Source organism: Narcine bancroftii, chromosome 1, assembly GCF_036971445.1.
Source record: "Narcine bancroftii isolate sNarBan1 chromosome 1, sNarBan1.hap1, whole genome shotgun sequence".
NCBI lineage: Eukaryota > Metazoa > Chordata > Chondrichthyes > Torpediniformes > Narcinidae > Narcine > Narcine bancroftii.
This window is the reverse complement of record NC_091469.1, coordinates 11,919,787-12,496,502: the sequence shown is the minus strand read 5'-3', so window position 1 is coordinate 12,496,502 and position 576,716 is coordinate 11,919,787. Positions and strand designations below refer to the sequence as shown.

The 576,716-nt window shown below is 41.1% G+C and overlaps 4 protein-coding genes across 11 annotated transcripts; 2 read left to right on the top strand and 2 right to left on the bottom strand.

Annotated features, from left to right (window-relative positions):
- Positions 1 to 8,108: 8,108 nt before the first annotated feature.
- LOC138755217 (uncharacterized bromodomain-containing protein 10) lies at positions 8,109 to 96,668 on the top strand. The gene is made up of 8 exons (XM_069920807.1): positions 8,109 to 9,181; positions 30,175 to 30,363; positions 35,200 to 36,638; positions 66,369 to 66,451; positions 71,460 to 71,549; positions 75,552 to 75,667; positions 78,396 to 78,580; positions 92,205 to 96,668. The coding sequence occupies exons 1-8, from the start codon at positions 8,355 to 8,357 to the stop codon at positions 95,786 to 95,788; spliced, it is 6,513 nt and encodes a 2,170-aa protein (XP_069776908.1). The 5' UTR covers positions 8,109 to 8,354; the 3' UTR covers positions 95,789 to 96,668.
- Positions 96,669 to 107,885: 11,217 nt separating this feature from the next.
- Positions 107,886 to 114,798, bottom strand: mlana (melan-A). Its single transcript, XM_069937274.1, has 4 exons — positions 114,725 to 114,798; positions 111,430 to 111,526; positions 109,952 to 110,065; positions 107,886 to 108,606 (listed from the first exon to the last, which is right to left on the bottom strand). Exons 1-4 carry the CDS (start codon positions 114,796 to 114,798, stop codon positions 108,538 to 108,540), a joined length of 354 nt encoding a protein of 117 aa, XP_069793375.1. The 3' UTR covers positions 107,886 to 108,537.
- A 27,231-nt stretch (positions 114,799 to 142,029) lies between these two features.
- On the top strand, positions 142,030 to 237,091 carry LOC138755216 (endoplasmic reticulum metallopeptidase 1). The gene is made up of 15 exons (XM_069920805.1): positions 142,030 to 142,399; positions 168,657 to 168,958; positions 170,174 to 170,301; positions 170,418 to 170,523; positions 171,531 to 171,677; positions 171,856 to 171,948; positions 183,881 to 184,093; positions 195,185 to 195,405; positions 197,136 to 197,310; positions 207,264 to 207,454; positions 209,738 to 209,890; positions 212,677 to 212,876; positions 213,269 to 213,384; positions 219,064 to 219,227; positions 234,080 to 237,091. Exons 1-15 carry the CDS (start codon positions 142,101 to 142,103, stop codon positions 234,242 to 234,244), a joined length of 2,673 nt encoding a protein of 890 aa, XP_069776906.1. The 5' UTR covers positions 142,030 to 142,100; the 3' UTR covers positions 234,245 to 237,091.
- ric1 (RIC1 homolog, RAB6A GEF complex partner 1) lies at positions 237,019 to 434,342 on the bottom strand. 8 transcript variants are annotated; one of them, XM_069920771.1, is made up of 29 exons: positions 417,484 to 417,618; positions 407,682 to 407,789; positions 367,506 to 367,599; positions 354,710 to 354,789; positions 328,075 to 328,235; positions 315,362 to 315,469; positions 311,625 to 311,767; positions 309,688 to 309,821; positions 303,205 to 303,296; positions 301,169 to 301,257; positions 299,851 to 299,995; positions 298,922 to 298,970; positions 298,379 to 298,531; positions 295,996 to 296,199; positions 295,212 to 295,250; positions 295,023 to 295,133; positions 294,450 to 294,539; positions 279,319 to 279,479; positions 270,298 to 270,436; positions 266,965 to 267,081; positions 266,064 to 266,792; positions 260,145 to 260,303; positions 258,375 to 258,511; positions 256,184 to 256,461; positions 251,395 to 251,583; positions 245,648 to 245,825; positions 245,178 to 245,231; positions 243,619 to 243,807; positions 237,019 to 240,210 (listed from the first exon to the last, which is right to left on the bottom strand). In XM_069920771.1, the coding sequence occupies exons 5-29, from the start codon at positions 328,131 to 328,133 to the stop codon at positions 239,916 to 239,918; spliced, it is 4,041 nt and encodes a 1,346-aa protein (XP_069776872.1). In that variant the 5' UTR covers positions 328,134 to 328,235; positions 354,710 to 354,789; positions 367,506 to 367,599; positions 407,682 to 407,789; positions 417,484 to 417,618; the 3' UTR covers positions 237,019 to 239,915. The 8 variants fall into 8 exon arrangements, with proteins under 8 accessions (XP_069776872.1, XP_069776883.1, XP_069776838.1 ...); XM_069920782.1 differs by having other exon boundaries at positions 367,513 to 367,599; XM_069920737.1 differs by lacking the exons at positions 328,075 to 328,235; positions 367,506 to 367,599; positions 417,484 to 417,618 and adding an exon at positions 433,966 to 434,342.
- Positions 434,343 to 576,716: the final 142,374 nt, after the last annotated feature.

Sequence of the window (576,716 nt, the reverse complement as noted above, 5' to 3'; positions counted from 1 at the left end):
ATATCCAGGAAGCCATTATATTTCTGTTTTGAATAAATTCAATGACTGAGGATCCACAACCTTCTGAGATAGAGAATTCCAAATATTCACTCATCTTTGAGTGAAGAATTTTCTCATCACAGTCCTAAATGTCTTACATCAGATCTAAACTTCTTTGACATATATACATAGGGGAATTAGACATCACCAGATTTTCTATTCTGAAATCAGCAGTCAATGACTAAATTTTCTTTCTTTCTTTCTTTTTTTCTTCTTTGGCTTGGCTTCGCGGACGAAGATTTATGGAGGGGGTAAAAAGTCCTAAATAATGTCTGAGGAAATGCCTTAATCAACAATATCATTAGACTGTGGAACTTGCTCCCATTAATTGTTGTTGAGATGACTTAACACAGACAGATTCAAGGGAAAGCAGTTTAATGTGTTAAAATGTTTGATGATGTTGGATGGAAAAGGATTTCCATACTATCTTTCATAGTATCTAGATTAATGACTGAGATTCAAACAAGTGATTCACAGTAAAACTGCTGCCTGGCAGTCTAGTTTACACCAGATTACATTTCTTCTGAGAATGAGAAGTGGGGTTGACACTGAGGAAGAAAGTGGTCAGCTGTAAGAAGACATCAATGGACTTGCCAGGTTGGCAGGAATTTGCCAAGTGGCACTCAGAAATGTAAAGGGTGGGATACAATTGTATGTGCAGGAATGAAGGTATCTTAGAAGTACATATCCACAAATCACTAAATGTTACAGGTGAGGTATTTAAGGAGGTTCAGGGATGATTCCCAGTGCATAAGATAGAGGAATGGGGAAATAATACTCGAACAATATAACAACTTTAGAACTTATCTTGCCATAGGTACACTCTCACAAACCAGGTTACAAGAAATTGCCCTTGAGAGGGCTCAGGGCAAATTTGAGAATGCTTCAGGAGCTGTAAAAATATTCCTTTTTTGGTTAGAATGAAGAGAAATGTAATCAAATAACAAATGACTATTCATGGTGAAGAGAAAAGGTGTTATTAGGACATATTTAAGGGGATTAACAGAAGGATTGGAGGGAAGGTGAATAAGATATGTCAGCTTTTAAGAGTGAGTAGAGGCGGCAGAAAGCTTCATCACATTTCATAAATTTTTGAACAGCACACACTTTTTTTTTTAACCCATAAAGCTATGAAGAGAACTGTCGTAGAATTAGTCTAAATACTTCATTCTTTGGTTGACATAGAAGCAATGATTTGTATTCCTATATTTGATTTGGAAAGAGCTGGATGTACATATCCTTGTCGTCGTTCCCCCCCCACCCCCTCATCCCCCATTTACCTGAAATGTTTACCTTTCACATACAATTCCCTGTAGAAAAAATTCTGCTGAATCTGCTTCCAACATCCTTTTGAGCACAGAAAGTTGGTAGAGGTGATAGTGAGGAGACCATAGACCACAGAAATGATTTTGATTGGCTGGTAAATTATGCAATGACAGTTGCTATTTAATCTTGATTAGTGTGACCGGATACATTTTGGAAGGTGGAGATTCAAATAGGTGCAAGGGAGGGCCCTTGGGAACTTTGAGCAACAAGAACGGATCAAGAGATTCCTGAAGGTGGCAGCACAAATAGACAGTGTGGTGCAAATAAGCCAATGGGATCCTGACCTTTAACTGTGGCTATAGGGAGGTCTTGCTTCAACTTTATAAAATCTTGTTTAAACCACAGCTGTTGTATTGTTTGCAATTTTTCTTACTGAATTATTAGAAGAACCTAAAGGGATGATATAATATACAAATGTGATTCATCAGTAAGTGTTTAATTTATCTTTTACAAAAACTTTAATACAGTACAATCGAAGACCTTTCCGGCCCATTAAATCCGTGCCAACCTTGTACGTTTTGGCAGTTACCTGGAACAAAATATTTTAGTTATGAGGAATGATTAGTTAGGTTCAGATTGTTTTCCTTGGAGTACAGAGGGCGGAGGAGGAGACCTGATAGAGGTATACAAATTCAGAGAGTAAGAAACTATTCTCCAAGGCAGGAGTCATTAGAAGATTAGACAGTATGTTTAGGAGGTTTAAAACAGATGGTACCCGCTCGTTTTAATATTGATTTCGCAGTGAACTGTTGTTAATTCGATCCTGTGGCACTAGATGGAAATTAATTCAATGGGAAATTACAATATATTTAGACAAAGAAATCTTTTAAATGACATGGAGATAACTACTCTTTTGCTAAAGTGTTTGTTCAGACTGTAAATTGGATGATTATTGTGGAATCCCATTTTACATTCCAGCATTTCCTTTCCTTAACTTTAAAATCGCCGCTAGACGGAACCGAGTTCAGAGTCGTGTTTCGGGGAGTCAGTTCACAGTGACAAATCTCAACTGATGTTTCTTGGACAAGTTGTGTAGCCATTCCATATGACACTAGTTCTATGGAAATGACAACAGAAACTAACATTCTTTCCTTGTGGCGCAAAAACGTGTTCCGATAATTCCGAATTGTTAATAATTTGAATGAGTAGGGAGATCTTCCACAAATGACAAGGAGAATAAATAATTAGAGGTCAAAGAAGTGAAAAGAGGAGAGTGAAAAGAATCTTAGTTGATTTTAAAGAGAAAATAAACGTAGAGATAGGAGTGTCAGATAAAACGGGCAACTCCTTCAAAACACCAGGAAAGTCAGGATGGGCTGAATAGTCTCCAGCATTGATTGGAGGACTCGTGGAATAATTACATTTTTCTTTAATCGTATTTGTGCGATAACATCCATCTTTCTGCAAGTTCAATAGATTTTGCAATACAAGTAGCAGAGACCTCCAATTGACTGGAATCATAATTCACTAAATAAACGACAAACCAGGCTGCATATAAATCCCGATTTCAACAGATCAAGATTAAAGAAGACGTGAATATAAGCCTGGCACATCGACGAGAAAATGAGACTGACTTACTACTAGCAAGGGCAGACCCTGCTCGAGGCACAGGGCAGACCCTGCTCGAGGCACAGGGCAGACCCTGCTCGAGGCACAGGGCAGACCCTGCTCGAGGCACAGGGCAGACCCTGCTCGAGGCACAGGGCAGACCCTGCTCGAGGCACAGGGCAGACCCTGCTCGAGGCACAGGGCAGACCCTGCTCGAGGCACAGGGCAGACCCTGCTCGAGGCACAGGGCAGACCCTGCTCGAGGCACAGGGCAGACCCTGCTCGAGGCACAGGGCAGACCCTGCTCGAGGCACAGGGCAGACCCTGCTCGAGGCACAGGGCAGACCCTGCTCGAGGCACAGGGCAGACCCTGCTCGAGGCACAGGGCAGACCCTGCTCGAGGCACAGGGCAGACCCTGCTCGAGGCACAGGGCAGACCCTGCTCGAGGCACAGGGCAGACCCTGCTCGAGGCACAGGGCAGACCCTGCTCGAGGCACAGGGCAGACCCTGCTCGAGGCACAGGGCAGACCCTGCTCGAGGCACAGGGCAGACCCTGCTCGAGGCACAGGGCAGACCCTGCTCGAGGCACAGGGCAGACCCTGCTCGAGGCACAGGGCAGACCCTGCTCGAGGCACAGGGCAGACCCTGCTCGAGGCACAGGGCAGACCCTGCTCGAGGCACAGGGCAGACCCTGCTCGAGGCACAGGGCAGACCCTGCTCGAGGCACAGGGCAGACCCTGCTCGAGGCACAGGGCAGACCCTGCTCGAGGCACAGGGCAGACCCTGCTCGAGGCACAGGGCAGACCCTGCTCGAGGCACAGGGCAGACCCTGCTCGAGGCACAGGGCAGACCCTGCTCGAGGCACAGGGCAGACCCTGCTCGAGGCACAGGGCAGACCCTGCTCGAGGCACAGGGCAGACCCTGCTCGAGGCACAGGGCAGACCCTGCTCGAGGCACAGGGCAGACCCTGCTCGAGGCACAGGGCAGACCCTGCTCGAGGCACAGGGCAGACCCTGCTCGAGGCACAGGGCAGACCCTGCTCGAGGCACAGGGCAGACCCTGCTCGAGGCACAGGGCAGACCCTGCTCGAGGCACAGGGCAGACCCTGCTCGAGGCACAGGGCAGACCCTGCTCGAGGCACAGGGCAGACCCTGCTCGAGGCACAGGGCAGACCCTGCTCGAGGCACAGGGCAGACCCTGCTCGAGGCACAGGGCAGACCCTGCTCGAGGCACAGGGCAGACCCTGCTCGAGGCACAGGGCAGACCCTGCTCGAGGCACAGGGCAGACCCTGCTCGAGGCACAGGGCAGACCCTGCTCGAGGCACAGGGCAGACCCTGCTCGAGGCACAGGGCAGACCCTGCTCGAGGCACAGGGCAGACCCTGCTCGAGGCACAGGGCAGACCCTGCTCGAGGCACAGGGCAGACCCTGCTCGAGGCACAGGGCAGACCCTGCTCGAGGCACAGGGCAGACCCTGCTCGAGGCACAGGGCAGACCCTGCTCGAGGCACAGGGCAGACCCTGCTCGAGGCACAGGGCAGACCCTGCTCGAGGCACAGGGCAGACCCTGCTCGAGGCACAGGGCAGACCCTGCTCGAGGCACAGGGCAGACCCTGCTCGAGGCACAGGGCAGACCCTGCTCGAGGCACAGGGCAGACCCTGCTCGAGGCACAGGGCAGACCCTGCTCGAGGCACAGGGCAGACCCTGCTCGAGGCACAGGGCAGACCCTGCTCGAGGCACAGGGCAGACCCTGCTCGAGGCACAGGGCAGACCCTGCTCGAGGCACAGGGCAGACCCTGCTCGAGGCACAGGGCAGACCCTGCTCGAGGCACAGGGCAGACCCTGCTCGAGGCACAGGGCAGACCCTGCTCGAGGCACAGGGCAGACCCTGCTCGAGGCACAGGGCAGACCCTGCTCGAGGCACAGGGCAGACCCTGCTCGAGGCACAGGGCAGACCCTGCTCGAGGCACAGGGCAGACCCTGCTCGAGGCACAGGGCAGACCCTGCTCGAGGCACAGGGCAGACCCTGCTCGAGGCACAGGGCAGACCCTGCTCGAGGCACAGGGCAGACCCTGCTCGAGGCACAGGGCAGACCCTGCTCGAGGCACAGGGCAGACCCTGCTCGAGGCACAGGGCAGACCCTGCTCGAGGCACAGGGCAGACCCTGCTCGAGGCACAGGGCAGACCCTGCTCGAGGCACAGGGCAGACCCTGCTCGAGGCACAGGGCAGACCCTGCTCGAGGCACAGGGCAGACCCTGCTCGAGGCACAGGGCAGACCCTGCTCGAGGCACAGGGCAGACCCTGCTCGAGGCACAGGGCAGACCCTGCTCGAGGCACAGGGCAGACCCTGCTCGAGGCACAGGGCAGACCCTGCTCGAGGCACAGGGCAGACCCTGCTCGAGGCACAGGGCAGACCCTGCTCGAGGCACAGGGCAGACCCTGCTCGAGGCACAGGGCAGACCCTGCTCGAGGCACAGGGCAGACCCTGCTCGAGGCACAGGGCAGACCCTGCTCGAGGCACAGGGCAGACCCTGCTCGAGGCACAGGGCAGACCCTGCTCGAGGCACAGGGCAGACCCTGCTCGAGGCACAGGGCAGACCCTGCTCGAGGCACAGGGCAGACCCTGCTCGAGGCACAGGGCAGACCCTGCTCGAGGCACAGGGCAGACCCTGCTCGAGGCACAGGGCAGACCCTGCTCGAGGCACAGGGCAGACCCTGCTCGAGGCACAGGGCAGACCCTGCTCGAGGCACAGGGCAGACCCTGCTCGAGGCACAGGGCAGACCCTGCTCGAGGCACAGGGCAGACCCTGCTCGAGGCACAGGGCAGACCCTGCTCGAGGCACAGGGCAGACCCTGCTCGAGGCACAGGGCAGACCCTGCTCGAGGCACAGGGCAGACCCTGCTCGAGGCACAGGGCAGACCCTGCTCGAGGCACAGGGCAGACCCTGCTCGAGGCACAGGGCAGACCCTGCTCGAGGCACAGGGCAGACCCTGCTCGAGGCACAGGGCAGACCCTGCTCGAGGCACAGGGCAGACCCTGCTCGAGGCACAGGGCAGACCCTGCTCGAGGCACAGGGCAGACCCTGCTCGAGGCACAGGGCAGACCCTGCTCGAGGCACAGGGCAGACCCTGCTCGAGGCACAGGGCAGACCCTGCTCGAGGCACAGGGCAGACCCTGCTCGAGGCACAGGGCAGACCCTGCTCGAGGCACAGGGCAGACCCTGCTCGAGGCACAGGGCAGACCCTGCTCGAGGCACAGGGCAGACCCTGCTCGAGGCACAGGGCAGACCCTGCTCGAGGCACAGGGCAGACCCTGCTCGAGGCACAGGGCAGACCCTGCTCGAGGCACAGGGCAGACCCTGCTCGAGGCACAGGGCAGACCCTGCTCGAGGCACAGGGCAGACCCTGCTCGAGGCACAGGGCAGACCCTGCTCGAGGCACAGGGCAGACCCTGCTCGAGGCACAGGGCAGACCCTGCTCGAGGCACAGGGCAGACCCTGCTCGAGGCACAGGGCAGACCCTGCTCGAGGCACAGGGCAGACCCTGCTCGAGGCACAGGGCAGACCCTGCTCGAGGCACAGGGCAGACCCTGCTCGAGGCACAGGGCAGACCCTGCTCGAGGCACAGGGCAGACCCTGCTCGAGGCACAGGGCAGACCCTGCTCGAGGCACAGGGCAGACCCTGCTCGAGGCACAGGGCAGACCCTGCTCGAGGCACAGGGCAGACCCTGCTCGAGGCACAGGGCAGACCCTGCTCGAGGCACAGGGCAGACCCTGCTCGAGGCACAGGGCAGACCCTGCTCGAGGCACAGGGCAGACCCTGCTCGAGGCACAGGGCAGACCCTGCTCGAGGCACAGGGCAGACCCTGCTCGAGGCACAGGGCAGACCCTGCTCGAGGCACAGGGCAGACCCTGCTCGAGGCACAGGGCAGACCCTGCTCGAGGCACAGGGCAGACCCTGCTCGAGGCACAGGGCAGACCCTGCTCGAGGCACAGGGCAGACCCTGCTCGAGGCACAGGGCAGACCCTGCTCGAGGCACAGGGCAGACCCTGCTCGAGGCACAGGGCAGACCCTGCTCGAGGCACAGGGCAGACCCTGCTCGAGGCACAGGGCAGACCCTGCTCGAGGCACAGGGCAGACCCTCCTCGAGGCACAGGGCAGACCCTCCTCGAGGCACAGGGCAGATTTAGGCAGCAGTTTGACTGTGAAATACAAGAAATGCAGATGCAAGTATCTGAACAAACAAAGAGAGGCTGGAGTGACTCACGGGTCAACGGAGAGAAATGGGACATTCAACGTTTCGGGCGGAACCCTTTTTGAAGAATCGCGAGTTCTTCCAACTTTTCCTCATTTGCTCAGAACCCATTCAGAAACAGTTAACATTTCCAGTTAATTCAGAGAGGTCATCGACTCGGTGCCTATCCCGTATCTCAATAAATCTGCAGATGCTGGGGTTTAGAGCAGGAGAAACTCAGCAGGTCGGCATCCAGTAGAAAGCAAAAGACAAAATAGAAAGTGCTGGCCCGAAACGTTTTAGTTTCCATTGACGCTGACTTTGTCTCGTATTTCTGTGTCCTGCTTTTCCAGTATTTTTATTTCAGATTTCCAGCATCTGCAGGTTTTTTTTTGTTTTCTGAACACAGCAGCAACCTCAATTATAATTGAAAACTGGTGCACGTTGCATTGGTCTCCGAAATCCCTCAATGGAACTTCACTATTGACAGTACAGGACGCCCCAGGTAATAAACTGGCTCAACGATTGCGGTACATACCCTGCAACTACAGTAGTTAAATACAACACGTCGCAAAACAAACCAAAAATGGGCGAGTACACTATCAGCCTGTAAAATACTCAGGTAAATGCGAGTTGCAGTGATTAAAAATTTTCTTACAGAACAGTCTAGCAGGTAATCGCAGCACTTTGCAAGACCATGCAATTGCCCCAAAAAACATTTCTTTATCCCTTGATTTGGCGACGGACCTTTCATGAATGCAACTCATATTTGCTGGTACATTGCAATCAAGTCCTACACCTTAATTTATTCTGCAACCCTTGGATTAATTCTTGGACCAAGCATCCTTGCCTTGCTCCGCCCCGTCCAACGCCGGACTTCCTATCGCGAGGGCCGCCTCGGCCAATGGCGCATGGATTGGCCCCCGATGCCCCCCGTCAATCAGGCGAGCTGATCCAATCGGAGCAGGGGTGGGAGGGAAAGAACGAAGCCAGCGCTGGAGGGAGCCTGAGAACGGAGCCGAGGCCGTAGGCCGAGCCGGCGAAGGTAGCGGCTCCAGGTGCCGACTTCCCCAGTGCGGAGACCTGGGCAGGATCGAAAGCTCGGCTTCCCGGCCTGAGGCTTGGGCTTGAAACACCTGCCCAGCCCCCCCTTCCTCCCCGGCCCGGCTTCTCGGCAAGTCCGCGGGGCCTACGGCCTGGCGCAGGATGGAAGAGGCAGGGGCAGGTGAAGGAGGAGGAGGAAGCGGCGGCGGAGACTCGGTCGCCACTGAGCTCCGGCGGCGGAAAAACGACAGCTCGGCCGAGGAGAATGAGCCGATTGCGGCGGCTCGAAGGCGAAGCAAGAGGCCGAGGCCTGCAGCGGATGAACGGACCGGTGACGGGGAAGCGACGGGCTCGAGTTCAGGGGAACAAGCCTCAGCCTCCGAAGATGGAGGCCCGGCCAATGGTGACCATCGCCAGGCAGTGGAGGGAGAAGCGCACGGCGGCGCCGCCACCCAGCTGGTCCCCGAGATGCTGCAGGAAAGAGCCGAGGTGACCGGGCCTAGGACTCGTTCCGCCAGCAATAGGATGTGCAGAGCCATTGCGGGCAACGGGCGCCCGACCCTGGACGGCAGTGGCCGAGGCCGAACGGCGGCCGGCAGCAGGTGCAAGGCCGCGGATCAGTCGCCGGCGACCGGCTCGCCCGAGAGCGAGAGCGATGGAGAAGAAGAATGGGAGGATCCCAACTACGAGGTGCAACAGGGCCGCAGGATCCTCGGCGAGTTCCTGCTGGACAAGCACAAGACCCTGACGGCGCCCTTCGTGCAGCCAGGGGAGGCGGACGACAGCGGCCAGCAGCAGCAGCCCGTCTGCTTCCGCAAGATGGAAGAGAAGTTCGAGCACAACCAGTACGGCGGCATCACGGAGTTCGTGGCCGACTTTCGGCTGATGCTGGAGAATTGCTACAGGTTGCACGGCGTCGATCACTGGCTCTCCAGACAGGCTCACAAGGTGGAGATGATGCTCGAGCAGAAGTTGACGTTGTTGTCAAGGTGAGCTCTCCAGAGGGAACACGTGAAATGGGGTCCAATTATGAATCAAACCATTCCGTTGCTTTCTTTTAAATCAATGACCTTTTTACCGCCCCCCCCCCAACCTGCCTCCAATTCCACTTTCTCCGCCTCCTTCCAGGCATTAAAATGATTTTATTCTTGGTGACGCAAACGGAGCGTCGGTCATTCTTCCCAAGGCGCCGTACCTATTTGTGCCAATTGGCTTTTGCCTCTGCCCGCCTCACATGAGGCCCTTCCATGACCGCAACGTGCCCCCTCCACATTTTAACTTGCGTCCGAGCACTTTTAAACGAAAATAATACAAGTTGGAGCATTCAAAAGTGCCATAGTTCAGCGCAGAGCAATGGTGTGTTCCCCCCCCCCCCAAATGATGTCAGGATGTTTTCCATTTCTAAACCTTGGCTCACTCGTGCTAGACACAGGGCAGACCCTGCTCGAGACACAGGGCAGACCCTGCTCGAGACACAGGGCAGACCCTCCTCGAGGCACAGGGCAGACCCTCCTCGAGGCACAGGGCAGACCCTCCTCGAGGCACAGGGCAGACCCTCCTCGAGACACAGGGCAGACCCTCCTCGAGACACAGGGCAGACCCTCCTCGAGACACAGGGCAGACCCTCCTCGAGACACAGGGCAGACCCTCCTCGAGGCACAGGGCAGACCCTCCTCGAGGCACAGGGCAGACCCTGCTCGAGACACAGGGCAGACTCTGCTCGAGACACAGGGCAGACCCTCCTCGAGACACAGGGCAGACCCTCCTCGAGACACAGGGAATACCCTCCTCGAGGCACAGGGCAGACCCTCCTCAAGACACAGGGCAGACCCTCCTCGAGACACAGGGCAGACCCTCCTCGAGACACAGGGCAGACCCTCCTCGAGACACAGGGCAGACCCTCCTCGAGACACAGGGCAGACCCTCCTCGAGACACAGGGCAGACCCTCCTCGAGACACAGGGCAGACCCTCCTCGAGACACAGGGCAGACCCTCCTCGAGACACAGGGCAGACCCTCCTCGAGACACAGGGCAGACCCTCCTCGAGACACAGGGCAGACCCTCCTCGAGGCACAGGGCAGACCCTCCTCGAGGCACAGGGCAGACCCTCCTCGAGGCACAGGGCAGACCCTCCTCGAGGCACAGGGCAGACCCTCCTCGAGGCACAGGGCAGACCCTCCTCGAGGCACAGGGCAGACCCTCCTCGAGGCACAGGGCAGACCCTCCTCGAGGCACAGGGCAGACCCTCCTCGAGGCACAGGGCAGACCCTCCTCGAGGCACAGGGCAGACCCTGCTCGAGGCACAGGGCAGACCCTGCTCGAGACACAGGGCAGACCCTGCTCGAGACACAGGGCAGACCCTGCTCGAGACACAGGGCAGACCCTGCTCGAGACACAGGGCAGACCCTGCTCGAGACACAGGGCAGACCCTGCTCGAGGCACAGGGCAGACCCTGCTCGAGGCACAGGGCAGACCCTCCTCGAGGCACAGGGCAGACCCTCCTCGAGACACAGGGCAGACCCTCCTCGAGACACAGGGCAGACCCTCCTCGAGAACAAGGCCTCCTTCGGGGCCTTTTTCATTTTTCTCCCCTTGAGTGAACTTCAAGAGGTTTGACTGTTTTCAACTTAGCTTCTAGTGAAAATACTAATTTTATTTTGGGCTTTCCTTGCACATTCAGTGTAACTTGTTTTAATGCCATCATTAGGTAGTTTGTCATTTTGATTTCATTAGTATATAAAGGTTCCGTTGTAATACTACATTTAGAATATAATAAACATGAAATTCTTTAACGTTTTGCCTACCTTAAGGCAGACCCAGAGTCACCACTTTGTCCAGTGCTCCTCACAGAACACCTGGTGTTCCTAGCCTTCTCCCCTCCAAGTACTGGCCTGCTTAACTTCTGAGATCAGACAATCCGAAGCATATTCAGGCTGTCCTATTAAGTTCATTCAATTAATTTAACTTTTTTTTTCCTGACTGTTACTGCATTCATTGGTCAAATAGCCATAATCTAAAGTGGATTATGGTCTTCGATCAGAAGCTTTTTTTTTTAAGAGCAATTGGTTGAATTCCTTCCTAAATATGCAAGTGTTAAGAGGCACTGCAAAATAGTCCACTGCCCAGTCTGTACTTGCCTGCTAAAAAAACTTGTCCCCACATCTCCCTGCAGTATAAAAGTGCTGGAACGATGAGCAGATCATGTGTTATCTCCGGGAAGTGAATTTTTCGGGCCTGAGTCCTTTGTCAATGTATGAGCAAAAAGCAGGAGGTGCCTGAATCAAAAGGTGGGGGGAGAGGAAGGGGCAGGAGCACAGGCTAATAGGTAAGAGGTCATAGGTGGGAAGGTAGAAAACAAAAAGGCTGAGAAGTGATGGGGGAGGGGAATGGAGAGGGAGGAAAGCATTTGGTAGGCAAATGGGGTGATAGACAGGAGTTACAGGGACATGATCACACCTTGGAGGCAGGAGGAGGGTAGATAAATGAGAGTCAGGAGAGGGAAAGGGAACAGGCAAGTTCCTCTCAATAACATGTATTCTATTTTGGATACTTTTCGGAGGAAGACCTTCTATCGACAGGCCACAGCAATCAGGTCTCTCGCACGGAGTCTGGTCCTGTGGTCAAGAAGGGAAGGGAGAAGAAGATGTGAGCTGTTGTGATGAGGGATTCCATAGTTAGGGGGACAGAGAAGAGGTTTTGTGGAAGAGATCAAGTATTCGGATGGTACGTTGCCTCCCTGGTGCCAGGGTCTGAGATATCTCATATTGAGCTCACAGCATTTTCAGGAGGGACGGGTGAGCAGTCAGATATCGTGGTCTATTTAGGGAGCAATGACATGGATAGGAAGGGTGAGAAGGTCCTTCAAGGAGAGTTTGGGGAATTAGATGGAAGATTGAAGGACAGGACTTCCAGGGGTGTGATCTCAGGATTGCTATCCATGCCACGCACTAATAAGGTTAGAAATAGGAGGATAATGCAGCTTAACACATGGGCTTCAGGTTTCTGGATCATTGGGCTCTCTTTAAGGGAAGCTGGGACCTGTTCCGATGGGATGGTTTGCATCTGAACTGGAGAGGGACTATTATCCTTGTGGGAAAGTTTGCTAGTGCTGCTCCAGTAGGTTTAAACTAGGCTTGCAGGGGGATGGAATCAGAATGCCTGAGCAGATATAGGAGGGAAAAGATGGTGTGAAAATTATATGCACCATTAGAAGTCAACAGGTTGTACGTGGTGGAAATGTTCTCAGTTCTCAGGTGCATCTATTTCAATGCATGGACTATTGCAGGAAAGACAGACGAGTTTAGAACATGGGTTGGTATGTGGAATTATGACATTGTGGCCGTCGGTGAAACTTGGTTACAGAAGGGGCAGGACTGGCTGTTCTGAGCTTCCATTGCTTTAGATGTGATAGAAGTGGGGGGGTGGGGGGGGATTGCTTGTCAGGGAAAATATCACAGCTATGCCCAGGCAGAACAGACCAGTGGGCTTGTCTACTGACGATATATGCCTGGAGCTGTGGAACGAGAAAAGGTATGACCACACTCATGGGGTTGTATTATATTCTGCCCAATGGTCAACGAGAATTGGAGGAGCAAATCTGAAGAGAGATAGCAGAGAGCTGCAGGAAACAAGATTGGGGTAGTAACTTTTCACATATTGACTGGGACTCCCATATGGTAAAAGGGCTGGGTGTCTTGGAGTTTAACAGATGTATTCAGAAAAGTTTACTAAATAAATATATAGAGGTACTAACTAGAGACGGTGCAATACTGGATCTCCTATTGGGGAATGAGACAGGTCAGGTAACAGAAGTATATGTAGGAGAACATTTTTGGTCCAGTGGTCATAATGCCATTAGTTTCAAGATAATTATGGCAAGTGATAGATCTGGGCCTGGGGTTGAGATTCTAAACTGGAAAAAGACCAATTTTGAGAAAATTAGAAAGTATCTAGAATGCATGGAATGGTACAAGTTGTTTAGATGGCAAGGATGTGTGAGGTAAGTAGAGCATCTTCAAAGATGAAATTTTGAGAGTACAGAGTTTGTATGTTCCTGTCAGGATTAAAGGCAAGGTTAGCAGGCATAGGATATCTTGGTTTTTGAGGGATATTGGGGGATTGGTTCAGAAGAAGAGGGGTGAATAGCAGGTATAGGCAACGTAGTGCAAATGAGATACTTTAGTGTAAAAAAAAAATGCAAGAAAAACTTCAAGAAAGACATTAGGAAGGCTAAAAGAAGACATGAGATTGCTTTGGCAGACAATGAGAATGAAAATACAAGGGTTTCTACAGGTATATTAAGAGCAAAAGAATGGTAAGGGACAAAAATGGTCCCCTTGAAGAAGAGAGTGGTCAGCTTTGAAGCCAAAAGAGATAGGGGAGATCTTGTGTTTATTTTTAAATCAGTATTCACTCAGGAAACAAACAGAATTATGGGAAGTAAGAAAAATAACAATGAGGTCATGGAACCTATACAGATTAAAGAGGACAAAGTGCTTGCTGTCTTAAAGCAAATAAGGGTGGATAAATCTCCAGAGCCTGACAAGATGATCCCTTGGACCTTGAGGGAGACTAGTGTAGAAATTACAGGGGCTCTGGCAGGAATATTTTAAAAAGTCCTTAGTCATGGATGTGGTGCTGGACGATTGGAAGGTAGTTTATGTTGTGTTTATAAAATAAATAAATAAAACAAATTAAAACAAAAGCTCCAAAAGTGACCCTGGAAATTATAGACTCATGTCAGTCGAAGGTAAATTATTGGAGGGTGTTCTAAGAGATCGGATATACAATTATTTGGATAGTCAGAAGCTGATTAGGGATAGTCAACATAGTTTTGTGCAAGATAGATGTTTAATCAATCTTAGAATTTTTGAGGAGGTTACCAGGAAAGTTGGCAAAGGGAAGCTGTCAATGTTGTCTACGTGGGCTTTAGTGAGGTCTTTGACAAGGTCCCGCATAGGAGGTTAGTCAGGAAGATTCAGTCGTTAGATATTCATGGTGAGGTAGTGAACTGGATTTGACAATGGCTAGACAGGAGAAGCCAGAGAGTAGTGATGGATGATTGCTTCTCAGACTGGAGACCTGTGACTCATGGTGTGCCTCAAGTATTGGTGCTGGGACCATTGTTGATTGTCACCTGTTCAATGATCTGGACAATAATGTGGTAAATTGGATCAGCAAGTTTGTAGATGACACGAAGATTGGAGGCATTGTGGACAGCGAAGAAGGTTTTCAGAGCTTGCAGAGGGATCTGGATGAGCTGGTAAAATGGGCTGAAAAATGGCTGATGGAATTTAATGCAGACAAGTGTGAGGTGTGGCATTTTGGAAGGACAAACCAAGAAAGGACCTACTCGGTAAATAGTAGGGCACTGAGCAGAGAGGTAGAATGGGTATCTGGGAATACAGATACATAATTCCATGAAGATGGCGTCACAGATGGATAGGGTTGTAAAGAGACCTTTTGGAATATTGACCTTCGTAAATCAAGGTATTGAGTATAGGAGTTGGAATGTTATGGTAAATTTGTTGAAGATATTGGTAAGGCCAAATTTGGATATTGTGTGCAGTTTGGTCACCTAATATAGAAATAGTGCAGAGATTTGCTGGGATGTGGCTTGGACTGAGTTACAGGGAAAGGTTAAACAAGATAGGACTTTATTCCCTGGAGCATAGAAGAATGTGGGAGATTTGATAGAGGTATTTAAAATTATGATTGGGATAGGTAGAATAAATGTCAGTAGGCTTTTTCCACGGAGGGTAGGTAAAATCCAAACCAGAGGACATGGGTTAAGAGTGAAAGGGGAAAAGTTTAGGGGGAGGTTCTTAACACAGAGGGTGGTTATATTGTGGAATGAGCTGCCAGCTGAAATGGTGGATGTGGGGATCATTTTTAACGTTTAAGAAGAATTGGGACAGGTACATGGCAGCAGAGGTATGGAGGGCTATGGACTGGGTGCAGATCAGTGGGTCTAGATGGTTTGGCACATGTCTTGGGTAAACTTATCCCTCTCATTTTGTTCGTTTTAGATTGGTCACCCTGTTTGAGCTACCGAAAGAAAATAGACACACACACACCGAGAGCAGTTCAGTTTATACAAGGCTTTATTACTAAATCTAAAGCTGAATTCACACTACAATATGCAAGCCCTTCCCAATTATACTTATCAACGCCTGGACTGGTCCCAACTGCCGAAGCAAGGCAACGACTGCACACTTGTAGTAGGTTGTCAGGGCGCCGGTAGCAGCTTCTCTACCTCCAGTTAGCTGGACTCTTGAAGTTCTTCTTCTTGCTGAGAGATGTTGCCACCTCTTGGAGAGTCTCAAACTTCAGCAGTGGGACCATGGCTTATATTACCCAAAAGTTGTTTACTTCAGATCTTATCTCTTTAAAGAAATGATTTAATTATCTTCAAGGTCTCCTGACTGTCTGCGACCAACAAAAGACAACTGCATCTCTGGGCCTCATAGTGGAATTTAGATTATGTCTTCTGATGCAACTCCATCCCTTCTTGCATAAGCTGGTCTAAATCCTCCATTACAGCACAGACTAGAAGAGCTGAGCTGTTGATGCCTTCTGGTTGGAGAGTGCCCAGATAGAATATTAGGTGTTGTTCCTCCAATTTGGGGGTTGCCTCAGTTTGCCAGTGTATGAGGCCATGGATCGATATATTGGCATGGGAAACAGCATCTGCAGACTTTCCTGTATAGCTACATTGAATGCCACAAACAGCTTTACGTGCACATTGTCGAACCTAATCCATTACAGTCAGTGTACTCAGAGTGGTCTCCTTCACATTAGTGAAATCAAATATCTGGGCTTGGTCAGTTAATTGGGTGTAATCAAGCAGCTTGGGTTTCAGTGGCTGGAATGACTTTCTACTGTGCTGTAACATTAAAACTATAACTTAACATCAAATGTAAAGTGGGTAACCACTTCACTGAACACCTTTGTGGGTCTGAACTTGAGCTCCCTGTAACCAACCTTTTGAACTCCTCGGCTATCCTGCCATGTCATGTCTGTCCTTGGCCTCTTCCATTGTCAGGATAGGTCAAACATAAACCTGAGGAACAAATTATAGTGCATAAGTCTACTGTGGATAAAATAATTTCTGCAATATTGCTCTATCTTGAGAAAGCTGAGGCAGAAGGCAAAATAATAGTTTTGTTGGCCGAATGCAGACTTGAAATTTGGTTTAATTACAAGGATAGGTCTGCCTTATTTACAACAAATTCCCAGGTTTCTGATGAGACGGTATATTAAAATCATCCAATTTTAACCTTTTGAAGTAAGGTGTTTTCTCGAAGATCTGTGAAACATTAATTTTATTTTGAACTATTTTATTGAAGAGTGCCCTAGGCAGAGAAATAGGTGTGTATTAATTCAAGTCCTCTTTTTAGCAGCTAGTTATCATTTGTTTAGCTGTCTATTGGTCATGAAAAATGCTTGCATTAGATTGATGATTGGATTGTGAATGACAATATGATCCGCAACAGCAGATTCATCCCATAGGTTTAAAATATTTTTGTTTAAAAAGTTATCATTCCTCTTATGCTAAAGTCAGGGGAGTTTCAATTTTAAATAACCAGAATATTTTTGTACATTATAATACTATAAACAGATAAATATGGTTGTCATATTATTCTTACAGGTTAACTCTATAATAAAATGGTAGCTTTTGCTAATGTATACGCTCTTAACACTAATGATACTGAATTTAAAAAAAATTTTCACAGGCCTATCAGATTTAAGTCACTACTCACTAGTGTTTAGGAAGATTTTAATTGTTGGCTAAATACTGTTCTGGATCGTTCATCCTCTCAACCTGCCACTGAGTAAATCTGCTGCTGTAATACATTCTTTTTCATTAAATTTTGATGTTTTTGCATCTTTTTCATCTTAATAGTAGAGAGAACTCATTTTTTCTAAGTGCTCATCATTCTTACTCTCGGATTGATTTATTTTTTTTTAATAGATAATCAATTGATTTCATCAACCAAATCATGTGACTATCAAGGAAAAGTGATATCTGAACATGCTCCTATTATTTTTGTCTTTGAAATTTCCTGACTTTCCTTCTATAAAGAGGCACTGGCGTTTTAATTCTACTTTACTTTCAATGTTTTTTTATTCATTTTTTCCTTAATACAAATTATTCTTCAACATTTTTTAGCTTGATTGTCTGGGACACTATGAAAGCATATCTAAGTTATTTCTTATATAACTAATATAAAGAAGACTGATAAGGAAAGATTAGATTTAATTAATCAGATTAGATTTAATCAATCAGATTAAACAAATTGATTTACATTATGAACAAGTTTAAAAAAAACCCCACTGAATTATATAAAAAGAGTTGAACTTGAGACTAAATTTGATCTTCTTTCTACTTATCCCATTGAACAGGAACTTCTGAGAGTAAAAGTCAATTTTACATTCATGCTGAAAAATCTGATGAGCTTTTGGCCAACAAATTGAAAGGAATGGCTGCTAAGAGACAAATTGCTAATATTCAGATGGATGATGGTATGGACACTACAGATCATTCTAAAATTAATGATACCTTTTAGAGAATTTTACTCCAGACTGTATGCTTCTGAATCTAATAATGATGGACTTTTTAGACCACCTAAATTTTCCTACACTTTCTCAGAATAAACATACGAGTCTGGAGGCACCTATTTCCCAAAAGGAAATACTTATTGCAATTTCTTCTTTAGAGTCAGGTAAATCTCCATGACCTAATGGGTACCCTATTGAATTTTAAAAATCTTTCTTTAAATTTCCCATGCCCCAACTAAACTCTGTGCTTAATGACTCATTTAAACAAGGGAATCTTCCATCATCTTTTAATGAAGCTTGTATTTCTCTTATTCTAGAAAAAAGGGGAAGGATCCTTTTGAATATGTTTCTTTATAGGCCTATTTCTTAAGTTAATGTTGATATGAAGATTTTGGCTAAAGTATTGGCCCACAGATTGGAGAATATTTTACCATCAATAATTTCTGAAGATCAAACTGAATTTATTAAAAATTGTTATTCTTATTTTAATGTATGCCTTTTATTGAGTATTTTATATTTATCCCCCACTCCTATCTCTGAATCTTTCTTTAGATGCAGAGAAAGCTTTTGATTGGGTGGAGTGCTGTTATTTATTTGCGACCCTGGAAAAAAATTAATTTTGGACCATGTTTTATTAAATGGATTAAATTATTATATTTATGTCCTACTGCTTCAATTATTACTAAGCCTAGAATCAAAACCTTTTAATCTTCAATGGGGTATTCATCAAGGCTATCCTTCAAGTCCATTACTCTTTGATTTGGAACCAGAACCATTAGCAATGGCCCTTTGGAAATGTTGAGATTTTACAGGGATTTGCAGGAAGGACATGGAACATAAGGTTTCCTTGTATGCAAATGATCTTTTGCTTTTTATCTAATCCAAATGTTTTTTTGCCAAAATTATTGTCTTTGTTATCTCACTTTAGCCAATTTTCAGGATATAAGTTGAATCTGCACAAGCGTGAACTTTTACCTCTAAGTAGTCCTTTACCAAGGTATTTTAATTTTCCTTTTAAAATTGTGAAGGATCAATTTACTTGGTATTACAATTACTAGGAGTTGTAAACATTTTTTAAGGAAAATTTTTCTATTTTATTTAATCATGTTAAATTATTCCTATTGAGATGGTCACCTTTATCTATTTCCATGATTCGCTGCATCAATTCTATTAAAATGAACATTTTACCTAAATTTTTGTATCTTTTCCAATTGATACTAATTTTAATTCCTAAATCTTTTTGATTCACTTGATTTGCTCATATTTTGTATATGACAAGGAAAACACCCCCGCTTAAATAAAAATCATCTTCAAAAAACTAAAAAGGATCCAAGGTTTGGCATTTTCTAATTTTAGATTTTATTACTGGGGGGTTCATCTACATAAATCGATCCCTTTGCTGCGATTTGATGTTTGTGTTGACTGCTCCACTTGTGTGGTCCCCTGGATCTGCAAACTCTCAAGGCTGCTGCCAAGCACAGATGCTGCCATCTTAGTAGCACATGCCCTGGTTGCAGGATTTAAAAAAAAAACATCAGCACTTTTAACAGGCCATTTAAAGTTTGTACGGAGCTGCCAACATTAGGACAGGTCCAAGGAACCCTTCAAAGCAATGCTGTGTCTCCACTTCCTGCTCTCCCTGGTCCACACCAGCAGCAGTGCTGCCATTTTTTTCACTTTTTTTTTTCTTTAACTCTATAATCTTTAGTATCTTTAATGTAGACTGCATTCCTACCAAGGCTCGTATTATTTTCCTAAAGTTTGGGTCTCTGGAATGCTCCACATCTGTGCAATCAAAGCAATTTCCCAACTTTTTTTTTGTTGTTTCACCTGATTTGAGTATTAACTTGAATCAGAAGCTTTGCATCTTCAGGCATTATTAGAATATTCCAGTTGAGCTTTCTCAGATCTAACATTGCCAACCTCACAGAGCCTCGATCTGTCTTGATTTCATCCACTCACTTCATCTTTCTCCTTTATAACTTGTCACAACAATTCAAACAACTTTCCATGCCACCTAATTTCCTGTTCACTTTACTCTACCTTTCTCTTTTTTTGGAGAAACATTGCATTTTAATTTTGCTTCTGTTTTACATAAGACAAAATATTTTGAAGCTGAATCATATGATATGTTACTGACTTTCCATGCTCATTGCTTGTATACATGTTCTTCATAGTTTCCACAAATTCAGTCAGTTTAAACAGCTATGTTGAACACCAGGCATAGGGTAATAATTTGCAAGTAAACATTTGTATCACAAAGGCACTAGGCAACAATCTTGAGCAAGGAGGACCCCAACTACCTATCCTTGACATTTAATAGCATTAGCATATAGTAGTCCCTCACCATTGATGACTTGGGAATCACTATTGATCACAAAGTTAACTACTAACTGCAGAATGGTTAGAAAAGAGGTCACATGCTTGTATCCCGCTGTGGGTGAGTCACCTCCTGGAAGCCTTGCTTCACAAGTCAGGAGAGTGATGTATTATTCTTTACTTGACTAGATCATTGAAGTTGCAGTGACACTTGGGGAAACAGGACACCATTCAGCGTGCTTAATTCCAATCTCATCCATCAAGTTAATGTTAAATCTACCACAGGTGGATAGTCACTTCACTGGTACCATGTATAAAATACTGCGGTTAGTTGCATTAATTGCTCCAAATGTACAGGTGGAAATATTTTGCCATTCCTTCAATGTCACTTGGTCTAAGTTGTGTGTTATGAGTCCAGAGGACCCCAAAACCCAGAAACAATAGATATTCACCATGACAAAGGGTTACTTAAACAAAAGTTACTTAACTTTGAACATGAAAACAGAGTCAAATTTTAACTTATCTCTATTGACTTACTTAACCTACTTAACCCACTCCCCTCTAATTCTAAGCACAGGTGTGTGTAATGTGTGTGTAAATTTAACAAAGTTCTTTGGTTCACAGTCCAATCTTACTGGTTGCAGGCATTCTTGAATTGTGCACAGAAGTTAACCTTAATAAAGTTCACCAGGCTTTGGTGCTTAACAGGAGGGTTCTTGTTGGTTTTCAGAGAGAGAGTTTTCTCGTTCCAGGACAGCCACTCCATTGTCTTGCTGACGAAACTTGCCCCCTTCAAGGTTCTCCAGATGATAACCTCTTTTTTTCAGGTCACCACAGAGTTCCTTTCTGTTTCTCCTATTCCAAGGGAAACACCAAATAGCCAGTCCTCTCCTTTGACCAGGCCGACTTCCAAAGCTTGCCAGCTTGTCCCTCTGGAACCGAAGTCTATGTCTCTCCTCTCTCTCACTCCCTCCCACTCTGAGAGCAAAGCTGTTCTGCCTTTGCCTGGACGTAACTAGTCAATTAGGTATGATTAAAACAGTGGTTTTCAACCATTTTCTTTTGACGTACCACCTTAAGTAATCCCTTACTAATCTTAGAGCACCGATGGCATAGGGAATACTTAAAGTGATATGTGAGTGGAAAGAAAAAGTTTGAGAAACACTGTGCTGAAGTCTTGCTGAAGCTGGCCTTACATTTGTCTTGAAAGCTTTTTAAACATGCACAGGCAATGTATAAAAAGAAATTGGCAACTGTCATAAAATTCTAAGGAAGTTTTGTGATTTTAAAATTTCCTATCACATGGACAAATATTACAGTTTCACCACCCGGCTCACAAAATAGCTGGCGATTGCGAGGACACCACAGGGACCAATGGCCGTTGTCCCACATGACTTCCTTCATGGTGGGAAACTGGGCAACGGCAGAAACGCTGGCCAGTTGGAGGCCAGTGCTGTGATGATGCCTCTCCTGTCATCAGAGGCAGGGAGTGAATATAAACAGAGCTGGCAGAGCAATAAATCAGACTTTGACCTCGACTTGACTCTGTGTGTGGGGGTGTGTGTGTGTGATTCTTACTCCACACTTCGTGTAGTGTGCACACTACATTGGTGACCCCGGCCGGTCCAACCAGCAGTTTGACCCGAAGATGACGAACCAAGCAGCTCTGCATGCGGTCTTGCTAAAGCTGCCAACATTCTGGGCGTCGCAGCCACACGTGCTTTGAACAGGGTGAGGCTCAGTTCCACCTTCGACAGTTCGCTGCCGCTGACACCCGCTGCTATTATATCATGAGCTTGCTTGACCAGGACACAGCAACAAGGGTTGTTGAATTCCTACAGCAACTCTGGAGCAAGGCAAATGTGATGCCCTCAAAGAATTAGTAACCCGCACTTTCGTGCTATCAGAGTGTGAGCATGCCACTGTTTGCTGCACGTGTATGGTTTGAGGGATAGAGTCCCATCGAGCCTCTTGAGCAAGATGCTAGCACTCACTGAGGGGCACAAGCTTTGCCTGCTCTTTGAGCAGACTTTCCTGAAGCAGTTGCTTGAGGATATCCAACTCTTGCTTACCGAAGAGGACTTCAACAACCCAAGGAAAGTCGCAGCCCGGGTGGACGTGCTCTGGAGAGCCTTGGTGGAACAGATTGCCAAGCCCCAAACCCAGTCAGCAACAAGGCCACAGCAGACCGAGGCAGGTGGACCCCCCCCCCCCCCCCCCCCACAACCCAGCCATATCGCTATTATCAATGATGGGGTGCAGGGGCCTGTCGTTGCAGCCCACCCTTCATGCTTCCGGGAAACACTATGGCCAACTGCCATTAATGGCTGTAGCAGTTGGCCAATGCAACAGCTTCCTCACATGTAGGTCTCTAGTCTAGAAGGCAGTTCCTCGTGGACACTAGTGCTGAATTAAGTGTCCTTCCCCGTCCCTCACGGCCTACGAAACTCGTAACACCAAGCCAGACCCAGCACTGAGGGCAGTGAACAGCACCTCTAAGAACTCGCGGCACCCACACAGTCTCCGAACGATTTGCTGGCCACCAATTTAAGTGGACTTTACTGTTGTGGGAGTGGCGCAACCACTCCTGGGAGCCGATTTCCTGTGCACCCACTGCCTGCTGGTAGACTTAAATAGGGTGGTGTTTGGTGCATGCCAGAACTTTTCAAACTATGCCCCTGGGGGAAGCCAAACTACCAGCCCCCCACCTCAACTCCGACACGCTGTCCGACGACACCTGCACACTCATCCTGGCAGAGTTCCCTGCAATCGTGGGGCCTACAATTCTCCACCACGGGACCAAAGCATGGGGTAAGGCGGTGCATCTTCGCTGAGGGCCCCCGCACTCCATGTCAGGGTGCACAACCTTCCCCCACCCCCCCAGGAAAACTTGTCCTTGCCAAAGAGGAATTTAAGAAAATGGAGGAGATGGGGATAGTGCAGTGATCAGACAGCCCCTGGGCCTCCCCCCTGCACGTGGTCCCTAATGTAGCAGAAGGATGTAGGCTATGTGGTGATTACTGACGTCATATGAGGCCACCACATCGCACAGATACCCTGTGCCCCATATCTGACTTTACTGACAACTTACAAGGGACACAAGTGTTTTCCAAAGTCGATTTAATCAGGGGTTATCATCAAATCCCAGTGCACCCCAAGGACCCAAAAATGCCATAATCAGCTCTTTTAGCCTGTTCGAATTCATGAGGAGGCCCTTTGGGCTTAAGAACACTGCTCAGACTTTTCAGTGGCTGATGGATGTGGTGGGTTGGGACCTCTCATTTGTGTTCATCTACCTGGATGATATTCTTATGGTCAGCTGCAAACATTCAGAGCATATGGCCCTCGGATAACTATTTACCCGCTTGCAGGAGTTCGGGCCGACCATCAACCCCGCAAAGTGCCAATTTGTGCGGGACACAATTGACTTCCTGGGCCATTTGATTGAGTGGTATGGGGAGAAACCACTGCCCGAGAAAGTGGAGGCAGTTTAGCAGTTTATGAAACCTCGCACTGCAAAGGGGCTGCAGGAGTTTGCCAGTATGATTAACTTCTACCATTGATTCATACTGGCAGCAGCTTGGATTGTGCACCCACTTTTCGCGCTCTTGGCGGGGAAAAATAAAGACATTGCCTGAGATGGGGAAGCCTCAGAGGCTTTCCAGAAGATGAAGGATGCTTTGGCCAACGCCACTCTTACGGTTCACTTCAGGCTGGAGGTGTCGACTGCCTTCATGGTGGATGCCTCCAGCACAGTGGTCGGACGGGTCCTCAAACAGTTAATTGACGGGCAATGGTAACCCAAGGGCTTTTTTTTTTAGCAGGCACCTCCAGCCACCTGAACTTAAATTGGCACTGTACCTGGCGGTCAGGCACTTCTGATACTTTCTGGAAGGCAGACCATTCAAAATCTTCAGACCACAAACCACTGACTTTTGCCTTCTACAAAATGACTGACCCATGGTTGGCTATCAGCAGAGGCACCTTTCCTATGTGTCTGAATTTACCACTGACATCCAACATGGTGGCCAATGCACACTCCTGTCCCGCCATTGAATTCATCCGCGCCCTTTCCTAGGGCATAGACTATTCAGACCTAGCAAAGGTACAACATGATAATCCTGAGATCCTAACGTACAGGATGACTCTTTCCGGGCTGTGACTGGAGGATGTTGTCATCGCTCCTGGAAACCAGATGGTCATCTGATGTCTCCACTGGCAAACCCCGCCCCATCGTCCCAGCAGCATGGAGACGGCAGGTTTTTGACACAGTGCACAACTTGGTACATTTGGCTATCAGAACTACAATAAAGCTGGTGGCCAGCAGGTTCATCTGGCACGGGCTCCGCAAACCGGTCAGTCAGTAGGCCAGGCGTCCAAGGTGCAAACTCACACTAAAACACCTTACCAGACTTTTGAGCCAGCGTGGTGTAGGTTCAGTCACATCCGCGTCAACATTGTAGGGCCGCTACCAGTTTCCCGTGGGGCAAGATATCTCCTCACTATGGTTGACCACTTCACGAGGTGACCGGAGGCGATCCCAATGGCTAACATGTCTTTGGAGATGTGTGCCTGGGCACTAATTAACGCCTGGGTGTCCAGGTTTGGAGTCCCAAAACATCTAATCTCTGACAGGGGAGTACAGTTTACCTTGGGGCTCTGAGCAGCATTAACAAAACTGTTGGAAATCCATCTCCACCATACCACAGCATATCACCTGCAGGCCAACAGATTGGTGGAGCAGTTCCAAGACACTTAAAAGCAGTCAGATGGCCTGGCTCAAGGGGCCCAATTGGACAGATGAACTGCCTTGGGCCCTTCTGGAGATATGTACTGCACTGAAAGAGGACTTTAATGCCTCTGCAGCAGAAATAGTCTACGGCACACCCTTGACAATCCTGGGGGATTTCTTGGCCACTATCAAGGATCCCCATGGTTGCACTGAAACAGCTGAGGGAAAGACTGGGTAGCCTAGTCCCTCCACAGCCCCTGCCATAGGGCCAGCCCAAATCTTTCGTCCCCAAGGACTTGCACACCTGTGAGTATGTTTTTGTACGAGGGGCGCACACGAGCCATACGAGGGGCCATTCAGAGTCGTCAGGCATATGGGTTGACGTGTATTAGACATTGCCAGCAGGGAGGAAACCTTCACCCTCAACTGCCTGAAACCAACCCATGTAGACATTAGCTAGCCAGTCAAGATTCAGCCACTGTGATGAATAGGTAGGCTGTCCAAAGCACCAACGGACATTCCAATTGCCAGTTCTGGAGGGGGGGGGGGAGAGCGCGGGTCATGTAACAGCCTGTGAACAGTTGAAACAGGCTCACGAAATGGCCAGCGAATGTGGCGATCGCGAGGACCCTGCAGGGACCAATGGCCGTTGTCCCACATGACTTCCTTCATGGTGGGAAACTGGGCAACGGCAGAAACTCTGGCCAGTTGGAGGCCAGTGCTGTGATGATGTCACTCCTGTCATCAGAGGCAGGAGTGAATATAAACAGAGCTGTGTGTGTGTGTGTGTGTGTGTGTGTGTGTTCTTGCTCCACACTTCACGTAGTGCACATGCTACAACAGTACGAATTAGAATTTTTTCCCCCTTGTGTTGAACCTGATAATACTTGTGTGCAATTTGATCATCGTATCAGCATAATTTCATTTGTAGTTTTTTTTAATCATTTCTATCTCACTTTTATGCAGTGCTTTCAAAGGTGCATATTTTCACCATTAAAATGTAGACAAGGGGGGGAGTAGCAATAAGACACCTTCAATATATTCTTGACCCAATAACTCGATGTGATATTCCTGCTCTTTACTTGCATCCGTATATCTTTCGTGTTCATTATTTAACTGTATCCTATTCAGTGATTTGGCCTCCAGAGCCTTTTAAGGGAGAGAATCTTATTCTTCCATCACCCTCTGAAGGAAGAAACTTCTTATCCAAACCTAAAATACCTCACCCAGTTTCTTGAGACTAACTTCTGATTCCACCCCTTCTAGCCAGACTAGAACTCTGGGACACAGATTCAGTGAGTAGATTTTAGGAACTGTTTTTCCCAAAGGTAAATGAATTTGTGGAAAGTCTTGGCCCAAGGCAGCAGTTGAGGCTGCTTCATTAAATATATTTTGGACACAGATTTTTTGCATTGTCAGAGAATTTGGGTTATGAGGAAAAGGCATATAGGTAGGGTTGAATTCGTGGTCAGATCAGCCATTATCTTATTAAATGGCAAAGCAAGCTTGATGGGCCAGATGGTCTGTTCCTGCACCTTTTTCTCATGTTCTTCTAACTTCTCCATTCATTTATAAATTCCTCCTTTCCTGTTTACTATGTTGACATTCAGTATTAAAGTGTTCTATTCCAACATGTGGAATTCACAATGGTTATCTTTGTTTAATTTCTCCAGGACCTCAAGGTCACCTATCATAGCAGTACTGTCCAGCTTCATGCAACTTCTCATTTCAGTAATATATCAATTCTTAGTCTCAGTTCTTCCCCCTATACAATTGGTGGCTGTCAGTTTAGACATTTGTTGAATTTGTGGAGCATGCTTTGCTATCTTGCTTTCCATCTCTGTCGTATGTAGATAGGGGTATGGCTTTCAGCCAACGGTTGATTGTTGTGAACAGATACTGCATACCCTGGCTCACGGGGAGTGGGCCGACACTGTCTACGTGCACATGCTCAAACTGGCACTGTTCCTGTTCGAAAGTCTGGAGTGGTGTGTCTGTGCACCATGGCGCTTTGACACTGCAAATAGGTTTTAGCCCATAGGGTCCCATCTCGGCGGAGTCCGTGCCACATGAACTTGTTGGACAACAGGCGGACCGTGGATTTGGTTGAAAACTGCCATCGCCAGGTGGCGGGTAGGATAGGTCTGGGGAGCCCTGTGGATATGTCGCACAGTAGGGATGGGCCTCCTGGTGAGGGGCAGAAGTCGCTGACCTTCAGGTTGGTGATGTCCGCGTCCTCCGCCTGGTCCTTGGCCGGCTGGGCGACGTTGAGCCCCACTGAGGTTGTGGCAATCATGGGTCTGGATAACGTGTCGGCCACTGCTTTGGACTTGCCTGCGACATGGCGAATGCAGTGTGTACTCAGATGTGGGAGAGGTGACGCTGCTGCCTTTCCGATCACGGGTCTGAGACCTTGCTGAATGTGTAGGCAGTGAAAACCCTTCCTTCTAACATGTATTGGAAGTGTCGTATTGCCAGGTATAGGGCCAACTGCTCGAAGTTGAACACACTATATTTGAGCTCTGGTGTCCGGAGGTGTTTGCTGAAGAAGGCAAGGGGACACCAGTGCTTGTTGACCCATTGCTCCAACACTACACCCACCACTCTGACCGACACATCTGTTGTAAGGGCCAGGGGGGAGTTTGAGTCTGGATGTGCCAGGACTGTACCCATGCCAGTGCCACTTCTGTGGTGTCTGGAGTTCATTAGAGTGTCTTGTCACTAAGCTTGATGAGCTGCATGATGGTGGCCACTCCCAGCAGGAAGTGGTGATAGAAATTTACCATCCCCAGGAACTCCTGCAGGCTTTTGGACGTGCTCGGCTTGGGAAAGTCCTGGATGGCCTCTACCTTGTCCGGCAGTGGTGTGGTCCCTCTGGGGTGATGCAGTGTCCCAGGAAGTCTATTGTCTCTAAGCCGAACTGGCACTTGGCTGGGTTCACTGTGAGTCCGAACTGCTGCAACCTGTTGAAAAGGCTGGTCAGGTGCATCCTGTGTGTACTGGTGTTGGGGTTGTCGGATCGTTAAGCCGCCTGTAGTTGCCGCACAGGTGCCAACCGGTGGAGCTCTTCTGTACCATGTGGAGTGGGAAGGCCCTGGGGCTGTTTGAATGGTGGACATTCCAAAGCAATAAACTCGGCCTTGGCTTGTTGGAGTTTGTCTTGTGGGAGGTGCTGACCCCGTGCGTGCACTGGAGGCTTGGTGGTCTCGTTCTGGTGCTCCATGCCAAGTGGTGGCTTGGTCTCATGGAAATTGGGTGCTAGTAGGGCTGGGTACTTGGCTAGTAGGCTGCCATACTCATTTGTGTCCAGGGCATCGATTTCTAAATGGCAGAAAAGGGTGCTGACGCAGGGTGAGGACGAATGACTGAAAAGTGGTTCACCAACTGGCATCTCGTCTCATTCACCAAAAGTTCATGCACGTGCCTAGAGGAAATCTGCTCCGAGTAGGGCCTATCCCACGGCCACAATTGTGCAATTCAGCTGGAAAACAACGTCTGCTGTGTGGATTACGACCAGGCGGGTTCCGTAGCTTGGGATGGAGAAGCCATTGGCGTCTTGCAGTGAGAGGCTCTTGGGGTTGTGTTTGGTTTCAAAATACGTCAGTGGGACGAGGCTTATCTCTGCACCCATGTTGACTAGGAAGTCTCTCTTCGATCGTTAGTCCCTGAGAGCTTTAAGAGCACCAACCACTGAGGCCACTATCAGCGGCCGATCTTTCCATTTCCCGTCGCTGTGTTTGATTTGGCAGTGGGGTAGGAGCACAAGGGGGATGCACCACCAGGGGTTTCGGCCCCATATGTGCTGATATAAGCAGTATTCGTTTTGTTTCCCTGGGTGCCCATCTTGTTGTGGTTGTGCCATGGCCACTGCTGGGGGCGACCCGGCGGGGTTGTTGAGGTGGTGGCACCGATGGCGTAGATGGGCTGCACGTGGATGGAACTTTGCTGTGGCGTGCGGAAAAGTCTGGATGCTTCCTTGGCTACCAGGTGCAGGGTGCTGAAATCCATGTCTGAAACCGCTGAGGAAACGTGTACCAGCAGCTTGAAAAGGAATAGGGCCTCGAAAAGGGCCACCAGGGCCACCATTTCATGCATTTATTTTCCAGTATGTCCCCCAGGTCCTCCCAGAAGGATCTTACCTTTGTATACAGCCATGTTGAATGGATAAAGGTTCCAATCTACCCTCCATACCTAAAGCACATTTCTGAGACTTCTGATTTAGATCTATGTAATTTTTGTAGTGTGAGTTATAGTTGATGAAGGAAATTGTATTGCATTAATCTGTACCTGGCATTAATAACTGCTGTCATGTTGTCCAGACATAGATCTGACCAGCACCACTCATGGATTGTTGTGACCAAGTCCGACTCCCACCTTTCCCTCAACCTGTGAAAGCCAGTTTTTGGGCCCTCACTTTATAATATGAAATTACATTATAGAGATAAATTTGCGCACATTCCCCCTTTGAGTTAGAATTGTCATGTCACTACACATGGGCAGGGTCATAGATTTGCCCCTTAAAAAAGATCTTGTTTGCAGACAGCAGAATGAATGTTCTATTAGACAAATCATATTTAGACAAATCATATTTATTCCTCAACTGCTCAATTAACATGAGCTGCCCTCACTTGTAACAATCCTTGATACGCCTGATCCCTTTCTGGCACCAGGTATCCAGGATCTTATTGTCCAGACTCATGGGTATTGTTGTTCTGGGTCAAGGGTGTTTTGGGAGATATCCCCACCTTCACTCCAATACATTGATTTATTTGCCATTTTTGAAATACATCCTTTTGTATTGGGTTAAATTAGTCTCCCGTTTATATATAAACTCTCTTTTCACCTACCACATGTGCCCACGAGGGGGGCCCCTCCCTCAAAGAGTGAGGCGATAAACCTTGCCTGGGCCACCCAATTATATTTTTTTGAAATCTGGCAATTTTAACCCTCCCCCCCCCCCCCCCCACCCCTCTGTTTGTAATCCCAACTCAACTTTTCCATGAGATTTTAGCCACTTTACCATTCCACAGGAACTTTCAGACATATCAGTTGAGCATCTTAAAGAAGCCATCGGACAATGGAATGGACAAGGACTAAAAAAGATATTGCAGTCTTAGCATCACCTTCATTTTAACACCATTAACTCCACCAACCAAAGTTATGGGTAGAGTTTTCCATCTATCCAATTAATATTTCAATATTAAAATATTTTGGAATGTAATTTCTTCCCTGCCCCCAACACTTTCTGTATTTGGTGCCAGTACATTAAATTATCCTTGTTGGGTAACTTTGACCATTGTTTTACTTTTTCAGTCAACCTTCCATTATTGTTTTTATATCATTAATTATTGTTTCTCTTGTACATTCAAGACCACTGAGAGAAAAGACAACCATTGCAGTTACATCAAAAGGACGTTATGGTTTGGAAGAGGAAAGGGGAGCCACTCGTCGGCGATCCATGCCACGCAGTTTAGGAGGCATGTCTACAGGTGTTACCGAGTCTATAATGATTCAGGCTTTGAGACAAGAAGAACAGCAGCGAGCAAGAGAAGAAAAGAGGTGAGATGTTATTCATGACGATACAAACTTTTCTAATTGAAGTAAAAGGTCTATAAATCCGAGAAATAGCATTTCAGAAAAAGGCCATTCAATCCCTCTGCCTGTGCTAATTGGTGTTACCCAGAGTTAACTGTGTTAAAATAAGTAATCGGTGCTTTGCATTTTCATTTCTTTTGTCCTCTTTACATTCTTTATTGTATATTCATCATTATCTTTTGTAAAATAGAGTGATCTTAATCACAACAAATTCTGGCTTTATTTTCCTTTCATTCAGTTGTACTTCTTTGTCTTGTCATTCTATGTTTATCTTTTTTCAATTACTCTACATTTAATGTTAATCATTCCCATTTGACATTCTTTGCTGATTGGGAAAAGGCCAACAAATTGATATCCTTTTTGTAAAATCTTATAATGTAATATTCTACTTTTTGAATAAAGTACTTATAATTGGTCAAATGTTTTAGTTAACTATGTATTTCATGAAATTGAAATCTCAGGATGGGTACAACAAGGATAGCTGGATTCCGTGTGGACTGTAAGTGAGATCATTTTATCTAGCTCCAAATCAATACCCTTTTCCTATAGCATTTAATTCTTCCTTCTAAGTATTACAATTGAGCACCTCTACTAATACACCTGATGGTATTTTTTTAGACCCATTAAATCTAGATATTTTATTTCTTTGTCCCTCTGCCAATGGAAACTTTGTCTATTTCTTCTGTATACACCCTTCATAATTTTTAATATTTCTATTGGATGTCCCTACAATCTTTTTTGGAGAACAACTCCAGTTTGTGTTCCTCATCCCTATCCAAAATTTTTATCTTTTCTGAAGTTCCAATAACTAAAGGGATAAAGAGTTGCTCTGTCAGTTCATGTTCATGGACAACATTTATAATTTGTATGCCCACTTGTAATTGGATCGTAACTTCATTTTAGTTTTAAACAAATGGAGCAAGCAAAAGACTAAGATTATATGTTGTGCATTTTTTAAATGAAATTTATTGCTCATGATGTTTCGTATTGAAGTCATAAATTTTAATAAATAAATCTTGTTTATTCCAGTTACCGTTGGACTTGTTTTAGTTCAGGTGCTGTGACTATTGGTTTCTAATGCTATCATAATTGAGGGTCAGATAGAGGTTGTGCAATTGATTCTTTTTTGTTTATTTTTAGCTCTGTTATTTAGCCTACCAAAAAGCACACAAACTTGGTATTTTAAAGCATTTTTTTTTCCCCAGCTGCCACGACCATGGTTCTGCCCTCTTTTGAGAGAACCAAAGTGCTCAAATAATCTCATTTGGCTCTGTAAACTTTAGCTATGTCATCATCTTGGTTTGATCTTTGAGATTAAGAATAACTTGCATCCAATCCAGTGTTATAGATTCTGAGATGGTTAATGGGGCAATTGTAGGAACTGTAGTATTCTGTTGATAGGTTACAAGTGGCTGATGAGTTGGATCGGTGGGTATTTTGGAGTGGTGCTTAAGTAGGGCTTCTGTGTGCTCCGAATGAGGTTTACAATACTAACCCTGAATGCCATTTCATGTTGAGTAATTGAAAGCCAGAAGTTCCTAGGAGTTGGTGGGGATGTTGCCCTTGAGGGAGCTTTGAGCATTTCCTTGAATTATCCCTGTCCACTTGGCCACCGAGTAATCTCCCTTGACAAAATTTATTGATTGAATAGTTCTGTAACTAACTAATGCTGAATTTAATATGGTTTTCTGAAATGAATCTGTCACCGACGTTAGAGCAGCAGCATTGTGTCTATGACTTCCATTTAATCACCTTGGATGCATGTTTTCAAAGTTGATTCTGATATTTAAAATTTAGAAAATGCTAATCCAAGACACCAGAAACCTGGATTTTTTTGCATCAAATTTAAAATTAATTCTACCCAAAAGTACTCTTCTATTTATCTTTTAAACCTCAAATTACTCACAAATCTACCATCTGGCAACAAAATAACTGGGCAAGGTAAATCAGATGTTGTTGTAGCAGGCATTGTTTTGTGTAATTGTTAGATCTTTGTCAGCCAAAGGATTAAGACATGTGATACTCTCCCTTTCATTTAGTCCATATCTCACGCTTCCCTTTTTTGAATTGTGAATCTCCATCTTGGGATAGAAACTAATATCCATTTGTGTCCACAGAGTATCTAGGCACTCTTCCATGCAAGGACTCCATTGTACCAGTTTCTCTATACAAGCTGCATCACTTCTGTTGATGAAACTTACCATACCAATGCTTCTGAGATGTTTTTCTTTCTCCTTCACTGTAGTTTCCCCTTTTTCTTTCACATGTGTTCTCCTCCCCTCTCCCTTGTCAGAATAAGGGTAGGATACCCTTTGTCCCTTCTATCCACCTCCATCAAATTTGCAACTGATCATCCTCCATAAGTTTTGTCAATTTCAATGTGATTTCACCAGGTACGTCCTTCCTTCTCCTTTCATCATTTCAAAGGGGCCATTCACTTCATGGCGTTCTCCTTGACTCCTCCATCTCTACTAATCTCTTTCTTGTGGCACTTTCTCAAGCAACAATTCTCCAGGTGATGCCCACAGTTAAATTGAGGAAATGCAATACAGTTTGGCTGGCTGCTTTGCAGACCACTTTTGTTCAGTCCACGACTATGGCTCTGAGCTTTTGGTCAGTGTCACTTTTTAATTATCCATCTCAGTCCCACTTTGATTTCTTTTTGTCTTTCTCTACTGTTCCAAGAGAATTCAAATTTGTTTATTATCATCTGACTGTACATATACAACCAGACAAAACAGTGATCCTCTGGACCATGGTATATACACACACAGCATATTTCTCACAAATTCAGCACACATAAAATAAATATGCATAAATAATTTACTTAGTTTCATTTGTAAGAGACCCAAGGTTGCAGTGTAGGATTCATTCATTCATCAGTCTAACAGCCTGTGGGAAGAAACTATTTCCCAGCCTGGGAATCCTGATTTTTTTTTGATTATTTAATTTTGATATTCATAGAATTGTTTGTTGAATTTTTTAGGAGTCTATCTTTCCAATACTCCTATGTATTTAAGTGTCTGTATTTATCCCCCCCCCCCTCCTCCCCATTCCCACCTTCCACATACAGCTGAAAATACAATCAATTAATTTATACTGATACAAATGCCAGTGGGGCCAATGACCATTGCAGAAACCTAGTTAGAAGAAAAACCTAGGAATGATGACTAAATAACAAAATAAAAAAACTGAAAAGAAATATGCTCATAATAAAATCAAAACCACTGAAAACACATGCCACCGCTAGTCGTGTTCATTTCCCTTCTGGGAACGGATTGTTACAGTATCCCTATTTTCGAGGGATTGGGGGGGGGGTTGGGTGAGGAACTAATTTATCTAAGTGCAATTATATTTCAATTAAGGTTGCCACACTCTAACGAATGTGTTGTGTTTTTTCCTTAGATTATATGTGATTTTTATCTGGGGTAATGTAGCTCTGCATTTTCATATTCCATCGTGTAGTACTTAGTTGCAAGTCAGACTTCCACAAAACCACTATACACCCCCTGGCTACTGCCAAGGCAACCTTCACAAACGGAATTTGGTATTTGATTGCCTAAACTGCTCTTCCTCCTAGAAAATGCAACTCCAGATCCTGTGGAAAATCCACTTTTGTAATTTGTTTCAGAATAACCCCTAGGTCTTACCAGGAGGATTGCACCTTTATGCATAGCCAGGTGGAATTGTCAAAAGTTCCAACCTCCACATCACACCTAAACTACATTTCTGAAATTTCAGGCTTTGATTTGTGTAATTTTTGTGGTGTGAGGTACAACTGGTGCAAGAAATAGTATTGCACCAATCTGTATCTAGCATTGATGACTCCAGTCACGATATCCAGACATGGGTCCTGACACCACTCTTCATTGATTGTTGTGCCTAAGTCCGACTCCCAACTTCCCCTCAACCTGTGTAAACCCAGCTTCGAATATGTAATACATCTTAGAGATAAATTTACACACATTCCCCAGTCAAATTAGAATCTTTTTTTTTTTTTTTTTTCACACCATAAATCACATTAGCCATGATATACACTATTTCTTTTCACACATATACAGTGACTTTTTCTCCCCCCCCCCCCTTTCCTCCCAAACCACCCCCCCACCCCACCCTCTCATCCATTTTAGGTATACAATCTAGGTTGCATTAAGCCAGTCAGACAATGTTGTCATTCAACAAAATTACACCAGAAATTCTACTGAGTCCATTCTTTTCTTTCCTTCTCCTTCCATCAACTTAGGTAATGTTTGTCCCCGGTCAAATTAGAATCTTCATGTTACTAGATTTAGGTAGGGTCCTGGCAATCCTGATATTGATACTTCTGTTCTTCCTTCCTGATGGTAATGGGTCACAGATCCTGTGTGATAAATGTTAGATTTTCTTTTTAGATTGTCAAATAGATTTGTCCTTCAAAGCCATATTACAATTTTCATAATCTATTTACAAGTGCTAGGATTGAGAGATGTCCATTGATGATCCTCAAGCCAGTTCCTTATTTCATTATTATGTTGTGCAAGATCTTTTAAATCGGGATACCACATTAATTATTAATGTAAATCTTTGTGCCGTATTCCTAAAATTCTGCAGACCAATAAAAATAAAACTCTATTTCTTCTACTTCACAATGAAGGATTTGAGTAGTTTTTTTTTTCACTGTAAGAATTCCTGATGAATAATTCCACATCAAGCATCAAAATGATTTCTGATACTAACTTGAGGTATTCCAGAATTTTATACATTTTATTGTATAATTGTAGGTCTCTTTATTAGATTAATGTTAAACTGTTCCATTTCCAGATTACGTGAACAGGAGAGGAAGGAGGCAGAAGAAGCAGTCCAAAAAGAGATTGAAGAATGGGAGAAAAATCTTCGAGCCCTGGCTGAACCTACTCGCATGGAGACTCTCTGGGAGATCCCTGCCATTGGCCATTTTCTGTGTTTGGCTCAGCAGATTCTTAATTTGCCTGAAATTGTCTATTTTGATCTTGAACGCTGTCTTCTAATGCCCAAATGCAGTAGTTTTCTGGCTAAGATAATGACTTCTTTACTAAGCCCTCATCATCGTCGTGCAACTTTGCAACGCAAACCACCTTTGCCATACAAAATGTGGGAAGCTGCTTTGAAAAGGAAAGTGCAGCATTGGTATGTCGTGGTAGGCCAGGCAGAAAATCCCAATCTTCAGGCTGAAAAACTGGGACTTTGTCCACAGTTTTTCCATGTTCTGGGAGAAACTAGCCCTTTGGAGGTAAAGGCTTTCCATCAGATAACATTCTATAAACGAGTTTGGTTGCTGAAGGGCTTAAGTGATTATGTATATGAAACCCAGAAAGAGGTTCAAGATGCAGTTTTGGGGCAGCCCATCCATGAATGTAGGGAAGTAGTATTGGGATACGATTCTCATGAGAATGCCTATGTCCATTTCCCACAGTTCTGTGGTGCAGACTTGCGGGTTTATAAACAGTGTCCTCTTCCACCTCCTGAGTTTCCCATTTCACCAATCAAAATCTTCAAGATATCTCAGCAGCGATCAGAGGAGGTAAAAAATAGGCTTTCTTTAGAAAGCCAGGACAAAGCAAAAAGTGACAAAAAGGAAACCACTAGCAAAGCAACTCACAATTCCAAAAAGTCCTCTGAAGAAAGTGATTTGGAAGGCTTTTGCGTTAAAATGGAATCAAGTTCCCAGTTTCTTTCTCAAGGTGAAGAAGAAATAAAATTCAATTGTGAATGTAAAAACCATAGAATTTCAGTAGTCAAGAAAGAAAGTGTTGGTTCGTGTAAAGAAAACTTAGTAAAGCCTGCTAGCCCTGGAGAAGTTGTGGGTTATGGGGAACCTCTAAGTCCAGGAGAAATTAGGATAACTGAAAATGGGGAGTTTTGTACTGATGACCCTGAGCTAAGAAAAGGTGTGAAGCCATTGACTGAGAAAGCCATCAAAAGCTGTAAAACACTCATTAATGGCAGTCATTCTGAAAATTTGGATGTAAGCTGTCTGGTTGGTAAAATAAATAATATTTCTGCAAAACATTTCCTGGGAAAAATTGAGGACCTTGAAATGGTTAAGCTCCATTCGAAGAAAAAGAAGAAGAAGAAGAAGAAGTTGAAGGATGCAATGAATAAAATTTCACAGTTAAGACCAGATATAGTATGTTCAAATCCACTAAAGATTTGGAAGCCAGGAATCCAGAAAAAGTCTCTGCTGATGAAGAAGAAAACTAAACACAAAAAGCACAAATCTGGTTAGTGATTTCTTTTGTTTTTTTATTTCATGTAAAACTATTAAGTGTACATTAATTTGTTTCTTCATGAAATATTCATATTTGAAAGGTGGCGCATCATGTTGCAGTGCTCTAATCTGTCTCTTTATTTCATGCATGTCACAAAACTGGAGGATAAGTCTTGGATTCCTGATTTGAATTTGCTTGATTAGCTGATAAGTTGACATACATTTTAATGCTGATATTGGTGCAAAACCACGTGAAACCAGTATTTGATTTCCAGCATCCTTGATATCTACACCTGTGTAAAGTGCATGCAGCTGCTTACTGACCAAGTAAGGGAATTGGAGCTGGAGTTGGATGAACTGCGGATCATAAAAGAAGCCACAAAGATCATGAATAACAGTAACCATTAGTAAAGGGGAGAGGCAGACAGTAGAGGGCTCTCCTGTGTCCATCTTCGCCAGCCACAAATATACCACTTTGGATACAATTGGAGGTGATTTTTCATGGGACAGCAGCTGGGTCAGTGGCACAATGTCAGATCAGGAGGGTGAAGTCGAGCAGAGCTGCAGTGATAGGTGACTGCATAGCTAGATAGATAGAATGTTCTGTGGCTACAGGGGAGACACCAAGATGGTGTGTTGTCACTTGGGTGCCTGGTCAAATATGTTTGGGTATAGAGCATTCTCAAAGGGGAGGGTGAACAGCCAGAGGTCATTGTGCACATGGGCATCAATGGTGTAGGTAGGAAAAGGGATGAATTTAGAGTGAATTTAGAGACCAGAAAAGAAACTTGAAAAGCAGTAATATCTGGGTTGCTCTTTTAGCCATGTGCTAGTGACTTTAGGAACAGAAAGGTAGGACTGATAAATGTATGGCTGAGGACCTGGAGCAAGGATTCAGGTTCTTGGACCATTGGGATCTCTTCTGAGGCAGAGTGATCTGTACAAAGGAGACTGGTTTCATCTCATCATGAGTGGGACCAATATTCTCCAAGGGAGATTTACTAGTACAAGTTGTATTTCTTCAATCCGGCAATGTTGGGACCTGCCCATTGCCGACCACAGAAGATGCCGGAAAACAGAAATTGACCCCTAAATGAACTCCCATGTAAGAATATCAAAGGTAGACAAAGTTTAAAACAGGAAATAATACTGTGGGGTGGCATCGTTAGTGCAACGCCTTTACAGTACCAACAATCAGGGGCAGTCCATGGGAGTTTCCAGACCACAGAACGCTGATTAAGAGAGGTATAACCTGTGCATGTTGAAAAGTTTAAACAGAAGGTTAGAGCTTAGGGCAGATATGAGGCAGATGAGAAGTTAGGGTCTAATACTGTACCCGAGAGCAAATGTACATGACCGGATAGGCAAGGGTACAGCAAGTGGATTTGTATCAATGCAAGAGATATAACAGGCAAGGCAGACACGCATGGCATGGATTGGTTTAGTACTCTGGGATATTATAACCAAAACAGAAACATGGCTCAGAGAAGGGCAAGACTGGCACTCATTGTTCCAGGTCAGAGAGGAGAGAAGGGGTTGAGTTTTTGTTTGGGAAAGACATACGAACAGTGCTTGGAGATTATAGTCCTGAAATATCATCTTAAAAACTGGAAGGGAATGATCAGCTCGATGGGGTTGTTTTATAGGACCCTTCTTTGCCCCCCCCCCCACAAATAGTCCACTGGAATTAGAATATCAGTTATATGGGAAAATTGCAGAAAGCTGTAAGAATAAGAGGGAATAAGACAGGGCAAGTGACTGAAATGACTTTGAGTCCAGTGACCCTAACTCCATTAGTTTTAAAATAGTCATAGAGGAAGATGGGACTGACCTTTACATTGGGGCAAGGCTGATTTTTGGTGCATTTAGGCAAGAGTTTGCAGATGTTGGTTGGAAGAGAATGTTGCAAGTAGGAGGATGGCTGAAAAAAAATTTAAGGTGACATTCCAAGAATTCAGGTACTGTATGTTCCTGCTTGTGTAAGAATAAGGCTGGTAAGTTTAAGGAAACCTGGTTGACGAGATGTTGAGACTCTTGTTCAGGAAAAAGGCAGATTTAAGTCAAGAAAGACAAAAAGTGTAGGAGTATGCTTAAAAGGGAAATCAGGAGGGCTAAAAGTAGACATTAGATGGATCTGGTGGGCAGGATAAAGGAAATTCTCAAAATATTCTACAGATATATTAAGAGTAAAAAAGTGGCTAGGGAGAGAATTGGTCCCATTATTGTTCAACAGGGCTGTCTGTGTGGAGCCAGAGATGAATGTGAATGTGACTGATAAGTCATCAGTCTTTACTGTGGAGGATATCCTGGAAACAAAGGAAATGAGTGGTGAGGTCCTGAACAGTATTAAAACTACCATGGAGGAGGTATAGCAGCCTTGGAATGTGTAAAGCATGAAAATCTGCAGATGCTGTGATTGTATTAAAAACACACTGAAATGTTGGAGAAACTCTGTCTTTCAGCATCCACAGAAGATTCTGCTTATTTCCTTGAAGGGCTCAGGCCTATAACATTGGCAATATATCTTTGTCTCCTTTGGATGCTGAAAGACAGGCTGAGTTCCTCCAGCATTTTGGTGTACTTTTTTTTTACTAGCCTTGGAGTGTATTAAGGTGGACAGATCCCCAGGATGATGCAAAGAAAATCCTCATACCTTGTTGGAAGCTTGAGAAGAAATTGCAGAGGCTCTTGCTTAGATATTTTTGGCCTTGGGTAAAATATCAGATGACTAGAAAGTGGCTAATGTTGTGCAGTTATTTCAAAAGAGCACCAAGGACAAGCCATGCATCTTCTAACCAGTGAGCTTGATGCTATTGTGTAGAAAATTGCTGGAGGGAATTCTAAAGGAAAGGATCTACGAGAATTTGGATAGTTGGAATGTATGGTTGATCATGTATCATGAATCCGATGGTTTTTAGAGGTGACCAAGAGGATTGGTGAAGACCGAGCAGTGGATGTTGTACACGTGGAGTTTAATGAGGCCTTTGACGGGGAATGTTAAATCATCAAATAGGATACAATCTGAGCTGCCCTATTGGATTCAAAATTGGCTTTGTAGAAAGAGCCAAAGAAGCGGTGGGAGAATGATTTTTCTGATTGGAGGCCTGTGCTCAGTGGTATGAGGCAGGGGTTGGTACTGAGTCCCCTATTGTTGGTCATTATTTTAATAATTTGGATGGTATTGTAGTTTCTTTTTCTTTTTAAAATATCTTTATTGAGTTTAATTTAAAAAGAACACATATTGATCCAGTACGTAGATTGAAAGATTTTTAAAAAAGACATTTTGTTCTTCTCCAACAATACTCAAATAATACATATGAAAATTGTGTGTACTCGTCTCAATTAAACCTCTTTTATAAAATATTTCAAAAGGAAAAAAGAAAACAAAGAAAGGAAAAGAAAAAAAGAACTCTCCCCACCCCACCCCCATTGATCAAGCCCCTCCATCTTAACAAAGTTTGCTAGTATATCTAAGACAATATTCAGAAGCCAGACACTGCGGAACATCGAACATAATTAATCCAAAGTAAATTATGGTAATACTCCATGAATGGCCCAGTATTGTAGTTTCTGATGCCAAAATTGATGGTGCAATGGACAGTGAGGGAAGAATCTTTAAGTTGACAACAGGATCCAGATTCTATGGGTAAATGGTTCATATGGAATTTAACAAGTGTGATGTGTTTCACTTCATTAAGTCAAACCAGGATAAAATTTGCACGGTGAATGGTGTAGCCCAGGAAAGTATTGTACAACTGGGAGTACAGATGAAAGCATTCCTTGAAAGTGCCAACTCGGGTAGATAAGGGAGTGAAGAAATATTATGGTATTCATTGGATGGGGTTTCAATTACAGAAATTGGGTCTTTGTGATTTAGCTGTAAAAGGCTTTGGTGAGACTACACTTAGAATATTGTGCACAGTTCTGATCACCCAGCTATAAATTGAGAGGAGTGCAGAGGAAATTCACCAGTTCACAGAGGGTCTTCGAGGGATATGGACCAAATGCAGATGAATGGGATTACCTGGGCTAAAGTGACTGTTTTATGTTGTATATCTGTTACAATGATATACTATTAAGAGAACTTACTTTTTTAAAATTCAAGGCTGTAGTGATATTTAAATAAAATATTACATAAAACTCCCAGTATCTAGCTCTTATGGGGATCAGTAGATGCCAGATAGGTGAATTTGTCGGTTGCTTGAGATGATGCGTTGTGTGGATTGGTGAACTAAATGCGAAGGAACGCCAATTTTAAACTTTTGTATTTTTTAACTACTATATTTGATGGTATACAAGATCCACTTTTTTCCCCCAAAACTGGCTCTAATATATCCCTGATTTTGTATGTGAAGTTTAAATTAGGCTGATAATGGTGAGTAATACTGACTTATCATTGTCACTGCATGGCACAGTAGCATCACTGCTGTCTATTGTTGGGGGCTGGTGGCAGGCTGTCAGGTGGGATCAGGGTGGGGGGCTGATGTTGTTGGGAGACTCTCCCAGCGGCCCATTGTCAATCCCCAGACTGGCCCTGCTCCCCCTGACACCCTGCCACCAGTCCCTACACTGATCCCACTGCCCGTCTCTCCCCCCCTGCCCCCCCCCCCGACAGCCCACCATCAGGCCCCACACTGATCCTACCTCTCTGCTCCCCCCCTCCACCCCCTGGGAGATAACAGGGCAGTGGGACCACAGCGGGGATACACAGTGGCAGTTTGTTTAGCTAAGCCGCTTTTATTTTCTCTTGAAAATTACAGCAGTATTTTTTTTAAATTTCCTGTTGTCCAAGTCGCATGTTTTGTCCGTTTTTTTCTGCTATACTGTATCTGCATTTTCAATAATATTAAATGCTTAATACACAAAAAAACCTGATGAAAAGGGTGGGGCGGGGGGGGTGTGGTGATCTTGTATGCCCATGGGACTTTGTATGCCATCAAATACGATATTTATTTTCCATGATTTTTTTTTACCGGCTGCTTGAATTCCGGATAATGGGGATTTTACTGTATTACTGTCAGTTTCAAAGTGTCAGAATTGAAGCATGAAAGATTTGCAAAAGTCCTATTTTAAGCTTTAATTTCTGTGCTAGTGGAAAGTATCATGTTTAGACATAGATAACTGTTGAGCATTCCTGGGATCTAGCTAGCACTAATTAAATTGCGCATGTTATTGCTTTGAGAATGTTTAGATAAGAGCAGGCTTGCACTGCCTCAGCTTGTCCAGGATAAGTGAATTAGTAGAATTTGGAAATAGTATTAAATATCGGATAGAATGCACATGACAAACCATGGAAGTTAATTCAACCATTTTGAGTACATACCTGCCAGAGATTTCCTAACATCTGCAGAATTGTGACCTATACCAATTGTCACCTTCAGGAAACAAATAAAAAGGGTTACATTTTGCAAAAAGAGCCACAGATACTTTTGGGTAATTCTATGCTGAGAAAGTTGAAATTCTGAACTAATCCCATTTGGCTGCATTTGGAGCATGTCCCTCATAACTATCATTATTTTCAACATCAATTACTTTGTGTTTGCTCCATCTCTTTATCCTTCTTGAATAAATATCTTGAGATTCCAACTTATTTGGCATCTATGGCTTTCTAGCATTTTCAGATTTTCAATTTAATGTCAATGTGGGAACACTTGGGTGATTGTTGGCTCAAGTCGCATAATAAATTTGATGGTTTAATGGATTGAAGTTGAGGTACAGTGCTGACAAGTGTAATTTTGTAGAATCTACCTTTTTTGTGTGAGCAGTTAACTTTTTTTTCTTGAAGCAGTCAACGTCTTCTCTTTATCAGATGAGTTTAATGTTTAAAATCCACAATCTGCAGTGAGGAGTGAAGGTACATTTCTCTCTCAAGAACTACTCAACATAAAAATCTGGTTATCCATTCATATGTACTTGTCACGGTAGATGAAATTTGGCTGTCATATTTATCTAGATAATTGTAACTACACCTGAAAGTTAATTCATAATCTGTAAAACCGAGCTAATCAAGGATTCAAAGCAAATGAGCATTTTCCCTTGTGCACATTATTTCACTTCCAAGGTTATTGGCTTGATCTAGATAAGTGGTTTGAAGAAGTCATTTCCTAGTTCCCCAACATATTTTCAAAGTTCAGTCAGACCAGCTATGAAGCCCCCTCACTACCAGATTTCACCTTCAGCTACCAATTTAATTCTTTTCATCCCAAATATGATTCTGACTTGTTGGACTTCTTCCAACCACTGGTTTATTTGCGCGTCTGCTCTATATATTTTTTCTTTGGAATTTTGGATTTCCATGGAATCTCAACCTCTGAGAAACTCATAATCCATGAATTTGTATATTTGCATGTTGAAATATGGTTTTTTATAGGTGTATGATATATATGGCGAATATATGAGACACAATATGACCCAATTCATGAATGCATCCTTTTATTTCCACCTGGCCTCCACCCATCCACATGGTTGCATTATCTTCACTGAACAGTTGCAGTTTAATTTTGTGCTTCAGTGGTCATATCTTTTGATCTCTAATCGCATGGTACAGGTTGCCAATCCACAGTTCGAAGGGCTATTGTTAGATGGGACTAAAGTGTTTTAAAAAATAATAGTACTTGATACACCAAGGAAGGCATTGAACAGCTCATGTTTAATTTTGCCTAAGAGAAAGGATATTGACATTAGTTTCAGAAAATTTAAAATTGGACTTGCTGACAAATTTGCATTGATTGTTAGGAATTTATTTAATGTATCAAGCCTATTGCAATTAATCAGAAACATAATCGGCTTATATCAACATATTTAATAATTGGTCTCTGGTGATTGAAGGGAGCCAGAGTTCTCTTGTCACCCATTTAAGTTTTGCACAAGCAACCAATAATTTTGTCTGGTTTCATCCCAAACAGGGATTATTTTTTCAAGCTTCATTCAAGACTACTCTAGAGATAAGTTGTGACAATTTCAGCATTAAACTTGTTTCATGCTATTAGCAGCAATATCCTGATTCAGTTTATGTGGGGAAAAAAAACCCCAATAAAAACCGAATAAAATGCTGTGTGACCTTCAGTGAAACTAAAATCAGCTGGTACTTTCCAAAGAATTGAAGCTATCTGTTCTCATTTGTTTTTATCTCATTAGGCCCTCTCATTTGTAATTAATTGACCTTTTTTTAAAAGGTCAATTAAATATATCTATTATTGCATTATTAAATTTTAATTTAGGCATACAGCACGGTTACAGGCCATTTTGGCACATGGGTCTGTGTTGCCCAATTTACACCCCATTAACCGTCATCCCAGATACAGTTCAAATAATGGGAGGAATCCGGGGCCCCTGGGGAAAACCTATGCGGACACGGGGAAAACTCCTTACAGACAGCACAGGATTTGAACCCCAGTCCCAATCACTGGTGCTGTAAAGGCGTTGCGCTAACTACTATGCCAACCGTGCTGCCCTGGAGGAAAAAATGTTGGTGACGGGTGCTTAGATTAAAAGTAACGATGTATTTTTTAAAAGGGTGGAAAGCTTTAACAATTTTGAAGAGAATGGCAAATACTAAAAACACTGATAACAAGAGAGTAGCTACTGATCTGAAGTTACAGGAATGACACTGGTTAATAATTGATTACTACCACAATTTGGGGAGCCCCTAAGTGTGTTATAGCCAATGAAGTACAGTTTCTGCTGTAATTTAGGGAACATCAGAGCAATATTACCAATCTGGAAGTGAATAACAAGATCTTGAAATTTTGGGGATTAGTTAATACTTCTGAAGATTTAAGTTGAAAGGAGAAGGATGCTGGGAGTCAACGATTGTCAGTCTTGGAGAGAGGTCTATGAAAGTTGCCATTGTTTTGGTGGGAAAGCATGAGACACTGGTGAACAGTGTTGGCAGATGGTGACTTTTGGTGCAAGGATGTAATCTGCTTTAATTTGTTGAAATAAACAAGGTAAGTGCTCAAGAAAGATATCTGTGAATGGGAAATAGTCAAGGACATTAGATGCCCTTGAAAATGGTCCTTCTATAAATGTGTAATCTTTATAGAAGTGCATGTAAAATGAACAAAACTTTCTTCCATTTTCCTTGCCTGATTCTGGAGCCTGACAGCAAGATCTGCTCTCAGTTCATTTTCAGACATTTGGCTTTCCTGATTTATTGTCAATTCAGAGTTCTTTTCCAACAAGTGTCTGGAAATTGATAGTTTGCACAAGCAAAGGAGACAGGTATATGTCAGAACTATCTCATACTACAGTAAAATCAATGGTGGGGAGAAGCTTTGCTGTCTTTTTTGATTTATTCATGGACCCCATCCCTCCATCGACCACAACTGCTTGTATTTTAAGAAGGGATGGGTTGCTTGCCTGTGTTGTGGATAGCATGATGTTCTGGTAACTTAGAAAATGTAGAGCCTGGGTCGCTGGCACTGTAACAGCGTGGCGTGGCACTAGCCACTATCCTAACTGTATATCTGCCATAAGTAGCGCCCCCCCCCCCCAACCTAGTTTCCAGATAAAACCTTACTAATATACTAAACAAACTAATAAAGGTAAAGACTCTTATTTGGCAAGAGCAGGGAGACACTTTGGGAGAGTCACCTCAGTGCCGAACGGCATTGTCCTGCTCTTCATACTGGGCAGTGCCATTTTATTCAAACACCACTTTATTGGAATTTTATTCTATAACAAGCTCCCGTTTTAGTAAAATGGGATTATCACTGAAAGGGACAGTATAGACAGGAGAGACTGAGTGATCATGGTTAACATTTAACATTTCACACATGCACAACACAAGTCACAGCCCAGCGATAATTTGATAAATTCTGGCTGCTGAAGAGAAAGCAGCTCTTGTGACCAGGCATTTTTGTGAAATTGAGAGTGAAACATGCTCTGTGAATGGGCCTTTACGGTGGATTGACCCGAGCCAGGAGGGTCTTTTGGGAAGCAAAGTGTTTCATCTTGATTGTGACCAACAGTGGAGGTCATTTGGAGAGACTGCTTAATTTTAAGTGTGACTAACAGTGAAGTTACTTGGAGAGACCGGTGCCAGGGTCTTGGAAACTTTGTGGAGACTGCTCAGTTTGAGTCTTGCCTACGAAAGGACCAGGAGTGTTGTGACCATAGCTTGTGTGGATGGACATTTCTCCAAAAGCAACACAAGAAGAATTCGTGAGTCTGTAGCAGCTACAACTCCAGTCTTCACATCAGTTCAACATTAATTCTGGGCATCAAATTTCAAAGGCCTACGCTTCAACATGGAATTTAAAAGAGTGAACTTTGAATTAACTCCCTAGATTTTGGCCTAGACTGTAATGGTTTGGGTATCAGTCACACAGCGACACCTGCACATAACTGGGGATAGATTTATTTTAAAAGATAAGACTATAGTTTAAGAGTTAGAAATAAAACTGGTGTTTTAAAATTAAACCCTTTGCTTCATTGTCTATTGCTGCTCATTACGCTTGGTTCTTAACAAAATTGCCCATTGTTCTTTCAACAACATTAAAGGTCCTCTAACTTGATGTCCAAACACCAGCTCAAAAGGTCTGAAGCCTAATAATTCCTGTACAGATTCTTACTGCAAACAGAAGCAAATGGACACCCTCATCCCAATCCACTTTATCACAGCAATAAGTCCTCATCATGGTCTTGAGTGTTGAATGAAATCTCTCTAAGGCTCCTTAAGTTTTAACTGTCCATTATTCATTATTCATTAGCAGGTATATCCCTTGGTATCTACTTTCTCATAAGCACACCATCTGGCACTTTCTCAATTTCTTCCTCAGATAAAATATTGGTTTTCCTATCAATTCCTTTCACGATAAAGAAAAATCAACATCAATATTCTGGTCTACAAGAAAAGTTTCTGACAAATCCACATAATCTAAAAACTGTTCTGCCTTATCAATAATTTTAACTTCCTTATCAAGTTTCTTTGCCATTGCCTGAGTCACTGCACAGGCCAGATAGATTTGAAAAGCTGTCTTTACCTCATCAATATCTAGATTCTCTATCAATTTCACCATAGGACCCACTTGACCAGCCAAGTCATTCCCCAAAAGTCAATGAAGCTCCATCTATTGGTAAACTGGAATCCCGACAGTAACCATCCCATTAATTATTTCTGACTTCAACAATGTCCTATACAAAGATACTGGCTCCATTTCGCCTCGCAAACCTCAGATTAAATTTATTTCACCTGTGGCAGTCTCATCTCCAAATTCCAAAACATGTTCAACAGAAGTGACTGGGCTCCCCCAGTATCTTGAAGTATGTTCACTGGCACTTGTAGTGCCCCCCTCCTTTACCAAAACCAAACTCTTTGACATGAAATATTTAAACTCCCTAATGTTGTCAGCAGATCTGAAACTTTCTTTGTTTCCAGGTCTCTCATCTTTTTGAATACAGGCATCTGGCGCTGCCTGTTTCTTTTTCTTCAGCTGATAACAATTTGCCATCACATGACCAGGTTTTCTACAATAATGACAATGGGGACCTGAAGGTTTTTTCCCTTTCCTGTTGAAGGTTTTTCCTTTCCTGTTGAAGGTTTTTCCTTTCCTGTTGAAGGTTTTTCCTTTCCTGTTGAAGGTTTTTCCCTTTCTTGTTACCCTTCATCTTTAATTCTCACGTTTCCTGATTAATCTTAAAATTTACTATGATGAACCACATTAACCTTTTGAAAGGTTTTATTGGATATAACCATAACCTTGTGGTCAGGGCATACTCATCAGCTTACTTAGCAGATTCTTGCCAGTTTCCTACTTCTCTTTATCCAAGTATGATTTTTCTCATCAGCTTACTTAGCAGATTCTTGCCAGTTTCCTACTTCTCTTTTATCCAAGTATGATTTTATATCATTAGGAACACATCTTTTGATTTCTTCATCTAATATCAGTTCTCTTAATCTGTTGTAATCATTCTTTATTTCTTTTGATGTGCACCATCTGTCCAAGCACACAGCTTTTTCATTGGCAAAATCCTTATAAGACCTCCTCAAAGACCTAAATGCTGTCTGTAAGATTCAGGAACCAATTCGTAAGCATGGCTTTCTTTACTATCTCATAATTACCAGTTTGTTCTGTATTTCTGAGTGAACCTGCTGTGCTTTCCCTTTAATTACACTTTGTAACGTGAGGGACCACTGATCTTGTGGTCATTTTAAACTTTCAGCTACCTTTTAAAAAAAAATGTGGAAAGAATTTATCAATTTCACTTTCATCAAATGGAGGAACTAACCTTGCCTCTCTATTGGCAATAAACCTCAATTGGACTGGAAGATAGAACTCTGCCTCTGCTCTGCCTTGAACCTCCTTTGTCTCTCTTTTTCCTCCAACTCCATTTGCATTCTGCTTTTCTCTGCCTCGTATCGCCTTTGCCTCTGCATCATCTTATTCCATTTTTTAAACACAAACTGTCTTTACCTTTCTTTTACCTCTAACATCCTGTTTTGCGGAAACTGCCAAAATGTTTGGCCTGGAAGTCAGCCTGAAGAAAACTGAGGTCCTCCATCAGCCAGCTCCCCACCATGACTACCAGCCCCCCCACATCTCCATCGGGCACACAAAACTCAAAACGGTCAACCAGTTTACCTATCTTGGCTGCACCATTTCATCAGATGCAAGGATCGACAACGAGATAGACAACAGACTCGCCAAGGAAAATAGCGCCTTTGGAAGACTACACAAAAGAGTCTGGAAAAACAACCAACTGAAAAACCTCACAAAGATAAGCGTATACAGAGCCGTTGTCATACCCACACTCCTATTCGGCTCCGAATCATGGGTCCTCTACCGGCATCACCTACGGCTCCTAGAACGCTTCCACCAGCGTTGTCTCCGCTCCATCCTCAACATTCATTGGAGCGCTTTCATCCCTAACGTCGAAGTACTCGAGATGGCAGAGGTCGACAGCATCGAGTCCACGATGCTGAAGATCCAGCTGCGCTGGGTGGGTCACGTCTCCAGAATGGAGGACCATCGCCTTCCCAAGATCGTGTTATATGGCGAGCTCTCCACTGGCCACCGTGACAGAGGTGCACCAAAGAAAAGGTACAAGGACTGCCTAAAGAAATCTCTTGGTGCCTGCCACATTGACCACCGCCAGTGGGCTGATATCGCCTCAAACCGTGCATCTTGGCGCCTCACAGTTCGGCAGGCAGCAACCTCCTTTGAAGAAGACCGCAGAGCCCACCTCACTGACAAAAGACAAAGGAGGAAAAACCCAACACCCAACCCCAACCAACCAATTTTCCGCTGCAACCGTGTCTGCCTGTCCCGCATCGGACTTGTCAGCCACAAACGAGCCTGCAGCTGACGTGGACATTTACCCCCTCCATAAATCTTCGTCCGCGAAGCTAAGCCACAGAACCTTTAACTTATAGATTCTCAAGGTGGGACATATGAATATTTTGGTTGGGCATGGGTCTTAAAGATATTTTAGTGGGGCATAGGAATATTTTGGGAAATAATTTAAAAATTGGTTTGAAAAAATAAACTCATTATGATGGTGTGAAAGATGTGACTTGGCAACACTCATTACAACACAATTGTGGTAACTTCCAAGTAAAATCACTTTATTCTATTTATTTTCATAACATGTTATCCTTGGTTAACGCTATAATTGTTTTTTCTGACCGGCTTATTATCATCCATTCCAAATTGCCTCATTGCCAATGAGGATTCCAAATTATTTCAACAATCATGTCTCTGCCCATACCCCTTTACTTTTTCATTTCGGTAGGTGAGTGACACCATATGTATATTTGTGAACTTGCTTATTGGTGGGGCAGGGTGCCAAAATCAGGGAAAAAAATATGGACTCCAGAAAGTAAAGCATGAGGCTAGCGCAGTTTTGATGCAGTCTATGAGAAAAAAAGGTCAGAAACCACGCTAGTGTTTTTTTTTAGGCTCAGTATTCTTCCTTTGATTCAATCATTACTTTTATTAAATTTTTAATTTCTAAGACATAAGATATTGATTAATCTGTTTCAGGGAGCTCGCTCTGTTGTATATTCAAAATGAGCAGACCAAGCAAGCAAAAGGTTCATCAGTATTCAGTGGAGTTCTCAAAGTTTGGGTTTATACCTGCTGTACATGATGAATGTGCACATTTTTGCCTATTATGCCAACAGACCTGACAAATGAATCAATGAAAGCAGGCTGTCTTTACCCTCATTGCAGGGTAAAACATCCTATCCATGTCAATTTGAAATTGGAATATTTTAAATCACTGAAAGAGAAGTTTGAAAGTAAATCAAAAATCACTTCATTATTCAATGCGCAAACTATAGCCCTGAATCATAACCTTGATGAAATTTCTTTGCTGATAGCAAAACATGGGAAGAATTATACGATTGGGGAGGAACTGATTAAACCCTCAATCTCATTGTTTCTCGAAACAGTTCTGCAAAAGGATGACAAAGATGTCCAAGCAATGCCATTGAGTAATAGTACTAACTGCCTCTGAATAGATGACACAGGTCAAGATGTTGAAAAACAGTTTATTGAGAAGTTTAAATCACGAAAGTTCTCGAAACAACTGGATGAATTTACCGTACAGGACCATGAAGTTCTGTTATTGGCATACATGAGATGTATTGACCAGGAAGAGTTTCAAGAAGAGATGTTTTGTGAATCATTGGGAACAACCACTATTGCAGTTGATATCTACAGCAAGCTCAAAATTATTTGGATGAAAATGAAATACTGAAAGGAAACATTGCATCTTGTGCTGCAGACGGTGCACCTGCTATGATGGGTAAAAAAATCATGATGTTTAAAATTAATGAAGGATGAAAATCCAAACATGTTGATTGTGCATTGTTATCCATTGAGAAAACTTAGTTGCCAAAGAAGTTTCCCGTTCTACATGAGATTCAGTGATCAAGTGTATCAGCGCCATCAAAGCTAATGCCAAACGTCTGTTTAAGCAGTTTTGTGTCAATTAAAAATGCAGAACATGTGAAATTATTGCTTCACACTGAGGTATAATGGTTGTCAAAGGAAAACTGCTTCAAAAGGTTTATGGAACTGTTTGATCTCCTCAGCAAGTTTTTTGAAGGACAAACCTGAATTACTAACAATAGATGGCAAAACTTATGTGAGTTACTTGACGGACATTTTTGAGAAACTAAGTACATTGAACAAGGAGCAAATGAGACACTTGTTGATGCAAAACAAAAATATTTGGATTCATGGCACTTTTAGAGTTATGCCAAAGGAATATTTCTGCAAGAAATTTTAGTCAATTCTATTGGTTGAATAAGTGTGAGGTAATTAATGGTGCTACAAACGTCATTGTGACCATTTGAAAATGTTGGTTACCAACTTCACTGATAGATTTTGTGATTTTAAAGACAGTGAGTTTTCCCTCTTGGTTAACTCAGCCATTGCTGTTGGACTTATCTGAAGTTCCAGTGCAATACCAAGAGGAGTTATCTGAGTTGCAACATGATGAATCTGTGAAAACTCTGTTCAAAGTGAAAGGAACCATGAAGTGGCTGTCTTAACAAGATCGAAAAGAAATACCCAAACTAGACTACTTTAAACAAGGGAACTATTGATACATTTTCAATCATCTTATTTAATAGAATGTGACTTCATTGCCGTTAGTGCTCTGTTACAAGAAACCAACTGGAAATTACAAAACGTAGAGATTTAAGGTTGAAACTAACAAAATTTGACTCTCAAATTAAAAAAATCTGCAGCCAGCGACAGGGGCATGGTTCGCACTGAAGTGACGACTATTGTTGAATGTGTGTTTCAGATGGTTGTCATATTGAAGTAGTAGTTGAATATGAAATATCTGTTCCAGTGTATTCCCCAGTTTAATTGCATTGAAATACACTTGCAGTAAATTATTTAATGAAAACTTATTTTGAATATAATACTTTTTCCCACTAATGGTAGGGCGTATGTTTTTTTACAAAAATTAAAGTGAGGGCCTAGGGCAGAAAAGGTTGAGAACCACTGGTCTAACTCCATATTTTTTTAAAAACTCAATCCTTTACAGCATCAGCTGCTGCTTAATGGATTTACTCTCAGGAAATTTCTCTAACTCCGCCTTTTCTACATATATCCTTACTATAATTTCCTTTATCTCTTCCTTTCTCCAGGATAATTTTACTTCAGCAAATCCCAACTGTCTAGCAATATTCACCAAATCATCCTTTCTTGCCTTCTGCAACTCTGCAGGAGATGGTGACTCCAAAAATCGTTCAATATCAATTGCTGCTTTTACACACACACCCAAACATCTGAATTAACTTGCAAAAAAGAATTTAACCGCCCAATTGAAATTTTATCGATTACAAAGCTCTAAATTCTGTGCTGAGTTCTGTAGCACATACAGTATAATCTTTCCAGTTTGGTGTAGCTTCAATTTAGCTCCAATTGTGGAAAAATCCCACAAGACGAACCCCCAGTTTTGTTATGAAATGTGTTTAACAAGCAGCAATAGACAATGAAGCAGACAGTGTTTAATTTAAAAAAAACTAATTTTATTTCTAACTCTTAAACTATGTTCTTAACTTTTATCCTTAACATTAAATATATCCCCAGCTATGCACAGGTGTGTGTGTGTGTGTGTGTGTGTGTGTGTGTGTGTGTGTGTGTGTGTGTGTGTGTGTGTGTGTGTGTGTGTGTGTGTGTGTGTGTGTGTGTGTGTGTGTGTGTGTGACTGATACCCAAACCATTACAGTCTAGGCCAAAATCTAGGGAGTTAATTCAAAGGTCACTCTTTTCAATTCCATGTTGAAGCGTAGGCCTTTGAAATTTGATGCCCAGAATTAATGTTGAACTGATGTGAAGACTGGAGTTGTAGCTGCTACAGACTCACGAATCCTTCTTGTGTTGCTTTTGGAGAAATGTGCATCCACACAAGCTATGGTCACAACACTCCTGGTCCTTTCGTAAGCAAGACTCAAACTGAGCAGTCTCCACAAAGTTTCCAAGACCCTGGCACCGGTCTCTCCAAGTAACTTCACTGTTAGTCACACTTAAAATTAAGCAGTCTCTCCAAGTGACCTCCACTGTTGGTCACAATCAAGATCAAGCACTTTGCTTCCTAAAAAAGACCCTCCAGCCACAGGTCAATGCACTGAAAAGCCCCAGTCATTCACAGAGCATGCTTTGCTCTGAATTTCATAAAAGTGGCTGGCCACGAGCTACTTTCAAAAGCTATTTTCTTTTCAGCAGCCAGAATGATTTTCCCTTTGCAAAATCACAATCTTTGCAAATGTATTGAATCTGAAACAGACTGTGACAAACCTTACCTTAGTTGTTCCAATGTATTGAATTATTGCTGGGCTGTGGCTTGTATGAAATGTTAAATGTTAACTGTGACCATTCAGTTACTCCTGTCTATACTATTTCTTGCAGTGATAATAGGAACTTGTAATAATTCAAACAGCCGCCGTAGGCAGGGCATGACTGGGGCACTCCTCTGGCTGAAATGTTTGCTCCCATCTTCACCAAGGGGTTGTGTGTTGCTTCGGAGAACATTTACAAATTTAAACTTTTATATATATTTTTTATTTATTCTTTTCAATTTAATTTTTAACTTATTTATTTCCCTTTTTTGCTTTTTGCCAGTTGCCAGGGTACCAAGGATTTTTTTACTGTATCTGAATATATTTTCTTTCACTTTCAAAAGTTTGAATTCTCTGTAGTTGAGAATCATTCCTGGATTTATGCCAGCATAAAAGTCCCTAGAATTAGGGAATCTTGTAATTGAGAGACATTAAATTTTATTCACAGTATGGTAGAAGCCAATTCCAGCCATTTACACCCGTGATGGCCAATTACACCCAAATTAACTTATAGCTCCGTAAGTTTTGAAGGATGGGAGGAAACTGGTGCACCCGAGGAAAACCCATGCAGACACTTGGAGAATGTACAAACTCTTAACAGACAACGCCAGATTCGAACCGAGGTTGCAGGCACTTGTAATAGCATTGCATTAACTGTGCCATTCATTTGCCAGCATTACTTGCATTTGCACACATGATTCTTGATCGCATTTTTTTTATTCTACTTTATTTTGGTCATCTCATGTTCAGAGCACTGATTAGCGATCAGAAAATGATGGAGAAATTCAGCTAGTCAGGCAGCATCCATGAAAACCAATAGATGGTCAAGGTTTCTGGCTGAAAACATTATTAGAATTACCAAAACCAGATAGATAACCAAATAAAAGTGTGGGGAGGAGGAGGAGGAGGATCACAGGCTGGCAGATGATGGGTGAAATCAGGGAGGAAGAAGAAATAAAAGGAGCAGGGATGATGCAGACAGGGCAGAGGGCTGAGAAAGGTGCCATCTGAGGAAGGAAGGGAAGGGGTGGGGGTTGATTTTTAAAAAAATATATCTTATTTATAAATTTAACCACAGTAATAATTAAATTACATTTAATTCCAGAAATTATTTCAAAAAATTATTCATGTGGTATACATTATCCCACCCTCCCATCTCCCTTCCCCCAACCCCTTAAAAAAAAAGAAAAACCGGGGAATGCCAAGAAAATAAAGCATTTATACTATAAATCTACTGGGCGTTACCAAAAAGTGAGGTCTTCAGAGAGCCTATTAAACATGCAAACCAAAATTTTGTAAATATGGGTGCCATGTTTTCCAAAAAAACGTGATATTTATTTAGCAGATTATAAGTAATTTTCTCTAATAATATACAACTGCAAAGTTCTGCATGCCATCTTTCCATACCTAAATCTATTTCTGACTTCCATGAGACAAATACATTTCCAAGAAACTGCTAAAGAATTATCGCAAATTCAATTTGATAGATATTTAATTTTAATTTTGACCTATGGCTGTAATACTACTCAATAAAAATAACATCAGATCCTGTAGGAATTTGACTCTTGTGATTTGTTCCAAAAATTACCTACCTCTTACCAAAAAATGTCACCTTTAGAACATTGCCAAGTTGAATGCAAAAAAGTTCCAATCTCATATCTACACCTAAAGCATAAATCTGATATGGCAGGATATAATCTTATTTAATTTTTGTGGAGCAGATATAATTGATGCAAAAAAATTATATTGGACGAACCTATATCTTACATTTATAATTTTATTTGTATGGTTATTACATAACTCCATTCAGTCCTTTTCATTTATTTGTGTGTGTAAATCTATTTTCCATCTTAATCTTGATTTATGCACCCCAATTTTTGGGGATTTGGTTTGAAGTAAATTAAACATTACTGAAATAAATTTATTTACAGTAGTATTACAAATCAATAATTCTAATTCACTTTGATTAGGTAATGTCAAAATAGGACCTATTTTGCCAGGTAAAAAAAAAGCTTTAACCTGATAAAAACGAAATAAAATATTGTTAGGTACATTTGTTAAAATGTTATAAATTTCCCATCCTTAAAACAATCTTCAATCTTCTTAATACCCTTCCGTCTCCAAATCATCAAAAATTGGTTATCAATTGAAAAAAGAATAAGCCTATTTTGACATTGAGGCCTTCTCTTCTCATACCAATTTCATTATCAATATTATTTCACATCTCTATGAAATGCTTCAAAATAGGTGATACCCTACTTCCAAGTAACAATATGTAATGTTAAACTTTTTCTTATTAAAATAAATGTTTAATAATAGTTTTGGTTAAACTCTTTCCATAAGAAGCATTAACAAATAAGAAATAAAATATTCAATAAATAATATTTCTCTCTAGCCTTTAAGCCAAGGATCGCACGTTGCCGAGAAGCATGCCAGGGAGCGGAGGTCTGCAGGGAGCCCTCCCCGGCCCAACCAGCAAACCCGAGCGGCATCCCCCCCCCCGCCCTCTCTCCCTCCTCCGCCCCTGCCTCCGCCTGCCGCAACCGCCGCCAACAACCCAAGGAGTCCCCGCTGGTCTCGCCATCTCACCGGGAATACCATGAGAGCGGTGGAACTCGTCCGTGACCTCCACCCCAGCGGAAAGTCCGATGCCCAGCAGCACCCGTCCACAGATGAAGCTCAAGGAGATGCGGAGGTGACCCACCACGTCCAGCCACATGGAGCTAGGCAGCGGGTCCGTTGTAGCTAGGCGGCGGGTCCGTTGTAGCTAGGCGGCGGGCCCGTTGTATCGGCGCCGCTGTGAATATCTAATTAACGTTCCCGTTAACTATATCGGTGACTACTGTGCCTGCTGTGGAAGTGCTAAAAACTACTAAGGTAGTGCTTGCTGCTGTGCATGTGCTATACTGGCGCGGCGGCCAGCGGGCCAACTCTAATATATATTTAATATGATCTTGCAGGCCAAATATAATTATATCGCGGGCCAAATTTGGCCCATGGGCAAGAGTTTGACATGTGTGCTCTATCACATTAAATTCTATAAAAACCTAAGATATAATATCTAATCTAAACAGTACATTTATAAATCTCAATTGAGCTGCTTTATAAAGGTTCTTAAAATGAGGAAGACGTAACCCCCCCCCCCAATTCATGCTTCCAAGTCTTTTTCCAAAGAAACCCTTGGCATTTTGTCTTTCTATAAAAATTTCCTAACCGCTGTATTTAAATCCTTAAAGAAAAATTGAAGGTACTGGAATTGGGATTGATTTGAAAAGATATTGAATTCTAGGGAAAACATTCATTTTAATACAATTTATTCTATTATCTAAAGTAATAAGTAAATTATTTCACTTTAAATGGGAGTTAATTATTGACCATCTCCACCCACCATGCCACTCCACTCTAAACTACAAGTTATTGTGTAATAGAAATCACTTAGCATGTTGGCAAAGAAACCCTTCCAATCCAGTGGTGCTGACAATCATTTGCAGAGAGAACCATAAGTAAAGTGTTCCATTACATACAAGGTATTTTTTAAAATCTTCCCATTGTAATTAAATTTTGTGTCCAGTATTTTAAATTGTATAGATACTTGGTACAATGGTTGTTCATAGTATGCAATTTTCCATTTTGTAAACATTTACAATGTGTATTATTTGAGTTTGTTGGGAAGCATACAGTGTATTTGTGTATATTTGAGGCCTGGCTGTGAACAAATTTTTGCATTAACAAATGTCCCAAAATATGAGGGGTGTATATTGAGGGTATCAGAGAATACATATTGTAATGTATAACGTGATACTTTTGAGTGTTCCCACTGGGCAATAAATAGTTTTTTAAAGCTTCATTTAAACTTTGAATTTGCATGGCAGGTCTGAAACTTAATACTAACTGTGACACTTGGTAAATTAGAAAATTTCCCTTCAGTTGAGCTCTTGTTTTGCATTAGCAGAATATGCAGTCTTTGTCCCTGTAACAGATTTAAAACCTATTTCTCAGGCATGTGAAAGCAAATGCTGGTCATAGGGTTTTTAAAAAAAAAAACATGCAAACAAGTTAAATCTTAACCTTACGATTCAAAAATGATCTTTGTATTGTTTTCAGTGGAAAGTGATAGATGAACTAGAGGATCAGTTGTGATAAATGAAGATTTATCTTCTTTCAATGAAATGTAGCTGCTCAATTCGTTCCTACTTTGAAGTTCATTGCTTTTTTGCAATTGTTTTTTGTAGATAATTGCATTGGCCTATTGTTATGGAAAAGCCACTGGGTTTTCAAACAGTGAGTTAGATGCTGCATCTGAAAGTAAATCTTTCACTCTATCTGCTAATTTTTGGACCACAGAATAATAGATAAACGAGACTTTAAGTGACCTCTTTCCTCTCTGTTGAGGGTGATTGATATGTATTTGGACTGCCTCATGGTGAACTTGGCACACACCAGGGATCAAACCTGGATCTGCCTTGACTTATTGATGCACATTGCTTGAAGCCCTCTGTGTTCACAACTCTTGCCCATGCATGTATTTAATATTGTGTTTATTATGTGGGCCTATAGCATCACAGATGTTGCTTGTAATGTTACATGAGCACAAGAGAGGCAATTGTGAGTTTGTTGTGGCCACCCACTTACATGGACCTTGTGCAGAGCTAGTCGCTGTTAGTGACTCATCGGTGGTGACGTTCGGGGAAATGTTAATGTCAGGTTAAAGCCCCACCAGGATTGCCACTCACCTGACTAGTCTCCAACCCAGTTCAGTGGTTATTCAAGCTGTTTCTTCACCTGGTATCCCCTTCATATCAGCACAGTGATATCAAACATGCATTAGCCCACCACATCCAAACCTGTGATCCTCCTGTTGCAGCGCATGCTTGAAGGCTACCCCAGATTGAATTAATATCGTGAAGACTGAGTTAGATCACATGTAGGAGCTGGGGACAGTCTGTTGATCTGACAGCTGCTGGGCATCGCCGCTACATATGGTCCTAAAAAAGACTCCATGAGATTGCCAGCCATGTGTAGATTACTGTGCACAAAATAATGCCACCATCCCCAACTAATACGGCACCCAAAATTTGCAGGATTTCTCAACGAACCTTCACTGCTAATGGGTGTTTAAGAAAATTGACCTTGTGTGCAAGCCTATTACCAAATTACAGTTGAGCTTGTGGATGTTCCCAAGATGTAGGTTTATTCATGACGTCCAAGGCTGTATTTGAATACTCATATAGTGTGCAACAGCTTGGACTGCCTTTCAGCTAAGTATTTATTCACCGAGTTTGGAGTCATAGAAAATTGGATATTAAACAATAAAAATATTTGAAAAGAAAATTACAGCACATATAACCATTTACGGAGCAGAAACAGGCCATGTTGGCCTTTCGAGTCCGCACCGGTTCACTGATTTTGTGCGCCCTCTTCAGGCATTGGTCCCGGTAGATCTTCATTCAATAACGATGGGCGAATTCAATGCGGGTGGAATCAGATAATAGCAAAACTATGAGCAAACAGATTGGCTGTCTGAGTACCAAAAATAGTAAAACTTGACGAAACTGGATTTATTAAGAAAAGACAAACAATGGACAATATCTCTGTTCATTAACTTAATCCATGCAGTACAAGGAAAGAAGACTCCAACAGTGGCAGTTGCTTTTGATGCAGAGAAAGCTGTTGACAGGGTAGAATGGAATTATTTATTTCTGACTATTATATCCATGATTATCATAAAAGCAGATCTTTCAGATCACACTCTTAAGCTTATGATTATGACCCAAAAGTCTCTTTTGGGGATACTTTGGAGTCTTTGCTCTTCCTTTTTTATGCAGTGAATTCTAGATCCTTGCCTCTTTTTGGGTGGAAAAACTGCCCTCAACCTTTTTGCATTTGTTGTAAATTACATCATGCTATCTGTTACAATAGCCTTTTTTTAACACTGAAAAGCCGCGTAATTGACATATACACAACCCGACTAGAAGCCAGCTTGCTTGTTCACACAGAACAGGAGAAAAGGTGGGTCAGTGAGTCCTTTTATACAGCAAGCCAGCTTTCTGAGGCTGGACATGTAGCACAGCACCATCAGCGTAAAATAGAGGTGTAAAACAGAGGTGGCACTCAGATAAAACCGCTGCCTCTCAGCTTCCATGATCTGGGTTCAATCCAGACATAATCGCTCTTTCTTTACATAGATTGTATATTTTCCCAGTGAACAACTTTGGTTCGGCTGTGTACCAAGCCAGTAAGTGGTAGAATCATGGGGATTGCATCTGTGGGACTGTGAACTTAGAGCCTTGAATAATACAGTACACGAACAGGCCTCTCGAACAATAATGTATGTGCCAAACTGGAAGCCAAATAAAATTGATCTCTCTGCTACATTAATTAAGATCTAAAACTCACAGCATTACAATCGATCATTGGTGGGTGGTGTGAGAGATTTTAGAATCTCATGGTGCACTGGCATGGGTCTGCTCTGTTCAGACATACTATGTTTCCTTTGCTCAGAGCACTCACTGTTTAAAAACAATATAGGTGTCTGTTATGTTCAACAAACTGGGCTATTTCACCAAAACCTATCGCACTCCCCAAAACCCTAACCCATGCACATACACGTTGTCATGTCCAATTTATCTTCTAACCAGAACAAAGACATGGGATGAAACTGGAGGACTGCAGGGGCTTGCAAATGCAGAGAAAATATTAATATTCAGTTCTTTGTGCACTGAATGGTAGTATTGACCTGGGTCACTGTGAGATTGCAGCTCTATGTAAATTAATAACTATAGCCTTTTAACTCAACCCTTAAAATTATGAGCTCTATGGAGTTTTCTGATCCATTGTTTTGCTGTTCTGTACACCCACTGAAATGGGCCCAATTCTGCATTTCCAAAATGAAACGTCATGACCAACAATTTTATTTGGCTGCTCATGCTTTTGTCTTTCTCGATTCCCATGAAGATGATGCTTTCCCTTAATGTGCCGTGACATTCAACCAAACTTCATAATTCAACTGAGAGGCAGCTTGTCCAGAAGCAGTGTGGTCTCTTTGCAGACGTGGATTCAGACAGCACTGCGCATAAATCTGCAGTGTCTATTCATAATGCTGAGTGAGCTGTTACGGAGTCCAGAGGACCCCCAAGCCCAGCAGCAATAGATATGCACCACAACACAGGATTATTTAAACAAAAGTAGTTTTTAATTATAATTGAACAAGAAAACAGAATTGAACTTTAACTTATTACTTAACCTACCTAACTACTTAATCCCCCCTCTAATACTAAGCGCAGGTGTGTGTAATGTATATTTAAGATTAGAAAAGTTCTTTGTATCACAGTCTCTCTGGTTGCAGGCAATTCTTGTACTGTGCACAGAAGTTAGTATTAACAAAGTTCACCAGTCTTTGGTGCTTAACAGGCAAATTGTTACCACTCAGGAGGGTTCTTGCTGGTTTTCAGAGAGAGATTCATTTTCCAGGACATCCACAACTGATTCCTTCTCAATCAGTCTTTAGGGTTCTCCAGATGATCTTTTTTTCAAGTCACCTTTCACACCACCGGTCTTCTCCTTCGACCAGGCAGCCTTCCAAAGTTTGCCAGCTTGTCCTTCTTGAATTGATTTCTGTCTCCTTTATCTCTGTTTCACACCCTTCTTCTCTGAGAGCAAAACTCTTCTCCTCTGCCTGCAAAGATCACATGCTCTCCCAGACAAACTGTATTCTGCAACTTTGTTGCTTTCTTGCAAAAAGCACTCCAAATATTCTGTTTTAAAATGTGTATGTGCAAGCTCTAAATACTCTGTCACAGAGTGAACATGCAAAATGCATTTGAGGCATTTCACCCCCCTCCTATCTCCTTGATAAAATATGATTTAAAATATCTCTCTGATAATTACCAGTCACTGACATCCTTATTATTTTGTTTCTCTTCTAATATTATTGCACCTTTTGCAACTTCCTTTTGGAATTCTTGCAATCCAACTCTCTGTAAAAATTGTGACTTAGTTAATTTACCACTTGGGCTTGATGAAACCATTGGTATGAGTTTATTGATGTTGTCCTATAAACTGAAATGATTATAGATCCTGATTAATGTCCAGTACAGTATTAGTCCTGTGTTGGTCCTTTTTTTTGTCTAATTTAAACACTCCTAATCTTTGTGTAAAAGGTTACTGCCTTCTGTGATTCTCAGTGTTTCTTTAGAGCAGTGGTTTTCAAACTGTCCACCTAAACTTACATTCTACCTTAAGCAATCACTATGCCACAGGTGCAGTGTGATTAGCTTAGGGTGGTATGTGAGTGGGAAGGTTGAGAATCACTGCTCTAGACCCAATTGTTACTGAAATATTTTGCTTGAGAAAAATGTCATTGGCCCATTTCCTTCGGAGTTATGAAACCTTGCACATAACGAGTCAATTAGGTACAATTAAAACAGTTGTTTTCAAACCTTTTTCTTTCCATTCACATACCACCTTAACCAATCCCTTACTAATCACAGAGCACTTATGGCATAGGGATTGCTTAAGGTGGAATATGAGGTAGGAGGCAATTTGAAAACCACTGCTTTAGAGGTATACTGTATAGGAAGTAAAAATAAAATAAATATTTGTGTGGTTAGGACAGCAATAGTGTGGCAATTACTCTATGGTACGAGAACAACAGCCACCCAGGTTCAAATCTTGTGCCATTTGAAAGGAGTTTGTATGTTCTACCCAATACCTGCATTTGCTTTCTCTAGGTGTTCTGGTTTCCTCCAAAATGTATAGTCGGATATTAATTATCGGTGTTCACCTTGCAAAGGGGCACTTGAGTGTTGATGCTCGTGGAAATCCCAGACCTGAAGTGGATAAGTGCAGTTTAAGTCACAATTGCAATCTTAAAGAGAAGGAAAGGTTCGGAAGTAGAATTACATTCTCTAGCACAGATACTTCTGATCATGGAAGCTAAGTAATATGCATTGCTAAACCATGTTTTGTTCCCATCTACACACCATCAACTTAGTCTTATTTTAAATTTCAGCTTACGTCCTTCAGTGCGCCGAACAAAAACAATACGATTTTAAAAACTGGAATTACATCTATATAATAGAAGCCACCTATTTATAAGTACAGAATATGTTTATAAAAACTTGCCAGAGTTGTGAATCAGTAAAAAGAACCAGAAGGGAAAAAGATGTCAGCTTCGAGTCTCTGTGATCCGCTAGAGTTCAGGTTATATTGGGAGCTCTCAAATGACCTTATTGCTGTGCTATGGTGTAGGGTGGGTAGAGTTGGTCAATTTATGTTGCGTCCACCGTAGCCAGAGTAATAAAATACCTTTTCAGATATACGTTGTATCGCTGCATTGAAAATAGACTTAACCAGTATTCAGATTACCAGCATATGCTGTCCAAAACAGCATTTGCTTCGCACACATATTCCCTTTCATGCCAGCAACATGGCTCGCCCTTTTAGACTGGCTTCGCTTCGTAACATTTCACCTCTGACACTACCTATCCTGGCAAATTAAAGCCTGGTAAGTTCAGATCCCCCCCCCCCCCCCCCCATTTCGCCTTTGATGGGTTCACGCAGCTAGGTGAAGTGTTCGAAAAGTGGATTATATCCAGCTTTAATCATCTGTGTAAAAGGGGTAAATTATTTTATCTTCCATGATGAACCTGTTTGAATTGGATACATATAATTTAGAAATATCAGTTTTCCATAGCAATGCAATGTTTTTGCGATGTTGGCATTCAGGTGACCAGCATGGAGTGACAGTATTGTTTAAATTTCCCTATTAAATAATTGATTTCAGTGTTTTAAAGCATGACCTGCTATTTGCCTATTTAAATTTTAGAATTGTCAAGCTGCGAGAAGGCAAGCAAGGTAGAATAGTTGTTTGGCAGTTTCGAAGTAGCAGTTATTATTCTGAGGGAGAACTGAATGACCAACAAATATGTGAGCATTCCTTGGTTAAAGTGTACATGAAAGAGACCAGGTGTATATCTTGGGAACTGATTGCAATGTTCATATCGAAGTGACCTGTGGTTAAGCAAGAAAGTTTGCAGATGAAGCCAAAATGTTGATTGCCCTTTACTTTCTATGAACCCTGCTGGGCACACGTTTGGGCATTATACTGGATCCCAGTGGTTGTGCAGATGTTGGTGGATCTCCACAAAGACTCATCTACTGATGATCTTCATGAAGATTAGTTCTTGTAAATTATGTAACTTGATAGTTTTACTGGAGAATTGATTTATCATACCACTGCTTATTTCCCTGCTTCTCACTGAATCTTCTTGCTCAAAAATGGTACTAATTTTTTTCCCCCTGAATGTTGCTCATGAGTCGCATCATTTGTCACTCTGCCAAAAAGCCCCAGTAATGTTAAAGTGAAAATATTCTGATGGAGCAAAACTGGAAATTGTTCTTGACTGGTGAGGATCAACTTTAAATACAATATTTGCTATGGGAGAAGAATTGTATTTTATTTCCACTCGAGTGTTATCCATCACCAAAGGTGCCACTAAATGCACCAATTAGCTTAGAGATGAAATTCCACTGAATTAAGCCAGAAGTTCCTGATCTGCTAACCACAAGTCTCTTTGCAATTTTATGACAAAATTAAGTTTTGTTTCCTCAGCTATAGGTATAGGAATCATTTAAAATTATAACAATGCCATTGCATATTAACTGGTAGTAAACTTTCTCAGAGAATTTCACTATTAGTTTTAGTTTAATTATCAGACTTCACATAAGCTTGAGAATCATTAACCAAAATTTTGCGGGAAGAGTGTTATGTGACATGTCAATTTAATTAAACTCTTACTGTTTGCATGCAATGAAAAAACAAGTTGGCATTGCAAGGTGAAAACAACTTAGGAAGTCTAATGGGTACCTAGGCCTTCAGTGAATGATAGCACTGCATTATATTTTTCATCAAGCTTCAAAAGTTGAGGTGGTGTGAATCAGGTGCCAAAAATTGGAGATGAGTTTTATTGATTTTTTTTTAAAAGTGTGAATACTTTTAAAAAAAAAAAATTGAAATGGTTTAGTATGAGTCTGGAACATGCAGGCTGATTAACATTGCAAGATGATAAATCTCACTGAGAAATAAGTGTCCAGACTGTTCAGCAGTTGTGCCAACTTTCTCCAATGAATTTAATTGGCAATTAGAAAGCAAATACAGCAGCATCAGCAAATTTAGAGGCTGGAGGTGAGCTGTTGTTTCCAAGACTAATAGTGATATAATGCAAATTATCTAGCTGCTTGTATAAATTCATGGTCTATGTCTGCCATGCTGCAGGTTTCGGAATGATTCACTCAAATTATGGTTGAATTGTATTAAATTTACTGTGTTCTTGCATACAAAATTGTGCCATTAGGTCTTCTCTGATAAATTGTATCTAGTAATGTTATATTCCTGTGTTTAAATATAACACCAGAATCTTACCAGTTTTTTTCCTGTTTAGATTTGTTTTCATTCTTTGAAGATCAGTAATCTGCACGATGTGGAACAAAATCTCAGCTTTGTTGCAAATCAGATCATAATTAGGTCCTTTATCAACTGTTTCTTCGTCTTGTGAAAATTGTTCTGTCTGGCATTGTTTCATTAGCCCCTTTCACACTTGCATCCCACTAAATTGGCCGTTCAGTGTCCAAGGATAGGAATGGGGGTTGAGCTTTTCAAATTTGACCACTCCTAACTGGGACACTGAATGCTTTCACACTTGCAAAGAGCCATCCCCGGGGTTAGGACTGTTCTACCTTCTACCGGTGACATCATGACGCATCGAGCGATGGTGAACCTGCCATAAATCCTGAACAATGTATTATGATCTTATATTTGAATAAAATGATCATGCCTAATTGTAACATAATTAAGCTTTATGTACAGCACAGTATGAGCCCTTCAGCCCCTGTTGTTGTTGTGTTGACCTATATAAACCTTTATAAGGGACAGTGGAAAATTGTTGGCAATAAATAGCAATAATTGGAAATTTTTAAATGGGGTAGGAAAGTTGGTAGCACTATCACATACAATTTATAAATACCATGGGAAAAAGTGATGACAGATCTGACCATCCAGAATTCCATGTGGCAGAGAAAGGACTGTATGCCTGGCTTCAGCAACGGAGCATTTATGGAGGGGTTTCTCTGCTGCAAGGCATTCTGGGAAGTGAGGTCTGCCATTGGTTTTTGATTCTTAACATCCTGCAATTTCTAAACATTGCCAGTCACTTCTTATCAATGCAATGGCAGTTACATTAATGAAACCCTATGTCAACATGTTAGGAATAGCACAGAACTGTGGCACTTTAATCAATATTTTCACATCGTGTTCATATGGGGCCAAGTATGCTTGACTGCCAGAATCCATAACACCTTGTGTTTTTTTTTACCATATGTGCTAATTTGACTTGCTGACTAAACAAGTACCTAATGCTGTGTGATACAAATCAAATGGGCAAGTTTTGATCCCTTGTACCACTTAATTGCTCCTACTAAAATGACAGTAACATGCTGTATGTACTCTGCTTTTAAACTAAAAAAAACATCAGCAAGGTTATTTGCTTGGTGTGCCAATGTTTTTTGTTTGCATTCATGTCTTCCAATTCAATTGTTTGAAAATATATTTGGGAGATTACAGCACTTTTTAAAATTTTTTAGTCATTTTTTAACTTTTAACAGAGGCAAATCTGTGGATGCCTGGTTTTTCTGAAGGGACTCCATTTTACTTTTCTCTCTCTATTGGGGGCAACATGGTACCTCTTTGTGTGCCTTTATGACAGGCAAAATTTGAAAAATTTGGTGTTTTATTAAATTTTTTTGTATTAGTAAATGGCAATAAAAGTGTCCTGATCATGAATGCATCTGCAATTTACATGTAGCAACATGAACACCACCAAATCTGAGGAGTCATGCTTTCAATGTTGCATCTCTAACTGTTGTGCTTGCAATGGACCTAAACTTTAAGCTGTTGGCTAAGAATTTGGGTTTAAATATAAGAATTGGCACTTTGGCAAGACGCACAATAGTGTTGGAAGAGATAGTGAAGACTATTAAAGGACAAGGTAATTAAAGTGAGAAAATTGAACGGTGTCCAGTAAATTGTATTAGTATGGTCATCAGGTTTACTCTTTGACTAAAATATGGAGATATTATTGTAAGAGTTCCTGTGGAGTAGCCTTATGCAAGACAACATTTTTCCATTGAGTTTCAGGATTAGATTAGCTTAATAAAAAGATAATTGAAAGTAAAAGCTACAATTTTGTTTTCTTCCATTTTTTTCCCTATTAAACATTGTTTCTGGTATAAAATGTCTTTGTTAGTTGATTTAGTTGGTAGATTTAACTCTGTTCGCGATTGAAGAATTAATTTAACTTCAGAAGTACATTTTGGTAAAATTGCTGCTTAATACTCCTCAGAACTCTAGTTACTTAAATGCACTTATTTCAAAAATGTTCCCAGCAAAGAAACCAGATTCAGAAAAGACTGAGGAGAAGAAGAAGAAATTGATACCACCACCATTGCCTACAACACCACAGTTCCAGGTGGGTTTACTGAAAAATTAACATTGTGCGGTGTGGTTGAAGGTGTGGATGGGGAGAGCAAAATAGTGCAGATGTGGTAAATCTGAAATGAAAACAGAAAATGCTAGAAATAATCAAGGTTAGTTAAAGGGGGAAAGCCTGCAGATATCAGGAAATTGCAGAGCAATACACGCAAGTGCTGGAGTGATCCAGCTGATCACACAGTATCTATAGGGAGTCAAGGGTAAGCAACATTTCGGACCGGACCCCTTCATCCTTATTGCTAAGTTTCTTCAGCACTTGTGTGTATTAATCGAGGTCAACATCCACAAAGAGAAAAATGAATTGAATGTTTCTGGTCAGTGATGCAAGATGATCATTTTAAATGTTAACATTTTCTCTCTCCAGATGATGCTTGGTGCTTCTGAATATTTCCACCATTTTCTGTTTTATCCTGGTTAAAATAAAACACAGCAATTTCAATCTGTAGTTAATAACGCCAGAATGTTGTTGATGCCAGACCCCTGTGGTTAATTTTATGAATTTTATAATAGTTGATTTAGTTCAATACAGGAGTCTCTAAAGTAGTTAGACGGTTTCCAGTGTGAGTTGTCATTGGCATTTGTCCATAATTACTGAGTTGTTTTAGTATATTGCATTATTGCTTTGTTTTTTCCAGTTATGGTACATACAGGCTGTTGTGCATATACTAGCTGAATACAGATAGTTTAATCTGCAAAATAACAGATATCTTGCTCTTGATTTCAGCTGTTGTAAAACAAGTTGTTGCACCAAATATGGTTTGTGGTTTTTGCACTGATATAGAGTTTTACTAGTGGAGGAATTGTCATTTTGAACTTTCGGCTTCCAATAGTCTCAGTGGGGGGAAAAGAAAATTCTGCACTAAACGTAGAATATGTGGTAGTTAATGAATTGAGTCCCCGATAAATATGAGCCATTATTCCCTTGACTGTAAGAAAGGAAGCTTTTATCTATTTGAAACTCATTGGAAGGTATATGAGCCATTATCCCCTTGACTGTGAGAAAGGAAGCTTTTATCCATTTGAAATTCATTGGAAGGTAATCATACAAGTATCTTTTATTTGTGACTACATATTTCCAATGTTAATATTTGTTTATTTAATATTTGGCAATGTTAATACATTTTCAATTCCCAGAACAAGCCAATGTGAAGATGTTGGCTGAACACTTCAAATTATAAACAGGGCATTGTTTTCATTTTCATTCCTGTCTTGTGTTCCCATTTGAACTTGTTCAATATCTAATTTAAGTTGTGTATGGGAATTCGGCTTAAGGAAATTTACCTCTATGGAATTCACAGATCACTTCCAAAAAAAAAATTTGAGATCCAAAATAAAAATTTGTTCTTACAGAATTTGTATGAAAAAGATAAACAAAATATACACAAGTACAGCAAGGACAATGACTGTAGACTAAAGGTTCATAATGGGAGGCCACATAAGTTATTTGCTTTGGAAAGTAACATGGCAGTCTCATCTATCGATACTTGTACAACGAACAATACTCTGTAAAACAATACAACTTCTTAATTAAACTGACAACAGCTTCTCTACAATGCAATCAAAATTCCCTTCCATACCAATAGGATCATTACATTTGGGGAAAAAATCATGTCGGAGTTCAACTCTTCTTAAAACATAGGATTCCATGGTGGGGGGGGGGGGGTGTGGAGGAAACAATTTGCATTATAGAAAATTATGATTTGGGCAGTTTTCTTAGGTCATGATCTCTCTGTAGCATGTGATGCACTGTGGTCATAAGAGTCAATGTGGCTGAACTGGGCAGTTTTGGTTTGCTTCTCTTATTAATCGGTTGTCTGCTTCCCTGGTGCCTCATGTTTAAAACTCTGAATGATCAGTCAAGCTATTGGCCCCAAACATCAGTTAATGCTCATTGTACTTCTATGAATTTTCAAAGAGAGGTACTTCAAATTTGGCAAAGTTATTTCAAAGTCAACATTGATCCCAATATAGAAACTAGGAAGTTAATAAGGCAATCAAGGGAAGGCAAAAATGTTGCATAATTTTTTTTGTCTTTACAGTGAAGGCAATAAATGCATTTCACAAATTGCAGGTAACCAAGAATTTAAAACAATGACTTTGGTGAAAAAGTGTCCAAACAAACTAATAGAAGTAAGGGCTCACAAGTCTTCTGGGGCTTGTGGCCCAAGAGGAAGATGGAATGATAGTGGATCCATTCTTTGGCTTCCAAAATTCTCTGAATTCTCAACCACATTGGAAATCACCAAATGTAGCAAGGATGTTCAAAAAAGGAATGAAGGGAATCCACTGGACTTTTATCTAACCTGATTTCAGCTATGGAGAAATTGCTGGGCAGTTCTATTAGCAAAATTATGACAGAGAATTTAGTCATTCTGATTGTTTAGAGGAGAAATTGTATTAAAGCTCTTTGAGAATTTAACTACTAACGTGGATGAAGGAAGTCAGTGGATATAATGTGTTTAGATTTCCAAATGACTAATGAAAAGGAGCAAGATAAAAAGTTTGAGGGATCGTGGGGATGTGTATTACCTTATATTAATTCCGACAGAAAATTGGTGTGGAATACAATGTGTGTAAAGTGAGAAAGGTAAGGAGAGCGGAGTCTGAAGAAAGATATGGGTACCTTAAATGAGGAGGCAAGAGTATGGCTGATGGTGTATTGTGTGAGTAGGTTTCTTATTTGTGTGAGTAGGTTTCTTATTTTCATAAGAATAGCAAAACTGTTTTATATACACACTAAGATGACTAAATGAATGGTGTTGGGGAGTGATCTGGGTATTCTTGTATAAGAAACATATTTAGCAGGTACACTAAGTAATGAAGGCAAATGGAGTCTTGCCCTTTATTGCCAAGGAAATTTTGCTGTGGCTAGAAACCCTGCATAGTTCTGGTTACCTTATGAGCAGGTATCCTTTCCTTGGAGAAGAAGTAATAAAGTGTCCTGGCTTGAGGGGTGGTAATTTGAGGAAAGGTAGAGCATAGGCCAGCTCTACTCAATCCTTTGGGGAAATAAAGCATGACCTCATTGAACCACAAAATTGTGAAACTGCATGGCAGTGTCAGTGTTAGGGTAGGTCCCTTCATAAGTCTAAAACGAATGGATAGTTTAAGCAGAAAGCATTGCCCATTTAAGATTGAGTTGATTTTTTTTTGTTTCTCAGAAAATTGGGAAGTTTTGCATATCTACCACAGAGCGCATTGGGTGCCAAATCATTCATTCAAGGCTGACTATTTTGAACTCTGGGAAAATTGAGATGGATAGATACAAGTCAAAAAGTGGAACTAGGGCCAATGAATAGATGAGCTATGATCTTATTCAATGGTATAGCAAGCTTTTAGGAATAGTTTTCAAGTTGTTCCACAAGTCAAAACAATGGAAAAGGGAAAATGAAAGTAGAGGCATATGCAAGAAGGAGAGGGAAGACATTAAATCAAAGGAATTGGAAAAACATTTGAAGGCAGATCTAAGTGTAATGCATTGAATAATACACAAACTGGTAAATAGCAGTGTGAGGGAAAGGGAGAAAGGAAAATTGGTGAAAAAATATTTTTTCGGGTATCATTATTTGTACATGAGAAAAATGTAAAGGCACAGTTTGTGCAAGGTTAATTTTACAACCTGCCTTGGATTGTAAAGTCAAATATATTGTTTAAAATATCCACTCTTCCAAGATGACCCATGAGTATACTGATAGATTTTCATTTATTTTGACAGCTGAGTTTATGGATATCAATGAATTATTTGCAGGATATTTTGATGCCTTTAATCTACATTACAAGTATTTTGCCAATTTATTTCTCCAAACATCTAATTATCTTACACAAATGAGTTTTTAGTTTAAGCATAACTGTTGATTCCGTCTCTTGAGAATGGAAAGGAAAGCATTGTAGGTAATCCAAATGGTGTGCATTGTGTAGTGTTTTGTATATTTAGTCTCTGAATTTGCTGTGCTCTATGGTCATTGGTAGTTTTTTGTGGGCATGTTTGGATGCTTGGATATGTGCCTCTATTTCCCCCCCACACCCCCACAAAGTGGCAAGACAATTTGGTTTTAAATTCCCATCACCCTACTGTGTCAAAATTGTATCTAATTTTTCTCTTTCCTGTTACTTTGGTCTTCCATTCGAGATTTTATTTTTTAATTGAGGTACATTGAGGGGAGGCTGGATGCCTTGGCTATATAAATACAAAGGATATTGTGTCTAATCTTGACCTCATCATGTTCTTTTTGGAATCTGACCGAAATAATATCACTGCAACTTGCTCATCTTCATGAGTAGTGAACTCAAAAGATGAAGAATCAAAATGAGGCTTTGCTTTATTAGTGAAATTGCAATTGGCCTAACTCAGGAGCTGATTTCTGATTTTTGTTTTCTTTTCTCCCCCAATGTATATTGTTATAGAGATTCTAATTTTTATTTTAATCATCTCTGACTTGAATCCATCCACATGATTGTGTCCAAGTGTTTTCATGTTTAAAATAAAGAAACAATAATTTCTTCCATGTTTTCTCGAGTTTAAGTCATTATACAAAGGCACACCCAGTGGAGCTGCTCCTTCACAGCTCTGTGTGTGTGGAGTTTGCATGTTATACTTGTGACTACATAATTTCCCCTCAGTGCTGCAGTTTTCATCCATATTACAAAAAGGTGAGTGGCCACTGTAAATTGCCCTAAATATGCAAGAGTAGTGCAATCTGGGGAGAGTTGATGGGATAGTGGTGAAAACAAAGTAGGATTGGAATAAATTAATGCTTTGTAGTTGGCATGGATTTGGTAGGCCAAAGCCCCCGTATCAGTGGTGTATGACTCTATTTTCCAATGGCAAGTTTTTGGTTATCCTTTTAGAAAAATTGTAAAATGTTAGAAATTTGGTGAAGCAATAAATTTACAATTGACTGTAATAAGTTTGCTTTGCGCATTTGTGGGTTTATTACAATTTCACAAGTCAGAATACCTTTGTTTTTTCATATTTCTTTAAATAGCTTGTTTGCACTAGTCTTGATGAACTCAGGGAACTTATTGCCAAAATGGAAGGAGAGTTAAAGGAACTGGAAAACAACAAGAAAAAATCTGTAAGTTACTGATCTCTTTATTCTATGATCCAGATTTGAAAGTCAAAAATGTTCAAATGGATTGTAAACACTGCTGCCAATTTGTTTTGGATTTGTTGACTCAGACTGGTTGATGCAGTTTATCTTCTGGGTTATTATCCTCGAAAAACACTTTAATGAGGTGCTAATCCTAATCTAATTGATAGTGGTATAATTTTTAACAATTGGAGCCAATAATTGCATTCGAGAATATCTTTGATTTAGATATTCAGAGTAATTATCAATGACTGTTTATTACCTATTTAATCATATATGTTAATGGTTTGGAATACAAGTCGGTAACAAACTGCTTGGCTTGGTGCTATCAAATTGGAGATGCTGTAACAATGTTAGAGCAAGCAAACTGCTTCCAAGGAGATCTGAATAGACAGTCCAAGAAGTGTCAAAAATATTGTCATGAAGCGAAAGAAGGGATCAAGCCAAAGGGTTATTTGCTTTCTTGTACATATGCCACCTATTGTAAATGTGGTGGAGTTACCCAATTAGTCCAACTCTGCTGCCCATTTCTCCCTCCTTCTCCAAAGGTTTATAAATAGACTGGACTTAAACTGCAAGAATGACAACAACCAACACGTGCACTGGAAAAACAGCTTATCGTTGACTCTAGTAAAGATTTTAAATTGAAAAAAGCTGTATCACCCAATAATATTCAATATTAAGGGAAACTATATGCATGTTTTCTTAAATAGTGGAGACTGGAAGATTTAAAAATGAAAGTGACAGTAGAAGTAAATCAACCTCTGAAAATTAATTGTGTGATATTGTGTTTTTTATATATATATATATATATATATATATATGTGTGTGTGTGTGTGTAAAGGAAGCTACAAAGAGTGCGGTTAATACTACCCTGATAGCTCTGTGCATCATTATTTCTTCTCTTAAGCAATCCTTTATTCCTAAAAAATTGAGACCCATGGGAGTGCAAAAAGTGACATTTATTGGAAATCTATCTACTAACATCATGATTATGTGGTCTATCGAATACTTATCAGATACGTGAGAGATTTGAGAAGAAATCCCTAATTTGCTGTCACTTCAGTTTTTTTCTGTACTTAACATTACAGGCTGTTGGAGAAAGTTGTGTATGAGGAAAAGGCCCATTGGGAAGTCCAAAATAATCATTTATCATCTCTATTTACTGTGGAGAAAGACATGGATACCAGGTTACTGGTAGAAGCAAATAACTATCGTTGAGGTTCCACATTACAGAAGTGGAAGTGCAGGAGGTCTTAAAATGCATAATGGTTCTAGAACATTGTTAGAATAGAGGGAAGAAATTGCAAGAGTCCTGGCAGAGCTGATGGTATCAGCATTAATTGTGGGTGAAATGCTGAAAGAATGAAGGGTGGCTAATGTTGTGCCTTTATTTTTTTTAAAAAAAGCTATAAAGCTCCTGCTGAACCTAACATCATGGTGGGAATTTACTGGGAAGGATTCTGAGGGACAAGATGTATCAACGTATGAAAAGTCAGGTCTGATTAGAGAATCAGCATGGCTTTGTGTGTGGAAAATGATGCTTCACAAATTTGAGTTTTTTGAAGAGGAAATCAAGAAGATTGAGGACAAGTCAATAGATATTGTCTATGTTACTCCAGCAAGGGGTTTGATAAAATGTTGCTTTGCAGGCTAATCCATGAAGTCAGATTACATTGGATCCAGGACAAGTTAGCTAATTGGAAATAAAATTTGCTTGGCAGTCTGGATGATTGAGGGTTACTTTCCAGACTGGAGGCCTGTGACAAGTGGTGTGCCCTAGCGATCATTGCTGGGCTGTTGTTCATCACTTGTATTAATAAACTGGATGAGAATGCATGGTTAGTAAGTTTGTGGATGGCACTAAAATTGGTAGAAATGAAGAAGGTTTTATATAAAATTACAATGGGATCTCGATCAATTGAGTTAATGGACTGGGAAATGCAGATTTAATTTGGAAAAGTATGAGATGTTGCATTTTGGTAAGTCAAAACAGGGCAGATATTGGATCGTGGATAGTGTTCTAGAACAGAACAATCAATCTGAAAATAGCCCAGGTACATATTTCCCTCAAAGACAGGGTGAAGGTGCTTGCCTTCAGTCGGGGCACTGAGTACAGGAGCTGGGATGTCATGCTACAATTGTACAAAGCATTGTTAAGATTGCATTTGGAATTCTGCTGTTGGAAAGATGCCATTATACTGGCTGCAAAAAAAAACAACAAAAATTGTAATAAGGACTTTATTGGGGCTGGAGGCTTGAGTTGTAACAAGAAGGCAGATAGGTAAAAAAATTTTCTTTTCCCCCTCCACCCCCACCCACCCCCCCCCCCCCCCCACACTGCCAGCTTGGATATGGTGAATAATGGGTCTTTTCCCCAGCATAAAAGAGCCTGCACTAGAGGGCATAGGATTAAGATGAGAGCTTAATTAAAAGGGACACGAGGGACAACTTCTGTTTTAGAGAATGGTGGGTGTATGGAACAAGCTGCCAAGTGAAATGGTTGAGGCAAGTAGAATTATAACATTTTCATGACATTTTTTCCAGTATGTCGACAGAAAAGACTTAGAGGGATCAACCAACCACAGACAATTGGTCTATCTTAAAGGAGCAACTTGTTGGCTTGGACAAGTTGGGCCAACAAACCTGTTTCCATGTTGTACAGTTTTGACTCCAACATCATGCTACTCAGTGAGCTATCATTGAACTTGATAGTCTATTTTCACTGAGCTCTTTGCAATGATTTTTGGTGCTGCACTGTGCTTGCTTTTTGAATCACTGTTTAAGTGATTGATGTTTTGCTATGTAGGATACATTAAAGGCTAGTTAAAACAGGCAAATCCAACTTGAATTAGACATGTAAAGTTGTACATTCTGACTTTGTCCTTTGTATAACACTTTTGTTTCTGTCCTCATCCATTCCCTTCCCTTCCAGAAACCCAACATCCCTTTCTTTGTTTTCCATCTGCCAGTCTCTACCTTTTATCCCCATCTTCATTTTGATACCATCACTATCCCATTTCAAGGTTGTGAAAGGACTGTCTCCTAAAATTTTGACTGTCTTAAATGGTAGAATTGCAGTGGATCAATCCCAGTTGTATTGTTTCTACTCCATTAAAGCCAGCTTTGCCATTTAATGATTAAAATTTTTTTTTAACAATACAGCAAAGTGTAAGGCCTTCCCAGTCCATACAATCAGTGTGCCAAATTAAGCGACCAAACCCAATGCATTTTTGAAGGGTTGGAAGAAACCAGAGCACCTCACAAAAGTCCACACAGGCTATGGGGAGAACATACAAAGTCCTTACAGATGGTGCAGGATTCAAACCCTGGTTGCTGGCGCTGCAATGGCATTGTGCTAATTGCTTTGCTAACAAATGCACCTCGTCTGCTTAAAGATCAACTGCAGTTTTTGGATTTGAAGAAACCGTGTCAAACGTAAGAAAGCTATATTTGTAAAGAAAAGCAACAGTTATGGAGTAATGTGGCTGAATTATTTTACTGCACAATGGTCAGGCAGAAGGTTCACCAGCAGAAATTGCACCTTTATTCCCCAACTGACTCCTCAACTAGGAAGAATTTATTTCAGTAAACATAGGTCATGGTTAGATCGTGACCATAGATTCTGGTCATGCTGGCATTTGCAGCCATTCCCAAACTCTAATGCAAATCCATGGGGAAAAATCTTGTGGAAGTGCATGTGCCTCAGTAAAAGATTGCAATAGAAAATTTCACATCTATTATAAATATTATCTGATTGGTTTGTGCTTATCTTTGAAATGTTGTTCTCATGCAGATTAATTTAGCTTGGCATACCAAACCATGTTCTAAAAAAAAATTACATACCTTGTGCAAAGTCCTGTAGGTCAGTGAAATCGGTCGCAACTTGATAACTCTAAAACATTGGAAATCAAAATGTGGCTTTGTAAAATCAAGTAACTCTGACATTATGGTCAAAATGTACAATAAGAATTTTTTTATTTACAGGAAAAATGGTTTTACAGGCGACAAGCTTTAAAAGATTTACATGGTACCCTAGGACGACTGTTGAATGAACTGTTACCATGGGAACAAAAGCTAATCAAGGCTTATCAGAGAAATAGGTAATTTTTTTGTTTTCTTGTCCTCTTTTCTGTGTTTTTTTGGAACTAAATTACGGTGGGGATGGTTTTGTACCATCATGGGTCCAAGTGAGTTTTTTTTTGAACGAAAGAGATTGCTAAAATAGATCATTGGGTCCCTTAAAGAGATTTTCTCCATAAGGTGCTTAGTCAAAGCCCATCACCTTTCCCACTTTTTTCTTTTTCAATTAATTATCAACCTTCTGAAAAATGCAGAGCATATATTCTAATAACATTGCATGTTGATGCATTGTTGCACATTCCAGGAAAAATAAAGGCAAACCCTGCTAAATGCTACTTCAATCAATGCGAAATTCATTTACCATGATTTGGAAAACTGTGACCTGTTTTACACGTGTAATTATTCAGTTACCGTGAGATCTTTCTGGAAGACTTGAGTTACAAGTAGATCATGTGACCAACCCTAAATCTTTGGCTTGGCTTCGCGGACGAAGATTTATGGAGGGGGTAAAAAGTCCACGTCAGCTGCAGGCTCGTTTGTGGCTGACCAGTCCGATGCGGGACAGGCAGACACGATTGCAGCGGTTGCAAGGGAAAATTGGTGGGTTGGGGTTGGGTGTTGGGTTTTTCCTCCTTTGCCTTTTGTCAGTGAGGTGGGCTCTGCGGTCTTCTTCAAAGGAGGCTGCTGCCCGCCAAACTGTGAGGCGCCAAGATGCACGGTTTGAGGCGTTATCAGCCCACTGGCGGTGGTCAATGGGGCAGGCACCAAGAGATTTCTTTAGGCAGTCCTTGTACCTTTTCTTTGGTGCACCTCTGTCACGGTGGCCAGTGGAGAGCTCGCCATATAATACGATCTTGGGAAGGCGATGGTCCTCCATTCTGGAGACGTGACCCATCCAGCGCAGCTGGATCTTCAGCAGCGTGGACTCGATGCTGTCGACCTCTGCCATCTCGAGTATCTCGACGTTAGGGGTGTGAGCGCTCCAATGGATGTTGAGGATGGAGCGGAGACAACGCTGGTGGAAGCGTTCTAATAAGATGTGCGCAAATGACCGTCTGATTCAATGTGTGTCCCCTTTTAAATATGGATAAAATAAAATGTGGAAAAGAATCTGACAATGATATTAAAAGGAAAAAAATTACTTTAGAAGAAAAACTTTAAATTATTAAACAAAACGTGCCAGCAATGTGAAAATCATATATGATCTGGGCTACAATGGTCCACACAATTTTAAGTAAGAAACATGAATATAAAGCACAAATTACTGAAAACAGAAGTCAGTCAATAATTGAAATGGAACAGCTACTTCAGTTTTGGATTGAAGATAGTAACCAAAAGCGAATGCCACTTTGTACAAAAAAACATTCAAACCAAAGCTTTTTGATTCTTAAAGAAAATAAATTTCAAAGGGATACAGAAACTTTTGGTGCAAATTTCGGTTGGTTTATTGCTTTAAACACTGAACAGAATTATGCAACTTAAGAATTACAGAGGAAGTTGCCAGCACTGAATATATTGCTGCAAAATATCCAGAAGTTTTTCAAAAAGGATTTGAACTTGTTGAAACCACCAAGGATTTTTATTTAAATGTCAATCCTAACATGGAAGGAAGCATGGAAGTCCGCAGCAATTTAGAAAAGGCAATTCCTAGCTATAGGAAATTGTATAATGAGAAAAAAAAATCAATATCTGTGCAGTCAACTTTGGACAAATATTTTTCTCAGAAATAGTTTAGTTATGATGTAATTATGAAATAAATGAAAAATATCACAATTGTTTTTATTAATTTTAACAGGCTTGACATTATATGCAGCTAAAAGTTGTTTTTAATACACATTTTTATGTCCTGATGGACAATCTGCAAGGATGGGGATTCATTGTAATATTCCCATTAATTGCTTAACATGAATTTGTCTTACGCAAGTAAAAATTGGGACAAATTAATTGCATAAAGCCGGGTTTGCCTGTGTATTCTAGTTTTTTTTATTGTCTTAAATTTTGGCAGTGTAGCTATTTCTATTTGGTCTTCAAAAAGTATCCAGAAACACAACATAGGAAATTCAAATCAGGACTGGCAGGCTGGGAATAGCTTCTTCCTGCAAGCTCTGAGATTGATCAACAGTATTCTATAATGGAGTAAATCATTCAAAAATACATATTTATTTTAAATTGTATCTTTATGTAATTATTCCATGCTATGTACGGTGTGTGAGTGCGCCGTGGTCCAGAGAAATGCTGTTCCGTCTGGTTGTATATGTACAGTCAGATGATAATAAACTTGAAATACCAGATCATAATCAGGATATGAGCCTTAGCTAATTCTGTCTTTTTTAAGTTAGCTGAAAAATGGTGTTTGTGCTGTGGATATAGTCCATTGTGTGTTGATCTGACCAATGTTTGGAAATTTATGAGAGATTCCCTGAGATATGGGTCTTCATAAATTTTTGTAATAATTGTATGAGAGGTCAAGTCCGAGTAGCCAGAAAAGGTAGATATTTAAGATCCCTAGTATTACTTGAAGAGTTGTGAGTTATGGTTTCTCATTATCATTAAACAACAAATAAAAATAAATATTTTCTCATCATAATTCTTTCTGTTGCCGTAACCAAACTCTCATGCCTGGATCTGCAACATTTGATGTGTAACATTAAGACTTATGGCAAAATATTTTTAAAAATTCTTCCATTTGCCAAAAGCCAGTAAGTATTATACTAGAAACTTGATCAATAAAAATGCTTGCTTTTATAGAGCTCGAATGAAGAAAGACTTTGATGACTTTAAAAAACAGCCTGATAATGATGCGTTTATTAGAGAAACCTTCCAGAATGAAGAAATGGATGGAGATCTCATAAAAGAGATGCCTCTAAATGAAGCAGGATCCTCGAACTCCAATGATCATCAAGAAATAGTTCAAAGGGAATGCTTGGAAATGGGTATTGTCACTTTTTAAAATTTAATTGTTCAGAGCATCATTGATTTTTTGATAGTTGTCCTTGGCTTCAATAATTTGTGTGTTTGATAATGTCTATTGTCCATTGTACATTTGACATGTGCACCAATATTTTCATTTGCTGCAGCTAAACAGGTATTTCATTCAAAAAAAAATCCAACCCCATACGCTAAACTACCACACGCAAAGAGATGATAACCCTAAAAGATAATAAATATTCACAATTACCATCATGCAAAAAAAGTGGCATTTCAGTACTGCAAATAAGCCTTGGGGTGGTAGAATAGTTAATGATTAGGGTAGTAGAGAAGTTTCAAGCATGGTGCTGCATTTCTAGTAATAATTGCATGGTTATTTAAAAGAAAGATTTGCACTAGCAAAGGCATTCTCCTTTGTGGCCAAATACAAAGACAAGAACAGTTTAGCTCAGATTTGTCCATAAGGTTTTGGAACCACTTTTCAGCTTGTATACAAGAATAAAATTCAGAGCAGGCAACTGTTTAGTACCAAGGACCTCTTGTTTTCCTCTTGGTGCTGCCTGAAGTGCTCTTCTTCTTTCTCTTCTTGTGTCTTTATATGGTGATGATTATAGGACCACAGTTCTAGGCCCTTCAGCCTAACTTGTCCATGCCAACCAAGCTAATCCTCTTTCCCTATATTTGACCTTTATCGCTGTGAACATTTTCTATCCATGCACTTGTCTAAACGTCTTAAACAATTGTCCCAGCTTCAACCACTTCGTAATAGTTCTCTCCATGTACCACCACCCTTTTCCCTCTAGTTTTAGGTTCCCCTATCCTGGACAAAAATATTATGTATTCACCTTATCTATCTTATCTATGCCCTTCATGCCTTTATCTTCCCCCCACCTCTTCTCCACCCCCTTAACCTTTTACATTCCAGGGAGAAATATCCAGCCTATCCAACCTCTCCTTATAAATCTTTTCTGCACCCCTTTCTACTTAATGATATCTTTCCTACAAGTTGGGTGACTAAAACTGCGCACAGTGCTCCAGGAATAGTGACACCAGTGTCTTATACAGTAATAACATGACATTCATCACCTGTACTCTGTCCTGACTGATGAAGGCATGCTTCCCAGACACTTTCTTAACCACCCTCTCTATCTGTGTCACCACTTTCATGGAGCAGCGTACCTTTACACCTTAGTCTCTTTATTCTATAACACTCCCTCAAGCCCTACTGTGTAAATCCTGCCCTGGTTTAACCTACCAAAGTGCAATACAGGTACACGATCCTTTATCCGGTCATCTAAAATCTGGAAAGCTCCAAAATACGGAAACTAGGGAGAGAGACGGCAGCGCGAGTTGGGCAGGGGGGGGGGGGGGGGGGGGGGGAGGAGGAGACTGGCAGCGCGAGATGGGCGGTCGAAGGGGGAGACTGGCAGCACGAGTCGGGGGGGGGAGACTGGCAGCACGAGTCGGGGGGGGGAGACTGGCAGCACGAGTCGGTGGGGGGGGAACGACCAGCAGTGCGAGACAGGCATGTGAGGGAGGGGGACTGGGATCACGAGGTGGGGGGGGAGGGGAGAGACTGGCAGCATGATTGGAAGGGGGTGGGGGTGTATAAGACAGCACAATTTGGGTGAGTTTAAATCTGGCTTTCTGAAATCTGGTACACACTGTCCCCCATGGGTTCCGGATAAAGGATTGTGTATCTATACTTGACACAATAATGTTCTGTCTGTCTTTACTTGTCTAACTTTCCCAGTTCATCAAAATTACTTTGTCATCATTAAGCCTGCTCTGCTATACCATCAACTCGTGTGCTCTCCATAATCCCATAATTCCTTTATTCTCTGAAATCTATCTATCGCTATCATAAATACATTTGATGAGGCAACCTTTATTGCTTCATTGGATAGAGAATTCCCACAGATTCACTGCTTCTCTGGGAGAACCAGTTCCTTGTCACCTGTCTCCAATCTAATCCCCTGAATTTTGAGGCAATTTCTGATTGTTTTCATCTCACCTGCCAGTGAAAACAGCCTCCATGTTCCTATCTTGTCTACTCCTTTCATAATTTTGTCTCTATAATATTCCCCCTCATCCTTCTATTCAATGATGAGCATAGTCCTAGTCTGCTCAATCACTCCTCATAAGATGACCCTTTCATTTCTGGAATCAACCTGGTGAAAACTTCTTCTGCATTCCTTCCAAACCTATAGACTTATTCACTCTCCATTGTATCACCAATCTACAGACTTACTGACCATGCTAGCTACATTGTGATCAAAGGAATTAATGAAGAAAACGTACAACAGTTGACCCAGCATTGATCTCTGTGCCACACCACTGATGACGAGCCTCCAGTTGATGAAGAACCTTCCAGCACTCTGTCTCTTACTATTAAATCAATCCTGCAACCAATGGTCAGCTCACCCTGGATCCCATGTGATCTGACCTTCTGACCAGTCTATTAAACTGAACTTTGTTGAAGGTCTTGCTGAAGTCCATGTAGATAATGTCTATCATCCTGCACCAAAATGTTGGAGAAACTTGAGAAGTCATGCAGCATTCATGGAAAACAACAGGCAGTTGACATTTTGAGTCAGAGCCCTTCTTCAGATGTATGAAAAACTGGGTAGATGCCTGAATAAGAAGGTGAAGGAAATGGGGGAGGGGTGTGGGCTCGCACATAATAAATGGGAGGGGGAAGAAGCAAAAGGAGCTATGTGGAGAAAGAAGCTCTCTGATAGGAGAAAGGAAGGGAAGGTACTGGAGATCTAGAGTAAGTCCATGCTGCCAGGTTGAAGCCACGTGTATAATGGAGCAATAACACTGTGTATTATTTCTTGGCAGTCTTCAACCAATGACATTAATGTCAACCTGCCTTCTGGTCAACCTCTTCCCCTCATCTCTTTAACTCCCATCCTCTGAATCCCAAACCCCTCCTTCCATTCTCCAATAAAAAAACCTTTCTCAGCCCTCTTCTCTCCCCATCACCTCTCAGCTTTCCCTTCCCTCTCTCTTTCCTGTATCCACCTATCAGCTGCTAACCTGTGCTCCTCCCTGCCAACCTTATTTGAACATCTGCCTAATTTTTAAGTGTACCTAAAGAAGTGCCCAATACCTATGCCTATGTTTTCCATTGATGCTGCATGACCTGAATTTCTCCAGCACTGTTGTAGATTGCCCTAGACCCCAGCATCTGCAGACTTCTTGTTTACCTCCATGTCTATTGCCCTGCTCTCAGTCTTTTTTTAAAAAAAAAACTCTATATATTTTTTTTTAAATGTGTGAGACTATTTTCTATCCACAAAGCCATGTGGACTATCCTTCATTAATCGTTGGCTTTCTGAGGTAGGTCCTATCTCTCAAAATTAACTCAAATAACTTTATTATGATTGACATTGTTCATTGGTTGGTAGTTTTCTTGCTTGTCCTTGTACCCTTTTTAAAATGCACATCATCCACCCTCTAGCTCTTAGCCATATTTTTTCCAGGGCTCCTGCAATTTCTTCCCTGGCTTCCAAAGTATTCTGGGATAAACTTGATCAAGACCTGTGGATGTATCTTCAATCAGTAATGACTGCAGATTTCCATATTTATTATTTGTGCTGTTCAAAAGCCCTCAAGAAATGTTTAGGAGTATCTGCACCATTAATCCTGCTTCTCAAAACCAGTCACTTGAGATTGTAGCCAAAGATTGTGCTATTCTGGTTTAAAACGCCACAGGTCTTTTCCTTGTTTCTTTTTTGCCCAGACTTGAATTCTTTTTTAAAGTCTCCTTAAACAAGAGTAGACCATATTTTCGAGCATTGTCCATATTGTTTCTGTTTGCTTATTTACCAAGGTTAGCCATTTAATTTGTTCTGCAGTTTGAGAAAGAGAAGCTAAAATCAGGTATTGACATTACAGCTGAGAAAAAAGGTCACGACAGAGGCACGAGAGAGGATCTGATCAAAGATGATTGGAAGGAGATACTAGCAGGGAAGATGTGGTTCCCAGAACAGTTTCAGTTGCATGGGGGATTATGGGTAGGGAAGATGGCCATTGCTCTGCCGCGTATTTATGACGGGAGGCGCTATGGCACCAGTCACCCCGCCTCTGGAGGGCCCTATGAGGCACCTCTCAATATGAATGGGACGCTGGAGCAGCCTTTTTGGGCTGCTGTCTGAAAGATAAGTTTTAAGTTTTAGATCCGCTCTTGTAGCCGGCCTCCAGGTGGAGGCCTGACATGAAATGGCCTATAGACAGCATAAAAGAAAAAGAAAAAGCAAAATTAGTGGGAAGCCAGAGGAATGGGTAGCTTTTTTAAAAATCAATAGAAGCCAACTAAAAAAGCAATAGGGGAGAAAAGATGTAATGTGGATGTTTTTTTCATGTGTAAAGTGTAAAAGAGGCGAGTGGAACTTCAGAGTGGAAGGTGATGCTGGAGAGGTGGTAATGCAAAACAAAGAAATAGCAGAGGGTATTTTGCATCAGTTATCATTCTGGTTCTATGTGGCAGAAATTCGTGGAAGTCAGGGTAGAAGTGAATGTTGTCACTGTTACCAAGGAGAATTGCTTGGGAAGCTGAAGGTGGATGTCAGATGGACTATACCCAGGATTGTGAAAGGCATAGCTAAATATTATTGTGCATGCATTAGCAGAGATCTGTTAGGAATGGCTCTGGAGGATTGGATAATTTCAAATATCATTCCATTCTTTGAGAGAGGCAAAAGACAAGAAATTATGGGCTTGTTATCCTAACTTCAGTGCTTGGCAAGATTCAAGAATTTGTTATTAAAGATGAGGTATCAGTACTCGAAGGCACAGTATAAGATAGGCTAGAGTCAGCACAGTTTCCTTCAGTGGAGATGCTGCCTGGCAAATCTGTTGGAATACTTTGAGAAAGTAACAAACAGGATTGACAACAGAGAGCCAGTGGCCTGCTGTTTATTTGGTTTCAGGTCTTCAACAAGGTGCCAGCACATATATATTAAAGCACATAATTCAAACGTGGTAAAAAACAAACCGGATCATTGGGTTAAAAGTAGGGCTGTTTTCCAAAATGCCCCTAACCCAGAATAAATTTATTCCTATGACCTTAGCTAATAAGACCCTGGACACCTGGTGCCAGAGAAGATCCAGCACTGTTCCCATTAGGAGATATTATAGACGTGAGTCTGAGGTGGTCCAAACACCAAATTCAATTTGTGAAATTTGCCTTGGCAGCGGCCATGAAATACATAACGGTCACTAGGAAATATGACTCTCAGCCAAGCATACATAACACAATGGAATGCAGAGGTGTGTTCCCCTGGAGAAAATTATAACTTAAGAGGGATACACAATACATTTGTTAAGGTGTGGCAGCCATACTTGGCAATGCATTCAGGTACAAGTGTGATTAACCCTCCCAATGTCTCTCTCACAAGGAAATAGTGGACAATATGTCAAGACAAGCCCAGGAAATAAATCAGGCCTGGCTGGCATCTCCCCCGCCCCTCCTTTTTTTAAAAAAAGTTTATTTACATCATCATCTTTAGTCATTGATATGTCTTTCTTTGTTAAGGTTGGGGTGGTGGGGGGGAAAATAAGGGCTTGATATAAACTGATCTGTACAAGGAGAGGAGTGATCCCCTGTGATGTGTGTAAAATTTGAGTCTGTAAAATTACAAATAAAATTTTCAAAAAAAAGGTGCAGCACATGAGACTGCTTTACATGGTATTACGAGAAAGGTCCTAGCATGGATAGAAGATTGGCTGACTGTCATAAATTAGAATAATTGGGGCATTTTCTAGCTGGCTGCCAGTGACTAGTGGTGTTCCACAGGGGTCAGTGTTGAAGAACATGAATAGAAAAGCAAAGAATGAATAGAAAAGCAAAGATATAAAGCTCTGGCTTTCTAAGGCATTGGTCAAACAGCTTTTGGAGAGCAATTTTGAGCCCCATGTCTAAGGAAGGATGTGTTTCTTGGAGAAGGCTCAGAGGAAGTTTACGAGAATTATCCCAGGGATGAGGCGACTATGTATGAGGAGGGTTTGATGGCTCTCAGCCTGTGCTTGCTGGAGTTTTGAAGGATGAAAGGGGATCTCATCAAAACATACTGAGTACTGAAAGGGTTGGATAGAGTTGATGTGGATAAAATGTTTCCAGTGGTGGGCACAACCCCAGAATAAAAGTGTACCCTTTTGAACAGCGATGAGGAGACATTTCTTCAGCCAGAGGATGGTGAAACTGGGATTATTTGCCACATATGGCTGTGGAGTTTGTTATTGGGTATATCTAAAGCAGAGGTTGATATGTTCTTGATTAGTAAGGGTGTCAAAGGTTATGGACAGAAAGGATGGTGAGGAAAAATGCATCAATTCCACAGGCCGAATACTCTAATTCTGCTCCTACATCTCATAATCTTAAGATTTTTTTTTCTCAGATAACAGTCATTGACTCTAATCAAGGACTGTTGTATTACACCAGGAAGCAATAGTCCATGTGCTTGCTTTTGGAATGAAGTGGAACTTGCCTGTATTAGTCTGCAAAATGGCAACTACTGGTTTCCTTTAGTCTGATAAATAGTTGAGTGCAATAGTAGAATGCAAATAATGTAAATGATGGAATCTTTTAAGAAAATGTAGCATAACAGACCTACTAAAGAGGAATTATTACGATGGATAAATCCTCCATTGAAAAAGACAAATATAATTATTGTCTTTCAGAGCACTTGCATGTATCTGCAAAAGAATGTACTGTAATTTGTTAAGAGTCATTTATAATTAAACTGGGGATAGCCTTTAAGACTATAGCCCCTTTTACACTTGCAAGTGGTCCCAGGAATTAACGCCCAATTGGCCTAAAAAAGGTCTAGTGTGAAAGGAAAATCTCTCAACGCCGGCATCAGATGATGTCATCTCACAGCTGGCATAGTCTGCCTCGATCCCTAGTACAATACCCAGCATCTGCAGATGCCGGCGTTGCAATCAAACAAGTATAGAATGGGCAATTGCATTCTGAGAAAGAAATGACCCAAGTTTTTGCATGAGTGTGAAGGAAGAAAAGATTAAAATGAAGGTATAAATTTTGCTGTGGGAGAGAGGGAGGAAATAAATAGCAATGGTGGACAATTTTTAAACAGCATGGGCGAGTTGGTAGTGCTATAGCGCACAATTTATAAAGACAATGGGGGGGGGGAGAAGCAATGGTGGACCTGAATTCCCAAAATGCTGTGCAGCAGAGAAACCCCTCCATGAGTGCTCTGTGCATGCAGCCATCCATACAGCCTTTTCTCTGCTGCATGGTATTCTGGGAGGGCAGGCCCACCATCGCTTTTTCCAATGGTATTTATATATTGTAAACGATAGCGCTACCAACTTTTCCACGCTGTTTAAATTATGCGCGATAGCGCTACCAACTTTCCCACAGTCTTTATAAATTGTATGCTATAGCGCCACCAACTTTCCCATGAACATGTGTTTAAAAATTGTCCACTATTGCTATTTATTGCAAGCACTTTACCATAGTCCCTTATAAGTGTTTATATAGGTCGGCACAACAGCAGGGGTTGAAGGGCTCATACTGTGCTGTATATAAAGCTTAATTATGTTATAATTAAGCATGATAAATCTTGTTTGAATATAAGATCGTAATACATTGGTCAGGATTTAGGGTAGGTCCATCATCATTCGATGCATCTTGACGTCACTGGTAGAAGGTAGAACAGTCCTAACCCTGGAGATGGCTCCTTGAACATGTGAACGTGTGCAGTGTCCCAGTTAAGAATGGTCAAGTGGGTCCAATTAAGTACGATGCAAATGTAAAAGGGGCTTGTATTACAAATATAGCTAATATGTCCATGGTTTGGCAGCAGTGCCATGACCTTCTATATGTTTCATCATACTACTTCTCTCAGTTGAGCACCATCACAGCATGCAACACAGTAGCGGATTACCTGTTTTACAATTCAAACAAACAAGTTAAATCACTCTGGATATTTTGAGGTTAAGAAATAGAAGGCAGCTTATAACTACCAGGTTCCTGCTGAAAGATCAGTCCTTTGGAACTGATCAGTTTTGAGATACCCCCTTTTCTTTAAACCCCCCCCCCCCCCAATTATCTCTTCTGATGGCTAATTGAAGATTTGCAAGAGAACCACACCCAATTATGCAACTGACTTACAATCTTAGCTGCTCGTACTGAATACTCAGAATGTTTGTACATTGCTTCAAAAGATGGTTAATTCCAGTAAACTGCAGGTTAACCTGTAGACATTAAATCACAATTTTTTGAGATCGTTGCATTCTGACCGTGTTGAGGCTGATAAGATTTTCGCTAAGCTAAAATTAGTCAGATGTTGTGATCTTTGTTATCGATGAAAATGAAATAAGAATCTCATTCAGTGAGTTTAAATGCAGCTATTTGTCTTCCTTGACCTATTTGAGGCATTGGGGAATCATTTAGAGTTGTGCTTTCAACAAAATATTTGGAGAATGCTGAATTAAGATCTCATTGATTTCCAACTGACAAGGTCTTTAATGCTCCCTCTGTGCAAACCTCTCATTTTGTTTCATGCATGGACAATTGCATTGCTGATGTTTTTTTTTGGTGAATAGAGTTAATGAATTGTATATCCTCATTGTGGACTAATCATACTTGATTTTTGTGTTTCTCTAAGTTTAATGTTTAGAATCTATTCACTTCTGTGAAAAAAGTCATTCAATTGTTTTAATGGTTGCAATACAGATCAACTCTAATCTTAGATGCTTGGTGTCCTAAGGAAACAGACGTAACTGCTTGATCTGGAGAAACCAAAGAAAGCATTATAAGCCATTTTAGTGGTGCAGGAACTTGTCATAAAGCAGCTGGTAACCAACCTGTCGCTGACTGTCTTGCAGGAAGTAGGCCTGGGAGAGGGTTCCAATTTTCCAATGATTTTTAGGTATCTCTCAAGAAGGCAAATGCATAGCTACCATTGGAATACAAGTGCCTAACCTTTTATCCAAACACTGGCAACCTCCAAAAACCAGCACTTTTTTCTCCCGGTGGGAGAGAAGCAGGTGGTGGCTAGCTCATTATGGGAGCAATGGCCCTCTTCCTTACTCATAATCCCCAATGCAGCTGGAACCGCTCTGGCACTGGCAGAGTGGTTTCAGCTGCATTGGGGATTATGGGTAATGAAGATGGCCATTGCTCCCACATTTGAGCCATCACTGCAATCCGGTCTGGTGCTCCATAAACTCCGGGCTCGGAAGCACCCCTGCTGCCGTGTGGGGAGTTAGATGGGGGGGGTGGGGGGGGGTGACAGATGGCACTACACTGCTGGGGTGCACCTGAGGGCCAGCCCGACAAGCTGGTGGAGCGCCTGAAAGCCACCACCCAGTGGCCCACTCCTCCTGCAGCTGTGCACCTCGTGTCCAGACTTCTGTCCCGCTTGGCCGCCTTTTTCGCTGAGCTTCCAGGCCGCCCTGTTTCCTCCAACCTCCACTTGACCAACATGCTGGTCGCAACCTTCCTGTATGCCGCACGTCGAACAACCGGTCATCACCCTCAAACCTCCTGCGCTCTGCCCTGCCTCGGGCACAAAATAGTCGGGGCATGCTGACTGACGGATGGGAGGGACAGAGGGTGAGGGCTAGGAACAAGGCATTTGCTTAAAGGACCAAAATCAAAATTATTCCAAAAGATTCCGAACAACATCAGGGGTCCGATCCCATATAAAATGTTAGGCACCTGTATAAACTATGTAAATTTAACTGCAGCACATAACTTTTGACTGCCCCTTTTGATGATTGATGCTTCGGCTGGCTATTCAGGAACATTTTCATTTCACTTCTAAGTATTATGCAGTGAAAATACAGACCCTTCAACCCATCACATCTATGCTGACTTCCATGACCATCGATTCTAATCTCACTTGTTTACATTAATTTCTTATCCCTCTATGCTGTGTTCTGTCGAGATGCATTGTGTACATTTTTACTGATCCTGTCTCCAATATTACCTCTGACAACTCATTCCAGATATCAGCTAATCTTTGTGTGGAAAGATTTGCTCCTCGGATTTTCTTAAAGCCTTCTTGTCACTTTAGCCTCTACCAAATTTTGGACATTTCTATCATGGTAAACACACATTGAATGTTTATCCTTTCAATACCTCTCACAATTATATATACCTCTATCATATCACCTCTCAACTAATAATTAAAAAATTCCAATCCAGGTAAGATCGTTGTGAATCTTTTCTGCTCTCTCTCTAACCACATCCCTCCTGAAAAGATCTGGTAAATAGTACTGCACAAATACTCTAAATTCAGCTTAACCAACATTTTATACAACTGTAACGTGATGTCCCAAATCTTGTATTTGCATTCTGAACAACTTACATTGGTTCTTGGGGGAAGAATAAAGTTTATTTAATACTGTTAGTCTTCAAATAGCACAACAATGTCTTTAAATAGCATCTATGATATGGTAAAATGTTCCAGGCTTATGTTAGGAATACAGGTATGCCCCTGCTTTTCAAAGTTCGCTTTACAACACTTTGCTTTTACGAAAGACCTACATTAATACCTTTATTGGCTAACTGAAAGAAATCCAAAGAGGATTTTTACTTTTATGGAAAAAGGCAAAGCGAAAATAGCATTCCGTGGTTGTGAGGAGACTGTGGGGCAGTGGGATCAGTGTTGGGACTGAGAATGGGCTTTTGGGAGGGGCCAGTAGGATTAGTGTGGGGACTGTGAGCAGGCTGTCAGGAGAGTGCAGGGCAGTGGGATCAGTGTGGAAGTGAGAGCAGGCTGTCAAAGAGCACATGGGTCTGGAAATGCTCGAAAAATGTTCCCATATAAATTAATGGTACATAATTGCTTCTTCGCTTTACGCCATTTTGGCTTACAAAAGGTTTCATAGGAACACTCTACTGTCAGACAGTGGGGCATACCTGTATTATCAAATAAACTTGGGCATCAATTCACATAAGGGGACATGCGGGTGGTGACCAACATTTTTATCAAAAAAGTTTCAAGACCTTCTCGGAGGAGGAAATGGGAGAAAATATGCATTGTTTTAGTGAAGGAACTCTAATCTTGGGCCTTGAAATTAAAGCCAAGCATTCTGAAACTCTAGAAATATCTAGTGAGCAGAAGTCAATAGAGTGCATATATTTGGAGAATTTAGGGTTGGAAGATTTTGAGTTGGGGATTTAAAATTGAAGTTGAGAATTTTGAAGGCTTTTCTGAAAAAATGAAGGATTTTCTGAAGGCCACACGTAAATTTGAAGGGCAGAACATCACATTCTCTCTGGGTAGGCTGCAACCTATGAGCATTGAATTTTCTCATTTCACTTAACCCCTACCCTGATCCATTTCCAGTCTTTCCTGGCCTGGTACTTGGTTTTCAGGCACCTCCTAATGCCTCCCCCCCCCCCGCCCGTATAAAATCTCCCACTTTAATCCTATTACCTTGGCCCCTCCCCTCCAATCATTGTTATGCTTGTTATATCCAATTCCCACCTAGCCTGAAAGGGACCCAGCCCAAAATATTGACTGATCATTTATCTCCATGGATGCTGCCTGACCTAGCGAGTTCCATCAAATTGCCACTTTTTGCTCAAGGTTATAGCACCTGCAGATTCTTGGATCCAAATGACTACACTGTTGATGATGGTGAATTTTTTTTGGATGATAAACGAAAATCCTGACTGCCCTTAATTTGACGGCATTCTAGTCAGTTATGACCTGATCATGATTTCCTCCCCAAATTGACATCCTTGCCATTATCACATTGCCATTTATATTGAGAAAATTGGCTGCCGTTTTTCCTACATTATATCAGTGGATAGGTTTTCAAAAAACCTTTTTTAGGAACACAATGCTTTGAGTGACTTGAAGCATGCAAGACATTTTATAAATATGTGTCTTTTAGCGTCAAGTTAACTTAAGTTTAGCTTCACTGAAGTTTGAAAACAAAAATGATACATTTCTCAGAGCTTTGTGCATTTAGGAAATCATCTGATCATATGCACAACTCCTGATGCTGGCTCTTCTCCACCTCCAACCTCTGCATTCTTGCAGTGCTGGAGCCAGCAGAATGAAGAGCTTTGTTTCCTATTGTACACAATATTTTGGGATGCTTGTGCAATAGACTCACAGAGTTTGGCAGCACAGAAACAAGCTTTGACTTAATTTGTCCACACAGTCACGTTTTCTGCCCAAGCTAGCCCCATTTGGCTGTATTTGACCCATATCTCTGAAAACGTTTCCCATTCATCTAGTTAATGGAAAGTGTTCTTAGAACATCACAGTGGCTGGAAGGGAGATGTCAGAGAGCTGTAGTCAATAACTGTTTGTCAGACTGGAGGCCTGTAACAAGCGGTGTGCCTCAGGATTCTGTATTGGGTCCCTTGCTGTTTGTCATATACATTAATGATCTGGATGATGGGGTGGTAAATTGGATTAGTAAATATGCAGATAATACTAAAATAGGTGGAATTGTCGATAATGAAAAAGGTTTTCAAAGATTGCAAAAGGATTTGGACTGCTTAGAAGAGTGGGCTGAAAGATGGCAGATGGAGTTTAATGCTGAGAAGTGTGAAGTGCTTTATTTTTCAAAACAGGACATGCATAGTAAATGAGAGGACATTGAAGTATGCAGTGGAGCAGAAAGATCTAGGAATAATGGTTCATCATTTCCTGAAAGTAGAATCTCATCTGGATAGGGTAGTGAAGAAGGCTTTTAGTATGCTGGTCTTTATAAATCAATGCAGAGAAAACAGGCGATGGGAGGTGATGTTGAGACAGTTCAAGGCATTGGTGAGGCCAAATTTGGAATACTGTGTGCAGTTCTGGTCACTGAATTATAGGAAGGATATCAACAAGGTAGAGAGAGTGCAGAGATTTATGAAAATGTTACCTGGGTTTCAGAATCTAGATTAGAAAGAAAGATTGAGCAGATTAGGTCTTTATTCTTTTGGAGTGTAGAAGGTTGAGGGGGGATTTGATTGAGATATTTAAGATTATGAGGGGGATAGATAGGGTTGATGTGGATGGGTTTTTTCCTTTGAGGTAGGAGAAATTGAAACAAGAGGTTAAAAGGCAAAAGTTTAGAAGTAACATAAGGGGGAACTTCTTCACTCAGAGTGGTGGCTGTGTGGAATGAGCTTCTTGGAGAAGTAGTGGCAGCAGGGTCCATTTTGTCATTGGATAGGTATATGGATGGGAGGGGAATGGAGGGTTATGGGCAAGGTGCAGGTAGGTGGGACTAGAGGAGAGTACTTGGTTCAGTGCAGACTAGAAAGGCCAAGATAGCCTGTTTCCGTGCTGTAATTGTTGTCTGGTTATATTATTGAAACCAAAGTGTCTTGCACAGAACTGCTGTAGCTCCCCACAAAACACCAATTTCACATGCCTTTTTACCCAAAAGAATTCTTGGCCATTGTTTTTTATTGTTTTTTTATTGTTTAGAACCAGATAAAGCAGTCAAAAAAAGCAGAGGATCTGACATGTATTCAGTATTTACATGAGCTAACATTGGTCACATAAACAACATCTGCAGTGTTTACGTTTAATGTGGCAGAAGTTTTGGGCATATTAGCTGCCACTTATGCATTGTTAGTTACAGGTTTGCCTGCAACTTTTTTTGCTTAAAAATTATCACTTTTATTTCTTTCAGATGATGTCTTTCAATCAGATGCGGAGATGCTTACGGCCAGATTGAAGCCTCCAAGAAGAGAATGTTCCAGTAAAGAAGCACAGAAACAGGCTTCCAAAAATCCAAAAAAGCAAATTAAATTGAATGATCTTGAAGGTTCAAAGGAATCTCCTCTTTGCAAAAAGACCAAAATAAGCACAAATGAAGCTGATGCAAATTTTGATACACTAGATGTATCATTTAACTCTGATGTGGGGAACCAAATGATTGAATCAAAACCTGCAACAATACAGCAGCCTGTTGAGTCACCCAGTATGAACAAATCATTTGAACAGTTAGTTAAATCAGACAACTCAAAAGGGGAGACAGCCGATGTGTCCCGATCAGGTGTGCAAAAAGGGACCAAACCTATTCAAGCCTTACTTGCAAAACATAATGGGAACAAAGTGACCTTAACCAGTCAGGCATCCTTCTCTGTAAATGAAGCAAGCAGCCCAGAAGAGATGACGACTCCAGCCATGTTACATCCTAGTCCAGTAAAATTCTCTGCACACTCTCCTGTGACTCCAAAAGCTCCTCTGCAAATGTTGTATAAAATGCCTGATGGATCTTGTGTTCCAATTGATCTAAGTAACAGCCAGATTAAGATTGCAGTCCAACCTGTTATTGACCCAAAATCTGGAGAGAAGATCATGCAGCAGGTGCTTATTTTACCCAAGAATTTCTTGTCTCAACAACAAGATGGTAAATGTGTTGAAAAGGTAAGTCCACCCAAGACAACAAGGGAACTGGAGAAACAAAGCTCGGTAGTCTCTCCAAATAGTAACTTGACACATTCTCCTTTGGTTGACCTTCAGTGTCTGTCACCTGTTAAAGTTCAGTCACAAATTTCTAGTTTAACGAAAGGTAGGAGCACGGCAGGGTTGGCAACGGTAACAATTTCTGCTAGTCAACCAACAAAAGTTGCATCATCTTCGTATAATTTCATGGCTTCATCAGCCATTGCAGCAGAAGGAAGGCCAGAAATGCCAGCTATCATGGCCCCTGCAGTTGCAGCATCAAACATTGGACATAGACAATCAGCATCTGTTCAGCCAATAACACAACCGAAACTACAGAGCCGTTCAATTAGTAACACCGGAACAACACAGAACTCTAACTCGCAGCAAACAAAGGAATCAAATGAAGCAAAGCAGGAGCTTAAAACTGTGTGCATAAGAGATTCTCAGTCTATCTTAGTCATGACACGTGGAGGAAACACAGGCGTTGTTAAGGTGCAAACCAACTCGGACCAAAAATCACCAAATGCTATTACTCCCAGGCCAATATTTACTTTTTTACCAGAGGTTCAAAACTTTGTTGTATCAAAAACACAGCCGTCATCACCATCAAGCTCTCTTGTTCCGACACAGGCTTCCCTTTCAAACCTTGGTCAGCTTCCTGTGACGAGTCCTGTTTCATCAGTTCCATTAGGCCAAAACCAGTTGGCTAGGGAAGCGATTAAACTGGGACCGAGGAAAACTGTGAATAATCCAGGAGTTGTACCTGTTCGTGTGCCTCGACCCACAATGTTAGCTGTTTCGGACAGTCCAACTGTGCACACCAGTACCCACAATGCCTTGAATAAAGTCAGTAGCTCTGTGGGTGGATTATCTAGTGCAGGTCCTGTCCAAAATAAATTAACAGTAACTCAAGCACCATCACTGCAACTCTCTCTTGATAATGCAACTTGCAAACAACTCTTTATTTCCCCAACTGAAAGCAATAAGGCAGGAGATGGTACATTTTTGGCTGGAACCACAGTGCCAAAACTTCTATTGGTTCCTGGTCCTTCTGCTGCACCTTGTGGAACAAGTCAAGTCAGCATGGCTCCTAATGCACAATCTCAAAAGTTGATCTTTATGAGTCCACCTGTGACATCAATGTCCTCGCCCTCCAACTTAATACTAACGAAACTTCCCCATCCTCAGCATGTTCCACTGCTAAATGCAGCACAGATGTCCATGAAGAATGCAGATCCTTGTCAGGTTGTACTGGTTCCATTTGCTGGAGAAGCACCAATTAAGACCAATCCATTGCCTGGCCCATTTCAAGTGAAAGAAATTAATAAGGGAAATCCAGCTCCTCTTGTTCGTAACAATATACAAAAAGTACCTGGAATTAATGTTTTGCCGAACATGTCTGCAAAGGTTGGTGAGGGATTATCTACCACAAGTGCAGTCTTAACAACAACTTGTATAAGCGCTTCAGCAATTCCTTCAGTTGTAGTTGGGAATCAAAACTCTGCATCCTTTAAGAATGCCACAGGAACTAAGATGTCTATAAGAAACACACACACAGCAACAGTTCCAACGTCAACCTTCAGAACTTTTGGTTCGCTTCCTACGACATTACTTCAAAGAAATGAGGATGCTTCCAGACCCAATCAAACAATGTTGACAGCTGGGCACACTGTTGCTATTCCAACAGTGAAAGCAGAGCATCTTTCTTCCTCAATGCTGCTGACATCCGTACAGCCAAAAGTGTCACAGCAACCGATTCCATCTCTCCCTTTGTCAATTACAACTGCTTTAGCAAACCCGATCACTGTCAATTCAAAGACAGTACCAGTAAGCTTACCAGTTACACCTCAAAATTCACATTTTTCTAAAGATACTTGTCAAACAGTTATTCGATTCCAGAATCCAAACACAGTAGCTTCACAAATCAGTTCAAGTGCTGCTTCCAGATTTGCATCTCTGCAATCATTCACTTGCTCAAATCCACCAGCTGTTAATGTGTCGTCTCCAAATGTTTTGGGTCTTAACTCAGCTCATCAAGCAACGGTACCCAGTTTAACAAAGCACCCTGTAAGTACTCACGCTGTTACTGCAGCTACTCCCTTAATGCAGCCTGCGGCTCCTGTGCCATCTCCTGTCAATAGAGTTTCTGGACTACTGGATGAGACTTGCATACGACAAAAAATAATCATCAACACAAGTACTCCTCTGGCACCAGGCACTCAGATAGTCGTTAACCACCATCGGTTTGTTGTTCCACCACAAGGCCTTGGATCTGGTAGCCATGTCCTGCTAATTTCCAATACACTGAAACAAAGTCGTCCAGGATTTTGTGCAGGAACTGACGTAACAACTGCCTGTCAGAAGGCCATGATGGTACCTGCTGTATCCCACTGTTCTCAAACCTCCGCGTCACCTTGTGTTCCTCCATCTGAAAAATTACTTCAAAACCTTTGTCCTCAGAGTGCTGCGCAAATGACGACTGCTGTTTCCAAATCTGCTCAGTTAACAACGGGGTCAACGTTGATGAATATTTCTGCGGCAAAATCGCGGCCTCAAACTGTAGTATGTAACTTCCAAGCCCCTGCATCCCAGAGTGCCACGGTTCTTCCTGTAGACACAGCATTCAATAAATTATTGGTTAGCCCAGAAGGAGCTGTTTTAAATGCTATTAATACTGTGGGTAATCCAATGGGAAAAGTGATACCGCCATCCTCTCTGACTTGTGTTCCGAGGAATGCGAGTGCTGCTGTAGTCTTCCCGGCATTAAAGACGCCTGACGTCATTGAACCCACCAGAACGATATCAGCATCTGCCAGTCTTTGAGCTACGACTGCCATAAATCTGAATCTTGGGGGAACTTGAGAGCTTTGGGCAGGACTGGGATCATTCTTGCATTTTGTTTTCAGTTTGGGGGATAAGGCACAATTTACTACATCATCCAAATTCTATAAAACAGTGACTGAGATGTCGAAGAGGCACAATATTTATTATTCTGCAGTTACTAAATTCCTGTTGCAAGGATGCTTTCCTAGTGTTGTCTCTGTGAAATTTGTGTATTTCAATGTACAAAGCAATGTTTAAAAATTCTAAGACAGCAAATTTTCAAGGTACTTGTAAAATTTCCCCTGGTTTTATAATTTTAACAAAATCATAGCAATTTTCTGGATTGCTTACCGTGCACTCAAATACTTCTTGCACACTTGCAGTATGACCTGTATTGATGTCCATATCTTTGGTATGCTGCAATGTTCTACTTTAAGTGGTTGACCTTTTGTATAAAAAAAAGAAAATGTTCGGTTGAATCATAAGACTTGTTTATATGCGATTGCCTTTTTAAAGTATTTAACGTGGAAACCTTCAGCAGTTGTACAGTTGTAAATACTTTTGAACCCAGGAAGTTGTACTAAAGTGAATGTACAAAAAGAATTTTGCTAATTTATTTGTTTGTTTATATAATGTATAGGTTTTTAAGCTGTTTAGTAGCTTTTAAGGACCAGTGTTTAGAGACATGCAGACAGATCTGCATGATTAAAAATGTGTGCAATTGTTATTTATATGCTGAAGTAGTTTTTTATTCAAATACAGGTTCCCTCCCCAACTATAATTCTATGTTGATTCAATTCCAAATTTGGAGTAATAATATGTCTTTGAATTTGACTGTGTACTTGGGTTACGAATCTCTTCCACTTGGCTAATAAAGGAAAGAAGAAAAGAAGCCTTTTAGATTATAGTACAGTTAGGATTTTTATTTTCCTGTTTAGTTTTAAAGATTTTTCTTGCAGAATTGTAATCGCAAGGAATGATCATCTTAGAATATAGACTGGAAAACTGCTGGTACCATGGATGCAAAGAATGTCATGAGGAGGGAGTTTTTCTTGTGAATCCAAGAGGATCTACTGCTGGTTTATTTTCTAATCATTCTTTTGGCAGATGCAGTCCTCTCAGAAATTTGAGGTGATGCTTCAGTTAAGGAAAGGCAACTTTAAATTAACCTTTTTTTTCTTCAGTGTCTCTGAAGTTTATTTCAAACATAGAAATGGTATTTGTGCAGACCACATTTCTAGTATGACGAGTATGTTTCATATAGCAAAAATAATTTAATTGTGTCCTTTTTGTTTGAACATTTCTTCATGTTTTCAGTGTCTCAGGAATTAGTGGTTCTAATATTCTAGAATCAGAAATGTGCTCTTCAAAAAACGTGCTTCCCCTCTACTGCCATCAATTCGGCCCTTAACCCACATCTCTCGACAGCTATCAATTCGGCCCTTAACCCACATCTCTCGACTGCCATCGATTCGACCCTTAACCCACATCTCTCGACTGCTATCAATTCGGCCCTTAACCCATATCTCTCTACTGCCATCAATTCGGTCCTTAACCCATATCTCTCTACTGCCATCAATTCGGCCCTTAACCCATATCTCTCGACTGCCATCAATTCGGCCCTTAACCCATATCTCTCGACTGCCATCAATTCGGCCCTTAACCCATATCTCTCGACTGCCATCAATTCGGCCCTTAACCTATACCTCTCGACTGCCATCAATTCGGCCCTTAACCCACATCTCTCGACTGCCATCAATTCGGCCCTTAACCCACATCTCCTCATTCTGGCCCCCTGGTCTTCACCTACCACAACACCTGCCTCTGTATCCAACATATAATCATCTGCAATTTCCACCACCTATAACGTGATTCTACCACCAGATACCTCTTCCCCTTTCTGCAAGGTCTGTTTCATCCGGGACTTCCTTGTGTACTCCTCCCTTCTCACTGATTGCCCCCTTGGTATCTACCATCGTTACAGCAGGAAATACTATACTTGCATCCATATCAACTGCCTCACCATCATTTGGGACCCCAAACATTCCTTTGAAGTGAAACAACACTTCACTTGTGAATCTGTAGGGGTCTTCCTGCAGGTGCTCCCGTTGTGGCCTCCTACGTCGGAGAATCAGGACACAGACTGCAACATAGTTTCATTGAGCACCTTCACTCTGTCTGCTTCAATAACTGGTTCCTCCCAGTGGCCAACCATTTCAATTCCACATCCAAATCCCACAGCGATATATCAGTCCATGACTTTGTGCACTGTCAAACTGAGGCCACCCGCAAATTGGAGAAACATCTGATATTCTGTCTGGTCATTCTCCAACCAGATGGCATGAACATTGACTTCTCCAGTTGCTGTTAGGCCCATCCTTTGTTTTTCTCTCTCCTTATCTCCTTTCCTCCAGCTTCCCACCACCTTCCCTCCCTTCAGAAATCTACCCCTCTCCCTATCACTTGAGCATTTTTTTCTCTTCTGCTCACCCACTGTAGTTGTCAGTCAATGAATGTCTAGTTCTTCAGCCTTAGCAGAGTGCTCAGCTGTTTTTGTCATTATGCCATGGATCTAATCAGTTGAAGGTTGGCTTCCATGATTGGTGTATGGGGAAAGAAGCCAAGTTGATCATCTACGGGGCTTTCTGGCTCGACATGGCTACACGTGTTTTTTTTAAACAGTCACATGCTGAATCCTGCTATCATTGAAAACGGATATTGGTGGGACTTCATCTCATTAGCTGTCCATTATCTTTCGCAAGTAAATATGGTTGGTGTCATGCTGTGGCAAAGTTGAGCAGTAAATTGACTTTCCCACTGAGATCTCCCTCTCCTGACAAAGTTAGAATTTTCTCCCCAGATTGAGATGCTGGCTCTGCAGCCCAGTTGAATCAGAATCAGGATTTATTGTCATGGACAAGTCACAAAATGTGTTTTGTGGCAGCGTCACGGGGCAAACCTTCATATAAACCACTTTACACTTTGCAACCATAGCACGGAGCAGTATTGCAAGAACTAAACTTTTAATTCATAATAGTATTATAAGATATTACTTTGATATTTTCAGTATCCTTGCTTATGTTAAATGGTGTACAAGACAAAATTGACATTGGTAATCTTATTTTTATGGTCATGTAAAGGAATGGATGCATAATTGACCTACTGTTTTTATGACCTAATTTTCAGTGCATAACTATCCTTATGAACCTCACAAGGATAATGCAAATAAGCATCTCTATACTTAATATTCTGAAGGAAGAGTAGCAGGTACTTCAGCCCTTGTAGTTCATTCAACTGTTCATTTACTTATTTTGTTGAACCCATAACATGGAATAAAGCAAAAATGAAGCTAGTCCTTGAGAAGCTGAGTCAGGGGAACCATTATGGAATAAATGATAAACATGTATTTTGTATCAATTTTAATAATAGAAAGTAAAATTTTTAAACAGTATATTTGGAGAAGAATGACTGGATGAAGGATTGTTAAATTCCCTGAACTTGATCATCTCCATCCTTGACCCGCCCCCCCCCACCCCCACCCCGAGGTGTGTGCGCCGGCTGTGAACGTCCCGATGGCATGAATTCCAAAAAAGTTCATTTGAATCGGAAATCACCAAATCCAACATTGTTAAGAGAAAACCAAGAATATTGGTAACAAAAGACCTGTAGACCTAATCTCCATGGCAGAGAGGGCACTGGAATCTGTTGTGGATATCTTTTTTAAAAAAAAGCAAAGAATAGTGTGATCAAGAGTGTAAAGATAATTTTGTTAAAGAGAAATCTCATTGAGCAAATTCAAGTTCTTTGAGCAAGTCATGAGCAGAAAGCTCAGTATATAATAATTGGACTTTCAAAAAGCATTCGGTCACATATAGCATAAAATCACGATCGGGCTCATGACAGTGTAATCTATTAGCAAGAATTGAAAACTGCAAAAAAAAAATCAGTGGACTGTGAATAATTATTAAATTGAAGAAAAAGATGGTGAGGGGTTCTGAATCATCCAAAACTCAGCAAGTGGTGGCAGAATGGAATGAGCTTCTGAATGAGGTAGTTGCGGCAGGGTCCCTTCTGTCATTTAAGAAAAGGTTGGATGTGTACATGGAGGTGAGGGGGTTGGAGGGTTATTGGCAGAGAGCGGGAGGTTTGAGCTAGTGGAGCTGTTCTCATGGCCTGTTTCCGCTCCATAAATGGTTATATGGTTATGTAGGCTGAAAATAGCAGATGGTGTCAGTGAAAAAGTTTTTTTCTCTTTATTGGGAAGAGTTTTAAAAGTTTACTTTAGATATGTTTGAGTCCTTTTTAAGTGTTTTGTTCATCAAGGTCTGGGTGTTCACATGGGCACAGCAATTAATGAAAATAGAATATTGACCATAGTTTCAAGAATAGTGTGTGCAAAATGAAATAATGAGTTTGTTGTCAAACACATTACACTGCATATGCTCCGAAATTATTGCAGCAGTGAACAGATGGTTGTAATGAAAAACAATAATAGTAAACTAATTGAATTAAGTTAAATGAGACAATAAATGCACAAGATAATAAATATTTATAGTTATAATGCAAGAAAAAAGTGACTCACAGTTGGGCCGGACAGTTCTTTTGTACTGTGGGAGCAGTCTGATTAATGTTCCAAGGGGAGATAGCTCTTGGAAAGAAACTGTTCTTGAACCCAGAGGAGCTGATTTTCAGGCTTCTCTACCTTCAGCCTGAAGGTAGCACTGAGAAGAGGTTGTGATCAGGGTTTTGGGCATTCTTTATCCTGACGGCTGCCATTTTGAGGCAGTGTCTCACATAGATGTCATTCCTGGGCACTTGAATTTCCAAACCAGACAATGATGCAACGAGGTACCTGCAGAAGTTTGATGGAGTATCTGGCAACATACTAAATTTCCTCAGACTCCTGAGAAAGTAGAGGCATTGCTGTGCCTCTGTGCTGTCTCCAGATAAGGTCTTCTTAAATGTGGATTCCCAGCAACTTAAAAGGTTCTGACTCTCTACTTCCTTCTCATCCATGTAGGTAGGTTCATATTCCCTTCGCCTCTCATTTCTAAAAATCCTGAACCAATTTGTCTTCCAGTCATACAGGTCTTTGACAAGCCGAGAGTATTTCTTACAATTATGACCACATTATTTAAGGGTTCATTCAAAATAGTGAGGTAAAGCTTTGCTGGATTGATTTGTGAGATGAGGGTTTTTGGCCAGTGAACAAATGTGTAGAATGTTCTTTGTGAAATAAGTGGATATCTCGGTGCAACAGTAGGAGAATGCTTTCCCTGGCTGGGAGGTTTGGCAACAAGTATGAAACTGAATTGCATCTCCAAGAGGCGGGGTCTTAAAAAAAGTGGCCTCTGTCCTCAAAGATCCCCCACCACCCAGGCCAGGCCCTCTTCCCTCTGCTACTGTTGGGGGAAAAAGGTACAGGAGCCTAAAGACAAGCACTCAGTGGCACAAGGACAGCTTCTTCCCACTGCCATCAGATTCCTGAATGATCAATGAACTAAAGACACTGCCTCACTTTTCCTGCACTATTATTTAAATTTATTGTGAGGTGGTTTTTATATGAATGTTTTCACTGTAATTCTGCTGTAAAAGACCAAATTTCAAGACTGGTTCATGACAATAAATTCTGATTCAGAGTATGTCCATTTAAAATTAAGATAAGGGTTTGTTTTTCTATTTTTTTTAATTGAGACATACAGCAGGGTAAAAGGCCATTTTGGCCCACAGTCTGCTGCTCAATTTACAGCCCATTAACTTACACCCCATTAACCCGGGTATGTTTTGAACAGTGGGAGGAGACCGGAACCCCCAGAGAAAACCCACACAGATACAGGGACAACGTAGAAACTCCTTACAGACAGCGTGGAATTCAAATCCTGGTCCGGTCTCAATCGCTGGTGCTGTAAAGGCATTGCGCTGACCACCACGTCAACAGTCCCGGCCTATGTCTGTTGCATGTCTGGAATGTTCAACGGTGGTGAAAGGTGGCTGCTTAGCTGTAACATAAAGTCAAGTTGAAGATGCATTTGAATTCAGGGGTTTATGGAATTGGAAAGCAAGAGGTTGAGGCCATAATTATGCTGAATAGAATCCACTTCTCTGAATGAGCAATCACAGACAAAACTACCTTCACCAATCTCCTTGCGTCACCTGACCTCCAAGTCCCATGCAAATAACAGCATGGAAAGGAATTAGTCTGCAGTTCTTGTCCAAACATTGCTGGTGGGGACAGTGTGTGTCATGTATGATGTCATGTATGACAACATCTATGGGGAAGTAAGTGACAGAACAAATTTAAATTTTGTGTTGATCAACTGCTGGGCAGTTTCGGTGTCAGAATTGAATCTCATGACAATGTGACCTTGTGATCCATCATATCACTTCATTTAGTGCTACCATCGAGTAAGGAGACCAACTGTAATTTAATAAGTGCAAAAGCAGTGTCAAGCATACTTCCATCAAGCTTTCATTTTGTTTTATGTGCAACACACAACTCTGTTAAATGACTAAGCTGTCTCACAACCAAAGGATCAAACCAAAGTTCTGCAGTATTGTTGCATGTCATGAATGGTTATGGACAATAAATAGAGTGAGGCATCATATATGCCATGTCTTCCACAAATGAATACAAAGCTTAAGAATTTCCAACCATCTCCATCCATCTGAGTGCCCATTGTTAAAGGTGTTTATTCTATTCACTTTTAACTTGAAACCACAACATCCACTGGAAATTCTAGTGCATGAAATTCTTTGGTCAGTCTGCCTATTTCTATCAACTACCCATTGACATTAATTTTACACTCTGCTTGTCACCCTGAAGACACTGCTCCCAGCATTAGTTGTGTCTCTTGCTGAACTCATCCCATGTCGTGTTAACTACTGCTTAACCATGGAACTACCCAAGACAAAAAAAGCATGGTAAATCTTTGGCAGTTTCTTGGGATCGGAGAGGAGTTGTTTTCATTCCAGTTCGTAGGAATGCAAGCTTTAATGCACAAATTCTTTAACACGTAGTGACTTAGATCTCAACTACCATGCAATTTTGATAGTTGGTTCAAGGACAAGGATAGCCAAGGCAATTAAAGACCAAGTTCTGATGGACTGACATAGAACATTACAGTAGAGTCAAGGCCCTTTAGTCCTTGATGTGCTGACCTACGTATTCCTACCAAAAGAAAAACTAAACCATTCCTACTCATAACCCTCCATTTTTCTTTAACCCATGTGCATGTTTAAGAGACTCAAATGCTGCTAATGTTTCAGCCTCCACCACCACCTCTGGCAAGGCATTGCAGTAACTCACAACTATTCTTAAAAAAAAAACCCATCCCAGATGTCTTCCTTAAACTTCCCTCCCTTCACTTTGTACAGATATCCTCTGGTGTTTGCTATTCCTGCCCTAGAAAAAAAAAGATGCAGGCTGTCCACCGTATCTATGCCTCTCAGAACCTTGTAGACCTATTAAGTCACCACTCATCCTTCTACTCTCCAAAAGAAAAGTCCCAGCTCTGCTAACCTTGCCTGATAAGACTTATTTTCCAATCGAGGCAACATCCTGGTAAATCTCTGCACCCTCTCCATTGCTTCTATATCCTTCTTGTAATGAGGTGACCAGAACTGAACACAAAGCTCATCAGAGATTTGTAGAGTTGCAACATGACCTCTCAACTCAATCACGCGATTGATGAAGCCCAGCATCCCATAGGAACTATCTTATCAAATTGTGCAGCAACCTTGGAAGATGTATGAATTTGGACCCCAAGATCCCTCTGTTCCTCCATACTGTTAAATATCTGTCCATTAAGCATTCAGGTTTGACCTTCCAAAATGAATCGCCCTCACTTATCCAGATTGAACTCCATCTGCCACATTTCTGCATCCTGTTGATATTTTTTTGTAATCCACAACAACCTTCAGCTCCATCTTCAACTCCTTCCAACCTTTGTATCATCTGCACTTTTCCACTTTTTATCTAGGTAATTTATAAAAAGCACAAAGAGCAGGGGTCCCAGAACAGATCCCTGCAGAACTCCACTAGCCACTGACCTCCCATCCACCACTACTACTGGACTTAGATAGGTGCACATGACAGACATGAAGTCACTCAAACCACATTCACACATGGGCACAGTATCTACCCCAGAGCCATTTTCTCATGTCCCCTCACTTGTACTTCTCCACCTCAACCTGTACAGTTAGCATCACAATGTACTTTAATTATGATACAATAATCATAATAGCCTGTTGTGGGCCTCTTGATGTGACAAATGTCTTCAGAATAGCTGTCACAGGAAAATAGGAATGGGTCATTTGCCCCACTATTCAATATGATTGTGATTGATCTATGTTGACCAAAATTCTTCTGTACCAGCTCCCCATAATCCTCAGTTCTTGATCTTTTCAATATTTATCTCTCACCATTTTAAATAGATCTAATGACATGGCTTCCACCACTCCTGCCCTCAGAGATTCACCACCCTCCTGAGATACATCTCAGTTTTAAATGGTTGGTCCTTTATTTTGTAGCAATATCTCCTGGTGACTCTTCCACTTGTGTAAAAACTCTCCCACCTGACATCGCTTTTCATAAAGCTAACCTAATTGATCCCTTGCCTGCAAGCTTCATTCAAGCACTGAGTTGAGTGGAGAGAGAAATAACTGGAATGTATTGGGCTAATCCACATTTAACCTCAAGGCACCCTTTGGCTGAATGGATTTGAGTAACTGGTGTTACTCAAGATAAAATCTTGACTCTAGTTATTGTCACCCTTAGCATAAATGAGAGGGATAGTGGATGGACGCCAGTCTTTTCCAGAAAATAAGAAATAGAAACAAAAGTAGAGCATTGTGGCTGATCTATTACTTCTACTGTTTCCTGTACTATTCCCATATATCCATTGGTTCCCTCAATATCTTTTAAAAAATCTTGTCCATCTCTATCATGCAATTCAGCCCTCCTTTCTTGGGTTGAAAATTCCAAGATTTGTTGTCTTCTGTGTGAATACATTTCTTCTCATCTGTTCTGATCAGCAAGTTGAGTGGTGTCACAACAACCTTGCATTCAACGTTAGCAAAACGGAGGAACTGATTGTAGACTTCAGGAGAGGGAAATCAGGAGAACATGAACCAATCCTCTTTGAGGGGTCAGCAATGGAAAGGCTTAGGAACTTCAAATTCCTGGCTGTCAACATCTCAGAAGATCTATCCTGGGGCCTCCATGTTGATGCAATCTCAAAGGCTTGTGAGTGGCGAAGCTTCATTTGGAGTTTGAGGAGATTTGATATGTCACCAAAGATTCTTGCAGGTGTACCAGGGAGAGCATTTTGACTGGTTGTGCCGCTGTCTGGTATAGAGGTGCTAATGCACAGGGCAGGAAAAGTCTACAGAGGGTTGTGAGCTCAGTCAATGCCATCGTGGGCATCAGTCTTCATTAAGGACATTTACAAGAGATGATGTCTCAAGAAAGCAGCCTCTATCCTCAAGGACCATCAACACCCAGACCATTCCCTCTTCACACTGCTACCATCAGGAAGAAGGAGCCTGAAGACAAACACTGCAGAAAAACTGGTTCTTCCACTCTGCCATCAGATTTCTGAATGGACAATGAACTGTAGACACAACTTCACTTTCTCTTCTTTATGCACTAATTTTTTTAAAAATTAATTTACAGCAACATTTGCACCTGACATGAATTTTGTAACCTGTTCATGACAAATAAATGTTGATCCTCCTTTGCTGATCCTTTATTCTGAGACTGATTCCTGGTCATCTGCCAGGGAAAAAGCATTCTGCATTTACCAGGCCAAGCCTTTAAGAAATTTGTGCAGTTTAACAAAATCCTCTTTCATTCATCAAAAGGGAAGTATATGCCCAGTCTGTTTAATCTCTCCAAGAAAAACAAACTTCTCATCCCTGAATTAATCTGATGATCTTTCTGTCCTTTCTCCAATTTAGTGCATTTCCTCTGGCATCAGCCAGCCCTTGCTGTGTGGATCAAAACCTTACTTATAGCTCTAATTATTTGATTCATGAAGATCCTGGTCCCAGCCAGTTCAAATGAAACCTATACTGAGAGAACAACTCCTTTGTCCAGTACTGGTACTTAAGATGTTGCTGCAGGACAGTGTCCTTGATCCAATCATCTTCAGCTGCTTCAATGAGCATGTACACTTCAAAAGGTCAGAGCTTGTGTTGTTAACTCCATGGTGTATATTCCCAACTCAAGATGATAAAGCAGTAATGCATAAATGCTGCCAAATGTGAGAAATATCTGATAGATGGCAGGTGATATTTATCCCACAAGTGCCAGTCAACTCTTGTTGTTCCAACAAAATAGTGTCTTACTATCACCTTGAGATGTTTAACGTAGACAGGCTCCAAGCAACATACTGAGACTCATCAGGGACTTGAACTGGATCTCTGGCATGAATACTGCTGTCACAAGAGTAGGTCAGAGGTTGAACATTCTGTCACTCACTTCCTGGCAACTCAAAGCCTTGAAACCAATTGTAAGGTACAATGCAGGAGTGCAAAGGAATACCATTTCATACCTTGATGAAGGGCTCAAGCCTGAAACGTTGGTTATTTATCTTTATTTTGATATATAGGACTGAGTTTCTCCAACACTTTTTTACTTCAACCATGATGACTACACATTTGTGTGTTTGACAAAGAAATGTATACCACTTCAATAGTACTTGAAGTTTGATGCCTTCCAAGACAAGGCTATTTGCTTAATGGGGAACCCATTATTACTACCACATGTCTGCACTGTATGCTCTCTACAAGGTGTGCTGCTGTGAAGGACAACATTATCTTCACTGGCCTCCACTCTGCAAGCTGCCAGCAGGATGCACAGAAAAATGAGCAACTACACATTACTTTCCAAGTTATTTTCTATTCTGACTTGGAACTGTATTGTCACAGTCAAAGTCCTGAATTACAATACTTTGGGAGAAACTTCCATACATTAACTAAGAGCTGAAGAAGGCAGCTCCCTAACATTTCTGATGGGCAATTGAAGATGCGCAATAAATGTTGACCTTCCACCCCTTCATGCATCTCATGAATAACAAAAGAAAATGTGATGCCATTTCTTATCTAAAACGTTTCCAATAGTTATTAAACCACCACAATCTATAAACAGGGCTAAGCATTACTTTCATTTAGGTCATAAGAATAGTGAATGCCAATGTCCTTGTACAGATTCCTAGGAGAAGCATTTGGTAAATGGAGCATGTATCATTTATCCCTACTATTTTCCTTGTATGTAGCAAGGTAGCCTCTAACTCCATGCATTTTCACTTTTGTTGATCTCTTGTGCACTAAATTCTCAGATGCCTTCCAAAAGGCTACAGAGATTTTTTTGTGAAATTGTTTATTTTGTTTTAAAATTAGGTTGATAAATCATGGCTTGTCCTTCATAAATCCATGCTGGCTCTGATCACTGTTATCCAAGCACCCAGGCAGTCTCCTCCTCCTGATAAATATTCTGTAATTCTAATTCTTTTACATTTGATTCTCTACTGGGTTAATAAAAGAGGGTAATAATACCTGCCATAAACTTGTCAACTTCCTTCTGTAATTCAAGAAAGTCAATGCACCTGCTCTTTGAAGATGTGAGGAAAGAGGGGAAAAAAACTCATTGATCCTCAAAAGTCTTCTTGATGTTACTTTTGGTAGTGTGTGTGGAACAGGCTATCTTTGCCCTTCTGTCCTAAAACACCTCGTGATCATTGAGTAAGTTTAATGATTGCTTCTTCTGATCTTTAATACAGGTATTTCACTTGCATCCTGTTTTATAGCATGACTGAACAGATTAATTCCAGACTCTTACTGATTGTTCATAGCAGGTAAAATTTTGGTTCTCTTCTTTTTTTAATTACCGTGGCAGGAGAGGCAATTGATCTGCTTAAATGGTTGTAAGAGAAAGCTAAATGTACTTCACACTTTTTAAATGTAAACTTACAAAAATGTACTGTAGAGCGCGTCGAAAGAATCAAAAGCTTTTTGATCCAAACCAAGGCTTTTATTAACTAGAAGACTGGAGCATATCACATGTAGGTCGACCAGTCCAGAATGACCTGGTCTGGCTAGGAGCAACCCTTTAAGACCTGCCAGTAGGCGTGGCTACGCTCTCAGCCAATCACAGTCATCCTACACTACAATCTGTACATATACACATTGGTAATAGAATCTGTACTATCACATGTACCTTTCACTTTGAACAGTGCAACTTTGATTGCAACCTGCTGCTGCCTTCTTGTGACTCTAGGAGCAGAAACTACTGTCAACGTTTTAATTTCAAGTCACTGCCAAGTGTAAAGATCTGTCAGAGACCAAAAGCAACTCCCAATAAATCTCAATGCCTAGGAAGTTGCAATAAACACCATGATTTATAACTGGAACCAGATGAGGTTTCAATTTGTGTATCAGGTAACCACGTTATAATGTTGCATGACAAGCATTTATTTCACCAGACTTGTGCAGTTTGAATCATTTACTAAAATTCAGAGATTTTCCTTAGTGTTCACTGTTGGATTATTCTGAAATGCCCTCGTTTCCTTTTATGTAAATTGAGATTTAACATTATAAAATGTATTAACTTTGATGTTTGCAGAAATTGAAACAGTGATGTTAATATTGAAAGCATGTAATTACAGCACATTAAAATATTACACTTCTAAATAAGCAAGAATAGATGAATAATGTTCATCGGAGGTGTTGAATTCCTGTGCACTGTCAGTTCAAGGAGAATATGCTGGTGGCATTTGCTCGGAAACAATTTTCCCATATGCAGGTGGAGCATTTGGAATCTGTTAAGTAATAAAGAAAGATTAATTGTTTTTAAGGTTAGTCATTCAAAAGGTTGGAGCAGATGGACTATTAGTGTTGGAATCAGTTGACAGCATTACAGATTTTAGTGCTTACTTTAACATTTCATACTGACAGGAGTAAGAAAGAAGTTGGACATTTTCAGGTATTGTAAGGTAAAAACATCATGAGATGGGACCGGAGAAGGAGTCACCCAGTACTAAGGAGTAACAGAATGCAGATGTGACCTTGTACACTCAAGATAAGCTTTGCACTAACAAGAATGATGTGCAGCAGACTAACAGAGAAGGATAGCAACAGTTTATTCATTGGACAATGTCATGGTATGATCATTTACTAAGTACGTATCCTGAGGTATAAAAAAAAAACACCACTTGCTGATAACGGCAGAATGCGCCTTCTCCAACTAACACTGTTAGTTGCAAGTGTTACAATCCGGCAATAAAGAACAAAGAACCTTGATTTCGACTCAGTCTGGTGTTTGACTCACTCATTCATGAACAAAGCAGACCTAACAGTATTTAAAAAGTACCTTGCTGACAAAGCTGTGCTCTGTAGCACTACCTCGGCTTTAAATCTAGGAAAGGAATAGTGCAAGTTTTTGTTGTTACTTTGAGGCATGATATAAAACAACCCAATAAAAACACAAAGCTGGAGAAACTCAGCAGGTCAAGCGGTGTCCTTTATATAACACAGGTTAAAATACAAAATGTCGGTTATGGTTCCTGATCTCTGTGCTATATAAAGGACACTGCTTGACCTGCTGAGTTTCTCCAGCTTTGTGTTTTACTTCAACCACGGTGTCTTCAGATCTTTGTGTTTTACTTCCCATAACACTACCCAAACTTAACAGGAGACTGTCAATAGTGGATAGAGTATCAACAAGCCCAATGACATATCAGATTTTAATAGAGCCTCTGCTGGGACATTCTTGGAATGTTTAACTACTTAGTCTGCAGTTATTCAAGAAAAGACACTCCTGATAAGTATTTGTGGTCACAAGTCAGAGTGAGGGACAGTTTGAGTCTACCTCTGGACTTACCAGCCACAAAGTATTTTTTGCTGCCAATCCTAACTTGTGTCATCAAGGTTATTTAATTATTTTACAAGTTTGAATATTCCTGTGGGTTTAAAACCTCAATATTCACTTGAGTGAACATCACTTTTGATTTATTGCCTTAAAGTCAAGGATATAAATTAATTTTCTAGATTATAGGCAATGAAACTTGCCAAAAAATCTATGATCTAAACAGTTATGCAAATTGCTGTGTCACAGAAATATAGATTTGTACCTAGAATATGTTTGTGGAAAAGGCAAGGACTTACCAGGTTTGAATGGGTATAATCATTCATCGGTATTTTGGTCTCCAATGTGGCTTCTTCACTTGGGTGAAGTGATGGCATGAAGGAGCTCGCTGCACAATTGGATTCATGTCGACTCTGAAAGAAGAAATTTATTAATAAATACATCTCTGGGCATAACTGCAAATTACCCATACTGATTATGCAATGATTAATACCATGTATGGAACATCCAAAATGTGGTTAGTAAATTTATAAACTTAAACTATTGCTGTAACTGAATATTCCCAAATGTGATGAAGAATTATCTGTTTCTTTCAAGACAGATTCTTACTTGCCTGCTGTGATGTCTGGTATTTCCTGTTTTTATTTCAGATTTCCAAAATCTGTAGCTTTTTTGCCTTTTTAAAGGTATTTTAATATATATTTTCACCAATCTCTTGTGTTTTTTTTGCAGCAAAAGTTTGAGGCTTCTCTTCAATACAATTGTTGGTACAAATACACACTGCAAAACTTGTACATTTGACTCCAAGAAACTAGCAGAAAGTGCTGGACTTAAATGATACACTTGGCTTTAGAAAATATTACATTTTCCGTGCCTGCAGATGCTGCCTGATCTGCTGGGTTTCACATTTTCAGTAACATTTGCTTTGTCTCTCACAGTTCCAGCATTGTATTTTCTCTTGTCCTTAATTTTCTATTTACACCTCCTCCAGACAGATCGGCTTCATATTTTCACTACCCTTTCTCAGCAAGAACTATCACCATCTGTGCCATACACTTTCTCTTGGTCTCCGCCTTAGCACAGAAATCCCCTTGTTCTTTTCACCCACTGCAATTGTCTGTAAGAAAAAACAATTTTGAGTTCTAGCTTTTCCTGGAATATTAACTGTTTCTCCTCAATAGGCACTCCTTAACCTATTGAGTATTTCCAACATTTCCTGTTTTTATTTCAGATTTGTGAGCATCTACAGTTTATTTCCTTGAGATTTTAATTGTTCCTTTTCATATTTTCTTTGACATTTTGATTCTTGTGATCAAACTTGAAACTGTAAGTTCAATTACATGAATAAAATATGCTGGAGTATCTTTCTTTTTAAAGTATTTTTATTGTGTTTAACAAAAACCCTTTACACAAGGTGAACTGATGATAACATAAATCAAATCCTATCATATACATATATCAATTGTAAATTAGAAGCAGAACCATTTTCATTACATTAACTTATCTAGTTCAGGACAACAAATTCTATAATTGTAATAATTAAACAATTAAATTTTAACTCTTACTATTTCCAATAATAACATCGAATGCAAAAATTATACAAGTAATACACATAAAATTCCCTAATATAAGATATTTAATATTTCTCTGATGTGATCATGAAAAGATTAGTAAGGATTTTTTTTAATCCTTTTTTTTTCCTTTTTATTATTAAGACAAACAAGTAAAGGGGGAGGGTTTAACTACAGATTATGGATCATATCACAGAACAACAGACCTGGAGTATCAAATATCCATTGCGTTTTCTACAGTACCAGCAGCCAATTATCAGTAGAATTACAAGGATTATAACCAGAACAGCAATGCCAATGGCCCTGATAAAAGAAAACAGAAATGTCAATTTATTACCAGTTTATAAGTTCATCTGTTCTACATTTGGAAAAAAAAATTCAATAATTATTAGGAAGTTTTTGCAGCCTAAGTCTTGATTAAATCTAACCTACCATGCTGGACAACAAATATTTTCAAAAGGTTGCTTCCTGAAAAAAACATTGGGGATTATGATAGAGAACATCAAGCTGAACACAAAGCTAATTTCAGATTTCTGTACCACGTAGGTAATTGGAGAAACATTAAATGTATCGAATTTCATATGTTTAATTGCATAATTTTGCTGACACATTATGTTAATTCAACTGACCTAATAATGACCTGCTGTTGATTTTCATTTGATCTCAGCATCTGATGCCTCTCCTTTCAGTGTCTAACAATAGATGGCCAGCATTGGTGGATTCCAGTTGCCTAATGCCGCTTTTCCATGGTTACAACATCCTGGTGAAACTTTTCACTATGTCCAACACTGACTGCACCAAGATCGGTAGGGAAGAAGTCCAAGGGCGAATGCAGAAAATGAATTTTCAACGACATGTTGCATTTCATGGATTTGTCTGCCTGAAGAATGTTTAAAATATGACAGGGAATCACAAAAATAGGGTATATCCTAAAAATGGTACATAAGAGGAAAATTTTATGGTGATTTTTGTGATAATCAGCCCAAAATCCATAAAATACTCCCAAAAATATTCAGGATGCAGATTTCTTGACACTGCTTTAGAAATAGAGCATTTAGTATCCTAAGCCCAAAGCACCATTTCATGAATTTGTCTTAATTCACTTACTTTTGTAATATCACTATCAGTTCCTTACAAAAAATTCAGTCTTACTTCGGAACTGTTCTGTTGTCCCTCATTTTGTCCCACAATATTTGGGTTGAGTTGTTCTGGATTGGATTAATTATCTCTAACATTAGGATTATTTCTTCTTGTTTTAAACTTCTGTCAGAGGATGTAGTTTAGCCATTAATAGTTCTATTAGTCTTATGCACTTATTCAAAAATCAAACTTTAATTTTTGATAAGCAAGGAAAAGCAGTTTATTCAAACTGCCCTCATAATTCAACCTTTGGAGCTCTGTTAATAAAAATAGTGAAAATATGCTGCATTCTTCTTAAGGCAAGTATATGAAAATGGGCAAACTTTCAGTGATGGAAATCTCTTCAACCTGACTTCATAACAACAGAGCAATCTCATTAGGTAAACAGCAATGGTGATACAATCTTTGGTTGTAATATCACTGGTAAAAAAAAAGCAAAAAAGATGGTTTATCTCAAAAGTAAAGCAATATTATTGCTTATTTATATATTCATCCATTTACATGTGCTGACAAATTACACAATAGAGTAAAAAAATTACATAGTACACTTGATCCTGTAGCTATCTTTTATAAAGAGGGTCATGGTAATTAGAGTCTGTCATGACAGATCTGTTTTTTATGGGTTCAAATTGAAAATGGATATTTTAAAGTTACTGAACTGCTTTATAAATTAACCCATTTTAAAAATAAATGCTTTTTATGCCTTTACCCAATTGGCTAATAATTGTATATTTGCACAAAATGCAGCGATTTTTCCACAAATACTTGGAGGAACATGTATTGGAAATTAATAACTGTAGACATTGACTTACAGATGTCTTGATAAATAATGGTGGTGTTTAAGCCGAGTTAACACTGGTGATTTTGTCATGAGTTTATGAGGTGTCTCTGGATAAATAGTATCATAAACCTTCAGGATATCACAATGAATTAAGTCATTCAATCCTGAAAGGCCAAAACTTTAATGTCAAATTGCAACTTTTCCAATTTTAAGGGTTATTATGTAGAAAGAAGAAGCAGATTAGAACATAAACATGACTTGATATATTGTGACAATTATTGTGGGGAGTGGAGGGGGGGGGAGTGAGAAACTACTAGTGCTTATTAGATTAACAGATTTTTAACACTCAAAAGTTATTTTTTTGTAAGTAAAATTCCTCTCTTTGGTATTTTGTCTAAAAATAAAATCCAATTTTCTTCTCAAGTTGCCAATTATTCTTGAGTTTTCAACACTGATTAGATAAGCACCCTATTAGCAGGCTGCAACATTTCCATTCCATTTTAAACAATTACAGACTGTCTTTCCATTTCTCAAGGACTGTGTGTTTTTTTTTCCTTTTTGCCAAACTCCAAGGACATGCTAAAAGTGGGTCTTCCTGTCAGAATTTTAGTGTACTTTTTGTTATGTGCCATTCTAAAACTAATCTGCATCTCGGGAAATGTTGAAAGTGACTTTACAAACCAAAGATATATTTGTTCTACAGTTAATACTCTGAATACTTCCTGATTTGTTCTTCAACTTCAATAAAAAAATTCAATCTTTCATATTTTTAATTTAATGGAAAATGTGTCAGAACATAATATTTATAGCACAAAATGGAGTCTTGCATCTTAACAGATGTATGTTCATACTCCGTATCTCTGTTCCTACATTATTTAATCTCAATCCATCAAGACTATTTCATTCTTCCTGATACACCCTACCTAGGTGATTCATCCCCAGCACGATTCCTCCCCCCCCCCCCCCCCGCCCCCTTTACTGGTTCAGGAGCATTTACACTGGCAGGTAAACCAGTAAATTGGCTGTTAATTACTGGGTACAAATGCCAGAGTGAAGGACCTTAAGATAGCTTTCCCTTAAATGCACCAGTTTTAATAAGGGAGACACTGTCAATACATGTTTTATTCATTAGTAAATAATGGTGCTACAGCAAACTATACTTCATTATAAAATCATATAAATAACAAACTTTCTATGCAAATTTACTCTTGCATTTTCCTGGAGGCGATTTACACCAAAAAGTTTTGTTTCTAGTCTCTAATCCATAAATATATTAGATATTCTAAGATGTTTCAACAAGTAAAGAAACTTGATGTATACTTTAGATGGAATTACAGTAAACATATTTGTTTTACAGCACAGAACTTTTAAAGTTCACTCACTATGTAATTTACAAATGAATGCCAAAATCAAAATTTGGTTTAGGTGCTTTGAACAAAGTACATTTTTAGCTGTGTTGAAAGACTGTCAGCAGTTTATACCAGTGGAACAGACCATAACATGAAGTTAGCTCACAAATGAGTAGAAGAGGTGATTTAAAAAAAAACTTGCATTCTCAACCAAAGGATGTTCAGACTTACTCTTCTAAGTTTAAGTAAAGACCATCTGCCCTGGATCCAAAACCACCTGGCACGTAGTAATCATTTTTCGGCATTTCTGCAATGCCAGTTAGTATGCGGAACAAAAAAGATATAAACGTGAATGTACACAGAGAATATATTAAATGTGAAACATTTGGACTGTTCAAAAGAAACAATTGGCAATGGCAGTGCGCAATGTCACTATTTACTCAGGGAAAAGCCCTTGAAATTAATTCTAATCATGTTATACAATATACAGTAAACAGTTGTAATCACATCATGAAATGTTGAACTAATCTTATAAATGTAAGGATTATTTGATTGAATTAAAACTGAATGAAACGTGTTATTTTAATTACACCAATGAGCATTCCAAAACTTACCCTTGTTAGAAGCCAGCACTGACGTCTGACAAGATCTTAATTCCAGGACTGAGTAATGATGGTATTAGCAAAGCTGCTCTTTTATTCCACGCAAACCCCCTGAATGGAGTTCTCATGACTATCATGAGATCAAGGCCTGACCAGCAGGATTTTTTTAAATTGGAATGAAATAAGAGCAAACTGCCATTTTTAAAAAAAAAACTATAAAATTCGACATTTTCCAGTTTAATCTGCCAACAGCATTAGGAGTGCAAGACTGAACTTAAACGCTGAGTCCAGATATCACCTTCTTTTGACACTTTCGGGCATGCAACTTTTAAAAAGAATTTAGACATACAGCACTGTAACAGGCCAATTTGGCCCTATGAGTCCGTGCCACCCAACCTACAGCCTTGTACTTTTTATTTGAATGATGGGAGGAAACCAAAACCCCCGGAGGAAAACCCGCGTAGACATGGGGAGAACGTACAAACTCTTTACAGACAGCGTGGATTTCGAAGTCAAGTCTGGCCCCAGTCGCTGGCGTTGCGCTAACCATTGCTAACTGCTACACCAACCGTGCCGCTGAAATGTTTCCAGCGCTACTAGTTACTCTAAAGAAGCGAGTGTGTTCCATTTAATAATTGAGACAAATTCAAAAGCTTTGGGCAAAAAAAAAGATTTTTATTATTTGTAATCATGTGTTTTTCTTTCTCTTTCCTTATTTCCACCTGCCACCTCATTTCAACTCCTTGGGTTAGCTACAAGTGGATGGTAAGAATCCAAAGTTCACACAAAAAATTGCATATGCAAACTGGAGTCCATAACGAGACTGTTTAGTATAAACAAGGACTAAATTTAAAAAAAATCACAAGCACTCATGGTATGGATAAATTGCCATGATTATGAAAATGAATTAAAGAGATTATGAAGCTACGAATTAGAGTCAAAACTGGAATATGTTTGGCTGGTTACGTGAAACTCCTGGTACTGATCCTGAAAGATTTTCCGTGTGTGATTGAATTATCATCTAATCAGATTCCAGAGGCCATTATATATATTGAAGGTTGTATTCTAATTTGTATGCACCGTTAGTTAATGAGTAATGAGTATTTACTGTTACGTATGCAAATATAATGTACGGATGGACTGCAATTTTTTCCACTACAGACAAACAAGTATGTAAATCTGCGTTATATTACTAAACATGCCAAGACAGAAAAAGAGATACATAATAATCATTCATGGTTGCAGTTAGTGTAAAAAAAAATTACTTTTCAATAGTTCGAACAGACCTTTTAGTGGTTCCAGACTAGTTTATGGTTAGGGTAGGATGGGAAATGTGAGAACCTGACAGCTGCTAGATTAAAAACTTCTTGAATTGAGAGGTGCTGAAATTTAGGCCTGAAAGTAGCAGTGAGAAGAAGTTGTGATGGGACCCTTTATGATGGCTGCCTTCTTAAGGCAGAGTTTCACATTGATGTCTGTAATGGATGGGAGGCCCTGTTCCCTCTAAGCTGTGCGCACGCCCGCGTTTTGCAACTAGCGCACAAAGGAAATTCATGGGCACACGCACGGAACAAAACATTTCAAAGTAGAGAATAAAATCTTAACTACATATGTTATTTTGTAGAATGCAATCATACTTGCATTATATTAAAACATGCCAATCCAGTTTTATTAGCCGTGAGAGATAGGCTGCACCAAAATGATCTTGAAACAATTTCAAATTTACATTGGCACAAGCATTCGGTGCGCACATACTTTGTCACAGGAAAATAAAATTTGCACCACGTAAGATTTTTGCGCAAACTGACTCCTAAAAATTAGAGGAAACCTTGATGGGAGCCTTCTGTGTTCTGGACCCTCAAGCTTCCAAACCAGTCAGTACGCTTTGTGTAATTTCCTCAAATCTAGGCAAAAGATTGTACTTGCAAGCCAATCCTTTAAGCTTTTTTCCCTAAAATTGTTATGAGGCTGTTATATACTGTATATTACTCAATCTCTGATTGGACTATAAGTATGGTTAACAGGTGCCTGGAGGACTGGAAAGACACTTGACTACTAAACATGTCAATTCCCCATGGGACAAGAACTGTGATCCATAGTTTGAATACAGGGATGTTGTGAATATTGGACCAGGAGATTCTGGTCCTGTCAAATTAGTTCTAGGACTCACCACAATATTTTAATTCCATGAGATGATTATTTAATATAAAATATTTGTTCATCAAAAATTCTTGTTTAAGTATATTACGAGCTAACTAAACTTCTTGTAGGGGTTCATTGAAAAAGCAGAGTATTAAATGTAATGTCTATAGCAAGCCTTAAGAAATTTTCTTGATACCTGGTAAGGAAATGTTTGTGAAATTAACAAATAGCAGTTCTTTGGAAAAAAAATGGATTCATAATTTTCATCCTTCTATTTTCTTTTGTGCTCATGTAACACTATCAGCGTATGGCCTGGCGTTAACACAGGCAAGTCTTGATATTCAGTCCATTGGACATTTTTCTGTGTATTGTATTGGTTGGGGCCACACATGAGCAGCAGTTTATCATTTCCTTTTTTTCTGCTGCGGACAAGATGCCCATCTATCATTCAGGGACAAATGATTCCTTATTTAGGATGATGCAGCATGTTTTCATTCTCCCCAAGGGGTCAGGAAATGGAATGTGTTATTTGTCAAGTTCAACGACTGATTTCTCTGCATTTTAAACTGCTGAACCAAGTGAGGTTATAGTAACAGGGTCAAACATAATTTGGCACATTGTCAAATATGTCAAATACATATACTGTACAAAAGACTTCTGTTATGTGAAATGAGCATTATGGCGGTAAAACCATAGTTAGTTTCCAACCCAGCAGAATAAAACCCCAACTCCGACACATCCTTTCGATAAAATACAACCATTATAAGAACAGCAGAGTGTAAAAGAATGTGGAGACATCAGAACATTAAAAGACATGTTACAACAACCTTTTACCACTGATCAGACTCAATTTACCCCATAATTTTGACAATCCTGATTATTCAAAGAACAAATCCAGTCCTATAGCAAAACAGAAATAATAAAATGAGTACACATTATGGTACCATGGTCATAACGATCTCCTCTATTTACCAATTCTGCTAAAACCACAGAAATGCTGGAGGAATTCACCAGGTTTTGCAGCATCCACAGTAGGTAAAGATGACAAACTTTCTGACTGAGGTGTCAGGCCTGTTCCCTTCTTCAAGGTATTTCTGTGTTTTTATGATAATTACAACATCTGCAGACATTCGTGTTTCACTCTGCAATTCCAAAAATTGCTTGAACTTCAGACTTGGAATGTACAATATCCAAATTTTCCATTACAAATTGCATTCCTAGAATATTCCTAGTTATTTTGTGTTGGCTAATAATGTAAAATGAAAATGTATTTGAATATAACAAAGAATAACAAATACCTTGTTTTTAAAGGACCCTGGGAGTGCAGTACAATTGAGATTTTCCTCTTATTGCTTAATGCACAATCAGTTATGCAAAGACTGGAGTTACTGGAACTGAAGGCTTTTATTAGCAAGAGATGGACAACATCCCTTATGTTGCTGGCTCACACTGACCTGGGCTCGAACTGGGGGCAGGGTTGTGGCATGACAGCCCTTATGGGGGAGAAAGGGAAGGACTTACGAACCAGACAGTGAGAGCAGGGTCAAACATAAAAGGTCATATAATTTACATACAATAATGGTTTCTCCACATTGCTGTCTAATGCCTGAAAAGCAGATTCATGATTAAGATAATTTGTTCATTCCATGCCTGCTATCATTTTTATTTTAGTTTTGTACTACTTGGGATTAATGCCACCACATTTTTATGTACTGTAGCCTTTATTTGAGAGTGTTATTTTCAATAAGAACTTTGAAGTTTAACTATCCAGCTATGAGGGGAATCAAAATTGGATGTACAGAACATATGGAAAATGGAGAACCACAGTCCATTTGATGCATTGCTGTATTCACAGACAAAAACAAATGGACTCATGCACTGTCATACTGAGACCAACAGCAAAATAGTCTCATAGACTGCCGTACTGAAACCAATGGCAAAATGGTCTCATGTACTGCCATACTGAGACCAACGGCAAAATGGTCTCACGCACTGCCGTACTGAGACCAACGGCAAAATGGTCTCACGCACTGCCGTACTGAGACCAACGGCAAAATGGTCTCATAAACTACCATACTGAAACCAACTATAAAATGATGTCATACACTGCCGTACTGACACCAAGGACAAATTGGAGGAACAACACCTTATGTTTTGCCTGGCACCATCCAATCATTTGGCATGGACATTGAATTTTCTGATTTCCATGAAGCCTGCCCCTACCCCATGTCTCTCTTTCCCCTAACCCTATGTCTTCTTTCCACTAGCTGTTTCTCTCTTTCCCTGTCTCTATATCATTTGCTCCAGGGCTGCATTCACAGAGCCACACCTCTCCCCTGATTGATTCTCATATTTTCTCTTCTGGCCTCCTAACCATGTCCAATGATGGAGTTTTGAACTGTGCTCCTCCCCTTGCCCTTTCTTTGCTAATTCTTTTGCTTTCTGCAGTGCTGCATTGAAGATGTGAGAACTTGGATATTTCATTCAGAGGTGTGATGACAGTCATGGGATTACGTTCTTGAATGATTGAGAGGAAGAGTCAACAATTCTAGCCTTGGCCTCACCAGCTAGCTCAGAACTGACAAAACTGGACCAAATAATTTTCCATCCCAAGGAGCCATTTAAGAAGTACAGCATGTTCTTGAATATCATTTTTTTTCATATAAGCCTATGAAATAATAGCAAATATTTTCAACACCCATCACAAAGAGAAGAATGTTCATTTTTTGACTATATTTCTCAACTATTTATCTTTGATATATTCAATGTACGTAGCGCTCCAAATGATTTATGATGTAAATTCCTGCACCCAGAATCATATTATCTTGCATTCTGCTATCTAATTAATAAACTAAGTGATACAGTAAAATCCCTGGTATCTGGATCTGTTATAGTACCAGTGACCAGGATTCGAATTTAAATTTTGTAGGTTACAGGAATTACCTGAATAAAGTGAGTTTACATAATTAATGACTACAATATTGATTTTGTTTTTCAAATTACATTACATTTTGCATTGATTTTTGTCTTTTAAATTGTTATTCTTAATGTATTAGTTAGACATTGCATGAGTGTGTCAACTGAAAAATTTGCATATCTGGCATTCACGATCCCTGTAGGACCGGATAATGGGGATTTTACTGCACTGCTAACATTAACTAATCATTCATCTTGTTATTTATGTAACATAGATTTGCTACTGTAAATTATCTCTTTAAAATATTAGCATTTGTTTAATAAGAAAATGTTGCATAACTTTTAAAAACTTTTTTTCACGTAATCCTGTTAGCTTCATTTATTCAATTTGATTACTGGTAATCTCTTTACTGCATCTTATGGGTATGCAATTTTGCAAATGTGGTTATTCGAGTCTACAAGAGGCAATGGTATTTTAGTGGCAGACAAACAACTGGGGTAAAAATCAGTTGAACAAATGTCCCAACATCACACCAGTCTTGTGAACAGTCTGGTCCAGTGAAAGGCAGTACAATGGACAGGGATAGAGTTAGTGATTAGGGAATGGACTTTGTGGCAGAAATGGCTTTGGTTTTTCTAACAGTTCAAATTATTCTGAGCAATCAGTGCTGGATGTTGGACAAATTGTTTGGATCGTGCAAGCAGTGTTGGTGGTGGAGTAGAATTAGTTGTTATCAGCATATTTCCATGGAAACGGAAACCAAATGATGCAGCCACGCCTGATGAATGGCCCCTTTAAGTCACTTACTAATTACCTGGAAAAACTCACAAATGCTGGAGAAACTCCCCAGGTCAAACAGTGCCCTTATGTAGCAAAGGAAAAGATACATCACCATTGTTTCAGGCTTGAGCCTTTCATCAAGGTGTGGGGGACAGAGATGTCTCAACAGAAGGGGGGAGGGGAGATGTCTGAACAAAAGGGGGGAAGGGGGACCCTGAACCGGACCGCCTCATTTTCAAGATGTATGTCCAATATCTTTACACCTCCATTCCCCACACAGAAGGCCTCAAAGAACTTTGCTTTATCCTGGACCTCAGACCTGAGCAGTCACCTCCCACCACCACCCTTAACCGCCTGGCAGAACTTGTCCTCACCCTTCACAATTTTTCCTTTAACTCATCCCACTACTTCCAGATTAAAGGAGTAGCCATGGGTAAATAAATAAAATAGTTTTACCTACTAGTTACCTGGGTTGGACTCCACAGCTTACTGCACTTTAAAAGCTGACCACGTGCAGTCAACCGGTCTCTTTGCTCCTTGGTCCTGTCTACGAACGCTGCTCTACTCCACGCAAGATCGCAAACTGTGGATGTCAGAGGAGGAGTCATTGTTAAGGTGTGCACCTCTCTTAGAGCAGGACCATATTATTTGTGGAATACTAAGCACTGAGCTGCACTCCATTGGTACAGGGAATTGGGAGTGTTTGTTGACGTCCTTGTCTTGTAAAAGTGTGCCAGTAACCGATTATTACTTCATGTGTGCAATAAAGAGAGAGAGCAAATAGGTGGCCACTGGTATTGGAGATCTCTGTATCTGATGTGAATGTCTATGAAGTTTTAATATCATGTTGTTTTGTGTACCTGTTACAATTTCCACGTGTGTACAAAAAAGATCATTCAGCTTGTGACTGGACTATCAAACCTGACTTAAATCTCACTTAACAGATGGCTGTCCATAAAGATTCTTGGCATTGCTTCACTTGTGGATTCATTGCTTCTGCTAGGGATTAGGCCGGGGAATTTATTAGTTTTACACTGTTATAGAGATTTGCATAGTAACCAGTTGGCATTGTTATAAAAGGGGGGATTTTGAATTAAAGTTTGAGGGTGATTTTTTGTTAATAAAATAATTGTTCGTCTTTACCCCTGTATGATATGCCTTCTTTGTGGTTGCTGGTTTGATCTTGTAATAGTGACCCATAATGTTTCTCAAACACTTTTGTGTATTGCATTCAACTGCAGCATCTAGATACATTGTTTAACAAGGTGAAAATCTTAATATGGTAGGCAATATCACAGCATGCAATCAGTAACTTTGTGTATGCATGGTGTACAATGGTAGGTGATGTGACATGCTAACACAAAGAGGTCACAGAGTTCACAATAGTGATGCCAAGCAACAAACATGCAGTGCAAGATTGATGGCATTAATGTGGACAACTGTGCTTAGCCCATTGCTCAACTCATTAGACACCCATGACTGTGTGGCCAGGCACAATTCCAATGCTATCTAGAAGTTTGCCGGTGACACCACAGTTGTTGACCGAATCACAAACAGCAATGAAGAAGTGTACAGGAGGGAGATAGATCAGCTCGTTAAATGGTGTAACAACTATAACATTGCACTTAACGTTAGCAAAACCAAGAAGATGATTGTGGACTTCAAAAGGAAGTCAGAAGAACGTGACCCAATCCTCATTGAGGGTTCAGTAGTGGAGAATGTCAAGAACTTTAAATTTCTGGGTGTCAACATCTCCGATGATCTGTCCTGAAGCCTCCATGTTAATGCAATCACAAAGAAGTCTCGCCAGCGGCTATACTTTGTGAGGTGTCTGAGGAGATTCAGAATGTCACCAAAAACTCTCAAACCTCTACAGGTGGAGAACATTCTGGCTGGTTGCATCACTACCTGGTATGGAAGTGCCGACTCTCAGGACAAGAATAAACTGCAGAGGGTTGTTAACTCAACCTGCGACATCACAAGCACCAGACTTCACTCCATTGAAGACACCTACATGAGGCGGTGTCTTAAAAAAAACAGCCTCTATTCTCAAAGACCCCCACTACTCAGGCCACGACCTCTTCACTCTGCCAGTTGATGAAGTAGACAAAGATGATGTGATCAATCAATAATCATGGCTTTTATTAGCAGAAACTCCTAGAACAATAATGAAAGACAATAGATGCATATACAGTTATATCCAAGGGGAGTATCCTTAACAGTAGAGATAATGCACAGCCAATGTTAGTATAGTAAGGCTCGCCAGAGGGGAGACAGGCAGCTTGGCAGACATTCACCACAGTCTCCCCCCACTGGCAGAAGAAGGGTTAAAATCAAAAGGACACCTGCTAGGAAAGACTGAAGCAAGTGATACATGGTACCATGTTTGGCCTTGAGATACTCTAACAGCCAAAATACGCCAGTATCTAGCAAGCAATCAAAATATAATGAGAAGTTTTATGAATATGTCAGCTTATCAGGTTGTTTACGAATTCTGGTGCTTCTTCTCAAATCAGGTGGCTCCTTTGCAACCTTGGGAACTGGTACAGTTCCTGGGTCTGTAGTGTGGGAAGGACTGACTTCTGGACCCGCTCCAGAATCGCCAGCGTGAGGCAGTGGAGCCTCAGCATGGCCATCTGAAAGCTTACTAGGGGTCACAGGCTTGTGGGGGGGGGGGTGAACCCAATCTCTCAGGCTCACTCTGAGTAGGCATGTGAGGAAGGGGCAAACCAGACTAAGCCAGATCTCTTAGGGGTACAGTGTCAGTACACGTGTCTGGGAATTTAGCATGAGCATAGTTGGGGTTGGTATGCAGTAGCTGAACTGGTTGGACTAGGGAGTCTGTTTTACGCGCCCAAGCGTGGCTCTTCAGCAGCATGATTCCAGGCTCAGATAAACAGGCTGGCTAGTCCATCACAGTTTTTGATTTCCTAGGAAAGGCAAACATACGTTCATGAGGTGTTTGATTTGTTGCAGGACACAATAATAACCGAATAGAATGTAGCGCCTCAGGCAACACCTGCCACCGGGTAACAGGGTAACCATGTGTTTTTAAAGCAAGATTAACACTCTTCCAGACTGTAGTATTAGCCCTTTCGACCTGCCCATTGCCCCACGTGTTGTAGCTCGTGGCAATCCCCTTTCGCAGCAGGGCTCGCCGCAGTTCAGCGCTAATGAATGCTGAGCCCCTATCGGTATGAATGTAATTGAGAAAACCAAAAATGCTGAAAATTCTGTCAAGTGACTTAATGACAGATGCTGACAAGACATCAGGGCAGGGTATCGCAAAGGGAAACCTGGAATATTCGTCAATTAAAATAAGGAAATATACATTTTTGTTGTTGGAAGGTAACGGCCCTTTAAAATCTAAGCTAATCCTCTCAAAAGGTCGGGTTGCCTTGATGAGAGTGGTCTCCAAAGCTTTGAAGTATTGCAGTTTACATTCTGCACAAACAGGACAGCTTTTAGTCAGTTTCCTGACTTCTTCCAGAGAGTAAGGAAGGTTGTTATCCCGTATGTAGTGGAAGAATCTCATGACCCCTGGGTGGCACAGTCTGCTATGGATCTCTTTTAGCCCAGAATGGGTAGCTCTGTCGCATTGAACACACATTTGCCCTCATTAAATGTAAGGTTGAGTTCTTTAGCTGTTGCTAAAAATTTCCTTAAGTTGTTGTCGTGCTCAGCTTGTGTTTTCCCACAGATAGTGATATTATCCAGATAGGGAAATGTACCCTGTAACTCATACGTCCTAACAATCTTATCCATTTCCCTCTGAAACACGGAAACACCGTTAGTGACCCCAAAAGGTACCCTTTTAAACTGGTATAACCCCCCATCAGCCTCGAAAGCCGTATGGGGTCGTTCCCTTTTCTTAATGGGGATTTGGTGATAAGCTGCTTTGAGGTCGATAGTGGAGTACTCTTTGTATTGCGCTATCTGATTAATCATTTCATTGTTGCGTGGCAGGGGGTAGGCATTCAGGTTAGTGTAACGGTTGATTGTTTGGCTATAGTTAATAGCCAGTCATCTCTTAGTGTGATATTTCACGACTACCACTTGGGCCCGCCACGGACTCTTACTAGGTTTAATTACTCCCTCTTTAAGCTGTCTCTGGGTCGGGTCTCTGTTTTGATAAACATGATCCTCTTTGCTGTAAGAACGGCTCTTAGTGGCAATCCGCTGACACTCAGGGGATAAATCACTGAAAACGGAAGGAGCTTTGATCTTTAATGCGGACAGATCACAGTAACTAGCGCAGGGGATGGTAAGTGTGGGTAGTGGCCCACCGAAATTTAACACTACACTGTTCATCTGAGATTGAATATCTAACCCCAGTAACACAGGGGTGCAGAACTCTGGCATAATACAGTTTTTGTAAGTTCACTACAAGCTATCGATATCTTTCGATTCGCTGGTTATCTCCGCAAATTTAAGGCTCTGGCAGCTTTCTTGTGGATGTACCTGTCAGTACTCCCCGAGTCTATTAGATAATTAAGAGTCTCACCATTCACCTCCCCTTCATAGTCGACCGTTCCAATCTGTAACATCCCCCAAGCTTTACAGTCAATTGAGCTATCATAGGGGACCTCACCTCGCCATCACTTGAAGTCGATTCAGCCTGCTCGTCTGACGATTCCCCCTTTTCACAGTTGTCTTCCATTCCTGCAGCTCCAGGACGCATTTTCTTGGTGCTTCTCTTCTTCTTATCAATGGGAATACTTTTCGCCTTACACGCTTCAGCAAAGTGGCTGAGTTTCCCACAATAGCTGCAGGTAGCAAATTGAGCCAGGCACTTCTGATTGGGGTGCCAGCTCTTATCACAGAAGTAGCATTTTTCAGGAGTTCACACTTTTCTTTCCTTCGGGGTTCCAGCTCTCCTGGACGTTTTCTTTTCAGTTTCTAGCATTTCACTGGACCACATGGCACTTCTCAGTGTTTTGGCTAGAGTGACTGCCCGTCGTAGGTTAAGGGCTCTGTCTCCAGCAGCCTCTGTCGGGTGTGACTGGAGTCAATCCAGTTGACAAAAGCATCCAGCTTCAAGGCATTGTGGTGTTGTTGCACATCGACTGCCCTGACATCACATTCGTTTGCCAACGAGTTGAGGGCCAGTGCATAGGCAGCATCACTTTCCCTGGGTTTCTGGTGTCTAGTCAGCAACTGGTTTTGAGCAAGCACCACATTCCGTGGCGCTGCACAGTAAGCAGTCAGACGTTCCCGGGCTATAGCCAGAGTGGTAGCTCCTTGCGTTACGGTGAAGGGGCCTCACCCAGCAGTGAGTTCAGGTGGCCCCACTGTATCGCCTCATCGACCACATTGTTTTGAGCCATGTAGTAATCGAAACATGCAATGATTGTCCCGTAAAGATTGAAAGAGCGCATCAAGCTCTTGGACCCAAACCATCTCCAACTCAAAATCTATGATCTATACTAATTAAATTTCTTTCGTTCCAAGACAAAGAGAAGATTTTATCTTTGGTAGCAGCAAAGGTGAGATTAATGGGAAGCCCTTTTGAGTATGAAGGTGCCAAAGTTTTATTTTGAAGTGCAAATTTATTAAAAAGAAGAGAATTCAATCCTTTTAAGAAGATTTTATTGGAGAAAGTATACAAGTATACAAGTTTGTCCTGCGTCATCCAGTGACTTTGAAGATCTTCATACTGGGAGAAGGAAACAAGTTCTTTTCAAGCTTTGTGAAAGCTGAGGAATTTGCACAAAATCTTCCAATTGTTCGGAGGGAGTGAAGAATGTGAATGTTTTAATTTTCCTTTTGGCCGTTTTTTTTACTATGAGATGTAAATTAAGAATTCTTATACTGACCATTTTTCTCTCTTTTTTTACTGCTTAAAGAAATCTCTTGGTGCCTGCTACATTGACCACCGCCAGTGGGCTAATATCGCCTCCAACCGTGCATCTTGGCGCCTCACAGTTCAGCGGGCAGAGCCCACCTCACTGACAAAAGACAAAGGAGGAAAAACCCAACACCCAACCCCAACCAACCAATTTTCCCTTGCAACCGCCGCAACCGTGCCTGCCTGTCCCGCATCGGACTTGTCAGTCACCAATGAGCCTGCAGCAGACGTGGACATTTACCCCCTCCATAAATCTTCGTCCGCGAAGCTAAGCCAAAGAACGTCTAACTTATAGATTCTCAAGGTGGGCCAAGCCAAAGAAGATTGTTTTCTTGGTGTATTATATGAGATTTTTTCTTTAATTAAATTTAGATTTAAGATTTAAAAGATTTAAAGAAAAAATACCAGAGAGTTTGGGGAGGGAAGGTGGTTCTAACTTCTATTGTATCATGTGGGTAGTGGTGACTCTGGTTACGGCCCAGAAAATAGAGGGAAGGTGGTGTTGGATTATATTATTACAACACCTATGGAGGGGGGATTTTCTTGGCTTATATATAGTTACATGCTTTGTTATAAATATATTTTGAAAATATTTTTCTTTCTTTTTAATCTGGATTGCCAGAAGAGATTTATTGGAGGAAGATTTACAGAGCAGGGAAATAGTGATTTACAGGAAGAAATAGTGAATTAGCAGGATGAGTAATACAGTTAAATTTGTAAATTATAATGTTAATGGATTAAATAGGCACGTGAAGAGAAAAAGACTATTAACATACCTTAAAAAGATGGGTGTAGATAGAGCTTTTTTTTTGCAAAAAAACTCATTTAACTGGAAAAGAACATTCAAAGTTAAAGTGAGATTGGATTAGCTGTGTAGTTGCTTCTTTTAATTCTAAGGCAAGAGGTGTGGCTATCTTGCTTAAAAAGAATATTTTAATTAAAATACAAAATACGATGAGATATCCTGCTGGAAGATATGTGATGGTACACTGTCAAATATTTTCAGAATTATAGATGTTTCTTAATCTGTATGCACCAAATATAGATGATGAGAGATTTATTCAAGATACTTTTTTTTAAAATCTAGCAGAAGCCCATGATAATATTTTAATAGGAGAAGATTTTAACTTTTGTTTGGACCCAATTTTAGATAAAACTAGAAGAGGAGCAGTAAGAACCAAAGCAGGAAAAGCAGCTCTGGTTTTAATGAGAGATTTGAATTTGATAGGTGCTTGGAGAAAAGTTCATCCCAGAGAAAGAGGCAACTCTTTTTATTTGAATAGATTTGACTCTTACTCTACATTTGACTCATTTTTAATATCTGCACAAATACAAGGGAGGATACTGAATGCTGAATATAAAACGAGGATGTTATCAGACCAGTCGCCTTTGTTAATGATTATAATACTGCCAGACAAGGAAAAATTGGTATCAAGATGGAGATTGAACTCAACATTATTAAAAAGGAAAGATTTTTTGATTTAATTAGAAAGTCAGTTATTTTGTGATACAAATCTGAACTTGGTGAATGATAAATTTGCAATATGGGATGCCTTGAAAGCTTATCTGAGAGGGAATATTATAAGTTTCACTACAAAATTTATGAAGGAATATATGAAAGAAGTTGATCAGTTGGAGCAAGAAATAAAATTATTGGGAAAAGATCTTCGGAAGCGAGGCTTGGAAGATAAACACAGGCAATTGATTAATAAAAAACTTCAATGCACAAGACTGCAGAGAGTTTTGAACTCAGCACTTGCCATCATGGGTATCAGTCTTCATTCCATGAAGGACATCAGGAAGAGATGGTGTCTCGAGAAAGCATGTTGATATGAGAATGGTGTGTTGATTTATAATGATTGGCCACTGGGAGGCCCTTGTTACTGCAGTGGACAGAGCAAATGTGCTCAATGAAGCGATCTCCAAGTCTGTGTCCAGTCTCACCGATGTACAGCAGGGCTCATTGGGAGCATAGATGAAGTAGATGGCTCCTGCAGATTCACAAGCGAAGCGTTGCTTCACTTGGAAGGGCTGTTTGGTGCCCTGAATGGTGGTGAGGGAGGAGGTGTGGCTGCAAGTGTAGCACTTCCTGCAGTCACATGGGGCAATTAGTGGGAATTGATGAGTAGACAAGTGAGTTCCAAAGGGAAACGGTCCCTGCAGAGAGTGAAAGATATGTCTGGTGGTGGGATCACATTGTTGATGGCAGAAATTGTGGCGGATAATATATTGGATTCAGTGGCTGGTAGCATGGTGGTAAGTACAAGGGGAATTCTGTCCTCGTTGCATCTTGGGGCTGAGGGGGCCAGGACAGATATACAGGAAATAGAGGAGATATGGGTAAGGGCTAAGTTGATGGTAGTGTAAGGGAAGCCACATATTTTGATAAAGGAGGACATCGCGAATATTCTGGAATGGAAGACTTCATCCTGGGAGAAGATTTTCATCTGTGTGTTATTTGGACCTGTGTTAATTTTATACCAGTATTTCCATTAATTTGTATAAAATGCAAGTTTTTTTTCAAGATTGCAGATTCCTTTAATGTCATGTACACAAAATTGATTTTCCTTTGTTTGTCCTGTAAAAGCACATAGAAGTGCCAATAGTCCTACCCTGCAATCAAGATGATAAATAGAAGCAAAAGAGAATCCCTTCAGAGACTTCGAGTGTCCAAGGATCCTGCAACTTCCAATGCCGCTGCCTCCTGTGCCTCCAACCTTTGTAGTCGCATGGCCTCCTGTCCATTCCAGCTTTGAACCTAAGCTCCAGGCATGAGTCTCTTTCCTCAGCCCTTGATTCCAAACACCCTGATACTATCAGGGAGATGTTCACCTTCTCCCCCCCACCCCCCCCCCACCCACCGAGGCCCTTCAGGAGCCCTGCTCTCCATCAGTATCCTCACAGATCCTGTCCTGGATCTTTGGTTCCCACCAACAGCTTGGCAGTTGAAGACTGAGCAAGTGTCTAGGACAGGGGTCTGCAACCCACTGCTCAAGAGCTGCATGCGGCTCTTTCATCCCTCTGCTGTGGCTCCCTGTGGCTTTGAAAAAATAACGTGAATACAGTAAATGGCTATTTCATTTAAATTATTTTTTTATTTAGTTCATTTTATCAATGTAATAATTATTATTTTGGAGATTAAGGTGATCTTACAACATTAAAATAAAACGTGCTGTAATATTTCGTCGATCAAAATTTGTGTTACAGCACCATAGTGGTTGATACTACGGTATGCGTCACCTGTCGCCACACAGCAAGTGACTTGTTTTGAACTTCTGACCCCCGGAAAGCTAACCATGGATAAATCCAAAAAAAGAAAAGTTTCTGATGAAAATACAACATTTAATGCTTGATGGACAGATTCATTTGGTTTACCTGGATGTTTAATATGTGGTGAGAAATTAGCAAACAACAAAAAATCAAATGTTGAAAGACATTTCCAGAATAAACACACAGCTTTTGCTGAAAAATACCCATCTGAAGATGAAATAAAAAGAGCAGTTTCAGAATTGCTGCAGAAAGCTGACCAGAGTAAAAATACTTTGAAGTGGATTAAATCTACAAATTCAAGTACTTCTGCTCATTTTATGGCAGCTCGGGAGATAGCCAGGCACGGGAAGCCATTCACAGATGGGGAATATATAAAAGAATCATTTATCAAGATATCTGAACATCTATTCTTGGACTTCAAATAGAAGAATGAAATTGTTCAGAAAATCAGAGATATGCCACTCTCTGCAAAGACTATCAAGGACAGGACCATAAAAATGGCAGTAAATATCACCAGTCAACTAATTAGGGACATTCATTTGATTCCAGCGTACTCAATCGCCTGTGACGAAACAAAAGATGTAAGTGATATTCAGCAAATAGCGCTATTATGCAGATATGTGAATTTTATTGGGCCACAGGAAGAAATCATTGAGTTGATACTACTTAAGGGCCAAACACGGGGGGGAGGACATTTGAGTGGTTGTGTTAGATTGTTGAAAGACCAAAGAAATAAACATCACCCACTTGGTGTCAGTGGCTGCCAATGGGGCATCGAGTATGACAGGAGCTTAGAAGGGGTTTGTGACTTTACTGCAGAAGTCGTAAGATAGAAAACTAGTGATGTTTCACTGCATTCTGCATCAAGAGGCATTGTGCACTCAAATGTTTCCTCCGGAATGCACAGAAGTGATGAATCTTGTCATACAGATAGTGAACAAAATAATGGCAAAAAGATTAAACCACCGCCAGTTCCGTTCATTATTGGAAAAAGTTGAAAGCACATACTCTGATCTCCTGCTCCACACAAAGTCTGGTGGCTGTCCAAAGGGGAGGTGCTGAAGTGGTTTGCTGTGTATCTGGAGCTTGTAAAAACTTTCCTGGAAAGCAAAGGGCTCACCTTTCCGGAGCTAAAACAGCCAGGTTGTCTGAAAAAGCTGCACTTCATGGTGGATATGACAGTGCACCTTAACATGCTGGACAGAAATCTTCAGGGGAAAGGAGGCACAGCCCTGCAGATGCTGGAGGAGGTTTTGGCGTTTGAGTGCAAGATGACAGCGTTTGCTAGAGATGTACAGAGAGGTACGCTGTCTCACTTCCCTCCTTGAGAGAGTTCAAAGAAACACACAATCAGATCAATTACAAGCATATACAGCATGCAATCATTGCAATGCAAACTGCATTTGGGGAAAGATTCAGTGAGTTCAGAGAGGTAAAAAACATTTTTTTCCTTCCCTGTCACTCCCCTAAACATCGAATTATCCCTGTTGAATATGACTGCATTTACAGATGTCAGTCAACCTGATCTTGAAATTGAACTGGCCGATATAGCTGTCAAAGACTTATGGGTGTCTAAGTTCAGAAGCTTGACACTTGATCTGAAAGATGTTGCTTGTCAGAAGGCCATTCTTGCTCAGAAGCACAAATGGAGTGAAATTGAAAATCTCCCCAAACTGGACAAACTTGTGTTCGAAAAATGGAATTCAATTCCCGACACTTATATGAACATGAAAAAATATGCATTCAGAGTCCTGTCGATCTTTGGATCCACATACTTATGCGAGCAGGTTTTATCCAGCATGAACTACAAAGAGCAAACATCGCTTGCACCTCACGGATGACAGCATGTAATCCTGCGTGAAGATCAAAATGATGTCTTACAGCCTTGATATTGATCAGCTGTGCAGTGAGGTTCAGGAGCAGAAGTCACATTAACCAGGTGAAAGAAATCATTTAATGAGTTACTACTTTGCAAATATATATTTTTATTTTGGACCCTGAACTGATGTAGTTTTGTTTTATATTTAGGTTGGCGGTTGACTGCTGTTGCTACGTGACTGAGGAAACCTTCAGAATAAAATACAAACTGGCATTTTTTTGTTTGCTCTTTTTAATTAAAGCAAATATTTCTTTTTTTTTAAATTTGCAAATAAGGGATGGACACAAACAGGCCTGCATTGTGTATTTTATTTAAAACTTATACGTGCCCGTGTCTTTTTTTAAGAGTTCAAAAGAATTTGTTGTTTTGCTTTGTTACAAATAGAAATAAAATGTCAGCCGTTTTCTGTTTGCAGTTCCTTTATTTCATAAATGTAACAAATTATAATCTTTATATGCATAGCATGTGTAATGAAACTATATATGTGGTGTTTTCTTCATTTTAGGGATCAAACTGGTTTTGCGGCTCCAGATGGGTTTTATTTGGTGGGAAACAGGCCCAGCTCTTTTAATGCTGAAGGTTGCTGACCCTTGGTCTCGGACAATTAATGCAGTCAGGAAAAACTCAACAGTTACATATAAACCCCAGGACATTAATGAAGAATTTTCTACATTTTATCAGGATTTTTATACTTCTGGTGGGCTGGGGGGACTCAGGATAATGAACGGATTGAATATTTTTTGGCTAATTTAAATTTACCTTCTTTAAATTAAAAAGGATGTTAAGGAATTAGATGGTCCATTTACTGATTTTGAGCTTAAGGAGGTATTGCAGTCTATGTCCAGTGGGAAATCTCCAGGAGAAGATGGAGTTTTATAAAGAATTTCATGATTTATTATTTCCAGTATTTACAGAAGTGCTTAAGCAAATGACAGAAATGGGTTTATTTCCAGAATAGTTTTCAAGGGCGTTAATAACAGGTATTCCAAAGAAGGACAGAGAACCATTAAAAGTGGCTTCATATAGACCAATATCTTTATTGAATGTTGATTACAAAATTGTGGCAAAGATATTAGCAAATAGATTGGATAATTTCTTACCACAATTAGTACATGTAGATCAAGCGGGTTTTATTAAGAATAGATCTTCAGCTGATAATATTACTAAATTATTACAATAATTAACGCATCAAGACCGAATGTTCATCTTCTGAAGCAGAATCCCTCTGTGGTGCACAATAAGGCATGCATCTACCCTCAAGAGAAGGTACAGGAACACCAACGTCAGAACTACCAGGCTGGGGAAATAGGCTCTGAGATTGATGCACAGTACCCTGTCACTCAGTAAATAATTCCATATATTTATTTATTTATAATTATATTTTTATACACATATGTGTGTGTGCATGTGTGTGTGATTAATATATGCTAGATATTCTAGATATTGTTTTTATATGCATATGTGTACATTGTGGTCTGGAGAAATGCTGTTTTGTCAGGTTGTATATGTACAGTTAAATGATAATAAACTTGAACTACTTCTCCCAAAATATTTATCGAGCTCTATAACCAGTAGCCTGGTGGGAGAGGATGGAACAGTAACATCCTTGGAGCCAAACATGTTCAGGATATGCTGATCCCTTTTCTGCTGGTCTCTGAAACCTAAAGGCCAAGGGCAACATGACTGCCCTGAACTTCCTATTTGTGGCTGAGGTTTCAGATGACACCAAGGAATGCTGATCTGGTCATATGGCCACATCTCATGTACCAATTGTAAAACATTTCAAAGGCCACAGCTTTTAACTTGAACAAGTTTCATTTATGATAGGATTGTGGACTTTAGCATAACTTTGGGTGATGGTAGTTTGAAGGTGCCCAGGACAATTGTTTATATTTTTTAAATAGAGAAGAACAATCAATTGCTTTCATGTTGCAGTGATTACCAGGAATTTAATAAACATATTGAATTCAAATCTGAGACCGGGTCTTGAATTTGTGACTGAAATATGCTTTCAAAACTGCTTTCAGACTTTTTTATGAAAAATAGTTTTATAACTATGGCCCTTCATACAGAAATATTTTTTAAATCTAATCTTAGTATGACTATGACTGAATTATACAATGCACATTCCATTGGCAAAAACATCAGATTTTATACAAGCAGGCATGAAATACAGAGCAGTGACTTATGAAGACACATTTTACTTTGACACCTTCTCTCGAACCATAGAAGAATGTGGAGGAGAGAGAGATCACACGGGCCTGTGTTCTAGTCTAATGTCTTCATTTGATGAAGATGAGGTGTGGAGTTATTTTTGCATGTCTTGGGCCACTTTTGACTTTGTTTTGGTACTCATTGAGCCTCACCTGAGGTGGAAGACAACAAACTGGCAACAGCCTCTGGAACATTGGCTTAGACTTGCCGTTGCTTTGTGGTGGAATGTTACCCCATGTGAATATCAATCCATAAATTGTATTTTTGGTGTTGGTCTCACTACAGCATTTGTATTGGTACGCCAGGTTACTGGAGTATTGAGGAGGGCCTTTTCTAAACGTTTTATCGAACTGCCAAGTGGTGCGCATCTCCAGGAGACAATGGACGGATTTGCAGAATAGGGTATCTGATGTGTATTCATTGATGGCGCAGATATTCCCATCATTGTCCCCCAATACGACGTGCAAGCCTACTACAATTGGAAAGGGTGGTACTTGATTATTCTTCAACCTGTGGTTGACCACAACTACTGGTAAGGATCTTGGCCTGAGTTACAATTATATGTCTTTATCAGTGAACGTGTTTCATATGTTGATCTATACACTCATTCCTTTGTTGTTCCAGCTTCACAGATGAGTATGTAGGTTGGCTTGGCCGCACGCATGATGCTTGAGTTTAGCCAATTTACCCATCTACAGAAAGGCTGAAGATCAAGGTGGGTACCTCTTCCCATGTGAAGTAAGTTTATATACCCCAGTACAAACCAATGCCAGTCTATGTTGCGCCCTAGGCAAGGCCAACTACTTGCACCCCACAATACCTCCCCAAAATTGCCAACGTCAATTTTCAAGAACAGATGTTTTGTAGAAAAAAATGAAAAGCACAAAACTTGAAACTGCTAAATTTATTTTAAATTGCAAGAATAAGTAATACATCAATCTTTGATTATCTTTCTCAAATACAAAATAAAATATTTTGGCACACAAATCATTTTGAACTAAGTTGAACTCGGTAAATGCATACCTCCACCAAGGGCCACACCACATTAAAACCTTTTATTTCACACAGCTTTAAGTGTATATAGTATACCTTTTAAGGTTACTTGTTGTAACCAACTCACCATGTTTGGACAATATTTTGCTTACAGTCAGACAGAGAAACAAACAAAGAACAGACAAACAGAGTTAAAAATGCAACCTCCTTGATGGAGGTAATAATCTTGTAAATTGTGCTGGTAAAATTTAAGTCTTATAAAAGATTCAATTTCAGTCACATCAGAATCTCACTTTGCCAGCCTTTTCCTTTGCAAATTTGTCACTAATTCAATCAGTTCAAGTGCTGATGCCTGGTCATGTTCAATTGATAGAGTTGCCAAGCCATCTATTCTCTGTTGCAACATTGTTGAGTGTATTTAAGTTTTTATAAATTCGTGCTTTAAGAAACTACGTTCACCATTTGCCGTTGATACTGAAAGGGTGAGAAGGATTCTTAGAGCAACGGAAACATTGGGCACATTATATCTGTGTTTCCATTGTTCATTAATGATATGACTCTCCCATCTTGTTTCACTCAGTGGCTTAACAGTTATGCCTAAGTTAGAATTTCCCAACACTGAGTCGATGCAGAGAAATAATTATAGATCTGTTGAACCAAACTGAAGAAACTAGTTGCTTCCTCCAACACCTAGTAGCATCATTAACTATCAAGTTTAAAGAGTGTGCATTGCAGGACACAAAAAAGGCATGTGGATTTTATGTCCAGGACTCTCTTTTGTACGCCATTTTCTTGTTACTCCCATTAACATAACCTTGATCACGTAGATTCTCAATTAGTAATCCCATTTGCTTCAGTTGTCCAAGAAGAGTTTCTGTCATAAAGGCACCTGTAGTCTTCTTAAATGTAGTAAATCCCCAAAAATGTTCTCATTTGATAACTTCAGGCTCATATATCTTATTATCTGATGGTTTGATTACATCAACAAAATGTACAATCATTGTCGTTTGCTCAATATAATTAACATTAGGTGTGCAATTCAGAATAATTGAATAGTATTTGGCTGAGTTTGTATGTGTTAAAATTTGCTGCTTTATAGCACCTGCTAGAAGCTGATATGCTCGTTTTGGATATCTTTTCTGAGGTAATGAACCATTATTTCTTGATCTTTAACTCTGCGCAAATATTCATTCATGATAGGATCAAAGAGGTCCAGATATTCTTGAAGCTTTAAAAAAAAATCCATTGTTAGCTTTGTACAACTTTCAATTTGTACCATGGAATGACAAGTTTTGCATACCAAGGACTCTGACCAAATCAATCAAGCATTGCAAGATTTGTCGCCAATATTATTCTTCTTAACTAACAAAAAAAAAAGAGCTTCACTCACCCTCACATTTCTATGCCATCGCCACGTTGTACAATGCTCTAATGATCCGAATTCAGGGCCTTAACTAGCACGCATGCACCAACTAAACTATCATATGCGAACCCACCATGTATGTGCCAATCAACCCCAGAATGCCAATCTACTGCATATGTGCCAGCTGGCACTCGATGTTCAAAAGTGTTAAGGCACAGATTGGAGTGGATTAATTTTACATTACTCCAGCAAATGGAGGTGGGACATGGACTAGATGACTCGTACGCTTCATCCAGATGAAGGTGATATTGTAATGTAGTGGGGAATAGTAATGATGACTCTGGGATGGAGGACTGCTGTAATGGGGTGCAAGAGTTTGGAGGTGTGGAAACGGAGAAGGGCACTGCTGTACAGGGGCAGCCATTAGTGAAATCAAGTCATGTAGATAGAAGTGAGGCATGATCCTCATCTCCTGCTGTGCCATATTCTCCGCCTCCTGAACTTCTCTCCGCATCCGCTCCTCAAGTTCTCTCCGCCCTTCTAGACAACGCCATTCCCTCTCTGCCTCCTCATTGTTCATTGAAAGCAGCAGATACCTTCTTTCCTTGGAGATGACCTGCGCCTTAGTTAGTTTCTGCTTTTATTTTGCTTCATAGAGAACAACAGCACAAGCGAAATGAGTGAGATGGGAACTTATGGGAAAATACATTCACAAAGACACATGAGTATGATGGTAATTACGAACCAAAATATATTTTTATCTGGCTGATCGTGAGACTCAGCTTGATCAATTCTAGTGGTGGCGTCTGTCTCCAGGCCGCTAAAATCTCCTGCTTGAACACTGCTTCTGGTTGTGGAAGATGCAGCAAGAATGGGTTGGGGGTGTTTCATCTTGTATTCGTATGTTTGAGTTCTTAGACAAGACATGGATGAAGGAAAAGGTTCTTTACTTTAAAGTTGATATGAACAGCACATGGCATTGTGAGAAGCAGAGGTGCCTTCACAGATTTCACTCGAGACAAAAATTGAGAACAGAGAACATTTATTTTACAACAATGCAAAGGTGGGTGCTTTCCCTTACCCTGGGAATACACACACATACTGGAGCTTACCCAACTTTTTATACATTCCATTTCAGTACAGAGGTACCTCCCCCCTTAACACTCTTCTGCCTCCTGGATTGGTTTAGCATTAGCTAATTCTGCCCTACCTGTCTTCTAACTTCTTATCAGTTTATGTGCCTTTCTGCAAACTTGTTTACCAGGAAGTGTCATGTCTTTGTTCTTATTCATTAATCAACCCCCAGGACTTGTTAAATCTATCTACTTGCTGTAAGACCCCTATTCTATTATACTTGCTTAACCCTTCCTCACATTCCATTCTTACTTCACCATTATTTAACCCATCATCTTCTTTGGCTTGGCTTCACGGACGAAGATTTATGGAGGGGGTAAATGTCCACGTCAGCTGCAGGTTCGTTTGTGGCTGACAAGTCCATGCAGGACAGGCAGACACGGTTGCAGCGGTTGCAGGGGAAAATTGGTTGGTTGGGTTTGGGTGTTGGGTTTTTCCTCCTTTGTCTTTTGTCAGTGAGGTGGGCTCTGCGGTCTTCTTCAAAGGCGGTTGCTGCCCGCCAAACTGTGAGGCGCCAAGATGCAAGGTTTGAGGCGATATCAGCCCACTGGCGGTGGTCAATGTGGCAGGCACCAAGAGATTTCTTTAGGCAGTCCTTGTACCTTTTCTTTGGTGCACCTCTGTCACGGTGGCCAGTGGAGAGCTCGCCATATAACACGATCTTGGGAAGGCGATGGTCCTCCATTCTGGAGACGTGACCCACCCAGCGCAGCTGGATCTTCAGCAGCGTGGACTCGATGCTGTCGACCACTGCCATCTCGAGTACTTCGCCGTTAGGGATGAAAGCGCTCCAATGAATGTTGAGGATGGAGCGGAGACAACACTGGTGGAAGCGTTCTAGGAGCTTTGTTGGGACCAAGGAAAACTGCCTCAGGACCTTCGTGATGCCACCATCATCACCCTGTACAAAAGCAAAGGCGAGAAATCAGACTGCTCAAACTACAGGGGAATCACGCTGCTCTCCATTGCAGGCAAAATCTTCGCTAGGATTCTCCTAAATAGAATAATACCTAGTGTCGCCGAGAATATTCTCCCAGAATCACAGTGCGGCTTTTGTGCAAACAGAGGAACTACTGACATGGTCTTTGCCCTCAGACAGCTCCAAGAAAAGTGTTAACCCATCATAATTCATTCCCAATTAGCACTTGCTTGACTCCCTCTATTCCATTTTCCCTTACAGCATGTTATGAGGCTGCAAGCCTCCATTACATATCTGCATACTGCAGTGCCCTGCTTGATGTCAGCCCCTGCTGGCAGCCAAGTATAATCAAACAGTCGTTTTCTTTGGCTTGGCTTCGCGGACAAAGATTTATGGAGGGGTAAAGTCCACGTCAGCTGCTGGCTCGTTTGTGGCTGATAAGTCCGATGCAGGACAGGCAGACACGGTTGCAGCGGTTGCAAGGGAAAATTGGTTGGTTGGGGTTGGGTGTTGGATTTTTCCTCCTTTGTCTTTTGACAGTGAGGTGGGCTCTGCGGTCTTCTTCAAAGGAGGTTGCTGCCCGCCGAACTGTGAGGCGCCAAGATGCACAGTTTGAGGCGATATCAGCCCACTGGCGGTGGTCAATGTGGCAGGCACCAAGAGCTTTCTTTAGGCAGTCCTTGTACCTCTTCTTTGGTGCACCTCTGTCTCGGTGGCCAGTGGAGAGCTCGCCATATAACACGATCTTGGGAAGGCGATGGTCCTCCATTCTGGAGACGTGACCTACCCAGCACAGTTGGATCTTCAGCAGCGTGGATTCGATGCTGTCGGCCTCTGCCATCTCGAGTACTTCGATGTTGGAGATGAAGTCGCTCCAATGAATGTTGAGGATGGAGCGGAGACAACGCTGGTGGAAGCGTTCTAGGAGCCGTAGGTGATGCCGGTAAAGGACCCATGATTCGGAGCCGAATAGGAGTGTGGGTATGACAATGGCTCTGTATGCGCTAATCTTTGTGAGGTTTTTCAGTTGGTTGTTTTTCCAGACTCTTTTGTGTAGTCTTCCAAAGGCGCTATTTGCCTTGGCGAGTCTGTTGTCTATCTCGTTGTCGATCCTTGCATCCGATGAAATGGTGCAGCTGAGATAGGTAAACTGGTTGACCGTTTTGAGTTTTGTGTGCCCGATGGAGATGTGGGGGGGCTGGTAGTCATGGTGGGGAGCTGGCTGATGGAGAACCTCAGTTTTCTTCAGGCTGACTTCCAGGCCAAACATTTTGGCAGTTTCCACAATACAGGACGTCAAGCGCTGAAGAGCTGGCTCTGAATGGGCAACTAAAGCGGCATCGTTTGCAAAGAGTAGTTCACGGACAAGTCGCTCTTGTGTCTTGGTGTGAGCTTGCAGGCGCCTCAGATTGAAGAGACTGCCATCCGTGTGGTACCGGATGTAAACAGCATCTTCATTGTTGAGGTCTTTCATGGCTTGTTTCAGCATCACGCTGAAGAAGATTGAAAAGAGGGTTGGTGCGAGAATGCAGTCTTGCTTCATGACATTGTTAATGGAGAAGGGTTCAGAGAGCTCATTGCTGTATCTGACCCGACCTTGTTGGTTTTCGTGCAGTTGGATAACCATGTTGAGGAACTTTGGGGGACATCTGAGGCACTCTAGTATTTGCCAAAGCCCTTTCCTACTCACGGTGTTGAAGGCTTTGGTGAGGTCAACAAAGGTGATATAGAGTCCTTTGTTTTGTTCTCTGCACTTTTCTTGAAGCTGTCTGAGGGCAAAGACCATGTCAGTAGTTCTTCTGTTTGTGCGAAAGCCGCACTGTGATTCTGGGAGAACAAACAGTAAGGCATTTCTAATTGTATGGCAATCACTATCATTATAGGGGTGGGGGGGGGAAGCTGGATCATCCATGATGCTCTGAAGTGTGATCAGGTTGGCAAAGTGGTTTGGGAGAGGCCAAATAGGACCAGTCCAGATGCGATCTGCCACACCTGCCATTGTGATCCACCACCTGATGAAATTTCTTGTGGAGGCTTTTCAATTTATTACAACCTGGGCTTTGCTCCATTCAAAGCCATGGTCCCTGAGTTGAGAGGCCAGGCTTTCAAAAATTGGACCATCCTTCACTGCGCTGATACCTGGTGATTTATTTTGTTCTGTGTCCTGAGTGTTAGGAACTCATGGACCTTGTTATCACTCCAGTTGGAAGACATGGTAAGAGCTGAATTAATCCTGAATGTATCCTGACTATTGCTGAGTTTGTTGCTGCCATTGATGTTAGGAGAAATTTCCCGCACCTGCGTTGCATGCAAAAAGACCCCATCAAGATGCCATTTTATCTTTCCACTTTGACCCAGCAACACGGGGTCACCGCTTTTAGACCGGCCTCGAATCAATAGCCTCTACCTCTGGCAGATTAAAGCCGGGTAATTCCTGACCCCCAAACCTGCCTACGATGAGTTCACACAGGTAGGTGAAGCGCTCAAAAGGCAGATAATACTCAGCTTTAATCGTCTGTATAAAAGGGGCATGTGAAAAGATCGATCTTGCGGAGTTTCAAGAGCTGCCGAACCTGCCTTTAGTTCAATTGCTGCAATGGATTCTCCATTGGGTTTTCCCAACAAAGAAAATTGCATTAACACAGAAGTTATTCGGATCCGAATCATGGGTCCTCTACCGGCACCACCTACGGCTCCTAGAACGCTTCCACCAGCGTTGTCTCCGCTCCATCCTCAACATCCATTGGAGCGCTCACACCCCTAACGTCGAGGTACTCGAGATGGCAGAAGTCGACAGCATCGAGTCCACGCTGCTGAAGATCCAGCTGCGCTGGATGGGTCACGTCTCCAGAATGGAGGACCATCGCCTTCCCAAGATCGTGTTATATGGCGAGCTCTCCACTGGCCACCGTGACAGAGGTGCACCAAAGAAAAGGTACAAGGACTGCCTAAAGAAATCTCTTGGTGCCTGCCACATTGACCACCGCCAGTGGGCTGATAACGCCTCAAACCGTGCATCTTGGCGCCTCACAGTTTGGTGGGCAGCAGCCTCCTTTGAAGAAGACCGCAGAGCCCACCTCACTGACAAAAGGCAAAGGAGGAAAAACCCAACACCCAATCCCAACCAACCAATTTTCCCTTGCAACCGCTGCAATCGTGTCTGCCTGTCCCGCATCGGACTGGTCAGCCACAAACGAGCCTGCAGCTGACGTGGACTTTTTACCCCCTCCATAAATCTTCGTCCGCGAAGCCAAGCCAAAGAAAGATTTGACTGTAAAATCTTAGCAACACTTTTTTGCCCTGAACCAAATAAAATTGCAATTTGCAAATAGTGTGGAATTCCAAGGAAGCAGAGCAATGACTTTCAGAAAGGGTAATTGTTTAATAGATTGGGTAATGTATACGTGCTTGTGCTTAAAAAATAAATCTTGATTTATTGGCCCAGAAGTGGGCGGGCGTTGAAGAGGCGGACGCCTTGACCGCGCATTAAGCTGCTGCTCTTCCTCCAAGCCGGGGTGAGGACAGGCCGCGCGGGCTCCGCTTCCAATGGCGGCGTTCGTCAGGGAGCGCGCAGAGCTCGAGCACGGCCTGGACCGAGACGTGCGGATCCGCGGGGCTCGCGACCGAGGGCTCGAGCCTTCGCCGGCGAAGCGGCAGAGCGGAGCGAGGAAGCAGCCGCAGTGGAGAGGCCTACACGGCGCGGCGGTGTCGGAGGCTGCCGCCTGGCTGCTGGTGGCCACCTACCTGCTGCTGCTCTGGGCTGCCGTCCACCTGTCGCTGAAACAGCTGGTGACCGGGTTGGGGTCCTCCACCGACGGGGACACGTTCATTGCACCCAGAGCAAGGTAACCCTCCCTCATGCACCCATTGTTCACTGTTTATGTTTGCACAGAGTGAGCCACAGCTGTGCTGTTGGTACCCGTTGCACATCGAGCCATGGATCTCATTGGGTCATAGGTAGCAGGTTGCTATTGAACGGTGAACCCCATTGGGTCATTGGTACCCGTTGGACATCGAGCCATGGATCTCATTGGGTCATAGGTAGCAGGTGGCTATTGAACGGTGAACCCCATTGGGTCATTGGTACCTGTTGGACATCGAGCCATGGATCTCATTGGGTCATAGGTAGCAGGTGGCTATTGAACGGTGAACCCCATTGGGTCATTGGTACCCGTTGGACATCGAGCCATGGATCTCATTGGGTCATAGGTAGCAGGTGGCTATTGAACGGTGAACCCCATTGGGTCATTGGTACCCGTTGGACATCGAGCCATGGATCTCATTGGGTCATAGGTAGCAGGTGGCTATTGAACGGTGAACCCCATTGGGTCATTGGTACCCGTTGGACATCGAGCCATGGATCTCATTGGGTCACAGGTAGCAGGTGGCTATTGAACGGTGAACCCCATTGGGTCATTGGTACCCGTTGGACATCGAGCCATGGATCTCATTGGGTCATAGGTAGCAGGTTGCTATTGAACGGTGAACCCCATTGGGTCATTGGTACCTGTTGGACATTGAGCCATGGATCTCATTGGGTCATAGGTAGCAGGTGGCTATTGAACGGTGAACCCCATTGGGTCATTGGTACCCGTTGGACATCGAGCCATGGATCTCATTGGGTCATAGGTAGCAGGTGGCTATTGAACGGTGAACCCCATTGGGTCATTGGTACCCGTTGGACATCGAGCCATGGATCTCATTGGGTCATAGGTAGCAGGTGGCTATTGAACGGTGAACCCCATTGGGTCATTGGTACCCGTTGGACATCGAGCCATGGATCTCATTGGGTCATAGGTAGCAGGTGGCTATTGAACGGTGAACCCCATTGGGTCATTGGTACCCGTTGGACATCGAGCCATGGATCTCATTGGGTCATAGGTAGCAGGTGGCTATTGAACGGTGAACCCCATTGGGTCATTGGTACCCGTTGGACATCGAGCCATGGATCTCATTGGGTCATAGGTAGCAGGTGGCTATTGAACGGTGAACCCCATTGGGTCATTGGTACCCGTTGGACATCGAGCCATGGATCTCATTGGGTCATAGGTAGCAGGTGGCTATTGAACGGTGAACCCCATTGGGTCATTGGTACCCGTTGGACATCGAGCCATGGATCTCATTGGGTCATAGGTAGCAGGTGGCTATTGAACGGTGAACCCCATTGGGTCATTGGTACCCGTTGGACATCGAGCCATGGATCTCATTGGGTCATAGGTAGCAGGTGGCTATTGAACGGTGAACCCCATTAGGTCATTGGTAGCCGTTGGACATCGAGCCATGGATCTCATTGGGTCATAGGTAGCAGGTGGCTATTGAACGGTGAACCCCATTGGGTCATTGGTACCCGTTGGACATCGAGCCATGGATCTCATTGGGTCACAGGTAGCAGGTGGCTATTGAACGGTGAACCCCATTGGGTCATTGGTACCCGTTGGACATCGAGCCATGGATCTCATTGGGTCACAGGTAGCAGGTGGCTATTGAACGGTGAACCCCATTGGGTCATTGGTACCCGTTGGACATCGAGCCATGGATCTCATTGGGTCATAGGTAGCAGGTGGCTATTGAACGGTGAACCCCATTGGGTCATTGGTACCCGTTGGACATCGAGCCATGGATCTCATTGGGTCATAGGTAGCAGGTGGCTATTGAACGGTGAACCCCATTGGGTCATTGGTACCCGTTGGACATCGAGCCATGGATCTCATTGGGTCATAGGTAGCAGGTGGCTATTGAACGGTGAACCCCATTGGGTCATTGGTACCCGTTGGACATCGAGCCATGGATCTCATTGGGTCACAGGTAGCAGGTTGCTATTGAACGGTGAACCCCATTGGGTCATTGGTACCTGTTGGACATTGAGCCATGGATCTCATTGGGTCATAGGTAGCAGGTGGCTATTGAACGGTGAACCCCATTGGGTCATTGGTACCCGTTGGACATCGAGCCATGGATCTCATTGGGTCATAGGTAGCAGGTGGCTATTGAACGGTGAACCCCATTGGGTCATTGGTACCCGTTGGACATCGAGCCATGGATCTCATTGGGTCATAGGTAGCTGGTGGCTATTGAACGGTGAACCCCATTGGGTCATTGGTACCCGTTGGACATCGAGCCATGGATCTCATTGGGTCATAGGTAGCAGGTGGCTATTGAACGGTGAACCCCATTGGGTCATTGGTACCCGTTGGACATCGAGCCATGGATCTCATTGGGTCATAGGTAGCAGGTGGCTATTGAACGGTGAACCCCATTGGGTCATTGGTACCCGTTGGACATCGAGCCATGGATCTCATTGGGTTATAGGTAGCAGGTGGCTATTGAACGGTGAACCCCATTGGGTCATTGGTACCCGTTGGACATCGAGCCATGGATCTCATTGGGTCATAGGTAGCAGGTGGCTATTGAACGGTGAACCCCATTGGGTCATTGGTACCCGTTGGACATCGAGCCATGGATCTCATTGGGTCATAGGTAGCAGGTGGCTATTGAACGGTGAACCCCATTGGGTCATTGGTACCCGTTGGACATCGAGCCATGGATCTCATTGGGTCATAGGTAGCAGGTGGCTATTGAACGGTGAACCCCATTGGGTCATTGGTACCCGTTGGACATCGAGCCATGGATCTCATTGGGTCACAGGTAGCAGGTGGCTGTTGAACGGTGAACCCCATTGGGTCATTGGTACCCGTTGGACATCGAGCCATGGATCTCATTGGGTCATAGGTAGCAGGTGGCGGCTATTGAACAGTGAACCCCATTGGGTCATTGGTACCCGTTGGACATCGAGCCATGGATCTCATTGGGTCATAGGTAGCAGGTGGCTATTGAACGGTGAACCCCATTGGGTCATTGGTACCCGTTGGACATCGAGCCATGGATCTCATTGGGTCATAGGTAGCAGGTGGCTATTGAACGGTGAACCCCATTGGGTCATTGGTACCCGTTGGACATCGAGCCATGGATCTCATTGGGTCACAGGTAGCAGGTGGCTATTGAACGGTGAACCCCATTGGGTCATTGGTACCCGTTGGACATCGAGCCATGGATCTCATTGGGTCATAGGTAGCAGGTTGCTATTGAACGGTGAACCCCATTGGGTCATTGGTACCTGTTGGACATTGAGCCATGGATCTCATTGGATCACAGGTAGCAGGTGGATATTGAACGGTGAACCCCATTGGGTCATTGGTACCCGTTGGACATCGTGCCATGGATCTCATTGGGTCATAGGTAGCAGGTGGCGGCTATTGAACGGTGAACCCCATTGGGTCATTGGTACCCGTTGGACATCGAGCCATGGATCTCATTGGGTCATAGGTAGCAGGTGGCTATTGAACGGTGAACCCCATTGGGTCATTGGTACCCGTTGGACATCGAGCCATGGATCTCATTGGGTCATAGGTAGCAGGTGGCTATTGAACGGTGAACCCCATTGGGTCATTGGTACCCGTTGGACATCGAGCCATGGATCTCATTGGGTCATAGGTAGCAGGTGGCTATTGAACGGTGAACCCCATTGGGTCATTGGTACCCGTTGGACATCGAGCCATGGATCTCATTGGGTCATAGGTAGGAGGTTGCTATTGAACGGTGAACCCCATTGGGTCATTGGTACCCGTTGGACATCGAGCCATGGATCTCATTGGGTCATAGGTAGCAGGTGGCTATTGAACGGTGAACCCCATTGGGTCATTGGTACCCGTTGGACATCGAGCCATGGATCTCATTGGGTCATAGGTAGCAGGTGGCTATTGAACGGTGAACCCCATTGGGTCATTGGTACCCGTTGGACATCGAGCCATGGATCTCATTGGGTCATAGGTAGCAGGTGGCTATTGAACGGTGAACCCCATTGGGTCATTAGTACCCGTTGGACATCGAGCCATGGATCTCATTGGGTCATAGGTAGCAGGTGGCTATTGAACGGTGAACCCCATTGGGTCATTGGTACCCGTTGGACATCGAGCCATGGATCTCATTGGGTCATAGGTAGCAGGTGGCTATTGAACGGTGAACCCCATTGGGTCATTGGTACCCGTTGGACATCGAGCCATGGATCTCATTGGGTCATAGGTAGCAGGTGGCTATTGAACGGTGAACCCCATTGGGTCATTGGTACCCGTTGGACATCGAGCCATGGATCTCATTGGGTCATAGGTAGCAGGTGGCTATTGAACGGTGAACCCCATTGGGTCATTGGTACCCGTTGGACATCGAGCCATGGATCTCATTGGGTCATAGGTAGCAGGTGGCTATTGAACGGTGAACCCCATTGGGTCATTGGTACCCGTTGGACATCGAGCCATGGATCTCATTGGGTCATAGGTAGCAGGTGGCTATTGAACGGTGAACCCCATTGGGTCATTGGTACCCGTTGGACATCGAGCCATGGATCTCATTGGGTCATAGGTAGCAGGTGGCTATTGAACGGTGAACCCCATTGGGTCATTGGTACCCGTTGGACATCGAGCCATGGATCTCATTGGGTCATAGGTAGCAGGTGGCTATTGAACGGTGAACCCCATTGGGTCATTGGTACCCGTTGGACATCGAGCCATGGATCTCATTGGGTCATAGGTAGGAGGTTGCTATTGAACGGTGAACCCCATTGGGTCATTGGTACCCGTTGGACATCGAGCCATGGATCTCATTGGGTCATAGGTAGCAGGTGGCTATTGAACGGTGAACCCCATTGGGTCATTGGTACCCGTTGGACATCGAGCCATGGATCTCATTGGGTCATAGGTAGCAGGTGGCTATTGAACGGTGAACCCCATTGGGTCATTGGTACCCGTTGGACATCGAGCCATGGATCTCATTGGGTCATAGGTAGCAGGTGGCTATTGAACGGTGAACCCCATTGGGTCATTAGTACCCATTGGACATCGAGCCATGGATCTCATTGGGTCATAGGTAGCAGGTGGCTATTGAACGGTGAACCCCATTGGGTCATTGGTACCCGTTGGACATCGAGCCATGGATCTCATTGGGTCATAGGTAGCAGGTGGCTATTGAACGGTGAACCCCATTGGGTCATTGGTACCCGTTGGACATCGAGCCATGGATCTCATTGGGTCATAGGTAGCAGGTGGCTATTGAACGGTGAACCCCATTGGGTCATTGGTACCCGTTGGACATCGAGCCATGGATCTCATTGGGTCACAGGTAGCAGGTGGCTATTGAACGGTGAACCCCATTGGGTCATTGGTACCCGTTGGACATCGAGCCATGGATCTCATTGGGTCATAGGTAGCAGGTGGCGGCTATTGAACGGTGAACCCCATTGGGTCATTGGTACCCGTTGGACATCGAGCCATGGATCTCATTGGGTCATAGGTAGCAGGTGGCTATTGAACGGTGAACCCCATTGGGTCATTGGTACCCGTTGGACATCGAGCCATGGATCTCATTGGGTCATAGGTAGCAGGTGGCTATTGAACGGTGAACCCCATTGGGTCATTGGTACCCGTTGGACATCGAGCCATGGATCTCATTGGGTCACAGGTAGCAGGTGGCTATTGAACGGTGAACCCCATTGGGTCATTGGTACCCGTTGGACATCGAGCCATGGATCTCATTGGGTCATAGGTAGCAGGTTGCTATTGAACGGTGAACCCCATTGGGTCATTGGTACCTGTTGGACATTGAGCCATGGATCTCATTGGATCACAGGTAGCAGGTGGATATTGAACGGTGAACCCCATTGGGTCATTGGTACCCGTTGGACATCGTGCCATGGATCTCATTGGGTCATAGGTAGCAGGTGGCGGCTATTGAACGGTGAACCCCATTGGGTCATTGGTACCCGTTGGACATCGAGCCATGGATCTCATTGGGTCATAGGTAGCAGGTGGCTATTGAACGGTGAACCCCATTGGGTCATTGGTACCCGTTGGACATCGAGCCATGGATCTCATTGGGTCATAGGTAGCAGGTGGCTATTGAACGGTGAACCCCATTGGGTCATTGGTACCCGTTGGACATCGAGCCATGGATCTCATTGGGTCATAGGTAGCAGGTGGCTATTGAACGGTGAACCCCATTGGGTCATTGGTACCCATTGGACATCGAGCCATGGATCTCATTGGGTCATAGGTAGGAGGTTGCTATTGAACGGTGAACCCCATTGGGTCATTGGTACCCGTTGGACATCGAGCCATGGATCTCATTGGGTCATAGGTAGCAGGTGGCTATTGAACGGTGAACCCCATTGGGTCATTGGTACCCGTTGGACATCGAGCCATGGATCTCATTGGGTCATAGGTAGCAGGTGGCTATTGAACGGTGAACCCCATTGGGTCATTGGTACCCGTTGGACATCGAGCCATGGATCTCATTGGGTCATAGGTAGCAGGTGGCTATTGAACGGTGAACCCCATTGGGTCATTGGTACCCGTTGGACATCGAGCCATGGATCTCATTGGGTCATAGGTAGCAGGTGGCTATTGAACGGTGAACCCCATTGGGTCATTGGTACCCGTTGGACATCGAGCCATGGATCTCATTGGGTCATAGGTAGCAGGTGGCTATTGAACGGTGAACCCCATTGGGTCATTGGTACCCGTTGGACATCGAGCCATGGATCTCATTGGGTCATAGGTAGCAGGTGGCTATTGAACGGTGAACCCCATTGGGTCATTGGTACCCGTTGGACATCGAGCCATGGATCTCATTGGGTCACAGGTAGCAGGTGGCTATTGAACGGTGAACCCCATTGGGTCATTGGTACCCGTTGGACATCGAGCCATGGATCTCATTGGGTCATAGGTAGCAGGTGGCGGCTATTGAACGGTGAACCCCATTGGGTCATTGGTACCCGTTGGACATCGAGCCATGGATCTCATTGGGTCATAGGTAGCAGGTGGCTATTGAACGGTGAACCCCATTGGGTCATTGGTACCCGTTGGACATCGAGCCATGGATCTCATTGGGTCATAGGTAGCAGGTGGCTATTGAACGGTGAACCCCATTGGGTCATTGGTACCCGTTGGACATCGAGCCATGGATCTCATTGGGTCACAGGTAGCAGGTGGCTATTGAACGGTGAACCCCATTGGGTCATTGGTACCCGTTGGACATCGAGCCATGGATCTCATTGGGTCATAGGTAGCAGGTTGCTATTGAACGGTGAACCCCATTGGGTCATTGGTACCTGTTGGACATTGAGCCATGGATCTCATTGGATCACAGGTAGCAGGTGGATATTGAACGGTGAACCCCATTGGGTCATTGGTACCCGTTGGACATCGAGCCATGGATCTCATTGGGTCATAGGTAGCAGGTGGCGGCTATTGAACGGTGAACCCCATTGGGTCATTGGTACCCGTTGGACATCGAGCCATGGATCTCATTGGGTCATAGGTAGCAGGTGGCTATTGAACGGTGAACCCCATTGGGTCATTGGTACCCGTTGGACATCGAGCCATGGATCTCATTGGGTCATAGGTAGCAGGTGGCTATTGAACGGTGAACCCCATTGGGTCATTGGTACCCGTTGGACATCGAGCCATGGATCTCATTGGGTCATAGGTGCAGGTGGCTATTGAACGGTGAACCCCATTGGGTCATTGGTACCCGTTGGACATCGAGCCATGGATCTCATTGGGTCATAGGTAGCAGGTTGCTATTGAACGGTGAACCCCATTGGGTCATTGGTACCTGTTGGACATTGAGCCATGGATCTCATTGGATCACAGGTAGCAGGTGGATATTGAACGGTGAACCCCATTGGGTCATTGGTACCCGTTGGACATCGAGCCATGGATCTCATTGGGTCATAGGTAGCAGGTGGCGGCTATTGAACGGTGAACCCCATTGGGTCATTGGTACCCGTTGGACATCGAGCCATGGATCTCATTGGGTCATAGGTAGCAGGTGGCTATTGAACGGTGAACCCCATTGGGTCATTGGTACCCGTTGGACATCGAGCCATGGATCTCATTGGGTCATAGGTAGCAGGTGGCTATTGAACGGTGAACCCCATTGGGTCATTGGTACCCGTTGGACATCGAGCCATGGATCTCATTGGGTCATAGGTAGCAGGTGGCTATTGAACGGTGAACCCCATTGGGTCATTGGTACCCGTTGGACATCGAGCCATGGATCTCATTGGGTCATAGGTAGCAGGTGGCTATTGAACGGTGAACCCCATTGGGTCATTGGTACCCGTTGGACATCGAGCCATGGATCTCATTGGGTCATAGGTAGCAGGTGGCTATTGAACGGTGAACCCCATTGGGTCATTGGTACCCGTTGGACATCAAGCCATGGATCTCATTGGGTCATAGGTAGCAGGTGGCTATTGAACGGTGAACCCCATTGGGTCATTGGTACCCGTTGGACATCGAGCCATGGATCTCATTGGGTTATAGGTAGCAGGTGGCTATTGAACGGTGAACCCCATTGGGTCATTGGTACCCGTTGGACATCGAGCCATGGATCTCATTGGGTCATAGGTAGCAGGTGGCTATTGTACGGTGAACCCCATTGGGTCATTGGTACCCGTTGGACATCGAGCCATGGATCTCATTGGGTCATAGGTAGCAGGTGGCTATTGAACGGTGAACCCCATTGGGTCATTGGTACCCGTTGGACATCGAGCCATGGATCTCATTGGGTCATAGGTAGCAGGTGGCTATTGAACGGTGAACCCCATTGGGTCATTGGTACCCGTTGGACATCGAGCCATGGATCTCATTGGGTCATAGGTAGCAGATGGCTATTGAACGGTGAACCCCATTGGGTCATTGGTACCCGTTGGACATCGAGCCATGGATCTCATTGGGTCATAGGTAGCAGGTGGCTATTGAACGGTGAACCCCATTGGGTCATTGGTACCCGTTGGACATCGAGCCATGGATCTCATTGGGTCATAGGTAGCAGGTGGCTATTGAACGGTGAACCCCATTGGGTCATTGGTACCCGTTGGACATCGAGCCATGGATCTCATTGGGTCATAGGTAGCAGGTGGCTATTGAACAGTGAACCCCATTGGGTCATTGGTACCCGTTGGACATCGAGCCATGGATCTCATTGGGTCATAGGTAGCAGGTGGCTATTGAACGGTGAACCCCATTGGGTCATTGGTACCCGTTGGACATCGAGCCATGGATCTCATTGGGTCACAGGTAGCAGGTGGCTATTGAACAGTGAACCCCATTGGGTCATTGGTACCCGTTGGACATCGAGCCATGGATCTCATTGGGTCATAGGTAGCAGGTGGCGGCTATTGAACGGTGAACCCCATTGGATCATTGGTACCCGTTGGACATCGAACCATGGATCTCATTGGGTCATAGGTAGCAGGTGGCTATTGAACGGTGAACCCCATTGGGTCATTGGTACCCGTTGGACATCGAGCCATGGATCTCATTGGGTCATAGGTAGCAGGTGGCTATTGAACGGTGAACCCCATTGGGTCATTGGTACCCGTTGGACATCGAGCCATGGATCTCTTTGGGTCACAGGTAGCAGGTGGCTATTGAACGGTGAACCCCATTGGGTCATTGGTACCCGTTGGACATCGAGCCATGGATCTCATTGGGTCATAGGTAGCAGGTTGCTATTGAACGGTGAACCCCATTGGGTCATTGGTACCTGTTGGACATTGAGCCATGGATCTCATTGGATCACAGGTAGCAGGTGGATATTGAACGGTGAACCCCATTGGGTCATTGGTACCCGTTGGACATCGAGCCATGGATCTCATTGGGTCATAGGTAGCAGGTGGCGGCTATTGAACGGTGAACCCCATTGGGTCATTGGTACCCGTTGGACATCGAGCCATGGATCTCATTGGGTCATAGGTAGCAGGTGGCTATTGAACGGTGAACCCCATTGGGTCATTGGTACCCGTTGGACATCGAGCCATGGATCTCATTGGGTCATAGGTAGCAGGTGGCTATTGAACGGTGAACCCCATTGGGTCATTGGTACCCGTTGGACATCGAGCCATGGATCTCATTGGGTCATAGGTAGCAGGTGGCTATTGAACGGTGAACCCCATTGGGTCATTGGTACCCGTTGGACATCGAGCCATGGATCTCATTGGGTCATAGGTAGCAGGTTGCTATTGAACGGTGAACCCCATTGGGTCATTGGTACCTGTTGGACATTGAGCCATGGATCTCATTGGATCACAGGTAGCAGGTGGATATTGAACGGTGAACCCCATTGGGTCATTGGTACCCGTTGGACATCGAGCCATGGATCTCATTGGGTCATAGGTAGCAGGTGGCGGCTATTGAACGGTGAACCCCATTGGGTCATTGGTACCCGTTGGACATCGAGCCATGGATCTCATTGGGTCATAGGTAGCAGGTGGCTATTGAACGGTGAACCCCATTGGGTCATTGGTACCCGTTGGACATCGAGCCATGGATCTCATTGGGTCATAGGTGGCTATTGAACGGTGAACCCCATTGGGTCATTGGTACCCGTTGGACATCGAGCCATGGATCTCATTGGGTCATAGGTAGCAGGTGGCTATTGAACGGTGAACCCCATTGGGTCATTGGTACCCGTTGGACATCGAGCCATGGATCTCATTGGGTCATAGGTAGCAGGTGGCTATTGAACGGTGAACCCCATTGGGTCATTGGTACCCGTTGGACATCGAGCCATGGATCTCATTGGGTCATAGGTAGCAGGTTGCTATTGAACGGTGAACCCCATTGGGTCATTGGTACCTGTTGGACATCGAGCCATGGATCTCATTGGATCACAGGTAGCAGGTGGATATTGAACGGTGAACCCCATTGGGTCATTGGTACCCGTTGGACATCGAGCCATGGATCTCATTGGGTCATAGGTAGCAGGTGGCGGCTATTGAACGGTGAACCCCATTGGGTCATTGGTACCCGTTGGACATCGAGCCATGGATCTCATTGGGTCATAGGTAGCAGGTGGCTATTGAACGGTGAACCCCATTGGGTCATTGGTACCCGTTGGACATCGAGCCATGGATCTCATTGGGTCATAGGTAGCAGGTGGCTATTGAACGGTGAACCCCATTGGGTCATTGGTACCCGTTGGACATCGAGCCATGGATCTCATTGGGTCATAGGTAGCAGGTGGCTATTGAACGGTGAACCCCATTGGGTCATTGGTACCCGTTGGACATCGAGCCATGGATCTCATTGGGTCATAGGTAGCAGGTGGCTATTGAACGGTGAACCCCATTGGGTCATTGGTACCCGTTGGACATCGAGCCATGGATCTCATTGGGTCATAGGTAGCAGGTGGCTATTGAACGGTGAACCCCATTGGGTCATTGGTACCCGTTGGACATCGAGCCATGGATCTCATTGGGTCATAGGTAGCAGGTGGCTATTGAACGGTGAACCCCATTGGGTCATTGGTACCCGTTGGACATCGAGCCATGGATCTCATTGGGTCATAGGTAGCAGGTGGCGGCTATTGAACGGTGAACCCCATTGGGTCATTGGTACCCGTTGGACATCGAGCCATGGATCTCATTGGGTCATAGGTAGCAGGTGGCTATTGAACGGTGAACCCCATTGGGTCATTGGTACCCGTTGGACATCGAGCCATGGATCTCATTGGGTCATAGGTAGCAGGTGGCTATTGAATGGTGAACCCCATTGGGTCATTGGTACCCGTTGGACATCGAGCCATGGATCTCATTGGGTCATAGGTAGCAGGTGGCTATTGAATGGTGAACCCCATTGGGTCATTGGTACCCGTTGGACATCGAGCCATGGATCTCATTGGGTCATAGGTAGCAGGTGGCTATTGAACGGTGAACCCCATTGGGTCATTGGTACCCGTTGGACATCGAGCCATGACCCCCATTGGTCAGTGATACAAAGAGATGTAGGATCAATTGGATCATTGGACCCTTTCGGATTATTGTTTTGAAATGGTTCCCATTGCCTTATCATTAATTTGTTCTGACCAAGGTTTGGGGAGATGCTGTATTGTTGTTGTGGCATACAGTTGAAGTTTTCACTTTTAAGGGGGGTCACAATTAATGAGGAACTTTTTAATTGGGTAAAATGAATATCTTGCACTTAGTGTTTTTTATGTGCAAGTTAATTCCTAACCCCTCAGGCAAGGGTGGACCCTTGTGAACTTTCTTTGGGCCACGCATGAAACGAACATGTAACGGCTGTCACTGACTTCATCAAGATGTGTGTAGACGAGTGTGTGCTCATGCACACATACCGGGAATCCCCAAAGGGAAGCTGCGAATGAATCAGAAAATTTGCAACCTGCTGAAGACAAGATCAAGGGTGTTTAAGGCCAGTGATCCAGATCTCAACTGTAAGTCCAGATATGACCTGCAGAAGGCTATCTCAGCAACAAAGAGGTAATTCCAAGGGAAGCTAGAGATTAAGATACTCGCCAGCTATGGCAGGGATTGCAGGCCATTACACTGAGTCTGATCACCATCAATGGCTGTAATGCTTCACTATGTGATGCGGTGAATACCTTTTATCTTCGCTTTGAGAAGGAGAACTCAACAGTGCCTACATGAATCTCTGCAGATCCTGACAACGCTGTGATATCTGTCTCTGAGGCTGACATCAGAACATCATTCAAGAGGGTTCACCCTCATAAGGCATACCTGATGGCATACCTGGCAGGATTCTGAAAATCTGTGCCAACCAACTAGGGGAGTGTTTATGGACATTTTCAATCTCATTGCTGCAGTTGGAGGTTTCTACCTGCTTCAAAAGGGTGTGAATCATCCTGCTGCCCAAGAAGAACAGTGTGAGGTGCCTCAATGACCATCACCCAGTAGTATTCACATCTACTGAGATGAAATGCTTTGAAACCCTGGAAATTGTAGACTGGTGAGCCTGAGATCAGTAGCAATAAAAACACAAAATGCTGGAGAAACTCAGCAGGTCAAACCGAGTCCTTTGCGTATCAAAGGCAAAGATGCATAACCGACATTTTGGGCTTGAACCCTTCAAAGTATGAGAAAATGCCAGCAAGCATCCGAACAAAAGAATTGGGGGGGGAAGGGGGGGTAGTTGGTGAGGCAGGAGATGATAGGTGGAGAAATGAGGGAGGGGACAGCAGCAGTGAGTGGGGGAAGGAGGTTGGCAGAGATGGGTGGGTGAAAGAACTGGGGAGGGGAAAGAAAATGCAAGCATGTTTAATGGAAAGCAGTAAAATCAATGTTCATGCCATCTGGCTGGAAGGTTCCCAGATAGAAAATAAGGTGTTGTTCCTCCAATCTGTGGGTGGTCAGGATGGGACATTGCATAAGGCCATGGACAGAAATATAAGCACGGGAGTGTGACCCAGAATTTAAATGGTTGGCCACTGGGATGTCACTGTGGTTGCGAATGAAGTGGAGGTGCTGAGTGAAGTGATCTCCCAGTCTGTGTCAGGTCTCTCCAATGTAAAGAATGCGTCAGTAGTAGCTAAATTATTGAAAGGTGATCTCAGAGATCGGATGTACAATTATTTGGCTTTGTGCGTGGTAGATGATGTTTAACCAATCTTGTAGAGTTTTTTGAGGAGGTTACCAGGAAAGTTGACAGAGGAAAGGTTGTGGATGTTGTCTACATGGACTTTAGTAAGGTCTTTGATAAGATCCCACATGGGAGGTTAGTCAGGAGGGTTCAGATGCTAGGTATTCATGGTGAAGTAATGAACTGGATTCGACAGTGGCTGGACAGGAGAAGCCAGAGAATAGTGGTGAATGATTGCTTCTCAGACTGGAGGCCTGTGACTAATGGTGTGCCTCAGAAATAAGTAGTTTGTCATCTATATCAGTGATCTGGATGATAATGTGGTAAATTGGATCAACAAGATTGCAGATAATGCCAAGATTGGAGGTGTTGGGAGGTTTTCAAAGCTTGCAGAGAGGGAGCTGGACCAGCTGGAAAAATGGGCTGAAAAATGGCAGATGGAATTTAATGCAGACAAGTATGGGGTGTTTCACTTTGGAAGGACAAACCAAGAAAGGATGTACATGATGAATGGTAGACACTGAGATGTGCAGTAGAAGAACCTGGGAATATAGATACATAATTCCCTGAAAGAGGTGTCACAGGTGGACATGGTTGTAAAGAGAGCTTTTGGCATATTGGCCATCATAAATCAAAGAATTGAGTGTAGGAGCTGGGATGTTATGGTAAAGTTGTATAAAGCATTGGTGAGGTCAAATTTGTGTTGAATATTGTGTGCAGTTTAGGACACCTAACCACAGGAAAGGTTCCCAGGTTCTTCTACTGTACATCTCAGTGTCTACCATTCTGTGTGTAACTGAGTGATTTGAATTAGCCAGTGGCAAAGTGAGCACTAATTAGTGACAGGAGTCCAATCTTGACTGGCAGGTGATGTGACTTCCGAATACATTCCAGATGGGGAGGACTCATGACCATCTGCAATAAGCACATTGCAGACAAGCGGGGTGGGGGGGAGGGAGGGTCTAATTTCCACCATACACACAACAGGACAGGGGGAAAAAAAACTCCAGAGTTGTTAACTCAGCCTGCGACAACACAGGCACCATTGTCTTTGCTCCATTGAGGACATCTACAAGAGGCAGAGTCTTAAGAAAGCAGCCTCAATTCTCAAGGACCCCACCATCTGGGCCATACCCTATTCACACTGCTACCATCAGGAAAAAGGTGTAGAAGCCCGAAGAAGAGTACAAGGACAGCTTCTTACCCTTTGCATCAGGTTTCTAAATGGACAATGATCCACAGACATAACCTCACTTTCTCCTATTTTCTTGCACTATGTATTTATTTTAGAAATGTAATTTATAGCAATATTTGCACTGTTAATACTGTCACAAAGCAACAAATTTTGTGACATATTCATGACATTAGATTCTGAAGAAGAGTGGAGCAATTAGAGTTGGACAAAATCGAACGGAGCAAGATTGAAACAGCTTTTTGAAATCTGCAAGCTTTGAGCTGCTTTTTACAAAATGTATTTTTAATTTCATTTAATTTTAACATAATACACTTGGAAGTAATGAAACACAAATTTGCTGATGACATCACAGTTATCGGGAGAATCACAAATAGCAATGAGGAAGCGTATAGGAAGGAGATGGATCAGCTCAACGTTAGCAAAACAAAGGAAATGATTGTGGACTTCACGAGGAAGTCAGGAGAACATGATCCAGTCTTTAACGAGGACTCAGTAGTGGAGAGGATCAAGAACTTCAAATTCCTGGGTGTCAACGTCTCCGAGGATCTGTCCTGGATCCTTCAATGCAATCACAAAGAAGGCTCTCCAGTGGCTATACTTTATAAGGTGTTTGAGGGGATTCGGAATGTCACAGAAGACTCTTGAAAACTACAGGTGTACAGTGGAGAGCATACTAGTTGAATCACTGTCTGGTACGTAGGTGCCAATGCTCAGGACAAGAATAAAATCTCCAGAGGATTGTTAACTCAGCCTGCGACATCATAGGCACCAGATTTCACTCCATCGAGGACGTCTACAAGAGGTGGTGTCTTAAGAAAGCAGCCTCTATCCTCGAGAACCTTACCACCGAGGTCAGCTTCTTCCCTTCTGCCATCAGATTCTTGAATGATCAATGAATCAAAGACACTGCCTTACTTTGACTTTTCGTGCACTATTTTTATTTATTGTTGGAAGCTGGTTCATAATGTGGACGTTTCCACTGTGATGCTGCAAAACAATGAATTTTGTGACTTGCTCACGATGATAAATTCTGATTCTGACATTTTTGTTTGGCACTCACAGGGAGTTTTTGTATCGGTATTAGTTGGTTCTTTGTTTAAAGTGGAACCACCAGGAGCTGCTCTACCATTTAGTTTCTTGTTTAATAAGGTTTGCTTTTGATTCAAAGGATTTTTCATTCAAGTTCCACAGTGAGGTTCAAGGATGCAATGTTAACCCCCTTCACAATGAAAAACCTACTAAGTATTTGAAGCTTCCTGCATAAAAAAAGACTTTGTCATCAAAAAGTCTTTCACTTTCTTAGGAGCATTTCATTTTGCCAGTGAAGCACTGTTGAACCTCTGAGCTGAAACAGGAATATAAAGTCGGCAGTTAATCATTTAGAAGACGTGCTTAATTAAAACTTGCCAATCTGCAATTCTGCTTGTCATGTTTCCCCTGCTTTAGCCTACTACCAGCATATTTGCAAAAGTGAAATGACTTAATAGTGTTTCTTAGAAAAGCAATATTGGAAAAAATCTGGACAAATTTAACATAAATTAATATAATTACTCACACTGCACCCCTTAAGTTCCTATGCGTGTTAGTCCTGGTGCTTTTACGTGGGGCAACGTGGCCCGAGTCATCAGCTGGACCTCAAATTCATGAGGTGAGTTTTGCAGTGTGATTTAGACTGCAGGTTTCCCCCGAAAAGTAGTAGGGGTCCTACAGGATCAATCTCGGTGGAGGAATTGACTTAAAATTCCTGCACTTTCCTTTTTAGACTGCTTGTGTAACGACAAATTTAGTTGATTGTGCCGTTACATGCCTGCATTCTTTAAAAACTCTAATTGACGTTTCAGAATTCTCTGTTGTCTATATATTTAGCTGCTCTTCAGCATTCTAACTGAGGCACCTGTAGAGGCTAACCCTTTTTAATCTAGTTCCTCATTTAAGGATTTGTTTTTAAGTTCACATACAATTTATCTGCTCCATTTGAGTAGAGAAGGACGAGCTTTTCAAGGTCAGGAAAATTTGTTGTGAGAATACTTTTATTTTCACCTCTGTCTGGATTGGAATTCGACTATAATTGAAGGAACATACAAAACCTTGGTCTCCATTCTTTAGGTTGTGGTTCTTGTGCCAATGACACCCTTGTACAGAACTGCTGAACATGGGCAATTATAAAATCATTGCTAGTGTAGTAATAGTTTCCAGTTAATGTCTGTTTTGGTTTGGTGTCAGGGTAACAGAAAATGGAAATAGTGGCACAAAGACTCTTCATGGTATTGGAACACCCAGGATCCTGGGGTCTGACCAGACGCAGGTACATATGATAATTTATGGTCATATATGTAAGTACACTGTATAGATGTACCACATGTCTTGTTAGTAAATATTACGGGCACATAGTAATACAAATTAAATTACCTCAAGACACCATGAAACAAAAGTAAGAGATGATAACAATAAAAGCATAGATAAATATTCACAGTTGCAATTAATGTGCTGCTTCAGTAGTGTAGTCGTATCTTTTGGTGATCATGGAGTTGTTTATAGTTAGGGTAGCTTGGGAAATATTAATAGCCTGAAAGCTGTTGGGAGGTTGGGGGGGGAAACAAAGTGACCTAAGGTACTGGACTTCAGGTAGCAGTATGAAGAGTGCATAGCCAGGGTAACGGGGGTCTTTTAATATGTTGGCTACCTTCTTAAGGCAGTGTCTCACACAGCTTTCTGCAATTGTCAGGGGATTTCTATCTGTTATGCACTTCCTGCATTATTCTGTACCTGAAAACTCCATTTCCAAACCAGGTGGTGATGCACAGGTCAGCATATTTTTCACAATACATTTTCTTTCTGAGATTTTATATTGCCCATGTTCAGCAGTTCTGTACAATGGTGTCATTGGCACAAGAACCACAACTAAAAGTTTGACAGAGAATTTTATGACATTCTGAATCTCCTTGGATTTCTTGGAAAGCAGAGGCATCCATCCCCATGTTTTATAAAGGACCTCCTGATGGATATGTGATGTGTGCTGGTAAATTGGCCGTGCAAAACCCTGCAGCTGTGAAATGGTGCCATCACACAGTTTGGAATGGACTGAGAACTGAAGCAGCATTTGTGATGCACGTGAGAGTTGATGCTGGGCGGCATTGCGGTGCTCTGCGCAGAGATGTAGGACATGGGTCTGAACTGTGGGTGAATGGTGGCCATTGCTGGGGACAAGCAGCGTCTGCTGCTCGGTGTGCTGAGAGACCCTCCAGGACAACCATGAGAGGCACAACACATGTAAGGGGGGCCCATGGGCTGAAATCATAAAATATTTTTTGTTTTTTATGTAGTCGGTAAGAGAGAAGTGCAGAACAAACTTGATTGCTTCACAGGGATGGGGCCAATAGCAAAAACAAGGTTGAGGATAGTTGCTCTAGGATTTACAGCCAGTGTGATGGAAGTTGCTGTTTCCATCCCCCTCTTTAGCTGAAGATCTCTGCAGCTCTGAGATTTCTTTTTGATAATACGTAGGTCATAAGAGAAACCACATGGTCTGCCAATAGGTGGTGTAACTGCTGCCTATTCTCAGCACTGACTGTCAGCCAGGGTGCAATCTTGAGCCTCACATCTTGGCAATGAAGCTGCATCACTCGTTCAAGCCACTCTCAACAGTGGTTTTCACAAGCAGCTTTGGCATATTCACCTGGCGACTCTCTCCATATGTCATATGGCAGTGGGCAATTTTAACCAATTCATTGCCAGTGGAGAACTTTGCGTAACAGTTGCACCAGTAATACATCACCCCAGATACTGAGCAACCTTTATAACCCTATCCACATGTAATGCCACTTAGAATGAATTATTTTAATTTTTTAGAGTTTATTTTATTTAGATATATAGCAGGGTAACAGGTCCATGCTGCCCAATTTTACTCCCAATATACCCGCAATTAACCTACACCCACTACGTTTTTGAGCAGTGGGAGGAATCCGAAGCCCGCAGAGAAAACCCACCCAAACATGGGGAAAACCTAACTCCTTACAAATGCACGGGATTCCAACCCAAGTCTGATGTTGATCGATAGTACTAACCACTATGGCAACTGTGCTGCCAATTTTAAATTTTATTATATATCTGTATTCCCTGATCCCTCTGTTCTGCCATACTCCTCAGTGCCCTATCATTTACCGCGCATGTCTTTTTTTAGTTTGTCCTTCCAAAATGCAATACCTCACACTTGTCTGCATTAAATTCGATCTGCATTTTTCAGCCCACTCAAACACCTGGTCCAGATCCCTTTGCAAGCTTTGAAAACCTCCTTCGCTGTCCACAATACCTCCAAACTTAGTGTCATCTGAAAAGTGGCTGATCCTATTTACCACATTATCATCCAGATCATTGATTATAGATGACAAACAACATTGATCCCTGAGGCAAGCTACTAGACGCAAGCCTCCAGTCTGAGAAGCAACCATCCAACGTTGTCCTCTGCCTTCTTCCATCCAGCCATTGTTGAATCCAGTTCTCTACTTCATGAATACCTAGCGTCTGAACCTTCCTGGCCAACCTCCCATGTGGGACCTTGACAAAGGTCTTACTAAAGTCCATGTAGACAACATCCACAACCTTTCCTCTTTAAACTCATCAGGATTGCAATGCAACTAGTAATGCCTTAAGGATTATAGCTCCTGTTTGATTTTACTTGGCTGCCAGCAGGGAGCTGACACAGAAGGAGAGACTGCTCTATGAAAGATCTGTAATGAAGGCTTGCAGCCTCATGGCATGGCTCATGGGCTGTTTACATCATCTTTAAAGTAAAGAACATTGATAACACATCCATGTGTTATCAAGAACTCACACATATGAAAACAAGATGAAACATGGCGTAAGAAGTGGGATGAAGGAAATGCTTTAAAAGGAAAATCTAAAGTCAGCAACTGATCAGTGAAGAGAAGATAAAGTGAAAAATGAAAGGATTACAGCCACTAGTGAAATTTCAGTGGACGGGTAATGTGTCTGAAAATTGGAACAGATTCAAACAACATTTTGGATTGTATTTAGTGCCAGTTAGAACTAACGAAAAAAGTGAAAGCATCAGTCTTATGTGGTGTGGGTGATGAAGCTCTGAAGGTGTATAATAGCTTCACGTTTGCTGCTGAAGGAGACAAAATGCAACTGGAAAAAATAATGGAACAGTTTGAGGCATATTGCATACCTAAACTTAGTGACATTTAAGAGGCACAGATTTTTCACATGCATGGAAAATGGAAGAAAGTATTGATCAGTATGTGACTGAATTGAGAAACAGAAGCAAAGCGTGTGAATTTGGTGGAGTGACCGACTCGCTGATAAAAGATGGACTTGTTTGTGGTATTCCAGATAATTGACTGTTAAGGGAGCAAAAACTAGACCTGGAAAAAGCCATAGCACTCTATAGGGCTACAGAAACTGTAAAATTGTAGACAAAAGAGCTCTTAAGTGAACCTAGCTGCAATATAGATGCAGTGAGCAAGAACAGGCATAAACCATTTAACAAAAAGCATGCCAAAGTGGAAAGAGAGGCGTGGCCAGCGAACAAAAATGAAAGGGACAATTGAAAGTCATGTTGTCGATGCGGTGCACAAATCCTTCCAAAAATGTGTCCAGCATATGGTAAAATGTGCAGCATGTGCAACAAAAGCAACCATTATGCTCGTTGCTGTAGGAACCAAGTGCAACAAGCAAGATTCATGCAACAGATGAAAGGGAAATAGAGGAACTCTGTAGATTTTGTGACTGAAAACAAGAAAGAAAACAGAGACTGGATGTTGAGATTAAAAGTGAATGATGTATACATTTCAGTTAAATTGGATACTGGAGCACAAATTAATGTAATATCAGAGACTGATTTTAAGAAGATTAGACCCAGGCCAAAAATGTATGGAACAAAAGTGAAGGTGACAAGATATTCAGGTTCCGATATACCAGTGCAAGGAGATTGCATGGTCAAAGTGAAACACAAGGACAAAGAGCATATGCTATCATTCATCGTGGTACCAAAGAATGTACAGGCCATACTAGGTTTAGCAGCCTGTGAGAAACTGAACCTGGTAAAAAAAGAGTCCTCGTTGTGGAAAGTGAAAGAGAGACAGTCTATGATGAACTTATGAAAGAGTACAATGACCTATTTCAGGGTCTAGATTGCCTTCCAGGAGAACACACGATCAGATAAATGTGTGCCACCGATAATCCATCCATGTAGAAAAGTTCCATTTGCGTTTCAAAAGCAACTAAAAGCATAGTTGGACAGGATAGAAAGTCTGAATGTGATTCAGAAGATAGATAAGCCACTTGTCATTGTGGACAAAAAAAAATGGAAAACTAAGAATTTTCCTGGATCCAAGAGATCTAAACAGAGCAATAAAGAGAGAACACTTTAAGCTTCCAATGTGTGAAAAAATCATGTCACAGTTTCCAAATGCAAAGTTTTTCAGCAAGTTCGATGCATCATCAGGATTTTGGCAGTTAAAATTGGATGAAGCAAGTTCAAGACTGTGCACATTCAATAGTCCATTTGGCAGATACAGAGTCCTAAGGTGACCATTCGGAATTGCCTCAGCTCCTGAAGTGTATCACAAAACTATCCATATGGTCTATGAGCACCTGGATGGAGCTGATACTTCAATGGATGACATCATAATATGGGGAACCATGAGAATGGAGCATGATGAGAGACTAAGGAAAGTGCTGGAAGCAACAAGGAAAGCAAACCTGAAGCTGAATAGAAAGAAATGCTAGATCAGGGTGACAGAATAAACATTTGTAGGAGATATTATAGGCAGTGAGGGCATCAGACCAGATGCCAGAATGATGTCCGCTATTGGGCATATGCCAAGGCCACAATGCAAAAAGGACTTGGAGGTTTAATGGAATGGTCAACTATATGGGTAAATTCATATCCAGCCTCTCAGAAAAAATGGCTCCATTGAGAAGACTAACAGAAAAGAACCTTGAATGAGCATGAAAAGTCATGGAGCAAACTAAAGAAACTGCTCACCGAGGAACCAGTTCTGAGGTTTTACAACTCAGCGAGACCATCAAGATATCATCAGATGCATCACATAGTGGACTCGGTGCAGTTCTTCTGCAAAAATGTGATGACTGGCAACCCATTACGTATGCATCACATTCAATGAAGTGGTAACACAATACACTCAAATTGAAAAGGAGCTGCTCAGCATCATATAAGCCTGTGAACAATTTCATCAGTGTGTGTCAGGTCAAGCAATCAGTGCAGAGACTGACCATAAGCCGTTGATTACATTGTTCCAAAAGCCATTAAATGAATGTCCACTTATAATACAAAGAATGATGATTAGACTGTAACACTATACACTGAATATAGCATACACTCTGGGTAAGCTAATATACACAGCAGACACGTTGTCTAGAGCTATTGACACGAGAGAGCCTGCAAACACCCAACTGGATGAAGATGTGAAGCCTTCGTGGACATGATGACAAGTGCACTGCCCATATCAGATGCAAAAATGTAGCTCATAAAGTCAGAGACAAACAAAGATGAAACACTGAGACAACTGAGAAAAATCCTCTTGGATGGATGGCCCAACATGAAGAAGGACTGCTCACCTGAAGTTTCAGAGTACTGGAACTGCAGGGCGGAACTATCAGTGGTTTAAGACATCATCTACCCAAAGAGTCTGAGAAAAGAGATGCTAAGAAGGATCGATGGAGGACATCTCGGAATCGAAGTGTAAGAAGAGAGCATGAGAGGTGTATCACAAAATTATCCACAATGATATTTCAAATGAAGTATCAAACTGTACAATATGCTGGAAATATCAAGCAAGCAATCCTGCAGAACCACTAAAGCCACACCCAGCACCTTACAGACCTTACCAGAAGATTGGCGCTGACCTATTGGAATGTCAAGGGAAGGACTATCTTGTAGTCACAGACTATTACTCCCTGTATCCAGAGATATGTAGACTGAACACCACCACTGCAGATGCTGTAATAACAGGTATGAAAGCTATATTCTCCAGACATGGTGTGGCAAGTGAGGTCTTCACAGATAATAGACCCCAGTTTTGTAATTCAAAGTTCTGACATTTTGCCAAAGAGTGGGACTTTGTACACACCATGTCAAATCCTCATTTTCCACAGTCCAATAGACTAGTGGAAAAATCAGTACAGATAGTGAAAAGACTGATGAACAAGGCAAAATACAATGGAACGAACTTCTACTAGAGCATGGTAGTATACTACACAATGCCACTCGAGTTTGGTATGTCACCAGCACAACTCCTTATGGGACGTAGGCTAAGATCAAACTTACCCATTCAGGAGAACCTCCTAAAAACAAAAGAGGGGGAGAAAGTGAAGAAATTCAAATAAAACAGAAAGAAAAGCAAAAGTATTACTTTGACAGAGGAACAAAAAACCTACCAGAACTCCACATTGGTGACCAAGTAAAGTTAAAAGACAAAACTAACTTATGGACCCAGAAGGGAACTGTCCTTAGTGAAGTCCAACCAAGATCATACGCCATTCAGACCGATGAAAGTGTTGTTCTGCGATGAAATCGTTGAGATCTTCAAATGAGACCAGCCATGGTAGATGAAAAGATGGATTCTATTGAACAACTTGAATATACAACTGAAGAAATTTTCTGAGGCAACCATTCAGATTCAGGGACAATCAATCAGGCGATTGTCAAGACACATAAATCCTCCGAAGAGACTCATTGAGCAAATTTAAAGACTTGTGTTATAGAATGAAGTAGTGCTATCTTATTCGCTCTTCAAGTTTTAGTGTATGTAAATGTGAACATACAAGTTTAAAAAATGTTAACAATGTTGATCATTTGAAAATGTAAGTTCCTACAAATGGTTAAAGTTAAAATTAAAATTGCAGAGTTATGCAAAGAAAACATGTTAGTTAAAAGTAAGTTACTTTTGTTTTAAGAAAGGAAGATGTAATGATAGTGATCAGGTTTGCAATGCAACTGGCAATTCCTTAAAGATTATAGCTCCTGTTTGATTATACTTGGTTGCCAGCAGGGGGCTGATACAGAGGGAGAGACTGCTGTATGAAAGATCTGTAATGGAAGCTTGGCACCTCATGGGCTGTTTGCATCAACTTTAAAGAATATTTTCTTTCACATATATGAATACAAGATGAAACAATAACCTCCTTGAAAAACTACAAGATTGGTTAAACATGACCTACCACGCACAAAGCCATGTTGACTATCCTTCATCAGTTTCTGGCTATACAATTGTATATCCAATCTCTTAGAACACCTTCCAATAATTTACCTTTTTACTGCTGACAGGGTCACCAGCCTATAATTTCCAGTGTTACCATTGGAGCTTTTTTGTTAAACAATGGAATAACATGAGTGACCTCCAATCCTCTGGCATCATACCCTTGGCTAAGGACATTTTAAATATTTCTGCCAGAGCCCCTGCAATTTCTACACTAGCCTCCTTCAAGGTCCAAGGGAATATCTTGCCAGGCCCTGGGAATTTATTCACTCTTATTTGCTTTAAGACAGCACGGACTTCCTCCTCTTTGATCTGTATTGGTTCCATGACCTCACGGCTTGTTTTCCTTTCCTTCTATGACTGTGCTTGTTTCCTGAGTGAATACTGATGGAAAAAAAAGTTAAGATCATTCCCCATCTCTTTTGGCTTCATAGAAAGTCGACCACTCTGATCTTCAAGAGGACTAATTTTGTCCCTTACTATCCTTTTGCTCTTAATATACCTGTAGAAACACTTAGGATTTTCCTTCACATTGTCTACTAAAGCAATCTCGTGTCTTTAGCCTTCCTGATTTCTTTCTTGAGGTTTCTTTTGCATTTTTAAAAATTCTCCTCAAGTACCTCATTTGCTCCATGTTGCCTATACCTGCTAGACACCTCTCTTCTTCCAATATCCCTCAAAAACCAAGGTTCTCTCTGCCTGCTAACTTTGCCTTTAATTCTGACAGGAACATATAAACTCTTCTCAAAATTTCATCTTTGAAGGGCCTCCACTTACCTTGCACATCCTAGCCCAAAAACATCCAAATCCATGCATTCTGGATCCTTTCTCATCCTATCCTTTTCCATAAAAATTTGAAACTAATGGCATTACAATTAGTGGATCAAAAATGTTCCCCTACATATACTTCTGTCGCCTGTCCTCTCTCATTCCCCAAAAGGAGATCCAGTATTGGTACCTTTCTTTATTGGTTTAGAAAACTTTCCTGAACACGCTTGACAAACTCCAAGCTATCTAGCCCTTTTACAGTATTGGAGTCCTAGTCAATATGTGGAAAGTTAAAACCCCCTACAATCACAACCTTGTGTTTCCTGCAGCTGTAGAAACATAGAACATTACAGCACAGAAACGGGACTCTTTGTCCATTCTCGTCCATGCCAAATCATTCTTTTTTTTTTGCCTAGTCCCATTGACCTGCACCCAGACCATGTACAGATCCAAAGTCCTCATACATGTACAAAATTGAGCCCACATTTACCACTTCAGCTGGAAGCTCGTTCCACTCTCTGAAGAGGTTCCCCCTAAATCTTTCCCCTTTCACTCTTTACCCATGTTTGTATCTTAGTGAAAAAGCCTATCTACATTTACTCTGTCTGTCTCCCTCATAATTTTAAATGCTGCTATCAAATCTCCCCTCATTCTATGCTCCAGGGAATAAAATTTTAACCTGTTTAACCTGTAACTCAGTTCCTGAAGTCTGGTCAACATTGTAGTAAATTTTTTTTTGCACTCTTTCTCTCTTATTGATTTCTTTCCTGTAGTCAGGTGACAAAACTGCACAAAATACTCCAAATTTGGTCTCACCAATGTCTTGTACAACTTCACTTGTCTGCTATCGCTCTACAGATTTCTCTTCCAGTTCTCATTGATTATTGGGCAGTCTATAATACAACCCCATGAGTATGGTCATACCTTTCCCTGTACCTCAGTTCCACCCACATAGCCTCAGTAGATAAGCACTCTGTCCTGCCTGAGTAATATTTTCCCTGATGAGCAATGCCACTCTTCCCCTTTCATCCGCCTATTCGATCGCATTTAAAGCAATGGAAGCCTGGGACATTGAGCTGCCAGTCTTGCCCCTCCTGCAACCAAGTTTCACTAATGGCCACAATGTCATAATTCCATGAGCCAATCCATGCTCTAAGCTTGTATGCCTTTACTGCATTACTCCTTGCATTGAAATAGATGCACTTTAGAAAATTTCCAGCATGTACAACCCATTGATATCTAACGATGCATGCAATTTTCATATCATCTTTTCCCTCCTTCACTCCTCTATCTGCTCTGGCATCTGGTTCCCATCGTGAAAATCTAGTTTAAACCACCGGAGCAGCACTAGCAAACCTTCCTGAAATCTTTTGCAATCAGTTAACAAAATCTTCTGTTGTTAGAATTTGGATGTCATCAGATAACAAAACCTTCTCTTGTTCAGGAAACATCTCCAGGTCATCACTGATTTTGGACCCAGGCCTGCTGGAAGCCCTGCAAATGAAATACTGACTGTGAACTATCTCCTGGACCAGATCCAAAAGATCAAAATGGGAAAGGCAGCTGTGCATAGCATTGCAGTGGATGTTCAGAGACCAACTGGCTTTTTCAGCATTGATTTTCTGAGTGGTTTCACCAGTTATTATGCTAAGATTGCTAATGTTGTTGTGAAGTTGGAACCAAACGATGGAGCAAAGCATGCTGTGCTTGCAAACTGCCATTTTGATTCTGTGCCCAACAGCCCAGGTAAAATTATTTTGCTCATTTCTCAAAATAACTTGGTGATCTGTGTTGTCTCTATATTCAGGCAATTGTATTGGAATTGGTATTTCATGTGTCAGTCTACAATACACAGACCACACGCGAGACATTGAAATGTGAGAAGAGCTGAAGTTTTGAGCTTCATTTTGGTAAATATGGAGAGATTAGATTCCAAAACATCAGCTGTCAGCAAACAAGCAAAGCTTCCTAGGTGATGTTGAAATGCCTAGACAGCCTTTAGGATGAGGCTGATGTGAATTGTAGTGTCTTCTTGCTCTTTTTATGGTCATCCAGGGATAAAATGTGCTTTTGGTCCTTTTGTTTGCAAATAATACTTTATTCTCTTCCATTCTCTCATAAACTGGTAAAATTATTTGTTGTTCCTGGACTCTTTTTCCAGGAGCTCATGTTATTAAATCAGTTCTCATCTTGAAACTGTGGTTCAATGAGCTGGAAGATCCTATTGTAATCTCGGTTTGATTTTTGTGTGGAACCTTCAAGTCTGGTGTTGTCAGTATCCCAAAAAATAAACCTTGTTGCTAAAAGGTAAGGGTAATGCTGGTTAGAAGGTGAAATCAGGGACGATACTGGTTGCTCACCCAGTCTGTCCACACAAACCTCTACAAACCTTCCTCCCTTCACCTGGCCATTTCTTCTCTCCTTGATGTCTGCTGTCCTCTTCCTCCCTGCTCTACCTATCACTCTGTTCTCTCTTCCCCCTCCACTGTCCAGTTCTCCTCCCTGCTTTCTCTCTCCCTTCACCTAGCCATCCTGCCTCTCCTTGATCTCTACGTCCCCTCCCTCTCTTCTCCACCTATCTCTTCCTCCCTTGCAACCACCTGCTCCTCCCCTTCTCTTTTGTTCAGACGCCTACTGGCATTTTCCCATACCTTGATGAAGGGCTCAAGCCCAAAACATCAGATATGTATTTTGACCTTTGCAATATAAAGGACACTGCTTGACCTGCTGAGTTTCTTCAGTTTTGTGTGTTTTTACTTCAACCACGGTGTCTGCATATTTTCGTGTTTTCCTTTTGGTAGTTGTCGTCAGATTGCATAACTCTATTGCATGTTGTTTAACACAGAAGTTGTTCCTTATTATTCTGGTTGACCTGACTATCTTCTTGGATTATTAGTATAAATACTGGCATGTCAGATCATTCCTCTGTCAAGAGTCACTTGGCGGTTTTGTTTTGGGCAGGTGCTAGTGATGATGCGGTCAGTTGTGCAGTTATGCTTGAAATTCTGAATGTGATGTCCAAGTCTTCATCTCCTCTGCAACATGCAGTCATATTTGTTTTCAATGGAGCAGAAGAAAATATTTTACAGGTAAGATGTAATGCTGACCAATAAATGCATATTTAACAATACAAAAATAAAAGAACATTTAAATCTTTCTGAATTTGAATGCACCAACCTGTGTTTATCTTTTTTTTTATTGGCAGGCAAGCCATGGATTTATTACACAGCACCCTTGGGCTAAGCTAATAAGAGCATTTATTAATCTAGAAGCTGCAGGTGTAGGAGGGAAGGAGCTTGTTTTTCAGACAGGTAATTATTTTATTCAGATCAGATGTTGGTTGGGTTTGAGTCTTGCCAGCAGACCCATACTGAATTAGGTCGGGGTGATGTTCAAGATTACTTTAGTTATCATCTAACTGTACATTTATATCCAGAAGAAATAGCATTTCACCAGACTACAGTGCACACACATATACTCATACAATAATCATAGACATAAAAATATAATATAAAATATGTCAAGAATTCTGTGTGATGGATGGTAGGGGTCCTCAATAATTCTTTAAGCCCTATTTAAGCAACCCTTCTGGTCAATGCCCTCAGTAGAGGAAAGAGAGACCCCAGTAATCTCTCCATCATTTTAATGATTCTCTACATTGATTTCCAGTTCGATGCTTTGTAGCTACCATACCACACAATGATGCAGTCAGTCAGGACACTCTCAATTGTTCTCCTGTAAAAAGGTTCAGATAGAGGCTGGTAGCCTTGTGCTTCTTAACCTCCTTAGCAAGTATAGTCTGACTGAATTGCTGGGTTGTGTCACTCTAATTGACTCTCTGCATTGTTCAGGTCAGTGATTTGCTCGATGTTACTGGCATGTCCATAGCATGTTTAAAGTTGTTATACTAACAATGATTGAATATAGGAAAAAAATCCAAGTTATTTGGGTATTGTATGGGTTGAAATTGGTTGTGGTTGGATTTAATGAACTAAGGATGCTGGAAAGATTTTAGAAAGAAATTTAGCAAAGATATTCCAGAACTTGGTGGTTTGGCAGTTGATATTACAGACTTCATTGATGAAGTGATTGTACTTGGAGCTGTGCAAGAAGGCAGATTGGAAGACTGATGGAGGGAGGGTGGTTAGTGAAGATATCATAGAGATCTGAAAGCAGTTGCTTGCACCTCTTTACATAAAACACAGCACGAAGAGTTGAACTCTGGAGTTATTGCATTGAACTCTGGAACATTTCACTCTTTGATTGATGGAATTTACTTTTTTTGGCATTACGCTATTCATTATTTTACCTCCTAAAGGTCCTGAAAATCCGTGGTTGGTTCAGGCTTATGCTCGAGCAGCAAAACATCCTTTTGCATCTGTTGTTGGTCAAGAAATATTTCAGAGTGGGATCATTCCTTCTGACACAGATTTTCGAATCTATCGGGACTATGGCAATATTCCAGGTATGGTGGTTCTTTCGTGATTTGTCAATAAATTAATTGGAATTCAGGTTAGGTTTTCCTGGATTTGAAATATCCTGTGTTTTGTGATTTTAAAAAAAAATCTTAATCCAAGAGATTTACTCTGGTACAAAAAATATTGTCAGTCATTTTTAAGTCAATTGTATGTTTTGTTTTTCAGGAATAGATTTGGCTTTCATTGAAAATGGATATATTTATCATACAAAATATGACACAGCAGATCGAATCCATTTGGACTCCATTCAGAGGGCAGGTCAGTATTATGTGATTTAGAGAATAAAAATAACTTTGTGTGATATTACCTTGATTCATTTATTGCCATGTGTACTAGGATGCTGAGAAGAGCTTCATTTTGCATGCTACCCAGGCAAGTCAACCCATACTTTCTAAAAAAAAATTATTTCTTTATTTCACTTATTTTGTAAATAAAGATGTTCAATAAAAAGTTTACGGATACACAATCCCACATAATATGAGCAGTAGATTAATGTATTTAACATGCAATAATTGTGGAATGTCTCACAATATTTAGACTGAACAGATATTTATTAAATAAAGGGATCTGGATACATAATTCCCTGAAAGTGATGTCACAGGAAGACAGGATGGTAAAGAAAGATTTTGGCCTTCATAAATCAAAGTATTGAGTCTAGGAGTTGCAATGTTATGGTGATGTTGTACAAGATATTGGTGAGGCCAAATATGGAGTTCTGGTCACTTAACTACAGGAAGGATATCAGTAAGATTGTAAGAGTGCAGAGAATAGTTATTAGGCTGCTACTGGGTCTACACTAGTTGAGTTACAAGGAAAGATTGAACAGGTTAGAACTCTATTTCTTAGAGTGTAGAAGAATGAGGGGAGATTTGATAGAGGCTTAAAACATTATGAGGGGTATAGTCAGAGTAAATGTAAGTAGATTTTTTCTACTTAAATTAGAAGAGATAAATACAAGAGGACATGGCTTTAGGGTGAAAGATTGGGAGGACTTCTTCACTCAGAGTGGCGGGAGTTTGGAACGAGCTAAATGCAGACTCACCCTTAAGTTTTAAGGTATAGAGGGTTATGGACATCATTGTGACGAGCGGAATAATGTTTAAGCACAGACTAGAAGGGCTAAATAGCCTGTTTCTGTGCTCTAGTTTGCTAAGGTTTTAAGTAGAGAATTTCCCTTCAATTTGTTTATTGCTATTCAGGCACTGTTCAGACTGTCCAGTCATTTTCCTATATCTGCTTTTTAAATTTTTTTAAATTTTTCACACTATGAACCATATCAATCAAAATACATACAAGTCAACCCATACTTGAGGATAACAGCAATACACTGCTGAGAAACTCAGCAGATCACGCAGCATCCATCGAAATTAAAGGGTCACCAATGTTGTGGGCCTGGATGAAGGAGAAATTTTCAAGTATGGGGAATTTCTCTAATCACATTTTGTTTTACCCATATTATCATCAACTCTCCTGCACCCAGATTCTACTGCTCATCCAAGTAATTTACAGTGGCCGTTTAACTCAAGAACCCATACATCTTTAGGGTTTGAGAGGGAGCTGGTGGACCTGGAGGAAATCAACACAGTCACAGAGAGAACGTGCAAAGTCCACCCAGACAGCACCTGAAGTTGGGAACTCTGATTCAGTTCCATAAGTTGCACTACTCTGCTGCTCTCTTTTATTCTTTTGTACCTTGTCTTTTTCTTCAGGTTCCCCTTGACCCTGTGCCCACCCCACCCATGTTTGATGTGACACCTCCCTCTGTAAGTCAGTATTTCCCACTATAGAGCCAATGGGTTCCTCTGACCAGTTTAATTAATAGTTGTCTTATCGTGATGTTAACTTATAATCTTCCCCTTGTGCAACCTCATTCATAATTTTAATTCCCCCTCAGAGGAGCCCTCAAATGATGAATGCTGCTCTGCTTCAAGAAAGACGTGTACTTTTTAACCAGATAAGAAGATGCTGCATTTTGAGCTATATCTGGAGGTGGTCATTGAGTGGGCTAAATAACAGCCCATCCCAGAATGTTGTTTGGATCTTGCTGCATGGAGCTGTGCTCTGGTTCATTTCCTGAGGATTTGAACATTGTGCAATTGTTTGTGAATGTCCTTATTCCTGACTGATGATGGAGGAAGGTCACTGATGAAATGGGTGTTAGTGGTGCTGCCCAGAAGAACTCCTGGGGCTGGGTGATACACCTTCAAGAATCACAACCAACTAAAGAGTCACGTGATGGAGTAGTGGCCGATTGGGTTGAACCAGCCCTCTCCAGAAAAAAAGAAAAAAAGTTTGGAAAAGACCAGGCTCAACAGATACAAAACTCAAGAAATAGAAGAGAAATTTACAGAGATGAACAAGAAGATGGCACCCAAGAAAGAGAAAGTAAGAACAGCGGGAAAAAAAGAAGAAAAATCACCGGAGAAGAAAGAAGGCCTTACCTGCATGAAGGAGCAGGGAGCTGCGGTGGTGAAGACCAGCTGATCTCTGAGGTTGGTGAGTGCCCTGCAAAGTTGAGACCTCCCGACAGGTGGACTCCAAAAATGGCTCTCGGAGCCAAACAAAAGTGCGCAATCAAAGGAAAAAGTGAACACCGGCAGGAGGGGGGCTCAGCCGAGGAGCGGGCAGGTACAACACGAACAGCTGAGCGATGCCCGGCATCAGGGTGCTCAGCTGGAGGATAAAAATAATGGACAGGAAAAGAGCGAAGAGCCGGAGAAGGAAGAATGACACCAGGGTGAACAACAACAACAGCAGCAGGAGGCCAGACAGACAGACAGACAGCCCACGAAAGGAAGACCAACAGGAAGAGGAGGCCAGGAAAAGACATAGAAGTAATTCATCAGGAAAAACAGAAGAGACACAGATATAAAGAAGAGAAGAAGAAGACACAAGCACAGGTACAGACACAGAAGAAGAGGAAGAAGAAGACCAAGATCTTCACAGGGAAATGAAAGGTAAAGCAGATGGACAGAATATAGATATTTGTTCTTTTGAAGAACAAATGAGATCATTAAAAGAATGGTTATCATTAGAATTTAGTGTGATTAAAAGAAAAATAAAAAGGGCAGAAGACAAAATACAAAGTTTAGAACTAGTCATGACAGAAAGGGAAAAGAATAGAAAACGTGGAGGAGTGGGAAATAGCTGTAGAATGGGAAGTAAATGATTTAAGTGAGAAATTGGAAGAAAGTGACAAAAAAAATTAGAGATACAAGAATTGTTAAATCAGAAAACTAAAGTAGGTGAAACAACATAAAAATAGTGGGCCTGTAAGAGGATGAAGGCGGTGCAGACATGAAGGAATTTATAAAAGGATGGATTCCGAAGGTTTTGGGAACGACAGAATTACATGCAGAAATGGAAATGGAAAGAGCACACAGAGCACTAGCTCCGAAACCGCAGACACATCAAAAACCAAGATCCATCTTAGTAAAATTTTTTAAGATATACGACAAGAGAAAATATATTGGAGCAGGCAAGGAATAAAGTTAGAAAAGATAATAAGCTGTTGGAATATAAGGGACAAAAAATATTCTTTTACCCAGACATAAGTTTTGAACTCTTAAAGAAGAGGAAGGAATTTAATACAGCAAAAACAATTTTATGGAAAGAAGGTTATAAATTTATGTTAAGACATCCAGCCGTACTTAAAATATTTATACCTGTGGAGCAAAACAGACTGTTCTTGGATCCGGAGGAAGCACAAGAATTCTCAGAGCATTTGCGGGACAGAAGAAGAGAAGAAGAAATGTAACAAGAAAGAAGACCGGCGATAAAGTATATATAAAGATGTAAAAATAATGTATATGTAAAGAACTAAAGGTGGAAAAGAGAAGGGAAGGAAAGAAGGAAGAAGGGGGGAGAAAAAAGAGAGAGCTTTGTTATATGTATACAAAAAAAAAGTTTTGGCTGGTGGGGGGCAGAGAATAACCGTCATTGCGAAATCCGTTGACACTTGCGAGCAAGATCGTAAACCAAATGGAAAGGGGAGTTGTGGTTGCCTGACAAGGGATAAGGGGCAACGATATAAGATGGCCACGTTGAACTATATGACTATAAACATTAATGGAATACATAACCAAATTAAATTTACTGAAAAAAGAAAAAAATAGATATAGCATTTGTGCAGGAAATGCACCTAACTGAAGTGGAACATAACAAATTGAAGAGAGCCTGGGTAGGATACCTAGCGGCAGCATCATATAATTCAAAAGCTAGAGGTGTAGTCATATTAATTAACAAAAATGTACCAATTAAGATAGAGGAGGAAATGACAGATCCAGCAGGGAGGTATGTAATGATAAAGTGTCAGATATACTTATACTCAGAATTTTGGAATTTGTTCAATATATATGCACCTAATGATGAGGATCAAAGGTTTATGCAGGATATTTTTTTGAAGATTGCAGACACACCAGGAAATATGTTGATTGGAGGGGATTTTAACCTTAATTTGGATCCATTGTTGGATAAAACTGGATAAAAGACAAGCAAAAAGAATAAAGTAGCCAAGCTTTTGGTTAAATCAATGCAGAAAATAAAACTTATGGATATATGGAGGAGACAGCATCCAAAAGAGAAGGAATCTTCATATTATTCGAGAAGGCATAAAACATACTCAAGGATTGTATGTTTTTGTGGTCGGCCCATATTCAAGGAAGAGTTAGGAAAACTGAGTATAAAGCTAGACTACTTTCAGATCATTCACACCTGTTATTAGCAATAGAACTGGAGGACATCCCACCAAGAACATATAGATGGAGGTTAAACTCCATGCTACTTAAAAGGCAGGAATTTAGAGAGTTTATTGAACGCCAAATTAAAACATATTTTGAAATAAACACAGAATCGGTGAAAGACAAATTTATTCTATGGGATGCAATGAAAGCTTACATTAGAAGACAGATAATAAGTTATGTAACTAAGATGAAAAAGCATTACAATTGGGAAATAGAGCAGCTGGAAAGGGAGATAGCATGTATAGAAAAGCGACTAGTGAAAAGGGACGATTTAAAGAAAAAAAGAGAATTGACGGACAAAAAAAATAAAATACGAAACATTACAAACGTACAAGGTGGAGAAGAACATAATGAAAACAAAGCAGAAGTATTACGAATTGGGAGAAAAAAAACATAAAATATTGGCCTGGCAACTTAAAACAGAACAAGCTAAAAGAACTGTATTGGCATCAAGGAAAAAGGACAAACAAATCACATATAAACCAACAGAGTTTAATGAAAATTTTAAGGAATTTTATGAACAATTATACCAAACTGAAAATGAGGGGAAAGATGATAAAATAGAAGAGTTTTTAGCTAAAATTGAACTGCCAAAATTGCAAGAAGAGGAACAAAACAAATTAATAAAACCATTTGAAATAGAGGAAGTACAGGATATTGTAAAAAAAAAGCTGCCGAACAATAAAACACCAGGAGAGGATGGATTTCCAATAGAATTTTATAAAACATTTAAAGAGTTATTAATTCCTCCTCTCCTGGAAGTAATGAATCGGGTAGAAGAAACACAAAACTTGCTAGACTCATGTAAGACAGCAATAATTACAGTTATACCAAAGAAGGGAAATGATCCATTAACACCAGCATCATATAGACCAATATCGCTTCTTAATTCAGATAATAAGATAATAGTGAAATTATTAGCAAACAGATTGGCTGACTGTGTACCAAAAATTGTTAAACAAGATCAAACTGGATTTATAAAGAAAAGACAAACAGCGGATAATGTCTGTAAACTTATTAATCTAATTCTTGCAGTTCAAGGAAATAAGAAACCAACAGTGGCTGTTGCCTTATACGCAGAAAAAGCCTTTGACAGGGTAGAGTGGAACTACTTATTTAAGGTATTACAGAAGTTTAGTCTGCCAGAAAAATGTATTAATTGGATTAAAGCATTATATAATGGACCATTGGCAAAACTAGTAGTAAATGGATATGTATCGAACCAATTCAAATTAAGTAGATCGACTAGGCAGGGATGTCCATTATAATCCCACATTGTTCGCCTTAGCAATAGAGCCATTGGCAGAGTTGAGAAATCAAAATAAAAGGGATAAAAATAAAGGAGGAGTATAAAATCAGTTTATTTGCAGATGACATCATAGTATACCTAACAGAACCAGAGATATCAATAAAAGGATTACATAAGTAATTGAAGGAATATGGAGAAATATCGGGTTATAAGATCAATGCAAATAAAAGTAAAGTGATGCCAATGAGTAATGCGGATTACACAGAACTTAAAAAAGAATCACCATTTAAATGGCAAGCACAAGCAATCTGATACCTAGGAATAAGGTTAGACAATAACTTAAGCCAATTATACAAACTAAATTATCAGCCACTAATAAAGAAAGTGCAGGAAGACTTAGAACATTGGAAAGAACTACTGCTAATGTTGATAGGGAGGGTGAACTGCATTAAAATGAATGTGTTCCCAAGAATACAATACTTATTTCAAACGTTACCAATTCGCTTAACAGAGAAATTCTTTGATGAACTAAAGAGAATAATAGGGAAATTCTTGTGGAAAGGGGGGGGGAACGAAGGGTAGCGTTAGATAAATTAACAGACAGGTATAACCAGGGTTGTTTGCAGTTACCAAACTTCAGAAATTATTATAGAGCTGCACAATTAAGGTATTTATCAGATTTTTATCAGACGAGAGAAAAACCAGACTGGACTAAGGTAGAACTAGATAAAATAGGGGAGACGGTACCAGAACATACATTTTATAAGTGGGATGATAAGCTGGTGCAATATAAAAGCTCACCAGAATTGCATCATTTACTTAATATATGGAAGAAGATCAACGTAGAAAGGAAAAAAACGAATGACCAAATAGCAAAATTGTTATTGACGCAAAATCCACTAATCCCTTTTACAATAGATAATCTTTCCTTTAGAGAATGGGAGAGAAAAGGAATCAAAAGAATAGAAAATTGTTTTTTTGGGAAATAAGTTATTGACATTGGAACAGTTGAAGGACAAATATGGAATAACTCAGTTTGTAAACTGAAAGCTTATTTGAAGGATAAATTGAGAAACAGACTGAGATTACCAGAAGAAAGCAGCTTTGAATATGTGATTACAGATATAATGATAATTAAAAGATTTATAATAAATATGTACATTAAGCTGCATGGTAAGGAAAATGGGGAAAAAAGCTATAAATCTAAACAAAAGTGGGAAAAGGATTTAAACATAAAGATAAAAAATGAAGCATGGGAAAAGTTATGTTCTGGAACTATGAAGAATACAATAAACACAAGGTTACGCATGATACAGTATAATTGGTTACACAGGTTATATATCATTCAAAAATTAAAAGAATGGGATCCAACATTATCAGATAGGTGTTTTCACTGTAAGAAGGAAATGGGAACAACAATACATGGAATTTGGGCATGTACAGAAGTGAATATGTTTTGGAAAGAACTAAATCAGATAATAAATAAAATCACAAAAAACAACATACCAAAAAATCCAGAGATCTTTCTTTTAAGTAACATAAGAAATAAAGAATTAGGCCTCAAATTGGATAAAGCACAAAAAATATTAATTATGATAGCCTTAGCAGTAGCAAAAAAATGTATAATGTCAACTTGGAAAATGGAAGAGAGCCTGAGAATACAACAATGGTACATGGAAATGAATAAATGTATTCCAATGGAAAAAATAACATATAATTTAAAAAATAAAGTCACATTGTTTGAACAAATTTGGGAGCCATACATGGAACATAACAGAGAGAGCTTGCCTCGGACCTCCATCCCCTAAAATGATAAGAAGACAAAACTACTTGTGAGTAACAAATAGATGATGCATTTTTCTTGTTTATTTTCATTTGTGTGAAGATATTGTTTTATAGTTTTACTGTATATGTTGAATATGGAGGAGGGTGGGAAGAGGGGAGAAAATTTCACTGTGTATATTTAATGAGAAACGTTTGTACATATTTTGGTTGATATGGTTCACAGTGTGAAAAATAAAAAAAATAATTAAAAAAAAGAGAATCACAACCAACTTTCCTTGTGCAAGGTGTTACTAACCATTGTATAACCATTGTATAACCATTTCCCATTGACTTCAGTTTTACCAGGATTTATTGTAGCACTGTGTCAACTGAAACCATAATGTCAGTTGTGATCACCATCTTCTTGACTCTAGAATTCAGCATATTTGGAGAAGGTTGTGGTAAGTTCTGGAGCTGAGTGGTCCGATCAGTGCCCAATCTCTGCAAGCTATTCGTCAACAGCATCACTTTGATAAATTGGTTTGTGTTTGTCTTGGTTTTTGTGACAGGACTTGCTGGATATTTTCCCACATTATTGGGCAGATGCCAGTGTTGTCACTTCTGATCAGCTTGTCCATGAATGGGGCACTCCCTGGTCTGTAGGTCCAGCTGGACCTGGTCCTACTCCACAGCTTTGAGCAATTTTTAAAGTGAGCAAAAGCAAATGATTGGAATTGGATTATCTACAAGAGACCATGCTCAAATATTTACTTTGGTTGATCTCTACTGACCAGTGGTGTAATACAACACAGTATAAATGGATATGTATACCCCGTTCTATAATGGAATAGTTAAATGTTCCTTTCATTGGACCACTTATTCTCACAACTATGTAATCTATGGGAAGAGGTTAGAATGAAACAGCAAGGTGAAAAAAAGATGAAAGACGATTCTCTTTAACCTACTCAAGTGATCCAATCTGAGAATACCTGCATAAGACGTGAAATTCTAATATGTAACTCAATCCTATTGGAAAACCAATTGGGATATTTACTGCATGGTTCCAAAACAATGTTAAATTATCTCTAGGTCTGTACTGCACACCTTGTGGAGGGGGATACTGCAGACATAAGAATTTGCAGCCCACATGTGATTGGTCTTCTGTCAAATTCAGTCACATGAACATGGCCTCCAATTTGGCTCACTTGCATGGATATAATGGTTGTGAAGTCTGAGGCTGTTGTGTACACAGAAGGTCACCCCAATTCACGTTCCATTAAATCGTTGAATAATTGCTGCTATAAACTTGCTCTTTTGAGGCCCTGATATTCATGCACCTTATTTGGTTTTTCCTCTTTCTGTTACTCTATATAATACCCAGGGTCCTTTTCTTTTCTTCAGATTGGTACATTATCTTTAATTCTGGATATAAATCTCTCTCTGAGCCCTTTTATTGCTATTTTTGGAATGAGTCGACCAATGAACTTAATTTTGACTCCACCTCAATTCCATGTTGTTGCTTTTGCTTCGCTGATTGCTAGATAGCTCACATGCTGCGGTGGAAAGATGTTGTTCCTCCCACGCATACACAATGATTATTGGTTTTGATGGCATTGCTCTCTTCAGAGAAAATTAGGTATTTAACTACTAAAACAAATAAAAATCTCTTTGGGGTTTTTTTCAATTATTTTCAAAATTTATCGATCAATTATTTTTGCTTTTTATCAAAAATATTTTTATTTTACTTCATTTTTTTGACCTTTTAGTATTGAAATTAGTAGTTGACACCTGGCTCTGATTGTAATTGCTCAGATAATAGGTTGGGGTTAGAAATTACATTAGTTATAGGTTTTTTTTCTTTTTTTTTAATTGACAACATGGATCGTATGTATTTTGTTTAATGCTGTTTACTATCTGTAATTTTAATTTACCTGATCTTTATGTCATATTCTTATGTATTTGATATTACTTTCTCAAAAACCAATAAAAAGATTGAAAAAGAAAATTTCTGCAGTGCCAGACTTCTGTATCTATGTCTCTAGTTTAATGCACCTTTCCTTGATCCTGTGCCCAATTGGGGAACCAATCTGTCTCTCTCTGAAAAGCATTCACTGCACACGGGGCATTGTGTTTTAGAGGCATCCAATTCCTTGAAAATTGAATGCCATCAATATCCATTTTGTTTCATTTGTAACACTGGCTAAATATCTCAGCCCAATCTGCTACATTAAAAAAAAATAAATTTAGTCAATTCGGCCCATGAGTCCATGCTTCCCAATTTAGACTCAATTAACCTACACCCCTGGTCCGCTCTGATCGATGGGAGGAAACCGGAGCTCCTGGGTAAAACCCATGCAGATATGGAGAGAATGTACAAACTCCTTAGAGGGTTGGTGCGAGAACACAGTCTTGCTTCACGCCATTGTTAATGGAGAAGGGTTCAGAGAGCTCATTGCTGTATCTGACCCGACCTTGTTGGTTTTCGTGGAGTTGGATAACCATGTTGAGGAACTTTGGGGGGCATCCGAGGCGCTCTAGTATTTGCCAAAGCCCTTTCCTGCTCATGGTGTCGAAGGCTTTGGTGAGGTCAACAAAGGTGATGTAGAGTCCTTTGTTTTGTTCTCTGCACTTTTCTTGGAGCTGTCTGAGGGCAAACACCATGTCAGTAGTTCTTCTGTTTGCACGAAAGCCGCACTGTGATTCTGGGAGAACATTCTCGGTGACACTAGGTATTATTCTATTTAGGAGAATCCTAGCGAAGGTTTTGCCTGTAATGGAGAGCAGCGTGATTCCCCTGTAGTTTGAGCAGTCTGATTTCTCGCCTTTGTTTTTGTACAGGGTGATGATGATGGCATCACGAAGGTCCTGAGGCAGCTTTCCTTGGTCCCAGCAGAGCTTGAAAAACTCATGCAGTTTGGCATGCAGAGTTTTGCCGCCAGCCTTCCAGACCTCTGGAGGGATTCAGCATGATGCTGAAACAAGCCATGAAAGACCTCAACAATGAAGACGCTGTTTACATCCAGTACCGCACGGATGGCGGTCTCTTCAATTTGAGGCACCTGCAAGCTCACACCAAGACACAAGAGCAACTTGTCCGTGAACTAATCTTTGCAGACGATGCCGCTTTAGTTGCCCATTCAGAGCCAGCTCTTCAGCGCTTGACGTCCTGTTTTGCGGAAACTGCCAAAATGTTTGGCCTGGAAGACAGCCTGAAGAAAACTGAGGTCCTCCATCAGCCAGCTCCCCACCATGACTACCAGCCCCCCCCATATCTCCATTGGGCACACAGAACTCAAAACAGTAAACCAGTTTACCTATCTCGGCTGCACCATTTCATCAGATACAAGGATCGACAACGAGATAGACAACAGACTCGCCAAGGCAAATAGCGCCTTTGGAAGACTACACAAAAGAGTCTGGAAAAACAACCAACTGAAAAACATCTCAAAGATTAGCGTATACAGAGCCGTTGTCATACCCACACTCCTACGGCTCCTAGAATGCTTCCACCAGCGTTGTCTCCGCTCCATCCTCAACATTCATTGGAGCGACTTCATCTCCAACATCGAAGTACTCGAGATGGCAGAGGCCGACAGCATCGAATCCACGCTGCTGAAGATCCAACTGCGCTGGGTAGGTCACATCTCCAGAATGGAGGACCTTCGCCTTCCCAAGATCGTGTTATATGGTGAGCTCTTCACTGGCCACCGAGGCAGAGATGCACCAAAGAAGAGGTACAAGGACTGCCTAAAGAAAGCTCTTGGTGCCTGCCACATTGACCACCGCCAGTGGGCTGATATCGCCTCAAACCATGCATCTTGGCGTCTCACAGTTCGGCGGGCAGCAACCTCCTTTGAAGAAGACTGCAGAACCCACCTCACTGTCAAAAGACAAAGGAGGAAAAACCCAACACCCAACTCCAACCAACCAATTATCCCCTGCAACCGCTGCAACCGTGTCTGCCTGTCCCGCATCGGACTTGTCAGCCTCATACGAGCCTGCAGCTGACGTGGACATTACCCTTCCATAAATCTTCGTCCCCGAAGCCAAGCCAAAGAGAAGAGACAAACTCCTTAGATCCTCTGTCCTGATCGCTGGGGCTGTAAGGGTGTTGCACTAACCGCTACGCCAACTATGCTACCCAAAATGGGAAACTTTTAAAAAATCGATGTTGAGTATCATTGGAGAGCTGCATTTAATAATTTGACTTTTGTCTTTTCTGATTAACTTTCTTCCCTTCCATTTTAATTTCAGCCTTATCTGCAAAATAAGGCCACTCAGTTAATCTTTTGATTTTTTGAGCCCTTATTTGCATGCAGTGCAGGTTTTCTGTCATGAAATGTGTGGTAAACTTTTTTATTAACCTAGGTAAATTAGAATGTGGAAATAAAGTTAATTGATGCCATTATTCTTTTCTACCTTGTGTTACTTGTAGGTGATAATATATTAGCTGTGCTGCAGTACTTGGCATCATCGGAGGAGTTGTCTGACTCTGCGCAATATCGTCATGGCTCCATGGTATTTTTTGATGTGCTTGGGTTGTTTGTTGTGGCCTATCCAAAACGAATTGGTACTATAATAAACTGTTTAGTTGCTTCAGCAACAATCCTCTACTTGGGAAGAAAGTTCTCTGTATCAAAAAATGATGGTAAGTCAAACTTCTAATTGTCAAATTTTCTTTTTAAATGTTTCTTGTTTTGGAATGTGGGTATCCTTGAAAAGGCTGCATTTATTGCTCAATTCTAATTGCTTGAGAGAAAGGTGTGATGAGCCATGATATTGAACTGCTATAATTTTTTTGGTGAAGGTGCTTTGACAGTACGTTTGAATACTGTTTGATTCAAACAATCTGCAATATATTTCCAAGTCAGAGTGGAGTGTGCATCTTGGAGGACCTGCAGAAACTGGTTTTCCTGTGTAACTGCTACTCTTACCTCTTTCAGTCATGTGGGTAGTGGGAGGGGGGATTCCTCTTGGAAAAACCAAAACGGATAAAATAATTTTTTCCTTAAAGTAACCTGTCAGTTTTTTTTTTAAAAAGAATGATTGGTTTGTCCCTCAGCTTGACTGTTCTACTTGCTGTAGAGCAGAAGGTTAAAGCCTCATTACATGAACATGTAATTTTTGTGGTTAACATCGTCCTTCATTTGCGATTATTAACTAGAGTCTTTGACTGTTTCACTTGAATTTACAAATTGTACATCACCTGTTACTGTTCTCTTTCCAAATGTTTCTTCTCCCACACCACTTAGTTTTTTTAAGATGGTGATATTGATCATCTTTACAAGATGGATGCTTTGTTTGGCATAATGTAGTTTGCTAAAGCACCTCAAATTTGCATCATTTTTGAAGGACATTGACACATTTCAAAACAATTGATGAAGCAATAAATATAATTAATAAATAATAATCTTGTCAGGTGACTTTAGGATTACAAAGGTAATATTACCAAGATATCATCAAAACAGACAGTCCTTTCAGTGCATCTCATAGAAATATTTTCTATCCTTGGAGTGAAGAAACAACATATAAAATGTATGGAATAATTCATTTTTCTGGGTAAAGACATTTGTGGCTCTTCCCAATGTTTTGTTATTGGTTGATTAGCAAAGAAGATTAGGGTCTTTATGATAAATACAAATTTCTATTTAATTTTTTTTAACAAAAGGACAACTATCTCAAATATCTGCATTCTACACAGCAAATTCAAGTTTATTTATCATCCGATTGTACCAGTACAATCTGATGAAACAGCTTACTTTGATCCAGAGTTCAAATACAGACAAATGCATATTTAAAATAAATATGACTAATAAATAGTGGCCCCTTGCAGAGTTGTTTTAGCCGTTCATCAGTTATTCATCAGTCTCAGTGCCCTTATGAAGCTATTCCTGAGCTTGGTGGTTCTGGTTTTAACTCTTTTGCTCTCTTTCCCGATGGGAGTAGTTGGAAGATGCTGTGCGTGGGATGGTAGGCTCCCTCATTCATTTTATGAGCCCTCTTTAAACAATGATCCAGGTAAATTACATCGAATGGGGGGGAAGGGAGTTCCCAGTGATCGTCTCCGCTGCTTTTATGGTTCTGTGGATTGATCTTCAATCCAATGCTCGTTCTCAATCTTTTTCTTTCCACTCACATACACTTTAAGTAATCCCTATGCCATAGATGGTCTGTGATAAGTAAGAGATTATTTAAGGTGGTATGTGAGTGGGAAGGGATAGTTGAGAATCATTGCTTTGGACCCAATTGTTACTGAAATATTATGCTTGAGAAAAATTGTCATTGGCTCATTTTTTTTTTTGGAGTTGTGAAATCGTGCACATAACGAGTCAATTGATTACGATTAAAACAGTGGCTTTCAAACTTTTTCCATTCACAGACCATAAGTAATCCCTTACTCATCACAGAACACCTTTGGAATAGGGATTATTTAAGGTGGTCTGTGAGTGGAAAGAAAAATTTGAAAACCACTGGTCTACAGCATCTGTATAACCATATTAACACTGTCTTCTAATTTATGAAATATTTTGATAAGATAGTAAGTTTAGGGGCACAGAACTAAAACATTCCCTGGCAAGCATTGAGTGATAACAGACCAGGGATTGCAAGGCATGTGCTTAATTAACCGATCTTTACCAATGTCAGTGTTAGGGCTTTTGGTTGATGTGAGAAGTTGTAGCAGCACTCTGGCGGCACTACAGCTCTCAGAAGGCATTGAACTGGCCATGTGATGTCAGTGCGTGATGACATCAGCACGTGCCAAGGGCGTGATTCTGGCCTTTAAAAGGTTGTGTGGGTGATGAAGAGTAAATCCGTTTGATTCACTCTAAAAACACCTTGTGCGGTTACCTCGTCGTGTTCACTGCAATTCTATTGGACGCAATTGGTGACCTTGATGTGTCCAAAAATGTACTTTTAGACAAACATGGACTCTGCAGCCATTGCTGTGAAGCTACCACCCTTTTTGGACAGCTGAGCCTGAACTGTGGTTCCAACAGCTGAAGCACAATTTCACCTTCACAAAGTTGAATTGGACACCGCTCATTATTATCATCTTATCAGTGCCCTGGACCAGGCCATCGCTAAGAGGGTTCGAGACTTCCTATGGGATCATGTACCAGCAAGTATGATGCTTTAAAAGCACTTTTATTACAGGTATATGATATGTCCCATAGCCAAGCTTCTACATCTCAATGGGTTGGGAGAATGCGCCCCTTCAAAACTAATGGATGAAATGCTGTCCCTGCCAGGTGGTGAAAGTCCCAGAATAGTTATTCGAGCAGCTCTTTTTAGAGAAAATTCCAGATGATATTAGGCTCTTGTTATCCAAGTGTTAATTTAAAGACCCAAAGGCTGTACCGGCAGAGGCAGACATTTTATGGCTGGCTAAAAAGCACAGCGAGGAAAGATGAGTCTGCACAGCCAACTCCTCAGATATTGACCCTGTGTCACACTCTAGTGCTCTTAGCACATCACTCCCAAGGCAAGCAGGCAAAGGCCCAAGGCAAGCAGGCAAAGGCCCAAGGCAAGCAGGCAACGGCCCAAGGCAAGCAGGCAACGGCCCAAGGCAAGCAGGCAACGGCCCAAGGCAAGCAGGCTACGGCCCAAGGCAAGCAGGCAACGGCCCAAGGCAAGCAGGCAACGGCCCAAGGCAAGCAGGCAACGGCCCAAGGCAAGCAGGCAACGGCCCAAGGCAAGCAGGCAACGGCCCAAGGCAAGCAGGCAACGGCCCAAGGCAAGCAGGCAACGGCCCAAGGCAAGCAGGCAACGGCCCAAGGCAAGCAGGCAACGGCCCAAGGCAAGCAGGCAACGGCCCAAGGCAAGCAGGCAACGGCCCAAGGCAAGCAGGCAACGGCCCAAGGCAAGCAGGCAACGGCCCAAGGCAAGCAGGCAACGGCCCAAGGCAAGCAGGCAACGGCCCAAGGCAAGCAGGCAACGGCCCAAGGCAAGCAGGCAACGGCCCAAGGCAAGCAGGCAACGGCCCAAGGCAAGCAGGCAACGGCCCAAGGCAAGCAGGCAACGGCCCAAGGCAAGCAGGCAACGGCCCAAGGCAAGCAGGCAACGGCCCAAGGCAAGCAGGCAACGGCCCAAGGCAAGCAGGCAACGGCCCAAGGCAAGCAGGCAACGGCCCAAGGCAAGCAGGCAACGGCCCAAGGCAAGCAGGCAACGGCCCAAGGCAAGCAGGCAACGGCCCAAGGCAAGCAGGCAACGGCCCAAGGCAAGCAGGCAACGGCCCAAGGCAAGCAGGCAACGGCCCAAGGCAAGCAGGCAACGGCCCAAGGCAAGCAGGCAACGGCCCAAGGCAAGCAGGCAACGGCCCAAGGCAAGCAGGCAACGGCCCAAGGCAAGCAGGCAACGGCCCAAGGCAAGCAGGCAACGGCCCAAGGCAAGCAGGCAGCCTGTGGACACCTTGTCTTGGTGTTATTACTATGGACGATGGGGAATAAATGCCTGCAAGTTCCTTCCACTCTGCTCATTTGTGGGAAACGCCCAGGCCAATTGCCAGTAAGGGCTTCAGCGGTTGGAGAGAAATTTGCAAGCTTACTGTATGTATGGGACCAGTTGTCCCAGCGAATTTCTGGTTCAGGTTAGTGTATTTCCACCCCCATCCTACCCTGGATCTGCAACTACGAGCAGTTAACACTTCCAACATTCCGACTTCTGGCACCAGAAAGATGAATGTCAAATTCGAGAATCATCTCTGCATTTGGCCATTTATTATCCCAATCTTTGTTTGGTGCAGATTTTCTTCAGGCTCATTCTTGCCTCAATGACTTAAAAGGGTGTTGGCTAATAGATGGAAATACTTTTCAGACTATTCCCTGCTCTGCACCTTCAAACATAAAGTAAACCAGTAGATGAATTCTCCAAGCTGTTGGAAGACTTCCCTGAGATTACTACTCTGCAATTTTCTTCCTCCACTGCAAAGCATGGTGTTACTCACTGCATTGTATTAAGGGCCCGCCTATCTATGCTAAAGTATACTGCTTGCCTCCAGAGAAGCTGTGTTTAGCTAAGGAAGAATTTATCAAAATGAGTAGGTCCGACAGTCCCTGGGCATCTCCATTACATATGGTCCCGAAACACAAGGGAGATTGGTGACCATGTGGAGATTACAAGTGGCTTAATGACGCCACCATTTTGGATTGTTATCCGATGGCTCGTATTCAGGATTTCTCAGCTAATTTGCATGGAGCAAAAATCACTAAAATAGACTTGGTTCATGGCTATCACCAAGTACCAGTAGAGCCAGAAGAAATTTCAAAAAAAGCAATAATTACTGTATTTGGGTTTTTTTGTTTTTTTTTTAACTTTATTTATTCGTTCAAAAAACAAATTAATATATGACGTATACAGCAAATGAACATGAACATTTTTTTTCTATCTATATATAGATAGAAAAAAAAAGAAAAAAAAAGAAAAAAAAAGAAAAGAACCCCCCCCCTTCAGCCAACTCTCCTAAGGAGAGCCATAAAAAAAGAAAAAAGAAAGAATATTAAAAAAAATTAAATATACATATTAAAATCTAATCAATATAAATATTCTGTAAATATTCTGAGTATAACAACGACTTATTAACAAAAAAATTATAATTATCATGCGAAACATATGTAATTTTTCTATTATTAAACAATATTTCATCTTATTATCCCATCTATTAATATCAATCATATTTGTATATTTCCACGTACTAGCAATACATTTTTTTGTTACGGATAAAGCTAAATATACAGAAGCAAGCTGGAACTTATCTAATCCCAAACCTTTCAAAGGTTGCAAACTACCCAATAAAAATACTGTTGGATCTAAAACTATTTTAATCTTATACAGATATTCTAAAAACAATTGAATTTTCTTCCAAAAAGATTGTATATGTATACATGACCAAACAGCATGAAGAAAAGTTCCAACCGTATCACCACATCTAAAACACTAATCTGATTCATTAAAACCATATTTTTTAATTTTTAAGGTGTCAAATATAATTGATGTAAAAAGTTGTAATTAATCATTGCATAATGTGCATTTATCAGTCTAGTTACACTATCATAACAAATATCTAACCAATCCTCTTCAGAAAAAGTAAAACCAATATCCATTATCCATTTAATTTTAGATCTATCGCAACCCTTTTTATCCATACCATCCTGTAATATTTGATACATAAATGAAATATACCCCTTCTCTAGTACCTTCATAAGAAAAGTCTCAAATTTAGTCATTTTAGGTAAAATCATATCTCTACCAAACATACATTTTACCAAAGACCGAATTTGATAATAAAGAAATAAAGAATTCTTATCAATACTAAAATCTTCCCTCATCTGATTAAAAGATAAAAACTTACCCTCTTTAAAACAATCTCCTAAATTTTTCACACCTTTAAATCTCCAATGCAATAAACTTTGATTATGTATTGAAAAAGAAGTTGATTATTATACAACGGAGTCAAAGCCAATAATTTACCCTTAGAACCTATCATTTTATTTTTATTTATCCATAACTTCATTAAATGTTTTAGTATAGGCACATTATAATGTTGTAACAAATTCATATTCCACCTCAACAAAAATTGATGTATTTCAAATTCAGAAATACTTGCCATCTCAATTTTAGCCCAACCAGGAGGCCATACGAAATCCATCAATGAGCTAATAAATTTAAGTTGGGCTGCCTCATAATAATTTTGAAAATGTGGTAAACGTAATCCCCCCCCAACTCATATTTCCAAGTTAATTTATTCAAAGCTACTCTTGAAAATTTACCCCTCCATAAAAACTCCCTAACCATTTTATTTAAATCTCGAAAACATTTTTTATCAAGTAAATACGGAATAGATTGAAACAGATATTGTATACATGGAAAGATATTGTATTTATCCTTCCCACTAAATTAATATGTAAATCTTTCCATTTTTGATTTTTTTCATTTTGATTTTTCAGTTTTGATTTTTTTCATTAATGGAGCATAATTTAATTTAAATAAAGATTGATAATTAACATTCAAAATAACATAACATAACAATTACAGCACGGAAACAGGCCATTAGGCCCTTCTAGTCCGCACCGAACCAAACACCCCTTTCTAATCCCACCTCCCTGCACAATGCCCATAACCCTCCATCTTCCTCTCATCCATATACCTGTCCAACCTTTTCTTAAATAATACAATTGACTCCGCCGCCACTATTTCTCCCGGAAGATCATTCCACACAGCTACCACTCTCTGAGTAAAGAAGTTCCCCCTCATGTTACCTCTAAACCTCTGCTCCTTAATTCTTAACTCATGTCCTCTTGTTTTAAACCTTCCTCCTCTTAACGGAAATAGTCTATCCACATCCATTCTGTCTATCCCTTTCATAATCTTAAATACTTCTATCAAATCCCCTCTCAACCTTCTACGCTCCAAAGAATAAAGACCCAATCTGTCCAATCTCTCCCCATACTCCAGATGCTTAAACCCAGGCAACATTCTGGTAAACTTAAACCCAGGCAACATTCTGGTAAAATGATACCCAAATATTTAATTCGGTCAGTCCACTTCAAATTAATAATATTCTTATAAACTGAATAATCTCCTTCACTTACCGGTAATATTTCACTTTTTTCCCAGTTAACTTTATATCCAGAAAGACATCCATATTGTATTAAACATTCCTTCAAATGCAAAAGTGACTGAGCTGGGTTTGTTAAAAGCACCAATACATCATCAGCAAATAAATTAATTTTATACTCCTCATCTAAAACTTTCATACCTTGTGTCTGTGTATTTTGTCTTATCAACTGCGCTTAAGGTTCAATCACTAACGCAAACAAAGCTGGCGATAAAGGACAACCTTGACGAGTTGATTGAGTGATCTTAAAAGATTCCAAAAACCATATTTGGGTTGTTCGAATTTTTACGCATGCCATTCGGATTAAAGAATGCTGCTTAATCATTTCAATGGGCGATGGATGCTTTAGGACATGTTATGACCAATTACTTCATTTATCTTGACGACATTTTAGTGGCCAGTGGGACTAAGGAAGAACATATGGAACATCTTCGTACACTTTTTATTCATCTTCAAAACTTTGGACTGACCATAAATCCAGATAATTGTGTTTTTGGACAAGAAATTATTGATTTCTTGGGGCATAAGATTACTCAGGAAGGTGTGACTCTGCTGCCATCCAAAGTTGAGGCCATTACCAAATACTCAAGTCCTGCTATGGTTAAATCCCTGCACAAATTCATGGAATGGTAAATTTTTACTGTCAGTTTCTTCCGGGAGCAGCTCTCATCATGAAGCCTCTTTTTGATTTACTGTCTGGAAATGCCAGAACCATCCCTTGGACTGAAGAGGGAAACAATTTCTTCTTGAAGACGAAAGATTTGCTGATTCATGCCACTATGGTCAGCTACCCAGTTTTAAATGCAGGCACCACCTTTTCTACAGATGTTTCCAGTGTGGTCATAGGAGGTGCACTTCATCAATATGTCAATGGGCAATGGAAACAGTTAGCATTCTTCAGCTGCCATCTTCGTGAAGCAGGGAAGAAATGTAGTGATTTTGATGAGCTTTTGGCCATTTACTTGTCTATTCGATACTTTCGTTATTTGTGTTTTCCAAGGTCTCAGAACCACGGTCAACGCGACAACAACGGCAATTATCATTCATTCAGAATTCTCCACAAAATACTACATATTTCCGGAAAAGACAAAGCAGTAGCTGATGCACTTTCTCGCTCTGCTCCACTTGAGGTCTCATCTGTAGATCAAGGTATTGACTACATAAGCTTTGGCCATGGCTCAAGAACATGACCATGAGATGAATGCTTATCGGACTGCAATCACGAACCTGCAATTGAAAGATGTCCAGTTTTGAGTTAATGGCAAACTACTCCTCTGTGATGTATGAACGGATCACATATGCCCTCTAGTTTCGGCATCATGGAAACGGCAAGTATTCGACTCTGTGCATGTATTTGACAGCCATCAATTAGATCGACAGATCGTATGGTTTCCGACAGGTTCATGTGGCACGGTCTTAAAAAAGACGTTATACAAATGGTAAGGTCCTGCACTGCCTGCCAGAAAGCAAAAGTTCAGCCATGTACTAAGGCACCACTGCAGTCCTTCCCAGCACTTGCTCATGTCCACATGGACATTGTTGGTCTGCTTTCTGTTTTAAGAGAATACTGTTATCTTTTTCCAGTAATAGGCAGGTTTATGCGGTGCCCCGAGGCCATGCCTATGGTAGATGCTACTGCAGACACTTGTGCTTGGACATTCCTCAGTTCCTGGGTGTCTCATTTTGGTTTACCGGCACATGTTACTTTGGATAGAGAACCACATTTTACTTCCTCGCTGTTCACTGCCTTGTCTCACTTGCTTGGTACAACAATTCATCATACGAATGCCTATCATCCCCAGGCCAATGGAATGGTGGAAAGATTCCATTGACATCTCAAGTCAGCCTTGATGGCTCAGTTAGAGGGCCCGAACTGGGCTGATGAGCTGCCCTGGGTATTACTGGGCATTTGAACAAATCCAAAGGAGGACCTCCAAGCTTCCTCTTCTGAACTTGTGTATGGTGCACTGTTGGTGTTTCCAGGGTAGTTCGTCCCCTACCATTCCAACTCCAGTGATGATTCTAAGGAACTGTTGAGCAGGCTAAGGGAGACTGTAGGAAAATTGACCCGTATACCACCATCTTCGCATGGAGAACTCTCTTCTTTTATGCCTGAAGACCTCAAAAACTGCAAATGTCTTCGTCCATAGGGGAACACTTGGTCAATCTTTGCAGACGCCCCACGAAGGACCTTGTAGGATACTCAAACTAGGTCAACCCGTATTTTGGACATTGGAGGGAAACTACAGTCTTTCACTATTGATAGACTTAAACCAGCTTACGTGGACAAGTCTTCCACACTGCAGCAGCCAACAGTCTGTTGCAGAGGTTGACCACCTAAAAGACAGACAAACCTTTCTGCCCATTCTGGGGTGGGGATGGGGGGGGGCCTTTGTGTAGCAGCGCTATCTACAACTCCCAGAAGGCATCGAACCTGCCATGTGACATCAGTGGGTGATGACGTCAGCACTTGCTGAGCACACGATCGTGCTTTTAAATGGTTGCGCAGGTTCTGAAGAGTAAATCCATTTGATTTACACTAAAAACGCCTTGTATGGTTATTTCATCGTGTCCACTGCGATTCCAGTGGCCACAAAGTGAACATTTCCCAGTGTCCCAACATCAGTAACAGATGATTAGCATTTAAAAAAAAGTTCACTTGGAGGACATTTGAGGCAAGGCCAAGAATGGACTTTGTTGAGGTCTTGTAGATTGTTGTGTCTTGCTATGTAAGGGTCTCCTCTGGAAGAAAGCAAGGAGAGGAAATGGATAGTAAACATTGACATCTAGCATTTTGCTCTCTGTATCATATGTGGACTGATCCTGATTGACCCAGAATTCTGGTCTGGCATCAACTTGATTTTTAAATTTCTCAACTTGCTCTAATTTCCCCCACAGCTAGGCTTATTCCTACTTCTGTAATCACCTCCTGCCCAACATCCCTCTTGTGAATCTTCAATTCTGCCCTTTCACATATCTCTGGTTTTCTGTTGTCTGGGTCCCAACTCCTAGAATTCTATCATCTGTCTTCACTTAAGTTGTACCTTGGAATGTACCCATTTGTCCTTTGCAGCTATGTCACATTTTGCAGATCCTTTCTGCACAGTGGTGCAGTTGGGAGAATGGCTGTCTCACCATACTGGGGACTAGGTTTAATCTCAACTTCTGGTGTGGGCTGTTTGGAGTTTGTACGTTCTTCCTGTGGCTGCCTGAGTTTCTTCTGCATGCTTTAGTTTCTTTCCACATCCCAAAGACAAGCAGGTTGTTGGCTTAATTAGTTACTGTAAATTTCCTTTAGTAGGTACTTGAGTGGTTGAATATTGATGATGTGAGAATAGAAATTGTGAATATTGAAGGATTAGTGTATCTTGAAAGTTGACATGGATTCGATGGGCCAAGAGGCCTCTCTCCCACCTGATATCTCTCTGATTTAATATTTCTTCAACATTAATGATGTGTGAATGTATATTGATAAAGGTACATAATCTTTTATCCAAAATCTTTGGGACCAGATACTTTTCAGAATTTGGATTTTTTCAGATAATAGAATAATAGTAATGGCGGTACAGTAAGTAAATGCACTGATTTCAGATTCACGCAAAACAAAGGCACTCCAATTAGAAAGGTCTCTGAATGGTTAGGGTGGGAGTTGCGTCACTGTAAAACTTCCACAACTTACCTTTCTGCTTTTTTAAGTCATATATGGTGGTAGTTCCCACACCATAATCTTCAGTAAGATGCCATACAGATGCACCACGATCAAGCTTCTGCAGTTACTCTACTTTCTGCACTATCGATAATGACAGTTGTTTTCTTTTCTACTTCTCTCTGTTACCAATAGGGGACTCTACAGTTCATTTTGACACTCACAGAAGCACGTCTGACTGGTAGGAGCATTGAGACACGGTGCTGGACGGGGAGGGTCGCGTCGGATCATGTTTGTCATCAAATGCAAGCTTTGGTGTGCAGATGACATCCATGGAAAAAATAGTTTGGTTTTTGGAGGTTTTGGTTTTCAGAATTTCGGATAAAAGATTATGTACCTGTATTATTAATGTCGGGTTTTGAATACCTTTGGTTATCGCTTGTGTTCCACAGCCTGTTAACTGGTGTGATTGTTTACAGGTTCTCACTATAGGAGTGATCTACTTTATGGAATTGGTATCACATTAATATGCTGGTTCATCATCTTTGTGACCATCCTCATTGTAGCAGTATTCGTGTCTCTAACTGGGCACTCCATGTTTTGGTATAGCCACTTCTATGTTTCCGTCGTCTTGTATGGCTCAATAGCCCTTGCTAAGCTGATGTTGATTCATACACTGGCCAAAAATCTTTACTATAGAGTAAGTATACAGTGGCTCTTCTTTTAGAAAAAGGTGAGTGTAGGGGCTGGTGTGGGTTATAGAGATGGGGAGGGATGCATGTATGGCTGTCTTATTTAATGGCTCTCTAATAATTTCCTTTCCCTCAACCTCTCCTCTTACAAGCCTCTAGCTGATAAAGCAGTAGATATTTTACAGAATGATTGTATATGGTGCACCTCTTGTGAAATTTTGCTATGGCTTCTGAATTTTTTGAGGCCAGATGAGGAAAGAGGAAGAGAAATTGGTGGCACTTTCTTTGATGTTCGTGATTTGTGAGTGAATTTATAACATTAGCAGAGTTTTCAATTCAGTGCTTGAGAGTGTCCAAAAAAATAAGTTGTAGCTTCCTAACTTTGTACATGAGCATGATCTGAACAGAATTATTTTCTGTAAACTGATTATAACAATGTATGATCGATGTATTCTGGCCAGTGTCCGTTTCTGTTATTAACATACAAGGACACAATTTATGTACACTTGCAACTATGAAGAACCTCAAGGATGATTCCCACTGTTAGAGATTTGGCTTATGATGAAGTTGGACTTGCTAGATGAGCTGCTTTCTCTTAGGAGTGATGTACTTTGACTATAATCATTTGGATTGTTCTCTTAGAATTTAGCTGGGACAAGTGTGACATGCTGCTTTGTGGTAAGTTAAACTTCGGCAGGATTTGCATAGTAAAAAGGCAGGGCCCTGGAGAGTGTTGGAGAAGAGAGACCTAAGGTTAGTATGTTGTTCCTTGAAAATGATGACACAGGCACAGTGATGATGAAAGTGGTTGGCACACTTGTCTTTGTCAGTCAGGGCATTTCCAAGAGTTGTGACATCATGTTACAATTGTACAAGATGTTGATGAAACCACATTTGGAGTATTGTGATAAATTATGGTCACCTAGCTTGGAAAGAATCCTTAAAAGTTTTAAGTTACTTTAACTACATTGGGTTTGCCCATGCTGTAGAATGTTTTTTTAAAAAAAACTTGCCCCTTGCAGAAATTATAGACAAAGGTTGTCTGTCCCCAGTCTACATGTCCACAGAGGGACGGAGCTCCATTTTTAAAAATTAACTTTGGAAGAGGAGCAATTAAGTTAATAGATTAGTAATACAGATCAGTTCAGAGCTTTTGAGTTCAGATCCCTTCTGGGCAGCTGTGTAATTAAAATTCACTGAATAATCAACAACAATTCATCTTAGAATGATGTCCATAAAACCTTACAGGACCATTGTAAAACTCCACCTGGTTCACTAACATCCCTCAAACAGGCAAACCTGTCCTTGCCTGGTCTGGCCTTTGACTCCTGACCTAATCTGTGTTGTTATCTCTAAAATGCCTTCTGAAATGGTTGAGTAAATCATTTGTCTATGGTTGGTTCACTGCCACTTTCTAGGGAGCAGTTAAAGGGTAGTTAATGTTTGCTTTGCTGACCACACCATTATCCTTAAAACTGAAAAAAAATACCCAATTTGTTCTGTTTGACACAGTATTGCAGTGATAACTCCATTTGTGGGAAAGAGGAAACTGGCAGGAGAATCTCCCTTCTGCTGTAGGGTTTATCAGTCTCTCATTGTCAGCTGCACTTTGCATAGGTAACAGTCCCTTGAATTTTATTATTATAAAGAATAGGTTGTAAAAACAAGTATTTGTGATTTTTTGTTTTTGTTTTTTTTGTTTATCTGACACACTAAACTGATTTTTTTCTGTGCACAGAACGTGAACAAGTTTTACCTATCAGAATTGTACTTTGATGTTGCACTAACAATTTGGTGCTGCATTTTGATTTACTTTACCCAACGAGACCTGTGTTCAGCTTACGTACCAGCATTGTGGGTGGCTTTTCCTTTGCTTCTCAAATTGTTGATTGGCAAAGAGCTGAAACAAAAAGGTAAACTCTATCATTTGTATTCTTGTTATCATATTTATGGGTTTTGCATAATTCTGCCAGACTGAGACCACCCACCAATTGAAGGAACCACATCTTGTATTCTGTCTAGGTATCATTCAACTGGATGGCATTAACGTCGACTTCCCTGGTTTTGGTTAGTGCCCCCCTCTCCCATCTATCCCTATATCTCCTTTCCTTTAACTATCTCTCCCATTTTCTTGTCTAATTTTCACCCAGCCCTCCATTCACAGAGCAAGCCCACCTCTTCCCTGATCAATTCTCACCTTTCTTCTGTCCTTGTATTCATTTAACAAGCTTTGTCTGTTGTCTGCACTCTTTCCCCTGCCCTCCTTTCCTTCTCTACAGCCTTTTAATTCAGGTACCTGGCTGCTGCTTACTTGTACTTGAAGAAGGGGGTCAGGTCTGAAAAATTGATTAAATATCTTTACCTCTGATAGTTTTTGTGAGACCTGCTGAGTTCCTCTAGCAGTTCTGTGGTTTTACTATAATCACAGTGTCTGTAGACTTTCGTGGTTCAATTTATTTTTCAGAATATTCTTTGTGATGATTTCCCCCCCCCATAGATATATGTAGGGTATGGCAGCCGGGGCATGTGCCACTTGAAAGGGGGCGCTATTATCCTCGCCTCACCTGCCCAATATCCAACTCATGAGTGCAACAAAGAATCTCCATCTGACAAAAGAACTTCGAGGTATGGGCAGCATAAGTTCTTTAATGACACATTTTGCTTTCTGATGGAAATCAAGCCAGTGTCAGACAAGTTGAACTAATTTGTAAACGGTGATTCAAAGAGACCCATGAAGTTTATCGACTTGTCCCATTGTAAAGCTAATTCTAGCCATGAATAGATCAACAAACACTAGATAAAACCGAGGTGTGTGGTGAGGATCCTCTATGATTGTGCAGCTCTTTACATGCTTTATGAAGCATTTATTTATACATATTTGTAAATATAATTGTCAAGTTCGTCTATTTCATAAAATAAAATGTTTCTTTACTTTGGCAAGGGAGCGGCTGAATATGTGAATATTCTTAAAAGGCTATTAGATTAATGGCAGACTGTCTCAAAAAGGCATTGCCTGGGGTTAAACTGCAAAGCTACTGCCTGTTAGTCTTGATTTATTGCTGCTACTCAAAAGCGAAATATTAAAGCAAAGGGAAGGTCAAGGCCTGTTTTGAACAGAATTTGCCTGACTTTAGTTAATTAAAGTTGTAAGTTAAGGATGCTGCGGCAATGTTTAATTCCTATTAACTTAATTTATCATGACATAGTTTAATTTTTTTGATAAATATAGTGTTTTACCTTCTCTCTCCCTCCCTACTACATTGAAAGCATGCTGACACTGCATTCCTGTGTGGTTTGCCAGCTGTACAGCAGCAGATAAGAGGGATCTTCAGAGCATTATCAAGAGTGCTCCTTGTCCCCTTTGGAGGATTTATTTCAATCTCGCTGATTGCCTTCTCAGGAAGGCAGCTAATATTCTACTCACCCGTGGGGCCGTGGCCGTGCTACGCTAAGGAGTTTACGTGCTTTGAAAGAGCTCGCCACAAAAAATTAAAAAGACAAAGCTTAAAACCAGAATTTTAGCATCAAAAATGGATAAAACTAGTGCCAAACAACCAAGGCAACCAAAAGCAAAAAAAAAAATCAAAAAGCAACAGCTCAGCCCGGAACATTGAGTGGAAGCATGATGAGGTGTGACTCAGGAAGGGCCTTGGGACCAGCTGAACCCAGCAGAGCTGGGGGGGTTGGCACAAGATATAACCAACAACCTCAAAAAGATGGAAATTTTATGCATTCGTTTCACAAGTATGGAATCAGCGATGAGAGACTCATCGGAAAAGGTAACAGAAATCAAAGAGGTCATGGAAGAATGAATGACTCGTTCGGAGGCTGAGATGGACAAAACAAAAGACAAGCTAAAGGCACTGGAAAAAAAAGCAAAAACATGGGACACAGAAAAAAGGATTGATGGACAATGTCAATCATATGGAAAATTTAGCAGACCAAACAATGTACGAATCATTGGACTGAGAGAAGGAATAGAGGAAAAATACATGGTGAGTTTCTTTGAAACATGGACCCCACAAATGCTGGGACAAGACCAGTTAAATGCAAAGCTACAACTTGAAAGGGCTCACTGGACCCTCGGACCCAGAAGAAATGACAAACAGCAACCATGACCAGTTCTGCTAAGACTTTTAAGTTACCAGAAGAGAAATGTGATCTTGGGAGCAGCATATGAATATTCAAAAAAAAATAATGGCCCATTAATGGTGGCAATGGAAATGTCATATTTTTCCAGGACTTTTGCCCTGCTTTGGTCAAACAAAGAAAGGAATATGATAAGGTTAAGAGAGAACTGTGATCTAAAAACTTTAAATATTCAATGATTTATCCAGCAACGTTGAGGGTGGTTGTCTCAGAATGTAATCGATAAATTTTCAAGAATAAAGAAGTGGAAGAATTTTTAAAAAAGTTATGAAAAGATTAAAATTGTCAGCTGAAAGGGTTGAAAAGGCAATTTCAAAAAAGCACTAACTGAAAGATGTATCTTTATTTATATAAGTAGTACTGAGCCATCTTGTTTTCACTGTTAAAAGAAAAACCATTGTGGTTTATATGGAGAGCTCTGAAAGGATAGAAAGGTGGTAAATAGCAAGGTGGGAATTCAGATTTTTGGGGGAAGATAGTGCCGGGAGAGGAGCAGTTTTAAAAGATGGCGCTAAAGGGAGGGTTTCTTCTTCAGAAGAATCTGCGGGCTTTTTGTTTTGCAGGCTTCCAGGCACTATTGTCAACGTCACTGTCAGCTAGGGATGTGTGTGTGTGTGTTTCTTAAAGGAGAAATATGTGTTGGAAATGTCTTAAAAGGGAATTGTTACGACAGTATTTTTAAAAAAAAAATTGGGAAGATTTTATTGTTGTACAATATCTGTTTGGAAAAGTGGTATGAATAAAACACTAAAGTTATTAGTCTTAATATTAATGGGTTAAACAGGACAGTGAAGAGGAAATGGGTCTTGGCATATTTAAAGAAATTAAAAGTGGATATTATCTTTTTGCAGGAAACACATCTTATGAAATTGGAACATGATAAATTAAAAAGAGGGTGGGTGAGAAATAATATCTTTGGTTCAAAGGCAAAAGAGGTTGAGATTCTAATTAATAAAAATATACCATTGTTAATAGACGATACTTTGATTGATCAAGCAGTAGGTATGTAATGAATGGCACATTATAAAATGTATGGAGAAGCATGGACATTTATGAATATTTATGCTTCAAATTATGACGAAGTCTTTATGAAGAATATCTTAAAAACAGTAGAGGGAAGACAAAATATATTGGTTGAAGGGGATTTCAAATTTTGCTTGGACCCAATATTGATAAATCAACAAGAACAATAACAAGGGTGAAAGCAGCAAAAACCATAATCTAAATCTTATCCATGTATGGAGACAATTAAATCCCACACAGAGAGACTACTCTTTTTACTCAAGGGTGCACGACTCGCATACAAGGATTGACTTAATTTTAATGTCTGCCCAGTTAAAAACAGAATACCTGGCGAAGCTTCTATCAGATATTAACTAAAGCAATAATGGAAAACCAAGAGAATGTATACAGATGGTGTTTCAATACTACATTGATTAAAAGAATGGACCTCTGTGAATTTGTAAAGAGACAAATAGAAATATTTTGTGAAACAAATCTTCCACCAAATAATAAGTTTTCTTGTATGCGACACGCTCAAAGCATATTTAAGGGGACAAATTATTTCCTATACAAAGAATCTTGAGGGTACATAACAGTTTGGAGAAAGATATTAAAGAATTAGAAAAAACAAACCAAAGAACAGGAGTACAAGAAGAATACAGATTACTGGAGAATAAAAAGATAAGATACAATACAATACAAACATATAGGTCAGAAAAAGCTATATTTAAAAATTAAACAACAATAATATGAGTTGAGTGAATGTTTTAGCTTGGAAGATTAAAACAGAGGTGTTATCAAGAATGATAAATGCTATGAAAACAGACAGATACCCTAGTATATAAGCATAAAAATTAATGACATTTTTAGACAATATTACACAAAATTATAGAAATCAGAATTACTATGAGATGAGAATGAAATGGAAGAATTTTTGTTGAATGTCGAACTTCCAAAACTAGAAGAGAGAGAAAAAAGATAGAATGAGATACTCCCTTCACAAGGGAAGAAATCGTAAAGGCCCTAAGCACCCTACAGGCCAATAAATCACCAGGGAAGGATGGATTTCCACCTGAATTTTGTAGACAATTCAAAGAATTATTAATTGATGTCCTGGACCAAGCAATAGGAACATGGTCCCTCCCAGAATCCTTCTCAACCGCGATTACTATAGTGATACCAAAAAAGAATAGGGATCCACTAAAAGCTTCGTCATATAGATCAATATCCCTTTTAAATACTGATTATAAGATACTAGTGAAAGCGTTGGCTAATAGGTTAGGACAATACTTGCTAAAACTGATGCATGCAGATCAAACAGGATTTATTAAAGGAAGGCATTCCTCAAATAGACTAGGAAGATTATTTAATATAATACACATGGCAAAATCTGTACAAAATCCAAGTATTGCAGTCTCCTTGATTGCGGAAAATGCTTTCAACCATTTGGAATGGCCCTTTTTATTTAAAACACAAAAATTTGGTATAAGCAGAAAATTTATAAATTGGATAAAAACTGCAAGCTAAAATAATAGCAAATAATCAGTAGATCAAGCAGACGGGGATGCCCCCATCCCCTGCGCTTTTTATTTTAGCAATTGAACTGCTGGCAGAGATAATAAGAAGGGATCCGGATATAAAGGGCTTCAAAGTTGGACAAGAAGAACACAAAATTGGTGTATTCACCAATGATGTGCTATTGTACCTATCAGCCCCAGTTGAATCGTTGGAAAAATTACAAATAACATTAGAAAAATATATGAACAAAAGCGAGATAATGCCATTAACAAATTTTGAATATAAAATATATCAAAAAGTAAGTAAATTTAAATGGAAGATGGATGGAATAAAGTAACTTGGAATAGCAACTGACAATAACTTGCAAAATCTGTGCAAACTAAATTATGTTCCTCTTCTTGGGAAGATAGAAAAAGACCTACAGAAATGGAGAGACTTACCGATTACTTTAGTGGGAAGGGTTAACTGCGTCAAAATGAAAGTGATGCCAAGACTGCAATAACTTTTTCAATCACTGCCTATTTCCATTACCTAAAAACTTTTTAAAGCTACTTCACAACCATATTATAAAGTTCCTATGGAATAATAATGTTCAGAGAATTACATTGGAAAAACTAACATGGAACTATGAACTGGGAGGACTTCGACTTCCAGATTTCAAAGAATATTACCTAGCTGCACAGGCTAGATTTCTCGCAGCCTTCACTGAAGACAACCCTATCTTTAGTTCAAAAGGGAATGTACTCAATGGAGGAGGGGAAGCAAAGGAATTTATTTATAAATGGGGTGTCAAATCACTAAAGAAAAATATGGATAACCTAATTTTAATACATATGATTAGAACGTGGTAAGAAATTAATGAATGTATAGGGAAAAAAAGTAGGGATATCAAAAAAAAGCACCATTATGTAAAAATAAACATAGGCAGTATAATTTTAAATTTATGGTTTGGCAAAGGTATAAGACATATTAAGGACTGTTACACGGAAGGAACTCATGTCCTTTGAACAATTAAAACACAAATGTGGAGTGGCCAATGGGATCTCTGTTTTCTCCAGCTTAGATCATTCTTAAGAGAATGATGGGGACCAACGTTGACCCCACCTGAAATTAGCGAAAGTGAATGAACAGTCTAGATGGGAGTCTGACTTGGGTATGGTGATTTCAGAAAGAAGCTGGTCACATTGGTGTTAGGACAGCATGACATCAATTATAAATGCAAGATATGGACTGGTTCAGTATGGTTTTTTTTACACTAATTATATCTTGCCCCAAAAAAAGTTACACAGATCAAAAGCCGAAATTTCAGAGATGTGTTTCAAATGTGGGACTGAGACAGGAACATTTCTACATGCCACGTGGTCATGTGTGAAGGTGAGGCCATTTTAGCAAGAAAAATTAACGAGGATAACAGGAGTGGCCTTCACGGGCAACCTGGAACTATATCTATTAGGTACTTTTATGGAAATAAGCAACAAATTAACCAAATTTCAAATCTCATTTATAAAAATAACATTGGCGGTAGTGAAAAAAATGTACCGCAATCACTTGGAAGTACAACTCTCCTCTACTTATAGCATGATGGACTGTGGAAATGAACAGTTGTATACCTATGGGGGAAAAAAAAATCACGTAATTTGAAGAGCAAATATGACACTTTTGTAAAGGTCTGGCAGCCATACCTGTGTCAGATAGGGTCCCAAATACAGTAATAAAAATGAAAAAAATTTATAAAAGTATCCATTATTCATACAAAAATGTAGTATTCCCCAGTTGTACCCTATATATTTAAAATATATGTAAGCTCTGAATGGATCTGTATGTATGTGGGAAGGGACTGCTTTTGTTTTGTTTTTGTTGTGTTTGTAAGAAAAAGTTTAATATATTGTATATTTAAAATGTTACTATGTATATTTTTGAAAAAAATCAAAAATAAAATATCAAAAAAAGGTTTCTACTCACCTGGGCTATCATTTGTTTGACCTATTGCCCTCAGGTAGATGATATAGGTCCATTAAATCTTGGATGAACAGATTCGAGAACAGTTTCCATCTCAGAGCCATTTGAGAATTAACCTCAGCTAATTAATTAGTGTATTTGTATTTTGTATTGTTTTAATGCTGCTTTTTTTTAATTGTTTTATATGTTCTTGTATGTTGTACTTATGAGTACCACGGTTGCATTTTTAATTTCGTTGCATTTTCTTACACATCGACAATGAAGTACTTACTTGTCCCCCTCACTTTACCCACTCCCATCTCTCCTCCATCCTCTCCCTCCTGTCTCCCTCTCTTATCCCTCTCCCATCCTTATCACTTTCCTGCTCCCTCTCACCTCTCCCCATCTCAACTCCTCTTCCCCTCTCTCCCCCCCCACCCCCCCCCCCCCCCAGCATGTGAGACCAGCAGGAATCCAATCCTTGCTACATCTGCTCAGCAGGACCCCAAGAGCCCCATGCCCAGAATGTGCTGCACCTTCAACTAGCCAGTGGCCCTGTGTTACCAAATACTCTGGTCAGGTCAGCTATGTAATTAATCAGTTGACACTGATCTATATTACTGTTCCCAGTGACTCAGAGCAAGATTCATCACCAACTGCACATTCTGCCATGAAAAGAAAATAATATGTATGGGGGGGGGGGGGGGGTGAGGAATAACCTAAAAAAAAGTCTGTCAGTTCGTTCAGCTCCAAAACTTGAAACGTAAACCTACTTTGAAGCATTTCTTCCCTTTGATCGGACTGGTCAGCCACAAACGAGCCTGCAGCTGACGTGGACTTTTTACCCCCTCCATAAATCTTCGTCCGCGAAGCCAAGCCAAAGAAATAGCTTTAAATAATGCAATATAAACACAATGCTGAGGAAATTCAGCAGGTAAAACTGTGTACTTTACATAACAAAGATAAAGATAGATGATCAACCTTTTCAGGCTTGAGGTGTTCATCAAGGTGACCATCAAATAACGTAGTTAGTGTGTACACATGCTTTTACCCAATGTTTTAAGTATAGTCGAGTTACCATACAGTGGCTCAGTGACAAACTTTGGCCATTACAAATGGATGGATGGCAACCATGGTATACGGTCAGCAAGAAGCATCTTGGGAAAAGTCAAACACCTGTGAAGTTCTCGTAATTAAATTTTTGCATATCTTAATATAAAAGCAGTTTTAAATGCCCGAGTCACTGAGGTTTTCAGATGGATTTTGGGATGAACTGGTTGGTATGGTTGTTCATACAGTCGGTGTCAAAACTCAAGTTTGATGTGGGAGTAGATGACACGGGATGCAGCAGCCTTCTAACGGGTGTGTTGCCAATGGAAAAAATAGATGTGACGATGCCTTGAGCAGAGTGAGAAGAACTTGGGCAGGCGCATGAATAATGACAAATATCTTCCATAAACTAAATGTAGATGTACAGCATGGTAACAGACCCTTCTGGACCATGAGCTCGTGCCCCCAAATACACCAATTCACCTATAACCCCCATATGTTTTGAAAGGTTGGAGTGAAGGTTTGAAATAAGTAAGTTTTAACGGGTGGGGGGGGGGGGGAGAGGGGTGACGAGGCAATTTTACTGCTTGCCTCAGGTGCTATTTTCCCTAGATATGCCACTGGATTCCCCTTTGCAGCTCTTCTCATAAATTCTTAAACCACAGAAAGAGGCCCTTCACCCCCCCCATGTCCATCTGACATTTTTTGCCCACTTAAACTATTCTCACTTGCTCAGACTAAGATGGTATTCTTCCATGACATCTTTCAAAATTTATCTTAAATCTCATGATTATATTTGACTTCACCACATCTTCTGTCATGATTTCCAGATAGCAACCACTGTGTGTATTTAAAAGAAAATTCTTTGCCCATGAAATTCCTCCCACCCACCTTAAGCCTCACCTATGCTCTCTTGCTTTTGATACTTCTAATGTGAGCAAAACATTTACTATATACTCAACGAAGGGCCCAGGTCTGAAATATTGGTTACCCTAACCTTCCTATTGTTGCTGTTTGACCTGCTGTGTTTTTCAAGCTTATTTGTGTATTGTATTTGAATATTTACCCTCTCTATCTAAATCTCATAATTTTATATCCCTCTGTCATGTTAACTCTCCATCCTCTTGGTGGTGATCAGAGTTCCATCAACTAATGTGGGTGAGATTGAGATGGGGGAAGTTTTTGAGCCCTACAGAGAAATTCCAAATGGAATATAATGAACAGATGCTTCATTGTTGCTGTTGATTTGCATTCAGTTTTTTTGTCTCGTAATGAATTTCAACATGAGGTAGAACTGCACAAGACAAATAGACCTTTTGATATTTCTTTTTGGATGCAGTTTTACTTTCTTGATATGAAGTGAGTCAGTATTATCATGATTTTTGGAATTCTGCACAAAATAATTTCTCAACAGAAATGATGTGGTTTCATATTGAATTTCTTCCATGTGATTCTCTCTACAGGAAGAGAGAAAATTGTTTCTCTTTTTCTTCAGGTGAGGCATTGACTGATGCAGCTACATTTCTGTCATTTGCATTGCCTTCTCCAATCAGGCTGAAGATGACCAATTGTACCAATTTCCTTGTTTATTTTTTCTGCCTTTCACTGAGCAGTTTTTCCTGGATTTTTGTTTCCCTTTTTTTGCTCTCAAGTTGTTTACACACTTTTCTTGCCAATATGCTTAGTAATTAGAATGCATCTGCCAATATAGATACAGGTACGTGTATTTCCTCACTGATGTGTAGCTGAATAATTTGAAATCTGCTTTTGGGAGTCACATGATGCAAAATAACACAGTGGTTCTCCTGTTAGGAAGTGCACAGTATATTTTAATGTAGAATAACATGCAATAAATTAAATGCATATTTCTATTAAAATTAAGGATTTCTCAAATGCCATTTGGTTTTCTGTGATTTTTGTTTTATCCTTTTCTCTTCCCCACCCTTACTATGTGGGAAGATATTTGTCTGGTTTGAATATTAGAAGGGGTGAAAACATTATTTTTGCCTTGGGTGTGATCTAATTCTGGAGTGAGTATATTTTTCCATCAGTTATAGGTTTTCCTTATTTTCTAGCTGTTCCTTGCAAGATTAAAGGAATTGGAAAAACTTCTGAAGTAAGAAGTGTTTATATGATAGTGTTTAGAAGTTGTAAGGGAGAAAATGTTTTTTTAAAATGTTTAGATTTTATTTATTTCTGTTTGACCTAGGTCCAACGCTGAAGATAACGGCAATTTATTTTTTGGGCCTGTGTATTCCTCATCTTTTGACCATCTATCTATTCTGGGCTGCATTTGAAATGTTCACACCCATCCTCGGTCGCAGTGGTACTGAGATTCCTCCAGATATTGTACTAGCTTCCATTATTGCAGCAAGCACAATTATTCTAACAACTTATTTTGTAAGTGATGACGTTTCATGGCCTTTGAGCTGTGGATATTTTTTAAAAAAACAAAGCTAAAAATATTCATTGTTTTGCTAAATGAAAATTTACTCAGTAATATTTTTAAAAGGTACAATTGTCTTACTTAAAGTTTTGGGTTGTGTCCCTTTACAGCCCCCAAAGTTCTTCTGGTGAGGCTTATTTCACAGGTTTAAGCTGGTCTCTTTCATAAGCTGTAAGCAGAGAAATAAAATGGCTCTTTACATGGCACTACATAGAATGCTACCAGGAGGAAGGAGGCTGTTCCTCCAAACAGGTTTACATTGTCTTTGTTTTACATGCGCCTCATCACGGTTTGTTTCATCTCCCCTTCCCTCATCTGAATGTTTTAATGAGAATTGTCGAAACTAACAACACAGAAGAGGGCCTTTGCACCCATATCATCCATAAACTCATCCTATTTGCCTATATTAGACTCTTATCCCTCTACTCCTTTCCTATCCAAGTACCTGTCCAAATGGCATTTAAACATTGTAATTTTATCTGCAATCCTAATGGTACTAACCTTGTTTATTAAATGCATTGGTGATACATTGGAGATGTTCGCAGTATCCTCAAAATAAATGTTTGCTGTTCCATTTGATTGAGATAGTGAAGTCTATATCACCATTAATTGTTCCTCCTTTCCAGTTTTCTCCCATCCTTCATTTTGAGTTGATGACTTTAATCACACACAAATAAATTATAAGGTCCAAAGATAACCAATATATACATTTTGTGAAGACATTAAATTGCAGTATTCCTATTTGGGTGTGGTGTGCCAATTTATTCTCTTCGCCCCCCCCCCCCCCCCCCCCAAGTGTTTCTGTGGAGGTTAAGAAATGAATTTGTGCAAAATATTTGCAGGTTAGAGCATCCCACTTAATTTTACAATGCAAAACCAAGCCCTTCTGCCCAACTTGTCCATGCTGATCAAATTGTCCATCCAAGCCAGTCCCTTTCGCCAACTTCTTAAGATGGTAAATGGGCAAGTTCACTGGAATGCAAAATATTCAACAGTTCCACAGCATTCAAAGCATCTCATGACTTAAATATCAGAGGAGGAACACTTCAAAGAAAAGCCAAAATATTTTCCGACTTGTTATGCCACATCCAAGTGTGCCAGTCCTTCAGATGAGGTCAGGGATTTGAGTTTGCAAGACACTGGCAGTAGTGTTGAGGAAAGAGGAAAATATTCCATTGGGAATGGCTTCACATGAGTTGGGCTGGGACCAGTGTAAATTGAACAATAGGCTGGAGAAGAGGACTGGATGGGAGAGTTGGGGTGCATCTGGTGAGGGAAAATTACTCAAGTCAAAGTGAGGACACAAGGTGTTTGTCCAGGCTAACCAATGTCTGCCCAGCTGTAGCTCTGCCCAATATCAATGTGCACTGGCAAGTCATCACAGTTGGGGAAAGATTGAGCTGCTGGTGGAACTCAGCAGGTCAGGCAACATCCATGGGGAGAAATGGCTGTTCTATATTTTGAAATGAGACCCCTTGTCAATCAAAGGTCCTGACTGATCAATTCCTCCAACTTCTCATAGTTTGCTCTATATTCCAGCATTTGTTTCTCATCATTATTGGGGAGATTGGGGAAGTTTTAAAACCTCAAACTATCCCTTTAATCTTTTATTATCAGACCTTATTTTCAGTTTGGATGAAAAATGGTCACAAAATCTATCAGATAAGGCCATTATTTTGTGTTTTGTAATGGAAAATACATATAATTAAAAATAAAAGTTTTGGGGCCTGTGGAGAAGTTTGACCTGCCGAACTTGTTCTGAGTGGGACATTCAAGTTTTTGTCAGTATTTCAATTTAAATTTAGACATATAGCATGGAAACAGCCCCTTTTGTCCCATGAGCCCACGCTACCCCCATAGACATGGGAGAGCATACAAACTCTTTACAGACTACGCCGGATTCAAACTCGGATTGCTTACGCTGTAACAGTGTTGCGCCAACTGCTACACTAACTGTGCTGCCCACTTGCTCCAGTAAAAGCTCTTCACTTCTGATGTCAAAGCATCTCCAAGTTCAAGTGACTTCAAACCCCTCCAGTTCCTCCCTCCATTTCCATCCAACCCCATTGCTACTGATTTCCTCCTGGGCTTTGTATGATAAGAGTATTGCTGTCAACAGCTTGGCACTAGTTTGGTGCAGTCCCAATGCCAGTGGTTTGACCTTGGCAATCCCTGAATCCTGAGGAAAGGTTTTGTCTTGTGTGATCAGCTGTTTACTTTCAAGATATTTTCTCCAGGTGAGCCTGATTTACCTGTGCCGCAGTACGAGACGGACTCTGCTGAGCTTGGCGATTGTGTTTTTTGTTTCTGCCACCCTGGTGTGTAGTGGAATGTTTTTCCCGTATTCGGGTGATCCTGCTGAACCACACCCCAAACGCATCTTCCTGCAGGTAAGTAGTTCTTGAATTATTGCAACATGGATTAATGTAAAAACATAAGGAATAGGAGCAGGAGTTGGCCATTTGGCCCCTGGAGCCTACTCTGCCATTCAATGAGATCAGAGATGATCTGGATGTGCCCATCTTAATAGGTAGTTCTAGTAAAAGCATCAAAAGGTGGGCAATGTGTATTTTGTCTGATCTTTTCCACTCTTAGGGAATTGTGAATCTTCATGGTCAGAGGTTTAGTGAATCTTGTATCACAACTAATTTAATTGCAACAAGGCCACAAACTGTATTGGGTTTTGTAAGAGTGCGAGAATATTCCTTTGGTTCTTCAAATAAAGACGACGTAGGATATTTTTGCCACTATCTGAAAGGGCAGATAGGGACTTGTCCAAGACACAGCACCTCTGACAGGGCAGCTCTTCCTCAGTGTTGGCTGGAATGTCGGGTTACGTTGGGAACTTGTGTGGGGATGGGATTTGAAGTCTTATCACTTCTTCTTGTGATCTGAAGGTTTGTTGAGACAGGACTGGTGCACAGACACTCAAATACTGGGCCAATTCTGAACGCTGCAGTGTAGTTATCAATGGATCTTGAATCTTGAATGTCTGATCATAGTTTATTGTGTATGATCTGTTAAACTATTTGTAAGCTCACATTTGTCAGCAAATGAGTGCCTAGAAACTTCCAGCAGCATCTCCCACTCTGAAACTTCATGTGCCAAGACAGCTGAGGGCAGCAGACTACAGTTCTGACCTGCAAATGTGTTGGTCTAAATACTGCAACTCCCTACCCAACTTCACCATGGAAGTGCCTTCATCAGAAGGTCTACAGTGCTTCTACACTGTGGCTCTCCTCAAGGGGAATTGATGCTGGGCAAAACATGTTGGTCTTCCCATTAATGACTGGATCCTGGAACTAAATTGATACAAGAGATTTAAGGTGGTAACCTCCAAGTGTTGAAGAGACTACATGGTAGTGAAATAAATCTGTTGGTATCAAGTCTTTTTTGGGTCACAGGCTTGACAGGTAGTTGTGACAAGTTGGTTTTAGGAAGTAGACAAGGAAGTCTGCAGACACTGGGGTCGAGTGCGATACACAGATGTGCTGGAGAAACTTGGTAGGTCATGCAGCATCCATGGGAAGCAAAGGATAACCATTGTTTCATTTGTTACCCTTTGTTTCCTATGGTGGGAGCTGTGTGACCTGTTGAGTTTCTCTAGCATATTTGTGTATTGATGTCAGGAAGTGGTGGGTTGTCTCAGGCAGGAGGTTGTCTATTTTTGTTTTTGAGCTTTCATGTCGACATGCTATTTGGGTTTAAGTCTTATTTTCAATTTAAGATACTTTAGTGGTTGGGTAGGGGGTGAAGCAGGAACTTGGGGTTTCATTAAGCCTCAACGGCTTACGGTGGCAGTACAGAATGAGTGAGTGGATAGAAGAGGATTTATGATGAGAGCTTCACTGGAATCTCCATGAAATCCTTGGAAAGGAAGTTAAAATCTACCTGATTTACTGTGGCAGTGGGCGCTACCAGATAAATTTTTATCTCTTACAGTTGGTAGCTTTGTTTGCCAGCCCTGAGTGGAATGAAGATTGACAATGACTGGATAATTTTCTTTAATAAATTATTGTCAAGCAAGGAAGACAAAACATGGCCACTCTTTTTCCTGATAGAATAAGTAACCAAGTGTTGAAACCGTTCTGAGGAAGGGTCTCCGACCGACAGGAACTCTTCCTCTGGGCACAGATGCTGTCTGATCTGCTCAGTGTCTCCATCATTTCCTGCTTTATTTTGGATCTTGATCATCAGCTGTTTTATTTGTATTTATCATTGACACTATTGAAGATTGAGCATTCTGCTTGAGGTAATGGGATATAACCTTTTAACACTGATAATTGGCCTTATTGATTAATTTACTGGTTTAATTTATTGAGGGAGTGAAGAGTTTTCTGAGAAAGGCATGCCTGGTTAGCAGAAGGCTTTACCTTTGCACCTTCTAGCTGTAAGTTTCTTTGAGAGTAAAAACAGCTGCACATCTGTAATATTGGTAAATGTTGAGACTTTTTTTGCATCACTATTAAGATTAGTTATTGACAATAAAAGGAAAGCAAGGCAGCACTGAAGTTTTTTTTATGTCCCCAGCAACAATTTACTACTGTAGAAAGGAGAGGGAATAAAATTTAAATATTCCTTTTTTGGCAAGGGAGTGTAGTTGACATTGGACTAATGCATGACGAACAGAGCGCCAGCTCTTCTAGTGAGTTTAGGGAGAATTAATGGATGATCTGATTATCGTCTCAGTGCTATTAGTGGGAGTTTGCAGTGTGCAAATGATGGCTCTCTCTCTCTCTCTCTCTCTCTCTCTCTCTCTCTCTCTCAATTTAAGATACTTTAGTGGTTGGGTAGGGGGTGAAGCAGGAACTTGGGGTTTCATTAAGCCTCAATGGCTTCTCTCTCTCTCTCTCTATATAGCAACATTGACTTCACTTCAAAAGGTAAATTATTGGCTTGGGACTTTGAAGAAAACATTGTAGATGCTATATAAATTTTAAGTAATGTGCAAAGTTGTTAAATAATTGGGGCACTAAAAGCAGGGTCATATTTGTGCAGATGAATCAGCTCGTTATCAAATCTTCATTTATTTTATCAACCTTCGTTTTCCCATTTTGGTTTGGACAACGAAATTTGGGAAAATGTACCTTTATCCAAGTTATGACACAATATGGTAATTGATTCTGAAATGGAAGAGATTTGTAGGGTGAAAAAGTGATTTCCTTTCTATTTCCAGCATACGACACGAACATTCCACGGTGTTGATGGAGAAATAGTCAAGAAAGATTCTGGCATATGGATTAATGGATTTGATTACACCCTCATGTCTCATGTTAGTCCATACATTCCTGAAATAAATGATGCAGTGAGGAGTTCATGTGAAAATGGCCCCTTTTGTGGATTTCCTTGGTATTTGCCTGTTCATGGTTTCATCAGGTGAGAAATTTGCTTTCCTTGCTTATTTCCACTTCTTGCTTTTAGACTTTGACTTTAGACAGGCAGCTGTCCAAACGTTAAATGATTCAGATTTACCATGTGTTGAGGCAGGAGCTGTGATGACGGGTGGGGGAAATGGACATCCCAGCCAACCCTTGCTTTGTAATGGGACGCCTGCCTTGATCTCTGCCCTTGGTCAGGGTGCAAGGGTCAAATGTATTTTATACAGTCAGCAGTGAGTCTATTTCTACAGAGCAGGCAAAAGTACCATTGCATTGGTAAGGAAGCACTATTATTTCTTGTAATACCATCAGTTAATATACCGTACTGTTTTATGTAAATATCTATGTTTTTAAAAAAAAATATTCACCATTTTTTTTACTGTTTTCCAGGAAAAATTGGTATCTACCTGCTCCAGAGCTTCCAATCAGGGGACCTGTTGCTTTCAGAATGATTTCCAAGTATAAGCTGCCTTTGCAGTCTATAAACATGACCTTTGAGGTGGATGGTATGATTAAATTTTAATTTCTCCATAACATACATTCTGACTCAATCTAAAAATAAAACCTGCTGTCTCTGGACTGCAGATTCTGTGCTCTTGCTAATTCTACATTGAACACAAATGCTTTTAGCAAATGTAAGAACAATGGTCTGAAATCTGAGAATTTGCGTTTCTTCCCCATTATCTCAAGTATTTTCTATTTTGGAGTATTCATTTATTTTTGCTTTGAATGTTAAAAACAATTTTGTTTTAGTGTTCACAATGATGCATGACCTTGAAGTTTTCTTTTTTTATTTTGTCGTGCCCATAGTCTTTCGGCCTTGTGAAAGGGTTTGAGATGAGAGATTGCGGATGCTGGAAATCTTGAGCAATGTATGAGAGTTTATTATTGTTAGATGCACAAATGCAATGTGCAGCTTCATTAAAATAACTGCTGCACCAGCCTTAGTATGAATTAAATTACCATAATATGCCAAGAGACCGACAAGAGATAACATCTCTCAAGATTGCCACGCAGGTTGATAGGGTACACAAGGCTTATGGTGGGTTGGCCTTCATCATTCAGGGGATTAAGATCAAGAACTGTAAGATAATGTTGCAGCTCTGTGAAACTCTTGGAATATTGTGTTCAATTCTGGTCACCTCATTACATGAGGGATGTGGGAGCGATGGAGAGGATGCAGAGGAGATTTACCAGGTTGTTGCCTGGATTGGGAAACGTCTCTTACTGTATGTGGCAAGTTTAATGGAGCTTGGAGTGAAGAGAAGAAGAATAGAAGGCGACTTAATAGAGGTTTATAAGATTTATGAAAGAGGAGGCCAACCAGCACCTTTTTCCCAGGGCGACAGTAGCAAACATCAGAGGACATCTATACAAGGTGAGGGAAGGAAAGTTTAGGGGGAGATGTCAGGTAGGTTTTTTTACTCAGAGAGCAGTGGGTGTCTGGAATGCATTGGCAGGTGTGGTGGTGGAGCCTGGTATAATAGGAACATTTAAAAGACTTGGGGACATGGATACAAGAAAAGCAGGGGGTTATGGGTATAATATAGGGAAGGTTTAGTTTGCTGACTGGGTTTGTATAGGTCGACACAACATTGTGAGCCAAAAGGCTGTAATGTTCCATCTTCTCAATACAGGTACTGTCTACCCTGCTTTACGAATGAATACCCGAATTACGATAGTTTGTGTTCGTTTTTACGAAAGGATTTGGATGGGTTTTTGCTTTTACGAAAATAGCCTACAATAGTCGTGAATAGATCTTTGCCTTATGCCATTTTGGCTTACGAAAGGTTTCATAGGAACGCTCTAGTTTTGTAAAGCGGGGTATACCGTATAAAAAAAGATAATCACTGTTTAGGTTCACATGTTTAGGTATTGCTGTATTCTGTAAAATTTGTAGTATAAACTATTTATTAAGGTTTGTATGATTTTTGAACAATGTTTTCCATGAAGCATTATTATATTTTAAAATGTCCATGATTGCCCTGTTAATGTGCTATTATGGCTCTTTCTTGCATTTCCATCAGTTTTGGCTTGCTCCACACTAACATCTAATGGGTATCCTCTGTATTGGATTTGGCATATTAGAATCCTTTTTGCTAACTAGAGCAAACAAAGAATGGTGGAGGAATTTGGCAGGTCAGTCAGCATCCATGGGTGGGAAATGGTTGGTCACAATTTCAGGACCAAGGAACAAAGGTGAAATACATATATAAGGGAGAAAGAAGCTGAGGGAGGCACCCAGAGGTGATAGGATACCTTTTTATCATTTATCATAATCTTGATAATGGGTCCCTACCTGTTACATTGGCTAACCATTTCTACCCATGGATGCTGTCTGATCTGGTGAGTTCCTCCAATAATTCTTGTTTGCTCAAAATTCCAGCACCTGTGACTTTTGTGTTTCTCAATGTGGTCCATGGGTTGGTTGTAGGTGGCCCATGGTCTCACAATAAGGATATAATGAAGAGGTTGTATGTAGAACAAGGTTGTAAATTTAATGAGGAAAAAGAAACAAAAAATCTCAAATTTCCCACCAAAACAAAAAAGTCTCATCTATGTTCCGGGCAAGGGCTTAAAACTTGTCAATCCCTCAGCTGCTCTGTGGTTGAGAACTACTCTTTAAGAACAATTATCTTTTTTTTTGAATATTTTATTTAAAGAATTAAACCATGATGTATATAATTAGAAAACAAATAATACATATGGTCAAGAAAAATACATGGTATATATAACACACCCCACCCCTCCTCCCCCCCCACCCTTTACCCAATCCCTCCTAACCAACTAACCTAAACCCCAAAGAAAGAAAAGAAAGAAAGAGAAAAAGGAGATATAAACCATAATAACATAATTATTTACCATTGATTAGAGTAACACCACTACAGCACGGCCGGAGAATTCAAAATTTTAAAACCATATATTCCAAATAAGGGCTCCAAATCTTCAGATTAAAAAAAAATTATCATTTAAATTATATGTTATTTTTTCCAAATCTCAATTCCACTTGTCATCTATGTCTGCTCAAATCGGTCTCATTTTTCCTAGTGATCGCTAAACATTTTCTGGCAACAGACAATGCTAATCTCAAAAATGCAATTTGAAATCTAGAGTCTCAATTCTAAACTCAACTTTTTAATATTACCTAACAAAAATACTGATGGATTCCATTAAAATTTAACATAAAAATAACTTCTAAAAATTTTTTTAAGTCGTATCGAAAAAGATTTTACCATCTTACATAACCAAGTAGAATGTGAAAAAGAACCTACATCCTTTTGACATCCAAAATATAAATCTGAAGAAATTAAATTATATCTCTTTAATTTTTCTGGAGTTAAATATAATTGATGTATAAAATTATAATGAGCTAATCTATATCTCACATGAACACTTTTAATCATGACTGTCTTTACATAAATTTCTCGAATCATCCTGATTAATTGCTATCCCTAAATCTTTTTTCCCCTTTTTAACCTCGATTTATGTAAATCTAACAGGCATTTTATTTTGTAATAATGAATACATTTCAGATTACAAATCCTTTCTTCCTATCTTCTGTAAGTAAAATTTCAAATTGAAATGGTCTTGGTAACCTTAAAGTATGTTCAAAATTATCCAATAATAAAGCTCTGACTTGATAATAACAAAAAAGAGTATTTGATGATTTCTTTGGAAATAAATAAAATAACAAGCTTCGTAACAATCTTTAATTCCCTTTTGGTCCCATAATTTCAAAAAATGATTATTAAGCATAAAAGGAAAAAGTTTATTCTGATATAAAAGTGTCTTACTTGAAATTTTCTATTGTGTATCGCTTCATTTATCATACTCCATAATTCCATTAAATGTATCAAAATAGGCAAATTATAATTATGCAATAACTTAGAATTCCATTTATAAATAAATTGATCCATCTTTTCACCAATTTGAGATAATTCAATATTTGCCCATACCAATGATTTTCCAAAATCAAACATTTTATTAATAAATTTTAATTGTGCCGCTTTATAACAATTTTGAATTTTCAGAAGCTGTAAACCTCCTAATTCATATTTCCAAGTTAATTTTTGCATAGATACCCGTACCATTTTATCTTTCCATAATAATTTCCTTACAATAGAATTCAAATCTTTAACATTTTTTTGATGCACATTTAAAGGAATGGATTAAAAAAGATATTGTATTCTAGAAAAAAATATTCATCTTAATACAATTAACTCTTCCTATTAATGTTATTGGTGAATCTTTCCATCAATTCAAATCATTTTTAATTTTATAAAACAAAGGTAAATAATTAATACAGATGATTAAAAAATAATATCTTAATATTATCTTTAATATCTAATTACTTAATTTGGTCCAACCATTTAAATTTAACAATATTTTTACAAGTATAATCCACTTCAACCAATGACATAATTTTACTTTTTCTCCAATTAATTTTATAACCAGATATTTCTCCATACTGTTCCAACTTCTGAAGTTCTATTAAGTATATCAAAACATCATCTGCAAATAAATTCATTTTATATTCATTAGATTTCACTTTAATAGCCTAATATTATGATCTTTGGCCTTATTAATTGATCCAAAAGTTCAATAACTAATGCAAAAAGAGCTGGTGACAAAGGGCATCTTGTTTAGTATATCTTTCCAATGTAAATGGCAAAGATGTCCACCCATTCATCACAACTCTAGCAATAGGATTTTTATATAAAGCCTTAATCCAACCAATAAATATTGGTCCAAACTTAAATTTTTCCAATACTTTAAATTAAAAAAAACCTCCATTCTACTCTATCAAATGCCTTTTCAGCATCTAATGATATGATCATTGGTAGGTTGGATTCCTCCCGAAAAATACGAATCAAAGAAATCAGGTTCACGATATTATCTGCAGAATAACGATTTTTAATAAATCCAGCTTGGTCTAAGTGGATCAAAGCTGGTAAATATTTTGCCAATCTATTTGCTAGAACCTTCGTTACAATTTTATAATCCACATTTAACAATGATCTATAAGATCCAGTTTTCAAAGGATCTCTATCTTTCTTAAGAATAACTGTAATATTTGATGAAAATAATCCAGAAAAGAATGAACCTCCGTCACTTGTTCCAATGCTTCCATTAATAAAGGTATTAATAAATCTTGAATTTTTAAAATAAAACTCAGATGTAAAACCATCTTTATCGGGAGACTTCCTGTTAAGCATAGATTGAAGTGCTTCTATAATCTCTCTAAGTAAAAGAGGCATCCATTTCATTAATATCCCAGTTACTTGAAGGAAAATGAAGGTTGGATAAAATTTTTTATCAATTTTAATTTCATTTTTATCTGATTCAGAAGTATAAAATTTCACAAAAAAATTCCCTGAACACATCATTTATCTCTTGAGGTTTATATGTAATCATTGAATCCTTTCTAATAGCATTTATTGTTCTTGATACCTGTTCCATCTTTAATTGCCAAGCTAAAACCTTGTAGAGACTTTCCCCTAATTCATAGTATCTTTGTTTAGTTCTCTGTAACAACTTCTCAAACTTATGTTTGTAATGAATTATAATGTAATTTCATATTAATCAAATGTACCTTTTTAGTCTCCATTGAATTCTGTTGTAAATTCTTTTCTAATATTTCTATCTCCCTTTCCAATTTATTAACTTCGAAAGAATGCTGTTTCTTAATATTTGATGTAAAACTAATAATTTCTCCTCTTAAATATGCTTTCAAAGCAGCTCATAAAACAAACTTACTATTAACTGAATCTGTATTTATTCAAAAAAATTGCTGTATTTGATCTCTTATAAAATTACAAAATTCAACATTTTTTTAACAATAAAGAGTTAAATCTTCATCGTTATGTAGATCTAAAGAACAATTATCAAACTATTTTAACATACCAAGCTTTAAATTATTCGCTTTTTCTATTATCATTGCTTTGCTTATGTGAGAAATCTGAGTCCTCTGCTTTCATTTTTGTTCATCTTTTGTCATGTACATACTTTCTTGTTCCTGTTAACCTGTGGGTTAAGTGTTGCACTGAGTGGTGCACAGCCTCTTATGTTCAAAAAGCAAGTTGCAAGAGGAGAGTTCTAAAGAGGGTATTTTGTGTTCAGTATATATTTTAAAATGAGTTATTTTTTTCTCTCCATACCTAATTATACCTTTCCTCTTTATGTAGGTCCCAGTCACATGACACTATACATTCACCCCTCTGAAGGTTCTTCTATTACCAGGTCTTCTGTTGGGGATTCCAGTTCTTTACACAGCAATAAAAGAGATTATTTTCTCTTCTATTCCCATGGACAACAGGCTCCTCCATGGCAGTTTTGGTTGGAGGTCCAGGTAAGAGTGAAAAACGATAGGCTGCAGACAATGTAATTGTAGTAAAAACCGAAATGCTGGAGGAACTCGGGTGGTCTTTTCAGTATCTATAGATGTATTGCCGATGTTTCGGCCTGAGCCCTACTTGAAGGAAAAATCAGAAAAGGCAGAAGCAGGAGAAATCAGAAAGTCTCAGAATCCAAACCATGGGGGAGGAATCCAGACCAACAAAAGGTGTTAATTGGATATGATAAGGGGCTAGGTAGAATTTATCATGTCTGTGCAAAAGGAGACAGGGAAAGGGGAGGGGAGGGGGTGTTAACGAAAGCTAGAGAAGTTGATATTAATGCCAACTTGTTGAAGGGTCTCCAGTGGAAAAGGAGGTTTTGTTCCTCCATTTTACAGGTGGTCTCAGTCTGGCAGTACATGAGACCATGGACTGACATGTCAGAAAGGAAATGTGATGGAGAATTGAAATGGGTGGCCACTAGTAGATCCACACTAATGCAGCAGACAGAGCCGAGGTACTCAACAAAGTGATCTCCTAGTCTGCGTCCAGTCTCTCTGATGTAGAGAAGACTACAGTGGGAGCACCAGATGCAGTAGATAACCTCTTCAGATTCACAAATGAAATGTTGCTTCACTTGGAAGGAATGTTTGGGGCCCCGAATGGTCGTGAGGGAAGAGGAAGTGCAAGTGAAGCATCTCCTGCGGTTATAGGAGTATGTCCCAAGGGGATGATTGGTGGGGAGGGAGGAGTGGACCATGGAGACATGGAGGGAGCGGTCCCTGTAGAAGGCAGAGAGGGAAGGAAAGGGGAATATGTGTCTAGTGGTGGGATCACATAGTAGGTGGCAGAAATGGTGGAGGAGGATGTGTTGGATGAGGAGGCTGGTGGGTTGGTAGGTGAGGACCAGGGGAATCCTGTCTTTGTTGAGCGTGAAGGCGGAGGGGGCCAGGGCAGATGTGTGGGTAATGGAGGATATGCAGGTGAGTGCCGAGTTGATGGTGGTACAGGGAGAACCCCATGTTCTTTGAAGGAAATCTCTGTTGACCTGGCATGGAAGTTCTCAGATGCGATGGAGACAGAGGATTTTAGAGAATGAAATGGATAGGGTGGTAAGGGGGGTAGTCAAGGTAGCTGTGGGAGTTGGTGGGTTTATAGATGTCTGTCAAGAGTTTGAGATCGAGGAAAGGGAGAGTGTTGCTAGAGATGGACCAAGTGAATTTGAGGTCGAGGTGGGAGATGGCAGCAAAGTGGATGAAGTCAATAAGCTCCTCGCGGATACATGAGGCAGCACCAAAATGGTTATTGATGTAGTAGAGGAAGAGTTGAGGTAACCCTGTTTATTCTAATAGCCACCTTACATTAAAAAGAAAAACTGGCAAAAACATAGAATCAAATGTCCTTTGACGACAGACACTGACACTAATCCAACAGCTTTGTTTGAGAAAAGTAATGAATTTGTCCTCAGATTAGAACTGTTTTAGATAGAGAATATTGAAGCCAGATCAGTGAGTTTTTATTTTATTGTTTAAAACTTTATAGTTTATTGAATGGAAGTAATCAAAATTTGTCTTTCTTCCTTGGTTACTTTTCTCTGCATCAAACTGTTTTAAAGTGTTGCCTTTTCCAGTGAGAGCTGATGGACTTGTTGATTACTTTCATTGTGAACATCCTCCGCAGCTTGCATCCCATCTCCTAATCCACTGGGCTGTACTTCTAAGCCTCTTCCCTCAATCCTGGTTGTGATTTTGCAATTTTTATTAGTCTCTTATTTTCCCTTCATGCCTCTCTGTGCTCACTTGTTCACGAAATCTACCTTGCATTTCTTGTCCTTCAAAATTTTCTCTTTCCACACAGAGACAAATTCTTTTGCTTGCCATGTTGATGCTGAACAAATACCACTTATACCTATGCCATTAACCAGCACTTGGTCTGTAGCCTTGTATGTATTAATAATTTAAATACATGTTCAGTTTTGTCATAAATGTGTCAATAAGCTCCTCGCGGATACATGAGGCAGCACCAAAATGGCCATTAGGCCCCTGGGGAAATGTGTTACAAACTATCTGTGGGTGGAAAATAAATAGTTCAGATCTTCTATAAATTCCATCCCTAATACATCATTTGTTGAGTAATTAAGTTTGTAAATTTTAATGTTAATGGATTAAATAGAAATATAAAGGGAGAATGTTAACACATATTAAAAAAATTGTGAGTAGATATAGCTTTTTTTTAACAAGAAAATCATTTAATTGATAAAGAACATTTGAAATTAAAAAGAGATTGGGTAGGATATGTTTTTTCGGAACTGAACTGAACAGGGACGTCGGGCTCCCACGGTGGCAGCAGCGGAACTTAGTCTCCTGATGGCAGCAGGGACCTCGAACTCCCGGATAGGAGCGAGACCTTAGGGCTCCCAGTATGAGCGGGGCCTCGGTGGGGAGGTGTCAGTGATCAGTTGTGACCAGCATTATTTTGATGAAAATTAAGCACTAATCTTACTGCTTAAAAAGCCTTACCTTGCTTTTTGTTGTTGTTTAAACCCTGTTACAAGTGATTTACTGTTGGTTCTGGGCTATTTTTTTTAAAAAAAAAGACCAGTTCTTTGAAAAAATGTTTATCTGAAATGGGCCCGGCCCAGACCATTTTGGATAATCAGAGTCGTACTGTAATACATTACAAACATACAGGACTGATAAAACTATTATTAGAATGAGGCAAAGATGTTATGAATTGGGTGAGAAATGGCATAAAGTTTTGGCTTGGCAATTAAAAGCAGACCAAGCTTTGAGAATAATTAATGGTATAGAAAAGGATTCTAATGTAATTACATATAAAGAAATAAATGAACCTTTTAGGAATTTTTATGTGAAATTATATACTTGAATCTTTAGGAGATGAAACTAAAATAAATGATCATCTATCACAGATAATATTGCCAAGGTTATATTTAGAAGAAAAACTGTACTTGATGTACCATTTACTGAGGTAGAAGTAAGAGAAACAATGAACTCTTTACATAGTAATAAATCTCAAGGAGAAGATGTTTTCCCATCTGAATTTTATAAAGAATGTAAGGATTTATTAATTCCCATATTTTTGCAAGTATTGGATCAAGCTTCATAATCTTCTACTCTTCCAGAATAATTTTCGATGGCAATAATTAATAATTCCTAAAAAATGTCAGTGACCCTTTGAAACCTTCATCATTTAGACTTATTTCATTATTAAATGTAGATTATAAAATAGTAGCAAAAGTTTTGCCAAATAGAACAAATAATTTGTTACCTAAATTAATTAATATGGATCAGACAGGGTTTTTAAAAAAATATAATTTTGAAAAATGTAGTAGATTACTTAGCATAATTCATTTAGTGCAAAAATGAGGTGATCTGAGTGTTGCAGTGGCTTTAGATGCAGAAAAAGTGTTTGATAGATTAGAATGGGATTTTTTGTTTAAGGTATTAGAAAAGTTTGAATTTGGATTGAATTTTAAAAATTGGGTTAAAGCATTATATAATAGTCTCAAAGCTAAAATAGTAACAAATGGACAGGTATCTATGCCATTTAATTTAACAAGGTCAAGTAGACAAGGATGCCTCTGGTCACCAGCTTTATTTGTTTTAGCTATAGAACCATTTGCCCAGATGATTTGTTCGGATTTACAAATTTTACAAGTAGGTCAAGAGGAATATATAATCAGTTTAGTTGCCCATGATGTTTTAATATATTTGACTGAACCCGAGTTATCTTTACAAAGATTGTATGGCCAACTGGAAGAATATGAAAAGTTTCGGGTTATAAAATAAATTGGGATAAAAGTGAAATTATGCCTTTGTAGTGGCCTATCTGATGGCACTACCTTATGCAAGTGGCAATAAATAACACTGGAGACAGTATAGTCAGGATTCAGTCCCTTTATTGTGCTTAACCACAGCTTTTATAGTTCCCTCTGCGCGTTTCACGCTGAGCCTTCTGGGATGCAGTAGTGACGTCACTTTCCAACCTCTGGAGTCAGGTGCCATAAAAAACGCGTGCTCTTATTCGCGCGCTTTTCCTAATTGCTGGTGCCTGGCTTGTAGTTGGAGGACTGGGACGTCATTGGAGGCGATGCACTCTGGTAATGCGCTTGCTAAACTGTTGTGGCTGCGCGCGTGGGGCTCCCGCTATACCACCCCCCCCCCCCCAGATTCGTGGCTGCCAGACGCAGGTTCCTGCTGGTGGTTCAGCCTGGGGCGTCCTCTGGGACGTTTCAGTGGTGACGAGATCGGTTTTGAAAGGTCAGTGTGTGCCGGTTTCAGTCATTCAATTGTGAACATACAGTCTTGGCCCCTACATCCAATGTAAATACTACACCTTCTCGCCTGATTACCCTACAGGGATCCTCATCTGGGCATTGAAATGCTGAGCCTTTCTGACCTTTCCTAACCATCACAAATTCCGCAGTCAGTAGGTCGTGTGGCACCTGATGTTTGGAGCTCCCGTGAAAAACCGTGGGATAGAGCTGTTTTGCCCTATTGCTATCTCTCACAAGACGTAAAATATCCAAGTCAGCTGTCTGATTTATGTCACTAGCGAATGTATGTCACCTGGAACGGATAGTGGAGTTCCATAGATCATCTCAGCAGTCGAAACTGGCAATCCTTCCTTTGGTGCTGTATGTATTCCCAATAGCACCCACGGTAATTCGTCCATCCAGTTCGGCCCCTGCAGTCTTGCCTTAAGTACCGACTTTAAATGCCTATGGAACTGTTTCACAAGTCCATTTGACTGAGGATGATAGGCGGTTGTGTGGTATAATTTACTTCCACAGAAGTTTGAAAGCTGTGTCCACAGGTGGGAAATAAACTGCGTACCTCTATCTGAAGTGATGTGACTAGGTGTACCAAATCGTGCAACCCATTGAAAAATAAAGGTCCGTGCACACATCTCCAGGTCTGCTGCCTGCATAGAGATTGCTTCTGGCCAACGATTAAAACAGTCAACAACAGTAAATAAATATCTCATCCCGTGACAGACCGGCAAAGGTCCAACTACATCCACGTGGATATGCTGAAATTTTGCATCCACCATGGACGCATGGTGGTACATGCGTATGTCTGTGAATTTTAGCCTTTTGGCACTGAAGGCAAGTTTTGGCCCAAAGGGTGTCGAGTCTCTTTAGACCGTGCCACACATAACGATTTGACACTAGTTTAACGGAAGATCTAATGGAAGGATGCGAAAGATTATGTATACCTTCGAAGGTCTTCCTGCGCCAGCTAAACGGTAGAATGGGTCTAGGGTGTCCGGTGGAAATGTCACAAAGGAGTGTGGGACCGCATGCCTCTGGTGATTTCCTCAACCTGGTGACTTGTAATGACGGTTTTGTAGGCTTGTACCTCCTCATCCCGCTGCTGTCTTCCGCCAACTGTGCCGTGTCGATTCCACCTTGGACTGCAGAGACAGTTGGTCTCGATAGGGCATCTGCCACCGGATTGGAAAAACCGGCAACATATGTCAGTAGTGAAGTCAGAGATAAATGACAATTGGCATTGCTGCCTCGCGGACCATGGGTCAGATATCATACTCATGGCCTGCACGAGGGGTTCATGATCAGTAAAGGTTGTAAACACTCGGTCGAATGTGCTATATCTCATGTTCTCAGATGTAACGTTCCGAAGCACAAATTGCGCTTTGGCCAACTGCAGCCAGCTATGTGGCTGAGCCAACCAGAATGGAGGCAGGCGAACTACTACTGCATTAATCACCACCGGTGCTGCAGCCAGCTGAGCCGCGTCGACCTCTACCTTCGAAGTTGTTGGTTGCTCGTTCATGTCAGACATGTGGGATTCAGTGTACCTGAGGCCCGTCGTGGTCACCAAATTATGTAGTGGCCAATCTGACGGCATTATCTTACGCAAGTGGCAATAAATGATACTTTATTATGCTTAACCACAGCGTTTATAGTTCCCTCTGCGCATTTCATGCTGAGCCTTCTGGGATGCGGTAGTGACATCACTTTCCAGCCTCTGGTGTCTGGTGCCATGAAAAGCGAGGGCTCTTATCCTAATTGCTTTTCCTAATTCCTGGTGCCTGGCTTGTAGGTGTTGGACTGGGACATCGTTGGAGGCTATGCGCTCTGGTAATGCGCTTGCTAAACTGTTGTGGCTGCGCATGATTCTGTTGTTTGCATGGGACTTCCACTACACCTTTGACAGCAGGTGACTAAAACCATTGTCAGAGAGATGCGCAGTTTAAATGGCCAAAGGAAGGTATCAAATATTTAGGAATACATATGGTTAACAATTTGAACGATTTGTATAAATTGAATTATTTATCTTAATAAGATTGAGAAAATTTTTAAAAATGGATAAATTTACTTATAACTTTAGTTGGGTGAATTGTATAAATATGAATGTATTTCCAAGGATACGGTATCTTTTAATACCTCAAAAAAATTTCAAAATTAAATAAACAAATAAGGAAATTTCTTTGGAAAGGTAAAATGGCAAGAAATTAATGTGGAAATATGAATTAGGAGGACTACAGCTTCCTAATTTAAAGAATTATTACCGAGCGGCACAAATGAGATTCTTTGCTTCTTTCTTTGAAAATGTAAAACCGGCATGGGTTAATATAGATCTGAACAAAATTGGAGAAAAGAAACCAAAAGAATTTTATATATGTGGGAATCAAAATTGATCGTTGCGGATAAAGCTACACCACCATTGAAGCATTTACTTAATGTTTGGAATAAAATGAATCAAGATATTGGTGAATATCACACCTAAAATGTCATTGATCAATCTTCTTTTGGTGTTTTCAAAAGATAATCAGTTCTTAAATACATGGTATCGAAAAGGGATTGTTAATGTGGAAGACTGCTCTGAAAGAGGACAATTAATGTTGTTTGAACAATTGAACAAATGTGATATACTACGTAATACTCTTTTTTGTTATTTTCAATTAAGGGCATATTTGAGAGATAAATTGGGGTCAGCAATGTTTTTGCCTAATTGTACTGAAGTAGAACTTCTTATTAGGAGTGGGAATGTCAAAAAAATTATTTCTTTGATATATTTGTCATTACAAGTCAGGGGACTTCTAAATGAGGATTGTATAGATCTAGGCAGATATGGGGAAACATTTGAATATTATAATCAACAAATTTAGGAAAATTTATATCGAGATTCTATGACTAATACTTATCAATGTAAGATTTTGATGAGTTCAATACAATTTTTGACATCAGTTTTATTTTACACCACAGAAGTTGAATGCATTGAAATCCTATTTATCAGGTCAATGTTTAAGATGTGGTGAGGATGTATTCAACATGGTCTTGGCCAGCCTTTGGCAGAATTAATTAGATTTGATAATGACATTAAAGGTTTTAAAGGAGATAGGAAAGAACATAAGATTAGTTTATTTGCAGATGATGCTATAATGTATTTGACTGAATCAGAAAGGTCGTTAAGTAAAATGTGTTTAAGATTAAAAGAATGTGGTGTAGTATCTGGCTATAAATTGTGATAAAAGTAAAATAATGCTTATAGTAAAGGCAGATTATGAGCAATGTGAAAAGGAAAGTCAGTTTAAATGGCAGAGAGATGCAATTAAATATTTAGGTATTAAAATTGACAATAACAAATACTTCATTTAAATTGAATTATCCCATTGCTTAAGAAAGTAGAAAAATATATCAGAAATGGAAGGAACTACCTATAACATTAATAGGAAGAGTTAATTGTATAAAAATTAATATATTTCCTAGGGTACTGTACTTAGTTCAAAAGTTATCATCAATTTTTTTTCCATAAACTAAACAAGTATGTTAGGAAATTTATTTTGAAAGGAAAAATGGCAAGAGTTGCATTAGAAAAATTAACATGGAAATTCAAATTAGGAGAACTGCAAAGACCAAAATTTAAAAATTATTATAGAGCAGCACATTTGAGGTTTCTCTCTACTTGTTTTCAAGAGGGAGAGCAGTCGGCATGGATTTATTTGGAAATGAATAAAATAGGAGAAGATAAATCAGAGAATTTTGTATATAAATTGAATGATTTTTTGGAGATCGAGATATTCCTTTGTTAAAACATCTTTTTAAAATGTGGAGTAAAATACATTTAGAAATGGGAATAAGAAATTTTTGGATACCAGGAATGATATTGAATTAGAATTAACAATCTTTTTACAATAAATAATAAACTTTTTGATATTTGGTTTAACAAAGGAATTAAGACAGTTGAAGATTCTTTTCAAGGTTCAACTTTAATGACATTGGAGCAATTGAAAAGTAAACATAGAATACAAAACAATACAATATTCTCTTATTATCAGTTAAAGGCATATTAAATAGAAAATTTAGGTCTCAATTTGTTATTACCTGAACAAAGTTATTTGGAACCATTCATTACAGATATAAATATTAAAAAGTTTATTTCAATTATGTATACAATTTTTCAAAAAGAAAAGTATAAACCAGGAGTTCATAAGTCAAGACAAAGATGGGAGAAAGACTTGAAAGTAAATATTCAACAAGAAACTTGGATAGAACTTTGTCAGGATAGTATGGCTAACACAGTTAATGTCCGGTATAGAATGATACAATATATTTTTTTACATCAACCATATTTTACCTCACAGAAATGAAATGGATTAAATTCTAATTCTTCAGATAAATGCTTTAGATGCAATAAAGAAATAGGTACTTTTCTACATTCTACGTGGTAATGTTCAAATTTAAGACCTTCTTGGATAGAAGAGTTACAAAAGGTAAGTTTCCTCAAAATCCAAATATTTTATTTACTTGAAAATATTTTTGACACAGAATTGAAATTGAAATTAAATAAATACAAAAAAGAATTTGTTAAAATAGCCCTAACGGTAGCTAGAAAATGTGTGGCAGTAACTTGGAAGTCAGATGTGTATTTGTGAATGGGTAGATGGCCATACTGAAATAAGTTGTTGTATGCCACTTGAAAAGATTACATATAATTGACGTAATAAATTTGAAATTTTTCAAAAGATTTGGGAATCATATTTACAATTTGTGGTAATCGCCCAACCTGAATCTTCCAACTTATAAAATTAAGTTACGTTGGACTTTATTTGATAGTTTTAGTAAGTTTTTATAAATATTATCCAGATGTTCTCTTTTTCTTCTTTTCTATTGGGCTGTTGGGGGGAGGGGATGGGGAATTTAAAAAAATCACCATTAATTCTTAATATTTTTGAATAAGATATTTATTTAATTTTTTTTATGCATATGTAAAATTTAAAATTAAAAAGAAACATGGTCTTGTCCGAATGTGAGACCCTTTTAGGTGTCCATAAGTATCCTTTTTACAACAAGTTATAGGAGCTGTTTTTCTGTTAAATCCCATCTGTTTTTATTAGGAAATATTTAAAGTACAACTAAATTAAAATGATCAATTTATCAATTGAAAATTGATAAATTAGCAGCTGTGAGAAAATGAATTGCAATTACTTGGAAATTGGATATATTTTTAACATTGCCAAGATGGCATGCTGAAAATCAAAGTTGTATCCTTTTGGGATACTTACAATTTAAAGAATAAATATTCTGTGTTTTTATAAATTTGTAGTGATATCCTTTTTACCCTTCTAGCCCTGCAGAATGTTTACTTTAGAACTGATGAATTGTGCTGCACGACATCGCTCTCTGCAATCCAAGATTCTTTGTTGCTTTTTCTTTATATTTTTTTCAATTTGTGTATTATTTTCCTTTTTGGGTGGGAGGTTGGGTAGGAGGGAGAGGTTTTGTGATGGGCTGAAAACCATCATGTATGCAATCAATTTGTTCTCTTTTTGATATAGGTATTATGTAGTTACTGGATGATTGGAATATTAAATAAAATATTCAAAACAATGGTTGCTACATTATCGTTACAGGCAAATTTTATAATAAAGTGGTAGTTTTTGCTAATGTATATGCCCCAAATGTTGATGATGCAGGATTTTTTTAGCCTCTTTTTGCAGCTCAACCAGATTTTAGTCTTTACTCATTGGTGCTGTGTGGAGACTTCAATTGTTGGTTAGACCCTTCTTTGGATCGTTCATCCTCTAAATTGGCTTCTTTGAGTAAATTTGCATCTGTAATTCATCCTATTTAATTTTGTGCCATGTTTTATTACATGGATTAAATTACTATAGTCATGTTCTATTGCTTTAATTCTCCAATGGGGGACCCATCAAGGGTGCCCTTTAAGTCCATTACTTTTTGATTTGGTTTTAGAGCCTCTAGCAATGGCATTTTGCGAGTGCAGAGATATTTCAGGAATCAATAGGAAGGGAATTGAACACAAAGTTTCCCTTTATGCAGATGACCTTTTGCTTTTTATATCAAACCCTGATACAGTACCTTCATACTATCCTTTTCAATTTAGTTTTCAGGATATAAGTTAAATCTGCATAAGAGTGAACTTTTCCCTTTAAATGCCTTTGAACCAACTTATTCTAATTTTCCTTTTAATATTGTGAAAGATCAATGTACTTGACATTACAGTTACGAAGAATCATCGTGTCTTTTTAGGGAAAATTTCTCTACTTAAGCAGGTGAAACTGTCTTGAACAAAATGTCTCCTTTATCTATCTCTTTGATTGGTTTGTATTAATTTTATCAAAATGAACAATTCTACCTAAATTTTTGTAACTTTTTCAGTCTATACCTATTTTCATTCCTAAATTGTTTTTTGACTCACTCAATTCACTTGTATCATCTTACATATGGCAAGGAAAGCACCCCCATTTAAATAAAATTAATCTTCCAAAGCCTAATTTTAGATTTTGTTATTGGGCGGTCAATATATGTAATCTAATGTTCTTGTTACAGTTTCATAATCAAATTCACTGTCCTGCTTGGGTAGAAATGGAATTAAATTTCACCAAAAATGTTTCTGTCTCGGCACTTCTTGGCTCCTCTCTTTCTCTCGCTTAGTATAAACTAACTGACAATCTGGTCAGTTTGAGAATATGGGTACAGTTTAGAAGGTATTTTGGATTTCAGGGTTTCTCTCTTGCAAGCCCCATTTTGTCCCATCACCTTTTCCAGCTCTTTGCAGATTCTTCTTTTAATGATTGGTATAGATTAGGTATTAAATATTTTAAAGATCTTTTTATTGATACAGCTTTTAATCTTTTGAATAATTGGTTGGAAAGTTCAATTTACCAAACCCTCAATTTTTTCAGATATGTACAAATCAGGCATTTTATTCAATCTCAGATCCCCGATTTTCCTAGAGCACCCGAGGTGAACATTTTTCGGATTACAACCTTCTGGTAAAGGGTTAATATTTATGACAAGTTGACTAGTTTAAGATGTGTCCTTTTAGTCCAAATTAAGAATGCCTGGGAGCAGGATTTGAATCTTTCGCTGTCCAACGAGGTTTGGGACTCTATTTTCAAACTTATTTACACATCTCTTTGTGTGCCACTGTCTTCAAAGCTGTACATGTCTAAAATCAAGTTATCTAGTTTTTAAACTCTGATATAATCCTTTGATAGATGTAAAATAGGTGATGCTTCTTTAATTCATATATTTAGGGCGTACCCAAGTTTGGAAAATATTGGAGAGAAGTTTTTAAACATTATTGGTGATTCTCAATTTAAAATTAGAACCAAATCCTTTAGTTGCTCTTCTTGGAATTTTTGGAGAAGACTACGTTTCATTAACCCCAATTAAATGTCGCATTTTATCCTTCACTGCTGGGCAGATGTAGAAAGCTAATACCCCAGCTATTCATGCACAATGGAAAAGGGACATAATGTTATTTAAATTTGGAAAAAATTAGATAGGCAATTAATGATTCAAACTTTAGATACCAAATGTTATGGGGCCAATTCATGGACTATATTCATAATCTCTAGGTTTAGTGTTATTACAGAACTTTGGCACAGTTTTATCCTACTTCAGAGTGAACTAATTTGTTTCACTAACATTATCTTTCAACCTTGTTTAGGGTTAGAGGTTTGGATGTATTTATGATTATTCTTGTAGTGTTTTTCTTTATATTCTTATGGAGCACATTCCATAATTGGACTGTACACTTATTAGTGAAAATCAATAAAAATATTTTAAAAAGAAAAAATTTGTTTTGTGGCAGAACAATAATTATCAATAAGGAAACAATAAAATGCTGATGTTGGAAGATTGACTGAATAATGAGCTGCTGGAGGAACTCTGCGGGTCAGTCAACATTTGGAGTCACGACCCTTTATTGAGACTAATTATTAATAGACTGGGTTGATGAGATAAGGTCACGTATCCAGATTTCCTAAGAGAGAGAGGCTGGAAGGTAAACAATGTAAAAATCCATTTGCATTGGTTAGTAAATTAAGAGGAAAGGATAACAATCTGGTAAATAGATTTCACTTGAAGATGTTTTAATCTAATCAGCGTGAACATCTAAATTGTGAAAATCTCATGGCAGATTTCCAGTTTGATTTTTTTTCTTTGTAATAGTATGGTGTTGCCAAATTTACTGACATGGCAAAGATGGCAAGTTATGTAGAGGTTTGATGAATGTGCTATTAATCTTCAATTATGATACGTATTTTGTTAAATTTTTTGGGGATTGGTTTTAGGGCACAGAGACAACATGTTTGCATTTTAAACACAATTACGCACAGAAACCAGTTTGAAAGCAGGAAAGTCTGCTGTTTGCATCTGAAGCAGATAGATGAAAAGATTTCATGAGGGTTCCGGAGATACTGAGAACGATGGACTGTTTCCTGGTCAATCCTAGACAGCTCAGAAGCAATGTCTTGGAAGAGAGAAACATCAAACAAAGATAATTACTTTGATTCTGTAGATAAGTGGATAAAGATTAAATTAAGATGTTAAGAGGTTCAGAAAAACTTCAAAGAATGTTATGATGTCATACCACGTGACATGAAAGATCTACATAGAATATATTATCAAACTAGACATTTTTGAAGAAGACTTGGTCATCCTGTAAGACACAGGATTGAGAAAGCAGCAATATTTCCTTTAAAGAAGGAAAGTTTCCTGAGCTCTCCTGAATAAAAGGATGAACATCAGAATGGCTATTTTAAAAGAAATAGCCACTTAACTGATCTAAGAAATGAGGGCAGACTTGTGTGTCCATGGGAAAAAATAAAGGTCACTCTTGATTAAGAAAGAAATCATCATGGAAAACAGCCTTTAACTCTTGGATAAGAATAAGAGGGACTTTGTGAAATCACTCATATGAAGAAACATTGCTCTGAAAACAACTCGACACGTTTTAAAGAGATCTGAAGATGTTTCAAACTGCTTCTGAACTGCAATTTAAAAATCTTCAAGTTCAACATGTTTAATGCTGAAATTTAAAATAGACTTTTCAGAATTTTCCCTAACTGTAATGGTTAGGATTTGGCCACATATACATATATTTTACATTTGCACATAGAGGGGGTGAAGTAAGAAATGTTATGCTATTAATAGTTTAATAAAAACTATTATTTTGAATTTAACATTGTCCGATGAATTTTACATTGCTGTTCCTTTGTTAGTTCATAACAAGAGGACACAGGATGGCAAAGATATAGGGATGTGAGTTGTCAAATAATTCTGGAAAATAGAGTACAATGTGGGGAAATGTGATATTGTCCAATCTGGGAGGAATATTAATTGCAGAGATGGAGAAGGATTTTGATTAAGGGCTCAACCCGAAATGTCAGTTATGTATCTCTACCTTTAAATGACACTGTTTGACTTGCTGAGTCTCTCCAGCATTGTGTGTTTTTACTTCAACCATGGTGTCTACAGAATTGTGTTTTACCCCTGGAAAAGGATCTAGATATCTGCTTGATTCACAAAGGGCAGGAACTCCAAGAGTCTGGGAAAGGTAATAGTTAACAGAAATTAAATACAGTAGTAAGAAGGATTACTTTGGTTTGAGGGTTCTGAAGTGCCTTGTAGTCTCACTGCTCCTAGTGCACAAAGTTCTCAATACCACACTGAATGTTCCTTCTCTTCTTTGAACAGTTGTGATCCAGTGGTTCCCAGGACTTGGTATATTGATGAATTTCTTCAACAGAGTAATGGTGAAACCGCTTCTGGACTATATACAGTATTTGTTGCCTTAATTAGGGATGGATGTTAATGCATTGGAAACAGTTCACATGTTTATTAGCCTAACTTCTGGAATGCCAGGTAGTTTTGTGGATAGGTTGTTTCTATTGGAGATCAGAAAACATGATAAAATGCACAGGGTAGGCGTGGAGAGGCGTGTCTTGTTCCAGAGTCTAGAACTTGAGGCCACCATTTATAAATAAGAGTAATGTGGATGATGAGTCTTTGGAAATCTTTGCTGAAGGGAAGTGGAAACAGCATCCTATTTATTTGATTAAATAGTGGATAAACATGAGCCGAGGGTGAAATGGTGGGGCAGTCTTGAGGACCTGTGGCTAACTCCTGCTCCTAATTTGTATTCTCTTAATTAGAATGCTGTGGGCAGATGCAGAGAACAATAAAAAGATGCTTTTGTGTCTGGGAGGCTAGTACGGCAGTGGTAATAGACTACGGTTATGCAAAGTCTGACTGGAACACCCAAAAACCATTGAGTATTTCTAGTCATCCCACCTTTGGAAGCTCATGTGGAGTGGGATAAGTCAAGCAAAGGTTTACTCCAAAGCTGTATTCCAGTTTTCAAATTGAGAGTGGGGGGGGGGGGGGGGGGGTGGAATGAGCTTCTCCCTCAGCTCTTTAGAGCTGGATGAATGACTGAACAAGGCTAAATGGTGCACTCTTCTCCCTACTGAATCGGAGTCTCTGGATGTAATGAATGTATTTTCATTTTGTTTTGGTCAACAGTTAATAATTTCATAACCTCTGCCCTTTTATTTTTTGTCCCAGACACTGGATCCTCCACCCAAAGAGATCATTGTTATTGCTGTCGCTTCTCATTACTTATTTGGAGAAGAACAAAGGACAAGAGAACTGATGGCTCTGGAGGAGAGATTTCCAAAATGGTGTTTTGTATCAAGTTGGTCCAGTACTTATAACTCATTTGTCTTCTGAAACTTTGGTGTGGCAAATCTGTTCAGAGGAAATGTATTTTTGCACTATGCTCCTTGGTGCTGCACCTCCCTTGTAAGGCAGAAAAATATCTAGACGTAAGGGACTCTAATACCTGAATACTTTAAATTTGATGACAGTATATTAATTAAGGATAGATTGATCAAGTGAAGCTTAAAGCTGTTGCTGGGATCAATTCAGTGATAATTTAAACACAAATTACATGGTACTTGACTCCTTTGGTAAGTACTTGTGACAATGACAGTAATGTCTTGCCTTTGCTTCATAAGCATGTTTTATTTCCATTATTGGCCTCTGAACATCTTGCAACCATTTGGAATTTATTTGTGAAGTAGATACATCAGTATGAAGAGAGGTGAAGTATTTTGTTGTTAACTGCTCATCCTTGTTTTGTGTTATCTAATGAATGCCTTTAAACCAAAATATTAAAACCTTGTGTTAATGGATGAGGTAAAGCAATTCACTATGAAATAACTAAGAAATCAATCGACTGCAGTAAAAAGAATCTCAAGTTTTATGTGATGTCATGCAAGGACTCTGACAATAAATCTAAATCTAATCTTTGCATTTCAGGTGAGAAAAGGATTCACAACATTAAAGCCTATTGAATCAAATAATGAACTCTGAATGTTTAAGTTGCTTCCAGGGACATTAACGGGTTTCTGAATTATTTTATCAATGTTTACAGGATTAAGCGATGATTATACTAATATTTCAATTGTGTTCTCATGCTCTTGGCATTTAAAATTGAATGCCCTTTCTACTGATGCCTTTTGAACTGATTGGAAAGTGGGGTTCAAAAGATAATTGGCCAAATTCACCAGCACCAGTAAATTCAAACCAGTTCCCATCAGAAGTGATTCTTAGTGAATTAATTTGCAATTTCTTTTTGCACTGGTATTCAGGTCTGAACGGAATTTTAGCTTCTTGAATTAAAAATGAAAACTAGAAAAGTATAGAAACTTTGGGATTAGATTAATACAATAACACTTTCCTTTTGCACCGTGATTTTGTTGTTAAATGCAGATACAAATACTTAAAATTATTTGAGTTGTTATTGATTTGATTTCAGTAATCTGTATAATCAAGGGCAAATTTAATTATTGCTTGGTGTTCTGTTATTTAAAAATATTAAACAGAGTATGTTTTTAATACCACAATTCAGTGTGCGTGGTATAATGAGCACTTCACTGTAGTTTAAGTAAATAATGTATTATTTTCAAAAGTTAGAAACTAATCTTGACAGATTTAAGAACAGTGGAAGAACAGGAACATGCATGCAAGATTTCATTCACACTATTGTGGATTTCTATATTGCCATGTGATCATTGAATTTTAAAGCATTTTTGATAAATGAGTTGATGTGGAAAAAGGTCTTTCTGATGTAGTTTTCTGATCTCTGGTTTTAAGTTAGGGTTGCAAGTTGTCTTGCTGATTGGTTAATGATCATAATTTAATATGCATTTGGTCAAGGTTGAGTATTAACTTAACCTCACTCTCTTATGCAGTAAGATGCTGTTTTTGCTAAGCTCTGAATCTCGTGGCAAATTTTGAAATGGAGCTGTATTTATTTTCCCTAATTGACTTGATGATGACCAAAGCCATAACATCACCTGCTAATTGTGCCATTTTAGTTGTAGGGAGGGGGCATCCAAATACGTTGCACCTGCTGGTTGTCCATAGTAGCAAGGGATTGTTTCTGAAGTGTGTTGGAGCCAAATTGAATGTGTTCCCTTTATCCAACATGCATCAAATCAGCTCTTCGCTTGTCCTGAAACCTAAGCAAGACATTTTTATCAAATCGGTGTGGATTCCTTAATCAGGTTTCTGACTTCAGCACTAAGTATTTTTGATTGAGTTTGAAGTAAAATAGAACAATTACTAAATAATAGGTCAGAATACTCTTGAACGTGATACTGGTATTCACAATTTTATTTTCACATATCCTGTTTAGATGGTGACAAAATTGTAGTCTTTAGAAATATGGCCAAGGAATAATGAAGGAAAAGAGTTGTTTTCTTTTAGTAAAAATGCTTTGGTCAAGGTACAGAATAAATTTGTGATTATTCATTGATGAGGGATCTGACAGTGTTTAAACTTCCCCTTTGATTGTCCTACAATGTACTGCATAACCACCAGGTGGCACTAAGCTAGCACTATTAATATTTTTGGGGTTTTCCATTTTGCAAAGTCGCTGGTTGTACATGGATAATTTTGTATTGAACTTTTTTAGTTCTATAAGCAGCTGTTATTTGGCCCTTGACAAGTTTGATAAAATTGGTTAACTGTTTAATGGATTGTACTAGCGGTGGCAAAACAACGGCTGGTATATTTGGCCTACCTACATCACTGGAACCATATCCAAATAGGAAAATAACTACAGGGCTTCTGTACAGTTTTTTATATTTCTAAAATGGTATGTTCAGAAACATACTGATAATGGTGTTTTTGGCGATTTCTCAGTTTGGCAATGTAATTTTAATTTTTCACTCTTCAGTACATTCAATCTCAAAACATTTACACCTCCAGTGATAAGACATTGAAAGGAATAACTAACTACAGTTTGAAAAATATTCAAGAACTCTATGCAGAGAAATATAAATGATTTTTGTATATTTTTGAGGCTTTCATGGATTTCTTTAAAGATGGAACTGGTTCCTTTTGAAGTAAAAACGATTGATGGATTTTGCAACAACCATGACCACAATGTAGTAAAAGTGTCGGCTTTTTTTTAGGAACAGCCTTAAACAAAGAACTTCATGGAATCAAATGTTTATTGCTGTAAAATTGTACATGTCCCAGGAAACAAAAGCAAATAAATTTGATAGTAGAACAGATAAGAACTGCCATTCCATCAATGTATTCTGCAAAAAGCAAGCTAACTTTATGCTCATGTTGCTGTTATTGAGGTTATGTTAAACACTAGACCATATTCAACTGTGCAGCTGTTAAATCCTACCTAAGGTAGAAGAAGGTGTCTTTAAAGATTTTTTTTCTGAAAATGACAAAATCAGGTGTTAAACATTTGGGACCTAGATGAAAATTCTCAGAAGTTGCTCTGGATAGGTTAAATTTACAGTGTGCTCCAAATTGATACGTGTCAATAGATTAATTCCAATTATTTGAAAGTTATGTTAGCAGATTGAATTGAGTACATTAGTGAAAAAGCTTTAAATATGCTACAATTAAATATGAAGCTATTACTGCACAGAAACACAAGAGTCTAAAATATAATTAACCTTGTGCATTGTTGTGCGGCTAGGCACACTTCAAAATTAGTTAAGAACCTGGCCTCGATTTAGCCCAGCCAGTTAAGGGGGCTATTTACAAAATAATGCACATATCTATATTAGCTGCATTACATTAGTTTAAGTCATTGAATGTTACACATGTGCAATATGAATCGAATTTCAACTTCTCTCTAATCCATTTCAGCATTCAACAAAATGTTAAAAATCTTTTAAAGGAAATGTTGCATTTTCATTAATACTGTAGTAATCCTACAGGCTCAACACATTGTTGATAGTTATTAATATACTAATTACTATTGAGGGCTTGATTACCAATTTGGTCCACATCAAAATTCAATTAAATTTTGTTTAGCTAGAAAAATAGACTACTCCATATTGTATAAAATAAGCAACTGTTTGCATTTTTTTGTTCAAATTGCACAGTAAGAAATATATACTATCTTAGTCTTTTAATACTGCTTCAGATCCATTACTTCTGCATTCAAAGGAAATGGTCATGTAGATAGTACCACAACATAAGATCATACACGACAGCACTTTGTTCAAAGTAGGAAACTAATTGGTGCGTGGGTTTACGTGGATTAATATCATAATCGATCTTTAGTTATGACAGCTTTTATTAAAAGCTATTCAAATGTTACACCTTACTCTAACCTAACCAAGTATAAAAAAAACATGATTACATAGCTTCATTTTATTTACATAAAAATACTTTTTGAACCTAGAACAAAGCGTAAGTTTTTGGGAAAGCAATAAATAAAGGCATTTCTAAACAACTGTTATAACAGGTTTCTGATCATTTACATAAATGATCTTTTCCAGCTCCTTCCCTCGATAAAGCAATGGTATTTACAATGCAAATCTCACACAGATCTTACAATGGTACAAAATTCAAACAGCATCACAGTTTAATGTCTTGAGCTAGCAAATGCTCATGCAACACATGCACACACACTGTACAATATAAACAGCTCTATGAATAGTTTTAATGATTATGCTTTGTATAAAATACTTGAGGGTAGATCAATTCCTTAAGCACCAACACAGGTTTCAAAGTTGAACACAGAGCCTCATTCACATATCATGCACGTGTCTTGCCTCTAAAATAAGAGGTTTTCTCACGACCACTGATTTGTGACCTTAGTTCCACAATCACTGAATATTTCAAACAGCATTATTTGTGGAAAATCTTGCCAACCATCAGGTAACTTACAGATAGAAAGAAACAATATAGTACGAATACAAACGAGATTATACTCCTTGTTCTTTCACCACTTAAGGAGCTTAATTATTGCGAGACCACTATAATTCTAGTTAAAGGCTTAACCACATCATAACCTATGGAGAATTACATAGCCAGAAGCTCAATTTAATTACAAACTTCATCGATACCACCTTCTCAAGACAAAGGAACCAAAATGCACTTGTGCAGATGGGAATGGTGGTAAAACTTATAACCTGAATAAAGTAAAAATTAAATATGAGGGAGTAATGCTCTAAAATATTCAATGTCTTTCTTTTGACTCATTTAAAGGTTATGCCAGGAAATGATGTAGAAGAGTTAGTACCCACTCTTTCAATTTACACTGTCCTTGTAAACTATTTGTTCTACAATAGTAAATGAATACTGCTTTTTAACTACAAAACAATTTAAACTAAATTAATGGTTTTGATCTCCTGATTTTTAAATTGGAAATTGATCTTTTAACAAATCCTTAATTTGGTTATTCTTAATGCAACCACATTGATTAAAACGGAGTGCTACAAGGATTGCATTAATCACAGATGGATTAGAATATTTATTTCTAGGAAAATATGGTCAAAAATTCATACCGCAAAATATGCCCATTCATTGCTTTATTGCACTGGCAATAAATAAAAAATTGCCTTGATGTTGCTCCTTGAACCAGATCACATTCAGTTACTACATTTTTACCAAGAGCAGCAAAAACAACAGAACACCTTCACAAGACTCATAACAGTTGTGCCTAAACCAAAGCACTGATGCTTACAAGTCCAATATATGTAGAGATAATGGCTTTTTGAAACGTTACTTTCATAAAATAGTCCTTACTACAATTCATGCTTTTGTTTTGGAGTATCTTGCACCTTGTGCATTGCATTATAGTTGGGAGTACAGATAGATTTTTAAAAATGCTGTTTAGAAAAAAAAAATCACAGCAGCAGTTACTGGAGATAATGTACATTAGCCACCTAGATCAATGTTAAAGATGTCATGAAATGCAAAGGCTGACATTTTGTTCCATACTGGTTTTGGATATTTTTTTTAAGTGAAAGACAACTCCCTTTAATTCACAAGACACGTGCACAACATTGATAGAAGGCACCAGTGATTCATTTGCATTCTTAGTTTGGACTACAGCTGTTTGAAGAATAGCTATTCATGACAAAGAGCACTCATAACTGCCTTCATCCCCAAGTGGTTCCTCTTCCTCCTCTCCTTGGACATCATCTTCCTGTCTGCTGATACCACTACCACTGTCATTCTGGCTATTGTTAATTTGACACACAGTGCTTCTATTGTCGCCTGACCATGGGCTGGGAGGCTCCACTACCTTTGATATGCTTAGACGACTTGAAGGCTGAAAAGCTTCAGGCTGAATCTGCTCCTCTGTGACCTCATTCAATTTTTGCAGCTGAGGCTTTATGCGATTTAAAAACGGTTTGTATCCAGGACTGGTCGTATTCAATCAGCAAAGAGAAAAATAAAGCAAGATTACTGTGTGAAACAACAGTAGAATTATGCTACCCCTTCAATATATTCTTCACACAAATGCAATATTTATTCAGCTGTTCATAATGTACGAATAAAAGTACAGATGACATTTCTAGAGATAACTTTTCAGATGATTAGAGATTTTAAAATGCTCTCAAGGTTATTAACAATCTACAATGACTTCAAAACAATGATTGAAGGCTAACATCACTTTATATTAAGGTTTTTTTTTAAAATAAATTTTATTGGTTTTGTCCATAAAGTACACATTTTTTCTTCAGCTAGGGCTTGCTTGAACCATTTCTCCATTAAGCAAATACACAAATCTCCTTTAGGATAATTAATCTTGGCTTCATTCCCAGATATGTGTCTCCTCTCTGACCATGAAACTACCATGTGAAAATAGTTTGAATGAATGAGAACAGCAGCTGCATTTATTTACATTCCAGGATCAGCAACTGAAGGGCAAGTGTGGCTATAATCAACATCTGTACACCGGACCAGAACTACTTTAAAAGGCAGAAGGAATCGACGTAGAGCTAAAACCAAGTATAGGAAAATATTCTGGATGAAGTATCAGCAAAAAAATTTAAAAGGAATATTCTGTTCAATCCTTGCTCTACATTAGAAAAAGACGTGTCTCAGGTCCCTTTTAAATCTTTCCCTTCTCACCTTAAATCTCTGGCTCTAGCTTTGGACTCCCACACTATGGAGTGAATTTTAACGTGAATTTGGATATAATGCGATGAATCACTGCACCCCTTAATGTCCATGTTCCATACCCATTTTAAAAGATGCAGTACCAAGGATGACCACCCTATGGCACAGCACATCTAAGTGATTAAGGTAAATATAGTAATGTTTATCTTGGTGGGGAATTCATCACATTAGCCTTTCAGGTGGCCAGAATACCAGAATGTAAACCCGCCTATTCTACCCCAATGCGGCTGTCGGGTGGCCACCTGAAAGTAGAGAACCCGGCTCTTACCTAACCCTCCTGTAGATATATTCTCCAGCTTGGAGAATCTCCCATTGCACCTGAAAGCAGCAGTGGGACTATGGCCACAGTCCACAGTCCCGTCGTTCGGTCGAACACGGCTCTTGTTCAGGTGGCACGTTCAGGTGACAGAAAGGCATCTTCTCCATGGCCACCTGAATGTCCCAGCTGCACTCATCTAGCCGTGTCTGCTGGCGCATTATCTGCGTTCAAGCATCTGGTATTATTAAAGGGGGGTGTGTGTTGCTGAGAATAGGGGGTGGGGCTGGTGAGGGCTGCCGTGAATGGGGGAGGGGGTGAGGGCTGCCGCGAACAGAAGGGAGTGGCGGAGTTGCTGCTGCGATCGAAGTTTGTATATATTGTACACGGTAGTGAAACCCCGATTTAGCGTGACCCTGTTTTTTTGCAATCCAATTTTTGTTTGGAGCCGAATCATCGCATTATAATGGGGTTCTACTGTATTTACCTTATACATGCCCCTCATTTTATGTATCTTTATACGCTTCCCCCAGCCTATCCAGTCTCTCCTAATAATTCAAGCTTGCCAGTCCAGGTAACATTTTCGTGAATCTTTTTTGCATGCTTTCCAACTTAATGATATCTTTTCTACAGCTGGGTGGCCAGAATTGCATACAATACTCTGTGTGGTTTCACTAATATCTCGTACAGTTGTAGCATGATGTCCCAGCTCCTGTACTCAACGCCCTAATGGATGAAGGCAATCAGGCCAAATGCTTTCTCTGCCCATCTACCTACTAGCCACTTTTACAGAACTATGTACCTGTAATCCTAAGTCCTTTGCTCTACCCTCTCTCCAAGGATCCATTATTTACCGGGCAAGCCTGGCCCTAGTTTAAATTACCAAAGTGGAACACTTTAACTCCATCTGCCATTCCTTGTCCACTTTCCCAGTACATCCAGATCCTGTTGTAATCTCAGATAACTTACTTTTCTATCCACTGTTCCACCAATTTTGGTGTCATTTACAAACTTACTAATCACGCATCTACATTGTCATCCAAGTTATGAATACAGCGGACGCAGCACAAATCCCTGTGCCTTACACTGGTCACCAAAAATTAACCCTGTAATTATTCGAACAACAAAAAGCAATTTGAAACTTACAACAGTAAAACCCCTGGTATCTGGCACCTATGGGATGGGTCGATGCCAGATAAGTGTATTTTCTGGTTGTTTGAGATTTGCACTTACAATGCCCAACTAATACACCCGCATTAAGAATAAACAGTTTAAAAGACAAAAATCAAAAATACACTGAACGAATTTCACTTGCATGAATATATAAACTTTAAAGCATTTTACTTTATTTTCTGTCACATTCTCTGAAAACATTTAACCCTCGCTGCTTCTGCAGATTCTTCCATGGAGTACCCGAAAAACTCAACAATAACATTATAAATAATTACACCCCCTCCCCCCCCCCCCCACAGTTTACTGATAATGCCTCAGATCGAGGCAACTCCTTAGTAAGACTAAGGAGATATTTTAAGAGTCCCTTCAATGGTGAGCAGAATCAACCAGCTCTTCATCCTGGGGATGCCACTTTATTTAAACTACCGCTACGAGCAAAGCACAGCCAAGGCACTCCACTGGCTGAATATTTGCTCCCTTCTTCACCAAAGGTTTATGTGTTATATCACAGAACATTTACAATTATAAACTTTTATTGAAATTTTTATTTACAGGTACTCCGACTTGCATCCATCCACACGACTGAAAATTTGTTTAAATAAATAAAGAAAAAATATAAATTTTACACAGTTTATGTTGTATTTGACAAACTAAAACAGGAATACAGGGCATGTAAGAACCAAAATATGTGTAGTTACCTTGTTAGTTGGGGTCCGTAGGCTGGGCATTGCCATCTTGATTCCCGTGCACATGTTCAAGAGTTAAGTGCCCTAATGATACTGTACTTGCGTCCTTAAATGCGCCAACTGAACTCCAATATGCATGCGAACAGGAATCAAGATGGCTGCGCCCACCCTATGGACCTAGGGATGCTGACTAACAAAGTAAGTATACACATTTTGGCTCTTACATGCCTTGTAAAGATTATCAAATAGAACATAAACAGCGTAAATATTATATTTTTTTCTTTATTTTTAAAAAAATGTACGCAATTCTGACATGTGCTCTTTCCGAGATATGACCTATCCTTTGGCCCGAATTAATGGTTGTACGTCAGGGAGTGCCTGTATTCTCATTCATTCTAATTATTTATTTTCCCAGATTTCTTTTTGCTTGTTGTTCAGGTTGCCGGATGCTTAAATTTCAGATACCAGGGGTTTTTTACTTTACTTATTTTAATTTAAAATTAGATGTTCTGACTTTACAAAGCCTCACTTACCAATCTGTTGAAGCCCATCCATCCACATCAAGCAGTCCGTCTTTAATACCCTGCAAAATATCCTTGGAAATCTCGGAGTGTTGGATTGAACTGATTATCTGACCTATCACTGCGGAATCTCGGAGGATGAGTGCTATGACTGTACACCACTCCAAACACCCAGCTTCCATAAAAATGTGGAGCAGATACCTTAAGGGACGGAATAGAAACTGATGATTACAAGAAGTTAACCTCCAAAAATTCCTGCATAATATGTATTAATTTAAAGTAACAAAAAATACACACAAATGCTGGAGAAACTCAGCGGATCAAACAGTACCTTTATGTAGCAAAGGAAACATTGGTGATGTATCTTTACCTTTGCTACATAAAGGCACTGTTTGACCTGCTGAGTTTCTCCAGTATTTGTGTGTTTTTTTTCACTTAACCACAGTGTCAACAGAATCCCGTATTTTTCCTTTTAAAAAAATACAAATTATTTAACAAGATGCAAGTTTTTCTTCAATACAGCCTATAATTTAGTTACATTTATTCCTATGATCTCCAAAGTAATTTTCTTAAATCTTACAATGATGCCTGAGGCAGGTATTTGATCCATATTTGTTTCAGAGGGCCACTGTTAGTCATCCCATTTCTCTGCATTGCAAACACAATCTCCCTCTCACAGCCCACTAATTTCTCAGTACTGATCCTTTAATATTTGCCAACCCCTAGGATGCCTCTGGGATGCGGAGGACCTGAAGAAAATTTACAAGGTCATCCCACCCCTGTCACATTCTCTTCTTCCCACCGCTCCCCCCCCCCCACCCCACCTCCATCAGGCCAAACAGAGAGCTTGAAATCATGAACAGTTTCTTTCCTGCTGTTATCTAACTCGAGAATGTCCCTCTTTATGAAAAGATGATGTCTCTGCACTGTTGAACTGTACTTTTCTCCATATCCTACACTTTACACTTTTTTATTTTATTATTACACTCCCTGTTGCACTGGGTTGGATTGACTTGCCAAGGTAACACAATGTAATGGAGGATTTAGACCAACTTATGCAAGAAGGGATGCAGTTGCATCAGAAAACATAATCTAAATTCAACCATGAGGCCCAGGGATGCAGTTAAATAGGAAGACATAATCTAATTTACACCATGAGGCCCAGTATGAATTAGTAGACACATCTAAATTCCACCATGAGGCCCAGAGATGCAGTTGTCTTTTGTTGGTCACAGACTGTCAGGAGACCTTGAAGATAATTAAATCATTTATTCAAAGAGATAAGCTATGAGTAAACAATTTTTTGGGTAATATAAGTGAAGTGAAGACTCTCTGAGGGGTGGAAACGTCTCTCAGCAAGAAGAACTTCTAGAGTCCAGCTAACCTCCCGGTCGGGGGAGGTGGAGAAGCTGCTACTGGCGCCCCGACAACCTACTACAAGTGTGCGGTCATTGCCTCGCTTCAGCAGTTAGGACCAGTCCAGGCGTTGATAAGTATAATTGGGAAGGGCTTGCATATTGTAGTTTGAAATCAGCTTTTGAATTTGTAATAAGCATTTATAAATACTGAACTGGTCTCGGTGTGGGTGTCTGTTTTCTTTCGGTAGCTCAAACACTGTGACCAATCTAAAACGAACAAAGTGAGAGGTACAAGTTTACCCAGGACACACGCAAAACCATTTTTCTGTTTCTCGGTACACATGACAATAAACAATTCAAAGATCACAATAAATGTGCAAACTCCTCACAGAGATCATCTGATACAGGATCAACCTAAGTTCCTGAGCTGCGAAAGCACAGCATTAAATATGTCACTGTGTCATTTTTAATTTTTGCTTTAAGGCTCATCTCCACCCTGTCCCCTCTTGCATACCATTCTAGTTTTTAACCAGGAATGAACAGTTGACTCTTTGACATCACTTAACTCTGAGTATGTTGGGACTGACAGAGCAAAATTGAGTCTTGCATTCAAAAGTTTTAAATGCTTTGGGCGCAATCAGGTTTTCGACTCAGTCAGAAAACAAGGTTAATAGTTTGTTTACCTTAACTGAACTTGTGACTTACAAGGGCCTTTATTGGCCAGCTCCATTGATATATACTCTAGTTCAGACTGTGTGAGACTGAGTGTAGAAAAGTTTTCATCGACCATTGTCCAATCACCATCCACCATTGAACTGGTTTCTGTGAGATCAGTGGCTGACCCAATACTGCATTCATCACCTAAAAAGATATCAAAATATAAGAGCATTAAAAAAGTTTAAAACTTCCCAGAAACGTTTCAAGATTAATTTCTATGCGACACTTGCAAATTACAATAAATAGTGCTGAAATATACATGAGAGAGGGATGACGTGGGATAAAACATTTCTCAAGAAGACTGCAGGCCAGATTGAGGGAAATTTGGAATGTGGACAACAGAGAATGGAAAAAAAATAGATCCATGCTTCTTTTCTTCTTTCTTTTTCTTCTTTGGCTTGGCTTCGCGGACGAAGATTTATGGAGGGGGTAAATGTCCACGTCAGCTGCAGGCTCGTTTGTGGCTGACAAGTCTGATGCGGGACAGGCAGACACGGTTGCAGCGGTTGCAGGGGAAAATTGGTGGGTTGGGGTTGGGTGTTGGGTTTTTCCTCCTTTGCCTTTTGTCAGTGAGGTGGGCTCTGCTGTCTTCTTCACAGGAGGTTGCTGCCCGCCGAACTGTGAGGCGCCACGATGCACGGTTTGAGGCGATATCAGCCCACTGGCGGAGGTCAATGTGGCAGGCACCAAGAGATTTCTTTAGGCAGTCCTTGTACCTTTTCTTTGGTGCACCTCTGTCACGGTGGCCAGTGGAGAGCTCGCCATATAACATGATCTTGGGAAGGCGATGGTCCTCCATTCTGGAGACGTGACCCACCCAGCGCAGCTGGATCTTCAGCAGCATGGACTCGATGCTGTCGACCTCTGCCATCTCGAGTATTTCGACGTTAGGGATGAAAGCGCTCCAATGAATGTTGAGGATGGAGCGGAGACAACGCTGGTGGAAGCGTTCTAGGAGCCGTAGGTGACGCCGGTAGAGGACCCATGATTCGGAGCCGAACAGGAGTGTGGGTATGACAACGGCTCTGTATACGCTTATCTTTGTGAGGTTTTTCAGTTGGTTGTTTTTCCAGACTCTTTTGTGTAGTCTTCCAAAGGCGCTATTTGCCTTGGCAAGTCTGTTGTCTATCTCGTTGTCGATCCTTGCATCTGATGAAATGGTGCAGCCGAGATAGGGAAACTGGTTGACCGTTTTGAGTTTTGTGTGCCCAATGGAGATGTGGGGGGGCTGGTAGTCATGGTGGGGAGCTGGCTGATGGAGGACCTCAGTTTTCTTCAGGCTGACTTCCAGGCCAAACATTTTGGCAGTTTCCGCAAAACAGGACGTCAAGCGCTGAAGAGCTGGCTCTGAATGGGCAACTAAAGCGGCATCGTCTGCAAAGAGTAGTTCACGGACAAGTCGCTCTTGTGTCTTGGTGTGAGCTTGCAGGCGCCTCAGATTGAAGAGACTGCCATCCGTGTGGTACCGGATGTAAACAGCATCTTCATTGTTGAGGTCTTTCATGGCTTGGTTCAGCATCATGCTGAAGAAGATTGAAAAGAGGGTTGGTGCGAGAACACAGCCTTGCTTCACGCCATTGTTAATGGAGAAGGGTTCAGAGAGCTCATTGCTGTATCTGACCCGACCTTGTTGGTTTTCGTGCAGTTGGATAACCATGTTGAGGAACTTTGGGGGGCATCCGATGCGCTCTAGTATTTGCCAAAGCCCTTTCCTGCTCACGGTGTCGAAGGCTTTGGTGAGGTCAACAAAGGTGATGTAGAGTCCTTTGTTTTGTTCTCTGCACTTTTCTTGGAGCTGTCTGAGGGCAAAGCAAATCACTGATAAACCCCACACTAAGTACAAATCAAAGAGTTTACTCTGAATATCCAATGAATTGTAATTGAATTGTTAAGATGCCAATATATGAATTGGTCCATGTGGTCACTCTCTATGCATAATCTAAATTCCTCCCCCAAAAATCAGTAGCAAGCCTGTGGCAACACAGATTTTTTTTTGCCAATCAACAATGAAAGAAAATTTTTAGGCAGTGTTACGTACTCAGACGGCAGCAATAGAAATTAGTCAATATTTTAATTGTTAATTATCAATAATTTAAGACCTTATTTAACTTATCTAATCCCAAACTCTGTGCAGATACCCCAAGCCATTACAGCTTAGGCTCAATTCTGGAATGTCAGTTCAAGTTCAATCTCCGAAATCCAGTATTGTCATGAAGTCTCTTAAATTGATGCAAAGAAATGTTTATGAATGAGGTAGGAGAGCCCAGGGTGACAGACTGTGGCAAATTCACAAAATCCTTGTTAAACTGCTTCCTGAGAAATGTCCTTTCAGACGAATGGTAGTCAAAACTCCTCTCTTCTTGACGTAGGGGAAATGAAGCAAGTGGCGTTCACAAAGCTTCCAGAAATTACCGTCACAATGGAGTTTAAACGATTTCCCTTTAGAAGTGACCTTTCCTTTCCTTTGGCCACGAAGCCAAAAGAGCTGCCTGCTCCCTTAAAATGGCCCACGATCTGTTTCTTTAAATATGTTGGTCACATGGTCTCTGCACTTGTGTTCCAGGGACACTTCCTCTCGCTTCAGAAGTAGCGAATTGAGTACACGCTGTCCCAGCCTGTCAGCCCACAGTCAGTCTCCAAAGTTTGCCGGGCTTGCAGCTTGATTTGTTTTCTTAAAGTCCCACTCCAATGAAAATTAACTAGGGGCACATAATAGCAGATACTTGCATGTATGCAATGTTAATAATTCATACATATGCACAGTAATTACTTCATAAAGGTGCAAGAAAAAAATCCAGAATGAAGCAACCATTTAATAGCTTGGGCAGAGAGGTAGGTTTTAAGAAGGTGGAAGAAAATTCCACATACCAAACTGGTGACCAAAAATATGGATGGGTGGGTACAATCGTCAAGAGGATAGAGTCAGAGAAATAGGGAGAATGATTTACATGCAAGTTGTTTCGGTTGGAGGAAAGAATAGATGCAGATTCAAGAAGGTAAAAGTACGAGGACTGGCTGAAACATTGGATAACATGACAAGTTGAAGTTTATTATTATCAACTGACTACATCTCCATCGGGCACACAAAACTCAAAACGGTCAACCAGTTTACCTATCTCGGCTGCACCATTTCATCGGATGCAAGGATCGACAACGAGATAGACAACAGACTCGCCAAGGCAAATAGCGCCTTTGGAAGACTACACAAAAGAGTCTGGAAAAACAACCAACTGAAAAACCTCACAAAGATAAGCGTATACAGAGCCGTTGTCATACCCACACTCCTGTTCGGCTCCGAATCATGGGTCCTCTACCGGCATCACCTACGGCTCCTAGAACGCTTCCACCAGCGTTGTCTCCGCTCCATCCTCAACATTTATTGGAGCGACTTCATCCCTAACATCGAAGTACTCGAGATGGCAGAGGGCGACAGCATCGAATCCACGCTGCTGAAGATTCAACTGTGCTGGGTAGGTCACGTCTCCAGAATGGAGGACCATCGCCTTCACAAGATCGTGTTATATGGCAAGGTCTCCACTGGCCACCGTGACAGAGGTGCACCAAAGAAGAGGTACAAGGACTACCTAAAGAAATCTCTTGGTGCCTGCCACATTGACCATCGCCAGTGGGCTGATATCGCCTCAAACCGTGCATCTTGGTGCCGCACAGTTCGGCGGGCAGCAACCTCCTGTGAAGAAGACCGCAGAGCCCACCTCACTGACAAAAGACAAAGGAGGAAAAACCCAACACCCAACCCCAGCCAACAAATTTTCCCCTGCAACCGTGTCTGCCTGTCCCGCATTGGACTTGTCAGCCACAAACGAACCTGCAGCTGATGTGGACATTTACCCCTCCTTAAGTCTTCATCTGCGAAGCCAAGCCAAAGAGAGACATATGCAACCTGATGAAAGAGTCGAGGGAATCTTCGAGACGAGTTGAAAAAAGATAGAGGCACAACCTTGGATGGAGAGAAAATTTAAGGTGTGGAGGAAGGCTAGCTAGTTGGAAAAGTAATTGAACCTAAAGGTGACAATGACTTCCAAGGAGGTTTCAGAAGAAGAAAGGATGGGGTTGAAGCAGAGGTGGGTGACATGAGACAGCTTGTTGCGTTCAGTTTTGGTTAAGGTGGGAATAATGAGTTGGGAAAATCAGTTTGGAGTAAACTAAAATGCTGGGGAGACGAGTAATCTGGATTAATATTTGTGTCCTGGTACTGCTGAAAGTGGAATGTTATGTTCCCCTTTATTTGATGTTGAATTGGGACCAATTATGACCCAGGAGGCTGTTAGATTAGCAGATTGGAAAAAACAAGGCACATTTTTTAGGGAGGTTGAGAAGGGAGGCAAATCGAACTGAATGCCATCAACAACTGACCTAAAATGTGCTTATAATAGTACCAATGAGTGATCTAGGTATGTGCAGAGGAAGGGAGGGAGAGGTCACATAGTTCAATGGATAGTCAAGTGGTAACAATTTTTGGAGATTAACCATATAACCATATAGTTCCAGTTTGATGAACTCCACTGGGAACCTTCCTTGTTTCTCTCTCTATCCATTTCTTCCATAGTTCTTGTTCCCATTTCTCGTTTCCCCATCTTCCCAAGTTATTTCTCTAAATTGCTCCCTCTTCCCCTCAGTTTAATTTGCTATCTGTATCCTTTTAATATTTTGCCTTTCTCTTTTCCCCTCTCCCAGCTGCACCCGCAGAACTTCAGAGTTGTGTTCTGCCTTGAGCCTAAAAGTGGCCTTGCTACAAGTCACAAAATATGCAACTTATGCCTGACATTTCTCTCAAGTGACACACACGCCAAGAGCACTTCAGTTTATACAAATCTTTATTACAAATTCTAAAGCTGATATCAAACTACAATATGCAAGCCCTTCCCAATTATACTTATCAACGCCTGAACTGGTCCCATCTGCCGAGGCAAGGCAGTTGGTTGTCGGGGCGCCGGTAGCAGCTTCTCCACTTCCCCCGACCGGGATGTTAGCTGGACTCTAGAAGTTCTTCTTCTTGCTGAGAGACGTTTCCACCCCTCAGAGAGTCTTCACTTCAGCAGTGGGATCATGGCCACAGTTGGTGTTTTGTTTGTTTGTGCCATATGAATCACATTAATAAATTTACACACATTATTTGCCGTTCTTCTATTTTTAACAAATCCTGTCTGATCTATTTATATATAAATATAATCCAACTATTAACTTTAAAACGTATTTATATACATTATTTTAACAGTGCTTTTGTTATTTGTCTTACTCTTCTTCTTGTTGCTTATTTAGCAATGAAATTTACTGCAGGAAAGTGCAAAATGATATATGTTTTTGTGTGAAGGACAGATTGTTCTCCTTTACAGCCAACAATGGGTCACTGCAGTTTTTCTTTCAGAGATCCGGCAAGAACTCAAAGGGCTGAAAGGCTAATTTCTCTGCTTTTGTACAAGCTTATAATATTTACCTGTGTAAAAGTTCCTGCCCAGGAGAACAAAGTTTAGTCCTCTCCCATATTATCACTGGTTTGTCAAACTGACTTTATTTTGGGCCAATAATTTGTGCCCTTTAATTTGCCACTGATTTTGGTTTCTATTCTGCTTTTATTAGTAAGTCACTTAGTGGAACAAACTATGTCTGGACATCAGGATTCATTCATATTTTGTGGGCATTATTCCATGTACTTAATTAACAATTTTATAGTGGGAACAAAACAAATACTTACCTTTAGAAAGTAAAGGTGACAAAATTGCATCCTGTGTCTGCGGTCCCTGTAATGACCCAGAATCCATCTCACTGTGTGCAGCATTCAGGCCAAGGCAGATGTGACTACCATGTGCATTTATGACTCTGCTCTCCAACTCACTGCTTGCAAATGTCTCAGTTGACTGCGACTTAAGAAACTGCTCTCCAACTGCAGAAAATTAAAACAAATATTATTCATGTTCATTTTGAAATAATATGAAATAAGTCAATAAAAATGTTTTTTCTTTCACCAATTCAGAATAACAAACAACAATCTTACAATTACTAATAATTTACACTTATGAATCTCCAAGATTGAAAGCACATTATCCTGATAGCTACAGTTTTTGCAAGTCCATTAAGATAAAAGAATAATCTTTAAATGCACAAAGAGAAGTTTAGGTGTCTTTCTTTGTACAATATGTTCTCACCAATGGTTATTATAGGAATAGATCCTGATGTAGGTATGTACAGTAAAAGTCCTAAAATCCTGACTGATAGAGGATTGGGTCGGTCTGGATTTTCTTGATTCTCAGGCAGTACTTTTAAATTCAAATTTAAGGAGAATAAAGAGATGAACAGATAAAGTTTGATAGTTTATTAACAAAACATTTTTTCATATAAAATACAAAGTACACAAAACCAAATGAATATTTATTCGTCCAGTTCCGCAACTTCTGTTAATCTGTAGCGCTTATGCATGCACACAAAGCCCACTAAATTAAAAAAGTTTGAGAAGTCAGGATTGTAAGGTGGTCTGATTTCCGGCATCTGGATTTTTACTGTAATTTTTACCAGCCATTTGTGAAGTATAATGCCCAGACTTGGATATATATTGCCATTCCCTTTTTTTTTGAAAACTTTATTTAAAGATTTTATAAAACTTCACAAAAAAAAACACAACCTACAACAATAAACTCCACCCCCCCGTCACCCCACCCTATTAGACTATCTCATCCCAACCCCTCAACCCCACCCCACGGAGCCTTTAAAAAATGTTCTTTCGGGTATTTAAAATGAACTGTTCTGCATGCCAACTCTGTACATATAATTTATTTAAAATCAATAGCTATATGTTCCAAATACAAACTCCACATTTTAACAAAAAAATCCCCACTCCTAAGTGAACATTTGTACCCAATACTTCAGGCAGCAGTGACGTAGCTGGTTAAGCCTGCTCCTTTAAAGCTCAAGAGACACAGGCTCGACCCTAACCTCTGGTGCCGTTGAAATTGAGTTGGCATGTTCTCTTTGCGACTGTGTGGCTTCCTTTTTGGTGCTCCATTGTAATCCACATCCCAAAGATGGTAGGAAAATTGCCCCTAGAATATAGGTAGGTGGTTGGTCTGGGGGTGTTAATGGAATGTGGGGACCAATCGACTATGGCAAAATTAGCATAAATGTGAGTGCTCAATGTTTGGAACGGACTCAGTGGGCCAAGGTCTGTTTCTGTGCTCTGACTTGATGACTACTGTGGAAGGTCCGTCAAGCACAGAAAGATGCAATGATTCATGTACAATGTCCATCACCATCTTGGAGAAAGCTTAGACCAATGATAAATGTGGTCTCATAGATGACAATTATATGCAATGTGTGAAAAACCTACAGCAAACTTAGAATATTTAAAAACAATTTGAGAACTAGGCCACATTGATAGCTTGAAATAAATGCACAAATGCCTGAAATACTCAGCAGGCCATGCTGCATCTGAGGGGAGATAGAAATAGCATTAACATTCTTTCATTGGATCTACCATTTCCAGCATTTTGTATTTTTATCTCCAATTTCTAGCACCTTCTGATTTTCCACAATGTTAGGCTGCAGTTTTAGGATGTGAAATATGACATTTGTTCCAACTAAGGATGTTCAAGGAGTGATTTAGCATCAAATGATGTGTACTAGCACTGCAAAAACAATCCAGTTAGCTTCACTTTCCCCTCAATGGTTGCTGGATTGAGATCAATGATATAGTGGGTAATCACAAGGATTTCAGGCCAGAGAGAACATTAGTGAATCACCTGGATTTTAATTGAAATTTTAAACTTTTAAAGGCCATTTTCCCTGCCAATATTAATATAGTCCACAAGAATAGATAACTGCGCTCATCAAACCTTCCAAATTACTTTATTGTAAATTCATCTTTAAGTGACTTACCCTTCTTGGACAACAACAGAGTTGATACAAGTACAAGCTCAATGCTGGATGAACTTAGTTCAAACAGTGTTATTTAAGGAGCAAAGATAAAGATACATAACCAACGTTTCAGGCTTGAGCCCTTCGTCATACCTTGGTTATGTATCTTTATTCCATAAACGGCACTGTTTGATTTGCTGAGTTTCTCCAGCATTGTGTTTTTACTTCAATCACAGTATCTGCAGACTTTCATGTTTTACTTCAGCAAACTTAGTCAGTTTAGCTTTCAAGATGGAACCATTCCAATATCTTACAAATCTTTTAATTCCACTTTTAAAATACTTCAAAAATATTTAATTCCAGCGTTGAACACTAGCTGCCTTTGCCACCTGTCATTCCTTCCTTTGGCTTGGCTTCGCGGACGAAGATTTATGGAGGGGTATGTCCAGGTCTGCTGCAGGCTCGTTGGTGACTGACAAGTCCGATGCGGGACAGGCAGGCACGGTTGCAGCAGTTGCAAAGGAAAATTGGTTGGATGGGGTTGGGTGTTGGGTTTTTCCTCCTTTGTCTTTTGTCAGTGAGGTGGGCTCTGCGGTCTTCTTCAAAGGAGGTTGCTGCCCGCCGAACTGTGAGGCGCCAAGATGCACGGTTGGAGGCGATATCAGCCCACTGGCGGTGGTCAATGTGGCAGGCACCAAGAGATTTCTTTAAGCAGTCCTTGTACCTCTTCTTTAGTGCACCTCTGTCGCGGTGGCCAGTGGAGAGCTCGCCATAGAACACGATCTTGGGAAGGTGATGGTCCTCCATTCTGGAGACGCGACCCACCCGGCACAGTTGGGTCTTCAGCAGCATGGATTCGATGCTTGTGGACTCTGCCAGCTCGAGTATTTCGATGTTGGTGATGAAGTCATTCCAATGAATGCTGAGGATGGAGCAGATAATGTAATGTTTAATTCCCTTGCTCTCCAGGGATCAGTTTGGAAAGAGGATGTCTCACTATTGATGAAGCCAATGTGGAAACAGACAGAAGATGTCCAAAGGGATGGAGGAGTGGGAACTCTGTGAGATGGTAGTGTGCACGCTAGGCTTCTGTGTGTTCCCAGCACATCGTTTCGAGGTTCTTGGTACTTGCTCAAATGCTCCTTCTCCACTTTGAGTGGTTATGGGCCAGGGATCACAAGCATTTTGCAGAGGCTTTGGAAAACTGAACCTTTAGTGCTTAACAACGTCTCCCAATGACAGTTCTGCCATTGATTTCTGGCAAATGAACAATATGACCTGCTCCTCCAAGCTTGATGGGAGTAATTATAGCCTTGAAGTAAGCGATGATTATCTGGGCAAGGATGCTGATGAGTTTCTTCTTCTTCCGCTGGCTTTGGAAAATTCTGAAAGGCTGCAATATACGTGGGTGGTGTGGTTAGCACAATGCGCCAGTGTCCGGGGTTTGAATCCGGCACTGTCTATATGGTGTTTGTACATTCTCCCAGTGTCTGCGTAGGTTTCCTCTGCATACTCCAGTTTCCTCCCACCCTCCAAAATTGTACCGGCTTATAGCTTAATTGTCTGCAATTGGGTAGCATGGGGTTGTGGGCCAGAAGGGCCTATTACTGTGCTGCATGTCTAAATTTAAAAAAAATTCAGTATCTTGAGGTGCTTGTTATATGTAGTTCCAACTCTTAGAAATACATAGGAGGTCAAAGGTCACTGATACCTCAAACTAAATCAGCCAAAAGATATTAAGTTGCACTGAGGGAGTCATTGGATTCAGCGTATGGACAAGTCCACAGCTCTGACCAGACCTTTCCTGATTTGACAGCACACCCTCTGGTTCATTTGCCATCTGCAGGGGGAACGACCTAGAGGCTGCAGACACTCATGATACTTCATCCCTGCAGGAGTCATTCCTTCCAGGTGAGAAGACAGAAAGCTAAGACAAGAGGCAAAGGACAGCTTATTTTGCACCAATGTAGATAAAGTAGGTTTCTAGAAGCTTTACTACAAAATCTACAAAGATTATGAGAAATCACTAAGAAAAAGAATTGTGGGGAGAAAGTATGCAGATTCTGTATTATAGTAACAAATCAGAAATGCTGGAAGAACTCAACAGGTCTTTCAGTGCCTTACGAGGTATATATAACCAACATTTCGGGCCTGAGCCCTTCTTCAACATATGAATAAAAAGCAGGTAGGTGCCTGAATTAAAAGGCTGGGCGTAAAAGATAGGGCAGGGGGGATAGGTAAAAAGAGAAAGGCAGGGGAGGGAGCTAATGGAAACTGGAGAAGTCGACGTTAATGCCATCTGGTTGGAGAGTACCCAGATGGAATATTAGGTGTTGTTCCTCCAATATTTGGATAGCCTCAGTTTGGCCATGAGGCCATGGACAGCCATGTTGGTGTGGGAATGAGTCGTGGAAATGAAATGGTTGGCCACTGGGAGGCCCCCATTATTGCAGTGGACAGAGCGAAGGTGCTCAATGAAATGATCTTCCAGTCTGCATCCAGTCTCCCCGAGGAGGCCACAATTGGAGCACTGGATGCAGAAGATTGAATATTTGGTGATTTATTCATGCATGAAATAGCAAGCATCTTTTAAATGCAATACTATGTTTTAGGGACTGAAATAATAATCACATTACCTGTTTTGTATTTACCATTTTTGAATGGTGAACAGGAAGGAATAACAGGAAATGGCCAAAGAAAATCTTTATGGAGTCTTTTTAAAGCCTTTACAAAGTCCTCAACTCGTGCAGTGCGAGACCTTTCTTTGCAGAGCCAGGCAATGAGCTCAAAACCCAGCTGTGCAGTAAAACTGCTCAGATCTTTTAACCTCATCTCCTCCAAGAGTCTCCGTGCATGACGCCAAAGCATCTCATCTATGTACATATTCTCAACACAATCAGCATCTTTACTCCACCTAAAAAAACAAATACAAAATAAACAGTTATCCATCTCACACTTTATACTTGGAATTATTATACACATAAATCACATTCCTGCAACTGTTTTCAGCAATTAACGGCAGGAGGAATTTTAGGTTAGTTCATTGACATAGAACAAATACTGGCAAACCTGTAACTATGAAATAGAACCTAGTACAGCACAGCATAGGAACGAGTCCTTTGCCCCAATGTCTGTGCCGAACACAATCCCACATTAAACTAAAACACTGCTGTTTGCACATGGTATACACCACTCTATTCATGTGTCTATCTAGAAGCCTCTTGAAAGCTACCATTCTATCTGCTCCCACTACTTCCCCTTGCAGCCTATCCCAAGCATCGACTATTGCTCCCACCCCTCTCACTTTGTTCGCATGCTCTCTAGTATGTGACATTCTTATCCTGGGTAAAAGATTCTGACTAATCTTCCTACGCCTGACAATTTTATGATCAAAAAAGCTGGATAAATTAGCATATCCGACATCCGCGATCCCCGTAGGTGCCAGATAATGGGGATTCTACTGTACTCAATAGGCCTGTGCTCAATTTCCAATTTGAATTTAAATTTTCAAACTTTGTGGGTACCCTTTTTGAATCTTTGTTATGAAGGTAGAAATGTTGACTAATGAGGTAATTTATCACTCTGATCAGAATTCTGTCTTCTTTCTTTTCTTCGTAGTGGGCTTAGATTTTCCTTTTCTTACTAACAATACAATATAATCTGTTTGATTAAAATGTGGAGTACCTTGGATGAAATGATACAATTTAAGTGTGATGTATCTTTTTGAATTTTAACATATATCCATATGTACTCTGTATTTTTTTAGATGTGAAATTTTGATGTTAATACAAATATTGAAAAAGAAAGAAAAGGTCTGGTAGCACCTGTTTCTTTCTACGCAGATGCTGTCTAACTGGTTAAGAATTTTCAGCATTTTCTATTCTTGTTTGTTTTAATGTGCTAGATATGAAGTGGGAGGAAGAAATTTTATGTGTACAATTGTTTACACAGCAATTCTTGAAAACAACTTAAATGCAGTTTAGGCCAGAAAAATGAACTGTTTTTAAAACACCAAGTTATAAAAATAATTGCTAGAAAATTATGCAAAACTTAAGAGTCTGATGCAGACTCGCATACTTCAATGCAACAATGTTACATTGAAATCTAACCTAGATCATTAGATTACAATTTTGCACAGCCAATTGTTTCCCACGAGGAAAACTATTTACATAATGAAAAGTAGCATATTTTAAACTTCTGCTGCAAATCCGTAACTACATTTCATAATTGACTAGAGGACCGTTGTTAAGTACAGGTACACGATCCTTTATCCAGAACCCTTGTGGGACAGCGTGTTCCAAATTTCGGATTTTTCTGGATTTCAGAACGCCCACCCAATTGTGCTGCCGTATCCACTCCCACCCCCTTCCAGTCGCCTGGCCGTCTCCCCCAACCGCGGTCCCTTGGCCACCCGTCAGTCTCCTCCAAGCGCCAGCCACCTCCCTCAAGCGCCCGTCCCTTGGCCACTTCCCCCAAGCGCCGGCCGCCTCCCTCAAGCGCCCGTCCCTCGGCCACTTCCCCCAAGCGCCGGCCGCCTCTCTCCCCATTTACCGGATTTTGGAGCTTTCCGGATTTTAGATGTCCGGATAAAGGATCCTGTAATACCCAAACTAATCTTTCAATACTTCTTGGTTCAATAAGGATTACAGGGAGATGGGTTGTTTATTTTGGAATTAAACCTCTGCACTTAACTCTTGTGGTGACTGACAATTTTAATGAATCGTTAAATCTTTCTTTGTATTTTACAGGTCAATATAATTTACGTTTAATGAATAACCTCGAATGAACTTGACGCATGCAATGTGCACACAACAAAAATCTGGTTACCTTTTGGCTGAAGGCCCTGATGGCATACTTAAAGTCTTCTGCAGATTAAATTTACCAGTACCGAGTCCTTCTGTTGACTGCGAAAAACTAATGCTCCTATGTTTAAAGAACTCAAAACCGCCAGCAGAGCTAGGTTCCTGTGATGAAACAAAAAAGCAATAAATACATCAACATCAAAAACTTTAAAGTTTTATTCTTATCCCTTACATCACATAAGAACAAGCATAAAATTTATCTAGACCAGCCACTCTCAACATTTCTTTGGCTATGGCCCCCTTTGGATTCTGCTCAAAGTTTATGGGCCCCCTTCCCTGTGAAGCAGTAAAGTTTAGTAAGTTTCTTCCATACTTTTCTCCTACTGACTAAATTTAAAAAAAATTATGATTGCAGTCCATGGACCCACTTAAATGTGCTGTGGACCCTGTTGAGAATGGTTGGTCTAGACTAGCATTAGGACGGATCTTAAAACTACATTTTCCATCCAAGTCATCTGTTACAAGTTCAAGGTTGAGGTTTATAGTCAGAATACATGCATGACAACATATACAATCCTGACATTCTTTTTATGTGGGCCATGCAGAATTTCTATTTACCGGTAATTGCAATTATCTGTTCTCAAGAAAGAACTGTAAACAAACTGACTGTGCAAATGCAGATGTATAAATATACAATAGTAATTATGTGTTTCTCCAATTGACTCTTTTGTTTATGAGTTGAGTGATAGCAACTGTTCCTGAACCTAGTGGTTCAGATCCTGTGGCACCTATACTACCTTCATGATGGTAGTAGCGTGACCTGGGTGGAGTGGATCCTTGATAATTGCTGCTGTCTCTGGGGAGTGTTTTCCCTGTGATATACTGGGCTGAGTCCATTATCTTTTTCAGGATTTTTTAACTCAGCTGCCCCCATACAAGGCTATGATGCAGCCAGTCAGCAATCCTTCCACTCCACATCTGTAGAAGTTTGCCAAGGTTTACAATGACGTACCACACCTTTGTAAACTCCTGAGGAAGTAGTGCTGTCATGCTTTCTTCACCATGGCATTAATAGATGGGTCCAGGACAGATCCTCTGAGATTGTGACCCCCATGAATTTAAAGTTGCTCATCCTCTCCACTTCAGATCCCTCAATCATACTGGATCATACATTTCTGGTTTTCCATTCTTAAAGTCTACAATCAGTTTCTTCGTCTTGGTGAAATTGAATGGGAGGTTGTTGTTAGTACACCAGTCAGCCAAGTTTTCAATCACTCTCCTATATCTGACTCATTTTCCCCTTTTATACAGCCCACTATGGTGGTATAATTGTCAAACTTGTGTATGGTGTTGTTGTACCTAGCCACACAGTCACCCTGCTCAGGGTGCTAAGTATGCATTCCTGTGGGGCTCAAGTGCTGATGCAGATTATGGAGGTTTTTGCCAATCTGTGGTCTGGAGGTGAGGAAACCAAGGATTCAATTGCACAAGGGGGGATTGAGGTGCAGGTCTTGGAGTTTGCTGATTAGTTTTGATGGGATAATAGTGTTGAAAGCCAAACTGTTGTCAATAAAGAGCATCCTGATGTATGCAGCTTTGCTCTCCAGGTATTCCAGGGTTTTGTGAAAGGCCAGTGAATGTTACGGAATCAAGATAGGATAGTGTGGAACAACTGTGCTAATGAAAGAGAAAATTTGGTAGCATTTTGCAGTTTTGCTGACAACACAGACTTATAATCACTTCTTAATGCAGCAACATGATTTGATCCACAAGAATAAGCTATTTTCATACATGCCTGAGTGGTAGGAGTGGGTGGTGGAGTTTCTAATTCGCCTGCTCCAATGGCTTTCAAGAAACGGATCATATGTCGGCAAAGATCCCATTTTCCTTGTTCCAGGGCTGTGTTGAAAAGCAGTGTTGCATGCTGTCTACTAACTGCAGGGACCTCCATGTTCTACCAGGAAAAAGAATGGTAAGAAAATGCAACAATACACAATCACACACACACACTGACTATTACAGATGTAGAAGCCATAGGCTTGAAAACTCTGATGTTAAATTGAGCCGTGAGCCAAAATGATTCTCGTGCCACAGGACACTAATATTCAGGAAGCCCAATTTTGAGGACAAACATCCTTAAATTTGGCAAGCCATTTTGGACATGTATTAAAATAATGAGTGATATTAATCCAACCTAATATTAAATGATATTTCCTGTATGACAGTAATTGAGACCCAGAGTTAATCCAGGGGAGTATTTCTTTACACTGCAACCAACACTTCGCCTGCTGATTCTACTCTGTACTAAATATTTCAAAAGGAAAAGTACGTGGAATATGGAATTGAATTTTTTTTCTCCTCTGCTTAAAATAGTGGGCTCTGACATTTCAGACAACAGCAGAGGAAAATTTCAAATTAAAATGATTTTTGGAAATTAATGTTATTCACACAGCTGTATATTTTCTTTACTGGCATATTGTCCTTTATTCGGGTTTAGCAAGATGCCAACAGAAATAGTCTTTCAACATACAATGCTGTGAAAGATTCACAAGATTGACAGATAACAGACTATGTATATAATTTGTTTTATTACACGTTTTGCTATCGCTCAATCTTTGGCAATAATTATTCAGCAGTTTCAATCAGGTAAATATTGACTCATGGTGGTCTTTTAAATGTTCATGTCTCAGCAAAAGATTTGTACACCACCAGTTCCAAACATCACAAACCTTGGGCATTTTACATCCAAAAAATCAGATTGTCAGAACTATGAACAAGAACACCAGGAGGTGAAAATGTCTCTTTAAACTTTACTGAATTGGTTCTATTTTTTTAATGAGGCAAAAATGCTGGTTAAAACATTGCCTACTTAACTGAAGCGTTCCTAGTTGGTCACTTTAATTCTCACTCACATGCACATCTATTTATCTTCAGTTTCCTCTAGTGAGATCAAATGAAAATATGAAAAAAGTATCACTTTCTGTCTGGGTACTTTGCAGCCCACTGGAATGAACATTGAATTCTCCAACTTTTCATTATTTCTCATATCATGCTTAGTTCCTTTCTTATCTTTTTAAAACACCTTGCTCATTGACAGTTCTCGCGCACCTTATCAGCTATGTTCCTAAACCTTGCTCTTTACAGGTTGTTGTCATACACCTCCTTCTTCCCCACAGGCCTAAATTATAAACCCTCCACTCTGCCTACAGTTCTGAGGAGATGTTACTCATATTAAACACTAACTAGTTTCACTTTCCACAGATGTTGCCTCACTGAGTTCTTCTCGTATTTCTGTTGTTTCAGATTCTAATATGTGCAGTTTTATTTGTTTTTTATGTGTATTATGAAAGACTAAATGTGACGTGGCTATGAGTCATTATGGGATAAGGCCAAATTCACAGGAGATACATCAGGGCTAAAATAGAACAAATAAGACTAATGGTATGGGCAACAGGAATACACCTTGACAGGCACGTCAGCACTTAGAGAGCCAACAATCAAAAAGTATGGCTATACCAGAGTATAGGTGTAGAAGGTACAAGATTGAAAAAAAGTCATTGTAAGGAATCAGATGGGTGTTAATGGTACAGGTATCAGGGAGACAATGCATGTGAAAATGAGGATGTTCACCTAATGAGTAAACATGGGGAAAAATGGAGTGTCCCAGTAGTTGTCTGTTTGTTAGCACATTAGACTCACATTTATGGCATTTTCACATTCGTTGTCATTTATGACATTTTTACCAAAATTGTACAAAACTCTCAAATTCTCATTTGAGTTTGCATTTACTTGAAGCAATACTACAAGGGTTCATTTCACTTACAGCTGTAGTTTCGATGTGACATTGATTTACATCAATTAACAATATAAGCAACATCGTTTATGCCACCATTTTAATGTTTGGCTCCATCGATTTGGAAGGGGATTGAGTCTTATTTCCATTGAAAAAAAATCAAAGTGAAACAGAGGCAAACCATCCCCAAATGGAGGCGATTCTTTACAATATAGCGATTCTTTACAAGGCTGTAAGTCAGACTCAAGCCAAAGATACGAGCAAGTTAATGCTTTGGACCTTTAAGTTTCAATAATGCAGACTGATCAGAACAAAGTAAACTGAGGATATGAGATGTGAATTAGGGAAATTTGCTGGAACATTTTCAGTTTGATTTGGTAATGATTAAAATTTAAAGAACATATACATGCATTACAATAACTTCATTTCTGAGTTGTACAAATAAGAGTCAAGAACAAGGGTTCAATTGTTGCTCGTGGAACTAGGGATAGTATTAAATCCAAAGAGGAGGCCTATAAAATTACCAGAAAGTGTAGCATTGGGTACAATTTAGAATTCAGAAATTTATTGGGGAATATATCAAAATCTACTGAGGAAGATTCAATGACTGACTGAAATAAGAAAGTCTGCGGATGATACAATTATAGTAAATACATAAAAATGCTGAGAAACTCAACGGGTCATGCAGAGTCCATAGGAAGTAAAGATATATAAGCAATCTTTCAGACCTGAGCAAAAATCAGGTAGGTGCCTAAATAAAAAGATAGGGGGAGGAGGGAAGAGGGAAGAAAGGGAAGGGGAGGCGCATAGGCCAACAGCCAAGACATGGATAGAGAAAAGCAGAGAATTGATCAAGGGAGAGGGGTAGCTCTGTGAAAAGGGAGGGGGGGGGGAGAGGTGGAGGAAAGGGATAGGTAATGAGAGAGGTGGGACTGGTGGGGGAAGGAGCTAACAGAAACCAGAGTTGATGTGAATACCAACTGGTTGGAAGGTGCCCATATAGAATATGAGGTGTCATTCTTCCAACTTGTGGGCAGTCTCATTTGGGCAGTGCATGAGACCATGGACTCACAAGTCGGAATGGGAATGGGGCGGGGAATTGAAATGGAATGCCACTGGGAGATCCCCACTATTATAGTGAACAGAGCGAAGGAGCAATGTAGAGGAGGCCACAGTGGGAGCACCAGCTGCAGCAGATGACCCCTGCAGATTTGCAAGTGTGGCTTCACTTGTAAGGACTGTTGGGGCCCCGAATAGTGGTGAGGATGGAGGTGCAGATGCATATATATAATTTTCTGTGGCCTCAGGGGTAGGTACCAAGGGGGCGATTTGTGGGAAGGGATATGTGGATGAGGTAGTCATGGAGGGAATGGTCCCATGTGAAGGCAAAAAGGGGAGAAGTGAGGAAGATCTGTCTGGAGGGGGGAATCATATTGTAGGTGGCAGAAAATCTGGAGGCTAGTGGGGTGTTATGTGAGGACAAAAGGAACCCTGTCCATGTTGCATCTGGGGCTGGAAGTAGCCAGGGCAGATGCATGGTAGAGGATATGTGGATGAGAGCCAACTTGATGGTGGTGAAGGGGAAGCCATGTTTATTTGAAGGAGGAGGACATCTCAGATGATCTTACATGGAATAATTTGTCCTGGGAGCAGATGCGATGGAGCTGAAGGAATTAGTAAAAGGAAAAAGAATCCTTACAGAAGACAGGGTGTGAAGAGGTGTAGGCAATATAACTGTGGAAGTTGGTGGGTTTGGATGTGACAGATTGCCTCCAAAGATGGAGACAGAGAGATCAAGAAAGGGGAGAGCATTACTGGAGATAGATGGCAGACTTCTCCTTTTCCACAAGTCCTACCACTTCAAGAATTAGTCTAATGAACCTCCACTGTACTTTCTCCATGATGAGAATGCCTTTTCTCAGCAAAGGAGACCAAACTGTACACGCAACTCTGGATGTGGCCACACCAAAGAAAAATTGGATTGGTGAAGCCCATATTCCCTGGAACTTAGAAGAGAGAAAATCTCATGGAAACCCCTACAATTCCAATAGGACAAGGCAGACTATAAATAGGAAAGATGCTTCCAATTTCTTATCCAAAACCAGAGGCCACAGATACAAGACACCACTTAGAGCTTATGTAAGGAAACATTCCTTAACCTTGAAGGTGAGGATTCTATGAAATTCCCTATCACAGAAGGCAGAGGAAGGCAAGTCACTGAATATATTCAAGAAGTTGACATTGTTTCTTAATGCTAAAGGGATCATGGGATATGCAAAGAAGATGGGAATGGGGTACTGAAGTGGACAATCAGCTATGATTGTGATGAATGGTCAAGCAGGCTTAAAAGCCTCTGCAGTGCCTATTTTTAATATATTTACAAACTTAACAAAAGATACACACTGCCTGCTTGTTTTATTTGTCAATAGATGAGTCCTGCTCTTAAACATTGTAACTTAAAACAGATTTACAAAATTGTGTATAAAAATTTCAATGAAAATTCCCCACTCAGAGATTATCCAAAAAGAACAACTTCCTGCTTCACTAATAAGTCAGCAACAAAAATGACAGAGTAAAATTCTAAGAAACATGAACAGGAGTAAGTCTTTCAATCCCTTAAACTTGCTTTGTCTTTCAATTCCACTAAACATACTTATACATTTCAAAACTCTGTCAATCTGTGCTTGGAATATACTTAATGACTGAATCTGTATCTTTCTGGGGTAAAGAATTCCAGAAACCCTTTTTACACAGCCGTTAAAAGATGGGAATTAACCACCTTTTAACCACTTCACTTACCTGTGTGAATGCAATGAACGTGGGTTGGGGGGGGGGGGGGGGTCATTTCCATCTTGTGTATTACCTGCTAAGGTAACAGTATCAGAGCCAATGCATTTCAACCTGGCTTTTCTTTGTTCAGTGTGAATGAACTGACCTGGCTTGAAACACGGGTCGTTCACATGCCAATTAAGTGGGATATCTGTGTGAAAGGGGTAAAGATTCACCACGCTCAGAGGAAAAATTACCCTGGTATTACCTCTAAATTGACAGTCCCTTATTCTGAAACTATGACCCAGGTTTTAGTCAACCCCCTTAGAGGAAATATTCTCCGTGCACCTATCCTGTCAATCTACTACAAATCTTAACATGTCAACGAGGTCACTACTTCTTCTGGTGAACCTACCTTTTATCATCTCTTCTGTCCCACTGACCAACCTATTGAACCGTTGCTGCTTCGCCATTAAAACAATGCCATTCTTTAAACAAGACCAAACCTGAAATTAAAACGTGCTACACTATACCCCTTGCAATAAGCCTAACATTCCAGTAACTTTTTCTAATCATTTGTTATTGTTATATGTTAACATTTTGTGTTTCACGAGCTTTTATACCCCAACCCCCTTTCTTGAACAGAAGAGCTGATTTAGCTGTTTCCCAATTCAGGGCCCTGTCCAGAATCCAGGGAATTTCAGTAGACTACAACCAATGCAACTAGCCCCCAAGAGACTTGTAAGTTTTAAGTCCCATTAATTCATCGAAGTAACTTTTTTCTTGATTAATAGTTTAAATTCCTCCCTCTCTGTAGGCCTTTGAATATTTAACATCTATGATGGTTTGAGCATTTCCATATTCAAAATGACAAGCTTAAAGCATTTACAATCACCTTTGGCCAGAAACACTGAATGGACTATCTATTTCAGTCTCTCTTTGAGATCCCCACCTGCACAGAAGTCTTCAGCCAATTCAATTTGGTCTGAGATATCAAGAAATAGATGAGAGTTCAGAATTAAAGCAACTGGAATCTGACAACATTTTGGCTTTTAGTGTGCAAAACTTAAGCTCTGGAGCATTTTTACACTAAATTATGAAACAAAATTGCAAATTAATTTTTTCCTGATCATGTGTACACCAAATTCCTACCTGTAGGATAATGAGATACGATGCAGCAGTATCCAAATCTTGTGCCAGCAAACACTCCTCAAACAAATCTTTAGGATTGCCGACTGCTGCAAACAGGTAATTCCACAAAGCATATTCAGTCTTTCGAGCACAATGAACTACTGTCTGCAGAAAAAGGGGGAATTCAGTAATGAACTTTGCCACAGTTGGAAGCAGCGGGTCAGGAATAGGTTCCCGGGAGGTAGCTTCTTCTTCCAATACTTCATGAAGCATCAGTTCCAGTACATGAGGAAAATATGGTAGTGTGGCACAGGATTGAGCTAAGAGTAGAGCCTGTTCGCCAAGGTTCCGGACAAGGAGCTGGCGAAGAATATGGTGGAGGTAGATTTGAGAAGTCCGTTCAACAATACAAAAAGGGAATAAGATTTCCAAAGGTTCCTTTTCATGGTTATGTACATATAAATTATCATAGAGCAAAGTTTCATTCACTGCACCAAGGACAAGAGCATCTTCAAAAAGTACAGCTAAGGGATAGATATTGATTTGGAATGGCAACATGATCCGCCCGGATAGGAAGGAATGTGGTTTGCGATTGTCTCGAGGAAAAAGAGGGAGCCAAACTTTCATTCCTGCTTCTCCACAACTGAGCCAAAGAGCTTCGAGCAAATGACGTTTGTGTTTATTAGAGCGGCAGGTTGTCCACACATTTTCAACACACTGTGCAAGTACAACTGGAGCACAGAATGGGAGCTGAAAGACATGGAATTATTAGGATCATCTGTTGTTCTGAAGTGAACCAAAAATATCTACACAAATATTATTTCAGTTTAATTTACTATGAAACAAAATACTGAAATATTTAAAGCTCATTTAATGCTTTTCAGGTTGTCTGCTTTGTGATTTTTCCAGGATATTTACTTACCAGCTTCTTACGTTTGGAAGTACTATCCTTCTCTCGTACCTGAGGACCTGATCGATCCCTTTGTAGCATGATAAGCTGACCAGCCAAATTAAGCATTATGCTTTCTGCAGCACAGGCCTGAAAGAGAATTTATTTAGTCTAAGGCAATCAGTAAAGGACGAATATCTTCAAATGTAAATAATTCATTAAAAAATAAAATTTAATGTTATTAACTGGTTCTGGTTTTCTTTCTAGAGCATTTAAAATGAGCCAGACATAATTTAAAGTACATTATCAACAGCAATAGAATTAACGCAATGAAATTCCTGATCAATCTATTCTACAATTTAAAGCTGCTGAATAGTTTTATTGTGAAATAGAATAATTCCTGCTCTGATACAAAATAACACAGGGGTGGAGTTCATTCCTTTACACCACAGACCTGAAATAAAATACTAAGTAACAGTGAGACATTTGGAAATATAATACATCTTCCTTACTTGTAGAATTAAAGAAGAGTTCAATAGTTTAGAGATTTTAACTGCTTAGAAGGATCATGGTTTCCCACCAAGAAACCTTGCAAATAATTCTTTTTAAATTAAGAAAGGGTAAATTGTATAAGATATTGATTTATCATTTGCAACACTTTATAAACAATTACGGAACATCACTTTTGGTTTATATACTGTATATAGAGGAACCACAATTATATGTATATCTCCTTATCCATTTATCAGCCACAAATGTAGCAAATAGAAGATCTAGAGTCAATATTTTAAAAATATTATTTCTGAGCACAGTTCTCCTGTCAATAATTGACATGGCAATAGTCAACTTGCTATTCACAATGCTTTCACTTGCAACTTTATCACTGCAGTCATCACATATAGAACAAAGAACAATGCAGCAAGGCCCTTCAGACCTTGCCATACATTCCTTCCAAAAAAAATACTAAACCCTCCCTACCCCATAACCCTTTATTTTCCTTTCATCCATGTATCTAAGAGTCTCTTAAATGCCCCTAATGTTTCAGCCTCCACCATCATCCCCAACAAAGCATTCCAAGCACTCACAACTCTTAAAAAAACATACCCCTGATGTCTCTCCTAAACTTTCCTCCCTTCACTTTGTACATATGTCCTCTGGTGTTTGCTGATCCTGCCCTGGGAAACAGGTGCTGGCTGTCCCCGCTATCTATGCCTCTCATAATCTTGTAGACCTCTATCAAGTCTCCTCTCATCCTTCTACACTCCAAATTGAAAAGTCTCAGCTCTGCTAAACTCATAAAACTTGTTTCCCAATCTAGGCAGCATCCTTGTAAATCTCCTCTGCACCCTATCCATAGCTTCCACATCCCTCCTATAATGAGGTGACAGAACTGAACACAGTAAGCTTTCACATCCCTTCTATAATGAGGTGACCAGAATTGAACACAGTAAGTGTGGTTTAACAAAGATTTGTAGAGTTGTAACGTGTCCTCTTAACTCCTGAATTCAATCCCCCTATTAATGAATCCCAGCATCCCATAGGCTTTCTTAACTATCCTATCAACCTGTGCTGCAACCTTGAGGGATGCATGGATTTGGACCCCAAGGTCACTCTATTCATCCATATTCTTAAGCAACCGACCATTAACCATCAGTGTTCTGGTTCGTCCTTCTGAAATGCATCTCCTTATACTTAGCTGGATTGAAATTCATCTTCCACATTTCTGCCGAACTCTACATCTTTTCTCTATCCTCGTAACCTTCGACAGTCCTCAACTCTATCCACAACTCCTCCAACCTTTGTTTCATCCGCAAACTTACTAAATCCATCCTTCCGCCTCTTCATCCAGGTCATTTCAAATTCAAGTAGTCGTTATTTGTCATTTTAAAAACAAACTGCAAAGGCAGTATGCAGTAAAAAAACAAGACAACATTCCTCCAAAAAAAAACCATGGTGTTACATAAAGTGACATGAGACTACACAAAAACAACGTAACAAAAGACTACACCCTTACTATGCAAGACAAAACAAAAAAAACTACACTAGACGACAACCTACATAAAGCTACATAAAGTGAATAAAATAGTGCAAACAATACAGTAATTATTAATAAAAACTAGACAGTAGGCACAGTAGAGGCAAGTTTCAATATAATAGACTCAGGATATTAAGTCTGATAGCTTGAGTGAAGAACAAAAATCACAGATAGCAGAGGTCCTAGAACAGATCCTTGTGGTACTCCACTAGTCACTGACCTCCACAGGCAGAATACTTTCCTTTCACTACTACTCTCTGCTTTCTTCTTACATGTCAATTTTTTTTATCCACACAGCCAAGGTTCCACTAATCCCATGCCTCATGGATGAGTCTTTCATTGGGGACCTTGTCAAATGCTTTGCTAAAATCCATGTAGATCATTATCAATTTCTTTTTGTTACCTCCTCAAATAACTCAATTAGACGTGATGCAACACTTTCCCTTCACAAAGCCATGTTGACTATCCTTGAGTAGATTGTTCTTCTCCAAATCCTTAAGAATCCTCTCCATTAATTTGCACACCACTGATGTAACACCTGTAATTCCCAGGATTCTCCCAGTTACTTTTTTTAAATAAGAGGACTGCATTTGCCATTCTCCCATCCTCCAGCACCTCCCCTGCGCCCAAAGAGGATTCAAAGATCATAGTTACTGCCCCAGCTATCTCTTCTCTCACTTCCCACAGCAGCCTGGTGTATATCGCGTCCGGTCCCGGGGAACTTAATTCAGTTATTTGAGATGTATCTTGTCAATTCAGTGTTGTGAGTGATGCTAAACAAAAGCAAATTGGAAAACTTGCTGGTGAGGGACGTGCAAGTGCTTTGAGAAAGTTGCAGGCAACAAATCATTGTTTGGCTGTCATGAAACCAAATGAAAGTGCCCGCAGAATATCAAAATCAGTCAAAGCAGTAAAGACTGGGATGGGCAAAGGTGGCAATGGTTACAGTGTGGAGTAATTTGGAGAATTTTGGACTCTATTCATTTCTATTATTCATTAGGGTGAGACATGGTCATGTAGGGTGGAAATAGGCCCTTTGGCTAACCAAGTCCACACCACCCATCAGACACCCATTTAGACTAATCCTACACCAATCCCATTTTATTTTTTTACATTTAATATAGAAATGCAATTTTTTGGTGAATTTAAAATGGGCTTTCTTTTACTGAATCTTTCACAATATTAGTTCAAGTAAACAAAAGTTTACATATTGTAATTTCCCCTTGAAATATCTCAAATATCTTGGGCTGGCCTGTAGTGTGTGGTGTAATAAAGCAAGGTAACCTAAACAAATGAGCAATGAAATAATAGAATCAGAATTGCATCGACACCTGCTGTGGCATTTTCAACGTAATCCCAGTCTCTGTTCTGACAGAAGTCAAAGTAATTGATACGACGAGTGAAGGATGCGGGATGTAACGTGACATGGATACTTCTTGCAGAACCTGAACATTGGCAGTGGGATTAGGGCTAAAGTTTGAAGAGAGAGAGAGAGAAAAAAAATCAGATTAAAATAGCACCATAAATGTTTTCTCAAATAAAGCCATACTACAGAATGGTTTGTTTTCTTATGATTAAACTGAACATTTAAATTAAAAATTTAAAAGAAAAATCACATCGATAAGGAGAATTCCAATTCACCTAACGTGAGCATCAAATACTTCCACATGAGCTAAACTCCTGATGAAAAATAGCACTCTATCTTCAATGAGTGAAACTGTTCATTTTGTTCAAATAAACTTGTTGAATCAGGGTTGCTTTTTGCTGTCAAATGACTTCTCTGGTCTTCACGAGACAGCGGAGGGGAAATTCCTCCTTTTGCCAGGGCTTTGAAATTGAACAGCTCTTGGATGCAAGCATGTAATACCCTCCATCATCCAGTCCTTTTTATGAAGGCAACTTATCGCCATCTTCTCCAGGGCTGATACCATTATACCATTGTGCGGAACCATTCAATCACAATACAAATTGTCCCAAGTGTGTAGATGAATGATAGAATCTGGAGATCTGACAGAATGCAGAGTTTGGAGTTAAAGTAGGATCAGTATAAATTGTTAGCACAGATCTGTTGGGCCAAAGAACCTGTTCCTGTGCTGTATCTCTCTATGAATCAATGCATGGGATTTACATCTCAGTAAATGGAAAAAGACTGCTATCATCATTTATAAAGGGGATATGCTGTGGTTAAACCATTCTGCTGTTCTCTATTGTAAGAAACATAGCAGCAAACACATACATCAAGGGCTCACAAACATCAGGGTAACAAAAGACAACTGATCTTTTATTATAGTGATAGAGGCCAGGTCTTGGGATCTCTGTTCATGTTCAAATAATGTTGTGGGTCTTTTATGTGCACCCAAGGCAGAAAATAGGGGTTTGATTATCTTAATGTTTCATCTGGAAGAATGGATGCCTCAGTTACAGCTGCAGTCCCCTGTAAAACAGTACCTCAGTCAGTGCAGCTTTCCTTAAGTAACATACTGGGACATCAGCACATATTTTTGTCAGGAATGGAATTGAAAATTGGAACTAGAATTGTCAAAGAGCTGGCTTATGAAATCCCGTCCAATTTTGGGAGAAATATATATTTAAGAAGCCAACTGCAAACCAAAATTTCCTTTTAATAGCTTCTCAATATAAGCTGAAATAACACAACAATGAAAAGCCTGACTAAAATTGTTAAAAAATCTATAAATATTTGGTTCTCAACCTGAAATTACACATTGCACCAAAGAGATTGGTAGTTATTTCTCAGTTCAACATTATTGCAGTTTGTGTTGAATTACAAGATGCACATCTTGCTTCAAAACAAGTTAAACAAGGAAGTCTGCAGACACTGACTCAAGTTCAATACACAAAAGTGCTGGAGAAACTTAGCAGGTCACACCGCAGCAATAGGAAATAAAGGGTAGCCAACATTTCAGGCCTTGGCCCTTCACCCTGGTATGAGGAAAAGACAGGTACCTGAATAAAAAGGTGGGGGAAGGGGGAGAAGAGGAGAGGCAGGAGGAAGAGCCAGAGGCTAACAAGCAAGAGGCCACATGTGGAGAAAAAGCTGAGTTGACAGGGAGAGGGCAGAGGGATACGGTGCTTAGCTCTCTTAAAGAAGGAAGGGAAAGTGTGGGGAGTTGCAGGAGACAAAGGGGTACAGAAAGAGAGACTGGTGGAGAGGTTAACAGAAATGGGAAAAGTTGATTATGGCATCGAATAACTGCTCCCTCTGGGACTCTCTTGTCCACTTAACCCATCCCAGAAATGGCCTTCTCAGTTCCTACCCCCATGATCCACTTGCGCCCACGTCTCCTCCCTCACCATGTTTTCGGACCCCAAAAAGTTCTTGCACGTGAAGCAGCACTTCATTTGTGAATATGAAGGGGTCATCTACTGCATTCGATGTGGCCTCCTCTATGTCGAAGAGACTGGATAAGATTGGGAGATCATTTCATTGAGCACCTATTGCCTATTGCAATAGCAAGGACCTCCCATTTTAATACCACATACCATTCCCACACTGACATATGAATCCATGGTCTGTGCACGACCAAACTGAGGCTATTGGTAAATTGGAGGTACATCACTTTATGTTCTGTCTGGGCACACTCGACCTCGATGGCAATTACAATGACTTCTCCAATTTCCTTTAAATCCTTCCCCTGAGTCTCTCTTTCCATATTCTTCTGTCTCCTTTCTTTCAGCTCCTCACCCCCTTTCATTCCCTCTCCTATCAGAGAGCTCCCCTCCTCCCTTTACTTCTTAGATTTTTGTTCTCTTCTATCCTCCCACTTGCAATCACCATTGACTTCTTACTAGATAGCCTATGCTCCTCTCCCTGCCCTCCCTATTCTCCTTTTCTTCCCCCCCCCACCCCACCCCCACCCCCTCCACCATCACCACCTTTTGGCTAATACTTTGACAAAGGGCTTCAGCCCAAAACATTGCTTAGCCTTTACCTCCTATAGATGCTGCATAATCTGCTGAATTTCTCCAACACTTGTGTATTATTTCAAATTAATTTCTTGGACCACATTGACTGCTGTTTAATTCAACCTGTAAATTACCAATTGTGAATTAGTCATACATATTCATTTTTGTCCTTGTATATCAAATTTTCCAAAGAATTGGAAAACATATTTGCTTTTCTTTTTGCTCCATTTCAACAATAGTGGATTCTGCCCTTTAAAGGCCTAACACGAGGCTGAGGCCTAGATTACTCTTACTAAATTGCTCTGACATTTCTCTTTCGTTTCTTATTGCCTCTCAGCTGCCTCTTTTCCATTTGGCAGTCTATGTCACGGATGCCAACAGATACTCAGGGAAGAAGCGATTGGAAATGGTGCGCAAGAAAACAGAAGCATGATAAGTGTGCTGGCATTCATGTAAGACTCAAAGCAAATCACTCCAGCCTGCGTTTTTGACGGTTTTACTTCCCAATGTCTGATAAATAAACGAGATTACCTCCAGTTGCATTTAAACCAGAGGGAGATGAGGGTCTGCTGCGCACTGATAATTCCAGTGACTCCAAAAATGTACTCCAGATTTGGCCATCCAATTGGAAGGCCTCATCTCTTTTCAGGGAGACAGAAATGCTACTGCCTCTGGCAGAACTTGCAGAAGGGGCTTGTGCATCTACATCAACAAGGAATGGTGTACAAATATCTCAGTGGTAAAGACCCAGTGTACACCAGAGATAGAGGTATTAATGGTGAAGTGCAAGCCCTTCTATTTACCCAGGGAATTTATGGTCATACTGATTAGAGCTGGTTACATTAATGTGACACCAAGGAAAGCCTTTTCTCAATCTAAAGAACAAATACCCTGCATAGCCATATCTGAGGCAAGGAGAAGCCTATCAAGAGTGAAACCCATGCCAAGCAGCAAGACCAAACATCATACCAGCATCAAGGGTGATAAAGGACTGTGTGGCCCATGCGATGGAGGTCCTAACAGACATCTTTGAATCTTTGCAGCAGTCCACTGTCCCTGCTGGATTCAAGGCAGCCACCATCATCCCAGTGCGAAAGAAAGTGAAGGTAACGGGACAAAATGACTACCACCTAGTGACACTGACCTCTATGATCATCAACATTGGACTCATTTTGGTTTGCCCACTGTCCAAAGTGGTCCACAGATAATAATAGCCTTGACCTTTCACTCCATCTTTACCCACCTAGAGAAAGATTCCTCGTATGCTAGCTGAAAAAAGGGCATTGCACGAGGTTTTTGTGGCTGCTTCGGCTCCTTACAATGATACAATCCCCAACCCATAACATTTTGTTTATGATCATGAAACACTCATGAAAATAAGAAATATAAACTGGACTTTCAAACTAGTGGGTCAGATTGATAAGATATTGAATGGTTTTAACTTACTGAAGCAGGGAACACAGACTTTAGCAAACTGTGGAGCGGATCTTTGGAATCGCGTGGGAGGCCACTGAAAGTGCTGTGAGCGAAGGTAGAAGTGTGACAACCGAGCTGGTATCAGGGTAGACTGAGATTTAACCCCTTCAGAACTGCACTCCCCACCATCTTACTTGCAAATGTAAGATCATTGGAGAAGAAAATATATCACCTGAGGCTGCATCTGAACCAGAAAGAACTGGAGGGTTGTTGTGTTCTGGTGGTGACAAAAACGTGGCTCCAGGACTCCATTCCAGGCACAGCAATCAGCTTGATGGCCTTATCTCCTTCAGGGCAGACAGAGATGCTGCTGCTTCTGGCAAGCTTGAGGAGGGGGAACTGTGCATTTACGTCAGTGAGAACTGGTGCACAAATGTCTCTGTTGTAGTCCTTCTGTTCAGCAGAGATTAGAGTACCTGATGGTGAAATGCAGACCCATCTACCTACCCAGGGAATTCTCGGCCACGCTGATTGCCGCAGTTTATGTTCTGCCTTTGTCTCATGAGCGTGAAGCAATAGAGCTTTATGATGTCATCTGCGAAGCCCAGACATCCCACTCTGACAGTGCTATGATTGTAGTTGGCGAATTCAACCAGGCCAACCAAGGTTTCAATACCATGTCAACTTCACCACAGCAGGGAACACTCTGGATAGGGTGTACACCAATGTCCCTGGTGCGTAAAAGGCTGCCCCTCTCCCCCATTTTGGATACCACAGATCGCATATATGTCCTGCTAATTGTGGCATACAGACAGCTAGTAAAACAAACTTAACCAGTTCACAGGGAAAACAGGAGATGGTTAAGGGAGAGGAGGGTGGGGGGTGGGTGGCATAGCATCGCGACAAGACTGCTTTGACACCACAGACTGGAGCTGTTTCAGGGAGGTGGCCACTTACAACGGTCAAGTAAACACAAGCAATGATGAATATACTGTCCTCAACGGGACTCAACACCCCTCTCTGCAACTGGATTCTGTACTTCTTGACTGAAAGACCACAGTCAGTTTGGATTGGCAGCAAAATCTCAAGTCTCGTCATGCCGTGTGCTCAGCCTGCGACTCTTCACGCTGCTGACTCACTCCTGCACGGCCAGATTCAGTTACAACAGAATCATCAAGTTTGCAGATAATACAACAGTCGTTGGCCTCATCGGCAACAGTGATGTGTCAGCTTACAGAGGAGAAGTTGGCAGGTCCATCCAATGCTGCAAGAACAATCTTAATCTCTAAGGACTTCAGGAGGGTGAAAGTTTACCACCCTCCATAACACATCAATGGCTCCATCATAGAGAGAGTTGGGTGCACAAAGATCCTTGGTGTGCATATAATGAATGGCCTATCTTGGACTTACAACTCCTCATTGGTCAGGAAGGAGGTTGAGGAGGGAAAGGATACTGGCCCAGTTTTTGACAACATTTTACAGGAACACAATTGGGTGTTCTCTCTAGTGGTATCACTGTGTGATATGACAGCTGCAAAGATTTGGATTGAAAATCAATACAGAGGATCATCAGAATGGCCAAGAAGAAAATTGGGGTCTTCCTTTCCTTGCAGTTTTGTTTTTTTCAACTGTACTTTTCTCTATACTCTGCCCTACATTTCTGTTCTTTTCTCTAAACCCCGCACAATTTGACATGCTGTCTTATTTATTTGTTATTATTACACTACCTGCTGTATGAGTTGACTCACACAAATTAAAGCTTTTTACTGTGCCTCGGTACGTGTCAATAATTCAACTGAATTCATACCAGCAAATGAGCAACACACAGCAAACAAACTGAAATTTAAAAATTGCTTATTCAAAGTAACTAAGTAGACAGCATGAAAGCGTGTATGCTGAAGTTACAAGAATTATACTCAGCAAGATGAAGCAAATTCAGTCAGTAAAGTTTCATATCCCATATACATAAAGTGACATTAATGCTCAATTCTTATTGTCGACCTTTTAAGAATTTTTGAAATGAGCTGCAAAGTTCAGAATTTGACTAAATTAAATTTATGTTGTGAAAATTGTTAATAGCATAATGTAATCAGAATGCATTTTTTTTTAAGTTTACATTGAAGTGTACAGTCAAAAAGAGAAAGCTTACAGCCCCATTAAAGCATTATCCTGGCTTGCATACATGGGTTATTGCATTGCTGGCTCATTATGCTACAGTCAGTCCTAAAGTCTAAATACTCAAAAGAATGTACTTTAAAAACATCTTGGGCTGACCTGCTGGCATTCCCACCACAATGGAACAGTGATTTCATTGCTATGTGTCTTGGAGTTAAATAAAGCAGCGAGGAGATGTGCAGTGACTGCCTGTAATGATTGGCATTAAATGACTGAGCCAAGTAGTGAGGGAGCTCATTGCTGAGATGCAGAATACAGCGTTGCACCTCAGCTGCATAATGAGAGTGGACTATTGCAGGGGATTGCCATCAGCCACTTGATGTGCTGGCAGAACTCTCATCACTATTAGATAATAATTCCCTGAAAATGGAGACTCAGGTGGACCAGGATGTGGCATTTGGCACACTCGGCTTCATTGAGCAGGATCACGAATAAAAAGGCTGGGATCTCATGGTACAGCAGCACAAGGCTGTGGTGAGACCATACTTGGAGTAGTGTGTGCAGTTCTGGTTGCCTAGCTATAGGAAATATATCAATGAATTGGAAGGGAAGCAGAGGAAATTCACCAGAATGTTGCCGGGCTGGATGGCTTGAGTTATCAGGGAGAGGTTAGATCAGCTGGATCTTTATTCCCTGGAGTATCGGAGGCTGATGGGTTTACCTAAGAGGTTTATAAAATCATGAGGGGACTGGATAAAACTGAATGCTCACAGTCTTTTTCCCAGGATAGATAATTTGAGAATTACAGGGTTAAGTTTAAGTTGAGTGGGGACTTGAGGGGTAACTTTTGCCATTCAGAACCAGCTGCCTGAGGAAGCTATAAAAGTGAGTACAATTACAAAGGTATTTGGACAGCTACATGGATAGGAAGGGTGAAGAAGGATTTGGAACAAATGCAGGCAAATATAGCCAGCCAACCCAGAATGATGGCATGAATGAGTTGAGCTGAATGGCCTGTACTCTGCTGTGTAACTGTGATGGAAGCTGATGTCTCCATCTCACTTTATTTAGCTGCAGAGGGCTTTCCAGCCTGGAGATGTCTTCATAGTAACAAGAGCAGTTGCTAATGCTATCCAGCAATGGCATGCACTCATTGTGCCAACCAGGAGGCAATCCTGAGCACCAAACCTCAGTGCTCAATGGCTGCAACATCTAGAGTCAGAGCATGGAAACAGGCCCTTAGCTCAACATGTCCACGCTGGCCAAACTGTCCCATCTATGCTAGTTCCACTTGCCTGGCCCATATCCCTCTAAACCAATCCTTTTCATGTATCTGTCCAATTTTTTTCTTAAACATTGCAATACTACCTGCGTCAACCACCTCCTCTGGCAGCCCATTCCAGATACTCACCACCCTCTGTGTAAAAAAGGTTTCTCCTTCTAAATCTCTCACCATAACCTTAAACCGATGTCCTCTGATGCCCCTACTCTGACACACAACTCATTCATTCATCCGATCTATTCTTGTACACCTCTAGGAGACTATCTGTCATCCTTCTATGCTCCATGGAATAAATTCTCAGCCCTTTCAACCTCTTCCTACAGCTTAGGTACCCAAGTCCTATCAGCATCTTCATAAATCTTCTCTGCACCCTCTACTGCTTAACAACATCGTTCTAACACCATGATGACCAAAACTTAACACAATGCTCCAAATGTGGACCCACCAATCTTATACATCTGTAACAATGACCTCCCAACTTCCATACTCAATACCTTGACTGATGAAGGCCAATGTAATGAATTACCTTTGGCTACCTATCTACCTGTGACACCACTCTCAAGGTACTATGTGGATCACTTCTAAGGATCACTTCTATTCACTGTGTTGGTCCTAACCACAAACCTGTCAAAATGCAATACCTCACCTCCAGGTATACACTTCACCCCCACCTGCTTATACCTGCCCCAAGTTTTCTCCTTGCTCTTGAATTGAGCCTCAATGTGCCTCATCATCCAAGTTTCCCTATATCTGCATGTCTGACCCTTCACTCTAACAGGAACATGCAGGTCCTCGACTCTTGTCAACACACTCCCTCTTCCTTCAAACAACCTGTTCTAATCAACTTGAGTTAATTTCCACCTTGTACATTCCAGAATTTAAATTACAGTTCTGCCATATATCTCTACATAACTATCTTAAATCAATAGATTAATGGTCACTGGTCTCTAAAGGCACATCTACAAATACTTCATTCACTTGCCCTTCCCAATTTCCAAGACTAGATCAAGTTTTGCCCTCAACCTCCTGGGACTTACTAATATTGCCAGGGGAAGCTTTTCTGAACACATTTGACAAATTCCACCCCTTCTAAACCATTCGCAAAATGATTTTTCCAGTCATAATTTGTAATGTTAAAATCCCCTATAATGCCGACCTTTGTGACCTATCCCTACATCTTAGCCTCATAGATAGCCACTGAATATACCAAGGCATGCAACATTGAGATAATTTTAACCATTCCATTGATGTAAGAGCACCAGCAGAGAGCAAAGTCCACAACCAATGACCTGACACAGCTGTGTGCGATAGTGGGGAGGGGAGGGGTTTGCAGCAGGTTTATGGCATAACAGCACTGTAAGTATCGCAGCTCTACATAATGTTGCCTTTTTGTCTTGATTCTACTGCCACTGCATTATCTGGGAATGTATTCAGCAAAGTACCACTGTATCGTGGTTTCATTGTCTGGTGATCTTACATACTAACTCCTTTGCTAGTGTCACGTCTCAACTGCAGAGGTATTCAAAAGTCTACATGCTGTGTATAAAGCTAATATTCATTGCAGAACACCACTAAACAGCTACGATGAATTATGAAGGCCACTGTGGCTACTCACCCATTATCATTTCGATCAATACTGTATAAGCAGATAGAACAGTCTGCTCTGAACAATATCACCATGTCCCTGAAGACGTTTATTAATAAAGTTTCTGCCTTTACTTTGGTAATATGAGCAAAAAGATTGTCCAAATTGGATGATCGGAGATAAAGTCTCAGCTATTTTGGAAAAAAAAAACAGAATGGATGAGACAATTACAAGACAAGTTCAATATCAAACATTCAGCAAATATTAACAAGAATATTTTCTGTAAACCTGACTGCTATAAAATTATGCTTTGTCCTGGTTGGTGGTGAGTTTTTGGAATATTGTTGGATCTGCATTGATCTAACAATGCTGACATGGATTGCAGACAGGAGAAATTCTAATTACTGATCCTCAATATTCAATGGTATTACTGTGACCAGATTCACCCACTGTCAACAGTCTGTGGGTTACTGCTGGTTTTCACTGATCAAAAACCTAACTGGAGAAACCATATTACATTATTTGAATATCTGAGAAATTTGCTGACTGAATCCCCAGCAACCTTCCACCAACTACATTCACAAAATATATGAGAATCTCATCAAAGCTTATGTGAGATCAGGTTCTAAACCAAATCACCTTACTTTTTGGAAGGACAACGTCAATAGGACTCATGGGAACCACCACTGCCAGTTCTCAACCAAGTTGCATACGAATTAAGAGCTATGTAGCAGAGATTCCGGCTATTTGGCCCAATTTATCTGTGCAAACTATGTTGCCTTCCTGAGCTATCCCAATGACATGCATTTGGCTCATATTCCTTCAAACCTTTCTTATTCATACCTTTGCCTAAATATCTTTTAAATGTTGTAAACGTACCCACCTCTGCCACTTCGTCTCATTCCATACATCTGTCGCACTGCCCCTCTGGTCGCCTTTAAATCACCCTCCACCCCCCCCACACATTTTGCCTTCCCTAACCTGGGGAAAAAATACTATGTTGATTGATCACATCTGTGCCCCTCATAATTTTATATTGATGTGTTTATTGTCATACACATATACAATTAACATTTGCACAAAATGCAGACAAACAGATACTTGGTGTTAAAACTCCAATAGTATACATTAAATTACTTTATGAATATAAAGTACAACTCCGATTATCCAAAATGGTCAGGACTGGGCCTATTTTGGATTTATGGCTTTTTTGAAGAGCTGGTCGTTTTTAAAAATACAGCCCAGTAGGAACAGCAAATCACTTGTAATAGTGTGTAAACAACAACAAACAATAAGGTAAGGATTTTAAAGCACTAAAATAATGTTTCTCACCAAAAAAATGCTGGCCATACCAATCATGACACCTCCCCATCGTGCTAGGAGCCTGGGGGTCCCACTCCTGCCTGGGAACTTGAGGTCCCCACTGCCGCTGTCAGGAGCCTGAGGTCCCCGCTGCCGCTGCGAGGCTGAGGACTGCTGCCGCCGCCGCCGGGAGCCTGAGGTTCCTGCTGTCGCTGTGAGCCTGAGGTTTGATGCTGCCACCGCCGGGAGCCAGAGTTCCACTGCTGCTGCCACCGGAAGCCCGAAGTTTGCGCTGCTGCTGGAACCCGCTGCCACCTCTGGGAGCCTGTGGTCCGCTGCCGCTACCTCTGGGAGCCCGTGGTCCGCTGCCGCCACCACTGGGAGCCCAAGGTCTGCTGCCACCACTGTCGCTGGGAGCCCAAGGTCTGCTGCCGCCAGCTCTGGTAGCCCGAGGCTCCTGCTACCACCGAGAGCTCGATGTCCCCAGTCAGTTTGGCTCCAAAACAAATTTCAGACAAATGAGGTTTTCTAATTTGTTTCTGATATCTTGGATTATCCGAAATTTAAAAAAAAATTCAGATAACTGAGGATTTCGGAGAATCTGATTTCAGATAATCGGTGTTGTACTGTAGATAATAAATAAAACAAATAACAAATGTTCAAAACTACCACAGTGCAAGAACAAAAGCAGTCTTTCAATTGTGTGAAGTATTTTTGAGACATTAGAGTATTTATGAAAATAGCATAGCAAGGGGAGGTTCAAGAGTCTCATAGCTAATGGAAGGCAACTGTTCTTGAACCTAGAGGAGTTGGTCTTCAGCCATCTATACCTTCTTGAAGGTAGCAGTGAGAAGAGATTGTGAGTAGGGTGATGGGGTTTTTTTAATAATGAGGTCAGAGTCTGTGATGGACCTGGCTGTTTCTACCTTCTATAGCCTTCTGAGTTCCTGGCAGAGGAATTACCAAACCAGGCTGTGATGCATTCAGTCAGTTTACTTTCCATGGTCCACCTGTAGAAGTTTAATAGAATATTTGCTGACATTCCAAATCTCCTCAGAGTTCTTAGAAATTAGTCATTGGGGTGCCTGCTTTTATGTGAACTTCCATGAACTCGAAGATACTAACTCTATCCTCCACTCTGCCCCCTCATTGCAGATAGGTGAGTGGTCCCTAGACCTCCTCTTACTAAATTCCACAATCGGTTCCTTGGTCTTGTTGACATTTAGAGCAAGATTACTGTTCCGACACCACCCAAACAAATTCTCCATCTCCATCTGTATTCCAACTCATTATTTCCAGTTATTTGGCCATGTCATCAACAGTCATGAGTGTAGAAGGAATAGAGCAGGGAACTAAATATGTAGCTTTGAGGTGCCACTGTTGATGTGAGGTGAGGTGAGGTGATCACACGGATTGGTGCCTGCCGATGAACAAGTCAAGGATCCATTCACAGAGGGATGAACAGTGTCCCATGTCATCTAGTTTGATCGCAAGTTTGGCTAGTATAATGGTGTGGAATGCTGAGCTATGGTCAACAACCTGAAGTAGATATTCTTGTGGACCAGGAGCTTTCATGCAGAGTGGTGGGCCAGTAAGATGGTATTGCCGATGACCTGTGGTGACAATAGGTGAATTGAAGTGGGTCCAGGTCCTTCCTGATACAGAATTTGATTTGAGCCATAACACGAGCTCAAAACACTTCATCGCAGTAGATGTCAGTGCCACCAGAATGTAGTCAATGAGGCAGGTCACCTTGCTCTGCAGGCACTTATAACATGAACGTCCTTTTGAAGCAGGTGGAGAGGTTGAAAGTGACTGCAAAAATTCCAGCTAGTTTGTTTGCACATGTTTTAAAGATGTGGCCAAGTATTGTCTGGGCCAGACGTTTTCCAAGGACTCACCTTCCCAAGGACTCACCTTCACAACAGCTTCAGAAACTGAAAGGCGGCATGGTTAGAGTATGTAGCAGCACATTTAGCATAAGGACAGCATGATTAGTGTAGCAGTTAGTGCGATGCTATTACAGTGCCCGTAAATCCAATGCTGTCTGAAAGAAGTTTGTACGCTCTCCTTGTGACCTGAGTGGGTTTCTTCCAGGTTCTCCGGTTTCCTCCCATCCACCAAAAAACAGATGGGGTTTATGTTATTTGGGCAGCATGGGCCTAAAGGGCCTGTTACTGTGCTGCTACTGGAAGCTCAGAGTCACCGGGGGCTCTTAGGGCTTCTGAAGGTGCATCATTGTTTTCCCTTTTGAAGTAAGTATCCAAGGTATTGGTCTTGTCTGGGAGAGATGTATTGCAGTTAATGATTCCACCTTACTTCCCTCATAGAAAAGACACCTTGATAAAAGTCTCCTATGCTCCACAGAGAAAAATCCCACCCATCCACCCTCTCTTTATAATTCAAGCTCACCTGTCCCGATAACATACTTGGAAAGCCTTTCTGTATTCTTTCCCAGTTAATGACATCTTTTGAATGGATAGATGACTATAACTGTGCACAATGCATCAGGTGTGGTGCCACCCAAACCTGGTTACATCAATACCCTTCGTATTCTTTCCCTCTTTGTATTCCTGTGTCATCACTTTCTGGAAACGATGTAACTGCACTCCCAGAGTTCTCTATTCTATAACATTCTTCTTTGATCTACCATTTACTGTGTAATTTCTACCATATTTAACTAGCACTTTCCCAGTTGGCCCACTTTCCCAGTTCATTTAGATCCTGCCGTAATCTCAAATGAGCTTCTTCACTGTCCACTATAGCACCAATTTTGGTTTCATCCACAAAATTACTAACCATACTACATTGTCATCTAAGTCATAATACAGATGACAAAAATGGACCCAGCACTGATCCCTGCAGCATACCATTAGTCACAGGCCTTCTATCTAGAAAAAAACTCTCTGATCTTTCTATCAAGCCAATTAAATATCTAATTGGCAAGCTCACCCTGGATCCCAAGCGATCAAAAGCCTTGCGAAGATCCACACAGACAGCATCTACTGGCATGCTCTTGTCAATCCTCTATGTCACCTCTTCAAAACACCTCAATCAAATGTGTGCAGCACAATTTTCCATCCATGAAAGCATTTGGTAATTTATTGGTAATATAATGGGTTGAATTTTTCCTGCATCTCTCTACTCAGTAATCATATAGGAGCATCTCCATTGCAAGGATAGTAGCAGTTAAACATGATGGCTGACTGCTGTCTCCTCAAAGGCAATTAGGTATGTGCGCTGCCAGCAATGAAAATTATAAAAAAACTCCCACACTCCACAGCTAAATGAATAAACCAGGATTTTTTTTCGACTTTGTAATATCTGTGAATTGCAAACTACACAAAATGCATTTTTTTGGACAACAATGCAAAATGGCATATTTATTCATCAGGTTTTAAAAATATTCTTGCATAATTTATAATTCTAATTACTAACAATCAGAGTTCTAAGAATGTCTTCTTTGTTATCATTCCTCATTTCCTCTTCTTATTATCTTATAACAAACAGCATGGAGAGTTACATAATTGACAGACTCATGAAAATAAAACCCAGAAAATTAAAATGAGGGGAGAGCTACTTCAAAGTGGAAGGCAGAAATCAGATTATGTTGTTCTATTTAGAGTTACAGATTGGTTTGTCCATTGTTATGGTTTTGGTAAATCTTCAGAATCCAGACCTGAAGTGAATAATTGTTCATTATCATCCACGAAGACTCTATTGACATTGTGAGATTATTGGTACCAACTTCAAAGACCCTCAGACTTTAGAAGACTCTGATATTCTCCTTTAATCTTTATCTCTGGAATTAATACAAAAGCATGAACTGTGCTACTCATTTTGAATGTCCACGCATTTAAAAATCTGTCAAAGAAGATGTTAATTCTCAACGTGACACAGAGAACACAAGATCTGGGTGAAACAGGAAAGGCTGCAGACACTGTGACTGTAATAAAAACACAATAAAATGCTGGAGGAAGTCAGCTGGTCTTTCAGCGTTGCTTTTTATGGACATTGAAAGACCGGCTGACTTCCTCCAGCATTTTAGTGTGTTTTAATGGAAGATCTTTGAACATGGATTTTGATTATACTTTCAATGTTGTTCAAGTGCTTTGCTAAGACCCTTTGCTTTTCATTATTATTTTATAAGATCTAACTTTGGCAAAATAGTTTCAGGCTTTGCATATTGTGGCAATATTTAATTTAAACATTTTCCATACATGTAATTAATAACCAATATAAAACAGTAAAAATTTAAATTTAAATTTGAGAATTTCAATCATTGCATGATGGTTATAACCCCTCCCCTTCCCTCTCTCCATAAACCCCCCACCTCCAAGAAATTTATATATATAAAGGATGTATAGTAACAGAGTAAAGGAGAAAGAAAAAAGCTTCATAGATTGCTCAGAGGATCGCTTTCCAACAAACAGGGCTCCAGCAAGGTTTATATGATCAATTTTGGGAAGAAGATTAACACATGTCTCAGGAAAGAACATCACTACATATTTATACCTGAAATTTGCATATACAGACTCCAAATTTTCAAAAATATACCATATTTATTTCTCAAATTATATGTAATTTTCTTCAAGGAAATACAGCTTAGAATTTCTGCATTCCATCTTCCATACCCAAGTGTAAATCTGATTTCCAGGTCACAGCAATACACTTCCTTGCCACCACTAATGTTCTTTTAACAAATTTCATTTGGTACATTGATAGTTTTAACTTAGTTCGTGTTCCTTCTATAATTCCCAATAGAAATAAATCTGGGTTCTGTGGAAATAGGATACCTGCAACTTGTTCTAAAAAAATTCCCCGTCCACCCAAAAAGGCTTCACCCTGGGACATGACTAAGTTCAATGCAAGAAAGCTCCCGTCTCCTCACCACATCTAAAACATTGATCTGATAAATCTGAGTTAATTCTATTCAATTTTTGAGATGTCAAATATAGCTGATATATAAAATTATATTGAACTAATCTATACCTAACATTAATAGTATTTGTCATACAATCTCAACAGAAATCTGACCATCTTTGCTCATCAATAATATTCAAATTCAGCCCCCACCTGTCTAGATTTATGAACTTCATGTTATGAACTTCATGCTTGTAATAAAAGATACATTGTAGAAGTAAACTTCTTATTTCCCCTCCTAATAAGAGTTTCCACTTCATTACAAGTAGGTAACAGCATCGCTGGAGCCAACCTTTCCTCAAACATCCTCTCAATTAAAAATAACAAGAATATTATTTGTTATTCCATATTTATTCTTTACTTGTTGAAATTACATCAATTGGCCTTGTTCATAACAATCTTCAACATTTTTAATGCCTTTACAAAACCAAGTATTGAAAAAATGATTATCCTTTGAAAAAGGTACAAGATAGTTTTGAAGCAGAGGCATCGTTTGCTCCAATTTTGTCATTTATCTTATTCCAAACAGTAACCAAGTAATCATGTTTCTTTAACACCAGTTATTAAATTTGAATCCCATTTGTATATAAATTCCTCTGTAAATCTCTCTTCTATTTTATCCAATTCTATTTAACCCATGCCGGTTTTTCTACTCCTTTAAAAAGAAGTGAGAAATCTAATTTGAGCTACTTGATAATAATTCTTAGTTAGGAAGCTGCAAGGCCTCCCAATTCAAATTTCCACATTAATCTTTCTATAGAAACTTTCTATAGATATATTTCACCTTTCCAAAGATATATCCTTACATATTTATTTAATTATAGGGGGAAAAAAATTGAGGTAATAATATAGGTAAGGTTTGAAAAAGAAATTGTATTTTTGGGAATATATTCATCATAACACAGTTAACCCTTCCTTCTAATGTTATAAGTAAAATCATCCATTTTTTCAAATCTTCAACCTTTTTGAGAAATGACAAATAATTCAATTTATATAATTTTTAAAAATTATTATCTATACAAATCCCTATATATTTAACCCCATCTTTTGGTCACTTAAATTGAGTATTTCTTTGATAATGACTAATCTCCTTCTGTAAGGGGCATAATTTCACTTTTGTCCCAATTTATTTTATAACCAGAAATCTTATCATATTCTTCCAAATTAAAATGTAATTTTCGCAAGGAAGTTTCAGGTTCTGTCAAATACATTGGGACATCATCTGCAAATAGACTAATTATATGTTCTTCTTGACCAACACTAAATCCCTTAATTCCCAAATCATTCCTAATGGCCTCTGCTAGTGGCTTTGTAGCTAATATAAATAAAGCTGGAGATAAGGGACATCCTTGTCTACTGAATCTCATTATTTGGAATGGAGTGGATATTTGTCCATTAGTCACTACTTTAGCTTTGGGATCATTATATAATGATAAAAGTCTAAACAAATCCAGATTTATCCAACATCTTAAACAAAAAGTCCCATTTAAATCTATCAAATAATTTCTGCATCTAAAGCCAATGCAACATTTAAATATTTTCTTTTTTGGGCTAAATGTATATTAATTAATCTAGCACATTGTCAGCCGATTGTCTTTTTTTTTTACAAAGACTGTCTGATCCATATTTATTAATTTAGTAATTCTATTTGCCAATATTTTGCATTTAATAATGAAATAGGTCTATAAGATTAAAGTTTTAAAGGGCCTTTATTTTTTTTTCATATCACAGTAATTATTGCTGTTGAATATGATTCTGGGAGAGTATGGGTTGTAGATGCTTGATCTAGCATTTCCTTAAAAATAGGAATCTGTAGTGGGCACACAGCGTGGTATTGCGAACCGCCACCGTCAGTTTACAGACTTACCTGACACATCGTGGGCTAGCAGTGCTGGGCGCCAAAGTACAGCGAGTGAATCCTTGTATACATTGGAACTTACTAGCCATGAGCGTGGCATGTGTCTTTTGTACATGGAAGGCCTAGGTGACAAGAATCCATCAGACCTGATGAATGAGATGCTGGCATTGTCACATGGTCATTCCCACTGTCTGCTTTTTGAAACTTTATTTCTGTCAAAACTTCCTGCTCACGTTGCCATACCCATTGGTAACATGGATTTTCCGCCGTCCCCATGACGTGGCTCGAGAGACTGACAGGCTCTATCGTACTCCTACACAAGAGTCTGCCTGAATACATCCAGTTTTTTCAGAAGCATCTCCCGCATCCTATCAGCCTCCTGTATCTGCAGTCCAATCCAAGAAAGAGGAACGTGCTGATGTACATCGAAAGTGGTGTTTTTACCATCGCCGCTGTGGAAAAAATGCCCATAAGTGCATCCAGCCATGTACCTACTACAAAAAGAAGTCGGGAAACGAGAGCCAGCTGCCAGTAGTGGCCTCGGCAGATGGCGTACATACAGGCCTATTGCATCTTCTGGACGATGGGGGTAAGCACAAATTCCTTGTAGACACAGGTGCTGAACTTAATTTGCTCCCGCTGACCTATTTTGAAAGGACGCATAAAAAAACGCCACTTGACCCTGCGAGCAACGAATGGAACTACCATTCCAAGTTTCGGCACTAGACTAGTCGCAATCGGAATAGATGGAACCATGTTCCATTGGAATTGTGTCCTCGCTTCTGTCACTCAACCCATTTTGGGTGTGGATTTTTTACATTCTCGACTTATTGGTAGATGTAAAATGCAGAAAATTAGTTCATGCCACCACCTTTCAGACATATCCACTGGCGAGCATCAAGGGGAGAGTTTCACAGCTCGGAGTACATACGTTACACAAGGATGCATATACTGCTCTACTCAGCGAATTTCCCCATATTCTCACCCCTAATTTCAATGCCTCAAGAACAGCCCATGGTGTGTCTCATTACATAGACACATCAGGCCCACTGGTCCATGCCAGGGCTCGTCGTCTGGCACCTGATAAATTGCGGCAAGGAAAGGCAGATTTTAAAGCAATGGAAGAATTGGGTATCATCCAATGATCAAATGGCCTTTGGGCCTCACCTTTGCATATGGTACCCAAGAAGACAGGTGGATGGAGACCCTGCGGCGACTATCGTAGGCTTAATGATGTCACTAAACCTGACAGATACCAATTCCACACATACAGATTTCACCGCCCATCTGCATCAATGCCGCATATTTTCAAAGATTGATTTGGTTAAGGGATGTCATCAGATACCGATTCATGAGAATGATATTCCCAAGACAGCAATTATTACACCATTTGGTCTTTTTGAATTCCTCAGAATGCCATTTGGCTTAAAGAATGCCGCGCAAACTTTTCAGCAGCTTATGGATGCTCTAGGCAGTGATTTAGACTTTGCATATATTTACTTGGATGACATCTTTGTAGCAAGTCAAAATGAGCAAGATCACCATCTGCATTTGCGCCGCCTTTTCCAACAGCTCCAAGGCTTTGGTCTGACAATTAACCTTAACAAGTCTCATTTGGCAAGTCAACCATAGAATTCTTAGGGCATAAAATTACAGCAGATGGCATATCTCCGTTATCAGGCAAGGTAGATGACATCCATACATTCTCCAGACCTGTCACTGTCAAAAGGCTACAGAAGTGTTTGGGAATGATAAATTTTTATCATAGATTTATTCCCGGGATTGCTGACATCCTGCAACCCCTGTTTGACATAATCTCTGCTCCAAACAAAAACATTACCTGGACCGCAGAGGCAGAGGCCGCATTTATGTCTGCCAAAGAGGCATTAGCCAAAGCAGTAATGCTTGCACGTCCAAATCTTGAAGCTACTTTGAGGCTTAGCACAGATGCCTCGGGAACAGCTGTGGGTGCAGTTCTGGAACAATACATCAATGGCCATTATCAGCCCCTTACCTTCTTTAGTTGTCATCTGAGACCAGTGGAAATGAAGTATAGCGCCTTTGATCAAGAACTATTAGCACTTTAACTGGCTATAAGGCACTTTTGTTATATCTTGGAAGGTTGACATTTCACCTTATTCACAGACCATAAACCGCTAATTTTTGCCTTTATCAAAGTCACAGATCCTTGGTGAGCAAGACAACAACGACATTTGTCCTACATTTTGGAGTTTATTACGGACATACGTCATATTTCGGGAAAGGACAATCTGGTCGCAGATGTGCTCTCTAGGTCAAGTGTGTGCCATATTCAAGGTGGAGTCAACATTGCTGAACTGGCTGCAGCACAATCCGCAGATCTGGATATACAGGCATACAATACAGCTATTATTGGACTTTGCATTCAATAGGTGGCACCACAACAGGGTAGTCCAGAACTCCTTTGTGATGTATCATCGGGCTATCCTCGACCATTGATCCCATTACCTTGGAGATGGCGTCTTATTGATGACATTCATAATCTATCACACCCATCCATCAGGACTTCAGTCAAAATAATGTCAAACAAGTACGTGGCATAGGCTGAAAAAAAGATGTCACGCAATGGGCATGAATGTGCATATCCTGCCAATCTGTGAAAATTCAACACATCAAGGCACCCCTGCAGCCTTTCCTGACAATATGCAGAAGATTTGAGCATGTGCACTTGGATCTGATTGGACCATTACCAGTATTACAGGACATGAGGTATATATTCTCATGGTAGTAGACCGCTTCACACGCTGGCCAGAGGCCATTCCATTACCAGTCAGTGTTACTGAGGCATGTGCTAGAGCGTTCATCTTAAATTGGATTGCTAGATTTGGAGTACCTCCACACATAACTTCAGACCGTGGACCACAGTTCACTTCAGCGTTATGGGCTTCCTTGGCTCGTTTTTGTGGTACACAGTTGCACCACACTACTACGTACCATCCGCAGTCCAACAGCCTGGTGGAACATTTCCATTGACAACTTAAATCTTTACTGAAGGCCCGACTCACCGGCCCCAACTGGGTTGATGAACTACCTTGGGTTCTACTAGGAGTACAAACAGCTCCAAAAGAAGACCTGTCTGCAGAATTGATGTATGGTACGGCCCTTATGGTTCCAGGAGATATTCACTTCACAAGCAATTCAGACATGGACATCCTGCAACAACTCTGCAAGGGTATTGCTAACAGCAAACCATCCTCTACCAACTGGCATGGCAAACCTAGGCCACAAGTACCCCAATCACTATTAAACACTATTAATTTGTATTCGTACAAAGACAGGTTCCAGGGGCACCGTTACTAAAACCATATGAAGGACCATTTCGTGTGATTGAGAGATGGAGTGGTATATACATTAGACATCAGAGGGCATCCGCAGTTATTCAGCGTGGACAGACTTAAACCCACCCATACTTTATCAGTTCAGTGCCCTCAACCCAGGCAACATGTACGTCCAACTAAGTCAAGCGTATCTGGCATCTTAAGTTACAGTGGGGGTGTGATATAATGGGCACACAGCGTGGTATTGCGAACCGCCACCGTCAGTTCAGACTTACCTGACACATCGCAGGCTAGCAGTGCTGGGCACCAAAATACAGCGAGTGGATCAGATGAAGCCCCTGCCTAAAGGCGTGGGGCGCTAATGGCTCATAGCTTTAACCTGCTGGTCGGACCAGCAGCTGTTCACTAACAAGCTCATTAACAGGCAGGGAATAAAAGGTCTGTGTATGTCTGCAATAAACCAGTCTTGAGTTGACTACCTTTGTGTGTGTTTCCCTTTATTTAATAGCATCTACCATAGTAGCTGTACAAATCAATAAATCTTTAAATTCTTTATAAAATTCAGGCATAAAATGATATTCTCCCTGAGACTTATTACTTTGTAATGAACTCATTGGTTCCTTCACCTCTATCTGTGTAAAATGAGCACTCAATTCTGTTTGTTCTTTCATATTCAGTCTAGGTAAATTTATCTGAGATAAATATCTATCTATTTTATTATCATCTTTTAAAGACTCTGACCTACATAATTTGGAATAAAAACTTAAAAGATTCATGTATTTCTTGAGGTTTATAACTAACAACATTCAAATCATTTTAAATTATTTTTATAAATCATTCTTGAAACCTGTTCCGCTTTCAATTGCCATGCAAATACTTTATGTGATTGTTCGCCTAACTTATAATACCACTGTTTAGTTCTTGTAATCACTTTTTCTGTTCTGTAAGTTTGTAATGTACTATATTGAAGTTTTTTTTATTAATTAGTTGTCTACTTTTATCCTTTTAAGATATTTTTCCAAACCCATTATTTCTTGTTCTAATTGATCTATATCTTTCATATACATTCCATCTTAGAAGTAAAACTTATAATTTGGCCTCTCAATTATGCTTTCAAAGCATCCCACAATTCAAACTTATCATTCAGAGTTCAAGTTTGTGTCACAAAATAACTGAATTTGTCTTCTAATAAAATCACAAAAACCGTTCTTTTAAAAATAATGAATTCAATCTCCATTGATAAACCAATTTCTCTTTATCAGGCATTACAATCGTCATTAATAAAGGCAAATGATCAGAGAAAATTCTCGCTTTATATTCTGCTTCTAAAATCCTACCTTGTATTTGGCTGAGAATAAAAATAAATCAATTCTAGAATAAGAATCATGCCTATTTGAATAAAAAGAGTAATCCCTTTCTCTAGGGATCTCCATTCATCTATTAAGTTCAAATCTCTCATTAATACCAATGTAGTCTTTGTTGCTTTAGTGCTTGTCATTCCTCTAATGGATTTATCTAAGAGTGGATCTAAACAAAAATTAAAATCTCCTCCTATTAAAATATTGTCATACACCTCTGCTAAGTTAGAAATGTTTGTTGAATAAATTTCTCATCATCCACATTTGGTGCATACAAATTCAAGAGTCCATAGTTCCAACTATATTTGACATTGTACCGTCAGATATCTCCCTTCAGGATCTGGTACTACATTTTGGATTTTAATTGAAAGATTTTTTTTCATCAAAATTGCCACATCTCTTGCCTTAAAATTAAACGAAGAAGCTGGTACATACCCAACCCAGTCTCTTTTTAATTTCAAATGATCTCTTTCAAAATGAGTTTCAAATGAGTTTCTTGAAAAAAAGCTAAGTCAGCTCCCATTTTCTTAATATATGCTAATACTCGCTTTCTCTTCACAGGCCGGTTTAACCTGTTAACATTAAAATTTACAAATTTCACTGTATTACTCATCTTAATAAACCATTATTTCCTCCACCTCTGCCTGCGAACACTCCTCCCTGAACCCCATTACTCAATATTCAACATGTTGGCATGCACTTCCTCTGGCAATCCAGATTAAAGAACAAATGTTCCAACATTTGTAACTATATACAAACAGAATACCACCACCCCACCCCCCCCACCCCATAAGTGTTGTTTAAATAATACACAACACTACTTCCCTCTATTTTATTTTATCCCTTGCAAGCCCAAGGTCACAAGCACACATGATCCAGTAGGAGTTAGAGCCTCATCTCCCCATCCCAACCCCCCTGGTACATTTACCATTTAATCTTTAATCATTTAATTCATACAAGATGAATTTTCCAAAAAACAACAAACAAATGAGTAGGCATTCTTCTGAATTATTCAGTCCTACTGAAACTGTCAAATAAATTTAGTCTGTCTAGGACAGAGCAGCAACAACAACTGATTTTCTAGTTCTTCATTCCACCTGGGCTCTTGGAAGATCTTGCATAAACTCTTCTGCTTGTACAAAACTCAAGAAGAACTTATTTTCACCCCCAGGCAAGAAAATCTTCAAGATTGCATGATGACGCAATACAAAATTGTTATCCTTTCCCCCCCCCCAAAAGAGTCTTCTTAACTGGGTTAAATTCTCTTCTTTTTAATAAATCTGCACTTTTATCAGGGTAGAACAGAACTTTGCCCCCGCCTTTCCTTGCACTTGCCTCTTCTGCCACCAGGGTCAGGATCTTCTCTCTATCTTGATATCAAAGAAACTTAATTAGCATAGAGTGTGGCTTCTGATATGGAAATGGTTTTCCTCTAAAGGCTCTGTGTGCTCTTTCAATCTCAATAGGGTATTCAAAATTCTCTTCTCCCAACACTTCAGGAATCCATTTTGTAATAAAGCCAATTGGATTGTGCTCCTCCACTCCTTCTTTAAGGCCCACTATTTTATTTCTTCTACCTAAAATTTTCCAATATGTCTACTTTCTGCTGAAGCTTTTGATTTTCAATAGTTAACATGCTGCATTCATTCCTGGATTTTCTTCATTTTCCCATCAAACTTATCTAATTTTCTCTTCACTTTATTGACTACATTCAAGACTATTTATTTTGTCTTTCATTCCAAAAATTCTTTTAATAATAATTCCACATTGGTTATATCTTCTACTTTACTTTTGCTTTTAAAAGTCTTAACTACTTTCAGTACCTCCTCTTCTTTTTGCTGGTCTTCCTCTTCGCTGCTAATCCCTTGCAAGCCCAACTCTTCTTCTGACACTGTTCCTAAAGTCTCCAGCTTTTTGCATATGCATGATTCACTTCTTGGTTCTTCCTTGACGCTCTCTCCATCGCTGCGGGAGAATGATGTCAGCAGATGCACCCTCCACAGGTTCATTCACCCAGGAAGCAGCTTGAACACTAGCTCCCTGCTTCAAGCTTGCTGTAGGCCTCAGATCTCTTCTGTTTTTCTCTTCACATCTGGCTCCAGGTAGGGCTTCAGCAGTTTGTTCTTTCTTTGGAGGCATTTTAAAAATGTTGTTTCAGTGTTTAAATGTACTTCAAAAAGTTTAATTCATTTGAAACATTACTTATTTAGTACTTTTTTATTAGTTTACCAGGAGGGTCAGGTTCCTACGTCCTAACTCTAAGGCATTATGTGACATCCCCAGCCATTTTGTTTTGAGCTGGGCATCAGTATTGGGCCTCGGACTGATTCTCCGACAAGCTTTCTATCACAAATTGGAGTCAATTTATACTTGCCCACACTGGTTAAAATGTTGTTCACTTACCTCCTCTTGTTGGTCAATCAAATTATAACAGGCTAAAACAATGAAATCATTCCACCATGCCAAACCACCAGTCACTGCCATATTTTGTTCCTATATATTAAAAAAATAAGAAGGAATAAGATTCTAGAATAATTCATTTTATAAAATATTAGCACACCTAATCAAATTATTTTGAATTATTATTGATCCTTGGTCATATGATTAAATAAGCACAGGTGAAATCGTGCTGCGATTTGTTGTGCCATTAAGTTAATCAAGTTGCTGTGGAGATTCATTTTGGTGAAGAATGATTCTTCACTGATCCTAGAGAGGGTAATGTGGCCAGTGGAGCCCTATTTGTTCTAGTTTTGGGCACATTGGGTTATATAGGTTATTCAAGGTGGAAACAGACCCTTCAGCCAAACACATCTATGCCCAACAAGATGCATATCTACATAAATCTTATTTGGCTGTTATTGATGGAAGCATATGTAAAGATTCAATGTTTTTGGGATGGATATAGTAGATCAGTAGGGAAATACAAAAAAAGTATCCTCAAAAATAAAACTGAAACTAATGAAACCCACTGCCTACCTGTGTAATATTTCCAAAAAGTTTCCATTTTCTTGTAAACAAAGCGTAGTGTGCAATTCCATATTTGCCTGCCACAGCAACACACTGACCCAGGTGATCTATTGCTGCAAACTAAAGAAGGATAGAATATAAATGAAATATTTAAGATTCTTTATTTCATACTTTACTTATTAGAAAAAAAACTCTCACCTTTATTGGCCAGTTACTTTCTAGATAGGTACTGTGGATCTACAAAAAGAGAGACAAAAAAAATTATATTACCCCAAGCATAGAAAAAATAATTATAGAAAGAACTGTATTTCATACTATCACTTTGAATTGTTCTTCCACACTAGCTTATTTCCTTTCCTATTGGAGAGGCAATTTCTTGCTGGGTATGTAAGGAACCTGCAGGAAGGGGAAAAAAAACTTGAAAAATATTAATGCTTCTTGTAAAGCTCAGGGAAGTGAAAACCACAACCAATTAAGATGAATGGTATCTAAGATGCATTTACTTGGCTGATTGAGAAGAATACCAGGTGATTAATTTAGGAATGTAATGAATGTAATGTAATGAATTTGCTTTCAACTTGTGTACTGTATTGTGTACTGGTTTCAACTTGTGTACTGTATTCATTGCAAAACATTGCTCAGATCACGGGGGCCAAAATACTGAAGTCAAGCTAATTTTAAAAAATCACTTATTGGTCTGGTCAAAAATCATTTTAAAAAACAAACTGTCATGAAAGTACAATAACAGTCACTTAATATCTCTCATCAGGCTTGAAGACACAACTATTTCACCATATGGGTATCCACTGAAGCCTTTAAAATAGCAAAGTATTTTGATGAATTCAAAACTCATGTTAAATCATTAGTTTTTAAATAAATATTTAAAGCATTTGAACAGGAAGTTGTACACTACAGGTTTCTCTTGAACAATAAAGCTTGCAATGCCCAACAAGTAAAAAAAAAGGTTATGCAAAATCATTACCTGTACAATATGCCAGTGCCTGTGCCCTAATAAAGTGCTTAAACCCTGAGGAATTAAAATGTCATCCAAAAGGTGGCTCTTTTCCCTGACTGGCTGGTGTCCTGAATTTGCTGATGCAGTACTTGAATTCTGATTCTGCCAGGCATCACCACAATTCAAATAAAGACGATCCTCCCCTTGCAAAAGTACTTGCTCCTGATTATTCTGTAAAATAAAACAATTATAATCATTGTTAAATGATTTAATTCTCCAATCAGAAGTTTTTCCCCCCAAATATATGAAGCATTTTTTTTCTGTAACCTACAACTCTCTATTTCTTCCATTAACACTTTATGGCATCAGTTACACTAGTAAGACTAAAGGGCCAACTTGGAATTAACAAATTTTAAAATGGATAAAGATCAAAATAAAGGGGATGCAAAGATGCAAAAGATATTTAATAGGTTTATTAACATAAACATTTCAAAGTAAAAAATCAAACTAGAGATACTCAAGCTTGTTCTGCTACTCAATATCATCCAAGATCCTTCTTAAATCCAATCACAAATTCCTATTCAAAAATCTATCCACCTCAGTCCTGAATACAGTTACAGAATGGTAAGGTGCAAAAATTTAGAACATTTACCACCCTCTTCATTAAGAAATTTCTCGGCTTGGTCCTAAATGGCTGTTTTATTTTGAAATTCTCACTTAATTTGTGGTTCTCAGCATTTATGCCTCCAGGATTTTTTTTCTGAACATTTCCTGCTTTCAAATAAAAGATATTCAGCTCTCTTAAAATATGATATCACTCCTTCTAAAGGTTTAACTATTTACTGAAAAACAGAATTCCTACCCAAGATTAAAATCCAACAATCACCAACTACATAACGTTCTCTCAACCCTAACAGGAATACAACAGAACAATGGCCCTATGAAAGGATTAATCAAATGTGAGGGAAAAAAATTTCCTGGCTTTCTTTTATGGAAACACCATTCAATTCCAAAACTAACAAAGCATAATTCATGGAATAGTCAGGCTTTTTAATTGTAATTTCAGTGTAGGGATACGTGGAAAGTGAAGTATTCAAATGTCTTCAATCTCTGTTCATCTTTGGTCACAATACAAAGTAACAAAAACATGGTGGAAATCAACAAAATTCTGGAATTCACTAAGTGAATATGTAAAACACAGACTTATTTTGCACACAGTCTTATTTGTGGCACACAAAAGTAAAAAAGAAACACCTCCACAGCTAGTCTCTAGTCCAGATACCTGCAGGAGATAATAAGGCAGTTTCAGTAGCTTATGAAGAAGGGAACATAAATATTAAAAACCTCAAAAGTCATATGATGTAAGAAAAGAAAGGGGCCATTCAGCTCATCGAGTCTTCTCTGCCATTCAATTATGGCTGATATATTTTCCTTTCAACTCCATTCTCATGCTCTCTGCCCCATAATCTTTGATGTCTTTACTAATCAATAACCTATCAACCTCTGCTTTAAATATACTCAATAACTTGAGCCCCTTTCACACTTGCATCCCAATAAATTGGCTGTTTAGTGTCACAGGTATGGGGGTCTGGCCTTTTACACTAGACCACTCCCAACTGAGACACTGAACACTTTCACACTTGCAAAGGTTTATCCCCGACGTTTGGTCTGACTATTTTTAATAGGAAGTGCCAGCAATGCAATTGCCTGTTTCACACTTGCCTGATCTCAACAGCGGAGTCTGCAGACACCAGGGATTGTACTAGGGAGGCCGGCAATCCCCTGTGCGAGATGATGCCATCTGCGTTGAACAGATTTTGGTTTCACACTTGCCACCATAAAGGCCGATTGCCGTTCGATTCCTGGGATCACTGGCAAGTGTGAAAGTGGCTTTGAACTCCACAGCTGTGTGTGGCAATGAATTCCACAGGATTACCACCCTATGAAGAAATTTCTCCTCACTTTGGTTCTAAAATATGTCCTTTTATTCTGAAGCTATACCTTCTGGTCCCAGACTCTCCCACTACTGGAAACATTTTTTCCATGTCCACTCTATCCTGCTCTTTCAATATTCGGAATGAGATCCCTTCTCATCCTTCTATATTCCAGCAAGTATGGGTCCAGAGCCATCAAATGTTCCTCATATGTTAATCCTCTCATCCCCAGGATAATTTTTGTAAACCTTCTCTGGACCCTCTCCAACACTTGCACATCCTTCCTTCAATGTGCAGCCCAACTACTTGCAAAACTCCAAAGGGTTTAACTAACTCCTTGTAAAGCTGCAGCATTATATCTTGTCCTCTCAAATCAGGATCCACTAGAAATATGGTGTAATAGATGAAACTCTTATCTATAGCTTGCAATTAATTTTAAAAAAATGTCCGTTACCCAAATCTAGTACGCAACCTACCATGCAGGGATTGACTGTGAGAGAGCTTTTGATAAATTGGAATTGAAGTATTTCTGCTTGTTGTATCATACTTTTATTTTCTAAGTCACTTTTTATTTGTTGAGCGTTCTCACTGGAAATCGCCCAAAGATGATAGCCTTCAGCACCCCAACTCTGTGAAGAGAGAAAATCTTTAGCTAAACACAAGGAATTAAATAAGAAAATAAAATTATTTTAATCATTGAGAATTAAATGAACATATAACATATGTTCTAGCCAGTGGGACTATGGTGTTCTTTCAGCTCAAATGTGCAAGGGTGTCACAATGCAAAAAAAATTGGACAAATCACTTACTAGTAATACTCATTGTTTCTGTGCCACTTTTGCATAAAACTTTGTTGCAACTGCAGCAAGCATGATTAATTTGTTGAAGATTGCAATTTATTTCACTGACCATCAATATTTTCTTAAATATGCCTCTATATAATATGCAATGTTTTGGAATGCAAATTTGCTTAGAAATATTGTGGAATGATTTCCACCACTACTCTGAATCCTACTCACCATAGAGCTGATTTTAATGGGCTCCTTTTTTGTGCCATCAGAATAATGCCTTCAAAAAACAATTTATAGAAATAATTAATCGTAGCAATGATTGTTCATCAGTGTCCAAAACTAGCTTTTCAACTGTATACATTTAACAGTCTTTAACATAATCAATACATTTCAATGAATGGGTTCTGATTTTGCTCAATTTCATATCAGCAATAACTCAATATAAGATATGCTAAAAATTCAAGATGCTGATTTAGTGAAATCTGCATAGTTGCTTGGACAGATTCATATGAACTCTATAATTGACAAGATAATTTGGCAGACAAAATATCACTGGGAAATTTGGAAAACTTCAGTAGTCACTATAATTCACAGAAAAATATTATGCCTAAGGTATAGAATACATATGGCAAAATAACATATGCTGGAGCATGACTAAAATGACAATGAATGGTTGTCCAACCTCCCTATACAAGTTTGGCCCCAGTGCAATGCTGATAACACCACCATTGGAAACCATGAGTCAGAAAGCAGGATGGAGATCAAGAATCTGGTTGTGTGGTGCCAGGACAACAATCTTGCTTTCAATTTCAATAAGATTCCACCTGCATTGAATGAAGATCTACCGGGACCAATGCCTGAAGAGGGCGCACAAAATCAGTGAACCGGTGCAGACTCGAAAGGCCAACATGGACTGTTTCCGCTCCGTAAATGGTTATATGGTTTAGAAATCAAATTGGAGAGTTCAACTAAAATAACCAAAGTGTAAAATATCTGGTAGCATTTTATCATTAAATTTCTATAGTTCTATTCTTCAAGCCTAATGCCATACTTAAATCATCCAATGCTGAAAGCCTAATTATGAATATAATTTCTGCTCTGCTTTTAGTCCCATGCCCTTATATTGCAAAACTGGAATTTCTGAAGGAAATACTTACGCAAAATCTCCACCCAATGTGCAAAATAAATGAGCACCAAAAACGCTCCACAAGGATAGGCCTCCACAATCCCATGTTACCATAGCAACACTCCAATCAGGTGACCATTTGACCAATTTCACAGCCCCTGTTTTGTTCCAAATATCTGCAATACAAAGGAAGAAACAAGTATTGAAATCATAGTCAAACAGTTAATTTCTCAATATACAGGTGCGAATTTAATATGATTATTGGCATTTTATTTCTCGACTTAAAGTAGAGATAATCTACAAGTTGGATGTTCTCAGGTCTTGAGTTAATCAAAGGCTTTTTGTTCTATAGCCAATTTCAATTTGGAATATATGCTGAACAAGAATGTGCTGCAATATGCAGCAAGATTCTTTTATCAATTTAACATGTATTGCTCTTTAAACTTTATTTGTGGTGTATACATGGGGGCAATGATGCAGGAAAGGATAGGGATTTGTGTTAACAGAACAAACAACTGCATATCTTCAAAACGTCAGATTAAAGGACTGAAATAAATGGTCCAACATCTGAGAGGAAAATTTAAATTAGGATTGTGTAAATTTCATGACAATCATGAAGAGAAACAAATTGGGTAATCAGATAGAATTAGGAGAGAAAGGACAAAGGATGGAAGAATTAAAAGGTTATATTTTTAGATCACCAACTGTTAAAATCAGAAACAGCGCTCCTTTTCTCAGTTAATTTTCAGAGCATGAGAGGTTATTTTACATTTACACTTTTCATATTGTTAAGAGAACACTGTTAATATTTGTTATTTTGATGTGAATTTTGTTTGTATCTGCTGTGAAAATATAGCAATGTTATTCAGTTTAATACATTACAGTTGAGCTGAGGGGGGAGGTGGATGAGAGAGTTTATTTTAAAATTAAAGCATTGTTTAATCTTGCAATTTCCTTTCAATTACAATTTCCACATAAATTTTGGTATTATTAGTTGGAAAGACATTCGAGCCAAGAGTCTGGAACTTCTATTAATTTCTTGATTGAATTATAATAATTTGAGCATAATAGAATAAGTGCAGTTTATGTGCAACTAATAATCAAATGAAACATTTTTTGGAGAGGTTGGACTGAAGGTTGTGCAGAAGAACAAACATTACTGAACAAATATTTTTAAATATTCACAAATTAAATGAAATTAATTTCAACCTCGTAAAACATATGAACTAGAGGTCAGATTAATCATTTCACCATTGACATGTATGCTCTTTGGGTTTGATAAATAAGAAGAAAAACATTATGCTAGGATTGTATTTCCATACAGAAGAGGCTTAAAGCTTCATACCTACCAGGGTAATGTTTTGGAGTTAATTCCAACTTATGGGATAGTTGCATGCTTCCGGCCGTTGTATCCATTGTGTAAACCAAAACAGAACCACTAGTTGAATGCAAAATACAATCAGTCACTAAAAAATATTCATATATTTGTCAACTTTCCATTCAGCATTATGAGTGTCTTTTTAACCCACATCTTTTTCTTTCCACTCACATACCACTTTAAATAAACCCTATGCCATTGGTGCTCTGTGATTAGTAAGGGATTGCTTAAAGTGGTATGTGAGTGGGAAGGGAAGGTTGAGAATCACTGCTCTAGACCCAATTGTTACTGAAATATTTTGCTTGAGAAAAATTGTCATTGGCCTATTTCCTTTGGAGTTATGAAACCGTGCACATAACGAGTCAATTAGGTACGATTAAAACAGTGTTTTTCAAACTTTTTCTTTCCACAATCCCTTACTAATCAGAGGACCTATGGCATAGAGAATACTTAAAGTAGAATGTGAGTGGAAAGAAAAAGGTTGAGAACCACTGATATAGAATATACTTATCTGATGCTAACAATTTCAGATGTAACAAAGTGAATAAAGCAAAATATTGTATTCTTTCTCAGAACCTCCTGATTTGAAGGAGGATGAACATCCTACGTTCCAGCTTGGCGATTTCCAACTAGATAGCATCAATATTGACTTCTCCAATTTCTGGAAAACCCCCTCTCCCTTTCTCCCTTTTTCTCTATCCCTTGCTTTCTTATTGCCTACACTTCCTAAGGAAATTGAGGAAGCCAAAGCAACCAGCTCACATCTTGACAACATTTTACACGAGCACAACTGAGTGTCCTGTCTGGCTACATCATTGCATGCTATGTTAGCTGCAAAGCATCGGACTGGAAGTCAAAACACAGGATCATCAAAAGGTGTTGCTTAAATTGGGCTCAAAGAATTATAGGAGACTCTTTCAATCCAGCACACAGAATCTTTGATCCACCACCATTAAGAAGGAGATACAGGAACATTAAAATTAGGACTGCTAGGATGGGAGATAGTTTCTTCCGGTAGGCTGTGAGATTGATGAACAGAATTCTGCAACCAAGTAAGTCATCAAAAAAAAAATATATATATGGTTGTTTTTTTTTGTGTGTGTGTGTGTGTGTGCGCGCGCGCGCGCATGTATAAATAAATGTATTTTGTATTGGGTTGTGTATGTATTTGCACCATGGTCTGGAAAAATGCTGTTTTGTTGGGTTGTATACGCAGTCAGATGGTAATAAACTTTAACTCCTTTCCCCTTCCCATTACCTATACCTTCCTTCCCATGCTCCCACATCAGAGAGCAGCTTTCTCAGCTCTTTTCCCTCTCCACCTTTTTTCCTTTCGTTCGCACCCCATCAACCCAAGCATGGTAGCTCTCCCATCTCCTCTCACCTCCACCTTCTTATTCGGTCATTTGCCCGATCTTGGCATCCCTGATGAACGGTTCAGATCCAAAATACTGACTGCTTATTACTGCCCATGGATACTGCTTGAACTGCTGGGCTTCTCCAGCACGTTTATGTGCTGTTCCAGTTCTTCAGCATTAGCAGATTATTGTGTTTGTTTAGAACAACCACAACAATCCCCGATCTTGAGTTTGTAAGCTCATTAAAGATGTATTGTGGCTCTTAACACTCATTTCACGTAAACAGGAGAGAAAGGAACCTTTCTCAGTATTAAATAAGACAATCATTAAAAGTACAAGTTAAATTATAGCCTTTTACGTATTCTATGTCCTTTCATTATTTTCCAATTCCCATTAAAGGCTGCTGCTTCAATTATTCCTGTGATTAAGCATTCAAGCTGATTCTATTATCTTTTTATTTTGATGATGATCTTGAGTTTCAAATTCTTGCAGAAATTTTTCTTCTCTGTGTTAGTGAAAAGTTTCCAATTTGGCACCTTTGTACAGAATAATGGTTTGTAATTGCAAAATCTAATGTATGCACTGTTCATCCCTGGCAGTGCATTATGTACAGTTGAAACTTTAATGCTAATAGGGTAAATTGACTTACTTTGCACAGCCAAATGCCATCAATTTGTACTTGTTGTTAATAGCCACACAAGTACCATCAGTAACCTCTTGGGCCCAAACACCGTGAAAATCCTGAAAAGTAAAATGTTAAATTTTAATTAATGTCAATCAATCAACAATTTATTGTTCACAACAACAAATGGGTCACTTTAAACAGTGATTGATTAATGATAATTTTGCTCTGTCTGAGTAGAAGCCCATTAATAACACTCAGCTCAGCTCTGATGTTGTAGTATGGCTGACATTCACTTCTAGGCCATCCTTCATTCAGATGCTGGACCTTCTGTAGAAATTTGTCCTTTTCTGTTTCAGCTGCGATCTGCTGGGATTTCATGTCAGATACAGGAAGCAATTCAGTGATCAGGATCTCGTGGAGATTCATATCTGTTTCTATGGAACTCTCATTGTGTGCTTCACTCATTGCTCTGGATAATGCATCAGCTAACCCAACAAGTTTCCTTGGTGTATACACCAATTCAAAGTCATAACATTGTAGCTTCAATATCAGTCTTTAGATTCTCAGTGACATTTCACTGAGATTTTTCTTGGTTATCGCTATTAATGGCTCGTGGTCTGTTTCTGCCACGAATGTTGGTAGGCCATACACATAACTGTGGAATTTCTCAATTTCATAGACCAGACTAGACACTCTTTCTCAATCTGTGCATATTAACATTCAGATACTGTAATTGTCCTTGATGTGTATTAAATACAATGCATTCAATAAGGAAGTTGAGCCTGCTGGGTCTAAACACTTCAGTCAGCAATTGGATTCTGGACTTCCTGTTGGGGAGACTTCAGGCAGTCCGAATCACTAACAGCACCGCCAAGACCACCACATTGACCATGGGGCCCCCCAGGGCTGCGTGCTTAATCCATTGCTGACCCACGACTGTGCAGCTAAACACAGCTTGAACCACATCATCAAGTTCACTGATGACATGACCGTGGTGGGCCAAATCAGTAAGAACAATGAGTCAGCATACAGAGATAAGGTGCAGTCTCTAACAGACTGGTGCAGAGCCAATAACTTGTATCAGGAGGGCCCAGGGGTATCATGCTCTGCTGACTATTGACGGCTCTACCATTGAGGTCATCAAGAGTATGAAGTTCCTTGCAAAGTTCACTTGGCAAAGAATCTCACCTGGGCCCTTAACACAAGCTCCGTAGCCAAAAAAGTGTAGCAGAGTTTCTACTTCCTGGGAAGACTGAGGAAAGTTCATCTCCCACCCTCCATCCTCACTACATTCTTAAAGGGGATGTATTGAGAGCATACTGTGCAACTGCTTCACTGCCTGGTTTGGAAGCTGTACCACCTCAGACCGCAAAAACCTGCAGAGGATAGTGAAGTCAGCATAAAAGATCATTGGGGGCTCTCTTCCTACCATGAAGGACATCTACCACACTCAATGCAGGTGAAAGGTAATAAACATTGTGAAGGACTCCACACACTCCTCATGTAAACTGTTCTCCCTTCTGCCATCTGGTAAGGGGTACCGAAGCGCTCACGCTGTTAAATTCAAGATTGGGCAACAATTTTTCCCCCAACCCATCAGGCTCCTGAATTTCCAGAATATACCGTACCATGGACTTTTACTGCGTACATCTTAATATTTTAATGTGTTTAACCTATTCTAACATATTTTTGTAAAATATGCTCCGTGGTCCTGGAGAAACGCTAGCTCATCTTTACCGTGCGAGCATGGTATGAACAATAAATAAAGGTGACTTTACATTACTGGCCAATCTTCTCCCACAGCTGAAGTAGTATAACACCTATTCCATCTCTGAAGCATCTGTAGATATTTTTGTCCTGGATGTGTCAAAGAAAGTCAAATGTACTGGTTCTGTAGTTAGAATGGTCTTCAGTTGTCCCCATTCTTCCTCATGGTTGTCTGTCCATTTGAATTCACATTTGTAACAACTTCCTTAAGTACAATAGTTTTGAAAAACAGTTTTGGTATGAATTTACCAATAAAACTAATCATTCCCAGAATTCTCAATATGCCTTTTTTGTCAGTGGGTCTGGGCATCTTTAAAATTGCTTTCACCTTGCTCTTATCTGGCTCCACATCTGTGAGTTTATCTCCCAGAAAGGTGATTTCCTTCAAACAAAAAGGATATTTTTCTCTGTTTAACTTTAATCCATGCTTCTGGATGTGTTGCAGCACTTTAATGAGCCTCTCGTTGCGTTGTTCTTGCGTGGATCCCCATAGGATCATGTTATGCATGTACACACATACCTCAGCCTCCATTTTCCTGTGAAACACTTGTGGAGATGAGGAAATTCCAAAAGACATCCTCAGACAGGAGTATCAGCCAAACAGTGTATTAAATGCACAATATTTTGTGCTATCTTCATGAAATTTTATTTGCCAAAGGCCCTGGGAAGCATCCAATTTAGTGCACAGGTCATCCCACTTGTAATTTCATCACTGGTTGGAATCTGATAATGTTCCCTCTTTCTATTGGCATTTAAGTCTTTTGGGTCCAAGCACACGCAGAGGTCACCGTTCTTTTTGATACACACCATTGAATTCACCCATTCTGTGGGGACCTTCACTTTCTTTCTGACCCCTAGTGATGTTATTCAGTCACGTTCCTGCTTGAACTTTTCTTTTAATTGCATCTCAGGGCATATACTACTAACTGTGTATCCTCCTTTAACTGTATCTTATAGGTGAATGGTGGAACTCAAAACCCCTTGAAGATATCTGGAAATTGATTCAGTATTTCCTCTTCGCTATTCCGTGTATTGGCGCTGATAATGTGGTACACCCTCTTGACTAGGCTTAAGTTTTCACATGTGTCATCACCAAGCAGTGATTCATGTCCACCTGGAATTACTACGAGCCTGAGGTGGGGCTCTTTATCTTTAACTTTCACCTTGAGTTTACATTTACCTTTTGTGTCGATGCTCATTGTAGGCATTGAGCTGTACAGGATTTGGATAGATGTATGGTTTTATCTTCATTGCCCTGATGTCACGCTCACAGATAAAATTTACCTTTGCCTCTGTGTCCAGCTTGGATGGAATATTTGTATGTAATGACACAGTCCACTTTTCCTGCTCGACTCTGTTCACACTTGGCAGTTCAGCATTTGTTGGTTTAGAATCTTTCTGCTCTACCATGCCCACAAAAAGTCTGTCACTGAGAACAGTTTCTTCTATAGTGAGTATAGAGTGCACACTTTCACTTCTGTTTTGTTTCCCTTTGGAAAAGCATTGTTTTGCATAATGATTCTGCCCATTGCACTTATTACAGACTTTTCCATAAGCTGATCCATGTTTAATATTACATCATTTGTACTTGAATGTTTCTCCATCTTTTTGTTGTTTCCTATACAGGTGCACAATCCTTTATCTGGAACCCTTGGGGGACAGTGTTTCCCGAATTTCGGAAAGCCAGATGTCAGCCCACTCGAATTGTGCTGCCGTATCCACCCCCACCCCCTTCCAGTCATGCTGCCATCTCCCCCTACCACCCACCCGACTTGCTGCCAGTCTCCCCCACTCACCTGCCTGACTCGCACTGCTGGTCTCCTGCCCGCCTGACTTGCGCTGTCGGTTTCCCTCCACCGCCCCCCCCTGCTCACCCAACTCGTGCTGCTGGTCTCACCCCCTCGCCCGCCCGACTCACGCTGTCGATCTCTCCCCCTCGTCTGTTTAACTCATGCTGCCGGTCTCCCCCCCTCACCCACCCGATTCGCGCTGCTGGTCTCCCGCCCGCCCAACTCGCACTGCCAGTCTCTCACCTGCCCAACTCATGCTCCCGGTCTCTCGCCACTTGCCGGATTTTGGAGCTTTCCGGATTTTAGATGTTCAGATAAAGGATTCTGTACCTGTATCTCATTTTTTTGTTTATGTGTGTGGACACACACTTTGGCTACGTCTCTGCCTTTGCTTTCACTGGATTTTGCACTCTCACTGAACTTTTTTGCATGCTCCAGAGCTAACTGACTGGTGTAACGTTATCTTCACAGCTCCACCTAAGGTAAATTCTGTCTCTCGCAGCAACCTCTCTCACTTACTTATCAATAATTCCGAACACAACTTGATCATGGATAATTGAATCTTGCAGTGATAATTGCACGTTCTTGCTTTTAATTTCAAGTCCATTAAAAATGTATCAAAGCTCTCTCCCTGCAGTTGCATGCGCGAGCAAAACACGTACCTCTCAAAAGTTTCATTTTTCTTTGGTGAACAGTATTCATCAAACATCTTGATAACTTTGTCAAACTTGCCCTGGTCTTCTGCCTCAGCAAAAATAAATGCATTGAAGCCTCTAGTGCTTGAGGTCCTGCCATGATAGGTAGCAGTACAATCTTCAATGCATCAGGTCTGCTAGAGTCCAATGGCTTGCAGGTACAGCATGAATCTTTGTTTGAACAACCTCCACTTGTGGTTGAAATTTCCAGTCCAACTTACATCATCACGGTTCTTTACACTCTCCACATCTCTGCTGATAATGACTTATACACACTCCTGGTGTTTCTTCAACTCCTGGTGCCATGTGATGTTTCTTTTATTGTAATTAAGAAAACTGAGTTCTTTTAAAATAATTATATTTATTAGCTAAAGCAGAACTCACTTAGTACCGTTTGGAGGCATATATATTGAATCCAAATGAGCTGCAATAAAACTAGTTCCAGACTCCCTCTGGTGGTTGGAGGATCTTTAACACCTATAACTACAGTCACCGACTCCTTCTTTGTGGTCAGAAGGATCTCTAGTACTACAATAAATGGAGATTAATTCCTAAGGGATGCTTTCCTCTCGTATTGAACCATTTATTGGTGATGAAAAAGTGCCTGACCACTGTTATTTAATAACTGAGGCTAATATTAGTCTCTGGGCATGGACAAGACTTGTGTGAAAAAAACATCAAATGTCAATTTTTAATTTTGGCCACTCAACATTGCAGGGATTTGGATATGACTTCATCACATTGAATGGGTTGGCAATTGCAGCAGAGTCCCTCCTTTGCCATGTCCTCTCCAGTGAGGATCTGAACTATTTTCTATAAAGTGCAAGACTCCTGGATTGGTAATGGGGTTAGGAAGTCAGGTTATCAGGGAAATGGATATGTTTTAAGGATCATGGTCATGGGGAGAAAGATGGTGGAGTTCTTCAGGGAAGCCACGAGTTAAACTCTGGTGACATACAGGCCAAAGGATTACTTTAAGCAGCTGCCATGGTGACCGAGCCACCCCACAATGCAGGATATCAGAGAAAATACCACTCAGAAGAAGAGGGTGGCATTACTGCTCTCTGAGATGGTAGTTTGTGTGTCCTCAGACTGGATATGGCTTGGCAAAGGTGGAAACACTGCTGTGACTCCCAATTCATTTGAGTTGGTGATATCTTATCCAAATCTTATTGCTCCACAGTACTGAGTGACAAAAATAAAAGGTGACATTTGTTATTCATTTTGTTTACTTTTTTTAATCCCCACAAATTTTACATGAGCATATTTTATTTCTTATTTCAATTTTTGAGTAGTGTTTTGTAAATACAGTAAGGCCGCATTGCTATAATCTGAAATGGTTATAGAAATGTGCACCAGGGTGGTCATCTATATCCTTCTTCCATACATGGTGATGTAAAACTCAGTATCATGTTAAACAGTTTCTAATCCACATTCCTCTCACGAATAACACGATATTCCACAAGTAATTCCATATACGGTAACCCACACAATTTCTTCCTTAATTTATGCTTGTGAAAATGAAGATGCAAGATGTGTGCCAAATTACAGAGTTCTTTGTCAAGATTGCCATGGATAATTTCAGACAGAAGAAAGGGAAAATACAAATGTGGTATTTGACTCAAATATCAAGGTTGGGCTTGAAACTAAAACATTATATTCTATCATTTGCACTTCATCACTAAGTCACCTTCCTATTTTGAAATGCTCTTCAAAATCTAATGTCAAATGCCTAAATATCTCTTTAAAGGACTCAACCACAGCATTGGTCTGAAGTAGCTTGGGGTGCTTTGGTATGTCAAAAACACATCTTTTACATCATGGCTTCATTAATGTAAACAACATTTATGCCCAAAATTAACATTTGTGATGTAGAACATTCTAATTGCAAGGCTCCATTTCTTCCTCAGAGATTTGTTCAATTATGCAGAATGTGGGGCTCCGCATGCAAATCCCACAGATATTACCAAAATTATTTTACTGAATTAAATTGTGCCTCATCAAATAAGAGACACTGTTTCTCCATGTAAGGAAAGGGCTTTAAGCGACGGTGTAACTCATTTGTTGTATGCCTAGGAAAGTGTAGCCCACGTTTTCCAAAGAAACTACATGACAAGGTGGAGAGAAAAGTACAAGTCTGCATTATACCCTAAATATCTGTTGAAATGCATTTAAACTCAATAATAAAATTGCTGCTAAAAATTCCATAAAAATGATCATGATATACAAAATTATATAAACAAAAGCTTATTTACCTCAGCTGCAAGTTTATTCGAAACAGGAGTAATGAAACCAATCCGGCCATCATCAAAAACCACAGCAAAACCATCAAGGGTTGCACAGTATTCCATATCTTGGATGCATACAAACTCAAAATCTAATGAAGGGCCTGTCAGGAAAAAAATTCTGGTATCACTAAATGCTACAAGACTTATACCAGAATTTACAAGCATAATATACTTGTGCTATATGGCTACAGAACATGAACTAACCAAGGAAAAATTTAGTAAGTAAAAACAAAATAAATCATCTGTGGAACATGAAATGCAGACTTGGATTGTGTGGGGATATGTCAAACTGCCAGCATTGCTCTGCACTAGGAATTGCTGTATTTCTATACATACACAAGCAAATACAAAATTCCTTGAGTATTGTAAAATTATTGGATTAAATTATATCTGATTAAATAGAGACATTTTGTCTATGCAAGGAAAGAGCCTTACCCACGGCCTACCTTATTTATCAAATATTGTCCAAGGATGGTGGGAATAAAGTGGGTCAGGTTGGATCATGTATTGCAGGTCCTGTGCTTTTATGGGGGCATTTGGAGATAACTGTCTCTGAAATTCTGTAAAAGAGGGGAGGAGGGGGCTGGTGGAACCTGAGATCAAGAAGTAATATATGAAGCTCTAGGATGCCAAGGATGATTCCACATATCATGGTGGTCCAAAATCCTTAGTTGAGGACAGAGATTATCATACCTCTTTTCCATTAATTTATCTCAATAACAGAATAACAAAGTTAAACATTTCTGAACTGTATAATGCAATCAAACAATAAAAATTATAAAGCAAAATAAATTTCCACTGAAATGCACTGTGGTGATATTTTATCTGCCTCTAAATTCTTTCATGAAGAAACTTGCATGTCAGAACCTGTTGTCTTTCTCTCATAAACCTCTGAAGAACATATGGTGTTAAAATTCTTTAGAGATAAATTGTAATTTAAAGCTTGTTCTATATAAAAAAGCAAATTCCTTGTTCACAATGAACTCTGAGGATACATGCTTTAACTTACCGAGAACATAATACAGGAACAGGCCTTTGGCTCGTGATTTCTGTGCTGACCATGATGCTAAACTAAACTAATCTCAGCTGCCTGCATGTGATCCATACTTCTCCATTCCCTGTGTGTTTATGTGCAATTCTTGTCAGCTATTTTGTCTCATCTTAAATTTGTTTCAGTCTTCAGATTCCATGAACCCAAACAGTCAAAAATAAATACTTGTGTTGATTAACCTTGGAAATTTTTGATTTCCACAAAACATTTATAAGGGAAATAGAGGTACATTGTTTTGCCTGTGAGGTTGAAAAAATGTCTTTTTGGGAGAGGGATGTGATCACACTAACCTTTTGAGCATGCACTAAGGTCACATGACCTCCCCACATGCCAATGAATTGGTGAGTGGTGCGCAGTTTCTCAAAGGTTATTAACCCTCTCTGAATAGGCAACTGGTTGGTGAGTGGATGTCTCCTTAGACAATCAGGCCTTGAGTGATCAATGCAGAAACTAAGAATGGTGGTGTAAGGATCTGATTGCTGAGAGAACAAGCTGTACAAAGCATGCAAAATAGGAGGAGGTGCAACTATTTCAGTGTCTGAAAACATAAAAGCTTTTGGATTTCTATACTGGATATTTTACCTTACTTTTATCATAAATAAATTTACATCACAGGAGTCCATTTCACTAATCACATACACCAGTTGAAAAAGTGCAGCAATGTTTTCAGCACTAGGTCAGTAGACCTACTGGTTACAACTCGAAGTAGCTTTTAAATGTGATGAAGGATTATTCTTCAGACACTCATTCAGGCAATGGGTTTCAGATCTCTGTCAGCCTCTGGTTCAAAAACAATTTTTCTCATCTATGCTCCATCATTCAACCAATCAGCTTAAAAATGTGAACATCTCACCTCGTGATGATTGGAGGTCTATAGAGAATGGAACTGAACAAAGATTAATGGCTTTCCTTCCATTTGTTAAACCATCCCAATGAATAAGATGGAGCATCCCATCACTGGTAGCAATGACTAAATCATCCTGCATTGACTGCAAACTGGGAAGAAGGAAAATATTGCATTTTATATCATATTTGATTTTATTGCATTGGATTAAAGCTTCAAAGAAAAAATTACCAATGTTTATCATCAGCCAAACAATGTAATCCAATTCTAAATATTCTTAATAACAATTTGTAATTGATATTTCTGCATTAAATTCTTTGAAATTGATTGCTGCCTGTAGACAATACAGATATTAGTACTTAACAACATAATGCCTTCATGCAAAGAATGCTTAAAACATGGACAAATTGTTGGAACAGATGTTATAAATTTTCATAAATTTAGAAATAAATTAAAATATTAATTCTAAAGGAAGAAAGTAATAGCATGGGCAGTATTAACTGTTACAGATATTTTCTTTTAGCTGATTAATAATTCAATGCTATTTTGCTCCAGTCAAATGTAAAGATTCTATTTATTTCTAGGAAAGCAGGATAATTTGCATGGTAGTTTGTTCAATGAAAAAGGCTGTCCCATTGTCAACAATTCTGAGATCACATTTCAGTAGAAGTCCAAAAATCCAGATGCCAGAAATCCGGATCACCTGAGAATCTGGACATTTAGAAAACTCTCAAACTATATTAAGTTTAGTGGGCTTTTGTGTGCCTGTGTGCATAAGTGCCACAGGTGCACAGCGGCTACATGCGACCATGCTTAATACTGGTAGTGAAGAAGGTGAATGCTATGCTTACATTAATTTCAAGAGGAGGAATAGTGTATAAGAGTAGAGAGGTGTTAATGAAACTCTATCGGGCACTGGTGAGACCCCATTTGGAGTACTGTGTAGTTTTGGGCCCCTTATCTTAGAATGGATGTGATGTTGTTGGAGAGGGTGCAGAGGAGATTTACTAGGATGATTCCTGGAATGCAAGGGCTAGTGTATGAGGAGCGTTTGGCAGCTCCTGGGTTGTATTCGTTGGAGTATAGGAGAATGAGGGGGGGGGGGGGAACTCATAGAGACATTTCGAATATTGAAAGGTTTTGACAGAGTGAATGCGGATGTTTCCCTTGATGGGTGAATCGAGGATAAGGGATCATAGTCTTAAAATTAGAAGTTATCCAATTAAAACAGAGAGGAGGAAGAATTTCTTTAGTCAGAGGGTCATGGATCTGTGGGACTCATTGCCGCACAAAGCAGTGGAGGCCAGATCACTGGGGAGTATTTAAACAGGAAATGGATAAGTATCTTATTAGTAAGGGATATGGGGAATAGGCTGGAAATTGGAACTAGGTGTGAGCATAGTTTAGCTTAGTGTAGAGTCACGGTACAGACTCGATGGGGCTCGTGGCCTGCTTCTGTTCTTGTATTTTTCTTTTACAATGTTCATTTTTTAAACATAATGTCAAGGATTATATGGTCTTTTTATAGTGAAAAAAATTATGCTTACAGTTTTGTCAAGTGTTGACTTTATTTTTCTTTAAAACTGCTCATTTTGATAAATGAAGCATTCTGTATTTGCTAATGAATAAAATAGCAAAATTTACCTGTTTGTCTCTTTATTCCTCCTTAAATTTTAATTTTAAAAGTACTGCCCAAGAATCTGAAAACACTAAAAATCTAGCCCACCCAATATCCAGAGCAGTCCAGATTTTAAGACTTCTACTGTACCTAGTTATTTGAAATAAAAATAGAAAATGCTGTAAACATTCAACAGATCAGGCAGTGCCTATGGAAAAAGAAAGATGAAATGTTGACTGTTTTTCTTTTCTCCAATACTGTTCTGCCTGACCTCTAGTATATGTGCAGCATTTTCTGGGATTTTGATTTGGACTTTTTGGTAGATTGCTCTAGGCCACACTCAAACTCAGGCCTGCGGGCCAAATTTGGCCCGTGATATAATTATATTTGGCCCGCAAGATCATATCAAATATGTATTAGAGCTGGCCCGCTGGCCGCCGCGCCAGTATAGCGCATGCACAGCTAATACTACAAATCCCAGAATGCTTTGCAAATGCATTGGCACCAGCCCGTCAGCCCGCTAATCGCCCCCACCTCCTCTCTTTACTTCCATTAGCATCTGCGACCTGTCGCCCAACTCACATGTAATAAACCCCTTATAGAAAATGGCCAAACGAAAGACAGAAAACAGGACCTTTCAAGACAGGTGGGAGGAAAACTCTGACCCCAGAGTTTGATGAACTTGCATCTAAGAAGAGATGCCAAGTATCTGGTTTAGACTCAGGTGCATCAGAGTAAATCACAGTGTAGCAAGCTAAGCTTGGATTAATATTTTCTTTGGTTAACTTTGGACTCTTCATAGTTGAAAGATTGGATTTTCATTGAAGCAAGTTGTTATTTTTTTTGACTTGTTGGCTTGTGAAAAAAAATATATTTAAAAGGAGCTTAAAGGCTATAGAGAAATATTATTTATTGAATATTTTATTTCTCATTTGTTAATGTTTCTTCTGGAAAGAGTTTAACCAAAACTATTATTAAACATTTATTTTAATAAGAAAAATTTAACATTACATATGTTGAAAGAAGAGAAAACATGCAGATGTTGTTGAAAATTTTCAATAAATATTTAGTTTGGCCCACGACTTAGTCCAAGTTTTTAATTTTGGCCCTCTGTGAATTTGAGTTTGACACCCCTGCTCTAGAGGATCAAAGTTGTTGGCGAATCTCTATTATGCAAAGGAAATCTACTGAAAGAAGGATAAAGATTGTCTTTGCGAACAAACCTGAAATGACTTGAAAAGTACATGGAAATCTCTTGAAACTCCCAAATATGACAACCAATTAACATAATCAAACATTACAATTAACATAAATATTACAAAAGGAATTACATTCTATTGTATCAAAGATCCTATTCAAAGACATAACTTACATGAAGGCAAACCTAACTGAAACAGCTAAGTATATTTCTAGCTCATAGGCTGATGTCACACCAATACATTGAAGTTCTTCACTTGCATTATAAAAATAATACAAAGCCCACTCACATATTACTCTAACAAAAAAAACTAATGTCATGTAGAAACTAATAAAGAAAAAAATTGCAGCATATCAAGTTTTTGAGTAATTTTCCCACATTACAATGAAAATAATATTTGTGATGGCAAACATGCAACAAAATTCCACAAATAAAATACAAACAGAACATCCTATGCCAAAATGGTCTGATATATTTTTAAAAATACCAAGGAGCAGCATGAATCTTTTGATTATGGTCAGCTATAAATGTACAAATAATAGAATGATAAAATCAAGAACAATTATGAAATATTCATTGAAAAGGAATTGTTTGGCTGATTTGTTTCGTAATTACAAGCAGCTGTATAATTCAAGTTCAAAATTGTCCTCAGACAACTTTCAATATGTCAAAAGAATCCAGTACTGTACTGTACTGTAATCCACATTAATTCACAGGCAAAATTTCAATCTCACACAATATTGTGGCTATATCCATAATATGTTTTTCAAAACATAATTAACTTAAGTCAGTGAACTGTGCAGCATTACAACTGATAAAACTAAACTCTAGTCTTGGAGGTAGTTTTCAAATTGAAAATCTTTCATGCATCATGAAGAGGTATTTTAAAAAAATATGTAGAGCAGTGAGCAATAGTGGACTAATGCTTACCTGGTGATTGGTGCTTGGAAATCTAGCACCTTCTTCATCTCTACAGTTATGGATGGAGCACATTGTTCCTCTTTGTAACCAGTAGCTACCTTGACTCTTGGATTTCCTCTATAATAAAAAGTAAAGCAGTCAGTTTGTTAAATCAGATGAGTTATTTCCACATCAAGGGTCCAAGTATTCATCCAATCATTGAATGAAACTATGTTTTAAAATCTCTGCAGTAACGAAATGCCCTCCTGAAATAATCCATTTGAATACGTTAAAATTTAAAGAACATTTGTTGGTAATTGCACCAAAATGAGAATTCTAACAAGTTGAAATCTCCAAATTTCAAGATCTTTTCTGATGTGCAATATGGAAAAGTAACTTTTAAAGCACTGATCTTTTAAGTGGCAGAACAACAGGTGCCCATTGCAGAAATATTAATTATTTATCCTTTTATTCAATAGAAAAAAAAGCAAGGTCTACAGCTGAAGCTATTTTTGTCACTCAAGTCTGAGGCAGTAGGTGAAATGAAAGGCTGGCTCAATTTAAGGCTATAAAGTTCAAAGCTTCCTTTTCAAAGATGTTATTTTCAAATCCATTTTACATTTTGGTTTTGTATATTAGAAGACAACTAAGATGAAACAATTTCCTCATTAATAGCAGACATTTCTTGTTTAATATTCTGATGCAACCACCTTTTGCATTAAACATTTGCCCAGTTCATGTCAGAGGAAAGCCATGAATAATTAGCAAGGAAAACCACTCTACCCTGAAAAGCTGACCCACTGGTTGATCAAGATAGCATGAATGTTCTCTGTTGAAAGTGAATACATCGGAAATATTGAACAGATAGGGATAAAATTACAGATCGGTTTAACAAGATCAAAAACCAGCACAGGGCACGGGGACAAAGAAAATGTTCCCAACCCCTAATTTCAGCTAATTAATTCTGATAAACCTCTAGGGTTTGTATGTTTAAACATTCCCACCTCTAATGTCATTAACATGGAAGAGCAATCCAAATGATATGAACATTCATAATAAAATGAAAGAAACGTCAAGAGCAAACAAATAATTCATCATGAAAATAAAGTGTGCTGAGACATTGGAGCATACATAATGCAATATCCAGTTAATCCAAACCCAGGTTATTAACCGATTGTGGAAAAGTTTTCTCAAAACAATATCAACATCAATTACTGAAAATAAGTCCACACCAGTCAAATGTTGCCCTCGTTCATATTCATCTTTAGTCAAGGCTTTACCAGAGAGAAGAGTAAAATATCAGAGAAAGTGAAGATCAAACCAGCATATAATATACTAACCTCCTTAATTACAGAAATGAAGCTTCAAATAAGCAGAATTCGAGACAGTTCCTATGGCTACCCTAAACTGGTAAAGAGTAACGATTTTCGACACAGTAACAACGGCTCAAAAGAAATATTAATACATAGTACATACTTGAATAGTAAAGAGGCTAAATGGAGTTAATCAAAACCATTTAGGTGATTTATTGTCAATCACAATAAAAGGAGACCTTTACAATGACTGTTTACTGTGACATAAAATTACTTTGAAAGGCACCACATCTGCACCTAACAACACAGAGACACCTCAACTTGTAATGCTATTGATTAAGATCATGGGTAGCTATCAACAGATAATGTGACTGAGAAGCAGCAAGTTAGGAGCTGTTTGTAGCCAAGGAAGGTATTTTGCAGAAAAGTAAATTAATGCATGGTCAACACGAAAGATACACATTTTTTAATGCATGAGAAATAAGTGTAAAGCTGTACTACCAATGTCCAGGAAGCACTCTGGTGAACTTTCGCTATACTCACTCTATTACAAGTACAATATATCACTCCAAAGGTAGGAAGTCCAGACCTGAACTCGATAGGCAAAAATAGTTCCATCAAACCTACTGAAGTTCAATATTGTTGTACTCTAACCTTCATGCATGAAAGGCCAATATACCACCCACCTTCCTAATTTCTTCTTATAGCTTCCCAATTATCAGGACTTGTTTTAGGACATCCTGGCCCCAATGAACACCCACAATTTTTTCCATCTCTCAGCATTTAAAAAGTATTCCACTTACCATTTTCTGCAAAAAATAGATGACCGCATGGGTTTCCTCTGGGTGGTTCGGTTTCTTCCCACCATTCAAAACATACCAGAGGTTGTAGGTCAGTTGATTGCAATTGGGCAGCATGGACTTGTGGGCTGAAAGGGCCTGTTACCATGCCATATGTCTAAATTTAAAATTTAAAAGGTTCTCCCTCAGCCTCCTACATTCCAGCGAGAATAAACCCAGGCTATCCAATTTCTCCTTGTTCCTACAGCCTTTTAATCTTGACAACATCCTGGTGAATCTCTTCTACACTCTTTTTAATACTACCATACCCCTCCTAATTGTAGTGTCCAGAAAGTACACAATATTCCATATCATAATTAATACTGTGGACAGTTGAAACATGACATCCCAATCCTTGTACTCAATGCAAATAGCACTTGACATTACAGCACACAAGATTATTCAACCCATTGTGTTTTGTGTCAACTCTTAAAGAGTTAAAGAAGAGCAGCCAATGAGAGGGTTATGGTTATATACAGTCAAGGGGTTTTATTCTTGAAATGTCTGTAATATTCAATATGAGTATAATGGAGTGGCAAATTAAAAGGATAAAGAAGAGGGAACTTATAATTTCATTATGATTTGAAAAATAATTTGCAATACTTTATTTAAAGAAAAATTCTGAAACTTTACGCAATGTATCCTGAGTTCTGCAACATTAAGTCAAGAATGAATCATGTATTCCCTTTAAGTCACAAAATATGCATGCAGGTTATGGATGTGAAGGGACTAAGTGCATAGTTCACTCAGCAATATAAAGAGGTATTTGAACTTTGTTGCCACATCAGTATCACATGCATTTGTTCAATGAGGTGCCCTGTCGAAGCAACTTCAAGGTAATGAAATCTGGGTCTCTGTTCTTCTGAATGCCATATAAATGTCCTGCCTCTCTCATTTTGCAACAGTTCACTTTATTCACTGAATTAATATATTAATAAAGCATAAACAAATTTACACAATGTTAAACAATTAAAAAGGAAATAAAATTGACAGCGTGTTTTATGGGAAATTCATTTAATATGAATCGGCCATCTCAAAATCCCCATTTCTATCCCACACAGGGTAATTTTAAATTTGTTTCAAATGACTATCCACCATAATTTCTGCTCAGGTACCATTTTCCCAGACTCACTTTCAGTCAAGGCATCCAGTTAATTGGGTAGATATTTTTGGCATGTGATTTCCTAGTTATGGTTCTGTCTTCTGTGCAGAAGTTGAAGTATATATAAAAAATTTACAAGTAACAGGCATATCTGGTAACATTACAAAACTATATACCTTCTCATTGGCATAGACCTTGGGAAAGACTACAAACTGAAGGAAAACAGCGACTACAAATGAATTGGCAAACCATATTACCTTCACAATGGCAAACTGGAGGAGATTGTTTAAACTAAATAAACCCTTTTTTTTTCAAACTTTATTTGAAAGATAATAATAAACATGACATACAGAATAGAAATAATTAAAAAAAAGATCTTGCATTAACACCCATCCCACCCTCCCACCCCTACAGCCCTTAAGGGGAGCAAAGAAATATATAGATTATATATATAAAAAGAAAATATTATAAATGTTAATAACATTTCAAAGTATATCTAAATTCATATATTTCAAATAAGGAGACCACTTACTAACAAAAAAAGAATAATTATCATGTAAATTATAAATAATTTTTTCCATAACAATACATGCTTTCAATTCATTATACCAACGTGATATATTAATCTCAGTATCATCTTTCCAGGGACTAGCAACACATTTACACGCTACTGATAACACCAAACATACAAAAGCAATTTGAATTTTATCCAATCTCATTCCCCTTAACGAATATAAATTTCCCAACAAAAAAATCATTGGATCTAACTTTAACACGTCCAAACAGCATGTAAAAAAGTTCCAATACATGAGCCACATCTAAAACAAGAATCCGAATTACTTCACCCATATTTTTTTTTAGCTTTTCCAGGGTCAAATATAATTGACGTAAAAAATTATAATTAACCACTCCATATCTTACATTAGTCAATTTAATTACATTGTCCTGACACATATTCGCCCAATCATCTTCGGGAAAAATAAATACTAAATCACTCTCCCATTTAAGTTTAGATTTCTTCCAATCTGTCTTATCGATACTATCTTGTAACAAATTGTACATACCTGAAATATAACCTTTTTTTAGTATAGAGGAAATCAAAGATTCAAATCTCAACAAAGTAGTAAAATCATCTCTCTACCATAATTAACTTTTATCAAAGCTCTAAGTTGATAATACGCAAACAGGTATATCAAATCTTTCTCTCAATTGATTAAAAGAAAGAAATTGCCCCTCTACAAAACAATCTTGCATTTTCTTTATACCTTTAAATCCCAAATCTTTAAATAATTATTAAACATTGAAAAAGGAATAAGCTGATTATTTTATAATGGAGTTAAAATTGATAATTTATCTTTTGACCCTAATACCCATTTTTTTTAACTAAATCTTTAACAAATGTTTCAATATCGGCATATCATATTGCTGTAACAAAATCAAATTCCAACAAAATATAAATTCATGTATTTCAACCCTAGAAATACAGGCCATCTCCACTTTAGCCCAGCTGGAAGGCTGATCTAAATCCATCAATTTACTAATAAACTTCAACTGGGCCGCTTCATAATAGTTTTGAAAATGTGGTAATTGTAGTCCCCCCAATGTATACTTCCATGTAAGTCTATGCAACGCCACTCGAGCTAATTTACCTTTCCATAAAAATTCTTGCACTGCTTTATTCAAATCTTGAAAAAAAACCCTTATAAAGTAAACAAGGTAGTGACTGGAATAAATATTGAATTTGAGGAAAAATATTCATTTTAATACAATTAACCCGACCAATCAAAGTTAATGGAAGATCTTTCCACTTAATCAAATCTGCTTTAATCCATCTTAATATAGGTACATAATTTAATAGATATAATGATTGATAATTCGTATCCATAGACACACCTAAATATTTAATTTTACTTGTCCACCTTAATTTTGTAACAGTTTTAAATTCAGAATAATCTTTCACTCCAACTGGTAAAATTTAATTTTATCCCAATTAACTTTATATCCCGATAATTCTCCAAATTTCAGCAAAAACTCTTGCAACTGTTTCAACGACCGTTCCAGTTCTGTCAAATATACCAACACATCATCCACAAATGAGTTAATTTTATATTCTTCATTCTTAACCCTCATCCCTCCAATTTCTTCATTTTGTCTAATAGCCTGAGCTAACAGTTCAATAACCAACACAAATAAGGCTGGTGACAACAGGCAGCCCTGTCGAGTTGAACAATTCTATTTAAATGATAAAGAAATCTGTCCATTTGTCACCACCCTAGCAATTGGGTTTGTATATAAAGCCTTAACCCAACCAATAAAAGAAGGGCCGAATTTAAATTTCTCTAACACTTTAAATAAAAAATCCCACTCAACCCTATCAAAAGCTTTTTCTCCATCTAATGCAACCACCATAGGATGGTTAGGTTGCTTTCGATATGCGTTGACCAAAGTAATTAATTGAAATATATTGTCTGATGCATTTCTATTCTTAATAAAACCTGTTTGATCAATATGTACCAATTTAGGTTAATATTTAGCAAGTCTACTTTCGCTATAATTTTATAATCTACATTTAAAGAAATAGGTCTATATGAAGACACTTTTAATGGATCTCTATCTTTTTTTTGGAATGTCAGTTATTAAAGCACTTGAACATGATTCTGGTAACTTCTGATCTTCAGTAACTTGATTCAGCACTTCTCCAAATACATTAGAGAAATCATCATAAAAAAATTTATAAAGTTCCACAGGGAATCCATCATCCCCTGGGGACTTTCCATTAGGCATTTCCTGAATAGCTTCCTTAATTTAAAAATCCATAAATGAAGATTCCAATTCCTAAACCTCATTTCCATCTAATACCGGTAACTTTAATTTAGATAAGTAAGAGTCAATAGAACCATTATCCTGTTTCTCCTCAGAAGTACATAATTTTAAATAAAATGAATAAAACTGGTCATTAATTTCCTGAGGTTTATAAGTAACTTTTGAATTCTTCTTAACAGCATTAATAGTCCAAGATGTTTGTTCAGCTTTCAATTGCCAAGCAAGTACCTTATGAGCTCTTTCCCCCAATTCATAATAACATTGTTTAGATTGATTAATTAAGCGCTCAAACTGTTAAGTTTGTAAAGTATTATAATGTAATTTCAACCTCACTAATGTGACTTTTTTAAATCTTCTGATACATCTTTATGAAAATCTTTCTCTAACTCAGCAATCTTATTTTCTAACTCTAAACTTTCTGCCATATATTGTTTCTTAACTTTCGTAGAATAATTAATAATCTGCCCCCTCAAATAAGCTTTTAAAGCATCCCATATTACAAAATGACTATCCACAGAATTAACATTCTTGGTCAAAAATAAAGAGCTATGTTCTTTAACAAAAGTAACAAACTCTGGTTTTTTCAATAACATTGCATTAAACCTCCATCTAAATGACGAACGTACTACCTCCGAACTTTCACAAGAAAAAAGTAATAATGAATGATCTGATATAACTCTACTTTTATATTCAGCTCTTAATACTCTACCTTGTAAATGCGCTGAAACCAAAAATAAATCAATTCTAGAAAATGAATCATTTCATGAAGAATAAAAAGAAAATTCTTTCTCTGTAGGATTAACTTTTCTCCAAATATCCACCAAATTTAAATCTTTAATTGACACATTAATTTGTACTGATTTCCTTATACTTTTTGGATTTCTATCCAATAAAGGCTCCAAAACACAATTAAAATCACCACCAACTAAGACATTTTCATTAGCATGAATTAACAATAGAAAAGCTTCTGAAATAAATCGCTCATCATCTATATTAGGGGCATAAAGATTCAGCAAAAATTTTACAGTTCACTCTTAATACTCTGCCAGCATACCCCTCTGAAGATTCCAATTTAAATGGTAAATTTTTATGAATCAAAATCGCTACTCCTCTTGCCTTAGAATTAAAACAAGAAAAAACATCACCAACCCAATCTCTTTTCAATTTCAAATGTACTTTTTCAGTCAAATGTGTTTCTTGTAAAAAAGCAATATAAATTTTCATTTTTTAAATATAAGCCAATATTCTTTCTCTTAATTGGATTATTTAATCCCTGAATATTAAAAGTCACAAAATTCAATTTAGACATCTTTTTTACTACTAATATATTTACACACTATAAAATAATGCTCCCCTCTATAATTCTTCCAAAAAAAACCCAGAAAAATACAAAAATACTAAAAATCTGGGTGTGGTAAACCCACTAGCGGCAGATGACTATCAAAGTATTCAGTGTCATCCATCCCCCCCCAGCCAGATACATATTTATTATTTAATTAAACACAATAAAATATAGTCCATATATTCAGTCCAATGATTCCAAGCCCAACGACTGCTCCGGATCTTCAACATCAAGAAAACTTTGTGTCAACTCTTCTTTCTTTCCGTTCTTTCCCTTCGCATGTCCATTTTCATTTACCCTCCTATTAGGAAACATCGGAGGAGAACGCACATTTCTTCGCATTCCAGCAAACAGTTAGCAAAAACCAAAGCATCAAAAAATTGAGTTTGAAAATTTCCATAAAAAAACTTCAAAATTGGAGGATAACGAAAAGCAAACTTGTAGCCTTTTTGCCAAAAAACAACTTTGGCCATATTAAATTCTCGTCGTCTTCTAATAACCTCTTGGCTCAAATCGGCATTCAAGAACACTCTGTTATTTTGAACCATTAATGGAGACTGATTCTGCCGTGCGTTCTGTACTGCCATACGTAAAATCTCCATTGCAGGCAAAATCTTCGCTAGGATTCTCCTAAATAGATTAATACCTAGTGTCACCGAGAATGTTCTCCCAGAATCACAGTGCGGCTTTCACGCAAACAGAGGAACTACTGACATGGTCTTTGCCCTCAGACAGCTCCAAGAAAAGTGCAGAGAACAAAACAAAGGACTCTACATCACCTTTGTTGACCTCACCAAAGCCTTCGACTCCGTGAGCAGGAAAGGGCTTTGGCAAATACTAGAGCGCCTCGGATGCCCCCCAAAGTTCCTCAACATGGTTATCCAACTGCACGAAAATCAACAAGGTCGGGTCAGATACAGCAATGAGGTCTCTGAACCCATCTCCATTAACAATGGCGTGAAGCAAGGCTGCGTTCTCGCACCAACCTTCTTTTCAATCTTCTTCAGCATGATGCTGAAACAAGTCATGAAAGACCTCAACAATGAAGACGCTGTTTACATCCGGTACCCCACAGATGGCAGTCTCTTCAATCTGAGGCGCCTGCAAGCTCACACCAAGACACAAGAGCAACTTGTCCGTGAAATACTCTTTGCAGACGATGCCGCTTTAGTTGCCCATTCAGAGCCAGCTCTTCAGCGCTTCACGTCCTGTTTTGCGGAAACTGCCAAAATGTTTGGCCTGGAAGTCAGCCTGAAGAAAACTGAGGTCTTCCATCAACCAGCTCCCCACCATGACTACCAGCCCCCCCACATCTCCATCGGGCACCCAAAACTCAAAACGGTCAACCAGTTTACCTATCTTGGCTGCACCATTTCATCGGATGCAAGGATTGACAACGAGATAGACAACAGACTCGCCAAGGCAAATAGCACCTTTGGAAGACTACACAAAAGAGTCTGGAAAAACAATCAACTGAAAAACCTCACAAAGATTAGCGTATACCCACATTCCTGTTCAGCTCCGAATCATGGGTCCTCTACCAGCATCGCCTATGGCTCCTAGAACGCTTCGACCAGTGTTGTCTCCGCTCCATCCTCAACATTCATTGGAGCGACTTCATCCCTAACATCGAAGTACTCGAGATGGCAGAGGCCAACAGCATTGAATCCACGCTGCTGAAGATCTAACTGCGCTGGGTAGGTCACGTCTCCAGAATGGAGGACCATCGCCTTCTCAAGATCGTGTTATATGGCGAGCTCTCCACTGGCCACCGTGACAGAGGTGCACCAAAGAAGAGGTACAAGGACTGCCTAAAGAAATCTCTTGGTGCCTGCCACATTGACCACCGCCAGTGGGCTGATATCGCCTCAAACCGTGCATCTTGGTGCCTCACAGTTCGGCGGGCAGCAACCTCCTTTGAAGAAGACCGCAGAGCCCACCTCACTGACAAAAGACAAAGGAGGAAAAACCCAACACCCAACCCACCAATTTTCCCCTGCAACCGTGTCTGCCTGTCCCGCATTGGACTTGTCAGCCACAAACGAGCCTGCAGCTGATGTGGACATTACCCCTCCATAAATCTTCGTCCGCGAAGCCAAGCCAAAGAAGAGTTTTCTTCTCAGAGCTCTGTGAGCTCTATCCAGTCCAAGCCTTCAGGAAAAAGCTCTTTATCCAGCACCTCTGGGATCCAGTACTTAAAAAAATTTATAGGGTTGGCACCTTCAATGTCTTCTGGAAGACCAACTATTTTCACATTATTCCTTCAGCTTTGATTTTCCTACGAATCAATCTTCTTCATTAAATCTTTTTTGAATCCCCCAATCTACAAAAGAACATTCCACTTTTTCCATTTTATCTCTATTACATTCTACCTGATTTTGACACTCAGAAAAAGCTGTTTCAATTTTCTTAAAATTATCTTGCACAGTATCAACTGTTTTTATACATCTATTAATATCACTCTTAACTACAATCATTTCCTGTTTCACAGTTAACATCTCATCACACAGGGTATTCATTTTTATTTTCATCTCCATAAATCCTTGATTCACTTGAGTTGATATTTGTTTTGACATATTATGCATTTGACAAGCAATCCCTTCCAAAACAGTAAACACGGTCTCCATTCCAGATTGCACTTCCACTTTTTGAGATCTACCTCCTTTAACTACAGGCTCCTCATCCTGGACAAATTCCAATAAGGTAAGTTCCTCTTCTTACTCAGTCATCATAGGTCCTTTGGCTGAACGGCTGCGGGTCTGGACACCCAACACCGGTACCTCGACCTCTTCGGGACGCTGTCGTTCGGGCTCCCCCACAGCCCATACTTTATCCAGCAATTCTCGGACCTGGGATGCCCCACGCAGGTCAGGCAAAGCCGGCGGACGCGCAGGAGCGTCCTCCGATGCTACACTGTGCACCACCGGGCCGCCCAGCATGGTTGCAGGTCTCCTTGTCGGCCATGCTGTCCGCGCGCACGGCTTCACGTTAATGCGGGTCGGCAACGGCCAAGCTCACCAAGGTGTCAGTGCCATCTTGTGGAGGCAAGATCGGTGCCGGAGTTAAACTCGAACGGGCTGGAGTCCTCTGAGGCCTGGAGACTCCCAACTACGACTCCATGGATTCAGCTATGCAGGTAGGCCTCAATTCTTCCGCACTTTTGTATGGTAATTTTTTTCTGAAGTTAAGGTTTACATTTTTTCACATTAGATGTCATCATAAATCACTGTTATTTAAACAACTGTAAATATTATTTTTAACCACTTTTATGCTTTTTAAAAACCGGGTATTTAGTGATCCAGCTGGGGGAAGGTGGAATACACGTCTTTCTTCTACGCCATCTTGCCACGCCCCCACTAAATAAAACCCTTTGTATATTTAATGCAGTCCACAAAAGTGCTGGAGTAGCTCAAGTCATGCAGCATCGATAGTAAGTAAAGAGTAATCAATGTTTTAGGCCTGAACCCTTCCTCAAGAAATGAACAATAATCAATATCTTGTTAACACTTATAGCAGTATGGTCCTGAACTTTATTTCTTCTTCCTAATGGTCCATTATTCGTCTAATCAAGCATAGTATTGACAGCACAAGGTATGTCTACACACTCATCATATCCAGTGGTTCCAGAGCTTTTGGTACATCTGAACCAATCAGCAACTCAATCTCAGAGTTGATTTCACATAAACAAACATTTTTCAAATGCGTCCACGGTTCAATGTCATTTTGATGTGGGATGTTTCCTTTATGCACAGTCATGGTTTTCTGAGTATATATGCCTAGAAGTTCACAGAAATCGTTACTATCTAGTCCAGCGACCTCTAGGCCCAAAACAACGTTGATTCCAAAGTGTTTAATTTGACCTATATTTCTCAATAGAATTTTTGATATTCTTTCTTGAAGATTAAGCTTATTCATTAAGCACGCAGTGCAAAGTGATGCAGAGCTTCCTGGGTCAAGAAATGCATAAGTATGCACTATTGCATTTCCTTTCTTGGCCTTGACTTGCAAAGGAATTATAAAAGTTTGCAGTTGTTCTCACCAACCCCAGTAAGACCATTTGTCGGTACCGAGGCTTCAGCACTGTTATCTGCTTTTTTTCTTGCTGTTTGTTTCTTTTCCCGTAAGATACGTAGCATTTTGGGATGCTTTTGACTGCACATGTCACAGTGAAGTTGCTTTTTGCAGTTTTTGCAGATGTGTCCTTTACACAGAGTGTCATTTTTAAATAGAGATACAGCACAGTAGCAGGCCTTCTGGATCACGAGCCCACGCCACCCAAATTAAAGTTAACTCACATGACCAATTAACCTACTAACTCTATGTCTTTGAAACATAAGAGAAAACTGGAGTGATTGGAGGAAACTAACACGAGTACGGGAAGAATGTACAAACTCCTTACAGACTGTCGGATTTGAACTTGCCGAGTTTCTCCAGCACTTTTGTATATTGCACTAAAATCACACCTACACACTCTCCTGTTTAAAACTTCATGGTGTATTTATGCCATGTTTTGTCACTTGATTAACTGTAACAGAAATTGATGCTAAATTTACAAACAGAAATGATTTTCACTTGTCAGACTCAAAATTCTGATCCAAGTTATTAATTATTTTTGGAATTTTGCTTTGTAATAGTGTTGCTTTAATACTACGCTACCGAGCTGATTTGAAAAATGTACCCTTAGGGCAATGATTAGGCCCAAACCTCCTTTATTACATGAAATTACATACTTACCCCTCACATGCTATAATTACTTTGAGATATGGAAATTGATTTTGATTTTAAAAGATCATATTTGAAATGCATTTGAGGACATCATAATCCAGTGGTTCTCAACCTTTTTATTTCCACTCACATACCACTTTAAGTAATCTCTATGCCATTGGTGCTCTGTGATTAGTAAGGGATTGCTTAATGTGGTATGTGAGCGGGAAGGGAAGGTTGAGAATCCCTGTTCTAGACCCAATTGTTACTGAAATATTTTGCTTGAGAAAAATTGTCATTGGCCCATTTCCTTGGAGTTATGAAACTGTGCACATAACGAGTCAATTAGGTACAATTAAAGCAGTGGTTTTCAAACTTTTTTTTCTACCACACACCACTTTAAGCAATCCCTTCCTCATCAGAGGGCACCTATGGCATAGGGAATACTTAAAGTGGTATGTGAGTGGAAAGAAAAAGGTTGAGAACCACTGCCCAAATATGTAAATTCTTCGGATGTATGTTATTAAACGACAACAAAATAATTCAGGTGTGATTATTAAGATGTCAATGAAAGAAGTGAGATTTGTTTGCAATATGTAATATGTTTATTAAAGCAGCACCTTGGATCTGCTGGGAGCATGTACAGTGACACATTTTGTACATGCAACAGTACTTCCATCTTTATAAAACTTTCAGGTGAGGCAGGCAGGTGGCAAGTCTATAGCCATCCTTCATTTTCTATCTTGAACTCTACCTCTTCAATCTCATTGGCAATGCAGATCTAATCCAAATATATGCAATTGCAGAGAAAAGAAAACAATGGTTGTAAATTAGGCATTTAAAATTATTCCACTGTTAGAACATCTTAATTCATTCTAAATATATTTGTAAAATGCTAACACTAAACAGGGGTTGAAATGCTTCATGCAATCATGTGAAGACTTGAAATTCACCCCACCTTCAACAGCTTTTATTTTAAAAGTGCAACATATTATTCTTAAAATGGATCTAAACTGAGAATTTTCTTTCTTTTTTAATATTTTTATTAACATTGAAATTTCACATCAAAAATACAGAGTACACACGGATATATGCAGGGGTGCAGTGCTGCTGGAGCTCACCAGGGCCACGCTCCAGCACCTCTGTAAAATAAGGCAAAATTAATAAGCGGGAAATTTAAATCAGTGGGCATTCACAGCGGCTGCATATTAAATACAACAGCGATTTTACAGAAGCGGGTGTTGGGGTGGGGGATGGGGAGTGTTATGGGAATGAACAGGCATGAGTCATGTGCGCATGATGTCAGATCATGGAGTTACGTTCTACGGGGAGTTTGACACCATCGTCAAATGAATTACAGCTCCTCTGAGTTTCGAACAAGCAGCAGTGATATTTCCAAAGGGGACAAAGTGGCCATGAGGATTAAAAAAATCCACACTCCAGTTGTCAGGTTCCAAAGGATTTCTAAAAAGAGGACATTGGAGATGAAAATTTGGTGAAAAAAGAACGACATCAGGCGATGAAAGCACATACTTAGCAGTGGGAAATAAAGGAAGAAATTCAAGAGGAAAACAACAAAAATATAAGAGAAACAGTAAACTGAAAGACAGAAAGTGAGATGTCAAACTCAAGAGCCGGGGCCAGGACAGCAGGCGGCCAATTGCAAGAGCCAGGGAAATCAAGGAGAGCCAGGGCCGGGACAGCCGGGGAAACCGGGGTGGGACAGCTGGGGCTGGGACAACGGGCAGCCAAACTCGAGAGCCGGGGCCAGGACAGCCAGGGAAACCAGGGCCGGGACAGCAGGCGGCCAATTGCAAGAGCCAGGGAAATCAGGGCCAGGAGAGCCGGGGCCGGGACAGCCAGGGAAATCGAGGTGGGACAGCCGGGGAAACCGGGGCTGGGACAACGGGCAGCCAAACTCAAGAGCCGGGGCCGGGACAGCAGGCAGCTAAACTCAAAAGCCGAGGCCTGGATAATGGGGGGCCAAACTCAAGAGCTACAACCGGAAAAGCAGGGGAAACTGGGGTCGGGATTTGTGGAAGCATTGAACCAATAGTGCTTCAAGTTCTTACAAAATAAGGCTGTGGTGGCACAGGAGAGTAAACAAAATCCTATGGTGCAAAGGAACAGTTCATATGTTTCAACTCATGAAGTGTGGAAATACATCTATAAAGTAGGAATCAGGATGGTGGAACTGTCAATGGAAGATAATAGAAACCATTCTGAATACATTGATATATAATGGGAAGGTAGAGAACACTATTACAGCTGCACTATTGGTAGGGTGGATGGGCAAATGAAACTGGATGGATCATCCAGCCCACTGGCCTAATGATAACACATTGTGGGGTGTGCCCAGTATTGCCATGAAGGTAGAGACATTTCTCCAGCAACTTGTCAATACACGATGGAGTGGCCAAAACCTCCAGAAACGTTAAGGGTCATGCTTGGGCTTGGTGTTCTTCATCCCCAAGGGAATCCAGCAAAGGGGGACACCCTCCAGTATATTTAGACTAGATGCAGTGACTTGCAGAATTTATTCAGTCCATCTACTTATTTAAAGACTGTATGTTTCCAGTTAATAAATTTTAAGTTCAATAGTGCGGGATCAGTGGAATTTAAGTAAAGTTCTCTGTAGTGTTAAAATCAAGTGCAATATTTTGACATTATTAAGTTATCTTTGGCTTGGCTTCGCGGACGAAGATTTATGGAGGGGGTAAAAAGTCCACGTCAGCTGCAGGCTCGTTTGTGGCTGACCAGTCCGATGCGGGACAGGCAGACACGATTGCAGCGGTTGCAAGGGAAAATTGGTTGGTTGGGGTTGGGTGTTGGGTTTTTCCTCCTTTGCCTTTTGTCAGTGAGGTGGGCTCTGCGGTCTTCTTCAAAGGAGGCTGCTGCCCGCCAAACTGTGAGGCGCCAAGATGCACGGTTTGAGGCGTTATCAGCCCACTGGCGGTGGTCAATGTGGCAGGCACCAAGAGATTTCTTTAGGCAGTCCTTGTACCTTTTCTTTGGTGCACCTCTGTCACGGTGGCCAGTGGAGAGCTCGCCATATAATACGATCTTGGGAAGGCGATGGTCCTCCATTCTGGAGACGTGACCCATCCAGCGCAGCTGGATCTTCAGCAGCGTGGACTCGATGCTGTCGACCTCTGCCATCTCGAGTACCTCGACGTTAGGGGTGTGAGCGCTCCAATGGATGTTGAGGATGGAGCGGAGACAACGCTGGTGGAAGCGTTCTAGGAGCCGTAGGTGGTGCCGGTAGAGGACCCATGATTCGGAGCCGAACAGGAGTGTGGGTATGACAACGGCTCTGTATACGCTTATCTTTGTGAGGTTTTTCAGTTGGTTGTTTTTCCAGACTCTTTTGTGTAGTCTTCCAAAGGCACTATTTGCCTTGGCGAGTCTGTTGTCTATCTCATTGTCGATCCTTGCATCTGATGAAATGGTGCAGCCGAGATAGGTAAACTGGTTGACCGTTTTGAGTTTTGTGTGCCCGATGGAGATGTGGGGGGGCTGGTAGTCATGGTGGGGAGCTGGCTGATGGAGGACCTCAGTTTTCTTCAGGCTGACTTCCAGGCCAAACATTTTGGCAGTTTCCGCAAAGCAGGACGTCAAGCGCTGAAGAGCTGGCTCTGAATGGGCAACTAAAGCGGCATCATCTGCAAAGAGTAGTTCACGGACAAGTTTCTCTTGTGTCTTGGTGTGAGCTTGCAGGCGCCTCAGATTGAAGAGACTGCCATCCGTGCGGTACCGGATGTAAACAGCGTCTTCATTGTTGGGGTCTTTCATGGCTTGGTTCAGCATCATGCTGAAGAAGATTGAAAAGAGGGTTGGTGCGAGAACACAGCCTTGCTTCACGCCATTGTTAATGGAGAAGGGTTCAGAGAGCTCATTGCTGTATCTGACCCGACCTTGTTGGTTTTCGTGCAGTTGGATAATCATGTTGAGGAACTTTGGGGGACATCCGATGCGCTCTAGTATTTGCCAAAGCCCTTTCCTGCTCACGGTGTCGAAGGCTTTGGTGAGGTCAACAAAGGTGATGTAGAGTCCTTTGTTTTGTTCTCTGCACTTTTCTTGGAGCTGTCTGAGGGCAAAGACCATGTCAGTGGTTCCTCTGTTTGCGCGAAAGCCGCACTGTGATTCTGGGAGAATATTCTCAGCGACACTAGGTATTATTCTATTTAGTAGAATCCTAGCGAAGATTTTGCCTGCAATGGAGAGCAACGTGATTCCCCTGTAGTTTGAGCAGTCTGATTTCTCGCCTTTGTTTTTGTACAGGGTGATGATGGTGGCATCACGAAGATCCTGAGGCAGTTTACCTTGGTCCCAACAAAGCTTGAAAAACTCATGCAGTTTGGCATGCAGAGTTTTGCCGCCAGCCTTCCAGACTTCTGGGGGGATTCCATCCATACCTGCTGCTTTGCCACTTTTCAGTTGTTCGATTGCCTTATATGTCTCATCCAGGGTGGGAACCTCATCCAGCTCTAGCCTTAGGGGCTGTTGAGGGAGCTGGAGCAGGGCGGAATCTTGGACTGAGCGGTTGGTACTGAAAAGAGATTGGAAGTGTTCTGACCATCGGTTGAGGATGGAGATCTTGTCGCTGAGGAGGACTTTGCCGTCTGAGCTGCGCAGCGGGCTTTGGACTTGGGGTGAGGGGCCGTACACAGCCTTTAGAGCCTCGTAGAAACCCCTGAAGTCGCCAATGTCCGCGCTGAGCTGTGTTCGTTTGGCGAGGCTAGTCCACCACTCATTTTGGATCCCCGGAGTTTGCGCTGAAGATGGCTGCATGCGCGACGGAAGGCTTGTTTCTTCTCTGGACAGGACGGCTTTGTAAGGTGAGCCTGGTGGGCAGCTCGCTTCTTTGCCAGCAGCTCCTGGATTTCCTGGCTGTTTTCGTCAAACCAGTCCTTGTTTTTCCTGGAGGAGAAGCCCAGTACCTCTTCAGTGGATTGCAGTATGGTAGCCTTCAACTGATCCCAGAGGGTTTCAGGGGACGGGTCCGTGAGGCGGGTTGCAACGTCGAGCTTTGCTTTGAGGTTTGCCTGGAAGTTTCCTCTCGCTTCGTCTGACTGCAGTTTTCCAACATTGAACCTCTTTCTGGGGGCATTATTGTTCCTGGGCTTTGGCTTGAAGTGAAGGTTGAGCTTGCAGCGAACCAGCCGGTGGTCAGTGTGGCATTCCGCGCTAGGCATGACCCTGGAGCAAGGGGGAGACGGCGGCCCCAGTCCGGGCACAGGGAGAGCAGCAGCGGCCCCGGCCCCGGTCCGGGCGAAGGGTAGACGGCGGCGGCCCCGATACGGGCAGGAGCAAGGGGGAGACGGCGGCCCCAGTCCGGGCACAGGGAGAGCAGCAGCGGCCCCGGCCCCGGTCCAGGCGAAGGGTAGACGGCGGCGGCCCCGATACGGGCAGGAGCAAGGGGGAGACGGCGGCCCCGGCCTCGGTCGAGTGAGGCAGGCGGAGGCCCCGGTCCGGACAGGGAGTGGGAGGCGGCGGCCCCAGTCCAGGCACAGGGAGAGCAGCAGCGGCCCCGGCCCCGGTCCGGGCGAAGGGTAGACGGCGGCGACCCTGGTCCGGGCAGGAGCAAGGGGGAGACGGCGGCCCCAGTCCGGGCACAGGGAGAGCAGCAGCGGCCCCGGCCCCGGTCCGGGCGAAGGGTAGACGGCGGCGGCCCCGATACGGGCAGGAGCAAGGGGGAGACGGCGGCCCCGGCCTCGGTCAAGTGAGGCAGGCGGAGGCCCCGGTCCGGACAGGGAGTGGGAGGCGGCGGCCCCAGTCCGGGCACAGGGAGAGCAGCATTGGCCCCGGCCCCGGTCCGGGCGAAGGGTAGACGGCGGCGGCCCCGATGCGGGCAGGAGCAAGGGGGAGACGGCGGCCCCAGTCCGGGCACAGGGAGAGCAGCAGCGGCCCCGGCCCCGGTCCGGGCGAAGGGTAGACGGCGGCGGCCCCGATACGGGCAGGAGCAAGGGGGAGACGGCGGCCCCGGCCTCGGTCAAGTGAGGCAGGCGGAGGCCCCGGTCCGGACAGGGAGTGGGAGGCGGCGGCCGCAGTCCGGGCACAGGGAGAGCAGCAGCGGCCCCGGCCCCGGTCCGGGCGAAGGGTAGACGGCGGCGGCCCCGATGCGGGCAGGAGCAAGGGGGAGACGGCGGCCCCGGCCTCGGTCAAGTGAGGCAGGCGGAGGCCCCGGTCCGGACAGGGAGTGGGAGGCGGCGGCCCCAGTCCGGGCACAGGGAGAGCAGCAGCGGCCCCGGCCCCGGTCCGGGCGAAGGGTAGACGGCGGCGGCCCCGATGCGGGCAGGAGCAAGGGGTAGACGGCGGCCCCGGCCTCGGTCGAGTGAGACAGGCGGTGGCCCCAGTCCAGGCACATTAAGTTATAGAATGCTCTCAATTATACAATGTCAAATACAACATGGCAGCCACCAAGGCCAGGTCTCACAAGAACTCCCTATCGATGTATTTGGTGAGCTTCTGTACCTAAAAATTAGCACTGCACCCCTGGATATATGTGAAAAGTCAAGAAAATACATTGCACTTAAATCATTTTATTTCATCTAAGGTATTCCACATTTTCATCAAAGATTATATTGCATTGCTATTTTATTATAAAAAAAAAGGAAAATCTAAACCCACTACCAAGAAGGAAGCTATTTGACCAAAAATACAGAATTCTTATCAAAATGATAAATTATCTAATTAATCAAGTTCTACCTTCATAAAAAAATCAAAAATTATAAAAAGTAACTTAAAAAAAGTCCCCACAGTATTTGAAAATTTCAATTCAAATCAGAAGTTGAGAATCTAATCTTCTCTAAATTTAAACATGACATGACGTGACATAGCCACTGAGCATGATTAGGTGGGGTAACGTCCTGCCATCTGAGCAACAATGTCTGCCTAGCCATAAGAGAAATAAAAACATGCAGCTCAAATGCTGTTAAAGTTATAAGATTCTCTCCAACAATACCAAATAAATCAGTTAAAGGATTAGGTTTAAAATTAAATTTAAAAAGTACAAAGAAAGTTTTAAATACTTTGTTCCAATATTTCACAAGACATGTCCAGAACATCTGAATTAATGAGGCATCTCCACTGTTGCATTTATCATAACGAGGAGATAAATCCGCATAAAGACCATCGTCCCAGGTGACTTTCACACGGTGGGAAGATGGGGGAACATATAAGCACGACGGCCAGAGAAATAAATCAGTCTCGTTTTCCAAGGTTTTGGTGTGCCTGACATTCTTTTCCATGCTCGTGTAGCACATATGCTACTTTGGTGCCCCTGACAGGTCCAACTGGCAGTTGAACCCAAAGATGACAGATCAACCAGAGCTAGCGACCATCCATGCAGTCCCTCTCAGGCTTCCAACGTTCTAAGAGTCGCAACCACATGTGTGGCTCAAGCAGGCTGAGGCTCAGTTCCAGCTTCGCCACATCACAGCTGACGACACTCTCTACTGCTACATCGTGAGCGCCCTCGATCAGGACATAATGGCAAGGGTTGTAAATTACCTACGGCAGCCTTGGGAGCAAGGCAGCTTCCAGAGCAAGGCAAATACCTAAAAAAAAAACTAACCTGCACTTTCAGGCTTTCCTGGCCTTCCGCCTGATTGGGGGACAGGGCCCCATCCGCCCTAATGAACAAGATTCTCACTTTAACCAAGGTACACAAGCCTTTTCTGCTCTTTGAGCAGATCTTTCTGGAGCAGCTGCTGGAGGATATACAACTCTTACTCACAGACGAAGACTTCAGTGACCCACGGAGGGTCATTGCCCAGGCGGACATGCTCAAGAGATTGAAGGAGGAAACCAGTAACATCATAGACCACATTAGCAAGCCCCATTAGGACAGCGGAGAGACAAGTGAACCATTGATGCCACTCACCCTGCGGGCTTTTTGGAAATGCCCTACTCAGCCGTCATTGATGGCTGTGGTGGTTGACCCACGTAATAGCCTCTTCTATGTCTGGGACTCACTGACTCACTGTTGGGCAGGCATTTCTTGGTCGCCCCCCCCCCCCCCCCCCACCGCAAGCCTCGACACCCACAGCAAGCAGGGCCCAGCACTAAGGACAGCAACAGCTCCCACATTCCAACTTTCAGGACCTGTACCATTCCTCTTCATTTCGGCAACAACCGTTTTACATGGACCTTCACTCTTGGGGCAGTGGTGCAACCACTCCTGGGGGGCTAACTTCCTTAGGGCCCACTGCTTGCTGGTCAACCTCAAGGGATGGCATTTGGTTCATGCCAGAACCTTTTAAACTCTGCCTCTGGGGGAAGCCAAGCTACCTGTTCACCATCTGGACTCTATAACACTCTTCGACAATGAATTTCACCTGCATCCTGGCAGAGTTCCCATCGATAGTGGCACCACAGTTCTCCACGGCTGAGCCAAAGCACGGGGCAAGGCTCCACCTACTGATCGAGGGTCCCCCATTCCACACCAAGGCACAATTACTCCCTCCTGAAAAATTCAGCCTGGCAAAGGAGGAGTTTATAAAATGCAGGAGCTGGGGATTATGTGACACTCCGACAGTCTCTGCGCCTCTCCCCTTCACATGGGGCCCAAATCAGCAGGGAGTTGGAGACCATGCGACAACTACTGCTGCCTCAATACCCGACAGATATCCTATGCCCCACATCCAAGACTTTGCCGCCAACCTGCACGGAGCACAGGTGTTTTCCAAGGTGGACCACCAAATCCCAGTCCACCCCCAGGACATCCCCACTACTGCCATCAAATCCCCACTTTGGTTTGTTTGAATTTCTCCACATACCCTTTGGTCTAAAGAACGTGGCACAAACTTTTCAATGGCTGATGTACGCAGTAGGCCAGGACCTTCCATTTGTGTTCATCTATTTGGGTGATATTCTCATCGCCAACTGCACCCACAAGGACCACGCCGCTCACCTGAGACAACTGTGCACCCGTCTGAGTGAGTTCAGGCTGACCATCAACCCTGCTAAGCGCCAGTTTGATCTCGAGACCATCGATTACCTGGGGCACAGGATTAACAGGTACGGGGCTACATCCCTCCCTGAGAAGGTTGAGGCGGTCTAGCATTTCGCTAAGCCACTCACAGTAAAAGGGCTGCAAGAATTTGCCAGTATGATAAACTTTTACCACAGGTTCATATTGGCAGTGGCACATTATGATGGGTTAAGAGTGAAAGGGGAAAAGTTTAGGGAGAACTTCTTCAGTCAGAGAGTTCTGGGAGTGTGGAATGAGCTGGCAGCTGGCACTGATGACTGGCAAAGCAAAAGACATTACTTGGGACGAGGAATCCTCTAGGGCGTTTCAGAACGCCAAGGATGCACTGGCCAATGCCACCCTCCGTGTCCACCCAAGACCAGAGGTGCCTACCACTCTAACTGTCGACGCCTCCAGCAAAGGAGTTGGGGGCGTGCTAGAACAACTTATCAAGGGCTAGTGGCAACCCCTGGCCTTTTTCAGCAGGCACCTTTGCCCCCCCAGAACTCAAATACAGCACGTTCGACCGGGAGCTGTTTTCTACTTTTTGGAAGGCCAGCAATTCAGGGTGTTCGCTGATCACAAACCGCTCACTTTCACCTTCCATAAAGCATTGGACCTACGGTTGGCCTGACAATAGAGGCACTTGTCCTATATGTTTGTGTTTTCCACAGACATTCAACATATTGCAGGGGGGAAAAAAATGGTAGCTGATGCTCTGTCCCACTTCGTGATTGAATCAGTTCACTCCCTGTCCCAAGGGGTCGATTATGTGGCTCTTGTCAAAGCGCAGCAGCAGGACCCTGAGATCCCCACTTACAGGACAGCCGTCTCCGGACTCAGGGTGAAGGACATCACAGTCAGCCCAGGTAACTTGACACTGCTGTGCGACATTTCTATCGGCAGACCCCACCCCATCGTTCCAGCTGCATGGAGGGGCCAGGTTTTTGAAGCCATTCACAACCTGGCGTACCCATCATCCACTCCACAGTCAAGATGGTGGCCAACAGGTTTGTCTGGCAATGGCCTCCTTAAACAGGTCAGCCAGTGGGCCAAGATCTGCATGAACTGCCAGATCTCCAAAGCGCAGGTTCACACGAGAGCACCCACAGAATTTTGAGCCAGCATGGCACAGGTTCAACCAGTTTCCCTTGGGGTGAGTGAGATACCTCTTAACTATGGTGGATTGCTCCATGAGGTGGCCGGAGGCAGTCCCGCTGGGTGATACCACTACAGAAACCCGCACAAGGGCACTAGCTGACACATGGGTGTCCCAATTCAAAGTCCCAAAAACACCTCACCTTGGATGGGGGGGGGGGGGGGGGGGAGCGGGGGGGCACAATTCACCGCTGGGCTCTGGGCAGCACTGGCTAAATTTATGGGGACGCAGCTCCACCATACCACGGCGTATCACCTGCAGGTCAATGAGTTAGTGGAGCGCTTCCACAGACACCTCAAGGGTCCCAACTGGGTGGACAAACTGCCTTAGGTCCTGTTGGGAATTCATACTGCACTGAAGGAGGACTTCAATACCTTGGCAGCTGTTATGGTCTACAGCGCACCTTTAATTATCCCCAAAGAGTTTCTGGCCCCCAGTAAATGCCCGGAAGACCCCACAGCGAAACTTGAGAAAACTGGGGTCTTTGATCCCGCGGCAACCCCCATTGCATGGCCAGCCCAAGCATAGGTTCCCGAAGGACTTGCCAGTATGTGTTCATGAGGAGGAGCACACACAGACCACCCTTCAAGGGGCCCCATAAGGTCATTAGAGACAATGGTCCATCTTCATCCTTGACAACGGCAGTAAGGAGGAAACTTTTATTGTCAACTTCCTGAAACCGGCATATCTAAACTGTTAACGAGCCGGTCTCCACTCCGCCCCCGTGAAGCAGGGGCAGACCACTTAAGGCTATGGACAATGGCCCAGTTGCCGGTTCTGGGGGTGGGGGCGGTGGTCATGTAGCGGCCCGCAAACGAAGACAGCGACCGGCCTGCAAAATGGACGATTATCATGGACAATTTTTCACCAAGAAATTCTTGGTTGCTGGGGGAAATCGTGGATACAGTTCCAGATGAGAAAAGTTTCATTCGGCAAGTGCAGATTGAAACCAAGACTGGTTACTTAAAAAGATCTATTAGGTCTTTTACAGGAAGCTAAAATCAGAAATCAACAACTGAGGCAAGAAGCTGAAATGAAGAATCAGCAACTGTGCCAAGAAGCCGAAATCAGAAAACAGATCATAGTGGTTGTAATCACATGTTACCATAGTGACATGATGTAATATGTCATAATATCTGCCCAGACTTGTGGCTTGCTCATTATTCAGCAACATGTGAAGGAAGCGTGAGCACGAGAAATTTTTCTTTCAATTTTTCAGTGTATCTCTTTAAATACCATTTCCATCTCCATGCACAGAGGGAAGATGGGGAACTCTGGCAGAAACACAGACCAATCCAAGGCCGACGCTCCGATGATGCATGGCCCTGATCTCAATACCAGGGACCCACATAAGTGTGGTGGCCAGAGCAATAAATCAATCTCATTTTCCAAGGCTTCAATGTGCGTGTCGCTCTTCTCCACGTTCACTTAGTATTTACGCTAGCTACAATGGTTTGACTTTGGACATGTGAGCCCTATGGATAACTTTAAATTGTCGGAGAGAGTGGCAGACACATAAAGAGGTATTAACCAATGTGAAGATTATATTCCAAATTTCTTCAGAAATGAAAAGCAGTAGGTCCTGTTCCCAGGCACTTAAATTTTTATCTGAGGGAGCCTCTTATTCCCAACGACATATCATAAATGTTAATTATGGAAACATTATAGAAAGGTTCTAAATTAAAAATTACATCAATTAAATTCTATCAGCCATCTTAAGAAATGTAAGTAATTGAGATTGTAAAAAATCTCAAATCTGCAGTTACTGAAAGAAATTAGTATTTGGTAGTCCGATTTTAACTGAAATTTATTCAGAGAATTTTCAACCCAGATTTATTTTAAATTCATATTGGGGTGAGGGGGGGGGGTGGGTGATGAGGCCAGCATTTATCAGCAAACTGCCTTTGTGAAGGTGGTGGTGACCCACCTAAAACCATGGAACTTTACAGTACAGAAACAGACCCTTCAGCCTTTCCAGACTGTGGCAAACTATTTTTCTGCCTAGTCCCACTGACCTGCAGCTCGACCATAGCTCTCTATACCTCTCCCATCTATGCAGCTGTCCAAATTCTTCTTAAATGTTAAGATTGAGCCTGCATTCACAACTTCACCTGCCAGCTCATTCCACACTCCCACCACTCTCTGACTGAAGAAGTTCTCCCTAAACATTTCCCCTTTCACCCTTAACCCATGTCCTGCGGTTTGTATCTCGCCTACCCTCAGTAGAAAACGTCTATCCCCCTCATAATTTTAAATACCTCTATAAAATCTCCCCTCATTCTTATACGCTCCACTGAATAAAGTAATAACCTGTTTAACTTTCCCTGTAATTCAGTTCCTGAACTCCAGACAACAGCTTAGTAAATCTTCTCTGCGCTCTTTCAATCTTAGTGATATCTTTTCTGTAATTAGGTGACCAAAACTGCACACAATACTCTAAATTTGGCCTCACTATAATATCCCCTCTCCTAGACTCAGCACTTTGATTTATGAAGATCAATATGCCAAAAGCTCTCTTTCCCACCCTATCTACCTGTGACACCACTTTCAGGGAACTATGAATCTGTATTCCCAGATCCCTCTGTTCTACCACACTGCCCAATGCCCTTCCATTTACCATCTCTGTCCTTCCAAAATGCACCTTGTCTGCATTAAATTTCATCTACCATTTTCAGCCCATTTTTCCAGCTGGTCCAGATCCCTGTGAAAACTTTCTTCACTGTCCAACACGCCTCCAATCTTTGTATCATCAGCAAACAATTTACGATCCAAATCACTGATAAAAGTGACAAACAACAATGGTCCCAACACTGATCCCTGAGAAAAGCCACTAGTCACAGACCTCCAGTCTGAGAAGCAATCATCCACCATTACTCTCTGGCTTCTCCTGTCCAGCCATGGCCGAATACATTTTACTTCTTCGCCATGAATATCAAATGTCTGAATCTTCCTGACTAATAATCTCCCATGTGGGACCTTATCAAAGGCCTTACTTAAGTCCATGTTGACAACATCCTCAGCCTTTTCTTCACCCTTTCCAGGAAACATCCTTGAAAAACTCTATAATAGATATTAATCCTTTACAAGAAGCCATTAAACTAAAAAAAATCAGCTATAAAATTTGATTCAGATAGTTGTGATTCAAGAAAATGTTGGATTGCAAATATATTAAAAAATTGAGATTTGGGTAAGTTAAATTGAGCAGAAAGCTGCTCAAATGATGCAAAATCCATCAATTAGCAGATCTTTAAAACTTTGAATAATCCTCTCAATACCATCTCTGAAAAAAAGCATCATGTAAAGAAGGTTGAAAAAAATGATTAGATACAACAGGGCTTGAAAGAGAGAAATTATTAAATGCAAAATGTTTTCTAAACTGTGCCTAAATTCTCACAGTACATTTAACAATTGGATTATCTATTAACTTAGTTGAAAGTGGAAGTGAAGAGCCAAGAAGTGCTAAATTATAAAAGTTCTGGGGGGTATTCAGCTCCTCATAATGGGTAGTTAGAATGAGTAAGGATCAAAACCTAAGAAATTGTTATGTTTAAATCAGACTTCATTAACTAAAATTAAAAATGCTTGGGAACATGATTTAAATTTGACTACATTGGATGTGGACTGGGTCATAATTCTTGTGTTGGTTAATCGCTCTTCATTATGTGCACGTCATGGTTTATTGCATTTTAAAGTGGTACACAGAGCACATATGTCTACAGCTAAATTGTCACATTTTTATTCTGATATGAGTCCATGTTGATAGGTGTAAGAGTGGAGAAGCGTCATTAATTCATATGTTCTTGACTTGTCCTAGTATAGAAAAATACTGGAGAGAGGATTTCCATAATTTGACAAAAATTTTAATATAGATTTAATACCAAACCCTTTGGTGGCCCTTGTTGGTAGAATTGGAAGGAATGATTCTTCTTTAGTGAGGCGTGCAATTTTACTTAAATGGAAGGTTGCTACCCCGACTACTCATGATCAGAGGTTGCGTGAAATCATGTTTTTTTTAATATAGAAAAGATTCATTATTCAATTAATAATTCAGATATTTGTTTGGGATGGATAAATAGAAGGTAGTGAAAATGTCTTAATCTCAACACCATATATTAGTCTTTGCTTCTCTTATTGCGAGATGAGTAATTTTGATCAGATGGAAAGAAGATGTCCCATCCACTCATAATCAATGGTTACATATGATGCCATATTTAACTCTTGAGAAAATAAGATGTTCAACACGAGTTTTAAATTTAAAATTTTCTAATCTTTGGGGCTCCTTATTAAATTATTCATATAACCTTTAATGGGAATAAATAATTATGTAATTTGTGATTCTCGTAGATTTGCGTATCTTCTTATTTTTATTAGTGTACTTTTTCTTTACATTGCCATACAATTTTGAAATGCTTTGGGTTTGTATTATATATAATCATATTTTCAATTTTTTTCTCTCTTCGTTTTTTTCCTTTTTTAATATATCTTTGAATCAATAATGCAATAATGTTGCTTAAGGTAATATTTTCTGTGAACGAGCTGTATTAGTGTTATACATCAATTTTTTTTCTGTATGTATGCATTATATAAAACAATAGAAATATTGAAAAAGAAAATAATTCAGATAATATTTCAAACATTATGGGGTTATTTATGACTCATTTTCTTACATTATAATTTCATTTCAAAGTAATTAAATTGTTTGACTCATGTCTTTTTCATGTTATTTTATACATTTTTATTCTACCTTCATTTTTCTTTTATTATTAATCTTATATAGCATCTGGCAGTACTGTTAGGCAGGGGATTTGAGGTTTTCTCTTTTTTATTATTTTTTATGTTATTCTTTCTTTTTCTATTTGTTTTTTTTTCTCTTTTTATTTTTGTTATTTTTTTATAAAAATATACATCACTTGGGATACGAATATGGATACCATTTACAACTTATGTATGTTTTTGATATACTGAATGTTTTATTAATTCTGTGTAACTATCCATATTATCTTATTGAACTGTATTATTTGTATGTTCTTTATTAAAATCAATTAAAAAGGAAGAAAACCTCTATAAGATTGGTTAAACATGACCAACCATGCACAATGCCATGTTGACTATCCTTAATAAGAATCAGAATTTATTGCCATGAACAAGTCATGAACTTCGGTGTTTTGAGGCAGCATCACAGTGCAAACATTCATAATACAACCATCTTACAATACTATAACTTTTTTAAAAGTAGTGCACGCAAAGTAAAGCAGAGTCTTTGATTCAATGATTCTTTAGGAATCTGATGGGAGCATGGAAGAAACTGTCCTTGAGCTATTGAGTAAGCATCTTTAGGCTCCTGTACTTTTTCCTGACACTGGTAGAGTGAAAAGGGCATGGCCTGGGCAGTGGGGGTGCTTATGGATAGAGGCTGCTTTTTTAAGGCACTGCCTCATGTAGATGTCCTTGATGGAATGACGTCTGGTGCTGTGATGTTGCAGGCCGAGTTAACAACCCTCTAGAGGTTATTCTTGCCCTGAGAGTTGGTGCCTCCATACCAGGTAGTGATGCAACCAGCCAGAATGCTCTCCACATACACCTGTAGCAGTTTACGAGAGTCTTCAGGAACATACCAAATCTCCTCACAAATTATACCTATTGGCAAGCCTTCTTAGTGAGTGCATCAACATGGAGGCTCCAGGACAAAACTTCGGAGATGTTGACACCCAGGACTTTGAAGTTCTTGACCCTCTCCACTACTGAGCCTTCGATGAGGACTGGGTCATGTTCCTCTGACTTCCTCCTGAAGTCCACAATCATCTCCTTGGTTTAGCTAACGTTGAGCACAAGGTTACTGTCATTACACCACTTTCATCTGGCTCCCTCCTGTATTCTTCCTCATTGCTGTTTATGAAAAATAATAAAAAGGAGAAAAACTCAAAACCCCTGCCTAACAGCACTGCTAGATGTTATACAAGATTAGTAGTAAAAGAAAAACGAAGGTAGAATAAAAATGTGAAAAAGATATGAGTCAGACAATTTAATTACATTGAAATGAAATTATAAAGTAAGAAAATGAGTCATAAATAACCCCCAAAACAATTGAAATATTTTATCTGAATTATTTTCTTTTTCAATATTTTTATTAAATATTAAATTACTCCATAGCTATCCAAATACTTGTATATTCCATCTCTTAGAACAAATTCCAATAACCTACCTACTATTGACGTAAATTGCTGGCCTGTAATTTCCAGGGTGACTTTTAGAGCGTTTTTTAAACAATGGAACAGGAGCTATCCTTCAACCCTCTGGCTTGTAGCTGTAGCTAAGGGCATTTTTAAATGTTTCTGCCAGAGCCCCTGCAATTTCTACACTCGCCTCCCTCAAGGAGGAATATCTTGTCAGGCCCTGGAGATTTATCCATCCTTATTTGCCTTAAGACAGCAAACACCTTCTCCTCTTTAATTTGTATAGGTTCCATAACCACACTGCTTGTTTCCCGAACTTCACTTGGCTCTGTACCAGTTTCCTGAGTAAATACTGATGTAAAAAAACCCATTTAAGATCTCTTCAATCTCTTTTGGATCCATACATAGGCGACCGCTCTGATCTTCGAGGGGACCAATTTTGTTCCTTACCATCATTTTGCTCTTAATATACTGTAGAAACGCTTTAGGATTTTCTTTCACATTGTCTGTCAAAGCAACCTGTCTTCTTTTAGCCTTCCTGATTTCTTTCTTGAAATTTTTCTTCTATTTTAAAATTCTCAAGTATCTCATTTGCTCCATGATACCTGTCCATGCTATATACTTTTCTCTTCTTCCAAACCAAATCCCCAATATCCCTTAAAAACCAAGACTGCCTATGCCTGCTAACTTTGCCTTTAGTCCTGACAAGAACATACAAACTTTGTACTCTAAAAGTGTCACCTTTGAAGTTCTTCCATTTGTCTTGCACATCCTTGCCAGAAAACAGCTCATCTCAATCCATGCATTCTAGATGCTTCCTCATTTCCTCAAAATTGGCCTTTCTCTAGTTTAGAACCTCAAACCAAGGATTAGACCTATCCTTTTCCATAATTAGCTTGAAACTAATGTGATCACTGGACCTAAAATGCTCCCCTACACATACTTCTGTCATCTGCCTGGTCTTGTTCCTTTATAGAAGATAGTTTGTACTCTATATATTTATTTAGAAAACTTTCCTGAACACACTTGACAAACTCCAAGCAATTCATCCCTTTTACAGTGAGTCCCAGTCAATATGTGGAAAGTTAAAATCTCCTACTATCACAACCTTACATTTCCTGCAGCTATATCTCTTCAGATTTCCTCCTCTAATTCTCACTGACTATTGCTCAGTCTATATTACAACCCCATGTGTGGTCATACTTTTCCCATTCCTCAGCTCCACCCATATAGCCTCAGTAGATAAGCCCTCTTCTGTCCTGCCTGAGCACAGCTGTAATATTTTCCCTTACGAGCAATGCCACTCCTCCCCCTTTCATACCCCCTCCCCCACCCTGTTCTATCACATGTAAAAGAACGAAAGCTGGAACATTAAGCAGCCAGTCCTGCTCCTGTAACCAAGTTTCACTAATGGGCACAATGTCATAATTCCATGTATCAATTGACTCTCTAAGCTCGTCTGCCTTCCCAACAATACTTCTTGCATTGAAATAGATGCACCTGAGAACATTTCCACAAAGAGAACCTCTTGATCCATTTGTCTTTTGTTCAAAATGCTGTTGCACAGATGTAGGAATATGGTTTATTCTCACATCAGGATGGTATATGATTTGCAAAGAAACGTGCAGATAACATGGCTCTGTTTGCCTGCTGCCCTTGTCCCAACTGGTCGTCAAGATTGACAGAGCACAGTATGGGCCATTGCAACTTTGGAAAGTGCATGAGTAGTAGTCAGGGTAGATTTTGTAGATGGTAGGGTCTGGGGCAACCACACTGCAGCCACAATGTGTCTCTGAAAAAGGGAATTAATATTTAGGACTCAGGTTGTGTTGCTCTAAATATTGTTGAACCTTTTCTGGTGTTTTTTTGCATAAAATTCCTGATTTGGGTCTTTGGAGTATATGTGGATGAGCTACTCGCTACACACACCAAGCTTCAGACTTACTCTGAAGTCATTCTACTTTTGTAGCTTCACCGAGTCTCATTAATTGTGATACCAAGTTGTTGATGGTGGGGACTTGGCTATGGAGGCTCCATTTTATGTCCATCCTGGGGGTTGATTGACACTGTCATAAGAAGAAAGATTCTTGCCACTATCAATCCACGTCTGCATATTGTCTTGATCTATGCAAATGTGGGTTGCTTTATTTACTGAATAGTCACAAATGAACAATGTGCTATCATCTGTATAAATCCTGATATTGACATGAAAAGTAACCAATGAATCAATTGAAGATGGTTAAGCCTAGAATTCTTGCTAATATACTAGCTTGGAACAACTGATTTCCAGCAATCACAATCATCTTTTATTTAATTTGTAACTGTTGCCACAGGAGGTCTTGCTTTCACTTTTAATGGGCTCCAATTAAGTGCTGAATTGACATCAGGCACAGGGACTTTACCTCAGGTTCGAAGTGGAACCTAGCTACTTGAACTAACCTGATGTCAGATAATTTCAGTTTTGGTATCAAAAATCCTTAAATTCACACTTGCCCATTTTTAATTCTAACATTTTTTTCACTCATTTCTCGACTTTGAAGACTGCATCTTTGTGAGGACTTTGATATTTATGGCAGTTCCTTCTGCTTTCTTTATCAACCTCCCTTTTAAGATGCAAAGATCTCCAGTATTTCCCTGCTTTACTCTAAATTATGATATATTAATAGTCTTATTGAAGTCATGCTTTTTATTTTGCAAGAAAAATAGGAAGGGGATGTTAATCTTCAAAAGATATTGCATGGACAACATTTCCTTCTGTTGGTATTATTTTTGCTGCTTGTTTCTAGCAATATTGCACACTTTACTGATGAAAGTTATCCAGTCAAAATCAATTGGATTATTTTAAATAGTGGACAGAGAAGAAAAAAAACACTCATGTCCATCTTACAGACTAATCATTAAAAAGATGCATTCATATGAAACCACAACTACCCAGCTGATTTTCACAGTCTATAATAGTGTTGGGGCAGACTGAAAGCATATTAGCAGTGCAGGATTTTGATACATTGCAGAAAAATATGAAATGACTTGAACAGGGATTTGAATTGAAATATTGAAATTTAGTGAATTTTGCTTATTTTATTAAGTCCGTTTCTGAAAAGCACAAAGGGATTAATGCTGGGCCACTGCTCTTCTCCTTGTATTTGGCAGCTAGCTGATTAAAAGCAATGCCTGAAGCATTGAAGCATTCTAAAAATTTTGTCATGCTGTGGTCAGACAGTCACAATCTGGAAGGCAGTCTTCAGTACAAGTTGTATATGCATAAAAGGCATGCAATGTGTAAAAACCGAGTTAAGACTTGAAACTTTATCCACAGTCATCTTTTGACTCATCAGTGTAATACAACAAATGATCTTGGTTATCAGTTTCATCTCGGTTCACAGTAATTACGTTAAAAGACTCGGGGCTATTTGTCATAATAAATCTACACCTAGGTTGTCCCAGGCCCTTTGAAGCTGGACCAGTTTTCATCAACAAATGCTTTAAGGATTCAGGCCTACTTTGGCTTGGCTTCGCGGACGAAGATTTATGGAGGGGGTAAAAGTCCACGTCAGCTGCAGGCTCGATTGTGGCTGACAAGTCCGATGCGGGACAGGCAGACACGGTTGCAGCGGGACAGGCAGACACGGTTGCAGGGGAAAATTGGTTGGTTGGGGTTGGGTGTTGGGTTTTTCCTCCTTTGTCTTTTGTCAGTGAGGTGGGCTCTGCGGTCTTCTTCAAAGGAGGTTGCTGCCCGCCGAACTGTGAGGCGCCAAGATGCACGGTTGGAGGCGATATCAGCCCACTGGCGGTGGCCAATGTGGCAGGCACCAAGAGCTTTCTTTAGGTAGTCCTTGTACCTCTTCTTTGGTGCACCTCTGTCACGGTGGCCAGTGGAGAGCTCGCCATAGAACATGATCTTGGGAAGGTGATGGTCCTCCATTCTGGAGACGTGACCCACCCAGCGCAGCTGGATCTTCAACAACGTGGATTCGATGCTGTCGGCCTCAGCCATCTCGAGTACTTCGATGTTAGGGATGAAGTCGCTCCAATGAATGTTGAGGATGGAGCGGAGATAACGCTGGTGGAAGTGTTCTAGGAGCCGTAGGTGATGCCGGTAGAGGACCCATGATTCACTCACATACACATGATGACTCATTCTCATCAGTGAATCCAGAATGGACAAAGAGATGACAAGAGAAAAATAGTCATGGACTTGAGGATAACGTGAGTGGTGTGCCTGCCATAGAGGAAAATATTGTGAGTGTGATGACATTCCAATGATTTTATAGTTGGAGAAAAATAGAGTTTGATTGTTAGTGAAGTAATCTTGAGATTTTGCAAAACCAAACTTGCAGGGGCATGGCCATCAAAGTACTTAGATCTGTTTTGGTTGAGCTTGCCGTGAAGAGTACTAATAGACAGTTAAAACTTGAAAATCAAGATTTTCTTAATCAAAAATCGATAAAAACTAGCTTCGGGCAGCTGAGAACAAAGATCGAAGAAGCTCCTATTCAACGGGGAACATTGGGTGAAAGTCTAAAAGGAAGTGGTGCAAAAATGGCGATGGGACCAGCAGAAGTGGGTAAAACTGGGGAGTAGGGTCAAGAATTGAGCATCATCCTGGAAAAAATGGACAATTTGAGTAAACGATTCCTAAGTATTGAAATGGCGACGAGAAGATGACTGAAATAAAAAAGATTGTTGAAATCCTGATGGAGAGAATGGGTCATGTAGAGAGTGAAATGCGTGAAAAACCTGAGGCTTTGCAAAAAGAAGCTAACCAATTGGAGTCAGATAAACAAGGACTGCTTGTCAAAATTGACCATATGGAGAACTTTAGTCAACAGAACAATATCTGAATTATTGGGATCAAGGAAAGAGACACAATAAACTTTTTTTTCAAAAATGAATTCCACAAGTGTTGGGAGAAGACAAATATGGAGAAAAACTGCATATTGAGAGAGCTAACTGAACACTCAGACCCAGAAAAGTTTACGATCAGAGACCAAAACCAGTTCTGGTGAGATTTTTAAGATAATGAGAATGGGAGATAATTCTGGGAGCAGCATATGATTCTCAGCAGAATAATGGCCCACCCAAGGTTGATCATGAAAAGGTACTTTTTTTCAAGACTTTAGCCCGGCCTTGATTAAACAAAGAAAAGAATTTGAAGATGTGAAAGTACAACTACATGCTAAAAACTTGAAATACTCAATGATATATCCTATGATTTTGAGGGTCGAAGTAGCGGAAGGGAACTGGCAATTTTTCCAAGACCAAGAACGAGGTGGAAGACTTTTTGAGAAGTTTGTAAAAAGAGATTAAGATGCCAAGGGAGATTATTGAGAAACTATATATAATGGAACTAAGCAAAAGTTGTAGTTTTTAAAGTTTTGTTAAGCTGTCTCCTACTTATTGTTTAAAATTAAAGTGTATAAGAAATGTTCAGAGAACTCAGTAAATGGGAAAAAAAATCTGGGGAAAATAGTAGCAAGGTGGAGACTCTGGTCTAAGGAGAGAATAGCGTCTGGAAAGAAGTAGCAAAAAAATGGAGCGAAAGGGAGGAATTCTTCCTCAAGTGGCTCTGCAGGGTTTTTTCACAGTGTTTCAGGGCTCTGATAGGGCAGGGTCATTTGTGTTTTTCTTAAAGGGGAAGGATCACTTTATTATTTAATAGATTTTACTGTCAAAAAAATATTGTTTTAAAGAAGATAATGGATAAAACATTAAAATTTATTAGTCTTAATGTTAATGGAATTAATGGGAAAGTGAAGAGAAAACCAGTCTTGGCATACCTAAAAAATTATAGGCAGATATGGTCTTTTTAAAAGAAATATACCTTAGCAATTGGAACATGCAAAATTAAAAAGAGGATGGTGGGGCAAGTCATATTGTCTTCATTTGGATCAAAAGCAAGAGGTGTAATGATTTTAATTAATAATAATATACCAATAATAATAAAAGAGACATTAACTGATCAAGCTGGAAGATTTGTATGGCGCATTGCAAAATTTATGCAGAACCCTGGACGTTTATGAATATTTATACCCCAAATTATGACGAGGAAGCCTTTTTAAAAACGTCAGGGGGAAGACAAAATATATTGATTAGAAATTTCAATTTTTGTTTCGATCCAATATTGGACAAATCCAGCGAGAACAATAACAAGGGCAAAAGCTGCAAAAACATTATCATTTATGAAGGATTTAAATTTAATTGATATACGGAGGCGGCTCAACCCCTTACAAAGAGACTATTCATTCTACTAAAGAGGTATTAGCTAATAAGCTAATACAAGAATTGACCTATTTTTAATGACTGCTCAGATACAAAGTAGAGTGATAAAAACGGAGTATTTGGCAAGATTTTTATCAGACCACTCGCTGTTAATGTTAGCTATTACAATAATGGAAAAGCAAGCAAGTATGTATAGATTTGAAAACAGATCAAGTTTGGAAAGGAAATGTGGAGAAAAATGGAAAAGTTATTTTCAGCAGGTACAAGCATAAGTGAAAAAAGCTGTATCATTAAAAGGCATAACTGAGGACACACTTCAAAAAAAAAGAAAGTACGTATAGATGGCATCTTAATGCTGCATTTTTAAAGAGGAAAGATTTTTGTGAATATATTAAGAGTCAGACGGAAATATTTTGTGAGAACAATCTTCCTTCTATTGACAATAGTTTTTTTTAAATATCGGATGTGCTTAAAGCTTACTTGAGGGTCAAATTATTTTTTATACTAAAAATCTTGAGAGAGAATATGCAAGAGATTTAGAAGGCCTAGAGAAGGATATAATAAAATTGGCAAAAGAATATCAGCTATCAGGAACACAAGAAAAATATAGATTAGAGAACAAAAAGTTACAATACACTACAAACATAGAGAACAGAAAAAAAAACTATTAAAAACTGAACAAAAATATTAATATCTAGGAGAATGGACACACAAAGTGTTAACTTGGCAGGTTACAGCAGAGGAGTCGTCCAGAATGACAAATGAAATAGAAACAGAAGCTGATACAACATATAATCAAAAAGAAATAAAAAATACATTTAGACAATACTACATGAACCTCTACAAATCAGAATTAGTAGGAGATGAAAACGAAATGGAAGAATTTTTTAAAATGTTGAACTTCCTACACTAGAAAAGAGAGAAAAAGATGACTTAGATGCACATTTTACAAGGGAAGAAATAGAGAAAACTTTTAGGTACTCTACCAGCTAATAAGTCCCTGGGGGAAGATGGGTTACCTCCCGAGTTCTATAAACAATTTAAAGATTTGTGAATGTCTCTTTTGATGGATGTGTTGGATCAGAAGGTGGAGACCCAAACCCTCCCGGAAACTTTTTCAACTGCTATAATTATTGTTTCTGAAAAAAGATAGGGACCCTTTAAAAACTTCATCATACAGACTAATGTCACTTCTGAATGCAGTCTATAAAATTCTTGCAAAGGCACCTGCCAACAGACTGGGTGAGTATTTACCAAAATTAATACATCCAGATCAAGTGGGATTTGTTGAAGGAAAACACTCTTCAAATAGTCTAGGTAGATATAATACATATGACAAAATCAAGGTTAAATCCAAACATAACTATTTCTTTACATGCAGAAAAAGCATTTGACCAACTAGAATGGTCTTTGTTATATAAAACGTAAAAAAAATTTGGCGTAGGTAGAAAATTTATAACATGGATAAAAACTCTTTATCATAAGCCACAAGCTAAAATTATAACATAACCAAATGTCATCTATTTTCCTTGAGTAGATAGAGTAGATCGAGTAGACAGAGGTGTCCTCTATCTTCAGCACTATTTATCCTAGCTACTGAGCCACTGGCAGAAATTATTAGAAGAGATTCACATATTAAGGATAGGAAGAACATAAAATTAGTTTATTTGCTGATGATGTGTTAGCTGAATCATTGATAAGATTACTGTAATGGATAAATATTGGGAGAATTTGGGAAAATTTAGAGTAGGTTACAAACATACACACATTTTAAAACAGATCTTATTTGAAATACTGAAGAATTCATATTCAGTAACAATGCAGGATCTTTGGAAACTTTTATGCACATTTCACAGTAGGTGCTAATTGAAATGATGTCATGAAATGAATGTCCATTGGAGGAACAAACTGGCTGTGAAAAAGTAGTTGCAGTGTGCTCACAGAAAGGTCACTCCTAGGTTTTGTTTATCTAAGACAACAGCTTGACCAAGGAGAATAACTCCTGTTGTTTGCTGAAGAAGGTGGGGGTTTTGCAATTGAGAGTCACATGGGCTTTCTGGCAGTCTCAGTTGGAGAGAGAGAGAGAAAGAGAGAGAGAGAGAGAGAGAGAGAGAGAGAAGACAAGTTAACAAGCTCTCTCAGCTTGTGTGTGTGACACTGAAAGCGGCTGAATAGTGCAAGCCAGGAAGAACTGACTGGAAACAGAAAGTTCCAGAGCAGTGGATGGCTGGAAGTGCTAACTGTCTGATGTTTCTCTTGGGATAAGAGGAACAAAAAGGAACTCTGTGGTAGCCTGAAGAAAGAAGTTACCATCTGAACAATCCTGATGAGGCAAGTTTCATCAGCGCGATCCTTGAGGTGACTAATGGTGGTACCTCAGTTGTGGAAATCCGGGAACAACAAATCTCTCTCTGCAAACCCTACAAGAACCTTCCTGAGCAGTAAACATTTACCTTTCGAGCACCAAAGCCTGGTGAACTTTATACATGTTAAATTCTGTGCACAGTATAAGAATTGCCTGCATCCAGAGAACTTGGAAGAAGGAGAAGTGCGATTGAACTGTGAACCAAAGAACTTTTCTTAAATTTACACACACATTACATACACGTGTGGTTAGAATAGGAAGGGGGTTAATTTGGGTTAGTTAAGTATAGAGATAAGTTAAAGTTTGATTCTATTTTCATGTTTAAAGATAATTAAAACAACTTTTATTTAAGTAACTACTTGTCTTGGTGAATGTCTATTGCTGCTGGGTTTTGGGGTCCTTTGGGCTTCTAACATTACAACAATACTAGAAAAATATAGAAGCATATTAGAATATAAAATAAATATTGATAAAAGTGAAATAATGCCGTTGCAGAATTTTGATTATGAAAGATATCAAAAAGACAGTACTTTTAAATGGAAGAACGATAGAATTAAATATTTAGGAATAATAACAGATAATAATTTATGGAACTTAATAAGCTTAATTATACCCCTCCATTAGAAAAAATAGAAAAAGATTTACAGAAATGGAAAGATCTGTCGATTACACTAATAGGAAGGGTAAGTTGTATAAAAATTAAGGTAATGCCAAGACTACAGTGTCTCTTTCAATCGTGCCTATTGTACTGACTAAAAATTTATTCAAATTATTACATAATTTTTTAAGACAATTCCTATGGAATAACAAAGTACCAAGAATTGCACTGGAAAAGTTAACATGGGACGATAAATTTGGAGGACTTAGACATCCGGATTTTAAGAAATATTATCTATCAGCACAATCAAGATTTCTGTCATCTTTATTTATAATCCCCTTTCTTGGATTCGAATGGGAAAAATTCAATAAAAGAGGAGGTAAAGAAGGACTTTATTTATAAGTGGTATGTTGTTAAGTCAATAACAAAAAAAATGGATAATCCTATGATTAGAATATGACAAGAAATAAATGAATGCATTGGGAAAAAAGCAGGTATATCACTGAGGACACAATTATGTAAAAATGTACTACTGCCTATGAACCTGGGTTACAAAATATTGAATTTATGGTATGACAAAGGAATAAAATATGTTGATGATTGTTATATGGAAGGATCTCATGTCTTTTGAACAATTAAGAAATAAGTATGGAGTAGCTAACAGGACATTCTTTTTCTTTCTCCAGTTAAGATCATTCTTAAGAGAAAGATGGGGACCAGACTTGGCCCCACCTGAAATTATTGAGATGGAACAAATGATTTGGCTAGGGAACACACCTATATTTATATCAAAGATTACTTTGCTCTCAAAAATGCAAGTCCAAAACCAGGTTTACAGAGATCGAGAGAGAGACGGGAGTTCGATTTAGGAGTTGCAATAAGTGAAGGATGCTGGTCTGATTGGTGTTTGGATAGCATGATGTCAATTATAAATGCAAGATATGGATTACTACAATATAATTTTTTACACCAATTATACTTCACACCACAGAAATTACATAAATCAAAATCGGATATATTGGAGATGTGTTTTAGATGTGGAATAGAAATAAGAACGTTTGTACATGTTGTGTGGTCATGTGTGAAGGTAAGACCTTTCTGGCAGGATATTACTGAAATACTAACAAGGATAACAGCGGTGGCCTTCGCAAACAACCTGGAGCTTTATCTTTTGGGCAACTTTATTGAAATAAGTAATAAACTAACTAAATTCCAAATTGAATTTGATAAAACAGCTTTAGCTGTGGCGAAGAAATGTATTGTGATTACTTGGAAATCCAACTCCCCTCTACAGATAACACGATGGAAGATAGAGTTGTATACCTATGGAAAAAAATCACATATAATCTAAAGAACAAATATGACATATTTATAAAAATATGGCAACCATATTTGGACTACATAGGGGCCCAAATATAATTTAAAAAGTACTACTATAATAAAAATATAAGTGACCTCCCCAATGAAAACTTTCTTTTTTAAAACCCAACTCTCAGCCCTGACAGTAAACTGATTTAGACTGTGAAGGGGGTGGGAGGGAAGGGGTTCTTGTGTTTTTTGTTTTATTTTGTAAGGAAAAAGTTCTAAATTTTTTATTTGAAAATGGAAATTTTTGATCTGTATATTTATGAAAAAAAAACAACATAAAATATTCCAAACAAAAACCAAACTTGTAGTCTTGAAATCACAGATGATCCTCTCTGATCAAGGTCAAAATAATGTCAACTAAAGAACACAACCATTTCAAAATTAAAAGTTTAAACTCACTTGGGATACACCGGTTCATACAAGTATTTCTCTTGTCCTGAATAGACAATGTCAAAGAGCAAGATGTATCCATTTTTAGTCTGAAAGAAACAAAAATCAAAATTACAATACATCATTTAAAAATCTTCATTAAGGTTGTCTTTTTTAAACAAGAGAAGCATTTTGTCATTGATACCATGCTTTAAAAGAAACAAAAATTAAGTGTTTCAGGAAGATTGTTTTAATATTTCCCAAACTTAGATATGTACTGAGATTACATGGAGATACAAATTAATGAAGATGTTAGGCATACTTCTGATTCCTCAGCAAATATCTCTCAGCATACCAAAGGTAGCTGAAGTAGACAATTACTTGAACTGTGTTTTCATGAACCAAGTTTTTTGAGTGAGGGTAAAACATATATAGTACTCAGTCATCATGAATAAAAAAAAATGGGGACAGCAGATCAGTGTCAACAAGTGCCAAGGATTGAGGCAAAAATTGTGAAGAACTCAAAGGAAAATAAAAGTAAGACGGATGACTCTACAATAGATTTAGAAAAGAAAAAAAAGAAAAATAAATAGACATGGATACTATATGATGAGGTTGAGAGGAATAGCCAAAATAGCAGGGAAAAAGATACAATAAAATTTAAGTTACTTGAGAAAAGACTGGCAAACATTTTAAAGGTCGTCATGAACTTCAGTAGTGATAGAAAAACACATTTTCCACATAAGACTGATTGAATGCTCCATGTTTCAATTTGTCTGTGAAACTAGATAAAATATATAATGCATTGGAAAAGGCAAGCATCCGGAGGAGTCACGCGATGGAGTAGTGGCCGGACGGTGAACTCCAGCCCTCTCCAGAAAAGTCGGGAAAAACAAGAGAAAACACAAAGGCACAGAAATAAAAGTTACAGAAAAGTGAGTATAAAGGTGGAAAGAAGATGGCGACAAAAAAAGAAAAGTCGAAAGCAACGGTAAGAAGAGAGGAAGAGAAGACAAAGGAGGGAAAAGGTGAAGGCCTTACCTGTCCGAAGAGGCCCGCTGCGGAGAGAGAAACCCGCTCCCTCAGGTCGGTAAATAATGGACTACAAAAATGGCTCGCAGAGCCGAACAAAAGTGCGCAACCGCGCATGCGCGAAGTTTCGCGCATGCGCGATGCGAATGAAAAAAAACACACCGACGGGAGGGGGGACCAGCTGGGGAGTCGATCTCCACAGCCGGCAACGACAGCTGCAGAACACCTGCAGCAAGAAGAGACCACAGAAGACAATAGAAACAAGATAGAAGAGGAGGAAAGGGCACCAAAGAAACAACAGATGGTCAACCCAGAGGAAGAAGAAGAGGAAGAGTATGGTGAAATAGAAGAAGAAAAGAGAGGCAAGGTAAAGGATATACTTGCTCTTATTAGAGGATACATGGAATCATTTAAAGAATGGCAAACACAGGAATTTAAGGATTTAAGAAAAAGAATAAACAACACAGAGGAGAAAATAATTAAAATGGAGATGACCTTAACAGAAATGGGAAAAAAAATGGACAAGATGGAAGAGCGGGCAGTAGCAGCAGAAATGGAGGTAGAAGACTTAAAAAAGAAATTGGAGAAATCTAATAAAAAAACTAAAGAGACACAAGAACTACTAGCTCAAAAAATAGATACAATGGAAAACCATAACAGAAGAAATAACATAAAGATAGTGGGCCTTAAGGAAGATGAAGAAGGCAAGAATATGAGGGAGTTTATAAAAGAGTGGATCCCTAAGACCCTAGGATGTCCAGAACTACAGCATGAAATGGAAATAGAAAGGGCACATAGAGTATTGGCCTCTAAACCACAACCACAACAAAAACCAAGATCTATTGTAGTAAAATTCCTAAGATATACTACAAGAGAAAAGGTACTGGAGAAGACAATGGAAAAAGTAAGAGAGGGCAACAAACCACTGGAGTATAAAGGGCAAAAAATCTTCATTTATCCAGATATAAGTTTTGAACTCCTAAAGAAGAGAAAAGAGTTCAATACAGCAAAGGCGATTTTATGGAAGAAAGGGTATAAATTTATACTAAAGCATCCAGCGGTATTGAAAATATTTATTCCAGGACAACAAAACAGACTATTCGCGGATCCAGAAGAAGCACGAAAATTTGCAGAACAATTACAAAAATAGACTGAGGGAGGAAGACGGGTAATGAGAGTTAAAATGATCACGACTGATATGTATGTGGGTAAAGACAAAAATAGACTGAGGGATGAAGACGGGTAATGAGAGTAAAAATGATCACGATTGATATGTATGCAGGTAAAGAGGTATAAGAGTGAATAGAGACAATGAGCATACATGAATGTATCTGTACTTAGAGGAAAATATGGATAGTATAGACAAGAATTAATAAGGGAAGGTAATGGAATAGAGAGAATAAGGAGGGAATTAAAAGAGGGACCTTTGTGACATATGAAAAGTGAAATCTTTTCTGGGGGAGGCGGGGTGGGGGGAAATAGCGGTCACTGCAAAATCAGTTGACGCTTGCGAGTGGATTCGCAAATCCAAATGGAGAGGGGAGATGTGGTTGTCCGACAAGGGATAAAGGACAACTCAGGAGGTGAAGGGGAGATTGGGGATAAATAAGATAGAAATAGGAGAATAAGGAAAATGTTAGATGTTGTAGGAATGTTGTCTTATAAAGAGTTGAAAATAAGAAAACAGAAATGGAAAAGGAGGAAAGGTAATGATGGAAAAACGGAAAGAGAAGATAAACAAAATATAAAAGGGCTACGCTGAACTATATGTCTTTAAATATTAATGGAATACATAACCAAATTAAAAGGAAGAAACTACCAAATTTAAATGAATAAATGTATTCCATTAGAAAAAATAACATATTGGTTAAGAAATAACATTGAAATATTCGAACAAGTATAGGAGCCTTACATTAAATACAATAGCGAAAACCTACCGGGGACAAACATTACCTAAGTTGATGGAAGGAGAAGGAAAGAAAAGAATGGACTCAGTAGAATTTCTGGTGTAATTTTGTTGAATGACAACATTGTCTGACTGGCTTAATGCAACCTAGATTGTATACCTAAAATGGATGAGAGGGGGGGGTGGGGGGGTGGTTTGGGAGGAAAGGGGGGGGGGGGGGAGAAAAAGTCACTGTATATGTGTGAAAAGAAATAGTGTATATCATGGCTAATGTGATTTATGGTGTGAAAAATAAAAAAATTTAAAAAAAAAAAAAAAAAAAAAAGAAAAGGCAAGCATCCTTCCAGTATTTAAAAAAAAATGGATGATACAGTGGAACGCAAACCCAGGTATAATGCGATCAGCCACTGGACCCCTTTTTTTCCTCTTTCCTGAATTGAAATTGTTTTCAGATCAAAATGGAATGCACCATGAGAAGACAAAAAATCTTTTTCAGTGAAAGATAAGCTTTACGCACTTGACGCAATTAAGAATAAAAGTCAAACCTAAGTTGCACGTGACCTCAGCATACCTGAATCAACACTTCGTGGCTGGAAATCTTGGGAAGATAAGTTACATGCGTTGCTTTGGAAAGCTGAAGATGAGGTGGGACTAAAGGCCAAACTAAAGGTATGAAGAGAGCCAAAGATGTCAGCCTCAATGACTCCCTGAATGAGTGGTTCGTTCAAGCACTCTTAGAAGGCCTTCTAATTTCCGGGACTATTCTCAAAGCTCAAGCAGAGAAACTTGACCAGCTGAACAACAGAGAAATCTCTTAGTTCAAAGCTAATAATGGATGGCTAAACTGGTTTAAAACCAGTCATGGGATTTCTCAAGTGTTAGTGTCTGGAGAAATTCACTCAATCGACATTGCTGCTGCCAGCGAATACCCAGCAGAAGTAAAAATTCTCTTAGAAGAAGCTGGTTACATCAAAGAACAAGCATCTTTGGCTTGGCTTCGCGGATGAAGATTTATGGAGGGGTAAATGTCCACGTCAGCTGCAGGCTCGTTTGTGGCTGACAAGTCTGATGCGGGACAGGCAGACACGGTTGCAGCGGTTGCAGGGGAAAATTGGTTGGTTGGGGTTGGGTGTTGGGTTTTTCCTCCTTTGTCTTTTGTCAGTGAGGTGGGCTCTGCAGTCTTCTTCAAAGGAGGTTGCTTCCCGCCAAACTGTGAGGTGCCAAGATGCACAGTTTGAGGCGATATCAGCCCACTGGCGGTGGTCAATGTGGCAGGCACCACGAGATTTCTTTAGGCAGTCCTTGTACCTCTTCTTTGGTGCACCTCTGACACGATGGCCAGTGGAGAGCTCGCCATATAACACGATCTTGGGGAGGCGATGGTCCTCCATTCTGGAGACGTGACCTACCCAGCGCAGTTGGATCTTCAACAGCGTGGATTCGATGCTGTCGGCCTCAGCCATCTCGAGTACTTCGATGTTAGGGATGAAGTCGCTCCAATGAATGTTGAGGATGGAGCGGAGACAACGCTGGTGGAAGCGTTTTAGGAGCCGTAGGTGATGCCGGTAGTATGACTGTGATGAAACAGGCCTCTGCTACAAGATGATCCCAGAGCGCACACTGTCTAGCAAAGATGATGCCCATCAATGTGAGGGGTTCAAACAATGCAAAGATCGCGTGACATTGTTGTTTTATGTTAACAAGACTGGAACACATAAGTTAAAATGCTCTTGATTTCCAAATTTCACTTGCCCAGCTGTTTCTACCATGTCAACATGAAGTTGTTACCACTCAAGTGCATACCTAGTAGCAATGCTTGGATGACTGGTGTCATCTTTGAGCACTGGTTTTACATAACTTTTGTCCCTGCTGTCCACGTTCATTTGTGTAAGCAAAAGCTAGAACCCACAGGTCTTCTTTTGATTTACAACTGTCCTGCCCACCTACTAACCTATTAAGCCGTGACAGAAAGATCAGAGTTTCTTACCTCCCAAAGAACACTACATCTAAGATCCAGTCCCTAGATCAGGGGATCATCTCCGTGTTTAAGCAGAATTACAGGTGTGAATTAATTCGTAGAATTGAAAATGAATCAACAGCACTGGAAGATTAACTGAAAAGCATTCAAGTTACAGAAGTTTTCCACATAGGTGGGAAGGGTTGGGCAGTAGTCAGCTCCTCACATGTGGAAAAGTGTTAGGAGAAGGGTTTGGGTGCAGCCTTTTCATCATGAACATCCACCAAGGAAGATGAAAATGACGATGAGCAAGAATTCTACAGCTTCGCAGATGAAGAGGTGGGTGAGGCGCACAGGTTGTTTCAAATCAAGGATTTTCACCAGTGGTACTCTGCCGATGATGAACGCTTAACATATGAGCATCTAATGGACTCCAAGATCATCCGTAACATTGCTATAGCACCAGTTCCTGAACTACAATAGGATGACAATTAGAAACGTCCACCCCAACACCCGAAAGTGTCTGAAGCCATTGAGTACCTCGAGACTAGCCTACGTTGGGTGGAGACCCAGGATGTAGAACACATAAAAATTCTCCAGCTCAGAAGCATTTTGGATTTCGCTCGCTACTAGTGACTTGCTGCGTTCGCAACAAACACTCGATTGCTTTTTTAAGAAATAAGATGACTATTTTTAGAATGTTGGATTCCGCAAACTTTGGGGGTAACTGAATTTCACGAAGATATTGAGATTGAAAGAGCACATCAAGCATTACGACCTAAGCCACAGCCAGATCAGAAGCTACGTTCGATTCTGGTCAAGTGAGGGAGAAGATCTCGGAGCTGGCTGTGAAGCAAGCAAAAGAGAGACAATCGCCATTGATTTATAATGATAATAAGATTTTCTTTTACCTTGATATAAGTTTTGATTTATTGAAAAAAATGAAAGAATTTAATGCTGTTAAAAATGTGCTATGGATAAATGGTTACACTTTTGTTTTAAGGTACCGAGCAGTGTTAAAAGTTTTTGTTCCTGAGGGTAAAAGTAGATGTTTTTACGGAACCCAATGAAGCTAAAGTGTTTGCAGATTCGTTGCCTGAGAAAATGAGACGAGAACTGGGAGATATTTGAAGAGAGAGAGGAAGTGGAAAGATTGCAGTTGGGGATGTATAATGAAATGATACAAGTTTTAGGAGGAGAGAGAATATTAGAGAGGACAGTTTCTACCCAATAGATCTGTGTAAAAAAATGAATTGACCATTGTAAGTTTTGAGTAGATTTGAGGCATAAGAGATAGTAAAATTTTGGGGGAGTTAGGTGAGAGTATGAGCCTGGACTCCGCGGAACCTAATGGGTGGGTGTGACTTTCGATCACAACTCCGATAGATCAAGGTATAAAAACACACTTTTAATAACGTACACCTTGGTGGGCGGGAGGGGGGGGGAGGTAGGGTTCATGTTTTCTTTGTTTCCTTTCTTTTTTTCTCTTTAATACACCTAAATTTAATCATTGTCTTATGAAATGTTTCATTAGTATTTTGGAAGTAGGAGGAGTGGAGATGGAAAGTTTGACAATTATTGGATTTTATGAGAGTTGAGATGGCTGATAAATTGAATTTTATTAGTATTAATATTAATGAGATTCAGAATTAAATAAAGCAGAAAAATGTTAGTTTATATGAAAAAATTAAATAGACATAGCTTTTTTTTTACTGGAAACACATTTGATGGAAAAAGAACATCAAAAAATAAAAAGAGATTGGGTAGGAACAGTAATAGCATCATCCTGCAATTCTAAGGCTAGAGGTATTGCAATATTAAGTAATAAAAATTTACCAGTTAAAATATTGGATATTAATATAGATGTAGTGGGGAAATACATTATGGTGAATTGTCAGATTTATTTGGAACAATAGACCTTAATGAATGTATATGCACCAAATGTAGATGATGAAATAAGAAAGAGGATTACAAATAGAGGTATTGTACATGTGCTCTTTATGGTTTTGAAAACGCTGTTTAGCACAACCCCGCTTTTTTCGCAATCCAATTTATTTGGATGGGAATTATCATGTTATAAAGGGGTTCCACTGTATTAAAGGTTACGATGATTCATGTATCTGGATCAGATCTTGATGCGATTTTTGATTTTGAGTTTCCCTTCTGCAACTCATTTCAAATCATCTGCTCTCTCTCCCAGTTCTATTTGCCCTAAACAATGAAAACTGAAGATTCAAATGGAATGCATGATGCCCCATTAGTGCTTAGAATAAGGGCTCATCCTCGATGAAGAAAAGGTTCATTAATTCAATCAGTTGCTTGAAAACCAATCCCACCCATCCAAAATCCAGATAAGTACTGAGATAATGTGCAGAGAGATTAAATGGCGGTTGAGGTATATTTAACTTTTCAGCAAAAAACTGATGGCATACAATTATAACCACAAACTCTTCATTAACCAAGTTTCTCAAATGTCTAAGAACTAAAAGTATTTTGTACTAAATCATCACACGCTTTGATAAAATAGATAGATTTACCAAGGAGAATTAAGGTTACAGTTTTGACAGCTTATAGTATGCAACTCTCTATGGCAAGTCAAAATCGCTCTTCATGTACCAAGAGCAAAATTTCCAATTACTTGAATAACTCTGAACATGAGATAAGAATCAATGTGGCACCCACTGTACCTCAAGACACAAAAGTGCTGAAGAAACTCAGCAGGCACACTCCATTAACGAAGGGCTCATGCCCAAAAGGCTGGTTGTGTGTGTTTGCTATCTAAAGAATGCTGAGTGACCTGCTGAATTTCTCCAGCATTTTTATGTATTGAACTACAATCACAATGTCTGCAGACTTTGTTTCACTCCACTGTACCTTAGATATACATGCAACATCAACTTTGAAAAGAGTCTGTTTGGTAAAATCTAAAATATCTCAGAAAACTTCAAGCTTACAAACATTTCACAATTTATTGCACATCACCACTCACATATCTTGTGCAATATTCTATTTTGGAATGAATGTTTTTCTTTTGTTTGAAATATCAGTTTGTTAAATTACAGTACTTTTTAAATAATATTTTTATTGATTTTAATAAAGAATTTATACAAACAAAAGTACAATTCAGTAAAATGATATAAACCATTACACAGAATAAATAACAATCCATATAACACTAACATACATAAATTGTAAATCATAACTGTAATTATTTTCTTTATAAACTATTTTAAATCTTATTTAAAGCCTTAACAATTGACTATCTCAATTATACAATATTCCAATTATATTTAAATTATCTCAAAATATGAACTAAATTCAACACTCCAAAGTACATCCTTAATAATGTATCAAAACATAATAGTCAAAAAAAAACAATACGGGGGGAAAAGAAACAGAAGAAGAAAATTATCATTTATTTTCAATGTATAAATTTTCCCTTATTTTAAAAAAGGGAATTTACAATTCTCTACCCTTTTCTTCTCCTTCTATATTTACAATTCTCAATTAAACAATTATCTATTATATTTTCAAAGGAAAAAAAATTCTTTAAAACAAAACCCTTACCTCTAAACAAGGTTATCTCAAAAAAAAAGGATACATGGGCATCAAGTGACACCACCCAGGAACCAGACAGCACAGCACCAAACACCCTAATTCTTTAGGCTGTGATAATATTCCATAAATGGGCCCCACATCTTAAGGAAATTAGTAGTGTATCTAATTTTTTTATAAACTTAGGTAAGACATGGTATCATTCAGCCATTGAATATGTGTAGGTAGAGTATTGCCTTTCTATTTAATCAAGATTGCCTGTCTAGCTATCAAAGAAGTGAAGGATAAAATTCAATTTTGAGTTGGGTTCAGTAAAACAACATCATCTTAAAAAATCCAAATAAAGCAGTTAAGGGGCAGGGTTCTACTTTGACCTTAAAAATCACTGATGAAGTTTGAAAGATATCTTTCCAATTTTTTTCTAACGAGGGTAAGCCCAGAATGTATGAATCAATGAAGCAAAAAAAAATTTGCATTTGTCACATAAAGGATTAAAATCTGAATAAAAACTAAACTCTATGAACCACCTTAAATTGCAACAATGTTGTGTGCAAAAGGAGGTTGTATTAATCAGATTACAAATAGAATCTGAAAGTGATAAACTCAAATCCTGTTCCCAATTATTCTTGATCTTAACTATTGAGACTATTCTTAGATCCAACAAATTGATATAAATAATTGATATTGAGCCTTTATGAGAAAGCTGAAAATCAAAAAGTAAATCAAGAATATTTGTCTCAAGAATTTGGAGAAAGTCAGGAATCTTTGATTGAACAAAATGTTTAACTTGTAGATATCTTTAAACAAATGAGAATTCGATGTTAAATTTTACCACCAATTGATCAAAGGAAGTAAAACTATTTTGAATAAAAGATCTTTAAAACATTTAATACCTAATCTAATCCAGTCCTTAAAAAAAGTACATAATAAAGGTTGGAAAAAATGGTTAGATATAATAGGGCTAGCAAGAGAAAAACTCTGAAATCCAAAAAAAACTTACTGAATTGTGCCCATTCTCAAACTATTTGATTTTGAGCTACACCTGAGGCGTAAGATCACCAACTGCCAAATGCTTCTGGACGCAGTAGCTTTGTCGCAGCATTTACTCCTTGAGTATTATTCCATCAGTATTCTGTTCAGTGTGGGTATCTCCGCTGTATTCACGATGGTGAGACAAGTGACTGTCGCGGTGAAAAAGTTCCTCGTGAATCATTTCACTGAGCTGCTGAGCGGATATCTTCTTCAGGAGACAGTCAATGCATTTAAAAAGAGTCAATATCCAAAGTTTGCTGGTGTCATCGATGGCAAGCATATTCACATCTTTGTCCCACACGATGATCCATCTTCCTACTACAATCGCAAAGGGTGGCCCTCCATTCTTCAGTACCCTGTTGTCAACCACAACTGCAGTAAGGATGATGAATCCATTAATATTGGTTGTCCTCACTTCATAATATAAGCCTTATGTCACTCTATGCATTGTCCTTTTGTGTTTCCAGTTTCACAGATGTGTATGTGGGTTGGCCTGGTCACACCCATGATGCAGAGGGGTCAGCTGCCGTGGGTTGGTGGGGGGGGATACAATTGAGTGGGAGGGAGATTGACAGCTGGTGTGGGGGGGAGACTTGTTTGCTATTCCCCCTCAGCTTAAAAGGTGCTGGAGGCACCTTTGGACCACTAATCACACCTGGGTCCTAGGAGGGCTACCCAGGTGCTGCAGTTTAAAAGCACCTAGTCACTTCAGTATCTTGTCAAAGAAACTTGCCCCCTCTTTCAGGTTGCCACAAAGAGTTATTTTTTTCCCCAATTCAGGAAAAACGCGATAACCAGCCAAAGCCTCTTGTAATTGACTACAAGGGTTTAGAATAGACAGAACTCTTGTCATGGGGTCTTGCAGCAGGTCTGCAAAACTTGCAGTTTTTAACACCAACTGATGCAGTAAAATTAACAGTCCTCTCTCTGCAAAACCACATGACCCCTCTTAGAATAGCAATCTTTAACCAGCAATTTTTCTGGCACCAGTCTTAATAGAAAAAGATTAATCAGTTTCTGAGCCTGGACATCTGTTCAAACATGCTATTCCTTTAAAGACAATAGTCCATTTCAATTCTACAACAGTCCAATTAACACCTACTTGTGAAATCTCCACAGGCACTCTTCATGGTTTCTGAAAAGTCACTGTAGGCTTGAAGTCCACACTTAGGCATAGCTCTTGCATATTAAATGATATGTCTTTTATGGAATGTCAATGTCTGCTGTGGAATGTAAACCAACACCTAAACCCCTACAATCTAACCTGACCCTTAAGATATATTTTATTCCATAATTGTATTAACTTATTTCATAACAGGACTGTTTCTGACGCCTTGTACTATGAGTGATCCATTCCTTTTCATTGCTTTGCCCAAAAGTTTCCAAAAGTGTTGGAGTGGAAATCCCTGCACATTTGATCAGGGATCTAGCCTATCCACTCAAAAAAAGGCTTGATGAAGGGGTTCACGCGATATCATATCATTAATCACCAGAAGTGCAGATTCAACTATGAGCTAAGCTCCATGCAAATAGTTATGGAAAATGCATTTGAACGTCTCAAAGCTAACTGGAGGTGCCTGTCCAAATGAATAGATATTAATAACGACTTTGTGTCAGAGGTTGTTGTTGCCTCCTATATCTTGCATAACATGTAATAGTAACAAAGTAAACTTCCGGGAAGAGTGGAAGAGAGTTGAATCAGATCTCCCTCTGCCAGAAAGGGTTCCTTACAAGGGTCCGACAGGCCAGAGTCGCCAAGCTATACGTGAGGTATTATGACCATTCTGTGTGGACGTGAAGACAACTGAGGCATATCACCTAAATGTCAATAAAATTTTATTGCGCATCTTAGAACATAGAGCAATGACAACTTCTTAAAAGTCTAAGTATAAAGTTTTGAATAACCATAGAAACATAGAAAATAGGTGTAGGAGTAGGCCATTTGGCCCTTCAAGCCTACACCGCCATTCATTATGATCATGGCTGATCAGTACCCGGTTCCTGCTTTCTCCCCATACCTCCTAATTCCCTTGACCACAAGGGCCAAATCTAACCTACACTTAAATATTGACAGGGAACCGGCCTCAACTACTTCCTGTGGCAAAGAATTCCACACATTTACCACTCTCTGAGAGAAGAAAATTTTCCTCATCTCAGTCCTAAAAAACTTCCCCCTTATCCTTAATCTATGGCCCCTGATTCTGGTTTTTCCCAGCATTGGAAACAACCTTCCTGCGTCTAGTCTGTCTAAACCCTTAAGAATTTTATAATTTTATAAGATCCCCCCCTCAATCTTCTAAATTCCAGAGAAAACAAGCCTAGTCAATCCAACCTTTCTTCATATCCAAGTCCCTCCATCCCCGGTATCAGCCTAGTGAACCTTCTCTGCACCCCCTCCAAGGCAAGGATATCCTTCCTCAGATAAGGCGACCTACGTGTTAACATCGGCATAAAATGTCAATAAAAGCAGTGCATCTTTAATTTCTGGAATTAACATTTTACATAAAAGTCAGGTAAACACAGTGTTTGCATCTTGCAAATTCCTGAAGTTTGTGTGAACATTTAAAAGTAATGAACACACTATAATACAACTTTAAATTCTAAAAGTTTGTAGTGCACATGTACAATTCAAGAATAAAGAATGTTAGCATTTTGAACTGCACACCAAGGATTAAAACTATGAATAAATATAAACATTCTGACTTTGGAAATAAACATCTGATTATCTGGCAGATCATGTGCAACTTTTTTGCTGGACATTCTCATCCCTCATCCTCTTCCTCAGAAAATGGATGCAAGATGAGGGGAAAGGGTAAATGAAGGAGTTATCTGACGAACCCTCGTCATCACCTGTAATGGGTGTGTCCTTTTTGAGGGGCTTATGGTGGTGGGTATGTAGATGAGGTTTACAGGGGCAGGACAAGTGGTGGGGTTTTGGTGGGGGCAGGCTGTGGAAGGCGTTAGGATGAAGGGGAATTGTATGGGGATGGCTGGTGGTGGTGAGCGTATGGATGGCTATTGAATGAGACATATAGCTGCAGGGAGGAGGAAGCTGGTTGGAGGGAGGATGCAGGAGGCTGAATGGTGGAGGGCCAAGGCTGGATGCGGGCAATTACATCAATTGATGAAGCCAGGTTCCTCATCACACTTATCTGGGCCTTCATCTCCTGCTGAATCTAACTGGTGCTCCTGCCTATCAGCATTACATTCCTAACTCTCCGCCTGCAACTGCACCTGCATCAGCCCCTCCACCATCTCTGCCTGCCTCCACCTACACTCGCATTTTTTTTCCTGGTCCACCAGGCCTATATCATGTAGAGGAGCCCCCTGAGTTCTGTTTTCACCTGCTACCTTTTTGTGGGCTTCCTCCGCTTCTTCCTCCCTTTGGTTCCTGGTTAGCAATGCAACATAATATGAGATTTAGATGCCACTTCATGTCTATGGACTCAAAGAGAAAAGCAATAATGAACAGAAGAAATACAATTCTTACCAGCCTCTGGTGCAGCAGCAGATGAGGTCCCTTTTTTCTGAACAGTTGAGGTCTGCTGGGTGGCTGAGGTACTGGCAGTGCATGAAGTAGAGTGAGAGATTGTGGTCCATGGCGGGGGTGGGGGGGTGGGGAACTGCCAGTGGGGAAGATGAGGAACCAGGAGTAGTTGGGGGATCTGGGGCAAGATGAGGTACACGGGGCATCTGGTTCCTCCACCTCCTCCTCCTCTGGTTGCAAATTGGGTTCAGGAGATTGTGCAGCAGCCCCCTCACCAGGCTGAAGGATGGGTAACAAGGAGAGTGGCTCAGCTTGTTTGCTGAGATTTTATATGCCAGGTCAAAATAAGGCCTGTCCAAACAGTCCTTCCCACTCCTCCCGTTGTGGTCCATAACCTGATGAAACCTCCTTCGAAATGTCTTCATCTTATTTATGACCTGGGACTTGCCCCTATTAAACCCCATTGCCCTAAGCTTGAACGCTACTCACTCATAAAACTGGCCATCTTTAATAATGACCATTAAATCATATCCTACAGCCCCCTCTAACCGCAGTGAGGGGAGCTCTACCACCTCCTTAACCCCCAGTTTGCAGCCATAATTCAAAGTTATTTTTAAAATCTAAACTTTTTATACTACACACTGAATTTTTAAGCTGCAATCTTTTTAAATCAACATGCTGTTAAATGTGCTCACGCAAAAACGTGTCATTTTTGTCCCAGGACACAACTTGTCCTTTTCAAATTGAGTTAATCAGCACCCCAGCGTCAGCTGACGTTGGGGATGTGAGTAGGGGTTGAGGCCGTCAATCCCCGGCGTGATTTGATGGCAGTGTGCCGATTGATTCGTTTTCACGCTGGACCCTTAATTGGTAGATTGCCAGTGTGAAAGGGGCTATAGTTTCAGCAGGTTAGCAACTCATTTAGAAATGCCTGCTGATATTCCTGGCATATCCTTTTTACATTCTTTATGGAATCAACATTCAAATGTATTGACAGAGCACATACATGACATCACATACAACCCTGAGTTTCTTTTTCCTGTAGACCAAGCAGAATTAATATTTAATGGTAGTGTAAGCCGTACTCAAGAAAAAGATACATATACAAGAGAAACGTAAACAAAGAATTGTAAACAAATTGACTGCAAATATAGAGTAAAAAAATTCAGCATTTATATATTCAATGCAAAGCAAGAGTCCTTAAAGGAGTCTCTGAGTCTGTTGTTTATGAGTCTGATGGTGGAGGGTAGCAACTGTTCCTGAACTTGGTGGTGTGAGTCTTGTGGCCCATCTACCTCTTTCCTGATGGCAGCAGCGAGAACAGAGCATGTCGTGAGTGGTATGGATCCTTGATGATTGCTGGTGCTCTCCAATGGCAGCATTCTACATAGATTTTATTGTTGGTAGAGAGAGATTTGTCTGTGGTGTACTGGGCTGTGTCCACTACTTTTTACAGGGCTTTCTGCTCAGATGTCCATGCCTCCATACCAGCCATCATGCATTCAGTCATCACAATTTCCACTACACATCCATAGATGTTTGATAAAGTTTCCAATGTCCTACTGAACCTCTGCTAACTCCTGAGGAAGTAGAGGCACTAACATGTTTTATTCATGATGGCATTGATATGTTGGGATCAGGACAGGTCGTCCAAGATGGTGACTGCAGGAATTTAAATTTGCTCACCACCTCCACCTCCGATTCCCCCAGAACACCTTTCATTCTCCCTTCCTGAAGTTTACAATCAGCTCCTTGGTTTTTGAGACATTGAGTGAGAGGTTGTTGTTAGTACACAATTTAGAACAAGTTTTCAATCTCCCTCCTGCATGCTGACTCATCGCACCTACTACTGTGGCATTGTCAGCAAAACTTGTCAATGGTGTTGTTTTTAACTGAGCCACACAGTCATAGGTGAAAAGTGAGTAGAACAGAGGGTCAAGAATGCAGCCATGTGGTGCTCCAGCACTGATGGAGGTGAGGAAACCAGGATCCAATTATACAGTGGGGTATTGAGACCCAGGTCTTGGAGTTTGCTGATCATGTTTGAGAGGATAATGGTATTGAATGCCTAATTATAGTCAATAAACAGCATCCTGATGCATACATGTTTGTTGTCCATGTGATCCAGGATTTTGTATCGATGGCATCTGCCATACCTCTTGCTACGGTAGGCAGATTAAAATGGATTCATGTTGCTGCTCGGACAGGAGTGATATGCTTCAACACCAGCCTCTCAAAATACTTCATCATTGTGGTTGTGAGTACCATTGATCAATAGTCATTTAGGTGGGTTACCACACTGTAGAGGTCAGACCTTCCCCAGAATAGATCCCAATGATCCACAAATTTGAACCCCTGCCTCTGGCACCAATTCTTCACCACACATTCATATGCCAAACTTCCTGTTCCTACCCTCTCTGGTGTATGGCACAGGCAGCAATCCTAAGATCACCACTCCTGAGATCCTGCTTTTTAATTTCTTTCATAACTCCCAATATTCCCTCTTCAGGACCTTATCCCTACTCCTATCTATGTCATTAGTTCCCATGTGGACTACGACATCCAGCTGCTCACCCTCTCCCTCTAGAATGCTATGAACTCAGAGATGGCCCTGATCCTGGCACCTGGGTGGCAACATACCATCAGCAGCCTCTATCTTGTTCATAGAACCTCCTTGTCTAACCAACAAGTCCCCAATCACTATCTCTCTCCTCTTCCTCTCTTTCCCTTCTGAGCCGGGGGCCCAGCCTCTATGCTGGAGATGTGATCATCTCAACTTGTTCCTGGTTGGTTCCCTCCACCCCCATAGTATCTAAAACAGTATACTTATTGAGGGGAATGGCTACAGGGTGCTCTGCTCTTTCTGCCTCTTCCTCTTCCCTCTTCTGACAGTCACCCAGTTACCTGTCTCCTAACCTTTAGGGGTGACTGCCTCCCTGAATCTCCTGTGTGTCATTATATTCTGGAACATGCAAGGCTGAATCTTGATTAACCTGTGGCACCAGGTTGAACACCAGGTCCCCAGCTGTTCAGGAATATGCAAGGCCAACTAGGCTTCAAGTATCTTGTCATGTTAGGGAGGGAGAAAAGAGAGAAAATGTCACTATGTATATTTGTTGAAACACATTTGTACATATGGTTGATGATATGGTTCATAGTGCAATAAATAAAAAGTATCTTGTCATGTCAAAATCCTACACAAAGGTTAAAACTCGGTCATTTATTTGACTTTCCGAATGAATTTAAAAGCTATGGTCTGACACAACTGAATGGTATCTCAAAAGGAAATTAGTCTATCACATTGGTGTTATCTGAAGTTTTTTATGTAGGCAAGTTAAAGGTCAGAGAAAATGAGATAACACTTGTACAACAAACAAGTTGGCTGGTGACCTAACTGTGCTTTCCCTGCCCTTTATTAACAATTCATATTTTTCTGCATCAACAATCAGTTGTGTCATGCGTAACCTCATGTTTATTGTATTTCTCATAGTTCTGGAGCATAGCTTTTCCCATGTTTCATTCTTTATCTTTATGTTTAGATCTTGTTCCCATTTTTGTTTGGGTTTACAGCTTGTTTCCTCATTCTCTTTCTCTTGCAGTTTAATGTACAAGTTTGTTATAAATCTTTTAATTATCATTGTGTCTGTAATCACATATTCAAAGCTGCTTCCTTCTGGTAACCTCAGCCTGCTTCCCAATTTGCCCTTCAAGTAGATTTTCAGTTGGTAGTATGCAAACATTGTACCGTGAGTTATACTATATTTGTCCTTCATTTGTTCAAAAGATAATTTATTTCCCGAAAAACAATTTTCTATTCTTTTGATCCCTTTTCTCTCCCATTCTCTAAAGGAAAGATTATCTATTGTAAAAGGGATTAGTTGATTTTGCGTCAATATTAGTTTTGGTAGTTGATAATTTGTTTTATTCCTTTCTACGTGAATCTTCTTCCAAATATTGAGCAGATGGTGCAGTACTTTTCATCCCACTTATATAGTATATGTTCAGGTACCTTCTCCCTTATTTTATCTAGCTCTAATCTGGTCCAATCTGGTTTTTCCCTTGTTTGATAAAAATCTGATAGGTATCTTAATTGTGCTGCTCTATAATAATTGGTTACACAGGCTATACACCACGCCCCAAAAGTTAAATAAATGGGACCCAACAGTATCAGACAGATGTTTTTGCTGTAAGGAGGAAACGGGAACAACAGTACATGCAATTTGGGCATGTGAGAAAGTGGAAAAGTTTTGGGAAGATCTAAACCAAGTATTAAATAAAATCACAAAAAGCAATGTACCAAAAAAATCGAGAGATCTTTCTTTTAAGTAATATAAGAAGTAAAGAACTGGGTTCGATATGGATAGAGCACAAAAAAGATTTATTATGATAGCCTTAGCTGTAGCAAAAAAATGTATTATGTCAACCTGGAAATTAGAATAGAAGATAGCCTGAGAATACAGCAATGGTTCATAGAAATGAATAAATGTATTCCATTGGAAAAAAATAACAATTTAAGAAATAACATCACAGTATTCGAACAAATTTGGGAACCGTACATGGAACACCACAGAGAAATCCTACCGCGGACCTCCACCACCTAAAATGACAGAAGGAGAAGATGAAATGAACTGACCCAGTATGTAAAAGTAGAAGACACAAATTTCTTGTTTATTTTCATTGTGTGATGACATTGTTTAATGGGTTTAATGTATCATATAGGTTGAACGTTGAGTGAGTGGGGGGGGGGGGTGAAGGAGGGAGGAAAGGGAGGGGGGAAAAAGGGGAGAAAATGACACTGTGTATATTCAAGAGGGAAATGTTTGTGTATTTTGGTCAGTATGGTTCATAGTGTGAAAAATAAAAAAAATAACAAAAAACAATCAGTTGTGCATCCAAATGTTAGAATCTAGTGACTTAACCACTAACATTGCCTTAATTAACTCCATATGCTGAGTGCACTGGCAATGCTATGGCCATTCATCCTAACAATAATCTGTAGTGCTGAGGCCACATGCTTCATATTGTAAGGTAAAACATCATGAGATGGGAATGTGTAAGGAGTTACCCTGCCCTGTACAGGGCTGTAACAAGATGTGAATGCATCCTTGTACTTACAAGATAAGAGAGACATTGATGGATTGAGAGGCAGGAAGCTAGCAGGGAAAGGATAGCAACAGTTTTAGTCATTGGACAAGTAATGATATGATGATGTTCTAAGCATGTATCCAAGGGTATAAAAAAATCACCATTTTGCTGATAACGGCAGAATGCATTCTCCGACTAACATGGTTAGTCGCAAGTGTTACAATCCGGTAATAAAGAACAAAGAACCCTGATTTCGACTCAGCCTGGTGTTTGTCTCACTCATTCATGAACAAAGCAGACCTAACAATATCTACAGAGCATGAAAACAGAACTAGCTGCAGTGAAACACAAAAGTCTGCAGATGCTGTGAAGGTAGTTAAAAACACAAAAATGTGAAGGAACTCAGCAGGTCCATAGGAGGTAAAGATATATAACCAACATTTCAGGCCTGAGCATTTCTTCAAACAAAACTAGCTGCTTTGTTCTGGGTATTACTCCAAAACTATACTTAAAATGACAAAAAGTACTCAGTGGCCAAACAATTCCAGTTTAGACTGACAGCAAATTGAAAAATGCCACTTTAAAAACTGTTAAATGTTGCAACTGAAGGATGCTAAAATTCTGCTTGGTTTCTTATCAGTCCTCTCCATGATCAGGAATCCTTTGGGGAAAATTGAAGTGCTGGAACTTCAGTAAGAACTGTTTAATTTGTTCTACAGCTTAGTAAGAGAATGCCTAACCCCCACCCAGGTAGACATTGAATGGGAGCCAAATGTTCTCAAGTTCTTTATTTGGTGCAAATTACAGAGTCCAGGAAAAATGTAGACAAAACCTTTCTTGTTTCTTTGGAAGTATAAAAAGAGGTGAATTTTAAAGCACTGCCAGACAAGGTTACAATGGTTTTGGCTGTTGACCAGTTACTCTCCAACTATTTTCTGCACAATAACAGCTGTAATGCTCAGTGCTTGCAAGCCACACTGAATTCTCAATGACATTTGGTAACCATATTATCTGGCAAATCATGCGTCATATACAAGTTAGCACAAATTCCTAATGATGTAGGTATAAAACCAATCCCTCCCCCCCCCAAAAAAAAGCTGAAAATATTACTGAAATAGGGAGGAAAGGGTAAATGTTTCAACTATTCTGGCCCAGCTTCAATCTTTTCTCTCCCCCCCCCCCCCCCACACCCTCCACTCACCATCCAAACGCCAACTTTAGCCAAAGAACCTGTTTCTTCTCAAGGTCTCACTGACTTTTCAGAGGGCTCCGTGCTCCAGGAGCTCCCACAAAAAACTCAATGCCATACCTGGAGGCCATCTACCACAACGAAGGCTTGGAGATTTCCAGTTCAACAGGAGCTACACCAGTGCAACAAGGGAGTAGCTTGAACCATTAATGGGATAATCAGAAAGTTGGAGGATCTATCTATATTTACCAGGTTCATATTTTCAACCTGAAAAGCAAATAATTACCAGTAGTTTACTCCTTTAAATGCTGACCAGGTCCGACAATCTGGCCCAGTCTAGGGTAGGTTTAGAAGAAGGTCATGAAATAAAAGCAAAGAATTTAACTCATACAAATGATCTAAATTCTAAATATTTAATTTGATCTGACCATTTAAATTGAACAATCTTTTTACAATGAGGATAATCAGCATCAATCAGCAGTAGAATCTCACTTTTTTTCTCATTTGATTTTATAGTCAGATATTTCACCATATTGTTTCAATCTTTCACGTAACAATTTTAAAGAATTTTGAGATTCTGTTAAATAAATCAAAACATCATTTGCAAATAAATTATTCTTGTACTCCTCTGATTTCACTTTAATACCTTTAATATTATTATCTTGTCCTTATCAATTGAGCCAAAGGTTCAATCGCTAATGCAAACAGTGCCAGAGACAAAGGGCAACCTTGTCTAGATCTTTCTAATAAAAAAGATGATGATATTTGGCCATTCATCACCACTTTGGCAGAAATGATTTTATATAAAGATTCAATCCAACTAATAAACATTGGTCAAAACCTTTTTAATACTTTAAATTTAAAAAAATGCCACTCTAGGCTATCAAATGATTTTTTGGCATCTAATAATAAAACCATTTGTAAGTTGGATTCTTCCTGAGAAATATGAATCAAACTAATTAATTTTGCAATATTATCTGCAGAAAAACAATTTTTAATAAAACCAGCTTGATCTAAATATATTAAGCCTGGTAAGTATTTCACTCATCTATTTGTTAGAACATTAGTTACAATTTTGTAATCAACATTTAACCAAGAAATCGGTCTATAAGATCCAGTATTTAGAGGATCTCTTATCTTTTTTAAGAATAACTGTTATAATAGCTTGAGAAAAAGAATCTGGTAAGAGTGAACCTCCATTGCCTGTTTCACTACATCCATTAACAATGGCATGAATAAATCTTGAAATTTTTTATAAAATTCAAATGTAAAACTATCTTCATCAGGAGATTTGCCATTAGGCTTTGATTTAAGTACTTCTAGAATTTCTCTATGTAAAGGGAGCAACCAATTCATTACACTCTTGAGTACTCAAAGAAAGTAGCTGAAGATCAGCTAAAAAATTATCACTTTTAATCTCATCTTTTTCAGATTCCGATGCATATAATTTCATGTAAAATTCCTTAAAGGCATCATTTATTTCTTGAGGCTTATATGTAATTTTAGAATTGTTCTAGAAACCTGTTTTGCCTTTAATTGCCATGCTAATACCTTATGAGCTCTTTCCCCTAATTCATATTTTTGTCTAGTTCCTTGTAATAATTTCAAATTTATGTCTGTAATGAATTATAATGCAATTTCTTATTTATCAATTGTATCTTTTTAGTCTCCATTGAATTCTGCTGTAAATCTTTTTCAAAATTTTCTATCTCCTTTTCCAAAAAGTTAAAAGTGATTTAAATAGATGGATTTACGGGGGGCGTGGCAAGATGGCGTAGGGAGCGGACGTGCATTCCCGGTCTCCCCCAGGCAGTTATATAAATACCCGTTTTAAGAATATTTCTTTTCTGTTAAAAGTCTTTGTTTTGTTTATCAATTGTTTTTAGTTTAAAATGGCAACAAAGATTAAGGAAAATAGAGTTCAAATACAGAACAAAACTATACTCTCCGACTTTGGAAGAAACTCGGCCTACATGCCCAGACAGAACCACGGAGTCAAGGCTGGAATTTTCTTAAGAACGGAGCTCATTAATTGGATTGTCGGATAAGCTGGCCTTGGACACCCCTCTGAAAGATGTTTAAAATGGCAACAAAGATTAAGGAAAATAGAGTTCAAATACAGAACAAAACTACACTCTCCGACTTTGGAAGAAACTCGGCTTACTTGCCCAGACAGAACCACGGAGTCAAGGCCGGAATCTTCTTAAGAACGGAGCTCATTAATTGGACTGTCGGATAAGCTGGCCTTGGACACCCCTCTGAAAGATGGTGATGAATATTGATTTGAAATGTTTTATGAAGATAAATTGCAGTAATTGGCATTGGTTGCCCGTGAGTTTTAAAAATCCAGATAACATTAAAGTTTATTAGTGATTTTTTTTTGGATGGAATATTGGAAGGATGAATTTATTATCTATAAATACAGAACAAAATTACATTCTTTGACTTTGGAAGAAATTTGACCTATTTGCCCAGACAGAGCCGGAGTTGGTGCTGGAATTTTCTCAAGAACAGAACTTATTAAAGTTGATTTCGGACTCCTTTTTGAAAGATGGCGATGAATGTTGATTTGAAATATTTGAAATATTTTCTGAAGATAAACATATATATGGAACTCCTTGACCTGCAATAAGGTTTATCAGTGATTTTTTTTTGGATGGAATATTGGAAGAGTGAATTTATTATCTGTGAGTATGCATACATTGTAAACAGATTTTAATAGTTTTGAAAAGGTTTTTTTTAAACTAAACAACAAGATCAGTTTAATATTGAGAAAATTGGAAAAAACGGAAACTTTATTATTAAATTTGGAAATTCAGTAGAAAGAAACTATGAACAAGATTGATGATTTATAAAATTAAAGTCGAAGGAGCAATGTCCAAGAAGAGTTAAAAATTTTGAATAAGTTTTTCTTGAAAATAAACAATAATTTCAACTTAACATTGAGAAGAATGATAAAGTGGAAAATTTGGTATTAAATTGGGAAACACAGAAGAAAAGAACTTATGAATAACATTGATGCTTTAGAAGATCAAGACCGAAGGAATTATGTTCAAGAAAATTTTAAAAGATTTGAAAAAAACTTTTTTTGAAAGTAAGCTATAAATTCAACTCGAGACTGAGAAGAATGGAAGATTCGGTGTTGAACTGGGATGTTCAGAGGTGTTTTAATTCAGTGGATGAAATTCAGGAAGACCTGAAAAAAAAATTTTTTTTAAAACTTTTATTGATTGTAAACAATGTTTAACTCAATGTTGGGAGGGTGGAAAGGGTGCAAAATTTAATATCAAGTTTGGATTTTCAAAAAAAAAGAGTTTATGAATAAGATTGGTTAAATTGATGGACCGGGGTTTTATGGATATAAGAAATGATGATTTTTCGGTTTATATGTGTATTTTGTCTGCCTGGGGGGGGGGGGGGAGGGAGTGGTACTTCTGCTCCCGAAAGTCATATGCCACTTGTGGTTTATACCACACCCATTTGGGTTTTTGGGAATTAACCACCACAAGGTGGTTTCCTAAGGGGTTAGGGGAGGTGGGGGGGGGGGGGGTGAAAATTTGAAAATTATTTAGTATCTATTATGTAATATTATACTAAGTCAATTTGAAATGAATGTATGGAGATACTATAAATAAATTTTGAAAAAAAAATAGATGGATTTACCTATAACAGATAATATATAACATATATTAACATATATTATATATATAATATATATATTAACTCTATAATATATTTTTCCTAGAATACAATATCTTTTTCAATCTATTCCTTGTAAAGTGCCTCAAAAGTTTTTTGGGGGATTTGAATTCTATAGTTAGGAAATTTATGTGGAAAGATAAAATGGTTAGGGTATCTTTTAAAAAAACTTGGAGTTATGAACTGGGAGGTTTACAACTTCCGAATTTTCAAAATTATTATAGAGCAGAACAAATGAAATTTATTAATAGAATGTTTGATTTGGATAATTCATTGGTATGGGCTAATATTGAGTTATCCAAAATTGGTGAGAAAAAGTTACAATTTATTTATAAATGGATTCTATGTTATTATTTACAAATAATTTACCTATTTTGAGACATTTAATTGAATTATGAGATATGATAGGTACACAGGAATATTTCAGCGAAGTAACCTTTATACCAGAATAAACTTTTTTCTTTTACGCTTAATAATCAATTTTTGAAAATATGGGATCAGAAAGGAATTAAAATTGTACAAGATTGTTATGAAGCTGGTTATTTAATGTCTTTTCAAAGAATGAAGGAAAAATATGAAATTCTGTTATTACCAAATTAGACCTTTATTATTGGATAATTCTGGGCATACTTTGTTGCCACGGCCATCAAAATTTGAAATTTTGCTCATGGAAGGCAGGAAGAAAAAAATTGTATCTGAAATGTATTTGTTATTACAGAATAAAATGCCTAAGTTAGATTTATATAAGTCTAGATTAAGGTGTGAAAAAGAATTAGGGATAATAATTGATCAGGAAGATTGGAGAATATATGTAAAGATAGTATGACTAAGATTGTTAATGTGAGATATATGTTAGTTCATTATAACTTAATACATCAGCTACATATAACCCCTGAAAAATTAAAGAGATATAATTTCATTTCTTCAGATTTATGTTTCAGGTGACATAAGGAAGAAGACTCTTTCCTACATTCTACTTGGATATATGATACGGTTAAACTTTTTTGGACTCAGAATTCAAACAATGGGGGAGGAATCCAAGCCAACAAAAGGTGTTAATTGGATATAAGGTAAGAATTTATCATGTCTATGCAAAATGAGACAAGAAATGGAGAATCAATGGGGGTGTGTGTTGGGTGGGCTGATGAAATCCAGAGAAGATTGTATTAATATCATCCAGTTGGAGGGTGCCCATTTGGAAGATGAGGTGTTATTCCTCCAATTTATGGGTGGTCTCAGTCTGGCAGTACATGAGACCATGGACAAACATGTCAGCAAGGGAATGGGACAGAGAATTGAAATGGGTGTAGTTACAGAATAAGTTAATACAATTATGGAATAAAATATATTTTAAGGGGTAAGGTTAGAATGTGGAAGTTTAAGTATTAGTTTAAATTCCACAAGAAACATTAACATTCCACAAATGTTGAAATGCAAGAGGTATGCTTAAGCATAAAGACTTCATGTCTGCCAATATCTTTACAGAAACCATGAAGAGTGCCTATGAAGACTTCACAAGTCAGTGTTAATGGGACTGATGTTGTAGACTATTGTCTTTAAAGCAACAGATGTCCAGGTTCAGAAACTGATAAAATATTTTGCTATTAATATTGGGGCCAGCTTGACATTTGGTATTCCAAGAGGGGTCATGTGGTTTTGCAAACAGTGAGAGAGAGAGAGAGAGAGAGAGAGAGAGAGAGAGAGAGAGAGAGAGAGAGAGAGAGAGAGAGAGAGAGAGAGAGAGAGATTACCGCAGCAGGTTCATGGTAAAGGCTGCAAAATTGGAAGACTTGGTATAGACCCCATTTGAAGATAGGTTTTGAGTTCCAAGTTCAGCCTATTCTAAACCCTTGTAATCAATTACAAGACGATGTGGCTAGTTAATGAGCTTTTCCTGAAATAGGGGAAAAAATAACTCTTTTTGGTAACCTGGAAGAAGAGATTATCTTTTGGAATAACCCAAGAGGGGAAAATTTCCTCAGCAAGACACTGAAGTGGTTGATTGAAGGCAATTAGTTTGTGTGTGTCCAACAAACAACAAACAACAAATCTCTCTCTCTGAAACCAACAAGAACCTTCCTGAGTGTAAGTTAAAGCACCAGTGCCTGGTGAAGGTCATAACTATTAAATTCTCTGCACAGTATGGAAAATTGCCTGAAACCAGTGAACTTGGAGAAGTGAAAAGTGAATGATTGGACAGTGAAACAAAGAACTTTCTGAACATGTACACATTACATACATGTGTGCTTTAAATTAGAAGGGAGTTAAGTTAGGTTATATTAATAGTAACAAGTTAAATATTGATCTTATTATTTTGTATGAAGAAAATTAAAAACATTTTAAATTTTAATTAAGCAATCATTGTCTTGGTGACTTTTTGTTACTGCTGGTTTTTGGAGTTCTCTAGGCTCATAACAGTGACCACTGGGAGATCCACACTAATGCAGCAGGCAGAGCCAAAGTGCTCAACAAAATGATCTCCCAGTCTGCGTCCAGTCTCTCCGACGTAGAGAAGACCACAATGCGTGCACTGAATGCAGTAGCTGACCCCTGCAGATTCACAAGTGAAATATTGCTTCACTTGGAAGGACTATCTGAGGCTCCAAATAATGGGGTGGAAGGAGGTGTGGGTGCAAGTGCAGCATCTCCTGTGGTCCCAGGGGTAGGTCCCAAAGGGACGAATGGTGGGCAAGGAGGAGTGAACAAGCAAGTCACGGAGGGAGGGAGCAGTCCCCGTGAAAGGCAGAGAGGGGAGGAGAGGAAAATATATGTCTAGTAGTGGGATCACATAGTAGGTGCCAGAAATGGTGGAGGAAGATGTGTCGGATGCAGAGTCTGGTGGGTTGATAGGTAAGGACAAGGGGAATCTTGTCCTTGTTGCATGTGGGGGCGGAGGGGGCCAGGGCAGATATGCGGGTAATGGAGGATATGCGGGTGAGGGCCGAGTTGATGATGGTACAGGGAAAGCCACGTTGTTTGAAGAAGGACACCTCTGCTGATCTGGAATGGAAGTCCTCATCCTGAGTGCACATGAGAGAATGGAATGCAATCCCTACAGGGTGGGTTGAGGTGTAGGCGAGGTAGCTGTGGGAGTTGGTGGGTTTATAGAAGTCTGTCAAGAGTTTGTCTCCTGAGATGGAGGCAGAGGAATCGAGGAAAGGGAGTGGGTTGCTAGAGATGGACCAAGTGAATTTGAGGTCAGAGTGGAAGGTGGCATCAAAGTGGATGAAGTGAACAAGCTCATCATGGGTACATGAGGCAGCACCAAAGTAGTCAATGATGTAGCAGAGGAAGAGTTGAGGGGCCTTGCCTGTGTCGGCTTGTAGCTTGGATTGCTCCACATAACCCAACAAAAATAAAGGCAGGCACAGCTGGAGCCCATGCGGGTACCCATGGCTATCACTTTAACCTGGAGAAAGTGGGATGAGTCAAAGAGGAAATTATTGAGGGTGAGGACAAGTTCTGCCAGCCAGAGGAGGGTGGTGGTGGAGGTGAATGGTTGGTTCTTGTTACGAGCCCAGACGACCCCATAACCCAGCAGCAATAGGTATTCACCAAGTCAAATGGTTACTTAAACAAAAGTTGCTTTTAATTATCTTTAAACATGAAAACAGGATCACACTTTAACTTATCACTATTAACTTAACTTACCTAACTTAGTCCCCTTCTAATTCTAAGCGCACGTCTATATAATGTGTATGTAAGTTCAGAAAAGTTCTTTGGTTCACAGTCCAATCTCGCTTCTCATTCACTGGTTGCAGGCAATTCTTATACTGTGGTCAGAATTTAACATTTATGAAGTTCATCAGGCTTTGGGGATTCTACTGTACTTTTATTCAAAAGGAGAGACAGAGATAAGTCAGTTTAATGTCAATAGGAGGGATTTTGTTGGGAAAAAAGAGTTAATCTACACTTGAAAACAAAGATATTCAGTTGGCTTTGCTTAAAGGGACATCCTGCCTAGCCAATTGAATTGAACTTTTTGAAGCAGTAATGTGGTTGATGCAGTCCATATGGTCTTTGATAAGTTTCTAAGAAAAAGAGTTGGAGGGTTGTTTTGTGTTTGCAATCCAGGGCCATTATTGCACCACAGGGATTATTGCTGGAATTCTTACTGCTTATTATAAACATCAATGATTTTGATGTGAACATGAGAGACATAGTTCGCTGATGGCACAAAAAATTTTGGATGTTATTGAGAGTGAGAGGATATACAGGCTGGGCTTGACTGAGAATGATGTGGCAAAATTGGTAAGATGGCTAAACAAATGGCAAGTCAAATTTAATCATGATAAATACTAGGTAATGCACTTTGAGAGGACAAACAACGTAAGGAGACACACGGTGAGCTGTAGGGCCCTCAGGAGCATTCAGGAACAGAACGACCTTGGTGTCCAAGGATTCCCAAAAATTGCAGCACAGATTAACAAGCACATGGGATACTTGCTTTTATTGATTCAATGAACACAAGAGCTGTAAAGTAATGATATACCTATACATTATAAATATATAGGCTACAGAAGGAGTACTGTGGCAATTCTGGTCACTTACCCCATTGGAAGGCACATAGAAGAATTAACAGTTTATTGCCTGAGATTTTCTGTTTCAGCTATGAGGAAAGACTGGAAAGGCTGGGTTTGTTAATCTTAAAGCTGTGGAGGATGAAGGAGGTACAAAAAAAGTTTCATGGATAGAAAACTTTTCCCCATAGTAGGGATGTCTGAAACCGAAAAAGCCTAGCTTTAAGGTGAAGGTTAGGAGGTTTAGAGAATCTGAAGGTTCTTTTCATGCAGAGAGTGGTTGGAATCTGGAAAGGCAGTGCCAGAGGAGGTGGTCAAGGCAAAGACTCTCAAACACTTGTTAGGTATCTAAAGGAACACAAATTTCTTCATTGAAGGGTCTTGGACCTGAAACATTGACTCTGTTCTTCCCAAAAATGTGATTTGATCTGCTGAGTATTTTCAGCATTTTTTGTTACTTGAATTGCCTTGAAAGCTATGGGCCAAGTGCCGGTGAATGGGTTTAGCCCAAATGAGTACTTGATAGCTGACATGGACATGATGGATCAGAGGTCTTGTTTCTGTTTTGTTTGGCTATCACTGTGGGAACCAATGGAGGGCTATAATCACCATGTTGAACAGAAAGTCAACATATAACAAACCTTAGTTATCAAACATAGATAAGTGTCTGAAGAAATGGCATGTTATCAGCTAAGGCAGACAAATACAAATGAGGAATGCCAAGAACAAACCTTTATTTAACAAACCTTAAAAAGGGCTGCTACAAGTTAAAATTCAGTTTCAATTTCAGCCAGATTTTCTCAGCAGCATATCAATTTCAAAAATATCTCACTTTCCCACTTGAGTGAACCATGCAGATTTCTTCCAGTAATTGAGCAAAACTATATTTATTGTGTCTAAATTCTCAACTGACCTATTCACACTGGAATTTGCCTCGAGTTTTAAAAGTTTTTCTTAAACTGGACTGTATGAAGCAACAGCAGAGATTCTATTTATAGATTCCTTCAGTTAAAACCATTAGGTTAAGTACAGAAGGAAAAATAACTTACTATTTGAATGCTTGTAGAGTAACTGAAATTTAGAGAAATTAAAGATTCTCATTTCCTACAGGTTTGACAACTAATTCTACACATGATGACAGTGCCTGGAAATTTACTGCGAAGAAGCTTTATTTGAACTGCAGATAATGATCAGAGTGGACAAAGCACAGCACTAATGTTTAAAACTAGTGATTTGACTCTATTGTCCAACATTCAAAAAAATCTACACAGTGAAACATAAAAGTCTGCAAATGCTGTGATTATAGTAAAAACACACGAAATCCAGGAGAAACTCAGCTGGTCTCGTATCCAAAGGAGGTAAAGATATATTACCAATGTTTCAGGACTAAGTCCTTCTTCAAGTAACGTCTACATTTACAGAACAGCAACTGAGAATAGCTTTTCAAAATACATATTTTTTCTCCCTAGAATAATATGAACACTTCAGACCAAGCTCAATCTGCTCATTTCTAATTCTCCTTTCAGATTTATTGTCAGAGTACATACATGACTTCACATACAACCCTGAGATACTTTTTAACTATGGGCGAAACAAAATTACCACTTATTGGTAGTGCAAAAAAAAACTACACAATGTACACATGTAATCAACTAAAGAACAGGTAACGAATGTAAACAAACTGTGCAATACAGAAATTTTTTTTTAAATCAATGAGTGCACAAGTAAGAGTCCTTAAATGAGTCTGTGATTGAGTCTGTTGCTGAGGAGACTGACAGTGGAGAGGTAGCTTCTGTTCCTGAACCTGGTGGTGAGTATTGTGGCACATATACCTCTTTCCTGATGGCATATGCTGGGTGGTGTGGATCCTTTGTGATTGCTGATGCTCTCTGACGGCAGAATTCCCTGGTGGGGAGGGTTTTACCTGTGATGTCCTAGGCTGCATCCAGCACCTTTTGGAAGGCTTTACGCTCAGGGGTATTGGTATCCCCATACCAGACCATGATGCAGCCAATCAGCACACTTTCCACAACACATCTATAGAAATTTACCACAGTTTCTGATGTCATAGCAAACCTCTGCAAATTCCTGAGGACATAGAGGTGTTGATGTGCTTTTTTCACAATGCCATTAATGTGTTGGGTCCAAGAAAGATCCCGAGATAGTGACTCCCAAGAACTTAAAATTTACTCATTCTTTCTATCTCTGATCTCCCAAAGATTACTGAATCATATATCTTTGGTTTTCCCTTCCTGAAGTCAACAGTCAGGTCTTTAGTTTTGGTGACATTTCTTTTCATTTCCATTCTAATTACTATGGATGATAATTAAGGGCTATGGATGGAAGATGGGACCAAGAAAAACAAGAGGACTACTAGCAATAATAAACAATAGACAATACTAAAGCTAGGGCAACAGCAGCTGGGGTACGCAGTTGTGTGGGAGGGATGTGCTGAGAAAAACAATTCATGAGGAAGAGGAAGGACATAGCAAAATGGGGTAGAGAAAGATAGGGAATGTAAGATATGAAGTTAGATGCTGCAGAGCATTGAATCGGAGGTCAATCCGCAGGACCATAAGAAATCACTGGGGTCTCCCTACCACAACCACCACACACCCCTCTCCCCCACCCCCACCCCATCAACATGATCTACCAGGATCATTGTCTGTGCATGGCTCTCAAAAATCAGTAAAGACCCCTTCCACTCCACACATAGCATCTTCCAGCTACTCCCATTGGAAAGAGATACAGAAGTATCAGAGCCAGAACCACTTGGCTGAGAAACAGCTTCTTCCCATGGACAGTGAGACTGCTGAATGACTGATGAACTGCTCATATTATCCCTTTGAAAATTTACTATTATTTAACAATATTTATTTATTTTTATATATGTACTGCATATAAATCACATGTGATTTATATCTATACATGTACATGCTTTCAGATGCAAGAATCGACAACGAGATAGACAACAGACTCGCCAAGGCAAATAGCGCCTTTGGAAGACTACACAAAAGAGTCTGGAAAAACAACCAACTGAAAAACCTCACAAAGATAAGCGTATACAGAGCCGTTGTCATACCCACACTCCTGTTCGGCTCCGAATCATGGATCCTCTACCGGCATCACCTACGGCTCCTAGAACGCTTCCACCAGCGTTGTCTCCGCTCCATCCTCAACATTCATTGGAGCGTCTTCATCCCTAACATCGAAGTACTCGAGATGGCAGAGGCCGACAGCATCGAATCCACGCTGTTGAAGATCCAACTGCGCTGGGTAGGTCACGTCTCCAGAATGGAGGACCATCGCCTTCCCAAGATCGTGTTATATGATGAGCTCTCCACTGGCCATCATGTCAGAGGTGCACTAAAGAAGAGGTACAAGGACTGCCTAAAGAAATCTCTTGGTGCCTGCCACATTGACCACCGCCAGTGGGCTGATATCGCCTCAAACCGTGCATCTTGGCGCCTCACAGTTCGGCGGGCAGCAACCTCCTTTGAAGAAGACCGCAGAGCCCACCTCACTGACAAAAGACAAAGGAGGAAAAACCCAACACCCAACCCCAGCCAACAAATTTTCCCCTGCAACCTTGTCTGTCTGTCCCGCATCGGACTTGTCAGCCACAAACGAGCCTGCAGCTGACGTGGACATTTACCCCTCCATAAATCTTCGTCTGCGAAGCCAAACCAAAGAAAGAAAAAGAAAGAAAAAAGAAGATGCTTTTAAACCAAGGACCGAAGAATGCCATTTTGTCCAGTTGTACTTTACATTGCATAATAAAAATAAACTAACTTCATAAGAAGATTACATTTGGATGGTGGAAGAAAAAAAAGTCTGGAATTCAGAGACAAAGAACAGAATAATGAAATGGAGGCTAATTAGAAGAAAATGTATTGACTGTGTTGTAAGGACAATAAATAAAGAGAAAATATGAATGAAAGATTGGTAGATGTTGTTTGAGGTACTTCATTAATCCAGTAAACAGATATAATTTTAGGGTTATACATCTATAACTACTTCGCCTTTGCATAAAACTTCTTAATCTTGCATAAACAGTGAAATCCAAATATTGAAATGAATCATTATCAACACAGGTCACTGCATTTATAAATGCCAAACAGCTCTATTTGAATTTTATGCAACGCTGACTTATAATAAACAGAGCACTGAATATTCAATAGTGGAGACTTCCCAGTGGCCAACCATTTCAATTCTGCACCCAACTCTCACATTGACTGGTCTGTCCATGGCTTCATCATTGTTAAATCAAAGCCACCTGCAAATTGGAGGAACACCACCGAATATGCCATCTGATATTCCAACCAGATGGAATTAACATCAACTGCTCTGGTTTCCATTAGGCCCCCTCTCTGTCTCCTTTCCTCCAACTCCCCACCCCCCTTCCCTCTCCATTCAAAGCTATCCCTTCCCCCATCACTTCCCATCTTTTTTTCTCTTCTGGCCCCCACCCGTATCCACTTGTAACCTCTTGCCTGTGGGCCTGTGCTCTCGCTGCCCTCCCTCATATTTCTTTTATTCAGCCAGCTTTTTGCTCATACCTTGATGAAGGGCTCAGGCCCAAGACTTTGCTTGTGTATTTTTTTCCATAAGGAATGCTGCATAACTTGCTGAGTTTCTCCAGCACTTGTGTGTATTAAACTGAATATTCACTGCCTCACTATATAATCTGCCTGCATTTTCATTTGTAGCCAGTGTTCCATCCCCTTTACTCATACAGGAAATACGGCTCTGTTTCATGCCAGGCTCCTGTCAAATGAAAATGTAAATGATCTTGTAATACAGCTGAAATGGCTCACTTCTACAAAATATAGTGTTTAGAAGTGCTCTTTGTAAATCCAGAAAAAAAAAACGTGCTCCATTTAAGATTTGGTTTTTAGCATTACGAAAAGGTCTGAAATTATTTTAATTTGTAAATGAAATAACTACTGCTGTTTAAAACAAAACTGCTTAAACTACCTACAAGGATTGCTAAATATAGCCAATGAATAGCTGACCCATTTTTATGGAGAAGATTCCAGGATTCATTCCTGAGTAAGCGGTCTATACTTTACCTTGCAACAGAGATTTGTGAAAATCAAGGAATAAAGGCCTACAGAAAGACAGGAAGCAGAAATTGTATTGAATAAGTATCCCCACCACAGATCAAGTTATTTTTGCTCCAATATATCATCAATATCTGGATTAAAGTTATATTAGCTTTAATTCCGGAAAGTACTTAAAGGTTAGGAAAGAACTAACACTCCAACTAATTAACACAATTGATGAGTGTCTAAAACTGGGCTCAGAAAACACCTGTCAAAATTATGGTTTCTGTACACATCCTAACTGTAGTGAATGTGATTTTGTATTTATAATGTAGATCAATGCCAACCAATTTAGCAAATTACTTAATCTCACTATCCAAATCTAAGAAAATTGGTTCAAAACAACATGAATTTATCCTTGAATCATAAACTATTTCCACAATGAGGTTAACGTTTTCCCCCAGCAATTTGTCTTACAAAATATTGTCTTTCATTACCAGCATGCAAACTTGCAAGAAAATCTTTCATCCATGGACAAATGTTCGTAACAGATTGTACCAAACCATTTAATTTACTTTGGACTAGATAACAACAGATTCTCACAGTTTGTACCAGTGGTGCTTGCAGACTGATATTTGTTTCATTAGTGAAAATAATCTGCGTTTTTAAGATGGCTACAGTCAAAATTAACACCAAGGAGAAATGACAAATTTTAGAAACATTGGAACCTTGAATGACCCGAGGGTGTAAAAATGTACTTAGAAATATTAGATTGAATTGATATGATCGACAGCCAGTATCATGTATGCAATGCATGTTTTGGCAAATATCAGAATAAGCTTGCTGGTGTATAAAGTGACTTCATTCAAACTAAAAATCTAATCATATTGGTCCAGCATCGAGATTATCAAAAATACTTGGCATTGGCCAAGACGAAAAATGTGAAAGTAAGCTCTCAAAGTCTGTGGGTTCACTGCAGAGATAGTGCACAGGAAAAGGTGAAATTAGAGAATATAAAAAACACAGAACTATGGGTTTTGGTCAACAATGGCGATTATGCTCACACAAGCCTCTTGTTCCATCTAACATTGTAAGTAAATACTTCCATTCCGTACTTCATCCATTATCTAGATTCTCCCAACAACTTTCGTATTTAGCTTAACCATTTGTTGTATTTTAAATCTATGTTTTTATTGAGTTTAGGCATTTCTGACAGTCTCAATTTAAAATCAAATCCCTAATTGCCTTGAAGAAGGTGTTGCTGAGCCCTCCTTAATAAGATACTGCAGGTTTGCGAGATGCTATTAAAGTAAACTTTGCAGTTGGTACTTCACTGTTGGATTAGGTGAATATTTAGAATAATGGATGGAGTTCCAAACAAGCAAGATGCTTATCAGCTTGACTGCTATTGGGAGTGGAACTTCTTGAGACAGAGGGAATGTTTTCTGTGCACTCAGCTGATTTCTTGGAGATGACAGACAAGCCATGCAATCCAAGGTATTTAACCCACTGAGCTATTCTTGAGCCACAGTATTTATAAGGTCCATTCAAATGAGTTTCCGACACTCATTATCTTCATGTAAATGTTTATTGACATATGTACCAAGGTGCAGTGATAAAATGTGTTTGTGAACAGTCCAACTGAACATAGTACAGCCAGTACAGAAATGCAAGATCAGTAAGTACAGACCAAAGGCAATGCAATTTTACTAGTTTAAGGATTATTCAAGACTCTGATAACAGAAAGAAAGAAACCATCCTTGAACCTGGTGGACCACGAACACACACGTAAATCTTCCTGACAGGAGGGTGATAAGAGCATAGCTGGTGTGGGACTAATCTTCATGTTGGCTGATTATCCAAGGCAATGGGACTTGATGGAAAAGAGGGGAGGAGAATTCGTATGATGGCATGAGCCACATTCACAACCTGCTGCAGTTTCTTGCAGTTGAGAACGACAATGATGGCATTGTTAGATGGTACGATTTCCTCGAACTGGAAATTGCATATTACTTGCCATTTAGAAATCCACATCTGAACATTGTCTTGGAATCCTTCACTTTCTGAAAAGTTTTGAATGTAACTGAATTAGGCGGAGCAGTTAGCATAGCAGATAGCCTGTGTTTGAATCCGGCACCATCTGTAAGTTTGTACATTCTCCCTATGTCTCTGTTGGTTTCCTCTGGTTGCTCCAGTTTTCTCCCACCCTTCAAAACGTAGTGGGGTCGTAGATTAATTGGGTTATTTTGGCAGCATGGGCTTGTGGGCAGGAAGAGCCTGTTACCGTGCTGTATGTCTATGTCTAATGAACCAGTAGATGGCTGTGTAGAGAGACTTCCATGAGGAATTCTTGCAGAGAGACTTTGGGATTTGGTTAAGTTGCTTCCAACAATCTTAATCAACTTTCTTTGCACAGTGGATGACTAATGAATGTTTGCTATCTCCCAGGTGCCATGTAACTTTAATTTTCCAAGAAGTCCTCACTATCAAGTGTTGGATAAATAATTTACAACTTACAGCTTTGTTTCTCCAAAGTGGAATTTATTATTTCTCTGCCACTCTAACAAATACTTTCCAAACAGAAATCTTTCAGCTGCTCCCAGTCTTTAATAAAATAAGTAATACTTCTGGAGTGCATTCTACAGAGGATGCAATGATGCTGCTCATGTCTGAGGAGAATAGATAAGAATACTTTGAGAAAATCTCAAATATCAGCAAGGTTTTAAATATTGAAGAAATAAAGCATACACTAAAAATCTGAAATCTTGCTCTCAATTAACTTCAGAATCTGTTAATAGTGGATGGCAGATTCTACTGTTTACTATACCACAGTAGTTTGGTTTGATCAGCTGACTGTGAGAATCAACTACAGCTCAAATGTACTGCATCATATCAGTCATTGCAGGGACAGGCTTGATGACTTAAAAAATATCTTTTTTTAAATGCACACATTGCATTTGTTCAGTTATTTTGATAGAATGGACTTGGAAAACTCAAATCATTAAAATATTCCTGCTCTACTCCAAAACCTACACTACAGTATTTCAAAATTCCTCCTGCCCACATCATCTCCCACCTGGTTACACCATAACCATCATCCCAGTGCTATTTCTGTAGATATCAAATTACTCCTTTTGTAGTTCTGATACTAAAACTTGCATTTACAACTCAAAGTTTATTTTGCTAACTATACTTGTATTTACAAATTTTTAATATACATTGTAAAAAGAATTTTGATTGGCGGCACAAATGGCTTAAAAATTCTGAGGGAGACAATATATGATGTGGAAAATACTGTGAAATAATAAGCCTGTAAGAGGGTAAATATGTTAACGTTCCTACTCCTCTTAATGTTTAATACAAATAGCGTATTAAAACTATACAGATTTGGCAAGACTAAAGCAAAGATTCTGTGGAACACAGTTGTCCATAATTATGATCTTAATTGAGATGTGTAGAAATAACAGGCTATTTGATCCACTGAATGTCACAATATCCCAGTGAATGAGTGCTTCCACAGGGCCAAAAATGGTAAATTTGAACAATGATGTTGTGATTATCCACTTCACCTCGAAAAGCATACTATGAAGTTTGTATGGAAGCAAGTTATGGCTGCGATAGTCATTTTCCCAATACAAATTCATAAAGGTGATATATAGCTCTTCTGGCACACACACTCTGAAAAGAAATCTATATATTCCTTCAAAAGCTGTGTTTAGCACACATTAACACAACTGAGAACCAGTCTTTTCTTCCCTGTTAGTCTTCAGTCTCTTTATTCTTATGCCTTTCTGTTCTTTGCTTATTCCTTGAAGAGTTCAGGCCCAAAATGTCAGTAATACATCTTAGCCTCCTGTGGACATGGCGAGACTGGCTGAGTTCCTCCAGAATTTGTGTGTTTTTATACATGCACTTTCTTTCTTTTCTTTGGCTTGGCTTCGCGGACGAAGATTTATGGAAGGGTATGTCCACATCTGCTGCAGGCTCGTTGGTGACTGACAAGTCCGATGCGGGACAGGCAGGCACGGTTGCAGCGGTTGCAAGGGAAAATTGGTTGGTTGGGGTTGGGTGTTGGGTTTTTCCTCCTTTGTCTTTTGTCAGTGAGGTGGGCTCTGCGGTCTTCTTCAAAGGAGGTTGCTGCCCGCCGAACTATGAGGTGCCAAGATGCACGGTTGGAGGCGATATCATCCCACTGGCGGTGGCGGTGGACGCACTAACTCCACACTAATCCCAACCTCACCATCAAACCCACAGACAAGGGCGATGCTGTCATGGTCTGGCACACTGACCTCTATCTGGCCGAAGCCAGATGACAACTCTCTTACAAAACTTCTCTTACTCACGCCTCCAAAAGAACCCCACCAAAGCTCATCAAAACACTGTATCACACACCCACACCCCCTGATTCTACCTCCTCAGATCCATAAACCTAATTGTCCCAGCAGACTCATCGTGTCCACGTGCTCCTGCCCCACTGAATTGGTACCTGCTTACCTTGAGTCAGTTTTCTTCGCCCCCCCCCCCCCACCTGTCTAGTCCCTCCTCACCTACATCGAGGGCACTTCACATGCCCTCCATCACTTCAACAACATCCTGTTCCCTGAACTGAATCTCCTCATGTTTACCATAGACATCTAATCATTATACACCTCCATCCCTTATATCAAAGGCCTCAAAGCCCTTCATTTCTTTCTGGACAATAGACCCAACCAGTCATCCTCCCCAACCATCCTCCTCTGGCTGGCAGAACTTGTCCTCACCCTCAATAACTCTCTCTTGACTCATCCCACTTTCCTCAGGTCAAAGGGTCGCCATGGGTACCCACATGGACCCCAGCTACGCCTGTCTTTTTGTTGGCTATGTGGAACAATCCATGCTACAAGCCTAAACTGGCAAAGCACCTCAATTCTTCTTCTCCCACTACATTAACAACTTCTTTGGTGCTGATTTGTGTACCCATGATGAGCTCGTCAACTTCATCCACTTCACTGCCAACTTCTACTCCAACCAAATTCACTTGATCTATCTGTAGCAACACTCTCAATCTCTGTCTCCATCTCAGAAGGCAATCTTTCCATAGACATATTCTACAAATCCAACTCACAGAGCAACCTCAACTACACCACTTCACACCCTGCCCCGTAAGGATACCACTCCCTTCTCTCAATTTCTCTGTCTCCATTATATCTGCTCCCAAGATGAGGACTTCCATGCCAAATCATCAGAGTTCCTCCTCCTTCAAACAATATTGCTTTCTTTCTCCACCTTCAACTTAGCCCTTACTGCATATCCTCCATTACCTGCACATCTGCCCTGGCCCCCTCCGCTCCCACGTGCAACAAGAACAGGAATCCGCTTATCCTCACCTACCACCCCACCAGCCTTCACTTCCATATCATCCTTCGCTATTTCTGAAACCTAATGCATGATCCCACCACTAGACAAATTCCCCCCTCTGCCTTCCACAGGGATCGCTTCCTTATCCACTCCTCCCTCCCCACCATTTAACCCTTGGCTCCTACCCCTGTGACTGCATGAGATGCTTCACTTGCACCCACATGTCTTCCTTCACCACTATTCAGGGTCCCAAACACTCCTTCTAAGTGAAGCAACATTTCACTTGTGAATCTGCAAGAAACAACTACTGCAACAGGTGCTCCTTATGTGGTCTCCTCTACATCAGAGAGACTGGGTACAGACAGGGAGATCGCTTTGTTGAATACCTCGGCTCTGTCTGCTGCAAAAGCATGATCTCCCAGTGGCCACCCACTTCAATTCCCCATCCCATTACCTTGCTGACCTATCTGTCCATGCAGTCTCAGACCAAGACCACTGCAAATTGGAGGAACAACACCTCATGTTCCGTTTGGGAACCCTCCAACCATATGGCATTAACATCGACTTCTCTGGCTTTTGTTTAAACCCTCTTTCTTCTTCCCCTGCCGCTTTTGCCCAGCTGTCTCTCTCTCTCCTTTTCCCTCTGTCTCCTTTCACAGAACCAAAATCAATTCTCACATCTCCTCTTATATCTTAAAAGGTGCTCTTAATTGAGCACCTTTTGTTGGACCACATTCCTCTCCCAGCCATCTTTGCTTTATTCTGAGACTTCCTGTTCTCTGCTTATTCTTTGCTTATTCCTTGAAGAAGGGCTCAGGCCCAAATTGTCGGCAATATATCTTTACCTCCTATGGATGCTTCAAAATCAGCTGAGTTCCTTCAGCATTCCTGTGTGTTTTTATTTAACAGTAAGCTCTTAGCTGCATTCAGTTGTGAAATTAAAAGGACAGCTTTGTGGTGTCTACACAGCACAACAAGTGCCATTCAAGAGATATGGTTTGCCAATTCACATGCCCATGAAACATTCTCATATCCATCAGCCAAACACAAGACAACCAGCCTTCAGCTAAGTTATTTCGCATCACTGTGATCCCACAGCAGACTTATTTTGTTATTTACAACATCAAACATGAGGTAGGGGTAGAGGACATCACTTCTGGCTCATTCTTCTTATTCCTTGAAGAAGGGTTCAGGCCCGAAATGTCAGCAATACATCTTTGCTTTTTTGGACGTTGAAAAGTCCGGCTGAGTTCCTCCAGTAATTCTGTGATTTGACTATAATCACAGCAGCTGGAGACTTTCGTGTTTCACTCATGGTCATAAGCATATTTGCTCTATCCATAATTGGGATATCTGTGTACCCAGAGAGTCAGCCTACAACATTAATTTTGGGTGACTGAGTCCTCAGAAGTTCTGAGACCATCCATGAGAATTATTGTGGCTCAGCAAAAGTATTTGAGCATTTCAGAGGTGTCTTGTCAGTTATGGAGTGCTCTTATGCAATTCAAAGAAGCCATTTGCAGATTCAAAATATTAAGCAATGTTATTGCAGCTGCTGACATTGTATTGAGTCACCTGATATTATGCTCACTTTTAAGATGATAAGAACTTTGTACTTCGAGTTTAGAGATATTCTAGTGAGTTTATCCAAGCTTATCATGACAAATAAAATCCTTCTACATCTGCCACCTTTTTGTAGTAATAAATAAAGACCTTTTCCACCAACAAGCTTCAGTCACAATCACAATGAAATCAGGTTGAGTTGGATTGACTAAAAAAGCAGTATTCTAGCCAATTAGCAATCAATAAAGAAATGTATTTTCTTGTCTACTTTAACAATAATGTCTGTGTGAAATAAATGAAAACGGCTGCATTATTCCTATTAATTCCACTGAATATTCACCTACCTAGAGGAATAAATAGTTCTAAAGACTATTGTCCTAAAATTCAGGAAGTGCAACTTGATTAGGTGTAGATTGTCCCAGTTATTAACGGTTACTTGGTTATATTACAACATTTACAACTTAAAGCCAGAAGTTGAAAAGTCTGAATACTTCTGGAGTTTTCCTTCAACTAGAACAGTGGGGACGTGGCAAGATGGGGTAAAGGACAGACGTGCGGTCCAACCCTCCCTCAGCTAGTTTTTTTAAGAACCCGTTTTTAAAGTTTATAAAAGTGATTAAAAGTTGTATTTTTAATTTTGGGAACATTAGTGGGTTATAATGGCTACTAATGTAAAAAAAACACAAAAACTCAACTGCAGAAGAAACTACCTTTTAAAAGTACTGAAGAATTGAGGCCTACCTGTTCAATTGAAGCCACGGACCCGACGTTTGGAACCTCCAAGACGCAGAGGACACCTACCCGGCTAAGTATGATGCCAGCGCCGATCTTGCCTCTGCAAGATGGCGCTGGTTTGACGATGAGTTCAACCAGTGCCAAACCGCGCGTCCGCGATGTCGGGCGCGCGGGCGACACTGGCTGAGAGAAGAGCCCTTGAGCCTGGGCTGCCATCGGGTGGGCTGGGAACGTGCAGAATGGCGTCGGAAGTCGCACCTGCGCAGTTCCTCACATTACTGGGCATGTGCAGTGCTTCAAGGGTCCGGGACTTGTTGGACCGTGTGTGAGCTGTGAGGGGGGGGGGGGGGGGGTCCGAGCGGCGGTGGGACGCCGTCGTTGGGAGTACAGACCCGCAGCCGCACTAGGAGGGGACCGACAACGCTGGAAGAAGAAGACTTACCTTTACTGAACAGCTTGCAGAAACAATTGGAGGTGGAGACCAGAGAAGGTAGGCCTCAAAAAGTGGAACTGGAATGGAATGGATTCTGTGTGTACAGTCCTGGATGGGATTGCTTATCAAATGGACAATATGTTTAAACAAATGACTCAAGGATTTTTAGAAGTGACAACCAAAATGACTACCATGTCTGAAGATATGTCTGCAGTTGAGAGTGATGTTAATAAGTGTATTAAATCAGTGGATACAGTGCAAGAAAATATTTTTAAAATTGAAACAGCTTTTCTTGAATGCAAAAATCAAGTTGAACGTAAAAGGGAAAGAATGGAAAAAATGGAAGATTCCTTTGTGGATTGGGGAATTCAGAAGAAAGACATTGAAAAAAATTGATTCATTGGAAAATCAAAGTCGGAGAAATAATTACTGAATGTAATTATAAAATCATAGCGAAAGTGTAGCAAATCGACTTGCAAAGTATTTACCCAAATTAATACATATTGATCAAACAGGTTTTATTAAGAATAGAAATGCTTCAGATAATATTCTTCAATTAATTACTTTGATCAATGCATATTGACAGCAGCCCAACCATCCAATGGTAGTTGCGCTTGATGCCGAAAAAGCTTTTGACAGGGTTGAATGGGATTTTTTATTTAAGGTATTGGAAAAGTTTAAATTTGGCCCTTTTTTATTGGTTGGGTTAAAGCTTTATATGTGAACCCGACTGCCAGGGTGGTGACAAATGGTCAAGTTTCATTACCATTTAAATTGACACGTTTGACCCAACAAGGGTGTCCATTGACATTGTTTGCATTGGCTATTGAACCGTTAGCTCATACAACAAGTCAGAATGATCAGATAAGAGCAATGAGAGTTATGGATGAAGAGTATAAGATTAATCTATTTGCAGATGATGTTTTGATATATTTGACAAATCCAGAACAATCATTGCCGCATTTGCAGGAATGTTTATTACAATATGGAACATTATCTGGATACAAGGTTAATTGGGATAAAAGTGAAATTTTGCCAGTTGGAGAAGGAGATTATTCAGAATATAAAAATATTTCTAAATTGAAATGGTCTGATAAAATTAAATATTTAGGAATAATTGTCAATGTTGATTATCAATCTTTATATGTTAAATTATGTTCCTTTATTAAAAAATATTAAAGAAGATTTAATTAAGTGGAAAGATCTCCCATCAACTTTAATTGGCCGAGTTAATTGTATTAAGATGAATATTTTTCCTCGAATTCAATATTCATTTCAATCAATACCGTGTTCTCTTTCAAAGGGATTTTTTCAGGATTTAAATAAAGCTATGAGAGAAATTTTATGGAAAGGCAAATTACCGCGGGTAGTATTATATAAACTTACTTGGAAGTATGCGTTAGGTGGTCTTCAATTACCCCACTTTCGAAATTATTATGAAGCAGCCCATTTGAAAGTTATTAGTAGACTGATGGATTTGGACCAACCCCCGAGTTGGGCTAAAGTTGAGATGGCTTGTATTTCTAAAGTTGAGGTGCATTAATTTATATTTCGATGGAATGTAAATTTGTTGCGGGAATATAATATTTTAGGATCAAAAGGTAAATTGTCAATTTTAACCCCATTATATAACAATCAGCTTATTCCTTTTTCAATGTTAGTGTTAGTGTCATGATAGTGTTACTAAATTGACGAATGTGCGGTATGGAATGGTTAATTGTAACTTTTTACATCAGTTATATTTAACCCCAGAGAAATTGAAAAAATATGGTTTTAGTAATTCAGACTCTTGTTTTAGATGCGGTGTATGTACTGGTACTTTTTTTACATGCTGTTTGGTCTTGTGTTCATGTACAACCATTTTGGCAAGAAATTAGGTTAACTTTGGAAAAATTATGACATTAAGTTACCACTAGATCCATCTATTTTTTAATGGGTTATATGATTCCTTTAAAGGAATTAGGGTTGAATAAATTTCAAATTGCATTTGTACGGGGCGTGGCAAGATGGCGTAGGGAACAGACGTGCCTTCCAGACCTCTCCTGACTCTGATTTATTGTTTTGTCTTTAAGTGCCCGTTAAAGTTCTTTTAAAAGTTTATAAATAATAAGGTGTTGGATTAGTGCCTAATGGTTTATATGCAAAAAAAAGGGTAAAAGAAAACATCAACAGACTGTTAAAAAACTACATTTTCTGAAATTGTCTGAGCCTACTTGTTTACAAGAAGCCAGGACTCAGCGTAGAATGGATCCAGAGGAGGACGTGCAGAGTTCAACATTGAAGCTCCGTTTTAAATCGGTGAGGCTCTCTGAAGGTCGCACTCAACAGCTTTCAGAACAAGGGGCTGGACGGGTGCCAGTGTTTTGCACGGCGGCCACTGTGGGTGCTGTTGCTGAGGCTTTGACAGTTGAATCAGCTGGGGCGCCACCAGCTGGAGAGTTAAAAGAGCTGTCATTCGACTGCTACAGTGGTGGCGCTGCAAAATGATCTTCAATTACAATGGTTTTTCCAGACATCGATTCAGTGAAGATGATTAAAGAGATTTGGCTTAAAGATAACCCTGATCTTCAGTCTCCTGGCATTGCTGGGGGGACTTTGAGAGGGATTTTTATACAAAGTCAAACTGCTAGAAAAGATACTAAATTAAGGGAAGGGACAGAAGATCCTGTGGTCTTTAAGGAACAGCAAGACCCCATTATGCCTGAATCTACTTCTGTTGAAATGTCTGTTAAGGATCTTGAAGATAAGATATATTCTGTATCGAGTCACTTAGCTAATTTTGTGAACCTGTTTATTTCCAAGATTAATGCGATGGCGGAAGTCATTAATGGAGCTTTTAAGCTTGAAACCATTGAAAGATTTGAAATGTGTGATCAAGGTTTAGTCGATGCACAGGATCAACTGCAAGATGAAAATAGAATAATTGAAACATTGCAGATCCAAAATAAAAATTTAGCAAAAAAGGTTGATTATTTGGAGAATCAATCTAGACGGAACAACGTGAGCATAGAAGGACCAGATCCAAGAAAATCTTTTACTGAATGGATTCCACGAGTGTTAGGACAGGATAAATTCCCTGAAGGTTTAATACTGGAACGTGCTTATAGAGTCTTATGAAGAAAATCTTTTTCAGGACAGAATCCAAGATCTGTTTTGATCCGTTGTTTAAACTACTGTGACAGAGAGACAATTTTACGTACGGCTATTAGAAATGCCCAGCAAAATAGATCTCCTTTGATGGTTCAGAATAACCCTGTTTTCTTCTATCAAGATTTGAGTCCAGAAATTATGTTTCAACGACGCGAATTTAATTCTGTGAAAGAACGGTTGTGGAAAAAAAGACATAAGGCAACATTCAGGTATTCTGCAGTACTGAAGATTTTTTAGGATGGAAATTAGCCAAAGTTCTTTGACAATCCTAAAGAGGTTATGAACTTTGCTCAGTCTCTACCAATCATGCAGTTTCAGGAACGATGTAGTCCTTCAAGGTCTCCAAAGAGAGTAGAGATGTAAGGTGGGATCCAGTTTTTTTAAAAGAAATGGAAGCAATGGTGACCGAAGTGGTAACGTTGATTTAAAAAAAATAAATCTTTTTCTTTTTTTTGAGAAGAGTTTAAATAGTTTAAATAATGATGATAGTTTAATGAGATGGGAGTTGGGAGAGGGAACTGGGTGGGCACTAGTTTCCAGAAGTCATCAGCTACCTGTGAGTTATCTCACACCCAATATTTTGGGGGAGTTACCGCTTTGGGCGGTTTAAACAGGAGGAGGTAGTTGTGACCTCCGACCTGTTTTTTTTTTCTTTCTAATTTTTGGGTTAAGAAGTGAAGGTTTTTTTTCTATTATTTTTTTTAAATAAATAAATTTTTTTTAACTTTGTTTTCTGATTGTAATTGAGAGGGAATTAGGAGGTTTTTTCTCTCTCCTTTATTTCTCTTTTTTTTGGGGTTTTTTTTCTCTCTTTTTTCTTTCTTTTTTAAGAGGATGATGTCACAGAAGATAGTAAGTCAAAAATTGAGGATGTTGAATTAGATGAAGAGGAAGATGAGGGGAAAGGTGATAAGAAGAAAAAGAAGAAAATTAAGTACAAATACATTGAGGGAGAAGAGTTTAATAAAATTAAGTTAATTTCGATAGAGAATTTTGAAGATGTTATAAATGAAGAATATGGAGAATTTTATAAGAGTTTGAACTTTTTTCTTTTTTTATATAAGGGGAGGGGAAGGGAATAAAAAGTTTATCTGATTGTTTTTCTAAGGGATGTTTTTGTTCTCTTGATGAATTATAAAGGAAACTTGGTATTAATGGAAATTCTGTATTTATGTATTATTAATTATGATTTTTTGTATAACAGATATGTGGTTGATATATGATTTTAATATTTGAACTTGGTTTTAAAGTGGATTTCATTTGTTAAATACATGTATTATGTTTGATTTAAATATATGTTTAAGGGTATTATTTTAGTATTGATATTTTTTTTGTTGTTAGTAATTTTTTTTGTTGTTAAGTTTTATACTCTTTTTGTAAGTGGGGTTTTTTCTATTTTATTTACAACATTGTTTATTAATTCTTCACTCTTTATTTTGGGGGGAGAGTTGGACTAATTTTAAATTAGATGATTAATGTAGTGTTATAATTATTGGGGGGGTTAATTTGTGTAGTTTAATGATGTAGTATTCTAATTTTTATTATCTTATTTTTTATTATTTCTTTAAATGTAATTTTTATTTTATTCATGTCATAAAATTTTAAATAAAGTTTAAAAAAAAGTGCATTTGCACGCTTAGCATTGTCTAGCTCGAAAATGTGTAGCAAGTTCATGGAAAGATAACATAGTGATTAATATAATGCGATGGTAGAATGAATTGAAAACTTGTATTGTTATGAAAAAAATTACATATAATCTGCATGATAATTATTCTTTTTTTGTTAAAAAGTGGTTACCATATTTGGAATATATGCATTTAGATGTTTTTGATTTATTATATATTCTTAGTTTCTGTTTATATATTTTTGGCTCTCCTTAAGAGAGCTGGCTGATGGGATGGAAGGGTGGGTGGGGACTCATTTTTAAAAATATTATTTTAAGCTTTTTTCTTTTTATATATCTATTATATACATATCTTTTTTTCTTTGGCTTGGCTTCGCGGACGAAGATTTATGGAGGGGGTAAAAAGTCCACGTCAGCTGCAGGCTCGTTTGTGGCTGACCAGTCCGATGCGGGACAGGCAGACACGATTGCAGCGGTTGCAAGGGAAAATTGGTTGGTTGGGGTTGGGTGTTGGGTTTTTCCTCCTTTGCCTTTTGTCAGTGAGGTGGGCTCTGCGGTCTTCTTCAAAGGAGGCTGCTGCCCGCCAAACTGTGAGGCGCCAAGATGCACGGTTTGAGGCGTTATCAGCCCACTGGCGGTGGTCAATGTGGCAGGCACCAAGAGATTTCTTTAGGCAGTCCTTGTACCTTTTCTTTGGTGCACCTCTGTCACGGTGGCCAGTGGAGAGCTCGCCATATAATACGATCTTGGGAAGGCGATGGTCCTCCATTCTGGAGACGTGACCCATCCAGCGCAGCTGGATCTTCAGCAGCGTGGACTCGATGCTGTCGACCTCTGCCATCTCGAGTACCTCGACGTTAGGGGTGTGAGCGCTCCAATGGATGTTGAGGATGGAGCGGAGACAACGCTGGTGGAAGCGTTCTAGGAGCCGTAGGTGGTGCCGGTAGAGGACCCATGATTCGGAGCCGAACAGGAGTGTGGGTATGACAACGGCTCTGTATACGCTTATCTTTGTGAGGTTTTTCAGTTGGTTGTTTTTCCAGACTCTTTTGTGTAGTCTTCCAAAGGCGCTATTTGCCTTGGCGAGTCTGTTGTCTATCTCATTGTCGATCCTTGCATCTGATGAAATGGTGCAGCCGAGATAGGTAAACTGGTTGACCGTTTTGAGTTTTGTGTGCCCGATGGAGATGTGGGGGGGCTGGTAGTCATGGTGGGGAGCTGGCTGATGGAGGACCTCAGTTTTCTTCAGGCTGACTTCCAGGCCAAACATTTTGGCAGTTTCCGCAAAGCAGGACGTCAAGCGCTGAAGAGCCAGCTCTTCAGCGATTATATACATATATACTTACATAAAATTGTCTTTATGGAATGTATGCTGTATTATTACTAATGATCTTCCAAATAAATAAAGTTTAAAAAATAAACTAGAGCAACACTGTTAGTCTAGTGGTTAACACAACACAATTACAGCGCCAATGACCGGGTTCAAATCCGGTGGTTTGTAGGTTAATTGGTGTATTTGAGAAACATGGGCTCATGGGTCAGAAGGGCCTGTTACCATGCTGTATCTCTTTCATCACCAACTGAACTATAAACGTTTTTTATGGAAGTGATGAAGGCATGTGCACCCATCAAGATAGTTAACTATACAATCTGTGTTTGAAGTTTAGTTAACATGTTTTGGTGAATATTTGGCTGTAAACATATTTTAAAAATACCTCTCAAAAGGAAACTGTTAATTTAATCAACATAACAGAATGTCAGCTACCTCACAAACACATTTCTTTGTACACTGCACCTATTTTAAAACAACTGGCAACAAATGAAGTCCCCTCCAACCATAATATTCTCATTCGATTGGTTCAATGCAAAAACGCATCTGTAACAAATTGTACATCATCTTCATTTGGTGCATATAAATTCATCAAAGTCCAGTCTTCTGAAAATAATTTACAATTAACCTAAAAACTCTGCCAGCATTCTCAGAAAAAGATTCTACAACAAAAGGCACCTTTTTATGTATCAAAATCGCTACTCCTCTAGCCTTAGAATTAAAAGATGCCAGCACGTGTCCAACCCAATCTCGTTTCAATTTCAAATGTTCTTTCGCCGTCAAATGAGTCTCTTGTAAAAATGCAATGTCCACCTTCATCTTTCTGATATGGTCCAACACCCATTTCCTTTTTATCAGATGGTTCATCCCATTTACATTAAATGTCACAACATTCAATTTACTCATTTTGTTGTTACAAATGACACCCAACACAGCAAATCCTCACAAAGAATATAAGCTCCAAAACAAAAAGAAAAAAATCCCTACTAAATTTACTAAAAAAGTAATATAAAAAAAAGGAAAAAAAAAACCTTCTTTAAAAAAACAACAAAACAAAAAACACCAAAGTGGAACCCACCTCTACTAACTGGGTGTGGTCTAAACCACTAGTGGCAAATGACTTCAGAAGACAGAGCCATCCACCCCACCCCAGCTGATATTCTTATATCACAAAAAAAGACACTTGTTCATACAGAAAAATTCAGTCCACAACACCCATGATACCACTTGCTTGATCTTCAATACCAACAACTTGGCCATCATCTCCCGTCTGAATCAGATGTTGTTCCTCCACTTTCTTCCTGCCGTTACTATTCCCATTCCTCTTTGGAGAGCCCTGCAATTTCGATTGTTTCTGCAACTCAAATCTGTGAGTTATTTGGCAAAGAGTTAGCGAAAGTCAGAGCTTCAGTTTTGTCATCAAAAAACTGAGCCTGAAAATTACCATAAGATACCTTCAACACAGCTGGGTATCTAAACGCAAATCTGTAACCCTTCTTCCATAGCACAGCTTTAGCTGGATTAAACTCTTTATGTCTTCTTATCACAGCCCGACTTAAATCTGCATTAAAAAAAACTATTACCCTGGACCAAAGGTCCCTGATTTTGGTGAGCTTTCTGCACTGCCAAATGTAATATCAGCTCACAATCCTGGTAACAGAAACAATGGATAAGCACCTCCCATGGTGGCTAGTCTGAAAAAGGCTTCTGTCATATCGCTCTATGTGCTCTGTCCCATTCCAAACCTTCTGGAAATGTATCCTCTCCCAACATCTTTGGTATCCATTTTCGAAAAAACTTCACCGGATCCGTTCCTTCAATATCCTCCAACAGTCAAACTATCGTGACATTATTATGCCGACTTTGGTTTTCCAGTGAATCAATTTTCTTCAAAAATTCTCATTTTTGGACATCCCATCCCGTAATACAATGTTCCACGTAATCCATTCTCTCAGAATATCGTTCCACTTTATCATTGCAATCACGAAACGCCCGCTTAATTCCTTTAAATTCATCCTTTATCATGTCAACTGCTCACAAACATTTGGCTACATCTTGTTTAATTAATGACACTTCTCCTCTCAGTTCAGTCAATTGAAATTTATTATCCTTAAATCCCTGCACAACTTGAGTTGCCATTATTATTCATCCGACGCATAAATTTTTCAGACACAGACAATATAGTTTCTTCCTCCACCTGCACAATTTGAAAAGTTTGTAAAGTGGGAGATTTAAGTCTCTGAAATCTCAGATTTTTGCATAATTCTGGTAGCATGTAGTATTGCTGCTTCTTCATCTTCTGGTGGCTGTACTAACTCCTCTTCATCTTCTTCTTCCAATTCCAACTCTACAACCTTGGCCCGAGCCACACGACTATCCCTCCCAAACAGGGCTGACTCTGTCAGCCTGTCGGGAGAGAGACGTTCCCGCAGTCTGTGCCCGGTTGGGAGTTGTACGCATGCGTGAATCACCGTGCATGCCCAGATCACCCAGGGCCCGGAGGCGCAGGTCCTCTGCCCTTGCGCTCAGACTTGGCACGTTGCTGGCTAGTCCGACACACTTGCGACCACGATCGAGAACAGGACTCTCGCCTCTGCGAGGCCCCACATCCCCAGGCATGCGATCGGAGTCGCACCCACTTCCCCCCCTCCAAAGAATGGCTTACTGCTCCAGCGCCATCTTGTGTGGTAAGATGCAAGGAGGGTGCCAGTGTAATTATGACTGTGGCCGGAGTAGTCCGTTGAGGCTTTGGCAGCTCCAGAGTTGACCCCCGTGGATCCCTCGAAGAGGTAGGCCTCAATTCTTCAGTACTTCCAGCTCATTTAAATTGTAGGTTTTTTTGCAGCTTGAGCCTTGGTTCCTTTCATTATGACTGTAAATAACTTCTTAAACTTCTTCAGAACAAGTTTTAAGTATTTAACTGTCTCTAAATTTTTGGTATTAATTATTCAGCTGGGGAGAGGTGGAATTACATGTCCTCTTCCTACGCCATCTCGCCACGCCCCCCATAATAATGAAAAGCATAATATTACGAGAAAGAAAGGACATGCTGCAAAATTTGTAATTTTGAATTCTGGATTTTAATCTCGGTTACCCTATAAAAACCAGATGGAAATTTTAAATGTCTTACTATGAAGTAAGAACAGCTGTCATGAAATTGCTAATAATATAACCCAGACTTGTCATCAGCTTGCTCACTAGTTTCATTTCATGTCTCTTTTTAAGAAATTAGTTCAATTTGATAGTAGCTATAGAGAAATAAGTTAAGAATGGCAGACTCCAGCTCACTACAAGTTAAAGTTGAGATTTTCTGAACAGTTAAATGGCCTTTTAGGTGTTTGGAAGACCTGCAATTTAAGATTAAAGACATGTGAAGAGTTCATTTTCAGTGCAATGACCTTTCCAACACTTTCCAGCACGTGTAGCATTTTATTGAAGGCTCAAGTGGATTTCTTTTGCTCACTGATTCAAGGTTCCTTTTATTGTGACATAATAATGCAGCTGCTCCTCATCTTACGATAGGGGTTATGTCCAATAAACCTATCATAAGTGGAAAAATCGAAAGTCGAGAAAGAATACTGCACCTACTGAACACGCTCAGATCACTTACTCCAGCCTACAATTAGGCAAAATCATCGGTATTAAGTTGAACAGGTACTCACATTAACGTACACAGCTGAAAGCACATGGTGGAATGTGAAAATACAAAATAAAAAATGCTTTCAACACAGTGTCAGCCCAGCATCGTGAGAGCGCAGTATACCGTACATAAGCATGGGAACAGATCGAAATTCAAAATTCGATGTACAGATTCTATTGATTATCACTATTGAACTATTGTACTTTGAAAATTCTTCAGTCAAATTATTGTAAGTAGAGAAGCATCTGTACATACAATATACATGATATACTTCAACTATTGTCTGCCGTAAGGCAGTTACAATGAGCACTGCCCAGCAATCCCTAACAATAAAAAGAAACGAGCCTCTTGAGAGACACTGAGTGTCCGTGGATTGGTCTCCAGCACTTCTGCAGCCTCTACAGTCATGCAGACTCCTGTTTGATCCATCATCAACCTCCTCTACAGAATGCCTTTAGTGCCCAAGGCCCTTCAGGAGCCCTTGTCCTCAGTACCTTCTCGAATCTCAGTTCCGATACCTGGTTTTCATACCAGTCTCTATCAACCTGCAGCCTATGTGGGTACTTTGTTTGCAAGTTGCCAGCGCCCACAGCCTGTGTGAGCCACTCCACTTCAAGTCACCAACTGCTGCAGTATGTGTGGGTCCTTCAGCAGCTGAATCCCTTGCTAGTCTGCTGCCATGGTTACCTTCCCTACTGGGTCATCTCCCATGTTTCACCTTCTCAACGAGAAGGGGGATGGGTGTAATCCACGCTGCCAGTGCCCTGCGCCGGTCCACTGATCCCTTGGCATCTGCAACCTGATAGTACACTGCCCAGCACAGACCTCAGTGGCTGCAGGATTTTTAAAACAAAACACCATTGGCTCCTTTATCAGGCTTCTTAAAGCCTGTATGGAGCCACCAGGATCGGGCAGCAGGACCCTGTGGAGCAAAGCTGCATCTCCATTCCCATCTCTCAAGGCCACACCAGCGCCAGTGATGCCATTACAGCAGCTGCCACTTTTTTTCTTTACACTAAATTATTAATAATTCAAATCCACAAATGACCAAGTAAAGTTGCAGAAATATTTGCTTTCTAATATGACTAGACAAATAAAGGCATGTGATATACGCCAAATGCAAATGGCACAAAAGGACAATAGTTATCAGTGACAGAAGTTTGACATCTCTAGGTTCAAGAACAGTTGCTTCCCCCAGCTATGCTGTTCTTGAACCTACCTGTACTAACCTATTCATTATACTAGTAAGGTCTGTCTGCGTTATTGGCAAGCACTTTTTCTTTGGACTACCAGCCAACTGTGAATACTTAAATTGCCATTGAAAGATGTTAATTGCATTTGTACACTGTACTTACGTATATACATATGATAAACTCTTCATTCATTCATTTTTGTGGTATAATTAACAAAATGAATATTTTTACCTTCATGGATTTCCATCAAGGTTGCCATTGAAGTTTTATTTCTGAACTGACTCACTTTTTGGTTGCAACTCTGGTAGCTCCATGTGAATAAACAGCTTGCACAAGGTCTAATCATTCAGCTGCCAGCAATTGTATCTGGTTTCTGAAAATTCTTTTATATCTTGTTTATCTTACCCCAAAATATTTTGTGCTAACATCAGTATTCTAGCACTTCTCCACCCAACTCTACATCCTGCCTGTATCCCATTGTAACCTTCTACACTAAACCAACACCTCAGAGTGAACTTGCTGACCCACCCCGCCACTGTTTTGTCCAAGCTATTTTGAAAATCACCAAGACCTGGAATCCCTGTGGAACGCCACAAATCACCGACCTTCAATGCTTGACAGATCTAGAATTTTTTCAGGATGTAACCAGTAGAGTAGACTATGACGAACCAGTCAAAGTAATGTTTTTCAAAGTGTATCTTACAAGGTCCTGCACAAGAGATTGGTGGGCAAAGTTACAGGGCATGGTATAGGAGGTAATGTACTGATGTGGATGGAGAACTGATGGGTAGACAGGAAGCAGAGAATGGCAATAAATGACTCTTTCTAAGATTGGCAAGCAGTCAGTAGTAGGGTACCACAATGTCATCAGTGCAGGGAATCTAGCTATTTACAATATATTAATGATAGAGAAGAAATAATTAAATGTAATATCTCCAAGTTTGAAGATGACATTAAACTGGGTGAAAACTCGAGCTGTGAGGAAGTTTCCAAGAGCAGAAGGGTTACAGACATATTAGGAGAAATGGTAAATTCATGGCAGATGCACTATGTAGACAAATGTGTGGCAGCAGTATCCAGTCAGATTATCTGAATGGTGACAAATAAGAAAACATGAGCTTAAATGGGATCTGAATGTTGTGGTATTGAATGGTGCTGCAGGTTCGAAGTGCTGAATGGCCTACTCCTGCACCTGTATTCTATGAATCAAGACATATCAAAAATATATTTCAGGTTAACAATTTTTCAGTAACTTTTGCTGTTAAAATAGGCCCCTTTTAGTTTTATTTAATTTGCCATAGAAATCTGCTTAAAAACAACTACATTATATTTCAAAAGGTGGATAACATTGGAAAAATCAAATGGCTAAAATAATTAAGACCAATGCCACACAAACAAACAGTTGAGTAGCATCTTTAATGTAGAACTTTCAAAAGCACTTTACAAAGATTCCAGAATAACACGGAACAATAAAATGAATTGTATCTTACCGCAACAGCGATCATACTGCTATCAGATTTCCATTCAGTCTTTTCATATGACCCAAACTGCGAAGCCGCCTTTGCAGATTCTTTGTAGCTGACAATTAAAACACTGGGCTGGTGGAAGAAAAAAAAGTTGGTTATTAATAATATTGGTGCTGCAATTTTCTAAGCTACCTGAATGACTTCAAATTCAAATTTCCACCTGTTCCCTCCCCCCCAATATTTGACCATGAGACTGTTCCCCATAGCTATAATATAGTTTTATCAATGTTGAAACTTTTGACAATCACATGCTGAATTCTACAATATTACACAATATAGGTTAACTGCATTCTGTGGCTCAATATCCAGCCTGTCCCATCTAACTTGCATCATATAAATAATGTGAAAGCAAGACCTTCCTCAAAAGAAAAATGGCCAATATGAATTTTTCTAAAAATGAAACTGCACAATACATTCTAAATTCCTTTTTTTTAATCTTCTCACTGAACACAGCCAGTTTGACAACTAGTTCATAGCTTCTGCATCTTCAAGATAGTTTTAACCATCTTGAATGTAACAGACAAACATCTTGTATACATATTTCTTTACTGTGGAAAACAGGAAGGAAAATCAGAACATGTCAGGCTCTCAGGACTAAAAGTTGAAATAAATCATACACCATTGTGATGTCAGGTTATTAGACCTCTCTCAAGTTTCTCTTAAATTGTAGGCAAGGAAACACTGATGGCAGATCAACATAGAAGTCAATAATTTGGACCATTCTGCTTTGCTTTAATACTTTTTTGGGGATTAAGAGGAAGAGAACCATTTTCATACCACAATGATATCCTTGCACAAAATAGGATCTGCATTTGGATTTGTATTATTCACTAAATTAAAGAGTACTGTAATTCCTGTAACTATAGTAAAAAGTTCAAGACACTGTCATCAACTCACAACAATTTTAACAACTGGAAATGAGATACAGGTACCGCAATCTTTTGTTAACTGACCAACTTCTCTATGAGAGCCTCAAAGACCTGCCAACAATACAGGCATAGTAAACTACTTATTTGGCGTACAAAAATCTCCTTAATTCTAGATTTAGTGGTTGGAGATGAGAGTGCAATAACTCACACGGGCTTAGACACCACACTCTTGACAAATCACAACAAATGCAGACTGATTGGTCCCACAAGTAGACAGTGAATGGAAACAAATAAGAGCTCATTAGAATGCAAGTCTGGCCAGAGAGGTGGATTTTAAAAGAATAAAAGGGAAAAGGTACATTCATAGAGGAACTTTGAAATTAAAAGGTAATAATGGCGGATTCAAAATAAATTTGACCATACACTTACCTCACCACCATTTGAGGCCCCAAATAGTTCTTCCAAGTGAAGCAACACTTCACTTGTGAATCTGCAGGATCATCCACTTAACAGTGCTTGCATTGTGGATTCCTCTACATCAGAGAGACTAAATGCAGACTAGGAGATCGCTTTATTGAGCACCTGCACGCTGTCTGGTGCAATAGTGGGGATCTCTCAGTGCAATCCATTTCAATGCCCTGCCCATTCCCATGCCAATATCTCTGTCCATGGTCTCATGCATTGTCTGACTGAGACCACAGGAAATTAAAGGAACAACATCTCATATTCTGTCTGTGCACCCTTCAACCAGATTGCATTAACATGGACTTCTCTGGGTTCCATGAGCTCCCACCCCTGTCTCTCCCCTTCTCCACTTTTGACTCCTTTCCTCTAGCTCTGTCTCCCTGTCTTTCATCCACCTCTGCATTCACAGAGCCACACCCCTCCCCTCATCAATTCTCACCTTTTCTCTCCTGTCCAATATTTGCCTTTTGCCTGTTGGCCTATCTTCCTCCTCCCCCAACTTTTTATTCAGGTGCCTACCTGCTTTTTTCATACCTTGAAGAAGGGCTCAGGCCCGAAACACTTCCTCCACTAGATGTTGTGAGATTTGCTGAATTTCTCTAGCATTTTTGTGTTTGTACATGCACACACAGGCTTTACAGCTAAGCTTAGCTCAGTAATTGCAACCATATCGCAAAATCAGAGAGTTGTGGGCTTAAAGCTCCACACCAGAGGAGCAAATATTTAAACCAGACTGGCATATCAATGTACAGTAAATTTATAAATTCAGCACGAGAAATGTTGCACTATTTTTTGGAAGGGATATGAACTTTTCAAATGACTACAAAATATCTTTTGGTAGTTTTCAATGATGTTACGCACCCTGGAAAGCATTTATTTCTTAAATACACCCTATAATAAGACCTTTAAACTCCACATATTAACATACACATCTTGTAAATGAGTCATAAGAGACCATTTATGAGTTTGTGACTGTTAGTCACTGTTAGTCTGGCTCCTAAAATCAATGTTTGGGGTTCACAAACACCTGCGCTATAAGCGATTCCGCAGATTAATGAATCGCGGTCTAATGAGGTTTCACTGTAGTTATGGAAACAGACTGTATGGCTATTAATTTCACTGCACTCCACAATTGGCTGTAACATCTCCCAGTGATGAAACACTTTTTAAAAAGTCTTAATTAGCAATAAATTGTAAGTACTGAGTATAGAATGCTTTACAACTATAAATAATTACTCTGTACTTGTGTAATTACTGCTAAACCTAATAAATCTTTTGGTAATGGCAAAACATACCGGGATATTAAAAAATCAATAGCTTTGTTCTGAGGATCCTTTATCCGGACAACTAAAATCTGGAAATCTCCAAAATCCGGCAAGTGGGGACCGGCAGTCGGGGGAGGTGGTTGAGGGACCGGCGGTCGGCAGAGACCGCTGGGCGGTCAGGGGACCAGCGGTCGGGGGAGACTGACGGGTGGCTGAGGGACTGGCGGTTGAGGGAGGTGGTTGAGGGACCGGCGGTCGGCAGAGACCGCTGGGCGGTCAGGGGACCAGCGGTCGGGGGAGACTGACGGGTGGCTGAGGGACCGGCGGTTGAGGGAGGCGGTTGAAGGACCAGCGGTCGGGGGAGACTGCCAGATGGCCGAGGGACCGGCAGTCGGGGGAGGCTGCCGGGTGGCCGAGGGACCGGCAGTCGGGGGAGGCTGCCGGGTGGCCGAGGGACCGGCAGTCGGGGGAGGCTGCCGGGTGGCCGAGGGACCGGCGGTCGGGGGAGGCTGCTGGGTGGCTGAGGGACCGGCGGTCGGGGGAGGCTGCTGGGTGGCCGAGGGACCGGCGGTCGGGGGAGGCTGCTGGGTGGCCGAGGGACCGGCGGTCGGGGAAGGCTGTTGGGTAGCCGAGGGACCGGCGGTCGGGAGAAGGATACTGGGCAGCCGTGGGACCAGCGGTCAGGGGAGACGTCCAGGCAGTTGAGGTACTGCAGTCGGGGAAGGTGGCCAAGGGACTGGCAGTTGGGGGAGACGGCCGGGCTACTGGAAGGGGGTGGGGGTGGATATGGCAGCACAATTTGGGTGGGCTTTCTGAAATCCAGAAACATCTGAAATTCGGAACACACTGTCCACCAAGGGTTCTAAAGGATCGTGTGCCTGTATTCATTTTCAAGATCAACTTTTCTGTGTAACATAGGGAATAGAAATTCAAATTACAGATGTCACTGATGTGTTAAGTCTCATTTCAATTAAATTGCAAATCATTACGAGAAGGTGCAACTCAAAGGGAAAATTCACAATTAGCAGGTATTTTTCAGAAGATATCGTGAAGAAAGTTTACATAGAAAAAGATATTAGAAGCATGTAAAAATCTGCAGATGCTGAGAATCTGAGATTTAAAAAAATTGAGATGGAAATGTTTGAAGTGGTCAGGCAGCATCAGTAGAAAATAAACATTTAAATGGTTGTCTTTCCACTGATAGTCCTTAACTGAGTGTTTCCATTATTTTCTGTTTTTACTTTGGATGAATTATAGGTAAAACTTGCAAAAGCCAAATTCATGCAAAGCTGTTTCAATATAATATGGGACAGACTACAATGATTAAATAATCTTATTATATTTGCATAAACAAAGCACCCAAATACAAGTTATGCTGATCTCAGCCCAATTATATTTATAAAATTAGAAAATGCTGTAAATAATCAGAAATTACAAAAGAGCTCTTCAACCTGAAAAAAATTAACTTTGTTTCTCTTTCCAGAGGCCTGACCTGCTGATTTCTAATATTTTATATTTTCATTTCTTTTCCCTTCATAAAAAAAATTGTTGACCAAGTCAGTCATCTTTAGATATACTATTCGTGGATCCATATACTCACAAGGTCAGCTGTGTATTTTAGTTTTTAGAAGTCCTTTTTCCACTAGCATCCCAGTTAATGTGCAAGCTGTTTTTGCTGTTTCCACTGGGTGGCCACTTTTAACCAGGACACCAACTGCTTTCCCACTGAACACAAATCATCCCTCGGGATAGGAGAGTCTACATTAACAATACAGGTGCCTAACCTTTTATGTAGGATTCCAAACACTGGCAACCTCCAATATAAGTAATGTTAATTTCCCGTAATAAATTCTCTGTTTTCAGAGGGAGACCTCCCCCCCTCCATGAGTGCCCTCTCTTTTCTTCAGTGGAAAGGTGACTCTTAGCCCCCAGCACCTGGTGGGAGAGAAGCAGGCGGTGCCTCGTTCAATGAGGAACGAATGTCCATCTTCCTTTCCCATAATCCCCATGCAGCATCAGAATGGTTCCAGCTGCGTGGGGGATTATGGGAAACAAAGACGGCCATTGCTCCCGCAGTGAGTCGTCGCCGCAATCCAGTGAGGCACTCCGCATACTCAGGGTTCCTTGCTTCCATGTTGGGAATTAGATGAGGGGAGCTGCACAATGGATGGCACTGCGGGTATGTGCCTGACAGCTTGCCCGACGAGCTAATGGAGCACCTGAAAGTTGCCGGCGCTTGACTCCACCACCCCGACAGCCCATTCCCCCTGCAGTTCTGTACCTCATGTTCAGCCTTCTGCTCCGCTTGGCTGCTGGTTCTGAGCAGTTGACACTGGTTACCTTTTTAGCTGAGCTCCTGGGCCACCCCGTTGCCTCCCGCCTCCACCTGATCGACACGCTGGTCGAGAGCCTCCTGTATGGCTCAGCCCAGTCAGCATCCCGCATGGTCAGCCTAGCCTAGGGTTCAAAATAGTCAGGCACTGGCCTTTGTGGGGGGGGGGGGGGGGGGGGGCAACGGACAGCCAGTGGGGGGAGGGGGTGGGAAAATTTGCTTAAAGGGACCAAAAGATTCCGAACAATGGCAGGTGTCTGGTCCTGATGACCCCGGATAAAAGGTTAGACACCTGAAGTCCAGGGGTGCAACTTGTCCTTTTTCCACTGGTTTAATTGGCACACTAGCATCAGTTGACGCCAGGAATTTGAGTAGGGGTTGAGGACGTCATTTGACACCAGCGTGCCGACTGATTTGCTTTTCCATTGAACCCTTAATCAGTAAATTGGCTGTCAATTCCTGGAACAAGGTGCCAGTGAAAAAGGGGCTAGAAATACAGCACAGTAACAGGTCCTTCCAGTCCACGAGCCCACACCCTCCAACTAAACACACCCAAGTGACCAATTAACCTGCTAACCCCATACGTCTTTTGGACATGGGAAGAAACTGGAACGCATGGAGGAAAGACATGCAGTCCCAAGGAGAACAAGCAAACACCAGGCAGCATCATATTAGAACCCTGGTTGCTGGCGCTGTAATACTTTCTTCTTTTTTCTTTGGCTTGGCTACGCGGACGAAGATTAATGGAGGGGTAATGTCCACGTTAGCTGCAGGCTCGTTTGTGGCTGCCTAGTCCGATGCGGGACAGGCAGACATGGTTGCAGCGGTTTCAAGGGAAAATTGGTGGGTTGGGGTTGGGTGTTGGGTTTTTCCTCCTTTGTCTTTTGTCAGTGAGGTGGGCTCTGCGGTCTTCTTCAAAGGAGGTTGCTGCCCGCCGAACTGTGAGGCGCCAAGATGCGACTGGCGGTGGTCAATGTGGCAGGCACCAAGAGCTTTCTTTAGGCAGTCCTTGTACCTCTTCTTTGGTGCACCTCTGTCTCGGTGACCAGTGGAAAGCTCGCCATATAACACGATCTTGGAAGGGCGATGGTCCTCCATTCTGGAGACCCAGCGCAGTTGGATCTTCAGCAGCATGGATTCGATGCTGTCGGCCTCTGCCATCTCGAGTACTTCAATGTCGGTGATGAAGTCGCTCCAATGAATGTTGCGGATGGAGCGGAGACAACGCTGGTGGAAGCGTTCTAGGAGCCGTAGGTGATGCCGGTAGAGGACCCATGATTCGGAGCCAAACAGGAGTGTGGGTATGACAATGGCTCTGTATACACTAATCTTTGTGAGGTTTTTCAGTTGGTTGTTTTTCCAGACTCTTTTGTGTAGTCTTCCAAAGATGCTATTTGCCTTGGCGAGTCTGTTGTCTATCTCATTGTCGATCCTTGCATTCGATGAAATGCTGCAGCAGAGATAGGTAAACTGGTTGACCGTTTTGAGTTTTGTGTGCCCGATGGAGATATTGGGGGGCTGGTAGTCATGGTGGGGAGCTGGCTTATGGAGGACCTCAGTTTTCTTCCAGGAAACTGGCCAGGAATCCTGGGCAAACATGGTGTCGGCAAGTGCAATGACAACGGGCACCTCCTGTTGGAGCTCTGCGCAGAACAGTGGCTTGTCATTACAAACACTCATTTTCAGCAGAGGGACAGCCTGAAGACTACCTGAATGCATCCCTGATCCAAACACTGGCACCTCCTGGTGCGAGAAAGAGACAAACAAGATGTGCTCCACACCAGGGTCATGCCCAGCACGGAATGCCACACTGACCACCGGCTTGTTTGCTGCAAGCTCAACCTTCACTTCAAGCCAAAGTCCAGGAACAGTAATGCCCCCAGAAAGAGGTTCAATGTTGGAAACTTGCAGTCAGACAAAGTGAGAGGAAACTTCCAGGCAAACCTCAAAGCAAAGCTCGAGGATGTAATCCACCTCACGGACTCGTCCCCTGAAACCCTCTGGGATCACCTGAAGACTGCCATATTGCAATCCACTGAAAAGGTACTGGGCTTCTCCTCCAGGAAAAACAAGGACTGGTTCGACGAAAACAACCAGGAAATCCAGGAGCTGCTGGCAAAGAAGCGAGCTGCCCACCCAGAGAAGAAATGAGCCTTCCATTGCGCATGCAGCCATCTTCAGCGCAAACTCCGGGAGATCCAAACTGAGTGGTGGACTAGCCTCGCCAAACGAACCCAGCTCAGCGCGGACATTGGCGACTTCAGGGGTTTTTACGAGGCTCTAAAGGGTGTGTACGGCCCCTCACCCCAAGTCCAAAGCCCGCTGCGCAGCTCAGACGGCAAAGTCCTCCTCAGGAACAAGATCTCCATCCTCAACCGATGGCGCTGTAACAGCATTGCGCTAACTACTGTGATAACCATGTTTTGCTGGGAGTCTCGCTACTGAATTGTTTATTATTATGTATATAGAGATACAGTGGGGAAAAAATGTTCTTGCATGTTCTTGCATGCTTTCCTATCCAATCAGCCCATAAATAAGACAACAATTGTAACACAAGAGCGGGGATAGCGTTACAATAAAACAAAATTGCAAAGTGCACTGGCGCAAAGAAACAAAACTGAAAATTATAGTGCTAAAGAGAAAAGTAGTTAAACAAGGCATCATTACACTAATAGGACATCCATTCAAGTGTTTATCCACAGCAAAAGATAAATTGGTCTTGAATACGGAGGAGCATGTTTTAAAACTTGTGTGTCCTCTACCAATTGACCAGATGGAATGGTCCTTTTACAAGTTCGATGCTTTCCCAAGGTAGCAGCAGGTGAAGATAAAGGTGATAAAGATGTGGTCTAATGATGGAGTGTGGGCCAGATGCCCAGTTAGAACTAAGGTAGAGAGTATGGGCCGGATACCCAGCTGCAACCAAGCATAGAGAGAGTAGGCCGGATGTCCAACCAGATCCAGGGGTAGGGAGTGTGGCCCAAATGTCCAGCTGGAATCAAGGGTAGGGAGTGTGAGACAAATGTTCAGCCGGAACCAGGGTCTGGAGCATGTTGATTATGTGACCAAAGCTACTTTATCCCATACACAAAACCCTAACATCAACTGCAAATCAATCCATTTTCCTGATTAGAGTTTCCAAACCAGACCCCATCTGTGGCTGCAAATCTGGCACCAGTTATATCCCCAACCTGAACTTACAGCTCCAAATCTGGCCACAAACCCATTCATGCTCCTGCTCCCAATATTCCCAAACCAGACCCCAGCTACAATTGCACCTCCAGCACACACACTGGATCCTGGCCTTGGCTGAACAATCAACCCACACTCCAGATATCATGAGCATGGATAGGTTTGCTATTAAAATTAGGTTCCTGTGTATAATGCAGCACGATTTGGAGACACGTAAATCAGAAATATGGGCAGACTTGGTACTGGAGTTGAAGTCTGGAGTACTTGTAGATTTTAGCTTGCATAGACTGCCAGAATTGCAAGCAACCTAAGTGGTATATGCATATTGTTGTTATATGTGAGGTCCATGTCTCTCTCCCTCATGATTAACAAAGATTTAGAGCATTATGGTAACCAGAAAAAATTCTAATATCAAAAATTCCATCACTCACACCCTTCCACCAAGATCCAGCCACTAATACATTAATTGCAGACCCCATAGTCTATCGAAGATTGCGAAGATGTTTCTAAAGTTTGGAATTTTGCAATTTTGAAATCAGAACTGAAAAAAATCCTTCTATTATAATGCATGGAAACAACTAGAATATAAATCTCAAAATAAAAAAAATGCTAAAAATTCACTGGCTGAGCAACAAATGTTTTAAAAAAAGCTCATGTTTCGAACAGTGCAATACACAAATTTGCTGGAGAAACTTAGCAGGTCACTCAGCATTCACAGGAATTAAAGGGTATCCAATGTTTCAGGCCTGGGCCTGGGCCTGTCATCAGGAATAAACAGATAGACGATGAGGGGAACGGGGAAGAGCATCAGCTAACAGGTAAGAGGACATGGGTGGATACATGTGGAAAGGGAGAAGAAAAGCTGAGAAATGATAGGGTAGAGGGAAAAGAAGGGTCGTTCTCTGATAGAAGGAAAGGAAGGGGTAGGAGCTGGAGGAGATAAGATAGAGGGATAGGGAAAAAGAGAGGCCAAGGAGGGGATTAACAGAAATTGGAGGTTGATATTAATGCCGTCTAGTTATAGACAGCGAGATAGAATACAGTGTTGTTCCTCCATTTTGTGGGTAGCCTCAATTTGGCAGTGCACAAGGCCATGGACAAACATGCCGGTGAGGCAATGGTGTGTAGAATTAAAATGGTTGGCCATTGGGAGGTCCTTGCTATCGCAGCAGACGGACCAAAAGTGCTCAAGAAAACTATCTCCCAGCCTACCCCAGTATCTGCAGATTTTCTGCTTTAATTCTAATGTAGCAAACAGATTACCTTTAAACATAATTCATATTTTACAATATAAATGATTACCATTTGTATCTATTCACTAGAATTCTACCTTCATAACATGAGCAAGCTGAGCAAATGGAAAACTTCTGAATCTTAGTAAGCCAAGTACCAGCTAGGTATTGATTATGAAACAAATAACAAGATCTAAAAATACTTTGATATAAATTTGTTTAGTGGCTCAAATTAAACATATACCGTAATCTTAATTTTGATTCTAATGTGAAATTCAATCAAAATGCTGTGATTGGTAAGATATACCATTTACTAAATGATATATATTTATCAAAAATTTTAATTTGTTGCACATTTGTCTGATACCATTTCCACATTTAACTGACCAGCTGCTCTTGTGCATTGCCTACCTATAGTGTTCAAATATAATGGAAAAATCGCACAATGGTTATCGTTAGTTGCAGTATTATTGTATCAGGTGTCCAAATGATTACTGCTTCATAATTTTGTAGGTAAAATGAAAAGATAATTGAACTGTTCATTTCCCTTTGTTCATAATGTCTGATCAATGTAACAGATGCCACATGCCCATGAGGTCATAAAGATTATGTATCACATGTAACCAGAGTGTGGATACTCAACTGAAAGTTTAATATACAAGTGACTACTGCAAAGTTAATTTTACAATCATAGTTTCTTATTCCAGTTCATACTTTAATATAGAAAAGAACTGGTCCATTTTGGAAGAAAAATTGGAAAAGGGGTTTGGAAATTAAATGGCACATTTTTAAAGGTGGCATTGAAACAAAAACATATATCTTGAAATCCAACAGAATAGTTGAAGATCTTGATATATATTAAACCATTCATTTTATAAATAAAGGCGCGCAATACAAAAGCCATGAAATTATGAACTTGCATAAAATGCAGGTTAGCCTCTATAGATAGGGGAAATAGGGGAAGAGGAAGGCTAACTAACATGCAAGAGGGAGCCAGATTAATGTTCCCAGTTTTTGGGAGGGCCTTACTGATGCTCAAATTATGTGGAACCACTCAATCTAGGATTGTTGTTCTAAAAGTAGGTATGGTATGAGAATTAAGAGGTAAACAAAAATGGCAAGAGGTTCCAACATTACATTGAAACATTTCCAAGAGAATCAATTAATCCAATTTTAAGACAATGGCAAAAAAACCTAGATATAAAAAGAAAAAAAATTCATGCACTAACTGATGGGATGATGGAAACAAACTTGATGTCGAACATCTCCAAAGATCTGTCCTGGAGCCTCCACGATGAGGCAAACACAAAGGCGGCTCACTAGCGGCTATACTTCGTGAGGTGTTTGAAAAGATTCGGTATGTCACCGAAGACTCTCGAAAACTTTTACAGATGTACCGTAGAGAGCATTCTAGCTGGTTGCATCACTGTCTGGTATGGAGGCGCCAAATCTCAGGACAAGAAAAAAAAACTCCAGAGGGTTGTTAACCCAGCCTGCGACATAAGAGGCACCAGATTTAACTCCATGAAGGACATTTACGTGAGGCGGTGTCTTACAAAAGCAGCCTCTATCCTCAAAGATGCTCACCATGCCCGCTTCACTCTGATACCTTTGGGAAAACAGGTAAAGAAGCCTAAAGACGAGCTCTCAGTGGCAGCAAAGACAGTTTCTTCCCCGCCACCATCAGATTAATAATCAATGAACCAAAGACACTGCCTTACTTTTTGTGCACTTTTTTTAATATTTATTTTTGCAAGATGATTTAGAATATGAATGTTTGCACTAATAATGCTGCCGCAAAACACCGAATTTCATGATTTGTCCATGACAATACATTCAAATTTTAAAAAGAAAGAAGCCCACACTGGGGGACCACGTGATGCCTGGGTGACGTCAGCGCCCTCCAGTGCGGTTCTCAGCCAGGTCCAGGCTGGGAGTATAAGTGCAGCCCAGCAGCCTGCAATAAACCAGTCTGCTCACTGAGCTCAACCCTTCTGGTTGTGTGTGTTATTGCAGGAGCCAGTGGAGCTGCCGCTACACTTGCTTAATTTATAGATTCGTCACTTGACGATTGGGATGTTGTAACAAAGTTAGGATTGTTGCTGGGAGGCCTGGACACTAGTCTCCGGCTCATCCTTGCAGAGAATTGGGAGGGGGTCGACTTATACACTCAATTTATGATAAAACCATGAAAATTAGGCTGAAAATTGAGACCCAACTTATCTGAAGGTTGACTTGTATGCCAAAATATATGGTATAAATAAAACACCTGTATCTGTAATTCAAGCAACCAGCAAAAAAAATTGAGGAAAATAAATAGGTAATAAATACGAAAGTAGATGTTTCTGTGCCTTCTTCATACTTGCCTTGACATGCTGATTTCACAAGAATCATTCTGATACATGGACTCCCATGAACTTGAAGGTACTAACTCTCTCCACTTCTGTCCCATCAATATGGACAAGTCTGTGGTCCCTTGGCCTTCCCTTCTTAAAATCAAAAATAGGCTCCTTGGTCTTGGTGATGTTAAGATCAAGATTGTTGCTCTGGCACAACCCAACCAAACTCTCAATCTGTATTTAAACTCATCATTTCCAGTATCTCTGCCAACAAAAGCAGTATCATCAATAAATTTGCAAACTGTGTTGGAGGCTAACTTGGCAATGCAATCATGAGTGCATATGGAATAGGACTAATACTGAACATACAGCATTGGAATGACAGTGTTGATGGTCAATGAAGAGGGGGCAATGTTGCCAATCTGTACTGATTGAGGTAAGCTGATGAGAAAGTCAAGGATCCCATTGCAGAGAGATAAACAGAGTCCCAGATCCCTTAGTTGGATCACGTTTTGCTGGAATCATAATATTGAACCCTGCAGTTAATGAACAGCCTGACCTACCAAAGAGTGTAAGGCCAGTAAGTTGAGGACTGCTGTTGGCCTGTTCAAGATTCCTTTTATTGTCATGTATCATTATTACTTGAAATTTCCTTTTGCCTGCAGTAAAGCAAACAAAGAGTTGCTATTAGCATTGCCTGGCCCCCTTTATAGTAAGATAAAGAGAGTCCCTTCAGAGACACTGAGTATCTGTGGATTCATCTCCAGTGCTCCCGCAGCCTCTGCAGCTGCACAGATCGTTGTTTGATCTATTAGCAATCTGAGCTCCAGATCCAAAGCCTGACATGATTAAGTTTTCAGCACCTGAGGCCCTACAGAAGCCCTTCTTGCCCTCAGCATCTTCTTAAATCCTGGTTCTGATACTTGGTTCCCATGAGCCAGTCTCCAGCAGCCTGCAGCCTGTGTGGGTCCTTCAGTCACTGAGCCCCTCGCTGGTGCACTGCTGTGGTCACCATCCTTTAGGGCCATCTCCTATGCTTCACCTTCTTAACAATGGAGGATGGAGTGTTCTTTCTCTTTCAGGTGCTCCGCACCAGTCCACAGCTCCCCTGGAGTCTGCAACCCCTCACTGCTGTTGCTCAGTACACGCCCCGCCATCCTAGACACAGACCCCACAACTGCAGGTTTTTTTTTTAAAAACCAGCTCCTTTAACAGGCCATTTAAAGCCTGTATGGAGGCATTGCCATTTAGGACTGGCTAGTAGGACCCTGTGGACAGCACTTGTCTCCATTCCCCACTCTCATTGGTCTGCACCAGTTGCAGCACTGCCTTTACAGCAGTTCTGGCTGCACCTCCATATCTTGTGACCTGTGTCTTTCCTGAGACAGGAGTTAATCTGCTCCAGAACCAATGTCTCAAAGCACTTCATCACGGTAAACACAAGTGCTACTAGCCAATAGTCGTTGAGGCAGATCTCCTCGCTCTTCTTTGGCACCAGTACACTGGAGGTCCTCTTGAAACAGTTGGGGACCTCTGATTATTGTAACGATAGGTTGGAAATGTCTGCATAAACTCCAGCCAGTTGGTTCACACAAGAACACAGACAGGTACCACCTTTTGGCCAAGTGCTTTGAGGATTTAATCCTTCTGAAAGTTCTGCTCAAGTCAGATTCAGAAACTAGGAGCAGAGTTGTTGGGAATGTGGGAGCTCAGCAAGGTGCATCATTTGACTGATCTCATCTGGAACTGTGCATTGCAGTTTTGCCTGAAGGATGTGATGTCGTGCAAGCTCTGCATCAGCAACTGAACATCCAATTTAGTGTCATCAACAAACTTAGATACACTACACTTTGACCCCAACTTCCAATTCATTTATGTATATTGTGAACAGTAGTGGGACCAGCACCAATCCCTGCAGCACCCCACTAGCCAATGACTGTTAACCAGAGAAACACCTTTTATATCAACTCTCTACCTACTATTGGTTAACAATCCCCTATTCATGCCAATACATCACTCCCAACTTCATGGAACCCGATCTTATTTATTTAATTTAGACATACATACAGCAGGGTAACAAGCCATTTTGGCTCACAAGTCCGTGCCGCCCAATTTACACCTTATTAACCTCCTTCCCCGGTACATTTTGAATGGTAGGAGGAAACCAGAGCCCCCCGAGGAATACCCACGCAGACAAGGGGAAAACTTACAAAATCCTTACAGGTAGTGTGGGATTTGAACCCCAGTCCCAATCGCTGGTGCTGCATGCCAACCATCTCACCCCAAGTATTTTGCATAGCACCTTACATAACGCCTTTTGGTTATCTAAGTATACTACTCCCCTCTATCCACTGGACTTGTTATATCCTCAGAACGCCAGTAAATTACTGAAATGACATAACTTTCCTGAATCCATACTGAATGCTTTTATGCAAAGCAGCACAGTTGGAGTAGTGGTTAGCGCCACGCCTTTACAGCACCAGCGATTGGGACCAGACTGGGGTTCTAATCCCGGCCTGTCTGTAAGGACTTTGTACATTCTCCCCATGTCTGCGTGGGTTTACTCCGGGGGCTCCGGTTTCCTCCCACCATTCAAAACATACCGGGGGTGTAGGTTAACGGAGTGTAAATTAGGCCCACGGACTCGTGGGCCAAAATAGCCTGTTACTGTGCTGTAGGTCTATATTTATTTTTTTTTAATTATAATTTTTTTTTTAAACAGATTCCAACATTTCCAATAATGTATTCCATCTCACAGTGAGTCACTTTGTAACTCTAGCCATTAATTTAAAGGTATCATCTTGTGTTAACAGTTCTGTTGTTGGAATAGATCATCCTTTCTACACTATCAAAAGCAATGCTAATTTTAAACATCTCTATCAAATCTCCTCTTAACTGTGTCTGTGCAAGGTCCTCCAGTTTAAACTACTGTAACAAAAACATTTTCTTTTATATTTAGACATACAGCCTGCTAACAGGCCCTTTCGGGCCACGAGCCCGTGCTGCTCAAATACAATTAACCTACAAACCCCGTACCATTTGAAGGATGGGAGGAAATCAGAGCACCCGGGAAAAATAGATAGAACGTACAAAAGCCTCACAGATAGTGCCAGATTTGAACCCAGGTCGCTAGTGCTGTAATTCCGTTGCACTAACCGCAAGGCTAACTGTGCTGTCGTTTCTTTCCACTTCAATTTTTCTCACAAATCTCTCGTATTCTACTTTCCCATTCCTTAATGTCTCAGTCTTCATTTGCTGAAATATGTACTCATCCCAACTCTCAGGCTCACTGCTTTTTATCTGGCAACAATGTAAAAATGTAAATAGTTTCCTTGGATCTAGCACTATCTTTAGCTTCTCTTAGGTATAGGTATGTTTTTGCCATACACACATATTGGCATTAATTCTTTGCCCGTTATTTGTTTTTTTGTGAGGGGAGGCGGCGGCCCCGGCCTCGGTCGAGTGAGGCAAGCGAAGGCCCCGGTCCGGGCAGAGAGGTGGAGGCGGCGGCCCCAGTCCAGGCACAGGGAGAGCAGCGGCGGCCCCGGCCCCAGTCCGGGCAGAGGGTAGACGGCAGCGGCCCGGATCCGGGCAGGAGCAAGGGGGGAGGCGGCGGCCCCGGCCTCGGTCGAGTGAGGCAGGCGGAGACCCCGGTCCGGGCAGAGAGTTGGAGGCGGTGGCCCCAGTCCGGGCACAAGGAGAGCAGCGGCGGCCTTGGCCCCGGTCCGAACAGAGGGTAGGCGGCAGCGGCCCCGATCCGGGCAGGAGCAAGGGGAAGGCGACGGCCCCGGCCTCGGTCGAGTGAGGCAGGCGAATGCCCCGGTCCGGGCAGAGAGTTGGAGGCGGCAGCCCCAGTCCAGGCACAGGGAGAGCAGCAGCGGCCCCGGCCCAGGCAGTGGGTAGGCGTCGGCGGCCCCGATCCAAGCAGGAGCAGGGGGAGGCGGCGGCCCCGGCCTCGGTCGAGCGAGGCAGGCGGAGGCCCCGGTCTGGGCAGAGAGTTGGAGGCGGCGGCCCCAGTCCGGGCACAGGGAGAGCAGCAGTGGCCTCGGCCCCGGTCCGGGCATTATGGACCGACCTAGGAGGGGAGGCAGACCCCTCCAGCCCGGGTAAGAAACCTGGATAGGAGAAGGCCACTCCGATATAAAACCTACGACCCAAGGACCTCGCTGCCACGTCCCAGCTTGCTTGGCCACGGCACACAAACCATGGGTGTAAAGGGTGGGGCCAGTACTGCGCGCACTGCACTCCACCTAAAAGCTCTTTTGCGCAGGCCCGAGGACATGTCCACGTCCTCCCCCTCCACGTCTTCCCCCTCAAAAGATGCTCACAAACTCAAGCTACCATGCTGGAACATCAGAACCATGCTAGACAAGGCTGAAAGCCACCGACCTGAACGTCGGTCTGCCCTCATTGCACATGAACTCCTCAGACTTGACATCGACATAGCCGCTCTCAGTGAAGTCCACCTGGCAGATGTAGGCAGCCTCCAAGAACACGGCGCGGGCTACACACTCTACTGGTCTGGCAAGCCTTTGGATGAACGACGCCTATCTGGTGTAGGCTTCATGGTCAAGAACACCATTGCCTCCAAACTTGAAAACCTTCCGACAGGCCACTCGGACCGGATCATGTCCATGAGACTCCCCCTTCAAAACAAGCGTCACATCACCCTCATCAGTGTCTATGCTCCAACCCTCCAGGCAGAACCAGCAGAAAAGGACAAGTTCTACACTGACCTGCGCAACCTCATTCAACACACCCCTACAGCCGACAAGGTTGTCATCCTTGGCGACTTCAACGCTCGCGTCGGCAAAGACTCAGAAACCTGGCCAGGATTGCTGGGCAAGCATGGCGTCGGCAAGTGCAACGACAATGGGCGCCTCCTGTTGGAGCTTTGCGCAGAACAGCGGCTTGTCATTACAAACACCCTTTTTCAGCAGAGGGACAGCCTGAAGACTACCTGGATGCATCACCGATCCAAACACTGGCACCTCCTGGACTACATCCTGGTGCGAGAAAGAGACAAACGAGATGTGCTCCACACCAGGGTCATGCCCAGCGCGGAATGCCACACTGACCACCGGCTGGTTTTCTGCAAGCTCAACCTTCACTTCAAGCCAAAGCCTAGGAACAGTAAAGCCCCCAGAAAGAGGTTCAATATTGGAAACCTGCAGTCAGACGAAGTGAGAGGAAACTTCCAGGCAAACCTCAAAGCAAAGTTCGACGATGCAATCCGCCTCACGGACTCGTCCCCTGAAACCCTCTGGGATCAGCTGAAGACTACCATACTGCAATCCACTGGAGAGGTACTGGGCTTCTCCTCCAGGAAAAACAAGGACTGGTTCGACGATAACAGCCAGGAAATCCAGGAGCTGCTGGCAAAGAAGCGAGCTGCCCACCAGGTTCACCTTACAAAGCCGCCCTGTCCAGAGAAGAAACAAGCCTTCCATCGCGCATGCAGCCATCTTCAGCGCAAACTCCAGGAGATCCAAAATGAGTGGTGGACTAGCCTCGCCAAGCAAACGCAGCTCAGCGCGGACATTGGCGACTTCAGGGGTTTCTACGAGGCTCTAAAGGCTGTGTATGGCCCCTCACCCCAAGTCCAAAGCCTGCTGCGCAGCTCAGACGGCAAAGTCCTCCTCAGCGACAAGATCTCCATCCTCAACCGATGGTCAGAACACTTCCAATCTCTTTTCAGTGCCAACCGCTCAGTCCAAGAATCCGCCCTGCTCCAGCTCCCTCAACAGCCCCTAAGGCTAGAGCTGGATGAGGTCCTCACCCAGGATGAGACATATAAGGAAATTGAACAACTGAAAAGTGGAAAAGCAGCAGGTATGGATGGAATCCCCTCCAGAGGTCTGGAAGGCTGGCGGCAAAACTCTTCATGAGTTTTTCAAGCTTTGTTGGGACCAAGGAAAACTGCCTCAGGACCTTCATGATGCCATCATCATCACCCTGTACAAAAACAAAGGCGAGAAATCAGACTGCTCAAACTACAGGGGAATCACGCTGCTCTCCATTGCAGGCAAAATCTTCGCTAGGATTCTCCTAAATAGAATAATACCTAGTGTCGCCGAGAATATTCTCCCAGAATCACAGTGCGGCTTTCGCGCAAACAGAGGAACTACTGACATGGTCTTTGCCCTCAGACAGCTCCAAGAAAAGTGCAGAGAACAAAACAAAGGACTCTACATCACCTTTGTTGACCTCACCAAAGCCTTCGACACCGTGAGCAGGAAAGGGCTTTGGCAAATACTAGAGCGCATCGAATGCCCCCCAAATTTCCTCAACATGGTTATCCAACTCCACGAAAACCAATAAGGTCGGGTCAGATAGAGCAATGAGCTCTCTGAACCCTTCTCCATTAACAATGGCGTGAAGCAAGGCTGTGTTCTCGCACCAACCCTCTTTTCAATCTTCTTCAGCATGATGCTGAACCAAGCCATGAAAGACCTCAACAATGAAGACGCTGTTTACATCCGGTACCGCACGGATGGCAGTCTCTTCAATCTGAGGCGCCGCAAGCTCACACCAAGGCACAAGAGAAACTTGTCCATGAATTACTCTTTGCAGACGATGCCGCTTTAGTTGTCCATTCAGAGCCAGCTCTTCAGCGCTTGACATCCTGTTTTGCGGAAATTGCCAAAATGTTTGGCCTGGAAGTCAGCCTGAAGAAAACTGAGGTCCTCCATCAGCCAGCTCCCCACCATGACTACCAGCCCCCCCACATCTCCATCGGGCACACAAAACTCAAAACGGTCAACCAGTTTACCTATCTCGGCTGCACCATTTCATCAGATGCAAGGATCGACAACGAGATAGACAACAGACTCGCCAAGGCAAATAGCGCCTTTGGAAGACTACACAAAAGAGTCTGGAAAAACAACCAACTGAAAAACCTCACAAAGATAAGTGTATACAGAGCCGTTGTCATACCCACACTCCTGTTCGGCTCCGAATCATGGGTCCTCTACCGGCATCGCCTACGGCTCCTAGAACGCTTCCACCAGCGTTGTCTCCGCTCCATCCTCAACATTCATTGGAGCGCCTTCATCCCTAACGTCGAAGTACTCGAGATGGCAGAGGCCGACAGCATCGAGTCCACGCTGCTGAAGATCCAGCTGCGCTGGGTGGGTCACGTCTCCAGAATGGAGGACCATTGCCTTCCCAAGATCATGTTATATGGCGAGCTCTCCACTGGCCACCGTGACAGAGGTGCACCAAAGAAGAGGTACAAGGACTGCCTAAAGAAATCTCTTGGTGCCTGCCACATTGACCACCGCCAGTGGGCTGATATCACCTCAAACCGTGCATCTTGGCGCCTCACAGTTCGGCGGGCAGCAACCTCCTTTGAAGAAGACCGCAGAACCCACCTCACTGACAAAAGACAAAGGAGGAAAAACCCAACACTCAACCCCAACCAACCAATTTTCCCCTGCAACCGCTGCAACCGTGTCTGCCTGTCCTGCATCGGACTTGTCAGCCACAAACGAGCCTGCAGCTGACGTGTACATTTACCCCCTCCATAAATCTTCGTCCGCGAAGCCAAGCCAAAGAAAAAGATTTGTTTTTTTACCTAGATTCTTTAAGGGTAATTTAACTAACTACAACATTGCAGTTACAGTTAACTTGTAGATCAAGCCAGTGTTATTTTTCCCCCCTCACAGCACTTTCCTTTCTTTTGCATCAAGTTAAAATTAAAGAGAGCATTTAAACTTTTTTTAAAATACCAAAATAATTCTCACAAACCTGCACAATGTATTACAATATTGTTATATTTGTCTTGACTATTTAGGAAAAACATAATTTTTCACTGAAAACAGAAGATAAACATTTTTGCAAATTCTTACAACTCCATATCCAACTTCCAGCATTCGCCGCCATAAATACTGGCAAGCTTGGTATTTCAGTGCGTCCATATTCAAACAAATCCTGAGTTTGCGGACAGATTCCATTCAGTTAATTTGTCAGTGAGCTCCACTATTTGTCTCTGCCAGTGAATCTTCTATTAAAACCCGCAACAGTTTAAATCTGGCATGCAATTCACAAATTCATTTCTTTTAAAATTTAAATTAATTTTTTATATTTAGTCACAACACGGTTGAAGCCAAATTCCAGCTACTAATACCTGTGCCACTCAAATATATTCAATTAATCTACCAACTACATGATTTTTGGAGGAAATCAGAGCACACAGGAAAAAAAGCACCCGGGAAGACTCATGCAGGTCATGGGAAAACAAACTCCCGACAGACAGCGGGTGTTTCGAACCAGTGTCATTAGTGCTCTAATAGCATTGCACTAACCACCATTCTAACTGTGCCCCTGAAGGAGATTCTTCAGCAGCATGGAAAGGTCAAAATAAAAAGCAACACACAGTGATGGAAGTATTCAGCGAGTCTGGTGCCATTGCAGGAAAGCATCATCAAAAATAGGCTGTATTAAATTATTTGCTTTTATTTATTTCACAACTTTTCAAAAGTAAAATCTTCAAGCTATCTAACTTCCAATGTTTTAAAAGCTTCTAAATGACATTCAGAAATATTCTTTAGCTAAGAGATGGCAGAAAAAGGGGAACAGTTTTGCTGTACCTGCAAAAGATTTCTCCAGCAGTTTCACTCATGTGACTCAATTATGTGATTGTAGTTAATGAACAAAGTTGCTGGTTTCTCCAGCACATTTATGGATTAAATATATACTACATACCACATAGGGATTCATCAATTGCATTCAGGATACTCAACGGGCAAATTTGTCCTTTACAGTGAAAATAATCCTTCAGAGCAATGGTTCTCAACCTTTTTCTTTCCACTCACATACCACTTTAAGTATTCCCTATGCCATAGGTGCTATGTAAGGGATTGCTTAAGATTGTATGTGAGTGGAAAGAAAAAGTTTGAAAACCACTGTTTTAATCGTGCCTAAATGTCTCGTTGTGTGCACGTTTCATAACTCCAAAGGAAATGAGCCAATGACAATTTTCCTCAAACAAATTATTTCAGTATCAATTGGGTCTAAAGCAGTGATTCTCAACCTTCCCTTCCCACTCACATACTACTTTAAGCAATCCCTGACTAATCACAGAGCACTTATGGCATCGGGATTACATAAAGTGGTATGTGAGTGGAAAGAAAAAGGTGGGAACCACTGGCTCAGAGTCCTTTATTGAATACCACATGCAAAAACTAGTGCAATGCTGCCTATGCAAGAGGATCTGATGTGCTCCAAAGAACAAAACTTCCACTAATGTTCTTAATGTTTTAATCATCACCTCCATCACTTTACAAAAATAATAAATAATTCACACATTTTCCTGATCATGTGTCCCTACCATTTACAAATTAATTAATCTTTGTCCTTTAAAAATATTTAATTATTTAGACTTTTTTCAAAAATGAGTATGGGGAGATAATTGTTATTGTCCAATATTTATCATGAGAGCAAAGAATGGCAATGCTGAGGGGGCATAAAATACATCTCTTTGAAATTTAGTACAGCAAAAAAAGTCAGGGAGGCTCTGAGCTGCTGACATCTGTATTAGGCTGCATTTAAGAAATTCTCTGGGGAGAGGTAGGTTGTCAATTTCAGTCCATCAGTGGCTCAAAGTTTATGTAACAAATATTTAAATGTACGCTTTGTTTCTGTGGATCTCTGGCACTTACTGAAACTACCAGAGAAATCTAGGGTTTAAAAGGGACTGAAGAATTTAAAGAAAAATTTGGCAAACATTAACCTTTCATTTTCTTTAAGTGCTTCTGTGGAAGACTTTGTTCACTTCAAGTGCTGCTAAGTAACTTACAAACAAGATTAATGGTGGAGCAAAGTATAGCTTTCTCTTTGTTTCACAGCATCATCTCTCTGGAGGCTTAGGACCCATTCAATCTATTAATATAGGACCTGTAAGCAAATGAATTTGATGCCAGTTGTATTCAAAGTTATCATCACTTATTTTTGTCACAACTTCTTTCTGACTTTTGCCAGCAATGTTTTCAGTCACTGGAATTATTTAAGTTTTTATATTTTGTTTCAAAAGTTAGAATAAGTGCTGATCAGGGAAATATTTCACAACAGGTGTATGGGACAAGAAAAAGTGGATCTTCCTGACTCATCAGGCCAGTGACAAGCATTTTTCTCCCACTGCAATGTTATTCAGCTCTTCAAAAACTGGCAGAAGGACCACTTAAGCTCATTTCAGTTGGAACTTGTCCATATCTTAGAATGATATTTTGGTCGAAATACTGCTTCAAACACAAAATGGTGTAAAAACTAACCCGAATTTCTTTGATGAAGGCCATAGAAACACTCATGAAAACTTAGACCACTAGTAACTATCAGAGCAATGACAGGTCAACCCAGAAATATATTATGTTGAAACTAACAGTAAAAATTTAGGATACAAAATAAAATTCACTCACTAAATTTATCTGGGGAAAAAACACTTTAAAACTTGCATTCTTGACACATGGGCAGATGATATGATTTTGCATTATGGAAAAATGTTTTATAGCCAATTATCTGGGATGCAACCCCTCCATATTGCAAATCCATCTGCAACAGGTGGAGTAACAAAGTCAAGATCAAGTAGGTCTAACACATGCAACAATTTCTTCAACGCCTGCTGCAGTCTGGCAGCCAAATCCTTCTAGACCTTTTCAACTCAGTCAATAGAGGCACAACTGAGCTACTTATGCCAGCTGGACTACAGGAATCTTGATGGAAGAGTCCACGAAATTGAAGATATCAGCAGCTATTAATTACACTGAGACATGGAGGCTTTAAAGTTACAAGACCATAAAAGATAGGAGAAAAAAAGAGGCCATTTGACCCAACAAGTCTGCTCTGCCATTCAGATCACGATTGAAATTTGAATCATGGCCCAAAACTGCTCAAAATATTCCAAATATGGTTTGAACAACACATTACAAAGCTTTGGCTTTAACTTTTTGTAATCTCAAAACGAAAGATAGGACTCAACTGCCTTTGGGCCTCCACTTTCTGAATTTTCTCCCCATTTAGAAAATATTCTACGTCTTTTTTCCTTCTACCAAAGCGCATGACCATGCACTTCCTTTCACTCAATTCCATTGCCACTTCTTTTCCCATTTCCCAACCTGTCCAAGTCCCTCTGCAGACTCCCGACTTCGTCAATATAATTCAAGTTAGTTGAAAACTAAATATATTATCTTTATGTACAAGTTATGATGGTCTTGTAATATTATTCCTTTTTGATCAATAGGATTTTTTTTAACAATACAAATTATAATATTCTTTAATCACATCTAAAGAAAAAAATGCACATATAACTATCAATGTGCAATGAAAAAGGGTGGAAGCAAACAACAGATCAGGGTTGGAATTATATTTAATCTGCCACTTAGGCTTCACTCTTTAACAGACAATGTTATGTCTATTTCCTCAGACAGTGCCCACAGCAGCTGTGTATAATGCTGCCAGAATACACACTCAGACCAATGGTTATTTTCAAGACTACATTCAGAGAGAATAAACCAGCAAAAGGATAAATTAAGCAGCTTCAAGACTAAATCTTGCAGCTTTAATGAGCAAGAGCAACTATTTACACAGAGTCGCAGGCTGGGAATTATACATTTGATAAAAACAAAATACACTGTCCAACCTTTAACACTATACTACTTTCAACAGTCACTTAAAATCAAGTTTAAATAATGACAGCAAAACTAGATCTGAAAGTTGGATGTTAGTGATAACTCAAGACTGAAAGTATTTTTTGCTATACTGTAAATACTTCGAAAGAATTATGTGGAACTGTCACACACATCAACATAAACACAGTTACAGTCTTGTCCTTGTGACAATAGTGGTTCACTCTTATCAAACACACAGCAAGGAACACCAACAAACAAGGATGTGCACAGAGTCATGATTACCACTACAACCCACACACAAACACTAATCCACACTTGCATGCAAACTCACTATAGATCACATGCTTGCACACATTCCTATCAGAACATGATGAAAGGTTCCAGCTTCAAAATGCTGGCAATTCTTTTTCTCACACTAAGCTACCTTGCATGCACACAGTGACCACCACGCCCACTAAGCAACAACCACCCACACTAACCGACCCTCTCATATGCACCCACTAACCGACCGCCTCACACACGCATGCACTAGCTGACCCTCTAATGCAAACACCCACTAACCGACTCTCTCACACCGCCACTAACCAACCTCCTCACACAGACCCACTCTCTCTCTCACACACAAACACTAACCAACCCTCTCACAAACATAGACGCACTAAATGACCCTCTCTCACACTAACCGACTCTCAGACTAAGTGACACTATCATACATACACTCCACTGTGCACTCCACGCACCCTGCCCACACTCTCCTGCGCGATCTCCGCACACTTGCTCCCACGCACACTTTCCCACACTCCCTCGCACATCCACACTTCATTGCACAATCTCCCATGCTCACTCACATGCATAGGCTCACTGACACACATTCTCAGTGAATTACTGACTCTCACACATACTGTAGCCCATTTCACACCTCCCAGTACAAGCAAGTTGAACCGGTAATTGCGCGGTGAGAAATGTCCCAACCAGGCAGGGCGAGTTGAAATCTACCAGGCTCTGATTCTTGGTGGGGGCAAGTGTCAGAGCCTGGCCAAGTTAACTTGTTAATAATTTTGTAGCTGTGAATGGTCTACTCGAATGACAAGTACTGTTTGTACATGCGTCGGTCTGTCAAAGCGCAGCTAGCAGTAATGTCAGCGTGCGACTGGCTGTACCGTGAAATATAATTGTGCAAGTGACATGGTTGTTAAGAGCACAGCCAGCCATGCTGTGAAATATAACGGTGCAAGCGGCATGACTGTCAAGAGCGCGGGAAGCCATGCTGTGAAATATAGCTGTGCAAGGTCGGCGGGGCTGTTAGCATAAACATGTGCTTTAAATCATATCACAAGATTACTTTTAATATCTAATACAATGTAATGCTATGTAAATTGCTGCTATACCCTATTGTTTAGGAAATAATGACAAACTGGTCTGTGGGTTTGTCCTAAATTTGAACAGTCCATTGCTGTGGATTTTCCCATGGTCTTTTAAACATTGAGCATGTATGTTCTATTTAACTGTGCACGTTTTTCCCAGTCTTTTAAACACTGAGCACATATATCTTATTAAACTGTGTTCCCCTCTCCCTCCCAGTCTTTTATACATTGAGCATGTAGGAAGTCAGCCTGAAGAAAACTGAGGTCCTCCATCAGCCAGCTCCCCACCATGACTACCAGCCCCCCCACATCTCCATCGGGCACACAAAACTCAAAACGGTCAACCAGTTTACCTATCTCGGCTGCACCATTTCATCAGATGCAAGGATCGACAATGAGATAGACAACAGACTCGCCAAGGCAAATAGCGCCTTTGGAAGACTACACAAAAGAGTCTGGAAAAACAACCAACTGAAAAACCTCACAAAGATAAGCGTATACAGAGCCGTTGTCATACCCACACTCCTGTTCGGCTCCGAATCATGGGTCCTCTACCGGCACCACCTACGGCTCCTAGAACGCTTCCACCAGCGTTGTCTCCGCTCCATCCTCAACATCCATTGGAGCGCTCACACCCCTAACGTCGAGGTACTCGAGATGGCAGAGGTCGACAGCATCGAGTCCACGCTGCTGAAGATCCAGCTGCGCTGGATGGGTCACGTCTCCAGAATGGAGGACCATCGCCTTCCCAAGATCGTATTATATGGCGAGCTCTCCACTGGCCACCGTGACAGAGGTGCACCAAAGAAAAGGTACAAGGACTGCCTAAAGAAATCTCTTGGTGCCTGCCACATTGACCACCGCCAGTGGGCTGATAACGCCTCAAACCGTGCATCTTGGCGCCTCACAGTTTGGCGGGCAGCAGCCTCCTTTGAAGAAGACCGCAGAGCCCACCTCACTGACAAAAGGCAAAGGAGGAAAAACCCAACACCCAACCCCAACCAACCAATTTTCCCTTGCAACCGCTGCAATCGTGTCTGCCTGTCCCGCATCGGACTGGTCAGCCACAAACGAGCCTGCAGCTGACGTGGACTTTTTACCCCCTCCATAAATCTTCGTCCGCGAAGCCAAGCCAAAGAAAAAAAAAATGTAGGTCTTATTAAACTGTGCACATTTTTTCCCAGTCTTTTAAATATGGGCGTTTTTCTTGCTACAATTTCACTGCCCTGCAAGTACATCATGTAACTCACCACCCCCCCACCTCCCTTAAAATCTTGGGTTCCCGATGAACCAGGTAACACGTGGAGCAATGGGAAAGGTTCCCTGGGTGCAGCATGCCCGGTAAGTTTACCCACTTCTTCCTAGGAGGGTTGGCATTAGGAAAGGAGCTCTCTCTCTCTCTCACCCACACACATCCTCAGACTCTCACACACACCCATAACTCACTTTCACACGCAGATTAATTCTCTCTCTCACACACACACACAAAGTCGCTCACAAAACAGTGCTGGGACCGCTGGGTTGCGGTATCTGCTGCGTCAGGGTCCATTCGGCCCCTCTACTCACCCTGCCATACCACAGGCTGATCTGGCTCTGCGATAAGAGCGCGAACACCCGTCTGCGCGAGTCGGGCTGAATGTAAAAGGGTTTTTCGGAGCCCCTGAGCGGGCACAGGAGCTTTCGGGGCCATCCGCTCAGGAAATACATGGCTGCCGGGCCCCGCTGGCTCCGGCCCGGCCGCCGCCACAAAGACTTGGCGCTGCCTTTGGCCTCGCAGGCTCCAGTCCTCGCTGACGGCGCCAGGCAGCAGAGGTCAAGCCAACGGACTAGCTGGAACCGCGACGGCCTCACTCGCGGCCGGCTGGATTCGCGGCGGCGGCGCACAGCTGCTCGCCGTTCACCCTCGGGAGCCACCACTGCCTCCCGCCCGCCATCTTGCCTCCGACTGATGACACGACACGGGGAGGGAGGGAGGGGGCGAGAGGCCGGCACCTAGCGAAACCCGGATGTCGGTCATCCGCAAAACCAGGATTGCGGAGGAGTATTTTGGCAGCCGGATCGAAATCTCACCCGCTGAAATCCTGGTCAAAAGCGGAGCGTGGCAAAACCCGGCGCATACGGATTGGGTGAGGGAACGAGAAGCCGGCTGATACAGTACCTGGATTCCTGAGATGTTCGTCCTTTTCCCCAGTGTGGGGTTTCGTGTAAATCCGATGTCCTGTCCAAAAACACATCCAATTATAGATGATGGAAACATTGCTAAATGATTTTTTTTTCTTTGGCTTGGCTTCGCGGACGAAGATTTATGGAGGGGGTAAAAAGTCCACGTCAGCTGCAGGCTCGTTTGTGGCTGACCAGTCCGATGCGGGACAGGCAGACACGATTGCAGCGGTTGCAAGGGAAAATTGGTTGGTTGGGGTTGGGTGTTGGGTTTTTCCTCCTTTGCCTTTTGTCAGTGAGGTGGGCTCTGCGGTCTTCTTCAAAGGAGGTTGCTGCCCGCCAAACTGTGAGGCGCCAAGATGCACGGTTTGAGGCGAGATCAGCCCACTGGCGGTGGTCAATGTGGCAGGCACCAAGAGATTTCTTTAGGCAGTCCTTGTACCTCTTCTTTGGTGCACCTCTGTCACGGTGGCCAGTGGAGAGCTCGCCATATAATACGATCTTGGGAAGGCGATGGTCCTCCATTCTGGAGACGTGACCCATCCAGCGCAGCTGGATCTTCAGCAGCGTGGACTCGATGCTGTCGACCTCTGCCATCTCGAGTACCTCGACGTTAGGGGTGTGAGCGCTCCAATGGATGTTGAGGATGGAGCGGAGACAACGCTGGTGGAAGCGTTCTAGGAGCCGTAGGTGGTGCCGGTAGAGGACCCATGATTCGGAGCCGAACAGGAGTGTGGGTATGACAACGGCTCTGTATACGCTTATCTTTGTGAGGTTTTTCAGTTGGTTGTTTTTCCAGACTCTTTTGTGTAGTCTTCCAAAGGCGCTATTTGCCTTGGCGAGTCTGTTGTCTATCTCGTTGTCGATCCTTGCATCTGATGAAATGGTGCAGCCGAGATAGGTAAACTGGTTGACCGTTTTGAGTTTTGTGTGCCCGATGGAGATGTGGGGGGGCTGGTAGTCATGGTGGGGAGCTGGCTGATGGAGGACCTCAGTTTTCTTCAGGCTGACTTCCAGGCCAAACATTTTGGCAGTTTCCGCAAAGCAGGACGTCAAGCGCTGAAGAGCTGGCTCTGAATGGGCAACTAAAGCTAAATGATAATGGACAGTTAAATGAGGCAATTGGAGGTCTGAAGCAATATTCATCCATGGATTCTTCCTGACCAGCTGAGTTCCTCCAGCTACTTTCTTTGTGGTACAGTATATCAATGACCACACATATCTGGTGCTGTTGGTTGTAAGAAGCTTCAGATCAACCAAAAGACAACAGGTCCTGAGCTCCATGGTGTAAAATTTACCTTGCCTTTTGTTCTGCCATTGATTGGATCTGGAAACTTCCAGGTCTGATCCAGAGGTTGCAGTAATTAACAACATTCTGGGGTCTTCATAGACTTTATGTCATCTGACTTCTAACATGATGTGTACACCTAGAGTTGTCACCTCATCTTGTGCCATATGGGGTCTGCAAGAAAAGTTGCCAAGTGACATGGAAATAGATTTTCCTCAACCTATTTTTTTCTCCCTCATTTCTGCTCCTGAAGATAAATGTGGGATGTTCATGGAAAACTTTGTCACTGAGATTGAGAGCATTTGTTTAGTTGCTTTGACTACAGCCACTTTAATCTTATCTGATGATGACATGAGTTTATTAAACTGTGCTTATTCACCAGAAAACCTTGGTATGCCTCTACATGCTGCTGGCTCATGACCAAGGTAGGTATGGAGGGTAAGTGCATATTGCTATGAACCCAGAGGACCCCAAAACTCAGCAGCAATAGAAATTCACCAAGACAAATGGTTATTTAAACAAAAGTTGCTTTTAATGATCTTTAAACATGAAAACAGGATCACACTTTAACTTATCACTATTAACTTAACCCCCTTCTAATTCTAAGCGCATGTGTATGTAATGTGCATACGTTCAAAAAAAGTTATTTGATTCACAGTCCAATCTCACTTCTCACTCCTCCAAGTTCACTGGTATCAGGCAATTCTTGTACTGTGCACAGAATTTAACATTTATGAATTTCATCAGGCTTTGGTGCTTAAAAGGTAAATGGTTACCACTCAGGAAGATTCTTGTCAGTTTTCCCTTCTGATCAGCCACTTCGGTGTCTTGCTGAAGAAACTTGCTGAAGAAACTTGCCCCATCAGGGTTTTCCAGATGATAATCTCTTTCTTTCAGGTCACCACAGAGTTCCTTTTCTATTTCCCTTATTTCAATTGAAACATTATGCAACCAGCCATCTCCTCTTGTACAGACCAGGCTGAACTAAGAACTCTCAATTTGTCTTTGTCATGTTCCAGTCCCAGTTGCTGCTGCTCTCTCTCTCTCTCTCTCACTCAGAGAAAACCACATGACCCTCTTAGAACAGCAAACTGCACTCAGACTGCGGCACCGGACCCAATCTTCTGAGTTCGTTCATCTGTTACATTCCAAAACAATAATCCATTACTCCACAGCATGTCCAATTAACACCTACTTGTGAAGTCCTTATAGGCATTCTTCAAAGTTTTTGCAAATGCACCCAGAGCCTGGACTGTCTGGCTTGAGCAGAGCTCTGGCATTTTAAATGAGATCTGTTTTGAAGTGTTTGTATGTGACCTACACCAAAAAAAAAACTTCCATAATTTATCTCCTTTAAAACATATCTATATAAAATATAATATATAACATAATCTGTCACAATATACATCAAAATTCTTACTTGAGTCTGAATAGATACTTTTTTTGAAAGATTTATTTATCACGATTTTGATTAGGTAGTTGTAAAATAAACAACTACAGAAACAACTAAAAAAAGACAACTACAATAGTGAACTTAATTTAATTTAAAAAAGCAATAAATAAAAAAATAGAGAATATTCACAGTTATTCCAGTGCAAATAAAATCATAATTTAGCAATTGTGCAGCCAGTGCTTGTGTGGTGTTGTAGCAGTTCCTGGTCTTGCACATTGAACCAAGCTTCCCCTGGTATCATGCTTTTCAAAAACTGCTTTATTTATGAATATCCCAAACTCTTCGGTCTATCATCCAATCTCCAACTTCTCAATGCTTTCCCATCATTGAGCAAGTTGTCACCTCCTAAATACTTGTTCCTTTTTCCCTTAAACTTCAGCTTTTGTACCTCACCTGAACTTGAATTGCAGAAGCCACAAAAGCACACAATATTGATTCTTTATGTATGTTCGTGTTAGAATGAAAATTATCTCTATTAATCCATTAAATTATCTGGAGAATTTATCAATTTGATCCAAATCAAGGCAAAGTTTATGTCAATTAATCAGATTATTTGAAGAATGCTTTGGAAGTTGTCAGATCCAATCAAATGGTTTGTTTCCTGTGGTTGATTTTACATTGTAGATTGTCTGAGGCCCAAAATTTAACATGGGTCAATGGGTTTTATGAGACACAACTAAGGTATATTATACATTTCAAACAAGATATCAAATTAAGATTTTAAAAACTGTTATTTACGCCAACACAGACTTCTAGAACATAGCCAGCTACTCTCTTTTGTGGAGGTTTATTTCTACAAAAAAGTTATTATTCCAAGGAAAGATTATATACAGGCCACTCATCGCAATGTGGTGGAGCATGATTTTGCAGGCATGACCTTGCTGGACTTGGCGGACTGGCCCATCTTCTGTCCCTGAAGCTCTTCCCTGTAAGATCCATAATATAGGCTGATAGCCCAAGTCTCCTCCCTGCGTACCTGCCATGGACATGAGCCAGCAGCATATAGAGGCATACCAAGGTTTTTTGGTTAATAAAGCATTTGACTACTTGCTTGGTGTCTGTGGGTAAGGAAAAGGTGTTTAAACTGGAGAAGCTGGAAACTGATCGAAGGAACCAGAGGCCTCCGTCAAATTCAATATGTGGCTACATTGCTTGAAGGCCTACATGAGGTGCCATGAGATCACAGCAGACGGCAATAGATACAATCTGCTCTTTGCAGCGGTGAGTCACCGGGCGTACCAGATAATCCATGTCTGTGAAGAGTACAACAAGGCAATGGCCCTACTGTGACAGCAATATGGAGCCCCGATGAACAACATGTATGCCACTACCAACTGGTCACCAGATTCCAAGTTCTTGGTGAGTCCATCAATGATTTTGTAAGGGCCATGTGAGAGCTAGGGCGAGCTTGTAGGTGCCAGGATGTGACCTCAGTGACCTACCATGAGAAGCTCATCTGCAACGGGCTAGTTGCGAGCATCCACTCCAACCACTACAAGGAGCAACTCCTGGAGAAGGCCGACCAGACCCTTCAGGAAATTGTGCAGATGACCCAATCACTGGAGACAGCCCAAAAGACCATGGAGGCCTACTCAGAAGGCCATTCAGTCGCCAGGTGGAAAGAACATCTTGGGACTCGGGGTCCCTGACTGCCACTACCGACACTGAGCACACGAGGTGCAACTACTACGGCCACAGAAGTACTGCCTGGCCCGTAGCGTAACCTGCTCAAATTGCTGGAGGAAGGGGCACTACGCAAGAATATGCTGTTCTAAACACCCCTCTAGCAGTGCTGCGTGTGGGCCATGACACCATCTTGGGCCAAACATCTCAAGCATCATTTCTAGTAGCCGAGAACAGTGCATCCAGAACAGGAGCCGACAACATGGGATGAAGTCACATCCGGCTTCTCTTCCAGACTCCACCACGTGCGATCCATGGGGGTGGCCATCTTCATGATCTCCTGTGCAGCCATCCCAACAATGCAACGATTCAGACATTGAGTTGAAGTTGGCCTCCATCGTACTGGACCAGAGCAGGCCACACCATCTGGGGCAATCGATGATGGACAGTAAGGTAAACAGCCCACCACAGGCTGCCTGTTTGACACAGGGAGCACAGAAAGTTTCATACACCCAGTTACGGCCCAACATTATTCCCTGACTGTGTCCCCAGCGAAGTGCAAAGTACCGCTAGCCTCTAAATCCTCCTCCGTGGAAATCTGCGGTTGTTGCACCATCACCTTAACCGTGAAGGGCATGAAATATAAGAACTTCAAACTGCTGTTGATGTCCCACCTCTGCGCACCTGTCATACTGGGGGTGAATTTCTAGTGCCAGCTTAAGGGTGTGTTGATGCAGTTTGACAGACCCCACCTCCCCCCCTCCCCCAACAGTCAGTAATAACCAATTCCTAGAGGGCACACCTGTCCTCCCAAATGTTCTGAATCACACACCGGAATGCCATGCAGGGCAACTGACCTGTAGTTTGGCTACCCTCTGGGTCCCTCCGCCACCCCCCCACTCCATTACAGAACTTCACCCCAGACTGCAAACCAGTCACCACTAAAAGCAGGTCATGCAGCCCCGGGGACAGGGAATTTATGAAAGGCAGCTGCTGGGGGAGGGTATCATAGAACCAAGTAACAGCCCCTGGAGGACACATGTGGTGGTCATAAAGAGTGGGGAGAAACACCGGATGGTCATCAATTATAATCAGACCATCAAAAGGTTACCTTATTAGACACCTACCTTATTCCCTGCATAGTTGACATGGCCCAGTTTCAGGGTCTTCTCCACCATAGACCTTAAGTTGGCGTACCACCAAATTCTGATTCGCTCGTAAGTCTGGCCTTACATGGCATTTGAGGCAAACAGACGCCTCTATCACTTCCTGCAGGTTTCATTCGGCCTCACGAACAGGGTGTCAGTGTTTTCAAATGGAGATAGATCACATGGTGGATGACAACAAAATAAAAGCTACCTAGCCATACTTAGATAATGTAACTATCTGCGGCTAGAACCAGGAGGAATACGACAACCGCTAAATCTCTCAACCTCATATACAATCAAAAAAAGTACATGTTCAGCAGCACGCAGTTGGCATTCCTGGGGTATGTGGTGGAGTGTGGTGTCATCACCCCTGACTCCGAGTGCATCCGCCCCCTTCTGGAACCCTCTGTCCCAGAACCCCAAGGCTTTAAAAAGGTGCCTGGGGTTCTTCTCATACTATGCCCAGTGGATCCTTAATTATGCAGGCAAGCCCCAACCCCTGGTGAAAACCACTACTTTTCCCCATCGGCAGAGGCCGTAAGGCTTTTGAGGGCATTAAGGACAAGATTGTCAGGGCAGCGATGCACACCATTGATGAATCTGTCCTGTTCCAAGTGGAGAAAAATGCCTCCGATTTCACCTGGGCCACCACACTGAACCAAGCAGGCAGGCCAGTGGCATTTTTCGCCCAAAATCTCCAGGGCCCCAAACTCAGGCACTCCACCATTGAGAAAGAGGTCAGGCTATATTGGAGGCTGTGCGCCACTGGAGGCACTATTTGGCAGGCAGACCATTCACCCTGCTGATGGACCAGAGAGCCGTCGCTTTTATGTTTAATAATAAACAGCGTTGGAAAATCAAAAACAACAAGATCATGAGGTGGAGAATTGAGCTGTCCACCTATAATTACAAGATCTTGTATCGGCCTGGCAAGCTCAATGAACCATGCAATGCCTTGTCCAGGGGAACCTGCACCAAGGTACAAGTAAATCACCTCCAAGCCCCCCTCGATAGCCTCTGGGTCACAAGGCCCTACCATTTTGTTTGGTCTGCGCAGAATACAAGCCACATTTTTACTGACGAGAGAGAGCCCAGCTCATCAAGACCACTCACCCATTTGAACGTCTCAATATGGACTTCAAAGGGCCCTTCCTGTCCACGAATTGGAATGTGTACTTCTTGCATATCGTGGACGAGTACTCACATTTCCCATTCACCATCCCCTGTCCCGATGTGACCACATCCATGGTCATTAAAGCCCGCCACAACATCTTCACCCTGTTCGGATACCCCAGTTACGTTCACAATGATTGGGGTCCTTATTCATGAGTGAGGAGTTGCGGCAATATTTAATTTCCAAGGCATTAGCCACGAGTTGAACCACCAGCTACAACCCCCGCAGGAATGGTCAAGTGGAAAGGGAGAATGACATAATCTGGAAAGCAGTCCTTTTGGCCCTCAAGTCAAAAGGGATGACCATCACCCAGTGGCAAGAGGTCCTTCCAGAAGCGCTGGTCACCACCAAGTCCCTTCTCCGCACTGCAACTAACATGCCATCCCACATAAAAAATTGTTCTCCTTCCCGAAGAGGTCGGCGTTGGGAACCATGCTGACAGTTTTGCTGATGACCCCAGGACCAAAGCTTCTCCTTAAGCATATTAGGACCCAAAAGCTGGTTGAGGAAGTGCACCTCCTGCAGTCTAACCCACCGTACGCCCTGGTACAGTACCTGGATGGATGGTATGACAGAATGTCCATTTGGGACCTGACGCGAGCTGTGTCTCCAGCACGGGAGGTTCACCCAGTAGCCCCTGTCAGCGACCAGTTGGCCCGAGGGACCACCCCAACAAGCGATGAAGTGAACCCACCACCGCAGCCCCTCAGGCTGCCGCCCCCCCCCCCCCCCACCCCTCCAAACAAGTTCCCACCCACCTCAGAACAGGTGCACATAGACTCAATTCAGCCCTCCAACACTAGCCTGCCGAACAAGCCACTGATGACACAGCCGGTGCTGTGACGAACACAGCACCAGATAAAACCACTAGATTGGCTGAATCTATGAACTGTTATGGACTACACGACCCGTATCGATGGACATTGCCCCACTTCACCCCAACAGACTTCATCTACAGAAAGAAGGGGTGAATGTGGTGGAACGCAGTACTGCAGGCATAACCTCACTGGACTGGGCAGGCTGGCCCACCTTCTATATCTGTAGCTCCTCCCCATAAGACCCCTAATAAAGGCTGATAGCCCTAGTCTCCTCCCTCCATACCTGTCTTGGATGTGAGCCAGCAGCATGTAGAGGCATGCCAAGGTTTTCTGGTTAATAAAGCCTTTGACTAGCTTCGTGTCTGTGGGTGCTCATTGATCATGCCACACGCACTTAATAATTGTGTGTGGAGATAAATTGATTAATGAGTGGGAATTGCAATGAAACTTGCTAAATTTAGAATTTATACTGGAATTTACATTCAAGTTTTTGAAGATAATTATATTTTACTCCAAAATAGTGGAAAATGAATTAAACCATGTCAAAAAATCCAAGTATTTTTCAGGGTACCACTTTCCAGGAAAAATTATCTCAAGGCTTTGGCACACAAGTTCTTCCTCTTTAATGTAAAAGTATATTTTTGAGTATAGCCACACAATAGATCAAAGTTGGAGGCTTGTGATAAACATGTACACCACTATATTTCAGTCTAGCTCTTTTGGTTATAAATGCTTTCTCTTCAATGTTGTTGCACATTTAGCCTTTTGATGGACTTGTGCCAGCTACTTGAAGCTATTGTTCAGCAATAGCCCATCAATGTCTGAAAAATTTTGATTTGCCATCTGTATTTTCCCAATATTTTCAGTTTTATTATCAGCTTTTCAGAATCTCTAATCTATTATGCAAGGGTATAGGAGATTCTTTTTTGTTTAACATTAAAATGTTTTGCATCTATGCTTGAACAGGCTTGTAATAAAGAGTAAAACGTGTAATACACAAAAGTACAAGAAAAACCCAGTGGGTTAGCAGCATCCATAGGAAGCAAAGATATATATATAAAAAGATAAAAGATATATAACCAATGTTTCAAGCCTGAGCCCTTTATCAAGGTGTGATCAAAAAGTAGGCTGGCACCTGAATAAAATGGTGGGGGGGGGGGGTGGAGGGAAGAAGGGATAGCGGGAGGTGCACAGGCCAACAGCCAAGATGTCATAGGTGGATATGGGTGGGAGGGCAGGAGTAAAAAAGCTGTGATGGGGGAGGAGCTAGCCCTGTCAATGGCGAGTGAAGGGGGAGGGAGCTGGAGGAAAGGAAATTGAGGAATAAGGAAAGAGGGTGAGATGGGGAGGGACACAGTGGAAATCAGAGAAGTTTAAGTTATTGCCAACTGGTTGAAATATTGGGTGTTGTCGATATTAATGCCAAACGCCATTATTGTACTGCATTACACAAAAGTGCTGTGCAAATAAATTAGTAAGATTTCCCTTTTACTTCAGAAAATAGCACATTTGGATATACTTTTGCTGAAAATTACATCCAAATCATTAACTATTTTTTCTCTATTTCTAATTTTCTATATTTAAGGTTGTGCTGTTTAAGAAAAAAAATCAGGATACATTGCAGCAATACCAGAATTTCTCAATGTTCTTTTAAAATTGACAGATTATAATGTAAAAACAATCCATGGAAAATAAAATTCAAAATAAGTAACCCAAGACATTACACCATTATAGGAATGCGACAAGAGAAAGAGGGATAGAAACAATACTGAAGCCTGATTTTGTTTTCAATAAAAAGAAAACATAAATCTGAATTTAGTCACTTGGAATTGCATGTATACTTTAAATTAATAATCAAAGAACCTGAGGATTACAGGGCATTTAACTTCAGGCCAGCATGGTCATGCAGTTAGAAGAGGGGTCGTCTCATAGCTGCAGTTTTGAGTTTATTTCTAACCTCTGATGCAAATTGGTATGCAATTGGCATGTTCTTCCTGCAACCAGATGGGTTTGCTTTGGGTACTCCAGTTTCCTGCCACATCCCACACACATGTAGATTGGTAGTCATTGGTCACTGAATTGGTTCTGCTGTCTAGGTGAGTGGTAGAATCTGGGAGGTAAAGGCAACTGTCAGAAGAATAAAACAGAATTAGTGTAAAATGAATGGCACAATTAGCATAGAAATTAGTTAATGCGATTTGAGCACCAGACAGACCTAGGTTTGAATATGCTGCTGTTTGTAAGGAGTTTATATATTCTCCCCATGTCTGTGGGTTTTCCCCGGGTACTCCACTTTCCTCCCACCCTCCAAAAACAAATGGGGTTTGTAAGTTAAATGGTGTACTGTATTTGGGCAACATCAACTCATGGGCCAGAGGGCCTGAAGTGTGCTGTGTAAAAAATAATAGTTCGAATGAACTTGATGGGCTTGATTCCAAGCTGCATGGCTCTATATCAGCAGTGGCCAAGCAGTTGCCACCAGTCGCCTGGTCATTAGACAAGTGGAGGGAAACTAAGAGCCTCAGGCCTCTTGCGAGAGTCATTCTTCCCCACTTCATTTTTCATATACGTGTTAAATAGGTGAAATGTAAGTATTACTTCATGCATCTTTCTCAGTAAATAAAACACACAACACACATAGCAACACACAAGAAGAAAAAACTAATAATATACAGTGAAACCCCCTAGTATCCAGCACCTATGGGGAATGGTGGATGTTGATACAATAGGGACATTTAGAAGACTCTATAGCCCCTTTTCCATTGGCACTTTGTCCCAGGACAATTCACCTCCTGAGTTCTAAACCCCTTGCATGATTTTCTAGGCACTGAGACATGATAATCTCTTCTTGCCTGGATGACTTCATCTGAAATGAACTCAAGTTCAATACTTCCAGGATAAAGTAACCCACCAAACTAAAAAAGTACTCCTTTCATCAGTGGTGTTCCATGGTTGTATTTGGTATGCTCTACAAAATTAATGGCAATCACAGATCTCTAACAATTACACTACCGAAGTCTGCAGTCACCACCTAGGACAAGAGCAGTAGGTGTGCAGACCGCAGTTTCCATCGACTTCATAACCAACAACTATCCTGAACTCAGTTCCAGTGATTCAGTTCCAGTGGAAAAGAAAATCAATCAGCATGCCAGCATCAAATGGCATCAAATCACACTGGGGATTGAAGGCCTCTGCCCCTAGTCATGTCCCCAGCATCAGCTGATAGTAACGTGCTGATTAAACCAGTGGAAAAAGGACAATTTCTAACCGTTCCATTCCATTCAAAGGTAGGCTCTCCAATCCCCGGGGATGAATTTGTTCAGTGGAAAGGCAGTCAGTGCCCCAGTTAAAGGCGGCCCAGCTGAAACAGTACAAAAGGCTTCCTATCCTGGGACACTGCACAGCCGATTAACTGGGATGCCAGTGGAAAAAGAGCTTCACACAGGCACATAGATGCAAGAAAAATAGAGAGATACGAGGGTGAGGTCAGGAAGGTTTAGATTGATGAGTAGGTTTATATAGGATAGCACAACATTGTGCGCCAAGGGGCCTGTAATGTGCAGTTATGTTCTATGTTCATTTAAAAAGCACAGGCATAGAGCTGCTGCTTGCCTGTCAAACCAGATGTTTTTGCCTGTATGTTGAACCTATTTAATCGGAGTTTCAAATTTGCACAGTACTATGGGGACAACCACTTGCACACTCTTTGATCAGATGGGTGCATATGATAGATGGGTGAGTGGAAATTTTAATGTTCCACAGCTTGTGAACCATTGTTGGCTTTTGCCATATAGGAGCACTCAAAACACATTAAAAAAACACATAGGCTCTACAACATTTCTCCATGTGCTCTATTAATACCTTCTCTTTCTACAACATTGGTGTGTGCCTGATCATCAGAATGTGGTTTCCATGGGAACAAAAGGTCAATCAATTGAGCAAATTACTGCAATCTTGTGCCATGTCAATTTACAGTCAAAGGTCCCATGTACTGCTAACATGAAATTTGGACAATTAGAATTCAAGAACAGAGCAAATCACAACCAGGAGCACTGGATGTACATTTCATCCATTTCTTCAAAATCCACTTGTATGTTGGTAATCAAATAGTAATAAAGTTTCTGATTTATGATGAAAAATAGACCTTGTCATGCAATACAATTACAGTCAACAAAACAGAAGGAATGTTGAACGACCCTGTTAATTCTAAGTTTGATGAAGTATAATGCTCAGAGCAGATCACACTATGAATACTGAGTACAGTTTTTAAAAGTCTGATGGAGCTCAAGGACAGCTTTGAGTAGAACTACTGAACTGGTCTCGACTATTAGAGTTCAGGATAGTTGTTGGTTATGAAGTCGATGGAAACTGCGGTCTGCACACCTACTACTCTTGTCCTAGGTGGTGATTGCAGACTTCGGTAGTGTAATTGTTAGAGATCTGATATGTGATTGCCATTAATTTTGTAGAGCATACCAAATGCAACCATGGAACACCACTGATGAAAGGAGTACTTTTTTAGTTTGGTGGGTTACTTTGTCCTGGAAGTATTGAACTTGAATTCATTTCAGATGAAGTCATCCAGGCAAGAAGAGATTATCATGTCTCAGTGCCGAGAAAATCATGCAAGGGTTTTAGAACTCAGGAGGTGAATTGTCTGATGCTCAGCCACTGATTTGTCCCTGTAGTTAGGCCAAGTTAGATTTTAGTCAATGGTGATTCTCCATAGTGGACAGTGAATGATGATGATGCCATTGAATGAAATGAATTTGTATTTAGAGACTCCCTTATGTTGCCTAAACTCATTACCTTGCTGTGCATATTATTTGTTTCAAGCCTGAAGTTTGATATTTCTGCATAGTCGTAACATAAATTTCATTACTTAAGAAGATCTGGGTGGAATTGATAATTATGGAATCATAAGTAAACATCCTAATTTCTGGTTGTGTAAAAGAGGGCAAATTACCAATGAAGCAGCTGCATTGTTAAATTGAGAACACGCCTATTTTCTGAAATGGTTGTAAAAGATCCATGGTACAGTATTAAAGAAAACCAAGATTCTAGATTGTTTTATTGACATGCAATAAATGAGTAAAATTTGACAACTTTTTCTTGTCAAAGACATGGCACCAACCTAGCCCGATGCCACAACAATAAGAGAAAGAGAAGGAAAAGAGAACCCCTTCAGAGACATCAAGCATCCATGGGTTTGCCTCCTGTGCTCCTACAGCTTCTGCAGCTGCACAGGCAGATGAATTATCCCTATGCCCTGGCCAATATTTATCCCTGAATCAACAAAACTAAAACCAATATTTAGTTCATTATCAGATTAATGTGTGTGGGAGCTTTCTCTGTGTATTTTGGCTGTTATATTTTTACATTACTTAGTGGCTACCCTTTGATAGCATTTTGGTGAATCCATTATATAAACCTTTTCTTTCTCATGATTATTTTTCTTTCCTGAGGTTAGTTTTTGAAGATCCACACTCATATTTACCACATATTCCACCTAACACTTATGTGTTATCATGAGCAGTGGATGGTAGAGATCAGAGATATTTCCTATCTTGGCAGGTGAGAGGAGGCCTTCGGAAAACTAACTGAAAACCATGGAAGCTGATAGCCATGTAGCTTAATGTCACAAGGACATGGTTGCAGTACTGAGAAAAATCCTATGATCTTATGAATGCAGACAAGGTCAGATTCAAATGCCATATATCACTAACTGCATTACCAACAATGGGCAATGCTTATTGCACCATACCACCTCCACTCAACAACCAGCAATCTCTATTAAGTACTTTTCATACTTAAAATTTGCAAAGTTTTAAGTTCAGATTTATTGTCAGAGAACATATATAACATCACATACAGCCCAGAAATTTCAGATTTACAGTCAAAGTGCATACATGACATCATAAACAACCCAGAGATCCTTTTTCCTGCAGGCCAGACAGAATTATTACAGGTACTTATCGGTTACTGTGCTCAAGACAAAAGATACATATACAAATGAGAAAAATATAGACAAAGAAAGAAATGTAAATAAATTGACTATACAATGCAGAAAAAAACATTCATAATTAATGCGCAAAGTAAGAGTCCTTAAATGAGTCTCTGATTGAGTTTGTTGTGAAAGGGTAGCAGATGTTCCAGAACCTGGTGGAGCCAGTCTTGTGGCACTTATACCTCTTTGCTGATGGCAGTAGTGAAAACAGAGCATGTCCTAGGTGGTGTGGATCCTTGATGATTGCTGCTGCTCTCCATTGTCAGCATTCCATGTAAATTTTTTTGAAAGTGGGGAGAGTTTTGCCTGTGATGTACTGGGAGTTGCACGTTTACCTTACACTCATGCAGTCACTCTTGCTGTTAACCAGCTTGCTCAATTTCTGCCCATTCAACCATGACAGGTGCATTAACCAAACACATTACTCTCTGAAATATTTCCATATCCCTTCTAAAGTAGGTCACATAACTTAAAAAGACCAGTTAGCTGTCAGAGGAAAGACACAGCTCTACATCCTTAGCTCAAAGGAGGAGATAATCTTTACTTTCACTGGAGTATTCCATTGCTGAAACCATTAGCAGTTGCAGGATTGAAACCATAGAAGAAAGTCGGATCTTCATACTGAATTTATCTCTCTTCATCCACTTTCTCCCATCACACATTCTCTTCCAATTTCTCAAGCTGTACATGATACTAACATGCTCCTTTTATTTCCCCCCCCCTCCCTAACTTTTCTCCGCTCATCAAAGCTACAAAATGGCAGTTCAGGAATCAAAGCAGCATGTTTGTACATTTAAGTTTTATTTTTGTTAGGCTAAAATTAAGATTTCAATGGAATTGAATTTTGCACCTAATATACTCTACCAAAACCTGTTCTATTGGTTTAGGTGAATACATAGGATCCTGCAGTGCTTTTTAAAGAAATGGATGGCTCTCAACAATTATCCCTGTAATTGCCCATGTTCATTCTTGTAAATTAATAAGCTGCTACTGTGCTCCCAGTCCCACCTCAAATCCTATTTGCACATTACTATTTGGGATAACATTCAGTAATTTATTTCCCCTCTAAAAGAAGAAGGGTTCCAACTCAAAACACTGACCATTCTTTTTCTACCATTTTCCTTTGATAACTTTATTTATAATCAATAATAGATAATACATGTAAAATACAACATATTTTATTCCATAATACCCCCCTCCCCATCCCCATTCCACCACTCCCCACTAATCTACCCCAAAAAGAAGAAAAAAGAAAGAAATGGAGGAGAATAGTTAAAATAATACATATACATGCATTGTGGTTGGGGAGCACACCACCCATACATGGAAAAATATTTCAAGAATTAGCACGCATCCAATCCATATACAGGCTCCAAACTTTCACAAAAAAAGAATAATTATTTTGCAGATTATCTTCTCTAAAGGAATGTATGATCTTATCTCTGCATGCCATCGTTGAATATTCAACTGAATATCATTCTTCCAAATAACTGCTAAACATTTCCAAGCTACTGCTAAAGTCAACCTCAGAAAAACAATATGAGGTTTATCTAATTTCAATTCTAAATACAATGATTTAATATCAACCTGTAAAAATATTGCAGGGACTAAATTAATTTTAAATTTAAACATAACTTTCAAAAATACTTTAAATTTATTGCTAAAAGGTTTAACTGTCTCACATAACCAAACTGAGTGTAAGAAAGTTCCTACTTCCTTATGACATCTAAAACACAAATCTCTCAGGGGTTAAGTACAATTGATGAATAAAAATTATAATTAATATCGCATTCTTGGTCATACTGTCTTCACATATTGACATCCAATCTTCCAGGGGGATATCTATCCCCAAATCTCTCTTCCACTTCACTCTTGTTTTATCTACATCTGGCTTAAAAGATTTAGCCTGCAATAAGTTAGACATATTTGATATAAAACCTTCCTAGTTCCATCAGTAATTAAAATCTCAAATTTAGATTTTCTCGGGAGACACAAAGTGTGCCCAAAATTTTCTAACAATAAATCTTTAACTTGATAATAAGTAAAAAAAAAGTACTCAAAGGTACATTAGACTTCTCTCTCATTCATTGAAAAGAAATAAAATGTCCTGTTTCATAACAATCTTCTACTACTTTCACACCTTTTTGTTCCTATAATCTTAATAATTGATTATTAACCGTAAATAGTAAATGTTTATTTTGAAATAAAGATCGTTTTCTCCCATTGATGAGGTTCAACCCACTGAATTCCTCCAACAGATTGTGTTTTGTTCCAGACAAGCATCTGCAGTCTCTTGTATGTCTTCAGAGAGAGATCAGTCAGCATAGAGCCAAGGCAACATAATTTTGCCAGTGTGAGGGATTGTATCCTCGAGTACTGCAGCAATGTCAGAGATCTTCCTCCTGGGTATGGGACAGGACTTATTCAGGTGAACTATCAGAGGATTGACTTTACTGGTAATGATCTTGGACTGAATTCTTAAAATCTACTAATTTATTTTTTCCCAACAGTTCTAAGTAAATCCAGGTTCATAAAGTCAAGTGCAAATGAGCTGGCAAAGCATTGTTTCTGAGAGTTTTATTTGTCTTGAAAGAACAGATGGATCTTGTCAGTTTCTCCAGATTAATGGGTGGTACGGATTCTCCTCCTTACTGTTATATAAAACCTCAGATAATTCTGGGAGGCTGTTCTAAATGGCCTTAACATTGGAGAACTTGATGTAGTAGTGTGGTGGTACACCACTGGCCTACTGCAGGGGGCAACCTCTGTACCTGCAGAAGAGCACAGGGACAAGAAGACAACACCTGGCCAGCTGTCAATCACCCTCCGGGACATAAGCCAGAGCCGGCCTTTCGTAGACAGTCTCAGAGCTTGCAACAGCACTCCTCACAGCTGGCTCTGTGGAAGTTTATGTCGAATAAAGCCTGTTGAACAGACTTTATGTTTTGTGTGTTTGCTTCTGTTCGATAGCTCACCACAAGTAGGACTTGTTGATCTTTAGTATGTGAAACCACAAAAACATAACAGAGTGACTGTCCTCTTCCTTAAAGCTATTGATTATAGAGGTCTCCTGTGAACCTCTTTGAAGAAGAAGTGTGAGCACGGAGACACGCAAGTGGCTGCAAGTGGTGGAATTTGGAGCAACACACAATCTGCTGGAGGAACTGAGTAGGTCGCTGAGTTTCTTCATTAGATTGGAGCATGAGCATAACTCATCCTGCTCCAAGAACAGATTCCAAGGCTCTTCATCTCTCAGAGCTCGACTCAACCCCCAGCACTGATTCTCCATTTCTTAACCTGTTGGGCACCTACATGCAGCCAGTTCTTAGCACCATGCTCCCGAGGCTTGGACCTTGCTTATGCAGAATATACATTAAGTATCGCCAAAGGGAACATCAAATTTAATTGAAGGGCTGGTTTCCACATGAATGTCCTGTGCTACCCATGACTATGCATACACAATGGAATTTTGCAAATGGGTATCAGTCATGCATTGCTTGGCACTGCTTGGCATTGCATAAATTCATGTCATAGAGCCAGATGAGGCAGAATGGATTTTGTCAGTATGTTAAAGTTACAGTGAGAAGATGACAAGCTTTCTAGTAAAATTCTTTGTCCATACCAGTGTTAATGATGAAGATACTGATGATGTTGAGGAGGAGAGTTTAATGTGCAGATGCACTGAGATTCTTACTTGCTGCAGCCACACAGGTACATAAGATACACCAATTGCAATTATATAAGTTAATTTACCACAAGAGGCATAGAGAGGGTGAACAGCAGCACCTGTTTCCCAGGGCGAGATCAGTAAGAATCAGCGGACATATGTTCAAAGCTAAGGGAGGGAAGTTTAGGGGAGACATCAGGGGTAATTTTTTTTGAGCATAGAGTTGAGGGTGCCTGGAATGCCTGGATGGTGGTGGAGGCTGAAACATTAGGGGCATTTTAGAGCCTCTTAGACAGACACATGGATGAAAGAAAAAGTAGAAGGTTATGGGGTAGGGAGGGATTAGTACTTTTTCTTTAGGAAGGAATATATGGGTCAGCACAACATCAAGGGCCAAAGGGCCTGTACTGTGCTGTATTGTTCTATGTTCTATGTTCTACAATATGACAAGTTAGAAAAATAGATAATAAATATCAAAGGTTATACAAATAACTTTTCACATTTATAGTTAGTGAAAGAAAAAAAGGTGACTTTTCAAAAGTGTGGACAGATCATGGTTGTGGAGCAGTTCATGATTAGGGTTAGGGCAATATGATGTTCAAGAGTGTTGTGCCTGTTGGAATAAAAACTGTTCTTAAATCTGAAGGTGCTGGACTTCAGGATTTTTCTGCAACCTTTTGCATGAAGTTAGCAGCAAGAAGAAATTTTGTCCAATGTGATGGGGGTCCTGTATGATTTTTTTTAGAGAAACAGCATGGTAACAGGCCCTTCCAGCCCAAGATCCCATGCCATCCATTTACACCAATTGGACCTACTAACCTCATACATTTTTGAAATGGGGAAGGAAACCAGAAACCTGGAGGAAACCCACGGACCTCACGGGGAGAATGTATAAACTACATATAGGCAGCACCAGATTCGAACCTGGGCCGCTGGCACTGTAATAAAGCTGTGCTAACTGCTATGCTAACTGTGCTCCCCACAGGTGGTGGCCTTCTCAAGGTTTCACATAAATGTCTTCTGCCCATGTTTACCACTTTCTGCAGCCTTCTGTGTTACTGGGCTCTCAAGTTTACAAACCAAGCCGTGCTGCAACCAGTTAGTATACCTTCCACAGAATACCTGTAGAAATTTGATGGGATTTTCTCGATAAATCATTCTTCCTTTCTGCGTCATAGGCTTACGATAAATTGTGTATAGCTTGCATATTTTGTTGGGAGTCATTAATAGATGTTCTGTGCCAAGGACAAATCATGTAGCTGCATATATGCGTAGTAATATAAGTTGTAGAAAAAGGCAAGAAAGTTGGGTGCCTTTAGAATGATACTAATAGAATATTTTAGGTGTGAACCAATTCATGAATTTCTGCCTTTTCTCATCACGGCAGAGAATCAAAGAAACATACATCCAGGATTCAGTCCCTTTGGCTCACCAAATTAATTCCGATCCTCAACCACCTCTTTTTAATGAGTCATGAACCCACCTCTACCCCCACTAACATTGGGCAGTTCCTGTTTGAATGAAAAAATGTTTTTCATCTGCCCTGTTTCACTTTTTTTGATTTTCACCAATATTAAACGAGAACCGTAAATACATTCTGGAAGTAACAAAATAAACAGGCAGGAAAATATCCCTAAAGGAGTATTCCTCTGGTCTTGTCGCATGAAATAAATTTTGCATCATCACAGATTAAATCCCCTTTAAATGATTTCTAAATTATTAAAAATAGAAAGTGAACATTTTTTTTCATTAAAATTCCAGCCCTTTCCACTCCTCCATCATAGAAATGACTGAATATTTTGCAAAAGCAGCACTTTAATTCATAGCATTGATATAACACTGCCTTCTGATTGAAACTGTTTAATTCATGCCTTTGTTAAATTCACTGAATTTTAGTATTCATAACAAAATAAACCATATTTCTGAATGTGACCTAAAAATATTGAAGTAAAAGTGTGATAAGGAATTGAAAGTGCCATGATATGCAAAACTGAAAAATAATGTGATGAGGAATTAAAGCGAGCTTAAAATGGAGTCTTTATAAATTGCCTGTATTAAAAGTTAATTTTTGGCTGTTACGTTTTATGGGTTTTCAACTTGGAAGTGTGCCATATTTTCTGAAGCTGAACACCAGGATTTCTAATTTTTTCCAGTGGCAAGTATATGATTATTACCTCTTCTATTGACAGTTACATTCTCTTGCTTGTTCACTTGTGAAGAGGCTTCTGATGTCTTTTAACTTGGAAATTAACCAGATATTGATGGGTAATAAAGAAACAAGTGGAATGAATTAAATTGAAACTTATGGTTTCAAAAGCCCCATTTCATTTCCCTATTTGTTCTGAGGCACTTCACAGTTTTGCATTCTACGTTGCCGTTGTTTTTATGATACCTGGAAATATCTTGAAAGTACTCCTGTGAAAATAATAGATTGCATTGACTTTTCCATTGTCTTGCACAATTCAAGAGAGAGAGAGAGAGAGAGAGAGAGCAGAGTATATTACAACCAGTACAGGCCCTTCAGCTCACGGCGTTGTGTCGACCTATGTAAACCTACTCAACAACAACTTAATCTTTTCCAACCTTAAACTTATAATCCCTCCATTTTTCTGACATCCAAGTGACTATTGAAAAATTATTGTATCATCATCCATCACCAACCCCTGCAATGCATTCCAGGCACTCACCACTCTCTTGAATAAAAAAAAACTTCCCTCTGACATTTTCCCTAAAATTTCCTTCACTCACCCTAAACAGACATGACAAAAATTCAAAATTAATCTAGAATATGTTTGTTGTTATGGACATTTGCTTGGGCTGTCTTTTATAAGCTGATATGGAAGATGCAAATTGCATCTCCTTAGTCAGTTTTCATGAAGCTGGACTGGACGAATAGGCTGATAGCTTGTATAATGATAGGTAGTAGCAACGCTGTTGCTGTATTAACATGCGAGGCTCTGGCCTTTCAACCCTTTGCTTATATAATCAGGAGGCTGTCAGACTCTGAGGGCTTTCAGGAGTCCCTCATGACCCTCAAGAATCTTGGCCCAGATACCTGGTTCCCATGAGCATCCAGCAGCCTGTGTGGTCTCTTCAGCCACTGAACCCCTCGTTGGTCTATTGTCATGGTGTTCTTCCCTGTAGTGTCGTCTCCCAGACTTCTCCTTCTCAGTGGTGGGGTGGGGTGGGGGGGGGGGGGGAGATAGAGTGTTATCCTGCTTCTGATGCCCTGCACTGATCTGCTGATCCACCAGAGCTTGCACCCCTCATGGTCTGTTGTCAAGTGAGGTTCTCTGTGCTTTCAAAGTTTGATAAAACTACCACTGGGTGAGCCCTGTGTCTCTGCTCCCCTGGGTATGGTGCTGATGGCATCACAAGCTGACAGTAGGACCCTGTGGAGGAATGCTGTGTCTTTGATCCCTCAGATACGGGGCCATTGGCATCACAAGCAAGCAGTAAGATCCTGTGGGGGAATACAGTGTCTTTGCTCCTCTGGATACAGGGCTATTGGCATCACAAGCGGACAGTAGGACAGTGCGGATGAGTCTTTTGTCTCCGCTCCCCCGGTTACAGAGCCATCAGCTTCACAAGCAGGCAATGGGACCTTGCAGAGTAGTACTGAGTCTCTATTTCCCTAGGTATGGGACCAGGGAAGTACAAGGCAATAGGACCTGGCGGAGGAGCACCATGTCTCTGATCCCTGGGTACAGGGTGTTGGTGTAACAACTGGGCAGTAGATCCCTGCAGCAGAATGCTATATCTCCACTCCCCCGGGTACAGGGCCATTAGGGTAACAACTGGTCAGTAGGATCCTGCAGAGCTGTGTTGTGTCTCTACTTCCCACTCTCCCTAGTCCACACTAGTGCAGCCCTGCTGTTACTGCAGCTGAAGCAGCATTGACATTTTCCTCCAAAGAGGGAGGGGAATGAGAATGGATGAGGGAGGGGGTGGGGGTGGGAAATGGGTCAAAAAAGGGGTGAGGGAAAGGAAAGGAGAAAGAGAGAAGTAGTTTGGAAAAAAAGAGAGGGGACACATCACCTGAAATTGTAAAATTCAATGTTCATAGCATTGGGCTCTAGACTGTCCAGGCGAAATATGAGTTGTTGTTCCTTGAGTTTATATTGGGCCTTAGTCTGGCAGTGGAGAAGACCCAGGACCCAATCCCATTCCGACATTGCGTAGTTAGAGATGGGGAAGGGTTTGGGTGGATGGGAGGTAGGACTGAGAGCCAAGTTCCTTCATTGTTCAAAGAAGAACTTCAGTCTCTGACATGGGTTTGGAAGAGGCAGCATGTATGAGGGAAGATATGTGGGTTGAAAAGTTTAGCGTGATGTTAAATAGAAAACAAAGTTTGGTATATTCTGAGTTAGTGAGTGATAACTAGCATGGAAATAGTGGCAAGAGTTTACCATCCTATAACATATTTTTTTTAACTTGGTGCGAGGCTAGAATGAAAATTCAGCCTGGAGATACTCAAATCACAGATGTGGATATAAAGGCTGACATGGGAGGTGCTGGATGTTGGTTTTCCAACCCTTGGCTGTGAGTATTGGCTGTGTGAACTGTGCAATATTCACATTGCTAGCTTGCAGAGAGCTTGCCTAGTTATTGGTACAGACAGATCTGTGATTAGAGTGTTAAATTTGTTACTTTTTAATCATAGGAGCAAAGATTGCTCATTTCCCCATTGTTAGATGAAAACTGGCTTGGAACTAAGTGAAGGCAAGAGCCAGAATTTAAAAATAACTTCCAACAAATTTGCTGTAAGAAGTTTGTACGTTCTTCCCACATCTGCATGGTCTGTTGACAAGTATAGGTGCCACCATGTAGGTCCTTTGGTTTCCTACCACATTCCAGAAACATACAGGGGTTGTAGGTTAATTTGGTGCATTTGGGTGGCATGGGCTCATAGGCTGGAAAGGCCTCTTACCATCCTGCATCTCTAAATTAAAACAAAAAACATTGCCTATTCATGGTTTGATTTTGCAAAGCAGAATGCACGATGAGTCTGCTCCATGGTGTGACATTGAGTCCATGCCATAGAACATCCAGTACATCAGGCTAAACTAACATATTTTGAAGTACCTGTTCATTATGCATCAGGGGTTTGCAAATATTAGCATAGATTCCACAAGAATAGAAGTGTCATGCATGAAGCATTTGACCTTGAGGTTGAGTTTGACTTTAATTCCTAAAGATTACAGTGGATATCAATGAATATTGAAAAAGGTTTATAGCTGAGAATAGTCATGAACTCATTAACATGATCTACTGGGATCTTTGTCTGAAGAGGCCGTGCAAAATCACTGAGAACCCTTTCCACCATGCACACAGCATCTTTCAGCTGCTTATGTCGGGAAAGAGATACAGAAGTATCAGAGCCAGCACCACCAGGCTGAGGAACAGCTTTTTCTCATGATTAGTGAGAATACTGAATGACCAAAGGAACTGCTCACACTAACCAGGGATCTATCCTGAGCCTCCATGTTGATGTAATCACAAAGAAAACTTGCCAGCGGCTATACTTTGTGGGGAGTTTCAGTATGACACTGAAGACTCTTGAAGACTTCTACAAGTTTACCGTGGAGAGCATTCTGGTTGGTTTCATCACGGTCTGGTACAGAGGTGCCATTGCTCAGGGCAGGAAAAAACTCGAGAGGGTTGTTAACTCAGCCTCTGACATCATGGGCACCAGTCTTCACTCCATTGAAGGCATCTACAAGAGGTAGTGTCTTAAGAAAGCAGCCTCTATCCTAAAGTATCCACACCACCCAGGCCATGCCCTCTTCACCCTGCTACCATCGGGAAAAAGGTACAGAAGCCTGAAGAAGAGCACTCTTTTGCTCTACCATCAGATTCCTGAATGAACAATGAACCACAGACACTGCCCTACAATGATTTATTCTTGCACTATTTAAAAATTTTTATTTTGTAAGGTGGTGTACTGTGATGCTTCCATAAAACAACAAATTCCATGACTTGTTCATGGTAATAAATTCCGAATCTGGTTCTGAGTCTCTATAAATTCTTGTCCTGCGTTGTTTGTCCATATCTGTATGTGTTATGTCTGGTTGCATGTGCACGTTTTGCACTGAGAACCGAAGAATGCTGTTTTGTCAGGTTGTACTTGTGAAATCTTGACTGGTTTCAATTTTATTTTTAGAAATAACAACTAAAAATGAATGAATAAACTAGATTAGATTAATTCACTTATGCATGAATATGATACTTAGGGGGTCGGATATGGTACAATTGATCAGGAAATACAATGCATTCAAAACATATCTAAATCTAATTTTTAAGCTGGTTAAACATCATTGCTTGTTAAAGTTTTACATGTCTAAAGTCAAATGATCTCGTATCTGTACAAATGTAAATTGTTGTGATAAATGTAAGAGAGGAGAAGGTGAGGCTTCTTTAATTCATATCTTCTGGACATGTCTGAGCCTTGAAAAATACTGGAGGGTGGTATTTCACACTTTATCTTTTAATTCTTAACATAAATTTAGAGTTCTTTTTTGGTGAAACTGGAGAGGATGATATTCTTTTAACTTCAATTAAATGTCATATTTTGTCTTTTGCATCTCTCTTGGCTAGACGTGCGATATTGTTTATATGGAAGGATGCTGTCCTGCCCACTCATGCTCAATGGCTGAGGGACATTATGTCCTGTTTAAATTTAGAAAAGACACATTTCTCAATTAATAATTCAAGTATAAGGTTTCAAATGTTGTGGAGATCATTCCTGAATTCCTTTTATATTATTTTCAAATTTTAATTTTTGCCATTTTACTTCATGAACAAAGTACTTTTTTCTTTAGTCATACAACTTGGGTCAGGGGATGGGGTTTAGAATCATGTTGCATGTGATTAAACATCTTTTTGATGTAATTTGTATTATGGTTGAGTTATATGTGTTTTATATTTTGGTGAGTCATCTAATTTGTCATTATTATTACGCATTCCTTAAATGTTTTGTTTATGCATGCTTATTTGTGAAAATCAATAAAAATATAAAAAGTAACAGATGGGGTTGTAGGTTAATTGTGTTTTTTGGACAGCATGGTATCATGGCCTGGAAGACCCTGTTACCATGCTCTATGTCTATGTTTTAAAAATTCAAAATAGAGAAGTCAAGTTGTTTGGCTGGATGGGCAATATAAATGGGAAGTCAGCACAACTTTACCAAGTTAGAGTGATGACTCCACCCTAAAAGTACAATGATGTGGCTTTTGTATGCTGCTTCTGTTAACTCAGTACTGGCATCTACTCGAAGAAAATGATATAACCATGATTACTGTTTATCAGTTGTTCATTAATTGCAAGATCTATTACAGCACCAAGAAAAGAAGAGGAAAGACTTTGAATTCAATTCAAGACTCTCAAATACTCAGTTCATCACAAAGCACAGCAGAGTTGATGAGTTGATCCAAATTCCAGAAGTTGGGTTCAATTGACATATGTCAACATGTTATGCTTCTGCTGTGATTCCCTTAGGAATCTGCTCAAAGATTTCAGGCCCCCTTCTCTGTGAAACAGTCAGTTAAGTTTAGTTGGTTTCTTCCGTACTTCTCTCCTACTCCATATACAACTTGGGCCCCCTTTATTCAGAATTATTGTCCATGGCCCCCCCCCCAAAATATGCTGTGGCCCCCAGGATGGATGTATGGCCCTCATTGAGAATGTACCCACAAGCATGAATGTTCAGTTATGCACATAAGAATTGTGGAGTAAAATTAACAATTAAACATAATACATAACACAAATTGAAATTTTGATCTTGCTTCTATGTAAGTCTCACATGCACTCAAGTGCACACATGCACACAGACATGCACACATGTTCTAACACACATAAACACACACACATGCACTCACACACACACACACACACACACACACACACACACACACACACACACACAAACACACACACAAAACGTTGGAATACGGACAAACTGCAAGGAATGGTGTAACCACTGCAAAGAAATCAGCCCCCAACAGACAAGTAAATCCACTTCAGCAAGAATAACAGGGAGACACCATTCTCGGCAAAGTTATTGGTAAACTCCATTGGATAGGATCAGTTTATCAGCCACAAAGGACCAGAATTCGTATTAGGTGGGGCCATTTGTGTTTTGTGTCAGTGCACCTTGAGCATTCCAATTGTGGTTGTCCAGCTCTCTCCCAAATGTTTTTGAAAAGCACATTCCCCAGTCTCTCAATTCTCTTCTTGCAAATTCATTCCAAGCCATTCTACAAGCTCCAACCCTGACACATGGAGTTTCTTTATTAAAAATTCAAGTGAGCATCCAAAATTAAAAGTATTTGAAATGCACATCTGTGAAAATTAAAACAAATTGCACAGCCTTGCAATTTGAAGCATTGTTAACAAGTCTTTTCCCAGTGGCACCTGAGCAAACCAGGGCAGATCCCTGCAAGATGGCATTTAAACACACGCTTTGAAACAAATGTGAATTTCTAAACATTAATGAATTATTGTATGACCTTCTGCTACAAAGGAAATTTGAAAGAAATCCTTCTTATAACAGAATTTCTGTCGTGAGATATGATCTGATAACAAATAAATCTGTTCCTTCTTTCTCTAGTTCCCCCTCTGTGAATCGCTTTCCAACTGTGAGATTTATACGCTTGGTTTCTTCTCTCTCTATCCTAAGTCTTTCACGTCCCTGTCACGTTTCTGTTCTTCGTCATCATCAGAACTTAGTGAATTTCAATTTCTATCCAACAATAAAAGTTCCCATTGAGACTGTGTGAAATGTAGTCCTTGTATCTCAGAAGCCACCTCTCATCTAAGGCAGACTCTAATGATGAAATTCAGTTCATGAGTGTGATGATGAGATCAAGTTCGGAGGGTTCCAGAAGTAACAAGTCTTGGACATGGTTTATTAACAAACAATGGGCTTTATTTACACATGGGGAAATTCGTGACAGGGAACACACTCACACACACAGACAAAGCAACTACTCAGAAGCCATAAATATTGGACGCTGATTAATCAATTCCTGATTGTGAACTGAGGATTAAACAAACAGTACCTACCACCCCTCTCTCACAAGCAGGCTTGGTACTCTGATTAACCAAAATATACAAATCTGGTTACAATGTAGAACTTGTGAGACACTACTATCTCCCCTGGATGTATGTTACAAATAACCCTCACCTTGTACTGACATACACCTCACAATTGGTTCTCCAGCATTGCCCATGGTCCACAACCTAGATGAGAGCCCTCTCAACCTGGAATCTCAAGGCAAAAAAGAGAGTTGCTTCACCTGGTGGGCTTTAAACTGCAGCTGGGTGGGGGGACCAGTTCATTTGGGCTCACATGACTATGACAACCAGTTGTGTTCAAGTCTCACCTGTGTGTGAATCTAACCTTGACTGGCTCAACCTGCTTCCTGCCGGGCTGGTCACATGACCCTCCTGGAGAAAGCAAGCAGAAATTCCTTTGTTCAGTCCACTTTCCTGTCCGACCTGTTGAATAATCCTCCTGATAACAAACAGCCTTCAACCAACTGAGGAAGAGATGGCAGAAAACTCCAGGTCTACTAGGTAACAGAGATCCCTGCCCCAATCTATTCCAAATCTATTAGATGGATATGGAAATCATTGCAAGTTTCCTCTCTCAAGCCAAAGTGCTGTTATGGGCCCAGAGGACCCCAAAACCCAGCAGCAATAGAAATTAACCAAGACAAATGGTTACTTAAACAAGGATTGCTTTTAATTATCTTTAAACATGAAAACAGGATCAAACTTTATCTTATTGCTATTAACTTATTTAAACCTAACTTAACCCCCTTCTAATTCTAAGCATGTGTATGTAATGTGTATACAAGTTCAAAAAAAGTTAGTTGATTCACAGTCCAATCTCACTTCTCACTCCTCCAAGTTCACTGGTTTCAGGCAATTCTTAACATTTATACATTTCACCAGGCTTTGGTCCTTGAAAGGTAAATGGTTACCGCTCAAGAAGGTTTTTGTTGGTTTTCAGAGAGAGATTTGTTGTTCGCTGGACACCCACAACTGATTCCTTGTAACCAGCCACTTCAGTGACTTGCTGAAGAAACTTGCCCCATCAGGGTTCTCCAGTTGATAACCTTTTTCTTTCAGGTCACCACAGAGTTCCTTTTTGTTTCCCTTATTTCAAGTGAAACATTATGCAGCCAGTCATCTCCTCTTGAATGGACCACAAGGCCTTTGATCAGGCTGAACTAAGAACTCATACCTGTCTTGAAAATGTTTTTTTTTCCACAAGCTTGCCAGCTTGTCCTCCCATTCTCTCTCTCTCTCTCTCTCTCTCTCTCTCTCTCCCTCTCTCTCTCTCTCTCTCACACACACACACAGAGAAAACCACATGACCCTCTTAGAACAGCAAACTGCGCTCAGACAGACTGAGGCACCTGACTTAATCTTCTCAGTTCATTCATTTGTTGCTTTCCAAAACAATAATCCATTACTCCACAGCATGTCCAATTAACACCTACTTGTGAAGTCCTTATAGACATTCTTCAAAGTTTTTGCAAAGGCAACAGGAGCCTGGCCTGTCTGGCAAGAGCAGAGCTCTGGCATTTTAAATGAGATCTGTTTTAAAGTGTTTGTATGTGACCTGCACTAAAACACCTGCACTAAAATTTATCTCATTTAAAACATTCTATATACAATCTAAAATAAAACATTATCTGTCACAGTGCTAACATTAAAGATCTAGTTATACACATTTAGCTCTGATGGCAGGCCACATGGTTCGCATTCTCAACACCAGCATCCCAGTACTGACAGTCTACTCCAAGGTCCGTGAGGAGAAGTGATTACCAGGCAGCCAGAGGAAAAGTTCCAGGGTGTGCACAAAGAATCCTTGAATACATGAAACCTCTCTGCTGACTCCTGAGAATCTCTGACCTGTGGCCCTCAATGGGGAGGGGAAGCATTTAGAGTGTGACAGAGAATTTCAAGTGCACAGAAGCCCAGCATAAGCAGCAGAGTGTGCACATGATGTGCTAGTGATTTGCCCACCTATCTTTTTGGGAATCTTCTGCCCCATCAGAACCCTGTGGAAAATTCAGCCTTCTCCATGTTGGGGCATCATCAGATGCCTTGGAGCTCACAGACCTGAATAGGAGGAGGAGGAAGAAAAAGAAGAAGATGGCAAAGAGAAGGAGAAGGTGAAGAAACAACAACAATATTGGCTGGCTGCCAGCATTGCTTTCCTTTCAAACTATCTCCCTTCACTTCTTCATACTCTTCCATTGGGTTAAATGGATCATTGCCTGTAATCTAATAAACTTTTTAAAATAAATGTTGTATTTGCCATCTTTTTTGTTAATGATTTGGTATGATAGAAGAAAAAAGACCCGTGGGATTTTGTTCCTGACATTATAGCACACAGCAGTGAAGAGATTTAGAAGTGTTATCAGCTTTCTCAGAGTTGCAATGCTGTCAGTGATACATCTGTCTGCTTATAATGATCAAATGACCACTTGTTCCACAACAGTGAATCACCCTTTGTTCCTCAGTACGGAGAAACTGCCTGTGGAGCATGGCGGGGGGGGGGGGGGGGGAATGTGAAGAGGGGGAGAATTGGGGCTGGGGCGACCAGTGTAGCCACTCAGCACTGAGATGTAGGGTTCAGGGCCGCACCTTGACCTGACTGAATTTGGGATGCAATTTATTCAATGTGTTATCAACATCAGATTAAACCAGTGACATAGAAGACGATCTTAAACAATTCATGGGAAAGTCTGACTTAACCACTGACACTGTCAATATGACATATCAAATTCAAGATTTGCTCTGATCAAGACTGGAAGCTCAGAGGCATCATTTTCATCATCTGATCCCAGAACAGATTTGAGAGAAATAATCATCCCACCAGAACGACCTGAGAAGCCTACCTTCACCCTGTACAATGCTGGGAGGTGGGGAATGGGGAGGGAGTTGGCGAGACAATGAGTGTCCAGTGGGGTAGGGTAGCTCTGGCTATAGTTTCCAGACATTAAGGGATTACTCCTCATTGCCTACAGGAAATTGGGCCATTTCATAATCAGATCGGCAACTTGGTTGGGATGGACAAATTCAGCTGTAGGGACTCTTTCTGTGCTCTATCACTCCAGAACTCAGATCTAATCAGTTATTAAAATATAATTTACGGCTAGTTAGGAGAGAACTCCTGATCTTTATTCTTAGTTTCAGTTTTGGCGAGTTACTATTAGTTAATGATGTAAAATCAATGTTCCTCCTGTGCCCCCATTCTGACAACTTTCTGCAGGAGCACAATTGAGAGTTTCCTGCCTGGCTCCATCTTTATGTGGTATGGAAGATACAAGGAATCAGACCCAACAGAGATTTGTAAGAACCTGCTGAGAAGATCATTGGGGTCTCCACTTCCCTGCCCCTCCACTGACATTTACTGGGAGGGTTGTATGCAGAAGGCCTAAAGCATGGTTAAAGATTCCTATCATCCATCCTACAATCTCTTTGACCTACAGTATGTCCGTTGGGAAGGAGGTGCAGGAGAATCAGGCCTAGGAATGCCAGAATGAGTAACAGGTTTTTCCCTCAGGCTGAGGAACTAATGGATACTTAGGAATATTCTTCCTACATCTAAACTGTCTACTGTTGTCAGAATTTTATACATCTCAATGAGATCCGCTCTCATTCTTCTAAATTCCAGTAAGTCTAACCCTAGTCTATACCCAGACTCTCTTCATCATTAGAACTGCTATTCCACGAATAGGCTCTTTGCACTGTCATTTCACATGCTATTTACTGCAATCATGCCCTGCTCTGTCTCCAGTTCCAGTTGGAATGAAGAATTATGTTCTATTTTTAACCCAAAAAAATAATCCAAAATACAACCAAGCTAAGTGAATTTTGAGTAGACATATCACTCAGTGCATTAAAAATATACTCATTTATTTGTTCTAGATGGTGTAATGCAATGTATACACAAACAGAACCAAAGCTTTATTTATGTATTTATCAATTACACTGTGATAAGAGTGCCAATATCATCTGAAGTGACATTTCTGTGCCTGAGCCAAAGCTTCTAACTTTATGTAAATAGAAGAAAGGATCATTCATACACGACCAACTGCATTCCATTCTCTAACTTACTGCACAAAACAGCCCTCTGTCCACTTCATTCAAATATCGAAAGTCAAATATCTGAGAATTCTGCTAAGAATTCACCCCTTTTTTTTCAAAGATCTTGATTTCCTACTGCCAGATTAGCGACAATTTTAAAGGTTTCTTTTATTGATTTTATTGAATAATCAGTTCCTTATTTTCAATCTGAGCTTGGAAAATGCATTAGGGAGTGTTAATGCATAATTTCTGATCTGTTTTAGCAAAATGCTAGTTACAATTAGCTAACAAACTATTCATTGCTTCCAGTTTCCTCCATTTTGCTGAAGGTAGATATATACTGTACCGGGAAACTTGACTCCAAGGGACAGGCTCTGAAAGAGCTGCAGACAATCAGTGGTCTGCAGTTTATGAAACATTTCACTGATAATTTAAGTGACCTGTTGGCTGCGGACCTGATAGATATATGAGAAGAACTTGTACGTCACCTTAAAGAATCACTGATGTGCAGGACTAGCTTCCTGTCCAATTCGTTTCAACTGCTTCACTACAAGACTGAGAAGCTGTTTTGGGAGTAGATCACGTCATTCATCTGTTCATTTGAAATAGTTCTAGATGTCCTTGCATGAACATCCTCCATAGATAAATCAAGTAGCTGTTGATTTAAGGAATTTGCACGTTCTCCCTGTATCTGTGTGGGTTTTCTCCAGTTGCTCTGGTTTTCTTCCACCCTTCAAAACGAATGGGGTGGGGGTTAGGTTAATTGGAGTATTTGGGCTGCCTGGGCCTGTGGATGGAAGGACTTGTTAGCATTCTGTATGTCTAAATTTAAATTAAAAAAAGAAAGGGGGAAAAATTTGAAGTGGGGGAATGGGGATTGAATCTGAAGAGGGAAAGGGGGAATAAAACCAACTTGATATTGTTTTTCTATTTTTATTTACAACATTGAACATTATCATTCTAGTCCAGGATGCAGTGCAGCCCTGGCAGTGTGCACAGATCCCAGAAACTCTCCAACGAGTTGATATGCATGGCATGCTTACCTCCTGAGAGAACCAGGCATGAGTGTACACTCAAAAAAGGAGATGGAAGTCAACTTACAAGCCCAAAGGACCCCAAAACCCAGCAGCAGTAGACATTCACCAAGACAAGTGGTTTTTAAAACAAAAGTTATTTTAATCAACTTCAAACATGAAAATGGAATCAAACTTTAAATTAACTCTATACTTAACTAACCCAAATAACCCCCTTCTAATTCTAAGTGCATGTGAATGTAATGTGTGTATAAATTTAAGAAAAGTTCTTTTTTTTCACAGTTCAATCTCACTTTTTCTTCCAAGTTCTCTGGTTGCAGGCAATCACCATACTGTGCACAGAATTTAACATGTATAAAGTTCACCAGGCTTGGTGCTTGAAAGGTAAATGTTTACCACTCAGGAAGGTTCTTGTAGGGTTTGCAGAGAGAGTTGTTTGTTGCTTCAGGATTTCCACAACTGAAGTACCACCACTAGTCACCTCAGGGCCTCACTGATGAAACTTGCCCCATCAGGGTCTTCTAGATTGTAACCTATTTCTTCAAGATACCACAGAATTCTATTCCTTCCTCTATTTCAAGAGAAACATCAGACATATAGCACTTCCAGCCATCTACTGCTCTGGAACTTGCTTTCATCAGTTTCAAATAGTTTTCCCTGGATTGGATTTTTCAGTTACTTGTCAGTGTCCCACATACTGACTGACCGACTGAGCTGTTAACTCAACTCTCTCTCTTTTAACTGAAACTCCAAAGAGAGCATGTGACTCATGTCTTGCAAAACCCCCACCTTCTCCAGCAAACAACAGTAAATGAATACCTTCATCCCAATCTTTCCCATTCTCCAAACAATAAATCCTCATCATATTTTTAAGAGTAGAATGAAATCTTTCTAAAGCTCCCTGAGTTTCAGGATGATACGCAGATGAAGTGATCTGTTTTATTCCCAACTCTTAAATTAATTGTTGAAAAAATACAGACATAAAATTAGATCCCTGATCACTCTGAATTTCTTTAGGTAATCCAAACACTGTGAAAAATATTTCCAGAGCCTTTACCACTGTTTTAGCTTTAATATTTCTTAATGGTATAGTTTCTGGAAATCTCGATGCTGCACACATAATCGTTAACAAGTACTGATTTCCAGACTTAGTTTTTGGCCAGGGACATACACAATCCACAATAACTCTAGTGAAAGGTTCCCTAACAACAGGAATAGGTTGTAATGGAGCCACTGGAGGACCCTGGTTAGGTTTCCCCACTACGTGACAAAAATGACATGTCCTGCACCAATTTACAACATTCTTCCTCAAACCATGCCAGAAAAATTGTTTCAAAATCTTATCCAAGCTGTTCTTCACCCTAAGATGACCACCTAAACGAGTACTGTGGGCTAAATTTAAAATTTCATTCTGGTAATTTTTAGGAATAACCACCTGATAAATCACCCCCCACTCTTCATTAGCTGGCATATCAAGAGGTCTCCATTTCCTCATTAACAAATCACCTTTAAAAAAATAACCACCAGCCATTTCTCCAATCTCCTTTACAGTTACTGCTTTGTTTACTAATTCAGGAAGACTTGCATCCGCTTTCTGCTCCCGAATTAACTCTTTCCTTGAAAATCTTTGCTCTCACAATTACCTTTCTCTTTCAAAACCATTTCAGAATCACTTAGCAAATCTCTTGTCAACTGGATCTTCATCTCTCAATAATTTCTTAGACATGGACCTTGTTACTGCGCATGCAGGATATATATCACAATTCTCTTCCACCTCATCGTTCCTAGGCCTGCTTGTTAATCTCAAAACTGACCCAACTTTATCTTCTGCCAAATGATTCTCTTATAGGATTGAGACCCCCTGCATAGGTAAAACAAAAGTTATTTTTAATCAACTTTAAACATGAAAATAGAATCAAACATGGACTTAACTCTATACTTAACTAATCCAAATTAACCCCCTTCTAATTCTAAGTGCACGTGTATGTATGTGACCGACTCTAAATCTTATAAATTCTCCCCAAATATTAATATTGTTGCAGGGTGTATACAGATACAACGTGGAAACAGGCCCTTTGGCCCATCCAGTCTCTGCCAACCATTCAGCTATCATCCTACAGCAATACCATTCTTCCCATATTTGCATTAACTCCAGTCAGATTATTTTACGCACCGACACACTTGGTGCAACTTACAGTGACCCCTATCAACCTTCATGACTTTGGGAGGTGTGAGAACTCCAGAGCACCCAGAGGAAACCACCATCTTCTCCTGGATCTTGGCAGCAAAAGTGAGCTGAAGATGTGCAGAGAACTGGGATTCACTGGTCGTGTGTCTGCTGATAGCTGGCTCCACCCCCATCTGCTCACATATAACCCTGGTTTCCTGCCTAAACCCTGAGCCCCTCTGAAAACCACTGTAAGGCCCTAGCCTCAGTTATAAGCTAATGAAAGTCGTGAGAGCTTTTATTCCCGCTACAATTTCATTAGCTTATTCCCTAAATGATGGAAGTGCTACTCCAGCCAGGGATGCTGCTAATAGACCCTCTGTCCCCCAACACGGCTGAGGAGTTCACGTACTGGCTAGACTGTTTCCAGGCCTACCTGCATGTGACTAGAGATGTTTTCCACTCCAATGAATTCAGGAGGTCACACTCGTTTCGAGGGTAGGATCAAAGGGGTATGCAGTCATCAGGGATTGCACTACATATGATGCAGTCATCGAGGCATTGAAGGCTTGGTACCTGAAGTCGCAAAAAGAGGCCCTAGCAAGGCACCAACTCACTCTACGTCACCAACGGCCAGGAAAAACCATCGATGACTACCTGCTGGATCTATGGACGCTTGCCAAGAAGTGCAGGAACGAAGCGGCTATGGGTTGCGTTCTTCAGGAAGAACAGATCCAGGACACTCTCGTCACTGGGCTCTGCTCTAGGTACATGAGGCAACGGCTATTTGAGTCGGGTAAGAAGGACCTGGCCACGTTGAACTGGCCAAATTGTTGGAACAAGCCAAGGTCGAGAACGATGACCTCAAAGCCAGTGAGCTTGCTCACCCAGGTGTCCCCTTCCAAGGACCGGCTGCTCCCACTACACCAGCCCTAACAGCTGTCGCTTCCTGTGCCAGGGAGCGCTCCCATGCTAGGGAGTGGTTTTTCTGCAGAAAGAGCCAGTATCCCCAATCTCGTTACCTGGCTAAAGACTCAGTGTGTTCCAGCTGTGGCAAGAAAGGGCATTGGGCAAGAGTTTGCCATGCAAGGGAAAGCCTGGGGAAGTCCATGAGTCCATGGCCTGCACCATTCCTGGATTTGATTCCAGCCCCAAGCTGTCTACCCCGAATTCACCCGAACCCACTTGCTGCGCTACACGCTGATGACATGGAGGATGGCAGTGAGGAAACAGCGTGAAAGGCTTGGCGGCCATCTTGCCATGACCCAAATTCAAACTTGGTGCCATCATTGTCAGAGGAGGAAGGAGGGCGGCCATCTTGCCGCTCTACAAGGTTGACACCATCTTACCCACAGGCAACCCAGGTTGGTGGGGGCCACTCAAGTGAGGGGTACGGAGTCTCTGGCGTCCTAGCTTCAATGGTTCTAGAGCAAGACAGACCTCACCAGCTCAGCAACTCCATAGTGACTGTGAAGGTAAACGGACATTCTACTAAATGCCTAATTGACCCAGGCTCTACTGAAAGCTTCATAGATCACAGACTGTGCAAAAATACAACCTAAAGATGTAACCTTCCAATTAGTGCATATTTCTTGCATTTCATTTTCACTTTAAGCGTATTCAACAACATTGTATAGTACATCTGTCGTTTGAAGAGGGGGGGGGAGTTCTGTAAATTTTGCTTGTATATACTTGATGAATTATGTGCTCTGGTGCTTTTGGTCTGGACTTGCTGTGTCACCTTAAAACCATGACCTTGGAGTATTCTGTTCCCCTCCCCCCATAATGGTTTGGAATGGAGGGCCTCTAAAATCAGAACTCACATGCAACCTCTCCACACTGAACATCGACCCTCCTCCTCTCTTACTGAATATGTCCCCAGACTGCAAACCTATTGCTACCAAGAGCAGGAGGTACAGCACAGCAGACCAAGATTTCATACAGTCTGAGATACAACGTATGCTCAATTAAGGTATCATCGAACCTAGCACCAGCCTGTGGAGAGCACAAGTGGCAATGTTAAAAGGGGAAACAAGTCGAGTCTAGTAATTGGCTATAGCCAAACTATTCACCAGTACACACTCCTGGACGTATACCCCCCCCCCCCCCCCAAATTTTGGACATGGTGAATGATATTGCGCAGTATCGAGTCAATTTGACCATCGACCTGAAAGCTGCTTATCACCAACTGCCAATCCATTTCAAGAACCGTCTATATACGGCATTTGAGGCTAACGGTCGTCTCTATCAATTCCTTTCGGTATCACTAACAGGGTTTCTATCTTTCAGAGGCAGATGGACAGAATAGTGGATGAATATTGGTTGAAGGTTACTTTTCGCTACCTTGATAATGTCACCATCTGCGGCCACACCTTGGAAGACCATGACGCCAACCTCCAGAGCTTTCTCCATGTGGCGAAAGCCGTGAACCTCACTTATAACTCTAGCAAATGCATGTTCAGGACTAAATGTCTGACTATCCTTGGCTACATGGTGGAGAATGGCATAATTGTCCCTGATCCTGATAGGATGCACTCCCTGTTAGAGCACCCCATCCCCAGGACCACAAAAGCATTGAGGAGATGCCTGGGGCTTTTCACATATTACACCAAGTGGATCCCTCAATACACTGATAAGGTTCACCCTCTCTTAAAAGCCACTAATTTCCCCCTCTCGGCTGAAGCCCAAATGGCTTTTAACTACCTCCAAAATCATATTGTGAATACCACCATGCATACAGTGGACAAGAATGTACCTTTCCAGGTGGGAAGCGACGCTTCGGACATTGCTCTGGGCATTATCCTCAACCAGGTGAGCAGGCCTGTTGCATTTTTTCTTGGACATTACAAGGCCATGAGCTCCAGAACCCATCTGTGGAAAAGGAAGCTCAAGCCATTGTAGAAGTCGTGAGGCACTGGAGACACTACCTGGCTGGTAGAAAATTTACGCTCCTCATTGACCAGCGCTCTGTCGCATTCATGATCAATAATGTCAAGAGGGGCAAAATAAAAAATGACAAAATTGCTAGGTGTGGAGGATCGAGCTCTCCACCTACAATTATCACATTGCCTATTGGTCACAAGCCCTTAATGATCCTCCAGTTGCCTTATCCAGAGGAAACTGTGCCTCTGCACACACCGGCCAACTGCAGTCTCTGCATAATGAGCTCTCCTATCCAGGGGTTACCTGCATGGCTCATTTTGTCAAGGTGTGTAATCTGCCCTACTCCATGGAAGACGTCAGAGAAATGACCAGGTCTTGCCAGGTCTGCTCAGAGTGCAAGCCGCACTTCTACCGCCCCACAAACGTGCACCTGATCAAGTCATCCAGGCCCTTCAAACAGCTCAGTGTTGATTTTAAGGGACCTCTCCCCTCCACAAACGGGAACACCTTCTTCCTCTCTATCATTGATTAGCACTCCCGCTTCCAGTTTGCCATTCCATGTCCAGACATGTCCACTTCGTCAGTCATAAAGGCCCTAGACTCCTTTTTTGCCCTGTTGGCTATATTTGTAGTGACTGGGGCTCATCCTTTATGAGTAATGAGCTATGTCAGTACCTGCTGGCAAGGAGCATCGCAGCAGGACTACTAGACTACTAGCTACAGCTCCGGGGGGAATGGGCAGGTTGAAAAGGAGAGCATCACGGTCTGGAGGGCTGTCAAACTGACCCTGAAGTCAAAAGGCCTTCCAGACTCACGCTGGCAGGAAGTGCTCCCTATGGTGCTCCATTCCATCCAGACGCTACTATGTACCGTGGCCAACGCTACTCCTCACGAGCTCCTATTCAATTTTGAAAGAAGGTCAGCATTGGGAACTACACTCCCAACCTGGCTCACCACTCCTGGTCCAGTCCTTCTCAGGAAGCACATGAGGAGAAGAGAGACCAACCCCCTGGTGGAAAGGGTGAAACTGTTCCATGCCAATCCCACCATCACCATCAGGGACCTGGCACTCACCGGAACAGAGGGTCCATTGCCTCAGGTGCCCTACGAGCCGTGGAGCTCATTCTCACCACTTCCAGTCAGGGCCTCAGGGAATCTGGTTCAGGAAGAAAGTGCATCCCCTTCCATCGAAGAGCCGGAGACCCAACTTGTCTCTCCTCCCCCACAAGGGGATCAGGAGACGCAAGGAGTCCAAGGCCCTCCCATGCATAGGCACTCCACCAGGATCTCCAGATCCCCAGACCACTTAAATTTGTAAATAACTCCATATTTTTTCAAATTTTCTTTTGAATCTATGTTCTCTATCTTCATCCACAGACCCTAAATTCTATAGGAAGGAGTGAATGCAGTCAACTGAGATTCACTGGTGGTGTGTTATACTTATGGCTGGCTCTGCCCCCATCTACCCATATATAACCCTGGTTTCCTGGCTAAACCCTGAGCCCTTCTGAAGACAACTGTAAGACCCTACCCTCAGTTATACGCAAATAAAAGCGTATGTTCTCCCCCCAGTTGTGAGAGCTTTTATTCATACTACAAGGTGCAGGGGAACCCAACTGTTATTACAGCAAGGAGACTGCCAACTGGTTTCTGGCCAACCCCAGGCTCTGTGGGATAGAACTTGGATCAGTCCTGACCAGTAATTTAGCTGAATGGATGACTTTCACTTCCAGCTCCTGGCAGCTTTCCAGCTAGGCTTTCTCCTCAAGGCTTAAGTAGAGTCCAAAATAGAGGAGGTGTGTGATACTCCTCCCAAACAGTCTCGTCTACTCTGGCCAGTGACCTACCAAGAATCTGTTTATTTTAATTGATCTGTGTGAAGGATACAGTCATTTGTGCTTTAATGCATTCAATGTGTTCTCCAGAGTCTCATTTGAAGGTTTTTTTGGAATGGTGCACTTTTTAAAGTTTTTTTTTCCCTCTTTAATTTAGACTTACAGTATAGTAACAGGCCCTTCTGCCCCACAAGTGCATGCTGCCCAAATGCACCAATTAACCTATAAATCCAGTGTGTTTTCTTTGGAATGTGGGAGGAAACCAGAGCACCCAGAGGAAAACATACAAACTCCTTACAGACAGCGCTGGATTTGAATCTGGGTCAGTGGTGTTGTAATAGTGTTGCACTAAACCATGCTGCCTTTTCCTTGTTATGATTGAGTTACAAGGAGGTTTTTACTTTCACCTGCTCTAGTTTATCTGTCACAGCAGCTTAATGTACTGTGTAATTCATTCCAGTTATTTCTTTCCTTGCTCAAATTCCTTGCTTAGAAATCACAGATTTAATTGACACCATTTGCTCTCTGAATTGAACTGCACAGCTCGCCACTTTTTGATGGATGGCTACATATTAACTCAGTTAATATTCTGATTCAGAAATTTATTTTTCATTGTTGTATCTTTCTTTCTTTTTCAATATTTTTATTAACATTGAAATTTCACATCCAAAAATACAGAGTACATACGGATATATGTTAAAATTCAAAATGATACATTACCCTTAAATCATACCATTCCATCCAAGGTACTCCACATTTTAATAAAACAGATTATATTGTATTGATATTATATTATTTCATTATAATGAAAATGAAAATCTAAACCCACTACCAAGAAATAAGATGTTTGGCCAAGTAAAAAGAAAAGGCAGAATTCTTATCAGGTCATAAATTATCTCATTAGTCAACATTTCTACCTACATAACAAATCAAAGATTATAAAAGTAACTCAAAAAGGGTCCCCACAGTGTTTGAAAATTTGAATTCAAATCAGAAATTGAGCATCTAATCTCCTCTAAATTTAAACATGACATGTTTAAAACGTAGCCATTGAGCATGATGAGGTGAGGTAATGTCCCTCCATCTGAACACCGCCTGATTAGCCATAAGAGAAATAAAAGCTAATACATGTAGCTCAGATGTCATTAACATTACTTCGTTCTCTCCAACAACACCAAATAAAGCAGTTAAGGGATTTGGGTTAAAATTAACTTTAAAAAGTGCAGAGAAAGTTTGAAATACTACGATCCAATATTTCTCAAGTCTCTGACTGTCAGGAGTCATGTGGTGGAGTAGTGGCCGGTTGGGAAAACCAGCCCTCTCCAGAAAAATAGGAAAAAAGTTAGGAAAAAACAAAGCACAACAAAAATGAAGTATAAGAAATAGAAGGTAAAGTTACAGAGAAGAGAAAGAAGATGGCACCCAAGAAGGAGAAAGTAAAAACAACCGAAAAAATGTAGAAAGTTGCGGGAGAAGAAAGAAGAAGGACTTACCTGCATGAAGGAACAGGGAGCTGTGGGGGTGAGGAGCGTTCAATCCCAAGGTTAGTGCCGGCCCTGCGGAGTCGCGACCTCCCGGCCGGTCGATTTCAAAAATGGCTTGCGGAGCCAAACAAAAGAGCGCAACTGCGCAATCAAAGGAAAAAGAGGATACCGACGGGAGGGGGGCTCAGCAGAGGAGCGGGCAGCCACAGTGTGAATAGTTGAGGGACGCCCGATACCAGGGCGCTCAGCTGGAGGATGAGAAAGGTGGCAAAGGAAGGAGCGAAGAAACAGATGAGGGAGAAAGACAGAGAGGTGACCGACAAGAGGATCAATGACAGGAGGCCCAACAGACGAGCAGCCCAGGAGGGGAGGAACAACTGCAAGAGGAGGCCCAAGAAAGAGATACAAGCAGCTCATCAGGAAAAACAGAAGAGACACAGGCACAAAGAAGAGAAGAAGAAGACACAAACACAAGTACAGACACAGAAGAGGAGGAAGAAGAAGACCAAGATTTTCACAGAGAAATAGAAGGTAAAACTGATGGACAGAATATAGATAAAGCTTTTTTAGAAGAACAAATGAGATCACTAAAAGAATGGTTAACATTAGAATTTAGTGCAATTAAAAGGAAAATGAAAGGAGCAGAAGATAAAATGCAAAGTTGAGAGCTGGTCATGACAGAAATAGAAAAAAGAGTAGAGAATGTGGAAGAGCGGGAAACGGCTATAGAAATGGAAGTAAATGACTTAAGAGTAAAATTGGAAGAAAGTGATAAAAAAATTAAAGAGGCGCAAGAGTTGTTATCTCAGAAAATTGATATGTTGGAAAATTAGAGTAGGCGAAACAACATAAAAATAGTGCGCCTGAAGGAAGATGAAGAAGGCACAGACATGAAGGAATTTATAAAAGGATGGATCGCAAAGGTTCTGGGAACGACAGAAATGCAGGAAGAAAATATTAGCTCCGAAACCACAGACACATCAAACACCAAGACCCATCTTAGAAAAGTTTTTGAGATACACGACAAGAGAAAATATACTGGAGCGGGCAAGAAATAAAGTTAGAGAAGATAATAAACCATTGGAATACAAGGGTCAAAAATTATTTTTTTACCCAGATATAAGTTTTAAACTCTTAAAGAGGAGGAAGGAGTTTAGTACAGCGAAAATGATTTTATGGAAAAAAGGTTACAAATTCATGTTAAGACATCCAGCTGTGCTTAAAATATTTATACCCGGGGAGCAAAACAGACTGTTCTCAGATCCAGAGGAAGCACAAGAATTTGCAGAACATTTGCAGGACAGAATAAGAGATGAAGAGATGTAACAAGAATGAAGAATGGTGATAAAGTATATATAGAGATGTAAAAACAATGTATATGTAAAGAACTAAATAGGTAAAAGAGAAGGGAAGGAAGGGAGTAGGGGGGGAAAAAGAAGAGAGAGAGCTTTGTTATATGTGTAAAAAAAGTGTTTTCTGGGGAGGGCTGGGGGGAGAGGGAATAACCGTCACTGCAAGATCAGATGACACTTGCGAGCAAGATTGCAATCCAAATGGAAAGGGGAGTTGTAGTTGCCTGGCAAGGGACAAGGGGCAACTCAGAGAGGGGGGGGGAGCATTTGGGGTTAAGGTATTATTGGGTGTGGGGACTGTTGGGGTATTTTATGTTTTAAATGTGTTCTCATACATTGAGTTTAATAAGGGAAAACTAAGTGATCAAAATGGGAAAAAAGGGGATGGAGGTGGCGAGGAGGTGGAAAATAGGTGTAAGCAAGATATAAGATGGCCACGTTAAACTATATGACTATAAATATTAATGGAATACATAACCAAATTAAAAGGAAGAGACTACTAAATTTATTGAAGAAGGAAAAAATAAATATAGCATTTGTGCAGGAAACGCATCTAACTGAGGCGGAATATTACAAATTAAAGAGAGACTGGGTAGGACACGTAAAAACAGCATCATATAATTCAAAAGCTAGAGGTGAAGCCATATTAGTTAACAAAAATGTACCAATTAAGATAGAGGAGGAAATAATAGATCTAGCAGGGAGGTATGTAATGATAAAGTGTCAGATATTCTCATAATTTTGGAATCTGCTCAATATATATGCACCTAACGAGTAGGATCAAAAGTTTATGCAGGATATTTTTTTGAAGATTGCAGATACACAAGGAAATATATTGATAGGAGGGGATTTTAACCTTAATTTGGATCTATTGTTGGATAAAACTGGACAAAAGACAAGCAAAAAAATAAAGTAGCCAAATTTATGGTTAAATCAATGCAGGAAATGAAACTTATGACTATATGGAGGAGACAGCATCCAAAAGAAAAGGAATCTTCATATTATTCAAGTAGGCATAAAACATACTCAAGGATTGATATGTTTTTGTTTTCGACCCATATTCAAGGAAGAGATAAGAAAACTAAGTATAAAGCTAGACTACTTTCAGATCATTCACCCCTGTTATTAGCAATAGAACTGGAGGACATCCCACCAAGAACATATAGATGGAGATTAAACTCCATGCTACTTAAAAGGCAGGAATTTGGAGAGTTTATTGAATGCCAAATTAAAACATATTTTGAAATAAACACAGAATCGGTGAAAGACAAATTTATACTATGGGACACAATGAAAGCCTTAATTAGAGGACAGATAATAAGTTATGTAACTCAGGTGAAAAAAGATTACAATCGGGAAATAGAGCAGTTGGAAAGGGAGATAGTAAGTACAGAAAAGGAATTAGTAAAAAGGGATGATATAACGAAAAGGAGAGAATTGGCAGACAAAAAAATAAAATATAAACATTACAAACATATAAGGTGGAGAAGAACATAATGAAAACAAAGCAACAGTATTATGAGCTGGGATAAAAAACACATAAAATATTAGCCTGACAACTTAAAACAGAACAAGCTAAAAGAACTGTATTGGCATCAAGGAAAAAGGACAAACAAATTACATGCAACCCAACAGAGATTAATGAAAACTTTAAGGAATTTTAAGAACAATTATACCAAACTGAGAATGAGGAGAAATATGATAAAAAAGAGGAATTTTTTGCTAAAAGTGAACTGCCAAAATTGCAAGAAGAGGAACAAAACAAACTAATAAAACCATTTGAAATAGAGGAAGTACATGATATATTAAAAAAGCTGCCGAACAATAAAACACCAGGAGAGGATGGATTCCCAATAGAATTCTATAAAACATTTAAAGAGTTATTAATTCCTCCTTTCCTAGAAGTAATGAACTAGATAGAAGAAACACAAAACTTTCCAGATTCATGTAAGACAGCAATAATTACAGTAATACCAAAGATGGGGAAGGATCCATTAACACCAGCATCATATAGACCAATATCTCTACCTAACTCAGATTATAAGATAACAGTGAAATTATTAGCAAACAGATTGGCCGATTGTGTACCAAAAATAGTAAAACAAGATCAAACTGGATTTATTAAGAAAAAACGAACAGCGGATAATATCTGTAAACTTATTAATCTAATTCATGCAGTTCAAGGAAATAAGAAACCAACAGTGGCTGTTGCTTTAGATGCAGAAAAAGCCTTTAACAGAGTAGAGTGGAACTATTTATTTAAAGTATTACAGAGGTTCAATCTACCAGAAAAATATATAAATTGGATTAAAGCATTGTATAATGGACCATTGGCAAAGGTAGCAGTAAATGGATATGCAGTGAATCAATTTAAATTAAGTAGGTCATCTAGACAGGGATGTCCATTATCCCCTTCATTGTTCGCCTTAGGAATAGAATCTTTGGCAGAACTGATAAGAATAGAAAATAAAATAAAAGGGATAAAAATAAAGGCGAAGTATAAACCAGCTTATTTGCAGATGACATCATAGTATACCTAACAGAACCAGAGATATCAATAAAAGAATTACATAAGAGATTGAAGGAATATGGAGAAATATTGGGGTACAAGATCAACGCAAATAAAAGTGAAGTGATGCCAATGAGTAACGCGGATTATACAGAATTTGAAAAAGAATCACCATTAAATGCCAAGCACAAGCAATCCGATACCTAGGGATCAGATTAGATAATAACTTAAGCCACTTGTACAAACTAAATTATCAGCTACTAATAAAGAAATTGCAGGAAGACTTAGAACATTGGAAAGAATTATCACTAACGTTGATAGGGAGAGTAAACTGCCTTAAAATGAACATGTTCCCAAAGATACAACACTTATTTTAAACGTTACCAATTCCCTTAACAGAATTTTTTTTTATGAACTAAAGAGAATAATAAGGAAATTCTTGTGGAAAGGGAGGAAACCAAAGGTAGCATTAGATAAATTAACAGAGAGGTATAACCAAGGTGGTTTGCAGTTACCAAACTTTAGAAATTATTATAGAGGCGCACAATAAACGTATTTATCAGATTTTTACTAGACAAGGGAAAAACCAGACTGGACGAAGATAGAACGAGATAACATAGGGGAGAAGGTACCGGAATATATGCATTATAAGTGGGATGAAAAGTTGGTGCAATATAAAAACTCACCAGTATTGCATCATTTACTTAATACATGGAAGAAGATCCACTTAGAAAGGAAAAAAAAACAATTATCAAATACCAAAATTATTATTGACACAAAATCCACTAATCCCTTTTACAATAGATAATCTTTCCTTTAGAGAATGGGAGAGAAAAGGAATCAAAAGAATTGAAAATTGTTTTTTGGGAAATAATTTATTAACATTTGAACAGCTGAAGTACAAATATGGAATAACTCATGGTACAATGTTTGCATATCATCAATTGAAAGCTTATTTAAATGATAAATTGGGAAACAGATTGAGATTACCTGAAGGAAGCAGCTTCGAATATGTGATTACAGACACAATGATAATTAAAAGATTTATAACGAACATGTACATTAAGCTACAAGATAAGGGAAATGATGAAGTAAACTATAAACCTCAACAGAAGTGGGAAAAGAATTTAAACATAAAGATAAAAAATGAAGTATGGGAAAAGTTATATTCCGGAACTATGAAGAATACAATAAACACAAGGTAACGCATGATACAGTATAATTGGTTACACAGGGTATATATCTCTCCTCAAAAATTAAAAGAATGGGATCCAACATTATTGGATAGATGCTTTTGCTGTAAGAAGGAAATGGGAACAACATTACATGAAACTTGGGCATGTACGAAATTGAATACGTTTTGGGAAGAACTTAATCAGATATTAAATTTTCTTTCTTTGGCTTGGCTTCGCGGACGAAGATTTATGGAGGGGGTAAAAAGTCCACGTCAGCTGCAGGCTCGTTTGTGGCTGACAAGTCCGATGCGGGACAGGCAGACACGGTTGCAGCGGTTGCAGGGGAAAATTGGTTGGTTGAGGTTGGGTGTTGGGTTTTTCCTCCTTTGCCTTTTGTCAGTGAGGTGGGCTCTGTGGTCTTCTTCAAAGGAGGTTGTTGCCCGCCAAACTGTGAGGCGCCAAGATGCACGGTTTGAGGCGTTATCAGCCCACTGGCGGTGGTCAATGTGGCAGGCACCAAGAGATTTCTTTAGGCAGTCCTTGTACCTTTTCTTTGGTGCACCTCTGTCACGGTGGCCAGTGGAGAGCTCGCCATATAACACGATCTTGGGAAGGCGATGGTCCTCCATTCTGGAGACGTGACCCATCCAGTGCAGCTGGATCTTCAGCAGCGTGGACTCGATGCTGTCGACCTCTGCCATCTCGAGTACTTCGACGTTAGGGATGAAAGCGCTCCAATGGATGTTGAGGATGGAGCGGAGACAACGCTGGTGGAAGCGTTCTAGGAGCCGTAGGTGGTGCCGGTAGAGGACCCATGATTCGGAGCCGAACAGGAGTGTGGGTATGACAACGGCTCTGTATACGCTTATCTTTGTGAGGTTTTTCAGTTGGTTGTTTTTCCAGACTCTTTTGTGTAGTCTTCCAAAGGCGCTATTTACAACAATGAAGACGCTGTTTACATCCGGTACCGCACGGATGGCAGTCTCTTCAATCTGAGGCGCCTGCAAGCTCACACCAAGACACAAGAGAAACTTGTCCGTGAACTACTCTTTGCAGACGATGCCGCTTTAGTTGCCCATTCAGAGCCAGCTCTTCAGCGCTTGACGTCCTGCTTTGCGGAAACTGCCAAAATGTTTGGCCCGGAAGTCAGCCTGAAGAAAACTGAGGTCCTCCATCAGCCAGCTCCCCACCATGACTACCAGCCCCACATCTCCATCGGGCACACAAAACTCAAAACGGTCAACCAGTTTACCTATCTCGGCTGCACCATTTCATCAGATATTAAATAAAATTACAAAAAATAACATACCAAAATATCCAGCGATCTTTCTTTTAAATAACATAAGAAGAAAAGAATTAGGCCTCAAATTGGATAAAGCGCAAAAAAATTCATTATGATAGCCTTAGCAGTAGCAAAAAAATGTATAATGCCAACTTGGAAAATGGAAGAGAGCATGAGAATATAGCAATGGTACATGGAAATGAACAAATGTATTCGATTGGAAAAAAATAACATATAATTTAAAAAATAAAGTCACATTGTTTGAACAAATTTGGGAGCCATATATGGAACATAACAGAGAGAGCTTGCCTCGGACCTCCATCACCTGAAATGAAAATGATAAGAAGACAAAACGACTAGTGTCAGTGTGTTATAAATAGATGACGCATTTTTCTTGTTTATTTTCCTTTGTGTGAAGATATTGTTTTATGGTTTTATTGTATTGTATATGTTGAATATTTATGGGTTTTGGAGGGGGGTGGGAAGAGGGGAGGGAGGGAAAGGGGGAAAAAAGGAAGAAAATGCCACTGTGTAAATTTAATGAGAAACGTTGTACATATTTTGGTTGATATGGTTCACAGTGTGAAAAATAAAAAAATTATTTAAAAAAAGACTCTGGCTGTCCAAAACATATGAATTAATGAAGCATCTCCATTGTTGCATTTATCACAATGAGGAGATACAGCCACATAAAAATGAAATCATTTAACTTTGGAGATGTGAGCCCTATGGAGTACTTTAAATTGTAGGAGAGAGTTGCAGGCCCATAAAAAAGAGATATTAACCAATTTGAAAATTACATACCAAGTTTATTCAGGAATTAAAAGCTCTAGATCCTGTTCCCAGGCTTTTTAAATGTTATCTCTCTTATTCCCAACAACATATCATAAATGTTAGATATTGAACCATTATGGAAAGGTTGTAGATTTAAAATTACATCAATTAAATTCTTATCAGTCCTCTTAGGAAAAGTATTCAATTGAGATCATAAAAAAATCTTTAATCGTAGATAACAAAAAAAATCTTTGGAAGACCGTATTTAACTGAATGTTGTTCAAAGGAAGTGAGGCTCCCCTCGAAAAATAAATCTTTAAAACATTTAATGTCCAATCTATACCATTCTTTAAAAGTTACATCAATCATAGGTTTAAAGAAATATTTAGAAAAAAATAAGACTAGAGAGAGAAAATCTCATTGAACCAAAATGTTTTCTAAATTGTATCCATATCCTCAAAGTATGTTTAACCACCGGATTATTAGTTAATTTATTTAGATGTAAAAAGTAAGCATTCCAAGAAGAGAAACGAGAGAAAATTTTGTTACAGAATTAGATTCCAGAGATATCCATATTTGAGAATCTTTGCGGTTATTATAATATAACCAAAACATAGAATTTCTTACAATGACCGCCCAATAATACATTGTTGCATCAACCAGCTTTTCTGACTCCATGTCTCAGTATCTTTCTCAAATTTTCTGGGAAATAGTCAGAAATTAAAACTAACTGCTTTATGAAGTGGAAGGAAACACTCACAGTGTCCTGGAGCATAGATGTTATGGCTTTCTTCCATAGAAGTAGCCAGATTCTGGAAAGCTTCAGGCAAAACAGATCCTGGAATGTTGTCAAACAGAGAGCCTTTCAAACAGCTGATGCCAAATGGTATGACCTTAAACAGCTTGGTGTTTCCAACCACTATACCCAGTGGGGAACTTATCATAGTGTTGGACGATGGGTAGGAAGCATCAGGCATGAGTGATGGGGAAGGAATCATGTCGTGGTCAGTCAGGGAGGCAATCAGAAGCTGAGAATGAGAGAAAAAGTCTGTCATACAGATGCTGTAAATCTAAAATAAAACCGAAAATCCTGGAAACTCTCAGCAGGTCAGGCCCCATCTGTGGGGAGAGAAACAAGAGTTCAGGTTAAATACTCTTTGTTCTGAAATGTTAAATGTTTCTCTTTGCACAGATGGGACCACACCTGTTGAGTGCCTCCAGCAATTAAAAAAAAATTTTTAAAACTCAGCCTCTCTTTTCTGACCCAATTTATTTGACACCACCCTCTATGGTATCTAAATTCAATTTCAGAAATGTAGCAACCAGAGTAATGAAATCTCCTTGTTTTTTTTCCTTCTCTCCTGTTTTCTCTCCCTCTCTAATGAAGTAAAACAATGTGACATTGCTCACTCCTTTCAGCTCTAATAAAGCACATTTGACCTTCTGAGTTAGTTCTTTCAACACTTGGTGGAAAACCCCCTGAATCATGTAACCCCATCTTATGCAGTGCACATTCGGAGACCCAAGCATTAATTGATTTTTCCCAAATTTTTCCCCTGGGAATGAACATTCCTTGCGATTTGAAAATCTCTCCATTTGACTTATTAAGTGTAGGTGCATCCACAAGGATTTACTCAGTTTCAGAATCACTGAACAATTGCATGCAGACGATATGGTATGGGAGAAGAATACATTCCTGCAGAAGGAAGGTTGAGGAAGTGGTCAGTCAATTCTAGAATCAGGATTGTTATGGATCTTGAGAAGAGAGACTTATGAGAACTGTCTGAATTGTCAGACAGGGATCTGTGTAATTCTTTGCCACAGGTGGCTGCGGAGGCCAAATCACTGAGCATATTTAAAGTAGAGGTTGACAGGTTCTTCATTAGTAAGGATGTTAAAGACTATGGAGAGAAGGAAGGAGAAGTTCAAAGTTCAGATTTATTGTCAGAGTACATAAATGACATAATATATAACCCTGAGATTTTTTTCCTGTGGACCAGGCAGAATTTTTGCTTATTTGCCGTGTAAAAAACTGTACTCAGGAAAAAATACATTTACAAAGAGAGAGATATAAGCAAGAAGAAAGTCCAAACAAACTGTGCGAAACAGAAAATAAATATTTAATAATAAATATTATGCAAAGTGAGAGTCTTTAAATGAGTCACTGATTGAGTTGTTGAGGAGTCTGTTAGTAGAGGGGTAACAGCTGTTCCTGAACCTGGTTCTATGAGTCTTCTGGCACCTAGACCTCTTTCTGATGGCAGCAGCAAGAACAGAGCATGTCCTGGGTGGTGTGGATCCTTGATGATTGCTGCTGTTCTCTGATAGATTGGGGTTGAGAAGAAAAACACTTCAGCCATGGTAGCGCAGACTCGATGGGCTGAATGACCTAATTCTGCTCCTTTGATTTGTGGAATGTTGTGCCATTAATGCACTCCAGCTATGCTGAGGGAATTCGTCAATGAACCACAGGCACTATCTTATTTTTTTTCTCTTAATTTGCACCAATTTTTTAAAAATTGTGTATTTACAGAAATGAAATTCATAGCAATTTTTGCTAATGCACCATAATGCTGTCACATGAACATCAAAATCCATGACATATTCAAGGCAATAAATTCTGATTCTGAAATCATGATACACTAAAACAATAATTATTCAAATGCTTGAAATGTAAAGTGCAGAAATGGTTGAGATTAAATACTGGGAGTATTAATCATATATGTGAGCTCAAATGTGGGTTGCTTCAAGGTAAAAGGCACTGCAGGGGTTGGAGAGATACTGGAAAGGAAGAAGATCAGTGAGAGTTTGTGGTTCAAGTTGAAACCACTGAAATATTGAAAGATAGGTGAAATAAGATGGCTTGAGTGTTGAAATTTCAGGGTTATTACCTGGTACACGAATAGCCAAATCAGGGAGCTGATCATGTGAGATTGGAAAGATGGATTATGATTTCTCGGGAAGTTTAGAGCATTAATGGTTTTGCCTGAGCAGAACTGGAATAAATATCAGTCCCAAAGCCAGTAAAACTGTGATGAATGGTTAAGTTAATGTAATTACATAAAAGACTGCATGTACTGGAATTACTGGATTACTGGAGGAACTCAAAAGGTCAGGCATCATCTGTGGAGGGATTGTCCAGACACTGTTCATCTGGACTCAGTGGAAGGGTTAAATTAACATGGCAAAATGGGAATCAGCACAAATGTAACAAGAAATATGGAATTGAAATATAACCCCTTGTTTTTTTGGATAATAATAAATTTAGAACATTGAAAGTATTTCAGTAAGAGGTATACCCCATTTTACAAAACTAGAGCATTCCTAGGAATGGCGTAAAGTGAAGACCCATTCACTACTATTGGAGGCTATTTTCATAAAAGCGAAAACCCATTCAAGACTCATTCAAATCCTTTCGCAAAAGCGAGCATGGCTTTCTTTGAATTTTCATACCTGTACTTAATAAAAAGAGTATCGGCAGTGAAAACGGTAAATTTCAAAACCAGAAATAACTAATTCAAATGATCATATGTTGCTGGATGGAGTGCAAAAAATAAAAGATCAGAAACATTTTTTTATTTAATGTACAAAGATGAACTTTTCTGATACATCACCAAGTGAAGCAATCTCAATTAAGTTTCCAGATGCTTGCAATTCTCAGGAAGTTCATCCATTGCTAGCTGAATGGTGCCATGTAAATTAAATTAGGTTTGGCTATCTGCCTGAGTGCCTACCTGAGTTGACAAAGCATTCTTTGTGTAGCCCTCTCTGGCTGTGGCTCTCCCTGTCCTGATCCAGTACAGTACATTCAACACAGTATTCAACAGGGTATGGTCATCTTCCACAGACCTCCCAGCTCCTAGCAAACCTACTCACTGAATCTGGTGGAAACATAGCAGCTCCACTTCAAATAAATGGATGCTAGAGGAAAGTTTTATTTATGACCCTATATATATATATATATATATATATATATGTATACATATATATATATATATATATAACCCTAACCCTAATGTTAATTTGAATTATAAATTTATACATTATAAATAATTCATAATGATTTGTATATACATTTATAAATTTTAAATGTATTTAACACACAGTAGAATCTGATTTCTGCCATTGAAACCCATGCAGCCCCACCACACCCAATTAACCGAACGACTCCATACATTTTTGCAGGGTGGGAGTAATGGAAAGAATGTACAAGCTCCTTACAGACAGTGCTGGATTTGAACCCAAGTCGCTGGCACTGTAATAGCGTTGTGCTAACCGCTGTGCTAACGATGTTATTTTAATTTATTTTTAGAATGTGGGGTTTCTTTGTAGCTTTCCAACGTAAAAGTAGTTCAAATATTTTAAAGTTTTATTTTAAGGTTACTGATTGTCACCAAATTTTGGTGAGTTTTAAAATAGTCACTAACATTCAATTGCCCTGATCACCCTCTCGGCTTTGACAGCCCATGGATTTGATGGTACAGATTTACTGGATGTCCATGTGATTCTGAGCATCCAATTTTTTGCCTCCATCACAAGAGCCCGTACTCTGTGATGGAAGCTGGTGTCCCAGTGGAAAATGGAACAAACAATATGGCACAGTTACTTCAGTGGGAGATTTGAATGCACCAGAATTCTGGCTTGAACTCAAGACTATAGAAGAGTAATGCATGGTGATCTCTGACCAAATGCTTGAAGCAGGGAAAGGGCAAAGTGATGCTAATATCTGCTCCTGCCACATAAGGAATCAAGTCAAGTCTGATAAAGCATATGAGCCCATATGTTCAAGGTAAATAATATTGTTGAAGCTGCGAGGAGGCCAAATGTGTTCCCAATCTTCTTGAAGCCATGTGAGGGGAAGTCTTACTAACTTGAAGATTTGGATACAAAGCCACCTTGGCAGTGTAACAGGTGCCAGCAAGAGAAGAGGTATTTCACTTCAGAAGTCAATTGCAGGATCGCTTCAACCAGCTATCAGATTTTTTTAAAGCTATGCATTCAGAACTAGAAACCAATGGTTAGGTGACATCATTAGTGTAGTTTGGAAATGAGTGCCGCTTATATGGATTAACGTGAACACATTTTCACATGGAGATGGTAGGTATATGGAACAAAGTGCCAGAGGAGGTGGTGGAGGCAGATAAATTATAATTATAAATTTAAAATTTAAATTTAGACATGCAGCACGGTATCAGGACATTTCAGTCCATGAGTCCATGTCACCCAAATTACACCCCAATTAACCTTCACCCCATTATGTTTTGAATGGTGGGAGGTAACTGGACCCTCCCAGGAAAATCCCACGAGAACATCGGGAGAACATACAAACTCCTTACAGACACCGTGGGATTTTAACCCTGGTCTGGATTGCTGGCACTGTAAAGGTGTTGTGCTAACTGCTATGCCAACCATGCTGCCCAATGTTTGAATGTTTGAAAAACATTTGGACAGTGTGGTGCGCTATTGGACAGAAGCAAACACACAAAACCTAAAGACTGTACAACAGGCTTTATTCAATATAAATTTCCACAGAGCCAGCTGTGAGGAGAGCATCTGGAAACTTAATCTTCGAAGAGCCGGAGGGTGATTGGCACCCGACTGGGTGGTCCTTGGTTTATTCAGGTCGGCTGATTAACAGCCGGCCAGGTGTGGTCTTGTCCCCATGCTCTTCTGCAGGTACAGAGGTTGCCCCCTGCAGTAGGCCAGTGGTGGACCACCACAAACAGGTACATGGATATTGACTGAACAGAAGTAAATTGGATTATCTTAAACAGGCATCTGGATTAACATAGATGATTTGGGCCAAAGGGTCTGTTTCCATCTTGTATAACTCTATGAAAGTTCAGTCTAAATTATTAAATGGATGAGATTTAACATTTGAGCATAAAATTACCAAATCAGTGAAGATAGTTTAGAAAATCACCAAGATATTTTAGTCATTGCACAATGTCACTGTTGCTGTGTAAAATGCAGGAGCATGGCAGAAACTCAGATACTGATATGAATGAATTTGACATGAAAGGCAGGGAAGGCTGTGACTGACATCATGGAGATGAACCATCACTTGTATGGCAATCTATAGCAATAGAATGCTTCAATAGCATAAAGAAAGAGAATACAACCTTGGCTTTTAAGGTTGGATCAAGGATTGCAAGCCAGCATGAAAGGTCCTCAATGAAAGGGCAACACTCATCAGAGAAAGCCACAGAGGAACGGCTTGTATATTATCAATGAGATGTGTAATGAACAAAATTTAAACAGCATATATGCTACCAGCAGCAATAATGAAAAATGCAGTGATGTTAAAATTAAAGGGAGAGTTAACCATCTCAGTATGACCACTGAAAAAACACACAAATGTTGGAGAAACTCAGCAGGTCAAGCAGTGCCTTTATGTAGCAAAAATGAAGATACATCACCAATGTTTCAGGCTTGAGCCCTTCATCAAGGTGTTGGGGAACATGAGAGATGTCTGAACAAAAGGGGGAAGGGGGTAGGGGGGTGGTGAGGGTGGGAGATGATAGGTGAGGTGAGGGGGAGGTCTGCAGGAAGGGGGGAGGAGTCTAGGCTAGGTGGAGAGAGAAAGGGAAAGTGGGGACTGGAATAACTAGTTGGGGGAGGTCTGCAGGAAGGGGAGGAATCTAGGCTAGGTGGAGAGAGAAAGGAAAAGTGGGGACTGGAATAACTAGTTGGGGGGGGGGAAGGAGGGGAAAACAAGCTGATTAGTGGAAAGCAGTGAATTCAATGTTCATGCCCTGGGTTGGAGGGTACCCAGTCGAAAAATGAGGTGTTGTTCCTCCAATCTGCAGGTGGTCAGGATGGGGTAGTGCAAAAGGCCATGTGAGCTTGAGAGTGTGACTCAGAATTGAAATGAGAGGTTATGGGGAGGTCGCTTTTGTTGCGAACAGAGAGGACATGCTGGGTAAAGTGATCTCCTAATCTGCAACTAGTCTCTCCGATGTAAAGAAGGCCACAGAGGGTACACTAGATGCAGTAAATGAGTTCTTTGGAGGTATAGGAGAAGTGTTGCTTCACCTGAAAGGTCTGTTTGGGATCTCGGACCTCTGCTGGCTGCCTGATAATAATCAGAGATAAGGCTATCAAGAAGTTCAACATAGCCTCAAATATAAATGAGAATTAATCTGAAGATACAGTATGATAAAATACCCAAAACCTGGAGTTAGAAGAGTTGTGTGGTTTTTCATTATGGACAATATCAAAGCTCCTAATCCTACTAGCTGACTGCATGAGGAAAAAAGTTTAGCTGATTGTCATGTGCACAGAATCACAGGGAAGAGTTTATTTTTGTGGGCTGTCCAATCATTCAAAAAAAAATTATCACTCCTTGGTGCCATTTTGCATTTAAAAAGTCACAGAAAATATGGTCAAAGCAAAGTATCAAGATTAAACATGACAATAGCAAAACTGGTTATCGATTATTTTAATATAAAAGGCAAATAATATTTACTCTCAGCAGCTTCTTTCCTTTCCAGGAAAGAATTATAAGTGACTTGGAAGACCTAGATTCAGTATGAACACTGGGCGAGTGCATCCAGATAAACTTCCAGAGCAATATTCAGAAATGCTCTCGACCATCCATTCTCAACCTTTTTTTGCCAATGTCCCCCTTAGAACTCTGTTCAAAGTTTATGGGACCCCCCCTTCCCTATGAAGTAGTCAGGGTTAGTTGGTTTCTTCCGTATTTCTCTCCTGCCGACTACATAAAAACATTTTTTTAAATTATGATTTCAGCCCTTAAATGTGCTGTGTGGCCCCTAGTGGCTACTCTAGGATGTATGTATTTATATTAAGGGGAATAAAACCCACTATGTACAACCATGTTAAATGCCAACCCTACTTCAAACCAGCCTTGATCCCTTAAACAGTAAAACCACTGGTATCAGCACCAATGGGGATTCATAGATGCTGGTTAAGTGTATCTTCCAGTTGCTTAAGACTTACTTTTACAATGTCTAACTACCGTATCTTTGGCTTGGCTTCGCGGACGAAGATTTATGGAGGGGGTAAAAAGTCCACGTCAGCTGCAGGCTCGTTTGTGGCTCACAAGTCCGATGCGGGAAAGGCAGACACGATTGCAGCGGTTGCAAGGGAAAATTGGTTGGTTGGGGTTGGGTGTTGGGTTTTTCCTCCTTTGCCTTTTGTCAGTGAGGCGGGCTCTGCGGTCTTCTTCAAAGGAGGTTGCTGCCCGCCAAACTGTGAGGCGCCAAGATGCACGGTTTGAGGCGCTATCAGCCCACTGGCGGTGGTCAATGTGGCAGGCACCAAGAGACTTCTTTAGGCAGTCCTTGTACCTTTTCTTTGGTGCACCTCTGTCACGGTACCGGATGTGCATGTAATAGTCCAATTTTGTGGACCAATTTTTAGGGTAAAGTTTTGGGTGTCAATTTTTGACCGTGGTAAGTACCTGTGTTATTTGGGGTGTTAGGAGGTCAATGGATGGGCAACTGGAGTCTAGGTGAGAGTCTGTGGTTGGGACATTGGGAGCTCGGATGAGAGGGCAGCTAGGACATCTGGAGCTAGGATGGGAGAGCAGCCAGGGAGGTTGGGAGCTCGGATGGATGGGTGGCCTGGGGCTTGGCATGAGTTCGTGGTCAAGGTGTCCTGAGCTCTGGAGGGGGATGCCAGGAGCTTGGATTGGTGGGCAGCTGGGGCCAAAATAGGGGGTGTCAATGTTTACACATGTATATATGATAATACACCTGGATTAAGAAAAAACTGTTGAAAAGACAAAAGACAAAAGAAAACCTATACTGTACTTACACTGAACAAACCTCACTTGCATGAATATATAAACCTTAAAGTATGTTTCTTTATTTTCAGTCACATTCTTTGAAAACATTTAACTATCACTGCATCTGCAGGTTCCTCTCCCTCCATGGAACCGCTCGAAAGACGATCAATAACATTATAGATAATTAACACCCCATCCCCCAAGTTAACAGATAAAGCCTCAGATTGGGCCACTCTTAATAAGCAGGGATAAGGAAACAATTTAAGAGAATCACCCCAACTGTGAACAGCATCAACCTCCTCTTCATCCAGGGTGACACCATTATATTCAAACACAACTCTATTCAAATTTTATTCAAACAGCTGCTATGAGCAAAGCACAGCCAAGGCTCTCCACTGGCTGAATATTTGCACCTCTCTTCACTAAGGTTTCACTAAGCCAAAGTGGAGAAGGTGCTGGAAAACATTGAATGGCAATTCAGCTGCCCTGAGTATATATCTAATGAATCAATGAGCTTCAGGAAGAAAAAGATGATCATCTCTCTAGGTTACAGAAGTAAGATTGGAACTTAGCAAAGCATGAGGTTTGTACTGTGGGAAATTATCATGGGTTACAGCTCTGATCACTTTTAAATGACCTTAACATACAAAAGAACTGTGGAGATTGAGTTATGGTCTTAAGGAGGCTTATTTATTTTCTTCGTCTGCTGGGTTCACATCCCTGCAAACAGATCACTTACAGGCATCAACCAAACTCCTTAGTTTTGCACTTTTGATGTTTTTTGAATCAGTTTTTAATTGTTCTGTGTTTTGGTTTTCATGTCTATAACAATCAAAACCTTTTAATCTTTGTGGTGCGCTGTTAGCCAGAATCAGACACACACACAAGGTAAAGACTGTACAACAGGCTTTAATCAACAAAGACTTCCACAGAGCCAGGCTGACTGTTGCTGCAGCAACTCTGAGTGAGACTTCGGAGACCAGTGAAGGCTTATATCCCGGAGGGTGATTGACACCCGACTGGGTGGGGCTTGATCCATTCAGGTCGACTGATTGACAGCCAGCCAGGTGTTGTCCTGTCGCCCTTACACACCTGCAGGTACAGAGGTTGCTCCCTGCAGTAGGCCAGTGGTGTACCACCACATTCACCCCCTTCTTGAAAAATGTCCCGGGGGGGGGGGGGGGCAGTAACAAAGAATCATACCTACTATACAAAAATACAATATTTACAGATTGAGATGATCCGGTGGCCGCCAGAGTCTCTGTGACTGTTGTAGGACTGGCTCCTGGTTGGAAGGGAGGTGGGGGGGGGGGGCTGGCTGCAGGAGTCTAAATGATTGGTGTGGTGCCACGTGGAGGGGTGGCCGAGGGGGCTGGGGTCGAGGTGTGGGAGTTGTATTGGATGGGTGGTGGGGCAGGTTTGTCCCCCATGGCTGAAGTGGGCCCCTGGTGGTCAAGGAGGTCCTGTGTGCCCCATAGCTGCCTGGGGACAGGGATGTATGCCCAGTTGGTGTCGTCCTGGGCTGAAGGATGCTCTGGAATGGTAGGTGCTCCTGCTGGTGCCAGGTTCCTGGTTGAGACGGTGTCCTCCCTGCCACTGCCGAACCTAATGTAGGTATAGTTGTGGTTCGCATGTAGGAGGAAAACCTGCTCGACCAGGGGTTTGGCCTTCCGAGTACCGGTCCCGGGGATGCGAACCATGCTGGGAGGGGAATTCCAGTCACCGACTTTCTGGGGAATGAAAACAGGCATTTATGAGGGGTCTCGTTGGTAGCCGTATACAGAAGTGACCTAATGGCATGGATCGCCTCGGGCAGGGCATCCTGCCAGTATTCAATAGCCCACCCTTTTGACTTGAGGGCCAGGAGAACTGCCTTCCAGACCACCCTGTTTTTGCATTCCACTTGCCCATTGCCTCTCACGTTATAACTAGTTGTGCGGCTAGTCACAATGCCCCTCGTCGTCAGGTTCTGGCGCAGCTCGTCACTCATAAAGCTAGACTCCTGGTTGCTATGGATGAAAGCGGGGTAGCCAAACATGGTGAAGATCTGCTCCAGGGCCCTAATGATGGTGGCCGTGGAAGTGTCCGGGCAAGGGATAGCGAAATGGAAGCGGGAGTACTCATCCATTACCATGAGGAAGTAGACTTTTCAGTGGAAGGCAGGGGCCCTTTAAAATCCATGCTGAGGCGCTCAAAGGGCCGAGTGGCCTTTACAACATGGGTCTGGGGTGGGCGGAGGAAGCAGGATTCACACTCCACATAGACCCGGCAGGCCTTGGTCATGTCCCTGACGTCCCTGATGGAATACGGCAGGTTCCGGGACTTAATGAAATGATACAGGCTTTAATGAACAAAGACTTCCACAGAGCCAGGCTGGGTGTTGCTGCAGTAACTCTGAGTGAAACTTTGGATGCCAGTGCAGGCTTATATCCCAGAGGGTGATTGACACCCGACCGGGTGGAGCTTGATCCATTCAGGTCGACTGATTGACACCTGTCCCCCTTACACTCCTGCAGGACAGAGGTTGCCCCCTGGAGCAGGCCAACGGTACACTTCTGCAGATGCAGAGATTGCCCCCATCAGTAGGCCGGTACCACCACAATCTTCACCAGGATACTCATCAAAGCTGTCTTTTAAATCCATTACTCTTTTATTTGGTATTAGAATCATTATCAATTGCCTTTCGGGAATGTAGAGATTTTACAAGGATTTACAGGAAAGATGATCTTTTGGTTTTTTTTGTTCCTAATCCAGATATTCCTTTACCAAGCACATTATCTTTGTTATCTCAATTTAGCCAATTTTCAGGATATAAGTTGAATCTGCAAAAGAGTGAACTTTTACTTCTGCATGTTCCTTTACCAAGGTATTTTAATTTTATTTTAAGATGGTGAAGGATCAATTTACTTATCTTGGTATTACAATTACTAGTAGCTATAAATCCTTTTAAAGGAAAATGTTTCCATTTTATTTCATAATGTTAAATTATTCCTATTGAGATGATCACCTTTAACTATTTCCATGATTGGCCAAAACAATTCTATTAAAGTGAACATTTTAACCTAAATTTTGGTATCTTTTCCAATCAATACCAATTTTTATTCCTAAAGCTTTTTTAGATTCACTTGATTCACTCATATCTTCTTCTATATGGCAAGGAAAACACCCCCAATTAAATAAAGTTATTCTTCAAAAAGCTAAAATAAACAGAGGTTTGGGGTTTCCTAATTTTAGATTTTATTTCTGGGCGGTTAATATACGTAACCTGATTTGTGTTGACCGCCCCTCATGTGTAGAAATGGAACTTAATTTTGTTAAGAATACTTCCTTGTTGGCAATTCTACGGTCTTCTTTATCTTCTTCTTTATATAAACTAACTGATAACTGATAATTAAACATATTTTGAGAATATTGGCATAATTCTGAAGGTTTTTTGGATTTCAGAGTTTTTCTCTTGCCATCCCCATTATATCCAAATACCTTTTTCTACCTTCTTTATAAGACACTGCTTTCAATGACAGTTTGGGTACAGTTTGGGTATTAAATGTTTTAAAGACTTTTATATTGGCAACAATTTTGCATCTTTCAAACAATTGGTGGTAAAATTTAATTTACCCCAAACTCATTTTTTTAGATATTTTTGTTCAATCTCAAATCCCTGATTTTCCTAGAACTCCTAACGCAACCATTCTTGACACCTTTTTTGATTTTCAATCTTCCCACAAAGGCTTAATATCTCTTATTTATGATAATTTGGCTGATCTAAGACTAGCCCCCCTAGTTAAAATCAAGAATACCTGGGAGCAGGATTTGATTAATGCTACTTCCTTTTGTGCACGGCGTTGTTTACTGCAATTTAAACTGGTACATTGAGCACCTATGTGTAAAGTTAAATCGTCTCATTTCTATCCAGACATAAATCCTCTATGTGACAAATATAAAATAGGTGATGATTCTTTAGATCATATGTTCTAGACCTGCCCTGAGTTAAAAGAATTTTGGAAAGATATTTTTCACACACTATCTGTAAATCTTAAATTAAATTGGAACCTTGGCCTCTAATTGCTCTTTTTGGGTAACCTCAAGATGTTGATGTATTACTGGCTTCAATTCAAAACCCAATTTTATCTTTTACATCATTGTTAGCCAGACGTGCAATTTTGATTAAATGGAAAGATAACACTCCACCTTCACATGCACAATGACTAAGAGATATTGCAGTTTGTTTAACTCTAGAAAAATTAGATATGCTATCAAGGATTCAAATGTTAAGGTCCAAAAACATGGGGCCCCTTTATGGACTATTTTCATAACCTTAATGTTGGCACTGTGTTGTCCCTCTCCAAGTCGGTGTCACTGGATTCATACATGTCAACTTTCAACCTTGCTTAGAGGATGGGGTTTTGAAATTTTTGTTTTAATTATTTGTGTGATTGAGCTCTGTTCTCTGTATTTCCTTATTATATTATACAATGTTTTAAGCTTTTTTAAAAATGTCAGAATCTTGTAGAAGATTGTATAGTATTGTTTATATTGTAAAACATCAATAAAAATATTTTAAAAAGAAAAATTTATGGCACTTAAAGTTGAGTTCATTTTCCTTATCTTGATGTTACCAGAGAATAGCCCATTGTGAACTGCATAATATTGCAAAAAACAAACAGGAGCTGAGACTCTTCCAATACACAAATGTTCTGGAGAAGCTCATTTGGTCACGGAGCATTCTTTATGTAGCAAAAATGCATGATCAACGTTTGGGGCCTGAACTCTTTGTCAAGGTAAAGAGCTGAGACTCTTTGTTTTCCCTGCTGCCTCCTTGCATTTTCTTAATCCCTTCTTTGAAGTTGGGACAGCTCTCTCTACCATACATTAAGAGAAGGATGATGTGGGTACATGTTGTATGATTTGTTCCTTTAATTTCATGAAATCCTTTTAAAGTCAGCATTCCTGAAGCAACTTCCATTGTTTGATGATAACTTGTGAGGCAATCTATGAACATTGAAACTTTGCCCAAACTTTCCAATTGTAGCTTGAAATTGAAGTATTCATTCGACACACATCCATTCACTTTGAATGAGTGCCGATTATTAGCAGGAACATCTTCCCTCAGAGAGTTGTAACAAAGTCATCTGAATTCCACTCTGTGCTGCTCAGGTCACTTCAGAAGAGCAGTCGCACATACATTTCCGTTTTCTTGGTACAAGATTTGGCAGTTAGCTTATTAGTTGGCATAATGCTATTACAGTGGCAGTGACCCAAGTTCAAATCTGGCGCTGACTGTAAGGAGTTTATTTTTCTCCCTGTGATCTGTGTGGGATTTTCCCGCTGTAATGGAAGATTTAAATTGTGTTTTTTTACTTTTATCATATAATCATCAACATCACAGAAACAGGCCAGTTTGGCCTTACTAGTCTGTGATGAACATCTTCTCCCACCTAGTCCCACTGACCTGCATTCGGCACATAACCCTCCACACCTCTCTCGTCCATATACCTATTCAACCATTCCTTGAATATTAACATTGATTTCACCTCTACAACCACCACCCTCTGCATGAAGAAATTCCCCCTTGTTTCCCCTAAAATTTTCCCCTTTTACTCTCAATCCATGCCCTCTTGTTTGAATCCACCCCCCCCACTCTCAATAGAAAAAGCCTGTCCATATTGACTCTTACTGTCCCTCTTTTAATTTTGAAAACTTCTATCAAATCACCCCTCAACCTTTGCAGCCTTTGCTTCTCCAAGGCTGAGAACCTGCTTGTTTTTTAGAATCAGCAGATATAAGCTAAATTCCACCGAGGGACCAGAGATGCAGTTATCTCACGAAAGGACATCTGTGTACCAAGAACATTTAATCTTCCTGCTTGTTTTGGTCACAGACTGTCAGAGGCCTAGCCTTGATGCAAAATAAACCATTGTATTCAAAGTGATAAGCTGAAAATTACGTTATTCGATAGAAGCCTAGCAGGCTAGCTTGCTCGCTTATCTTTCTTACTGTGCTGGGAATAAATAGGTGCTTGGGTAAGCAGTTTTTGGGTAATATAAGCCATGGTCCCGCTGCTGAAGTTAGAGACTCTCCGAGAGGTGGCAACATCTCTCAGCAAGAAGAACTTCTAGAGTCCAGCCAATGTTCTGGTCGGGGAGGTGGAGAAGCTGCTACCGGCGCCCTGACGACCAACTACAAGTGTGTGGTCGTTGCCTCGTTTCGGCAGTTGGGACCAGTCCAGACTTTGATAAGTATAATTGGGAAGGGCTAGCATATTGTAGTTTGAAATGCTTTTGGATTCGTAATAAACATTTGTATAAACTGAACTGCTCTCGGTGTGTGTGTCTATTTTCTTTCGGTAGCTCAAACACTGTGACCAATCTAAAACGAACAAAGTGAGAGGTACAAGTTTACCCAGGACACCCGCATTCTCCGGTTTCCTCCTACACTCCTAAACGAATAAAGTTGAGGTTAATTGGAGGTAATTTGGCAGCATGGGTGTCAATGGCTGCCATCAACTTCTACCATGTCATAAATAAAATTTAAAATTTAAATTTAAAAGACTTGGTGCAGGACTACATTTCAGTTTTAGGCCATCACCTCCCTGATCTGGTTAATGCCTTCCTCCCAATACTCCCTGGATATATCTGATGCAATTATTTCAGAAGTATTGCTCTGGACTGCGGGGCGAATGTCAGGCCCAACTCTCCATGTCACACATCCACCCCCTGCACTCAGCTCGACCTCTGGGAATGGTGGGACATTACCTGTGGCACTTTCTCTGTTTATCACTTTTTCATGACATTCTCACAAACTTGAGACAATCCAGGCTCTTTTGATGTTCACTGTCAGATTTGCATGTACACAGAGACAATGTCCAAACCATCCGTCATTAGCATGGCCCTTCATTCCTTCGCTTGCTTATAGCTCTGGTTCCAGATGATAACTTAGAGCTTCTGCATTCTTTCCCAGCCTTTAAAAATAATAATATATCACGAGCTCTCAAAATGCACTTTTTAACCTGAGGGGAAATCATATGAGGCTCTGGCTTCATTTCATGGAACAGGTAAGTCAGGATTGGGTGAACTGAGATGTTGTTAATGGTGAAGTAATTAGTGCTGTTCCTTTATTTGAGATGAGCAGCAGGTATAAGCATGGATAATTGTCAGCTGGTGAGCCTTAGTCAATGATAGGAAGATTATCGGGGAACATGTTAAAGGCCAGTTGCATTTGGAAAGACAGAAATAATTAGCATGGCTATCAGAATCAGAATTCATTGTCATGAACAAGTCACAAAATTCAGTGTTTTGTGCCAGTATCATAGTGGAAACATTCATATAAAGCACTTTTACAACAATAAATTTAAAAAAAAAGCATAATCGTGCATGAAAAGTAAGGCAGTGTCTTTGGTTCATTGATTATTCAGGAATCTGATGGCAGTGGGGAAGAAATTGTCCTTGTGTCGCTGAATGCTCATCTTTAGGCTCCTGTACCTTTTCTCCAATAGTAGCAGAGTGAAGAGGGTGCGACCTGGGTGGTTGGGGGTCTTTGAGGATTGAGGCATACTATTTTTTAAGACACTGTCTCTTGTAGCTGTCCTGATGAACTGAAGTCTGGTGCCTGTGATGTCGCAGGCCGAGTTAACCACCTTGTCCTGAGAGTTGACACCTCCAAGAGTTGTTTTATTTGAGGCATGATTAAAATGATTAGTTAATAAGATATAGGGGTGGAATTAGGCCATTTGGCCCAACAAGTCCACCCTGCCTTCTCCCCATAACCCTTGATTCCCTTCCTGATCAAGAACATATCTACCTTTACTGAGTGATATTAAGAATATTGAACCTATGTTGAAATTGAATATGTATCAAAAGAAATTCATTTAAATTGCTTTAGCAATAGTAAGAAAATGCATTGCCATAACTTGGAAGTCTGACACGGATTTAGGTATAGAAAGATGACATGCTGATGTTCAGAGCTGTACACCACTGGAGAAAATTACTTACAATTTAAGAGACAAATATTATATATTTTGGAAGATATAGAGCCCTTATTTACAAAATATGGGTATTAATATTTAAATGAAGCTCTGATATTCCCTTTCTCCTTAAGGTCTCAGTGTACTCTAAAAAACTTTAAAGTATTAGGCACCCCTGTTGAGGGTCCCCTTCTTACTCTCTTTTTTTCTCTTTTTCTTCTTTTCTTTGTAGGGGATAGAGGGGGAGGGGTGTGGTATATAGGGAGTTTTTTAAAATCTTTTTTTCTTTTTATATGCCACATGTATTTGTATTGATATGAATTATTTTTAATTATATGCTTTATTTGTGTGGTTCTAAATTTATAAATAAAAGGTTTTTCTAAAAAAGAACATATCTAACACTGCCTTGAATACCCCCAGTGACTTGGCCTTCTCAACCATCCGTGGGAATGAATTCCACAGATTCACCACCCTCTGTGTAAATAAATTCCTCCTCATCTCTGTTCTAAAGGGACGTTTTTGTAATCTGAGCCTGAGCCCACTGGTTTCAGACTCCCCCACCATAGGAAATATTCTCTCCACATCCACTCTATCCAGGCCCTTCAGAATTCGATAGGTTTCAATGAGATCCACCACCTCACAACCACCCCCCCCCCCCCCCCCCCCACCCAGTTCTCCTTCTAAACTCCAGTGAGTAAAATCCCAGAGCCTTCAAATGCTCTTCATATGCAAACCCATTCACTCTGGTGATCATCCTTGTAAACCTTCCCCAGACCCTCTCCAATGCCAACACATCCTTCCTTAGATGTGCAGCCCAAAACTGTTCACAATATTCAAGTGTGAATTGATTAATGAAGCCAGGCTTTTAGATAAAGTAAGGCATTTGACAGGATCCTGCATATAGGTTGTCTCAAAAGATTAAGGCACATTGGATCCAAGGTGAGCTAGCGAATTAAATTCAAAATTGATGTGGAAGGATGGTTTTCTGATTGGAAGCTGTGACCAGTGGTGTAAAACACAGATCAGTGAAAATGTAGTGTTTAACATAACTCTATTACAGCACCAATAACCTGGTTTCAAATTTGGCACTGTCTGTAAGGAATTGGTAAGTTCTTCCCATGTCTGTGTGAGTTTCCCCCAGGTTTCATCCCATCCTTCAAAAGCGTATGGGTATTGTAGGTTAATTGGTGTACCTGGGCACACAAGCTTGTTGGACAGAAGGGCCTGTTACCATGCTGTGTGTCTAAAAAAAAGTACAGTTAATGATATGTGAGGAATTGTTTATGTATGTTAACTTCTTAGATTGAACCTCTTACTGTACCTGCTACAGCTGTACACCTCTTGAGAAGATTACATATAATTTAAGAAATAAATATGATATATTTTTGAAAATTTGGTGCCCACATAGTAGGTATAAATTAATAAACAACTTTCCCTAAGCTTCGTGAATCCTGTTAATTCCTTGGAATAAATAAATAGATAGATAGATCTGAAAAAGGTTCTTTCTCTTTGGCTTGGCTTCGCGGACGAAGATTTATGGAGGGGGTAAAAAGTCCACGTCAGCTGCAGGCTCGTTTGTGGCTGACAAGTCCGATGCGGGACAGGCAGACACGATTGCAGCGGTTGCAGGGGAAAATTGGTTGGTTGGGGTTGGGTGTTGGGTTTTTCCTCCTTTGCCTTTTGTCAGTGAGGTGGGCTCTGCGGTCTTCTTCAAAGGAGGTTGCTGCCCGCCAAACTGTGAGGCGCCAAGATGCACGGTTTGAGGCGTTATCAGCCCACTGGCGGTGGTCAATGTGGCAGGCACCAAGAGATTTCTTTAGGCAGTCCTTCTACCTTTTCTTTGGTGCACCTCTGTCACGGTGGCCAGTGGAGAGCTCGCCATATAACACGATCTTGGGAAGTCGATGGTCCTCCATTCTGGAGACGTGACCCACCCAGTGCAGCTGGATCTTCAGCAGCGTGGACTCGATGCTGTCGACCTCTGCCATCTCGAGTACTTCGACGTTAGGGATGTAAGCGCTCCAATGGATGTTGAGGATGGAGCGGAGACAACGCTGGTGGAAGCGTTCTAGGAGCCGTAGGTGGTGCCGGTAGAGGACCCATGATTCGGAGCCGAACAGGAGTGTGGGTATGACAACGGCTCTGTATACGCTTATCTTTGTGAGGTTTTTCAGTTGGTTGTTTTTCCAGACTCTTTTGTGTAGTCTTCCAAAGGCGCTATTTGCCTTGGCGAGTCTGTTGTCTATCTCATTGTCGATCCTTGCATCTGATGAAATGGTGCAGCCGAGATAGGTAAACTGGTTGACCGTTTTGAGTTTTGTGTGCCCGATGGAGATGTGGGGGGGCTGGTAATCATGGTGGGGAGCTGGCTGATGGAGGACCTCAGTTTTCTTCAGGCTGACTTCCAGGCGAAACATTTTGGCAGTTTCCGCAAAGCAGGACGTCAAGCGCTGAAGAGCTGGCTCTGAATGGGCAACTAAAGCGGCATCGTCTGCAAAGAGTAGTTCACGGACAAGTTTCTCTTGTGTCTTGGTGTGAGCTTGCAGGCGCCTCAGATTGAAGAGGTGATCCCTTGACAACCAGGTCTGCTCTTTTTTTTTCTTTACTATTTGTATTCTTCTTCTATCTTTTTTTTCTATCCTTATAGGGGTTATTATTTTGGGGGGAGGGAGTTGGTAGGGTTTTTCTTTTTGTGGGGGGGGTTTATAAAGCTATCATGTATAATGGAATTGATATGACTAAGATTATTATATTTTGTATTTTAACATGAATACATGTATGGAAAATTTAAATAAAATATTCAAAAAAAGCAATATTTGTTGACTTGTATGACTTGAGCAGTGAACTTCTGCTCCCAGTCTAAGTTGCAAATAAGTTTTACGTACTAGAAATTCAATGCTTTTACAAGGAAGAGTCTTGATTAATGGTTAGCCTGAAATCCCTACCAGTCTAGATGGACCCACTGTGGGTGCTCCAAATTCAGAACACTTAGTGTGGTGCACTGTTAGCCAGAATCAGACACACACAAAGATAAAGACTGCACAACAGAGCCAGGCTTGGTGTGGCTCAGCAACTCTGAGCGAGGCCTCGGGAGGCCCGTGTAGAGTTATATCCCGGAGGGTGATTGACACCCGACCGGGTGGGGCTTGATCCATTCAGGCCGACTGATTGACTGCTGGCCAGGTGTTCTCCTGTCCCCTTACACTCCTGCAGATATAGAAGTTGCCCCCTGCAGTATGTCAGTGGTGTACCACCACACTTAACACATTCATCATTTGCCCACAAGGAAGCCTGTTGGTCTCTGCATCCAATTTTGATTTCATTGCATCCGGCATTGACCTTGGGTTGATTTGACTTAGTGTGAAGAGCTATGGTGATACATCAGGGCAAACATGAATTTAGGCTTGGGTGTACAATGCTTATCCTTTGCATCTCCTGCAATGTTCCAGCCTCACCCATCTGAGTATTATCAATATTCCTCTGATCCAAAGGACTTTCCTTCAGCTTCTTCTCAGGTCCAGAACTGCTGTTGTTCAGGCTTTAGTCTGTTCTTGGTATTTCACTGTCACATTATTAACTTGAACCACTTCACTGCTTTTCCTTGCGATATACAAAGGTGCTTGAGAACCTCAGCAGGTCAGGCAGCATCCATAGGAAGTAAAAGGTAACCAATATTTTGGGCCTGAACCCTGAGTTAATTATCCTTTTCTTCCTATGGATGCTATGTGACCTGCTGAGTTTCTCCAGCACATTTATGTATTGAATTCAACCCCAGCATCTACAGTTTTTCTTGTTTAGCTCCAAATGCTTTTCCCTGAATAGGTTTTCAAATTTAGTTTAGTTTAGACATACAGCACAGTAGCAGGACCTTCTGGTCCATGAGCCTGTGCCTCCCAAGCACACCCAATTAACCTACAACCCCCACATATTTTAAAGAGCAGGAGGAAACCAGAGCACCCAGAGGAAACCCACACAGAACTGGGAGAATGTATTAACTCTTTACTGACAGTGCCACAGTTGAACCCGGCTTACTACCGCTGTAATGGTGTTGCACTAACTGCTACGCTAATCGTACTGCCCCTTTGTCTTTCTATGTTCTGGTTTCATGATTTCCATCTATTCACCTACATATGCAGTGTACTACTGCATGGAGTGTCAGATTACAACATCACATCTTTTGTTAATCACTTTCATGACAGCAATGTATTTTCATCCCTATTTTCATGTAACACTGTGGAATTATGGAATCAGTAAATTTTGAATGTTTTCTTTTAATATTTTACTTTGATTTTATCTGCTCAACTTTAAGCTCATTCCTTAAATTTCTGATAACATGGCCTTTAAATCCACATATTGTATGCAGTTTTTTTCTTGGCTGAACCAACATTAAAACTGCATATGTTTCTCTCTGCAATGGTAACAGCCTGCAACGTTTTAAAATGATGTTCAGTTTCCTTAACATTATGTTTTGCAGCTTGTGATATGTGCACAGTTTTATACGTAAGTCAAACTCATTTGCATATCCCTACAACCAATTTCAGTGTCTGGGTCATTTTCAGCGCATTCTCACAGGTCAGTTTCACTGCTGTGAACATCCACTTTGAATCTGGTTACCATTGATTCCACATGTTAATCTGCATGAGAAGGAGAAGCAGAGGAGATTATCCATGGGACAGTGACCACCACAGTGGGCCAGTGAGGGTTTCTGCGGCTGAAGAACACACAGGTAGTGGACTGTTGGCAACCCAAAGCGAGGAACCCACGCAGGCTACAGGCTGCTGGTGACTGTGGTCGAGGGATTCACACCAAGCGGTGAACTCCTGGAGACTAGCTTGAGATTGGCTGAAGGGGTACCAGGTCTTGGAACCGGGATGTGAGTGGACACCAAAGTTTTCCTGATCATGTCGGAAGTTTGGATTGGAGCTCAGGCTGCTGATGGCTTGGACTGGACTCTACGTAACTGTGGGGGCAGTGGCAGCGCTAGAGGCCCATCCACGGACACTCAGTGACTCCGAGGGGACTCTCTTTTGCTTCTCTTTCTCTGACTGTAAGAGGCACTTCAGGCAATTTCAGCTGATGGTGAATCTGCCTGCCTTACGGCAGACGAAATCAAATTCTGTGTAATATTGCACTGTTATTATTACATGACAATAAAGGAATCAAGAATGTATTTTCATAATTACACCCTTGCAATAATCTTTCTCAGATGAGCTATGCACTCGGCTATTCTTCAATTAGGTCTTTTTAACCATGAGTTAAACTTAAACCTCTGTACAATCTTGCTTGGCTTTCAATTAAAATAGATCTTCAACAAATCCACCAATACTTAAAAATTATTATTACCAGATTTCTCCATACTCAGCAAGCCTCTCTTTAAATGATATATCCCTTGTTTATTTTCACCATTGATGTTGTCTGCAGCAAAGCAAAGCAACCAAATCTTGAAATACCAATCTCATGTCTGAATACAAGAGTCAAATACTGCGATTGCACCCTGAGTTGTAGTTATTTGTTTTACTTAAAGCAGAATGATTGTTAGACTTTTCTCTTTTCATATGTTTTTCGTGGCGAGGGACTTGGCTTTGGTGCCATGTGACTTTGAAAAAGTTTTCCTCTTTGCAATAAGTGGTACCTTAATGTAAAAAGCACAGAGATTTTGGCTTTAGAAAGGGTATTTATTTTCTTCAAGCCTGCTGAGGGCACAGCCTTGAACACAATTCAACCAAAATGGCATCTGCCAAAGATCAAAATGTCCCCAAAAGCACCTTGGCTCCTGCAGGCTTGGAGTTGAACCAGTTATGTCCATTTGATTATCTATTCATAAATTATATACATTCACTAATCTTCTGCTGGAAAATGTCTCAGGAAAGGCCGAAGAATGGAGTACTCTGAGAGGCAGAGAGCATTGAGTGTCCTCATATGTAATTTGTAAAGGACTAATATGGAGGTATAAAGATCAATCTGCTGGAGGAACTCAGAGGGTCGAGCAGCATCTGTGGAGGAAATGGGATTGTTGACATTTTGGGGCCAAAAGAAGTGATCAGGAACACTGGCAGAAATCATACTAATTATTACAGGGAGAATTGAAGGCAACAACAAGGTTATGCTCCAATTATATACAATGAAGCCACTTCTGGAGTAGATGGGATATTCGTGAGGCCATATCTTTAGTTCTGTGCAAAACATGGAAGGATGTTATGCATTTGGTGAATCTAGAACTAGGGGATAACTGTTTAAAAGGAAGCAATTGGCCATTTGAGGCAGAGGTACAGTGTGATGCCTTTTTCTCCATTGTGATTCTTTGGAACTTTCTTTATCAAGGATTATAGAAGCAGAGACTTTGAATATTTTGAAGGCAGATGTGGATAATTAGAGTCATTGAGTCATATAGCATGAAACAGGCCCTTCAGCCCAACTTTTGCATGCCACCTCAGTTGGCATTCAAGGCTAGCCTGATTTGCCTACTTTTGGCCCATATTTAACCCTTCCAATCCATACTCCTGATGAATAAGGAGATGAAAGATTACTGGGGCTAAAGGAAAGCAGAATTTAGGCAATGAACAGATCAGCCATGACCCTATTAAACAATGGGGCAGGGTTGAGGAAATGAGTAGCCTACTCCTGTCAATATGTTGGGATGATCTTGGTAAAACTGGTTCAGAGTTATGCTCAGCTAGTCTATTTGCAAAAGATACAGCTGGTACTATGTTATAGATGCACAGCAGTGACCTCAGGAAAGAGCTGAAAATGTGAAAGCAATTAGAGAACTTTGCTTTAGCTTGCAAAAGCTGAGAATTTTTTATATAGACAATGAATATGAAACATGTTTGTATGTCACAGCTCAGGCAGGAATTTACCCTTTCCTTCTAGAATTATCTCAGAACTCTCTGCAGCTCTTGATAGTTCCAAAACCAGAAACATGATCCTATTTCCAATCTTGGTTGCAGCATGAGTATCCACAGACTTTGGCGAGTTGAGAGATGGATGTTAATTACTTTAATCACCAATGAGGTTATAGTATTATTTTCAGCACCTTCTCTATGTGATCAGCCTGGTTTGTGATCTTGACTTTTTGGCAAGCATAAAATGCTATAGAAGAGGCAGCATCTATATAGAAGGAGCATTTCTGCTATGAGATATGGTTGAGGACTGAGTGCAGTGTAGCTTGGAGAATCCGGGCAGGTTGATCATGGGAGATAGACCCACTAATGACTTCTGGTATAGGAAACTTTTAGGGTTTGGATCTTATCACAATGGTGACTGGGGGATGGTGATCAGTAGTTCCCCATTGGTAATATGGAGATTTGTTCATCATAGGGGTAGTTTGGTGATCATGGATAGTACAATAAAATCCCCAGTGTCCAGATGCCAGATAAGTGAATTTTTCGGTTGTTTGAGATTGCGTGTTGTGAGATTGGAGAACTGACCATTAGGGTGCGCCAATTTTAAACTTTTCCTATATTTTACCTATTTATTTTATGTGATTTTTTTTTTCCCCCAGTTGCTTGAGGCTGCCAGTTGCTAGAATCTTGCTTAACAGGGAATTATAATGTACTAGCAATTACACTGGAATGGTGGGTGATCACCAGTGTGCCTGACCCCCAAGATGCATCTGGTTATTGGGGGTAAGGTCACCGACGTTAACTTGGAAGGGAGTGGGACAAAACATTTCAGCTCCTCCTGTGCTTAAACCATGCATTATTTTCATGCCTACAGTTTATTTTGACAGTGAGTTTTCTGAGACCAGGACAATTTGGGCAGTCTTTGCCAAATCTGGACAGGAAGCCAAATGTGAGACATGCAGTTATGTTGAAATTTTAAAAGGTTCAAATAAATATTAAGGCTTGTGAGAGAGAATGGGCTGCCTAGCTAGGCACAATTTCATTCAACTGAACATTGAACGTTTTAAATTTCTACTTATCTTCTTAAACAAGCATGACCATGTCTGGGTGTTCCGTTTTTGCAATTATAAGCTACCAATCACAGTGAGGGGGTGAACATGTTTCCTTAATTATGGACCCAATTTCCCAAGGTAGCTTTGCACATATATTTTTCAATCATGTATCTCTGAGTGTCATTTTCATTCCCATCACCAGTCACCATGCTGGCACCAGGTTCCTTGGGTTGTGTGCTCAGGTTCCTTGTGAAATGAGATTTAAATCATTTAGATCATTTTCTTCCTTGGAAGAGATGATTATTTGCAAAACATTTGTTTGGATAGCATCAAGGTTCATGCATTTCAGTATTACATACATTTTCCAGATGAGGGCACTAGGCTGTAATATCAGGCAGGGTAGTAAGATCATTGATTCAGGTGCATTAAACAAAATTGTAAAGTTTTACCCCCTCCATAAATCTTCGTCCGCGAAGCCAAGCCAAAGAAAGAAGAAAGTTAAGAGGGGATTTGAAAGCAATGCATTAGAGTTATTTATTGCACTAAGTTGATATTGAAGTTCAGATGACTTGTCACTGAATGAGGGGAAGGCAGATTGATAGGACCTCATTCCTTACAATGTCAAGCTCAGCAAGAAAAAAACTGAGCCCCTGGCTTCTCACGTATGTATTATGGACACTCAGCTGAAGGCAATTATCGACCTCACTCCTCTCTCCTGGGTCCCTGAACATGCTGACATCACAGCATTTGTGGTTGGCGACCAGAAAGATTAAGAACATTAGTGCAGCACCGACATGACTGTCAAGTTCAGACTACAATGAGCCTTGACCAGGAATCAATAGTTTATTTAGTGTGGCCAGAGGGGGCTCTGCTGATCTGATTGAGGACAAGCCAAGACAATGTGGTGCCAAACTTATCTGACACTGCTTTCACTCTCAGCATTTTTGTAGCTGTGGCAAGGTACATATAATGTTAGTTGAAACACAAAAATGCTGGAGGAACTCAGCAGGTCACACAGCGTCCATAGGATATATAACCAACGCCTGAGCCCTTCTGCAGATAATGTTTCTTTGTAGTCAGCAATTGTACTCTCGCCAAGCACAGGTAGTCTGTCAACAATAAACTCTGAAAATAAGGGACCTTTTTATTAGGTCGATTTATATGTATTCTCTAATAGTGATTTGTGTGGTTTATTATCACCCCTCTTTGGTAACTAGCAAACAAAGGTTTGTATACATTTTGTTTCTCTGAACTTTTTTTGTTATCATCTCAATTGTTGATCAGTCATTTATTCACATTATCTGATAATTAAGTGACATATGTTTTAAATACTTATATACTGTTCCCAATATTTCCATCCATTCTTTTTTAATATATTACTCTACAGACCTCAGGGCTGTGTGCTCAGCCCACGACTGTTCATGTTGCTGCCACAGTACTGCACTGCCAGATTCAGTTCAAACATAATCATCAATATTTGCAGATGTTGGCCTCATTGTAGAGAGGAAGTTGAGAGGGCCATAAAATGGTGCAAGATGGTCCTCAACATGGACAAGACAAAGGAGATAACTGTGGACTTCAAGAGAATGAAGGTTGGCTACTCTCATTACACATCTAGAGAGTGGAGAGCACAAAGTTTTTTGGTGTGCGTATAAAGGACGACCTATTCTGGACCCATATCACCTCTTCATTAGTCTGCATTTCCTAAGGAACTTGAGGGGGTCAAGGCTACTGATGCACATCTTGACAACATTTTACAGTAGAAAGTGTCTTGACTGTCTGCATCATTGCCTGGTATGGTAGGTGCAAAGCATCAGACAGAAAGTCAATACAGAGGACCATTAAAATGGCCGAGAAGATCACTGGGATCTCCCTTTCCTCTATTGATGACATTCATCATCAATGTTTCTTAAATTTGACTCACTACCATCAGAAAGGAAGTAATGGAGGATCAAAATCAGGACTGCTAGGCTGGAAATAGCTTCTTCCTGCAAGCTGTGAGATTGACAAACGGTATTCTGTAACCAAGTAAATCATTCCAAGATATTTATATATAAATTTTTTTAAAAATTATATATGTATGTACGTATGTATGTGATCATTATGTGCAGTTTATGTGTGTACACTGTGGTCAGGAGAAACATTGTGGCATCGGGTTGGAAATGTACAGTCAGATGATAAGAAACTTGAACTTGCTCCCGTGACTTACTAATTGAATGTAATTTTCACATTCACCTTTTCCCATCATCCATCCATTTTTGGAGTGTGGGCAGAATTGTGTCATCAAAATGGAGAAATTTCATTTCAAATACAATGTAACTGCAATGTCAATATCATAGACTGTGTAAACTTTTATTCTTATCAGTTCTAAAGTGAAGGATGGTTTCTGAGTTTCGTGCAGAAGACATTAAGCCAAGAGTTTTCTTTGGCTTCTGCAATGGAACTAATTCCAAATTTACTCTTGGCAACCAGTCTGTGCTCAGGAATGCAACTTGGAAGTGTAGACCAGTCTTGCGATGGTTGTTTTCATTTTCCCCTCTGCTCTGCAGGTGCTTGTTTAACTGTTAACAGTGTGTGGTTTAGAAACATACTTAAGGACACCAAAGCACAATTTGTCCATTTACAAAACCTGTAAAGCTTTGCTGTTAACAGGCTCAATTCTTCCCTAATTTCTTGCCTTGAGAAAATAGGGAAGAATAATTGGATAGGGAATTGAATGCCAGGAAATTTGTCTTTGGTAGTTAAAATGAGAAAATAGAGCAGCATTAGGCAAAATTACGTCCTTGTGTTTTACATGTACAAGTTGAGATAAGGGTTAGATTGTGTTAGCAATCACTTTCTGGTGAAATTGTACCATCAGGAATTGATCAGGATATTTCCATGAGTGATTCATCTTCCATGGTTAACGTTTTCTGGGCTTTAAACAAAAACTTCACACACCCTCCAATCCAAGCATTCATTTGCTTCTTTGGTGCAACCTGCAAGCTTTGCTTCAAGCTCAAGGAGAAAGACTCGGAGTTCATTGTCTAACTTTGTTGCAACTGTAAAAGCACAGAAATATTGGAGGAACTCAGCATCCATAGGAGGTAAAAATTTATAATCAACAGGGGGGCAGCGCAGCCAGAGTTCACCGGAGTCCCGCTTCAACACCTCATGGGGCCACTCCAGGTCCAGGTGGGCTCCAGCATCTAAAAAATTAGCACTGCCCCTCTGAAGCAGCGCTTCTTCAAGCTATGAGCAAATATCAGGCAGGCATCTGAATTAAAAAGGCTGGGAAAGGAAAGAAAGGGCAAAGGGAGGAGCAGAAGCCAACAGGCAAAGGCCATAAATGGACATGGATAGAAGGACAGGAGAGGAAAGGTGAGGATTGATCAGACATCTCTGTGAATACAGTGTGGGAGGAAAGGAGACAGAAGGGAGGGGAAAGAGAGGGAGAGAGCTAGAGGTAAGAGGACATAGGGATAGTGGAAGAGAGAGATTGGGGGAGGGAGGGAGGGGAGGGAGCTAATGGAAACTGGATGGAGATGTTAATGCCACCTGGATGAAGGGTGCCCAGACAGAATATGAGGTGTTGTTCTTCCATTTTATGGGTGGTTTCAGTTTATGGCAACTGTGCCTGCTTATTCTTCAGTAATTGGAAAGTTTGCACAGCTCACTGCAGTTTGTTCAAATACATTCCAACAAGTGTGCTCAAAACAACAAAAATAATTATTTTCAATCATTAGCTGCTGAGATACGGAAGACAGCACCCAGGGACAGTATTGAAGGGATCTCTGGTCATTAACTGTGACACCATTCCTCTTTCAATTTGAATTACACACCTCATTGTGCTTTCTGTTGCAATTTCTTTTTTGTGGGTTTCAAAATCCTGGCGGGACTATGCCATATATTGTGACGCAACTGATGTCTGGCTCCCTTTGGGTCTTCACAGATGATTTGATAAGAAGCTATCTATAGTTCACATCTAATTGAAGATGCAGTTTGGTATGGCTGGCTCTGGGTCACAGGTGAGCACCATGCCTGAGAGACCATAGTGGGAGGTGACTTGGTGGCCACATTGAGTTGAACTGAATTTCTTATTGTCACATATACCACTTTACAGTAAAAATACAGTAAAATCTTTGTTTTGTGTACAATCCAGGCAAGTCAACTTGTACAACAGGCTGTGCAATAAGAAAAAAAATAAACAACAGAAGAGGAAGTGGTGTTTAGATGGGGAGAAAATTCAAAATTCGGAGATAGAAAAGGACTTGGAAGTCCTCATGCAGGATACCCTAAAGGTTAACTTCCAGGTTAGTGAAGAAGGCAAATGCGATGTTGGCATTCATTTCCAGAGGAATAGCATACAAGAGCCCCCTCCATAAATCTTCGTCCGCGAAGCCAAGCCAAAAAGAAGAAAAAGAGGGATGTAATGTTGAGACTCTATAAAGCACTGGTGAGACCTCACTTGGAGTACTGTGTACAGTTTTGGGTGCCATATTTGAGAAAAGACATGCTGGCATTGGAGAGGATTCAGAGAAGATTTACCTGAATGATACCAGGAATGAAAGGGTTAGCATATGAGGAACAATTGTCTGCTCTTGGACTGGACTCACTGGAGTTCAGAAGGATGAGGGAGGACCTCATAGAGGCAAATGCTGAAAGGTCTGGACTGAGTAGATGTGGCAAGGGTATTTCCTATGGTAGGAGATTCTAGGACAAGAGGGCATAACTTCAGGATAAGATGCCATCAATTTAAAACAGAGATGTGGACATTTTCCTTTAGTCAGAGAGCCACAGGTGGCTTTGGAAGAGAGGTGTTGGGTATTTAAGGCAGAGATTGACAGGTATTTCATTAGTCAGGACATCAAAGATAATGGGGAGAAAGCCAGGGACTGTGAATCTGTCAGGTAACATTCACCTCCGCCTGGTTCCATGCCTTCCACCTCTTCTTTAACTACTCCTGTACTTAGATTTTTTTCTCTAACTTCCCACTCTCCCCCCAAACAGTGGACTCTCCCTCTACCTATCTCTTCGCCTCTCACACTACTTTCCAAAAACCCATCATTTCTTAGCCCCTCCCCAGCTTCATTCCCCCTTTATATACATCATGTCACCCTTTTTTTTTCTTTGTCTTGATAAAGAACCCTGATGTGAAACATCATCTATATCTACAGATGCTGCCTGACCTAATGAATTTCTCCAGCAAGGTTCCAGCATTGTGAGTTTTTGCATTTCCCTCATCTCTCAGGAAACCGGCTGGTCAATGGCCCCAAGATTTTCTGGCATTTCACGATCTTACTTCAGCTTCCAGGTATTCAGACCCTGTGGTCTTTATTCTTTTCCTCCAAGTCACTCTCTGGACAGTTGGAGCAGAACTTAGTTTACAAAGAAGATGTATGGCTGGCTACACATGTTGGGAAGGTAGGGAGGGGATGTCATACTGAAGACAAATTATTTTGTGCCATTTCTCTGCTTCTGAAGGGTTTCCGCAGATTTCATGTAGTCATCTGCTTTGGATAGTACAATAATTGAGAACCACCATGATAAGAATAGGAAAAGAACTTCACTTCATTTTTATGGGAAATAATATGGTAATTTGGAAACCACTGAAATATTTAGCAATAACAGAATTTCACTGTAACATTCAGGCCTGTCACAATTACAGTCTGCCACAATACTCCTCCTTTCTTGATTCTGCAATTAAGAACCTCTCTCAATCATAAGAAAAAAAGGACATATTCCTATCAATATAATCTCATTCTCCTAAGAGAAATCCTTTGGAGAGCAAGCTCTCCTTAATCAAAAAAGTCCATACCATTATTTTCTTAATTCTGAAGAAGAAAAGTTGCTTTGTGATAAATTATAGTAATTTTCATGACGAAACCATTTTCTCCAGATCAACTTCCTCAATAAATCTCTCTCACCTTGATTCTCTGAAGGTTCAAAATTGAATCGCGATGACTGTGAAACTGTCAGATAATTAGACATGCGCAGTGTAACCTTGTTGCTCAGTGACAGGTGGTAATACAGTGCAAAATGTGTACAGGCATCACATGCGTACAAACAAATGATACATATACACTATCCTCACTGGTGGGAGCTGCTAGCACCTGGACTGTTTGTACCCAATACGAATGTTAACTTTTTTTTTAATTTAAGAAAACATTTATCCTCAAGCCTGCCACAGAAACTCTTCTGTTATTGTTTCCTCATTTTCATCAGTTTCATTACCTCTTGCATTATTTATATTCAGAACATGGCTGCTCTGAGCAGGTGTATTACTCTTGGTTTCTTTATGACTACTTCAGCTATCAATGTGTTTTTTTTAATGATCACATGTCCATACAGTTAGCCCATCTCAGTATTTCCTTGTTTCTTTTTATTGCTGTTTTTTTTTGAGATTACTTGTCAGTGTTCTCACATAATGCTTGATCACACTTATGAGCTATTTTTGTTCCGTGCTGTTGGCTACTGAGAAGCTTTCCGTTCTACTGGGAATTGTTGCCAATACGTAGGGTCTCATTTTTCTTGGCCTTTTTTGTTAACCACAAATTATTCTATCTCTTTTTCATGTAATTAATTTTTCTAATTGAGATAAATTTATGATGAGCATTATTCATAGCTGATTAAATATCCACTAAACTATCCCTTGGCTGACTTATCAATTCTTTCTAGACAAATTTTATTTGCCCTTATACATGAAAGCACTGAACTTGGACCTAGGTTTTGGCCCTCAAATGGTATGTGGTATTCTATCATGCTGTTCTCACTACTTCCTGGAAGATCTTTAACCATAAAGTTGCTTATTAATATTACGTAATTACATATGATCAAACCTAGCACAGCCTGTTTCTGGTAAGGTTCTATAACAAACTCCTCTAAGGAACAATTCCTGATACACAACATTATATACTTCTTCCATAGTACCCTTGCCATTTTCATTTATCCAGTTAATATGCAGATTAAGATCACACGTGATAAATGTCATTCCATTCTGACATACTTCTGATATTTCCCTATTTGTGTTTTGCTCTATAAAAATTCTACACTTTGGGGATCTATAGATATTCCCACACCATTGAACACTACAGGCCCTTTGGCCTTCCTGGTCTGTGCTGAAGTATTATTCTGCCTAGTCTCACTGACCTGCACCCAGTCCATTTCCCTCCCTACCCCTCCTGCCCATGTATCTGTCCAAATTTTTCTTACATGTCAAAATTGAGCCTGAATTTACCAATTCAGGTGGCAGCTTGTTCCATACTCCCACCACTCTCTGTGTGAAGAAGTACTCCTTAATGTTCCCTTTAAACTTTCCCCTTTCACCCTTATTCCACGTCGCCTAGTTTTCAATCTCCCCTAACCTCAGTAGAAAATACCTCTCATAATGAAGACACGTCTTCTTCCCCCTGCATTTCATTATTTCAACCCAAATTGTGTCCATATTACTATCAACTGCTAATCTTTCACTACTCAGCACGATGCTAACACCTTCCATGATTAACAAAGCTTTTCCTTTTCCTTTCCATTTTCACTTATTCCTTTGGAATATCGAATACCTTGGGATAATGAGTTCCTGATTCTGGTCACTCTGCAAACATGTTTCTGCAACAGTGAGAAGGTCAAATTTATTTGTTACTACATTAAAGTCAGTTCATTTGGCCTTGTCACAAATGCACTGATAACCAGAAAGAATCTGTGACCAGGTTTTGGTCTCCCTATTCGTTTAAATTGAAATCAGTGCCTTCTGAGGTCTCTCACTATTTATAAACATACCTCCTCCCTCAAGGATTCCACTCTCCCACTCTTTCTTTGGCTTGGCTTCGCGGACGAAGATTTAAGGAGGGGGTAAAAGTCCACGTCAGCTGCAGGCTCGTTTGTGGCTGACAAGTCCGATGCGGGACAGGCAGACACGGTTGCAGCGGCTGCAGGGGAAAATTGGTTGGTTGGGGTTGGGTATTGGGTTTTTCCTCCTTTGCCTTTTGTCAGTGAGGTGGGCTCTGCGGTCTTCTTCAAAGGAGGTTGCTGCCTGCCAAACTGTGAGGCGCCAAGATGCACGGTTTGAGGCGATATCAGCCCACTGGCGGTGGTCAATGTGGCAGGGACCAAGAGATTTCTTTAGGCAGTCCTTGTACCTCTTCTTTGGTGCACCTCTGTCACGGTGGCCAGTGGAGAGCTCGCCATATAACACGATCTTGGGAAGGCGATGGTCCTCCATTCTGGAGACGTGACCCATCCAGCGCAGCTGGATCTTCAGCAGCGTGGACTCGATGCTGTCGACCTCTGCCATCTCGAGTACTTCGACGTTAGGGATGAAAGCGCTCCAATGGATGTTGAGGATGGAGCGGAGACAACGCTGGTGGAAGCGTTCTAGGAGCCGTAGGTGATGCCGGTAGAGGACCCATGATTCGGAGCCGGACAGGAGTGTGGGTATGCCAACGGCTCTGTATACGCTTATCTTTGTGAGGTTTTTCAGTTGGTTGTTTTTCCAGACTCTTTTGTGTAGTCTTCCAAAGGCGTTATTTGCCTTGGCGAGTCTGTTGTCTATCTCATTGTCGATCCTTGCATCTGATTAAATGGTGCAGCCGAGATAGGTAAACTGGTTGACCGTTTTGAGTTTTGTGTGCCCGATGGAGATGTGGGGGGGCTGGTCCCTCAAGGATTCCACTCTCCCACTCTTTATATAACCATAAAACCACTTACGGAGTGGAAACAGGCCATGTTGGCCTTTTGAGTCCGCACCGGTTCACAGATTTTGTGCGCCCTCTTCAGGCATTGGTCCCGGTAGATCTTCATTCAATAACGATGGGAAAAGTGATGCTCCAGAACTATGAGAAATACAATAAACACGAAGTTATGCATGATACAATATAATTCAATACCAACGTATGGAAGAAAATTCGGACTGACTGCTACAGCAGTGAGGACTTCCCGGCGGTCAGCCACGTCAATTCCATACACCATTGCCACACTGATATGTCTCACATAGGAGACGACCCACGGGGATGGTGACCTTGGTGGTGCATCACTGAGGCTGAAGAACAAGGTCAACCGCAAACACCTGAATCATGGCAGTCTCTGACCAGACAGCATAGTTATTAACTTACAATTTCTGTTAACCCCCTCCATTCTCCCTCTTTCCCTTGCCCCTGTTTCCTTTCCTCCAGCTCTCCACCCCCTTCCCATCCTTCTCCTCTCAGACAACTACCCCTCTTAGACCTCTACCTTCTCTTCCTATCACTTCTCAGTTCTTTTCTCTTTACATGACCACCTGAATGCACCTCTTACTTGTTAGCCTGTACTCCTCCCTAGTCCCCTTCCTCCCTCCTCTCCCCCTAACCTTTTTATTTGGGCATTAACCTGATATTCCACATTCAGGTCCAAATCATTTATGTTAGCCTTTGCTGCTTTCTGAACTTCCCTATTCCTGTATCAAGTGATAAATGGTGACCGATCAAAAGCCCATAGATTCTCGTAACTATCTTGACCACGTTTCCTCCTGCTCTGTTTCCTGTAAGGGCTCCATAGCATTTTCCCAGTCTCTCCAGCTGTGTCATATCTATCTTGATGGTGACATCTTTCATACCAATGCTTGTAAGATGTCTTTTTCCCTGAATTATGGATTTCCCTTCACCATGGGTGACAGAGCTCTCAATTATTACCACCTCCAAATCTCACCCTTTCTCCTCCTACCTGAGTGACACTAAGGTCCCTTTTATACTTCAGCATTTACATTGAATGGATCATCCTCAGTAATCCATGTCACCCTCATTGTAATATTGTCACCAGACATACCTTTCCCTCCACTTCCATTTCATCTGCAACTCCCATTTCCATCCTCTCCTCTTTTCAGGGCACTATCCAATGTGACCTCAGGAGTTGCAACACCTGCCCTTTTAGTTTTTTCCTTCCCATTCTTATGGGACCCATGAAAAGATTGGTCTGCCTGTTAAAGAATCATTTTTTTTTTGTACTGCCACTATGAATATTTCTTTATCGTTTATAGTTATGACCAGTTTTTCTGTCTCACAGTATACTAGTAAAGTACAGGCCCTTCAGCCCACAATGTTGTGCCAACCTTTATAAACCTACTCCACAACAATCTAACCCTTCCCTCCCTCACACCTATTTTTGTAACATCAATGTGCCTATTTGGAATATTTGATTTCTAAAGATTTCTCATTTCTAATGAAAGGCCTTTGTCCAGAAATATTACAGTTTCTCTCTTCATAGACTCTACCTAATCTGCTCAGAATTTACACAAGTTTTTAACCTTTATTACTTGTGAAATGAATATCTGTTCTCATTGTCATAATGTCAATGCTGAATCACTTCCATCCAAGCCAGTATTTCTCAAATCATGAAAGCGAGTCGGGAGGGGGGGGTTTGGTTGACGGAAATGTGCATGAAAAATATAAGAGTAATGGTTGTCATGGTAACAATGGGCTGAAGGGCCTATTCCTGTTCTGTATGACTGGATGACCGTGAAATTTGATTCCTTCGAAGTGTAGGTGGAATGGACAGCAGGTAGTGGACCATCCATATTTATCAACACAATACTGATATCCACCACAGTAACCACAACGGCTAGTATTTATATAGTCCCTCCCCAAATATGGTAGCTCCCAGCTGTTGTGCTGCAGTAAAGAAGGAAGTGTACAGAGAGGGCAATGCACTATGTTTCAATGCTACCTTGTAGTTAATCATTGGTTAACAGTGTATACCAGCTGTGAAGTTTGAAACAGAGCAAAGATGTGAGGTTAGAGTGCAGATTTAAGGATTAGATATTAATCTTGACCACAGGGCTTAACAGTTCGTGCAACACCTTTACAGCACCAGCAATCGGGACCGGGATTTGAATCCCACGCTGTCTGTAAGGAGTTTGCACGTTCTCCCCGTGTGTGTGTGGGTTTTTCCTCAGGGCTCTGGTTTCCTCCCACCATTCTAAACATACTGGGGGGGATAAAGATTAATTGATGTAAATCGGGCAGCACAGACTCGAGGGCCGAAATGGCCTATTACACTGTGCTGTATGTCTAAATTTTAAAACAAATGTAAGATTGATGAGCGATGATAAATTGAACAGGGACTCACAGTTAGATTATGGTATAAAAGGAGCTAATTTAGCCACTTGAGAAGATCATTAAGACTTGTGGAAATGTATTTAGGTCCTGTGAATTATATTTGGCATTTATGCCTTTGATGCTTGTTCTTTGGAATGTGTGTCGTGGATATCCCTGGCTTCCTGCAGGTGGTGGATATCTCTCCTCTTTTCCACCTTCTTCACCAAATTTCTCTTCAAAGCCTTGCTTGGCACAGCCTCTCTCTCCGGCTCAGTCTCTGCAACATGGCACACAGCCCTATTATAAGCAATGTCAGCACCTGCTGTGGTCACAGTGAAACTTCCCTTCAAGAAGTGAGGGCGATTATTGGGAAATTGTGATGCTGTACATGTGCTGACGTGTGTGCAGCAATAGCTGGGTGCTGGCTGCAAGCATTAAACTCAGGCAGTTTATCAACTATTACAGGGTGATATGGATAAAAAGGGTTGGGATAGATCTAAAAGTAAATGGGAATTGGATACTGGTTTTATTTTTTCCAAAGATGATTGGTTAGATATCTGTTATGATAGTGTAACTAGATTGATAAATGCACATTATGCAATGATTAACTACAATTTTTTACATCAATTATATTTAACACCTGAAAAATTAAAAAAGTATGGTTTTCATGAATCAGATTTGTGTTTTAGATGTGGTGATACGGTTGGAACTTTTTTTTCATGCTGTTTGGTCATGTATACATATACAATCTTTTTGGAAGAAAATTCAATCGTTTTTAGAATATCTGTATAAGATTAAAATAGTTTTAGATCCAACAGTATTTTTATTGGGTAGTTTGCAACCTCTGAAAGGCTTGGGATAAGATAAGTTTCAGCTTGCATTTGTATATTTAGCTTTATCCGTAGCGAAAAAATGTATTGCTAGATACAAATATGATTGATATCAATAGATGGCATAATGAGATGAAATATTGTTTAATAATGGAAAAAATTACGTATGTTTTGCGTGATAATTATAATTTTTCTATTTATAAGAGGTTGCTATATTCAGAATATTTACATTTCAATCTATATTGATTAGATCTTAATATGTATATTTAATTTTTCTTTCATATTCTTTCTTTTTTCTTTATGGCTCTCTTAGGAGAGTTGGCTGAAGGGGGGGGTTATTTTCTTTTTTTATATATATAAAAAAAACATTCATGTTTATGGTTAATTGTTGCATATGTCATATATTATTTGTTTTTTGAACGAATAAATAAAGTTATATGAAAGAGAAGAGAACTGCAGATGCTGGAATCTTGAGTGAACAATGAGAAGTTCCAACAAAAAATTCAAAGTTCAGATTTATTGTGCAATACAGAAAAGAAAGAAACATTCAGCAATAAAAATGTGCAAAGTAAGACTCCTTAAATGAGTCCCTGATGGTTGTTTAGTAGCGGGGTAATTGTTGATGATACGAGTCTTGTGGAACATTTACCTCTTTTCTGATGGTAGCAGCCAGAACAGCGCATGTCCTGGGTGGTGTGGATCCTTGATGATTGCCACTGCTCTCTGAAAGCAGTTTCCCCCGTAGATTTTCTCAATAGAGGGGAGAGATTTGCCTGTGATGTCCTTTATCTTTTGCAGGGCTTTCCACTTGGAGGTAATGGTGCCCCAATACCAGCTGTTCAGCACACTTTGCGCCACACATCTGTAGAAGTTTGCCAAGGTTTCGGATATCATAATCAACCTCTGCAAACTCCTGAGGAAGTAGAGGCACTGATGCGCTTTCTTCACAATTACATTTCTATTTTGGGTCCAGAAAAGGTCCTCTGAGATAGTGACTTCCGGGAATTTAAATTTACTCACCTCTGATTACTTGATTGTACACCTCTAGTCCATGGAGAGAAATGATCAGTCTATGTCTCAGGTCATGACCCTAATTCAGAATAGAAGTGAATCATGACCCTCATTCCTATGTTTGGGACGCAGCTAATTTGTCCAGATCTATGTTCCAAGTCAAGGCTGATAATGAGAGGATGGGGAGTTACTGAGAAGAAAAGGATGGGTTGTCGTGGTGATGCCCAGGGAACAACAAGCAATTTAAAAGAGATTACACTGGCTGGAGAACTGTGAATGCTCTCTGATTCCTTGTTGCACTGGTGGGAAGAAATCAAAGCAGCTATCAGACAGTTCTTCATCTGTGAAGAAAATCAGGATAGGAGATGTCAAGGCCACATCCACAAAAACATGTGGTTGATTGGAGTGGACAATAAGGTGAAGCTCCAAGATAATTATTTGCTTTGAAATCCCACTGAATTATCTTTTGATCTATTCTCTCTGGGAAGCAGGATGAAGTGTGCTCACTATTCTTCCAAAAGGTAAACAGAGCGAGGACCATGATCAGCAGCCTCAAGGAAGACAATGTCTCAATAACATCTTCATAGCATAGCATAACATCTGAAAATCATTCTGGGTTGGGATGTATGATTTAAGGGCTTGTAAGGGTTTTTACAATCCCCCCCCCCCCCTCCCTCCTTCCTGCCCTCACCAAACATCCTACATTTTGGAAATTTCACAAGAGAGCAAGAGAAATGTCTGGCTAGCCATTAGCCTTGATGAATTGAGGCAATAAAATTCCTACAATCAATTGCTTTCCAAAGAGGTGTGTGCGTGTGCGGATGTGGGTGGGTGTGTGAAGAGGATCAGTTCAGGGCTGCTGGAACAGTGTAGCATTATGCTTCTAGCTGCCACTCTAACCTGCAAAGAGTGGAGAAAGAGGGGATCAGAAATTGGTGGTCAATCTCACTGATGGTGTAAATTATAAAATTCCAGATTCCCCCATGGTCACCCCAATGGCTGGTGATTTACCCAGATCAGAGCTGTCACATAACTAGTAGGAAGTTCTCTGATAGTCTTGCACTACCGAGGTGTATAATCCCTGTGTTTTGGACAGCAGGTGTGTGGTGCGCAGTTAGACAGAAGCAAACACACAAAATCGAAGAGACTGTACAACAGGCTTTAATTGACGAAGACATCCACAGAGCAGGGGTGGCTGTGCTGCAGTAACTCTGAGGGAGTCTTCGGAGGGCTGGCTCAGACTTATAGCCCAAAGGGTGATTGACACCTGACCGGGTGGGGCTTGATCCATTCAGGTCAGCTGATTGACAGCTGGCCAGGTGTTGTCCTGTCCCCCATACTCTCCTGCAGGTACAGAGGTTGCCCCCTGCAGTAGGCTGGTGGTGTACCACCACAAGATGGGCATTTGCTTAGTTGTCTTAGACCAAGAAATTCTTTGACAGAAAAGCACAATGAATAAATATTTGGTGGCACAACCTGTGATTGGAAAGGACTGCTCTACATGAATGAAACATAAGTGAAACACAAGTGAAACTCCTTGAAGAAGGGTTCAGGCCTGAAACGTCAGTAATCTTTACCTCCTATATACGCTGCATGACTGGCTGAGTTCCTCTAGCATTTTTGTGTTTTTGCTGTACAAAGACACCAGTCACTCAGGCTTTATCAAGAGGTAGGAAGGAAGATTCAAGATTAAAATACAGAGATAGATAAGACTACGCCCTCTCTCCTGTTTTAATTGTGTCTAGTCTCAAGTTCTTTACAGCTACAATCAACAAGGTTATGCGTATAAAGAGAGATGACAATCTTGAGCAGTGGTGGGGCATTGCCAACTCTCGTGCTTGTATCTATTATCAGTGCACAGGTTGATGAGTATTTATGACCAATTCAAACTGCTCTGTGGGGCTGATTTATTTGGACAAAAATAACATCTTGCTCTTTACCAACTGGTCTAACTTCACTATCAGGTCCCATTTTGTCAAAATGCTGGGAATGTAATCCAGAGGATGTGGGGTATGAAGTGAACATTGGATGGAACATGTAATTAAGGTTGGGAACCCCCTCAAATGACCGTGAAGTACCTACTCATCAGACGTGAGGTGTTCTGAGTGCTGCCGTACATAGCACAGGTAGGACAACTGTTGTATGAGTGCTTGCCAGTTTATTAGAAAATCTGAAGAATCAAAGAAGGACCATATCTGCAGAACATTGATTCAAAAGTTTCAGAGAAAGGAAAAAAAATGAGGCTCTCTTCATGATGACTAACTTGATGTACAGCCAGCTGCACACCTGCTTTGGCTTGTAAGTGCTAAATATCACTGCCTGCCAAGATTATATCTATTCTCAGTGTTGCAAAGGATGGATAAGACTATGATATCATGGAACATTCCTTTCAGCAGAACCTTGATGATGTGATCAACAAGGTCAGATGTACTGCCTGTTCCTCACAGAAAATGTAACAATATGTCAATTAAAAAATGATATGTGTGGAATACACAAATATGCTGGAGAAACTCAGCAGGTCACACATCATCCACAGGAAGTAAAGGGTGACCAATGTTTTAGGCCTGGGCCCTTTGTCTAGGTGTGAGCTAAAAACAGGCAGAATAAAAAGGTTGGGGGGGGGGGGAACAAAAGGAGAGGTGGGAGTTAGAGGCAGGGGAAGACCATGGGCTAAAAGATAGGAGGTCATAGCTAGATACAGGTGGGAGGATAGAAATGAAAGAAGCAGAGGTGATTACATTAGATTAGATTCAACTTTATTGTCGTTGTGCCAAATAAAATACAAAGCCAATGAAATACAATTAGCATCCAGCCAGAAGTTTAAAAAAAAATAGTGCTATAATCAAATAACTACAGGCAAATAAAAACAAGCTCATACAGCAAATAATTCTAAAAGTACTGACAATACAATGTGAAGCCAGGACCACTCAGTGCTGGGATTTAAGGTTCAGCAGGCTCTCAGCCTTGGGGGAAAAAAGCTCTTCTTAAGCCTGCTAGTTCAAGAGTGATGGCTCCTGTCATGCCTACCAGATGGGAGAAGAGTAAAAAGTCCATAGTTTGGGTGCAATGCATCCTTGATAATGCTCTTTGTCTTGCCCAGATAGTGTTCCTGATAGATGTTCTCAATGGTGGGCAATTGAATGTTGATAATCCGCTGGGCAGTTTTCACCACCCGCTTAAGTGCTTTTTGGTCCGATACAAGACAATTGCCATCCCCACTGAGATGCCATAGGTAAGCATGGTCTCAATGGTACAGCGGTGAAAACCCATCAATATCCTGGGACAGAGGTGCACTTTCTTCATGCTCCATAAAAAAATAAAGCTGCTGTTGGACCTTTTTGATCAGGATGGATGAGTTCAGGGGCCAAGTGAGATCATCGGAAATGTGGATACCAAGGAATTTAAAGCTTTCACCACAACTCCATTGATATAAATAGGGATGGGGATATCTCTCTGACAGGAGAGGAAATGAAAAGGGGTGAGGAGCTGGAGGAATAGGGAAACAGGGGAGGGGTTTAACAGAAATTGGAGAAGTTGATATTAATGCTGTCTCTTTGGAAAGTGCCCGAATGGAATATAAGACACTGTTTCTTCAATTTGCAGGTAACCTTGCTTTGGTAATGCATGATCCCAACATCTACAGCCTTTCTTGTTTAACTGCATAATGATATCCATGCAATGTCCTTCAAGACCTCTGGAAAAGGAAATGGAGTGTCCTGTCAGAAGTTTATCCAAGCAGACTGTCAAAGTCATTTGGCCAGAACTATCAAACAGAGATTGAAACTTACTTAGCTTGTAGGGTGAGATTATCTCTCTGTTAGATATTTCATGTGCAGACAGAGTCACTGCCATTGCACACTGCTCTGGAGATGACTGTGCTGGGAATGAGAACATCAATCATGTCCTTTCTGGAATGTCAGTTTGCCAAGATCTGGAATGGGGATCATCCCATACAACTCCAAGCACAAAGAAACATTAAGACAACCGTCAAGATTCTTGGATCAGTGAAAGATGTCATCTGGTCTGCCCAAGACTCGCTGGTTTTGCAATGCAGTCCACAACTGTATGTTAAGGTCAGGGCTTCATGCTGAGGAATGTACTAAAGCTATGTATGACCGTCACCTCAGGAAAGACTGCAGATTAATGCTCTCCTCTGATGGATATTGAAGGATTGGAACTTCTGTTTCATGCACTTGAACATTCTACTCAAGGAATGCATGTAACTAAAAATTGATCTCGCGTTGATACAATGTAAATGGAATGGAAAGGCTGCGTGTTTTACATTATATACAAATGCAAATTTATTAAATTAAATAATACTTTTGCATGATGTTTATTCAAGCTGCAATTAACTTTTACTTACATAAATCTTTTATGTCATTGCTTTACTCTAGATTCATCAAAAATCCAGGCAACTCATATCTTCAACAGTAATAATTGATGACATTATTATACAGCTGTAAAACTGGAGTAAGAAAATAGTAGGAGGCTTCTATTTATGTACTATTCTGATTCCTGGTTTTTTTTCATTGGGCAGATTTTGTGTTGAGTAGATTCTGAGACAACAGGGAGATTCAAAGCTACCAGCTTTTTGTGGCAAACTCCTTATGACAACATTTTCACATGTTCATTGTGAGATTATTGTGGATTTATCTGAGAAAGACATTCATGCTATAAGAGAAATCCAGTCAATAGTAAAATCACCCTACTGGCATTAATGTAGATGGTTCACACTGGAAAATAATTTTCTTCATTTCGGGACTTACCAACATAGAATTAATAATTTTAACATAACAGTCATAAAGAATATTGTGTCATGTGAGTTTCTAAGAAATTATGTTTGGTGTGTATTGCATTGCATCTGCTATTGATTTAGCAATAGGGTAGCATAGTGGTCAGAACAGCGCTATTACAGCACCAGTGACCCAGGTTCTAATCCAATGCTCTTTGTAAGGAGCCAGTACATTCCCCCTATGTCTGCGCGGTTTTCCTCTGGCAGCTCTAGTTTCCTCCCACACCCCAAAGATGAACTAGGTTAGTGGGATAATTGGCCACATGGGTATTTTTGGCCAGCACAGGCTTGTGGGCAGAAGGGCCTGCTCCTGTGCCATATCTCTAAATTTTAAAAAGAATTCTAAGTGCTTAGTAAGCTAAATTCTGGCTGTTCATAGATAATTACATAATGTTTAAATTACTGAGGGCTAGACCATTGATCTAGTGATGTGAATTCACATCTTCCACCTTAATTGAGGAACATCGTTAAAGTATTTAGGTACATTTGGAATTAAAATATAGAATTCATTGTCAGTGAAGGTAACCAGGCAGTTTCTGGATTCTAAAAACTTTATTTTGTTATTCCTTACAGGAGAGAAACATGAACTCTCCAACATGGAAATGCTCAGTTCAGGGACAATAAGAGATGGTCAGTGATTTCTGCCAATGAACAAATAAATAAAACTCACAGTTTTACACTAAGCTCAATTAATTTAAATGTAAGGCTCACCTTAACTTGCAATGCCAGTAATTTAGAATATTGGACACTACAGTACAGAAACCAGCCCTTTGGCCCTTCTAGTTTGTGCCGAACTATTATTCTACCTAGTCCCACTAACCTACACCCAGACCATATCCGTCCATGCCCCTCCCATCCATGTACCAGTCCAGCTTTTTCTTAAATGTCAAAATTGAGCCTGCATTTACCAATGCAGCTGACAGCTTGCTCCACACTCCCATGAAGAATTTGTTAACCTTATGGCAAGAAAATTCCTTGACTGAATTTGTTTACTCTGGAGCAAGTGGCATCACTGGTTACCAATTCTAGTTTGAGGTATTCCTGCAGGTGAGATCATGTGATTTTCTGACTATTTGGGTCTAATTGAGATGTCTAAAGCAGCCATTCTCAACGGGGACCATAACCTTCTCAATGGGGGCCATAACCTTCTCAACGGGGGCCATAACCTTCTCAACGGGGGCCATAACCTTCTCAATGGGGGCCATACCTTCCCACCCCTTCTCCCAATGGAACCACAGCACATTTAAGGGGGTCACAGACTTAAATCATAAGCAAAATTAATAATTTTATGTAGTCAGTAGGAAAGAAGAATTTCGCTGGTTCACAGGGAAAGGGGCCCATAACCTTTTAGTAGAATCTTCAGGGGACCATAACCAAAAATGAGTTGAGAATGGCAGGTCTAGAGTAACTGAAGACAGGCCTGGGGATGAAGCCACCAATTCCACTTTTTCTGGAAAACTCCCAATCTTTCTGCTTTTTGAATCCTAGCTGTGACTCAAAATATGAAAGCAATATCTGGAAACAAGAACCCAAGTGAGAAAGAATGTGGCCTGGAGACACAAGAGACAACAGATGCTGGAATCTGGAGCAATAGAAACCAAACTATTGTAAGAACTAAACACGCTGAGCAGAATCTTTGGGAGTTGACAAATGGTCAATGTTTCGGGTCAAAAAACTGCCTCAGGACTGAGTGTATAAAAGGAAGTTATAGCCAATAGATAGAACTGAGAGAGAAGAGTGACTGAGAGACTGGTCAGTGACTGGTGGAACCAGGTGAGGTGAGGATGATGGGCAGATAGAATCAGGTGGGGAAGGCAAGAGTGAAGACTGAAAGGTGAAAGGTGAAACCCAATGAAGAATGATGGCCAGATGGAACCAAAGAGGGGAGAGGGAAATAAAGCAAGGAAGAATAAAGGTGGATAAGTAGTGGCAGTTGGGGCCAGGTGGGGGAAGGTAATGAATTTTAGTAATAGGAGGGGCTGGGGTGAAACAGAGAACCAGTGTGGAGAGAACCTGGCCAAAGAAGCAATGCAGATAGCCAAGAAGGGCTGTGGGAACATGTTTACAAGGTCTCAGGTCACAAGAGAAATTGATATGAAGCTGTTTAATCCATTGCAAGGATATTTATACCAAGCACATATCACGCAGCTTGCACAGCAAGTGCTGGAACTTTCCATCAGTCTGCATGTGACCATGTCCTTGTTCTCTTGTCTCCCTCCATTTTGTCAGAGTCTGTCATCTGTTGAAATTCTTCAAGAGCCTTTCTAGACATTTTCCTGCTCTAATGATGTTTCCTCAGAATTAATTTCAGCTCTTAGAATTTCTTTCACATATCACTATCTGCATCTATAGCTGGCATGTTTTCTAACCACCTGCACAAGAATCTGTGAATTACATTTCCATGCAGCACAAGGACTTGTGAATCATGTGTCCATCCAGCACACAGATATATGAATCCACATATTCAAACCTGCAAACACAGATCTCTGAATCATATGTCCATCCAGCACATGGATCTATAAATCATATGTGGGACCTCCATGTGGATCTGTGAATCACATGCACATCCAGCACACGGATCTGTAAATCAAATGTCCACCTCCACATGGATATGTGAATCAGATTTACTGATATTCATTTGAGATTTATTGTCAGAGTACATGCACCACATCACATACAACCTTGATACTTTTTCCTGAGGGCAAGACAGAATTACCACTTATTTGAAGTGCAAAAAAATGTACTCAATGTACGCTGGATGGACATGTGATTCACAGATTTTGTGTCCTGGAGGAACATAAGATTCACAGTTCTGTGTGCTTGGTGGACACGTGATTCACAGATCAGTCTATTTTGTACATGCTGCACACTTTCCAAACACATATCTGTAGAAATTTGCCAGGGTTTCTGATGCCATACAAATCTCAGCAAACTCCTGAGGAAGTAGAGGTGTTGACTTATTTTCTTCACAATGCCATGTGGGTGGGGTCCAGGAAAGATCCTCCAATATAGTGACTCCCAAGAACTTACATTTCCTCACTCTCTCTACCTCTGATCCTCCTTAATGATCAGTGGATCGTACACCTTTAGTTTTCTCTTTCTCTCTTAGTTTCAGTTTCAGCTTCTTAGTTTCACACACCAAAGTAGCTGATCTAAGAAATGTGACTGCCGCTACTCTTTTACCAAGCCAGTTTTTAATTTTACACTAGATTCCTGTCAGGGAAATCAGCTTTGGGAAGTCAGGTGATGTCACATTTCACATGTTGTTACCCTAAGTGAGGTAATCCACCTTTTAGAAACGCTGCTGGTAGAAGCTGAAGTAACTTGGTGATAAGCTGAGTTGAGCTCAGCTGACTTCAGTTTCACTATGGGTTCATTTGGACAGTCCTGAAAAGAGAATTGCTCAGAAATAACTTAGCTCTGCCCATTGATTGAAAGCAGTGAGCTAATTTATTTCATGCTGCCAGCCATTGCTAACCAAGTTGATTGGCTGGTGAAATTAAGAGGAAAAACTGAATTTAGTGGTACTGTGGTGTGTCTTGAGATTATAGCTCGGGGAATAAGACACACACAAGGAGTGCAGTAGGCACCGATTTAATGAACTGCCTGCTCTCTTTTATATAGTCAGGCTGACCATGGCTGCTATGTGACCAACGGGTGTGATCTGTGTTCCTTCAGGCTCTGATCAGAGTCGTCACGACCCGCCGTCAGTGATTGGCTGGATTGACCTGTTTTGCTGCAGCGTCATCGAGGGGTGTGGTTTGTGCCACCCTGAGCACTGAATGGCCCTTTCATGATTCGTTACCCATGATTGGCTGGCTGAGTCTGTTTTGCAGTGACCTATGGGAACAGGCCACTGACAATTGTGCAGCACGCTCGATTGCCGTGTCTTAACTACATCTTCTGTGTTGGCCTGAGGTGACGGCCATAGGCCGTTACACAGCCCCCATCCACCAGATCGGAGAGGTATTTGGAAGGCCTGCACCTGAGGAATTGGGAGTATAATTGATTGACTGATGTCCAAATGTGCTGATTTGAGTCAGTCAATTGTGAAAGTCTCTTCCCTGCCGCCGATGTCCAGAACCCATTGTGTTGGACGACATGATATGACCCCTCATACGGTCTTTGGAGCGGTGGCCGGTGAGCGCCACACCTCACAAAAACCTATTTACAGTTCTTGAGGTCTTTGGGGACTATAGATCGGGGATGGCCTTGTGCTTTGGGAAGTGTTGGGGCAAGCATTCCCAAGTATTCATGCAGTCTGGCTAGGGTGATATCTGGTAGGTCTTCTGGGGTACTAGTCAAGATTTCACCCAGGATGACTAAGGGCATGCTGTACACCATCTCAGCTGCAGATGTATTGAAATCCTTCTTAGGTGCAGTTTGTATGCCCAGGAGGACCCACAGCAGCTCATCTATCAGTTGCGCCCTGAGAGTCTGGCCATGAGGGTTGATTTGAGGTGCCTATGGAACCTCCAGTCTGTTGGCTTGTGGGTGATATGTCATTGTCTGGTGGAGATGGGATGGGACCGGAGATGGGACCGGAGAAGGAGTCACCCAGTACTAAGGAGTAACAGAATGCATCCTTGTACTTACAAGATAAGAGAGACATTGATGGATTGAGAGGCAGGAAACTAGCAGGGAAAGGATAGCAACAGTTTTAGTCATTGGACAAGTAATGATATGATGATGTTCTAAGCACATATCCAAGGGTATAAAAAATCACCATTTTGCTGATAACGGCAGAATGCATTCTCCGACTAACTTTGTTAGTCGCAAGTGTTACAATCCGGTAATAAAGAACAAAGAACCCTGATTTCGACTCAGCCTGGTGTTTGTCTCACTCATTCATGAACAAAGCAGACCTAACAGTACCTAGGGCATTGGCTAAGGCTGTCCATAAACTGGAGGTAAGTTGGGCTCCTCTTTTGGAGGTGAGATGTTCTCGGACCCCAAAGTGTATCACCTAGTTTTGTTTTGCAGGGCCCTCGTACACATCTCAGTGGATACGTCAGGTAATGGGACTGCTTTGGGCAGTCGAATGGTCCTCAATAGTGAGCAGGTATTGGGCACACCGTGACACCGGTAGTGGGCCAACACTGTCCACATGTATGTGGCTGAACCTTCACCGTGTTGGTTTGAAAGTCTGGAGAGGGGCCTTAACATGCGTCTGGATCTTAGCAGACTGACTTTGTGTGCAAGTCCTTGCCCACTGGCTGACCTCTTATCGGAAGCCATGCCAGATGAATCAGTCAGCTCCCATTCTGGGGTGTGCTAGATTGTGGACATGTTGAAAATTTGTCTGATTGGGTGTGGCTTACTGGTAGCTGAGTCACACAAATGGTTCATTTCACCTGAGCTGATTGGGACGCCCTCCAGCCGCAAGCCGGTTACTGCAGTCCGATAAGCAGGGATGTCGGGATCCGCTTGTTGTTCTTCCATGTAGTCGATGGCTGGGGTGGGGGCATGAATGGCAGAAATGGTAGGTCGGAACAATGTGTCAGCCACCACATTGGATTTTCCCGCGATGTGACTAATGTCGGTGGAGAATTCTGAAATATAAGAAGGAGTCTCTGTTGCCTGGCTGGCCATGGATCTGAAACTTTGCTGAAAGCAAAAATAAGTGACTTATGGTCAGCAAAGTTCTGGAATTTCCTGCCTCTAGGAAATATTGAAAATGCCTCACTGCCAGGTACAGAGCCAACAGTTCGTGGTCGAACGCACTGTATTTCAGTTCTGGCAGCTGGAGGTGCTTACTAATAAAGGGTAGTGCTGCCATTGTCCATACACAAGCTGCTCAACAACAACCCCACCACTGTATTGGAGGCATCCACAGTGAGGGTTGTTGGGCATCAGGCCTAGGGTGCACCAATAACATTGCATTGGCCAGAGAATCCTTAGTAGATTGGAAAGCCTCAGTTGCCTCATTCGTCCATGTAATGTCTTTCTTGTGACTGTAAATGAGGGAGAATAATGGCCTAATGATGTGGACTGCTGCCTGTATGAATTGGTGGTAAAAATTAATCATACCAAGAAGTCAATAGTCTCACAGCCAAACTGGCATTTTTCTGGGTTAATGGTCAACCCATACTCACTCAGGGAAGTGCACAAAAGTCTTAAGTGAGTAGCATGTTCGACGTGGTCACGGCTAGCTATCAGAATATCATCGAGATAGATGAAAACAAATTTGAGATCCTGGCCCACTGCGTCCATTAACCTCTGAAAGGTTTGAGCTGCATTTTATAATCCAAAAGGCATCCAGAGAATCTCAAAAAGTCCACAGTGGGTGATAATGGCAGTGGACCGGGATTTGACGATAGTCCTGGATTAAGTCAACTTTTGAAAATATTCAATCCCCCTGAAGGTTAGTGGTGAAGTCTTGTATGTGGGTGGCCAGATACCTACAAGGCGAGGTGGCATCGATGAGGCGTCGGTAGTCTCCACATGGCCTCCACCCTCCTGATGCTTTGGGCATCCTGTGGCGCGGAGAGGCCCATGGACTGTCAGACTGCTGCACAATGCCAGGCTCCTCCATTTTATGGAATTCCTCCCTTCCCAGGTGGCAGGCAGCATGTCCTGGCATGGAGGGGAGGTCCCTTAGTGAGGATCTGGTGCCACACCACATGTTTGGGTGTTGTAGAGGTGAAATGTTTCATTGTAATAGAAGAAAACTCAGCAATAATGCATGCAAACACATTGTCAGCAGCAGTTATAGAATGTAGGTGTGGGCCAGTGAGTCTAGTGCCACTGAGTGAAAGGGATCGGAAAGTCTTTGAGTGGACCAGCCTCTGTCCCTTAATGTCCACCAGTAGAGTGGCCTTGGAGGAAGTCGGCCCCCAGAAGTGGCTGTTGAACAGATGCCAAAGTGAACCTTCAGGTAAAATGGCAGTTGCCAAAATGGTGCGGGTGCTGAAGGTGCGTATGTTTGAATTATTGGCCCATCTTTTGGTTCCGGGCGCCAGAGGTGGAGGGGGTAAGGACACTGACTTCAGCCCCAGTGTCAACCAGGAACTGACATCCCGACATGGAGTCTCGTATATGAAACAGACTTTGACATAGGTCGGGTCTGGCACTTCCCTGTAATGTGCAGGGCGAGCAGCATTGATGGGCCTCTGAACCCCAACGTTGGTGATAAAGACAGTAGGTCTCACCCGTGGGGTCTGTCACTCAGGTGGTTGGTTGGTTGGTCGATCAGTCAGTCAGTGGTCTTCCTGGCTGGTCACTGTTGTTGAGGCACCATCACCTGTTCCAGCATAGTGCCGGTATCTCCCTTCGCCACCCACAACATGTCCACTTGGGCAGCTACCTTTCTGGGGTCATTGAAATCCACTTCTGTGATGAGCAGCTGGATGTCTTCAGGCAGCCACTCTAGAAAGATCTGCTGAAACAGTGGGCAAGAGGTGTGGCTTCATGAGGGAGGAAGGGGCCCTGTACCTCAAACCGTCTATATGCAACAGTCGGACCATGAGCTCGCGCTTCGAGAGCCTGAAGGTACAGGTTAGTAACTCCTTGATGGCCACATACTTCCCTTGCTCTGGGGGCTGCTGAAGCAAGTTAGTGGTCTGGGCCATGGTGTCCTGGTTAAGGGGACTTACTACGTGGTAGTAGTGCGTATCGTCGGCAGAGATCTGGCGATTGGTGAAGTGTGCCTCGGCTTGCTGGAACTACACCTGTGGCTGCAATGTCCAGAAGCTCGACAGTTTGGTCTTCCATTTTGATATCCAGTGTTGGGTCCAAAAACGCCATTTGGACCCTTCGGGGTCACCACTGTAGTGTGTCTCAAGGTTCTAGCTCGGAAATAAGACAAACACAACAAGGAGTGCACTTGACACCGATTTAATGAACTGGCTCTTTTCTTTTGTATAATCAGGCTGACCTTGGCTGCCATGTGACCGACGGCTCTGATTGGTGTCCACACGACCTGCCGTCGGGTGATTGGCTGGATCGGCCATTTTACTGCGGCATCATTGACGGGCATGCTTTGAGCTGCCCTGGGCGCTGATCGGCCCTTTCATGATCCGTCGCCGGCAATTAGCTGGCTGAGTCCATTTTGCAGCAACCTATTGGGAACAAGCCATTGACTCCTCATGCAGCCCACTCAATCGCTGTGTTCAAACAGCATCTTCTGTGTCGGCTTGCAGCAATGGCCGTGAGCTGCTACAGTACCAGTTAAAGGCTGCAAGGTCATCTAAAAGGGAAAGTATATTGTGGCTGCAGCAGTTGCCTACACTTTAGCAGGAAATTAATCTGACCTGAAAAAGATAAAAGAATGACACAGCATAGCTCAGGGAATTTTGGGGAAAGAAAGTTGACATCCTTATCAGTCTGTGTATTAATGTAACAGTGGAGGTGAATGACAGGAAATGAATGGATTGTAATGTGGGCATACATTCAGAGCCAGCTCTTCAGCGCTTGACGTCCTGCTTTGCGGAAACTGCCAAAATGTTTGGCCTGGAAGTCAGCCTGAAGAAAACTGAGGTCCTCCATCAGCCAGCTCCCCACCATGACTACCAGCCCCCCCACATCTCCATCGGGCACACAAAACTAAAAACGGTCAACCAGTTTACCTATCTCGGCTGCACCATTTCATCAGATGCAAGGATCGACAATGAGATAGACAACAGACTCGCCAAGGCAAATAGCGCCTTTGGAAGACTACACAAAAGAGTCTGGAAAAACAACCAACTGAAAAACCTCACAAAGATAAGCGTATACAGAGCCGTTGTCATACCCACACTCCTGTTCGGCTCCGAATCATGGGTCCTCTACCGGCACCACCTACGGCTCCTAGAACGCTTCCACCAGCGTTGTCTCCGCTCCATCCTCAACATCCATTGGAGCGCTCACACCCCTAACGTCGAGGTACTCGAGATGGCAGAGGTCGACAGCATCGAGTCCACGCTGCTGAAGATCCAGCTGCGCTGGATGGGTCACGTCTCCAGAATGGAGGACCATCGCCTTCCCAAGATCGTATTATATGGCGAGCTCTCCACTGGCCACCGTGACAGAGGTGCACCAAAGAAAAGGTACAAGGACTGCCTAAAGAAATCTCTTGGTGCCTGCCACATTGACCACCGCCAGTGGGCTGATAACGCCTCAAACCGTGCATCTTGGCGCCTCACAGTTTGGCGGGCAGCAGCCTCCTTTGAAGAAGACCGCAGAGCCCACCTCACTGACAAAAGGCAAAGGAGGAAAAACCCAACACCCAACCCCAACCAACCAATTTTCCCTTGCAACCGCTGCAATCGTGTCTGCCTGTCCCGCATCGGACTGGTCAGCCACAAACGAGCCTGCAGCTGACGTGGACTTTTTTACCCCCTCCATAAATCTTCGTCCGCGAAGCCAAGCCAAAGAAAAAAAAAATGTGGGCATGGAAATTTTATGAATAAGGTGTAATTCAGAGGTAAAAAAACATTGGTCTCCAAAATTCCAGATGCTATCCCAGAGATCTTGTTAGAGGAAAAGTAAAACAGAAGGCCTGAAGTCTCTTCAAATGGGCACTATGTTGGAAGAGATAGCTGTGAATCTCAGTGTCTGGAATAAAGCCGAAAAGATCTGCACGCATTGCCAATCAAGTTCGTTAAGTTCTAGGTCTGTTCATGGGCACTGATTGCATCTTCAGATAGCCCAACAACTTCACTGTCACCTTCAGGCACTGTTCCATTCACCAACAACAACTGCCCAAATCCCACCACCCGATCCATCTCAAAACCTCACTGTCACATTTGTGGCCCGAAATGTGAAGTTAATAAAACATTAAACACAAGTTTTATCATGTAAACTTCTTAGAGTCTTTATTCTCCCGTTTCCTTTGTTCTCCTGCTTGTGCTCTTATCTCTCTCTCATACCACGTGACTTCCGGTACATCTCATACATATTCATTATCATGACATCCCTCCTTTAATCAGAAATAAACTTTACCTTCAATTACCAATATCCCTCGGAAACCTACAAACATCGTAGCTAATGGTAATACTATAACTCAACTACATAAAATTTACTTCCTACAGCACTCATACATGCACTTTATGATATAAGATTAAAATATTGTCCCAAAGTTCTTATTAAAACTATGGTACAAAGTCTTCGTATCGTTTGGGCACTTTTCGGTTTCGTTTCGGCCTGCCTGCGATATTGTCGTCGCTTCTTGGTTGTTCACTCTCAGCGTCGGACATACTGCTCGCCACGGCTTCGAGTGTTTCTGGCGCTCTAGTCACTTCATCAGGAGTGCTGGTAACTGCCTCTGGAACATCATCAGGTCTCTCAGTTTCAGCATCTCGTATTGGCCTTTCAACCTCTTCGCTCGATGTATCTCTGGACTGGTACCTTTTTACACCTGATACATTTCTCTTATACAGGACTCCAGTCGGAGACTTGACTGTCACCATACTGCCACTTCTGGATACGACAGTATAGGGTTGATGGTAATAAGGTGTGTCTAGCTTACCACCAGTTTCATGCCTCACTAGAACATTATCTCCTGGCATGATGTCTGAGTACTTCGCTCCACGTTTCGAATCTGTGTACAGCTTTGCTGCACCTTTCTTTTCAGCATCGTGGTCCCTCATCTCCTGGTCGTCTCGGATTTCCTTTATTTCTGGTATTTTTGTGCGGATTTTTCTCCCAAAAAATGCTTCTGCTGGACTTTTTCCAGTGGTTGCATGAGGCGTTGCTCAATAGACAGCCACATAAGATAGCAATGCTTCTCGCCAATTTTGTCCTTCAGCGTGTGCAATCCTCAATCGTTTTCCAATGGACTGATTTTGTCTCTCTACTTCTCCGTTGGCTTGCGGCCATTTCGGAGTTACTTTATGATGGTGGATACCTGTGGTCCTCATGTATTCCGCAAATGTCTCTGAAATGAATTGTGGACCATTGTCAGAGTATAGCGTAACAGGTAATCCATATCTTGCGAATATCTCTGCTAACGCTTGTATTGTTTTTTCAGTGGTTGTGGACTTCAACACCACGTACTCATAGTATCTGCTGTAGTAATCTATCACTACCATAATTGATTCACCCGTCGGTAAAGGTCCAAGAAAATCAACAGCTACGTCGATCCATGGTCCTGTCGGGAGTTGCGTACTCCGGATCGGTTCTGGCGGATTACTCCTACTTGTGATTTGACATCCGTGACAAGTTTTAACAAATTTCTCTGCATCTTTATCACAACCTGGCCACCATACCTTGGTCCTGAGGTTTTGCTTGGTACCAACAATACCTAGGTGTCCTTCATGCGCTAAGGATACGATCTTCAGTCTCAATCTTTGCGGTATCACCAATCTGCAACCTCTTAATACACACTGTCCGATGCAACAAAGTTCGTCTCTAATGGGAAAGTAAGCCTTGTGAGTACACTTGTCCCATTGTCCACTCTGTATGCATTCTCTTACTTCCCTGAGTTCTGGATCACGTTCGGATTCTCTCTCGACTTCCTTCGTAGTCACAGCTTTCGGTGTCGACTGAATAGCTACGAAGCGTACAAAGCTCTCTGTTTCTGTTCCCAATTCTGACTTGGATTGTGGACCTCCATCCTTCACCAATCTGGACAGCGGATCAGCAATGTTTGCTTTCCCTGCAATGTGGATTACTTTATATTTGTAGGGTTGTAGTCTGAGTACCCATATCTCTATTCTGGCACATGGTTTGGATCTAGGTGCATAGATCACCTCTAATGGCTTATGATCTGTGATGAGTTCAAATTCAATGCCGTATAAATATGCATGGAACCTCTCACAGGCCCATATAAGTCCGAGTGCTTCTTTCTCTGTCTGAGAGTATCTTCTTTCCACATCTGATAACGATCTGCTGGCATAGGCAATGATTCTTGGTCCTCCATCATGCATCTGGGCCAACACGGCTCCTAAACCAACCGGGCTGGCATCCGCTATGACTTTGGTTGATGCTGCCGGATCGTAATATCCAAGAGTTTTTGCATCTGTCAGGCTTTGCTTCAGCGCTGTGAACGCTTTCTTCTGCTCAGATCCAAAATGAAATGGTACACCTTTCCTGGTTAGTTTCCTTAGTGGTTCTGCTACTGTAGCGAAATTAGGAGTGAACTTTGCACAAAAATTAACCAATCCCAGGAAACTCCTCACCTCTGTTGCGTTCTGAGGTGCACGTGCCTCTGCAATAGCTTTCACCTTGGCCTCTGCTGGGTTTAGTCCTTCCCATGTAAGTCTGTGTCCCATGAAGTCCATTTCTGACACACCGAACTGGCACTTGTTTCCATTCACGGTAAGGCCTGCCTCCTGTAGTCTAGATAGTACACGCCTCAACCGTTTGTCATGCTCCTCCTTCGTTGGTGCATGGACTATGATGTCATCAGAAATGTTGGCAACTCCAGGAATGCCTTGAATCACTCGATGGATTTCATACTGGTAGATCTCCGAAGCTGCATTAATTCCAAATGATAGTCTCTTGTAACGATACAATCCACAGTGAGTCACAAATGTTGTCACATCTCGGGAACCTGGATCCAGCTCTAATTGATGATAGCCCCATTTCAGATCAATTTTTGAGAATACCTTGCTGGTAGTTAGTTCTTGAAGTATTTCCTCCACTGTTGGTATAGGGTGTCGTTCTCTAATTATAGCTTCATTGGCCATTCTCATGTCAACACATAATCTTATGTCACCCTTTGGTTTGGGCACAATCACTACGGGACTGACCCATTGTGTCGAATGTTCCACCGGTTCAATAATGTCTTGTTCGATCAATTCTTTAATTTTGGCTTCGACTTTCCCACGAAGTCCAAACGGAGTTCGGCGCATTGGTTGTGCCTTGGGTTTGACCGTTTCATCTACCGCTAGCTTCAATTGTCGACCTTTCAGCTTTCCTACTTCTTAGAAGACTGCGGGGAATTCTTGCTTCATATCCTTGTATGACTGAATTGAATTGACACAAGCTCCAATATGAAGTATTGCCAGGTCTTGTGCTTTTCTTCTACTCAGCAATGGTTCTCCCCTCTCTTCTATGACCATAAACTCTGCTTTGGTGTACTTATCTCCAGCTTCAACAGTTGCAGTAAAACATCCAATGGTCTGCAATGGCTTGGTTGCTATGTATGGATACAGTTTCTTGGAACACTTCTTTGAGGTACAGATGATCTTTTTCCTTTTCAACTTCTCCCATAAATGTCGATCAATCACATTACTGTCACTGCCTGAGTCTACAATGACCTGCACTGTCACTCCACCAATGATCACTGGGACCTTCTCATGATGTACTTCATTCAAAGTAAATTGGTAACAACTCTGTTCCTCCTGGGTATCATCATCGTCACCGTCTATCTGGCGAATGGTATCTTTCTTTCCAGGATATTTTCCTTTCCCCCAGGCTTTGCCTTTGGAAGTTGTACTCTTCCTCTTCTTGTCTGCATTGGATTTGCTTTGGCACTTCTTTGCAAAGTGGTCCTTACCTCCACACTTTCTGCAAACTTTGCCTTTGGCCAGGCAATATGGGTCTTTTCCAAAGTGACCTCGGTTTCCACATCGATAACAGTCCACGTCCTGTGTCGACGTATATCTTGGCTGGTTATGGCGATGTGAGAGTCTCTTAATTTGCTGGCTTGAGTTGTCTCTCAGGGTCATGGTATGAAATTGCCCTTCAACAGCCTCTAATGCAGCAGCAATGGTTAAAGCATCGGTGAGTTCCAACTCACTCCCTCTTTCCAGTAGACGTCTTCTGAGTTTATCTGATCTGCAGTGCTGTACGACTTGATCCAATAATTGGTTGTCCAAATCAGCTGGCATGTAATTGCATCCAACAGCTAGCTGGCATAGTCTCGTCACGTACTGAGCAATTGTCTCTTCTTGTCTCGTTCTCCGAAACAAATGGCGTTGAAATGTAGCATTCGGTGTCACTACATAGTGTACATTTAATGCATCTACTGCTTTCCGGTACTCATCCTTTCTTCCAGTTTTCAAAAGTGTCTTAAATGTTTCCCGAACTGCGGGTCCAGCAGTGAAAAGAAGTAACGCCCTCCTCTGCGCTTTTTGTTCAACTGTACCGGTATCTAGAAATAGGCCACGACTGTCGGCGTAGGATTCAAATTCTTCCAGCCATGCCTTCCACTTCACACTTACAGTGCTTGCATCACCAGTCGGGACAAAATGAGCAATTCCACTATGCGTTAGAAAGTCACCGTCTGCCCCAGCAATGAGGAAATATTCCAGCCCCAAAAGCACTGAGTCAAAGAGAAAATTCTTATCACCTTGAAGTTCTCTGTTTAATCCTCTGTAATCTTGTTTAGTCTTTAATTTTCTTCAAGCTTCTTTCATCCTTGTCGCCAATGTCACATTTGTGGCCCGAAATGTGAAGTTAATAAAACATTAAACACAAGTTTTATCATGTAAACTTCTCAGAGTCTTTATTCTCCCGTTTCCTTTGTTCTCCTGCTTGTGCTCTTATCTCCCTCTCATACCACGTGACTTCTGGTACATCTCATACATATTCATTATCATGACACTCACCAGCACACATCAGCCAACAACATGTCTTAACCAGGACTCATTATCACCAAGACTCATAGGTTCCACCACATCCACGCACATTTAACATTTGCTTTGAGTCTCACAAACACCCCAGGGCTTGCATTCATTCAACTACGACTACCACATCATCCATTCATGTCCATGGTTCTCTTCCTTCTACAGGGAAAAGTGGCTCAAAACCTACATAATCTGAGTATTATTTAAATTGATTTACAACACAATAGAAGTTGATTCCGCCCTTTGAAACCCATGTCGTCAATGCCACCCAATTAACGTTCCAATCTCGTGCATTTTTGGCAGGTGAGAAGAAACAGGAGCACCTGGGGAAAATCCATGCAGGTTACATGGCGAATGTACAAACTCCTCACAGAGAATGCCAGATTTAAACCAGGTCCCCGCATTAACCACCCAAAGTAGATCGATATATCTAGATGTCATAGAACCCATGGATGTTTGGATAGAAATCATCACAGTCCCTTCAACACCATTGTGTCAAAATCCAGGAATTTGCTTCTCCCCTGCATGGGCTACAGCCATTCAAGAATGTTACTCGCCACCCAGGCATCTAAGCACGGCCAAAGAATGTAGATTTGGCTGGAGTTGTGCACATTTCGTGCACAATCTCCTTCTGAGTAACTTCCATAGGTCACAGTGAATGACAAACTGTGAGATGCAAAAAAATATTTCCAGCTCCATTACAGAAGGATGGAGGGATAAATAGCCCATTGGCATGGTCTCCATAGCAAGGTGATCTTGGTCCCAATAAGAAACTACGGCTTTACTGCAGAAAGTGGGAGATTTCAATGAGGTCATCCTTAAACCTCCAATATAAACTTTGCAGAAACGGACATTTTATTAATGTTCAGGATCTGGGTTTTACTGACAACCCATAATTTATGGCTCATCCCAGTTCCCTCTCAAGAACGCGATGCTGAACTATCCAACTGCAGTCTTTCTGGTGTCAAGTGACAGTTCTGCCACAGTACCGTTAGGAAGAGAGTTCAATTATTTCCAAGTCAAGATAGTGTGCAACAAGGATAGAGGCCTGCAGGTGATGATGTTAGAATTATGGAATACAACAGCACAGAAACAGGCCATTCATCCCATTTAATCTGTGCCAAACTATTATTCTGCCTTGTCCCAGTGACTAGCACCCAGACCATAGCCCTCATAGCCCTCCCAACCACATAACTATCCAAATTTTTCTTACGTTTCAAAATCGAGCCTGCATTCACCACTTCAGATGGCAGCTTGTCCCACGCTGAAGAAGTTCCCCTTAATGTTCCCTTTCAACATTCACCTTTCACCATTAACTCGTGTCCTCTAGATCTTGTCTCATCTAACCTCTGTGGAAAAAAATCCTGCTTGCACTTACTCTACCTAAATTCCTTACAGTTTTGTATACCTTTGTCAAGTCTCCCCTCAGTCTTCTACTCTCCAGGGAATAAAGTCTTAACTTGTAATGCACCATCAATCACTCAGGAGACTATTGCAGAGAAACCAATAGGCTTTAATTCACTTGAGAACATTGCATATCCCTACTGTTCAGTTGTCCTGCACTGAGTTGCAGGGAGCTGTGGAACAGTCACCTCTATACAGGACCCTGTGGGGAGGGGTCACAGGTACAAATGGCCAATAGGCGCATTCACCCCTTAACCATATAACCATATAACCATTTACGGAGCGGAAACAGGCCATGTTGGCCTTTCGAGTCCGCACTGGTTCACTGATTTTGTGCGTCCCGTTCTTCTTCTTCTTAACCAGGGTCTCAATATCTCTTGTTTTTAAAAAGAATCCAGCGGGGTGGAGGAACTTACAAAGTTGCACGTTTACAATTTAAAAGTCATAATTTCAGCCTATCAGGCAGTCGGTCATTCGCTGAGACCATTGTAGAACCAATTGCGGCTGCGGTGGAGCAGTGGAGTCCTGAACTGACTCGGGCGCCTGTTTGTATCCATGAGTATTATGCTGGTGGGTGGGCACCATGCTTGGTGTATCCTCCCTCGGGGCGGAGACAGGTGATGGAAATGATGTCCTCGTGTCTATTCGGATATGCCATGTTGGCATATTGGGGGTTGGCATGGAGAAAGTGTTCTTTCAACCAATGGGTCAGACTTATGGTTCCCTACATGCCTCTAGAGCAGGATGGGCCCCGGGAACGTCAGTCATACTGGTAGTGTGGTCCCTGTCGCAAATTTCCTGGGGAAGGAAAACATACGTTCTTGTGGTGTAGCATTAGTGGCCGTGCACAGCAGGGACCTGATAGAATGGAGGGCCTCAGGGAGAACCTTCTGCCAGCAGGAGGCTGGGAAGCCCTTTGACTGCAAGGCCAGGTGGATTGTCTTCCAGACCATAGTATTCTCCCTCTCCACTTACCCATTACTCTGGGTATTGTAACTAGTAGTCCTGCTTGTGGCAATGCCTCTGGCCAACAGGTACTAGCACAGCTCGTCACTCATAAAGGAAGGCCCCCGGTCACTGTGGATATATCTGGGGAAGCCAAATAGAGTGAGAGGCTGTGCAGGGCCTTGATGACTGGCAGCAGACATGTCCGAGCAGGGGATGGCAAATGGAAAGCAGGAGTATTCGTCAATAATGTTAAGGAAGTATATGTTACGGTCGGTGGAGGGCAGGGGTCCTTTAAAGTCAACACTGAGTTGCTCGAAGGGACGAGTGGCTTTATTAAGTTGTGCCATGTCTGGTTGGTCGAAATGCACTCAGCACAGACCTGGCAGTTCTTTGTCATGGTCCTGATCTTGTCAATGGAAAACGGCAGGTTGCGCGCTTTGACAAAGTGAAAGAACCTGGTGACTCCAGGGTGACAGAGATCATTATGGAGGTTTTGGAGTTAGTCAATCTGGGTCTTGGCACAAGACCCATGGGACAGGACATTTGGTGGCTCGTTAAGTTTCCCCAGCCAGTATAAGATGTCTGAACAGGTGAATAATTCTATTCTCCACCACAGTATTTTATTGTTTTTGGCATCAATGCCACACTGCCTTGACAATGCCTTGGGCCTCTTATTCGAATGAGGAGTGTTGAATCAGGGGGCCCTGCAGGGTGCATGAAAAAAATGCGACGGGCCTGTCAGCCTAGTTAAGAGTGGCTGCCAGGGCAAAGTCTGACACTTGCTTTCCATCTGAAAATGGGTGCATTTGTCCACAGTGTGCATCGTGGCTTTGGCGATGTCAGACTTGATGTGGTTGAAGGCTGCACGAGCCTCCTCCACCTGGGGAAGGGCGTAGTTTTGATAAGGAGGCGGGCCTTGTCCGCATAATTGGTGACCTACTGAGCATGATAGGAGCAAACCCAAGGCACCTCTTCAGGGCCTTGAGGCTGTGTGGGAGGGGAACAGTTGTATGTGGTCTGGGTCTGGACCAACGATGCCATTATCCACGACACAGCCAAGGATGGCCAGGTGAGTTGTGCAGAATACACACTTGGCCTTGTTGCACATCAGATTAAGGAGCTTGGCTGTCTTGAGAAATCTCTAGAGATTGTCATCATGGCCTTGCAGATCGTGGCCGCAAATGGTGATCTTGTCGAGATACGGGAAAGTGGCCCACAACTCATGCTGATCCATCATATGGTCCACCTCCCACTGGAAGACCAAGATGCCGTTCATTGCACCAAAAGGGACCCGTAGGAAGTAGGAGAAGCTGCCATCTGCCTCGAACGCTGTATACTGGCAGTCCTCTGGGCGGATGAGTAGATCCGATACTGGTCAATTTGGCTGACCATGTCGACAATTCATGGAAGGGGGTATGTGTCCAAATGAGTATATCTATTGGTGATCTGACTGTAGTCAATGACCATTCTATTCTTTTCCATGTTCTGCACTACCACTACCTGCACTCTCCAAGTGCTATTGCTGGCTTCAATAACCCCTTGCTTAAGTCCATAAATATTTGTGTATAATGCATTCCGTGTATAATGTGACCCCCCCCCCCATTTGTGAGGGGAAAAAGGTGGAAAAATTTTACCCCTGTGTATAATATGACCCCACCCTCCACTCACCCGCCTGAGTCATGCTGGCATCTCTCTGCCCGCTCGCCCTCCCGCCTGAGTCATGCTGCCATCTCTCACGACCCCCCCTCCCCTCACTCACCTGAATCATGCTGGCGTTTCTCCGCTCACTCGCCCACCCGTCCGCCTGATTTGCGATGTCGTCTCTCACAAACCACCCCCCCTCCCCTCACCTGCCCAATTCACGATGTCGGCTCTCACGACCCGCCTCCCCTCACCCGCCTGAGTTGCACTGGTGTCTCTCTGGCCCGAGTCGCGAGTTGCAGAAATATTTTTAAAAATTTTACTCCCGTGTATAATGCGACCCCCCCGCCCCTATTTTTGAAGGGAAAAAGAGAGAATTTTTTTTCACATTATCTCGAATATTTACAGTAAGTGCTGTACCTCCACCTGGATGAAGGCCCTGTCCCTGCCGCTGTACCATCTGGTTTTACTGGTGACGGGTTTGCAGTCGGGTGATGTTGGCGAATAGTGTGGAGAGCCCGCAAGTTGTGCATGATGAGCGGTTAGGTTGGTGAACGTGTATGGCGGGGGTTTGCTATCGAATTGCTGATTATGAATAGTGAGGGGTGGATGGGGCCCATCAAATGCCATTGCCATGCTTTAAGGTGACATTGAAAATCAAGTCCCAACAGTGCAGCAGTGCAGAGCTCCAACATTACCATCAGAATAAAGTTGACATATACAGTACCTTGCACTGTAAAAGTCATAAAACAGAAACTCCAAACATCCACTTTAAATGACTTGGATGCCAGGGAGACCTTCTGGCTCACCGGCAGTACTATGAGAGAGAGGCTCTGCACCATGTACGGATTTATAAAACTCTCCATGCTCCCGCTATCAAACAAACAACTTGTCACGTAGCCGTTTATCTTGATGTCCATCATCACCCTGGCAAGTTGGTACGGACTGTCCTAGTTGAGGGTAATGGAGGATAGGGTCGAGTCGCTGCATATCGCCGCAGTAGAAGGTGACAGCGCCCAAGATGGCAGCCCCAAGGACCTGCATGCAATGTTGCTGGATCCGGAAGATGGCAGCCTCGGCAGTCCACACATAGCTCAGCTGAGTCCTGAAGGTGCTTTCCACGATGGCAGCCCCCATGGATCGCATGTAGCGCTACTGGCCCCGGGTGATGGCAGTGCTGCAGAAAACGGCCCCCATGATCTGCAAGTGGCATTGCTAGGAATGGTTTTGGACTTACGCACTTTGGCGTAGTGGCCTTTCTTTCCACAACTGGAGCAGATCGAATTCTTCACTGGGCAGTGTTTCCTCTGGTGCTTGCCCAAGCCACAGAAGTAGCACTTTGGGGGCTCCCAGAACACCACATCTGTGGTTGGGCTGTTACCATTACGGGTTGAGAGTGTCGGGAAGGTTTGGTGGAGCACTGCTGCTATAGTCCAGACATTAGTGGAGTGGAGGGGTGCTGGCGTGACCCAGGATGGCTGTGACCAGGGTGACCAGGTGGTGGCCGCGTTGTCGGTCAAGTCGGCCTCCATGTTCTGGAGAGCCACCTCCAATGTACCTGCCAATTCAATTGCTCTCTGCAGGCTGAGTTCCCCTTGCTCCAAAAGTCTCTGTCATATGTAATTCGACTTGATCCCCAGGATGTAGGCATCCCAGATCAGGTCCTGTATATACTCCACAGTGGACTCAGCTTTGCAAAATGGCAGTTGCCAAAATGGTGTGGGTGCTGAAGGTGCGTATGTTTGAATTATTGATCCATCTTTTGGTTCCGGGCGCCGGAGGTGGAGGGGGGAAGGACACTGACTTCAGCCCCAGTGTCAACCAGGAATTGACATCCCGATATGGAGTCTCGTATATGAAACAGACTTTGACATAGGTTGGGTCTGGCACTTCCCTGTAATGTGCAGGGCGAGCAGCATTGATGGGCCTCTGAACCCCAGCGTTGGTGATAAAAACAGTAGGTCTCACCAGTGGGGTCAGTCACTCAGGTGGTTGGTTGGTTGGTCGATCAGTCAGTCAGTGGTCTTCTTGGCTGGTCACTGTTGTTGAGGCACCATCACCTGTTCCAGCAGAGTGCCTGCTGAGTGCTCGCAGGGCCTGGAAATATTTGGCGTTTGACTCACCGGGTTGTTGCTTTCTGGTCACTAGAAGGTGTCAAGCATAGACAATGTTGATTGTGCAGGTATTGCCCTTTGAGGGTGTCCATGGCCTCCTGGTATGTTGTGGCACCCCTGATCAAGGAGTAAACCAGGGTACCAACCTGGGTGTGCAGTACTTGCAGTTTATCAGTTTCTGATTACACAATGGTAGAGGAGGCCTACAGGAATGCCTCAAAACAGTGCAGCCAGAGTTTGATGCCTCTGAGGGTTGATTTCCAGTTTTTCTGGTTTGAGGATCCGCTCCATTGTAGAAAACTTCAAGTGAATTAAATTGATGCACCATCGATCACTGAGGAGACTATTATGAAGAAACCAAGTGGTTTTAATTCACTTGAGAACATCTCATATCCCTACTGTTCAGCTGTCCTACACTGAGTTGCCATAGCCCCTTTAATATAGGAGCCTGTGGGGAGGGGCCAAAGGTAGAACCAGCCAATAGGCATGTTTGACCAGATAATTATACATTACAGTGGTTTACCACAACTTGTTTAATGTTTCACTGTGTCTCAGTTCCTCAAGTCCAATCAACGTCTTCCCCTCATATTATCTTCCTCCTTTATACGGTTTTCACCTGGACTGGAGCTCAAAATTAGATCCAAATTGCCAGATTGTCTGAGGTTGCAGCTCAGACAAAGCATTTTCATTTCTCTCTTTTGGTCTTATGCATGGGAAGTTTAAACATGAGGTGATGGACTCTGATGCACAGCACAATCTGCTGGGGGAACTCAGCAGGCCAAGCAGTGGGAGAAAAAAGAATGGTCAACGTTTTGAGTCAACCCCCTTTATCGAAACTAGTTAAACGTAGCAAAGAAGCCAGTATAAAGAGGAAAGGATGGGACAGGGGCCCCATATGGGATTAGTGGGTTAGGCAGAGGTGAAACATGATGAACAGAGGCAGAGGATCGGGAGATGCCAGACAAAGGGGGAGAGATGCAAGAAAATCAAATTGATCAGGCAGAGGAAGGTGATTTGTACAGTGGGTGATGAGAAGACAAAGTCTGCCAGTAGCTAGAATCTAATAGGTAGAGAAGACGAGAATGGTGGTATAAGAGGCATTGACAATGTTTTTTTCAGCATTGCTCCCACAAGGACTCTGCTCAAAGTTTATACAACCCCTTACAAGTTTGCAGTCAAGTTTTGGTTTCTTCCATACTTTTACCGACTACGTAAAAAAAACATTTAAAAATTATATTTAATGAGGGGAAAAGAAAAAAAAAATGTGCTGTGGCTCCTGTTAAGAAGGGCTGGTATCGAAGGGGGAACCAAAGGGGGATTCTTGTGTCTCTCATGATGACAAAAGGGTTTCTACTTCTATTGCTCATCAGGGAACTGTTTCCTCGTCATTTTCAACATTCAAGTGTTCAAATAGATTATAATTTTCATCACATTGGCTTGGTTTGAAGTAAGATAGAGTGTTTGCAATTGTGCTTTGCAATGAAGAGACGTGAAACCACTAGATTCAATTTACATGCGTTACTGCTGGTCCCATGCCTGCGGAAGGTGTGGGCAAAAATACGGTGGCCCCAACACAATTCTAAATGGGCAAGAACAACCGATTGTAGCAGCTGTTTACACCTCCTTTTGTTAGTTGATCCTCGCGCGTCCTGGAACAGCAGTGAAAATTTCAACACAGTAAAAACAGCAGTAAAAAAAGTTTTCAAAACATGTAGCAATGGTGATTTACACTCCCATCCCATACATGGGATACCACAGACACCAAAGTCCTTTTCATATTTGGCACAGAGGCCAGTCAGTCCATATACTTGGGGTTGGGCCTGCAAACATGACCAGCTCGTGTTCGATATAGCCCATCGGATGAGGTGGAAGGCTATGGCAAATTCTCCTCTGCTGTGGACTCAGAATAAGTGTCGTTGGTTTCTATGGCTTTAGCTGGAGACCATTCCTCAACCCAGGGGTTCCTTTCCAGGCCATCTGGATTTGTGTGGCCTCTGAGGTGTTCTGTCCCATGGGAAACTCTCCATCCAGGTTAACGGGTGGTGAAGTAAAGGTTGAGTTGGATTGTAGCGGGGGCAGCTCACATGCTGGAAGGATGTGGCATTGGTTCCTCTGGTACTCCTTCTCCCCTTGGATGATATGAAATATGATCATGGCTCTTTGCAAGTTTTCACAACCACTGCAAGGCAGTCATATCCCTGCAGGGTCTGTATGTGTACAACCTGAGCCTGGTGGAGTGGAGAGAGAGAGAGAGAGAGAGAGAGAGAGAGAGAGAGAGAGAGAGAGAGAGAGAGAGAGAGAGAGAGAGAGAGGAGGGAGAGAGAGGGAGAGAGAGAGAGAGGGAGAGAGAGGGAGAGAGAGAGAGAGGGAGAGAGAGGGAGAGAGAGAGAGGGAGAGAGAGGGAGAGAGAGAGGGAGAGAGAGGGAGAGAGAGGGAGAGAGAGGGAGAGAGAGAGAGAGGGAGAGAGAGAGAGAGAGAGAGAGAGAGAGAGAGTCCAACTGGACCTATCATAATACCTCTTTTTGTATGGATTCCGGCCTTACAGGTGCAGGCTTTAATAATTTTCTGGAGACTGGGATGGTAGTGCGAATCTGCCGTGATATCAGCCTTTGCGCTGGTAAGCCCAGTGTATTGTCTTGGGGAACGTACCTTAAGTTGGGGAGGTTCAGGAACACATCCGTTTTGTCCCAGTGTGACCTCTCCATTAACTCTTTGGCACGGTGAACCACTCTCTCGGCCAGGCTGTTGGACTGGGGATATTCGGGGCTGCTGGTTATGTGTTGGAAGTCCTACTCAGCAGCAAAGTCTCCAAATTTCTGGCTAGAAAATTGGGTGCAATTGTCCGGTAGTACCGGGTTGGGGATCCTTGTATCGCGAAATGGAGCTTAAGCTTCGTTACAACTGTCGTTGCGGTAGCCTCCTTGAGTAGATCAATCTTGAACCACCTGGAGTAGGAGCCGAATACGATCAGGTACTGCTGCTGGTTCCACTCTAAAATTACCATGGTAACAGTTGAGCAGGGTACGTCCAGCACAGGGTGGAGCTGCAAGGGCTCTTTAGCCTGATGGTGCTTGGTACTGTTACACATAGCACAGCCCTGGACATGGTTGGTGATGTCTTCTGTCATCCCTGGCCAGAAAACGACATCTCTGGCCCTGCGCTTTGTTGTTACAATGCCTGGGTGACCCCTGTGAAGAATTATGTCCTACGTGACTTGTAGTCACTTGGGAATGTCTGGCCTCTGGCCTTTCATAACAATGCCATTGTCGATAACCAGTTCGCCCCTGAATGTGAAGTATGGTTGGATTGCTGCTGACAGGCCCCTTTGCCTGTCCAGCCAGCCAGTCCTGATGTAAGCACTTAGGGCACCTAAAGTGTTGTCCTCAGTGGTATGGGTCCAGAGTTCATCCAGTCTGGATGAAGAGATGTAGGAGACAGCCATCACGTTTTATGAATCTGCCTCTTCAGCCAATTGCGCTCTGCTTTTACTGGGGCATTTCATTGCCTACTTTGTTGGTCCACGAACAGCTGGAAGTTATATTTATATAGCTGGAGTCTTGCCGGTGCTGCATGGATAGGCTTGTTGATAATAGTCACTGGGGAAGATGATCTATTTCGATGGTTATTGGTCTACCATAAATGTAATCATTAAATTTGGAGCATGCAAACACCAATGCCAGCAACTCCTTCTCAACTTGGGTGTGTCTTGTTTCAGTGTCTGTTAAGGATCTGGATGCATACACTACCAGCCCACTGTCCTGGAGGCATGCTGCTCCTAACCCATGCTGCGAGGCATCCCACGTTAGTAAGTACCGGACATTTAATGTCATAATAAGCAAGAACCGGAGGGCTGGTCATATGTTGTTTGAAGGAGTCAAATGCTTTCAGCTGGTGGTCCTCCCAAGACCATTCCGTGAGGCGCCTGAATGGTGCGGTCAGCTCACAGGCATTAGGAATAAATTTTCCAAGGTAGTTTACCATTCCAAGAAACCTCTGTTACGCTGCTACATCAGTGAGCACTGGCATATCGCTTGTGGCCTTGGTCTTGGTAGGATCGGCCTCAAGACCTTCATTGGTGAAGATATGCCCTATGTGCCCCACCTGGTCCAGGCGGAACTTGCATTTCCTGGGATTGAGTCAAAGATTCACCTTCTTTGCTCTGTCCAGTACCTTTTTAAAGTTAGCATCATGCTCTATAACCGTCTTGCCACCGACCAGGATATCATCAACGATGATCCTGCATGGGTAACCGGCAAAGATTTGCTCCAAAGAGCACTGGAAAACTACACTGGCTGAATTTATACCAAAGGTCATTCTTAGAAATCTATAATGACTGATAGCCATGCTAATGTGGTGAGTAGATGCCTAAGGCAACCTGCCAAAAGGAGTTCTTAGCATCCAGCACAGAAAACACCATTGCACTGGCCATTTGGGCTGCAACTTACTCGACAGTTCACATGGGATAGTGTGGTCTTTTGAGCGCCATGTTTAGATCTCTGGGGTTGATGCAAATTCTGGTTTTGTTGCCGACCTTTTTTGCCACTACCATTGAGGACGCCCATTCAGTTGGATTTGACACCAGGGCCATCACCCATAGGGTCTAGTTCCTTTCTGACTTTGATTTTGACCTTCATAGCAACCGGAATCCTGTGAACCAGGTGGACTACTGGTTGCACTTTGGGATCCAGTCACATGGAATAGATGACCAGTAACTTCCCCAGGTCATTGCTGAAGAGCTCCTTGTATTTGGAGTGGATTGACTCCAAAACATCTTCTGATAATAGGTTGACTTGGTGGACGTCTGCACTGAATGATACAAGAACAAGTTCCATGCATGCACTGATGCCAAGTAACAGGATTAAATTCTCTTCATGTCGAAGAACGTGTGGATGGTATTGTGTCATTGAAGAACACACCATAGCTGTGTGGTCCCCAAAGGGTGGATCTTGCTCTCTCCATAGGTCACGAGGTTTGTTGACTTGCCATTTGACTGGAGATTTTCCTTATACCTGAGCCAACTGAAGACTGAGGGGTATCTCATTGCTCTTGGCCCCCGTACCCATTTTAATTTCTGTCTTTACGCCATTGACCATCATCAAGACAAACACTTCACCATTTCTTCTTACACTAGAGCGTGATGGGCCGCTTGTTCTAGTAGACAAACTGTCTACATAGTATTCACTGTCCGAACAGTCCCCTTCTTGATCCAGGGGCCACAGGGTCAATGGATCATTGCTGTCTGCCCGTGCTTTCACTCTCCTTGTAGTTCTACACATTTTTCCATAGTGGTTCCATTTAGTACAATTCCTGCACTGATGTTCAAAGGCTGGGCACAGTTCCCTCCTGGGAACATGATCTGTTCTGTAGTTGTTGCAGGGTCCTATTGCTGAATTCCTGCCGGTGGCTATTGCTAGGTGTACTCATCTGCCAATGGCTGCTCGGCGCGGCTTCCCACTAATGACCACTACTGGATATATTTTGAAGTACGTCAATGCTCATAGCCTGTGGTTGAGGACTTATTAGCCGTTTGCCATTAGCCTTGATAGTTTTGTGATAGTTTTGAAACTCCCTTAGTGAGCGTAAGCTCACTGTCTTGAAGCAGAGCTTTGTGTAAATTATTGTCTAGGATGCCGCACACCATGCGAACTTTGATGAGTTTGTCTGTGAGCATGCTGAATTTGCAAATTTTTGCCCTTAGCCTTAAGCCGCTAACATACAATTGGATTGATTTCCCCAAGCTTCTGGTCATGCATATTAAATCTGTGCCTCTCCGTGGTCACATTGATCTGGGGGCTACACGTGTCCCTGAACTTGCGCTTAAGGCATTCAAGGACCTCCCTTGACTCACAGGTTGAATCACGTGGTCCCCTTCGCAAGCCTCTTCGGGATAAACAAATGTCCTCTCCCTTTCGATGGCCTCTGGGCAGGTCAAATTCAGCAAAATATATACATTGATATGAGTTGAATTGTCCCCATGTGTAGCAGCTACAAAAATGCCATATTCTTGCTTGAATCTTTGCCACTGTTTGGCTACATTGCCATCAAAGATGAAGGGGTTCGGGCGTCTGAAGCCGTCTGCCATAATGGCAGCTGAAAACATGACAGGGGTTTACTCATTGCATCAGCTGTGATTGATGGCTTCAAGCATGGGTTCCTGTCGATCCCACTTCTGACATTATGTTTTCAATTGTGTTTTGCAATGAAGAGACATGAATTCACTAGTTTAAAAACAACCAAGAACTTTATTTAAAAAATACAAATGCCATATACCGCAGAGAGTCTGGAAGAGCTCCTATTCCCAGCCTGCACTAGATTCAATTAACATGCATCACTGCTAATCCCGTGCCTGCTCAATGTGCGGGCCCAAGCATGGTTGCCCCAAAGCGATTGGGGCAAGAAAAGCCGAATGTAGTGGCTGTCTACAAAAACAACTAATTCTTATACAAAGAGAATGTTTCTTATCACCCACTCACTGACTGCCTCTGGGTTTCTATCACCTCTCCACTCATCACCTCCCACCTCTTCCCTCGCCTGTCTCCATTTGTACATCAACACCTCCTCCCCCTCCCATCCCACTCCTCAACCTGTATTCACTTACTGCTTACCAGCTCATGCCTCACTCTTGCCCCTTACATGATTGTAGTGGGTATCTCCCCTTATGTTCTCAGGATGGCTTGAGGAAGATCTAAATAAAAACATTCAAAATGTTACACCTTTTAGGTCTAAATTGCTCGCACAGCTCAATCCTAAGTGAAGGAACACAAATTGACCCGTGTGGAGGTGTGGTATTTCCAAACATTAGGCTGGTAACTGTCATAGATACACAAGGTCTTCCAGAAACAAGATATCCCAGCTTAGGCACTCTATAACCCTGAATCATCTCTTGCGTTGAGGTTGTTCAGGAATTTAGCACTTTACCAGACTGTCAAGAGGCTTCTGGAAACAGCTGATGAAATTTTAGGGGCACAACATTGATAAATTCTTGAAGATTTTTTCCAAAAATTCAGTTAACACATCGCCTTGTGGTTCCTGAAAATCTTAAAACCAAAACTGGAAAAATGCCAACATTATATGGAGGGTGCGATGTGGAATTGAGAAAGGCAAATAATATTTGGGGTTGATGAAATGTTCGGCTAAAAATGTCAAACTTGAATAAGAGCTTACAGAAGTCAGTGCAAATTTGGGGGAAAATTTATCCTTAGGTGCAAATGTTAAAAATTTGCATGAATACTTGACCCTTTTTTGCACTATCTTGTGTTTTGAAGCCAACCGCAGATTGATACTTTTTCATTTGGTTACTGAAAGTAACAGATGATGAAAATTCTCCTCTCCATGTCAGGTTGCACTGGAGAGGGTGGGCAGGGTTTAACCAGCACATTGCCTGAATTGGAGCATGCCAGTTATCAGGACAGACTGGCACTGGTTGGGTTTGTTTCCCTTCGGGTGAGAGCAGGCTGAGGGGTAACCAAAATTCAGAGAGGAATAGACAAGGGATGTAGTAAAACAATTGTCTCTCTGGTGTCTAAGACCAGAGACTTCGGGTGAAAGCAGGCTGAGGGGTAACTAAAATTCAGAGAGGAATAGACAAGGGATGTAGTAAAACAATTGTCTCTCTGGTGTCTAAGACCAAAGAGCATTAGTTTCAGATTTAGATGGAAAGGTCTTTTACTCAGAGTGTGGCTGGAATTTGGAACAGAGAGGGTGACTGATGCAGAGATTCTCACAACATTTAAAAAGTATCTAGACAAGCACATTATAGGATATGGATCAAGTGCTAGTATATGGGATTAACATAGATAGTAATTCTTCTTCTTTGGCTTGGCTTCGCGGACGAAGATTTATGGAGGGGGTAAAAAGTCCACGTCAGCTGCAGACTCGTTTGTGGCTGACAAGTCCGATGCGGGACAGGCAGACACGATTGCAGCGGTTGCAGGGGAAAATTGGTTGGTTGGGGATGGGTGTTGGGTTTTTCCTCCTTTGCCTTTTGTCAGTGAGGTAGGCTCTGCGGTCTTCTTCAAAGGAGGTTGCTGCCCGCCAAACTGTGAGGCGCCAAGATGTACGGTTTGAGGCGATATCAGCCCACTGGCGGTGGTCAATGTGGCAGGCACCAAGAGATTTCTTTAGGCAGTCCTTGTACCTTTTCTTTGGTGCACCTCTGTCACGGTGGCCAGTGGAGAGCTCGCCATATAACACGATCTTGGGAAGGCGATGGTCCTCCATTCTGGAGACGTGACCCATCCAGCGCAGCTGGATCTTCAGCAGCGTGGACTCGATGCTGTCGACCTCTGCCATCTCGAGTACTTCGACGTTAGGGATGTAAGCGCTCCAATGGATGTTGAGGATGGAGCGGAGACAACGCTGGTGGAAGCGTTCTAGGAGCCGTAGGTGGTGCCGGTAGAGGACCCATGATTCGGAGCCGAACAGGAGTGTGGGTATGACAACGGCTCTGTATACGCTTATCTTTGTGAGGTTTTTCAGTTGGTTGTTTTTCCAGACTCTTTTGTGTAGTCTTCCAAAGGCGCTATTTGCCTTGGCGAGTCTGTTGTCTATCTCATTGTCGATCCTTGCATCTGATGAAATGGTGCAGCCGAGATAGGTAAACTGGTTGACCGTTTTGAGTTTTGTGTGCCCGATGGAGATGTGGGGGGGCCTGGTAATCATGGTGGGGAGCTGGCTGATGGAGGACCTCAGTTTTCTTCAGGCTGACTTCCAGGCCAAACATTTTGGCAGTTTCCGCAAAGCAGGACGTCAAGCGCTGAAGAGCTGGCTCTGAATGGGCAACTAAAGCGGCATCGTCTGCAAAGAGTAGTTCACGGACAAGTTTCTCTTGTGTCTTGGTGTGAGCTTGCAGGCGCCTCAGATTGAAGAGACTGCCATCCGTGCGGTACCGGATGTAAACAGCGTCTTCATTGTTGAAGACAATGCTCTCCAGATAGTAATTAATGCTTGGCAAAACACAATGGGCTGAAGGGATGTTTCTATGCTGTACGACTCTGATTGCTGTGGGTACTGGTTACCACTGGCTTCAAGCCAACCTTCCAACAATTGGACCATAGCAGAAATCTTGGTTTGTTTATTATTCCCTTTCCATGTCTCAACTTGTGCAATGTTAGCTTCACCAAGTTGCTTGATGAAAAGACAGGAGTAGTTTTACTTGTATATTCAGAGCTATTGCTCACTTGTCCAGGTCTACTTCCATTCTGATCTCATTAGCTCCTGGCAAAATCTGGATTACTACAGAGTAACTCAATAAAACAGAACTTTATGATTTATTTTAATGATAAAAATTCCAAATACTGAGACTTTGTTTTCTGAATATTCTTATACTGCAAGAAATGCTACACTTACACCCACACCTCCTCACTCACCATCATTTGAGGCCCCAACAGTCCTTCCAAGTGAAGAAACACTTCACTTGTGAATCTATAGGGGTCTTCTACTACATCTCGTGCCCTCCTATATGTTGGTGAGACTGGATGCGGTCTGAGAGGTCACTCATTGAGCACCTTCACTCTGTCTGGCTGCAATAGCAAATTCCTCCCAGTAGCCAGCTATTTCCATTCTACACATCATTGCTACACTGACATGTCTGTACATGGCCATGCACTGCCAAACATAGAAATTGAAGGAACAACACCTATATTCTGTTTGGGTACTCTCCAACCAGCTGGCATTAATCTCGGCCACCAATTTCCCCAAACTCCTCCTTCTGTGTCCTCTCTTTCCCTATCCCTCTATCTCCTTTCCTCAATGTCCTCACCCCTTTCTCTTCCTTCTCTTATCAGAGAGCTACCTTCTCCCCATCACTTATCAACTTCTTTCTTTTCTACTCTTCCACCAGTATTCCCCCCATGACTTCTTACCTGTCAGCCATTGCTCCTCCCCCTGTCCCCTTCCTCCCTCCTCTCCTCCTCCCATCCATCTCTTTATTCAGGTGCCTGTCTGCTTTTGCTCATAGCTTAACAAAGGGCCCAGGCCTGAAAGTATTGGTTAACCTTTTACTTCCTAGGATGCTTCATGACCTGCTGAGTTTCCTCCAGCACCCAATACACTTAAACTCATCCCCAGCATCTGCAATTGTTCTTGTTTAACAGTAACCAATTTTCAATGTGTTTAGGATTTGTGGTTCCCTTTCATATTTCAAGGTTTATCTCTAAGCATGCCTTGTTTGTAATCTTACCCTGCATGGTGCATGAAATGATTGATTTGATGGCTTCTCACTCCTGGGCCAGTGAATTATCTGGTCCCATTGGTAATGGTGGCTGAATTCCTGAATAATTAATAATCAAGTCATTGCCTTACTTTGCACTATTTTTATTTATTGTTGTAAACTGGTTTTTATGAATGATTGCACTGTGATGCTGCCGTTAAACAACAGATTTTGTGACTTATTCATGACAATAAATTCTGATTCTGATGGAATGTCTGCAGGTGAGATGACTTGTTCCATGTGCAAAGTTCATCCTCTATCTATCTACATGCTGAAGACGGTAAGACAATGTTTTGGAACTTTTGTTATTTCCTGAATGAGGCATGTGTTATGAACTTGAAAGGGGGTATCGTGACATTTTTCTCAGAATATTGTATGTGGGGCGGTTAGATTTATCAAAAATTAGGGGGACTTCCAAACCAATAAAACAAGTTATATTTACCACCAAACTTTCCTGTTATTGTATTCATCTTTCAATGAAGTAATTTTAATAAATATGATTTCATGTTTTTGCTTCTGACTGTCTTTTCACTTTTTTCTATTTTTTCAGATTGTATTATTGAAAATCTTGCAGATTATTGAACGTTAGCACATTTTTGTGGAGAAGTCTAAGACCAATAAAATGGCTTTCACATTTAGTTGCTAAGACTAACCTAAATGATGTCTGCAATTCCTGTATTCTCCTTTAGTCAATCCAGCATAATCATGAATCCTTCTTTGGCAAGGCATCACAGAAAATAGAACATAAGAACATTACAGCAAAGTACAAGCTCTTCAGCCCTCGATATTGTGCCAATCTATATAAACCTACTCCACAGTCTAAACCTTCCCTGCAACACACCCATAACCCTCAATTTTTCTGGCATCCATGTACCTGTCTAAGAGTCTTTTAAATGTCCCTATTGTACCGCCCTCCACCTGCACCCTGGCAATGTATTCCAGGCATTCAATACTCTCTGTGTACAAAACTTATCCCTGACACCTCATCAAACTTTCCTCCCCTTACCTTGTACAGATGTCCTCTGGTGTTTGCTAAAAGATGCTGGAAGTCCACCCTATGTATGCCCCTCATAATCTTGTAGACCTCTATTAAGTCACCTCTCATTCTTCTTTGCTCCAAAGAGAAAAGTTCTAGCTCTGATAATCTTGCCTCATACAATGCATTCTCCAATCCAGGCAACAACCTGGTAAATCTCCGCTCCTCTCATCTTTCCAGTAATGTTAGCTGCTCACGGTGAATGGTGTTCATGGTGTCAATGAAAGGGGGACTTTGCACCAATCCGCTGCTCTCCCAGAGTCTGCAATCACTCTTGCCTGCAATAAACTACTAAGTCTGACGTACATCCACTATTTGAAGGACACAATGAAGAGATGGAGGAACTCAAGGGTTGAAGCATCATTCATAGATAGAAGCCAACAGTCAACATTTCAAGTTGGGACCCTTATGAGTCTCAAACATTTATCTCCATGGATGCTGCCTGACACACTGATTCATCTATTAATTCTTTGTTTCTCAAGATTCCAGCATCTGCATTTTCTTATGTCTCCATTTGAAAGACACAAGCATAAAATATTTCCACATAACCAAGATAAATCTCACATATTGCAACTTACCATGATTGATAACTGTGCCATTGAATGTGAAGGAGCAGAGTGGTGCAGCCCATAGAAAAGTGGCCTCATAGCTCTAGTGACCTGGGTTCAACCTTGACTTCTGGAGCTGTCGGTGTGGAGTTTCCATGTATTTGTTCTGGGGACCTTCTGCATCCCAAAGATGTGTAGATTCTCGGTTAGTTGACTGCTGTCAGATACCTCTGGTGATGAGGGTTGTCAGAACAGAGAAGGTGGGGAGAAGTGGTAACAGGGGAAATTGGAGAGGTAATATGATTGCTCAATAAGTCAAGTTGTCACCTTCTTTGTCAAAAGGAAACATGGAAATTAGATATAATTGAAATTTTGCATTCTTTTGGGAAAATTATCTATTTTCATTTGCATAATTATCTAAATTGATGTAAAAAGTTTCTGAAAATAATAGTTTCCAAATATTTAGATAAACAATATAAGGCATCTTTGGTTTAATTGTGTATTTCTCTTTTTCAAACCAATGGCCATTGCAGGATATGCTTCCATTGACACCATCAGTTCAAATAATAAAATTTCGAACTGGGGAAACACACAATCTGCTGCAGAAACTCAATGGGTTGAGTAACATCAGTGAGTGGTCAACGTTTCAGTCTCCAAAGTATTCATAAGACATTGAGTCTGCCTCACCATTTCACCATGATCTGATCAATTTTCCCCACAGACCCACTACCTGGCCTTCTCCCCATAACCTTTGATGCCCCAGCTAGTCAAGAACATATCAATCTATGCCTTAAATATTCCCAATGACTTGGGCTCCACAACTGCCTGTGGCAACAAATTCCACAGATTCACCTAAAGAAACTCCTAGCATCTCTATTCTAAGTGGACACCCTTCAATCCTAACATTGTGCCCTCCTGTCCTAGACTAATGGTTCTCACCTTAAGTAATCCCTTACTAACCACAAAGCTCCTATGGCATAGGATGCAACGTGAGTGAAATAAATAGTTGAGAACCACAGTCCTAGACTCTCCCACCATGGGAAACAACCTTTCTACATCTAGTTGTCCATGTCTATCAAAATTCAAAATGTTTCAACAAAATTTCCCCTCATTCTTCTAAATCCCAATGAATACAGGCTCAAAAGCTGCTCATATGATAACCCTTTCATTCCTCAAATCATCCTTGTGAACCTTCTCTGAACACTCCAACGTCAGCACATCCTTTCTTAAATGAGGAGCCCAAACTGTCCACAATACTCCAGTGCCTTATAAAGCCTTAACATCACATCCCTGCTCTTATATTCTATTCCTCTTGAAATGAATGCAGGGATTGCATTTACCTTCTTCACCACCGACTCAATATGTAGGTTTAACTTCAAGCTATTCTGCTCGGCTCTGAATCATGGGTCCTTTACTGGCATCACCTACGGCTCCTAGAACGCTTCCACCAGCGTTGTCTCCGCTCCATCCTCAACATTCATTGGAGCGACTTCATCTCCAACATCGAAGTACTCGAGATGGCAGAGGCCGACAGCATCGAATCCACGCTGCTGAAGATCAAACTGCGCTGGGTAGGTCACGTCTCCAGAATGGAGGACCATCGCCTTCCCAAGATCGTGTTATATGGTGAGCTCTCCACTGGCTACCGAGACAGAGGTGCACCAAAGAAGAGGTACAAGGACTCCCTAAAGAAAGCTCTTGGTGCCTCCCACATTGACCATCGCCAGTGGGCTGATATCGCCTCAAACCGTGCATCTTGGCGCCTCACAGTTTGGCGGGCAGCAACCTCCTTTGAAGAAGACCGCAGAGCCCACCTCACTGTCAAAAGACAAAGGAGGAAAAACCCAACACCCAACCCCAACCCACCAATTTTCCCCTGCAACTGCTGCAACCATGTCTGCCTGTCCCGCATTGGACTTGTCAGCCACAAACGAGCCTGCAGCTGACGTGGACATTACCCCTCCATAAATTTTCGTCCGCGAAGCCAAGCCAAAGATTCTGCTCGAAGGTTCCCAGGTCCCTTTGCATCTGGGTATTTTCAATTTTCTCCCTATTTAAAAAAAATAGTCCTATTTTTTTCTACCAAAGTTGTATGGGCACTTAACATACAACTTAATGTACAATTAATATACAACATAAAAAAGATCCGGCTCCAACACCGACCCCTGTGGAACACCACTGACTACAGGCAGCCAACCAGAATACAATCCCTGTATTCCAAATCTCTGCTTCCTGCCAATCAGCCAATGTTCAGAGAAGCCGCGACTGTGCTAAGAAAATGCACTCTTCCATTAATTTGTTGTTCGGGCTCCATCCTGAATATATATCCTGTGAATTGCAAATCTCCAAGTTCCCATATGAAGATACGTGATTATTTATTAAAGTATCACCAAGTTACAGGCATGTAGTAGTCTGATGTTATTTTGGTTACAGAACTTTACATATAAACATATAAAGAAGACAATATTTTCATTGTTGGATACTCTATTAAACGTCTACAGGTGTATCATGGAAAGTATACTGGCTGGTTTGGCAATTCAAGTGTACCTGTAGATATTTAATAGAGCATACAAAGAGATTGTCTTCTTCAATATTCAAGTTCCATAGCCAAATAAACATCAGACAACTACATGCATGTAACTTGGTCATATTTTAGTAAGTAATCAAGCAATTAAATATTGCCAACCATTGAAGTTTCTAATTTTAATTTAGTTAATAAATTACTGGTCCAGTTAACCAGATCCAGGTGCCACCAAGCACATGTTGCATCACTGACAACGTCTAGTTCCAGTAATAGGTGTGGGAGGAGGGATTGAGGAAGTCACAATGCTCATTCTAAGATCCTCATCTATGGTGAATTGTGGGAAATATGTTTCCCATCGTAAAGCTAGAGTTCTGGGGAAGCTGCACAGTGCTTATACTGTAAATTCTCTAACTATTTTCATAAATGCCACTTACAAACTTGCAAAAGATCATTGACCTATTATATTTTGAAATCCACAAATACTGCCTGATCAGCTGAGTATTTCCATCATTTTGTCTTTACTTTTTTTGAAACATTACTGTTTTAATTGCCATTGTTTAACAATGGAAATAAGTTGTCTTGGAATAAAAGGCACCAGAGTAATTATGTTGAACAAGAAAGTCTGCCAATGCTTGGGTCGAGTGAAATACACAAAATGAGGGCGAGAGATATTCATGCAGCATCCACAGGAAGAAAAGGGCAATCAGGTATTAGCAAAAACAAGCAGACAAACAGGCAACTGAGAGAATAAAAAGATGGGGGAAGGAGGAAGGAGAAGAGGAGAGGAGGGAGGAAGTGACATGGGGGATGAGCATGGGATAATGTAAGAAGTGGACAAAGAAGAGGGTAGATAAGAGAAAAAAGTCACTTACTTCCCTCTCCCATTAGAGAGATATCCCCTCCACTCTGTCCACTGCAATACCTAGGACATCCCAGTGGCCATCCATTTCAATTCTACACTTCATTCCTATACCAATATGTCTAGCCATAGCCTCGTACTGCCATACTGAGGCCTCCTAAAAATTTGAGGAACAGGCATTATATTCCATCTGGACACACTCCAATCAGATGGCCTTGACATTGACCTCCCTACCCTGAGTATCTTTCTTTCCCTATCTCCTTTCCTCCAGCTCCCCACCCCCTTTTCTTCCCTCTCATCTCAGCTTTTTTCTCTTCTACCCTACCTCCTGAATCTACCTATGACCTCTTACTTGTTAGCCTGTGCTCCTCCCCCTGCTCCTTCTTCCATCTTTTTATTCAGGCAGATGCCTGTCTTTGTTTATACCTAACGAAAGATTCAGGCCCGAAATGTTAACTACCCTTTCCTTCCTGTGGATGCTGCATGACCTATTGAGTTTATCCAAGCACATGTTTGCCTTCCACCAGTCATTCAGAATCAGAATCAGGTTTATTGTCATGACCACGTGTCCCAAAATTTGTAGTTTTGCGGCAGTAGTATTGTGCAGTACAGGTGCAAAGTTGCAATAAATGTAATATTTAAAAATAAATAATTAGTGCATAAAGAGAAAAAAAATTAGGTCATATCTATAGGCTCATAATCCATTCAGAAATCTGATGGCTCTGGGGAAGAAGCTGTTTTTGTAATGTTGGGTGTGCATCTTCTGGCTCCTGCACCTCCTTCCTGATGGTAGCAGTGAGAAAAGGGTATGGGCTGGGTGGTGATGGACCTTGATGATAGAAGCTGCTTTCTTGAGACACCACCTTTTAAAGATGCCCATGATTGTTCCGGCATTTCACAACTCTCTTAGTCTTTCCTGTCATGTGCACTTCATACCAGACAGTGATCCAACCAGTCAGAATGCTCTCCACAGTACACCTGTAGAAATTTCCAAGTCTTTGGTGAATATCAAATTTCCTCAAACTCCTAACATGCCTTCTTCATGATTTCCTTGACATAATGGCCCCAGGATTGATCTTCAGAAGAGATGTTGACATCCAGGGACTTGGCTTTCCTTACCATCTCCACTACTGACTCTTCAATGAGTTTGTGGTCTTTTAATTTCCCCTTTTTGGGGTCCATAATCAAAACCTTAGTTTTGCTAAAGGAATTTTCTGTGATTCTGCCGACAACCGTGGAGTCATCGGCAAATTTGTAGATGGTATTTGAATTGTGCCTGGCCATGGGTGTAGAGAGAGTGGAGCAGTGGGCTAAGCACACATCCTTGAGGTGCACCTGTGTTGATTGTCAGTGAGGAGGAAACATCATTACCGATCTGCACAGACTGTGATCTTCATTGAGGAAGTCAGGGATCCAGTTGCAGTGCCCAGATTTTGAAGGTTTCTGGCCAGCACTGAAGAGATGGTGGTGTTGAAAGCTGAGCTGTAATCAATAAAAAGCAGTTTAATGAATGTGTTGCTATTGTCCAGGTGATTCAGAGCAGAGTAGAGAACCAGTGAGATTACATCTACTGTGGAATGCACAGCAACTAATGCAACACCACATGAAAAATTGTACTCCTTCCCTAGGAGGTCGGCATTGTGAACCATGCTGGTGGTTCTCAGAAGCATGTTAGAATGCACAAGGTGGACCCATTGATCGAGGAAGTGCACCTCCTGCATGTGAACCCCCCAGAATGCGCTGGTAAGGTATCTGGACGGACAGTGTCCATCTGGGACATGGCGTGAGTGGGGGCCCTGGCACGGGAGGTACACTTGATATCCCTGGGCAGTGACCAGTTGGCCCCAGGGATCACCCTGACAAAGAACGTAGTGATCCCACCTCCAAAACAGCCCCCCGAGTGTTCCCCATCCCTGCTTGAGTGTCCCCCACCCCAGTATTACAAACAAATTCCCCACCCCCTACGGACCCAGTAGACACAGACACAGTTCAGCCCTCTAACACCCAGCCGAGTGAACAAGCCACCATTCCACTGGAACCAACGATACAGCCAGCAGTACTTCGGAGATCTCAGTGCTGAATAAAACCACCAGAGTGGCTGACCTTTGAATTGTATGGACTACGACCTGTGACAATGGACATTGCCCCGCATCACCCCACCGGGAGGGGTGAGTATGGTGATACATGGTACTGTGGGCGTGTTTGAGCATGTCCTCATTGGACTGGGCAGGCTGGCCCACTTTCTGTACCTGTAGCCCTTCCCCATAAGATCTCCTAATAAAGGCTGAGAGTCCTGGTCTCCTCCCTCATACCGGCCTTGGGCATGAGCCAGCACCATGGAAAGAGAGAGAGAGAGAGAGAGAGAGAGAGAGAGAGAGAGAGAGAGAGAGAGAGAGAGGAGGGGCATTTGAAGAAGGTGGGATGGGGCATGGCTCATGAATGTCCCACCATGAAGCTGACCATAGGGGGCCTTACCAAACTCAGCCTAAGAGCCCAGGTGGTAGTTAATCTGCTACTGTGTGAACAGGCAGGGAGCTCACAAGATAGATGTGCAGAGCCTGCAGTTGTAGGTACAAGGGTATTCCAGCATGCTGCATTCAGAGTCCCCAACAAAGAATAATGATGAATTGGCTGGCAGGGGTGAGTCAGTAAGCACAAGACTGTTTGGGTAGGAGTTAGCTATAGCTCTTAAAGAGCTGATACCTGTGTGGGTGAACACCAGCAGTTCATGCAGCATTGCTGGTATGATCTGTCAAGTTTCCATATAACCATATATAACCATATAACAGTTTATGGCATGGAAACAGGCCATCTCGGCCCTACAAGTTCACTCCAGTTTACTCAAACAACTCCGCTACCTCCCCCGCCTATTCTCTGCCCGTAACCCTCTAACCCCCTTTTATCCATGAATATATCCAGCCCCCTCTTAAATGAAAGAATTGACTCTGCCTCAACTATTTCCTCCGGAAGATTATTCCAATCAGCCACCACTCTCTGAGTGAAGAACCATCCTCTAATGTTTCTCCTAAAATTTTGCCCCCTTACCCTCAACTTGTGTCCTCTTGTTTCAACCTCCCCTGCCCTCAGGGGGAAGAGTCTACTTGCATCTAGTCTATCTATTCCCTTCATAATTTTAAACACTTCTATCAAATCTCCTCTCAACCGTCTATGTTCTAAGGAATAAAGTCCTAACCTCTTCAATCTTTCTCTGTTCTCTAGGTATTTTAAGCCAGGCAACATCCGTGTAAATCTTCTCTGCACCCTTTCCACCTTTTCCTTCCTATAATTTTGAGACCAGAATTGAACACAATACTCCAAACTTGGCCTCACCAATGCCTTAAACAGTCGCAATATCACTTCCCAGTTCTTATACTCTATGTTAATTAAAAGGTTAATTTGTCAAGGTTAATTGGTCAAGGGGCCAGTAAAAGGAGTAAAAGGGGAGGGAGCGGCCAGCGAGGAGCGGCCAGCGAGGAGCGGCCAGCGAGGAGCGGCCAGCGAGGAGCGGCCAGCGAGGAGCGGCCAGCGAGGAGCGGCCAGCGAGGAGCGGCCAGCGAGGAGCGGCGCACTGAGTGAATGGGGTACTGAAGGAGTGGGACTTCCAGCCTTTGGCTCAACAGGCTTAGGCAAAAGCAGGTGAGGAGAAAGGTAAGTGGCATTATTTTAGCTCACTCATGCCTATGGGGTTAGTGCTTTGTACTGGATGTCAGATGTGGGAACCATGGGTGAGTCCCACCCTCCCAAATAGCCACATCTGCGTCAGGTGCACCAAGATGCAGTTCCTTAAGGACTGAATTGGGGAACTGGAGCTGCAACTTGAGGACTTATGGCTGGTAAGGGAGAGTGAGGAGTTGATAGATTCAACTTTCAGGGACATAGATGTGTCAGGTAAGTGGGTAACTGTCAGGGGAGGGAAGAAAAATACCAGGAAAATGGAGAACACACCTGTGAATATCCCTCTCAGTAACAGGTATATTTTGTTGAATGCTGTTGAGGGAGATGACCTGACAGAAGCTGGCAGCAGTGACCAGGTCACTGGCACTGAGCCTGGCATGGTGGACCAAAAGGTAAAGAGGAATGCAGTGGTCATTGGGGACTCCATTGTCAGAAATACAGACAGGAGATTCTGTGAGGCAGATAGGTATGCCCGCATGGTGTGCTGCCTCCCTGGTGCAAGGGTGCGGGATATCTCAAATCAGGTCCAGGGTATTCTAAAAGGGGAAGGCGAACACCATGATGTCTTGGTACATGTGGGTACCAATGATAAAAAGGAGGAAGTACTGAAAAAGGATTACAGAGAGCTAGGACAGAAACTAAGAAATAGGACAGCCAGAGTGGTGATCTCTGGTTTGCTACCTGTGCCAAGTGCAACTGAGGACAAAAATGGAAGGTTAAGAAAAATGAATGTGTGGTTGAGGGGCTGGTGTAAAGGACAGGGTTTTGGCTTCTTGGATCATTGGGATCTCTTTTGGGGAAGGCATGACCTCTACAAGAAGGATGGGTTACACCTAAACCCAAAAGGGGTCAATATATTGGCAGCTAGGTTTGGTACAGCTGTCGGGTGCAGTTTAAACTAATTTGGCAGGGGGGTGGGAACCTGTATGATAGGGCAAAGGACAGAAAAGATAAAACAGGAAAAGTTAGGTTAGGCAGCGAAAGTAAAAAATCAGAAAGAGCAAGGAGGGTGAAAAAAGCAAATATGAAGGCTTTATATCTTAATGCAAGAAGCATTCGGAACAAGGTAGATGAATTAGCTGTGGAAATTGAAATAAACAAATATGATTTGATTGGGATTACAGAAACATGGCTGCAGGGTGGGCAAGCCTGGGAACTTAACATCCCGGGGTATACGATATTTAGGAGGGATCGGCAAGAAAGAAAAGGGGGTGGGGTAGTATTGATGGTGAGAGAAGGGACCGACACAATTGACAGAAAGGATATCAACTCGGAAGATGCGGAATCTATATAGGTAGAACTGAGGAATAGCAAGGGGCGGAAAATGTTAGTGGGGGTGGTATATAGGCCTCCAAATAGTAGTGTAGAGGTGAGGGAAGACATTAAAAGAGAAATTAGAAAAGCGTGCAATAAGGGAACAGCTGTCATCATGGGAGACTTTAATTTGTATCTAGATTGGACTAGCCAAATTAGTGAAAATACTGAGGAGGAGGAATTCCTTGAATGTTTATGGGACAGTTATCTAGACCAATATGTCGAGGAACCAACTCGGGAGTAGGCTATTTTAGATTGGGTATTATGCAATGATAAGGGGCTAATCAGCAATCTTTTTGTACGAGGCCCTTTGGGTAGAAGTGATCACAATATGATCGAATTCTCACTCGACATGGAGAGTGATGAAATTAAAACCGAGACTAAGGTCCTGAATTTAAATAAAGGGAATTATGATGGTATGAGACGGGAGTTGAGTAAGATTGATTGGGTGGTGTTTATGGGGGAGTTGACTGTGGATAGACAATGGAAAGCATTCACAGATCTAATGGAGAAATTTCAAAAATCATTTATACCGGTTTGGCATAAAAATAAACCAAAAAAAGGTGACTCAACCGTGGATAACAAGGGAAATTAGAGACAGCATTAGGTCCAAAGAGAGAGCATATCAGTAATACAAACCGGAGGGCAGATTACTATTTGAATGGCAATAGATTAAGAGATGGGGAAGTGCAGAGAGACCTAGGGGTACTTGTACACCAGTCTCTGAAGGCGAGCATGCAGGTACAGCAGGCGGTTAAAAAGGAAAATGGTATGTTGGCCTTCATATCAAGAGGGTTTGAGTATAGGAAAAAGGATACCTTACTGCAGCTGTACAGGGCCTTGGTGAGACCACATCTGGAGTATTGTGTGCAGTTTTGGTCACTTTATCTAAGGAAGGATGTTCTTGCAATGGAGGGAGTGCAGAGGCGATTCACCAGGCTGATACCTGGAATGGCAGGAATGACTTATGAGGAAAGATTGCGCAAATTGGGATTGTACTCGCTGGAGTTTAGAAGATTGAGAGGGGATCTCATAGAGACATATAAAATTCTGGCAGGACTGGACAGAATGGATGCAGATGGGATGTTTCCAATGATGGGAAAATCCAGAACCTGGGGGCCATGGTTTGCGGATAATAGGCAAACCATTTAGGACCGAGATGAGGAGGAATTTCTTTACCCAGAGGGTGGTGAATCTGTGGAATTCATTGCCACAGAGGGCAGTAGAGGCAGGTTCATTAAATATATTTAAGAAGGAATTAGATATATTTCTTCAGTATAAGGGTATTAAAGGTTACGGAGAGAAGGCGGGGACGGGGTACTGAACTTTAAGATCAGCCATGATCTCGTTGAATGGTGGAGCCGGCTCGAAGGGTCGAATGACCTACTCCTGCTCCTATCTTCTATGTTTCTATGTTTCTATGTTATGATTTATGAAGGCCAGGATACCAAATGCCTTCTTAACCACCCTGTCAACATGGGAATACACCTTCAAGGAACCCTGCACCATAACTCCAAGATCTCTTTGTTCTTGTGCATTCCCCAATCTCTTCCCCTTTATTACATATGTCCTATTTTAATTATTTTTACCGAAATGAAGCACCTCACACTTCTCTACATTAAATTCCATCTGCCATCTTTCAGCCCAACGCTCCAGACAAACAAAATCCCTCTGTAATCCCTGAAAACTTTCCTCGCTATCCACCGCTCCCCCCTATTTTCATATCGTCTGCGTATTTACTTACCCAGTTAACCACCCCATCATCCAAATCATTAATATAAATTATGAACAACAGGGGACCTAGCACCGATCATTGAGGTACTCCGCTCGTCACAAGCTTCCATCCTGACAGACAGTTGTCCACCATGACCCTCTGCTGTCTCTCCTCCAGCCACCTTTGGACCCATCTTACTATTTCTCTATTAATCCCTAGTGACTGAAACTTCCTTACTAACCTATCATGTGGAATCTTATCAAAAGCTTTGCTAAAATCCAGATAGACTACATCAACTGCCCTACCTTTCTTGTCACTTCTTCAAAAAACTCAACAAAGTTTGTCAAACATGACTTCCCCTTCACAAACCCATGCTGGGTGCTCCTGATCAATCCCTGCTTATCTAGATATTCATACACACCATCTCTAAGAATACCCTCCATAACTTTCCCTACCACCGAAGTCAAGCTTACAGGCCTATAATTACTTGGCCGACACCTCGTGCCTTTTTTAAACAACAGAACTACATTAGCAACCCTCCAATCCCGCTGCACCATACCCTCCTCCAGTGATCTTTGAAAAATCACTGACAGTGCCTCCGCTATTTGCTCCCTGACCTCCCTTAACGTCCTGGGAAAGTCCCATCAGGACCAGAAACCTTATCCACTTTTACTGACCCTAGAAGCTCCAAAACCCTCTCTTTACTAATCCCTATCTTTTACATAACTAAGCCATTTGCCTCTGTTATCTCACATAGTCCAATGTCCTTTTCCATCGTGAACACAGATGAGAAAAAAAATCGTTTAATATCTCTCCCATCTGATATGGTTCTTCACACAGTTCACCGCTCTCATTTTCCAGTGGTCCTATTCTATCCTTAACCCTCCTTTTATTATTCACATATCTGTAAAATCTCTTTTACCTTATCAGCCATTGACACCTCATAACATCTTTTTGCCTTTCTAATTTCCTTCTTCAGGTTTTTTTCTGCAATCTATGTAATAATCGTACACCTTATCCATTTTTTGCTTCTTAAATTTAGTAAATTTAGTAATTTCTTATCCTGAACCAACTTCCTTATTTTTCCAGAAAACCACGGTTCCCTTGGCTTTTGGCCTTGCCTTTCGATCTGTAAAGATCCTGTACTCTCAATATCTCTTCATTAAATACCTTCCAAATCTCCTCTACATCCTTTCCAGAAATAAAATCAGCCCATACAATTATCTGCAAATCCCTTCTCATTTCTTCAAATCTAGTCTTCCCCCACTCAAAGACCTTCAACCTCGGACCTGATCTATCTCTTTCCATATTTAAGTTGAAGCTAATGGACCCATGATCGCTGGATCCAAAGTTCTCATCAACGCACACTTCCGTCACCTGCCCTATTCTGTTCCCTAGCAATAGATCTAACACTGCCTCCCCTCTGGTAGGCACTTCATCATACTGCTGTAAAAAGCAATCCTGCACACATTGTACAAATATTAAGCCATCCTGCCCTCTCACTGATGGTGTTTCCCAATCAATGTTTGGAAAATTGAAATCCCCAACTATCACAACCCTGTTTCTACTACACATCTCAGTTATTTCCCTGCACATTTGTTCTTCCAGTTCTCTATCCTCTTTTGGCGACCTATAATATACCCCTATAATTGTAACCTCACCCTTCTTATTTTTTTAGTTCAACCCACAGAGCCTCACGCGATGTGTCCTCCAGTCTGTCTTGCCTCAGCACCGCTGTAATATCTTTCCTGACAAGCAACACCACACCTCCCCCTCATACCCCAATTCTGTCACATCTAAAGCAGCAAAATCCTGGAATATTCAGCTACCAGTCACAACCTTCCTTCAACCATGTCTCACTAATTGCTATCACATCATAACACCATGTATCAATCCACATCATTAGTTCATCCATCTTGTTTACCACACTCCTTGCATTGAAATAAATGCATCTCAGAGATCCTCCACCTTTAACTTTCTGCCTCTCACCCTCTCTACAATTGTTACTATGGCCACTATTTATTACCTGCTGCTGTTCTACCCCCAGATTGTGTGAACAAGTTTCAGACTTATTTATTTTCCAGTTGCTGCTTCTTTTGCTTGATGAACCACGAGTGAAATAATTCTTTCCAAAGGAATCATGTATATTTTTTAAAAGAGATGAACGTTCCTCCTGTGGAGACAGAACTGAATAGGCATTCTCTCTTTCGCTTTCAGAGGTGATGGGTATGGACAGCAAACCTAGCTTTTAGTGACCATCCCTCAAAGGCAGGGAAGGAGCTAGTGGACAGCCTTGTTGAATCCCTGCAATGCCAGGCCAAGGAAGCCCTCACAGTTTGGCAAGAGATTCCATGGTCTGGATTCAGTGTCAATGAGGAATGGCTATACATTCCTCAGTTAGCAAGACGATAAACCTGGAGACGAACTGAGGGGTGGTAATGATATTGTATGCATGCTGCCCTTCACGTTCTCGCTAGCAGACGTGATGGGTGAAGAAGGCTCTGCGCAAGAACGCTTTGTGACTTATGGCAGTATATCAAGTTGACAGATCACTGCCCCACAAAACAATTCAGAATGTTCCCCATCCAACATTGCGAAATGCTGATCATGGATTTTATCTGCATTTATTCTCTGCAATTGAGACTTACCATGAATTCAGTCGTCTTTCATAATGATAATTATAATTTAGATTTTATTTAGACAGCCCACAAGCAAATGCACCACCACCGCCCCCCCCCCCAAACTCACCAATTAATCTAAATGTTTGAAGAGTGGGAGGAAACCCACACAAAACATAGGAAGAGCTTAGAAGCTCCTTACAGACAGTGCCAGATTCAAAACCAACTAACCACTGTGCAAACCATGCCACTGATGTATTTATTGTCAGATACATTGTGCAATATACATGTGCACTAAAATTCTTACTTGCTTCAGGAAAACAGAAAACAAATCTACAATAGTATACATTAAATTAACATATAGAAAGAGTGAATAAGTACAAAAGATGGATGAGTAATAAATATTTACAGTTACCATAGTGCAAGAAAAAAGTGGTATTACAATAGTGCAGACAAACCTTTCTGAGGTGTCGGAGCAGTTCATGTTTAGAGTAGCAAGCAGAGGTTCAAGTGCCTGATAGTCATTGGAAAAAGAACTGTTCTTGAACCTTGAGGAGTTGATCTTCAGGGTTCTGTACCTTCTTCCCAAAGTTGCAGTGAGAAGACATTATGACCAGGGTGATGGAGGCTTTTGTGAGGCTTTCTTGAGGCAGCGCCTCAGATCGATGTCTTCAATAAATGGGAGGTCAGTACCAGTGATGGTTTTCTGCCACCCTCCAAAAACATATGGGGTTTGTAGGTCAATTGGTGTATTTGGGGCAGCACATTGTACATCTAAGAGCTGTATTATATTCAGAACTAGGTGGTCCTGGCAGAACCAGTTCTGAGAAATGGGGACCCACTTATTGGTAAGTTCAGTTTGACATCACATTCACACACACCTTTCATCAATTTATAAATGTTTGAATGTGGAATTGATGGGGTGATAATTGGAGGCAAAAGGTAAATGTCAACATTTCATCCTGAGACCCTGCATTGTTTTCAAATGCTTGACAACCAAATAGAGGAGAATCCACTGTTGGATCAGCCGGTAGCCTTCTACAGGAGCTCAATTAAGTGCATCCTGGCCATCTGCATCACAGTTGCTGCCGAGAAATGGAATGGAGGTCAATGCACAGGACCATGAGAGTGGCAGAGAGGATCTCTGGAGTCTTCCTCACCCCATTGTTGTGATCGACCAGGATTGTTGTCTGAAGAGGACATTCAAAATTGTTGAGGACCCCTTCCACCCTGCACACAGCACCTTTCAGCTACTCCCATTGGGAGAGAGATATCAGAGCCAACACCACCAGGCTGAGAAACAGCTCCTTCCCATCAGCAGTGAGAAGGCTGAACGACCAAACGAAGAGCTCACACTATCCATCTGATACTCTCACATTCACAAAACAAAATTTATTTATTTATATATTATTATCTATCTGGGGTGGCCAAACTTGCTTAATATGAGCCACATACAATAAATTTCAGATATTTGAGAGCCGCAAGACATGAAAAATAGTACTTACATATTTTCACTCTTACATGCACATTTTATTACAAAAATTGTTTATAAATATTAAAAAATACATGTACATAATAATATTTATTCATGTATGTAGTTTTAATATTGCTCATTTGTATTAGATTCAATATTTTGTTTATATTGGTAAGACTGTGTTTCGGGTGTTGGGAGCTAGGATAGGAGGGCGGCCAAAGCGTCAGGATCTCAGATGAGAAGGCGGGACCATGTTGTAAATCTGCATTCAGGGTGCCAGGAGCATTGCGAGCTCAGATGGGAGGGTGGTCAGGGCGTCGGTAGCTCCAGAGGCCGGGTGTCCTGGATTACATTAACCCTCCACTAATTTCACAGCCCACAAACACAGCCACATGTGCCGCAATCACACAATTGCAAGCCATGTTCACAAAGACTACCAATGTGAGCATTGTTTCATACGATTTCTGTCTCAGCCAACATATTTCCTTGAGCCACACATTATATGAGCATATGGCTAATGAACCTTGGTTTGATCACCCCTGATATCTATGACTACTTGACATGTATATGTATTATTTGTCTGTATGTGTGTTATGTCTGGTTGTGTGTCTGAATGTTTTGCATGGAGGACCGGAGAACACTGTATTATTGCATTATACTTGTGCGATCAGATGATAATAAACTTGACTTGACATGACTGGACTTTGTTAAATGTACAGTTTATTCTGGAGCAGGGTCTTATGCGTGGTAGGTTGTGTTTAATAAATCGTGTAGAGTTTTTTGAGGAAGTTACCAAGAAGGTAGATGAGGGAAAGATTGTGCATGTTGTTTATATGAACTTTTGTAAAGCCTTTGACAAGGTTCCACATGAGAGGTTGGTTTAGTAGGTTAGGACACTATGTATACATAGAAAGGTTGCAAACTGGATTTGAAATTGACTAGGTGGAAGAAAACAGAGAGTGGTAGTGGATGGTTGCTTCTTAGACTGGAGGTTTGTGTCGAGTGATGTGCCTCGGGGATCTGTGTTGGGACTATTATTGTTTGTTGTCTATATAAATAACCTAGATGATAACATACTAAATTGGATCAGCAAGTTTGCTGATGACACAAAGATAGGAGGCATTGTGGCCTGTGAGGATTATCAGAGCTTGCAGAGGGTCATGGACCAGCTGGGGAAATTGGGCCAGTAAATGGGAAGGAATTTAATGCAGATAAGTATGAAGCATTGCACTTTGGAAAAGCGAATCAGGATAGAATGTACACAGTAAATGGTAGGCCATTGAGGAATGCAGAGAAGCAAAGAGATCTGGGAATACAGATACATTTTTTCCTAAAGGTGGTGTCATATGTGAACAAGGTTGTAAAGAAAGCCTTTATAAATATAAGTATTGAGTATTTTGACAGATTATGCTGTGTTTGTATTGTATATAGATATGTTTTGGGGAGATAAATTGGGGCAGGTTTTTTAGTGTAGGTCACATACAAACACTTTAAAACAGATCTTGTTTAAAATACTGGAGCTCTGCTCATGTCGGGGCCAAGAGCCTTTGCAAAAGCTTTGGAGAGTGCCCAAGTGACTTCACTAATGGATTGTTGCTTACAAAAAGGCAACAGATGAAAAAACTTGTTGGAGTCACAGAATGCCTGGAGGGGAACTTGCTGTTCTAAGAGGGTCATGTGGATTTGCAAGCAGAGAGAGAAAACAGGCTTTCTCTCTGAGAGAGAGAAAGAGAGGGGGAATTCAGTTCTGCAGTTTTTTACAGTCGGAAGCAGCAGCAGAAACTGGAACAGGACAAGCAGGAAAGCTTGCTGATAACCCCATTTGGAAGATGGGTTGTGAGTGCTTAGTTCAACCTCGTCAAAGCCTTTGTGGTTCATGCAAGAGGAGAGGACTGGCTGTCTAAAGTTTCACTTGAAATAAGAGAAACAAAAAGAAGCTCTGTGGAATCCTGAAAGAAAAAGATGATCATCTGGAGAACCCTGAGGGGGCAGGTTTCTTCGGCAAGACACTGAAGTAGCTGATTAAAAAGGAATTCGTTGTGGGTATCCAGTGAATAACAAATCTCTCTCTGAAAACCAACAAGAACCTTTCTGAGCATTAACCATTTACCTTTCAAACACCAAAGCCAGGTGAACTTTATAAATGTTAAATTCTATGCACAGTATAAGAATTCCTGCAACCAGTGAACTTGGAAGAATGAGAAGTGAGATTGGACTGTGAATCAAATAACTTTTCTGAACTTACAAATACATTACATACACGTGCGCTTAGAATTAGAAGGGGGTTAAGTTAGGTTAGTTAACTCAATAGTGATAAGTTAAAGTGTGATTCTGTTTTCATGTTTAAAGATAATTAAAAGCAACTTTTGTTTAAGTAACCATTTGTCTTGGTGAATATATATTGCTGCTGGATTTTGGAGACCTCTGGACTCGTAACAGTATAGAGTTGGGATATTATGTTGAAGTTATTCAAGTCATTGTGTGAAGTTCTGGTTGCCAACAGCAGGAAAGATAACAATAAGATTGAAAGAGTACAGAAAAGGTTTACTAAGATGTTGCCAGTTTTTCAAGAGTTGAGTTACTGGGAAAGCTTAAACAGGTTAGGCTATACTCCTTTGAATGAAGAAGAATGAGGGGAGACTTGATAGAGGTTTATAAGATTATGAGGGGTATAGACAGAGTAGATGTGAATAGGATGTTTCCACTTAGATTGAGGGAGATAAATACAGGAAGTCATAGCTTTAGAATGAAAGGGGAGAGGTACAAGGGGAACATTAGGAGACATTTTTTCACGCAAAGTAAGAGTGCGAAATGAGCTGCCATCTGATGTAGTGAATGTAGATATGCAGATTCAATCTTGAGTTTTGAAAATAAATTGGATAAATACATGGATAGGAATGGTTTGGAGGGTTATGGAATAAGAGTAGGTCAGTGCGACTAGCTAGTTTTATTGGTCGGCACAGACAGGGAGGGTCAAATGGCCTGTTTTTCTGCAGTGTAACGTTTTATGGTTCTATGGTTCACAAGTCTCGAGCACAAGAAATAATGTCAGGGCCAATATACAATATGGAAGGGTAAAGTGATATACAGTAGTTTGTGATATTGATTCTGTGAGTGTGACAAAAGTATCTTTAACCTGGACCTCATATGAAAATCCATCATTCTGTCTTTCTGTTCTTTAATTTATGAGAAAACATTGCAAAGAGTGGGCTTTATTCCTGAGATTTTGGAGGATAAATGGCAATCTAATCAAGGAGTTCATGAAGAAATAATTCAGCAAGATATCAGGAATTTATGGAGAGGAGAGGGTTCAGAACAGGAAGGCACTCAGAATGGAAACTGAAATCTTGAACACTCTCTCCTCCCAAGAAGAGTGCTGAGTTCAGTCTATTAAAAACGTCAAAACTGCCACTGTCTTTTTGTTGGAACATGATTCTGTTATGAGAAAATAATGACATAAAACTAAAATGCGTAACTTCCATATTCCAATGGAACAGGTTTCAAAGAAGAATAGATTACCGTATATACTCATGTAAAAGTCAAATTTTACAGACCATTTTTTAATATTAAATTTATACTGTTGATTATTACGTGAATACTACTTTTGAGGGGTTGAAATTCATACTAGAATCCAAAATACCATATCAATAGCAGAAGTCCAAATGATTTCTAAATGAATAAAGAACAAAACAGACATCTTACCAGGTAACAAAATCCATAAGGGGAAACATGAAAGTCTGCAGACACCACGATTGAAGTAAAAACATAAAGGGTTGGGGGTAGGTGGGAAGAAAGGGGAGCTCAACAGATGAGATGGGGGTTGAGTAAGGAGAGGTATGAGGGGATAGAAAAGGGTAAGGAGTGGTGGTGGGGAGGGTGAGTCTGTGGGATCCAGCAACGGAGGTATCCTTGCAGGGTTTGAGGGTGGTGTGGTAACTGGTGAGAGAGTTGGCGTGAACACTAGAACGGGGGTGGTGGAATGAAGGTAGGCATCTTCATCGTCGGAGGTATAGGGAGCATTATCCTGTGGGTAGCCGGGGCTGAGATGAGAGTACGTGACTGGAGCTTTGTGAGCACAGATGGGCGGGCTACTGGGGCTGAGGCGCAAATTCATGTTCAAGGCGTTGGGAGCTCCAATAGGCAGGGAACCGGGATGTGAGTTCATGATTGATGTGTCAGAGCTCCAGGCGACCAGGGCCAAGGCGTAAGTTCACGATTGAGGCATCAGGAGCTCCAGCCTGTGGGCAGCTGGGGCCAAGCAGAAAAACTAAGGTCAAATTTTACATGAGGTATATGGAAAATTCCAGATTTTTTAGCCAAAATGGGAAATATTTTGGAAATATTTCAGCTTAAGGTTGGTTGAAACCTTTTGCTCTGGGCTGAGGGTGGGGGTGAGAAAGGGGAGGACAAGGCATAGGAATTAGTTCAGGATAAGAATGGGGATTCCAATGTTGCACCTTCTCGTCAGTATGAATTTTTACTTCAGCACGTGATTATGTAAGTTCCCTTCACTGCTTTTATTTCAATAGCTAGATCATTTCCCTATTGTGGGACTTTTGTGATACATACAAAAAATGATTTTTTGTTTTGATAGGCAAGGCAAGAATGAGTCTGTAAGCAGTAATTGGGCTTCACCAGTTATTTTCTTTTTAAAATATTTTTATTGTGTTTAATAGATAAAAACCCTTGATACAAACTGCCAATGACTTCAAAGACTGAGTGAGGAACGCTAGGCTTCAATACACATTAGATTTCAGCTGGCCCAGGTCCACGTGCTCGAATGAATGGAAGGGGGCAAGGAGGTCGACCTTTATAGCCAGGTCGCAGGGGGAGGGGTTACAGGGGATCAATCCATCAGTGGGCGGGCCAGCCACTTATACACAGAGCAGCAAAGAACAGTATATACATATCACCACATTCACCCCCTCTTTAACAAAAACAAAACCCAGTCCTTGAGGTTTAGCCAGTCAGGTGACTTACTCTGCCTCTGTGACCTGCGCAGCTTCACCAGGGATGTATGGTCAGCTCCATTGCTGGTCAGGGGTCTTGAGGCGGGACGGGCAAGACTGTCGCCATAGGGGGTGGGGTTTGGTTGTCTGTGGGGGCGCTCATGGTGGTTATCTCGGCTGGGTGAGGGTTCCGGGCATGTGATGTGGGTGCCAGGGGGAGGTTGCTAGCCTGCACCAAGTCCCTGTAGGGGACAATGTGTGTGTATGTGGTGGCCGGGACTGGGAGTGGGTGGGTGTCTCCGGCACACACCAGGTCCCGGACAGGAACTGTGTCCTCATGGCCATCGGGGTACTGAACGTAAGCATATTGTGGGTTAGCATGCAGGAGCTGTACTTCTTCCACCAACGGGTCGGTCTTATGGCCCCTCACATGTTTCCTCAGCAGGACAGATCCCGGAGATGAGAGCCAGGGTGGCAGAGTGGTTCCGGTCACCAACCTCCTGGGGAAGGAAACATGCGTTCATGTTGTGTCATATTTGAAGTAGTGCATGGGAGGGATCGGATGGCATGGAATGCCTCTGGCAGGACTTCCTGCCAGTGAGACACCACTAAGCCTTTTGACTTAAGGGCCAGGAGGATCGTCTTTCAAATGGTGGCTTTTTCTCACTCCACCTGTCCGTTTTCGCTGGGGTTATAGCTTGTTGTCCTACCAGTGGCTATGCCTCTAGCCAAAGGTACTGCCACAGCTCGTCGCTCATGAACGAGGACCCCCAATCACTATGGATATAGTCTGGGTACCCGAAGTGGGTGAATATGTTGCTGAGTGCCCTGATATCTGTGGCAGAGGTCATGTCAGGACAAGAGATGGCAAACAGGAATCTGGAGAACTCATCTATGATGTTAAGGAAATAGACATTCCTATTGGATGAGGGCAGGGGTCCCTTGAAATCAACTTTCAGTCGTTTGAAGGGGTGCGTGGCCTTGATCAGGTGTGTCTTGTCAGGCCTGAAGAACTGTGGTTTAGATTCCACGCAGATCCGACAGTGTCTGTTCAGGGACCTGACGTCCTCAGTGAAGTATGGGAGGTTCCGGGCTTTTATAAAGTAGAACAACCTCGTGACTCCGGGGTGGCAGAGGTCATAGTGGAGCGACTGGAGGTGGTCGAGATGTGCGCTGGTGCTCATCCCCTGGGATAGGGCAACTGAGGGATCGTTGTGTTTGCCTGGCCAGTACAGGATATCATAGTTATAGGTGGAGAGTTTGATTCTCCACCTCAAGATATTATCATTCTTGATTTTACCACGCAGTTTTGTGTTAAACATGAAGATAACGGCCCGTTGCTCCACCAGCAGGGTAAATCTTTTCCCAGCCAGGTGGTGACGCCAGTGGTGTACTGCTTCAATGATCACCTGTGCCTCCTTCTCGACTGAGGAGTGCCATGTCGCGGGGCCATGGAGTGTGCGGGAAAAAATACTACTGGCCTGCCTGCCTGGTTGAGAGTGGCGGCCAGCGCGAAGTCAAAGGCATCGCTCTCCACCTGGAATGGGATGGATTCGTCCATGGCATGCATCATGGC

Coding starts and splice junctions, on each gene's coding strand:
- LOC138755217 (XM_069920807.1), top strand. CDS start 8,355: ATGGAAGAGGCAGGGGCAGGTGAAGGAGGAGGAGGAAGCGGCGGCGGA. Junction 30,364..35,199: donor CGAGCAAGAGAAGAAAAGAG/GTGAGATGTTAT, acceptor TTCCATTTCCAG/ATTACGTGAACAGGAGAGGA. Junction 36,639..66,368: donor ACACAAAAAGCACAAATCTG/GTTAGTGATTTC, acceptor AAATGTTCCCAG/CAAAGAAACCAGATTCAGAA.
- mlana (XM_069937274.1), bottom strand. CDS start 114,798: ATGCCGAAAAATGATTACTACGTGCCAGGTGGTTTTGGATCCAGGGCA. Junction 111,527..114,724: donor CTTTACTTAAACTTAGAAGA/GTAAGTCTGAAC, acceptor TTCTTTTATCAG/GGCCATTGGCATTGCTGTTC. Junction 108,607..109,951: donor ATTATACCCATTCAAACCTG/GTAAGTCCTTGC, acceptor ATTACTTAACAG/ATTCCAAATGCTCCACCTGC.
- LOC138755216 (XM_069920805.1), top strand. CDS start 142,101: ATGGCGGCGTTCGTCAGGGAGCGCGCAGAGCTCGAGCACGGCCTGGAC. Junction 170,524..171,530: donor GGAGCTTGTTTTTCAGACAG/GTAATTATTTTA, acceptor TACCTCCTAAAG/GTCCTGAAAATCCGTGGTTG. Junction 212,877..213,268: donor CCTGTTCATGGTTTCATCAG/GTGAGAAATTTG, acceptor ACTGTTTTCCAG/GAAAAATTGGTATCTACCTG.
- ric1 (XM_069920737.1), bottom strand. CDS start 434,106: ATGTATTTCCTGAGCGGATGGCCCCGAAAGCTCCTGTGCCCGCTCAGG. Junction 354,790..407,681: donor GCAGTATGATCGCTGTTGCG/GTAAGATACAAT, acceptor TGTTTCTTTCAG/ACTAAAAATGGATACATCTT. Junction 279,480..294,449: donor TGATTGACCAACAAGAGGAG/GTAAGTGAACAA, acceptor TTTCCAAAATAG/CTGAGACTTTATCTCCGATC.